The sequence below is a fragment of the Mus musculus genome, chromosome 5 (assembly GCF_000001635.26).
Source record: "Mus musculus strain C57BL/6J chromosome 5, GRCm38.p6 C57BL/6J".
NCBI classification, from domain to species: Eukaryota; Metazoa; Chordata; class Mammalia; order Rodentia; family Muridae; genus Mus; species Mus musculus.
Window position 1 is genome coordinate 115732445 of NC_000071.6, and position 576716 is coordinate 116309160.

At 47.9% G+C, this 576716-nt stretch overlaps 4 protein-coding genes, 7 long non-coding RNA genes and 1 pseudogene across 56 annotated transcripts; 5 read left to right on the plus strand and 7 right to left on the minus strand.

Moving 5' to 3' along the window:
• On the minus strand, positions 69099-69765 carry Gm13841 (predicted gene 13841; annotated as a pseudogene).
• On the plus strand, positions 112780-276509 carry Cit (citron). 34 transcript variants are annotated; one of them, XM_006530131.2, is made up of 49 exons: positions 112780-112857; positions 113903-114022; positions 118708-118849; positions 126754-126929; positions 130514-130615; positions 141408-141550; positions 143445-143535; positions 152422-152625; positions 154210-154363; positions 176194-176377; positions 192950-193055; positions 194015-194158; positions 195392-195511; positions 200954-201211; positions 201377-201427; positions 202135-202188; positions 204285-204425; positions 206235-206360; positions 209393-209488; positions 213341-213457; positions 214386-214495; positions 215463-215637; positions 220008-220205; positions 228700-228753; positions 235444-235641; positions 236493-236713; positions 238799-238934; positions 241284-241388; positions 246911-247051; positions 247318-247425; positions 249206-249368; positions 249639-249803; positions 252348-252485; positions 252961-253141; positions 253275-253366; positions 254115-254219; positions 254450-254619; positions 255244-255288; positions 255712-255792; positions 255954-256089; positions 257884-258023; positions 260167-260259; positions 261544-261652; positions 261768-261896; positions 262949-263029; positions 265048-265126; positions 265230-265409; positions 273338-273647; positions 273861-276509. In XM_006530131.2, the coding sequence occupies exons 2-49, from the start codon at positions 113927-113929 to the stop codon at positions 273882-273884; spliced, it is 6372 nt and encodes a 2123-aa protein (XP_006530194.1). In that variant the 5' UTR covers positions 112780-112857; positions 113903-113926; the 3' UTR covers positions 273885-276509. The 34 variants fall into 34 exon arrangements, with proteins under 34 accessions (XP_006530194.1, XP_030109959.1, XP_006530209.1 ...); XM_030254099.1 differs by having other exon boundaries at positions 200954-201124; XM_006530130.4 differs by having other exon boundaries at positions 112788-112857; positions 113840-114022.
• Gm42008 lies at positions 169114-176164 on the minus strand. 2 transcript variants are annotated; one of them, XR_003955981.1, is made up of 3 exons: positions 175957-176164; positions 173922-175571; positions 169114-170632 (listed from the first exon to the last, which is right to left on the minus strand). It is a non-coding gene; the product is annotated as a predicted gene, 42008 (long non-coding RNA). The 2 variants fall into 2 exon arrangements; XR_878705.3 differs by lacking the exon at positions 175957-176164 and having other exon boundaries at positions 169319-170632; positions 173922-174117; positions 174701-174774.
• Positions 186187-191064, minus strand: Gm36185. Of its 2 annotated transcripts, none has more exons than XR_387613.2 (3): positions 190939-191064; positions 187916-188087; positions 186187-187100 (listed from the first exon to the last, which is right to left on the minus strand). It is a non-coding gene; the product is annotated as a predicted gene, 36185 (long non-coding RNA). The 2 variants fall into 2 exon arrangements; XR_387612.2 differs by lacking the exon at positions 190939-191064 and adding an exon at positions 189617-189764.
• A 4632-nt stretch (positions 276510-281141) lies between the features above and the next one.
• On the minus strand, positions 281142-292059 carry Prkab1 (protein kinase, AMP-activated, beta 1 non-catalytic subunit). Of its 3 annotated transcripts, XM_006530201.1 has the most exons (8): positions 291921-292059; positions 291647-291815; positions 289039-289202; positions 287930-288023; positions 287560-287674; positions 285504-285637; positions 282470-282538; positions 281142-282282 (listed from the first exon to the last, which is right to left on the minus strand). In XM_006530201.1, exons 2-8 carry the CDS (start codon positions 291803-291805, stop codon positions 282205-282207), a joined length of 813 nt encoding a protein of 270 aa, XP_006530264.1. In that variant the 5' UTR covers positions 291806-291815; positions 291921-292059; the 3' UTR covers positions 281142-282204. The 3 variants fall into 3 exon arrangements, 2 of the variants coding, with proteins under 2 accessions (XP_006530264.1, NP_114075.1); NM_031869.2 differs by having other exon boundaries at positions 281146-282282; positions 291647-291984; XR_003955597.1 differs by lacking the exon at positions 287560-287674 and having other exon boundaries at positions 291647-292047.
• Positions 292060-293966: 1907 nt separating this feature from the next.
• Gm13842 (predicted gene 13842) lies at positions 293967-296797 on the minus strand. Of its 2 annotated transcripts, NR_165275.1 has the most exons (4): positions 296534-296797; positions 295903-295955; positions 295640-295777; positions 293967-294671 (listed from the first exon to the last, which is right to left on the minus strand). It is a non-coding gene; the product is annotated as a predicted gene 13842 (long non-coding RNA). The 2 variants fall into 2 exon arrangements; NR_165276.1 differs by lacking the exons at positions 295640-295777; positions 295903-295955.
• A 9513-nt stretch (positions 296798-306310) lies between these two features.
• Tmem233 (transmembrane protein 233) lies at positions 306311-350823 on the minus strand. Its single transcript, NM_001101546.2, has 3 exons — positions 350478-350823; positions 318874-319010; positions 306311-308327 (listed from the first exon to the last, which is right to left on the minus strand). The coding sequence occupies exons 1-3, from the start codon at positions 350664-350666 to the stop codon at positions 308321-308323; spliced, it is 333 nt and encodes a 110-aa protein (NP_001095016.2). The 5' UTR covers positions 350667-350823; the 3' UTR covers positions 306311-308320.
• A 40346-nt stretch (positions 350824-391169) lies between these two features.
• C330018A13Rik (RIKEN cDNA C330018A13 gene) lies at positions 391170-396666 on the plus strand. Its single transcript, NR_153384.1, has 2 exons — positions 391170-391383; positions 395282-396666. It is a non-coding gene; the product is annotated as an RIKEN cDNA C330018A13 gene (long non-coding RNA).
• Ccdc60 (coiled-coil domain containing 60) lies at positions 393137-556556 on the minus strand. 7 transcript variants are annotated; one of them, XM_017320898.2, is made up of 15 exons: positions 556003-556556; positions 492825-492904; positions 457616-457786; positions 448360-448467; positions 439998-440105; positions 431039-431129; positions 425040-425259; positions 413678-413762; positions 408335-408406; positions 404588-404650; positions 403886-404008; positions 401584-401715; positions 398580-398769; positions 396611-396661; positions 393317-393733 (listed from the first exon to the last, which is right to left on the minus strand). In XM_017320898.2, exons 1-15 carry the CDS (start codon positions 556090-556092, stop codon positions 393632-393634), a joined length of 1686 nt encoding a protein of 561 aa, XP_017176387.1. In that variant the 5' UTR covers positions 556093-556556; the 3' UTR covers positions 393317-393631. The 7 variants fall into 7 exon arrangements, with proteins under 7 accessions (NP_001346933.1, NP_808427.1, XP_017176387.1 ...); XM_017320899.2 differs by having other exon boundaries at positions 403886-404005; positions 492825-492907; XM_006530340.4 differs by having other exon boundaries at positions 492825-492907.
• Gm36552 lies at positions 460426-474254 on the plus strand. Its single transcript, XR_387620.3, has 5 exons — positions 460426-460510; positions 464131-464279; positions 464375-464714; positions 465281-465451; positions 472093-474254. It is a non-coding gene; the product is annotated as a predicted gene, 36552 (long non-coding RNA).
• Gm36502 lies at positions 499626-505629 on the plus strand. 2 transcript variants are annotated; one of them, XR_001784946.1, is made up of 4 exons: positions 499626-500372; positions 502855-503031; positions 504646-504762; positions 505432-505629. It is a non-coding gene; the product is annotated as a predicted gene, 36502 (long non-coding RNA). The 2 variants fall into 2 exon arrangements; XR_878707.1 differs by lacking the exon at positions 505432-505629 and having other exon boundaries at positions 504646-504861.
• On the plus strand, positions 546240-551920 carry Gm52827. Its single transcript, XR_003955985.1, has 3 exons — positions 546240-546592; positions 549618-549691; positions 549813-551920. It is a non-coding gene; the product is annotated as a predicted gene, 52827 (long non-coding RNA).
• Positions 556557-576716: the final 20160 nt, after the last annotated feature.

Consider the following 576716-nt stretch of genomic DNA (forward strand, 5'->3'; position numbering starts at 1 on the left):
GGACGGATGCGCGCGCCGCCCGTGGGGAAGCTCAGCGCGTCCTGAAAGGCCGGAGCCTCTCCCTCCCGTGTGTGTGTGTGGGGGGGGGGGGTGGGGACGGCCACGCCCCCGGCCTGGAGCCACGCCCTCAGCCTCGTTCCCAGCTCTAGGTGTGGCCACGCCCCCTGCGCGCTCACCTAAGGGTGCGGCTCTACGTCCACCACTTCTCCGACTCCTCCTCAGCTTGGCGCTCGGCCACGCCCCCTGCCTCGTTTTCGCCGGGGCCACGCCCCCCGCGCTCGCACCTCTGGGTGTGGCCTCCTCCTCCTCCAGACTCCCACGCTCTCACCCCTGATGGCGCTCTGCAGCGGCACGCGTCCTCTTCCTCGCCTCCGCGGCCCCAGCCCGCAGCCTCTCTTCGGTTTGGGGAGCTGGCGGGAGCCCCATTTGGATTGGGTCTTGTGGTGGGGTATCCTAGCTGGTCTGTGGTCCGAGGGGGCTGCGGACAATTATGTGAGTCAGGGAGCCAGGCGGAGAGCCATTTGCAGTGCGGGATTTCTATCTGAACCCCTGCAAGAGCTAAGCAGTCGGGAGAGGGAGCCCTCGAGAAAAGGAGGCGGAGGAATGACTTGGAGAACCCAGCATCTTCATACTGATGACTCAGGGATATGAGAGAAAAGGGTTTGTGGAGAAATAACGGGAGAAAACAAAAATCCTGCTTCTAGATGGGGGATACAAAGCACAGACATTCCCCAGTAATAACTACCTGAGCCATGTCCAGCTTTTTCTTTGTTAGTTTTATATGCGTTATCTTAATCTCACAAGGGTTTTATAAGGTGTTGTCCTTCTTGCTGTTTATACATGGGAAGAAACTCAGACTCTAGACTTGGGTTCTGCCAGGCTGACTCTGGGATTCCCATTAAATTATTATTCTTTCTTAACATGTGACCCCCATCTGGGGGAAGATAAGCAGTGATTTACAAAGACGATGGGTCGACTCAGTACACTTTCCTGCGATGAGGAAAGAATGACGCTACAGGGTGACTGCGGGTCTCTTCTTTCTTTGATCGAGGTGGTATTTCGGGAGCCAGAACTGGTCTTTATTGTTTGCTTTTCCTGTTTAGCCACAACCTCTTTTTTTTAAAGTGAGGTCATACTTTACCTCTTTTTATCCTGGTGAAATGGAAATTTTAGGACACCCAGAAGTTGAGACGTTTCTCTTTGAGTTTTTGTTTGTTTTTTTTTATTAAATTCAGAGCCTAAACAATTACCTTGTATGACAATCCACTCCAGGACCCAAGGCAAGAATCCAAAAGTTCTCCAGCCTCGGGGCTGGCTTGGGGGGAAAGACAGGTGAAGTGTTATCACGTCAGATCTTAGAGCTAAAATAGGCACTCAGGCGCAGTACCATTGAAGCAAGGGACTATACCAGCACATTTTATTATGCCCTGCCACACATACCTTGGTCAGAATTGGTGGGTCTTGGTGGACTGCAGATGAAACTCCCCTTTGTCATGATTGAAGCACGGAAGGACAAATCTCTCCCTAATCTATAGAGAGACGGAAATGGAGAACAGGATTCCCTAATTAAAGAGAGCTTGTGCTATATGCTTTTCTTTAACACAGACAGACGCCTAGAAAAGAGTGGCTTGCTGGCCTTGAACTCATTGGTCTCTATCTATTAGGCTTAGTTGTTGCTATGAACTTTTTAAGGGTTATCTATTCACGATGTATCCCTGCTAGGTGTTAAACTTACTCTGAACCTGAAGGTGAATTTGCACTCCGGATCCTTCTGTCTCCACGTCTAGAGTGTTAAGATTAAGTGTGCACCCAGATAGTATTCATTTCATTGGCCATGAGTAGTATGTTTCAATGAATGTCCAAAAAAATCGTGTTAAATATGAACTATTCAGAATAGTGCTCCTTAAGTTGGTCTCAGAATCACTTAACACTCTGAAAATTATTGAAGACATTAAAAAACATTGTTTAGCATGGGTTTAGGTATTGATATTTGCCATATCAGACATTAAAGGTAGAAAAATTTCTAAATATCTCATATTTAAAATACTCCTAATAAGCATGTGTTAAAATGTACTTTATGAATAACCATGATATATCTCCAAATTAAAAAAAAATTAATGGTGCCACACTGTATAGTCCTAGCACTTAGAAGTCAGAGGCAAGTGGATTTCTGAGATTGAGGCCAGTCTGGTTTACACAGTGAGTTCCAGGATAGCCAGCCCTACACAGAGAAATACTCTCTCTCTCAAAAAAAAAAAAAAAAAAAAAAAGTGTCTGTATGGGTAGATGTGTGTACATGTATGCAGTTGCCCAAGGAAGCCAGAAGAGGGCACGGGAGTCCCTGAAAGCTGAAGTCACAGGCAATTGAAAGCCACCCAGTGTGAGTGCTAAGAACTGAACTCTGGTTGTCTGGGGGAGTTCTTAACCGCTGAGCCATCTCTCCAACTGGTGTTGATAAAAAAAAAAATGTATGAATTAAAATATTTTCTCATTAAGATATATCCTGGGGGAAAGAGTATTTTAATAACTTTTTTTTTTTTTTTGGTTTTTCGAGACAGGGTTTCTCTTTGTAGCCCTGGCTGTCCTGGAACTCACTTTGTAGACCAGACTGGTCTCAAACTCAGAAATCTGCCTGCCTCTGACTTCTGAGTCCTGGGATTAAAGGTGTGTGCCACCAGTGCCTGGTTTTTTAAATAACCTTTTTTCTTCTTTTGTTTTCTTTGATAAGGAGCCAATACTTAACAAGTGGTAGTTTCTTGGTTGCAGTGTGGAATCTGAGACGTCTCAGAGTGCCTACTAATATTGAGATGATCCCATGAAATGGACCGTTGATCAGTGTATGACCAATTCTATAATCACATGCTTTGATCATTTTGGAAAAAGTTAGTTCATTGAGTTATACAGACCTTCCAAATATTGTCACGTGTCATTGAATACAGAATCAAAAGAATAATATTTATTTCTCAGATGGCAACTACGGGAACTCAGGAGGCAAAAGCAGGAAGGTTGCTGCAGTTTTGAGGCCAGCCTGAGCTATGTAGTAAATTCAGGGTCACGCTGGGCTACTGTGTGAGATTCTGTCTCAAAAACTACTATATCAGTGCTCATTATTAAAGTCTTTAAGTATTGAGGCACCATTAGCTCACTGTCAGCACCTTGAGATAGATATGAATTTTCCAAAAAGGCTTACATCTGCAATAAATGAGGAGGTATGAGTTATCATTACCAACTGTTTTTCTTAACTGTTTTGTTAATTCTTGACAAAATCTGAATGCTATACAGCATCACCCTTTCAGTTCAAGGAGAAACAGTGTTTCCTGAAAAACACGCAGCTGGCTTAATTCAGGACTCAAATGATGATGTATCTGATTTCAGGACGACCATTTAGCCCCAGTATGCCGCAGAAATGCTTTGTTTACACTTCTCATTTTATTACTAAAAAATATCAAAAGGAGAGGTACTTAGGAGGGGTCTACATTTAATATAAAAGGTCTCGCCAGAGATATTCTTGAAATTAGAGCTTTTTTTTTTCTTTACATGAAAACATGTAAGGGAAGAATAAATAGAATGCCTACCAGTGTACCCTGAAGCCTGCTATCATTTGGGTCTTAATGCCCCCCACCAAAGTCCATATTGCTAAAGTCGTGGTCTCCAGCATTCTGCTGTTGGGAGATGGTGGAGCCTTTAAGAGGTGGAACCTAGTGAGTCCTTAGGTATTACGGTTTATCTCAAAGGAAAGCATAGGGCCCTAGTCTGTTCTGTTTACTAACCATGTAGTAAGAAGCATGAATTCTCAGACTCTTCCTGCCACAGTATGCTGCCTTACCCAAAGCAACCAGCCAAGGACATCATACATGGACCAAAACCTTTTCTTTTTCTCTTTCCTTCTTTCTTCCTTCCTTCCTTCCTTCCTTCCTTCCTTCCTTCCTTCCTTCCTTCCTTCCTTCCTTCCTTTCTTTCTTTCTTTCTTTCTTTCTTTCTTTCTTTCTTTCTTTCTTTTTTAATTGTTTTTCCGAGACAGGGTTTCTCTGTATAGCCCTGTCTGTCCTGGAACTCACTCTGTAGACCAGGCTGGCCTCGAACTCAGAAATCCACCTGCCTCTGCCTCCCAAGTGCTGGGATTAAAGGCGTGTGCCGCCACCACCACCCGGCTGGACCAAAACCTTTTAAACCGGACAAACTGAGGCCTTTTTTTCCTTATGAGTTGGTTCTTTTTTTTTTTAAGGTTTATTTATTTATTTTATGTATATGAGCACACTGTAGCTGTACTGATGGTTGTGAGCCATAATGTGGTTGCTGGGAATGAAGGTTGCTCACTCTGTTCAGCTCAGCTCACTCCAGCCTAAAGATTTATCACCAGAAGAGGGCATCAGATCTCATTATGGATGGTTGTGAGCCACCATGTGGTTGCTGGGATTTGAACTCAGAACCTTCCAAAGATCAGTCAATGTCCTTGACTACTGTCTCCAGCCCATGAGTTGGTTCTTTCTGGTGTTTGTTTGTTTGTTCATTTGTTTTAAATAATAGTGCAGTGGATTGGCCTAATGCTGCTTGTATTCTAATGCTTATTTGGGCCCCCAAAACTGGTTGTCCCAGAGTCCGCATGTAGATGCTAACTAGGTGACTCTGCCCCCAGTTAATTGTAATTGGTAAATAAAGATGCCACCAGCCAATAGCTGGGCAGAAGAGACTGGTGGGGTTTAGATTTAGAAGGTTTGAGGGAGGGGAAGAGAAGAGGAAGAAGAAGAGAAAGAAGAAAGAGGAGGAGGAGGAGGCCGAGGACACAGGAGGAGCAAGGAGAAGCCCCCATCGGTTAACTGAGCTATAAAAGGTGACACTGTGGCCTAACCAGTTGAAGTTAAGAGCAGTCCAGATGAAACATAGTAATAACTCGAAATTATTGATAGGAAAACAGATTCTAATAGCATGGAGGGTAGGCAGCTGCCCAGCTATTGTGTTGCTTAAGGCTTATTGTAAATATAAAGGCTTTGAGAGTGTCTTTTATCTGGGAACTGGATAACCAAGATGGGGTAGAAACCCTGGGCAGAGATATTTAATAGTGACTACATAATCGTAACAAATAGTTACTACTTTGTAATAATAACAAATCTGGCAGCTCCACGGTCTTAGCATCCATGCTAAGACATGAGTGGTGTTACCACTATTTTTGCATCATCGGTACAAACAACACCACAGCTAAAAACACAACCCAGGATTAGACAGCATAATAAAGTCAGCTTTGTAATTATAAATGAGAGTTACTATCTCTACAGTGTTTATGGAAATAGTTTGAAGTACCTCCAGGAAGGCTCTTCAGAATCTTGTGCAGTTGGTTGTGCCACCTTTGGAAACTGATTTGGGACCGTTCAGAACCATTATTAGGTCAGTAACAACTGCCTGCTCACAGACCAGTTAGTGCTAGGATTTAAGACTTGGCAAAGCGAAGATACGTCAGCTCTCAGGTCTGTAAGGAGCTTATTATTTAGTTCATTCTGCTCTGTGCTAGAAGCAGGCGGCTAAAAGATACTCAGCACCATGTTCAAAGAACTTTACATAACGTGATCTCACTTGAGCCTCACAGTAACTGTGTCGGGCTAGTGTGTAACACCAATATCCCAGTACACGGTGCTCTGTGCATCTTACACCTCACTCTGAGATGCATGTCTTCAGTCCCTATGCCTCGTTCCATTTTTTAAAAAAGATTTGTCAACTGTTTTCATTGAAGTGTATGTATGTGTGCCTCCCTGAGCGCATGTGCACCATGTGCATGCAGGTACCTGTGGAGGCCAGAAGAGGGCATCAGAGTCTGTGAAATTGGAGATACAGGTAGCTGTGAGCTGAGTAATGTGGGTGCTAGCAACTGAACTAAAATCTTGCAAGATCAATATGTGCTCTTAACCACTGCACCATCTCTCCAGTCCCACCTCTCTGGGATTTTTACCCTTTTAAATCCATTAAAACGTATGTGTATTGCTGTCTGGTTATGCTAGTGAACTTGCCTCTAAGCATACCAAACACTATTATTATACCACAGAGGGAAAACCATGAAATCTTCCTTCTTAGAATTCCCCATATTTCCAAATATGACAACACTCATTTGCTTTTTCCCATGTTGTTTATGTCTGTTAACATCTTGATCTGTAAAAATCCAGAAAGTGTAAGAAAAAAAAAGTCTCCCAGAAAAAAAAAAAACAACCCAGAAAACAAAAAACTCTTTCTGAAAAGCCAAGTGTTGAAGAAGTACGAAGAACCAGTGAAACGTGTGATAAAGCAGCTCTACACTTGGCATTTCCATGCAGAGTGGTGTGTGTGTGTGTGTGTGTGTGTGCGCGCGCGCACACGCACGTGCACGCGTGTGTATTTCCAGTTGTCTGTCATCTTTGAGAACTAGTTACGGAAAACATCACAGTCTCCAAATAATCCTAAAATGCTATCCAAAGCTCCTTAAACGCCTTTGGAGTTGAGTTGATTCAACATTTTGCAAAATGCAGTGCATACACATGGGCTGCTTCTCGAGTCGGTTTTAGGATTTTAAGAGGGAAGTGTTTACCTTCGGTGACTGGTGCTCAGCCAGCCTCATTCTTTTTTTTTTTTTTGGTTTTTCGAGACAGGGTTTCTCTGTATAGCCCTGGCTGTCCTGGAACTCACTTTGTAGACCAGGCTGGCCTCGAACTCAGAAATCTGCCTGCCTCTGCCTCCCAAGTGCTGGGAATCATACTTTATCAGATACCTTTCCATGCCTGGGATAGAAAATGAATTCTCGGCTACCCAAAAGCTCCCTCTTCTCTGGTGACTCTGACAACTCTAGTGTCAAGGTGACACAAGACCCTTGTTTCCTGCTTTTTGGTTCTTGGTCAGCCACCATAATCAGCTTTGCCTCCCACAAGCCTCGGTCATGATGTACTAATTGCCAAACTAAAGCTTTCATTAGTTTCCATCACTGGAAGGCAGAGGCAGACAGAGCTCTGTGATCTTGGGGTCTGTCTGGGCCACATCAATCCATCGATCAATCTTTTTAAAAGGAAGTAGAGTCTAGTGGGAGACCTTCGGCTGAACTGAATGTGTGCCCTTGAAGGGAATTTACGGGACCCTGGCCCTCTCTTTGGTTTTGCTTCCAGGCCATGAAATAAATATTTTGCTGCAACTGCATCTTTACCGTGATGGCCACCTTACCAGCCAAAGGCAAGGACTTGAGCATGAACCAACATAACCTCTTTTCTTTTTACAAGCAGTCTATTCGGTTATTTTGTTATAGTGTAGAAAGCTGACTAATTCACAGAGGGTACAATGTGAGCCAATAAGTATTTTTGTCTATTCTAGGAGTTTCTATGTGTTAAAAATGGCCCTTAATAAAGCTATGCCACTTAGGCAAACAACCAACTCTTTTGCTTGAGGGTAGTGGTGCATACCCATAGTCAAGCCTTCCCCCCACCCCCCACCTCATCCTTGGGTTGAGGTTGGGCAACACAGTAGCCAGAAAGATTCCAAATGATTGTTTTGGCCTGAGTAACTGGCAATATTGTGTAAAATGCTCCCTCCTTCCCAGCCCTCCTCCCAGTTTTAATGATTTGGCTGTCTCCATTGCTCCAACTCATCAGAAAATGACTGCTTTATACCCACATTGGTTATTTTAGTTTCTTCCAAGGCCCATGTGTAGAAAGATTTGTGGTTTAATTTTCTGCACGTTCACGTTCTCTTCAACAGTCTTGGCCCTGAGCTCATTGTTGATGTGCTTCGATGCATACATCATTCATCAGAAACTTGCTAGTTTTCCTTCATTTTAAGAATTTGCCAAGCATTTGCTGCGTGTGTCTCTTTGCTTTCTGCATTACGTTCTGGCTTAAGCTTTTGGCAGGGAAGTTATTTATATCTATTGATACCGCTTATGCTAACACTGTGGGGTTTTTCTTTCTTTTTTTTTTTTTGAGTGAAATTCCTCCCGTTTTTTTTTCCTCTTTATTTTTCTGTGTCAGTTTTAGACCCAGACTTTACAGAAACAGTCTACCATCTTGGTTTCCAGGATAACTAAAAATCTCCCTCAATATCTTTAAGAATTACAATTCTTTATTCTGTGGGCAGGGGAAGCACATTTGAATCATAGCTTGTGTGTGGTGTGGTGTGTGGTGTGTGTGTGTGTGTGTGTGTAGATCACAGAACAACTGATGAGTGCACATGTGTGTGTGCCTACATGTGTGTGTGCTTGCATGTACATGTGCACGCACTCATGTGCATGAGTGTGTGTGTGCATATGTGTTCATGAATGTGTGTGTGTGTGTGTGTGTGCATGGGTGTTGTCTTAGTCAGGGTTTCTATTCCTGCACAAACATCATGACCAAGAAGCAGTTGCGGAGGGAGGGGTTTATTCAGCTTACATTTCCCACATTGCTGTTAATCACCAAAGGAAGTCAGGACTGGAACTCAAGCAGGTCAGAAAGCAGGAGCTGAAGCAGAGGCCATGGAGGGATGTTCTTTACTGGCTTGCTCAGCCTGCTCTCTTATAGAACCAAGACTACCAACCCAGAGATGGCACCACCCACAAGGGGCCCTTCCCTCCTTGATCACTAATTGAGAAAATGCCTTACAGTTGGATCTCATGGAGGCATTTCCTCAACTGAAGCTCCTTTTTCTGTGATAACTCCAGCTGTGTCAAGTTGACACAAAACTAGCCAGTACAGGTGTGTCTGTGTGTGTGTGCATGTATGTGTGTGTGTACGTGTGTGCATGCATGCTGGGATGTTGCAATGTGTGCCCTATGTGAATCTGGGTTTTGACGAGGGGTGGTGATAGATTGAACAAAGGACAGAGACATACAGACACATGGATAAAGTTGGGGTCAGGTGGGTGTGTGCTCCGTTGGAGTAACATTTACTGCCACTGCAACCTGGATTCCCAGTGTGTTTTTGGTTTTCCGAGAGTGCCGGGGGTGGGGGTGGGGTGGAGGATGGGGACAGGGATTGGTCAGGTTTGGTAGAAGGTCTCTGGAGGGGAGCTGTCTCAGGCTGGAAATGTCCTGGATGAGGAAGTATCAGCGGCTAACTTTGGTACACACTTGTCACTTGCTCTCACAGGGACCCCTGAGGAAAACTCTGCCATCCCTCTGGGAAATAGCTTTGCAAATTCCTCATGAATCCAAGGTTTGGAGTCCTTGTCATGTACCCATGTGAATAGCATTCAGTCAGGGGTCAGTCACTCAGGGCTTTCTCTACTCCTTACTCTGGGATAATAGTTAATAGAACATGTCAGCAAATAAAGGTAACTTGATTTATATTTGACAATGGCTGAAATAAATAAATTTTATTAGTAATAAAATATTTTATGAGCAAATTAACTGTTTTTGTTCTTTCGAGACAGGGCTTCTCTGTGTAGCCCTGGCTGTCCTGGAACCCACTCTGTTCACCAAGCTGGCCTTGAACTCACAGAGATACTCTTGCCACTGTCTCCAGTGAGCTGGGACCAATGGTGTACACCACTACTCTTGGTCACAAAATAAATTTTTTTTAAAGATTTATTTATTATTATATCTAAGTACACTGTAGCTGTCTTCAGACACACCAGAAGAGGGCATCAGATCTCATTACGGATGGTTGTGAGCCACCATGTGGTTGCTGGGATTTGAACTTCGGACCTTCGAAAGAGCAGTCGGTGCTCTTAATCACTGAGCCATCTCTCCAGCCCCCACAAGATACTTTTTTAAAAGATTTATTTTAGATAGATAGATATAGTTTAGCTGTCTTCAGACACACCAGAAGAGGGCATCCGATCCTATTACAGATGGTTGTGAACCACCGTGTGATTGCTGGGAATTGAACTCAGGTCCTTTGGACGAGCAGTCAATACTCTTATGGTGAGACTGGTGAGATGGCTTAGAGGGTAAGAGCTCTTCCAAAGGTCCTGAGTTCAAATCCCAGCAACCACATGGTGGCTCACAACCACCCATGAGATCTGATGCCCTCTTCTGGTGAGTCTGAAGACAGCTACAGTGTACTTACTTATAATAATAATTAAATCTTTGGGCCGGAGCAGGGCCAACCTGAGGGAGCAGGGTTGACTGGAGCAAACAGAGGTCCTAAATTAAATACCCAACAACCACATAAAGGCTCATAACCATCTATCTATACAGCTACAGTGTACTCATATACATAAAATAAATCTTTAAGAAAAAAAATACTCTTAACCTCTGAGCCGTCTCTCCAGCCCCACAAATTAACTTTTTAGAGCTCCGATGTTATAAAGGGAATCCAGTAGAGTATGCAACTGTCAGGGCATCCGGGCAGTAAGCATTTGTTGAGGAATCCTGAGAGATTGGTATGGGTTAGAATGCCCTGTGAATATTAGGGATTAGGAAATTTTCAAACATGGTCCTTTATCACAGGGAGGTTTCCATCAGGGTTTGTGAAAGAATGTATAGTCTTACTACATCTTTATTATTTATTTTTATTTATATGAGTACACTGTAGCTGTTTTCATACACACACCAGAAGAATGCATCAGATCCCATTACAAATGGTTGTGAGCCACCATGTGGTAGCTGGGAATTGAACTCAGGACTTCTGGAAGAGCAGTCAGTGCTCTTAACCGCTGAGCCATCTCTTCAGCCCCACTATGTCTTTATCTTTAAGATTTCTTTTTACTTCCACTCATGAGCCTGTGTGTGTGCCTTCCTGTGTTTATTTACAGCACATATATACAGGGCCCCAAAGGGGCCTGAAGAGGTCATCAGATTCCCTGGAGCTGGAATTACAAGTGCCTGTAAGCACTTGTAGATGGGAGGCAAACCCAGGTCCCCTGGAAAACTACCATGTGCTCTTTTTTTTTTCTCTTAAAGATTTATTTATTATACATAAATATACTATAGCTGTCTACACATACTCCAGAAGAGGGAATCAGAGCTCATGTGGTTGCTGGGATTTGAACTGGGGACTTTTGGAAGAGCAGTCAGTGCTCTTAACCACTGAGCAATCTCTCCAGCCCCTGCCACATGCTCTTAACTGCTGAGTTAACTCTCTAGTCTCTAGTCTTATCTTGTCCACAGCTCTCACCATAAGGAACATAAATTGTTTAGGAATATGGACTCTGCCCTAAGCACTGGTTTCAAGTTGAGGCTACCCTGATTACTAGCTCAAAAATTGTGGGCCTGTTTGTTGATCTCTCTGATAACAGGCATGTGTAAGTAAATATTTTTATTCACTAATGGATTCTTTTGGCCTTACTTGGTGGTGCCTATTACACAAGTAGGAACTTGGCATATTTTAATAATGAATGCATAATTAGGAATACATAGCCAGTGCTTGTTACATAAGATATTTAAAACAAAAACAAGTAGCAGGCAAAGCAGTTGGATGGCTTTGGAATGCTGGATCTGCTTCATATGAAAATGGCCTATATTGTTTGTACTAACCTCTTCCTTATGCAGGACACTTGTCGCAAAGAACCTATTGTACTGGATATTCCACAGCTAGGATAAGGACATGTGTGCTATGAACCTTGCCTTCGAAGACTTGATAATTTATTAAGAGTTAAGACAACATAAACAGAAATAGCTATAATTATAGGCAGTGCTAGAATTATATTAAACGGTATATTAAACACCTTATAAATTATGCAATGTGGGGTTGGTGAGATGGCTCAGTGGGCAAGAACACTGACTGCTTTTCCGAAGGTCCTGAGTTCAAATTCCAGTAAACCACATGATGGCTCACAACTACCCTTTAATGAGATCCGACGCCCTCTTCTGGTGCGTCTGAAGACAGCTACAGTGTACTTATGTATAATAATAAATAAATCTTTAAAAATAAATAAATAGCCGGGCGTGGTGGTGCACTCCTTTAATCCCAGCACTCTGGATGCAGAGGCAGGCAGATTTCTGAGTTCGAGGCCAGCCTGGTCTACAAAGTGAGTTCCAGGACAGCCAGGGCTATACAGAGAAACCCTGTCTCAAAAAATCAAAAACAAACAAACAAACAAATAAATAAATTATGCAATGCATATTGTAGAGCCCAGAGTCAGGAGATACTGTTAGATATAGTCACGTGAAGATAGATGCGGTGGGGCTGCAGAGAAGTCAAACAGTTAAGAGAGTATTGGCTGCTCTTGAAGTAGACCTGGGGTCATCTCTGACACCCTTATCAGGAAGCTCACAGTTATCTGTAACTCCAGTTTCAGGGGGGACTGAGGCTCTCTGCTGGCTTCCCTAGGTGCTGCGCCACGTATACGTCCATTCTCAGGCGCACACAGGCGCACATATGACTAAAAGAAAGAAATCTTAAAATATATACATACACACACACACACACAGTCAAAAGCCTATTGGTGGCTTTTCTAAACAATGTCAGGAGCAAAATAAGCCTCTCTCCACCTGTCCTTCCCCCTGACCGTGTAGTGTCTGTGTAAGAGAGTGCAGCCATACTGCATTCGCTAGTCTCACCATGCCTTGTCCCCTGCTCTCTTTAGGACAGAGCTAGGGGTGGGAAAAGCTCTCATCTACTGGACCAGTGTGGATATAGGGGAGATGTTCATTCCTCCATTACCCGACCTCCCTTCTGCAGCACGGAGCTCTCTTGTTGATATAATGGGCCACCTGCCCATTCCCAATTTAATAGAGAAAGGTATCTGGGAGCAAAGCAAGATGCCTTCCTGTTGGGCTTAGAAAATAACTGCACACAAGAGAGCTCTCTGTGTGTTTCTCTTTACATTTGCATTTGCAAAAATTCAAGAATTTGCAAAGGCATATTTGAGAAGGTATTCGGAACCACCCAGTTAAGAGAGGAGATGGCACAGACTGAAAAAAAAAAAGCTAGTTATATAATTTAATTTAATTGAAAGAAAACCAAAAAGGAAAAAGGAAAGGAAAAAAAAGCCCCAAAACATCAAAGATATAAATCTGCATTTCCCCGGGGTCTCAATGGAATGATTCAGCTTTTTAAAGTAAGTGGGTCAGAAAACTGCTAATTCTGTAATGATTTTATTCAACGGCGTTCAGCTGGTAGATGTATTCCGCGCAGATCTAAAATTACAAGTATGTTAAAAATTGTCAAAGTTTGGAGTCGTTCCAGCAACGTGCTGCTCGGTTTATCAACCACGAATATGATATTTCTTCGCTTGATTGGGCTCTCATGGCTGCCTAATTTAACTTGGTATAATATCCTCAAGGCCTTCCTTTGAAACAGCAAAAGGAGAGGATATCGTTTGCAGCTTGGTTTCGAAATTCTGCGTCCTATTCTGGACTGCCCTGGTGCATCGACACTGTACCATCGAGAGCCTCCTACAGAAAGAAACCCAACAGGACAAGCCAGTTGCCCCATAATAGGAGGGTGGATTTAGCACTCTGTAGATCAGTTTTGTGGAAACAGCCCAAGCTTAAAAACACAAGCTAGAATTAGCCTAGGAAAAGCACCTTATTTTCCAGTTGTGGGGAAAATACATATAATGTGAGATCCACTGCCCTGGCCATGTTTGTGAGCTGTTGAATGGCATGAACGACTTCCATGTTGCTGAGTAATCACCCACGCCGCCACCTTTGTCATCTCAGTCTCAAAGGCTGAACTCTTTCTGTTCTTCTTCTCTTTGCCTCAAAGTGGGGAGGAGGTTGAATTTTTTTTTAAACATTTATTTATTCAGAATGCATGTGTGATCCGAGCAGTGGTGGCACATGCTTTTAATCCTGGCACTTGGGAAGCAGAGGCAGGTGGATTTCTGAGTTCAATGCCAGCCTGGTCTACAGAGTGAGTTCCAAGGCTACACAGAGAAACCCTGTCTCCAAAAAAACAAAACAAAACAAACAGAATGCATATGTGTGTGTGTGTGTGTGTGTGTGTGTGTGTTATATGTATGTGTGTGTTGTTGGTAGTGTATACAAATCACATGTGTGGAGGTCAGAGACAGCTTTGGAAGGCAATTCTATCCATCTACCTTGTGGGTCTCAGGAATTAGATTCAAGTTGGTTGGTCAAACTGTCTTTTTCTTTTCTTTTTTTAAAAGTTTATTATTTTATTATTCGTGTGTGTGTGTGTGTGTGTGTGTGTGTGTGTTTGCCCGAGCACCTGTGTATCTGTGTGTCTCTGTGTGTGTGTTTCCAGCATTTATGTCTGTGTACCACAGAACAGGGCTTCATATCCTCTGGGACTTGAGTTGCAGAGAATTGCTAACTGCCATGTGGTATTGGGAATTAAGCCTGCATCCTCTGAAAGAGAAACAAGTCCTTGGAACTGCTGAGCCAACTCTCCAGACCCGTGGCTGAACCATCTTGCTCGCCCAACAGTTCTACTCTCTGTAGGAAACCGACTAGGAATTTAACTATTCTTGTGCCCTCACAGAAGTAGAACCACATGATGTTTGTCCTCTGGTCACTGCCTCTTTTAACTCAGTTGCCGCAGGCTCCATTCCTTTCTTATCATAGGGAGAATTCTCTTCTCTTTATGGATCTTTGTTTTTGTTTTTTGCTTTTTGAAGTAGAAACTTCTGGTTTCTTTGGAAAGTCAGTTATGTCAAACGATGTTTTGCTGAAGCAGACACAGTTGTGAAAGGATAAGTGATGAGGATTCTTTGCCAATGACACTGGCATGTATTGGTTCGATTTACACTTCATTGCTGTGCCCTGCTTGTCGTGGCTTCATAGAAAGAAATGTGTATGCTCTACCTGAAGTGACCACGTTACCAGCCCCCACTCATCTTCTTTTGAACTCGTGGATAAAAGTCACACGCACAGTTGTTCCATTTCAACTTGGCCTTCTTGGCACAATTGCAGGGTGCTACTATCTCCCGCCTGGAAAAAGCAATGTCTTATCAATTTCTTATCTCTGTCTCTCCCACCTGTCCTGAACTTCAGTTATCAAACTCCCCTGACCACCCGCCTACAGGAGCGGCCAGTTTCGAGATCTCACATGGCTGCTTGGTTCTCTCTCCAAAGCATGGGGAACTCTCCTCTCCTCCCTGCATCTGTCTCTTTTCCTCCAGGAACCCGGAAGTCCCTCCTGTCCCTCCCACCCAGTAATTGACTCATGGCTTTCTTGACTGACAGATCAAGATCCAACTGGGCAAGAGGACCTTAGTTAGCATCAGACCCACTCTCTATAGAAACACACCAAAAAAACCCAAAAAACAAAAACCTCTGGTGGTGTTCTGGCAGCTTCTTGCAGCTTCCACAGACTCAGGTTGATTAGCAGAGTGATGTCAGCTGATACAGACTCAGTCTTTGATAAGACAGACTCACATGGTGAGGCCAGACCCGTGGGAGAACATTTTAATGTTTGGAAGGGGTATAAATAGGACCCAACAGACAGTGATGGCGGGCTTGCATAGCTAGCTTGTCCTTGCATTTTGGCTGCTCTTCACTTCTTTGAGAGAGGGACCACAGAAAACTTCTCCTGGTGTCCCCGTTGGTTTTGGTCACTCCTTGTAATGATAATTCTTTAATAAATCCCTGCATGGGGTTGCTACCCACCTCAGTGGTTTATGTTCCTGGATGAAACACACACAACTTTTATATTTTAATATGCCCCAAGCAGCACAATAGCTGGACAACCGCCTACACTCCATGCTGTTAGAATCTACCCCCCACCGATAACTCCAAGTTATGATTTACTAATTTCTGTGTTCCATCTTGGTTGCTCTTAACTCCATTTAATAAACCCTTTGGACCACACTTTCTTGGTCCAGAGCCCAGGGCACTCTCCTTGCTTCTCTACCCCATGGTGGCTTTTGTCTCTCACACACTCCTAAGGCATGGTGTCTCTCTTCTCTCCTGCCTCCTGGAAGTCTCTAACTCTCCCCTCCTTGCCTATGTCTTTCTTCCCCAGCCATTGGCTGCTGGAATCTTTATTTACCAATCAGAATTAACTGGTTGTAGGTTCTCAGAAGCTATGTGCAGACCCTCTTCTGTAAGCAGTTTTTTTTTTTGGCGGGGGGGGGGGGGGGGGATATCCAATTAGCATTAGAATTATAAACAGCTACAGCTCCTACTGACTCTTGCGGATTCAGAAGAGGCCTGGCTGTTTCTGCTAGGTCATGCCACCACTACTGATTGGTGTTTTCCATCCTGACACTACTGGATGGCTGGCAAATCCGTAGTGTTTTCGAGCGGATCAAGCCGTGGCTGTTGACTGTGAACTGAACTGATGATTTCCTGACAACACAGATTAGATTTGCTTCAAAGAACAATTTCTAAACGGGTCCACTTTTCCCGTATCCTAATAACCTTTCTTTTCCACTACCTCTGGTGGGTGGTGGGCTAGAAGGCAGGTTAAAGCATTTCAGAACCCATATTAAAAATAGGTTTTGGAAAATCAAAGCCTACATTTAAATTTTTTTTAAATTATTTTAATATTGTTTATTTTTGAGATTATAGTTACATCATCAATTCTCCCTTCCCTTCCATATACTCCTCCTTATTCTGTCCCAAATGCCTGGCCTCTTTTCCAGTGAATTGCTGTTACATGCATATATGTGAATGTACATACATGCATATATATAAAAGTACCTACATACATATTTGTAAAGATAACCTGCTCAGTTTTTATGTGGCTGGTATGTATGTTTTCAGGGCTGGGCGTTTGGTATTGGATGCTTGTTTGTTGAGACAAGGTCTCCCTGTGTAATCTTGGCTGACCTGGAGCTCACAGAGACCTGTCTAACTCAGCCTCTGAGAACTGGCATTAAAAGCAAGTAGCACCTCCCCTTACTCTTTACCATTATGGACTCTGCCCTTCTTTATTCTCCAATGCTGGGGTTCCAGGCGTTCTGTGTCAGTTCTGGGGATTTGAACTCAGGTCCACACTGCTAACACAGCAAGCACTATGATCACTGAGCCGTCTCCCCAGGACCCGGTTTTTGCATTCCAAGCAACTATTCTCTTTAAAACCTCCTGCCATATCTTCCAGAGTGGCAGATTTTTTAAAAAAATGTATATGAGTACACTGTAGCTGTACAGATGGTTGTGAACCTTCATGTGGTTGTTGGGAATTGAATTTTTCAGACCTCTGCTTGCTCAGGTCAATACCACTCACTCGGGTCAGTCCCTGCTCACTCAGGTCCAAAGATTTACTTATTATTATAATTAAGTATACTATAGCTGTCTTCAGACACACCAGCAGAGGGCATCAGATCTCATTATGGGTGGTTGTGAGGCACCATGTAGTTGCTGGGATTTGAACTCAGGACCTCTGGAAGAGCAGTCATTGTTCTTACCCACTTAGCCATCTCTCCAGCCCAACATTGATATTTAAGTTAGCATACAAAGTAATGGACTTAATAAGGAACTTTTTTTTTTTAAGTATAACCTACTTTTAAAAGTGACATTTCATTTTTTTAATTTATGCGTAGGTGTGAAGTTGCCGTGGCACAGGAGAGTAGAGGTCAGAGGACAGCTTGCAACAGTCAGTTCTCTTCCCATCGTGTGGGCTGCAGGACTGGAATTTAGGTCATCAGCCTTGGAAACGAGCTCCTTCACCCTCTGAGCCATCTCCTTGGCCAAGAAGAGCCATTTGTAAAGCACCTGGTGTTGGGATGTGCAATACTTAAATTTGATTGTCAATAGTTAAGTTTGACTGGATTAAGGGAGCCCAGAGAGAGGCAAACCCCAGTTCTGGATATGTTTGTCATCATGGCATTTGTAACAGAATTGGTACATGGAACCACAATAGGGTGGGAGACCCTGAACAAAGGTTATACCATCCAACAGAGGGAGACCTAGAAGGAATGAAGGTGGAGAAATGGAAGCCACCCAGGAAATGGAAGCTCGATCGTTCCTGAGATAGTATGTTTGTGAATGTCACTGTCACCCATAAACACCAGTTTCCAGTCACATCCTTTCAAATATGGACATACACCAGCGACTCCCCCAGGTCCTTCACCTCCATACTGGGACTCCATCACAGGTTCCCCCTATTCAGATATGTCCACCTTCTTGGAGATAGCAGTAACTGGGATTTGAACTCAGGACCTTCGGAAGAGCAGGCAGTGCTCTTACCCGCTGAGCCATCTCTCCAGCTCCATATGTATATATTTTAAGATTTCATTCTTTTAGTCGTATGTGGAAGGAAGGAGAGAGGGGGAAAGAGAGAACGAAATCCTTCAATCTAATTTCTTTCCTTTTGTTCTTCTTTGACAATGGCTACTAACAAACCACAGCCAACACTCCTACATGACCAACAACCACTAACCCTGCCTCTCGGGCCCCTAGTATTTATCTACCCTCTCAAAAGTTCCCAGTTTTCAAATGTTACACAATCACAGAAACTATCTGCAGCTGACCAAATCACCCCCCTCCTAAAGCACGAGGCAAATCATAGTCAGCTGCTGCGGACAGTCCTAAGCAGCCCCACATTCCCACACTTGGGATCAAAATGAAAGTAAGTTCTTATAATATGTCATGTTATTTAAAGAAACTAGAATCCCTGAGTTGTCACTACACTGCTCCTATCATTCCTCATCTCCACTGGTTCAGTTCCTCTAGAGACCCTGACAAGGCACATGTGTTAGTCCCTTCATCCATTCCTATTCCAACAGACCTTGCAAGGGAGTAGCTGTTAGTAATGACTATACTACATGTTGTGTTCATACATAAGACAAGTTCGGTGGCACCAAAGAAAGATTCCTATAAAATAAATGTATAAGAATAAGAGAAAGTGCTGGGCAGAGGTGGCACACACCTTTAATCCCAGTACACGCCTTTAATCCCAGCACTTGGGAGGCAGAGGCAGGTGGATTTCTGAGTTCGAGGCCAGCCTGGTCTACAGAGTGAGTTCCAGGACAGCCAGAGCTATACAGAGGAACCCTACCTCAAAACCAAAAGAAGAAGAAGAAGAAGAAGAAGAAGAAGAAGAAGAAGAAGAAGAAGAAGAAGAAGAAGAAGAAGAAGAAGAAGAAAAGAGAGCCATTCCCAAACCAGAGTGAGGCTGGAATCCAAAGGTTTAACAAAATAAAAACTTCTGGAACTAAGTGAGGGCCAGCCCAGGGCCTCAGGCATTTGTCTATCAGAAAAGGAGCTGCTTTCTTTGTTTTTGTTTTTGTTTTTGTTTTGTTTGTTTGTTTGTTTTCAAGACAGGGTTTCTCTGTGTAGCCTTGGCTGTCCTGGAACTCACTCTGTATACCAGGCTGGCCTCGAACTCAGAGATCCGCCTGCCTCTGCCTCCCAAGTGCTGGGATTAAAGGTATGCGCTACCACTGTCTAGCCCTTAAATTTGTAATTGTATACCAGTGTGTCCTGTCAGAGGGCACTTTTTGAAAATGCTGGTTGCGGACTCAGACCTTGTATTGACTTAGCTCAGTCTGGATTGCTCTTGGGAGTTAGTTTGGGGGACTGGGGGATGGAGAGAGAACTCAGTGGTGGAGGCACAGGTTGCTTTGCCAGAGGACCCAGGTTTGACGCCCAGCATCGACAAAGCAGCTCACAACCATTTGTAAACTCCCGTTCTAGGGGACCCAAAATCCTCATCTGGGCTCCATGGAAATCAGCCCAGCATCCAGTGTGATGTAAGCACAGTCAGATTCCCCTTGTCCCGCCTTGTGAGCGCCCAACTCACCAGCAAAACAGAAGCCACAACAGGATCCTTCTGCACACCCTGAGCCCAGAACTGGTGCTACTTATATAGGCCTAGGAGAGGCGTGTCTCACACCCAGTTGTTTATGCTTTCAGTACCTCATTTACATATCTACATCCGATTGGTTATGCTCTCAGGACTTCATTAACATACCTCATTTACATTTCTACACCCGATTGGTCATACATTCAGTACCTCACTTACATGCCCCGGGCCAGGCAAAAAAACTCTACTGCACATGCGCACATTGGTTGTTTACCCAAACTTATGGGTGGTGGCCAGCGGTAGCCAGCACCACCTTATAATGGCATATGTGGCTTCCCACACCGCCTCCCCAAGCCTCCGAGCCCTGTGGTGGAGTGGACATGGGACCCACAACCCTGCATTGGTGGTTTTTTTGGGGGGGGCACATCCAAAATCCAAAACCAAGTATGGATGGTCTGTTTTGACTATGGGAACTTCTGAAGGATATGGTTTGCTATTGAAAGCAGCTGCCGGCAGATGGGATGGCTCCGCAGGTAAGACGACAACCCAAGGACCTAAGTGCAGTCCCCGGAACTCAGGCCAAGGTAGAGGAAGGAACTGACACCACAGAGCCATCCTCTGACCGCCACCTACGTACAGACAGCACCACTTGGGATTGCCCCTTCGTCATACCTATGAACACACAGTAATAAAATTAAAACAAGCCCAACAAAACAGCTCTCGGGCTGAAAAGATGACCCAGCACTTAAAAGTCTTTCCTGATCTTTCAGAAACCCAGAGTTTGTGTCGCAGCACCCACACAGGTGGCTCACAACCACCTATAATTCTTCAGCTTCTGGCATCTGTCACTCTCTTCTGGCCTCTATGAACAACTGCATTCATATGCGCCCCCCACTGCATTCATATGCGGCCCCTCCCCCCGCCCCCAGGCCCAGAAATAAATAATAGTGTATATATATTTAAAAACAGTTGAAACAAATTTTGCCTGTAAGAAACAAACCCACGGCCATCTCTTAAATTAAGACAGAGATATTTTGCTATGTTGACACCACCGGGGAAAAAGTGGAAAATTACAGTGTTCACACGGGTCTAAGTCACTGGTCTTAAATCATTTCTCAACTGACATCCTGGGTAACCAGGAAGCCGCAGATGTAAGAGCCAAAAGCAACAAATACTTACAGAAATAACTTGAGATGGGGAGGTGTGTGTAGATTGGAGGTATATATATATATATATATATATATATATATATATATATATACTGGCAAATTCTTAGAGTCTAAAATTCAAAACCTGTGTCACTGAAAACTCCTCCCCCTTCCTTTTGGTATTACTTTGTTTACTGGTGAATTTCCTTTTGAAAATGACAGATGGTCTCGCCTTGCTGGAGGCAAGACGGCAACTGGATTTCATGATGGTCTGATTCTACGAATCTTTTGAATGGAAAGAAGTTCACGACACCATTGCATACACTAGCAAGATTTTGCTGAAAGGACCCAGATATAGCTGTCTCTTGGAGACTATGCCGAGGCCTAGCAAACACAGAAGTGGATGCTCACAGTCAGCTATTGGATGGATCACAGGGCCCCCAATGGAGGAGCTAGAGAAAGTACCCAAGGAGCTAAAGGGAACTGCAACCCTATAGGTGGAACAACAATATGAACTAACCAGTACCCCGGAGCTCTTGTCTCTAGCTGCATATGTATCAAAAGATGGCCTAGTCAGCCATCACTGGAAAGAGAGGCCCTTTGGACTTGCAAACTTTATATGCCCCAGTACAGGGGAATGCCAGGGCCAAAATGGGGGAGTGGGTGGGTAGGGGATTGGGGGTGGGTGGGTATGGGGGACTTTTGGAATAGCATTGGAAATGTAAACGAGGAAAATACCTAATAAAAAAAAGAGAGAGAGAAAAAAGAAGTTCACAGAGACAGAAGAGGCATGCTGGGTTTTGCTTGCTTGGTATTTTTATTTATTTATTTATTTTGCTAGTTTCTCTATCTGTTCAAATGAACACTGTCAAATCATTAAAGATGTAGAGTCACAGTAGGAAATGACCCCTGGAGCTGCTGTCACAAGGATGGATGCAATTTTAGTATCCCAAGAATTGAAATGTAGCAGGGTGTGGCCAAACACACCTGCAAGCTAAATCCGAGGGAGGCAGAAACGGGAGGACAGCTGTGTGTTTGTTTATAGAGAGAGTTCCAAACCAGCCAGGGATACATGGTAATGCCCTGTCTTAAAACAAAACAACAGCAAAAAAAAAAAAAAAAAAAAAAAAAACCTGAACTATAATGACACAGTCTTGAGGATGGTTAATCAGCTTCATCATACTGAACTGGGGCTGGTGGGGGGTGGTGCTGAAAACATTTCCTCTAAAGTCAGGGACAAAATGAGAGTGTTCACTTTCTCTACTCTCAGTATAGTGATTTAATTCCTGGCCAAAGCAATAAGACAAGAGAATTAAATAAAAGAGATATCCAGGTGGTGGTAGTGCTTGCCTTTAATCCCAGCACTCAGGAGGCAGTAGCAAGCACTTCTCTGAGTTTGAGGCTAGCCTGAGCTATGGAGAGAGTTCCGGCACAGCCTGAGCTATGCAGAGAAACCCAGTCTCAGAAAAAAAGAAAGAAGGAAAAAAAGAAAGAAAGAAAGAAAGAAAGAAAGAAAGAAAGAAAGGAAGGAAGGAAGGAAGGAAGGTGGAGGGAGGCAGACAGACAGACAACTGGGCCTCATGACTCCGGTCTGTAGGTTCAGCTACTTGGAAGGCTGAGGCAACAGGATCACAAGTTCAAGGCCAGAGTGGATTAGCCATTGCAGCCACTGGGGGGAAAAAAGGGGTATTCTTACTATAGCCTTCTATGATCCAATATGGAAGTTCTGTGCAAGCCTCCTCCATTTTCCCGCAGAGCCAACCCATCCGAAAACAAGCTGATGTTCGGGTGCCATATTACATTACACGCATCTGAAGACCTAGGGTGTCTGGCAAGGCCTGCACTCCTCAGGAAGTGGGGTTACGTCTTCCGGACTCCTCAGGAAGTGGGGTTACATCTTCCAGACGTGACTAAAGACAAGCACCTGAATGCTCAACACTTGGAGCATCAAAGGCAGAATTTCTCTGCTCTGCTTCCTGCATGGGTGATGAATACGGCAGATAAGACAATTTTAAAATGTACAGGTGAGAATCAACTCTAGTATTACAGTGTGCACTCTTGTGCTCTCTCTCTGTCTCTCTCTGTCGTGGGTTGGCCTGGTGCTGCTTGTATTCTAAGGCTAATAATACAGAGACCCAGGTGACCATGCCCCTAGGTTATTCTGACTGGTGAAGAAGATGCCAACAGACGATAGCTGAGATATAGGTTGGGTTTAGGGTTCTGGGGCTTGTGGGTCAGAGGAGAACCATAAAGGGGAAAAGAAGGTGGAAGAAGGAGAAGCCACCATGGGTTGGGAGTCAAGAAAACATGGCCCTGAGGGCTGGCCAACTGGAGTTAAGAGCAGCCCAGATAAAGCATAGTAAGTAATAACTCTGGTTTACTGGGGAAATAAGACTTTAATTGCATAGAGGGGAGGTATCTCTTCAGCTCTAGTGCTGATTAAAGCTTATTGTAAATATAAAGGTTATGTGTGTCTTTTATCTGGCAACCAAATATGGTCAAAGGCAGGTAAAAAACCCCAAACAGGGATTAAAATTTTCTACAACACCCTCTGAAGAAAGCAGACGTGTTAAAGAGTTCCAGATGGGGAACGGAAACATATGGTTTCCCGTGTGTTTCTCAAATGAATAAGCTGGGGCTTGATGTCAGCTGTCACAGTGTGCAGACCCTCTGCTGCCTCCCCCCCCCCAGCCCCGGTCTTGCCCCCCCCCCCCGCCCCCCCCACCCCCACCCCCGGCCCTCAGGTTGCTGTCAGTCACTGTGAGTAGATCGCTTGCTCTTTTCCACCTGAAATTAAATGACAGGGGGAGGGGGGCGGAGATGAGTTACAGGTTAACCTGAGCAATTAAGGGAAAGCCTGTCTTTAAAAAAAAGTAAAATGAAGCCGGGCGGTGGTGGCATCCCATCACTCGGGAGGCAGAGGCAGGCGGATCTCTGAGTTCGAGGCCAGCCTAGTCTACAGAGAGAGTTCCAGGACAGCTAGGGCTACACAGAGAAACCCTGTCTCAAAGTAAAATAGGCTGTGGCTGCTGTGGATGTTGTTGGGGTCCAGGAGTCACCCTACAAACCACACAAACACGGTCTTAGACAGGGATGGTTTCTTGAAAGTGCACCCTAATACTGATGATCGATTAGGGTTGTAACTCAGAATCTGGGGGCCGAGGCTACGGGCCCCAAACATTTCTCAGGGCCAGCTTATAAAGAAGAACAAAAAAACCTATAGTGATCTCATGTGCAGGTGCAGGAAGTGCTGCCCTGACCCGAGCTATTTCTAGCTAGACAAACAGTTCTAATGGACCTTTATTCTGATTGGTCCTACGTGGAGCTTACATTTGAATTTCTTAAGATTAATGAACCTCATAACATACAGAACACAACAGGTTATGTGGTCAGCATGACCCTGCTCTGAGTCAAGTTATTTTTCTGGGTCAATGACTGACGGTCACATTACAGCAACAATATGAAATAGCTGGCAGGCTTGGAACAAAATGGCTACAGCTATGCTGGGGTGGGGCAGACAGACCTCATAGTTGTAACTCAGTGGTAGAGCAGTTGCCTAGTGTGGATGAGGTCCTAGGTTCCATTCCCAATACCACAAAAATAAACAAGCAATTGACAAGGGCTTAGAAGATGCGGGAGAAAAAGATACCTCATATACGGGCCATTCCAACCACTGTGGGAATTATCATGGGGACCCCTCAAAAGATGTAGCACCGTAAGATTCAGCTATAGCACTCCTGGCTTAGGGTCAGCACACCAGAGAGATGGCCACACCCATCCACAGACCTTTTCACAGCAGCCAAGTTATAGAATCATCTCAATTGGCCATTGACAGGCAAGTAAAGAAAAAGCGCGCGCGCGCACACACACACACACACACACACACACACACACACACACACACACTACTTAAGAACCACGAAGCACCATTGATAACAGGCAGAAGTGACAAACTTCATAGCCAGACTCAGATCCAGATGGCATTCCCTCAAATCTAGATAAGAAGGGGAGGGGAGGGGAGAGAAAAGAGGGAGAGAGGAGTGGAGAGAAGGTAAGAGAGGGAGGGGAGGGAGAGGAAAGGGGAAAGAGAGAGAAGGGGAAAGGGGAAGGGAGAGGGAGAGATGGGGGAGGGATAAGGAAGGAAAAAAGGAGAGGTAGGAGAGAGTGAGGAAGAGAGAGAGCTTGCAAGGAAGAGCAAGCAAGGGAGACTACAAGCATACACAAGTTCCTATGTTGGATCTTCAGCACTAGAGAAAAATATGAAAGTAGAAGCCCGATTATTAGGAGAGAAGAGGGAAAGGGGAGGAACAAGATCGAGGAAGAGAGTGAATCCATTCTTTTCCTGTTACTGCGAGAAAACAGCATGACCAAGGCAACTTGCAAAGGAAAACACTTATGATAGGCTCAGGAGAGTTAGAGGGAGGGTTAGAGTCCATGAAGGCAGCACAAAGGCATGACAGCAGGAGCAGGGAGCAGAGGGCTCACATCTTGAATTGTAAGAGGAAAGAGAGAGCAAATGGGAGTTTTGTGAGGCTTGGAAACCCCAAAGCCCGCCTCAAGTGATGAACTCCCTCCAGGAGACAACCGCTTCTAGACCTCCCCAAACAGCGCCACTAAGTGGGATCCGCGTGTTAAAACACCAGAGTCTATGGGAAACATGCCATTCAAACCACCACCGAGGCAGAGGGTGACCCAGGATCACTCTATGTACATCTGAAAATGTCACAGTGAAGCCCGCCATTTTACATAATTGATATACATTTTAAAAACTGGTGTTGGGGCTGGAGAGATGGCTCAGCGGTTAAGAGCACTGACCGCACTCCCAGAGGTCCTGAGTTCAGTTTCCAGCATCCAAGTGGTGACTCGTAACCATCTGTAATGGGATCTGACGCCCTCTTCTGGTGTGTCTGAAGACAGCTACAGTGTACTTATATATAATAATAAATAAATCTTGCTGGGCAGTGGTGGCGCACGCCTTTAATCCCAGCACTTGGGAGGCAGATGCAGGCGGATCTCTGAGTTCGAGGCTAGCCTGGGCTACAGAGTGAGTTCCAGGACAGCCAGGGCTACACAGAGAAATCCTGGCTCTAAAAACAAAACAAAACAAACAAACAAACAACAACAACAACAACAAAAACCCTGTCTCAAAAAACCAAAAAACCAACCAACCAACCAAACAACTAGGTATTTGTGGCTTCTGGATGGAGCTCTGTGGTGAGATGCCTGAGAATCCCAGGTCATCCCCAGCACCCTCCCTCAGAGAGTCTGGGTGCTATGAAGCCCTCTTACTTGTCTTTTAAAATCTTCTCCCCAGTCATCCCTGGTAGACTTTGGCTTATTTCAGGACACATGAATAGGCTTTTGCCTTTAATGTATTCACTACCAATTATCTGCTTGCACACAGCTCTGTGTGGGTGTGTTCCCCGGGCTGGAAGTCCCTTAAGAAAATGAATTCTTAAGTTTTAAGTTGACTTTGATTGCTTCTCTGTTGCAGCCAGCTACCTGTGGCGAGGAGACCTCAAGAGGAACAGACGCCAATTTTAACTTCTGGCTTGAGTCATGCTGATAAGGTTTAGCATAGAAACAGAAGAACTAAACCCCGAAGCTTCTCTGTGTTTCTTCTAATTTATAGGTCTCCGACAAGGAGACCGAGCTGATTTTAAAAATTCATAAGGAATGCGCTTTTCAGTGTTCTGTTTGAAATCTCAGGTATTGCTCAATCTGAGCCTCCTAGCCAGCCAACAAAATGGTGCTCTTGGCAACATTTCTTTCAGCAGCCTGAACTCCCCTCCCCTACCAGCTGCTGAGCCTCCTCCTCGATTGCTGACCCCTTGTCTTCCTCCTCACTTCCACAAAACACCCTCAAGGGCTTCAGGGGGGTCCGTGGATTTGTTGGCTCCCTGCCAATCTCCCTGCCCATTCTCTTGTCCCGTTTATCCTGTTTGTAATTAACTAACCCCAGGGTTATAACAAGCCAAGCAGGTTCAAACAGCACAGGGGAAATTGCCTTTCCAGATGTTTATTTTTCTCCTTTTGGTGAGAACACTGGGTGGCAGGTCATCCATAACTCACATTCCCATCATGCATTGGTCCAGGATGAATCAGGAACCAGGTTTAGGATGGGTGTTTTGATAGAAAAGACTTGCCTCCTTGAGAAGGTAGGGGATTGGATCTAGAACAGCTGTTATCAACCTGTGGGTCACAACGGATGTTGAACGAACCCTTCACAGGGGTAGCCTAAGACCATTGGAAAACACAGATATTTACATCACAATTCACAACAGTAGCATAGATACAGTTACGAAGTAGCAGTGAAATAATTTTATCGTTGGGGTCACCACAGCATGAGGATTAAGGGTGGCAGCAGTAGGAAAGATGAGAGCCACTAATCTAGAATAGATTAAGTCAATAAGACACGTTAGTCCAATTTAGACACCCTCCATCCCCAAATACTCTAGATCTGAGTGTATATCCAGAGGAGTTAAGCTGCTTAGAAGTGCTTTGCCCTTCAAAGGTTCATGGGCTGGGGACTGGGTTCCCCAGAGTGAAGCCCAGAGCATGGTAAAACTGGGAAGCAGTGAGATCCTTTAGAGAGAGAAAGTTGGTTTTCTTTTTCTTCTTCCTTCCTTCCTTCCTTCCTTCCTTCCTTTCTTTCTTTCTTTCTTTCTTTCTTTCTTTCTTTCTTTCTTTCTTTCTTTTTCTTTCTTTCTTTAAGATTTACTTATTTATTTAATGTATGTGAGTACATTGTCACTACCTTCAGACAGACCAGAAGAGGGCATCAGATCCCATTACAGATAGCTGTGAGCCACCATGTGGTTGCTGGAATTTGAACTCAGGACCTCTGGAAGGGCAGTCAGTGCTCTTAACCACTGAGCCATCTCTCCAGCCTGAGAGCTGGTGTTCTTTATTTCTGTTTTTGTTGTTGTTAATTTGTTTTACATTTACTTCTTCATTTTGTGTTCATATATTTGTGGATTCTGCATGCACTGGGATGGGCAAGTGGAGGTCAGAGGACAACCTGCAAGGGTGAGCTCTCTTCCTCCCACCCTGTGGCTTCTGAGGATCAAACTTGGGGTGTCAGGTTTGGCAGCACTTACCTCTACCCACTGAGCCATCTTGCCAGCCCGTTTTTTTGTTTGTTTTTTGTTTTGTTGTTTTGACGCAGGGTTTTTCTGTGTAGCCCTGGCTGTCCTGGAACTCACTCTGTAGACTAGGTTGGCCTCCAACTCAAAAATCCACCTGCCTCTGCCTCCCAAATGCTGGGATTAAAAGCGCACCCACCACTGCCCGGCTCCTAGTTTTGTTTTTAAAGACTCAATGCGGCCCTATATGGAAGGGCATGAATGTACTGAGTGGTTCCCCAGGGGGCTGCGTTGACCACCTCAGATCCCCTAAACTGTGTTCTTCCGTTTTCTCCCCAGTCCGCAGCCTTCCCACAGAGTTGCCCCTCCCTTTCTGGGTGACACCACACCCAGCCGCTAGGACAGCCCAGGTGGTAACTTAACACAGCTGTGAAGTTTAGGAATGGATCTGGACTACAGATGAGTGAGAGCTGGGGAAATAGAGTCCTTCTCCACTCCCCACCCCCCACCTCCCACCATCACAGACTATCCTAGAGGTGGCTTCTTCTTGAGTCCCCTTGTCCAGCGATTTCCTCTTAACTAAAACATCCCCTCTGGGAGAGATGCTGCTAAGGAGGCTCCAGAGTTAAACAAAGTTCACATGTCTGGGAAAACTGAAACTTGGAAGATCCTCCTGGCCACAGCCCATTCCCCCATCTTTATCTAGAAGCAGTAATCAGCTGCGGGGGAGGGAGGCGGCGGGGGCGGGGTTTGTGTGGAAGTGTAGGGGGAGACCCTGAGCAGCGTGGCTGAGAGAACTCTCTGCGACCTGGGTGCCTGTGGGTGACCAGCTTTGGTGTGTGATTGCCCACACTGGGTTGGGCCCTTTAGCGCTGCAGTTGCTTTTGAGTCACCCCTCCTCCTGTACGTAACCCCTCACCCCTGCTCTGCTCCTGTATGTAACCCCTCACCCACACTCCTGTTAGTAACCTCAAAGACACTCATTGGTTCATCAAGTTGGTCTTTGATGCAGTCGTTACTTTGAGCTGTTGTGGGTTTCCTTTCTGGGATGGATGGTGGTGGTGGTGTGTGCGTGTGTGCACACGCACTTGTGCATGTGTCTATACGCGTGTGTGTTGCCTTCAACGGAAGAGTCTCACACAACAGTCTCCCCTGGAAAAGAGTGTGTGTTCTAGGAGGCAATCCTTCTAAGCATCCTGCTGTGGATGGCATGGCTCCGTGCAACCCACCATGGGTGGGTGGACTCTGCCACCATGGTTGGCTGAGCTCCGTGCAAGGTGCAGAATTTCCTCATGTTATTTACATTTCCCCCCAACTCCTTGTGTCTCTTCTATCTGCATCTCCATGAGTCTTTTACCTCCTGGATAAAGTGCTAATCCTTGTGATAACTCTAACCAGCAAGCCCCCACCCCACCACCCAAAAGGAATTTTCATCATCTTATACTAAAGGGGACTTCTACCGTATCCAGCTTCTGCATGCTTAGGGAGAAGGTTATATCTTTTCAGCAAGCGCAAGGAGGGAAGGAGGCATACCTTTCGAGTGGGACATGGAAAGGGAAAGTTGGCCCAGTCATATGTGATGGTGGCACGGAATTGGGAAAATAGGAATTCAAAACCTGATTGTCGGCGGCGTGTTAAAACAGTTCCCTAGAGGAACAGAACCGATACAGTGTGCATAGAGTAGGCACATGTTATTAAGGGCATTTATTAGAATCATTTATGTGATTCTACCTTACACTGAAGAGGCTGAGAACCATGGAGGCTGGGTGCTTCAGCAGTCCCAATCTGATGCTAAAAGTCCAAAAGGCTGCTGGAGAGTTGCAGGTCTCCTGTCCATGATAGAAGGCTGAACTAGATGGCATTGGTCTTCCTCTCCGCCTTCTGTCCTTATTTCCCAAGGACTTCCTGTGTGTCAGACACCATGCTAGGTTCTGAGGACCAAGCAATGGAGACAGATAATAGTCTCCATGGAGCTCACTGCTTAGCAGGGAAGAGAGAAAGGAGGCAGCTAAATGAGAAATAAGAGGAGAGTGTGTTATGGGAAGTTTTGGTGCCAAGAAGCAAATTGCCTTCTAGAACTGTAGGATATTAATGGAAATGAGGAAGGCAGAGACTTCAGAAGGCTCCCAGGACCTACTGGTAAAAATGTACAACCCAGCCTGCCTGGATGTATTGGAATCTATCCTGCTGGGTTTCCAAATGACTACATTGTAGACAAGAACTCTGAGCTCCTCAGATTCACTTCCCAAATGGCAAGTCTCTTATTTCATGTATAGGTTACTTTAACAGTCAGCCACTCCTCCCAATAAAGGGACTTAAACAAGTTAGAAATTTCTCCCTGCATTGTGTGTCAGTCCATACATAAAGGTTGGTTGAATGGCAGCTGAGTTCCTTCGGTGTTGCTCTGATGTCTCTCTAGGATGCCTTGTCTATCTAGGATAATTCAGCTCACCAGCACTGGCATATTTGAGGCTGCAAGAATTCAGGGAAGAAATGAAGCCTGTGTGGGCAGGCTGCTCGGAGAAACACACCATTATGCCCCATCTCAGTATGAGGTGTGTTTAGAGTTCAGCAAGAATCCCAGATAAGACACCAGACTCCTGCCTCCCCCAGCTAGCCACTGACGTCTTCTTGCCTTGGTGCTGTTCAATTTATCTTAGGGTTGAAAAGTTACACTTGGACGTGACACTGAATCCACATTTCAGGAAAGAGTTGGGAGGACGGTGAAGGATAGAAAAACTTGGGATGGAGGCAATGCTATACTCTAGGAAGAGTGTACCGCCCTGAAAGACTCAGCCAATGAGGAATTCAGGGAAATGTGATCGGGAATATAAAATCCACTTTCCCCCACCCCCAGCCGTTTTTACCTTACCTTCTCTCTCTGCAGATTGATGTCTGGTCTTTGATAAACTTCTTTTCTTCTCTACTGGGTCTCTGACTATGAGGTGAAGATCTCCGCAACTCACACGACTACTCTTCTACTCCTCTTTCTTCTTCTTCTTCTTCTTCTTCTTCTTCTTCTTCTTCTTCTTCTTCTTCTTCTTCTTCTTCTTCTTCTTCTTCTTCTTCTTCTCCTCCTCCTCCTCCTCCTCCTCCTCCTCCTCCTCCTCCTCCTTCTTCTTCTTCCCCTCCCCTCCCCCACCCTCCCCTCCCCCACCTCTTACCTTCTCCCTCCTACTAAAGATTTACCTATTTATTTTATGCATATGAGTACACTATAGCCATCTTCAGACACACCAGAAGAGGGCATCATTGGATCCCATTACAGAATTACAGATGGTTGTGAGCCACCACGTGGGTGCTGGGAATTGAACTCAGGACCTCTGGAAGTGTAGTCAGTGCTCTTAACCACTGAGTCATCTCTCCAGCCCTCTACTTGCTTCTCATTCACTTGTTTTAGATTGGTGAGAATCTAGCTACACCGCTACTTCTAGAGCAGGGCAGTGTGTCTCTCTCAGTGTGGTTTCCAGCTGGGCTTACATGCCCTGGGGCTGGAGCTGTTATTGACAGGAAGAAAGGGGGAAAAGATTCTGTGTGTATATTGTCAGACTTAGCAAACAAAAATGTGGGCATCCAGTTAACTTATAATTCCAGATGTGTCTCAGTTAAGGTTTTACTGCTGTGAACAGACACCATGACCAAGGACAACATTTAATTGGGGCTGGCTTACAGGTTCAGAGGTTCAATCCATTATCATCAAGGTGGGAAGCACGGCAGCATCCAGGCAGGCATGGTGCAGGAGGAGCTGAGAGTTCTACATCTTCACTGAAAGGAAGGCAGGAGCAGACTGTCTTCCAGGCAGCTAGGAGGAGGGTCTCAAAGCCCACTTCCCCACAGTACTACTCCCTATGGACCAAGCATATTCAAACCACCACAAGATGAAAAAGGAATGTTTCTTTAGTATAGCTGTGTCCTACTTGGATGTAGTCCCTGTCTGGCTGAGAAATGATTCTCTGCTTTTCTGAAGTTCAAAGTTAACTGGGATTCCTGGAACAAATGGGGTTCCTGGCAGTGAGACTCATGAGCTGCTACTGAAGGCTCCAAATTGACCCTTGTTTCTTCTTGTTACAATTTTATTTTATTTTTCGAGACAGGGTTTCTCTGTATAGCCCTGGTGTGTGCCACCACTGCCCGGCTTTGATACAATTTTTAAAAGATGGATTTACTTTAGTTTATATGGATGAATGTTTTGACTGCGTATGTGTGCTGTGGTGTGTGTGTGTGTGTGTGTGTGTGTGAGAGAGAATGAGAGAGAGAGAGAGAGAGAGAGAGAGAGAGGGAGAGAGAGATTTAATTTTATTCCATTCATTCTATATGGATGAATGTTTTGACTGTGTGTGGTGTGCAATGCGGTGTATGTTTGTGTGTCAGATTTATTTAATTTTAGTCTATATGGATGAATATTTTGACTGAGTGTGTATGGTGTGTGATGTGTGTGTGTATGTATGTGTGCACACACAGGTGTGTGAGTGTGTGTGTGTGTGTGTGTGTGTGTGTACTATATAAATGCCTGACTCCTATGGAGGCCAAGAAGAGGGTGCCAGCTCACCTGGACCTGGTATCAAAGAGTTATGAGCTGCTCTGTTGTTGCTGGAAATGGAACCTGGGTGCTCTGAAAGAGCAGCCAGCATTCAAGTGCAGAGGCGTCTCTCCAGTCCCCTCCCTTTAAGATTTATTTATTATTATACATAAGTACACTGTTGCTGTCTTCAGACGCACCAGATCTCATTATGGATGGTTGTAAGCCACCATGTGGTTGCTGGGATTTGAACTCATGACCTTCGGAAGAGCAGTCAGTTCTCTTAACCACTGAGCCATCTCTCTCTCTCTCCAGCCCCTCTCCAGCCCACTCTTGTAAAGCTTCCAGCTGTCCTTTCTTTTACATCATAAATCACCTCCAGTACCTCTTCTGTGTTTTCTGGCCTCCCTCGTGCCCTGCAGACACTCCTCTCTGTTCACAGGATGTCTCCGCAAGGGAAAGTTTGCAAACAGAACATGGCATAAGCCAAACTCAACCTTGAACAGTGCGTGAATGGCAGTGAGTCTTTGGGGAGTGCTTATCGGATCTTCCGAGGCAGCTATAGGAACCATTGGATGCGCTGCTGTGGTTTGTACTTTGTGGCAAACGGTTGTTTTGCCTAAGGCCTGTGCTATAAATAAGATGGTTATAGATTTATACTGATATCTGTTTCCTCGGTATTACAAAGGGACAATCTGCTACTGGGCTGATCAAGAAAAAAAATTAAATGGGAATTTTATTTTATTCTTCTCCCTAAAGGGGAGATAACTCAGTCAGTAACTACTTGGGGTGGAGGCATGAGGATTTGACTTTAATCCCCTGTATCATGTAAAAAGCTTGATACGGTGGGGTATACTATGTCAGAGCTGGATAGGCGGAGACAGGAGGATCCCGGGTTTCACTGACCAGTCTGCCTTCTCTTATTAATGAGCTCCAGGTCTGTTTCAAACAAGATGCTGGCTCTTCCAGAATGGTAAGCAAGATTGACTCTGGCCTCCACACCCATGCGCATATGCATACATATAGGCCTCTGCATGTGTAATCACACCTACATGTACACACACACACACATACACTCATACTCTCACACCACGGAGAAAATGCGAAGGAAATGCTGCTATGCAAAGAGCCTGCCCCTCAACAAGTGGCTACCATCCCATGATAGCAGCTTTGGTAGAAAGCTTTGAAAATAAACAGAAAAAAAAAAAAAAAAAAAAAAAGAACCTCTAACCAGGTGGAGGTGGCACACACCATTAATCCCAGCTTTTGGGTGGCAGAGGCAGGCGGATCTCTGAGTCTGAGGCTAGCCTGGTCTACAGAGTGAGTTTCATAATAGCCAGGGCTATACAGAGAAACCCTGTCTTGAAAAAAATACACACACACACACAGATAGATAGATAGATAGATAGATAGATAGATAGATAGATAGATAGATAGATAGACACATAGACACATAGATAGATAGACAGATAGATAGATACATATATACATAGATACATAGATAGAAACATAGATACATAGATCAGATACATACATACATACATACACAGATACACAGACAGACAGACAAAGAGAGTTTTGTTTTGTTTTTGGTTGTTTTTTTTTTAAAGATTTATTTATTCATTATATGTAAGTACACTGTAGCTGTCTTCAGACACACCAGAGAGTCAGATCTCGTTACGGATGGTTTTGAGCCACCATGTGGTTGCTGGGATTTGAACTCTGGACCTTTGGAAGAGCAGTCGGGTGCTCTTACCCACTGAGCCATCTCACCAGCCCCAAAGAGAGGTTTTGATACGACACAGTGCTGGATGCTGGAGAGGTCTGATCCGGTGCATCGAGAAAATAGCTGTGGATCTTTAGATTCCAAGAGTTGAAGGGAAAGGGCAGCTCCCTTGTGTTCATCCGAATCAGACATGATGAGCTCATTGGATCCTTTGGAGTCATCCTTGGGGTTTCTTAAAACTTTGCCCCCTTAATCATTTCAACAGTTTTTGTTTGTTCGTTTGTTTGTTTTTGTTTTTTTTTTTAATATGTGATAAACCAATGGGGTGCCTGCCTTCTATGAGTTCCTTTCTCCTCTGGGACCTTGCACCTCTCTGGAGGAGGGGCTGTTGGGAAGTCAGTTTTGGAAACAGAGAGCACAAACCTCTGGATTCTTCATGCCCTTCAGAAAAGCGACTGGAGAATGTAATGAGCTTTAAAATGCAGCCGACCTAACAGGCCGTCCTAAACGTGCTAATATGGTGGAACGCTAGTAATTGGATTCATGGCTAGCTCTCGTGAAATAGAAGCATGCCCCTTCTGTGGCTGCCAGGTGGTGCTTAAATAAACCGGGACATGTCACCTTGAGAGCTTTGGAGAAGGCAGGGTATCCAAAGCAAATATGGGCTGGATTGCATATAAATGACTGTGTTCAATGTCCTACGACACCACAGTCAGGACAACTCTCACTGTGGCTACAGCAATTAAGGAATGGAGACTGGGATTTCAGCTAAATTTTGTTAATTTTTTTCAACATGCTGGAAAAAAAATCAACATATTCACTAACCATTTCAAAACTGATCAATTCAGTTTAATAATTCATTCACAATACACTATTTCTGTATATTGGACACATGTTGAAAGGAAAGTATTTTACCTCTGTTGGGCTTAATAAAATTTACCACCTTTACTTAGTTCCAGAAAACATTTATTTTGCCCAAAGGGAAGTCCTTACGTAGTTTCTCCCCATCTCTTCTCCTAGCCCCTGTCAACCATCAGCCTCCATCAGCTTAAGTTCCATCTCCTAGGAATTTATCTATTCTGGATATTAAAAAAAACCAAAACACACAGATTCAGAGCTGGTGAGGTGCCTCAGTGGGTGAAGATGTTTGTTGTCAGGCTTAATGACCTAGTTTGATTCCCTGGATCCACACAGTAGAAAGAATGAACTGGATCCTATAAGTTGTCTTCTGATCTATGTGTGCACAAGCACACAAATAGGGTTGTGTGTGTGTGTGTGTGTGTGTGTGTGTGTGTGTGTGTGTGTTTTGTTTTTGTTTTTGGTTTTTTTTTTTTTTTTTTTTTTTGGTTTTGGTTTTCCAAGACAGGGTTTCTCTGTGTAGCCCTGGCTGTCCTGGAACTCACTCTGTAGACCAGGCTGGCCTCAAACTCAGAAATCCACCTGCCTCTGCCTCCCAAGTGCTAGGATTAAAGGTGTGCACCACCACTGCCCAGCAAGATTTATTTATTATTATATATAAGTACACTGTAGCTGTCTTCAAACACACCAGAAGAGGGCATCAGATCCCATTACAGATGGGTGTGAGCCACCATGTGGTTGCTGGGATTTGAACTCAGGACCTTTGGAAGAGCACTCGGTGCTCTTACTCACTGAGCCATCTTGTCAGGCCCTTCTTAGTATTTTTGTATAGTGACCACATTTTGAAATATTTTGGCTATATTTGGCTTAATAAAATGTACTATTAAACTAAATCCTACCCTTTTGTTTGTTTTGTTTTCATTTGGATTACCAGAAAGTTTACAATATGGTTGTGGCTCACATATTTCTGTTGGACAGTGCTGGTCTAATAAAAAAAAAAACCTTACTCATATTGTACACTATTTTTATAATTAGGCCAGGTATATTAAAACATGCCTTTAATTCCAGCACTCAGAAGATAGAGGCAGGTGAATTTCCATGCGTTCAAGACCAGCCTGATCCACATCGAATGTTTCAGGACAGACAGCATTACATGGTGAGACCCTGTTTAAAAGAACACAAAAATTTTTTGAGTATCTACCATGAAGTTTTCATTTTTTTCCCTCTAACCTGTGAAAAAATTAGTTAAGAATACATTTGCTGCTTTCTAGTTTAAAATTTTTAAATTAGATTTATTTTATGTGTATGAGCATGTTGCCTTCATACACACACACACACACACACACACACACACACACACACACACACACACGCACACAAAAAAAAAAACCAAAAAACAAAAAACAAAAAAAAACCCTGTCTGCCTGGTAGCCACAGATGTCAGAAGAAGGCATTGATCCCTGGAAATAGACTTACAGATGGTTGTGAGAGACGCTGGCAGGCTGTGCCAGGTGGGGGCCAACAGGTCCTATCAAGAAGTCCTAGTTTAGCTGGGCAATGGTGGTGCATACCTTTAATCCCTGTTCTCAGGAGACAAAGGCTGGAGGATCTCTGAGTTCAAGGCCTGCCAGCCGAGTCCACAGAGCAACTTCCAGAACATCCAGGGCTATACAGAGAAGCCCCCATCTCGAAAACAAAACAGGTCCTAGTCTTATTTTAAGGGAAATATGGAGCCAAAGATAGTTTTAGAGCACAACGTAAGCCACTGCATAGTTCATAAAGGTAAGTTCAGAGATAGCTTCACAGATAGCTAATATGAGCTTTGCAGATAGCTAATATTTCTAGCACACCTCTTTAAAGGTTGTCAGAAATGGCTAAATGTTGGAAGAAATGGCTTGCTCTGTTAGTATTTGCAAAACAACAACCCAGGGCCTTAGGCATGTTCTACCACTGAGCTGCGCCCACATCCATTAGAAATGAGTATCGTGGTGGATGGCCTTTAATATTCAACAGGATTTTTAATGAATAATCCTCTATTCCAGGACAGCTCATACATTTTTCATGGATCCTGGTTGCCAGAAGTACCCGGGGGCATCCCAGGGATAATCATCAAAAGGCAAAGCCAAGGTTGGTTAGACAAGTTAAGTTGAAACAAAGTTTATTTGGATAGAGTTTTCATTTTGGGTGGTGGGCTGTGTGTGTGCATGTGGTGCGGGAATGGAGTTCAGGCACTTGCATGTGCCAGGCAGCCACACACTCTAGAACTTAGTCCCTCTCCAGGTGATGGGTAGGTGATTGCTGAGGATGGTAGAACAGTCTTTTTTTTTTTTAAGATTTATTTATTTTATATATATGTGACTACACTGTAGCTGTCTTCAGACACACCAGAAAAGGGCATCAGATCCCATTACAGATGGTTGTGAGCCACCATGTGGTTGTCGGGATTTGAACTCAGGACCTCTGGAAGAGCAGTCAGTGCTCTTAACCGCTGAGCCATCTCTCCGGCCCTGGTAGAACAGTCTTAACTGAGCAGGATATGCTGATGGGCATAGACAGAAGTCAAAAGGATTTTTAGAGGGATGATAATGACTAAAGAGTGTTGTTAATAAAACCTTTTGTGTTTTTGCCATTGTTTTGGTCCCTAAACACCATGAAGGAACCCAGAGTGGACAGGAGGTAGTTCTCTTGCTTGAATATGACTACTGAACATCAGATGGCTTTGACACCATGGGTATATTGGCATCCAGTAAACTAGCAGTGGCTGGTGAGAAAGATACTCACTGGAACAAGATGGAGTTGTCCTTTGGCTAAAGTGGATTCAACCAAGACAGCATGTTGTGGTTACTGTCTGGAAACAAAGGAGGTGGTGTGGTCTGAGTAAGAATGGCCCCCATAGGCGCATGTGTTGGACTGCTCACTCACCAGCAGGTGGCACTGTTTGAGGAGGATTAGGAGGCATGGCCTTGTTGGAGGAAGTGTGTCACTCAGGGGGCGGGGCTTGGAGGTTTGACGAACCCACACCCAGACCAGTGTTTCTTTCTCCTTCTGTAAAGCTCTCAGCTACTTCCCCAGTGCTATGTGTGCCCTGTCGTGATGATAAGGGACTCAGCATCTGTAACCAACACCCCCAACTAAATGCTTTCTTTTTATAAAAGTTGCCTTGGTCATGATGTCTCTGAAAAATGATAAAGCACCCATCTAAGTGCTATTGCAAAAGAGAGAGGAGCTGGGTCGCACTAGCTTCTCTCTGGACCGTTCTCCAAGGGGCCATGTGGTAAAAGGCTTGCTCCTCACTCTCTGGTGGAACCTTTAGGAAGTAGGGTCTCATGGGAGAGGGAATTAGGTCACTGGGGACCATGCCATCAAAAGGCAAAGCCAAGGTTGGTTAGACAAGTTAAGTTGAAACAAATTTTATTTGCTCCGGCAATGACATACTACCACCAGCACAAAGGACAGGACTAGGTGAGCATGTGTAGCATTGTAGTTTTGTCTACACTGCTCTGTGTTCCTGGCTGGTTGAACGCACGCACCCGCCCAGGAGCTATCTCAGATCTGCGGATAACAGACATACACACATTAGCTCCTTATTAAACTTCCTTTCTGGCTCTGTGGCTGGGCTCTTCTAAGCCTTCCGCGGCTTCACTCCTAGCTCAACACCTCTAAATCTGCCCTCAACTTAGTTGCCAAGTTACCTTCTGTGAAGCCCATTAATCCTGAGGCCCAAGATGCTTTTGGGCCACGTTCAGCCTTCATTTTGGAAGATCTCTCTTGAAGCTCCGAGTCTATTCATCTCTCTCTTTTTGCCAAGTATCTCAATTCTTTTCCCCTCTCCTAGCCTGAGGGAACCTGGAAGTCCCGCCTCTTTCTTTTTGCCCAGCCATTGGCCATGAGCATCTTTATTGATAGATCAGAAACCAATTGGGAGCGAGGGCCTTCGGCATCAGTAAGCACAGATTCCAAATCAAAGCATCCCAGCCACCCCCAAATAAACAAGGACAAGACCCTCTCACACCATGAGCCAAAATCAGCCCGTGCTTCTCCAGGCTGACTGTCTCAGATAGTTTGGCATAATAGCAGGTATTGCTCTATCAGGTATTGATCTACCAGCTCTCATCCATCACTAGCTGAGGGCTCTTCTGGGACTATGGACTTGTAGGCTCTTTGAGGACACGTTGCTAGGTGAGCTCCCAGGAAGAAAGCACCGGGTAAGGTCACAGTGAACATTTATTAGTGCATAGAGTGAGCACTGAGGGACTCTAGCAACACCCCAGGGACACCTATGACACCAGCAAGCGCCCGGGGCTGTCCGCACGGGGGAACTGCGCATATCTGTGTCTGTTAGTCCTGTCTCTGGCCCTATCTCTGTCCTCGTTCTTGATTTGTTTCTCTTCCTCCTTTCCTATACATAATTCACACTATCCAGCCATGTTTTAGATATCCTAAATAAGAAAAAATAATCTGTTTTAATTCTTTTCTGGAACACAGAAGACAATCAATCAATCAATCAATCAATAAATGCTAATGGAGTTGTGTTATGATTTTGGTTTGAACATTTTCTTCCCAGTCTGAGATCTTGGAATGGAACTTGTTTTTTTGTTTGTTTGGTTTTTGGTTTTTGGGGTTTTTTTGAGACAGAGCCCTGGCTGTCCTTAAACTCACCACTGTAGACCAGGCTGTCCTTGAATTCCCCTCTGTAGACTGGGCTGGCCTTGAACTAGTCCTCTCTGACCCTTTTACCCTGAGCTCAGTATCTAGAATAGCACCTGCCACGTAATAACTGCTCTGGAAGCATGAATCAAATGTATTAATGAGATGTGTAAGACCTACTACGTACAACAATACCCCTCATGGACCCCCTCAGTGAGACATCTACCAACAGACTGGAATGATGTGTTTCCTAAGGTCAGGGCTGCCCTTCAAATGACTGTCATATGAGCGTGTTTATTCTCATGAGCACAAGCTGTGAGGAAGAGACTAAAGATAGCTCCAGCAATCATGTTGGGGAATGTATACCCAGCAGGCTGCCATGTACATCTAAGAACACCCAATGGCAACTCAGATGCAGGCTGTTTATGAGCCTAATCTTTGCTTGTAGGTGTCCTGGCAAACTGTTCTTAATAACAACCCTGTGGAGAAAAGAATTACCAAATACGTGGGAAGCCGGGCTCCCTGGAAGCCTCCAATGCTAGAATCCTTGTGACTGTTTTACATTCTAGGAATCGGAAAGGAGTTGTTTAAGTGGTGGGTCACAGGCATTTAGCTGTCTGGGGGTTTGGGCTATAATATGTTTCCCTTAAGAGGCAAACATAATAGTTTTTCTTCATAAAAACAGGCATGAGAGCCAAAAATGATTGCACTTTTTTTGTTGTTTTGTTTTGTTTTGGTTTTGGTTTTTTGGTTTTTTGGTTTTTCGAGACTGGGCTTCTCTGTATAGCCCTGGCTGTCCTGAAACTCTCTCTGTAGACCAGGCTGGCCTCAAGCTCAGAAATCCACCTGCCTCTGCCTCCCGAGTGCTGGGACTAAAGGCGTGTGCCACCACACCTGGCTATGATTGCACTTTTGATTTTTTTAATTAGTTAATTTATTTATTGTATGCATGTGAGTACACTGTTGCTGTCTTCAAACACACACCAGAAGAGGGCATCAGATCCCATGACAGGTGGTTGTGAGCCACCATGTGGTTGCTGGGAATTGAACTCAGGACCTCTGGAAGGGCAGTCAGTGCTCTTAACCACTGAGCCACCTCTCCAACCTCTTTTACAGTTACATTCTTGGAATTTTGTTATGTGACCAAACTTCCCAGAGACATTCAACACACATGGGACTGACCCCATATTGGGATCCCATAACAAACAAAAGTAGGGGCACCACCTAAGTCCAACCCACTGAACCAATGAGTTTTATTGGGGTTACTTGTAGACATATGGGTGAGGGGCTTCTTGGAGGAACAGAAATGTGTCAAAGACAGCTGCATCACAGAAAGTTCTTCCCGGCATGGGTGACAGCTCACAAAGCTGACATGTGGCGCACACTGCATAGTCTGCAGGAAGCTCAGCAGGTTGAAGAACATCCTTTCCAGGTGCCTCGGGCAGCTTGGCTGGATTCTGTTACTTTAAGGCAGCGGGTTTGGCGGACTGCAGGAGTCTTCCTTGCAGCTTGGCTCTCCCCTCTCTGAGGAGGGTTCTCAGCCTTTGTTGTTTACCCTGGCAGGGAGAGGATCTAGCAAATCTGGTCAGTTTCATGGACTTCCTGAAGCCATTTTGTGTTGCTTAACCTTCTTCCTGTGTAGAGCATTCCTGCAGGATAGAATGTGTCAATCTCAGAGGAAACTGTTATACACTGGGTTTCACAGATCAGTGTTAGCCATATACACTTTTTGGAAAGGTCCATGTTGGTATACTCCATAATTAGACTTGATGGTCAGCCTTCCTGGATTTAGAACCTCCTAGGAGATTGGTGAGGACATCTGTGGCTTGTCTGTGAGCATGGTTCCAAAGAGGATTAGCTGAGGGTGCGGTGAAAAAGACCCGATGTGAGTGGCACTGTATTACCACCTGGACTGAATGAAAGGCAGAAAGTAGAAAGTCCAGAGCGAGGTGCTGGAAAGATGGCTCAGTGGTTAAGAGCACTGGTTGCTTCCAAGGGTCCCAGATTTGGTTCCCAGTACCCATGGTAGCTCACAATTGCCTATAACTCCAGTCTGAAGGGATCCCAGACCCTGTTCTGACCTCTTTGGACAACCATATAACACACAAGCATGCACACACACACACATACATATATACATACATACATACATATACATACATACATACATACATACATACATACATACATACATACAGGCAAGACACTCATATATATAAAATAAATCTTTTTTTTTTTTTTTAAGGACACTGTCTTAGTTTGAGTTTTATGTGAAGAGACACCATGATCAGTTGGGGCTGGCTTACACTTTCAGAGGTTCAGCCCATTATGATCACGTATGGCAGGAAGCATGGCAGCATACAGGTAGACATGGTGCTGGAGGAGCTGAGAGTTCTATATCTTGATCCTAAGTCAGCCAGGAGGAGACTAGCCAGGAGACTAGCCTCCATACTGGGCAAAGCCTGAGCATAGGCGACCTCAAAGCCCTCCTACACAATGACACACTTCCTCCAAAAAGGCCACACCTACAAACAATTCCACTCTCTGTAGCCAATCACTCAAACGCATGAATCTGTGGGGGCCAAGCCCATTCAAGCCACCGCAGACACTATCTCCTAGCGAATATCTTGCTCCCCTGCCTCTTACAATCTTTTTGCAACTTTGTTTCCTGATCTTAGGAGCTGGATTGTGTTGCAGATTGTCGATTCAGATGGACTCTCCATCACAGGATGGTCTCTGCATTTGAACCAGTTGTGTTTTGCAGATAGTTTTTGCTACCCTGCTTTAAGCTCTGGGCACACCTCACTATCAGTTCCACCTAGATTCCCTTGAATCCACAGGAAAAACAACAACAACAACAACACACATACACACACACACACACACACACACACACACACACACATATTAAGTATATGTGTGTTTTGCCTGCATATAGGCCTGTGGAGGCCAGAAGGGAACATCAGATCCTCTGGAACTGCAGTTACAGATTGTTGGGAGCCGCTGTATTGGTGCTGAGAATCAAATCTGGGTCCTCTGGAAGAGCAGCTAGTTTTCTTAACTGCTGAGCCATCTCTTGGCAAATGAATGTTTGTTCCTTTTCTATCTGTCTGTCTGTCTGTCTGTCTGTCTCCCTTTCTCCTTCCCTCCCTCCCTCTCTCCCTAACCCCTTCCCTTCCTTTTTCAGATACAAGGGATTCATGCACAATATCTGTAAAAAATTTTTTTATATGTAACATAACTTGAGTACCTCGGATTGCTCAATATAATTTCTATACAATCTATTGTTCTACAGTTCTGTTCTAGGGCAGTCCTTTTTTATTTTAAAAACATTCATTTTCTGGGGTGGGGTGGGGGTGGGGGGTGGTGCGAAGGGGGAGGTGTGGCAAATACCTCTAAAACCCTGTCTCCAAAAACAGCAGCAGTAACAACATTTGAGACTGCGTGGTGCACTGTACCACTTCTGGATGCGAATGATCCTTAATAGGACAGAGGGGATGGACAGGAAGGCCCTGTCCAGTGTTTATCTTGAATGACACCAGTTCGATGTTTATCTTGGGTGAATCATCACCTCTCAGGGCTGAAGCAATTCTGGGCACTGACTAACCTATTGATTTTTCATGGTTTACTATTTTTTTTTCTGTGCTACAGAGCCTGTCATTGGACCTCCAACATACATTACTCCCCTCCCCCCCAGGAGGTTTGCCAGTGTGCCAGTTATAATGTTATTCCTTTCTCTGCCCTTGATAAGCATGTTAACCGTTGGCAGGGATCAGGTTGTTAGAGGGATAATACATTATTTACAGAAGGAAAGAAATCATTCTCAGCCTTCTGAGCTTCAGCCGTTAGCGTCGAATTCCTCATGGTGCAGCCCGCCACCGATTGAATTTGGAAATTGCTTCTCTCCTTCCAGACTCCTGAATTGCATTAGAAGGTCATTTTACCTTGTGGTTGTCTTCATTTTCTCACCTAGAGATGGGAATGGCAATGTCTCCTCTGCCTGGTTGAGCGCCGGTTGGAAGGCAGATGTGGTAATGAGTGTCAGATTTGGGGGAAGTCAAGGTCTTCCACAGTACAGACGGCTGAGGTGGCTGTCTGTTCTAATTTCAGTCCTCTTGCTGTGATAAAATACTCTGACAGAAAAAGCAACTTAAGGGAGGTGTGTGGGGGGGTTTCATTTCAGCTTGCAAAGCATTGTGGGGAAGTCAAGGCAGGACTTCAAACAATAGCCAGTCACATGTCTTCCAGTTCTATTTCTCCACTGGAAACCCTGCTTTGGGGATGATGCCACCCACATTGGGCTAGGTCTTCCCATCTCGGTTAACTTAATGAATTGATCCCTCCATACACACACCCATGACATGCCTCCAGGCCAACCCAATGCAGACAATGTTTTGCTGAGATTCTCTGCCCAGGTGATTCTAGGCTGTGTCAAGTGGCAATTAAAAACCAGCCTCCCGGGCTGGAGAGATGGCTTAGCAGTTAAGAGCACTGACTGCTCTTCCAGAGGACCTGAGTTCAATTCCCAGCACCCACATGGTGACTCACAACCACCTGTAATGGGATCTGATGCCCCCTTCTGGTGTGCCTGAGAAGAGCATCAGTGTATTTACATACATAAAATAAATAAATTTTTTTTAAAAGATTTATTTAAGTACACTGTAGCTGTCTTCAGACACACCAGAAGAGGGCATCAGATCTCATTTCAGGTGGTTGTGAGCCACCATGTGGTTGCTGGGATTTGAACTCAGGACCTTTGGAAGAGCAGTCAGTGCTCTTATCCGTTGAGCCATCTTGCCAGCCCAAAATAAATAAATCTTAAAAAACAAAAAACAAAAAACTAGCCTCACATATCTATCTGTACCAGTAGGCAGTCACATCTGTTGAGAGCTTTCAGAAGCCACATAAAGTTCTACAAAATAGGCTCACAGGTAAATTTGCATGTATCCTATTGCACAGCCATTCTTTCCTTGAGATATTTACAAGTCAAAAATTTCACCAGTATTCTTGGTCATTATGTGAATTGACTATGCCTATGCCAAGTATTAGAATCCTACAGTCACAAAGGAAAAAAGATCCAATCTGAATTATCTGCCTTGAACAAAGAGGGAAATTTCTTGGCTTCCGTGAGAAAACCTTGAGAATGTCCTGCTGGAAGGTCGCCATGGAAACAACCAGAACATTGGGATTGGGGGAACAGTTGTCAGTAAGTACTTAGCTGAGTTTGGATTCCCCAGCAAGGCATGGCTGCAGCCCCAGAACTGGCGTGTTGTGCAAACTGGGATAGATAAGCGGATCCCTGGAGCTTGCTGGCCATTTCAATGGAATCTGTGAGTTCCAAGTTCAGGGAATGCTGTCTCAAAAAAAAAAAAAAGTGCTGGCAAGCAACCGAAGAAGACACCTACAGCTGATTTCCCTTCAAACTCATATGCATGCATGCATGCATGCATGTACTTGCATGATGATATACACACATACATATACACACACCTCACATGCACAATAAAGAGGAGACAGAGGAAGTATAGTGGCGGCAGGGAGACCAGAACTCCAGACTTAAATACTGCTGTGGAAAAAAAAACTCAGGTATGAGAACCACTTGCCCAAAGTGGAAGATGCTGAGAGATCACGGGAAGAAGCGAGACAACCCAGTGCGCTCTGTTAGAAGCAGTGTTTGGGCAAGCAGCAAGGTGGAGGTTTCCTGCACATGTAAGTATGAGGTAGGGTCTTTGGATGCTAATCTAGATAAAAGTGGGCTACTGCCAACTAGAATGTCCTCCGGTGTTTTCAGAAGCGACTGACCCATCCAATATCGGAGCATCGTGCTTGGCTGGCTTGCTTCCTGAATTTAGTTATCCTGTATGGTTTGGGATGTATGCTGATATCAACTACCTTGGGTTCTATCCAAGATGGCTGCCGCCATGTGACACTAGACTCCACAAACATCAGAGAGATTCTGGGCATCTGCTTCCCATGTTGTTCCTTAGGCAAGAGCATGTGTGCTGGACAGGGAGGGTGTGTGTGTCACATCCTTATGTCCTTAAAACCAGAGAAGAAAGAGAATCTTTTTGCCTGACTCACCGGCTCAGGTTAACTAAGATGCCTAGGAAAGTGTTATTTGTCAGAGTGAATTGCTATAACAATATCTTAGACCGGGCCACCATGATGGCTCAGTGGATAAATCCACTTGTCATGAAACCTGACCACTTGAGTTTGATCTCAGACCCACATACCCCTCTGCCCCTCCCTCCCCAAGATAAGGTTTCTCTATGTAATGATCCTGGCTGTCGTGGAATTCACTCTGTAAACCAGGCTGGCTTCAATCTCACAGAGATCCACCTGCCTCTGCCTCCCTAGTCCTGGGATTAAAGGTGTGTGCCACCACTGCCCAGTGAGTCCCACATGGTTGAAGGAGAAAACTGACCTCTACATGTTGTCTTGGCATGAGTGTGTGCACGCATGTGTGAGTGTGTGCATGTGCATGTGTGTGCCCTTACACACACACACAGACAGAAGGTAAGTTTAAAGTCCAACTACTTTAGGCTGTAATCAATAAACAATTGAATGTATTGGTCTGGAGGCTTGGAAGTTGAAGGTCAAGATTCTCACAGATTTGATGAGAATATGTCACTCATGATTGTTGGTGTCTGTGTTTCAGAAGGCCTCCATCTTCAGGATATAACTGCCTCTTGCTGACCCCACCTCCCAATACAATCAGTTTGATGAGCTTGGACCAGCCATTGCAGTCCAAGGAACACTGTGTAGACTAAGCTAGATCACCAATGCCTAGCTGGACCACATATGCCTAAGCTCCCTCATGCATACGGCTGCTTCAGAGATTGCAGGGAGCTGGCAGTTGCTGAGTCTATGTCTATCAGTTGAGGAAAATATAGCCTTATATCCTGTCAAACCCTTATTCCTAATGAATCTATTACACTTTCAGGGCTATAAATAATAGATCCGTTCCCTTCCTTCCAATGCAAATATTTTGAATATTTTAATGATTGCTTTCCAAAGCCTACTTTTGAAATCACCCTTCTAAGGTTTGTGCCAACGTATACGCCCACAAACAGATGGCAGTGGGCATTCCTGAAGCATAAACTGTCATTGATATATACTGGTGCCTCTCAGATGGGGGTATTTCAGTGTCCCTCCTATCCTAGGGGGCTGTGGCAAGGACTGAGACATCGTTAATCATCACAGGTGAGGTGATACAGATTTTTCTGGTTATAGCAGGATGGAATGCTGCTGGAACCACTTAATATCTGGAGCAGGTCCCCCTAACAAAGAATTACCTGGCCCCAGAGGTCGAGAAACCCTGACTTACACAGACCTATTCACTCTGGGTTTTAAATTTATTTTATATTTTTAATTATGTGTGTGTGAGTGTGTGTGTGTGTGAGTGTGTTGGTGTGTGAAGATGTGCATGTGTGGTTTCAGGTACATGTAGATTACCGATGAGGGCATTGGTTTGCCTGGAGCTGGAGTTACAGGTCACTGTGAGCCACCCAATATTGGTTCTGGGAACCACACTCAGGTCTTCTGCAAGAGCAATATTCACTGCACGTCCTTCACTGCTGAGCCATCTCTCCAGCCTATATGATTCATACTGTTAGACTTTAAATTAGTCTCTGCAAGAAGAGACAGAAAGACCTGGGCAACCCACTCTGTGCTTGGTCTCGAAGGCTCAAGTGCACTGGAGGTCCTTTTTCCCCATTTGGGAAGATGACTGAAGGATGAAGAAGGAATTGTCCAAGGTGGGTAGCTGAACTGCTTCCAAAACTCGGTTCCAGCCCTGGTAGACACTTTGTGTTAAAGTCAGTGATCACTGTACAACAGCAAAAAGGATACGGTTCTGAGGTGAGACTCACCAAGGATGACTTTATTTCTACTCCTTTTTGTTCTGACTATGTGAAATGGAAACTTCTAGTTTCTTTGGAAAGTAAGTTATGTCAAATGGTGGTTTGCTGGGCCACACGGGTGAAAGCATGTCTTGCTAGAGCAGACACGGGAAAGAATGTTTTCTGGAAGCAGACGTGGGTGAAAGGATGTTTTGGTAGAGCAGACATGTGAAAGGACACTTGATGAAGGAGTATAAATATGACCCCACAGATAGTGGGAGGTGAGCACTGAACATTGGCTTGGTTTGCTCCACTTTGCTAGTCTTCAGTAACAACATGCATGTATCAGTTCCCTTACATAGCGTTGTTGATGTCAACTTGTGGTAACATCAGCATTGAGAGAAATTTGCCCAAGGACTATTCTCGAGATCCCTGTGGCAGCTTGCCACTTCAGCAGCTTTGGGCCAGTTGGCGAGTCTGGGCGTTTCCTCAGGGTTGAACTGAAGCTGCTGGTTCGTGTGTGGTGTCTGCCTGCCAAGAGGACTGGACTGTAGCTGCCAATTCATATTTGATATTTGCTACAGGACTGAACTGCCAACGAAGATCAAGCTCACCTCCAAAGAGCTAAACAGGTCCACTTCCCCCATATCCTAATAACTTATCTCTTCTATTACCTCTGGTGGGAGTTGGGCTAGAGAAGAGGTTGAACCCTTATTAAAATAGGTTGGAAAAAATTGATGCCTACAACTATGTATTAGTCAGGGTTCGCCAAAGGAACAGAACTGATAGGGTGAATATATACATTAAAAGGGGGTTTACTAGTTTGACCTAAAGGATGTGGTTCAGAAAAGATGCTACCACAACAGAATAGATGAACTTGCCAGGCAAAAAGCAAAGCTTCCTTCATCCTTGTTTTTCCACGAGGGCTGCCAACAAAAGGTGCACATTTAGGGTTAGTCTTCCAGATTTGAGTAATCTGGTCAAGAAAATGCCTCACAGAAATGCCCAGCAAAGCTTTTATAGAATCCAGATGGAGTTCAGTCAGCCATAAAGATTAGCCATCATGAACACTTGAAGAATAAGGTCACATTGTAAGCAAGATCTGTGTTCCAGTTTGGGTTTCTGTTGCTGTGATGAAACACCATGATCAAAGCAACTTGGAGAAGAAATGGCTGATTTCACGTTACATTTCCACATTGCTGTTCATCAGTGAAGGGATTCAGGACAGGAACTCACACAGGGCAGGAACCTGGAGGCAGCTGCTGATGCAGAGGCCATGGAGGGGTGCTACTTAGTGGCTTGCTCTTCATGGCTTTCTCAGCCTGCTTTCTTACAGAACCCAGGACCACCAGCCCAGGGATGGCCCCACCCATCAATTGCTCTACAGGTGAATACAGAGGAAATTTTTTTTCAAATGAGGTTTCCTTTTCTCAGATGACTGTAGCCTGCACAGTCTGGATTTACAATTTAGCTTTTAGCTTCCTAACTTGGTTTTCCACACATTCATCAACAACCACAATGAGTCGTCTTTCTCCTTGCTTAGACAACACACCTATCCTGGTTTGTGTGTGTGTCTCTCTTCTCTCTGTGAGAAAATACCCCATGACCAAGAGCAACTTATGGAAGACTTTCTTTCTTTCTTTCTTTCTTTCTTTCTTTCTTTCTTCCTTCCTTCCTTCCTTCCTTCCTTCCTTCCTTCCTTCCTTCCTTTCTTTCTTTCTTTTTTTTTCTTTTTTTAATTTTTTTTCTTTCTTTCTTTTAGGGTTCTGGAGAGACAGCGTCCATCATGGTGTGGCTGGGCATGGGGGAAGAGGTAGGCAGGTGGTTGTAGGTGATAGGTGTCAGTAGCCATCGTAGAACAAGCTAATAACCAGCAGGTGATACTCCTGAGATGGTCTGCTTTGGATTATAATAATCCATGATAGATTCACTCCTATAGGCAAGGTCCAGGAGAAAATCATTTTAGGAACGTTTTCTGCTATTAATATGCTTTTCCTGTTATTATTAAACATATGTAGGAATCAATAGGTATTAGCCCACCCTTTTGAGCACATCTCTGCAGAACTACGAAGATGTACTGTCTTGTAGTGATGCTGTGTAGACAAATAGATGACTTCTTAATTCTTAATGATGATCCTGTAAGAATTCCTAACATTTCAGTGATTATTAAGTTCTTTTATAGTAGAACTGCTATTAGGTTCTTTTCTGGTAGTCAAAACTGCAATGAGAACTATGCCAGTCTCCCAAGTGTCACCAGTTAATTGCTTTTAGAGAGTAACCAGACTTTCTCCTACTCAGAGCTCATTCTAAGAGATTGTAAAACCTTTAACCAAAGGTCATAAAAAGGGAACTATGATTTATTATAGGTGCTAGGATAGAAGATAAAATATTGACTGGGTTTATCTATACAAAATTTCACTAATGACTTAGTTATGGTTTTTAACTCTTCCTGAATCTATAGAGTAGTGGCAGGTGATGAATGTTTAGCCATATAATTACTCCTTTTTTTTTCTTTTTTTAAAATTAGGTATTTTCTTATTTTACATTTCAAATGCTATCCCAAAAGTCCCTCATACCCTTCCCTCCCCCACTCCCCTACTCCCTCACTCCCACTTCTTGGTCCTGGTGTTCCCCTGTACTGAGGCATATAAAGTTTGCAAGACCAAGGGGCCTCTATTCCCAATGATGGCCAACTAGGCCATCTTCTGCTACATATGCAGCTAGAGACATGAGCTCTGGGGGTACTGGTTAGTTCATATTGTTGTTCCACCTATAGGGTTGCAGATCTCTTTAGCTCCTTGGGTACGTTCTCTAGCTCCTCCATTGGGGGCCCTGTGTTCCATCCAATACTGACTGTGAGCATCCACTTCTGTGTTTGCCAGGCATCAGCATAGCCTCACAAGAGACAGCTATATCAGGGTCCTTTCAGCAAAATCTTGCTGGCATATGCAATGGAGTCTGCATTTGGAGGCTGATTATGGGATGGATCTCCAGGTGTGGCAGTCTCTAGATGGCCCATCCTTTCGTCTCAGCTCCAAACTTTGTCTCTGTAACTCCTTCCATGGGTGTTTTATTCCCAATTCTAAGAAGGTGCAAAGTGCCCACACTTTGGTCTTTGTTCTTCTTGAGTTTCATGTGTTTTGCAATTTGTATCTTGGGTATTCCATATAATTACTCCTAATGGATATGCATGCAAACATTCTCAGTTGCAAACTTCTTATTTGATTTGTGATTTTAATTTATGTGTAAACTCACAATGAACTTTTTACCATGTGATCAGGTGTTCTGAAAGATGTGTAAGTGCTGATGACAAGGAGAAGAGGCAGAACTGAGCTTCAGAAAACTTTTTTGGACAGAACATTTTTTTAGACAAAGAGATGATCCTTTTGCTTTCCCCCTTTTTCTTAGAGAGCTTTCATAGGTAACTTTTTACAACTTAGAAATAAACACTAAATTCACTTTTCCAAGTATCCCCTTTTCTTCCTGAGACTTCAACTAGCAGGCTGGAAGCTAGAGCCACACAGCTCCTGCAGAGATAGAACAAGGGCCACATTATTTAATCCCCCGCTGTTAGGCTACAGGTATTGTTTGCCTAAGCCAGCAGCTTTTTACCCTCAGAAAGAGCAAGAAAGTTTTTAGGATATTTTAGAAGTTATCATCAGCATTCAGTATAGTTAGAGAGCTAGAAAGTCTGGAGACCATCAGTCGTTAAAGCCACACCAGAATCCTACTTCATGTCCCATTTCAACCTGTTCCAGGCTGGGAGGCTCCTGGCAGATAGGAGAAACAGGAAGCTGTATGATTATATTTCATTTTATCTTCTCCTGCCTTCTCCTGCCTTCTCTTGCCTCCTCCTCCTTTCCCTGCCTCCTCCTCCTCCCCCTCCTTTTAAGACAGGGTCCCTTTATGTAACCCTGGCTGTCCTAGAGCTCACTATATAGGCCAAGCTAGTCTTGAACTCACAGAAACCCTCCTGCCTCTGTCTCTGTCTCTAAGTACTTGGAATAAGGGCATATACCACCACACTTGGCTGATCACATTTTCACCCACACAGAAAGCAAAGATAGAGGCAGAAACAGACAGAAAGACAGAGAGAGAACAGGTACAGTGCACCCCTCACCAGTTCCATACCTCCACAGGCAAGGCTCTACCTCCTAAATGTCCTAAAGCCTTTCCCCAGCAGTACCACCAACAAGATATTAAGTGTTCAAACACAGAAGGTATGAAGGACAAGAACAAAGAAGGGAAGATTGTGCTGGAGAGATAGCCTTTTGGTTAAAAGTGCTTACCGCTCTTGCAGAGGATCAGCGTTCAAGTCCCAGAACCCGAGTCAGATGACTCACTACCTCCTGTGACTTCAACACCAGGGAGATCTGATGTCTCTACCATGGTCCAGAACCCTCATACATTGTGCAGATATATAAATGGATGCACACATGTGCACAATTTATAAAAACAATACAATAAAAAATATTTTTAAAGGATTAATTTTGGCTCATGGTTTGAAGAAATACAGTCCATGAGAATGGCCTCTTGAGAGCTGGGATTACAGATGTGAACCACCATACCTGGCTCCAAATGCTTCTTTTTAAACTTGGTGTACTAAAGGGATAAAAAGCAGAGATCAGGGCTGGAGAGATGGCTCTGTGATTAAGGGCACTTCCCGTTCTTCCAGCGGACCCCAGATCTGTTCCTAGTACCCACTGTTCTTAGTACCTACATAAGGTGGCTCACAAGCACCTGTAACTCCAGATCCAGGTGGTCCGATGCTCTCTTCTGGTCTTGGAGATCACACACACACACACACACACACACACACACACACAAACACACACGAGACTCTAAAGATTAGCCTGGAATGTCACCTGGATTCACATTATGATTCCTGTTCCTGCTGTAGGTGTGACTTTGAGCAACTCCTTGTCTTTGAGATATAGATAACAGTACAGTGTACTTACAGCATGAAACCCTTGGAGGGCTGGGCTATGGCTCACTGGTGGAACACTTTCGTAACAGTCACAGGGCCCTAGATACCATCCCTAGCCCCCTGGAACCTGGGGCATTGCAACCTCTTTATAAATATTAGAAATTTTGTTTTGACTTCTATCTCACTTTATGCAAAGCCTGGTGTGCTGGTTAGTCGTATGTCAACTTGACCCAAGTGTAGTGGTTTGATTGAAAAATGGTCCCCATAGGAAGTGACACTATTAGGAGGTGTGGCCTCATTGGAGGAAATGTGTCACTGAGAGTGGGCTTTGAGGTTTCAGATGCATAAGCCAGGCCCAGTATCAGTCTCTTCCTGCTGCCTTTATATTCAGATGTAGAACTCTCAGCTCCTTCTCCAGCACCATGTCTGCCTGCATGATGCTTCCTGCCATGATGATAATGGACTAAACCCCTAAACTGTAAGCCAGCCTCAATTAAATATTTTCCCAAACTGGGTGGTGGCGGCAACACAATCCTTTAATCCCAGCACTCAGGCAGAGACAGGTGAATCTCTGAGTTTGAGGCCAGCCTGGTCTACAGAGTGAGTTCCAGGACAGCCAGGGCTACACAGAAAAACCTTGCCTTGAAAAACAAAACAAAACAAAACAAAATTATGAAAGTTGCCTTGGTCCTAATGTCTCTTTATAGCAATAGAAGCCCTAGCTAAAATAACAAACTAGAGTCATCAGAAAGGATGGAGCCTCAATTGAGAAAATGCCTCCCTAAAATCCTACTGTAAGGCATCTTCTTAATTAGTGATTGAGGGGGAAGGCGCCCCACTGTAGGTGGGGCAATCCCCGGGCTGGTGGTCCTGGGTTCTATAAGAAAGCAGGCTGAGCAAGTCATGAGGAGCAAGCCAGTAAGCAGCACCCCTCCATGGCTTCTGCATCAGCTCCAGCTCCAGGTTCCTGTCCTGCTTGAGTTCCTGTCCTGAATTCATGAAAAGATTTACAGCGATGTGGAAGTGTAAGCCAAATAGACTCTTTCCTCCCCAACTTGCTTTGGTTTTGGTGTTTTACCAGCACAATAGTAATCCTTACTGAAACCTCTGGTCATTGGAAAATCCAGCAATCCTCCTGTCTCAGTACTCCCCACCCTACAAACCCCCAATGTTAGAGTCACAAGTTTATGCACAGCCAGGTCTAGCTTTTTCTGTGGCTTCTGAGATTCGAACTCAGCCCCACAGGCTTTCACTGGAAGATAGTAACAAGTGGTGGCCCGTACCGGGAACTCATTGTGTCGGTCGGCAACAGTAAGTAAGAAAATTTTAGTAAGCAGAGGTAAGGAAATTTTGGTAAGAGCAGCGGTAGGGAAATTTTGGTAAACAGCGGTAGGAAAAATGTGGTAAACAGCAGTAGGAAATTTTGGTAAACAGCAGAAGGAAATTAAGCAGCAGTAAGGAAAGTTTAGTAAGTAGCGGTAAGGAAATTTAGGTAAGTGGAACTGTAAGAGTCTGTGGCTACCTCTAAATTCTGTGCTTTTATCTAAACAATTAGGGCTACTGTGGAAAATGAGAGATCAGAGTGATGCCATCTTGTAAAGGGCAAAAGAAAATGCAGTTTCCAAATGGAGGACATTCAGATTTTAGTAGACAAGTCAAATTGATAGGATGAGTGTATCAAGACCAGACAGGAGAGGCAGAGCAGAGCAGAGGCAAATGTCCAAGGTGATCTAAATTATAGACCAGGAAGCTTTACATTTTAAAAATGGGACTTGCATAGATAGTATGGACAGGTAACCTCAGAGACTTGAGAAAAAGTATCTGCAAGGAGTGCCTGGCAGATAATTAAATCACCAGAAGGTGGTTGAAAAAGTAAACTTATTCTGCTAGAGAGAGCAACACCTTGGTGGAAGGTTGGTGTATCTAAGCTCAGTTTCTTTTTGGAGAAGTTTGAAGTGATTGTCTCTCTTCATGAAGGAGAAAATCAGAAAGGTTCCCGGGAAAAAGGGGACGAAGCATTAAGGCTCTCGGGTATAGAGACGAAGGTAAGGTTCCCCGGAAAAAAAGGATGAAGCATTAAGGCTCTCGGGTATAGAGATGAAGTTAAGGTTCCCCGGAAAAAAGGGGACGAAGCACTAAGGTTCTCAGGAATAGAGACGAAGGGAATTTCAGCAACATGGGTTCAACTGGGACTAAAATGAAAGTAAAAATGTTAGCCACCTGGAACTTGGTCAGGGCATGCTTGAGGGACGACAGTGGAAAGCACAATGCTGAAATAGAGGAAGGAGCGGCAGTGCTTGAGGAGGCTAAGGAGATTGCTTCTCAAGCTAGCCACCGAAAAACCTAAACAGCTTAGGCAACAAGCCAAAGATAAGAAAGAGAAGAAGGAATCTAGCTCTGAAGGGTCTACTAGTGACAGCGACGGGACTAATAGTGGGACTGATAGCAACAGTGATGTCTGTAGTCAGATGTTCCACTGGAGTTTGAGGTGCTGTAGGCCGCCCGAAACATCAGCCCCTCCGTTGCCTCCCCCCCCCCAATAAAGATGAGGGAGACAAAAGGGGAAAGCGTAGTCTTCATGCAAAAGTCTGGAAAAATGTGCCCGCCATTGTGGGGGCCTTCCCAGTATTTCAGGACCAACAGGGGCAATGGTATCATGAACCCCTGGAGTGGAAGGTTGTACAAAGATTGAAGGAATCCGTTTTGACTTATGGGGTCCAGGCTGCCTTTATAAAATCTCGAACACTCGTTTAAACTCTGATAAAGGCAGTAAGAGTTAAGGTTAGGTACTTTTTGAGCAATTTCCTCAAAGATAAAACATTGCAACCTGCAGGAAAGCTCCTGAAGACTCAGTATTAGAAACTTGAGCCATTAAAGGAGAATGCTTTAAATGAAAGAAAAAGAGAAAAGATGGTCTTAGATAGTGGATGGGAGGACTAGCCAATAGTATTAGAAGGAAAACAACACTATGAAAGGGACCATTGTTTTGTGTAAGATAAAAACACTTAAAGTTCTTAAGTATGCATATGTATGCTCTATGTAAATATGTTACAAATTTATGTCTATAAAATCTGTATTTCAGGAAGCATTGAAAAGATATGGAAAAGACATTTAGTGAACAGGCAGGGAACAGAAGGCAATGTGGTATGGGGGTATAGAACAGAATATAGCCAAGTTTGAATAAAAGGTTTTTCTTTATGTACTTCTGTGTTTTGAAAGTAATAAGGTGTTCACAAAAATAAGATCATAGTTTCCTCCCCCAGAGGGGTGTCTGCCATTTTCCCTGGAGATAGAATTGCTTAAATTTTGCTTTTGCCTTGTCACCATGCTAGCTTCCCTTCAAGGGGACTGAAAAGAGGAAATCAGGGCTTCGGCTCCACTGGAATACAAATTTTTTTTTTTTTAAAGATTTGTTTATTTATTTATTATATGTAAGTACACTGTAGCTGTCTTCAGACACTCCAGAAGAGGGAGTCAGATCTCGTTAAGGATGGTTGTGAGCCACCATGTGGTTGCTGGGACTTGAACTCAGGACCTTCGGAAGAGCAGTCGGGTGCTCTTACCCACTGAGCCATCTCACCAGCCCCTGGAATACAAATTTGAAAGCTAGTATCCTTATAGTTAACCAAAGAGTGGATTGGTTGCAGGAATAGATGAATATTTTGGAGCAGTTAGTATTTGCTTCCTGCATTACTCATATGTCAGGAATGTGTGTAACCTCTGTTCAGTATCAGAAGTTTTCCAGAGCTGCAAATCTGTCGTGTGCAATTGGTGCAATGCTGCTAGGAAATTGGAGTCATGATCTCGACACAAAGATGAAGGAATTGTGAGCATCGATTGTTGCCGTGAACAACAACTGTGTGGAGATTGCAACTGCAAAGCAATGGCTGGAGATCATCCAGGGAACTGTGGGATTTTTAAAAAATTGGGGAGGGATGACCTTTTGGGCACTCCTGCTGACTGTTGTGTGTGGAGGAATGCTTTGGTGGATGGCATGTATACGAAGGCGGCACAGGGCTGATAAATGAGCCTTAGTGCAGGTTATGGCAGCCTTGGAAGCAGGAACATCCCCCAAATGTTGACTCAACATGCTGGATCAGTAATCAATGACGGGTAAGACCCTCCCGTGCACATACCAACCTAAGACAGGATGGCGAAAGTGAGTGAGGGATGTGGCACAGATGGGGGCAACCTAAGACAGATGCTGATCCCAGAGCTACTAATAATACAAAAAGGGGGAGATGCAGGAAGCGGGTGTGGCCGCATGGGCCAAGTTGTTTACTGCCTTACCCAAGCGTGCGCAGTGAGGCTGCATGTGTGGGCTGCCTGCCAGGCTGGACTGTTCCTCATGATCTGGACCTGTCAGCCTATTGGTGACCGACCTGAGCTCGTTCCTGGAGTGTGTGTGAATTCTGATTGGATGAGGTGGGGTGGAGTTGGATGAGGTCAGTCAGCACAAGTATAGGAGGTTTGTTATTGTTGCCCTTGCCGTGAGTGGAGATAGTTGTAAGAAAAGCTGCAAGAAGGACGGAGGAAGAAGAAGCTGCTGGGGAAGAGAGCTGTAGGGGAAAAAGCCACAAGTAAAGAAGTTGCTGCGTGAACCTGCCTTGGTGTCTGTGTCATTCTTGTCTCTGTGGGTCAGCGACTGCAGCAAGCAGAGACTGCGACATGTTTGTTTGTTTTATTTATTTATTTATTTTTTTGAGACAGGGTTTCTCTGTGTAGCCCAGGCTGTCCTGGAACTCACTCTGTAGACCAGGCTGGCCTTGAACTTATAAATCTGCCTGTCTCTGCCTCCCAAATGCTGGGATTAAAGGCATGTGCCACCACTGCCTACCTGAGTCTGTGATCTGGATCCCCTTGTCCTATCAAACACCAAGTGAAGAACTTAGTTGACCCAATCCTTAGTTTTGGGGACAATGCTTAAAAATCAACCAATTCTGAGCTTGAAAAGACCCTTAGAGATAGAATTTCTTCTTTTTTCCTTCTCTCTGTCCATTTTGTTTTTAAACAGATTTTTATTTTATGTGCATGTGTGTGTGCCTGAGTGTGGGTATGCACACTATGTGAGTGCAGGAACCTCTGATGGCCAAAAGAGGGCTGAAGATCCTGTGAAAATGGAGCTATAGGTGGTTTGTGAGCTGTTGTGTGGGGCCTGGAACTGAACCTGGTTCCTCTATAAGAACACCATGCCCTCTGAATGACAGACTCTTTAGCCCCTTATTTCTTTTACTAAAACAGAATTTCGCCTTTATTTGTTTTATTTGTGGTGTGTGTGTGTATGTACACTTGAGCACACATATAGTGTTCATATCGCTGTGCATGTGTGGAGGTCAAAGGACAAGTTGGAGGAATCGTTCTTACCTCCCTTCGTGTGAGTTCCAGGGGTTAAACTCAGGCACTCGGGCTTGGTGGCAAGCCCCCTTATACACTGAGTTATCTTGCTGCGATCCTCTCCTCTCTTCTCCTATTCTCTCTCTTCTCCCTTCCCCTTTCCTTTTTCTTGTCTGTGAATTTTCCGTGTTAGGGTCTACCTACTGAGGGCTGGAGAATGTAATGTTTTCTTCCTGTCTTCTTCACTGGGGCAAAAAAGTCAGTAATATCCATTTTGTTTTAGTTCAGAGGCTGACACTTAGCTTTGACCACCTACAAAGTTGTTGTAAGCCGACCCACAGTTTCTTTATCTGTAAAGTGGGAATAAATCAGTGTCAACCTTGGTTGGTAAATATAAGGATGAGTTTGAAACATTATATATGAGTATGTTCCCTCACTGATGAAAAAAATTAACATCTAAAATGTAATTATTTACTTGCTGCCTACCATGGGATGTTGAACACTGGTAGGTGTTGCAAAATTAGGTCCACAGAGTGTGGTCCTGTGGGAACGGCTTTAATTATGACCACCAGATGGCAGCAAAGAGCAGGCTTCCCTATGAGGCTTCTGCTGCAGCCAAAAGATCCAAAGGCAGAATAAAATGGTTGATAGCTCTCCCTGGTTTCTATCTCATTCTCCATCCCTCACACGCTCCTCTCTGCGTCCCCAACACTTCCCTAGCCCAAGACCACTTAGGTATTCTTCTTCTACCAATTCTTTCCCTGGGAATGATGTTTAAACACACATTCAAGGGCACATTAGAATTAATGGCAATCCCTGTGTGTTTACAGCCTGTAGTTAATGTGAACCATCAATGAAAATTGAACCTGGGTGGGGGAATTTATGAAATACATATTTATGAGGCAACAAGGAAATATGAAAATATTTAAACAGATTATTTAAGATCCAGGTCCCTCTCCCAAGTGGATGTATCTGGGATCTATCCATTACCCATTCGATAAATATTTATTTCTGGCTTGGGAATAAAGATACATTAAAAAAAAAAAAAGACAGAGTCTCTCTATTATGTAGCTCTGGCTGTCCTAGAGTTTACTATGTACACCAGGTTAGCCTCAAAATCCTAGAGACCTCTGCCTCCTGAGTGCTGGGATTAAAGGAATGCACCACTATATTCTTTATATTTTTTAATATTAGTTTTTTATATTAGCTAAGGCATGAGGGGAGCCATGGTGGTGTGTTATGGGGTGACAGTCTTTGGAGGGGCCAGGGCAAGTCTCCCTGGTAATGTGTTCTTTGTGGTGAGGTGCAAGAGTTGGCTATGCAAAGGAGCACACAGAGCCCTCCAGTCTGAGGGAACAGGGCCCTTCATGGTCCAGAGAAGCCCGTGTAATTTTACATCAGTTTGATTGAGAAAATAAATAGTGGAAGACCAAATCATGACTCAAGGACACTTAGCTGTCAGTACACTGTCTGCACGTATTTGGAAGACTCCTCATGTGTGCTCAGAGACAGCAGCATCCATTTCTTCCAAGAGCGCTGAGTGGATCTCACAGAGTCCTTATTTATGATGAGGCTGTGAACACCACCCCTGGATCCCACAGGGTTCACTCACTATCCCAAGAGGCTGCTCGTGGGACGATGGTTCCTTTCTCGCAGACTCCATTTTAACAGGAGAGGGTGGACCTTATGAAGCATGTCTGTTTTGACCATGTATCTTTTGGCTCTGTTCCTATTCTCTATCCCCTGTGCTTGTCACTGTGGTGGTTTGAATTAAAATGGCCTCCATAGTCCCATAGGAAGTGGCACTATTAGGAGGTGTGGTCTTGTTGGAGGAAGTGCGTCACTGAGGGGTGGGCTTTGAGGTTTCAGATGTTCAAGCCTGGCCCAGTGTCTCTCTCTGTCTGTGGCCTGGGGATGCAGGTGCAGAACTCTCAGTTGCCTCTCCAGCACCATGTCTGCCTGTGACCATGTTTTCTGCCATGATGATAATGGACTAAACCCCTGAACTGTAAGCCAGTTCTAATTAAATGCTTTCCTTTATGAGAGTTGCCGTGGCCATGGAGTCTCTCCCCAGCAATAGAACACCGACTAAGACAGCTGAGGACCAGAGGCATTGTGGGTAAAGAGCTCAGGAATCCACAAATTTGGGTGGAGGAAGAGAAACTCATTTCTTTGAACCAATTTTTGGCTGAAACTCAAGGTTTCTCCTTCTCTTATGAATGTAGACCACAGATCACGGAGTGTTCTCAAGGCCTGTGTCTTTGCCACCAAAAGTCACAGATGTTTGTGTGTGGCGTGGCTAGCTGGCACTGATGTCTCAGAACTCAGTCATCAGCACTCAGAAATTATGTTGGTTTTTAGATTAGCCCCTGTATTTATTTTAGGGTTTTAGTAAAGAAAAAATGTATTACTACATCCCAATTTGGTTTCGTAAAGATTCTGTATTTTAATGCAATTGCCTATTTATAACCTTGTTTTAGTTCAGACATTGTAGATGAATTTTAATCCAGCAACATGGCTGCTCTGTAAGGAGTCACATCTAAAGACCTAGGTCTGCATGATCTGGCTGGAATTACACGACTTTAATCCTTCCAAGTGGCATACAGACACACCCTTGGTGTACACCTTTAATCCCAAACAGTGTCTGTAAGATTAGGTTTTATAAGGAAGCAGCCATGTTTGAAAGTAACCTCTGAGTGGAGAGCAGTTCTGTTCAGTTCATGTAGTTGGTGTAAGTTCAGTTTGTGGAACTCAGAGACAGTTTCTCCAAGCAGAGCAATTCAGGGAGAAGCCAAGAGAAGCTAGTTTGAAGCTGTCAGTTTGGAGAGGAGTTTGGGCAAGGACAGCTAAGTTGAACCAGCGGGCCAGAGTTCAGAAAGATCTAGAAAGGATGAGTTTATTCAGCAGTAAAAGCCTCCAAGACTACAACTACATCTGGTGAATAAAAGTCGCTTTTACAAGGCACTTAAAACCATTGTTCAGGACTGGCGAGATGGCTCAGTGGTTAAGAGCGCTGACTGTTCTTCCGAATGTCCCGAGTTCAAATCCCAGCAACCACATGGTGGCTCACAACCATCTGTAACGAAATCTGATGCTCTCTTCTGGAGTATCTGAGGACAGCTACAGTGTACTTACATATAATAATAAATAAATAAATCTTAAAAAAAAAAACAAAAAACCAATGTTCAGAGGGCAGTTTTTCAGCATCACAAAGGAACACCATGCCTAGGAAAGGTGAAGAGACTCTTCCAGATGGCTACTCTCATCTCAGGGTAGATATAGAGTGCTGCTTCCTATTCTGACCAGCAGAAAAGAGTGACAACACTACGTTCTTCTCAAAGCAGTTTATTCGGGAACCTTTCAACATCATGCATGAATTTCTCTCCAGAAATCAATCTCTCTAGGAAAAAAACAACAACAACCAACCCCCAATTGCAATCCCTTATATATCCTCTCAACCATGCCCCATCAGCCCAGTCCACGTAATAGGAGTCCATTGGCCAGAATCATCACTTGTCATATGGTCCGATCTTGCATCATGGTGCACCTGCACAGTTCTCACGATGGATGCGGCTTATTTTCAGGTGTATGAGGAAGTCAGGTGCAAGTCATAAGACTTGGCTGCAGTCCTGGGTGCCATCTTGGGACTGCTGCCACACCTGCTCCTCACATTAGAGCCTTGTGGCTTTATGTACCTGGGGCACTATTTGTCTTTGTGGGCCCTTGTTCCATACATGATATCTAGAATTATGTCTTACAGTTGTGTTTGTATACAAAGGTGAATGCTAGCCAGTTGTGGTGGTACACACCTTTAATCCCACCACTGGGGACAAAGAGGCAGGTGGACCTCCATGAGTTTGAGGCTAGCCTGGTCTACATAGTGAGACTTTGTCTTTAAAAAAAAAGGCAAATGCCATCCAGATTGGATCCACTTTGTTTCATTTGTTTGTTTTCTTCTGCTTTCTAAAGCAATTAAAACATTTTTGTTGTCTCTGCATCTGCTCTGCCGGATGGAGAACTTGTTCATTTCCAATTCTTCAATGATATATCCCAGTGATGCCTGTGTCTCTGTTCTCTGTCTGTCTGTCTTTCTTTCTGTCAGATATATTTGTGTATGTGGTGGGAACCCTTGTGCACACTAAGCAAGTGTTCTGTCATTTGACTACACCTCTACACCTTTGTTTATTGAGATGATCTCTGGTTATGTAGCCCAGGCTTGACCGACCTAAACTTACTCTCTAGCCCAGGCTGGACCTGAACTTACTAACTCAGGCTAGATCCTCTTGTCTCAGAATCCTGAGAAGCTTGGATTATAAGTACCACTGTATCCAACCCTATCATCTGTCCTGAGTGGCAAAACATCCCTGCTAACTGTCCCCGAGGCATCTTAAACCCACCCTATAGAGCATGCTGTCTAACCTATCATGAGTAGAGATGGACCCAAAGGCCATGTGTGACTCCTTCATGCCTCTCCCTCACTTTCCGCATGCCAGCAAACAAGTTCTGTTAATCCCACTGGCGATGCCTCCTGCAGGGCCTATGTAGCTTTACACATTCCCAGTCCTAGTGACCAACTTCAGCCTCGACTCCCTTACCTGGAATCTCCCCATGGCTGCTTCTCACCTCGCCTGTCTCCAGAGTCATCACACTGGAATCCCAGGTTGATCATATCCCATCCTTCCTAGGACCAATCCCTCCCACCTACATCGACAAAATCTTCAGCTGCAGAGTTTCTGAGAAGCATAGGCTTATGGAGCCTAAATCATTTGCTTCTGTGTGGAGACTTGGAACCTGCTTTAAAAGCAAGTAGGTAAGGCTGGCGAGATGGCTCAGTGGGTAAGAGCACTGACTGCTCTTCCGAAGGTCCTGAATTCAAATCCTAGCAACCACATGGTGGCTCACAACCACCCGTAATGAGATCTGACATCCTCTTCTGGTACATCTGAAGACACCTACAGTATACTTACATATAATAATAAATCTTTGGGCTGCAGTGAGTGGTGCCAACCGTTGGAGCAGGCAGGGTTGACCAGAGTAGAGGGGTTGACCAGAGTGAGCCGAGGTCCTCAAAATTCAATTCCCAACAACCACATGAAGGCTCACAACTATCTGTGACTAGCATCATTGAGGTAAAATCTTCTGGAAAGTGTTTTCTGGGAGCACAGAGGCTGTGTTCCAGAGATAGTGAAGGTTGTACCTCGTGCTGTGGCTGGACTTGGTAATGTGCAAGAGTCACGGTTTTGGAGGCATGTGGGGGGTGTCACAGTGCTGAGGCTCAGGTGAAGATGCAGTCTCAGTTGCAATTGATGGCCTATAACTTGAAGGAGGTCATGCAAAGGAGTTGAGGCTTGGCACCATGAAGAGAGCCTATGAGAGGCTATTGGTGAAGCCTAGTTACAGCAGAAGACAGCGGTGTTTTGGAAATGCCAGTACAATGACCACCAAGAACAGCAGCAGCAGTATAGTACAGGCATCTGGAGCCTAGAAGACAGTCCATGGCAGTACACAGGCAGACAGACAGGTGTGTGCTACAAAGGGCAGGGTTAGAGAAGTGACCCAAGCCCTAGGAGGAGCCTAGAAGATCGTGAGTTGCCCAGACATTGGATGGTTGGATTTTGAGTTTGCTTTTGATTGTGGCTGTGATATTTTTCCCTCTTGAAGGAAGAAAGTATTTTAGTGGAGCCCACATTTAAAAGACTTTGAATTTTTATAAGACTTTGAATTTTAAAAGATATTGGATATTTTAAAGGGATTGAACTTTTAATATGTAAAGACTATGGGACTTTTAAAGTTATTTAGATCAGTGTACTCATATACATAAAATAAATAAATAAATCTTAAAAAAAAAAAAAAGAGCAAGAGGGTAGACAACTACTTGTGGCCTATCCTTTTTGGGGACAGTTCTTGGAAAACCACATAGATGCCAGCTACGCACAGTACCGTCGTATTCAATGTTTTTCCTGGCCTGGTTCCTACATAAATGCTTTCCTTGCTCATACGTGTACCTGCCTCTCCACACACCGGTTTTAACCTCTCCACCTTTATTCATGCTCCATGTCTCCAATGTCTTTATTTCCCCACCTGATGAAGAGCTTACCTATTGGGGTTCTGTTCAAGGGCTACATATTACAAGTCATTCTTTTACCGCCTCCAGATATAAATCATTGTTACCATCTCTGTATCTCTAGACCACTGTGGCCAGCTTTGGTATAACATTGTTGCATGTAGATTTTGGCTACCCTGCCTAAGCTCCTGGAACTGGCCTTGCTACCAGCCCCCACCCAGCTTCCCTTGAATCTATAGATATAAGACACACACACAGTGATTCCTTGCCTTTGGATACAATTGCTAGGTGCTACTATCTCTCACCTGGAAAAACATGCCCTTAATATTCTTATCTCTGCTCCTCCCACCTGCCCTAAACTTTAGTTGCTAGGATACATCTAGTCCCTGCTAAACATCCCTGATCATCTGCCTGTAGGAGGGCCCACAGATCCCAATTCCTCCTGAGACCTTGCATCTGTCTCTTTTCCTCCAGGTATCTGGAAGTCCCTCCTGTCCCTCCCACGCAGGAATTTACTCATGGCTTTTTCACTGACAGATCAAGAACCAACTGGGGAACAGGACCTTAGCATCAGAACCGCCCCTACATAACATTAACACTCTTATTATAATTAGGCAGGTGAGTGGGAGAGATGCTCAAGCTATGTTAACCAGAAGGCTAAAGACTGAAATTCTGATAGTCAAAGTTGATGGTCCACTTGTTTAGACTGAGAAGCACCTACAAGCTGACTAAAGAACACCTTTGAGGTATTGGTAAGTGCATTTCAAGTCTTCCCAAAGCAGAAGACTCATCCTGAACATAAGCAGTGCCACTACACAGGCTGGGGGCCTGGATGGGGTTAATGTACAAAAGGGAGAAAGCCAACAAACTCAGCAGGACGGTGAGCTTTGTCAACTTTGTCAACACAACCTAGAATGATCTGGGAAGAGTCCCAGTGAGAAGTTGTCTGTGTTGGGCTTGCCTGTGGGCATTTCTGTATGTGTGTGTGTGTGTGTGGGGGGGGTTGTCTTCATTAAATTAATTGATATGGGAAGACCTAGCTCACTGTGGGTGGTATCATTCCCTACTGGGGGGAGGTACCTAAACTGTGTGTGAGTAGAGAAATGGATCTGAGAATGAGCAAGCAATCAAGCATGCATGTATGCTTACATTCCTTTCTCTCTGTCGTGACTGGGGATGGGATATGTCTATTTAAAGTTTCTGCCTCGACTTCCTCACAATGGCAGAGTATAACCTGGAGTCACAAGCTAGAATGAACTCCTTCATTGTCTACGTGGCTTTTTGTCAGAGGATCTATCTGATTGCATCAGAGGAAACCAAGCTAGAACACACAGGCATTTACTCTCTCTGCTTCCTACCTGTTGTGAAAACTGCTGTCCCTCTTCAATGTAATGGGCCAAAACCTCTGAAACCATGCGCCAAAACAAACCCTTCGTGCCTTGAAGTGTTTGGATATTTTGTCATAGCAACTAGAAGTCTTACTAACCTAGGCCCTTTTGTACTTGTCTTGGGGAAAGATTTCCTTCAGGAGGAACAGTGTGGTTGAAGTGTATGGGTGGGTGGAGAGAAATAGCCTTGAAGGAGCAGCTAGTATTGTCTGCCATGTATACTCAAGCGTGTTGATAACCAGTATGGATGTACTATGTGTGAGATAGTGCATGCATGTGTATCTTGCATATGTGTGTATACTTGCACGTGTGTGTGAGTGGTGTGTGTGGGCACATGTGCATGTATGTACATGTGTGTGTGCATGTGTGTGCATGTGGTGTGTGTGCACTTGTGCATGTGTGTGCATGTGTGTACATGTGGTATGTGCATGCTTGTGTGTCTGTGTGTGCCCTGCCAGGCTGAAAGCAAAAGGTAAGTACGATCTGTTTCTCCTCTAAAACTTCTTTTTTGTTTTGTTTGTTTATTTGTTTGTTTGTTTGTTTTTTCGAGACAGGGTTTCTCTGTGTAGCCCTGACTGTCCTGGAACTCACTTTGTAGACCATGCTGGCCTCGAATTCAGAAATTCACCTGCCTCTGTGCTTGGATTAAAGGTGTGTGCCACCACTGCCTGGCCCTCTAAAACTTCTTTCTTGCCACTACCTTCACCCAGCTTCTTCATGGTTCTTTGGTCCATCTGCAAAACCAGTAGAATCAATTCACTGTCTTTTCAATATCTATTCATTTCTCTTGCTCTTTCTATACCTGTTGAAAAATATGACCAAGGCACTTTTTTTTTTAAAGACCTAAAAAATAATCAAGGAAGTAGGTATCACACTCCACTGGACTGATGGTTAGAGAGATGCTCAGTGGTTAAAAGTGAGTACTGCTTCTCCTGAGACCCAAGTTCAAATCCAATCACCAACATGGGTGACTCACAACCTCGTATAGCTCTGACTCCCTGGCCACTAAGAGCACCTGGCACACACGTGACACATATCCATGAATGCAGACACTCACATATACCCATAAAAGTAAAACCAGAGAAATCTTTAAAAGTAAATAAATTGTTTTATTAAAAGAATTCCTTAGATTGCTAGGTTAAAATGCAGATTCCATGTCCCCCTTGATAAGCCCACCAAATTAGATTCTCTGGGTGGGACCAGAGCTTTGCGCACTGAAGATGATCCCTCAGGTAATTACAATGCACTTATCAGTTCAAGCACATTGCCTTAGGTTGGTGCTTCAAGCTTGGTGACTTATTAAAATTACCTGCAGAGCAAAACAAAGCATCATAAAACATAAGTCTCTCTCTCTCTCTCTCTCTCTCTCTCTCTCTCTCTCACACACACACACACACATACACACTCACAAATAAGTAATTAAAAACAAAAAAAAACAAAAACAAAAACAAAAAAAGGGAAAAGATTTAAAGAGAGGACTTGTCTCCCCTATCACTGGTGTCTGAGCATCTCTTCGTGGTTGCCATTTGTAAAAATTCTTCTCATCCCTTTTAGCCACTGTGCTAAGGGTGAGATGACATCACATCTGAAAGCTGACATTTTGCAAAGCGTATAAAAAGTAAACCCAGCACAGCACATGATAAATCGATCCTTGTATCTCGTGAGCTGACTGGTTCTGGTAAAAAAAAAAAAAAAAAAAAAAAAAAAAAAGACCAAAATCAGACACAGAAAAGCTCAGAGGTATCTACTGTGCTAGAGCAGGCTGCTGGTAAATGCTGGCTGACCAAAGGTTAGGTAACAAAAATAACAAAACCTTTCAACCAGGGGGTCTCCATGTGTAGCTCCAGACTTCCTGCCTAAGGTTTGCAAGACTCCCGGTTCAGCTTCAGCACTGAAAGTGAAAGCATATCCTAGCGTTTGCTGGTCTCTCTGGTGTCAATCTTCCCGGGGCAGCCAATTTCAATTTAGCCATCCATGCTACAATTAGCCGTTCTAGATAGTAACATCCAGCCCGCCACATTCTAGTAGGAAGTTGAAATAACTAGTTCAGCTCCAGCTCTTATTTCTGATAGTGAGAACTTAACTCATTCCCACCAAGTTGATCTATGTTAGCAAAATGGACCATGAGCAACAACGCAGTACTAAGCACAGCCTGGAGTCCAGCTTCTACTATGACCGGTTTGAAAGGAAGCAAGGATGGCAGGCGAAGGCAAGGGTTCACGTCACCCCGAACTTATGTTAAATGCCCAGCTGCCTGGAACAGGACCAGCTTTTCCTTTTGTGTCATGTGACTCAGCTCTGGCGACTTTACCCTTGCTTATGACATTAGTAAGACCTTGAGCAATTTCCCTAAATTTCTCTGCTTTCTCTCTCTCTCTCTCTCTCTCTCTCTCTCTCTCTCTCATGAACTGGCAGAAAAGAGGTCTATTATATGACAAGGGGGCTGTGCAGAACAGCCCACTGAGCTCAGGTACCGGAGAGTGGCTCAGAGCCATCTGCACTGCTGATTAGCAGGAGGCTGCTGAATGCTAAGTTGCAGACAGCAGCCCGCACTCCAGACCATCTCAAGACCTTAATTAGCATCGTGCAGGGTAGAGATGCAAGAGCTGCCTCACTGCGGTTCCCCACTGACAGCAGTCAAAAGAATGAAGGTTTCTTCTCTCAACATAAAAAATACAGCAAATTCCAGAGACAGAGAGATAGAGATAGATAGATAGATAGATAGATAGATAGATAGATAGATAGATAGATAGATAGATGGATGGATAGATGATTGAGTGTACGTATGGATGGGTAGGTGGATGGATGGATGAATGAATGGCTAGGCAGATGGATGGATGGATGGATAGGTAGATGGATGGATGGATGGGTGGGGTTAGATAGATAGTTGTATGCATACATGGATAGATAAATAGGTGAATGTATGGAGAGAGAAATTACCTATTATCTACAGTCAGAATTTAAAGATGGTGTTTAGGGTTGTTTAATTTTAACCAGTTAAAGAATGCTTCAATTACAATTTAGCTCTCAATACCAACTGCAAACCAAATCACCTTGGGAAGTGACCAAGAAGACATTCTCTCCAGGCTGATCTGGTTGACACAGATTAGATTAGAATCCAGTAATCATCTTTTTTCTTTTTAAATTCTCCAGGTAATTGTAATATTCTTAAAAACTACCAACCTAACGCAATGGTGCTTGAACTGATAAGTGCCTGGTAATTACTTGGGGACCTTGGTAAATATGCAAGGTCTCCTGTTTCCTGCCCAGAGAGTCTCATTCGGTAAGCTGATTGTGGGGGATCTGGAATTTGCATTTTAACCTAGCAGTCCAGGGAATTACTTTTTAATCATGTTTTAAATATTTTGATGTTAATATTTAAATTTTTTTTCTCTTTGCTGGATTTTTAAAAAGATTTATTTATTTATTTATTTATTTATTTATTTATTTATTTATTTAATGTGAGTACATTGCTGTCTTCAGACACACCAGAAGAGGGCATCAGATCTCATTACAGATGGTTGTGAGCCACCATGTGGTTGCTGGAAATTGAACTCAGGACCTCTGGAAGAGCAGTCAGTGCTCTTAACCACTGAGTCATCTCTCCAGCTCTCATTCTCATGTTTTAAATTTATCAAGGATTTTTTTTTTTTGGTTTTTCAAGACAGGGTTTCTCTGTATGGTCCTGGCTGTCCTGGAACTCACTCTGTAGACCAGGCTGGCCGCGAACTCAGAAATCCACCTGCTTCTGCCTCCCAAGTGCTGGGATTAAAGGCGTAAGCCACCACTGCCTAGAAAGGATATTTTTTTTTAATGTTTAATTTTTATGTGTATATGTGAGTACCCGTGTGTATGTGCTTGTGCGTGTGTGCAACATGTTGGAAGTGGCATCCTCAGAGGCCAGGAGAAGTGTCAGATTCCCCTGGAACTGGAATTATAGGCAGTTGTGATCTGGGATGTGGGTGCTGGGAAATGAACCTGGGCCCTCTGCAGCACCAGGAAGTACTCAACTACTGAGCCATCTCTCTGACCCTTTTTAAATTTTTTTTTTTTTTTTAACAGATCTTGCCTGAGTTTATTTGTAAGAACAGCATAGGACACTGGTCATCTGCAAATAGTGTGTGGGGAGGTGTGTCACAGCAGTCCGTCTGTCTTCACACTGGCAGGAGTCATTTCTATGGGGCCTTCACAGGGGCCTGGGCACCTTTGGGGGCCTGAGCACCTTTGGGAGCCTGGGCTGGAGCTGAAGCCTGGGCCTTAGCTGGAGCTTTGGCCCCTGCCTTGGTTTGGACCTTAGGCTTCGGTTGGCAGAGCCTCTGACCCTTGGCCATGTAGCTTCGAATCCGCTTCCCAAGCTTAGGGTGAGCGATGAAAGCCAGCCGCTTGAGTTTGGGGCCTTTTGGCATCTTGGGCTTGATGGCCTGAGGCTTCACCAGGGCCTTGATGGCCTCTGCGCGCGCACTCACTGCCTTTGCATTGTTGGCCTGCATCTTCTTCAGGCCTTTCTTGTTGTGCTTCTTGGCAAAGCGCATGTTCCTCAGGAACTTGGGGTCAACCCCCTTAAGAGATTCGTATCTTTGCGACCGTGGTTTCTTGATGCCATTTCTGTGCCATTTGCGGGACTGGTTGTGTGTGGTGTGGTTCTTGGACTTGGCCATGTCTGCACGGTAACCCGCGGCTCCCGCAGCGCCGGAGACCGGAAGAGAAAACCCTTTTTAAATTTTTAATTAATTAATTAATTAATTTTTTTGTTTGTTAGTTTTTCGAGACAGGTTTTCTCTGTGTAGCCCTGGCTGTCCTGGAACTCACTCTGTAGACCAGGCTGGCCTCGAACTCAGAAATCTGCCTGCCTCTGCCTCTCAAGTGCTGGGATTAAAGGTGTGTGCCACCACTGCCCGGCTTTAATTTATTTTTAATCATGCATATGTGTGTGCTATGTGTGGGTTTATGCACGTGAATGTGGGTGCCCTCAGAGGTCAGAGAAGAGCGCACTGCATCCTGGGGGCTGGAGTTCTGGGTGATACTGAGCCCTCCGATGTGACTGGATGGTTGAGACTGGAACTCTGTAAACTCTGGAAGAGCAGCAAGTGTGTCTAACCACTGAGCCATCTCTGCAGCTCAGGGTGCTCCTTTTAAGGACGTGATAAAAGGGTGTCAGAGGCCTTGGGACGCCGATAGCTTTGTGGTTTATCCTGAGGAAATAACCGGAGGTGAATGCAATGCCTGTGTACTTGGAAATGGTCACTGCCGCACTAGATCTACCAGTGGTTGAAGTGGAAACTTCTGGTTTCTTTGGAAAGTCAGTCATGTCAAGTGATGTTCTGCTGAGGCACAGGGGTGAAAGGATGTTTTCCTGAAGCAGACATAGGTGAAAGGGTGTTTGGATATTGCAGACACGTGAAAGGACACATGAGGAAGGAGTATAATTATGACCCCACAGTCAGTGGGAGACGAGAACTGAGCATTGGTTTGGTTTGCTCCCGCCTCGCCATTCTTTGCGAACGACACGCATGTGTTGGTTTGCCTTACATAGTGTTGTTGAGCTCAGCTTGTGGTAATGCCGCCATTGAGAGAAACTCGCCCAAGAACTGCTCCTGAGGTTTCTGAGGCAGCTTAGTGCTTCAGTGGCCTCGCCTCAGGCTGGTTGGCGAGCCTGGTGGTTTCTTCAGAATTGAACTACAGCTGCCTGGTGTCTGCCTGCTGAAAGCACTGGACTGTAGCTGCTGGTTTGTGCCTGGTGTTTGCCTGCCTAGCGGACCGGTCTGCAGCTGCTCAATCATATTTGGTGTTTGCTATGGGACTGCTGAAGAAGATCAAGCTTGCCCCGCAAAGAACTATTGCTGAGCAGGTTCACTACCCCCATATCCTGAGAACTTTTCTCTTCCACTACCTCTTCTGGGTGGTGGGCTAGAGGAGATGTTCAGCCCTTATTAAAAGTAGGTTGCAAAAAACTGTCTGCCTCCAAGTGGTCTCTAACATTACATTGGCTGGCAAATTAAATGCCATAGGTGAGTGGTTCTTACTCAGGTTGCAATGGGAGGAGAGAGTATAGTGACCCTAAGAGATATTTAGCAATACAGTACTCAGGATAGCTCCCGACAACAGAAAGTTCTCGTGACAAAATGTCCATGGTGCTGATGCTGAGAAACCCTGCAGCATCCTGATGCCTGACTTCCACCCCCAGCTAATGACGTGAACATTTCTAGGGAAGACATGGTGGTATGTTAGGAACAGCAGCCCCTGGATGACTCTCCCTGGTGACTGAGCTGAGAGGCTCCAATTTTCATTTTCAGAACTTGAAAATAACTTAGATGATCGATAACAAGCCATGTTACATAAACTCTCCACTTTCATAATAACACCTGATTTCTGAGTTCGGCAAGGGCTCTAGACATCAATAAGAAAAAGACAAACAGTGGGAATCGACTTGGAGGACGTGAAAGGGCAGTTCTTATAAAAACCACAGCTGAATGTGGTGATGGTGTGTACCTGTAACCCAGCACTGGGGAGGCAGAGGGGCAGGAGGGTTGGGAGTTCAAGGCCAGGCTCAACTATATTGAGTTCAAGGTTAATCTCAACTACATAAGATCCTATATAAAAAATTAAAAATCAATCAGTAAACAAACAAACAAACAAACAAACAAACAAAAAACACCGAATCTGGGCTGGAGAGATGGCTCAGCGGTTAAGAGCACTGACTGCTCTTCCAAAGGTCCTGAGTTCAAATCTCAGCAACCACATGGTGGCTCACAACCATCTGTAATGAGATCTGACACCTTTTCTGGGGTATATGAAAACAACTACAAGCCTGGCGGTGGTGGTGCACTCTCAGCACTTGGGAGGCAGAGGCAGGCAGATTTCTGAGTTTGAGGCCAGCCTGGTCTACAGAGTGAGTTCCAGGACAGCCAGGGCTACACAGAGAAACCCTGTCTGGGGGGGGGGGGATTAAAAAAAAACAGCTACAGTGTACTTAGATATAATAATAAATAAATCTTTAGGCCAGAGAGAGCGGGGCTGACAGAAACAAGGATGCTTCATTCCCAGCAACCACATGATAGCTCACAACCATCAGTACAGCCACAGTGTACTCATATACATAAAATACATAAAGTAGAGCCGGGCGTGGTGGCGCACATCTTTAATCTCAGCACTCAAGAGGCAGAGGCAGGTGGATTTCTGAGTTCAAGGTCAACCTGGTCTACAGAGTGAGTTCCAGGACAGCCAGGGCTACACAGAGAAACCCTGTCTCAAAAAAACAAAAAACAAAAACAAAAAAACAAAAACAAAAAAAAAAAAAAAACAAAAAGACATAAAATAAATCTTAAAAAAAAAGAAAACAAATCCAAACAAGCAAAATACACATTCACTCAAGCTCACTAATAATTAGATGCTAATTAACAATGACCATGGAATTTGCCTATTCACCTTTTAGATAAACAAATATTTTAAAAATTGATGCTACCTGGTTGTAATGATTGGCTTCTGTCAACTGGACACAGCTAGTTTTTTAGGAAGAGGAACTTCAATGTAGAAAATGTCTCCATCCAATTGGCCTGTAAGCACAATTATGACTGATGTGGGAGTACCGAGCCCACTGTGGGCGGTGTCACCCCTAGGCCCAACCCACTGTGGGCGGTGTCATCTCTGGGCTGGTGTTCCTGGGTGTTATAAGAAAGCAGACTGAGCAAGCTGAGAGGAGAAAGCCAGTGAGCAGAGTTCCTCTATTGCTTATGTTCCAGTCCCTGCTTGAGTTCTTGCCTTGGCTTCCCCTGGTGATATACTGACCTGTAAGCCAAATAAGCTCTTCCTCCTTTAAGTTGCTTTTGGCCATGGTGTTTTGTTCATAGCAATAAAGACCTAATTCAGATACTAAAGTTAGCATGTGAATAGAACTAGGCACATCCACCATAATCCATGGTGACTGGGGAAGTTGGCACAAAATCTGCAAGTCGGTGCTGTTTCACAAAGTGGAAACAAAGGATGGATGAGTTGTAAAGTCAAAAGACACAGAATTAAATCCTTGAAAAGTATTTAACTAGTTTATAGCATGTGAATAAACACCTTTGTGTTAATAGTAACTAAATAAAAATATCACCCATGATGCTACAAAGGAAGGAATATATACTCCAACATGCTTCCATTTCACTTTTAAGACAGTCACAGAAGGGGCTGGGAAGGAGATTGGTTGGTGAAGCACTCACCTTGCAAGAGTGAGGACTTAAGTTTGGGTTCCTCGAACCCAGATACATAGCCAGGCATGGCAACACATGTCTATAATTCCAGGGTCCTCACAAAGCAAGACAAGGCAGGGACAGGACAGTTCCTGGAAGCTAATGGGTCATCTAGACTAGTATAAGCAGGAGTTAGACAAAGGGACCCAACCTGAAAACCCAGCTGTCTTCAGACAGCCTCTCACATGTAACGGTATCTGTGCACCTGCACTCACACACACAAATATGCAAACACACACACATGAATGCCACATGCACACATATACCACACATACACAGACATACATACACACACATACCACACATACACAGATATAGATACCACATACACAAACATGCAAACACACAAACACAAATGTGCAAACATACACCCCACATACATACAAACACACACACCACATATACATATGAACACCAAATCCACATATATACCACCTACCACATACACAAACTTGCAAACACCACACACAAACATTCATACACATAGATACCACATACACAGACATACAAACACACATATACCACATACACACACACATGCAAACACACAAACACAAATGTACAAACACACCCCCAAAACATTCAAACACACATATGACACACACACATGAACACCACACACATACCATACATACACAGACATACAAACACACAGATACACCACATACACACACATGCCACACACACAAACATGCAAACACACAAAAACAAATGAGCAAACACTCCCCACATGCATGCAAACACATGCATTATACACACATATGAATACCACATACTGATACAAAAATGTACAAACACCACACACAAACATGCATACACACAGACACAACATACACAGACATACAAAGACACACGTACACCACATACAAACATACACACACGTCATACACACATACATGCAAATACAAACACATATCACACACATATGAACATGACATCCACATATATACCACACATACCACATACACAAACGTGCAAACACATACACACCACGGACACACACCACATGCACACAAACGTGCACATACACACAGAGAGACACCCCCCCACACACACATACACACTTATAGAAACAGCTTGGAAGATACATACACTTCCCTCTGCTGGAGCAGCCTTTTCATGCATGTTTCTCTGTTTTCAACACTTTTGCAATGAGGTTATAATTCTTCTGAAATTAGAAACTCTGAAAAATCTACAGGCAATGTTATTTTTTCCCCGACAGTACATCTACCTATAATTTAGGTGCTGTGTACAGCTCTGGTACAGGGGTGTGCAAACAGGATTTGGCTGTCAGTGTGACATTTTGCCAGGGATCTAGGCAAAGCTACTGGGTGGATCAGCAGAAAGGGTGACCCTAGGAGACCTCTGTTAAAATCAGATTTTCCTCTGCCTATGACTCCTGGTGGATTTCATCTGGGGATAATTTATTTAATATGAAAGTGTTTCTGATATCAGAATTATCTTAAATATATATATGCTATAAGTAATATACATCATATAGTTATTATATTGCAAAAAGATTATTATTTATATGTCAATTAACATACAGCATAATGTTATTAATACAATTGCACATTAATATGTAATTATGTTATATATTAACTAATTAATACATACTCCCCAATGTTTATAATACATTATATATTAATTATATAGTATATAATTGATTATATAGAATACATAAATTATATGATCATACAGGTAATATAAAATTTGTGCATATTATATATGATTGTATGTAATTGAATATATTATGTATTAATGTATAATAGAATGTATAATAGAAATATAATATATATGTGTGTGTATGTGTGTATATGTATTCCCACACAGCAAGTACCTCTGCCCCCCAAGAAGGGAAGCAGAACTCTGTGTCCTTCATATTCAACAGATAATTACAGGGTTTGGACTTCTGCCCTGAGTAGTACTCTAGTGGGTTGGGTACTTGAAGAAGCCATCCAAGGTCCTTGCTGTTAGGAGGTTGGCAGCTATTCGTTATTTCTTATTTGTTTAGGATGTGTATATCCATATTTGCTTTTCTGTTGGTGTGATAAGACACTGATCAAGCGTGTCTTGTGGGAGGAGAGGGTTTATTTCAGCTTCCAGTTTACAGTCCATCAGTGAGGGGAGCCAGGGCAGGACCTCAAGCAGGAACCTAGAGGCAGGAACCGGAGCAGACTATCCCTCCCCTGCCCTGGGTTTGCTCAACTAACCTTCCTATGTAATCCAGCTCCACTGACTCCCCTACATCCATAAGCCATAAAAGAGTAGTGAAGCTCATTCGTTCGTTCATTCATGCATTCATTCATTCATTCATTCATTCATTCATAAGCTCATGGGATATTCATTTAAAACATCCTGTGGTGAACTGGAGAGACAGCTCAGGAATTGAGAGAGCATGCTGCTTGTGCCGAGGACCCAAGCCTGGTTCCTTGCACTGATTCTGGGCCGCTCAGAACCACACGTATGTAACTTCAGTTCTAGGTGACCTGATGCCCTCTTCTAGCCTCCTTGGGCACGCAGAGAAACCCTGTCTTGAAAAGCTGGTGAGATGGCTCAGTGGGTAAGAGCACTGACTGTTCTTCCAAAGGTCCTAAGTTCAAATCCCAGCAACCACATGGTGGCTCACAACCACCCATAATGAGATCTGATGCCCTCTTCTGGTGCACCTGACGACAGCTACAGTGTACTTATGTATAATAATAAATAAAATCTTAAAAAAAAAAAAAAGAAAGAAAGAAAAGGAAGAAAAAAAGAAAAGCAAAAACCCCCAAATCAACCAACCAACCAACCAAAAAAACCCCTACCTTTAATTATTAATTACAATGCGTTCTGAGAAGAACTTAAGGGTGACACCTCAGATCTTATCTTGGTAGACAGATTTGCATTTTCAAGCTTGGACAGTGAAGCCTTAATGGGAACAAAGAATGTGTGTGTGTGTGTGTGTGTGTGTGTGTGTGTGTGTGTGTGTGTGTGTGTGTATGTGTGTGTATTGGGGGGAGGGAGTCGTTCAGTTCTGTATGGAGACAGGAGTATCAGGGCGCCTCCCCTGTTGGCAGCCTGGGTGGGGGAGAGGTGGGGTGGGGATAGGAGGGGAGAAATGACTAAGGGAAGAACTGAGTAAGGAGGAGAGGAGAGACCATGATGTATCTGCACGACTGCAGAACCCTCTGCAAATAACTGGGACTCCCCTACCACTCCCAGCTGCTGGGCAGCTACAGACTGGTGATTCTCAGCCAGTAGCCCCCTAGAGGCGGACTGCCTCCCTTAAAAGTCAGCTGTCGTGCCCAAGGTCACCACCTCCCCCCAAAAGAGTTACAGGTCCAAAAATGACAGGGGACCTGAAGACTTTCAGAGAGGGGAGGGGTCAGCTGAGGTCTTCCGCCGTATTCCTGCTACCTTCCAGAACATTCCTGAGGGATTCACTCAACAGAGCAGTCTCTAGTCGACACAGACCCCCGGACACTGGGGGTCTCCATCTCAGAAGTGAGCTTTCCCAGGAATCCAGCCAGTGACAGGGACCTAAAGGTGTCTGCTGTAGTGAGAACGATTTAAATAATAATGGTGAAATTAACATCTTTCTTGTTTGTTTGTTTTGTTTTATTTTGTTTATTTATTTATTTTTTTCTGAGACAGGGCTTCTCTGTGTAGCCCCGACTGTCTTGGAACTCACTCTGTAGACTGGGCTGGCCTCGAACTAAAAAATCCACCTGCCTCTGCCTCTGCCTCTGCCTCTGCCTCTGCCTCTGCCTCTGCCTCTGCCTCTGCCTCTGCCTCTGCCTCTGCCTCTGCCTCTGCCTCTGCCTCTGCCTCTGCCTCTGCCTCTGCCTCTGCCTCTGCCTCTGCCTCTGCCTCTGCCTCTGCCTCTGCCTCTGCCTCTGCCTCTGCCTCTGCCTCTGCCTCTGCCTCTGCCTCTGCCTCTGCCTCTGCCTCTGCCTCTGCCTCTGCCTCTGCCTCTGCCTCTGCCTCTGCCTCTGCCTCTGCCTCTGCCTCTGCCTCTGCCTCTGCCTCTGCCTCTGCCTCTGCCTCTGCCTCTGCCTCTGCCTCTGCCTCTGCCTCTGCCTCTGCCTCTGCCTCTGCCTCTGCCTCTGCCTCTGCCTCTGCCTCTGCCTCTGCCTCTGCCTCTGCCTCTGCCTCTGCCTCTGCCTCTGCCTCTGCCTCTGCCTCTGCCTCTGCCTCTGCCTCTGCCTCTGCCTCTGCCTCTGCCTCTGCCTCTGCCTCTGCCTCTGCCTCTGCCTCTGCCTCTGCCTCTGCCTCTGCCTCTGCCTCTGCCTCTGCCTCTGCCTCTGCCTCTGCCTCTGCCTCTGCCTCTGCCTCTGCCTCTGCCTCTGCCTCTGCCTCTGCCTCTGCCTCTGCCTCTGCCTCTGCCTCTGCCTCTGCCTCTGCCTCTGCCTCTGCCTCTGCCTCTGCCTCTGCCTCTGCCTCTGCCTCTGCCTCTGCCTCTGCCTCTGCCTCTGCCTCTGCCTCTGCCTCTGCCTCTGCCTCTGCCTCTGCCTCTGCCTCTGCCTCTGCCTCTGCCTCTGCCTCTGCCTCTGCCTCTGCCTCTGCCTCTGCCTCTGCCTCTGCCTCTGCCTCTGCCTCTGCCTCTGCCTCTGCCTCTGCCTCTGCCTCTGCCTCTGCCTCTGCCTCTGCCTCTGCCTCTGCCTCTGCCTCTGCCTCTGCCTCTGCCTCTGCCTCTGCCTCTGCCTCTGCCTCTGCCTCTGCCTCTGCCTCTGCCTCTGCCTCTGCCTCTGCCTCTGCCTCTGCCTCTGCCTCTGCCTCTGCCTCTGCCTCTGCCTCTGCCTCTGCCTCTGCCTCTGCCTCTGCCTCTGCCTCTGCCTCTGCCTCTGCCTCTGCCTCTGCCTCTGCCTCTGCCTCTGCCTCTGCCTCTGCCTCTGCCTCTGCCTCTGCCTCTGCCTCTGCCTCTGCCTCTGCCTCTGCCTCTGCCTCTGCCTCTGCCTCTGCCTCTGCCTCTGCCTCTGCCTCTGCCTCTGCCTCTGCCTCTGCCTCTGCCTCTGCCTCTGCCTCCCAAGTGCTGGGATTAAAGTCGTGCGCCACCACGCCCGACTTTCTTTGGTGCTTTTTGAGACTGTTGGGGCAACTTGAGTCATGATCCCATGGGTGACTGACCAGTCCTGCTCTTAGAGCTGGATGTCTCCAAGTTCCACCTCCTAACGTTTCCATAACTCCCTCAAACAGAGCCACCAACCAGGGACCAAGCATTTAAATACCGGAGCCTGGGGGGTGGAGGTGGGGACAGTTCTTATTCAAACAGGACACAAACTTGGGAGGCAGGTGTGAGGGAGGATTTGGAGGAGTAGGTGGTGGGAGAGAAAGGTGGATTTGATCAAAATAAAAGCATTAATGTATGAAGGAAAAAAAATCCTCTTCGGATGTGACTCTGGGGATTTCTATGCTTCTTTGGGTGTTCGGTTCTACACAGAGCACTGAGGGAAGACGGGCATCATTTCTGGGCAACTGTACTTCCTCTTTAAAAGTCAGTGGTTAGTGAGGTCCCTGTACTGTGCCGCCACAATGCAGGTCCGGCTGGACCACATCACTTTAAATAGATTTATAACTTTAAAATGACTCTGGTCTCTTTCTTTTTCAAGCTGCTCCTGCTGGCCCTCGGGAGCCCCCTGTTCTATTTTTAGGCGTCTAAGGTAGGTGGATCAGATGGGAGCTGCAAAGGAAGCTAAAGAACTCAGCACAGCATCCACCCTTGAGTGCCCTCCGCTCTGCTCTTTTCTGTCTATTGCTGGTAAACTGGGCCCCAGCTTGGCCCACCAGAGAGGAGGCAACATAGAGAAGGAATTGTCTGAGCAAATGTTACTAGCTCAGACATTCTCTGGATGGCAGCTAGAGGGTGGCTTTGGTGGTGGTGGTGGTTTTTGTTGTTGATGTTAGACTAGGTTACTCTGTAACAACCCTGGCTGTCCTGGAACTTGCTTTGTAAACCAAACTGGCTTCCAATTCTCAAGAGATCCACCTGCCTCTGCTTCCCAAGTGCTAGGATTAAAGATGTATCCCACCACTACCTGGCCACTTCTACAGTTTTAAAATCATGTTGAAATTATTCTGCCTAAGTCTCCGTGTCAACATTTGTGTGTAGCACTCTCTCTTGTTCTCTGTCTCTGTCTCTCTGTGTCTATGTCTCTGTGTCTCTGTCTCTCTCTCTCTCTCTCTATTCACCTGCATACATGTACACATGCATGTGAGGGGTTGACTTCACATGTCTTTCTAAATTTCTCTTTACCTTATTTTGTGACACAGGACCTCTCATTGATCCTGGAGTTCGATCTCAGGAGATCTCAGGAGTCCTCATCTCTACCTCATCTTTCTACCCTCCAGCTTGGGACTCTGAGAGCTTCTGTTACACCCAGTTGGAGATTCAGACTCAGGCCTTCATACTTGTGCAGTAAGAACTTTACCAACGGAGCCATCTCCGCAGCCCTGAGTCAACAGTTTGCACAGCAGAATTGTGTTTATCAACAGCCAGCAAACAAACAAAAGCACTCCTCTCCCACATATATGGAAATATATACACATATGCATATATTACAGTATAACAATGACCCTTCCTTTTATGTATATACACACACATTTTATGTATACACATTATAACAATGATCCTTCCTTTTACAGATACACACACACACACACACACACACACACACACACACACACACACACACACTTCTGAGCTTCACGTGCATTTTCAGAGCTGGGAATGTGCCAGGCAATGGTAGCCTTCAATCCCTAGCTGATACCCAACATCTGGTAATGCTGATAAGAGATAATTGCCAATGAAGATACTTTAGCTAGGCTGCTCAACTCTTGATAACTTCGGTGATCCGAGGAATCAATCACCTGTATTTTCATATAGCTACAAATTGATAGCTAGCTCTTCCTTCAGGCAAGGCTTGATCAAGTAGCAATAAAATGTCACCAAGCCCACACTTCTTCCTGCTTCTCCACTCTAACTTCCCTAGCATGGACAGTGTCTATATAGTGTACCCTGTGTTCTCTGGAGGCATAGTTCTTGGTCTTTTTAGCACATTATAAAAAGATGTATTTATTCATATATTTTATGTATATGAATGCCCTGTCTGCATGTGCACCTGCATGCCAGGAGAGGGCATCAGATCCTGTCACAGATGGTTGTGAGCCACCATGCGGGTGCTGGGAATTGAACTCAGAAACTCTGGAAGAGCAGCCAGTGCTCCTAACCGCTGAGCCATCTCTCCAACCCCAGGACATTTTGCATTTTCCTACAATAACAATTAATATATCTTCTGATATCTTGTAAACAAGTTTTGGGTCAGACAGACCCCAGCCAGTTTTTAGTTCCTGTACGAATCACTCAGAAGTCAAAAGCCTCTCAGGCTGTCTGTAGTGGTTTGAGTAGGTTTGGCCCCCACAGACTCATGTGTTTGAATGCTTGGCCCACAGGGAGTGACACTATTAGGAGGTGTGCCCTTGTTTGAGTGGGCATGGCCTTGTTAGAGGAAGTGTGGGGGTTGGGATTTGAGGTCCTAAACTCAGGCTCTGCCCAGTGCAGAAGAAAGCCTCCTCCTGCCTGCCTGCAGAAGACTATCTTCTGGCTACCTTCCCATCAAGATGTAGAACTCTCTGCTCCTCCAGCCCCATGCCTGCCTGGATGCTGCCGTGATGATAATGGACTGAACCTCTAAACCCGTAAGCCAGCCCCAATTAAATGTTTTTTATATGAGCTTATAAATGTCATTATAAGAGCTACCTTGGTACCTTGCTTCTCTTTGCAGCAATGGGAACCCTAACTGAGCCAGGTGGTGCCTTTTCTAAGGCGCCACCAATCTCGTTTCTTTCTTCCCAGTGCTACCACTGTCTCGCATTGTCTCTATTTTCCTTTGCACAGAGGAGGGGACTGTCCTTGGTTCCTTAGCGCTTGGGTTTATGTCATAGTAGAGTCCCTTGGATATTCAGGCTATGACTCTGAGTCACTGGGAAACTTCATTTTGATTGGACTCACTGTGTTAGGTCCTATTCTTTTTCCTACCAAGGAACTGGGAGTCACATCAGTGAGATACGAGCAAAGTGCGCCACCACTGTATCAGTGGGTGGAGACAAGTCACATCTCAAGGTTTTTTTGGTTTTTTTTTTTTGTTTGTTTTTCGAGACAGGGTTTCTCTGTATATTCCTGGCTGTCCTGGAACTCACTTTGTAGACCAGGCTGGCCTCGAACTCAGAAATCCGCCTGCCTCTGCCTCCAGAGTGCTGGGATTAAAGGCGTGCGCCACCGCACCCTGCTCAACAAACATCTCAAGGGTTTAATGTCACCACCTGATAACCAGGACAGTGAACGTGTTCTTAGATGCCAGAGCCAAGGAAAAGTCGTCTACTCAATAGGCCTGACACATGTCATTGACAGTTCTTTGGGTATAAGTGGTAAATACCAGCTTGGCCATTCTGGTGAAAATATACACCTATGTACATTTGTGTGCACATCTGGGGTGCTGGCACGGTGTCAGATGCCCAGAGGGGTCACATGCTCATTATGATAAGGGTCCTCTGTGAACTCCATTTTATTCAACTGACCCCTCCATAATAGGATGTCTCTTCCTTCCTTCCTTCCTTCCTTCCTTCCTTCCTTCCTCTCTCCCCCCCCTCCTTTTTTTTTAAATGTCTGCATGTGGGGGAAGGGTTCACAATTACCTATAATTCCAACTCCAGGGCATCTGATGTCCCTGACCTCCGAAGGCACCTGCACTCACACACATAAGCACATAAACACTCCCTCCTACACAGAGGAAGACTAAAATAAGATTTAAAAATACAAATGAGACTAGGCGTGGTGACATGTGTCTTGAGTTTCAGAACTTGGGAGGGAGAGGCAGGAGGATCTCTGTGAGTTTGAGAACAGCCTGGTCTTCGTAGAGAGCTCCTGTCTCCCCTGCCCCCCAAAATATAAAACATGTGTGTCTACACAGGTGCACGTGTGTGCCTATCAGTGCAACGCAAACTCGGCGTCGTCCTCAGGAATGCTGTTTGTCTATGAGGCAAGGTCTTTTGTGGGCTTGGAGCTCACCAACTCAGCTAGACTGGCTTTCCAGTGAGCCCCAAGTCCTCTGGGCCCCATCTTCCTCAGGGTTGAATTAAAAGACACACTTCTACATTCTATGTGGGCTCTGGGGTTCAAACTCAAGACTGCATGCCTGCAAGAAGGTGCTTGGCCACTGTCCTGTCCCCTGTGCTCCTACTGGCCACATCTCTGCTCCTCTGTCTCAGAGCAGGAGTCTGCCTTCTTAAGCCCCTTTGACTGGATTGGCCTTATGATGGCCTTTGACCAACTGTGTGTTAAGTTTGTCCCCTGAGCTCCAGAGCCAGGACTTACACAATCTATTAGCTTTTGCTACCAAACTCCTAGCGCCCAGAGACCACCCCAACAAAGCGCTAGGATACTGGAGCTGGGGGGAGTCACAAAGCTCTTCCCAGGTACCTGTCTGCACCTGTGACCACACAGGTTCTTCCTTGAGCCATGCCAACATTCCCGGTTCAGTGCAGCCCCCTAAGTAAACCCAGGTAAACTCAACAGATCTACACAGATGTGTCCAAGCCACAGAATCCCGTACAATCACAAATCACTGTGTGAAGCCTCCAAGTTCTAGATTGCTTGCTTGATGGATATAGATAGTAGTTGCAACCCTTGCCTGTCTGCATCCTGGGCCTGGTAAAGTGGTATGTGCCAGGAGGGGCCTCCTGAAACCTCCTTGAACTTCCACAGTGTGAAGACTACATAATAGGATTTTCAGTCTGCCAGTGGCCCAGAGCAAGAAGCTAATAATCTTCAATACCTAAAGCAAAGTACTGTTCAGAGGAGAGAAAGAGATGCCTGTCTGGAAGTTCAAAACAACAGCCATTTTTTTCTCTCCCGCTTGGTTTTGTGCTTCTTGTGTGCAGAGCTGTATAAATACTCTGGGTACCTATCGCATGTTGTGTTAAACAGTTCTGAAATAGATACCACCAGGACAGGATGATCTGAATTAAGCAGCCAGAGACTGCAGCCTGGGCCATCTGTAACCCTCTCCTGTCTCTCTTGGCCCAGTTAAAGAAAAAGTGCACGCGTGCCTGCGTGCGTGTGTGCGTGCGTGCGTGCGTGTGTGTGTGTGTGTGTGTGTGTGTGTGTGTGTGTGAGCGCACACACACACACACCAACCCACTAGAGAACGAACACATTAAATAAAGCAACATGTAGGATGTCAATGCAGAACACTCCTCCCCCCCCCGCCCTCCCCCCCCCTCCACCACACTGACTCTCCAGTACTTGTGGAGGACAGGACAGCCCCATGCGTTCAATGACTAAATCCCCTGAGTCGGGAGCAGGGATGCCATGGTTTCCATAGACTGAGTGGAACGTCGCTGCTCAGGGATTCTCATGCAGGGGCACTGTGCTCCTAGGAGACATTTGGAAACATCTGGAAACATTTGGTTGACACAGTGGATGTTGGGGAATAGCCAGTATCTATCAGGTTGAGGCCAAGGATACTTCTTGGCATATCACAGTACCCCATGGGGTTATCCCTTCATGACAATGAATTATCTGGCATTGGGAGCAGGGGTGTTGACAGGTAGTGGGGGACCTGCCTAGTGGATATAAGACCCTGGATTCAAATCCCTAGCAGACAGAAGGAGGAGGGGGCAATGAATTATTTTATTTTACTATTTTTGTGTATGTGGTACATGTATGGGCATACACGTGTGTGCAGGAACCTAGGGCTACCTGTATGTGTGTGCAGATGCCAGAGGAGGACACTGGCATCCCTCTCTATTGCTCTTCAGCTTATCCTCTTGATGCTGGGTCTCTCACTGAACCTGATGTTCAGCACTTTGGCTCCCAGGGCTGGCTAACCAGCAAGCTCCCAGGATCCACCTGTCTCTCCTCTTTCCCAGCGCTGTTTTTATGTGTGTTCTAGAGATCCAGACTCGGGTCCTTATGCTGTGCAGTGGATACTGTTACACACTGAGCCACCCCCACTCCCCACCCCCAGCCCATAAAAGAAGGGTTTGACTTAAAATACCAATAGTGCAAAGACCAAGCCCTGACTTAGAACTAAAACTGCTTCATAGAAGAAGACCAGGTCTTTGGTCCTGAGAACTGTTACTCTGTATAGCAGGATGGATACTATACAGCTACTCCTCCAGAGAGACATGGAAATGCCTGTACACAAAGCCTGTGTGTAGTCTTCACAGACGTAGTGTTCCTGTGGTTCAAAATATGCAACCAAAGGCCGGAGAGATGGCTCAGAGGTCAAGGGTGCTTGCTGCACTTCCAGAGGACCCAGGGTTTGATTCCCGGCACCCACACTGGGTGACTCCCAAGTGTCTGTAACTCTAGCTCTAGGATCTCCGAGACCCCTTCTGGCCTCCGCAAGCTCACACACACACATGACATTCCTTCACCAAGACACAAATGTTTAAAATACTGAATCAACCTCAAGTCTGGCGACTTGCCAATGGCTAAATAGAGAATGGCTTATCTGCACTAAAGCTAGAGACAAAAAGGAATTAAGTGCCAACCCTCGAACCTATAGCAGTCAATTGCAAATTCATGATTCTCTGTGAAAGAAGCCAGACTCACCACACCACATATTGTTTGAGTCCTGGAATAGGAAAATTCAGGAAACAGGGTGGAATGCAGGAGTTGTTTGGGGTTGAGGGCGGGAGTTGGTGTCCACTCTAAACGACCATAAGAGATCTTCTTTGGATTATGAAAACACGCCCAAACTGGTTCAGCATGGTGGTAGTGGAACTTAGTGAATGCTTTCAAAAATACTGAGCTCGGGGCCGGAGAGATGGCTCAGTGGGCAAGAACGTGGGTCCTCCTGCAGGAGATCCCGAGTGCAGTTCCCAGCTTCTGTGTCCCAGCTTCTGAGCTCACAGCCACCTGTCATGCCAGTTCTAGGGCACCTGAAGCCTTCTGGAGTCTGTAGACTGGAGTCTGTGCTCACACCACACTCACACTCAAGCACATGTGATTTAAAAAGTAAAAAAAAAAAAAAAAAAAAAAAAAAAGATCTTTTGAATACATCCAAATCTGGGGGCTTGGAGAGATGGCTCAGCAGTTAAAAGCACTGGCTGCTCTTCCAGATGGTCCTGTGTTCAATTCCCAGCAACCACATGGTGGCTCACAGCCATCTGTAATGGGATCTGACACTCTCTTCTGGTGTGTCTGAAGACAGATACAGTGTACTCATATACATAAAATAAATAAATAAATCTTTTTTTTTAAATCAAAGTCTACACTTAGAGTGAGCGAATTTTATGTTCTGTAAATCACACTTAAATAAAACCTTGCAGTTTAAAGTGTGTCTGTAGGCCAGGCGGTGGTGGCGCACGCCTTTAGTCCCAGCACTTGGGTGGCAGAGACAGGCAGATTTCTGAGTTCGAGGCCAGCCTGGTCTACAGAGTGAGTTCCAGGACAGCCAGGGCTACACAGAGAAACCCTGTCTCGAAAAACCAAAAAAAAAAAAAAAAAAAAAAAACCCACCAAAAAACAAACAAACAAACAAAAAAAAAAACCCCAAAAACAAGGTGTCTGTAGGCCAGAATATCCATATGATGTAGGAGATGGTTAGAAATTAAAAAAAAAAAAAAAATTAGTCAGGTGTGGTGGTGCATGCCTTTAATCCAATCACTTGGAGGGCAGAGGCAGGTGGATCTCTGTGAGTTTAAGGCCAGCCTGGTCTACAAAGCAAGTTCCAGACAACCCAGATAGCCAGGACAGGTAAAAAAATAAAAAATAAAAAAAAAAGCCTTAGCCTAGACCTGATGATTCAGATCTGTGTTTTATTTAGTTCTTTCTTGCAGTGCTGGGGATTGAACCCAGGACCTTATGCATGCCAGCCAAGTGTGCTTTCACTAAAGCTGTAAACCATCTGCCATCTATATTTAAAGCAAGATCCATGGGCATCTTGCTGTCACGTTATGTGGTTATGTGTGTGTGAGTGTGTGGCAGAGGAATCTGATCTCATCAAGATGAAGGGAAAAGTGCTGTGATTTATGAAAAAGAGAAGGAAGCCAGGGATATGTTTGGTGGAGACGTGGTATGGTGTGGGAGATGGGGGTGCCTCTGCAGGCCCCTGAGGCATCCCTTCCCCCTGAGGTACCAGCCACACAACAACCGTATAGTATAGAATAGTATATACTAGCTGTATAGTATAGAACAGAGTTTATTTAGGCCATGGGGAGAGGAGTTGAGGGGGTAGTAGAGACAAAGAAAGGCCGCGGGGGGAGGGGGAGAGGGGGTGAGGAGAGAGAGAATGCATGTGGAGAGGGGGGAGGGGAATGGGGAGAGAAGGGGCGGAGGGGGAAGAGAGCAAGAGAGCAAGAGAGTGAGGAGGGGGCAGGCAGCCCCTTTTATAGTGAGTCAGGCACACCTGGCTATTGCCAGGTAACTGTGGGGCGGAGCAGAAAAGAAAGGCTAACAGAGAGAAAATAGATCATGGCTCCATGATCCCTTCAGAAACGACCCACAGTTACCTGGACCACCATCTAGGCCACAATTTTGGAAGGTTCTGTTACCTTCAATAGTGCCAAAGGCTAGGTTAGGCCTCTAGGGGACAGTCCAGAGCAAAACTTGATCATTTCAGTAATTTTTTACTGAAGTGGTTCTAATATATATAATAAAACCCAGGCCTACTACCTGTTGCTTCTTCCAGCATATAGGGGGATACATCTCTGATGAAAAAATGTGAACTTAGATCTAAGATGGGATGGCCACCATGTTTACACATACAAAATAATATCTGCTAGTACACACAGGACACTTCTAATGGACCAATGTTCTAAGCAGAACATAGAAATTTTATTGTTCCTACATTAGCTTAATTATGGATTTATTATTATTTACTAAATGGGGCAACAAGGCTCGTGGAGATTCATGATATACTTAAAAGTCACACAACTTTTAAGATCACCTGTCAAGTGGCCCTGAGAGAGGAAGAAGCAATCATAGCCGACCTAGGCTGCAATACTGGAAACCTGCAGAGACAGGGTTCACGTCACTTTCTGCGAATGGATAGCAATCAGCCTTGAGCCTTTTACTTCTAACGTCTGTCCATAGCGACTCCAATGGATGGTTTTGAATGCACCAATCAGACAAAAAAAAAAAAAAAAAAAAAAAAAAAAAAAAAACCTTTGAGAGATGGAGACTACAGAAGGCTGTTCAGTGACCTGATTTGGCAAAGTGACATGACGATGGCCAGCAGATCTGCACTGGGCTTCTGCAGTGTTGGAAACTGTCCATGCTGGAAGCAAGCATCTGATGGGATCTCTCAACACGACTGGAGATTCAGGTAATCCCAGCAGCCTGCAGAGCAGAGGCACAGAAACTTTCCAAGGCGAGAGGATGATGACTGGGGTCAAGTACTTGGGAAATAGGGGCGGGGCTAGAGAGACTGGGGTCAAGTACTTGGGAAATCGGGGCGGGGCTAGAGAGACTGGGGTCAAGTACTTGGGAAATCGGGGCGGGGCTTGGCTGTGAAGAGCACCATTGCTGCTGTCATAGGGACCCAGGTTTGGTTCCCAGAACCAACGTCTCATGGCTCACAGTCTAGGCAACAGAACACCTGCTCTGGCCTTCATGGGCACCAAGCACGAATGTGGTGAGCATGTGTATATGCAGGTGCTCAGACTGAAATAGAAAAATAAAAATGAGGACATCTTTTAAGAAGAAATGGATAGGAACAGAGTATTACAGCATTTCCACATCCCGGTCCTCTTGTGGCAGATCTGGGCTCTATCTCCCAGGCAGCATTTGTGGGGCATAGCTCCAGGGTACCCATGATTGGGAATGGCTAGAAGGATTAAACTTGGCATGTACCCTGATATTTTTGAGGGATGTGAATTGGAAGCCTAAATGCAGATACTGGCAAGAGAACAATAACTTGAAGGCAGGAGATGAACACATGTAATTAGATATGTGGACTTTGGTGTTCTTTGGCCAGAGGAATTCTCCTCCCTCCCCTTTCTCTATCTCCCTCTTGCTCTGCGCCCCCTCCCTACACACCCTCCCCCCACCCCACCCCCACCCCATTGCTCTGGCTCCTGCTCACTCCGGGCCCTGCTCACTCTGGACACTGGTCAAAGGAATTCTTAAAAAGAAAAGATTATGTTAGTTGGACATGGTTGCTCACACCTTTAATCCCAGCACTCAGGAGGCAGAGGCAGGCAGACCTCTGAATTTGAGGCTATCCTTGTCTACAGAACAAGTTCCAGGACAGCCAGGGCAACACAGAGAAACCTCACCTTGAAAGCAAGCAAGAAAAAAACCAAAAAGATAGATAGATAAAAATAATTATCTTTATTTTTTGTTTATTTAACTTTAAAACTAGATGTAGTCATTTTACATGTGTTTTTGCCTGTGTACATGTTATGTGCACCTCGTGCGTACTTGGTGTCCACGGAGGTCAGAAGAGGGCATCAGATCCCTTAGTGGTGCTGAGACTTGAACCTGGTTCTTCTTCAAGAGCAACCAGTATTATTAACTGCTGATCCATCACTCCAGCCCCCATCTTTACGCGCGCGCGCGCGCACACACACACACACACACACACACACACACACACACACACACACACAAACACAAACACGTGCACGGGGACATGTGAGTGTAGGTGCCTATGAAAGCCAGAAGAGGGCGCCAGAGTCCCTGAAGCTGGAGTTGCAGGTGATTGAACCACCCCACGAGTCTCCTGGGAGCCAAATTCAGGTCCTCTGGACAAGCAGCCAGTTCTGTGCTCTAACCACTGCGTCACTCATCCTTCCAGCACTCATTCCTTTGTAAAATTCTGGATCTTATTATGTAGCTCAGGCTAGCCTAGAACTTGGGCTCCTCTGGCCTTAGTGCTGGGACTATAGATACACATAGCTCAAAAGCGTTCCTAATCAAATACCATTGCAGCTTCTCCCACTTGTGAGGGGACACCAGCATGCACGCTGCTATCAGAGACGCTCTCATGGGACAACTGAAGTTTACTGATACTTTGGAGGAATGACTGGTCTTTACTGTGTCTCGGTTTATTTTTGCTTGTTTATTTATTTACTTGTTTAACAAACAACTGATGGGGTGGTAGAAGTTAAGTCACTGTCTTTCTTCCCAGGCCAGTGCTCCCAGAAATAAGACTCAGACTTAAAATATATTTACGAACACCTTGGCCATATAGCTACGGTTTCCCTTGACAAGATCATGGTTAAAATAACACATTTATTTTAGCCTACATTCTGTCACGTGGCCGGTCACCTGAGCTAGGTGCCACATGTCTGTCTCCTCATATCTTCCCAGCCGATTGTTCCTCCTGGCTCTATCCCAGAATCCTTTCTGCCTCCCGGGTGTCCCGCCTTTCTATTCTACCCTTTTCTATAGGCCAGAGGTTTTTTGATTGACAGGTGACACATCCATACAACACACAAGATGTTCTTTCTACAGTGGGTAGTAGCAGCCCTCATTCAATAGAATGCTCTAGAACACTACATGAGCTCCTGTACCCAGGCAATGTTCTTAGCACTAACTCCCAAAAGAAAACTCTAGAAGGAATGTAAGTTTTTACAATCGGAAAGAAAACCCCTGGGTGGCACACGCCTCTGATCTCAGCACTAAGGATCCAAGATCTCTGAGAACTCAAGGCTAGCCTGATCTACATAGCAAGTTCCAGGCTATACAGGATTACACAGTGAGATCCCGTTAAAAACAAAAAATAATTAATTGTAGTGAGAAACAAAAAGAGATAACAAAAATTGTAAGCCAGGTGTGGTGGTGCACACCGTTAATTCCGGCACTCAGGAGGCAGAATCAGTCAGGTCTTTGTAGATTCGAGGCCAGCTTGCTCTATCTTGTGAGTTCCAGGCCAGTCGAAGTTGCACAATGAAACCCTGGCTAAAACAAAACAAAACCAAAAACCCCAAATAATAAATAAATACAATTAAGGCCAGGAATGTGACAGGCACCTCAAGAGGTATAGGTAGAAAAGTTCCTATTTGGAAGACAGATTGGATTATAAAGTGAAACCTTATCTCAAAATGAAACAGGCACAGTGATGGCCATCTTTAATCCCATTGCTCAGGAGAAGACGCAGGCACATAGGTCTTTCTATACATTCAAGACCAACCTGGTCTACCAATGAGTTCCAGGTTAGCCATGATTGCAGATTCTGTTCTAGTTTACCCCAAAACAGCAGACACCCTGGGGCTGGAGAGATGGCTCAGCAGTTAAGAGCATATACCACTCTCCTTGGAGATTGAAATTTGGTTCCCTGAATGCACATTAATTAATTAATGCTCACAAATCTTACAACTCCAGGGGAATCTGACACCCACTCCTGGTCTCTGTGGGCTCCTGGACCCAGAAACACATAGAGATATAAATAAAAAGAAACTTAAAAAAATACAAGCATGGAAACAAATCACTGAGCTCATAAGTACTTACTGAGGAAAAAAGACATATTTAGTCTCCAACCAAGTCCATAGAGTGGCCCCACAGTAAATGCTTCTGTGTTTTAATATTTCTTCTCTTTTGAAACCAGCCCTTGACTCTTTGGGGCTTAGGAGAGCTGGGCAGAAACTGATAGCTGGGTTCAATATTGATTGTCCTTCCTCTGTTCTGCCTGATCGTGACGGAATGAAGTCTTCGTCCCCCCTTGTCCAGCTGACCAGAGCCAGTTCTGACCTGTGTGACGAGTATGGAACTGGAGTCCGAATACTCCAGAGAGCATTCAGCTACAAGAAGTATATGTCTGTCTTTCCTTATCCTTTCCATCCGGTTAGATTTAGTTGGAATGGTGGGAGCTCAGGCTCTATAGAGTGTGAGGAGTCAGTACAAAAAAACGGGCAAAGGCTGATTATCGAGCTGTGTAACGGAAGCATGGCAGAGGATGGCCGTGGCAGCACGAGGCTAGAATCCCAGTACTTGCGACCCCTAGGTGGGAGGGTCAGGATCCACAAGAGCTTTAGACAGAGTCTGTCTTATTCCCCCAAAAAGGAATCTCCACCGGGAGTTTGTGTTCTATAAAAAACAAATGACTTCTTACCAGGTGGTGGTGGTGGCTGCGGCGGCGGCGGCGGCAGCACATGCCTTTAATCCCACCACTCAATGGAGAGGCAGGCGATCTCTGAGTTCAAGGCCAGCCTGTTCTGCACAGTTAAGTTCCAGGACAGCCAGGGCCACACAGAGAAACCCTATCTTGAAAAACAAAAACAAAACCAAAGCTTGTTTTATTCGTGTCCTGTTTGTGTATACACATGTGCGTGTGGGAGTGCCACGGTACACACATGGAAATCAGATGACACCTTGCAGGAGCCGGTTCTCTTGACCATATGGGTCCCATTTTAGAACATCAGGCTTGAACATCAAGCACCTTTACTCGCTGAACCAGCTTGTCAGCCCTCGAAATAGTCTTCTAAGGAGGCCTAGTAGCTTAGGTAACATTCTATGATGTAAGCTACTATCTTAGAGGTTGCATAAGTACACTGTAGCTGTCTTCAGACACACCAGAAGAGGATATCAGATCCCATTATTGATGGTTGTGAGCCATCATGTGGTTGCTTGGAATTGAACTTAGGACCTCTGGAAGAGCAGTCAGTGATCTTAACCACTGAGTCATCTCTCCAGTCCTCTAAAGCAACTCTTTAAAAGGATAACATTTAATTGGGGTTGGCGTACAGGTTCAGAGTTTCAGTCCATTATCATCATAGCTGGAAGTATGGCAGCATCCAAGCAGGCATGGTGCTGGAGAAGCTAAGAGTTCTTCATCTTGAACCAAAAGCAACCAGGAGAAGACTGTCTACCAAGGAGCTAGGAGGAGGATCTCCAAGACCACCCCTACAGTGACACGCTTCCTCCAACAAGGCCACACCCACTCCAGCAAGGCCACACCCACTCCAGCAAGGCCACACCCACTCCAGCAAGGCCACACCCACTCCAGCAAGGCCACACCCACTCCAGCAAGGCCATACCCACTCCAATAAGGCCACACCTCCTAAGAGTGCCACTCACTCCCTGGGCCAAGGAGAGTCAAACCACCACGGACAATTCTTACACACCTCAGTCTCTGTTGTACGTAACTCAGCACATTAAGAAAACAGCTCTCTCAAATCTGTGTTCTTAGGTAAATGTAGAGCAATATTTTTGTTTAAATAGTACATTTAAATAGTACATTCTCTTTATGGAAGAGCTCAAACAAGCACAACCTAAATACAGCTGGGCCAACATGGGTAGCCACAGCTCTCATCCTGGGCTCACAATGAGCCTGTATTGATACTTCACTGAAAGCTTAGGAGAGCCATCCCATCCCTGGCCCATGGACTGAGTGATGCAGTTTTGCTGGGACTTTTCTTTTTTTTCTTTCTTTCTTTCCTTCCTTCCTACTTTCATTTATTCATTTTTTTTCTCTTTTTGGTGTTTCAAGCCAAGGTTTCTCTGTGTAGCCCTGGCTATCCTGGAACTCACTATATAAACCAGGCTGGCCTTGAACACAAGGATCCGTCTACCTCTGTCTCCGGAGTGCTGGGATTAAATGGGTACACCACCATGCCCATCTAGCTTGCTGGGAATTTTTGAGCTAGGTAGAAGGGCCATAAATGCAGTCTCTGTGTCAGGGAATGGTCAGTGATTGCCTTTAAACATCTCTGTTCTGCTCAAATTTCTTCTAAAATGCTGGCTTCCCCACCCTCACTGTGTTCTTTCCTTCCTGGTCTGTCTTTGTTATATTACAGTCTAAATTTGCCTCAATCCTGTGGAAGTAGCTGTGCTCTTGACAGTTAACTGGCCTTTGTACTCAAAAAAGACAAATGCTCTGTAGGTGGTTGATTGGTGTCCCATCTTTTTCTGAGGGGTAATGGGAGGGAGGAAGAGAAAGAGAGACAGGGAGAGGAAGAGGAAGTAGGCAGGCACCATTTATCTGTTAAGAGTGTCTGGGTGCAATTTGTCCTGCCTACAAGATGTGCAGGGATAAAGATGGAGCAAAAATCGAAGGAAGGGGCAACCAGTGACTGGCCCAACCTGAGACCCATCCCATGAGAGACAGCCCACCCCCGACACCATTAATGACATTCTGCTATTCTTGCAGACAGAGCCTAGCATAACTGTCATCAGAGACTCTTCGCCCGGCCACTGATGGAAATAGATGCCAGGACTGACAGTCAAACATTGGGTGGAGCTTGGGGACTCCTGTGAAGGCAGGGAGGGAGGATTGAAGGAGAAACAGAGGTCGAGGATCCTACAAGAAACCCCAAAAGAATCAACCAACCAGAGTCCGTAGGGATGCACAGAGGCTGAAGTGCCAACCGGAGAGCATGCATGAGACGGACCTAGGAGTTCTACACATTAATGACCGATGTGCAGCTTGCTCCTCGTGTGGGACCTTTAAGAGCAGGAGCAGGGGCTGTCTCTGACTCTGTTGCCTGCCTTTGGATCCCTTTCCCCTAACTGGACGGCCTTGTCTAGCCTCAATAGGAGAAGATGCAACTAGTCTTTCTGCAACTTCATAGGCTGAGGAGGGTTGATATCTATGGGAGGACTCCCCATCTCTGATAAGAAGAGAAGGAGTGGGAGGAGCAAGGTGAGGGGAGAGGGAGGGACTGGGAAGGGAGGAGGGATGGGAAGCTGTGATCAGGATGTAAAGTGAATGAATGAATGAATGAATGAATGAATGGTAATAAAGAATGGTGGGGTATAGCTTAGTGGTCTAGTACTTGGGATATAGCTCAGTGGTTCAGTATCTTCCTCATATGCATGGGGCCCTGCGTTAATCCCTGAACCAAAACCAGCTGAATTTAAAAAAAAAATTTTTTTAAATTGACAATTGCTTAGGGATGAGTAGAGCTATAGGAAACCTTATGTATGTATGTATGTATGTATGTATGTATGTATGTATGTATGTATGTATATAACTTGTTAGACTGGGTGCCAGGTTCATGATTACCCTTAGTGGTGGGGTTGAATGAACTCAGACATTAAGGTTGGGGAATATGGGAGAGGAGATTCACAGAGAATGTTTGTGATTCTGTTTTTTTTTCAGAAAGTAAGATAAGGATTTCTGAGCCGGGCAGTGGTGGCGCACGCCTTTAATCCTGGCACTGACTTTCCAAAGAAACTGCAAGTTTCCACTTCAACACCCTGTTAGGCAATTTTGCCACTGTATGCACCTCACAGAGCGTGCTTACTGAAGCCTATGTGGTTAACTCAGTCACCGAATCAAGTCACGTGATAAGCACTAGCTGTATGGAGCGCCTGCTGGCTTAACAGGGCACACTGTTTTACAGACAACTTAAAATGATGATAATAATAATAATAATAATAATAATAATAAGAAGAAGAAGAAGAAGAAGAAGAAGAAGAAGAAGAAGAAGAAGAAGAGGAAGAAGAAGAAGAAGGAGAAGAAGAGGAAGAAGAAGAAGAAGGAGAAGAAGAAGAAGAAGAAGAAGAAGAAGAAGAAGAAGAAGAAGAAGAAGAAGAAGAAGAAGAAGAAGAAGAAGAAGAAGAAGAAAAGTGTTCCCTGTCTTAGTTAGGGCTCTGTTGCTGTGAAGAGAAAACCATGCCCACAGTAACTCTTAGAAAGGAAAATATTTCACTGGGGCTGGCAATTCTTTGTTAGTAAAGAATAGCGAGACAGAGGAAACCAAACCAATGCTCATTGCTCGTCTCCCACAGTTCAGAGGTCTAGTCCACTATCATCATGGCAAGAGTGTGGTGGTATGCAGGCAGACATAGTGCTAGAGAAGGAAGGAGAGTTCTATATCTTGATGCCCAGGCACCAGAAAGAGACTGTGTACCATACTGGGTGTAGCTTGCACATAGGAGACCTCAAAGCCCGCCCCCACTGTGACACACTTCCTCCAACAAAGCCACCCCTCCTGATAGTGCCACCCCTATGGGCCAAGCAAACACATGGGTCTACGGGAGCCATTCCTAGTCACACCACCCAGACACCCTAACAGGATCGCCAACGCAGTACAGTCAACACATAAGGCAGTTACACACTTGACTGTTATCATCACTATTGTTGTGCCTTGATGTTTTGAGGGAGGGTCTCGGGTAGCCCAGGTTGGCCTCAAATCGATAGGTAGCCAAGGATGACCTCGAACTCCTGATTTCCCGCTTGCATCTCTTCGGGGCTGGGATCACAGCCTGCATCACCTTGTCTAGTTCATGTGGTACTAGGCATCAAAGCCAGGGCTTCAGGCTTGTAGGTGAGCATCCCACCCCTGACCCCTGCCCTCCATGTACTATGCTCTGCACAGAGCCGATGTACTTATACACACACCTGGCAGTACGGCAGGGCCCGTTCATGCCAGTATCACCACATGTACCCAATGTGCTGGCAGCCCCAGCCCACTGGGTGATGTGAGTGATTGGCTCCATTATCCCCAGATGGGTCCTTTGTTGATTAAAGCATCGTGACTTGGTATGTGACCATCTGGAGGGCAGATAGACAGGAGGAGGAAAAAGAAGAGGCAGGGGATTAAAAAATAATAATAATAAGAGAAGCATGCCAGAGATGTGTTGTCAATTGTAGAAATTGTTAACCCCATTTCAGGGCTCCTACCCCACCTTTGATCATTCAGTTCCCAGATAAAAGACACACAACTTTGATTATTTACAATAAGCCTTAAGCAGCACAAGAGCTGGACAGATACCTACCTTCTGTAGTATTAGAATCTACTTTCCTATTGATAACCCCGAGTTATTACTTATTATGTTTCATCTGGGCTGTTCTTAACTCCAATTGTCCAGCCCTTAGGGCCACGTTTTCTTGACTACTAACTAGCCCATGGCATCATTCTCTTCCGCCTTCACCTTCTTCTCCCTCCCTTTGTGGTCTCCTCTGACGCTCCCAGCTGGGAACATCAAGCCCTTAATTCTTGATTCTATCTTAATTCTGCCCAGCATCCTTACTTAGGCTGTAGGCATCCTTACTTACCAATCAGAAATAACTTGGGGGCAAGGTCACATAGCATCATTTGGGTCTACATGCAGAGTGCATCTCTAGGACAACCAGGTCTTGGCAGGGGTGGGGCGGCAGGGGTGTGGGGGGTACGGGGGCCACACTTAACATCACAGTACAAAGCAAAAGACCAAACCTCAACAGTCAATGATACCTCCCAGGATGCAGTTCACTGCTTCTCAAGGGGATAGAGAACCAAGGTGATGTGGGTTGCTTGAAGGATGTGGAGGACCATTCCACTGTGACTTCTGTGATCTCCACCTCTGTGCTCACACCCTTGTGTGACCCTCTCCCCTCTAGTGAGGCTGGTATCTGTTGCTTGCTTCTCACTAGGAGTCTATTCGACTGTTTCTGGTATTATATACCATAGTTGACTGTCATGTCTCTTGCTGAGAGAGGCTCCTTTTTGCTTGTGCTAGCTGCTCTGTGCATGGGGCTACTTGACAAGGAAATGAACTTGACCTCCATTTTTAAATTTTTTGTTTGTTTGTTTGTTTTGTTTTTCAAGACAGGGTATCTCTGTATAGCCCTGGCTGTCCTGGAACTCACTTTGTAAACCAAGCTGGCCTCGAACTCAGAAATCCGCCTGCCTCTGCCTCCCGAGTGCTGGGATTAAAGGCGTGTGCCACCACGCCCGGCTTTTTTGTTTTGTTTTGTTTTGTTTTTGTTTTTGTTTTTGTTTTTGAACTTGGCCTCCATTGACGGAGAAAAAAACCAACTACACATGGAACTTTCGAGGAGCTAAATGCTGACAGCATTTGCACAGGCTCAAAGCAAGTCCTTCCCAGTCAGTTCCAGAGACAAAACACTGGCTCCACATTAGGGCTTTGCAGAGAATCCATCTAAACTCTAAGATAACAAGCACTTTTAATAGAAATTTTAATTTAGTGGTTTTGTTTTTGTTGTTGTTGTTTGTTTTCAAGGTAGGGTTTCTTTGTGTACTCTTGGCTGTCCTGGAACTCACTCTGTAGGCTAGGCTAGCCTTGATCTCATAGAGATCCGCCTGCCTCTGCCTCTTGAGTGCTGGGATTAAAGGCATGCGCCACCAGCACCCAGCCAGCAATTTTAGTCTTTTAAGGTATTTATACATGTGTGGGCGTGCGCAGGTGCTGTGGGGGCCGGAAGAGGTGGTGAGGTCTGTGGCTGGAGTTAACAGGAGATTGTGAGCAATCTCAGTGTGGTGCCCGGATTCCACTGAGGTCCTCGGGAAGAGCAGCAAGTGCTCCTAACTGATGAGCCATCTCACCATCCCCAGCACGGGGTGTTTTATGCGTCAGTGGCAATGCTATACCACACACAGTAACTGACATAGACAAACCTGCCTGGTGCCCAGATCACTTGTCACAGTTGCCCTCGTTGCATTGGCTTGTGATGTTGAATAGAGAGACACTGGGGTAACTCAGAAAACAAAGACTAAACACATACATCACCACGAAAGGTAGGCCCGCTGGCTCTCATCGAAAGGCTGATGTAAAAGTTTTCAATCGCAATGATTTCCTTGTTCCTTAAGTAATGCTGGTTAGGCAGGGTGGTGGGTGGTGGGAAGGCAGGACACGGATCTCAGGTGTATTACCTGGCTGTGCTGGAAGTGGTTTTTCCTCCGCAAAGCAAGCGAGCTGACGGTTGGGCTCTGGAAGGCGCAACAAGCTCTATTTTTCAAAGATGGCTTATTTAGACCCTGCTAATGGGGATGAGAGAGCAAATTGGGTTAGAAGAGCAATCATCTTCGAACCACACCACCCCTGAGAAAGACATTTCAGTTCTAAAAATACGCCAAGCGCTCCAATTCAGAGAGCAATGTCTTCACAGGTTGTGGGAAATCTCTGTGCCCAGAGAAATTGGTCACATTAAGACAGTATCTTTTTTTTTTTTTTTTTTTTTTTTTTTTTTGGTTTTTCCAGACTGGCTGGCCTCGAACTCACTCTGTAGACCAGGCTGGCCTCGAACTCAGAAATCCGCCTGCCTCTGCCTCCCGAGTGCTGGGATTAAAGGCGTGTGCCACCACGCCCGGCTAGCATCTCAATTTTTGTCTACACTGTGCATAAAGCATGCCCATGCAGCCGTTCGTTGTTCGCTCTTAAGAGTTTCATCTGAAGCACCATGGGAGCTAACTGATCAATTCTCTGCTCCTGTCTTATTTCTGGGGTCGAGTGGCCTGAAGTCTTCTAGCTGAGCCTCACCCATTTCCCCTGCTTAGAGCTCCAGAATTTATCTCTGCTTGTAGGTGGTCCATGTCTATGCACTATGAAATAAAGGATTCTTGGCAATCTCTATGGTTCAAATATAAAATCTTAAAGGATTTGGAGCCTTCTGCTCATCATTTGTCAACAGGACTGCCCTGGAGGAAGCAGCTAAGACTCAAAAATGAGAATGAGGAGGAGGAGGAGGAAGAGGAGGAAGAGGAGGTTGGGCTGGAGAGATGGCTCAGTGGTTAAGAGCATTGACTGCTCTTCCAGAGGTCCTGAGTTCTATTCCCAGCAACCACATGGTGGCTCACAACCATCTGTAATCGGATCTGATGTCCTCTTCTGGTATGCCTAAAGACAGCTACAGCGTACTCATATAAATAAAAATAAAGCTTAAAAAAAAAAGGGTCTTGTTCCAAAGAAAGAAATTATAGTCATGTAGTCATGAGATCCCCTCTTCATTAAGAAAGAACAAGAGAGGGCAGAGGAGAGGTGGTGAAGTACTTGCCTAACACATTCCAGGACCCAAGTTGCATCCCCAGAACCCACGTACCATGTAAAGGCCCCAGCCGTGATAGCAGGTGTTTGTAGTCTCAGTGCTGGGGAGGCAGAGACAGGCAAATCTCTGGAAGGCAGCTGGGCAGCCAGCCTCTACCTGGCAGAGTTCTAGATGAATGAGCGATGCCATACCAAACAGAAAGCAGAAGGCAGGAGGTGAGATGGCTGGATGGGGAGAAACCCTTGCTGCGTCTGCTGGTTTCAATGGGAAATGTCCCTCACAGGCTCGTGGGTTTGAACACTTGATCCCCAGTTGCAGGTGCTTTGTGAGAATGTTACCGGATAACCTGGCTGGAAGAAATGTGTCTACTGGGGTGAGCTTGCCCAACTCTCTCTCTCTCTCTCTCTCTCTCTCTCTCTCTCTCTCTCTCTCTCTCTCTCTCTCTCCCTCTCTCTCTCTCTCCCTCTCTCTCTCTCTCTCTCTCTCCCTCTCTCTCTCTCTCTCCCTCTCTCTCTCTCCCTCCCTCTCTCTCTCTCTCTCTCTCTCTCTCTCTCTCTCTCTCTCTCTCTCTCTCTCTCTCTCCTACCTGGCAGGCTTCACACTCCACCTACCTTGTCTTCTTATCCCGAAAGGCTCTTCTTTCCCATCTGTAACAGAAGCAAACCCTTTCCTTCCTAACTTGCTTTGTGATCACGGTATTTTTTTTTTTTTTAATCACAGCAAAAGAAGAGTAACTACTGCATCGCACAAACCTGTCAACCCGTGATCGGTCCCCAGAACCAAGGTGGAAGAAAAGGAACAACTCCTTCAAATTGTCCGCTGACCTCCATATGCCCTGTTGTGTGTATATGAGCGCGCATGCACACACACACACACACACCTCGGGATGAGGATACAGATTGGTTGTTTATGCATGCATATCATACACTGTGTCCTAGGGTGGATCCCAGCCCCCAAAACACAACAATATGACAAACTATTGTTTTTTCTACATCACCCCAGGGAAGCCTTCTTTAGGGATGGAAGGTTCCTGGAAGCAGAAACCCACTGCATTGTTGAGTCTTTGCAGTGTGCCACAGAATTAAGGGACTCTGAGCTTATGTTCTCAACTGATCTAATAACTTGATTTTTTTCCCCCAGTTTATCCTCAGTGTCTCCCTCTGTCTCTGCCCACCTTCCTCATAAACCCTAAATTTGGTGAATTTCTTAATTGTGTCTCATTCCCCTCCCACCTTCATTGAGACCTAATTAGCCTGCAATAAAATAGAACAAGGAGGGGAGATATTTAGATAAGGATACACTTAGATACATTGTTTCTTTTCAAGACTGAGTCTTGCTATGCTTGTTGGCATGGGTTCTCCAGTCTCTTGCCTCAACTTCCTGCCTGTTGGGATTACAGGCAGGCATCGCCACACCTGGTCATTTAGATACAATTTTACAAAGTTATGTACCCAGAGCCACTCCTCTGTGGGTAAGTAAGAGCAGAGGCCATAGCTTTACTTAGTTCTGGAGGTCTGTTCCCAGCATGTCATGGGGCTCAATGCAGCCTCTGACTCTAGCTCCAAATTATTGGATGCCCTCTTCTGGTCTTTATGGGCACTGCACTCTTGTGCACACACCCACAAGGACATACACACAAATACACATAATTAAAAAAATAAGTTTAAAGCAGTCATAATTTTAAAAAAAGGACATTCTCACTGAGCCCCCAACTGTCCCATCATACCATTAAAAAAATTGGTCCTCGTTCTCATCTTCTCTTGCTTTCATTTCCTCCCTCTTTAAAATATTTAAATATTTAAAATATTTAAATATTATATAAATCCATCTGTCCAGCCCACACCCTTTTATGTCTGGCTTCTTTCACTTAGTGTGATACTTGCCTCAACCATGCATGTCTTAATGCAGAGTGGAGAATCCTACTCCAAGGGCAGGCCACCGATTTGTTTATCTTGCTTTTTGGTTTCTAGGTTAATGTGGGATGGAAAGGAATCCCCAGACCACCATCTGTGCTGTGTCCTGCTTTAGTGTCTGTAGTCAGCATTCACAGTTTTCTTTGTGTGAACCCTGATCTTTTCTTGTTCGTCTTATTTATAGGACCTTGGTAGTGCCTAGTGACTGAAGTGCACTGATTTCTTAGGTTTAGCTCAGTAGTTGGTGCTGTAGAATAGAAAGCCATTGATTATTATTCTTTGTGCTTTCATCTTATGTTTGATTATCTCTCAGGAGTCTCGTTGGCGTTTAATAAGTTTTTAGTGTGTCTCTTAGAGCTGTTCGCCTTGTAGTTCCATCAGCTGTAAAGAACGACTCAGTTCCTTTTAAATTGCTTTTGTAATGTCTGAGGGAAAGGAGAAAAACAGAGAGTATAGTTGGGGTGTGGGGCTGGAAGGACACAAATAGGAGACCAGATGTGATCGCCTGAGCTCCCTGTATGGGAGATGGCAATGAAGACAGTGGGCATCTTAGAATCTAGCTGGGATGTGAGTGGAAGAGAAGGGTGGGCCTGGCAAAGAGTCCAATGGGGACCCACTTCCTACTTCAGAAAACTGTATAGAGTATGACTCTCTCCTCCTGTGATGGTTTGTATATGTTGGGCCCAGGGAGTGGCACTATTAGAAGGTGTGGCCTTGTTGGACTGGGTGTGGCCTTACTTGAGTGAGTGTGGCCCTGTTGGAGTGGGTGTGTCACTGTGGGTGTGGGCTTTAAGATCCTCATCCTAGCTGGCTGGAAGCAAGTATTCTGCTAGCAGCCTTCAGATGAAGATGCAGAACTCTCAGCTCCTCCTACATCATGCCTGCCTGGATGCTGCCACATTCCTGCCTTGATGATAATGGACTGAACCTTCAGAACCTGTAAGCCAGCCCCAACTAAATGTCCTTACAAGAGTTGCCTTGGGGGACTGGTGAGATGGCTCAGTGGGTAAGAGCACCCGACTGCTCTTCCGAAGGTCTGGAGTTCAAATCCCAGCAACCACATGGTGGCTCACAACCATCCGTAACGAGATCTGGCGCCCTCTTCTGGAGTGTCTGAAGACAGCTACAGTGTACTTACATATAATAAATAAATAAAATCTTTAAAAAAAAAAAAAGAGTTGCCTTGGTCATGGTATCTGTTCACATCACTAAAACCCTAAGTTCAGCTTCTGACATAAACATCAGAGGAACTTTAAACAGGAGGGAACAACTATAAAAGATCAGGCCACTCCTTCTAGACAGTTCCTCCTCATTTCAATGCCCCATGCCCAGTCTGTTGGGAATGTTTTTGTTTGTTGTTTGTTTGTTTTTTAATAAAGGCTATGCTGGGCTTTTCTTTTATGTATTTATTATATGTAAGTACATTGTAGCTATTTTCATACACTCCAGAATAGGGCATCAGATCTCATTACAGATGGGTGTGAGCCACCATGTGGTTGCTGGGATTTGAACTCAGGACCTTCGGAAGAGCAGTCGGTGCTCTTAACCCCTGAGCCATCTCTCCAGCCCCCGGGAATTTTTTTATTTTTGTTGTTTTGTTTTTGTTTATAGTCATATTCTCTCTATGTAGCCCTGACTGTCCTGAAATTCTCTATGTAGCCCAGGCTGGCCTAGAACTCATTAGGTAGCCCAGGATTACCTCGAATGTCAGATCATCCTGCCTCCACCTCCAGGGTGTTGGGACTATAGTCATGTGCTACCATGCCTGTTTTATGGGGTCCTGGTATTCAAACCCAGGACCTCCTGTGTGCTAGGAGGGTGGTGTGCCCACTGAACTCCACCCTCCCCACATTTGAGATGTCTTTTGAGGTTAGAAAGGTAAATCCAAAAGGTAATGGGTGAAGGAGGCGATTGGAAGAAAATAAAATAATTTCTTGGATAGACTGTCTATCAAAATGTCACCTGTGTCTCTATTCCTATTTTAGGAAAGGAGCCGTTATGAGAGCATGGGAGAAGTTCTTGTCATTTGAGGTGAGAACCTATCTGTCTATCTGTGCAGCATAGTTAGACTGAAGCCTTTCCTGGCTCCAACAGATGGATGACAAGGTAAATAATGTAAGTATCAAGCACCCTCTGGGGACCCTCACCCGGGGAAGAGAGGGCTGCCCCTGCAGATATCTGCTCTGGCCACTAGAGAGCGCTTCTGCTTTGGTGAGGCAAAACCACAACCAAGCAATGGCCCTTCTGGAGGTCTGTCTAGGCAGAAGCCCAAGGGCTGGAGAAGTCTAGGTGTACATTCCGCAGCGTGGGATGTGTGGGATGAAGAGAAACGCCCACGTTCCAAATGAGACAAAGGTTATTACTAAACAAGGAAGCTAAAAATATACCAGGGGGCGTGTGCATGGCAAATACAGAAAAGACAGAAGTTTAGACATTTAAAAATGAAGTAAGTGGGCACAATCAGATACCACTTCACACCGAGAGAATGGCTACTAGATATTTTAAGATCTGGAGACTAAGTAACGTAGGTGAGGGTTACAGAGACACGGGAGTCTTGCTTCATAAGTGCTGGTAACTTTAAAAGGCGTGGCCACTGTGAAAACCCATTTGCTGTTCTTCAAAATGTTAGTGTAAGACCCAGCAATCCATTCCTGGTCATAAGCCCCCAAAGAACTGGGCCTTGTGTGTGTGTGTGTGTGTGTGTGTGTGGTGTATAAACGCCTTTAATCCCAGCACCGAAGAGGCAGATGGGTCTCTGTGTGTTCAAGGCCAGCCTGGTCTTCACAGAGAGTTCCGGGCCACCCAGGGCTATACAGTGAGACCCTGTCTCAAAGAAACAGGAATGGGAGCAGAGTGTTGAACAGACATTTGGACACCAGCTCTCACTCAGGAGGTGGAGGCAGGGTTAGGGCGGTAGCTCAGTGCTTAAGACTGCCTGCTGCTCTTCCAGAGGACCAGAGTTTCCTGCCCAGCACCACGTGGGACAGATCACAGCAGCCTGTAACTCCAGCCCCGGGGGATTCCATGTCCTCCTCTGCCCTCTGTGGCCATTGCATGCTTCTGTCTCCTCTGTGCCTGTCTGTGTTACACACACACACACACACACACACACACACACACACAGATTAGAAAGAAAAAAATCCCCAAAGGTTGAAACATTATAGATGTCAATCAACATATATGGATGGATGTTTAGAAAGAGAAGGAAAAAAAAGTCTCCAAAGGTAGAAACATCACAACTGTCAATCACCACATACAGAGATTTTTCAACATGGAGTATTGGGCTATGTATAATGGTAAACATCTTTAGTTCCAACACTCAGGAGGCAGAGGCAGAAGGATCTCAGGGAGTTTGAGGCCAGCCTGTTCTACAGAGTGAGTTCCAGACCAACCCCAGGTTACACAGAGAAATCCTGTCTCAAACAAACAAACAAACAAACAGATGGACAGACAGAACAAAAAAAAAAAAAAAAAAAAAAAAAAAAAGCATGTTTGGGCCAGCAAAGATGGATCATCAGGGAAAGGCGCTTTTTCAAGACAGGGTTTCTCTGTGTAGCCCTGGCTGTCCTGGAACTCACTCTTTAAACCAGGCTGGCCTCGAACTCAGAAATCTGCCTGCTTGTGCCTTCGAGGTGGGGTTTCTTTGTAGAATGCCACCCTCTCAACAATGCTGTCCCTCAACACCTCTCGGATGATGGTAATTCTCCCTGGCCCCACCCTAGACTCTGTGAACCTTCCTAGTGGTTCATTTTTCTCTGTGGCTCATTTTACTGACTGACCCTGATCATTGTTTGTCACTGTCACTAGAAAAGGAGTGACTTAGCCCGGGAACTGTGTTTCCCCGGGTGGGCAGCCATACCTTGCGCCTGTTGGGCAAGCGCTCTACCACTGAACCATACACATGGGCTAATCAGGGGGTTCTAACAACTAAACCGGTGTTAGCAAAAAGTAGACACCTGATAAGTGTGTCCATGCGTGTACATGTGTGTGCGTGCAAGCATCTGTCCCCCAAAGCTTGAGCAGTGCCTGGCTCTTAGGACTCCCTCAGTGAGTTTGTAGTGGCTGAACAGCAGAAGATGCCAGCAAAGGCCACATAGGAAATAGATAGGAGCTGAGGACAGCGGTGCACTTTATGACCCTGGTACCTGGGAGGCAGAGACAGAAGGATTGCAAGGGTAAGTCTAGCGCGCGTGTGTGTGTGTGTGTGTGTGTGTGTGTGTGTGTATGCGCACGTGAGTTACCAAACTTGTGATATCTGATGAGGTCTTCATAGTCCCCCAACTCAAGACGTAATGAAATCATTTTAGTCACCAAATTTTTTATTATCATCCGGTTCTTGGTTTGTTTCACTCTATTTTATTTGGAGATGGAGTCTTTTGATGTAGCCCAGGCTAGACTTACCCTTGCAATCCTTCTGTCTCTGCCTCCCAGGTACCAGGGTCATAAAGTGCACCGCTGTCCTCAGCTCCTATCTATTTCCTATGTGGCCTTTGCTGGCATCTTCTGCTGTTCAGCCACTACAAACTCACTGAGGGAGTCCTAAGAGCCAGGCACTGCTCAAGCTTTGGGGGACAGATGCTTGGAGCAAACTGAACATAATCCTAGGGTGAGGGTGGGCATGGGGCGGGAGTGGGGGTGAAGGTTTAAAAATGAATATTAGGTTGACAAGAAAGGTGGAATTTGGTCTTATTAAACATCACTATGCAGATTTAAGATGAGCCCCGCTGGAAGGTATGGAGTGGATTTTTTTTTTTAAGATTTACTTATTTATTATATGTAAGTACACTGTAGCTGTCTTCAGACACACCATTGGAGGGCATCAGATCTCATTACAGATGGTTGTGAGCCACCATGTGGATGCTAGGATTTGAACTCAGGACCTCCAGAAGAGCAGTCAGTGCTCTTACCTGCTGAGCCATCTCTCCAGCCCAGTGGAGTGGATTTAATCATAATTCAAGGTTTGGGTGTTTGTTTTCTTGGAGCTCCGCCAAGGCACATGACACCGGCCGTCCATAGCCGGTGTATGCTTTCATCAGCGCTGAGAGATTGGCATTCATCGAGTCTCTGTCACACACAGGTTTCTGGTCTGTTGTCAGTACTAATTATGCTAAGGATCCTGAAAAAGAAGACCTGGGCAACTGCAGGGATTTAATGACATTTTTTTCCCCAGTTGCCCTGAGAGAAAAGTTGATGTGAGTTTTATATGCTTAAGCGACTTGTAGTGTAATGAATTGGGGTTTGTGACACTACCCTGAAGCCAGCAAGCTGAAGGAATTTTTCATTGTATTCTCTTTTTTTTTTTTTTTTTTTTGAGACACACTCTCACAATGTAGTACTGAGAACTTACCATGAAAACCAGGCTGGCCTCAAATTCCCAGTGATTGGCCTGTTTCTGCCTCCCAAGTGCTGGGATAAAAGGCGTTCACCATCATGCTAGAAAGGACTGTTTTTATAGTTTGTAACATTGTGTGTATGTCTTTTTGTCTGTCTGTCTGTCAGAGGTTGACCTCAGGTGTCCTACTCACTTGTTTTCCCACATTATTATTTTGGGGCACGGGGGAGGACAGCGTCTCTCTGTCTCAGTAATTCAGTCAGAGTTGTTGGCCACCAAGCCCCAGCCTGCCCTCCTGTCTCTGCCTCCCCAAGGCTGGCACAGGCTGCTGCCCCTGGCTCTCCATCAGCCCTAGGGACTGATTGCAGGTTCTCATATTTAAATGGCACTCTTCCAACTAAGTCACCCCCCACCCCACCCCCAGCCCTCTTCTTCTTGTTGATTGCGGCAGGGTCTCAGGCTGTGCTAGCCTGACCTACCACTCACGTGAAGCCCAGGCTGACCTGTGCTTATAGCAATGCATTTCTCTCCTTCCAGAGCCCTGGGGTTACAGGTGTGAGCCGTGCTCAGATGCCGGAAGCATTCCTGAAGAAACATAACTAGCCAAAAAGCCTGAGCATCGTAGAAAATGAACTATAATCAAGTAGCAGAGAAACCAGTAGCCATTTAATTATGTTTTGAAAATGTATCTTTCCTCGCTAGGCTAGAATGTTTTTTGTTTTGTTTTCTTTTGTTTTGTTTTTGTTTTTTTGTTTTTGGTTTTTCGAGACAGGGTTTCTCTGTGTAGCCCTGGCTGTCCTGGAACTCACTCTATAGACCAGGCTGGCCTCAAACTCAGAAATCCGCCTGCCTCTGCCTCCCGACTGCTGGGATTAAAGGCGTGCGCCACCACGCCCAGCTTTATCTATGGTTTAAGAAGGAAAACATAGATTCAGAACTACCCACTCAAACCCAGAGACAGCATTGGGAAAGTGTCTGGCTCTGAGAGACCTTGTAACAATCCACCAAGATTGTCATCATAGTTAAAATTTGGGAAATATTTATTTACTTTTTAAAAATTAGCTTATAAACGCTACTAGTTTAAATAAATTACATTTCATGTGTTCAGTGGGAATTTTCACATCATACATGTGTGACAGGTTAGTTCTTAGGCCAAGGTAAGTTTTGTCTAACAGGGGACATGTAGAGCACAGAGGGTTTTTAGGTCCGTGAAACTATTCTCTGTGATCTTGTTAGGTGTCTATACACTATCATATGTTGTCCAAACCCACGGGACAGAGTGGGACATAGGGTGACTACAGAATAAACCTCACCTCAGATATGTACCCCCAAAGAAATGGAAACATCTCCGTGTTCCTGACAAATTACTCCACAGCCAAAGTGTTAACTTCCAGTGCAAATTATGGATTCTCCATCGTCAGTTGCAATCCACGGTACCTCTGTGGTGGAGGATGGCATAGATGGGTGGGGCAGGTATGGGGCAGACCTCTCTCTGCAGCTTCTGCCAAGAACTTAGGTTTACTCTAGATGGCTCAGTGGTTAAAGGCATTGACTGCTCTTCCAGAGGTCCTGAGTTCAATTCCCAGCCACCACGTGGTGGCTCACAACCATCTGTAATGGGCTCAGAGGCCCTCTTCTGGTGTGTCTGAAGACAGCTACAATGTATTCATATATAATAAAATAAATAATCTTTTAAAAAAGAGTTAAGTCTAACAATCAGATGGCTTTGTGGTCTTGATCTTACAACAGTTGTCAGAAGACATGCTGTCATGGGGCAGGGAGGGTTCACCCTGTCCTTTGAGAACCAAAAGGCAGATCGATAGGAAGTTGGTCTCTCTGGGGACATTTTCTACAGTGGTGGAAACTTGGGTAGGGTTTATGCTCTTGTAATTTCTCTCCCAGGGTCTTGTAACGAAACCAAACCAAACCAAACCAAACCCATCCTAAAAAGGCAGTTGGAGAGAAGATGGGCCAGCAGCCGTTGAGTGTCGTGTTTTATAAAAAGATAAGGAAGGCAGGGATGTTTGTTCTGGAGGCAGGGTATGGTGTGGGGGAAGGGATGCCTCTGCAAGGACCCGCAGAGGCACCCACTTCCCCCTCTGAGGTACCAGCCACAAGGATCACATAGTATAGATAAACTCAAGGCACTCGGAGGGGAGGGAGAGGGAGAGGGAGAGGGAGAGGGAGAGGGAGAGGGAGAGGGAGAGGGAGAGGGAGAGGGAGAGGGAGAGGGAGAGGGAGAGGGAGAGGGAGAGGGAGAGGGAGAGAGAAAAGAAAGAGGCAGGCCATGAGCAGGAGTGGGGCGGGTAAGGAACAAGAGCAAGAGAATGAGGGTGAGGGCAGGGCAAGCAGCCCCTATAGCGAGTCAGGCACACCTGGATGTTGCCAGGTAACTGTAGGGCGGAGCCTAGATGAAATGTCAGGGAGCATTTGCTGTCTTTGTAGGCTTTGTTGATCCCAGCCTCTAGCACAGAATAGATACATTCATAGTCTCTGGTAGTTGAATATTTGGTCCCCAGTTGGTGGCGCTGTTTGAGAATTAGGCAGTGTGGCCTTGTTGAAGGTAGGCTTTGAGAGTTAAAAGACTCTGGTGGCACACGCCTTTAATCCCAGCACTTGGGAGGCAGAGACAAAAAAAAAAAAAAAAAAGACTTTCACTATTATGAGTTCCGGCTCTCTGTTCCATGCTTGTTGTTGAAGGTTCACCCTCTCAGCTTCCTGTTCTGGCTGCCATTTCTCTCAGCCACGGTGGGGCCTTTTCCCTCAGGAACTGTAAGACCCCCGAAACTGGGGAGACCTCTGCTCAAGTCCCGGGATGAGCTGGCCGGCACCCCAATAACTTGAGAGAAAACCATACCTGATGCAAACTGCAAGAGGTTTTATTGTTAGCTAGCTGAGGATGAACTCCTTTTGTCATGCAGGGCAGGGGAAGTCCGACCTCTAGCTAGCGGGAACAGTAGTGGGCTTTTAACTGCTAGCTGAGGAGTTGGGAGGAGTTGGGAGGAGAGTTGGGAGGAGTTTGGCTACAGCTCTTCTATTGGGTGTCCTTGGTACAGGGAGCCAAACAAGTGCCTGGCTAGGTCTCTCCACAATCATTGCATTTCTGGCTGTAAGGCACAGAAACAAAAAGGCTTTTTGCTGGCTGTAGAGAACGAAGTGCTTCTTTCTGGCTGTATTTTTAGAGATCAGGGAAAACAAGCTTGGGGAACGTCCAGGGGCTTTACCTTTCAGGGAGAAACGCTTTAAGTCGTGGTCTCACAGAACCATAGGCTCAACTAAGCTCTTCTTCCTATTGGTTGCTCCTGACTTGGTGTTTAATCACGGCAACAGAAAAGTGACTGCTCTTGCAGAGGACCTGGGCTCAGCTGCCAGTGTAGTGTCAGGGAAGTGTTAGCGGTACCCCCCCCCCCCCAAACCAGATAGGAACCTATCAGATGCAATCACAGTACGGCCTTTTTATTTGAGCTAGCTTGGGGCTCCTCAGCACAGGACTGTCACACAGGACAGTTTTGGCGATGCAGAGTCCCGAATGTCTATCTGGGCGAGGGGCAGGGCTTTATAGTAAGTAGTAAGCAGGGAGCGAGTGTGCAAGCATCTAATTGGGAAGTTACTATGGCCTTTAAGATAATTTGCTGGTGCTGGGAGTCATATCATAAACTTAACTTCTGCTCCCCTCTGCATTGGTGGTTATTAGGCAGGGGGTGGGCTTGTAACCTGGGGTTACAGGCTTGTTAGGGGAGTAACCTGGAGATGCTGGTCTTGTTGGTGGTGAGCCTAGACACTTAAGGTAGGTTTGGGTTTTGTTGGGGGGAGGGATAACTTGGAAACTAATGTTAGGTACTGGCTTGTTAATTTACGTGAGTTCAAACAGGTTCAGGTTCTCTAAAATGGAGTTTGTAAAAGATTTGGCCTCTCAGCAGCACCCAGATGGCAGCTCCTAACCATCTGTAACTCAGGTTCCAGGGGATCCGACATCTATGTCCTGGAACTCTCCTTGTAGATCAGGCTGGCCTTGAACTCAGAAATCTGCCTGTCTCCCGCCTCCATAGTGCTGGGATTAAAGGTGTGCACAACCCTGCCTGGCAGCGGTTACCATGGTACTGAAGGTCAGACCCAGAGCTTGGCTTACGTTTCATCAGCCTGGACGACATGATGGAACTATATATAGTCTGATCTCTTGGTTCCTTAAATTACCTGGCCATCCCCTTCCCTCGATTTCATCATAGTGGTGGTGCTGGTGGGGGCGCTGGAGCAGGAGCTAAGAAGCTCGGAGTGTTTAGGTAATTTTGCAGCTGAGCCAGCTTTACAGTGGGTTCTCCCTACAGAGAAGACTCTCCATCACAGAGACGGATGATGAAGCCTGATTGTCAGGGCACTGATTTACAGTGAGTCTGGGATGGAGCTTGCTTAGCAGGCAGGGACTGTCTCCTCCGTTCAGTCTTCAGCACCGCACTCTCAAACAGATTGCGACATCTCCTGCTGCCTGGCTAGCAGTGCTGTCTGCTTTCTTGGCATTCCTTTCCCCAGGATGGCTGCAAGGTACACCCTGGAGCCTCTTAGGGGGCTTTTAAAATCCCCCAAGCCTAGATCCTAGAACAGGGAAATGAGTTGGGAGCAGGGGAGGCCTCTGTGTTAGTATTCTTTTTGTTTTATGTTTTAACTTTTTTTTTTTTCTTTCTGTATAGCCCTGGCTATCCTGGAACTCACTCTGTAGACCAGGCTGGCCTCGAACTCAGAAATCCGCCTGCCTCTGCCTACCAAGTACTGACGTCTTATCTTTTATTTTTATTTGCATCTTTCAGTGTGTGCAAGCATGTCCAGGGGAAGTATGGCATGTATGAGAGATCAGAGGATGACTGGTGAGAACCGGATCTCTATTTCCTCCATGTGGGTCCTGAGGATTGAACTCAGTTCGTCAGCCTTGGCTGCAGATGCCTTTACAAGCTCAGCCACCTCATTGGCCCACATGTTAGTAGTTTTCAAACCTCCTCTGCTGGTCTCAGTGTGCATACGGATGCTCTAGGTGTATCTATACGAGGAAGCCAAGTTGTAATCAGACAAGCATGCTGTTACAGTCTGTTTTTTTTAGTCTGAGCATACTCATAAATACCTATTCTGTGCCAAGGCCTGGGATAGAGAAAAGTAGAAGTCACTACAATTTGGTGGTTATAAAAAAAAAATGGGCTTCAGAGCCAGGCCTTGGTGTCATAACCAAAATCCCAGCACCCAGGAGGCCAAGCAGCCAGATCTCGGAGTTAAAAAGGCCAGCTTGATCGTGGAGTTCCAGGACAGAGAAAAGTCTGTCTTCAAAACCATAAATAAATAAATAAATAAGAATGAAAGAGCCCAGTTCAGATCCTAACCCTGCACTTACTGGTGTGTGACTCAGTTTCCCTCCCTCCTTTTTTTTGTCTAAAAAAAATCAGCCCCTCTCTCACCCCTACATCCAACCCCCACAAAATAGCTATAGTATCATCGGGTCAAGAAAAAGGTCATTGCCTTTCTCATGGTCCCTTCAAAAGCCTCCATTCGGACCCTAGGTGCCTTATTTCCTGGCGTTGCTGTCTTGATTTTTTACACTTGTCTCTTTTGTGTGTGTGTGTAGGTGCACTGTGCACTTATGTGCAGGTGCCCGCAGAGGCCAGAAAAGATCATCTGATCCTTTGGAACCGGAATTACAGGGAGTTGTGAGGGGTTTGAGGTGGGTGCTGGGAATCAAGGGAAGATCCCCTGGAAGAGTCGCAGAGCCATTGCCCCAGCTTTTGCCATTGCGTTAGACAACACTATTTCGAGCTCGCTCTCTAGAATGCGTTTCACGGTTACATAATTTAGAAAAGCTATTCCTAGTAGTCATAGAGTGCAGAGAGCCTCACTCAGTGTTAGCAAATACTACACTCCTTTTTCGAGATTGCCCCTTCACAGGTCAGTTTACACCCTACCCTTGTGTGAATGTAAACAGCGCCGCCTCTTCACAAACACCTTCCCCCACATTGCTAACGAGGCTGGGCACTTTCCACACACTGATGGCCACTGGGTTTTCTCATTGAGAGAAGGGGGCGGTCTAGTGATCCTGGCTTAAATTTACTTGAACATATCTTTGTGGTGAGACCTCACGATCTTGCTGCGGCTCAACCCAAAGGTACAAGGCAGGCAGGCTGGAGTGGGTTCCGATTACTCCTCTGCCTCAGCTGTACCGCACAGCTTCCTGATTCCCCCCCACGTAACCCCGGCGCCTACGTTAGGCGTGGGCGATGGCTCAATTGAGTGCATTCCTGCAGAGGGCTGGAGTTTGTTTCCTAGCATCCTTATCTGAGGCAGGCAGTTCGGGCAGAGCTCCCCGCAGGAGCTCGGACAGAAATGGACAGCGCCGCAGACTCCGCAGGGGACCCCATCTCCAAACACAGCATCCTGCCAACCGCCAATTTCAAACTTCCCAGCCCAACCCCGCCTGGATTCCTTTGCCCTCTTTCTATTGGTCGCTAGTCAAAGGAAGAGACAATGTGATTGGCTTTTCCATTTCACTTCCTCTAGCCCTCCGAGATCTGGGCGGGTCCTGGTGGAGACCCCCGCTGTCCATCAGTAGATGGCGAGCGCTGATTGGTTGAGGCACGGCCGAGACCTGCCCACGTCGTTTCCTTCAAACGTTGGGGCGGGAGACTCAGGGCGGAGCGGAGCGGGGCGAATGTAAGCCGGGGGTCTGCGGAGTGTGAGTCCAGTTTGTGTGTGTGTCTGTTGGGGGATTGGAGAGGCTCTGGGCGGGGGGCAGTCCCCTTTCCCAGGTCTCCCTGGTCGACCCCGTTCATACAGAGCCCACTTTCCCACCCAAGGCCTCAGGATAGCGGGGGGAGGGGGCTCCTGAGGGTCTGCTGCGGCTGCAGCATGGGTGTGCTGGGGGTAGCCCGGGGTCTGTGGGTGCAGCCCTGGGGGCGGGACAATGGGTTCAACCCAGTGTCTCTGGTTCGTCCTTGGGGTGTCCTGGGGGAAGCCTGGGGTCTGGGGCAGGAGTTGTTGTTAGTGTCTCTGGGTGTGCTGCCGGAGGACCTCAGGGCCCCTTAAAGAGGACCCATTCCCCTGTAGACCAGTCTCTGTCCCCTGCAAGCTTTACCTGCATTCTTGCCCATGGCGCTTCCCATTTTCTGTGTGATCTTATCTCCCTCACTTAATCTCTCTGTTCCTGTGTCTTCATTCTATGAGCTGGACTGAGGCCTTGGGTGGGAAAGTGGGCTCTGTATTCTATTCCGTGCCTAACCCAGCGCCTCCTTCTTGTGTCTTTCTCCCTCTCTAGCCTATCTGGTCAGTCAGGCAACCGATCTTCCTCAGGATCATTGATCTCTGTACCCTCCAGGGGCAGTGAACCTTCCTTTCCCTGGGATAATCCTCAAGGCTCACTGATCAAACCCTTTGGGCTTGGTTCACAGGTTAGGTCTATGTAGCTACGCGACATCAGATATTTGTGTTCGTCAGGGTTTTCTAGGGGAAAAGAGCTGGTAGAATGGAAAAGTGGAGATTTATTAGGCTGCAGTCTGCTAGTCCACCAATGGCTGGTAGTTCTTTTGGAAATGATTTATTTCCATCCCTTATGTGTATGAGTACCTTTGGCCTTCCTGTGTCTGTGCCCCATGTGCCGTGGAGGCTGGTCGCCACCTCCTCATCCTGATCTCTTTAGGGAGACACGACTCTGCCAAGCCCTTCCTGCCTTCAATGTCAGTACCCGCTTGACTTTCCCCAGTGTTCCTTCGGCGTTGGCGGAGAGATGTTGAAGTTCAAGTATGGTGTGCGGAACCCGCCGGAGGCCAGTGCCTCCGAGCCCATTGCCAGTCGGGCCTCCAGGCTAAATCTCTTCTTCCAGGTAAGCAGCTGCCAGCCAGCGATGCACACCCGTGTCTGCTGTGGTAGCCGTCTTTGGTTGTATTATGGACAGAGACTGGTATTCTTAGGGTAATCCTGTTTGTTCTTTTACATGTCCTGCCTGAGCTGGACTGAGGTGCCACTGTGCTGATGATTACGTACGTGGCTGGACGTGCCCCAGGGGAGTCCCCTCATTTCTCATACTCCACACTTTTTTTTTTTAAGATTTATTTATTATTATATGTAAGTACACTGTAACTGATTTAAGACACACCAGAAGAGGGCATCAGATCTCATTACAGGTGGTTGCTGGGATTTGAACTTAGGACCTCTGGAAGAGCAGTCAGTGCTCTTACCCGCTGAGCCATCTCGCCAGCCCATACTCCACACTTTTAAACTTTTGCTTCTTTCAATGGAAGAAACCAAAATTGTCTCTAGGGTGTATTTGTGTGTGTGCGCGCGCGCGTGTGTGCACGCACACGGGCCTGTCTGTCTGCATCTGTCTTGTGTCTGGGTACCCAGAGAGGCTAGAAACTAGCTTTGGATCCTTTGGATGTGGGAGCTGGTATTACAGGTGTTTGTGAGCTGCCTGTGTGGGCCTTGGGATCCAGATTGTGGTCCCCTGAGCCATCTCTTCAGCCCCAGTGTAGAATAATCTAATTTATAATCTTATTCCATACGAGGGATATCTGTTCTCTCTCTTTTTCTTTTTTTCTTTTCGAGACAAGTTTTTTTCTATTACGTAGCTCTGGCTGACCTAGCACTCAATATGTAGACCAGGTTGGCCTTCAAATCACAGAGCTCCACCTGTGGCTGCCTCCCAAGTCCTGGGGCTAAAGGCTTGGGCCAGCTTCCGCACCTGGCAGCTCTCCTGCTCTTTAGATTAAACACCACGCCTACATTCCTCATTCCGGGCCTAACAGTTTCGTCTTCTGTAAGGACCAATGTCATGCAAGTATTTCCAGACAGTTTTCTAGTTCGGTTCTACTCTGACTTGCCTTCACCATGGACTGTAATTTGTATACTGAAATTAACCCTTCCCCGCCCAGCTTGCTTTTGGTCATGATGTTCCTCACAGCTGTAGAAAACCAGCCAGGACATTTCCCTTCCATCCCTCTTTAATGTGGAGTGACCTTAGTTGGTTTTATATTGCGATAACAGCACGCCAGAGGGTGTGTGCTTTTATAAACAAAAGAGGTTTCCATAGGTGACAGTTCTGCTCCCTCAAGTACACCAATGGCTTCTACTTGGCTCTGCTCGGGGACTGGTTACAATGTTGCCACACTGGCTAGGGGAAAATGCCCAGAGATCACATGGGCCAGATAGGAAATAAGAGACCAGACCTTTCTAACACCCGGGCTCTCAGCTCCTGAGGTTAAAAAAAGCATTTTTGTTTCTTGAAGACCAGGTTATAACCCCCTACAATGTCTCACCCCCACCTTTTAAAGCGACCACAGATTTGACACTGGGGTCAAGCTTGCAGCACGTGGACCCCAGGAGGATAAACCACATGCAGATGGTAGCAATGGGTGCCTCCTGCAAGAGGAGATGGGTTGTGACAAAGAATCCAGGTACAACTCAGCGTGCCAGCCGAGCCTGCTGTGCTGCTCCCATGCAGGGCTGTCACCCTGCAGGTCGGATGCAGTGGCTGGCTTGTTTTCTGCTTCTGTGTGTCCTTTAGACTGGGTCTCAGTCGGTGTGTCTCTCTCCTACTCAGGACTTGTATTTTGGGGCTTGGCAGACTTCCAGAGCCCCAGAAATCTCACAAATCACCAGGCTTTGCCAGTTTTTTATTTTGCTAAGCAAGGATGTAGAAAGCAAATGAGAGGGGGAAAAAAAGCTATTAACTTTCTGGTCTTTTCATTTCCGAAAGAAAGGGCATTTTGAGAACTATGGAGAGCTGAGGCTTTTGAGTGTGCTATGGGGTGCTCCGAGCCTAAGCTTCCTCGAGTCTCTGGGACCCCCCCCCGCCCCCCGTCTACTTGGGTTAACTCTCAGGTGAACAGAGGAGGAGATATGAGGCTCATCTTCCAGCGTTAGAGGCAACCAAAGGGGCAGGCTCCGAGGTTCCCAAGCTTGACTGAGCCTTGCGGGGAATTTGTTAAAATCGGTTTTAAGCTGCGACCCAGAAGAGTTTAATTCAGGAGGTTGGTAATGGGGCCAGAGAATCTGTTCTTTTGTGCTTCTCTAGTGATTCACACGCAGCTGCTCTTTTATGCTGCCCAGTGTTGTGTAACAAGCCCTTGCTGAGACTTAAAGGAGCAGTGGCTTCTCTTCCCAGGGCTCTGCAGATCGAGCCCAGTAGGCTCAGAAGCACACACCTTTAATCCCAGCTCTTGGGAGGCAGAGGCAGGTGGATCTCTGTGAGTTGAAGGCCAGCCTGGTTTATAGAGCAAGTTCTAGGACAGTCAGGGCTACAAAAAAACAAAAACAAAAAACCCAGAGTCCCTGTCCCAAACAAGCAAACACACCCACCCCCGAAGGTTGGTTGTTCCATAGTGGGTGGCTCTGCCAGGGTTACTGGGTCTATAGTCTGCAGAAATTACACCTGGGGCAGTAGAATATAGGCACTGACTGCTCACCTAGGCACCCTGTTTATTTAAATTTCTTATTATTTTTTGTGTGCTCACATGCTTGTGTGACTGTGGGTGTGACTTGGGCATGGTGCATGTGCGCATGTTCGAATGTGCATGTGTGGGCGTGCCATGGCACCTGTGGTTATCAGGTGGCGGCTTTCAGCAGTCTGGCATCCTCCCACCGCATTTTGAGGCAGGGTCTCTCTTGTTTTTGTCCACGATATCTTCCTGGACGACTGGCCTAAAGACTTTCAGAGATTTCCCAGCCTCCACCTCTCATTTTGAATTACAGATATGCCCCCACATCTAGCCTTTTCTGTGGGTCCCAGGCATCAAACCCAGGCCATCGGGCTTCTCTGCAAGTGCTGGGCCAGCACTTTTTCCAGCTGAGCTGTTCCCAAGCCCGGCCGGCTGGGGTGCCTGCCATGCTTCTATTTATTTAATCATTTCCTAGGCTACCTGGGGGCTCTTTTTCCTTTTCCTTTTCTTTACAAATAATAAAAGATTTTCCATTCTGTGGGTCATCAGTAGCAGCTATTCATCTTTGCCACTGTAGTACCCAGCGGCCCGGAGCGATATGTAAATGAGTGGGCGTGGCTGGGTTCGGACAGAACTAATTGTAATTCAGGCAGCAGTGGGCCTTGTTTGGCTCAGGGGCTGCAGTATGTCAAACCCTTAACATGGCCTAACCTGTGCATGGCAGCTGCCTTCCCATGAAGGCTGTTCGGCTCTACTCTGAGCCAGCACAGCACCATTTAGGTTTCTCTCTGCCGTTTAAAGCGAGTCTCAGGGATGGCATCTGTGCTTGGAGATGGGCGTGTGAGAAAGAGTCTGCCACTCTTTTGAACTCACAATCCTCCTGCCTCAGTCTCCCATGTGCTAGAGTTATAGGTATGTACCACCAAGCCTGGCTGCACTGAAATTTTGTGTGTGTGTGTGTGTGTGTGTGTGTGTGTATGTGTGTGTGGGTGGGTTGGGGGCAGCTGTAGACAATGGCTCTATTTCCTTGGTTGATCTCCACTGTAATCTTTTGAGACAGGATCGCCTGCTCACTGAGGTTCATCAGTTCAGCTAGATGAACTGGACAGTGAACTTCAGGAATCCACATCCCATCCCATCCCCCATTGTTGGGGTGATGGACACTTGCAGCTTTGCCTAGATATTTTCCGGGGCTTTTGAGGATCCGAACTCAGGTCCTTATTCTTGTGTGATGAGCAGTTTTCCCCAGCCCCTGAAGTCATAAAAATTTACTTTCTGTGCCTCCCTCCTCTAGCTGTTTTTACAGAGATTTTGCCCACAGTCTACTGTCTCACGTGGGAATCGTTGCTCTAAACTTGGCTTCCCAACTCAGGTCTTGAGAGGCCGGATGGTGGGGCATAAATGAATCAGGCTGGCCAGACAGAAGACAGGAAGTCATGTCTGCAGTGACCTTTGGCACTCGCCAAGAGGGGGACCTCAGCTCCAGTTATGTCTTGATCTAGCCAAACAGAGAGCAGTAATATTGCCAGAACGGCTAGAGTTTCAGGAAAAGAGAGACATTCTGGTGTGTGTGTGTAAAATCTACTGATTTAAAAATATTGGCAGATAATTCAACTTATTTTAAATGCTTCCAGCCAAACAAAACATGTTTGTGGGCTAGACACAGTCTGCCAATCTGTAACCGATCCCTCAGATCATGAATACATTCGGCTTCACGGTAGGCATCCATTTCTACTTCTTGACATGAATTAAAGAGGTTCAAGTTGTATCAGCTGCCCTTCAGCCACACAGGGAAGGAATGTCAGTTAGTTTCCCATGGTGGATGCGGTGCCACCTTTGAACTCGTAGGGTCCACAGTTCCAAAGGTTCCGACAAAGCTCAGGCTCAGCAAAGGAGCGACCTGTTTCCAGGGGCGGTGCTCTCAGGGTGGTTTTTACTTCTCCAGATCCAGGCGAGTAATCACCAGCAACGGAGCCACGCAGATAATCACTTAACAGCCCCAGGATCGGTGCCAGCGTGCCGGAAGCAGTTAAACCGACTCGGTCGCTTGTGATTTACTCTGTGTGGACGTTATTGATCAGAGCTTTTCATTATTGACAGAATCCCCATCTGCTGTTTGCCGTTTTTTTAGGGGAAACCGCCCCTCATGACTCAACAGCAGATGTCTGCTCTTTCCCGGGAAGGGATGCTAGACGCCCTCTTCGCTCTCTTTGAAGAGTGCAGCCAACCCGCCCTGATGAAGATGAAGCACGTGAGCAGCTTTGTCCAGAAGTGTAAGTCTGGGCCAACCCTCCCCAGAGAGCAGCTGTTCTCAACCTGTGGGTCTCCATCCCTTTGGGGGGTCAGACAGCCCTTTCTCAAGGGCTGCGTATCACATATCCTTCTTGTCAGATACTTACGTTATGGTTCATAACAGTATTGAGATGACAACTGTGTAGTAGCAATGAAACGATTTTGTGGTTGGGGGGTCACCATAACGTGAGGAATTGTGTTAAAGGGCCCACAGCATTAGGAAGGTTGAAAACTACTGCTGTAGAGAAAGACAGGATGCTGGAGGCGGAAAGTGGAAAGCGTTGGTTGTAGTTCCAGAAACCCCATGGTCTGCATAAGACTGACCCAGGGGCCCTGCACAGAATGTGCGGTTGTGGTCTGGAGGCCAGAATTAAGTGACACTCCAAGTGACAGAAACTCAGTCAAAAAAGGAAACATGTTAACTCATGAGACAAATCCAAGGATGCTTCCTTCAGGCATGGCTGGTTCCAGGAACTCAAAAATGACGGAGATGCTGTCCTCCGACTCTGTCCCTACACTCTGAGCTCACCGGTCCTGCAAGGCAGGGCAGGCTCAGTGCTTAGGCACCGTTGTGTTGAAATTCAGGATAATTTGTTTCTGTTGCTTAATTTTAAAATCATGGAAATGGATGAATACAGTAATGGTTCTGAATCTGCTGTCTCCTCTTCCCTCTCCTCTTCCTTCCTCTTTCCCTCCCTCCTTCCTTTCCTTCTCCTCCTCCTTCTCCTCCCTCCCTCTCTTTTCTCTCCTTCCTCTCCTCCTGCCTTTTCCTCCCTCTCTCCCTCCCTTCTCCTCTCTCTTCTCCTTTCTCTCCTTCCTCTCCTTCCTCTCCTCCTTCTCCTCCCCCCTCTTCCTTTCTCTGCCTCCTTCATGGTAAGCGTTGCCAATGAACTACACCCCTAGCTGAGTGATTTGTTTTATTTATGCTACTGATGGTTTTTCTAAAATGGAGAAGCAACTGGTGACAGCAAAGTGACCCAGGGCCTGTGAATGTCATGGGTCTACTGACTTTGTCTGCCAACTTAGTATTCCTGAGTTTTTGCTTGATTCCAATGTGGTGGGGCGGTTGGATGCTGGTGCCAGATCTTCTCATATTTCCCACTACCGTTTTCAGCCAATGGGTGTTCCACTCCAGCATCTCTTGGAGAAACACTGAAAGGCCTTTTGGGTTGTCACGGCTAAGGGGCATGGGAGGGTGTTACTGGGTGAGCCGGGGTCCTCTTACCAAGCATCCAAAGCACACAGGACCATATAATGAGTCATGCCAGATTTGAGAAACTGTCTGGTCTAAGATGAGCATCTAACCAAGCACTCCAAACTGTCTGAGGCTGAAAAGGATAGTTTTGTATCCCTTCATCCTGAGTCTGTGGTTTGGTCACATTCAGCTGGGGATTCCTCTGCTCAGTGACACAGGCTGAGATCATGAGCTCCAGGCTCTCTTAAGCTGGAATGTTCTAGATGGTTTGCTCAGCATCTGTAGCTACGGCTAGATTTTTCATTGCGATTTTTCAGTCTGTCAGTCTGTCTCTCTGTCTCTCTGTCTCTCATGGAGATCAGGATCTTGCACTGTCTGTGGTTCCTCTATGTGAGGGGCCAGGAAACTGTAAACTTGTAGGTATAAACAAAGCTTTACTGGGACCAGCCACACCCGAGTGTTTTGGCCACAAGTTAGAATACTCAGAAAAGAGATCATGTGACACCCCCCCCCCCCCCCCCCCCGGCCTAAACTGTTTCCCACCTGAGCGATATGAGCTGTAGCTCAGAAGACAGATGTCCCTCCTCAGTGGCCCAGGAGTGTCCAAGAGTGCTGAAGTGGAGGCTGCTTTGACGGCTTTTTATTGAGCCTGGAAGACCTCTGGCTGTTGTCAGTCAGCTTTCTGTTACTGTAACAAAACCCCCAGGATAGGTGCCAGGTGCAAAGAGGAAAGGTTAGTCTCGCCCCCTTGGGGATTTCAGTCTATGGTTGGTTGCTTTAGGGCCTGTGATTGGGCAAGGAATCATGGCAAGAGGGTGTGGTGTCTACCTCAGTGCTAGGAATGAGCAGGAGAGGAGTCAGGGTCTCACTAGCCCTTTTCAGAGGCTCACACACTCTTGGGAACTTCCCACGGGGCCTCCCTCTTGCTGGGAGGGAGGCTTGTGCTGCCTGTGTGACTGTGTGGTCTCCATCCACCAGGGCTTGGGAGAGTTCAGTCAGAGAAGCACCACAGAAACTTTCTTCTGGGAGGTTCAGTGCCTCTGTAATACCGTGCCAGGGCTCGACCTTTATTTAGCACATGGGCCTCTGCATTCTGCATGTAAAGGGTCTGCACAGGAAGCAGAAATGAGTTTGTGTCTGAGACTGGATACCACCCCCTGCCCAGTTAGATGTATTAGCTTAGATGTGTTTGCTTTTTTGAGATAGGATTTCACTGTGTAGCCCTGACTGGCTTAGAACTCACTAAGTAGACCAGGCTGGTCTTGAACTCACAGAGATCCATCTGCCTCTGCCTGCCCTGCCGGGATTAAGCAGGTGTATCACTCAGCCCGGTGCTAGGTGGTTAGTTTTACACAGTCCCATGGAAGGTTCTGATTGGTTCTGCTCTGAGTCACTCATGGGAGGACATTCTGATCAGCCGCCTCTGAATCGACAAAGGAGTCAGAGCATTGATCACCAGAGCCGCCTAGAGCAGACTAAGCAGCGGACTGTCTCTCAGAGGCCCCAGGGGTGCTGAGTAACCAGAACTGTTGTGTCCCTTTTCCTCGTCGTTGTGACAGAATAGCTGACAGAAGCAGGCCGAGAACAGGGCTTTGTTTTGGCTCACGGTTTGAGAGAGCTCGTGGCAGAGAAGGACAGCAGCAGAGAGATGTGTCAGCCCCCTTGCTACCGAGTGCTGACCAGGAAGCCAAGAGCTTGCGCAGGGAGAGGCGGCGATGAACCCCAAGGCTCACCCTCTAGCCACCCCCATCCCTGTCTTCACCTCCTGAACGTTCCACAGCCTGTCCAAACAGTGCCACCAGCTGGGGACCAAATGTTCAAGCACAGGAGCCCGTGGGGGCCATTTCTCATCCAAACCATCAGCAAGGGCTTCTCTTGCTTATTTGCACCTGGTTTGCTCTCAGTTCCCTCGGCTATGAAAAGAGGACGTGTGTTGCTAACGGTGCCCAGAAGTGCTTCATGATGGCGAAGGATTATCCTCATGGGGTTAATTAAGAAAGGGAGACTCACTGTGACTATATCACATCCTGTAGGGAGACCCGCCAACTGTGATCATACCATTTCCGGAAGGGAGGCCCGCCCACCACGATTGTACCCTTTCCTGTGGGGAGACCTGCCCACTATGGTTGCGTCACTTCCTGGCCTAGGATCCTGGACCAATAAAAAGGAGAAAATTCACTGTTCCCTGGTGTTTCAGTGTGGGTGCCCTGTGACCAGCTGCTGGGGACCCTCCTGCTGTCTTGATTGTCGTCCCGTGTCGTCCCCCCCCCCCCCCCCCACTCCATGACGGACTGCACCCTGGGCCTGTATGCCAACATGGGCCCACTCTCCCTTAGTTGCTTCCAGGATGTTTCATCACAGCAACAGAAAAGTTCCCAGGGCAACCAGGCTTGTCAACAGACAATACTTGTTAACCACAAGCATCACCCATGATTAATCAATACAGAGTGCATCTTTAAAACGTCCTTGAGGTATTTACTCAGCATCCTGCATGTGTTTAAATATACCTCCATCTTCTGAATATGTAAATCATCAAGTAGGCAGCGGGAGGGGGCAGCACTTGGAGGGCCACTCTCCAGCCTCTTTGTCAGGTTTGAGACCCCAGGGATGCTTCCAAGCCGTCAGTTAGAGGAAGCTGTGTGTAATCAGGTCCTGTGTCTGTGGAGTGGAGCTCTTCTGGGCGACTCGTTCACACTTTTTCAAGAGGCTTCCTGGAGAGAACCCCCGAAGAGCTCGTGACTGGAATCGAGCTATTGCGATGCTGCGATCTCTACTTCCCCAGTCCCACCCCCACCCCGACGTGCTTTGAGTTGTGTTTGGGAATGTGAGCTTTGCTTTTCTGAGAGGAAGAGGGTCCATCGGCTGCCACTGCCCACGCACGTTTGTGGGAGTGGAGGATTCCTTTGAGCTGCCAGAGGAAATGGACAAGGACGACTTTGAAGTGTTGCCTCCCACAGACGTACCCCTGTCCTTGAGCCCGCGGAGGGCAGGCGATGAGCATCTGGGAACGGAGGAGTAATTATTATCTTCACCAACGGCAGTCCTGCCTTGATTGACTATGGGCACATGTTCTGGTTGTGTCATTCGATGATTTTGTGGTTGTGTGGCCATCACAGGATCCGTACACCAACCAGGTGGCATAGGCCAGTCACTTTACTTAGCTGCTATTTCTCTCTCTCTCTCTCTGAAATGAGGTCTTATTATCTAGTCCTGGCTGTCCTGGAACTCATTATTTAGATAAGGCTGGCCTTGAATTCAGAGATCCACCTGCCTCGTGTTTCCCAAGTGCTCCCCAAGTGCTCGCATTACAGACGTGCACCACACCTTGCCTATGAATTCTCTCTTGGGGCTGGAGAGACCGCGCAGGAGTGACAAGCATTTGCTTCTATTAGAGAGGACCTGGGTTTGCTTCCCAACTTCTCACGACAGCTTGTAACTTCTGTAACTCCAGTTAAGGGGACCTGGTACACTCTTGTATAAAACACATGCTTATGTAATTTATATAATACCTTAAATTTTAAGTGACACACATATATGTGTACATATATGTATATATGAGAGATACTGTGGTATTTCAACACCTGATTATCTATCTATCTAATTCATTTATTTATTAAAGAGTTATTTTTCTGGGTGTGGTGGCACATGTCTCAAAAAAAAAAAAACAACCCAAACAAAACCAAAACACACTGTTTATTTTTAAAATATTTATTTATTTATTTATTTATTTATTTATTTTTTTGTAATTTTTTTTTAAAGATTTATTTATTGATTATAGGTAAGTACACTATAGCTGTCTTCAGACACTCCAGAAGAGGGAGTCAGATCTCTTTACGGATGGTTGTAAGCCACCATGTGGTTGCTGGGATTTGAACTCTGGACCTTCGGAAAAGCAGTCGGGTGCTCTTACCCACTGAGCCATCTTACCAGCCCTTTAAAATATTTATAAAGCATGTGACATGTTTGCCACTTATTTTGTTTCTTTAGTTTTTAAAGGATTTGATATGTACATTTGTGTTATCGGTATCTGTATGTGCACTGCACAGGCTTGAGCTCAGGTCAGCCTGTCACCTCGTCCTCTGTTAACCTAGCATGACACTCATGGAGCTGACACTTGTCAGGTACCTGATACACAGCAGCCGGCGTTTCAGACAGTCCAGACACAAGGATGCAGTTGAGCATGATACGTCAGTGCTCAGAGACAACAGACAATGATGTGATAGCGGTCCAACAGGAGCTGACCCGCCTCCGTCCCTGAGGCCACCCTGCCCCACACGTTCCAGACAGGTTTCTGACAGCGCTGTTCTAAAGAAACCTACTGTGCTGCAGGCCCCACGAGGGCATCCCATCCACAGTTAGTTATACTTGCTCACCGCCAAACAGTGGCAATAAGTAACTACCCTGCTGTTTAACGTGCTCGCCATCTGAGCGTAGGACTACTCATTTAGACAAGTATAAGAGAGTGTGCCAATCCCCTCCCACAGCAGCCTCAGACACGTCTCTGAAGTCAGGAGGCTGCCCTGATAGTATTCTGACCGTGGATAGGACAAAGAAAGCATAAATGCTCAACGAGGCAGGAGAGCTTGTTATCCAGACCTAACTGTTACACAGTAGACGTAAGCAGGTGTCGGGCTGGCAAGATGGCTCAGCAGTCAAGAGGACCTGAGTTCAGTTCCCAGCACCCACACGGAGATTCACAACCAGTGTAGCTTCCAGTTCGAGGTGATCCAACGTCGTCTTCTGGCTTCCAAGGACACTGCATGCACATGATACATGCAGACAACACACACACACACACATGAGATATATGATTTTTTTTTTTTTTTTTTTTTTTGAGACAGGGCCTTTGTAGCCTTGGCTGACCTGAGGCTCCGGTTTCTGTGGGTTGATCTTTAGATTGTTTAGATTGGCGCTCATGGAGGCTTAGGGGCAGTCAGGTGTCTTCTGCATTTTTTCCTTTTCCATTCTCTTCGTGAATCTCTTCATGTGCATCTCATCCCCAGTGTGTGTTCTGTGAAGGATGGAGTCCTAGTCTTTGGAAGGCTGGACGGAGTTTCAGGGAAGGAAGCTGTCAATTGACTCTACCTGGTTAGCTCTGGCTGCCCTCTCTCTCCTGCAGGCCTAGTCGGCTGTGTAATGAAGCCACAAGCTGGGCTGGGTTTTTGTCATAGCACCCCATGTTGTTCGGTCTGCCTCAGTATTCACTACGTACTGGGACCTGTAAGCACCAACCAAATGTTAGCAGAGTTGGCGCCTCCATATGGTTTTGGGGTCACAGAAGCGGCTGGTGTGGGGAGAGGTTGTGAAGGGCTCCCCACCCCGTTTCTCTCTTTTAAAATAGCCTTGATTTTTAGCATCTCACTTGTTCACCTTAATAATGCAGAAAGCCTTTGGGGGAAAAGTTAGAGATTTAGAATGCTTCCCTGCAGTTCCGAACGTGTCACAGTTTTCGCCCACAAAGCAGTTTGTCTGACGTGTGTGATTTAGATGCCTGCTTGTCCCCAGCGATGGGCCCTGGAGTTACTGAGTTGGGGCAACACTGTAAGCAGTTTTAGAGCCCAAAGACCTGAGAGGAAATGAAGAGAGATTGGCCCGTGTACAGCCAAGGGAAAGTCAGGTTCAACTCAGAAATCTGCAAGCCAGTGCGTTTGGCTAATTGTAATTCAGCACTCAAACACTTGGCATGAAGAGAAGCCCAGAAAGGAACAGAAACAGAGGGCAGACTCTGTCTGGGCTCACCGTGGCGGTGCCCCTTGTGGGTCTTGGCATCCCACTGAGCCATCTCCACCATCCTACATCCACTTTTAAACAGTGCCCACAGTAAATGCATATAGATCCACACACCCCTCTAGCTTGGTCCCCAGGGCATCCAGGGGACTTTGGTATGACTGGTCACCACGAGACTGGAGGTCAGAGGACTGGGATCATCGGTTATAGGCACATCCCACCATGCATGGCCTTTTATGTGGGTGCTGGAGATTTGAACTCAGGTCCTCATTTGTAGAGCAAATGTTCTAATTCACAGAACCATCCCCCCAGGCCAGGCCTGGTCTTTTTAGCTTTCAGTGTGAATGGGATTCTTCTGGTGAGCTTGTGTGCCTGACAACCCTGCTGAGGAGATGTCATGGCTCTCTGGGCCTCCGGGCTAACCCTGTACCTCTCTCAAACATGGCCACAAACTAAGGCCAGGAAAGAAATCCTCTCAAACCGCAGAAGGGCCAGTGGCATAAACAGAGGCAGGGCACAGCTAGCTAGGACCAAATGATCCTGAATCAGCTCCACAGCTGACAGAAGAACTGGGGGTCAGGTTGCTTCTGTTACATTGTAACGCCCTTAGGAATGCCGCCAAGCTTGTTTGACCCCAGCACTGCCCTGCAGCCAGCAGCCCTCTGAGGAAGAAGGGAAGCAGGGCGGTGTGCTGCCTTCCTATTTTCTGAGTCTACAGGACTCAAATTCTAGCTACCATGGAAACCGCACTTTGGAATTTCTGGAGCCCTTAATTTTAACAGATAAAAAACACTTTGGTGCCGATTTTATAATTGTTCACGATAGATGAGAAGTGACTGAAACGTCTTCTGAAGGGGAAGGAAGACAGAACACATTTCTCTTTTCTCCCCCCCACTCTTGCAAGATGTGTGCCTCTGAAGTGTGTCTTTTCACTCTGGGTGTGACTCCTTCCGTCTCCCACAGATTCCGACACCATAGCCGAGTTGCGGGAGCTGCAGCCGTCGGCGAGAGACTTCGAAGTTCGAAGCCTTGTGGGCTGTGGTCACTTCGCTGAAGTGCAGGTGGTTAGAGAGAAGGCGACCGGGGACGTCTATGCCATGAAAATCATGAAGAAGAAGGCTTTGCTGGCCCAGGAACAGGTAGGAGGGTTCGAATCTCAGGTCTGGCCTCTGTTTGTACCAAGTGTCCATCACAGGGACAATAAGCTGCTAATTTGATGTCTAGGATCTAGCGAGTTATTAACAATGAGTGCATGAGCCAGAAAGGCCTCTCCTGTCTTTAGCTCCTCCTCCACCTGATGCTGATGAATTCTGAAGCCTCAGAAATTCCCATCCATTCCTTTGTCATGACTCTGAGGCTGCATTTAATTTTAGAGCCAAGTTGGGCTTTTAAACTAAAACTGGTGACTTTAACATGACCCCCTCTTGACTGTAAGCTTGGGTCTTAGGGCCGAGCCTCACGACGGGGTCAATCGGGCAGTAGCTGCACCCATGCATGCTTAGGTGTTCTATTGTGGGCACAGGCCTTTGCAGAAATCCAAGTAAAATTGTGTTCCCTGGCTTGTGAGTCGCCTGTCTGAGGACGGGTTACGACGTTATCCTTTTAGCTCTAGTTTTTTCTTCCTTTGAAGACAGGCTGCTCTCTCCAGACGTATTGATTCATTGGCTGTGTTTTCAAGAGACAGCTGTCAGCCTTGGAGTCCAGAGAGAAACCATGAGTTACAAGCCTTCTAGTGCACACTGTGAGGCTGATAACACGCCCAGCTCTGTGGGAAGCCCGCAGAAGGCACTGGAGTCCCCTGTGGCTGTTCCTCGCAGGGTTAAACCGCAGCCCCCAGAGGCGGAGAGGAACCGCAACTCTATAAAGCAGGCACTCGCCTGTTAAGCTCCACAGAGTGGGAGAGAATTAGCAGCTTCATTAGCAGTGATGAAGGACGATGTCGTGGGTGAGCCAAGGGCAGTCGGGAAAGTCCTTAGGACAAGAGGGAATGGAGGCAGGGCAGAGAAGACATGGGAGCTGCCGGGTAGACACATGGCCAGGGTCACGCTCTGGGGGTGTGAGGTCTGGGGTTCTGTTCAGGGGTGTGTGTGTGTGTGTATCAGTCTGTGCATCTGTGTGTGTCTGTGTGCATGTATGCATGTGTTCTGTGTGTGCATGTATGTGTAAGAGACAGGGAGTGAGAGAGCGAGAGAGAGAGAGAGAGAGAGAGAGAGAGAGAGAGAGAGGGAGGGAGGGAGGGAGGGAGGGAGAGAGAGGAGATGGGGAGGGGAGGGGAGAGAAAGGAGTTTGGTGGCTGAGAATTAACTGAGAAATGAAGACATTTGGATGGGCACTGAGGGGAAATCTTTTTTTTTTTTTAAAGGTTTATTTATTTATTATATGTAAGTACACTGTAGCTGTCTTCAGACACATCAGAAGAGGGCATCAGATTTTGTTACAGATGGTTGTGAGCCACCATGTGGTTGCTGGGATTTGAACTCGGGATCTTTGGAAGAGCAGTCGGCGCTCTTAACCACTGAGTCATCTCGCCAGCCCTTGAGGGGAAATCTTAACAACTGTAGTTTTTTGTCTTGTTAAACTACAAGATGTAACATGTGCCACATCAGCCATTTTTACCGTAGGACTCAGTGGCCTTAAGAGCCCCCCTCCCCACCTCCCCCGCCGCCCCCTTTGCTGTCAACCAGTTCCGCCCATGACAGGTCCTGAGAGAAATCAACTTAGGGGGGAAGATGCTTTGCTTTGGCTTACGGTGTCAGAGTTTTCACTCCATGGGCAGCTGCCTTCCTGACTTCAGGCCTGCAGTGAGGCAATGCCATGGTAGAGAGCCTGTGGTCATGGAGAAGAGTTAAGGGATGGAGAGGAAGTAGGGTAGGGGAGTGGCCCTGGGACAAGACAGCCCTTTCCAGGGCAAGCCCATCAGTAACCTCTCTTCAACTGTGCCCGCCTCCTACAGCCCTACATGTCCCAGTAGCCCATACGCCATTAATCCACAAATGAAATCACCCCTTGATGATGTCATAGTCTCTGTTAGCCAGTCCTTTCCCTAGGGCCCCCATCTCTGAATCACCATGTCAGGAACCAAGCTTTTGGGACACCAGCGTTTGGGGGGGACATTTCAGATCCAAAGCATAATGCCCCTAAACAAAATCCCAAGATCCCCCCGCTTGCCAGAGTCCAAGCATGATATTATCTTCTTGAATGACGCATGAGCAACATTGAAGTGAGGGGAAATGACTAGACACTGCCTGGGATTAGGAGGCCAGGATGGGATGTGCCCACTCAGCTTCCCTACCCAGGGAAGTGCTGTCTGTCTTCCATACTCTCACTAAGTGTGCTCGGGCTCTGCATGATTCTGGGTCTTCGAGCACGAGGCTAGCCCAATCTTGCGGGGCTTGTGTTTGGTCAGGAACTAGTGCATACAAGATGAAGCCAATCCAACCAATGTGCCACAGGTGGGCAGGCAACTGAGAGCCAAACAGATGCACTTTCCTCCAGGAAAAGGACCTCCAGCAACCATGGTGCGGAGGTGTGGGCCTGGGTCTTTAAGAACCCTATTCACGTAGGAGCTAACAAAACTATCTATTGTTGGTAAATATGCCATCGATGGAGAGAGTCAATATAGTAAAGAAAGGCAGGCTCCCCAATGGAGTCACCAGACACCATGAGGATTCGGCATTTAAGGATATGAAGAGAGAAGGGCAGCATGGGAAAACTGAAGAAGTTGTCAGAGAGGACATGAAGAAGTGGCGTCCTCATCACACGGGACAGGCCAGAGTGCTAGGACAGCCAGAAATGCTCCTCAGAGACCTGTTACTGTCAAAGGACCTTCAGGGGCCAGGCAGAGTCAAGTGAGGCTGGGACCTGTTTAGATCCAGCTCTTCAACCAACCGCCGCCTTCCCTGTGCCAGCAAAAAAGATCAGCGCTCTAGCATGTTTGCTAAGCAGCTTAGCGCTGGGGTCTCCAGGGTGACACTTGGGACTAGCTACTTAACAAAAAAAGCTTCAGAGCTCAGGAGGCCACAACGCTTGTCTCGCATGCGTGAAGTCCTGTATTTAGTCCCCTGCACCGACTGCATAAACTGGGCGTGGTAGCACATGGGTCAGCACTCAGGACATAAAGGCTCAGGCAGAGGCCAGAGGAGGGTGGTGTCCTGCTCTGTCATGTCCCACCACCATCCCTTGAGTCAGGGTCTCTCACTGACTCTGGAGTGAGACTGGCACTCAGTCATCCTGCTGTCTCTCTCCTGTGGTGTTGGGGTTTGGAGCACCCGGGTGCGCCCAGCCCTTTTAGATTTACTTATTTATTTGCTATGTGGGCTAGGACGCCAACTGAGGTCCCACCCCGCACATCCTGTGGTAGCCCAGCCTGCCTGGCTGCCACACCTGCTGGCCGCTCTCCTCACCCTGATCAGGCCGGGCACTGGCGGCACTCTGCCTCGCCTACCTGGCCTGGACCCAAGGCACCTGTTAGAACCGTCTAGGAAGTGAAGGTACTCAAAAAAAGTGACCTGAGGAGAGATGTTAAGGATGCAACTGGGGGCTAACGTGAGGGCCTGGCAAAGCTGAGCCAAGTAGGTTAGTAGCAAAATTTCAGAGTGACATGCTAAGCGATTTTTAATATCCAGAGAAATCAGTTTAGATTGAAAGGTGGGACAATGGCCATTTCCCCCTCACAGTTCCATCACAATTGTCTAAAGAGTTTTTCCCCCTCCCCCCACTCCAGGTTTCATTTTTCGAGGAGGAGAGGAACATATTATCTCGGAGCACGAGTCCTTGGATCCCCCAGTTACAGTACGCCTTTCAGGACAAAAATAACCTTTACCTGGTGAGTCTTCGTGGCTGTCCACGTGCAACATTTCCGAGGCTCCGATACTCAGATGCCATGGACTGGGAATGATTCTTGCCTGTGTAGCCCATGACATCTCTCTCTCATTCAGTCGATTTTCTAATCAAACGTCTCCGTTCCCTGTTCTAATGATTAAGAGCTGACCCACTTAGAAGAGGCCCACTGTACTCGGGCACAGAGCGAAGCAGCGAGAAGCCATTTAACTGGGAATGGTCTCTAACTACCTTTAATAGAATCTTGCTTTAATTAAATTAATTAATTTAGTTCCCGAGACAGGGGCTCATTATTTAGATCTGGCCGGCCTGGAATTTGCTCTATAGCCCAAGCTGGCCTGGAACTCAGAGCATCAGTCACCTGCCTGTCCAGTGCTGGGATGAAAGGTGTTCTTGTCTTACTTTAATTTTTAAAAGTGAAGGTAATAACGCGTGATTGATGTTAGAAAATCCCTCCTCACACGTGTGGAAGCTGGACGGGTTTATCTCCTAGAAGCAGAGAATAGGATGGCGGTTGCCTGGTTACCTGGGTGAAGAGAGGCAGGGAGGGATAGCTAATGGGTAGACCAGTTAGATTACCATGAGTGGATAGGGAAGAGGGATATGTTTTGGTGTCTTACAGTAGGGCAATTATCTCGAAATGGTATGTATGCCTCACAATAGCAAGAAAGGGTTGAATGGTCCCAGGACGAAGCAGATGGTAAATGGTTAACATGGCGAATTTGTTCATTGTTGTGATTTGATCATTGTACATTGTATATATTTATTGAAATATCATGCTGTACCCCATGGCTACACACTAGTCCTTCAAGTATAAATTAAAAACTCCAAATCCCACCCTCCGAATGCATATATTGGGCCAGTAGGGTGGTCCCACGGGTGGGCTGCTTGCTAAGAAGCCTGAAGACCTGAGTTCGATTCCTGGGACCCACAAGATGGAAAGAGAACTGACTCTTGCATGTTGTGTCCTCTGATGTGCGCATGCATACACACACACACACACACACACACACACAGACACACACAGACATGTACTTTAATAAGTTTAAACATGTATCCACTGAGGATGTGCAAGGAGAGCCACCGTCCTCTGCTTTCTTTGCTTCTCTCTGGAGGACGCACACACTAGTGGAGGTGTCTGCTCTTTCTGACCTTACCCATGTCTTAGTAGGGGAGAAATCGAACACACTGCTGGATATGCAACCAAAGTGCTTTCTTTTCAAGTGTGGTGGTGCACATCTTTAACCCCAGCACTCAGGAGGCAGAGGCTGGCAGATCTCTGAGTTCCCGGCCAATCGGGGCCTCATAGCGGGACCCATCTCAGACAACGTTGACATCATTATACACTGCCGTTCTCCATCGTTTTGGGGGTCAGGCATCGAGGCTGGGACCTGGAGCATGCTAAGCACCAGTGTTATTTACTGAGCTGCGACCCTGGCCTCCCAGGTAGCCCTTAGGACGGTGGCAGGGTTTTCTCTGATGTCCATGTAGCGTAGCTTAAGGAATCCCAAAGCTCTTTTTGCGGGGCCCTTTTTAGCTTCTTGGAAGATTAAGTTCTTCAATGTGAAACATATTCTAGAAACAACATTTGTTCCTGGTTTGGCTTCTCGAGCGAGGCTCTCGTGTCACCTTGGGTGAGGATGAGGAGGTTCGTGGCGGGGAACAAGGAGCTATTTTTTGTTTTGAACAGCCACTGGCCATTTATTTTTTTAATGATGTTACCTCCTTTATTTCTGATCTGGAAGAATTAGTCTATTTATCTTAGTTCCATATGAATTGAAGTCTCTCCCTTGCTCCACCCAGCCCTCTTTGGGATATGGTGGTTTGAGGTAAGGTCTTCTTATGTCTCCAGGCCGACATGCAATGCAAGGATCCCCTAGCTGGGGTTGCAGGCATGCACCACTATGTGTAGATCTTTGAGCTTTCTCGTGGGCATGTTCGCGTTCGCACTCACGCGTGTGCGTGCGTGTGCGTGTGTGCTCTTGATATGCCAGAGGCCAGAGCCTGGGTATCTACCCTGATCACTCCCCATTGGATTTAGTTCTTATCTTATGTAGTCCTGGCTGTGGAGCTCTCTGTGTAGAGCAGGCCGGCCTTAAATTCGCAGAGAGCCACTTGGTTCTGCCTGCCGAGTGCTGACGTTAAAGGCACGCACCACCACATCCGGCTCCACTGCGTTTTCAGGTTTCATCCTCACCCAGCCCGTTTGCTTCTTGTAAGATAGGATCTCTCCTTGGCCTGAAGCTCGCCAACTAGATTAGGCTAGCTGGTTTAAAAAAAAAAATCCCATTTGCAGTGATATCCCATTCACCATGGCTCGCCATTTTTCTGGTGCACTGCAGAGATAGCACAGTTCTTGCCTGTCTCTGGCCCCATCTATCAAGGCTAGGCTGCGACTCTGGCAGGTGTCCCGTGGAAGCGGCTCTTTGTTGATCGTACCACTAGCTTTTCTGTTCCATAAGCAAATTCACTAGAGGGAAACTAGTTAAAGGCCTACAGAGTCTCATTCCGTCATGACAGGGAGGGGTGTGGTCAGGAAGGGCAGCTCTTCATGGCTGCCAGAGAGAGAAAGAGAGAGAGAGAGAGAGAGAGAGAGAGAGAGAGAGAGAGAGAGAGAGAGAGAGAGAACACCTTTACCCCGACCTGCCTCCTTGCTGGCTCTCGTCGGGACCCTCGGTTTGTAGGATGCTGAAGCTTACACTCAAGGTTGGTCTCTTCCCTGCTGCGTTAACTCTCCCGGAGACTGTCCTCAGGTCCATCCACATTTTGTTGTATGGTTTCCCAGGCACCTCCCTGTCCAATCAGGTCGGCAGATATGTCTGATGATCTCACTAGAAGAGTGGAAGGGTGAATTTAGGGGGGCAGTTAGTGGTCCCCGTAGGGGAATAGCTAAGGGCTTGAAGCCAGGCTCCTGGCTCCCGTCACCTCTGACTTCCCGCTCCTGGTGCTATAATACAGTGGTATCCAGAACAGCTCCTGATAGCAGCCTGCTTTGGTTGTGCTGTGTGAGGGGAGTTTTTCAGTCTTCCAGTTTTCAACACACACACCCGTGCGATTTTGTGGACAGTGTTTCCTTTTCATGTAGGAATGGGTTGGAAATGGCCTGTTTTGGAGGGCCACTGACCCCAGGACATTTGTGGACACTGGCATCTGTCACCATCCTGAGTCAGGAGGGAGTTAATGAACACAGAGCCATTGTTTGTGCTAGTACCAAGTGACAGCTTATGATAGTTTTGACAACTAGACATGTGCTGTTTTGATCTCTTGGCTAGGATTATCTGAATTTCAAGGCGTGCCTCAAAAAATCATTAGGCATGTGTTTCCGGGCCTCCTCTCTGGAAGCCAGGGTTGAGGAGGCCGCTGCCGTCAGGAAACCCGGGAGTTTAAAAGGCCTGTGCTTGTTTTGTTGCCGTTCCTTGTTTGGACTTCCCAGAGACGTCCTTCTCAGCTGGAATTTCCTCTTTGGTAGATAAGATAGTAACTCCTCTTTTTGGGCCCCAGTTCAATTGCTTGAGCGAGCTGCTGCCATTGGGGTTCTTTGGGTTTGAAAGAGTTGTTCTATGTCCAGCACGTGGGCTGTATTTCAAGAGAGCGCGTTCAGAGTCTTGTCCTTTTTAGGAGCCACAGTTTGATCTCGTGGCCTCGGTTCTCTAAGCCTCCAATTTGGGAGGTCTCACTGTGCTGCCGCCGCCGGTTCAGGCACGCGCGTCTCTGTGAAGTGTTGTCTTACCGTCACAGGCCCTGTGGGCTCTGATCATTGCTTCTTCCTTTGTCTTTGCGGTACCAGAGCGTGCACATCTGAAATCACTCCTGGGGCTCAGGAACAGGCGGTTTCTTTGTGCTGTGAGCCAAGGGGCAGTCCATGGTCCTCTGTTCCTTTCCTTTGCTCCCCCAAACCTGCCAGCGCCTTTCCTTACCGCACGTCCCGGGTTACTTGGTTGAGTGCACTGCTTCTTGTCCACACTGTGAGTCTATGCTCTCCAAGGACTTTTTCTTTTTAAAAATGCCTGAATCAGCCTGGAACTCAGAGGTGCAGAGATAGAAGGCCTTCTCCCATCTCCTAGACAGTGGCTCTTACCCTTCCTAATGCTGTGACCCTTTAACACAGTTCCCCATATTGTGGTGACCCCCAACCATAAAATTATTCCATCACTACTCCATAAATGTAACTTTGCTACTGTTATGAATCATAATGTAAAAATATTTGATTTGCAGGATATCTGATATGTGACCCCCAAAGAGTTGTGACCCCCCCCCCCCAGGTTGAGAACCGGTGTCCTAGAGGTTCCCTTGACCTTTCAGACAATAGCATAAGGTCTCTCTCTGTCAAGGACGCTTTGCTTAGAGGATTCCAACCGTCTGCTCCATTCCAGGGGTCAGAAGCACTGGGCAGAGCGCAGTGTGATGCCCAGGGCTCCATTGCATTTTGTGTGGCACACATTGAGTGTGCAAGCTTTTCAGGGTGTCTTTCCTGAGAGGCAGCCTGCACAGCATCCCTTTGCTGATGCTGTGGTCCAGCAACCCTGAATAAAATTTGTCTTATTTCCCCCACCAAAGCTAGAACAAAATCCGAGACAGGGCAGTCTGTGAGGAGAGATGCTTATGTGGCTCACGACCCTAAGAGCATGTCACTAACATCAGGCTGGGGCCTGGTCACAGTTTTCTTGCCTCATGATAACATGGTAAAGAGTGCCACGTGCTAAGATAGCATTTGAGTCTGTGTCTCTCCTTAAAGAGCCACTAATGCTATCACCCCCCCCCCCCCCACACACACACACATCCACACACATCCACACCACATCTTTACCTAACCTCCCAGAGGCCACATCTCCAAATAGCATCGTCATAGAAATTTGGGGTTAAATAGCCAATGTGTGGACATCTTTTATCCCTATGTGTGTGTATGTGGGCATACATGTATGTGGTCATTATGTATGCAGAGGTGTACATGTGTGTGGAGGTCCAAGGGTGATGTTGGGAGCTTTCCCGATCACTCCACACTTTGTTCACTGGGGCAGTCTTTCACTGGAACCCAGAGTTTGACAGGCTCCCTTGTGGATCCCTTGCCTCTGCCTTCCAAATGCCAAATACAGGAAGGCTCTGCCACGCCCATCCAGTGTTTACATGGGTTACAGCCATCCAAACTTGTGGTCCTCACGCGTCCAGCAAGCACTTTGCCCGCTGAGCCATCTCCTCAGCCTCATTATGTGAATTGGGTGTGTGTGTGTGTGTGTGTGTGTGTGTGTGTGTGTGTGCTGTGCCTATCATGACATGCTTGTAGAGGTCAGTTCTCTCCTTCCACCTTGTGGATTCCAGGGAGTGAACTCAGGGCCTGAGACTGGGTACCAAGTGCCCTTTCCTGATGAGCTAGCTCCCAACCCTAGCATGTGAACTTTTGAGGACATGTCGAGAGCACAGCAATACTAGTTAACTATGAATGTTCATCCCGCCTCCCCGCCATGCACCCACATGCACACAGATGTGTGCACAAACACACACCTGCCCTTCATTTTGACTTTAGCACAACGAATGGAAACTGCCACTCTAGTCCTTGGAGTATAGATGCAGAGCCCAGCAGTGGGGCTTCGGCTCCTTCCAAACTGAACACATGTAAGCTCTGCCCTTTAATTAGCATTTGCAGCTGCCGCTGTAGAAGGGGTCTGTCTCTGTTGGCCAGAAAGTCTTTGCTTTGAAAGAGCGAGTCCTTCACAGCTCCAAGCCTTGCTCGGCTGTCGGCTGCTGTGCGGTCTCCGCCATCAGCGGGGCTGCCACTTTGTTTAGGCCTATTTCACCCGAGGGCTCTTTTCTCCCATCTCATTTCCCTGGTCTTTGATCGCTGTGATTTGGTGACTTCCCCGTTTGTATGCCCCGTCCATGCCCATTCTCTGTGTAGACTTCTCTCCGGTCCTTGCAAGGGTGGACGGTGACCGTTTCCGTGCCAACAGGCCTGGTTATTTTCCAGCCCTTTCGTGTCCGAGATCTTGTCTTGATATTCAGAAAGACTCCGGGTAGTCACTGAAAACAAATGTGAGCAGAAGTGATGGCTGTGTTAGAGCCAAGGTCTCTCAAGGGCAGGCTGCTGTGGAAACTCTGACTAGGACGGGATTAGGAAACGGAATTGGTTCTGCAGCCTCATCAATAATGGTCTCGGAGCAGTGCTGGGTGAGTGGCGTTGGATCCAGTCCTTAAAAACGCGTCTTCCAGGCCGGCGGGATGGCTCAACCCGAAAAGGTCCTGCCGTCCTCATGACCTGAGGTTGATCCCTGGGAATCAAGTAAAATGGGGAGGAGAGAACTGACTGCACAGAGTCTGACCTCTGACCTCTGACCTCTGACCTGTATGCACACCCCGCCCCCCACTCCGCCCCCAGTAATAACAAGTTAAGTAGTGAATAGTTTGGGAAGGTACATTTCTCAATTGGATTCAGGAGTTCGAGGCAGGAAGATTGCAAGTGTGAGGCCAAGAGTGAGACCCTGCCTCAGACAGTGCAGCTCCGTGAGCACCGATGCCAGCGTTCACTCGCTCTCTGAGCGGTTGGAATGAACAGGAGAAATATTTTCACACCCTGATGCTTCTTATTGCCCTTAGAGTAATCAGGAGTTCTCTCCATGCAGCCCTGGTCATCTCGGAACTCTCCTCTAGACCAGGCTGGTCTCAAACTCATTGAGATCCGCCTGCCTCTGCCTCCCGAGGGCTGGGATCAGAGGCGCGCGCCACCTCTGCCCAGCAGTTATTTAGTTCTTTTGCATTCTGCTGAGTGCCATTTTTATAAAGACATAGGAATTTTTTTTAAACCATTTCCATTCCTGATATTTAGGACACTAGCACATACTAGACTTTCAAATATTATGGATGAAAATGTCTTATTTAAAAAAGAAGAACACAGCACACGTACTTACCTGTGAACGTGTACACACACTCTGACACATTTGTGGATGTTGGAGGACAACCAGCAAAAGTCAGTTTTCTACCGTGTGGGTCTCAGGGACCAATCTCAGGTTGTATGGACTTGGTGGCGAGTGTCTTCACCTGTTGAGCCATCTATCTGTCCCAGCTCACATTTTTTTTTTTTTTTTTTTTTTTTTTTACAAAGCATTCCTCCCGTGACCTGATGGGCAAGCAGGTTTGGAAAACCCCCTGTAGAGGACGTAGAGCCTGCTTGGGTTAGAAGCCACACTTTGGTGGTAGTGGGCAGATCCGTGCCATCTCTACAAAGATGAGCAGCAAAAGCTGGGGACCAAACCAGACACTGCACGTAAATTCTAGCACATCGTAGGTGGCGACTCTGTTCTTCGTTAGTTTATAATGGTCTCTGGGTCACAGCCCATCTTGAAGCCTCTCGGTCTGTGATGTTTGATGAGGACTTTAGCAGCATGGTAACTGGTTAAACCTGGCTTGCATTTCACACACCCTGCCTCCCCCAAGAGCTCCGTGGATTCCAAATGAGACCTTTATCCTGTAGTGTCGTTATGGGCCGTGGATAATGTCTCGATCCTCAAAGTGACTTAGGGGAGGTCCAGAGTAGTTCTGTCTGATGTTGTACACTTGGGGATTTTAGTATGCTAATTGGAGATTGTGTTGGTTCTTGGGGTTTGATTAGGCTCTCTGATAAAGATCCATCCCTTTCAGATGTTTGTCATTTAGGGTGTCTATTTTGGCCTCGTGTCACAGAGTGTCAGGCTAGCAGCTGTTGTAATTTTGGTGGCTTGTTTTCTCAATCAGTCCCGGCTTCTGAAGGCAGGGGAGGTTGTTTGACCCTCAGAAATGACGAATCTAGTTTGGATGGGTATCTTGCAAAGAAGAGCAGCGAACCTGTGCATTTTCTCCTTTGTAAGAGATGCTGGTTTTCTGGAAATTCCTGCCGGGTCTACCAAATAGAATCTTCAGGAACTGACGCTAAATACTAAATAGTGGTCGGCGTGTGAGCTCACCAGAGTTGCCGATAGTTGCTATAGTTTTGACTTTCTCAGGCTTAAACTTAGAAGCCATTCTGGTTCTCACATAACAGAGCCTGAAGTTCTGTAGCAGGGTACTACGTCATCACAGATATGCATTGTTCTTATTTAAAACCATCTGCATTCCTAAAGTACTGGTGTGTCTGCTATTATCTGTGAATTCCCCTTTGCTGCTTCCGACCCTCTTAATGGCAGTATATATTTAAAGCAGACTCAGAAATTAGCATTCACCCACATCCCCATGCCTGGAGAGAGCCAGGTTGGGATGAGTGGGTGCGCTGTAGCAAGCCAGGTGGCTCCTGTGGGGCTGAGGTGAGGCGCTGACGTCACTGCCGTCGGCTGTGATTTGGAGAAAACAGTCTTACCCCTCCTGGGTGTCACACTTCTTGCCTGTGAGCCACTTTGCATTTAGCATCTGTGGTACGAAATGGCATCTTGCCTTCCCAGGGTGGTTGTCCTGTGTGCGCACAGTGAAAGAAGCCACGTGAGCAGGTCGGTTCCCATGCTATGAGAGGCTGTGCAAGTCCCTGGCTTTGCCAGGGTATCTGGGTATCCGGCTACCTTCAGTCTACAGCCCAGGCCCACCTGCTTCAGGATAGTACCACCCAACGTGAGCTGGGAGATAAGAGCGTGCCCACCAGCCATGGGTGGGGCATGATAGGAGTGGTCCCTCAGTTGAGGGTCCTGCCTCCCAGGTGTTGGCAACCATGGGTAGCCATCACACTTGCCTAGAGTTGTGTCCTGAGAGTCCAGGAAAGGCAACCTTGGGAGGAGAACAGAATTCATACCCCGGGCTCCGTAGATGTTGTTGCTGTGTGTCCACGGCCAGGAATCCAGAGAGAAATGAAGGCGCTCACAGCCCAGGACCCCAGCCCCCAGAGTGGGATGCCCACGTCTAGGGCAGGTCAGTCGTTCCCGTCCAGACCCTCACAGCTACCCCTCCCGCAGGTGTGTTTCTATGGTGATCCTAAGTGCAATCAGGTTGACTGAAGGAGAGCATCAGTATGGATTTAGTGTCTCCCGACAGGCATGCATTGAAACGTGTCCTTTCTTGAGAGGACCGGACACAAGCTGATGCTGGCCAACACAGTGGACATTAGAGTAAAGGTCAGAGAGCTCCAGGAGAACTGCAGCACGGTCAAGTGGGTCCTAGCTCCTCCGCAGCCAGAAACAAAGCACAGAGTGTGGAGGGGAAGGAGGACTGGCTCTCACGTTGGTTCCAGGCACCAAGCCATGCTCTTTCAGGCTCTTTCCCAATCTTCACACAGTGCAGCAAAGGGATTAGTCTTATCTGGAGTTCTCAGAGCCCGACCATGAGAGGTCGAGGCATGAGGTCACCAGGTGAGTCAGACCAAGCTAACCAGCCTCCAGGTCATGTGTGGACTCAGGAACGCCTCACCCGATTCACAAAAATAGAAAAGACAGAGGGCCGAGGATTTAGCTCAGTGCGTTAAAAAGTGCTCGCCGTGCAGTTGTGACGGGTTCAGCTCAAAGCCTGAGCATCCGTGCAAAGCCAGATGCGGTGTGAGCATCAGCAGGCCCAGGTGTGGTGTGAGTATCAGCAGGCCCAGGGCTCCTTCAGGGAGGCAGGAAGCTGAAGCAGGAGGATATCTGGAAGCCGGAGGGCCAGCTCATCTGGCTTTGTAGTGAGTGACAAACCATGAAGACACCCTGACAGGATTGGAATCAAGGGCTGACTGACACCTGTCGTCCTCTGACATTCACCTGTGTGTCACGGCGGGTGTGTGCCTACATTCACACAGGTACAAATGCTTGTGTGTGCATATTTTACACACACACACACACACACACACACACACACACACACACACGGTGTGCTCATATTCACATTGACGGTTTTCACTTCCTTGGGGTGGAGTTTTCTTTTCTAACCAAGAATTTTAGCTGAGAGGTGTGTGTGTGTGTGTATGTATATATATATATATATATATATTCTGATTTATTTCTTACATATGCCAACAAATTAATTTTTCTTCTGATTAAAAATGGAGGTTTTTTTTTTTTTTTTTTTTTTTTTTTTATCCTGTGCAGAATGTCACTTTCTGTGATGTGGTCAGCTTTCCACTGGAGCGTGAATAGCCTGAGTCATGTGTCTTTAATATCTGAGCCATCGCCCATGATTTACAGGAGTCAAAACTCTCCGGTGTCTTATGGGTGGGGATTTGGATGGTTTCCAAGTCTATTCCCTTGTTATAAACCATTCAGTAGAGAGTCTATTTACTTATCTATCTCTTACCTGTGCACTGTAAGCACCAATAACGTCAATTGTTCAGAGTGGAAGAGCCAGGCTGGAGGGTCTATATTCACTATTACATTTTTAATAAGAGATCATCAGCTGTCTTCTGCCCTGAGTGTAAAAGGGAAAGATCGTATTGCATTTACCACACATCTCCAGTATTCTGCTCGGGCCCGAGGGGAATGTGAAATGACTGTTAGCGAGTTTGTTGCCCTCTAGGAATATCCATCTATGCAGCATGCCCGATCTGAGGGAGAGGGTGTCTGGGGTGTCGACTTGGGCGGGTGTCAGAGGAGAAGGATCTTCTTCGGCTTCTCAGGTCTGTCTTGCGAGCATCCTGCAGGGTGGTGTCTGTGGGTGCTCTCTCCGTTCTCTGGGGTCACGGATGTGGTTTCTGTAGAGCAGAGGCCTTACCCTGTGTCTGAGGATCCGTCTCGCACATGGACATTGCCTCGCAGAGGGGTTGTGATTACATCGTCCGATGTTGTTTGAGGGCCTAATGGAGGTATTCCCTATTTGGGGTGTGGGAAAAAAAAAAAAGAATGACTTTGCCCCTCTCTCTGCAGGTCATGGAATATCAGCCTGGAGGGGATTTGCTGTCGCTTCTGAACAGATACGAGGACCAATTAGATGAGAGCATGATCCAGTTTTACCTTGCTGAGCTGATTTTGGCTGTCCACAGCGTGCACCAGATGGGATATGTGCATCGGTAAGTGAGGCTCCCAGGACTGTACCGAGGACTTTTCTGAATCCTGTCCAAGCTCCTGCATAGACAGCTTCATCTAGTTTTAGCCACCCTGTGATTGGCTGACAACTCTCCAAAATGGCCGGCATCTTAGCACATCCATTCGAACATAGATCTGACTGTCAGATGGAGCCAGGTAGGCACAGGAACCCCTTTTATGGGCCCCTTGGTAGGAAGACTGAGAGATGGGGAGAGGGACCGGCTCCTATCCTGGGAGCAGAAGGTGGGAACTAACAAAACAGCTGCAGCCCTGCCTCACTGGACCAAGGACTCGATTGAGAAAGGGCCGTTCTGGATCACCGATGTGCAGGTTTCGCTGAGTCTGTTTTTCCTGTTGCTTTGGGCATATAGCAGAAGCCTGTGTTAGATCAATGACACCCACCCTGTGGCTGAGACACAGATTCAGGAGGAGCCGGTCCTGCAGATGATTCGAATCCGAAATTTCCCTTCAAGGCTCCAGTACGTTGGTTGCCTGCCATGGCGCTTGACGTGGGGTCATGAGGACCCTGACTTCATTAATGGGTTAATGAACTGAGGGAGTCATACTTCGGTGTAACTTTGAGATTTTCCGCCCGAGTTCCCCAAAATAATGACTCTGAGACTTCTTATCTATGGATAAATGTGTAGCCCAATAGCTTTGACTTGTTCCCGCTAGCTCGTAACTCAGTTATCCTGTTTAAACTAGGCTAAGGCATGCCACGTGGTGAGTTACCTCTCCTAGGTTCACATGTCTGTCTGCATCATTGTTGGGGCAAATCTCTCACACCTGACTATTTCCCAGAATCCTATGTATCTCCCCTGGATGTCCCACCTTCCAGTCTTGCTTTAGCTCATTGGCCGAAGGCTTTGTATTGGCAGGTGATGCTTCCACACAGTACATAAAGCTTCTTTCTACATTTTGGTGTTGTGGGGGAGTTCTGGCAGCTGGAACATGGGGCTGGCTGAAGAGGTGAATCCCCAGAGGGTGCCTTTGAAATGTATATCTTGTCCCTGGTCTCTGGCCACTCTGTTTTCTGTTCACCACAAAGTGAGCTGCTTTGCTAGGTAACACTCCTGATGCCATGATCTTCTACCTGCATCAGGTTCAAAGCAGCAATGGCCACCTGCTGGACTTGAACCTCTGCAGCAGGGCATAAAGGCAAAGACTTTTCTCATTCATTGATGACAAGTGTGTAAAGCACAAGGCAGGTCCCGGGGACCTGATGGTTCCCCACTGCGTGTCACCTTTTACAGGATCCACCATTACCTTGTTATGTCACGCTGGTGTCCAAGCCTGTAACATGTGGGCATTTGGAAAGGAGGGCATACATACATGCATATGTGCATACACACACACACAGAGCAGGGATACAGAATATGGGACAAAGATTTTTCCAGTTGTGAACCACATGACCTTGGGTCCTTGGGCAAGTTCTTTGGCTTTTTTGGTCTTCATTTTTTTAAAGAGTTATTTACTTATTATATGTGAGCACACTGTAGCTGTCTTCAGATGCACCAGAAGAGGGTGTCAGATTTCATTATGGACGGTTGTGAGCCACCATGTGGTTGCTGGGATTTGAACTCAGGACCTTACGAGAGGTCAGTGCTCTTAACCTCTGAGCCATCTCTCCAGCCCCCTTGGTCTTTGTTTTTTGCCATGTAGAAACTTGAGCCTCCAGTAGAAATAATTCACCTGATAATATCTCATCTGCTTTCTTTTTCTCCCTCCCTTTTAAGAAGTTAAATTTAGTTTTCCAGACGAGTTGGCATAGCATAAGACACATGCCGAGGCCTCTGGCTGCCGTGAGGCCCGGGCTGCGTAGCTGGCAGCTGGCTGACACAAACACAGTGCTAATCTAAGGCTGTGACCTTCTCACAGAGACATCAAGCCCGAGAACATCCTCATCGACCGGACGGGACACATCAAGCTGGTGGATTTTGGATCAGCCGCTAAGATGAATTCAAATAAGGTGATTAGGAAGTGGAATGAGCTGGCTCAGGGGTGATGTACGGTAAAGAGCGTTCTGTGGTCCTCCTGGATCTGGCAGGTGTTAGGACACCATGGTGAGCAGCATTTGGGAGCCTCATCTGCCAGGGTTTGACTCTTCTGGGCGGTGGGGCTGGAGGGTGGGGGCTCAGGGATGTCTCCCAGATGGCGCTGCCCTTATGTTAACACCTGTTAGCACCCTGCCAACTCTCTGGGTATTCTTACCTTTTCCTTAAAAAGAAAGGAAAGTGTCCATTTTATTTTCCCTTACCTTATAGAGACCGTGTTCTGTTGCATCGCCTTGCTTTATTTGAAAGTATTTTGATGAAACATGACCTTCTTTTTCTTAAGTGCTCTCCACATGCAGCAAAATTGAAATTAGTCACTAGCACTAGAGACTTGGAATTAAACATCCTGAGGTGTCAAGATGCTGATGTTCAAAAGTATCGTTTTCGCTGGGCATTGGTGGCACATGCCTTTAATCCCAGCACTCAGGAGGCAGAGGCAGGTGGATTTCTGAGTTCAAGGCCAGCCTGATCTACAGAGTCAGTTCTAGGACAGCCAAGGACAGCCAGGGACAGGACAGCTACACAGAGAAACCCTGTCTGGAGAAGAAAAAAAAAAGTATCGTTTTCAAGTCTTGGGCCTTTGAAAAAGTTAAGTCATGTTGCACATGTTGCTAACAGAGAGCCAGGGGAGGACCAACCAAGATCAGGATGGAGGCTGCTTTCAAGGAAGATGACAAAGTCAAAAAGACAAAGGGTTAAGAATCCTCTAATAAAATTGGCTCCTACTGAAATGTGAATTCGGGGTTAGCAGCGTAGGAAGGACAGGTCTGAGGGAAGCGCTTCCTTCGGCTTTGAGTCTGAGCCGCTCAGTGACTGGAGCAAATCCTCTCTCTGGAAGCCGTAGGTTCTACTTAAAATGCATAAAACCAGAGGCCGCCTCCAGGTCTGAGACTTAAGTCCTTTCTCTGAAGGACAATATGTAAAATTACTTTTTCGTCCCCCGACTCCTCTGGGGAATGGTGGATATTATTAGGTTGATATTAGGAAAAGGCTCAGGGCTGTGTTAGCTCTGTGCACTTTGGAATCTGGCCTGTGTGTTCTGCCGCTCTGAGAACTTTCTGAGGTAACTTACTCAGTGTTCGGCTGCAGGAAACCAGGAGGACCCCCCCCCCCCCCAACACACACACAGTCCAAATCCAGCATTACTTTCTTTTTTATTTTAAGGTTCTATCCTTTAAAAAAAAAGATTTATTATTAATTTAATTATTGGGTTTTGAGACAGGATTTCTTTGTATAGCCCTGACTGTCCTGGAACTATAGAAGACCAGGCTGGCCTCGAACTCACAAATCCCCCTGCCTCTGCCTCCCGAGTTCTGAGATTTAAGGCGTGTACTAGCACTGCCCAGCCTTATTATTTTATTTATTTGTTTATTTATTTATTTATTTATTTATTTATTTATTATTTGTGTGTGTGTGTGTGTGTGTGTGTGTGAGAGAGAGAGAGAGAGAGAGAATATGTGCCACACGCGCACAGAGAGAGAGAGAGAGAGAGAGAGAGAGAGAGAGAGAGAGAGAGAGATATGTGCCACAGGCGCACATGCCTGAGACAGCCAGAAGAGGGCATCAGACAGATGCCCCTGAAGCTGAAGTTGCAGGGTGTGGTGAAGCTGCCTGGCCCCCCAAGTGCTGGGGCTCAAAGCTGGGTCCCCTCGAGCAGCAGGAAATGTTCACAGTTGAGCTGTCCTTCCAGCCTCCCAGGTTATCTTCCTCTTATTTATGTATTCATATTAAGAATGATGTCATCGGGGGCTGGTGAGACGAGTCATAGCGTTAAGGCTCCCGCTGTCAATCCTGACCAGCCCAGTTCCATCTCCGGCCCGCATGGTAGAAGGAAGAAAACTCAACTCACCTCCACATACTGTCCTCGGACCCCATGTGTGCATGGTGGTACCTTCACACACACACACACACACACACACACACACAGAGAGAGAGAGAGAGAGAGAAAGAGAGACTAAATGAATAGATAAAATACAGAAAAAAATTTAAAAAATTGTAGAATCAAATCATTTTATGTTTTAAATTCCAAAATAAGTAGCATTAAGGATGTTTGGAAATAAAAACCACAGGGAAATATTTCATAAACTTATAAATCTATGTGTACTATATATTTTTTTGAAAGGATGTTGAGGGTATAGCTCTGTGGTAGGGGATACACTTTCTTTTCTTTTTCTTTTGGTTTCTCGAGACAGGGTTTCTCTGTGTAGCCCTGGCTGTCCTGGAACTCACTCTGTAGATCAGGCTGGCCTCGAACTGAGAAATCTGCCTGCCTCTGCCTCCCCAGTGCTGGGATTAAAGGCGTGCGCCACCACTGCCCGGCTGAGGATGTACTTTCTGTGGGTGAGGCCCTGAGACCCACCCATGACTCCTCTCCCCGCTTCCCACCCTAATTAACGTACAATTCAGAAATAGATGAGAAAGCGCAGACACGGACTTTAGTGGAGAAATGCACAAGGGAACAGATTCAATAGCATGGACCCTTCCTAGGGTTCAGAGACTCACAAACTGTATTAGCGATATTAATAAACTGATGTGCTCAGGAAAAAAAAAAATTACAGGACAGGTTTATACCCCAACAGTAAATCCCTCGCCATTGCCCTCTGGGTCTGGATCCGTCCTTGTTGTGGGACCTGGACTGTGTGTGACTGGATGTCGCTGATCTCTCCTCCCATTATCCTCCCTTAGGACAAACCCAGGTGTCTTCAGCTCTCCCGCTGTACCCCGGGGTGGAGGCAGGAAAACCCACCCTGGGTTGGAAATGTCGACCATAGATTGAGAAGCTTCTGAAAACGAAATAATTCTAGAGTTGGCACCATGTGTCTGCAGTAAGAAAAGCCCACAGGAAAAAGTAGATGGCGGTTTACCAACCACCGCTCAGGAGAGAACGAGAGGGTGAAGAGTAGGCCCCGAGGTGGGAATGGCTGCGAATGGCGGCTCATGCTTTAAGCCCAGCACTTGGGAAGCAGAGGATAGCTCTGAGTTAGAGGCCAGCCTGGTCTACATAGCAGGTTCTAGGGTAGCCTCGTCTACCTAGTGTAGACAAGGGCTAGACTCTTGTCTAAAAAAAAAAAAAAAAAGAACCCCCCCACTGGATCTGGAGTCAGTCTCTTCACTGCCTCTTCAGTGTGAACTGCGGCCGCTGGGCTCTCCAGGCAGGAGACACTCGGGTTTGTTGGTCATGGAGTAAAGATGTTCACAGACTTGAGAACACGTCTCCCCTCCCTGTGCTGTCAGGGCCAGAACGTGCAAGGCAGATGAGGACAAATTTAGTGGATTTGTAGTGTTTTATTTTGTGTGTGTGCGCGCACTCGTGTTATGCATGCGCACACACATGCATGTATGCGTGAGTGTGTGTGCAGTGCATGTATGTATGTGAGTGTGTGCACGTGTGTGTGAATGTGTGGATGTTTGATGGGTGAGCTTGTATGTGCATATATGTGGGTGTGCATGCATATATGTATGAGTGTGTGTTCATGCATGCATGTATGAGTGTATAGGTATTTGTGTGATCACATATGTGCATATGTATGGGTATGTGTGCATATTTGGATGAGTGTGTGTGCATGCATGTGTGAGTGTATAGGTGTTTGAGCACGTATGTGTGTATGTGTGACTGTGCATTCATATATGGATGAGTGTGTATGTAGATGTGTGTGCATACCTGCGTGTATGTGTGTGTGAGCATGTAGGTGTGTGTGCACGTGTGGCACCTCCCGAGTTGTACCTTGTCTGATTTGGGATCTCCTTGTTCTTTGCTTCTGTATATACCAGGCTGGCTGGCCCGTGGGTTCTTGGGGATTCCTCTGTGTCCACCTGCGTCTCCTGTTAGGCGTGCTGGAATGCCAGTCCTGCTGTGCTGCATGGTTGCTGGCCCTAGAGCTCAGGTCTTCTGGCTTACACTGCAAATGCTTTACCCGCTGAGCCATCTCCCAGCCCCTTTAGCAGTATTCTAAATGTAAAGAAAGGTTTTATTGTAGATGAGCGGCAGTTTAGAATCAAGATCGTGTGGATTTATCGATGAGAAATTCTATTGCTTTGTCTCTGATTAATAATGGGCGGGGAAATGAACATGTTCATATTGGATAAGTAGTTTATAGGCCTAACATAGGTTCTGCTTGTTTTTTTTTTGTATTTATGACTATACTATAAATACAGTCTGAGCTGGGGAGATGACTCTTTTGTTAAGGGCTGTCTTGTGAGCCGGAGGACCTGAGTTCAGTCCCAAGTGAAAGGTCAGGCGTGATGGTGCATAGTGGAATCCAGAGCTGGGGAGCACTGGGCAGGCACCTCTCCGAGTTGGTCAGTCAGCTAGCAGAAGCATAGAGGGCTGGCAAGATGGCTCAGCAGGTTCAAGGTGTTTGCTGCCACCTCTGACAACTTAGTTCTTCACCTAGGACCCACTTGCAGGAAGGGGAGTACTGGTGTCTGCAAGTTATCTTATGACCTCCAGCCACATGCTTGGCGGCGGGCCGCACGCGCGTGCGTACGTGCATGCATGCATGAGTGTGTGTGTGTGTATGTGTAAGACATTAAGATGGAGAGTGAGGAGGACACCCACCTTGTCCTGTGACCTCTCTTCACACATGCACACGCGTGCTCCCCAGGTCACATGTGCTGAACTTCCTGCATGCCACCAGTCTGCAAATCTCTGTTCATTTCCAGATGTCCTCTTGTTCTGTGGGTATTTGTGAGTCTTACTCATAATTTGTGAGTCGAGTGAGTTTTTCCACCTCCTGTTGTCTTTATTTCAAGTTTCTCATTCAGAAGGCAGCGGTAGTATACTTTACCTTAGTCAACACTACCATGGGCCGGGCGACCTCCGGGCCCTCTTAGGCCCACTTCCCTTACTGGAGTCTCAGAGAAGGGCGGACAGTTAACCTGTCTCTTCTGGCTCTCAGGAAACTAGATGTAAAGAGTTTGTAATGTAAATAAACTAGATGAGTGTGTAGTAGTCAGTTCTCCAGAAGCTGGAAACCCAGAGGCAAAAACTCTTTTCACACTTAAGTAGGAGCAAAGACTTCTTCATTCCTGTTGTTTTCCTATTCCCTGTCTTGTGTATTTATAGACAGAGGCCTGCATGTAACATAGACATATAGAAATCACTCCTGTGGCTCTGCCCTCCCCCTTCCCTCCACCCCCCTCTCTCAGGCCCACACTCTGGGGGTGTAGGTTTTCCTGGCCCCACAGCTAGAAATTAGAGAAATGAAAATTAACTCCTACTTCTGCAGGTGTGTATGCATGTGTGTGTGTGCATGTGCACATGTATGTGTGTGTGTGCACACGCATGCACGCAACCATGAGTCCTACAAGGAAAGATTGTTTATGTAATTTCACATCTCAACCCTTTAAGGTAATGGCTTGAGCGAAAGAGAATAGTTTCCTCCTATATTTTATTTTAAAGATTTATTTAAAATTTATGTGTATGTGTGTGACGGTGTGCATATGCCACTGCAGTCCCCACAGAGTCCAGGAGGAGGGCCATCTGATTCCCCTATCCCCCAAGCTAGGTTACAGGTGGTGGTGAGCCTCCTGCTGTGGGTGCTGGAAGTCAAACTGGACCCTCTGTGGGATCAGTGGCTAATGGGACTCGGTAATCAATAAAGCCTTTGTCAACCGCTAGCACACCGTGGTTAAAGTTGCACAGAGAGTGCACTAGCAGGAACTTTTGCTTTCATAGCTTTCTAGCACAAATTGCTAATGGGATTTAGATAATTATTAGTCATAAATAATTAGGATATGTGCATGTGTCTGTACATTTCTATTCTTAGATAAGAGGAGTTGTGTGCTTATCTGACTTTTTTGGTCATTAGTTATAAATGAGGGGTTGACAGTTTACACCCTTTGATTGGGTCACCTGGCCAAGGTCAGCTCCCACTGGGCTTGAACAAGTGACCGTGCCCCACCAGCTGGCGGCAAAGAGGACAGAATATCTTAGAACATCCCAGGTGGCAGTAAAATAGACCCTAACCCATGCAGGTGATGTTCATCGAACAATGACACGGTCCGAGAGCTCTCTCTCGAGCCACTTAGAGGTTGATTTAGTTATGTTCAGGCTGCTGACATCAGGGCCGTCCCCAGGGCCAGCTCCTTTGGGGGGTCAAGGTTAAGTCACATTGTGCTTCTGTCTAGACTCAGTGTTTCCCTGTGCATCTTCACCGTTGCCTCTGGCACAGGCCTGCCTGTTTCCTATACAACATGACTTTGGAGTATTCTCCAGTGCGTCCTTGTAGTGAAAGTCTGTTGTCAGAGATCAGTGTCAGCAAAGGCCAGCTTCACTATTTCCTGTGCTGCGCCTGAGGAACGGGGTCGGGGAAGGGCATAGGGGACCCGGGGCAGGAAGTAGGGACCGGGGAGGTCAGGAAATGGGAGATTTGCAGGAATTATTTTATCATTCCAGTATTAATACGTACATGTGTGTCCTGTGTGTCTGTAAATACATGAGGGAAAGATTATGAAAACTATAAGAATATTCTGATATTCCTATTATATATCCGTATGAAAAAGGAATGGGATAATCACAGCAATGTTTAATATGTTCATATCTGTACACATATACACAAGTGTACACACCTCCATATACAAGTGAGGGAGTGAGAGCTCAGCTCATCCCTCGGGTAGGAGGAGAATGGCCGTGCTTGAAGGCGTAGCAGAAGGGACTTCATCTCACTGGGGAAGGGGGCTTTGTAGTGCCAGCCCCCAAAACTTCCCCTTCCTCTCAAAACTCTGAAATCCAAGCAAAGCAAATTCGTCATCACACTCCTCCTTCTCTCCCTTGCTATGCGAACCCTGGTTGGCCTAGAGCAGAACTCATATGTCACCATGCCTGGCTTAAGTCTGTTTTTTTTAAAGATGTATTTATTTAAAGATGTATTTATTTTATGTCTATGAGTACACCGTAGCTGTCTTCAGACACACCAGAAGAGGGCATCAGATCCCATTACAGATGGTTGTGAACCACCCTGTGGTTTCTGGGAATTGAACTCAGGACCTCTGGAGGAGCAGTCCTTGCTCTTAAAGGCTGAGCCATCTCTCCAGCCCCAGGTCTGTTTTCTTGATGTAAAGTCCAGTCTTAAGGGACTTTGGCCATAGTCCCCGGACCTTTGGCTTCTGTTGGAGGTACTTTCTGTCCTTTAGTAATGAGTTTTCCTACACCTCCTAACTGCTGACCTAAGGCAAGGCCACAAATGCTCGGTTCCCAGGGCAGCGGTCAACACTCTATACCTGAAACCAGCCGTCTTCGCTCAGGTGGGCGGGAAGAGAGACTGGTGGATAGACAGGTATCCTCAGACCTTCCCATTTCCTGTTCAGTCAAACTTGAAAAGCCGTTTTGAAGATCAGAGGGGTTGCCTACTTGCCGAATCCCCCAGTGAGGGTCAGGGAGGCTAATTCTTTGATCAGTATTATTTCAAGAAACAAAGGCATTAAACAGTAAAACAGAAATTCTTAGGAGACTGGATGGTCCCTATTGTGGAATATGCTTGGCTCTATCGAAAGGCTTCCCACAGTGTCCTGTCCTGTCTTTGCCAAGGGTAGTGCTCCGGTGCTGGTGGCTTGGAGGGACCTGGTTTCCAAACAGTGAGGGGACCTTTGGAGCAGTAATTGGGAATGAGGAAGGCCATCTCATTAACATGCAGCCTGGCTGGGACTTACCCTTCACACTGCCCTGCAGGTGTGCTGAAGGTGGAACCAGATCCCAAGGCCTGGATCCATTCGCCTCCCCCCACACTTGAAATGTCTGACTTAGTGCTGTTTTGTGTTGCCAGCCAGCCTCCAGTTTCTCATTAATAGATTATTGGTCTTATAGCATAGATCCATGTTCAGGCTTCGTTCTCATGTAGTTCTCTCTCTCTCTCTCTCTCTCTCTCTCTCTCTCTCTCTCTCAATGTAGGGCATATGTGAGTGTGTGCACATATGTATGTGCATGGGTATAGAGGCCAGAGGCCAACACAGAGTCTCTTCATCATCGAATCCCCGGTTCACCAGTTTTGCTAGCTTGGCTACCAGCAAGCCCCTGGGTTCCCTCATATGAGCCTCCCCAGTGCACCCCCACATTCAGTTTCTTATGTGGGTTTTGGGGATTCCAAATGAGGTCTCTACACTCACACCAGAAGCACTTTTCCAACAGTCATCTCCCCAGCCCCATTTTGCCATATATATATGTGTGTGTGTGTATATATATATATATATATATATATATATATATGCCATATGAATATGTATATGTACACACACACATATATATGCACTCTTATTCTTTAATCTTATTTTACAGTCTTGTCTTTATCCCCCTCCTGGTCTGCCTTCTGCCTGATCCTCATCCCATACTTCTTCCCCCCCCCCCCCCATCTCCAAGAAGATGTCATCACACCTCCACGTCCACCCCCACCAAACCTCCTGATTCCCTAGGGCTTTTATTTTTTAATAGAAGAAGTTCTGTTGAGTTGGGAATGTAGCTCGGGCGTGGAAGGGACATTTACTTATCTTGCACAACGCCCTTCGTTCAGTCCCTCAGTACTGCCAAGAAGTTTCTGGCATATCAGTAGCTTGTACCAGGAAATCCACCTTAAAACAGTTGTGTAATGAAACCGTTATCAACAAGCCTTGCTTGCCTTTGGGTTGTGTTTTGCTTGCCTCCCGACCCCCATTGTTGGTAAAGCATTGGTATTTCTTGACAGCGTGCCATTTGACACGAGGTTTAAATGCCTGGGTGGGCAGTAATCAGTGGCCAATCACCTGGTGTCTGCACCCCCTGGAGGGGAATCAAGATTGTGCTGTGTCCATTTTAATTTCTGGCTTTCCAGGTGGATGCCAAACTCCCCATTGGGACCCCGGATTACATGGCTCCGGAAGTGTTGACCGTGATGAACGAGGACCGAAGGGGCACATACGGCTTGGACTGTGACTGGTGGTCTGTCGGAGTTGTTGCTTATGAGATGGTTTATGGGAAGACCCCATTCACAGAGGGAACCTCCGCCCGGACCTTCAACAACATCATGAACTTCCAGGTAAGGGTCATTAGAATTTGTACAAAGCTGACGTGCAAAGCAGAGCAGCTTTGAGCTTTCTTTCTCTCGAGGGCCAGTCACTGGGAGGGTGCCTCAGTGTGTTAGGTCGTACCAGCGAGGAAAAAAGGCTGCCATCTTAGCTCCATCTTTTTATTGCTTTCAAAATGCATTTTTTAAAAAGATTTATTTATTGTTATATGTAAGTACACTGTAGCTGTCTTCAGACAGACCAGAGAACAGAGAAGGGCGTCAGATCTCATTACAGATAGTTGTGAACCACCATGTGGTTGCTAGGATTTGAACTCAGGACCTTTGGAAGAGCAGTCAGTGCTCTTACCCACTGAGCCATCTCTCCCGCCCCTCGAAATGCATCTTGAGTTCACGGTTGTCATATGTGCATGAGCGTGAATCTTGGGGTCGACCAAATGGCTCCTTAGCTCTCTTCTTTTTCAAACAGCCCCGGGAGCTAAATATTACCACATCACATGCTGGTGAGGAAACTGAACCAGAGAGATGGAGGGACGGCTTGAAGCGGCACAGGCTGTCTGAATCTGAAGTGGGGACGAAGTGAGCAGAAGAGTTAGGCTCGTAGTCACATATGTCTGTGTATACACACAAGTACTTCTGGAGTAGAAGTGAAACCACCCTCTAATGCGTACACTCGCGCTCCATGAAGCCCGTTTCTAAAGGCTGTGATGAACCTGATTTAGTTTAAAGGCGTAAAGAGGCCTCATTCCCTCAGAGTCTGTAGCACCCAATTTTCATTTCCTTGGAATGACTGATGTGGGGTTTGGATTTTTTTTTTTTTTTTTTTTAATGTACAAACACTGTTAGCGAGGCTTCTCTTGAGTTACAATTGCTCTCTAGATAACCAACCCTTGGAGCTACTTTCCAGCCTCCACTTCAGTCTGCTCAGTCAGTTACCCAGGCTCAGAGGAGCCGCACTGGGCACCGCTGGGGACCGGGTCATCAGCTGTGAGCAGAAAGCCATCTCCACCTTCCCTCCTCACCGCGCCTCAGAAACCACATTATGGTCCGTAGAGAATCGGAACACAAGTGGGTGGTTGGCGGCAGTTGGATCGGTAGTTCAAGGTCCCTCCCTCTGGCTACATTTTGAGTTTGAGGCCAGCCTGCGCTATGACACCCTGTTCCAAAGGAAAAAAAACCAAACGCAAAGAAGCGAGGAGTGCAGTGGGAGCATTGCAGAAGAGAATGGCCGGTGGGGAAGCAGCCATCAAGAGCTGTGGGGTGGAGCTGGGTCTAGGCCTCCGAGAGAACAGCGTGAGGCGACCAGGGAGCTGGAAATAGCTCATTGCTGTCGGACAACAGAGAGAGAGAGAGAGATGGGGAGCATGCACAGGTCAAGTCACAAAGGACGCTGAACCCCAACAAAAGGACTGGGCCCATTGATGTGAACAGGCTGGAACATGCCTTTGGTCTAAAGTTTTGAGCGCACAAAACTTTATTTAAAAAAAAAAAAAGAATGAAAAGAACCTGCATGTACGAGAGATTTCTCCTCCTCACTTCAGGACATGAACCGAATCACGGCTAAGGAAATCTTTTTTTTTCCCTTTTTTTGAATAGCGGTTTTTGAAGTTCCCAGATGACCCCAAAGTTAGCAGTGAGCTCCTTGATCTGCTTCAGAGTCTGCTGTGTGTCCAGAAAGAGAGACTGAAGTTCGAGGGTCTCTGCTGCCACCCTTTCTTTGCCAGAACGGACTGGAACAACATCCGTAACTGTGAGTACGCGCTCCTTCAGCCGGGGTTTGGGATTGAGAACGAAAGAGGGCCTTCAATTATTTACAGCCACAGAGAGAGCTAATGATACAGCCATCTTCGATGACTATAGCCATCTTCGCAGAAGTGGGTCGGTTACTAAACCCCATCTCTCCATGGCCACTAGCACACTTCTAAGAGTTAGAGGTGCAAGTGGCAGAGTTCAAGGGTTGTTCCTGGGCCTGTCAGGTCCTTCCAAGAGGAAACACAGCCTGGCTATTTCATCTTCCTAAGGGGAGTGTGCTTGGGGGGCGGGGTATGTGTGAAGAGGCAGAGGTTGGCAGCTGGGGCTCTGCCTGGGGCCCGAGCCTGGGATGAGACTAGGAACACCTGTGTTGATACACTTCCTCCAGCCGTGCTTCTCTTTGCTCAGAAGCATGTGGAATCTGAACCCGCATACATTCAGGGACTCAGTCACACCTCGCTGTATAATCAGTGTAAACTGAAATCAAGTCATTAAGAGCAAGAATCTGATTTGCCATCAACAGCACCAAGAAGCGCGCTCGTTTATTTATCCTTATGAATCAGTGATTTTTGTTCGGAAGTCTTTTTCTATTTACTTTGTTGTTGATTGAAGGTGACCCCGTGACCTAGCCCAGTGATCAGCACAGAGCAAGGTGTTGGCTGTCCTGTTGCATATCGTGTTTATTTTATTTTTGGTGCTGCTGGGAGACAGGGCAAGTGGAAGCTGTTTTTTTTAGGTGGCAAGTCTGAGCTTCTAATTGGAGCTGTGATTACAGGTTGAAAGTTCCCAATCAAAAAAAGAAAGAAAGAAAGAAAATACTCCAATATCTGAAAGTTTTGAGCATCAAGATGATATCCCAGGTGGAAAATTCCCTCCTGAGTATACCCTCATGAGTGTTTGCATTAAATATATAAAATTACCTCTGTGCTTAGACATGTATTTAGGATGAGGGACTCTGTAACCTCTTATGCCATCAGCTGAGGTGTAAGAATGGCTAGCATCTTGACTTTTTCCTGTTACTCCAGTAAAGTACGCAAGGAGAAAGGGTCTACTCAGCTCACAATTCAAAGTTATAGACCAGCTTTGTGGCAAAGTCAGAGTGGTGAGAGCTTGAAACAGCTGGCAGTTCATATCCACAGGCACTGGTGGTTGCTGCTCAGCTCAGCTCAGCTCAGCTCAGCTCAGCTCAGCTCAGCTCAGCTCAGCTCTGCTCCTCTCTCAGCTCCAACAGTCCAGGCTCCCACCTAGGGAATGGTGCCGCCCACAGTGGGCGGCTCTTAACCACTTGAGTTAACGTCAACAAGGTAGCCTCCCACAGGTGTCCCATTTCTTAGTCTAGGTTTTGTCTGGTTGACAACAATACCACTGTTGGGATCTAGTATTTTGAGCCAGAGGCCGTTTTGATTTTTCTCTAACCACCTGCTGAGGTATTTCAGCAGACTGTATTTCTATAGAGCCTTTCTGACAGCTTTTCTTCTGTGTGCTAGCCTTCTGTCACTGCGGTAAAATATTCAAGGAAAATCAACCTGAAGTGAGAGAGAGTTAATTAAGGCTAAGGATTTTCAGAGGTTCCAGCCCATGGCCTCTGTGCTTTGATGCCCTGGGCCCGTGGTGGCTTAGTGCTCCACGGTGGGAGCATGCAGTGTGAGGCTCATCTACCTTGTGGTGGGTGAGAATCCCAAAGAGGGGAGGAATTGTACCTCAATATCCCCTTTGGGGTCCTGCAGTGACCTCACCCACCCAGCAGGCCCGGCTTAACGAAGGTGCCACTACCTCCCAGGAGTGCCATAGTATGGTGACCAAGCTTTCAAACCTTTGAAAAGAGACGTTTAAGCCCTAAGCCATAGCATTGGGTAGACACGCTGGTTCATTTTTTTTTTTTCTAAGATTCAGACAATTCCCTCCCAGTTTCCCGAGATGAGACTTTCTAATCAGTAATATATTTTCATTTGCTCGTGGAAAGATTTGATAGACTATCCTTTAGATGTTATTCAAGTCCTTAATCTTTCCTTGTCTTGCCTTTTTTATCTCATCTTCTTGAACAAGCAATTAATGTTTTTATGCATGAGCTTGCTAATTATCCCTAACAACACACTTCCACTTAGGTGAGTCGGTGAATGGTGGTTAATTATCTGAGTAACTTTATTTTGTGTTTTGGTAGGACTTCATGTTGGTTTAGCCAGGAGAGTTTACCCTCCCTGATAGGGAGGGGGCGTTGGTCCCAGGGACAAGGGACAATGCCCCTCCTCTTTGGATCCCTAAGTCCAAGGCTGCCCAAGTTTGTCCGAGTATAAAATGACACATCAGTTGCATGTACCGGGCAAGCATCATCCTGTCTGCTTTCAGTCGAGTCTGAGAGACCTGCCTCAACACCTGATATGGAAACGTCCCGAATAGTCATTGTGATGTTTCATTTAGGGACTCGGGGACCAGAAGCAGCAGCATAGGGAAGGTGCTCAGCATAGACACAGTGTCCCTCCAGTGCTTTGAAAGAAAGATTTTATTTTACTTATGTGTGCACTTATGAGTGCAGTGGCCTTCGGAGGCCACAGATGATTAGACAGCAGAGGTCTTTCAGAAGGTGGAGAAAGGGCTGCCGAGGTGGCTCACTAATTAAGAGCGCCTGCTGCTCTTCCAGAGGACCAGAGTTTGGTTCCCAGCACGCAAGCACACACGCGTGCGCACACACGCATGCACCCACGCACACAAACCCAAATCCAGAAAGATCTCGAGGCTTTTATTGACTGCCAGCTCCTGGTGTAGTTAAGTGGTTCCAAAGATTTACAAAACAGGTTTGCTTACAGAAATTCTCTTAATTTCAGTTAACCGTGTATTTGGTACTATCAGACTTCTAGAAAAGTTGCAGAACCGACACAGTACCTCTGGACCTTAGAGCTGACGCGGTACCTGTGGAGCTCTTGCTTCCTCTGTGGATGGCTCTGACAGAACAGCGGCTCCCTTGTCAAAAACTCAGACTAAAATTGTCTTCTAATATTCTACTCAAACCAGCTTTTACCACGCGGGTCCCTCTCCTGTCGCAGAGCAGATCACATGGTGTTTGTTTTGAGGTGCTCATTCCAGTTTAGGGTAGCTCTCTCTGAGGCTTGGTAGGTGCCCGGTGAGCCCCGCCCATACAGAGATGGTATGGCCTTCATCCGCTGCCTGCTAGCAGGTGTTTCTCCTTTCTCTTTGTGTGTCTGCAATCAGCTCAGGGCCTTGTGAATCAGAACACAGCGCCGTACGCGAGATCTGAGCTGTTTTCTAACATGAATTATGCCTTTGTCCAGCTCTGTCCCTCACAAACACACACGGAACAACTCTCATCAGCCCAGAGACCTCACGGCCATCAGCCTTCCCAAGTTTACGGTCAGTGGCGTCAATGCCTTGTGATTCCCAGCCCGCTGAACACTTCCAGTTCCCACAACAAGATATTGTTCCTTGATGAAAGCAGCATTAGCCTCTTTGCCTTCTCACCTCTAATTCTTCTTTTTCTTGTTGTAACCAATGAAAGGAAGCGCTTAACACAGCAGGTAATAATCGTCGAAAATGCATTATCTCAAGAGGTGGTCCTGGCGGGATGCAGACGTGCAGTTTAAGAAGAGTCCAGGCAGGTTGATTGACACCATGGGGTGGGGGGTGAATGGGGTGGTGGGGTGGTAGCAGGGGAAGGAAGACTCACTTCTGCTTCCCCTCAGGGGCAGGCAGAGCATCCTTGCCCTCCTAGGTGCAATAGCCCATGGCCCAGGCATCTGACCAGTTCAAGTGTTTCTTATTCTTCTGCTAAGGCAGTGACTCTGAGGAGTTACTGTTGCACAGGTGTGTGCAGGCAGCCATGCATGGCTCAGATGGTTCCCCGCTTCACGTGACGATGGTGTGTCCTCTGGCTTCATGTGACGATGGTGTGTCCTCTGGCTTCATGTGACGATGGTGTGTCCTCAGGCTTCATGTGACGGTGGTGTGTCCTCTGGCTTCATGTGACGGTGGTGTGTCCTCTGGCTTCATGTGACGGTGGTGTGTCCTCTGGCTTCATGTGACGATGGTGTGTCCTCTGGCTCCATGTGATGATGGTGTGTCCTCAGGCTTCATGTGACGGTGGTGTGTCCTCTGGCTCCATGTGACGGTGGTGTGTCCTCTGGCTCCAAGTGACGATGGTGTGTCCTCTGGCTCTGGCTTGTGACACTATCTCAGGTCAGAGCTCCAGGTCTCAGCAAGGACTTTTTAACCCAGCAGCTGCTCAGGGCTATGCAATGCTGCGCCAGTGTTTCAGATTCTTCTTAACCTGGCTCGATTTCTCTAGGGTCCTGGGAGCCAGTCGGGGCTCTCCACCTTCCTACCTAGGGGGTTTCCTGGCCGCTGTCTGCTCCCGTCAGTGGGAAGGTTCTCCTGTCTGGGACTTCCCCAGAGCACATCTTTTAACTTGTTTCCCCTCAATGGAACTGGCACACAGGCACCTTTCCCCCAAGGCCTCCACCGCTCAAGGATGACAAAGGCGTGCCCGTGAAGTCTCTCCTTGAGCGTCGTCGTGGGTGGGGGGTGGAGGGGCGCTTTCACTCCTGACATGATCCTCTCCCTGTTCTCAACATGAAGCAGTCCTTGCCAGATTCTTGCGGTTTTCCAGGTCCGGTAGCATTTGTTAGCAGAGAGTACAGTTTCTTTTGATCCAGCCACAGTGACTCAGTGGCGAGCCCATGCTGACTGTACATTGAGCCAGTTTTCCAAATAGATGTCACTTTCCCTGCTCTCCCTGGCCTCAGGCAGGTAGGAGCTGGACTGTGAAAATCTGCTCACACAACTGTAAACCTTCTTTTTAAAATCGCAGACCTTAAGCAGTGTGGGGTGCATTTATTTTATCTCACTATAAGACATTGTAATATGTCACATGGTATTGCTTCAAAACCTTTGGGTGTTAGATCCATCTTACAGATGTGGATAATACTGTAACTTGCTCAAGCTCATATGGAGAACCAGTGTGGTTTTGAGTCCCATGGATTGTTAGACTTAAAGTTCCCTGCTTTGTAGGTTCCCTCACTGGGTTACTGAGTAACACATGCCTGACCTTACCCAAAACACAGACCGTAGACTCCGGACCTGGAAACCCTTCTCCACTAGGAGCACCTGCCCTTGTGATCCTTCGAGTCTCAGAACTAAGCTGGGAAAGGACATGGGACTGATGTTGTGCCTTAAAAGTTTGGATCCGCAGCCCCAAGGGCGTGGCACAGACTGTCCTGCTTATTTAGAGCAGGGTCTCCCAACTTTGGCACTGCTCACGTGTGAGGACAGACGATTCTTAGTTGTAGGGCTGCTGGGTGACCTGCAGTGTTCCTCTCAGCATCCCTGGCTTCTACCCACAATGCCAGTTAGCATCCCCCTTCTGTAGTTGCGAGACTCAAAAAATGTCTCCAGAGGTTGCTCTTGGTCTCTTGAGGGGGAGACTCAAGGGATTCAGTTGTAGCCCGTGGAGAACTTCATGAGGAAGAACAACATTCCAGTAATGTTAATTCCCCAAGACCGCTACTGCTAACGAGCCCTGGAACTGTTGCTGGGGTCAGTAGGACGTTCCTACCCGGACTGTGGATTTCTACTCGGATTCCATGGACCAATAGCACTGTCGTCACCTGGGAGCTTGTTAGAGATGCAGAGGCTCGGTCCTAAGTTGGAAACTGTGTTTTAATAAGATCCCTCGGTGAGCCCTGTGCATATTAGGGTTTACAAAGCTACAGGGGAGGAGAAAACCAGATGTGCCAGGCATCTCTTCTTGCTCATCTTTGAGGGTCTTCCTCATTTTGACTTTTAGGCTCTGAATGGGAGGAGGAGGACTTTTTTGGCTAAGGACTCCCATGGGTGCATGTAACTGCTAAGAATCGTTGACTTAATTTTAAAATTTGTCATTTGCTTATTTATAAGAGTGTGCGTGTGTGTGTGTGTGTGAGAGAGAGAGAGCATATGTGTTTATGTGTATCGGTGTATGTGAGTATATGTGCGAGCATGTGTGAATATGGGTGTGAGCATATGTATGTGTGTAAGCATGTGTGTGTGTGTGTGTGAGCATATGTGTTTATGTGTGTGAGCATATTTGTGTGTGTGTGTGTGAGAGAGAGAGAGAGAGAGAGAGCATGTGTGTGTATGTGAGAATATGTGTGCAAGCATATGTGTGTGGTTTTGGGGGGTGTACACATGAGCCTTGGTGGTATGAGAATGGAGGTCCGTGGACAACTTGTGAGAGTCAGTGGCCTCCTTTCACCACGTGGGTCCTGGGAATTGAACTCATGTCATCAATTTGGCAGCAAGCACCTTCACCTGCTAAGCCTGCTCACCAGCCCAGAATTTTTGGATTTTTATGCCGTACCCCTGAGGCACGTAAAGCTTTTCCCTCAGATAGATGGTGCATCCTTCAAGATGATGCTATAACCTCTTCTTCATTTGATAGCCAAAGGGAATTTGCTTCTTTCTCTCTGTTCCCACTTCACTGTTGTCTCTCCCTGTCAGTGAAGGATGGGGTAAGCGTCCTTCATTAATACCTCTTAGGCAAGTATTAGATTGGAATGCTAAGCCCCTGCTATGTGCCAGGGATCTGCACATAGTTTCCTGTTTAACTTTCTGGACTATTCTATGGTAATATAAAATACCATCACCTCCTGTCCTTCAGACCATGTCCTTGTTCTGCTTCTTAATAACTTAGGTGTTCAAACTGGCAGGATATTTCTGCAGATGATTGAAAAGAATGAAGCCAAGGCTTCGTAAGACCCCCGTCTCCAATGGTTATTTCTTGTGGACAGCATTTGTCTCTCTCCCAAACAAGACTCCCTTATAGCGGCAACACCTGCCTTCCGTTTCTGTACTTGAGCGTTTCGCCTGCAACACGGCGCGTTGTGTGGTGATCACTCGCTCCCTCTTAGCCTCTTTTAAAGCTGCCAGGTTCAGAGCTCCCATTGCCTGGCCAGGCCTCTGGAAATGCCTCGTTTTGTCAGCTACTGTGAAGAGGATGCAGGTGAGCCTCTCTTTATGGCTCGGCTGACCCTGAAATGTGTCTCTCTGCCAGTCTCCTCCTGGTCTGCATAGGAACGAGAGGAAGCAAGGAAGAAAAACTGCAGCCCCCTGGGTATCAGCAGCTGGGAGCAGGAGGTGGAGGGGAGGGTGGGTTGCTATAGAGCATGCAGGAACTTAACTGGCCGGAACGTGGCAATGGAATGACAGAGAGATCCAGGCAGGACTTGGTAGCCTCTTAGGGAGTATGCAGGGGATATTTATGCGTCTCCTGGGGGCTGTTCTGTTTTTACACAGTAAGTGATGAAGAGGAGAAATAGGCTAAAAGGAGCTAACTGCTTATGAATTAGGATTATGGGCCTTTTCTCCTTAGCAAGAGTTTGGAGGCCACATCCAGCGATATTAAAAGTATATATTCTGCATTATAAATGGAGACAACTTGCTCTAGAGAAGACTGCAGTGTTAAGATGCAGGAGCGTTGTGATCTGGGTGAAGGGTATTTCAGGCTCAGGAAATAAAGTACTGGTTCAGAGTCCAAACAAGGGAATCTTAGTCTGTGGCCTATGGAAGGGTGGTCTGGGAATCTAGGTTTCCTGGTGGGCTTAGCGAGGAGAGTCACGGGGAGCATTAAGGGAGACACGCTTCAGGAACGGTGGAGGGCTGGAAGGACTTGTTCTCGAAAGACTTGGTTTTCTAGACACTGACTCGTAGGGAATCTCCTTACTGTTTTTCCCATACCTAAGGCCCCTTGTGATGTGATGGACTGTGTCCCTCCGATGTGTGCCTCTCCGTGGGGCTGCTTTTTTTTTTTCTGTACCCTTCAGCCCAAGCCAGTGGTCTAGGCCCAGATTTCAACTGGATCAGTCAGTTCCAAATGAGATAAGAAGATGCTTTTCCATGGAGAAGATGGGCCATGAGAATAGGTTTGTTAGGAAACCCAGAAATTGGACACCCCCACCCCCCATTCAGCTCTCACTTGCTGAAAGCTCTTTCATAAACAAGCAGGCACGGAGATGATTTGGCCAGAGATTTGAAATTATATTAAACATCTGGGACTCTTCAGCAGCCAACTCTCCAATCAGTTCTATGAAGAGTGTTGATTGCATTCACACTCATTCTCTGAGGGTGAAGGTTGGCTGGAAGCAAAGGGGACTGCTGCGGAAGTCACAGGGATGACATCCTAAGGACAGAGCAGGTGGCACAGGTGGTCCATGGCTGAGGGGGTGGTGGCAATGGTTTCCGTTGTGTAAATCCAGAGACAATAAAATATGGCCAGTGTTATGCACCCTGGTAGTGGAGACTCAACTTGTAGCACTCAGAGTTGGAGACCTGAGACAACCCTCCCTGACTTACAAAGGGACACATCACCCAGACTGGCCCCTAGGAGTGTTCAGTAACCTTTGAGGCTGATAAATATGTCCATCCCACAGAAGACTGTTAAACTTGGCTTCATAGGCAGGCTGGCCTTGCCGCAGAGGCCTCTGGGAGCAAGGACAGGAGCCGGTTGACTGAGTGCCTGCCAAATCTGAATGTCGGCATCGAGAAGAGGAGGTGCTGAACTGGGACCTGAGAAGAGGAGGTGCTGAACTGGGACCTGAAAAGGCACAGAGTCCTACCTCCTAGTTAGACATGGCCAGCGATCGCTCAGCTCTGCGGAGTGCCGTGAGCTCCTTCCTCGAGGAAGGGGCAAGTGAGGAGGAGACTGGGTGTGTTTGTCTAATTCTTCCCCCTTGCAGGAAGGAGGAGGCAGAGTAGTTGCTCCCTAACCAGGACGGGACAGAGAGTAAAATACCTCCACTCCAGCAGTGGGACATAGCTTTGTTGAAGAATAAGAGACACACAATGTCTATGTGTACAATTTAAACTTGGATATGCATTTAGACATGTGACGCCACCACCAGGTGGAAGCCGAATAAGCTTCCCCCCCCCCCCCCCCCCCCGCAAAACATATGAATTAGGATTTATAGACTGTTTCTCCTCTTCCCCGTGACCCTCCATGGCCCTCCCCTTTGTCCTTCCTCATCCCGTCCTTTGACCCTAGGAACAACAGAACTGACCCCAAACATGGTGGGTAGTTCTGCTTGTATCCCTAGAGTTCTTGTCTGTCTTCTCGTACTCCACGCTGTTGTCACGTTCCTCCTGCTGAGGGGTGGCCCACAGTTCACTGCTTTTTGTTGTTGGGTTGGGGAGTCTGTTGTTTATCTCATCGCCTGCCAGGGGACATTGGGGTTATCTCCAGCTTTTGGCCCCTGAAATATGATTGCTCTTACCACGTGCGCTATGGTTGGCAGATGCAAGCATCCATTCCTTTCTCTGGTCTAAACAGGGATGGAGTGGTCAGATGAGCTGGTACACATGTTGACCTTTTCCATAGTAGTTGCTCCATTTTACACACCCTCCGCAGCAGTGCCCGTGAGGCTCACTAGGACTCTGAACGGCTGGAACCAGAGTCATCCGTGTCTTGGGGTATAGTCAGCTGTGGAGGTAGGCTTAAGTTGTCCTCCCCTATGATCCCGATGTGAAGGTTTAGAGGTCTGGGGAGACAGCTCTGCTGGTAAAGTATGTGCTAGTGCAAGCGGGATGACCTGAGGTTAGATGCCAGCTCCATGTAAAAAGCCAGACTTGGCTTGCTCCTGTGATCCCAGTGCTGGGGAGGTGGAGACAGGAGGATAGCTGGCGTATGTGGGCCAACTAGTCCAGTCAGATTGGCAAGCACCAGGATTAGTGACAGACTCCGCTTCAAAAACTAAGGTGGAGCGTGATTAAGTAAGATACTAGACATTGAATACACACACACAAACACACACACACTCCTGTACCCACAATCACATATACCCAAATACAACACACACATGAGATCTTCTGAACTTTCATACATACATGGTCACACACACACGCCCACACACAAACTGACACACACTCCTGTACCCACAATTACATATACCCAAATACAACACACACATGAGATCTTCTGAACTTTCACACATACATGGTGTCTCTCTCTCTCTCTCTCTCTCTCTCTCTCTCTCTCTCTCACACACACACACACACACACAAACACACACACACACACACACACAGAGCTATGACATTGGACTTGGTAAAGAAGCTATGCAACTATCCCTTAGAATACACTCAAGTTCAGAATTTTCTCCCTCACCTCAGCAGGGGTAGAGAGGTTTGGTGCTTGTTCCTCTGGCTCCTGTAAACTGCAAATTTAGCTCGGCTGGCCTAGCAGGGCACAGTCAAAAGCACCGCAGTGTCTCGAGTCACACAGATGCATACAAATGTAGGGAGCGCACATTGATGCCAGGAAGAGATGTCATTGGTCACTCCCGAGGAGCTGAGGCAGCATCTTCACTACTCTGACGTTGTTAATCCAGCGGCAGCCTGCCTTTGTCTTTGATCGTGTGCCTGGGCAACCAAAGGGTGGATGTGCTAGTACGTGGGAGGTGGAGTAGAGTGTCTGAAGACCAGGAAGTAAACGGCTAGGAGGAAGTAAGGCTAGGAGATAGAGACCAGCCTGTGTGTGGAGTGCATCAGGAGGAAAACTGGAGAGGAAGTGCTGGTGGGGGAATCTGGGTGACATCAAACTCATGGGCCAGTTTTCACATCACAAGAAGTGAGGTCAGGGGCTCTGTGCTCCTGAGTGCCATGTGACAGCGAGCTGACAACCCATCCTTGGTGATGCTCACAGAAAAGGGGCACATGGACGCCCAGAAAGTTGTGGGTTTATCTGCCAATCAACAAGAAACACAGGGGACAGACACCTTACATGATGCTCCAAGGGAACTGGCCACCAAGTCCAGAGTGTGAGAAATTCTGCAAGGTTCCTTAGACAGATGCGTTCTTTTTCCCCTTAGGAAGAAGAGTGTTCAGGTTGAAATAGACATCAAACTGGAATACGAGCCCGCTGGTTTCTGACTTAAAGAGGCATCCTTTGAAACACAAGGGGAAAACTGAACATAGTGTCAGGTGTGGGGTGGGCAGTTTGTCACAGGTGTGTGTGTGTGTTAGAGGCCCTGTGGTCATGTGTCTTGCTTTTTTTTTCCCCCTTAAGTATTTTAATACATTTATGTATATGTGTTTGTATGTGTGTGTATGTGTGCCTGTGTGTCCCACGGTGCATGTGTAGAGGTCAAAGGACACCTTTTGAGAGTTGACTTATTTATCCTGAGGAGCCTGGGCATCACTTAGGGGTTTGACTCTCACGGTGAGGCTCCTCACCCCCTGAACCACCTCACAGGTCCTGGTTATGTGTCTTCTAAGGCCTTTCTCTAGGACTGGTGAAACGGCTGAGCAGGTTAAAAAATCTACTCTCCGGGGTGGTGGAAGGAGGAAACGGACTCCCGAGAGTTGTCCTCTGATCTCCACCTTCACGCTGTCATGTACCCCCATGCCATACATACCTGCACTCAGAACAGGGACAGCAACAATAGCAACAGTTCTTAGAAGTTCTTATCTGTAGATAGTAGTTCTCAATTGACAGTGAACATGACAGTCTTCAAGGTTTTTTTGATAGGTTGGGGGTGCCGTTGTGGGTAGAGACCAAGGCTATGTGTAATTCTGCAAACCCCATGTCTTAGTCAGGGTTTCTATTCCTGCACAAACATCATGACCAAGAAGCAAGTTAGGGAGGAAAGGGCTTATTTAGCTTACACTTCCACACTGCTGTTCATCACCAAGGAAGTCAGGACTGGAACTCAAGCAGGTCAGGAAGCAGGAGCTGATGCAGAGGCCATGGAGGGATGTTCTTTACTGGCTTGCTTCCCCTGGCTTGCTCAGCCTGCTCTCTTATAGAACCAAGACTACCAGCCCAGAGATGGCATCACCCACAAGGGGCCTTTCCCCCTTGATCACTAATTGAGAAAATGCCTTACAGTTGGACCTCATGGAGGCATTTCCTCAACTGAAGCTCCTTTCTCTGTGATAACTCCAGCTGTGTCAAGTTGACACAAAACTAGCCAGTACACCCCACCAACAAGGACTTTCCCAGTTTTTAATGTCAAGACGCCACTGATGGGAGACCCTGGACTGGAGCATCCTGCTGCAGCAACAGTGGGTGCCATATTTGTGTCAGCAGCAGGAGAGGGCTGGAGCTGCCAAGGTTGGAGCTGGGGGACAGCCATCTTACTTCTTGGATATCTGTGGGCGTGAAAGTTTTGGTTTTTCATAAACATTTATGAGTAAAAAGCCTCAGCCAGGTTCAGTGGCACATGCCTTTAATCCCAGCACCCAGGAAGGTGATGAGGCAGCCATTGAGTTCAAGGCCAGCCAAGGCTACATACCATGTATGCAAGAAAAAAATATGATAAAACTTTCAGGTGTTGGAACTCGGGGACCGAGATGAAGAGGACCACAAAGAATGCAGCCTCTCCATGCTCATGGATGCATGTGGTTCAGGGGAGAAGCATTGAAAATCAAGATTGCTGGGGTTTGGGAGCAGATCGGGGGGTGGGGTTTGGGATGGGGTACGGGAACAGGGACACACCTTCTTGCCTTCTGCTGAAAGGTGTCCCAATGGATATCACCTGACAGAAACCCTCCAAATGCAGACCAGCAGAGAAGTGCAGTCATGACTCTCTTGCAAACTGGAAATGTTCCTCTTTTGAGTATTTCTGGCCTAATGTAGTTGCTCACGGATTGCTGAACACCTAGCCAAGGGAGAGTGAGGAAGAGTCGATCTATGGTGGAAAAATCTGGTTCAGTTGCTGACCAGAGGTGGAGGGAGCGCATCTCTAAGTGTAAACGTCTTTGGGGGAAAGTACTTCAATGCAGAGTACTTAATAGTTTTAAAGATTCATTTGCTTTTAAAGCAGGTTTGTGTGTGTGTGTGTGTGTGTGTGAGTGTGTGTGAGTGTGTGTGAGTGTGTGTGTGTGTGTGTGTGAGTGTGTGTGAGTGTGTGTGTGAGGGTGTTTTCCTTGCATGGATGTCTACGCACCAGATGCCTCTCTGGTGCCATTGGAGATGAGAAGAACGGCTTACTCCCTCGGACTGGAGTTGCAGACCAGACGGTTGTGAGCTACGGATGTGGGTGTTAGGGATTGAACCCGGGTCCTCCGGAAGAGCAGCCAAAGCTCTTATCTGCTGAGGCATCTCTCCAGCCTGGGTTTTTTCTTTCTAATTTTTAACTATTTCTGTGTATGGGTGCATTTATTTGCATTGGTATGTGCACACATGAGTGTAGGTGCCTGAAGAGGCCAGAAGAGGGCGTCAGATCCTCTAGAGCCAGAGCTCCAGGTGGTTGGGAGCCACTAGATAAACGTGCTCGAAGCCAAACTGTTGTCCTTTGGAGGGACCACAACTGTTCATCTCTCCAGCCCCCAAGCACTTAACGCTGAGGTCAGAACACTCAGATCCTGCCACCCATGGCGATCCTCACCTGAGGGGATATTGGCCTAGCTGTTAGCGGACAGGTGCCAGCATTCTTTAGATTGATTAATTGATGGAAGCAAACTTTCATATGCTAATTTCCTTATTTATCTCAAAGACAGCATGGTAAAAATTGATCACCAAGACAGTTACCTTAAAGTCTATTCCTGGCTCTCTGGGGAGTCGAAGAGACAGGTCACATTTACTTACACGGCGGTCACAAACTGGTGTTGTGCTATGTCAGATTCTTGATTCTTGTATAATGTGAGGTTGGATGGGTCAAGTTATCCTCACTACTCTTGTACCCCAAAGAGAGGGGATCAGGGGGTGGGCCTGAGGCTCTGGGCAATGGAATCTCTTCTCATGGGCTGAATTACATATCTGTATTTGACTTAACTTCCTTGCCTGCATTGTTTCCGTGAGAGCTCAGATAAAGCTGTCTTTCATGTCTCTCCACTCTAGTCCTTCTCTCATAGGAAGAACACATCCCCGGGTGTTTCCGAGGTCCCTGCTCACCACATCCTCCCTCTTGGAGCCAGTCGTCACTCACTTCCCGAGTATGCAGTTGGTCACATTGACTGTTACAGACCTGTCCGTCTTGGGCAAAATTCTAGTACCGACCCCCTTCTGCCCACCACTATGAAAGATTGCATCTGTGCAATCCGCTAAAGACTCTCCCTGATATTATCTTCAGTCGAGTTCAATCCTGGACTTTCTCTTCAAGATCAGCCTTACCCACAGCTCTCTTGGGCTGTCACTCCAGCTATGGGCTTTAAAGCACCTCTCCTCCCCACTCGAGTTCACGGAGGGAGCTTTTAGCTAGCTCTTGAGATTCCATCCCTCCCATGCTACCAGCTTTGTGGAATATTCAGAAACCCTTTTATACCTCTGCTTTTCACACCTACAGCCCGACCCCTTAGTGATGCAGACAGCTCCCTCTCCAGCTCAGAGCTTCCTTTATCGTGTAAGTAAGATTTTTTTTTAACATCTTCATATTTGAGCGTATACTCTGCTTTGTCCATCAAGGGGTAGGGCACCATGAAGCTGGAGTGAATTGAAAGCGCCTTTGATTGTAGCTCATTAGCTGACCGTTACCAACATCAAGTGGCGGTTCTGATTTGTGACGTCATCACACCCTTTACTCATGACTTTGTCCTTTGTGACACAGCTTCTGCCACAATCAATTCAGTACAGTGTCTGTCAGTCACTGGGATGGGTGATTAAGAGTTCAGGAGTAGACTTAGCTCCCCTCCCTCTCCCCCCTTCCCCTCCCCCTCCTTCTCTCTCCCCCTCCCCGACTCCCCCTCTCCCCTCCCCTCTCTCCCCCTCCCCAACTCCCCTCTCCCCTCTCCCCCTCTCCCCCTCCCACTCAGTTTTTGGAGACAGTGTTTTGCTGTGTAGTCCTCTCCAGCTTTGTAACTATTGCTTCTCCTGCCTCAGCCTCCTAAACCGTGGGAGCCACCATGCCTGGCTTTTCCTTTCTCACCCTTTTTTGAGAGATGCCGGTTCTTCATGTGCAGATGAGTACTCTGAAGTATATCACCACCTGAGTTTCATACAAGTGCTGTGTTGCACGGAGTGACACATCAAGTCTGAGAAATTAGCCCACACCCCGGGGGTTCTTGTCACGCGTTCCTCCAACAGAATCCATATTAAACACTGACTGAGGGCGGCGGGGTGGTGCTCTGATAGGTGTTCAGCAGCGCACGGCATTCCAGGTCTTTCTTAGCAGAAAGGAGATTCCCCTGCAGAGAGCTGGAGACAGTAGACCCAACCAAGATAGGCTTGTCTGCGGCTGTAGAAAAACAACAGGTGGGAACGGAGAGCTCGGTGGGCCGTGAGCCAGGAGGGCAAGGGCCCTTATGTCACTTACGCCTCTTATGGCAAGACACCTCTTAACTTCACTACTGTTTAAAAGAAAACATGTTTGAAGACAATACATTTTCTCCTCTAAAGATTTTAATGAATGTCAGGATTAGAGAAGAGAGGGTCGGAAGGAAGGAGGACTTGGGGTGGGGGTGTTTATGAAGGGAAATTAACTATAGTCCTTAAAATAACCTTTGTGTCTGAGAGCCTCGTTCTATCTTATAACCAGGGGTGGGGTGGGGCTCCCCTCAAAGTTACCTCTGCCACTAAGGGGGATGTGCCGCGCCTCCACCCCAAACATTGTTGGTTTATTTTTAAAAACACAGGGAAAGCTCCCCCCACCCCCGTTTTTCCCCCACGTTTTACACTGAGCAGAGGCTTAATGTCTTGCTGCGCATTCGTCAGTGTGCTAGGCATGTTGTGTGAGGAGAGCCAGCGACTCCATGACAGACACCTTGACAGTGTACCGCATAGGTACTCATTACCATACTTTTCAGATGGAACGATCTCGGCTTTAAAGCCTTTTCGGTCCATCCAAACATCAGGCACTGGATGGAGAGGCACACGCAGGCCAGTCAGACATGCCTTTGCTCGATGCATGCCCGGTTGGCAGTATCACAATGTGCTGGGTCAGTGTAAATGTAACACACTGCTCACCATTTCAGTGAGATACTAATTCCTTTTTTTTTTTTTTTTTTGCCAAAGGGAGAACACAGTTTTGTTTATTTACACGTGTGTGTAGTGTAGGTGCTGCCACATGTGCTGCCGCCGTGCACGTGTGTCAGCCACCGGGCCACCTCCTGCGGTCAGTTCTCTCCGCTTTGCGTCCTCCTGGGGCATGGTCTCTCTTGCTCTTCTTGCTGCTGTGCTGCGTTCTGCAGGCCGCTTCACCTGTGAGCTTGTAGGCGTTCTCCTGTCTCCATCTCTAGCTCCGTCACAGGAGGGCCGAGAGTTGGGCTGTCCATGGAATCTGAGTGCGGGTTGTTAGGTTTGCGCGGCAAGCATTTCTACCCACCGAGCGCCCTCCAGCCTCATCCTCCTCTCCTAAATTGTATAAAGGTCAACACAAAAGAAAACAAAACGAACCATGTGGCATACGACGTCCAAGAACTATTCTCGGCTTCCTGCCTCTCCCATCAGTGTGGTGTCAGACATGTAGGTTTTAGGCTTGAGCGGGGTTTGGGTTTTTTGTTTCCATCTGTATCAGAAGTGAAGTAGTTCACTAAGGGAAGATGCAGAAGGGACGGGGGTATGCTACACCGCTCCTTTGGCTTGGCTTCAAGAGGGCGAGAAGGGACCCAGAGGCTGAGGGTGAGGTTGCCCGTGACCTTTGTGAGAGAGTGCTCTCTTGGCTGAGCGGAGCTCAGGGTGATGGAGGGCTGCCTGCCCGGCCCCTTCCACATGCTGCTCTCTGGGATTCCATCCCTCACTCCCTCCGCTCCCAATGAGAGCTGTGCTCAGACTGTTCCCTGGGTGCCAGAGGGTGATGGATCGGGCCTCTTCTGTGCTGACAGTGGGCGCAGTCTCCACCTAAGAGGGGCCGCTAGGCCGTCTTCCCCCGCACCCTCTCCCATCTAACGAACTTGTCCCGACCCTACACGGTTGTTGTTTCGAGATGTCGTATCCAGGCTCTTAGCTTTCTCACTCTGTGTATGTCTCAGAGCTCCTGTGCCTTCTGTCTTCTCGCTACCGTGGGGGTGGTCTACAGGAACTCCCTGAGCTGGGCGCCTGTGATTCACCTAGGGTGGGGCATTTCTAGCCAGCCGACCTTGCTGACCCTGCATCTACAGAGAGAGTGTACTCCTCAAGTCTCCCTGGTGGGTCACTGAGCTTATCTGTAGCTCATTTAACCTGCTGACCTGTTTCCTTTCCGTTTTGCTGTGATAAACACCGGGGCAGTAGCAGTTTTGGGGGAGGGAAGGCTTTATTCAGCTCAGGCTTCCACCTGATGGTCGGAGTGTGAACTTGGAGTAGCCAGTCACATCATGTCCGCAGTCCCCGTCAGAGAGAACTCGCGCATGCGCGCTGTTGCTCAGCTCATTTCTTTTATACAACTGAGGGCTCAGACCCAGGGACTCGGGCCATCCATTTTAGACTGGGGCTCCTCCCGTCCATCATCAATGAGAGCATAATCATAAGAACCCTCAGGCCACCCTGATCTGGACAGTCTCTCCTTGGGACTCTTCCCAGATGATTCTCAATTGTGTGACGTTGACAGTTCATTAGATCTGCATTTAACATTGAGTTTTCAACTTTACTCCTTTAAAAAAAAACATTTATTTTTATCATTTGTGTGTCTGTGTGCGAGAGTGTCCGGGCAGGCCTCCCGCAGGGAGATACAGGTGGTTGTGAGCTGCCTGCAGTCCGCTGTGGGTATGGGATCAGGTGATCTCGAATCCTCTGCAAGAACAGCATCTGCTCCTAATCTCTGAGCCAGTAACAAGACCTTACCCTTCTGGATGCCTTTCAGGTGTTCTTGGTTCCTCATTCTTGGGTTAGAATATCAACTTACTTCTGTGATAAAGCAATATGTCTACTCTGTTTGGTGTTTTGACACAGAGGCTCGCTGTATAGCCTAGGCTCACATTGAACTCACAATTTTCTTGCCCTAGCTAGGTTTCTGGTGTGCGCCACTGTGACCGCCTCTCCTGGCCCTTCAGGTCACTTTCCTCTTTCATCGTGTTGGCGCCCAGCCTTGGCATGTCCCCAGGATACTCCAGAACTCCTTGTCTGCAGACTATGGGGACGAGCCAGTGCACCTGGCTTAGCTTGCTCTTTTCTTAGGCTTCAGAGAGCTGGCTCTCTCACCTCAGTCTCAGTGCACTCTCTATGGAAGAAGGGTAGCCCTCCCCCTGGCCGAGTGTGTTCACACGCACTCGCTCAACACTCGCGTGTGCCGCTGTTCATTTCCCATGCTCCCGGATCCCATGGAGCCAGCTGCCCCAGCTGCAGTTTCTAAGTAGCCACCCTAGCTCTTCCCTTCTAAAGGGCCTAGATGAGGGGGTGGGCATCCTCACCCTTCTTGGGGCATTGGCTCATTTCTGGGCCACTTCTTCAGCTTTGAGGCTGCGGCTTCTCAGGTTGTGTGAGCCTTCGTTTGCTGAGGACCTGTTCTGAACTGACCACCTGGCAAGAGGTTGACGTCTCTAGCTTTTAATCTGTGCTATCAGTTCTCCCTTCTCTCAACTTGAAAATTATCTCACCTTTCTATATACCCCCCACTCCCACCCCTCAGTGCTGGGGATTGAACTCAGGGTCTTGCCCATGCTAGGTAGCATTCTACCACTGAACTATATTCTCAGCCTGTTGCGCACACGTGTGTGTGTGTGTGTGTATGTGTGTGTATGTGTGTGTATGTGTGTGTGTATGTATCTGTATGTGTGTGTATGTATGTATAAATGTATATGTGTGTGTATGTATGTGTGTGTATGTGTGCATGCAGATGTGTGTTTCTGCATGTAGAGGCCAGTGGACAGTCTCAGGTGTCGTTTCTTAGGTATCATTCACCTTTAAAAAATGAAAACAATGTTTTCTGTATCTGGTTTTGTCTGTGTCTATGGCTATGCCTGCATATGTTCCAGATGCTTGTGGAGGCCAGAAGAGGTCATCAGCTCTTTGGAGCTGGAGAGAAAAATGGTTATGAGCTGCTGTAAGGAAGGCAGGAATTGAACCCTCATCCTAGAAGAGTAGAAAATGCCCGTAACCACGGAGCCACCACTTTAGCTTTTCCCTTCCTCTCTCTGAGACGTGATCTCGCCCTGGCCTTGAACTCCCCATGTAGGCCAGGCTGGCCAGCCATGGAATGCCAGAGATCTTCCAGCCTCCACCGCACCGCTCAGTGCTGGTGATGAGGCTGTGCCATCCTGCTTGGCTTTATTTATTTGTAACCTGTGGGGATTGTACTCAGCCCCTTATGTTGGCTGACTCAACTCTCCAACCTCCCCACAGCCCCCAGAGACCGAGTCTCGCTATGTTCCTTGAGTTTATCATCTGTAGCCCAGGCAGGCCCTGGCCTTCTGATCCCCCTGCCTCAGCTGCCCGAGTGATCAGGTGATAGGCCTGTACTGGCAGCCCAAGCCTCTTTTCTAATCTTGACCGCAGTAATGCTTTGAGCATGGCAGAACTTTACAGATGAGCCTTATTTTATAGTACAGAAATTCAGAAATCATAATTACTTCACTGAGGGTGGCTCCTACCTCTCTATTAATCATCTTCCTAACACAGAAATGGAATTCTATTTTCGTCTCCTACAGATAAATTAGTATATAGTGGAAAGGGATTCAACTTCTGCGAGGAATTATAACGCCATGGTAGAATTAACACAAACACTCACCTTGGCGTGCCTGTGCCTTGTATAGCAGAGACCGACTCTACTCAGCGCAGATGCCGCGCTGTCTCACTGGACTTGAGCGGCTGCTAAGGTCTGCCACATCATGCACTGTACGCCAGCAATGATAACGGCCACAGGTCACCTTCATGGGTGTTCACCGAGTGCCAGAAGCCACACTGAGCACTTTGCATAGATTCACCTAACAGTCAGGTGCAGAGGCAGGAGAATCACAAGTTTGAGGCCAGCCTTCACTGCTTAGGGACACTCTTTCAAAGCCAGACATGACCTCCCCACAGATGCCTACAGAGGCTGAGTGCCTTTCCCAGGGTCATAGAACTGGAGTGGGTGGAATTGGGAGCCATTAAGCCACCATGTTTCTGTATCAGAGTCACCTACGTATTTCAGTATGTTTATCTCGATGTCCTTATCTTGGGATGGAAGCACTTCCTTTTGGTCATCATACATTGTAATTTCTGTGATTTCAATTTTAATCTTCCAAAGGAGGGATTGGGTGAGCACGGGCAGTCAGATGGGGTTTGCACCACCATTAGATTTGCACCCCAACCCCCCCCAACCCCCCGCTTATGGGTGTGCACAGGGGATGCGAACCCCTGCATCCAGTCCCAGTTCCCTTCCCATAAGCTAATGTTGAAAGCGTTAAGCCCCGGAGCTTCTGACTCCAGCAGGGAAGGCTGAGCTGCTCCCCGGAGAGCCCGGAGGTGTTAGATAAGTCTCTGTTAGCTCGCATTTCACATTCCCTGATCTTCTCTTCCCCACCTCACCTCGGTGCACCTCGGAGACTGTTCTTTTGCATATCCCAGAAGCACCCGCCGCCCCTCCGCGTTCACCTCCCTCTTCCTCCGCACCCCTCCACATCACTCCGGTTACTTCTCTGCCTGGCACTGCTTTGACCGTTGTCCCCGGGGATGCTTCGGCAACAGCCAGCTCCTTCTGAGTCTGTGGGGCTGAAGGCGTGCTTGCTGCTCACCCCCCACCCCACCCCCAGCACAGAACTCTGTCTGGAAAACAAGAGGTTAAAAAAGAAGTCTGGACCGTGAAGGGCTGTGACAACTGTCCTAGGGGGAGCTCTAGCGAGCCCTGGCGGGCAGTGACTCATGCGGCTCCGTCACTCAGATCGGCATTGGCCCCTGCCACGCAGGGTGGCCAGGTGGGGTTACCGCCAGAGCACGCACTAAGGAGTGGGGAGGTGGTAGCATGCAGCCTGCACTGCGGGGGATGTGATGCCGGCTTGCCAACTTCCCCCTGCCTGGTCCACTGCGGACGTCCCAGCCTGCAACCATGGTAACACTTCTGACTGGAAATGCCCCTGGGAGCCCCCCACGATGGGCAGCCTCCTGGTGACTGATGGACAGCCGCTCACGCGTCTGAGTGAGAGAGCCTAGTAGGTCTGCAGGCGGCAGAGACGATGTGATTCCACCCCCCCTCCCCAGCTGGGAGTCATGCCATAAGAGGTAGGAGCCTCACCACAGATGTGCGTCTGTGGGTCTCTATGTACCCCTCACCGGTGCTGGGTGCTGTAAATCACTGCAACTTTATCTGGCTGTCTTTTGATTATGCTGGTTGAACTGCGGTGGATTCGATGGGCAGGGGTGTGTTGAGGGGAGTGGGGGTTTTGGGGGGGGAGATAATGAACTAAAAAGGAAAAAAAAAAGTGGTTAATAGGATCTCTGAGTAGACTCAGCTGGCTATGAATGAACCAGACTGCAGCGGTGACCCAACCACGGTTGTACAGCTTTCTAAGCCCACCGTCCTGTTCTCTCCCCTCATTCTGGCTAAGTCATGAGACATGCACGTCTTCCATCTGACAGCCATGCATATCACCAACTATTAATCATTTTAGACCTGTCTGGAAGAGGGGCTCAATGGGCTTAGGTCACCCGGCACCCTGGCACTCCAGCGTCCAGGGATGGAAGGCTGCTGGAAATAATGAGCCAGGAGCTGCCTTCCCTGGGTGAGTTGCCCAAGCACTTCAGCGGGGGGGTCCAAGTGACCTGTCTGAGTTTATCTTTCACCTCACCCACTGCCCAGAGAGGCAAGCTGTCTGCGGGTTGGTGGCCATGTTGGCAGCGAAGGGGTTAATCTCTTGTTGCTGTAGGAGCCGAGGCTGGGTCTGCCTGCGCTAGGAGCTGGGTTGAAAGCAGTCGCTGCAGTGCTGTCTCCAAACGCCTAAGGAGTAAGGCGCTTTTTCCCCCTCTGCAACAGTGTGGAATTCTGAATTTTTTCTCCCCCCCCCCCTTGTTTTTCTTTTAACCAGCTCCTCCCCCCTTCGTCCCCACCCTCAAGTCTGACGATGACACCTCCAATTTTGATGAACCAGAGAAGAATTCGTGGGTTTCATCCTCTGTGTGCCAGCTGAGCCCCTCGGGCTTCTCAGGCGAAGAGCTGCCGTTTGTGGGATTTTCGTACAGCAAGGCACTGGGGTATCTTGGTAGATCTGAGTAAGTGACGGTGACTCTCTGGGGGGACCTGCATGGATGGCCGGTACACAGAGCCAAAGGTGCTGATGCTGGTGCTGTGGTGTGCTGTGCTGTGCTGGTGGGAGGGTTGGGGGAGTGCGTCGGAGGGAAGCCTCTGGGCTGCCTGTTTGGGGCTCGTGGGGCTAGACTGTTGATGCTCGGTTCTGCATGGCGTGTCAGGTGCCTGTTCCTCCTGTCCATGGCATCTGAACAGTCAGCTGGGCACTTTGGGTTAGTTTTTTCCATCTTTAGTCTTATTTAGAGGGAGGAGAAGAGTGGGAGATTTCTAGCAGTGCAGATACCCGGTTAAAAGGGGAACCTTGGATGAGTTAAACTGAGCTGTCTGTCCATCCATCTCAAGAGAGAGGATGGCCGGAACCCTGGCTGTATCGGAAAGGATCCGAAACACGGGATCTCATCAGCCTAAAGGGTTTCCCAATGGGTTTAACCGAGCTGCAAGTGGCTGAACCAGAGCTCTAGCAGAGAGATGACGCTGGGCTCCTGTCCAAGTATGCTGCAAGATCAGGGATCTGGCAGCTGAGCCATTCCAAGTAGGGAGAGAGCACTGGTGGCCAGAAGAAGCCCCGTTCCTTCCTGTGAGCCCCCAGGAGCAAGTGTGATGCAGCCGGCAACTAAAACCCTAAACAAACTCGGCAGCTAGAACGAGCAATAGAGATGTGCTGTAACCCTCCTGACCTGGGAATCGTCCTCTCTCGTCTGATAGGAAGCGTTCAGAAGACGGGGCAGACGGGGCTTGCTTGAAGGGTCCTGATTTCCAGACTCCTAGAATCTGTGTTAAAAACAGCTGCCTTGGGATGTAGGAGTTGGATGCCATTCTGTCTTCAGGGGAGCAATTTCCCCTAGGAAGGTCTCAGACCAGCTATGTTGTTCTCCAGGTTCCTTAGCTCCCTCACACCGAGGCTCTTGGGGGAGATGCTGCCCACTTAGAACACATTTTTTTTTTTAATTCTCATGGGTAGATTGATTGCCTGTTTGGTGTGTTTATAGCTTAGATATTGATTCGAAGGGATATGGTATTGGCTCCTGGATGGTGTCTCCCCACAGGTACAATTCTGAGATTCTTAAAAGATAGTAGATTTTCACATAGAATTGAGCATTTGATATAAGCTGGGGAGAGTGTGGGCCGTTCTTGATTTTTGACAGGGGCTTTTTACAATGAGAGATGCCAGGGTAGGCTTGCTTTCTTACCTTGTCTGAGGTCTGGGTTTAAAATCCAGGTGGATGTTGGCATCGTCAGGTCTGCCTTTTTTGCTAATCTTACCACCAAACGCAGCCCAGAGGAAGGCAGGAGAGGCAAAAATCTTAACTCGCCATGGAATGTGCCATCATCAGTCAGAATTGCAGTGGTCCAAGCAGGGCTAGGAGGTTTGATGTTGTTGTTAAGGACCCAGGCAGGAGCCAGAGGCCCAGTGGAGGAGGGTGCATACTTAGTGGGCAGTGTAACCTTGACACAACAGGCTCACTGAAGGTCACAGATCCTGACCAGGAGAAGATGTGTCGGGAGATGTTGCTGGTCTGGTTAGCAGTGGGCCAGGTGTGTTGAGAGAAAGCTGTCTGATGATATTATTGATCAGTGATCTCAAAAACCTGGGAAGCCTGGGTGGGGGAGTGAGGTTTCAGGAGCAATGATGTGAGGGAGCCCAGCACCACGGCTACTCTGAGACAGAGTGTGATTAATTGCTTGTTATTCAGGAAGACTCTAATTGCATCTTTCTACTTCTCAGAAAGCTGGGAAAGGGAGGTTTGTCACAGGGGCCTCTCAGCGTCAGGGCCCAGGCACTGGGTAAATATTTGTTGATTGGATTTACTCATGAGCCGGTCCCCCTGGAATGTGTTTGTGTTGCTCTCTGATTTTTGAAGGTTTGCAGTTTCACCTTTGGCCGTCCAGAAACTACCCCCCCCCCATCCCTAACGCATCCAGCGAGCTTCTGTTTGTGCCCCGGTGTTTAATAAGATCCTCACGAAAATAACATTCCTCATAACACAGCCGTCGAGTTTGTTATCTGGAAGATGTAACTGAAGGCGTCTTATCTTTGGGGGAACTTGATGCTCTTTTTCCATGGCAGTTCAGGGCTGGAATCAGCTTCCTCTGTCGTGCTCGGTGGTGTTGCTGTTGGACCTGGCTTCTTTGCCGGGGGTGGTTTGGTGGGCGAAACCTTCAGCCACAGTCTAGAAATCCCGTCCACCTGTTGGTTGTAGGTGACACCCCCTGCCCCTGGGCATGTTGGATCATAGTTTATTGGGAAGCCAATAAAAGAGACTCAGATGAGATTGCGCAGGAGATCCTGCAGTTTCATAGACAGAGGTGGTGGCATGGTCTCTGGGTACTACCTTTGCCCTGTAGTGACACCGCTCTCTCCCTGCGTTTCCCTCCTCTGGCTTCCTGCTTCCATCACCACAGGCTTGTATTTACCCCACAGTTCCTCGCTCGCTCTTCACACCACCGAGGAAACTGCAGATCCTACTTCCTGTGCTGCGCTAGGGAAATTGACCCCAGATTTGTTAGCGGGGAACTGAATGGAACGCACATTCAGAAGCGGGGCTGAATGGGCCAGCGCTGTCCACGGGGACCATGGCCTCAGGAGTGACTCACGTTGCTGTGCTCCGGTCGCCCCTCACATTTCAGGATCTTCTTTTGCATGGGGACCCCAGACTATTTCTAAGCCAGCCGTTCAACACATTGCTAAGTTCCGGCTCAGCCAGAAGCCAGTCAGTCTCAGGGTGTGGGTGAGTGGGGCATAGGGAGAGCTTCTCGCTGCCCAAGTGGGGAGCAGAGGAGCCTGAGGAGAAGCAGAATTGTTTGGTTGGTGGTCTTTGGTGGAGTTAGCTTTGGAGAACATCCACGCCAGTGACTCTTTTCCTGTCCCCTCCCCCCCGACAACCCCCAAACGATGCTGGGCATTGACCCAAAGGCCTTGTCTGTGCTAAGCAAGCACTCTACCACTGTGACCATTGAGCTACACCACATCCCAATCCTTTCACCTTTTACTCAACAAGAACCCAGCTCCTTCCCCATGCTTTGAGTGCCATGAGCCCCTATCTGCTTGAGCTGTACAGTAGCAGGGTAGAAACAGAAATTCGTAAGTGGAAGGTTTATAAATACCATGAATCCTAGTATCATGGTGTGTCGTGACCCCCCACCCCTGAGCTGTCAGCACAGGGTTTCTTTATGTCTATCTTTCTTCCTGGACTGCCTCATTGTCTTGGGTCAAGTCAGGGTGTTTCTTCAAGGTGATGTGACCTTGATGAGGCTGGCTTTGTGAGTCTGAGGGGTCTGAGTGAGCTGTGTCAGGAAGGATGCTCTCTTTCTTCTGCCATCCAGGCACTCTCCTTTGAGCGGATCTAAAGATACCGGGATTGAACCATCCCTTCAGACACGGCAGAAGATCAGATGGCAGGTTTTCAGTGCCCCTTCCTTTCGGGATTGGGAGTTGTTTGCATGGTAATGTCCTCAATGGTGATATGGAAAGCAGTATGCCTTTCTAAAGAGCTTCTAGGAGGACAGACCAAAACATAAAGCATTTATTGTCATACCTGGTACAAGAAAAGGCCTGTGACTGTCTCCCGTTCTGTTTCTTGCTATTCTAAAGACCAGTCTATATATTTATGTAGAACTCTTCCATATGTCCTGAGAGACTATGGCAAGGACTCAGCAGTAGTTAGGGAGTTAGCCAGACCCACACTCAGTTCTCCGGGTCTTGGGAGTTTTTCTCCTGGAAATGCTTAAATGTTCTGGCCAACTGTAGGAGTTACCATTCTGTTGACAAGAGGTGTTCTCTGTAGAAAAGTAGCTGAGAGGACAGAAGGACAAGATGAAATCCCAGACAGAGAGATCAGAAGGACAAGATGAAATCCCACGTGGGCACTTTCCCATCAAGTTGACTGCAGCAAAGTAGATTTTTGGAAATAGTTGATAGAGCCGAGCAGGCGCGTTAGCCGTGGAATAGCAGGATAGATGAACAGGACAGCCTCAAGGAGCACGTGAGGAGCAAAGCCAGCTCACGCTTTCTTGCTAAATGAACAGTGATGATCTTTCTTGGAATGCCTGTCCATTGCCCCGTGCAGGCTGGGTCTCGTTGGTCCTCATGGTCTGGCACAGGAAGCTGTGGTGGGCCCTTGGAGCATTTGCATGCTTGAACTGTGCTTACCCGTATGCTGGTGGTGATTGGGTGCTAGGGCTCAGCTATGTGAAAGACGGTGGATTCTGGTTGGAGAGGAAGGTAGCAAGGGACAGAGGGTTCTCATTGCCTGGTCTTGCATGGTATCCAACTCTCAGGTTTCATTCTCAAATCAACTCGATTACCACAGCAGCCCAAAAGGAAGCACTGGCTGCCTTTCTCCCACTTGACATGTGAGGAGACTGAGGCACGGAGAGTGTGGGCTTGTCCAGGGGCTTCAGAGCCTCTTGACCACTGTGCTATGATGCCGCACTGTATAAACGCCACACACGGGAGGACTTACAGGATGCTTGTATGGTGCCCGGGTTGACATGCTCGTCAGAAGTAGACTCCGTTTGGGGGAATGAAAAGCCATGAAGCTGGGGTAGGTGTGAAGAGAGATGACATGCAGGTCAAAAAGTTGCTTTTGTTTTTTGGCCTTTATGGGTGTGCTGAGTAGGTGGCCTATATAGGTCTCAGATTTCTTCTCATTTAGAGACACTTATGTGTGTGTGCAAGTGTGTATGGTTGTGTATGTGTATATGTATGTGTATGCTTGTGTATGTATGTATGCTTGTGTTTTGTGTGTGTGTGTATGCTTGTGTGTGTATGTATGTATGCTTGTGTTTTGTGTGTGTGTGTGTGTGTCTTCACACATGCACACCTGCATTCGTAACCACTCACATTCTTACTCGCTAGAGAATAGCAGTTCATTGAGGACAGGAAACGGCATTGACCTTGGTCTGTATCCCTTTCTTCAGGCTGATTCTTCATAAGCTGCACGGTGAATATCTCATAGAGTGATCCAAGCTCTCGCCCCTTCTCTTCTTCTGTGTAGCCCAGGCTCAGCCTCCTGAGCGCTGGCAGTGTAGGTGTGCATGGCCAGATCACTCTCAGGGCCGCCAGGGATGACTCTGGTTGCGTTCTCTCAGGTTTCCCATTTCTCCTTCCAGTTCCCTCCCACCTAGCCCCCAGCGACTACTCCAGAGAGGGGAAGGGAGGGATCGTTCACCCCTACTTTTATTGAGCTACTTAGGAGCGGTGCGAGTGTGGGGGTCTTCTTTTCAAAACTGCTTTTCCTAGAACTGCTGAAAAGGCAGGCACGATGGCATGCGTCATGTGAGTGTAGTGTAGGTCTATACTCACTGTGCCGGTGCCTCGGCCACCACAGTGGCCCCCGTGCTGAGATGGAAAGTCTCTGTGGGCTGGGGTGGCAGATAACCCGGCCCACTCAACGGCAAACTCAAGGCCGTGTCTTAAACGCAATAGAAGGTGAGGACCAACATCCCATGGCTGCCATCCGACCTCCATGAACATCCTGTGGCTGGGTGCACAAGCCAACTCTCAGACATGTGAACACACACAGAGACAGACAGACAGACAGACAGACAGAGGGGGCGGCAGGCAGAGACAGAGACAGACAGAGAAAGTCACAAAGAGAAGAACAGAGAGACAGACAAGAAATTGTTTCCTTCTGCATCCAGCCAAATCATGTGTGACTTTTTTTTTAAATAGCCAACAATGACAGCCCCTCCTCAAGTCACCTATTCGCTACATCCAAGAGACTTGATGGTAACAGCCCTCAAGTGCCTGTTTGTCTCCTGCCATTAACTGGATCTTCGCCTGGTGGCTCACATCTGGGTGTTGTCTTGGGTTTTCTGATCTCCTCTCCCTCATTCAGTTCTATTCTGTCTAGTCAAGCACACCTTGTCCTCTGGCTCGTCTTACCCTGTTCTCCGTTTAGCCCGAGCGTGTGCCTGCCTCTAGGCGTTGGCAGGACCATTCTACCATCTTCTCATTTGTCTTAAAGACACCTTTAGGAACTCAGATCCAAACAGCCCTGTCCCAGCCCTGCAGATCAGGTGCTAGAAGATCTGTCACGTGTGTGTGCTTCGGGGGGCCCCCACTGACTAGTTTGCTTGCTTATTCGGGTCCCTTAAGAAGGTTGTCATTGACTAAGCCTGCTCCATTCCCAAGCTTGGCTTCAGGTTGGCAAGGCTTCCTTTGCCTGAGCAAATCCCACTTGGTTCCCTCTGCTTTGCCCTTGGCCTCCTGGCCTCTCTCTGATGAACCCTCCTGAAGGAGTCATACGTGTTGAGTAGCTCTTCCCACCCCCCACCCCCAATCCATACAGTACAAGGACAGTCTCAAAACTATTGACTTCCCCAGCCAGTGATGCAAACCGCTGGACTCTTGTTAGTCAGCGCATATCTGGATGGCTTCTCCTTTGTCCTCTGGGCCCTGGGTACTATCTCTCTTCCCTGACTACTCCTTCAGTATCTGTTTAGGCCCCTGAAACCTGCATACTACGGCCTGCTGTCCCATTCAGTTTTTGACTTTCCCTCCTCCTTCCCCACCCCTCCTCCCCTACCCCTCTTCCCCTGCCCCTCTTCTTCCTCACATAAGAACCCCCCCCCCCACCCTTCTAGGCAAGAAAATGATGGTGCCTTACACACTCTTGTGCCTCTGGTCCTCCGGCACTGTCAAGACTCTTTGACACTTGCACCTGTGCCACTGTTCTATCGTCCAAACACCCCCATCACCCCATGGACACTTGCTCAGACTGGTGCGGTAGGCTCCAAATGAGCCCTCTGCCTCTGGTTTTCCTGGCTGTCATCCATTCTCTAGAGTGGAACTCCTCCAGAGCCAAGGCTGGGTGATGTCATTGTCCCGTGGGGACCTTCAGCATCGTCTCTGTGCACAGAATTAATGGCCTCTCCTGAACTTGACATTCAAGGGTAGTGTGCCAAGACCCTAGCCTGTGTTCCCAGTCCTACCTTCTTCTTGTCCCCTAGATCTGGCCAAACTATCCCAGGGCTCACTGAGGACAGGGCTGTGTGTCCTTCCTTTTGCCACAAACAGGGCTTTGCCAGGTTGAACTTTCGTCAAACTGAATTAGATTGAAGTGGTTATATCAATCCCCTCTGCCCAGATCACACAGCGTCCTATGAGCGTTTCCTGGGTGTCTGGAAGTATATGTTCTAAGGAATTTCCACACACTGTCTCATAGCCTCACCATAGTTTACTTGATAGACACCAAGAAATCACTTTGGGGGCTGGTGAGATGGCTCAGTGGGTAAGAGCACCCCGATTGCTCTTCCGAAGGTCCGGAGTTCAAATCCCAGCAACCACATGGTGGCTCACAACCACCCGTAATGAGATCTGACTCCCTCTTCTGGAGTGTCTGAAGACAGCTACAGTGTACTTACATATAATAAATAAATAAATCTTTAAAAAAAAAAAAAAAAAAAAAAAAAGAAATCACTTTGGTTACCTCAGATCTCTGTACCTACCACCTGACCCCACACAGTTACGGCTTTGCTAGTTCGTGTGTGAGAAGGACACGTTTGTCTAAACTGTCAAGGTAAAGGAACAACTTCCCAGAGGGATCACCCACACGGTCTGTACTGTCATGTCGCTCAGCAATATCTGTCGAGTTTAGACAATAAACCTGGAGATGACCAAGCCTGGGTCACCTTTGAGGATCATACAGACCATCCTTTGAGCTTTAGAGTTCATAAAAACATTCTTTATTTTGGGTGACTAACTGTAGTACCCCTGTGAATAGTCCAGGCTTGAGAATTAGACAGTCAGGGGCTCACATCTGGCTGGGTCCCAACCCTGGCCAGTTTTGAGAATGAGACACTTTTTTTCAGATTTCCATGGGACTGTCGTAGTGTCTGCCTAGTAGTTTTCCTGCAGAGACGGGTGCCCAGAGCAGGGCAGGTGTTCATGTTCTGTTGGCTGTTGTTACTGAGATGTGAGGACGGAGCCAGGGTGCTCTCTGCTCTCTGTTCCTTCTTGCTTCCTCTCTATAGAGGCATTTTGCTGGTTTCTGCCCATCGAGAGAATTCAGTTCCATGTGGGGTGCCTGACAGATGTCTTAATATCTGCATCCAATTCTTAACTCTTAACAGAGTTCGTGGGCTGGGCAGTGGTGGTGCATGCCTTTAATCCCAGCACTTGGGAGGCAGAGGCAGGTAGATTTCTGAGTTCGAGGTCAGCCTAGTCTACAGAATGAGTTCCAGGACAGCCAGAGCTCCATAGAGAATTTCTTCTGTCTTGCCCCCTCCCACCCCCACAAACATATCAGTTACAGTAGGATCTGTGCCTTGTGACCTGTCCCCAACAAAGATGTCACCTATTCTGTCTCACCCTTGACTACTTGAGTATCCCCAAGGTGGGTGAGTGTGTGTCATGGGATGCTGCTGCCTCAGGACCAAGCATGTCTTCTCTGATGTTGGGGCTGGACAGTTTTCTTTGCACTCAGCCTTGATCCTGCACAGAAATTCTTATTTTGGATTCCTTTGTCCATGATGATCTGTATACTGTACCTGCCCAGTACCTGCACGCCATCCATCCATCCATCCATCCATCCATCCATCCATCCATCCATCCACTTATCAATTAATCCATCCATCCATCCATCCATCCATCCACTCACCCATCCACTCACCCATCCATCCATCCATCCATCCATCCATCCATCCATCCATCCATCCATTCACTTATCAATTCATCCATCCATCCATCCATCCACTCATCCATCCATCCACTCATCCATCCATCCACTCATCCATCCATCCACTCATCCATCCATCCACTCATCCATCCATCCATTCATCCATCCATCTATCCATCCATCCATCCACCCATCCACCCACCCATCCATCCATTCATTCATCCATCTACTAATCCATCCATCCATCCATCCATCCACTGACTTAACAGATCCATGGCTGTAGGCTTCAAGGGTATAAATGTGAACAGGACTGATGCTGTCCCTGTCCTCAGGAAGCCGCTATATACACAAGAGACAGATTCAAATAGTGGCCAGGGCTCTGTAGAAATCTGACCAAAATGGGGACCAAAGTGGGTTGGCCAATTTAGACTGACCAGGAAGATCTCCCTGAGCTGAGCACTGGGACTTGGTGGGAGAATGTTGAGTCACCTGAGGTGACACTCCTGACCACCTGTGAGCTGATCTAGAAGTCTTCACCGACCTCCCGTGAGGTGCCAAGCCCTATGTTAGCTGGACCTGCAGTGAGTCTCATTGCGAGGCTCCTGTCCTGGTGGTATAGGTGAACACTCATTCATTGGCTCATTCACTCAGCAAACTCTTGCTGTCCTACTATGTGCCATGTACTTTCTAGGTACTAAGGATAAAACATTGAAGAGAGGAGGCAACAGTTCCTGCCTACATGATCTATCAAAATGCCAGAGTCGGCTCTTGATGGTGACCCCAGGAAGGTTGTTCCTGGGTAGGTGGGTGGGGGCAGGAAGTGAAGCCAGGACCACTCCTGTGAGTGCCCAGCCAACAGACAGTAAGTATATCAGAGCACTAGGGAGCTGGGGCTTGCATATCCTCAGGCAGTGTGGTCTTGGGTGAGGTGGGAGAGCTTGGCCTTGCGTGGGGTAGCCCAGAGTAGGGAGGCTTGGTAGGATGGAGCACAGACAGATGTCATTTTCTAAAGGACCATTGTGGGGGGATGGTTGGCAGAGGGATGAGGGTGAAGTCAGGGTGGATTAATTAGGTGGTGATATTCCTTCAGCGACGAGGTGGGGAGATGCCGACAAGACCCGCAAAGCGAGGCGCTCACTGAGAGCCGAGAATGGTATTAAAAAAAATCGCATGCCTGGCTATATTTTTATGAATAGTGAGGGTTTTGATAAATGGTTTTTGTGCCACGTATTAATCATTCTAGAGCAAACGTTTCTCTTCATCTGGAGCCCATGGGTGGTGGCGGTGGTGGTGGCGGCTGCGGAGCATGTGTGGTTGCTTATCTAGGCATACAAATGTGCTGCACTCCAAAGCCAGGGTCTGAAGCTCCCTGGGAGAGTGGCACCTTTCACGTTTCCAGGAGGCTGCGGCGGGCACCACTGGATATTTTAAATTGGGCTTATAAAGTTAGTTCATAAATTTCAGAATGTACAGTCTTAAAAGCCAGCGTATTTTTGGAAACAGTGCTGTTGGTTTTTAAATTCTCTTGTACCACGTTACAGCTTGCGGTTGCATGTATTTTTAGTGCCGTTGGCCACAATTAAGGTGAGGCCCTAGGCTGAGCTAATTCGATGACTCTGGTTTTAGCATCTAGTCTCTACACTTGGTTGTCTCTGAAGCACGTGCCACCTGTGGTCTGTGATCGGGCAACAGATCTCTCAGGCAGGGGTGGGCTTCCCTAGGAAGCACGTGGATGGTTTGATACTTGCACAGGATCCTAGGCCCACTCCATCCACAGCCTGCTCTGTGGGGTGGAGGTACACACTGGATTCTCTTATGATACTAAGCGATTCCGTTAATAGCTTTCATGATTTTTTTTCTTAGTTCTATGGATTATTTATAGGCAGATCATTGGGAAAGCTGCATTTTATCATCTCTCTTAAATGTGAGACGTGCGAAACAGTTTTTTGGGTCCAATGCAATGTTAAGCAAACATCTTCTCTAGGCTGCAGAGGGACGGGCGGGCGGGCAAGCCCACTGTCTCCCTCCGTCTTGCGCTGTCCTCTCTCTGCGCGCTTTGGGCCCTCTGTAATTATAAAGCAGATTGTATATATTAGGAAGAGATGTTGATTTCAGAGTAAAATTTTCTAGAAAATAGAAGCAGGGGGAAAAAAAGGAAAGCCCAAGCTTGGCTTGGCCCTAGAAGAGACGGCACTGCTGTGTGTGGGTGGGTGGCTGCTGCACCCGCTGCTGGGGTGGGGGGTGGGGTGGGGAGCGGGGAGTGGCCCTCCCCCTCCACGGGGGCAACTGACTGTGCATCCAAGATGCACCGGGGGGGGGGGGAGGCAAGCAACGCGTGGGCACAACGCGTGTTCTTTTATTAGCATCTTTTTTGTAGTGGATCCCATCCAGTCCAGAGCACGAACTGGCCTAGGCTTCTGACATCTATCCTGTTACTCAGTTTGAATTGTCTCCCTCCCCCCACCCCTCCCCATGAAGCGGTGGAGGGAGAGTTTCTCTTGTGTATATGGGTTGAACTGTGTCTGGGGGTGGCTTTGGACCAACTTAGCTTGTGGGTGCTTTTGGGTTCCTAGACTGTCTTGAACTCCGACTTAGCAACAAACACAGCCACTCGTGGATAGAGGTCACTTTCTCCCGAGAGACCCACCCCTCTCTTTCCTCCACAACTCTGCCTTTCTGGACTGCTTGTCAGTACTGTCCCGCCAAGCAGTCGAGCTGAGATCTGAACTTACAACCGTCGATTATAGATGCCTCCACTTTTAACTGTCCGTCACTCAAACATGGTAAAGGCTTTAAGATCCGCTCTTACTCACAAGCACACATGCACGAGTGCCCATCCCACAGGGTTGAGCAGATCTGGTGAGGTAGTCAGTAAAGTACCTGCACATAGAGCTTGCTTGCTGAGTGGCTTCCCCCTGCTGGAAGGGCTGGTGTTCCTTTTCCCTCCAGGGTGGTTCCTGAGATGAGAAATGGAGGCTTACAGCCTCCACACTGGAGTGTCTCAGCCTGCTGTTGGTGACATTTGGGGCTGGATAAGTCCTGCAGGTTCCTCCTATATGATATAGATTGTTGAGAAGTGCCTCTGGCTCCTTCATACTGAATGCTAGTAGCACCTCCACCCTTCACCCCGTCCTCCACACCCCTACCCCCACCCCCACTCTGCTTCTACCCCACCTAAATACTAAGATTATAAAGTGTGTTCTAAATATCACCAAATGTATCCTGGGGAAGAGCCACTGAGCTGTAGGAGAGAATTCCATTTTTTTGGTAAAGTAAGGTTTATTCATGTGTTTTATGTTGTGTGTTTTCCTGCACGTATGTCAAATTTCATCACTTTCCGGGAGTTCTGGGCCACAGGTGTGCACCGAGGCCTCAGAATTCTGATGAAGTACTCCACAGAAAAGTGGTTTTGTTTCATTCTTAAAACTTCTCTTCAACAATATAAACTTTAAATAACGCCATGTGTGCATCAGACTAGACACTTGATGTCTGAAAACCAAACCTGTATGAGGTGGTTTGGTTGCTGTCAGCTGCACTGGGATGAGACCTCCCGAGCTGAGGCTTACATTACAGTCAATTCCAGGGAAAGCTACTGTCAGTCACTTTGGAAGCTGGTTACTGATAAACCTAGAGAGAGTGAGTTGAGGAAATGTTCTGGAATGTTTGTTGGGGCACAGGGGACACTATTCAGGAGTGCATATTTGGGGACTGGAGCGGTGGCTCGGTGATTAAGAGCCCTTGCTGCTCTTGGAGAGGGCCCAGATTTGGTTTCCAACAAGGGGCTTGCAACCGCCTCTAGTTCCAGTTCCAGGAGATCTGATGCTCTCTTCTGGCCTCTTCAGACTTCTTCATGTACTGGGTGCACATACAGTCTCAGGCAAAACACAACACTCACGAACATAATTTTTTTAAAAATTAAAAAAAATTCTATTGGAGCTTGTCATTGGCACTATGAGTTGATTGCCTTAGTTGTACTGAAGGTAAATATTGTGTATCATGTAAGTGTTCTGAGCTATATCTGGCTTTAAGAAATCCACGGAGATGGTATGGTTAGATTAACTCTCGTGGACATCATGGTGCATGCCTATAATCCCAACCTCTGGAGGCTGAAATAGAGGGATCATGTGCTCGCAGTCGGCCTAGGCTACATAGTACAACCCCAAAGGGCGGGTGACATGCCTCACCTGTAAAGTGTCTGAGTGCTGGCACCATTGGAAGGAAAAAACCTAATTCCCTAAAATTGTTCTGTTTCACACATGTGCATCACGGTACATACACACACACACACACATACACTGCATAAGTAAAGCAGTAAGCTTATTAAAATGATAGAGAATGCTCTTCTCAGTTACTGCCTGGCACCTGTGCTCGTCCTGAAATTCAGACCAAAATAAGTGCGTTCCCACTACAGATTGCTGGCCTCACAGGACGTGGCCAAAGTGCCACCTGGGAGCAAACACTGAGGCGGGCCACGCCAGAAACCACGAGCTCGTTCTTCTAATGAGCACCCTGGTTTCCCATCCCAATCATTCTAATGGTTCCATCCATTGGGATCCTTATGGAGTTTAATGGAGGCGGTACCTGTTGGGCCAGGCCCTCGTTCCCCGGCGCAGACTGAGTCTGTCTGGGAGAGCCCCATCCCCAGCTTTGGTCACAACAGTTCCATCTCCGGGTGACTGCTGGCTCATCTGCACTGAGGGACAGGAAGCTGCCCAGAGCTGCGGTGACCGACCTCTGCCCTCTGCCCTCTGCCCCCTCCCGTTGTCTGTGCAGTTTGTCGCTGCAGGTTGAGTTCAGTCCCAGTGTTTCCCACTAGAGCTTTTTTTAGATGTGGTTTTTATTTATTCTTTTACAAAAGATAGGTTTCTTTAGCATATTTAGTCTGAAGAGCTCTTAATTGCCATACTTAGAACTCTTAAATGTGAACATTTGTCAGGCATCAAAACAGCAGAGTGAAGAGTTGGACATGGGGTGACTGTGCGCCGTCTCCTGCGGGTGCTTGGCCCCGGCTTTCTGGGCCCTATTAACCAGTGACCTAGAAACACTTCTTCTTCCTTTGCTTTTTGGCGAATAAGCAATCTGTTTTGTACTCAGACCAGCGAACATTCAACTTTAAGCTCTGCTGGAGCCCTGCTTCCGCATGTCATTAAGTGAGCGACATCCCATCTCACCATCACAAGGCACATGCAGTTGTTTTTCTAAAAGGGTGCTAGCTTGCCCTTAGATGCAAAGAACTGCGGCCTGTGCTGTCCTGCATGATGTATGTCCTTTTGTGACCAGTGGATGCCCCTTGATCACTGAAGGACCAGGGACCATCCCTGTCTCCTCAGGTGGCCTGGGATTTGCTCTCTGGTGGAGCGAGGGAAACTCAAGACTACCCCAAGCAAACCCTACAAAGTCAGGGCTCTTCCTGTGTGTGTGTGTGTGTGTGTGTGTGTGTGTGTGTGTGTGCGCACGCTCGCTTGTATTTTGGCTAGGAAGTAGGCTTGTGAGAAGTGTTAAAATTTCTAACCCAATGTGAGAGTTTAAAAAAAAAGATTTATTTCTGGATTTTAATCCCCGTTGCCCATTTCTATGAATAATCATTGTTTGTCTTGATGTGAATAACAGCGCACAGCACATTCAGCCCCCTGAGTGTTACCATTTCAAGCAACTGTTTTAGGCCTGTGAGGCATGTGCTATTTGCAAAGTTGCAGGGACCTTAATAAGAATGGCAACAGCCATAGTAATGGTTGGACATCTGTCAAACCCTCAGTGTGCCAGGGGTGTGCTTAAGGCTCTACGTGTGCTCGCTCGTTGCACCCATTTTACAGGAGAGGAGCCTAAGGCTTGGAGGCCACACAGCTTGTCTGTAACAGGCTAGGTTGTACACAGAGCAGCCCAACTCCCAGTTGTTGATTTACCTGGCTGCCATTGAGGGTAGAGAGAGCTGTCAGCCAGTCAGTCAGGTGTCTCATGTTGCTGCAGGAGGCTGACCTCTTTTAGGCTGGGAAGTTGTCTGGGGCAGCAGAGACAGAGCTTGAACCTGTTGGGAAGATCCTGAGTGCCCATCAGCCACCAGCTCCTACAGTCCTGTTACCATGGCAACAAAGATGGGGCAGCAGCAGGCACCGCCATGTCCCGTGTCGTCCCGTCCGTCCGTCCCCCCCCCCCCCCCCCCCCCCGTGCATTGGAACCTTTGCTTGCTGTTAGCTGGACTTTGTCCTTCACTGGCTACTGAGGGACACCAGATCCTCACCTACACCCATAGCAAACGCACAGGGCACTGCATATGCATGTGAACGCCCTTCCCGTCTATGAAATGCCGGTGATGTTTCCTGAGCATGGGCATCCGGTGAATCCGGCCATGCTTAGTCGCCCGCTTCCTATAGACTAACAGAAACCATTCCTCAGCCAGCAGGGCCCTCAACCTCACCAGGCTTCATTCCCCTCATGTGTAACATGAGCATAACAAATCATATCCACCCCAGGTAGAGGTGTGTGAGGCGTAAACAATTAAAGCACGTCTGGTGTTCAGGTAGAACCAGGTATGTCCCAGAGCTCAGAGGGCAGACACGCACATCTCACGTTGGCCCCGCAACAAGTCACCACAAGCTGAAGGTGTAAAAGAACACACGCTTGCTCTCTTGTGTTTCTGGGCTCAGGGATCCCAGTGGGTTTCTCTAGGACTGAGGTCAGCTGAGATGAGGCCGTGCTCTGCCTGCAGACTTGGAGGAGTCAGCTTCCGTGCCTTGCCCAGTGCCTCGAGGTCACCTGTCTCTGAGCTGTGGATGGAGGTTCACCATCTCTGTGCATGTGGGGTGTGTGTGTGTTCGCGAGAAGGTCAGGGAACCTGTAGCCCTTAGTGTGGTCCCTGCTTTCTATATGGTGTGAGATTAATCTCTTGCTTTGTGGCTCCATAGACCAGGAGCTCAAGCCCTGAGCCAATCCCTCTCAGCCTGATGCCGCATCTTCTAAGCCAGTCATTCTAAGCAGTGCATTTATATTTCTCACCTGTACCCTGCCTCCGTGTTTGCCTTTCTATCCCCCACTAGAGCCTTTACATTGGACCTGTTCGGGTAATTTAGGATAATCTCTGCATTTTAAGGTCATTAACCTAATCACAACCGCAGAGTCTGCTCACTGGGTAGTAAGGTCTTTGTAGCTTCTGGATTTGGGCAGCTGCATCTTTGGGAAAGGAATGAGAATATCCTTTGGCCTCCTACCATAAGCTTGGGCTGGTTATAGAAAGTCAAACGGAACGGAATAGAATGGAAAGGACAAGGTTGGAAGAAGGACAGCCTTACAGTGCTGTTACTAGAACCACTCAGTCCTGTCTGCCCTGCCTCAGGGCCAATGTGGCTGCTGTCCCCTGTCCCCAGAGCATCCTTCTTCCTTGATTTTTGTGTCCCTAGAACCTCCTCAGCCTTCAGGTCTCAAATGCCACCTTCTCCAGGAAGTGTGACTTCCCGGGTCACACTCCCTCCATTAACTAAAGCAGGTCCTGGCTTTATGAGTACCACCATGTTATCAGGTTACACCCCCCTCTTCCCCTCAAGAAGTCTTTCTCATATGTAAGCTCTTTGGAATCTTTCCTACACGCCGCCTGATCTCCCTAGAAGGTCAGCTTCAGGAGGAGCCCATGCCAAGTCCGCTCTGCTGTGCGCAGTGGCTCCCAGTGAGTGTTGCCTCCATACCAGTTGAGTGTGTCAGCGAAGGGAGCCCCGCCAGGCTTGGCCAGGCATGTGGCAAGTTCTTGTCTCACCATCCCACTGTACAGTCATGCAGACCAAGGCTCCGAGGAGCCACTTCTGGCCCCCAGGGTTCCCTTGAATCTGCACCTACCTGCCAGACCCTTGCTTTCCAAATGCTTTCCCATGCTAACCACGCAGACCACTTGACATTTTTTTTTAAAATAATTATTTTTATGTTTAGGTCTGTCGTGTCGAGTCTGGACTCCCCTGCCAAGGTTAGCTCCATGGAAAAGAAACTTCTCATCAAAAGCAAAGAGCTCCAAGACTCCCAGGACAAGTGTCACAAGGTATCTATCTCCACAGCCGGCCTCCGTCCTTGCTCCAGGATCCTCCAGTCAATATATGCCGAGGGATCTGCCGGGGGCCACTGCTGAGCGTGGTGCCGCCTCCCTCGCTGAAGTCGTGCCTCCAGCAGCTCAGAGGGAGAGGACTCCAGGCCCAGACATTGCCATAAATCCTTTAAATCTTAACCAGAGGAGGCCCTGGATTTAAAAAAAAAAAAAAAAAAATCGGCCCGTTTCTCAGCATGACCCAGCCGGATGTCCACTTCTTCCGGCAGGCGGCCTGGGTCCTCACCTGGGCCTGAGACGCGTCCCATCTGCTCGGAGCGAGGCGAAGCGTGTCTTGCCAGTCCTTTAAAACTTCTGCTCGTGTCCCTGCGGCCACTGTGCTGGCTATGTTCTCGTCTCTTAATGCTCACTGTTCCTGCCCAGAGGCAACTCTCTGAAAAAAAAACATATTAAGAGAGACCACTGCTTGTGTGGGACACCTGAGAGTACAAACGAGTAATCCCCTCTCGGCCTGGTCCCGGATCTGTCCTCCAGGTCTTTGCAAGGAGATGGGGGGGACCAAGATGGATTTAGGATAAAATTAAACTGGCATCCGAATAAGCCAGACCAGTACAAAAAAAAAAAAAAAAAAAAAAGGCAAACAGGTGACTCCCGATGCTGGTGGCTTCTGTGCTAAGTGGGTTAGAGAAGTGACCGTGCGAGCGAAACAGGACTTGGATGACAGGACTGACCTAGCCTTTGGTGACTGTCTTTTTGAAGAACTGTATGCTCCTGGGCGAAGAAGCAATGGTATTTCCATCACAGCTCTTGGCGAATTAGCGGTAACCACCCCCCAGGCCACCAGGTGGCCTAGGGCCCACCCCACATCCCCAACCCCTCTTGACGAGTGACTGCCCCCACGCAACCCCACCCTACCCCCCCAGGTCCCTTTTAACCCGTGCGTGTGTTTATTTCAGATGGAGCAGGAAATGACCCGGTTACATCGCAGAGTGTCAGAGGTGGAGGCTGTGCTTAGTCAGAAGGAGGTGGAGCTGAAGGCCTCTGAGACTCAGAGATCCCTCCTGGAGCAGGACCTTGCTACCTACATCACAGAATGCAGTGTGAGCCTCCCCCAAAGCCCCCTTCTCTCGGAGGCGGCACTTTCCCGTCGTGTGTGTCTCATCCTGTTCCATGACAGCTCCATGAGGCACGTCACGGCCCGATGGCAGAGTAGAGAGACACCGAGTGGAAAGGCAGAGTTAGCGTGAACTAGGTGCGAGGCGGAGTCGGGCTGGAACCGGCACTCAGCAGACAGCCAGCACCGACTGCCGAGCTCCGCCAATCCCAGAGACAAGGATCACTGAAGCCTTCCGCAGAGGGTCTCTAGTCTAGGCTGTGTCAGCTTTGAGGACTAAACTCCCCAATTCGTGTCAGAAAACATAATTTGGATCCATCCGGAATAAAATTTTTTTATTCCCTTAGAAGCAGTGTAGCCCAGGAGACTCGGCCTCTGAGATCCAAGCTCTGTCATTATTTCCATTGCAACTCCATTCTTTTTTTTTTTTTTTTTTTTCCTTTCCTTCACAAGAGTAGACTGTCTCCTTCATTGTCTTGTGGACGTTTTCATTCAGGTGTTCTCGACTGTGCCCAATGAAACAGTCATAAGAGGTGGAATCACACATTTATAAAGTTTTTTTTCCTCACGAGGGAGAGGAAATCTATAGAATGTGGCTGATTAAGGATAACTGCTATGTTTGCCTTCCAGACTTGGCTGCCTTTCAGTGGTGGGTGAAGTTTACAGCTGTGTATTTCAGCTGTCTCTCTCAGTGCCACGGAAGCCCGGGGGGCGGGGAGGAAACTGATGGATCATAGGTGTCTAGGAGGCGGGTCAGGAGGCCGGTACCCAACTGGACTCTGAAATGACAGCCAGGTAGACCATGCAGCTGTTGCTTCTTTGAAACAGACGGATGCACCCGAGAATCTGGAAATGCCTTTCATGTCCTAGATTACACTAGATAGTCATGGAGGTGGCGGTTCTGACAGACACAGGATCTTACTGGCTTTAAGTCCTGAGCATACAAGTGAGTAGGTGCCAGAATAAGTAGACAGTGCCAGACGATTAGCCGATAGAGTTTCCGGCTCCGCCCCCGTAAAGTTGAGCTTGCGATGACTGGCTTTTTTCACCAAGTAGCTTTTACAGGGCGAAAACTGGAACCGGCAACCCGCTTCGTGTTGTCTCCCGTGGCCCATCACCCGACACCTTCCTGGTGTCCGCGGAGCTCTCCTAATGAACCTTTTCAACCAGAACAGGGGATCCGTGGGGCATCCCTATTAAACATCTTTGCTTTCCGCAGAGCTTAAAGCGAAGTTTGGAGCAAGCGCGGATGGAGGTGTCCCAGGAGGATGACAAAGCTCTGCAGCTTCTCCACGACATCCGAGAGCAGAGCCGGAAGCTCCAGGAGATCAAGGAGCAGGTATGACCACTCGCCCTGAGCCTTCACCGCTGGCCCCGAGCCATGTGGCCCTCAGCACGCTCCAACCACTGATCTCAGGCATGTTTGTGAGGCAGTGGGAGTGGGATACACCGGTAGGTCGTATGGAGACTGTAGCTTCGCCATGATTCACACCAGCTTGCTTGTCTATTCCCGTTGAAGGCCGTAACTCATAATATCTACTATTTTTAATAAAGAACACTAATGGGGTAGCCTAGGGGTAGATCTGGCCCCCTTCCTATTTTCTGTGCCTATTTCTATGTCCCAGGCCAAGAGTGACTTTTAAATTCTTAAATGATTAGAGGAGAGAGGGAGGGGGGGGGCGGTTTGTGACATGAGATTTTATAAAATTTAAATTTCAGTTTGCATAAAAGTTTATTGGAACACAATCATACTAACTTCCTTTATGGTGGCTTTTGTGCTACGGAGGCAAAAAAGGAGCCCTGTTTTTAGAGTGGCTATAACGCTAACTTTTTTTACCAAAAGTTTACCAAACCCTGCCTTGGATGGTTCCAAAGGAAGTCAGTATTTTTAAATAGCTTTTCTGATTCACTGCCAGTTGACAAGAGAGACCAAGATCACTTATAGTTTCACTTATATATCTATTAAAAAAAAGGTTCCTAGAAGGAAAGTCCGAGCCACCGAGAGCAGTCTGAGCTCACATAGTAAATCTGAGCATGCGTCCCTGTTTCTAGGAGGGCAGCGACCTTTGCAGCGACCTTTAGAGAGCCTGCTCCTCTCTCCCCCTCTGTTTCTAAAAGGGTTTTCTCTGGCTCATTTTTATATCTCCTCATTGTTTTTTTTTTTAACTGTCTTTTGAAGACACTGTAAATAGAAACTTTAATGAGTAAGTAGAGAGCTGAGTTATCAGCTGCCAGGCCACTCCTTCACTTCATGAAACCTAGTGGGACACTGACAGAAGTGAGCCTCCGGCTCCTGGGATCCACCAACTTGGCCACCTGGGGGCGCAACTGAGAGACAATTCCCGCAGATGGCTCAACCCCCGTGTGTGTGAGGTGGCGACTCTCCTTGCCACCTCAATACGTTTTAAGTGACGGGTTGACAAGCCTCCTGTTGTGTAAGGACATTATAAATAAATGTGCACAGGGAACTTTGCAAATGGGTCACCAAGTCCTGGCACAGCCCTCCTCCGAGGCTCCGAAGGGCACACGCGTGCTCTGGGACTTCTGACAGGTGACTCATCCACCTTTATCAACATAGCTTTTTCTTCTGCTCCATCCTGAAGGTTGCAGGAGGTAGGTTCTTTATCTCCCGGCAACCCTTTGTGTTTGGAAATTAATTTAGGGGATATCCTGGGGAAATGAAAGCTGCCTTTGGCCACCAGAGGGTGTCCATGAGTTCCATAGAAAGAATTAATCAGGACATTTTGGAAAGCTCTGTGCTCTGGTGGTTGAGTTCAAAGAGGCGCCTTTGGTGATTCGTGTCACAGCCAGGTGCATGTGGAATTTCAGATTTAATGACTGCCAAAAGTTCCTATGCGGCCAGAGAAAACTTTTCGGTTCTGGATTTTACTGCTCTTCAAAGGAGGATGTGTTTAAAATGGTGTTGTTTTGTTTTGTTTTTTTAGATGCCCACTGTTTGTAGACACAGAGAATGCATTTAAGGCTTCCAGCAAACTCGTAGTATTTAGTTTTTGGTGCATGGACATCTCACGGATTTAGGATGAGCCCCCAGATTTTTCCTGCAGAACTCAGTTTTTTTTATAACTGCTCATTTTTGTTTTTAATCCTCTGGTTTTTTTTTTTTTACCCAGTTATTTCTTACGGAGCATGCCCCCTCATGGTTTGACTCCAAAATCACAAAACAGAGTGGGAGTTCTCAGAAGTCATTGGAGCCCCCAGGACTTCCGGGGAGTAGGACCATCCCCACAAAGTCACTGTAGGTGGACGGTCAGTTTCTCCGTTCTGACCCTTCAGCTCAGTGCCATGAGCTGTTCCATGCTGAGCTCCAGCAGCCTTCCCAGCTGTCCTTGCAAACAGACTTGCTGGTTGGTCGGCTCTCAGCTTCCTCCTCCTGAAGCACGGATTTGCTAAGCTGTTGGCTTTGCGGGATTTCCTTAGAGTCTCCATCATAACAGGAGACTGGCTGACAGAGGGTTCTTCTGCTGCCTGTATCAGCTGGACCAGGAGCAGAGAGGGATGCTGTGGATGCTTGCTTTCCCTCCAGTGCAGCCAGGCAGCTCAGGAAGCAGAGGCATCTGGGTGGGGACAGGGGTCAGGTGTGCAGGTGGACTTTTGGACTATTTTATTGGGTTCTTATAGCTCTACCTCCCTTTCAGCTCTTACTCAACCCTTCTAACCCCCTACCCTAACTAGGCAGGGGGAAAGCAGGTTAGAGGGGAAGAGGGCATAGACCTTTTTAAACGACTTCCCTGCTGATTACTTCCTTCCCTGCTTCCAGTTCCTTGGGGCAAGTCCAGTCTTCGTAGTCAGGATATCCAGTTTCTTCTTGTCTCTTTGCTCATGACCACTTGACAAACTGCAGCGACAGGAGCAAGCCGGGGGCCCCTCCCAGGGCTCTCAAATTTATACTCTCTCAAAAGTTCCCAGGATGTCCAAATGTCACACACTCACAGAAACAGTCTGCAGCTGGCACAACCACACACTCCTGCTAGAGCACCAGGCAAATCATAATCACCTGCTGTGAAGCAGCCTCTTATCCTGCACCTGGGATTAAAACAAAAACATTCGCATAGCTGGGCTCTTTAATGAAACCAAAATTCTCACTACACAGGCACATTTGTTCTTGTTCTGACAAACAAAAACCAAACCAAAACAAAAAACACCCCATAATAGTTATATTTTCTTTACAAGTTTAAGAAGGAAAGAGGAGTGTGGATAAAGGTGCTTGCCTTAAAGCATGAATGCCTACGCTTAATCCGTGGCACCCACAGGATGGAAGGAGAGTCCTAAGTCCTACATTCTGACTGTCCTTTGTCCTCCACAGGCCACACCGTGGTTCAGACAGACAGACAGACAGACATGTGTGCACACGGACACACACAAATGTCAAAAATTTTTTTTTTCTAAGGGTGATTTTTCTGGGTCTTTGCCCTCGTCACAGCTTGAGGGGGCTGTGTCTGCCGGCAGGCTCCTTTTTATGCTCAGCACAACAGACTCAAGTGTCACAATAATGATATTTCCAACGTGGGACAATAATCTGGAGTAATAAACAGCCCACAGTATTCAAATATTTTAATCCTTTCTTGTATGTAGCCCAGGCTGGGCTTCAATTTGGATTCCTCCTGCCTTAGTCTCCCAACTGCTCAGATTTTGATTTTTTTTTTCCTTTAAAAATATTGAGCTTATAGATCCTAAGTATTGCTTTTATAGGCAACATTAACATTTTAATACTTATATGAATGTAGTGTTAAAGTATAACAATATAAAATATATGACTATGTAAGTGTATATTTGTAATGTATTTTTATGTGTATGTGTATTACATGTATGTAAATATGTCTTCTTTTTGATGTTTTTTGAGACAGGGTCTCATATAGCTTGGGCTGGCCTCTACCTTGCTATGTATCTGAGGATGACCTTTGAACTCCTGGTCCTCTTCCTCTGGCTCCTAAGTGCTGGGATTGCAGGCACATGTCACTTCACTAGGCTCCTCCTTCTCCTCTGCCCCCGGCCCCACCCAGAAAGTTGAAAGGGTCAAAGGCAGGCCCAGTTCTAAGAGTCATGAAATTCATAAGGTATCCCCAGATAAGGGGATCTCAAAGAACCCCTTGAAAAGGCTATACCACTTCACTATGGCCTGTGTCCCAGGCCAGGCACCCACGCACCCTCTCTGGCTCACGCTTCCCACATAGGGTGAGTGTTGGCACCTGAACTCTAGGCTCATTTTTGTAATGTCCTCTCCTCAGTGCCTGTCAGGGGTGAGGATCTGCTACCGTGAGGTCAAACAGGCACCGAACACCCTACTACCACAGAGGGATACCGCACTGGGCCACATGAGTGCAGGTGAAAAGCACTCCCCACACAGGAATGACACAGGTGATGGCTGCAGTTTGATCCCAGCACCCATGTGGTAGGAGAGAGAACCGGCCAACTGACGACTGGTTTCTGAACTCCACATGCATGCTGTGGCACACGCTTGCCAGGAATCATGCACATCACACACACACATACACAGAGAGAGAGACAGAGAGAGGAGGGGAGAGACAGAGCTGTCATAAAACGGCTGGGATTGTAGTTCAGTGGTAGAGCATTAGTCTAGTATATGCAAAAGAGCTGCCCCATTGACAAGGACAAAATAACCAAAGAGTAAGTTGCAAAATACCGACTTAAAAAGCACCTGCCGCCAGTACCCTATCTCAGTTGATGCTTCACCTCCAAGATGTCAGTGTAGTTCATGAACGGCAAAGATGTGTCGGCTTCATCCCTGTCTTTGTCCTGTTTGACCTGCCTGTTCCTGCCCTGGTCATGTTAGGCAGGCCTCATAATCTTCCCACTCAGCCTTCGGTTTTCTGTGGAAGACGATTTCTATCCTGGGTTCCGAAGTTTTTCAAGGCCATTGCCTGTTTCATTGTGTGTGGGTGTGTAGGGGGTGGGAAGCCTTTGATTCAACTGTTCTCATTCGGTGTTAAATTCACTTTGAAAAACATCGGACTGTTTGGAACGGTTTTTAAGGCTTTTTGTTTCAGGGAACAAGATAATTTTTCTTGGGGGAAAAAGTCGTTTCTCCCACCCGCACCCCCTCCGAAAATCACTCTGTCAGGGTCCAGGGTTTTGTGACTCCTCCAGATTTCAGGGTGACTCGCACTGCAGTCGTGGCACTAAGTTCAACCTTCCGTTTTGAGCCCAGAAAGATTAATGGTGAGAAACAGACATCGATGTTTCACCCTCCCAGAGGTTCCCTCCGAGGCTTCCAATCACCCCCAGGTTCCGACTGAAAGGTTAATTCCAAAGCTGGTACCATGTCTAATTGTGTCAGGACCACTCAGCATCCGAAGGACAAATCCATAGCAATGAGCACCCTTAGCGGAGAACCCCGCGCCTGCGCACAGTTTATCTTTATTCAGAGAAGAGCCCCTGTCTGTGCGCCTGCGCATCTCCGGGGGTTTTTCTGAATCCGTGCGGCCTTTTGCTCGAAGCGTCTGATTCAGGACACCCGTTCCTGGTGGGGTTCCTCCGGACACGTGTTCTGCATTAAACGCAACTTAATGTTCTCTCCCCCCGCCCCCGCCCCCGCCCCCTTGCCTCCCAACGCCCCTCTGACTCGTCTCTTGTCTCTAGATTGTTTGAGTCACTCTAGAAACGGTTGTCTCTGTCCATCTGTCCTTTGACACATACCCTCCAATGTACATCTTCCTCCGTAGTTGACCCGCATTCGCTCTCACTGCCCTCCTCTTGCGGTGGAGGTCTGTGGCTCACCTCCTGTCCTCTGTCCCATCTTTAGGAGTACCAGGCTCAGGTGGAGGAGATGAGGCTGATGATGAATCAGCTGGAAGAAGACCTGGTGTCAGCCCGCAGACGCAGCGATCTCTACGAGTCTGAGCTGAGGGAGTCTCGGCTTGCCGCCGAGGAATTCAAGCGGAAGGCAAACGAATGTCAGCACAAACTGATGAAGGTAGTCAGCCACCCTCCAAGAGGGGACTCCGGGGGCACGGCCCTGGATGATCTTCACAAGATGCAAGGCCACGCTGGCTTAACGAGTGTAGGTTGGAGACACAATGAGATTCTTTGGAAAACGCCCCATCTTTATTTATAGATACCGTTATTTTTGTTTGTTGTGGTTTTGGTCTCAGAGGCCACGGAAGTACCGTAGATAGTGACAGTGGGTTGTTGAGATGTCCCAATATGTTATCTTTTTTACTTACAGGCTAAGGACCAAGGGAAGCCTGAAGTGGGAGAATATTCCAAACTGGAGAAGGTGTGTCTTCTGTGATGGGGTTGACCAGATAGAATAATTTGTATTTGAAAATAGTTGTAATATTATAAGTGACTGCTTACTACATAAGAATAGTTTTCTAGTGAAGATATATTTATCTTATTTCATTTTATTTTGGGGACAGGGAGTGAATGCAAGTATGTACTATGCTGAACTATGCTTCCTGCCCCTACTGTAGTGGCGTTTGGGTGACTGTGTCAACTTTTAGCAGTGGTTCTAAAAGAGAAGACAGAATTTTTTGTTTTTGTCTTTTTTTTTTTTTTTTTAAAGAGAGTTTCATGTAGCCCAGGCTACTCCCATGCTCACTGTGTAGTTACATTCAGCCTATCGGCTTCTTCTGATTCCATCACCTAAGTGCTGGGATTTCAGTATGTGCCGATTTTAATGTAACACACACACACACACACACACACACACACACACACACACGGTCCTACTTCCTCCCAGTAATACACAAGCCCAGGCACTTGGTAAAATTTTTATTGTGTTCATATATGTTGAGAGTCCTGCTTAAATAGTCCATACCACAGTTTGCCTTGGGACAGGCCCATGCTTCTCTGACAGGCGAGTGTCCTTTCTATGTTAGTAAGTTCTAGAAGACAAACCCCAGAGGCTCCGCAGAAACCCGGAGGAAATAGGTGCTGACTGATGGCCGTGTGTTTTCTCTCCCCGCCTTTGGTTGTTTATAGATCAATGCTGAGCAGCAGCTGAAGATCCAGGAGCTCCAGGAGAAGCTGGAGAAGGTGAGTGTGGGTGACGGAGGCTCCCCCCATTTCCACGTACCTGCCTACCTCACCCTGGAGCAGTAGTGAAGAGAGAAGCCGGGTTAGTCACCAGTAGCAGAGACAAAGGGGTTGTCCGTCAAAAATATCGGGGTCCTGAGTTTAGGTTTTCCTTTGGAGGCATGTCTGCAGTGTTTGTTTCTAAAAACCAAACTTGTGTGAGGCTCTGGGACAGAAACCCAAAGGTGGCTTCTAGTGCCTTGGGAGGCTAGCGGGTATCGCATATCTGTAGGGGAAGTCTGGTTTGCTCTCTACCAGGACTGTGAAAGGTTCCTTCTCGGGGACTCCCTGGTGTCCTAATGTGATTGTGTGTAGGGCAGAGGGAGGTGTTGGCAAAGTTTGTGCTAATAGTCCTGTTTCTGTAGTACTTTTCAAACTTTGGTAGATTGCTTTAGCTTTATCAAGGAATAATTGAAAAACAAAAAGAATATATATTTGGGGCTAGAGTGATGGCTGCTCTTCCAGAGGACCTGGGTTCAATTCCCAGCAACCACTTAGCAGCTCACAACTGTCTCTAACTGCAAGATATGGCACCCTCCCACAGACACCAATGCCCACCAAGTACAAATGAATAAAAATGTAAAACCCCATATACATATAGTATACAGAATGGTGTTGTGATGTAAATATTCAGCTGTGGCATGATCAGGCTAATAAACATCTCAGTCACATCTCGCCCAGCAAGGGGGTGGAGGGATCATGACATGGTTTCTACGTCAGATCATCTGCGCCAGGTTTGCTGGGTAGCTTAACAAGGGCAGTTTTGACTTCCTTTTGAAAAGCACTCTGGTAAACTCAGAGCCATGATTTTGCTATTTGCCCCTTAACTCACAGGCTTAATCATCTCAGGTCAATTTATAATAACAGTTACAGAAGGACTGGGTCTAAGCCCTGCACTTTTAAACTTTTTTGTACCAATAGAAGAAATTCGTACTAATGAAAACCTTTATTTTGCATCAAAATAAATTCTGTACCAAAATAAAAAGAAAGAAAAGAACTCTGATAACCAGAGCACTGGTATCCATCCTCACCCTCTCCAAACCACTGAGCGTCCACGAGGCTGTATATAACACATCCCTGGGAGGCCCTCACTGTTCGCCACTGACAGCCTAGACTCATCCAATGTGTTTTCTTTTATTTGACCAAAATAATGAAAATTAGCTTAAAATTACAAAAAAAGAAAGGAAGAAAGAAAGAGTAGAAGAAAGAAAAAAAGTATTCTAACACATTTCAGGGTCCACTCTCTCTCACGTGGCACATTGCAGGTCTTAGAATCCGTGTTTTAATGTCGTTTCCACTTTCTTATTTTACTGGAGTCTTGCTACGTAGCCCAGGCTGGCCCAAGTCCATTATCCTCCTTCTAGAAGCTGCCTCCACAGGCCTGTACCAGCTAACCAGCTGCACTTGTTAAAATCTCATTTTATGCGATTTGTATGAGGACGCTGCATAGTTTTTTCATATGTGCTATGAATATACTGTACATAATCATCTTGATTCATCTCATAAATTCAGACAGTGCTGCAAAAGTTGTAGTACAGGGTAGACCAAAATGAAAGTTAATAAACAACAAAAATCGGAGGCTTAGCCCCCTCTCCCTCTGTCTGTGTTGTGGATTGTCACAGATGCCAAGGCTGTAACAGCCTTTGAAAGGTCATAGGTCATATCCCAGCTCTGTCTTAGCATGTTTTCTTACTGTGGTTGTTTTCCCTTTCCCCACAGGTAGAACGATCAGGAGCAAGTAGGTTAACTGGATAGATCAGCTCTTTGATACCTTTAGTTTGCTTCTGTGTCTATCATTAAGTTGGAGAGACAGAGGATTTTTAGACACCCCCCAAGAAAGGGAGGCGCCTCGTTTATAACTACAGGACTAGTTCCAAATTCAGTGAGATTAAAAACCAGTGTACCTAACACACACAAAATAAGCAATAAATGAACGCTGCTTCTGAAAAGTGGGTCCGAAGTGATCAGTGTCTCCTACTTTTTCCAGGGTTTTGTCTTTTCTTCTTCCACATAAATATGCGTCAACATCTGTGTCCTGTCCCCCTTTCTCCCGCCAGGCTGTAAAAGCCAGCACAGAGGCCACCGAGCTCCTGCAGAATATCCGCCAGGCAAAGGAGCGAGCAGAGCGGGAGCTAGAGAAGCTACACAACCGGGAAGACTCCTCCGAGGGCATCAAAAAGAAGCTGGTGGAAGCCGAGGTGAGCGGCGAGCGGCGGGGCCCTCCTCAGCCTCACCGCCTGTTTGACCCTGGTTGTTCCTAAGGTAAAGAACTCGCTCCTGTTTGACCAAAACCTCTTTCCCTCTGAAGATCCCTTTGAAAGGCGTTAGGCCAGGAAGCCTGTCTCCACAGCTCAGAGGGGACGGGACGGCTGCTGGATGCTGTCCAGCCTGTTTCCCTCCGGCCTCCGAAGCAATCTCGGTGACTGTATTTTCTCCAGGCTCTCTGGCTGCCGCTCTGAAGTTTTGTCTTCTCCATTTTTTTTTTCCTCAATGTTTCTAACACAATGTGGATCTAACTCATCTGGTCTCCTCGGCTTCACCCATTACCTGTGGCAGGCAGTGACTCTGGGCCTGTGTTCTGGGCCCTGTCCCCATCAGATTCTTTTGTTGTTGTTGTTGTTGTTGTTGTTGTTGTTGATATCAATTATATAACTATACTGAAAACACGACCGGCTGTTCACTGTCAAACGTAAACAGTGCAGACAAAATAGGAGTATGGAGTGAGACGTCTCTACCCGTCTGTGCCTGTCCGCCGCCCGTCTTCCCTCCCTTGTCTCACGCAGTGGACTGTGACACACTTAGTTTCACTGTCTTGTCTTGTCTTTCCCCAGGTCTTCCCACTTCCCCACTGCAGTCTGCATGTTACCCTGCCTATACATGGCTGTCTGGGGTCTGTCCTCACCCCCGGCATTCCTGGCCGTTTCCCAGTGTCATCCTGAAATCCCCAGAATGTGTGTGAACAGTGTCTCAAGTTCAGAGTGACACCCCCCCCCCCATAACTGTCTCCAGAAACTACCTTCCTCTTGTAGTATCAACATGGCGGTCACACCCCCTGCTATTCTTCCGGTTGCCCCAGCCTTGAAACCTTGGCTTGGCATCGTCTGCTTGTCTCTGAGAGTTGCTGTTAGTGAGTCACCGAGCCCTATAAATATAAATGAGCTGACTTTCTTCCTTGCCCTCTGCTTCTGTCTCCTTCCTCACAGGCTGGACCCCTTCCCCTCTCTTGATCTCCAGCTCCAGCTCTGTCCATCTCCCCAAATAACACACAGTGTAAGATTCATGAACCCCCAAGTTTTCCTGCCCTACCCTGAATCTTTAAGGGTGTCTATGTATTAGGTGTGCCCTGAGCTCTATGGGGCAGCCGGTTGACACCCGACCCCCCGGGCACTGATTCTTTTCCATTCGCTCTTCTCCACCCTGCCCTTGCAGCGGTCCGTCTGTCTGGCCTTTCCTTGGAGCTCCTGTTGGGTTCTGACCAAGGTTGTTTCCTCTGAGCTTCCTTTAATGCAACTGTCGTGTGTATGAGTGGCCTCCTGCACCCCAGCCCTTACCCCCTCCCGCCCCCCCATTACCCATACTTAAACTGTGCAGCCCAGCATCCCCCTTCTTCCATCCATCAATAACCACAACACCCCAAACCTTTTGCTTTGTGGTCCTACCCCGCCCCCGGCCCCCGCCACTCCTAATCTGTGTGTGTTTATTTGTGGTTTGTCTTACCTTCTCCAAGGGCAGAGTGCGTCATCTTCCTCTGTATTCCACATGACGCCCAGTGTGGTCCTTTGCAGATAGTAGGTGCTTGGTAAATATTTGAATGAATGAATGCACTCTTGCAATCCGCACAGCCGAGCACTGAGTCCTAGAGTTGTCACCTTGCCGTTGTGTCAGGTGCCTGGGATTTTCCCCTCCCGACCTGAGAGTACACTTCCCGAGGGCTCTTCCCTCGGTGCAGGTGGTATGCCTGCAGCGATTGCTCCATTAAAACTCTCTGATTGATTCACGACCCACAGGAACGCCGCCACTCCCTGGAGAACAAGGTAAAGAGACTAGAGACCATGGAGCGTAGAGAGAACAGACTGAAGGATGACATCCAGACAAAGTCCGAACAGATCCAGCAGATGGCTGATAAAATTCTGGTGAGCAGGAACCAAAGGTGCAAAGTTAGCGGTCTCACAGGGAAGGGGGCAAGAAGGCTCGCACGCTGTCCTGTGGGGGTGTCACTGCGTAGGTGGATGGAGAGAGAGGTGGTGTCAGAGAGAGCCACCTGCGGAGTGGAACGGATGAACCAGGCCTGGACATCTTAGCACTAGTGACCAGCCACTGCAGTCTTTACTGTTCCCTGGTCTGCTCTCACCCGGCATCTTAAAAAATGGAATTGGGCCTTTGTCATGTGACTCGTTCACACACCCTCCTCTCAGCAGAGTTCTGCTTGGCTGTTAATTCGGCAAAACCAGTGCAAAAAGCTACTGGGGCTTTATAGACAGCTACGGCCCAAACTCAGATTCTCACTCTCAGAAAGGAAAGAAATGAGTCATGCGGGTTCCCTCAGAGTAAGTAGTATCCGCCCGGGGTGGCTCTTCACCCACTCACCCCGCTGGCGGCGGCGGCTGTGTTTATTGCCTTTCTCCTTGCCTCAGCTGGAGCATCTATCTCTTCATCACTCAGAGTCTATCTTCGGCACTGATGACCAAATTAACGTAACAAGGGGGTGTTGGCAGACATGTTGACTTATGTCCCTGGCCCAGGGTGAAGGACCGCCTTTGAGCCTCACTCCCAAAGTCAGAAGTTAGATGTCATGTCTGAGAGGCTCAGGGGTGGCTTGTAATTCATGCCCAATGCGCAGTTGTTCCCCCCAGAAGGAGGTGGGGATGTTAAAAGGCCACTTCATCTCTCCTGTCACTTCTGGGAAGTGGGATCCCCATGGGTGTACGTCCTCGAGGATGGCTGCCTTAGAGGTTTGCACAGTATTGACCCCTCATAGGTGACTCTGTATATTCACCAATGTTAAGTATGTTCTGGAGCAAATGCAGAGAAGAGGAGTTGGTCAAATTGTTACGCTTTGCCATCCAGTCTCTATATTTATGTGCATACGTGTGTGTGTCCGCACACAAAGACAAACGTGGATGTCTATTCTTTTCCGATCTCTTGTTCTGTCTTCAAAATCTCTTCTGGCCGTTGTCAGGCACGTGAGTTTTACCATGAGTGAAGACAAATCCTGCCACTGTTACCCTTTACCCGGCTAACCATCAACGAAAGGTTTCAATTCTTCTGTGGTTCCCAGAGGGTTTCCCTACTTAACGGTGACGTGTTCATTCATTCATTCAACAAATATTTAATGAGCTTCTACTATGCACCAGGCCCTGTTCCAGGGAGCTGGAAATGTAGCAGTGAACAGGGAGAACTGCTCTGACACATATAGAAAAAGAGACATTAAACAAATAACAACAACAACAAAGACAAAACCATCCACCCGGTAGTGAGGTGTGAGTGACCAGGCCCTGCGTTTTAGATGCTGCCCATATCCTTGTCAGACTCAGTGAGTGGTGGGTCTTCCCTTTAACCAGTTTATAGATCTCTATCCCTGTTTCTGTGACATCTTATGAGGGCTGAACCTGAAAAAAGATGATTAACAAGTGATTCGTAACCAGCAAGACAAGCAAACTTTCTTTATTTCCGAATGTACCTTGTTACCCACCCAAGTGCCTTCGTGCGTGGCTGAATGTGCCCTCGTTTTAACAGAATGTGCCTCTTGCTCAAGACCCTTGTGCTCGGGCTGCAGAGTGTACAGGACACGGGCCAAGAGCGGTCCTTCGTCCTGTCATGGACTGGTGACGCTGGGAAGCACATCCCAAATATGCATGCTCTTCCGATAAGAAATTTCAACATGTGTCATTGGGGCCCTCAATCATATAAAGGAGTCTTTGCCTCGGGCCCTTTCGCGCACATGCTCAAAGCCCGTAAAATGTTTTTATTAATTAGACTCCTGTTTATGTCCAATTTCCCTGGGAGCACGTCTGGTGGATCGCAGCAGATTTTGCGCACTTGGTCTTAATGGACAAGCTTGACACTGCAGAGTTGCGGGTTTTTGTGAGCATGTGACTCTCAGAAGCTCCCCCCAACAGCGCCCTCCTCCCCTGCCTTCTGTTTTGTGACGTATCTCACATAATTTCCTCATTCCTCAGAATTCTTCGTTGAAGAGAACGTGGGATATCAACTTCCCATGACCTCTGGTGTCCGTATTAACCAATGGGCCCAGATTCCTGGTTCTGTGCGGCCATGTCTGCAGTTAGGGTGCCTGCAGTGAATTGGATGCCGCCTTTCGTAAAGGGCCGGTTTCTAACACACGGGCAAATGAGTTGCCGTAGTTTTCTAACGAATCATGAGTTTTGTTGAAGGACAGACAGCCATAGAGGAAGCATGAGCGCCGTCCGCTCAAGCTGCTCACGCAACCCCAGTGTGTCTCCTCCTCACGCGTGTGCGCTGGCGTTTCCATGGCCACCGCCCATGTTCCCATTCACACACTTCACAGAAACACTAAGTCATGTGCCCATGTCTCAGGATTCACATCTCTACATTCCAGTCGTTTACAGGAGTCACTCACAATGCCAGGATTTTTTCCATACTTGCTAATTGTAATTGCTTTCCTTTTTGGCAAGGGTTCTTGAGCAATGTTTAATGAGTGAGGAAGACCTCACCCCTCCAATTGTTTATCTCCATAATACATCAGGACCCCTTTTCTTATTTAAGGCTGATGAACACCAACACCTCAATTAGCCTGAGGCTTAAGACAGTGGTCAGGGTCTTTGTGCTGTGCGGAACCTAATGCTGTCTTGTTACCTTTATTTCTCTGTGTAAAGTCAAGCCGCTGCCTGTCTTGGCCTGTCACACCATCTCATCTCTGATCCCAGCCTCACAGCCCACTGGCTCTGTGTGTGTGTGTGTGTGTGTGTGCTCGTGCTCGTGCGCGCGCGCGTGTGCGCACTGAGAGAGCCAGAGCCACGTGTGGTGCTGATTTCCTTCCCAAGAGCTTTAGTCTAGTGTTGCAGGAGCAACGGCTACCTGTCGCGTGCATTGCCTGTGGCAGTCATGGTCCCTGTGAGTGTCTCGTGCCTGCCCGCCTTGGTGCCCTTCCCCGAGCCCACCTGACTGACTGCTCTTTTGTGTCCAGGAGCTGGAGGAGAAACATCGGGAGGCTCAGGTCTCAGCTCAACATCTAGAAGTACACTTGAAACAGAAAGAACAGCACTACGAGGAAAAGATCAAGGTAAATCGACCTCCTCCTCCGTCTTGTCTGACCTCCCCTGCATAGCATCTGGGCATCTAGGCATCTGGGCTCTCCCTGGGCCTCTGGGCTCAGCACTTGCTAGAGCAAAGGGCAGACCAGGGTTGTGGTTCCATCTTTATTTATTTGTTTTTAACCCCGCTATGATTCAGGGCATGTTTACCACATTCCACATTCTTCGCTTTTAATTTTCTTTCTGCATCTGTGAATTGGTCAGGTACCCCTTCCTTTTGTTTAAAGTATGTCCTTAGGAACCTAATTCTGTGACGATCTGGGGTTGTTTTGAAAATGTGTTTGTTTTGTCCTCATTTTTTTTTATTTATTTTTTTTAAAGATTTATTTATTTATTATATGTGAGTACACTGTAGCTGTCTTCAGACACTCCAGAAGAGGGCGTCAGATCTTGTTACAGATGGTTGTGAGCCACCATGTGGTTGCTGGGATTTGAACTCTGGACCTTCGGAAGAGCAGTCGGGTGCTCTTACCCACTGAGCCATCTCACCAGCCCTTGTCCTCATTTTTTAAGTTTATTATTTATTTTTTTACTTGCATACATGTGTGTGTATATGTATGTTTGAGTTTGGCATGTGCATGTGAGTGCAGTGTCCAAGGAGGCCAGAAGAGGGCGCTGAATCCTCCAGAGCTCAAGTTACAGGTGACTGTGAAGCCACCAGAGCAGGTGGTGCTCTTTCTTAACTGCTGAGCCATCTGTCCAGCTCCTTAGGTTCAGTCTTTAGAAATGGCATGTATTTATGGTACAAAGCACTGCTATCCATTAGGACATTTTTTTATATGTCTGTCTTTTACTTCCTTCACATTTCTGGCATTACCCTCTCTTGTGTCTGACCCCCCTTTTGGTTTCCTTCTCTTTCACTCCTGCTTTCCCCCAACTCCTTCTGTCCCACCCCCTACTCCTCTAATTCAGTCTCTGCTTCCTGTGTGCTTACACACACTACATAGACACACACACACAGACACACACACACACGCCAGCCTCATTCTTAGGTGCCACGTTTTCCACTGGCTGCTCCAGTGCTCTATGGCTGTCTACCCCACTCTCCTTTGGCTTTTATTTTGAAGTCATGTGTAAGTCTTGCTATTACCTTCTTGACAATGAGCCTCTAAGCTCCCCCTCCACACACACACACACCCCTTAGTGTTTTCCTCTGCCTAATTCTTCTAGGTCTTTCTGTGAGCTGTTGGGATGTTGGATCTCTTTTACTTTACTCCTGCTTGAAATTTATGATATGTTGAGTACATTGGCACATTTCTACTCTACTCAGGAAATGAGTAGTCAGTGTTTTCAGGTATTATTTCTCCATCTTTTGTCCCTTTTTTGCCATTTTGAGAACTTGAATAGACCTGTGCTAGGTCCAGGAATCCACCATCTTCCGCGTTTTCCTTTTCTTCATCTCTCTGTGCTATATCTACCGCTTTGCCTTCCACTTTGCTAACTCTCTCTCTTAACTGTGTCTAAACTGCGGACCAACCAATCTACTGAGGTTTTAATGTCAGGGGTTTGCTTTATTCCTGGGAAGATATTCTGTTTGTTTCATTCTCAAGTTTACTAAATTGTGGATGATGATTTTCAATTCTACGGATTTATCTTCAGGTCTGCCTTTCAGTTCTTGAACTGCAGCGGGCAGAGCTGTCTGATAATTGGTGTTTTTGAAGACTGGCTTTTCACCCATCTCTCTTTTGCTCTCTCATGATGTCAGTTCCCTTTCGTATAACTGTCAGGCTGCCCATTCTCTTCGGAAAAATCATTAACGGGATCTTTGACTTCTGTCTTCTCTCAAAGCTTTTAAGGCTGTGGTGCCTGACGCTTAAGTTCACTGGGTTCAGCAAATGCCTCCTGTTAGAAACAGCTTTGTATCTTTCTTAGTGTGCCTCTGCTTGGTTTTTGGTCTGAAATATTTTAATTCTCTTCCCACCCCTACCCCCTGAGAACTGAGCCTCGCTCCTTGTGCATGACTTTGGTCATTATATCCTATGTGATCTCTTCCCTGACCAGACATGCTAGTTTGGGATTTGTACTGGCTCTCAGCTTTAATGTTTGGCATGAGACTTTATACGGTAGTCGCCTAGCCCGGGTATGTGATGACGGTAACCCCTGTGGAATCCACTCTGCGGTTTGCAAGAGGATATCGAAGAAGTGCCAGTTAGAAGGCATGTTTTGTCTTACATCTCTAACCCCTACCCCCAACCCCTTTCTTCCTGCTGGTCGGACCCCTGTGGAAGCTTGGCCCTTCTGATCCACGTGCAGCTCTTTTTGAGACCCATCACTGCCAAGGTCAGGGTCTGATTTAGAACAGTCACCTTGACCACGCCTTCCTTTGCATTAGCACCCTGAAGAAAAAGGAGGCCCCCCGAGACTGGGCTTTGTGTGTGTTGTGCAGTCTCCATCTCTCTGGCTAGACAGAACTTTACCTTGTAGACCCCTGGGGAACATTCAGAAAAGGCTGTTTCCTTCTGCCTTCTCTACTGGGATCCACACAGACGTCTGCTCGTTAACCTTTCTGCCTTGTGTTCTGGTTCCAGCTTGTCTAAGGCCGTCTCTGTCACAGCTCTGGTCGTACCCTGGATTCACTGTGTTCTTGCTCATAATTTTAGAACCACCCTCAGAAACCCAGCAGAGCGGTCACTTCATCATCCTGCTGAGCCCTCCGCTCCTCGTGACCCCGCTGTCAACCTTCCGGTCCCCACAGACGTTTGCTTTTTTTCTTTCCCCCACCAGTCAATTTTAGTTTAAAGCCTTCTTTGAAACATGTTCTTTCCTTTCTCCTGCGGGCCCCTTCCCTGCTGGCTGGCTCTTTTTTTAGGGACGCTGTCCCGAGAAGCTGTAAAGGGCCCCTCACAATAGATCTTGTGGGAAAGGCATATTTCAGATCCCATCTGTGACCCCAGTTCTGTCAGCTTTATTCCCAGTCTCCTCTCGTTGTTCTGGGTGGCAGCGGGTGTCGTTCACAAAGGCAAATGTTCTTTGTGATAAGGAGCACAGGGTCTCGAGTGGTCAAAGGCTCAGGGGACTTCAGTATCTTCCTTCCTTTCTGCCCCTCGGGGTTGTGGCGATTGGGAGGGCCAAGTGCCTCGTAGAACATGAGACCAAGCTGGTGTTTGGTGATACCATTACTGTGTTATTTTTCCTCTTTAGGACTAGAAGGTCCTGAAGTGTAAGCCTAGAGAACAGAGCATGTCTCTCTCCCTGGGGACAGTGTCTTTTTCCAGGGACTTTTCATCCTGGTTACATCAGAGGAAAAGAGCCATCTTCCCCTCACCCCACCCCCACCCCCGCCTTTTGTATTATCTTCCCCACCCACATACTGCCGGGCAGGGCAACGCCTTCTTATCCCTGGCTGTGTCAGAACAGCAGCCTCAGTCACCCAGACTTACCCTGGCCCTTCAGCTCCTCTCTTTCTGAGATGCATGGCTTGGGAGGACCCAGAATTCACTTTGTACAAATTAGGAGCAAGGCATGTTCCGAAAACTCCTGGTGTATTGGCTAAGAAAAGCTCCCCCAGGTAATGTAATGCTCTCAGATGCTAGGTGCTTCGCTCTTACAGGTCTAGGTGCTGACCCATACTCGCTCCCTCTCCCCCTCCTCCCTCTCTCTCCACTCTCACTTTCTTGCACATACACTGGTCTTTGGAGCTGCTGACTCTACAGTAGGCCCTTGGCAGGCACCCTCTCGCCCGCCCGCATGCCATCTTGGTGAATAGACTGTGTTCTGGTTTCGCCTTCCACCTTGGAGTCTGCAGACTCTGGGCCTCTGTTGCCTCCCCTCCCCCCGCCCCCTCGCCCACCCCGGGGTATGAACATCTCATATCTCCATAGGTATTGGACAATCAGATAAAGAAGGACCTGGCCGACAAGGAGAGCCTGGAGAACATGATGCAGAGACACGAGGAGGAGGCCCACGAGAAGGGCAAGATCCTCAGCGAGCAGAAGGCGGTGGGTATTAAGACAAGCCGTGCCATCTTCCCAGGAAGAGGTTATGTACCTGCAAGGCCAAGAGTTCACCCCGTTTCATCTGGTGACATGGTCTCTCCATGATATCCTACGAGGTTTATGGGTACCAGGAAGCTTTCTCGGAAACAGCTTCCTGTCCCAAAAGAACAGGGTCGGATTTATAAACCCGAATGGCAGCCTGCTGCAGTGTGGTCTTTCAGAACTCTGGACAGCACCCAATGCTGCCCCCAGTCTCCCATGGCTCGATCTCTCTTTTTTTAATTTTCTAGTTTCTCTCCCTTCCAATGTAAACTTGCTGGGCACAGGACTGGTCTGTGATGCTTGTCAATCTGTATTGTCACAGACCTGTCACTGGGGCTCTCCACCCCCGAATTACCAAGGGAAAGGGGGGGGGGGCACGTAGCTCAGTGCTCAAGCACTTGCCTTGCATGTATAAGGACACTGGGTTTGGTGCCTTCATCCTCTCTAAGGGAGGGTCCTGCCTACCTTTCATTTTAGCCTCCACCCTCAACTCCTACTGTTTAATAAGTTAGGAAAATGTAGAGGAATATGTTATATATGTACTTGTATTTTGGGTCAGAAGCTCCTAAAGGCCCGGGTTATGTACAAGGGACACGGGGATGTGAAGAGGCCTGCTTCTATGTAAGGTGCTTCTATGTATGCTTCTCACTAAGTGGCCTTCCACACAGGCCACTTAGTGAGAAGACCCTGGTTTCCGTTGGAAAAACAGCTGAATGCCATCCGCCGGGCAATGACACCTGTGACGTTCAGGGTACAGTCTGGTGGCTCCTCTCATTGCCTCTGGCCAACCTATGGGTTTCTAAGGAGATGATCTGTTCAGCTCCCAGGGCCCACCTTAGCCCCTCTCTTCATGTGCCCGTTCACGTGTGAGGTGTCTCCTGTGTTTCAGATGATCAACGCGATGGATTCCAAGATCCGATCCCTGGAGCAGAGGATCGTGGAGCTGTCGGAAGCCAACAAGCTTGCGGCAAACAGCAGTCTCTTCACCCAGAGGAACATGTAAGCATGCTGCATGCTTCCCCAAGCTTGGCCACCTCTGCTGGCACAGAAAGTCTGTTCTTTTGTCTGGTGGGAGTCCTAACTGGTTCAGTCCCGTGCCCAGCCTTCCTGTGCAGACTTGTGTAGTTCTGCTGTCCTCTGAAGGGCCTCCATCCTCCTGCAGCTCCCCTTTGAGTCCGGTACTCTTAAATACCTCAAGCCCCTACCGGACCACAGAGAAGTTTGCTGAGGCTAATGGGGCTGGTTCTAGCTTGGTTTGGGGAAGCTACTGTCCCTCTTTTCCATGCTGACTTGCAGGTGCTGTCAGCAAGAGGTGCTGACAGCACCTGCTCCCATGTGCCCGGCTTTCAGCTGTGCCTTCTGCTGGAAGGAGCAAGGATGGCTGGGTCCATGAGTGCTCTGGTCCTGATCTTCCTGCCAGAAGGATCACGTTCCTCGTGAATGTCAGTCCCTTTAGAGATCTGAGAAAAACGTTCCCATCTTAACATGAACCAGTTGGATAAGCTGCTCCGAGGTCTTGGGGGAATCTAGGTTTTAATACTTGTTCCAGTTGGTGGGATGGAGAGGGAGCCCTCACAAAGTTCCAGAAGGAGCAAGACTCTTTTTCTTGATGGCATTGTCTTTCACAGAGCATGTGTTACAAGCTCTGAGGAGGATACCTCTCGTCAGAGGAGAGCTCTTGCTTCTTTGTAGACAGGCTCAAAAAGAGAAAAAGGAAAAGGTCTGCCAAAGGCCTGACCTGGCAGCATCTGTCGCTTGTCCTTACTTAATCCAACAGGCAAGGCGCTCAGAGCAGGGATGATTGGAAGGGTCCCAGGCCCCTCACATCGATAAGCCTGCATCGGGCTGGGGCTGATCTTGGAGTGCCCACTGCCCAGTCACGCAAGTTGTACCTTCTCACTCTGCCTCTCTGTCTGTTTACCTCTGATAATTCTCTTTGGATCCCCTCCCACCCCACCCCTACCAGGAAGGCCCAGGAAGAGATGATCTCAGAACTCAGGCAGCAGAAATTTTACCTGGAGACGCAGGCCGGAAAGCTGGAGGCCCAGAACCGAAAGCTGGAAGAGCAACTGGAGAAGATCAGCCACCAAGATCACAGTGACAAGAGTCGGCTGCTGGAGCTGGAAACAAGGCTGAGGGAGGTGAGGAGGAGGGTCGGTCCCTGGAGTGGTTTTGGGGGTGGGAGGAGGAGCCAGTTCAGGAGCCAGCCAGCTTTCAAAGGTAAGCCAGCATACAGCAGAGGCCTTGCACATGGTGACTAAGCATTGAGTCTGGGCCATGTGGTTTCGGGTTCGAATTCACTTCTACTTATTACCAGTTCAGAAAATAGCATTGTATGTATACAGATGCATACTTACACACGCTACAGCGTGCCTGAGGCAGTCGGAGGACAACTTTTGGGAGTTTGGTTTTCTCCTACCCTTTAGGCTCTGGGGAATCAAACTTGGGTTGTTCAGGCCTGGCTGCAAGCCCTTTAACCTGTTGAGCCCTCTTGCTGGCCCCATCGTTTTCTGTTCATAACTAATATGCCCATGCTTCCACCTCCTCATCTGTGAAGTGTCAGCGGTGACGTTCCTCCCTCTTAAGGCTATGTGGGGGGCCGTGTAGGTTGATGCATCTGTCCAACAGTGGCTGAGCAGTCAGCTCCCCCTTCAGCAGGACTTAATGAGGACCATGAGGTGTACAGTACAGGCAGGGGCTGCTTACAGGCCTACGGCTGGGGCAGAGGTGTCCTAACGACGGGAGATGAAAGGACAGCCAGGCTTCTGTTTGCCTGATACAGGGAAACTGGGCCGAGCTACGCTTTACGGAGAACACAGCAAGGCTTGGGGACAGTTCCATCAAAGCCAGGAAGTTAGATGCAGCTGCCCATTGTGGATTTGTTAAGGACCTACTGTGTGCCAATTAGTAGCCAGGGTATAATGTGCTAATGTGAGATGAGTGTTCCTGACCTTGGGTGTGCATCCAGCTAACTGACCCCAAACTAGCAAGACTGGAAAGCCATTCCTGCAAGTCAGACACCCAGGCAGGTGTGGGGATAGTGCCTCGTGCAGGGAAGACACGCATATTTATGATGGGGTTTGTGGAAGAGTGTACTTTCTTTCTTAAGGAAGAGACTGCGGTCGAGAAGGTGTCCTCACAGCTACAGATGCGGGCTCCAAAGATAACATAATCCTGCTTCCAGGGCCTTCCAAGGTCTGGATCTCTTCCGTAGCATCACACAGAGCGTCTTATAATGTCTTCCCAGGCATCAGCTTTTTATTGCAAGTTCTCTGAGACAGAGACAGCCCTGGCTCAGCCTTCTGAGGGGTACCGTAGGCGTGAGCCACAGAGCATGGTTTAATTGCTTTTTAAAAATGGAATTTGGAAGGTGGATTTGTAGTTAGGTGTTTTTGTTTGTTTGTTTGTTTGTTTTTGTTTTTTGTTTTGCTTTTCGAGACAGGGTTTCTCTGTATAGCCCTGGCTGTTCTGGTGTCCTGGAACTCACTCTGTAGACCAGGCTGGCCTCGATCTCAGAAATCCGCCTGCCTCTGCCTCCCAAGTGCTGGCATTAAAGGCGTGTTCCACCATGCCAGGCTGTGTAGTTTCCTTCCTCCCTCCCTTCCTCCCTCCCTTCCTCCCTCCCTCCCTTCCTCCCTCCCTTCCTCCCTCCCTTCCTCCCTCCCTCCCTTCTCTTGATTTTTAGACAAGCGCTTTGCATGACTGAGACCCTCCTTGGAGTGTGGGAATTGGTCTCCCTTGAATCCTCCACTTTATACTTCATTCTTCCCAGAAAAGTCAGCCTTAGGCCTGTCAGTGCAAATAACCCAGACAGACGCTCTCAGCCTGGGCACAGCAGCAGCTGTCTTTGTCTTTCCTTCCCAGATCTGTCTGTCTGTCTGTCTGTCTGTCTGTCTGTCTACTGAGCCTGCGCTGTGCGGTGGCTCACCTGGGAAGCAGTTCACCACTTTCCCCCACCCCCAGGATGGTAGGAGAAACTTAAAATGTTTCATAAGAGGCTCTGTCTTCTCCCTGGGAGTTTTGGAGTTTAGCTCTAAATAGAACAAGGCCAGTCGGTCTTCTCTGGGAGGCATGCTGGTACTGAGATTCGGGGCAGAGGCCTCAACCTCAAGTCTTCTCTGCCTTAAAGGGCCCTGAGCTTTCTCCTTCGCCTCTGTGTGTAGTGGTAGCTCTTTCTATGGCCCCCTGGGCTTCTGAGCGCTTGTTAAGTGCCCAGCTCTCAGCTGCCTGATTTCCCTTGACTCCCTCTCACCCGTGCCTCCTGGTTTTGCCGAAGGACATCTGGGGAAATTTGGGGCTTGCTGGTAGAGTCCCAGCCTGCTCTGACAGCTGGCATTTTAATGAGACAAACAGTAAGACTTTATGTTTGCAAACACGAACTCCCACCATACTTCCTGGGTTCGAGCGCCAACCCTGCCATCTTTTTATTTTGTATTTTTTTTAAAGCTGTGTAACATTTGCATAATTGCCTGATCTCTCCAGAGTGCAGTCTGCTTATCTGTTATCTGTAGAGTGGAGGTAATGGTGACACCTTGTTCTTCAAGTTCTTGGGGAGCTCTTTTGAGTGACCCTGGTACCATTAATAGTGTCTTCTGCAGTCACACCATCTTGGTTACTGTCACTTTAGGATCTTGGGACTTCTCCTTTGTTGGAATTAATACAGCAAGTTAGCACATTAGCGATGAATCTCCTACCTTTTCCTTATAGGGTCTCTTCTCTTCCGCTGGTGTGCTGGAGTCACTGACCTCGCTCCCTGGGAGATGCCCACCTGGCAGCCACTTAACTCTCTTCTGTTCCTTGTTCCCTGCCCCCAATCAAATTAGTTGATTGTTGTTGGTGTTGATCACAGGTGTTGTTGGTGAAATCTTTTGCAGTTCCTTCTTCTCTTGGCTCTGGTGAGCTGGGACTTGGATGTCACCTTCTCTGAAGTTCCTTCTTTGCTGGGTCACCACCCCACCCCCATCCCGCTGTTGTCAACTCTTGTAGATTTCCTGTGAGGACAGCAAACGTCCCTTACTCATTTGGCATGGTCCTGGAATGGCTTCATCCCTGCTCAGTCGAACCTGACCAGGGCCTTGTGCATGCTAGGTTCACGCAGGATCCTGTCAATTCTCACTTTTTATGATTTTTTTTAATGTTTATGTGTTTGTATGTGTACCATGCATTTGCAGTACCTGCAGAGGCCAGAAGAGGGCGTTAGATCTCCTGGAACTAAAACCTCTTGCTTTGCCCTTCTGTGTAAGTCCATCCCACTGAGCTTGCTCTGCCTGCCCTGGTACCTCAGCCTGTGGTGTCCCCAGAGAAGCTTGGTGCGATTTGTCTTGGTCTGTACCTCCTGGGGCCGGTGGAGGAGGATGTCAGATCCCGGGGAGCTGGACTTACAGGTGGTGCTGAGCTGCCCCTGATGTGGGAGCTAGGAATCGAGTTCGAGTCCTCTGCAGGAGTCAGCCACTGCGCCTCTGTTGTTTCTACAGCAGCCTTCCATGTCCCCACCCGACCAACCGTCACACTTGACTGCAGATAGCAACTTTCCTCTTGCTCCTCAACTCGAAGGCACAGCCTGTCTTTCCTCTCCGTATCCTCCTCGACACAGAAATAGCTCATTAAATTTTCCTTAAGCAAATGCATAAAACATCAAGTAGAAGGATGGTTGTTCGGGCAGATGGAAGAAGGGTGCTTACCTCAAAACATGACATTATTGCAGGCTACCTAACAGGAATAAGTCAGCATGAGAACGTCTAGAAGAAATAGCATCCAACCTATTGTGGCATTTGTGTTCCAACTGTGAAGGTGTCTTTGTCACTAATAGATGTTATTTCTGTCCGTTTACCTTTAAATGTTCTACTCATCTGGGGGACTCATTAGGTTTCATCCGAGACTCCCTTGTCTGCCTTGCCTTGCCTCCCTTTGGAAGCCTTCCTAAGCGTCTGGATAAGGGATGGTCAGTAGGGCTTGGGCTCTAGGACTCTGCTCACTGCTACCCAAACCTGTAGCTGCCCAAATGCCTTCGGAAGAGAGGGAAACCTTTGCATAGAGCCTCTGTGCGTCTCGTGTGTGCTACAGGCCACAGAGGACACCACTACTATGCGGTTGTTCTCTAAGAAGCTATGCTGGTAGAGTGGTAGTGGGGCAAGCCTTTAGTCCCAGTCCTTGGGAGGCCGATCTCTGTGAGTTCAAGGCCAGCCCAGTCTGCATAGCAAGTTCCAGGATACTGACCTGTGTAGGGGAAGAAGACATTTCTGTGTGTGTGTAGGCCAACACAGACACAGTCTCTCTCCAGTCTCTCTCTGAATATTCTCAGTCTGTAGTTGAATGAACCCATGGGAGAGCTCACTCTACATCCTGCTGTATCTCTCAGAGCTATCGATTTCTGAGAAGCCCGAAGGTGGCCCCCTCTGCCCAGGCTTAGCTGTTGGATCCAAGACCAGGTCAAAGCTGCAGGCTTTGCGGCAGGCTGTGTCTTCACAGCCTCTCTCTCTACAGTCTCCTGAGCATGTCAACCCCTCCGCAGGTCAGCCTGGAGCACGAGGAGCAGAAGCTGGAGCTGAAGCGGCAGCTCACGGAGCTGCAGCTGTCCCTGCAGGAGCGCGAGTCCCAGCTGACGGCCCTGCAGGCCGCCCGGGCAGCGCTGGAGAGCCAGCTCCGCCAGGCGAAGACAGAGCTGGAGGAGACAACCGCGGAAGCGGAGGAGGAGATCCAGGCGCTCACGGTGAGTCTGCAGGCATCTCCGGGAGCTTCAGGAGGTCTTAGCCAGGATGAGAGTAGGCGCCAGGTGTCTTTGTTTACTCTTAGAGATGTCAGGAGAAAGGGGAAGAAGATGATTCCTGGGTGCGGATGGTGGGTGGGAAAATAGCTTGTGTAGAGAGACTTCTCCTTTGTTGGCGTTAATACACGAGCTCATCCAGGAAGATCCTCCCCCCTGTGCACTTGAAAAATTCCTCCTGTGTTTATCTGTTGGTCCTCTTTTTAAAACGATCATTGTCACACGTGAGGTTCATTTTGGCTAGAGTCTATGTACTTGGGTCTTCTACTTTGGTAGATAATAATCAGAATCAAAATTAATAATTTCTGTCCCCAGTCATCTACTTCCAAGAGCCTATTCCTGGGTCTTTTTTTTCTTCTTTTTTTCCTTTTTTTGCTTTGTTCCTGCTTGGTCTCATTTGTATTACTGTTTCTTTCAAGGTGTATTTCTGCTTTATGCTTTTATCTTATTTTACTTTATTTTGCTGATGTTTTGAGTTGTGTAGTCCTGAGTGGTCTTGAACTTATAATCCCCCTGGTCTGTTTCAGAGTTGCTGTGATCCCAGGTGTATACTCCCATGCTGCCTAGGTTTCTCTCTGTTTCCCACTTTGGTTTATTTTTATTCAGTAGTTAAGTGTGAATCTACGCTATGTGAGTGCAGTACCTGCGGAGGCCAAAAGAGGGTGCCAGAGTCCCTGGAGCTGAAGTTGTAGGATACTGTGAGCCAGCAGACACACAAGGTGTTGGAACCAACTTTGGGGCCTCCAGAACTTAGTTATCTGGAATTGCAGGACACAGTCCTCACCCATGAGCCATCTCTCCAGCCTCGATCACGTTTCTTATGTTTCTGGTATGATGACGGTGGGAAAAACTCTCCCGAAGGAGAGATATCCTCTCCAAAAGCAGTCTTATCAAAGTTGCGGTTTCTGAGAGACAAGCTCACCGAGCGGGGAGAGAGCCCTCCTGCGGTTGTACATGGGAAGCCAGCACTGGTCTCACACCTCCATTCTTCCTGGAAGACTTTTTTGGCCACCCCCACCACCAGCGACCATTCTACAGGGACCACTCCAGGGTGACAGGCAGAGCTCCCAGACAGAGGCTTTCCTGGGGAACGCCAGTCATCAGCTTCCAGAGCAAGATGCGCCTGCTGAGTTGACCAGGATGCTCTGGGTGGGTGATCCTGACATCGCCCACTTCAGGACCGTCTGCTCAGAGGACACCACCCCTGAGGGCCGGAGAGCCAGCTCCATGCTTAAGAGCACTTGCTTCTATTCAGAAGGCCTGCGGTTTTGTTCCCAGCACGCATATTGGCTAACCTCCAGTTCCAGGGGATCTGATGCCCTCTTCTGAGCTTCCAGAGGCACTGCAATCCCCTCCCTGCCACCTCCCCCTTCCCCAACACACACACACACACACACACACACACACACACACACACACACGTAAAGGTAAAATAAATCTTTAAGGAGAGCAAGCAAGCCCCGTTAGAAGGCTTTTGGAAGGCTGCATGGTGGGCACAGACTCTGAAAGTGGAATGAGCTCTGGTGGCTATATTAGACATGCCCACACATTTCTCATAGTAACACACTGTTCCTGCCAAGCAGATGGGCTCAGTCATGCCTGCTGGTCAGGGTGCCCTTTCCTGTGGGCAGGGCACAATGCAGCTGATTTATTCAGTGATTTTTTTTTTTTAAATGGATATCTTATCAATTCCAACCCCACTTGGACGCTCGCCCCACCTACACCAGCTAGTCAGTCAGTCTTTCTGCGTCTCTCAGAGTAGAGTTTCTTTCTCGGTCTTTAGCATGGGCTCTTTATGACTTAGCTTGTTTGGAAGGTGTGTGTGTGTTTGTATCTTTAAACTAGTTTTTTCCTTACACGTTGCCGCCTGTTCTTGGATTTAGGAAATCCCATCATTTAAACAAGATTGAGAATGTGATGTTTTAGGGACAGGCTCTCGTGGAGACCAGTGAAGGCCACAGTGGTTTGCATGACAGTGGTGATGGAGCACCTCCTGTAAGAAGCCCTGGACGTCCTTGGTTTTCTGGGACTTCCGCCAAGCGTGGATATTGATCAAGCCCTAAAGTTCTATCATCTCTCCGAGAACACTCATTATGAAGCCACGTGTCCACAATATCTGGTTTGTGGCGGGGGTGTGGGGGATAGCAGTGCCGTCTCTCTGTTTATGCTCTGCTTTGAGAACGGATTGAACGCAGTTTGTCAAGACAGAAAGCCGGACACATTGAGATCGAAGAGGAAAACAGAAAGTAGGTGCATGGAAGACAAAATGAACAGGGCAAGGAAGGACGGAAATGGCCTTGGAGGAATGTGTGCCAACAGGAGAACCACTATTATTAAACGCATTGTGTCATCTCCTTTCCCCCTGCGTGAACATCCAAGCTCCGAAGCGAGCAGACAGACATCGGCAAGTTGATCCGTGGGTGACGAGCACTTGCCGTGTGCCTAACACTGTGACTCTTAGCCCTCTCCCCCCCTAGGGAATCAGCTCATGATTCCCTTTTCTTGGCAGTGCCCAAAGATGAGGCATGGATCTCACTGCTCTGCAGGGACCGGGAGAGCAGGCAGCGGCCATGCATCTTCCCGTGCCCGTTTGGACGGAGGAGGACATAAAATAGAGCGTGCGTCACTGCCGTTTATCTGTGGGAAATGAGTCCCTTAAATCCTGCCCCGTTGCTGGGTGGAGGGTGCCGTGTCTACTGGCTGCCTGAAGCCTCGCACGGCAGCCAGTCACGACTTAATTTAGTTGGATGAGATCACTGCCTCCAAGAATCTTCACAAAGAAACAAAACAAAAGCCTTCACTTGCTTGTTCTAAAAACTCAGGCTCTCTCGCTCTTGCACATGATGGTCCAAGGAGCATAGGCTGTGCTCAAACTCAGGGGAGAAGCCGAGCGGGCCAGAATGGCAGGCACCCCAGCCTGAGAGGGCCTGAGGCCACACAGAAGACCCCTGCTTGATAAAGACAGACAACGGCAGAGATGCGGTGGGCCAGGCAGCTGTTGGCAGACATGTCTTCCACTCCTGTTCTAGGGAAGTGCCCCACCCCCAAATACCTGTCCATTCCGAGGCCCCCTCACCTTTTTTTCTCCTCCTCCTCCCCATCCTCCTTCTCCCCCCCCCCCTCCTCCTCCCTGTCCTCCTCCCCATCTTCCCACTCCTCCTCAACAGGGTCTCAGACCTGGTTCTGGGCATCACAGGGCTGCCAAGTCAAAATCTTGGTTGACTTGGGACATGGTCATATCTAGGTTATCATTGCTCAATTCAGAGAGGCCATTGCCTCCCAGGTTGGGAGCAGAGCACTTTACCTGGTGCGGCCTCCACCCCGGGAAAAATCTGATGGCACTCAGTTACTTCACAGTCCTCCACTGAAAGAGGTTGGCAGGAGCCTCTGTGCCTGCTCGGTCCCCCATTCTCAGTTACCCATCCTGTTGATGGGTTTTGCACTGAGATTGATGGAGATTGAGCCGACACAGGCACCTGCTGCAGGGTTAAACTTCAGCAGAGCCACGCTACTGAATTTTCTATCTGCGTTCCATCCAGAGGATGGCGCTGTCCCTTCCCGCGAGGTGTTCCCTGAGAGAAGTGACGAGCACCTGAGAGTGCCAGCAAGGCTTTGCAGGTGGCTCCATGGTCCTGACCCCATTTGGTCGAGAGACTTAGCTGAACAGTGAGGAGCCAAAAGCTCGGGGCACTGATGAAAAGTTCCTCCTCCCCGTGCAGCGGGATTCCTGAGCCCAAGCCGCGTCTTTGATTTGTTGGAGCCATTAACCAAGCAGGCTCTCACCCCTTCACACAAACTTCAAGCCTTGTATTTAATTAGTCAGCTGTTGGCCAAATAGCCAAGACGTGAACTTGGGGCATGAAAGTGCAGAAAGGATGGAGGCCCACAGGCCGAGGGTCCTGGAAGGCGGGCCACCCGAGCACTTCTGTCCTGTCCTCGGCCTTGTGGCCCTACAATGTTTCATCTGGGCTGCTCTTAACTTCAGTTGGCCCGCCCTCAGGGCCACGTTCTCTTGACTCCTACCATAGGTTTATGGTGGCTTCAAAGTTCTTGTCAACATAAATACTGTGCTAAGTAACTTCCACAACACCTTCCACTGTAGATCCCGTCCCAATAACTTTGCTCCCACTTACTGAGCACGTGAAGACAGCCAGAGAGGGTCGCTGGCCGTTGGGCCAGGCGGGCTGTGGTCTGCTCAGCTCAGCTTGTGTCAGTCCCTCCCAGCCTCTAGCTCTGGGCTTCCCAAACGGGCCCGGGGCCCCTGTACGGTCCTGAGGTTTGGATCTTTTCAGAGCAGTTTCGTCTGGTTGGCATATCTCACTCTGCTAACATCTTCACTTTCCAGGGCCCTGATACATTTAGAGCATAGACATTCCTGTAGCACCAGTACTTAATTAGCACCCAGTGGTTTCACTGGTCGGATCCAAACCTTGGCTTGGGTACATCACTTATTTAGCACCCAGTGGTTTTACTGGTCGGATCCAAATCTTGGCTTAGGTACATCACCGTACCTGGACGGACGCTGTGTGGTTCCCTTTTCTCAGCTTAAAGGAAACATAACTCAAACCATTTTCTTTTCAGTTTAAAAAAAAAGATTTATTACTTTTTATTTTATGTGTATGGGTCTGCATGTCTGTCTGGACTATGTGTGTGCAGTACCGAAGGAAGCCATAAGGGGGAGCTAAATCACCTGAAAGTAGAGTTACAGATGGCTGCTTGCTGCCCTTTGGTGCTGGGAACCAGATTCAGGTCCCCTACAAGATTAAATGCTCTTAACTGCTGAGTACTCTCCCGCCCCCTCTCTCTCTCTCCCTCCTTCCCTCCCTGGCCCCTCTTACCTGTTCCTTTCTGGGATTAGCTGGGTGGTTGTTAGAGCTGATAGTGACCCCCACAGCCACAAGGGATCAGTTTCCTGTTTTGTGGTCATTGCTCCCACCACACTGTCAGCGGCCCCGCACATTCTGCCCCAGAGGGAGCTGGCACCTGATATGTCCAAGTGATCCAGAGGCCCCATCATGGTGAGTTTCATGGGACTGAATCACCCAGGACTTCTAAGATTTCAGATTCCGGTGGGGCAGGTAGATGAGGTTTTAATGGTATAGAGTTATTGGAGTCTTTGCTGTTAATAAGAAAGTATAACACAGCCAGGCAATGGTGGCACACACCTTTAATCCCAGCACTTGGGAGGCAGAGGCAGGTGGATTTCTGAGTTTGAGGCCAGCCTGGTCTACAAAGTGAGTTCCAGGACAGCCAGGGCTACACAGAGAAACCCTGTCTCGAAAAACCAAAAAAAAAAAAAAAGAAAGAAAGAAAGAAAGAAAGCAAAGGCGGAGGGGGAGGGTAGGGGCGGGACCCATGGTCCATTTCAAGGTCACGACTTTAGGGACCTTCTCACTAGACCCACAGCAACTCCCAGTAGTGGGTCTATATGTGGAAAACATCAAGACATAAGTGTCTGTCTGTCATCGTCCTGCCTGAAGGACTCCTATATAGTGCTGATCTGCAGGGGATACGTCCCCATCACCCTATGCATGCCGTTGGCAGCCATCATTTCCTCCTTGCCTGGAAGAGATGCTTTTGCTAAAGAACGCTAGGCAAACTGATTTTTGTTGCCTTTGTTTTCTGTCACATGGTTTAAAATGTTGCTGTGTTGTCCTCAGGCCCAACCCTCCCACAGCATCATCTGAGGACCTGACCCTCTTGTCACTCTGGACTGTGCCACTTGGAATTTTTGTTTTTGTCAACCTGACCCAAGCCAGGGTCACCTGGGAGGAGGGAGCTGCAAACTAGAAAATGTTCCCATCAGGCTGGCCTGTGGGCAAGCCTGTGTGTGCAGCAACTTGATAACTGACTAATGAGGGAGGGCCCAGCCCACTGTGGGTGGTGCCATCCTCTCGGCAGGTGGGCCTGGTTGTATGAGAAAGCATGCTGGCCAACTGAGCTTTGGGGAGCAAGGCTGCTTCAATTTCTGCCTCCAGTTTCCTACCCTGCTTGAGTTCCTGCCCTAGCTTCCCTTTATAAAGCAAACAAACCCTCTCTTCTATCATAGTCATAGAAACTCTGCCCAGGGCCGTCTCTGACTGGGGAGTCTAGTACAGCAACTGCAGACCAGAGAAACCACTCCACCCGTGTCTGGCTTGGTGGACCAGTGAATTTATTAGGGTTACTTGTAGGGACGTGGGCAGCTTATGGGCAACCACACCATCACGTTTCCTCCTTTCGGCCATCTCTTACTGCTGTGCGTTGTCAGGGGAGCCTGTCCCTTTCTCCTGCTCCGTGAGTGAGGCCCCGGACTGGTACAGAGAGTTGCCCAGGTCCAGGGTGGTGATAGCCACGCCCAACCTAGAGGACGGCCACCTGGCACTTAGCCTGCTGGTCTTTCTTCGGCTTGTTTGATGAGTTTCTTATTGCTGGTTTTAAGTGGTTGGATGGTGACGTGCTAAAAAATAACTATCTCTGTGTTTCTTAGGCTGGGGTTCCCTGAAGGTTTTGGACCTGTGGGTTCATAGCTTGTAGCAACTGTGGACATTTGTGTCCAGTTCTTCTCGAAGCATTTTCTCCAGCTCACTCCTGAACTCCCTCAGAGGCTCCAGTTAATTTGGATTCTGATTTCAGCTGTCATTCTCCCTCTCTCCCTCTCCTCCTCTCTCTGGTTGGTTCTTAAAGGGTTGTCATTGTTGTTTTGGTTTGGTTTGGTTGGTTGTCTCTTGTGTTTTATCTTGGATAGTTGCTAGTGCCTTCAGTGCTGTGCACTAATCCCCTGTGTGCCTCTCACTATTATAAATGTCTAGGGAGATGGACACATTAGAGAGAACATCATAGTTCTCATTTCTTGAGTTGCCTGATAGACTTTTATAGAGAATAAGGTTTTCTTTTTTAAGAAAAGGGCTTCTTTGGGCTCTGCCTGAGTCTAGATGGTTCTCTGTGCTCTTACAGCTAAGCAAATAGTACTATAGGCCACAGCCCCTCTGGCCCAGCATCCCCAGGGTATCCCTGGTTTCTCTCCTCCCATACCTTTCCCCATGCTGTGTCCCATGTGCTCACCTCTGGTCTCTGCCGCCATTCTGTGCCCAAGCACCATCAGCTCCTTCCTGACCGGCAGCCCCGCCCCTCCTCCCTGCTCCTCCTCCCTGCTCCTTGGTGCCTTTCAGTCTGGACCTATATGATCCCTACAACATCTCCCAACTCTTAAAACATCTGTGGGAGCACAGCCTTCCTTCCCAGCTGTTTCCAGTGAGCCTCAGATGCCTTCCTAGACATTAAGATTTTGGTGTCTGTCCGCTCCTCTGTCTCTGCCATGATCTGGTGTCTGTCTGTCTCCCCACTTTCTGTCACGACCTGGTGTCTGTCTGTCTCCCTTCCTCTCTGTCATGACCTGGTGTCTGTCTGTCTCTCCTCCTCTCTGTCATGACCTGGTGACCTAGACTATTTCTCCCTTTTCTTGTTCTGTTGTTTCAAGCACTGACCACAGCACAGAAGAAAAGGACATGCAAGAGGGAAATAGAGTCATTTTTGAGGTTGATTTTTTTCCAGAACCTCTCACCTATATCTGAATTAGCAGATGTTCAAGACCCTTGTATGCAGCAGCCCAAACCCTGTGCATGTTCTCTTCCAAATGCTGTGAAGAGAGGCTGCTGTGTTGTCTCCAGACAGTCAGTACCGATGCACACCCTGCCGCACCCCACCCCCATCCCCACCTCAGCTGTGACATGGCTTAACATTAGCAGGGGGCACATGGTAGAGGGGCTGCTTATTTCTGGCAAAGGTTGGGGGAGGGGGTTGATGAAGTTCAGGGTTCCAGTGTCTTCTTCAAGCACATCCCATGGCTTAAGGCTTTGCCACCTCCTGTTAGTGCCACAGGCTGACAAGCAAGCCTTGCACCCAAGAGCCTCTGGAGGACATTTAAGATCCAAAGCAATACTGGATCTGTCTTAGGGTAGCGTTGCCTCAGGAAAGTCTGGCATTCACTTCCAGGTCAGTGTCGTTTTATGAATCAGCTTTAATTCTCAAAAAGCCTCTGCTTTTTTCCTGACGTTGTCGTGTGTGTGTGTGTGTGTGTCTGTCTGTCTGTCTGTCTGTCTGTCTGTCTACTGAGCTGGGAAGGGGTCAGTTGGAGGCCAGGCTACTCGTATTTTCAGACCTGGGGTCCTGTTTTGGGGCAGTGAAGAGGAGTGAGAACACTGCTGCCCCTGGGGCTAATGTCAACAGGAAATGATCCTCTTGCTGCTCACGATGTGGTCCGAGAAGCCATACTCACTTCAAGCAGCTCCCTGCGGCCGGCTACCTGTTGTTGAGGCTGGGATGAGCTGATTTATCGGTTCTCTGCTGTGGCAGCGTACCTGGCTTTCCAAGCAAACTGCCGCTCTCTGGGTTTGGTGCATAGCGTGTGAAACTGCGTTCTTCCCTACGAAACATTTATGCCGCACCTCTTGCCTTTCAGGCACATCGAGATGAGATCCAGCGCAAATTCGATGCCCTTCGCAACAGCTGCACGGTGAGTATAAAGATTCGGAAGATGAGCAGAGTAAGGCAGAGGGCAGAGGGAATCTCAGGCTTCCTACGACAGTGACTGATCTTCCGAGCTCTTTTGCCTTGAAGACCATAATGCTTGGTTCTGTTTTAGTTTTTCGGGGGTGGGGGTTGGGGGGGAGGGCTTACCTGTTTCAAGGATGCTAAAGCCATTTAGGTTTGGGAGGGGCCGGAATGGTTAAGAGTCAGATGTTCCTGGGTGTGGGGGCACGCACCTGTAGAGGTAGCTGAGGCAGGAGAGTGGAGAGATCGAGGCATGACTGGGAACTTAACTCATAATAGAAAGCCCAAACCGTTTATTTTTCACCCTCACTCATACCCAGTGAATAGACCCGGCAGCTTCAACCAAGCTCTGGAGGGAAGCTCATCTCCTCCCCTCCCATTGCAGGAGGGCCCAGGGCCCATCCAGGCAAGGCACTGTCCAAATGCCAGGGGCCGGCTTTCTATGCAGCTTCTCCAGCCTGTACGTGGCCTCTGCCAGGAGGGAGGGCCAATTAGTTCTCCTGTGGAACAAGAAAATATATCTTCCTAGCAGAGAAAAATCTGCTTTTTTTAAATATGTAAATTCACAACCTCGGACCCTCGTTGGTGACATGGCTTCTGCAGAGAGTTCCATCAGCAGACAAGCCCCAGTCACCAGTTACATAATCTCGTCAAGTCGGTGGAAAAGCAGGCTCTATTTTTGATGAAAATGAAGGACAGAAATAGGCCCCTTTGAGGAGACAGGGATGCTCTCCTTATTTGTGCTTCTGTGCCTTTGGTCTTTTTGTGGCTCTCTCACTCCTCAGTGGTCCTGTCCCTGCTTGTACTATTTACGTCTGTGAATTTCCAGAAACATCCCCTCCCACGCATGTGTGCATCTATCTGTCAGACTTCGAAAGGACCCCTTCCCGACTAACTGGGGCATTCGGTCTTGGGTACACTCCGTCAAAGTTTGCATCTTAGCTACCCACAGTATAGCCACAGCATCCATGCAGCTACAGGATGTCTCAGCCCACAGGCGGCTCCCACGGCTCACCCGTGGGGTCTCTCCCATGGGCCTGGCAACGGTCTGCTCCCTTTCTGTTTCCTTGGTGTTTTCAATGTGTGATGAGGACCGCGTCTTGGCTCGTTCTCCCCTGAAGGGCGTGTGGATCTTTCCAGGAGGAATTAAGCCATCAGGGAGGGTCCCCATGCGGGTCCTTTGGTGGATGTAGGCACTGATCTCTGGTGATCAGGGGTGGAACTGCTTGGTCATGAGACTTGCTTGCGTTTGTTAGGTGGTTTGGTCTGTGTGTGGATGTGGTGGGGGATGGGCCTGCCTCCAGACACCTGTCAGCTTCCTGCTCCCCCTTCCTTGAGGAATTGCTGGAATCTGATCCCATTCTTGGCTGTCTAGTACTTTTGCTTTCTTATTTTTGCACCAGTGGTTTTCTTATCTCTCTCTCTCTCTCTCTCTCTCTCTCTCTCTCTCTCTCTCTCACACACACACACACACACACACACACACACACACACACACAGAGCTTATGAGTGAACATAAAGTAACACAGATCCATGTAGCCCAGGCTGACCTCCAACTTGCTCTCTGCTGCCCCAGCCCCCCAAGTTCTGCAGTTTCAGGCAGAGGCCACCATTCTTTCTGTCCCTGGAACTCTTTGCAATATACTTAAATATCTTTTAGAACAAAGGGCCTACAAAGAGAAAGATCAATAGATTCAGTCCATAAAAATATAACTCTCTTTTTTTTATTCGGGATATGTCAACAATGTTCAATGAGAAGTTAACCAATGTGAGACCCTCAACAGAACTCTCTAGAGGGATTGTAAGCTCGTATAGACTGATAGCGATCAATTATCTAATTCATAGAGAACCTTAACTGTGGCTCCTTTAGATGACTAATCCTTCCTTAACCTTGGATGGTTTTAACATGTATCAGTCAGTTAGTCTGATTTGTCCCTTTTGCCTAAAGACCCTGTTTCACTTCCTTTAGTTTCCTAGCGTAAGAACTTAAGCCATTTTTGTGTATGGTTGCTGTGGACCAGGTAAGGAATAGACTCGGGAGGTGGGGGTGGGGTTTCAAAGTGTGTATACACACAGGAAACCAAACAACAGGGTGCGAATAAGAAACACAGCCAGCACCCTTCAAATTTGCCCGCTACCCCGGGGAGCCTGGTCGCCATTTATACAATTGGAAGCTTGGCCATAAGGGAACCTGCGGGTATGTGGGATGAATGTGATTTCCGGCTTAACTTACATAAATGGCTATACTTTCTAAATTTGATTTCTGCGAGACAGTGATCCCCAGTGTTTGTTTCCTTTACCGATGGCATTTGGTGGTCAGGCTTCTGGGACCCCTTTCCAAAGGTGGCGGCTGTGGTGGGGCACTGACCTAACAAAGTCACTCCACACGTCAGTCGGAACGGCTGGAAGCCACAGTGGTCCGAGCCATGTCCTTTAAAGTGGCCTCTACCAGGCTCCCATTTCCTTGCTGTAAAGTGGGGCTAACCTACGCGTCCTTGTTTCCAACATGACATTGATCCCAGCTCATGGCTAGTGTCTGTGGTTTGGGAGCTGGGTGAGGGACGATGGGGAGCTGCCTGGTTTTGACAAGGACTTGACTTCCAGAAGCCGCAGGACATCAGCACAGGGGACCCCTGGGCATTGGAGGCCACTCCTCCAAGGCTCCCGCCCTGCTGTCGTAGTGCAGTGCATTCTGGGCTTGTCCCTGGGAGGACTAGGTTTCCTGGTTTCTCCTGTTGCCTTAAGCTCCTGGCGTGAGCTTTGGTTTAGAGAAATGGCCTTTCTACTTTAAAAAGCCCAGAAACTACTGCTTCAAAGTGTTTAGCCATAATCATGGGCCTCAGTGACACAGTCAAGTTCAGTGTGGCTTTCAGGATGCCCTGGGAACTTGTCCCGGGTGTCTCACCCTCTTTGGGGGCTGTCCACGACTGCCCCGTTACTGGTAAGAACCCCAGAATAACTCAGCCTTGAGGAGCGCCCAGTTAGATTGCAGAACACTGGGGGCAGGAGACTTCCAGGCTCAGACCATTTCTGTGTTTTGAAAGGATCTTTAAAAAAAGGATTCGATTTCAATCTGGCACCTAAACCCCTCCCTAAGTCTGTTTTAGAGGGGAGTTGGTGGGCAAGCATATGACACAGCTTTAATTATGAATCAATCTGTCAGCTATAAGATTAAAAATAAATAATATGCAAATAGCTGCCTTGGAGAAAGCAGGCATTAAAATAGGCTGTCAGTCCCGAGCCTTTCCTGCTGATGCCTGTTGTTTGGCTCCTCACCCTTCCACGCCATTGCTCCTCTTCCTCCGCAGGCTCTTGCTCTCTGTCTCCTGGTTGGGTGTAAGGGGTCAGCGTGCGCATCTGTGATGGTGAGGCTCACAAGGTTTAGCTTTTTTGTTTTGCTTTTGATGCAGAGTAGGTAGTTTTATATTCTCTTTCTTTCTTAGATCTGCACCAAGCTCTCTTGTCTACAAAACAGCCTACAAGAAAACCTGGCTGGCCCCCTGTGTGAGGAGGCCGCCCCAGCCCTGTCTTTTATTTTTATTTATTTATTTTTTTTGACTGTGAAAGTAGAACTAGGCTTTCCATTTATCTTTTCTTTAAGCCTCTGTTCTTGGGGCCTAAACTGTTAATGAACTCATAAACTGTGTCAGTAAACAGGCCATCTGCCCTCGGCGTGGAAAGAACTGACTCATGGTCACAAAGATAACCTAAGGATTCTTGCAAGTTACCTGGTCCAAAAGCAAGAAGGCCACCAGACACATTGGCACACGCCAGCAGTCGCAGCCCCAAGGAGGCTGAAGCAGGAAGATGTTGGGTTTGAGGCCGGTCTGCTATATATGTCTCAGAGAAACAGAAACAGGAGGGGGTTTGAGTAGTTGGAATATCCCTGTCTTCTCTGTTCCAGAGGGCAGCATCCTGTAGACATAAGACAACGGAGTCTCGAGTCTCAGGGCTGGGCTCAGGTTTTGTCAGGTTACTGCAGCCTTTAAAGTCCTCCATGACAACAGGCATGAAACACAACACATACTCCTCTCTCTCCCTCTCTCTCTCTCTCCCCCCTCTCTTTCTCTCCCTCTCTCTCTCTCCCCCCCCTCTCCCACACACAGCACGTATGCTCTCATACATGCATACATACAGCATACATGCTTTTACATGCAGGACACATGCTCTCACATGCATGCACACATGTTCTCATACCCATGAGCACATGCAGCACACATGCTCACATGCTTGCATGCGGCACACATCCTTTTATACATATGAATACATTTACATTCAGCACATATGTATGCTCTTACATGCAGGACACATGCTCTCACACACATGAACACATGCAGCATACATGCCCTCACACACATGTATGCACACTGTACACTTGCTCTCACACACATGAACACACATAGCACACATGCTCTCACACACATGAACACATGCAGCACACATGCTCTCACATACTTTGCCCTCATCTAGTCAAATGAGGAAAATGAGGCAGTGACAAGTACAGAAGTAGAGATCAGATGCTGGCATAACGCCAAGAGACAGCTCCCTCAAAGACCCTATGACACAGGGAACAGAGGGACTCTTCCTTCTCCAGCAGAACTGCCTCGATGATGGAAAACCCGGACCTTGTCACCTCATTAGTTTTTCTCGGGTTTCTTCTTCAGCTCTTTATAATCTTATTTTGGGCAGAAGAGAAGAGATGACAGAAATGGGCTCATAATAAACTTTTTTTCTCCTGTGAATCAAAGAAAGGAAGTTGGTACCCAAAAGCTTAAATATAACCTTGAATGGCAAGGAAATTATCCATTCTCTGTGACTAGAGTTTCTGCAGCTAATCTGTTCCTCAGGAGACTTTCAGAATGGAGCAGCATTTTGGTCATTAGTTTATATCCCTGTATCTCTCATGCCACAGGACTCGAACAGATACAAGGTAGTGAAAAGTAAAAGATGAAGAATATAGTATTCTTCTATATGTATTATTACAGTATTATTCTATATGTCATAGGCAGAGAAACCTACCTGAGTTCAAACTCACCTGGAGTTCCAGAGTCCAGCAGGCCTGATCGTTTGCCCCATTCTGCTCATTCTCCTCAGGGAAGGGGCAGATGGTTAGGTGAGACGTTTACAGCATAGGCCACGGACTGAGTGGCAGGGTTGTGTGTGTAGGGTGAAGATGGGCTGGGTGCCTGCCACTGTCTATCTTGACTTGGCTGTGGCACTGGAAGGTGACAGATGCAGGAACTATTTGAGGCAAACTATCGGTGTGTGTGTGTGTGTGTGTGTGTGTGTGTGTGTGTGTGTGTGTCTAGCACAGCACATGATTCTTGTTCCAGGTTTCTGAGGAAGCTTTTCATCCAAGATCCTGACCAGAGAGAGGGTCCATTGCCCATTCATAGCTCATAATGTTTCTCTAAGAGCACATAGGACCCAACATGGGTGTCCATGTTCCAAACAAGCTACTAGGCCAGTTCCCTCCCTGAGAGGCTAGCAGCTTGGGGGGCAAAAGGGCTTTCTGGGGTTTGTCAAAAGAATATCTTTAATTTATGCTCTTTAATTCTGTGTACCCACCCAGGAAGACGTGTGTGTGTGTGTGTGTGTGTGTGTGTGTGTGTGTGTGTTAAATTGATCAGTAGGGTTGAAATAAAGAACTAGGCACAAAAGCAATGCTGACAGATCATGAGCTATGTCCGTTGTAGGTGTGGAAACAGTTAATAATTGTAGGCTTAAAGATGTTTCCTTTTCATTTACTTCTTTTTTGTGTGTGTGAGTGTAAAATTTAATTTATGGCCCACGTGCCTTATTTTAACTATTACGAGAAAATTACCCTTAAACTTCTAAAGTATTTTATATAAATGTTCTCTGCGAGCACTGATCCTTAAGCTTCAGCAAAGAGAATAGACCAGCCAAACGCACTGCAATTGAAGTCATTCTGCCATTGAACAGGGAAATAATTTAGTAAAACCAGATTAAATCTCTCAATAAAATGACAATTTCATATACTTGGAGAACTCACTGCATAGAAGAATCCATTAAAGCCGCATCGCGATGTGGTATTGTATCCTCCGAATTACCCAGGCTCCCCTTAAGAGTTCTTCCCCCTCTTTGTTACACAGAATTAAATTCACTGCCTGGGATTTTATTCAAATAGCCCTTAGTTATCTTTCATTGTGATTCTTCCCTGACAAAACTTTATTTCGATTCCCAAGGCTGTGGCCGTGGCAGTGGTGGTGTCCTATGGGCTGTGTCAAGGTCTGTCTCAGTTTAAGTAGATGTCGATACCAGTCGGTCCCCTCTCCTTGACCTGCGTTCTCCTCCATGCCTAATTCTTCCTGCTATTAACTGGATCTCACTTGAGCTTGGCCTATCCATTTAGTTCTTGGTTGACTGGCTCTTGCCATATTTTCTAGATAGACCTCAAGGTAGAGAGAAAGGAGACATCTCCCTGCCCCTGTGTGGGCTTTAACTAATGAGTTGGCAAGGGAGCCTGGGTTTGGCATCAGGTCAGATAGCTGCGCGTTGGTTCCCGTTATCATGAAATGTGACCCGTCACACTACAGCCTTCCAAACCACCAGTTCAAGACACATGTCCTTGCCGACAGTGAGCTTTTCTGATGCGTTCCCCCCCCACCCCCATTACGCCCCCACCCCACAGGTCATCACCGACCTGGAGGAGCAGCTGAACCAGCTCACCGAGGACAACGCCGAGCTCAACAACCAAAACTTCTACCTGTCCAAACAACTCGATGAGGCTTCCGGGGCCAATGACGAGATTGTGCAGCTGCGGAGTGAGGTGGACCATCTCCGCCGTGAGATCACGGAGCGGGAGATGCAGCTCACCAGCCAGAAGCAAGTAAGAGGGCAGGCCGGGCCCTGGGGTTCCTGGAGGACCCTTAGGATTTAGAAGGGTCTCGGAGGGAGGGGGTTCTGTCTGGGGGGAGTTCCAGGACCGGGCTGGCTCCTACAAAGGGGCTCCTGGTCAGTTCCAGTTCATAGCCAAGGGTTCAATTTTTAAAAACGGCTTATAAAAGTGGGCACTGGGGCGGGTGTGGTGGTGCACACCTTTAATCCCAGCACTCAGGAGGCAGAGGCAGGTGGATTTCTGAGTTCAAGGCCAGCCTGGTCTACAAAGTGAGTTCCAGGACAGCCAGGGCTATACAGAGAAACCCTGTCTCGAAAAACAAGCAGACAAAAAAAAAAAACAAACAAAAAAAGAGTGGGCACTGGGACTAGAGATGATTGAGAAGTTAAAGAGCTCTTACTGCTTTTCCAGAGGGTGTGAGTTCAGTTCCCGGCCACCCTCATTGGGTAGCTCACCACAGTCTGTGACCTCCAGTTCCAAGGGATTCAACAGTATCTACTGGCCTCCACAGACACATAAATAAGAAGAACTCTTTAAAGCAGATACAATTGGATTTTAAAGACGGTCCCACTCTGTGGCCCTACCTAGCTGGAACTTCCAATGAGCTCTTGGCCTTCTCCTCGGTGCTGGGAGTTTGGACGTCTCCCTCCCCTGCGACTGGCTTTGGGTTGTACCCCTCAGATAGATGGTAGAACCAGGTGACCATCGGTCCATTGTCCCCATCTGGTCCCCTTGGGATGTGGGAGAGGAAAACCAACCGTCTCTGGGTTAGGTTAGGAACTTAGGCTTCTCTGAAGCTTGTCTGACCAAAGTAACCTCCAGGAATCCCCGTTTGCTACAAGGCACAACTCAGTGCTCCTGATTTGCAGACGATGGAGGCTCTGAAGACGACATGCACCATGCTGGAGGAGCAGGTCCTGGACCTGGAGGCCCTGAACGACGAGCTGCTGGAGAAGGAGCGCCAGTGGGAGGCCTGGCGGAGCGTCCTCGGCGACGAGAAGTCCCAGTTCGAGTGTCGAGTTCGAGAGCTACAGAGGATGCTGGACACCGAGAAGCAGAGCAGGTGGGAACCTCAACCCTTTGTAGAAGACCAGTACCAGGTGACCACCCCTGAGTCCCCGTCCCCTCCACCCCCCAGAGCCTCGAACAGGGCAGGCCTCTGTCCTGGGTTTCCTGAGACTGAGCTATCTTCTGGGATGTAGGACTTTCAGGGTGACAACCAGGAGAGGACCTCCTGGCTGTAGATCTGACAAGTGTCACCTGTGGTGGCGGTTGGCGTCCTTTTATTCTGTGCAGAGTCTCCAGAAGTCAAGGCAAATACAGACACAGTGCTTTCGTGTAGCAATGGCCTTACCAAGATTCCTAGCCCAGCCATGTCACCACGTATTCCCCACGCTTTGAATCTTGCTCCCGAGGACCCTCCCCTCTTCCTTCTGTTCCCGACCTGGTGCCTCGAGTTACCTGGGGATCCCTTGTGATCTGTACATAGGAGGATGCTCTGTTTTGTAGCACGAGGGCACATCTTGCCTGGTTTCTTCTCACTGGATGCCAGTAGCAACTTATTTCTCAAGCTGCAACATCCAAAAAACAACCCCCAGAAGTCACCCAGCGTCCCCTGGGGTGAGCCTGGGCTGGCACCCACTCCTCTCTCCTCTCTCCTGTCCCATCCCTGTCTTTTCTCTTTTAAATAGTAGTTTTATGTATACTCCTGCCTGCCCAGTGTTCAGTTCCTCCCTGCTGGGCCCATCTCAGCTCAGGGAGCTCTGCTTCTGTCAAACATGCCACCTAACTGAAGAGGCTTTAACGTCCTGTTTGTAGCCCATGACAGGACACAGCTTTATTCTAACCATGTTATGTAAAAATGATAAGAACTTATTGTGAACCCCGAGGGTCCTGTCTCACTTTCTCACGTGGGCGAGCACTAGCCCGTGGCTTCATGTGTTTTGTTTATCCTTCATCTCTGCTGATACCAGACCCCTCCCCCCAAGCCCCATGGGTCTCCTGTCATCTGGGTACCCTCATCAGACCGTGTTAGGGTCATTTTATCCCCATGATGACACTCAGTGGCTGTAGGATGTGCAATAAAATAGGCTGTCTGAACAGTCTGATTACTAGCGGAGTTAAAAGAGAAAAGATAGGAAGTGAACGATGTGAACTCTCAGATTGCAAGAGAACCAGGGAGCAACAATTGCTTTGTGGGGTATTAGGGTGTGTGGTGGGAAGGACTGCCATTTTAAAAGCCTGTCTAGGCTTTCTAGGCTCCCAGGAAGTGCTAGCCACTTCCTCCACAGACCCCTTCCACCCACCTCCACCACCCCCACCCTCACCGGGTTCTTGTTTGATATTATGTAGCTGGGCAAAATATACTTTTAAAATCATTGTCCTCACCCTCAAGAAGCCGACACCCACCTTCCCTTGTCTTCCCGTATTTTTAGTGAGAAGTAGATTTGTGCTTCTGGTGGAGAACAGGGAGGTGTGGCCCCTGGGAGGTGGAGCTGGGGCAAGTTTAGGAGCCAGCCAGTGCGTACATCCTGGAAGGCCAAGAGTTTGTGAAGTAGACCATCATCGCCCAGGAGCCAGAGTGCAGAGGCAAGAGTGCGCAGGACTCAGATGCGGGATGAGAAGTGATTTTCCCACCTTTTACATTTGAATTTCTGTGTTCTTTAGTGGATACATTTGTCAGGTTCAGCCTTTTAAGAGAACTTAGAACCCTTAGGCCTTTCTTGTGCTCACTGGGGAGAAGACGTTCACTAGAACTCAAGTGATCTCCCATGGTCCACTTCACGCCCTGGTTCCTTGGTGGCGGTGTGGTAGAGGGGCACTCCCTGATCTCTGCCCCACAGGGAATCTGGGACGCTCTAGACCCATCCCCATTCAGTCCGGTTCATTTGAGAATGGCTTTTTCCTCTTCAGCCTTTCCAGTCGGTCCCCACAGGAACTTTACCGCCGCAGGGCAATTTTAACCCAAGTCTGAAGTGGGTCAGATTTTTGCTCTGTAAGCTGTCAGGAAGGAAGACAGCGTTTAAAGGTAGAATCCACGGTTGGGATTCCATCCAACAACCTGCAGCCTGTTTAGAAATGGGCCAACCTTCTCCCTCTGGGTCTGGGGCCTGGGGCTTCTGACAGCAGGCCTGTGCTTCTCTGGCAGGGCTAGGGCCGATCAGCGGATCACCGAGTCGCGCCAGGTGGTGGAGTTGGCGGTGAAGGAACACAAGGCCGAGATTCTTGCTCTGCAGCAGGCTCTCAAGGAGCAGAAGCTCAAAGCCGAGAGCCTGTCGGACAAGGTCAGCACACGCCCCTTTGGCTCTGTAGGGAAACAGCTTCATTTCCTCCTTTAAAGGCAAGGTTCACACGAATTCAGACACAGCCCACGGTAAACATATTTCAAAAGCATCCCGTTGCTTACTCTAGAGATGACAGATATGACTCACCGTGGGCATTGTTGGTTGGCAGTGGCATAGCTGGGTGAGCTGGGTGTTGGGGTTATCCTGGTTGGATGGTGAGTTCTTAACATCTACCGCCCTGGGCCCCAAAGGTCCAACACTGGGTACACAACACTGTTTTATTCCTAGAAGGCTTTATAAGCCTCAGGTTTTCAGAAAACATGGTGACAGTGACTGTCTCTTTCAGGGTGACTGTAGGCAGCCACGTTCACAGTGAGTCTTGTGTAGTCCATTTCCTGCCCCTAGAACCAAATACTTGAGACAAGGTAATTTATAAAGGAGATTATTTGGCTAATAGCTCTAGAGGCTGGAAAAGGCCCAGGTCACGGTACTAGCATCTGTTGAGAGCCCTCTTACGTGTCAGAACGGTGGCTGATACTGAGTTTAAGAAGTCACTAATGCCTGTATGGGGGAGCCTCACCCTTACAGCCTCATGGAATGCTAATGTCGCCCAGAGGCCCCACTTTCAAATGTCACTTACATGTGAGTTAGATTAAATGTCTAATACAGGAATTAGAATGGGGGCAGCATTCAGACCACAGTAGGGGGAGTCTAATTAAGCACACCTCTCCTCAGCATCTTGCGTTAGGAATACTTGTGTTCTGTCTGTGCCCCTGTGCCCTGTGATCCATCTGCACGGATGCATCACTGTTGGGTGGTTTTGTCTAATAGTAAACTGGGAAGATGTAGAACAAGTGCTTGAGGGTGACAGATAGCAACCAATGTCAGAGGCACGTTACTCGCACATATCCCTTCTTGTACGTGTACACAGAAACAGGCGATCTGAAGGCTGCACTTATAAAGAACACTGACGTCATGTTTATGAAAGGCTTATGTTTGTTACTGAGGGCTGTCAGGAAAATAACAAAAGCACAAGAAACTTGAAAGAAGAACCAGCCGGTAACCATGACCTTGAGTGGTGGTGGTCTTGTTTGCAGCCTCTGTTTGCTCATTCTGGTGTACACACGCACATGCTCGCACACATGCAGGTGCACACGCACGTGCACACACTTTTCAAAATAAATTTAGGCTTTTACTATTTATAGGCTGTTCCATCTTTTTGTTTTTTAAAAAAATCATGTAACTGGAAGCTTTTCCCGACTTATTAAATTTTTTTTAAACATATAGTTTTGAAAAAAAACAAAATTGAAGTCAGGCACCTAATTTAAGCATTGCCTTTGTACAGGAAATTTGGGCTTCCTCCAATCTTTTTTCACATATGAATAGCACTCAATGAACATAAATCTTTATGGACATCTGTGATTATTTTCTTCCCGGAAGTTCACAGAAACAGAACCACTGGACTCAAGGCTGTAGCTTGCCGCTCAAGGATAGTTCTGACTCAGAGTCTAGCTGGCTAGGGTTTTTAATAACTTTAATAATTTTTTAATAACCTGAGGAAAGTACATTTATTGTCTGGAGACAAATGAACCTTTCTGGGTTCAATGCTGCTTTTCTAGTTGGATATTAGTATGTATTAGCCGACTCCTGTCTGTCCAGATAGTCCAGGTCCATTTTATCTTACCCGTTTCTGACACCATTTTCTCTTACATCAGTCAACCTTTCTTCTGACGCAGCAGGCTGTCGTCCTTCGTGGCTATGCCTTGTGGTAGCCACCCTCTCTGCCTTTCTGGCCCAGATATAAGATCCTTGGGAGGAGTTGACCATCTCCCCATCAACATGTAATAAGCCCCAAGAATATGTTTATTTAATTAAATTCAGACAAAGTGTGGCAGGCAAATTGAGCAGCCACATTCTTAAAGCTTGTTCTGGTCGGGCAGTGGTGGCGCACGCCCTTTGATCCTCGCACTTGAGAGTCAGAGGCAGGTAGATTTCTAAGTTCGAGGTCAGCCTGGTCTACAGAGTGAGTTCCAGGACAGCCAGGGCTATACAGAGAAATCCTGTCTTCGAAAAACCAAAAGAAAAAAAAAAGCTTGTTCTGGTGACACAGGGTTTCCCGTGCTCACGTCTGTCACGTGGACTATTTGTTCTCTCCCCAAATGAAAACTTGTGACTTTTATACCTTGGATATCTGTCACGTGGACTATTTGTTCTCTCCCCAAATGAAAACTTGTGACTTTTATACCTTGGATATCTTTATGTGTGAAGGTTTAGGGACATCTCAAAAAAGTCTGCAGTCTCTTAACATACCCAAATGTACCATCATGACCAATTTTTCCAAACACACAGCTCAACGACCTGGAGAAGAAGCACGCCATGCTGGAGATGAACGCCCGGAGCTTACAGCAGAAACTAGAGACAGAGCGGGAGCTCAAACAGAGGCTTCTGGAGGAGGTGAGTGTGAGCCACCTAGGTGGTGACACCTGTGCGTGAGTTACATACATGTGTGTGACATACATGTGTATGTGTGCACGTGTCACATACATGTGTCTTACATACGTGTGGGGGTGTTATGTGCCCACGTGCTTACACATGCAGAGGACAGAGGAAGCATGTTGGTGACTTGTCTGTTGCTGTCCACTTTATTACCATGAGATGCAGCCTCTCATTGAAATGGAAGCTCGGCATTTTGGCTAGACTAGCAAGCTCAAGAAATCTGGGTGCCTCTGCCTCCACCCTGAGGTTCCAGGCCCCCACCCTGGGGTTCCAGACATCCACAGCTACACCCAGTGTTTGGGCGAATGGCAGAGGTTCCAGCTCAGGTGCTCCTTCTTGCATAGGAAGAATTTTTTTACCCACTGAGTGTCCGTCCCGTCCCGTCCCGTCCCCCCACACACCACCACCACCACCACCACCCCCCCACCCCCCCACCCCCGCTCCTCATAAGGTTTTGAAAGAGGAAATCTGTTATGTTATATTCAGGTGATTGGAGCCAAATTAGACATTTTAGAACTACAATTTTTGAGGTAGAGTAAGGGGAGTGTAGAACACTTTCTAAAGCTTGACACAGTAAGAGTGTCTCTCAGAGGCCAGAGCATCTCTGGTGCTTGTGTCTTCCGATGTGACACTTCATCACAGTAAGTATACGCCCAACAGAGAGGTTCATTGAGCAATGGCTGAGTGAGTATTGAGTTGGATTGTCTGTAGAGTTGACAGTTAAGTTCGGAGTTGGTGGAAGGTCCATGCCGATTAGCTCCCTACACAGGGCAAAAGCGTGGCCAGATTTTAAGTACCAAATGTCACGAATGGCTTTTGAACCTGGACTTAATTCAGTTGAAAAAGAGTTCTCTGGATCTTGAGACTCGGGGTGCCAAGCTGAAGCTGCTCTCCCAGCGCACCCCTCCTTCCGTTCCCTGGCTTTTCTCCTCAGAACTGAGCATTGCTGTGTCCATTGGTGAGGACCTCCTTTCCCCATCCAGAGTCTCCCGCCCAGAGTCGCAGATTCTGCCTTCTCACTTAGCCTGACCTCCAAGGGCAAATGTCCTTCCTGTTGATACCCAGTGAAAAGATGGGCTCGAGAAGGCTCTGTCCAGACCCCAGTGAGCCTCATAGTTCAGTTAGCCAGAATCCCAGGATAATCAACATGGACAGAGCTCTCCGGGTGCCCTGCTGGTGGCTGTAACTGGGCCATACTGTTCTGTCTGAGGGAAGTAGGGAAAAGATTGCGGATCTCAGTCTGCTTACACACGGTGTCTTATAAAATCACACCTTAAAAGCCATAGCTGGGCGCTTGGGGAAGTTCTGGAGACAGGTGGTAGTGTCAGGTGTGCAGCAGTGTGTTCGTGTGACCGTCCTTAATGCCACCAAGCACACTATAATGGGGGGTGGGGCGATGGCACAGCTGGTGACCTGCTTGCCATACAACATGGGGTCTACCTGGGTTGGGATCCACTGTGGTGCAGTGGCTTGTCTCAGACTCCAGTGCTGCGGAGGCACGGCAGAGGCATTTCAAAGATCTCTTGGAGATGGGACCCAAGTATAAACATGAAATTCCCCCTTACATCATATGCGCCGCACATACATAGAGCAGGAGTGATGTTAGACCGTTACTGCATGCGGTTCTGGGGCTTGAACCCGGGACTGGGTAAGCACTCTATCCCAGGCTGTACCCCAAGTCTTTGCCTGGTGGTTTTAACGGCCCACGTTTTGACTGTGCCTATCACATGAGATCAGTTGTGGCATTTTTCTACTCAAGAAATTTTGGGATTGGGAGCATTTCTAAATTTGGGGGTTTGTTATTGCGAGTGCTTGACCTGCAATAGGACCCGTCAATCTGCCAGGTGGTCCTTTCTCTGGGATGAATAGGCAATGTTCCCCCATTCTGTTCCCGCATGTGGGGAAACAGAAGCAGGATAGACATAATCAAGGCTCCCGAGTGTCCCACTTCCCATCTGCAGAGGGCAGGCTGGCCCGGACAGCTCCACGCTTAGTCCAAGGTTACACGGTGACTCAGTGGCAAAGCCAGGAATAGCATGCTGAAGCCTGACTCAGCCCCACCTTCTCACTCGGGCTGAGAACACTCCGGATAGATATTTGAATAGACATCTGGCCAATATCGATCTGAACTGGAACTCTCACACATCATCAAAAACCATTACAAGGCAAAAAAAAAAAAAAAAAAAAGTAACTCTTACCAGTCAGAACATGTTGGGATGCTGGGTTATGGTGTGTGCTTCATAAGTTTGGCCACACCCAAAGGGCTGTCTTCAAGGGACAGAGACTTTGAAAAGAGACAGACTTTGGAACTTTTAATGTTGCCCAGCTCAAATCCCTCTCATGACCGACTCTCCCTGGCAGGTTTTACAGTGGTTCTTTCTCCCACCTCAGCCCTTTAGAAGTCCTGCTGGAGATGAGGGTTCATTCACCCATTGGTTTGTTTCCGACACAGGGAGGAAGGTCCCCGCCCCAGCTCGTCACACAGGGAACATGGACATCACTTCCTTGTTTCCAGCAACCCTTAATTCCTAGAAAATCCTTTTCTTATTTTGAAAAGCATACGGCTGCCAAGTACTTTGAAGCTAGTATAGTATCAGGAATCAATATTAATAGTCAAATTTGCTTTTATTCTTATTGACGCGTATGTGCCTGTCCGTATGTGTGTGGGTGCCTATGGGAGCCAGAGAGGACATTGAATTCCCCTGGACCTGGAGTGATAAGCAGTGGTGAGCTGCCTGACGTGGATGCTGGGAACAGAGCTCAAGTCCTGTAGAAGAGCATCAAGAGCTCTTACCACTGAGCTGTCTTTCCAGCCCCACGCTATGCATGGGAATGTGGCTTTTCTGGCTGAGTTGTTAATTGCCCAATGTCTAAAGGGCTGGGGTCCAACCCCCAACAGAACAAAAGATAAAAGTCCAACATACACAAAACAAAAACAAAGAAGTCAAAAACCAACACACACACACACACACACACACACACACACACACACACACACACACTCATGAACAACAAATGTCTGTCACTAACACAGTTACCAGGTGTCTTAGTACCATGCATGAATTTGTTTGTATTGTTCTTGCAGGAACCCCATGGGAGACCTGTGTTCTTTCTTGTCCCCTGCGTGGCACTAGCATGGTCTGTGTGTGCTCCTTATGTAGTGAAGGATTTCCATCTCTCACTCCAGCTCAACAAATCCTGACAGTCACTTGGCTCTTTGAGTTACTGTGCCATTGAGGCCCTTAACCTACGAAATCATGCCTGTTGGTCCACAAAGTTTGTCCTCGAGCGTCTTCCCACCCCATACTTACTCAGCTGATGTTGTGAAAATGCCGTCCTACCAAACCGTTTCTCCTTCGCTCCAACCCATCCTTCCTGCTCCCTCCAGTTGTTCATGCTCCAGTTCTGTCACCAGCCACCTCTCAGTTTCCTGTCGCTCTCATAAAGTGCTCGGGACAGGTCTAAGCACATCACCAAGGTCCACGTCCCCAGGGAGCCCTGGCCCGCAAGCACACCCCGCTTAGTCTCTCTCCGGGCAGCAGATAGATAGATGGCTTTGCGCAATAGTCCACGGAGAACAAAGATCCCTTTCCTCTGGCTTTGATTATAGTAAATAAACAGCCTGTTTCCCGGCGAGCCAGTGGAGCATGGATGTGTTTAGTGTAAAGAAATATTTTTGGCCCAGCTGTCACCAGGTGGATCATTTGTGCCTGTGACATGTTTCTCTTGGTTCCTGCTTGCTAATTAATGTCCTCCTAAAACAGTGGAGGAAAGGAAGGGAGGAAATCACTTGAACTTCACGGGACCAAAACTTCCCTTCAAGGCAGCGTCCTTCTTAACTGGTTTCTTTCTTTTTTAAATAGGACTTTGCTTTATTTTAGAATGCTAAGCTATGCGCCTCAGGAGTGACTTCGCTCTGTGTTGGGTCAGATACATGATTGAGCCAGCCTGCAGGAGGAAGTGTTTATTTCCGCTCAGAGCTTCAGAGGAACTGTCCATCTTTGCGGGGAGGGCTTTAGAGGGGTGGACACCACGGCAGCCAGGAAGTGGCGAGCAGGAGACGGAGGGTTCATGGCAAGACACAGTCCCCAAGGATGTCTGGCTTCCACGCAGGCCATGCCTCCTGTCACTTAGCCCCTCCTCAGGCTACCAGTGTCATACTGGGACTCCATCAAAGGTCCACCAGGCCAGAGTGCCTAAGATCTAACTTCCTGGGAACTCAGCTCCAAGACTCCCAGATACGCACCACTAACCCCCTTCCCTCAAAGCCGAGCATTAATTAAGTTGAGCCATCTCGGGTGCTAAGTGCAGCTGGGCTGGGCTGGCAAGAAAGGCAGATGGGGAAGAAGAGAAGGAAGAAGGACAGACACAGACTGCCAACATCTACATGAGCACCTACTGTGCGTGACAGACACTGTCACCTGGGGAGGCAGGGTACACCATCCACTCGGGAAGAAGGAAGCCTGGGCACTGCAGCTTTCGTGTGACAGAGTCAGGATCTAAGCAGGGTCCAGATTCTACTTAACACAGCTCCATGCCTCTGGCAGTCGTTACCATAGAGATGGGGAGCAAGGCACAGGCAGGAAGCAGGGAATGAAGAGGGCCAGGGCCAGCCAGCTCTGAGGCCACTGTGCCTCTCACTCTGTGGGGGTTGGGGACTTGGGGTGTCAGCCTTGGACTGTTTGAAAGCACCCACGATGATGTGTATTTTGCTTTCTTAACTTGCTTTCCCTTAGTCTGCAGAGTCTAGCCCACCAGGAAAGACTGCAGTAGCTGTGGTGACACGATCACCTGGGGTACATGAAATCAAACAGGGTCTCCCTGGACGGCACACATTTAGACAGGAGCTGCTTGACTTACGTTTTAATTAGATTTTCTTTTTTTTTTTTCAACACAAACTCTCTCCAGTGAAACCAAATTTTTTTCCTTGGGTTTGACCAGCTCCTGTTGAATAGCTAGGTCCTTCTTCCTTTGTCCCCACACTGTAGAAATACATCCTCTAATTGTGGCTATTTATATACGCAGGGCCAACCTTCAAGTTAGGGCTGATGTGACTTGGTGTGCACACCACCACACACAGCCTGTACAGTGGCTTTTCTGATCACCCACTGAGGTCTAGGACACTCCCAAGTGGAACAAATGGAGCTGATTCTCACTGCTTCGCTACCAGCTCTGGGCTGTGCTCTGAGGTGCCAAAATGGCTGCCTTTGTAACACAGAATGAGCGTGGGCCAGGACATCAGCTGCCTTGCAGTATGAAATTACAGGCATGTGGCCTTCAGGGGAGTCCTAGGACCCTCTTTTTCAGCTGTGTCCTCCTGTCTTGGAATAGAGACCAACCAGCAATTCTGGGAGGAGTTGCTCTCACAAGGGAACTTCCTGCATCACTCGGGAAGTCAGTTGGGGAACGGGATCCGGGGTGGAAACAGAGCAGCACCGTGTGCGATGTCAAGCCTTTTGCCATCCCCTCCGTCTCGCCAGCAAGCCAAATTGCAGCAGCAGATGGACCTGCAGAAGAACCACATCTTCAGACTGACGCAAGGGCTGCAGGAGGCGCTGGACCGGGCGGATCTGCTGAAGACAGAAAGGAGCGACCTGGAGTACCAGCTGGAAAACATTCAGGTGAGGGCCAGCAGGGGGCGCTGCGGACACCTGCTGCCTGTTCCTGCCCCTCCTCCCTGTCTCTTCCCTTCTCCTCAGCCACCCCCAGTACTTCTTTGTTACTGTCCTTTGGTTGTTTGGCACTCCGACATTCAGTCAGGGCAGGTACCATGACCCACGGAGCCACCTTGCTTTCCCTACTTGACCACTCATGTTCTTAAAGCACCAAATCCAAACGTAACGCTTCCGCCCGCCTCTGAGGCCGTCCTTGTTCCCGCGGATTTTAGGTTCTCTACTCTCACGAGAAAGTGAAAATGGAAGGCACAATCTCTCAGCAAACCAAACTCATTGATTTCCTGCAAGCCAAAATGGACCAGCCTGCTAAAAAGAAAAAGGTGAGTTGTGATGCCCAACAGCCGGGGGCAGGCGATCTCGCTCTGCCTCCCGTGACTCAGTAGCTACCACTGTGACTAGTAACCTCACAAATGAAAAAAAAATGTACATTTTTGTTTGTTCTGGGTTGAGAACCCCGTCTAAGTCTAACCAGAGTGGCCTTTATCACGGGTGACCATTGATCAAGACCAGCAGATAACCGCTCTGTAAGGGAGTCTTGTGTTCTGCTCCTGCAGAGAAAGCTGGGCTGGAGCAGGGGGTCATCTGCCGAGGGAACGGGCTTCTGCACAGGTTGAATATTAGGTCTGAAGGTCACGTGTGTCTGAGAGTTTAGCAGGTCCCACTTCCTGGGACTCTAGGGCATGTGTCACCTACGTGGGTCTCCAGGAAGCACTCAGGATTGATCTAGTCCATTGCTTTTTATTTAGCTTCCTGCTTGGGTCCCTTTTGAGACACAGTTTTGCAGCGTAGCTCACGCTGGACTTAAAACTCATGATGTTGCCTTTGGAGCACTGGGATTGCAGGCGCGCCCTCCCATCATCCCGTGCAGTTAAATGGCTCACGGACACAGGAAGTTAAAATGGCCTGCTTTAAAACTTGACTAGACAGCTCTCTTCCCCAGCGCCATACTCTGCTTTAAACCATAACAACTGGTGAAAACCAGGATGAAAAGCCAGCTGTGACATATGAGGCCCTAGGCTCAGTCATATGAGGGGTGGTGGGGAGAGATTAGCTGTGGCCCAGGTCATATGAGGGTTCCTGTGAGGAGACTGCCCAGTCCGCAGGCTCCCCACCAGCTGCAGCTCTCGCCCTAAGTTGTTGGCCAGCTCCAACTGAGCGCCAGGAAGGTTTCAAAGGGCTTGGCATTTCCTCCCAAGGGTCTTAGCACACTGTAACAATCATGGCAGCAGTGTTAAAGGAGGTCAGAGGAAGGGACCAATGGACCAACACCCTCGGTTGGCCTCTTCGTTACCCGGTTCCTGTCTGCCGCACACAGTCCTCCAAGGCTGTGTCTCGCTGTGCTGGCCACGGGAGGGTCTTTTCATATGCCATGTTATCATATATTCTTGCTAAAGCTCACGATATTTAATCTTTTTTTTTTTTTTATTCTGGCAGCGGACTATTGTCTGGTTGTGTTGTTAATGTTAGGATGTTTTGCGTTCGTTTTCCTGTTAATTCTTTTTTTTTCTTTTGTCAGACACGTGATTCCATTTTTTTCTCTTCTGTGTACAGTAACTTTCTGTTGGTATTTTTTTTTAGTGAGCCCTTTGTTTTGATATCATCTTAGCATTTGTTTTTCAATTTTTGCTTTCTTTAAAAAAAAAAAAAACCAACCCATAACCCTCCCCCTCCCCGTGTCTTGTCACTAAGCACCATGAGACAAGTTCAAAGGCAAGACGGACCTCTGAACCATCACCACCTCTCCCAGCTCCATACTCCATCCACCCTCATTACATTTTTTGAGGGGCAAGGACTCTCGGGAAATGGCTCTCCAGTCTTGGGAATGCTAAAGGACGAGGTGGTGGCAGTTGAAGCATCTTTAACCTTCTCGGTGAAAACCTCTGCACCGCTCCTTTTGTTTTTTTCAGCTGACTGGAATGGGCTGAGGCTCAGCCTCCCCTCCCCCCTCCCCTTCATATGCCATTTTTTCCCCAAACACACTTACAGTGAGTATATGCCTGGCCTTGGTGGCTTGCTCCTCCCGAGTCAGCTCTCCTTTAGCCTGGGTCTCCTCGGTACCAGTTTCTAGGAGTTAGGAGATATCTCTGTTTCCATTGCTAGGGTTTATTTAGTCGACGGAAAGAGGACCCTGCTTTGCCCACACAGGTTCCTCTGCAGTACAATGAGCTGAAGCTAGCCCTGGAAAAGGAGAAAGCCCGATGCGCGGAGCTGGAGGAGGCCCTTCAGAAGACCCGCATCGAACTCCGCTCTGCGCGGGAGGAAGGTAGGAACTCTCAGAAAACCTTCAAAACTACGGAGCAGGCGGAAGACCATTCCCCACGAGACTGGCCAGGACTAGTTGAGCATCTCTGCAGGCCACGGGTTTTCATTCCAGGCGTGTCCCCAGCCTAAAAGTTTTGCAGTTGCAGAGTTAGCACAACATCTGCCCTTTTGGTTTCGGGTCCTTGAAAGACAACTGCGGGCAACCGTCTTAGTCTGGTGCCCTAGGTGGCTAAGCCCCCATTGAAAGGCCTTGTAACTGGTGTCTCCACAGCTGCCCACCGCAAAGCCACGGACCACCCGCACCCGTCTACGCCAGCCACTGCGAGGCAGCAGATCGCCATGTCTGCCATTGTGCGGTCGCCCGAGCACCAGCCCAGTGCCATGAGCCTGCTTGCCCCACCATCCAGCCGCAGAAAGGAGTCGTCAACTCCAGAGGGTATGCTCTTGTCACTGTTTTCTACTGTTAAAACATCTGAAACCGGATCGTTTATAAAGAAAAGAAGTTTGTTCGGCTGAAAAAGTCAAGAGAGTGGTGCCAGCCAGCGTCTCCCAAGGGCAGAGGGAACCGTGTAGCTAGACAGGGTGTGGCAGCCCAGGTCATCCCTGTTCTTGTAAACCCAGTACAGTCACGGGGAGCCTGTCATCACGGCACCAGTCTAAGGTTACTAAGTCTTCTTCCCTGTCTGTTAACCCTGAGTCTGCCGTTACCACAGTAGCTCATGTTAATAGTCAGTCCCAAACCTGGTAAGATGATGTTTCAAGAACACGAAACAGTCAGGTGGTGCACACCGCTAATCTCAGCCCTCAGGAGGCAATGGCTGGTAGATGGCTGTGAGTTTCAGGCCTGCCAGGGCTACACAGTGAAACCCTGTCTAAAAGCAACCACTGTGAACCTGAGAAAACTAACCTATATTCCTTAGGTCCACTTTTAGAAATCTCACCAATGTGGTCCTACATGCAACCTGCGAGCTACGTCGGTGTTATTTAAAGTACTTTGAAGAGTGTATTAGATGTGCTACCCTCTGGCAAAGAACTTGGCAGTATTCCGTGTATGGGTATAAGAGTCCCCTACCAAACCAGACCTGCCCATGCTGCCACAGCACCTTACAGGATATCCTGTGTTTCTGGGCATAGCTGGGGAGTGAATTCTTAGGAAATAAATGAGTAGGTGAAAGGTTAAGGTCACTTCAAATGTGACCAACTGGCGGCCAGTTGCTAGAACCACTGACCATGTAAAGGGTTTCCTTTGTGGTCTCAAAAGTCCTTTTTGTCACACAGAAACAAAAAGGACTTTTGAAAGAGGTGAGGAAGGTGGTTTGAGGAGCCTTGGGGAAGCAGTGGCGAGCTGCCAATCAGCCCCTGGCTCCCTGCCAGCCTTCTTAGGTTGTAAATTTTGATGACACGGCCTTGTTGCTATGTTTATGGGCCACTTTGGTCAGAATGCTTAACTCTAAAAGTCTTCCAGATGGGAAAGAACCATCATTGTCTGCCAGGTGTTCATTGTCTGCCAGGTGTCCACCAACAGGTATCCACTGACAGGTGTTCATTGTCAGGTGTCCACCAACAGGTGTCCACTGACAGGTGTCCTGGAGCAGGTTTCTGCTCACCGTGGCTTCCCATGTCCCTGCTGGTGTGTATCATACCCTCTGGGTATTGCTGTACGCATTTGTGTCACATCACATCACTGACTACTCACAACTTTCTGAGAAAAGAAGAGGGGGCGGGCTCGGTGAGAAGACCCCAGTAGAGCTGGGTTTGGCGTATGTTCTGAGCTTCTCACTGTAAAGTTGCCTCTGGGTCACTGTTGATGGAGAGCCAGATAATGGGGCATGAGATGGGGAATAGAAATGTAAGACTCAGTTCTCCAGACGTAAAAAGTTTTGAAAAAAGGTAATTTGTGAAAAAAAAACCTGCACGTTAAAAGAATTCTTCAGTCAGTTCTTAATTTAATAACAAATTCTGCAGTTCATAATTACTACTTTTAAACTGAATTCTGTGAAAAGCACTAGATCTATCTTTCATGACTAAATGTTTACAAATAAGTAGAGCTGGGCTAGTGGGACACACCTTCAGTCTCAGAATTCTGGAGGCAGAGGTGGGGACAGGCAAATCACAGTGAGTTCACGCCAGCATGGTCTACATAATGAATGAGTTCCACACCAGCCAGGACTCTATGGACAACCCCTGTGTCTGTCCGCAGAGAGTCTGCATCTCTCCTTCTCCCCACCTCTGGGGACCACTAATCTACTTTCCCTCTCTGTGGATCTCCCATCCTTAGTCTCTCAAACACATGGGCTCGTACTCCACGCAGTCATCTGTGACTGGCTTATTTTCCAGAACACAGCGTTCTGTGGGATTCACCCACACTGTAGCGTGTCGCTGCCCTGCTGGTTTCTTTTCTTTACACGGCTAAATAATATTTCATTGCCTGGGCGGTGCATGTTACCTGTTACGCTGCAGAGGGTGTTTGAGCTGTCTCTGCTTGTTGGCTGCTGTGAACCGAGCCACTGTGAGTGATGTGTAGTTTTCATGTGGGTGGGTGTATAGCTTCTGTCCTCTTGGGCATGAAGCTAGGAGTGGAAATTGTTGGAATAATGTATACCTCATAGTCTATAGCTTTTGGAGGAACTGTCCTCCTGGGCCCTAAGGTACCACTTTCCATGCCCCCTCCCCCAGGGATGTGTGAACAATGCCATTTCTCTGCTTCTGCTTCGACCCTGGTTTTCCATTTCTGACTCTAGCCGTTTTAGCCACATGGCACCTTGCTGTGGTTTTAATTTGCATTTTTCCTAAAGCCTAATGACAGCTAGCAACTTTTCAGGTGCTTTGGGCCTGTTTTTCCTCTTTGGGGGAATATCTAGTCAAAGTACTGTGTTGTGAGAACTCCTAATAGCTTCTTGGAACCGATCTTAGCAGAGACCGTCTCTCTTGTCTCTTGGCGTCTCTCTTCACTTCCGGCTAACCATTTTTCCCCCCTTAGAATTCAGCCGGCGTCTGAAAGAGCGCATGCACCACAACATCCCTCACCGGTTTAATGTGGGCCTGAACATGAGAGCCACCAAGTGCGCCGTGTGTCTGGATACTGTGCACTTTGGACGCCAGGCATCCAAATGCCTCGGTAAGAGCCGCAGCTGTGTGTCCGCTGGACACCTCCATGTCTTCGTCGGGAAGATTGGTCAGGTGGAGGCGATGTTCTAAACTGTCGCATGATACATTCACCGCCAAAGCTTTTCCCTTCAGTGGGAGGGAGGAGGCTGCTTTTCCTCACGACCCCCACGTCAGTGTGCAAAGTGCCTCCACCTCGGTTAATTTTCAGGCAGCTTCGAATCAGGCCAGTCAGTTCCCTGCTGGCTTGAATGTCATGAACATACAAGCATGTTCCTGCACACGGCTCTGTGGGCAGCGTAGCCTGAAGCCAAAACCTGGGCCAAGGGCAGTGGCTGTCTGTGTCCCTGTTGGTGCTTGGCACCTGGGGAAGTATCAGGATGGCCTGAGTGCGCAGCTTCCCTTGCAGTCCTGCTGGGGGCGGAGAAGCTCGGGGCCTGCCTGGAAGCCCGCTGCGTGTCTTCAGGTTCTCCGTTGCTCTTCTCTAGAATGTCAAGTGATGTGTCACCCCAAATGCTCCACCTGCTTGCCCGCTACCTGTGGCCTGCCAGCTGAATATGCCACACACTTCACTGAGGCCTTCTGCCGGGACAAAATGAACTCCCCGGGGCTCCAGAGCAAGGAGCCTGGCAGCAGCTTGCACCTGGAAGGGTGGATGAAAGTGCCCAGGTACCCTGCAGGGTGGCCACTCTCAGGGCGGGCGCTGGCCGGAGGGGTAACAGGGAAGTGTCTTTGAGGTAGCCCCTCCCGCTTGCTTCTCCATTCTGAGACATTTTTCTCTCGTCCATCTTTCTTCCCCCAGAAATAACAAACGGGGACAGCAAGGCTGGGACAGGAAGTACATTGTTCTGGAGGGGTCAAAAGTCCTCATCTATGACAATGAAGCCAGAGAAGGTAAATTAGTCATTCGGGAAATGTCATTGCGTGGGGCTAACCCAGGCCTCCGAGTGTTGGAGTGAATGAAGAAGGCTTTGTGTTTAATGTTTGGTTTTATTTATTAAATTATTAATTAATTAATTTTTTTTGGACTGCCTCACAAGCCTTCTCTGCTTTCCCAATTTTCAAAGTTAGAAGCCAGGTGACTTCTCTAAAGGTTATTGGTGCGATACTCGATCTATAGGTCTCTCCCTTGAAGGACCCGCAGGGTGCTGCTGCCCTGAAGATCCCACCTGCTAACGCACCAGAGAGCTTCCGCCTCAGTGAACTAGCCACAAATCCGCAGCGGCATCAGAAAGCTGACTGTGCCCTCATCTGACACACTTTATTTATTTATTTTTTATCTTCCTCCCCTCTGCCTTGTCTGCACCTCTTTCCGTTCTGTGTCCTCCTGCGGCTCTTTACTACGTGCCTCTGCCCTCCTCTCTCCTCCCCTCCTCTCTTCTCTTCTCCCCTCTTCTGCTCTGTTCTGCTCTCCTCTCCTCTGCCCTCCCCTCCCCTCCCTTTTCTCCCCTCCCCTCCTCTCCTCTCTTCTCCCCTCCTCTCTTCTGCTGTCCCTTCCCCTCCTCTCCTCTCCCCTCCCTGTCTCTCCTCTTCTCTGCTCTCCTCCCCCTCCCCTCCTCTCTTCTCATCCCTCGTCTCTCTTTTCTCTCGTTCTTGGTCCTGTTCTTTTGTTTTTCTTTCCCACCTTCCTCTTTGCACCAAGCTGGACAGAGGCCGGTGGAAGAATTTGAGCTGTGCCTTCCTGACGGGGACGTATCTATTCATGGTGCCGTTGGTGCTTCAGAACTTGCAAATACCGCCAAAGCAGGTGAGTGGGATCCAGAAGAGCCCCGCCCAGGAGGCGGGCTGGGTTTGACAGACTGAGAGGAGCAGGATGCTCTGCCAAGGAGGGACCACCCCTGCCCAGTCCCCCATCTTAGCAGGAACTCAAGCTGCAGGGTCTGGTGGGATTTTGAGGCTGTGACATCATCAGCCAGCTCTGTTGGGGGGTGGGGTGGGGCCTCCATGGCCAACCCTGTGCTCTCTGAAATCTTGTAGATGTCCCATACATCCTGAAGATGGAGTCTCACCCACACACCACCTGCTGGCCTGGGAGAACCCTCTACTTGCTAGCACCCAGCTTCCCCGACAAGCAGCGCTGGGTCACCGCCTTAGAATCTGTCGTCGCAGGTGGGAGAGTTTCTAGGGAAAAGGCCGAAGCCGATGCTGTGAGTATGGGACCCTTGATGTGGGTTGGGGCTTCTCTGTAGGGTGCATGGCCGTGGGCACTGACTTTATCTGCGGGGGGTGGGGGTGGGGGTCCCCTACTCTGAAGGCTGTGGTGAGGGTCCTGACTCGCTTTGTGGTGCAGAGCAGGGGCAGGGGAAGCTGCCTTGTCTGCCTGGAGCAACCTCACAGCAGCCTTGGCCTTTATAAGGAAGCCCCTCCTCCTGTTTACCCCCTGGGGTCCTCGAGTTATAAGTACTTTGACTGGAAACCCCTGAAGGAGATGCCAGTGTGCCGGTGAGCACCTGTGTTCAGGGAAGCTGCACACAGTCTGTCCAGATGTCCCTGCAGTGTCTGCTCTCCGCAGGCAGGTCTGAAATCCCACGCGTCCTTAAGATGTGACAAACATTGCTGCTATGCCTCCATCGGCACCGCTCCCCCTGGGAATATCCCCGGGTGCAGACCGTGCTCATCACTCACTGGCGTTGGCTTCACTGAAGACGAAGCAGCACTTTCTAGACACTTAGCAATAGGAGGGTTCTTGACTGTGAGCCTCGGGAAGAATTGTGTCCTGTTCCACACATGAGCCTTTTTTTCTGAAATGTGCCTTAATGTGTGTACAATAGGCACGTGACCATACTTCGAGTGAGCATCAGCCAGTGTGGGTTGAGGTAAAGAGAACTAGAGGCTTGGCTTGCTCAGGACTCCCGAGCTTGTGTGTTCTTGTCGCAGCTGGAGGTGGGGAAGGGGCCTTCCTAACAGCTTGTTACCGCTCCGCACCTTTATCTTACCATTTCCTGTCACGGCATAGCATCTGTGCCTAGGTCACCCACTTGTGTGTGTCTGCACCAAGCTAATTTAGGGCTGCACTGGAGGAGCCATTAACAGTGACCTGGGGTTTCAGTCAGAAGTTGTGGCCAGAGCCCGGGGTCACAGTTGAGAGGGCTGAGCACTTGGCCTGGTGTCTGTGAGGGTGTGGTCCAATGTGTGCCTCTGAGCGTGACTTTAGGTTACTGATCCTCGGGAGGGCTTGGTCACAGATAGTTTGAATTTACTCCGCCCCGTCTTTTCTGTCTGCTTTCACACATGGAAAGAAATTACTTGGAAACTCTCTGCTGAAACTGGAGGGCGATGACCGGCTTGACATGAACTGCACCCTGCCCTTCAGTGACCAGGTAGGTCACCCAGGCAGCAGGCACAGTCGGTCAGCTGGGACCACACGCTGTCAGGATGGGGGCGGGGGTGATGGGGGGGGCGGGTAGCTTTGCTGCTGTTGAGTGTGGGGATTATTGCGGTGTCTGGCTCACGCTCCGTCTCTGGACCTCTGCCCTGGCAGGTAGTGCTGGTGGGCACGGAGGAAGGCCTCTACGCCCTGAATGTCTTGAAAAACTCCTTAACCCACATCCCAGGGATTGGCGCAGTCTTCCAAATTTACATCATCAAGGACCTGGAGAAGCTGCTCATGATAGCAGGTGGGAGGCCTAGCATGCAGCCTCGCGGTTGGCTTTTAGGGGCAGCACGCGGAGACCCGAGCGAGTGTCGCACTGGAGATGCACAGAAACAACCTCCTGGTGGCAGGCTGGAATAGTAGCGTCCCTGTCCCTTTGCTGTGTGTCTCTGCCGGTGCCAAGCCTCAGCTGATAAGCCTTTGTCCACATTCGGTTCCCTGTCCATGTCTACTTTACCAGCCTGACACTCTGAAAGAACACTGTACCATTTGGCCACATGCAGCACGCTCTCATTTACTATGACGAAATGCCTGAGACCAGGCTTCTGATGAAGAAAAGAGGTTTATTTACCCCACAGCCCTGGAAGTTCAAAATCCTAGAGGGCAACATGCCCGCGTAGTGAAAAGTTCCTCTTGTCTGCATGACCTCACCCGGAGAGCGTGCAGCTGGGAGCCAGTAGATTATCACCACACAGGAACACTGGATAGCCAAGGCTTGCTCCTTGATAGAGCCTCTCCTGAGCTCATGGGAGCTGCTCTCTGAGGCCTAACACCTCCTGTTAGACCCTGGGTGGGCCTACGTCTTTACTTGTTTAATTTTATGTGTGTGTGTTTGCCCTGCAAGGCCTCACAGACTTGGGTCAAGTCAAACTTTGTTTTTGTGTTTGCGATAGGCTTTCAGGTTGCCCAGGCTGACCCTGGACTACTGATCCTTCTCTTTCCCACGTGTAGGAATACTGCGACTATCCCGTCAGGCCCTGTGTGGGCTGGGACCTCCCGAGAGCTCGCCTCCTGCCCTGGAGGCACCTGTGATGTGGTTACTACAGAATCCTTCCTGTGTTCATGTGTGCCCAGACCCCTCCTCTGGATTCATACTTTCCAACATTTAGCTACACATTTTTCCTTTCTGAACACGTACATTTACTTATTTTTTTTTAACATTTGAATTAACTGTAGGTATGAACCCCAACCAAGTCCGTCAGCGTATGACCCTGCGGGCCCTTTGTCACACGTCTGTGGCATGCGTCTTCTTTTTAACCTCATTACTTGTTGGCAGGACTTTTTTTATTTGCTTACTTGCTTAGGTTTTTGAAGTAGGTGCCCCAGGCTAGCCTCGGAACTTTTTACGTAGCTGAGGATGTCCTTGAACTTCCGACCCTCCTGCCTCCACATCTGGATTGGTTCTCATCCCTCTGTCTCTCACACCTTGGACACATCTGAGTAGCTGAACCCCTTCATTGTTCCCCAACACATTCTTCCACATTCCAGGAACATGTGTGAAATTCTTTAGGGTTTTTTTTTTTTTTCTTGCAAAATTATCCCCATTCCCCAAGAACCTTAAAACTGAGAAGTCTGAGGCTTTCATTTCAGATCTAAAGCATGGGTGGAGACAACGACCGTGCGTGCTGGTCAAGTGTGTCCCTTCTCAGAAAGTCCCAAAACCTTCCACCCAGTCTCAAACTGGGTGTCACCATGGCATTACTCAGTGGAACAGTTCCTTCCTTGATCTCAGTTGATGGGTCTCACTCAAAATGAAGGACTCCCCCACCCCAAACTACTGTATAGAGTTAACTATAAGCCACAGAGCTTTACGAAACACACAGGAATTCTACATGTAGACTTGGGTCCTATCTTTAGGTATTTCATTTTGTACACAGATATTCCAAACTCGGAAGCCCCTCTGCCACCTCATCTTGGATGAGGAGCAACCCCATATTTGTCCACAGAGGCTCCTGTGGTTTTTAGTCACGGGTAAACTGGTTGTCCCCTGTGTCTTCATTGATGGGGCCCCTGACCACAGCTGCTCCTTTCCTCTCAGGGGAAGAGCGGGCTCTGTGCCTGGTGGACGTGAAGAAGGTGAAGCAGTCCCTGGCGCAGTCACACCTGCCTGCCCAGCCCGACGTCTCCCCCAACATATTCGAAGCCGTCAAAGGCTGCCACTTGTTCGCTGCTGGCAAGGTAACTCCCCCTTCTCCCCTCTCCAGGCTTTTACTGATGGAATGTTCTGGAAACCAGGCCTTCCCTTCTCACCAAACTTACTGAGTCGACCTTAAAAATTGGGCCTGCGAACTCTTTGAGGGAAATGTCTGAGGAGCCTGGAAGCCAATGGCGAAACCCGGGGTAGCAGAGTGTTAGAGAACAAGTGTGTGTGATGAGCCTCCACAAAACAACACTTGGAAGACAGAGGCATGCAGAGCTCTGAGTGCAAGGCCAACCTGGTCTACAGAGCGAGTTCCAAGCCTGCTGCAGATGTGTCACGAGGCCCTGTCTCAAGACAAACCAAAAATAATCCAGAAAAAAAAAAGCAATTCGACATAGAAAGTGTGTTTATTACTAGAAACATACAAATTCTAAATTATATTTATTTGGTGGTCCCTTGGTGCCTGCCACCAATTGGCTCCAGAACCACTGCTAGTGACAAAACCAAACGCCAAGATGCTGCTGACCTCTGCTGTGCGATGATGGGGTCCTGTGCTCTCAGCCCTGCCTCCATCATCCCTAGATGGCTTACGGTGCTAGTGTGGGACCCACAGAGTGAGCTAGATAAGAAACTGGAAGGTTTTTTTTTTTCAAGGCTATGCATTGTCCTCTGACCACTGTTCTAGCTGCACCTTTTATCTGTGGATGTGTATGTTTTTCATTACCATCCCATGGATTTTAAAGTTTCTCCTATGAACAGTGAGTTACTTAGAAATGTACATGTTGGTTTCCAAAAATAACTTAAAAATTACAAATCACTCCTTTTATTGTTTGGAATACTAAAGCCAATGTGAAATGTGAATGTAAATTGTAAAGCCTCATGCTGAATTGTGTGCACAGCCTCCCCAACCCTAGAAGCAGCATCTCCAGTAATTGGTGTTTTCCTCTCTGCCCTTCAGTTTAGGGATCTATGTGCAGTGGATCTCTTTTCAGTCTCAGTGGGAGATAAAAGCCTGACTGTAGGAGATAGAAATAGAATCTTCATGTAGAACTCCATAACCACCGACCCGACTGAATAACTTTTCCTCTGGATCCAAGTGTGTTTATTCTTGTCTCCACTGGGCTCAGTTTCCCATGGATCTGTCTGTCTGTCTGTCATGGCCGGGAAGGCATGGCAGCCGGAGCTTGGAGCCAAAGGCTGTTGGCGCAGACCCTTGTGTATCAGAAAGCAGATAGGAGTGCTGGCCCTCTTCAGGCTCCCTTCTTTCCAGGTGTATTTAGTGTGTGACCCCAGCCCGTTGCTTGCCACCCTGTTATGGTGGTGGTTTGTTGCTAACTGGACAATCTAGAACCACCTGGGAGAGGAGCCCTTCCGCATGCCTTTGGGGGATGTAAATCGATATGAGCTGGCAGTCTTACTTGTGGGCCGGCCCATTCCCATTCCCTAAGCAGGGCATCCTGGATTGTATAACTGAGCAATGTGAGCTGAGCACGCTCCAGCGTGCATGCATTTGTCTCTCTCCACCCCCACCTGTTCCAGCTCCCGTTGCCCCGTTTTCTATACAGCCGTGAGCTGCACCGTTCGCTGAGAATCAGGTTAAACCCTGTCCCCCATGCATTGCTATGTCAGAGGATCTGATCACAGCACCAGATAAGAAGCCCAGACTGAGATAATCCACTCTGGGAAGGGCCTAACCATGCCCAACATGTATGTCCTCAGGGGTTCCAAATCATCAGGTTGACAATGGAGATGAACGACCTCACAAATTTCCCTAGTACCTACCCCTCACCTTTCTCGTGTGTCACTGTGTCCTCCTCCACTCAGTAATGTCAAAAAAGTCTGTCTCCATCCAAAGGCTCATATATATGAACTGTGAGATGTCACATGGCCCCTAGACCTTCTCTTTTGTCCCAGCTAAGTCAGTGAATCCCAAACCAGAAGACAGTTGGTAATACGCAGACAGTTTTGATTATCACAAGTAAAGGGCACTACGGGCATCTGGTGGTTAGGGCCATGGTGCTCCCGTTCTCCTCCAGTGTACGGGTGCTCCCTACCTCCATCACAGAAAATGATCTGGTCCAAAATGTCTCTGCTGCTGAGGCTGAGACCTTGTCTAGTTTAGGGCAGAGCTATAGTTGGTGCTGGTGACAAGTTCTCCTTCTTGCCCCAATGGCCTTCTAGATCGAGAACAGCCTGTGCATCTGCGCCGCTATGCCAAGCAAAGTCGTCATCCTCCGCTACAATGACAACCTCAGCAAGTACTGCATCCGCAAGGCAAGCCAACAGCCCAGCCTCCCCCGGGGTCCCATCCTGCTATGTTGAGGATAGCTTGTGCCTGGCCCTCTCTGTTTAGAGCGTGAAACCTGTCCTTCCTGGAAGAGCCCAGAGCCTGTGGTAGCCACAGTGTCCCCTCTCTCTTTACTCCTGTGAGGGATCTGCCCAGCGGACTCAGCTTTCTGAAGGTGGATGGAGGAGATGCCCCTTTGAGCTGACAGAAGGCAGCTTTGTCTTAGAAGTTAACAGTCCCTGGCAGTGTCTGTCTCGTCTCCCTCAGCTCCTGGAGGTTTCCGGTGATAAGGGATAAGCCAGCACTGGCTCCGTTTTGCCTTGTGATCAAGAGTCTAGTTCTCCTGAGGACAGAATGCTTTGTAGGGGATGACTGCTGTGTGGAGGAAGAAACATTCCAACCTTTAACTTTGCCTCACTTCTGGAGACAGTGTCCGTTGTCCCCAGACTAAGTGTGTTGTGTAGTGACAAGTCCGGGTCATGCCATGATAATACCAGAATGAAAGGGGAAATGAGTTACATGTCCAGGTTGTTAGTGAGCCACTGCCTCTGTGGGCTTGTTAGCCCGTGCTTCTCGACCACCCGTGGATCGGGGAAGCTGGGCAAGAGCTGCCTTTCCCCATCTAAGGCTGAGTCTACCTTTGATTTTCCTACCTCTCAAGGTAGCATCCCGCATCTCTGTTTCCTCGGGCATGGTATGCAGCCAAGGGATACATTTTCTGTGAGATACATTTTCTGTGAAGGTGACGATTAAAGTTTGAACCATTGGCTGCAGGCAAACAGGATTCCTGGTCATCACTCCGAGAAAGCATGCTTGTTATGTTTTGTTTTAATGATATTAGGATTAGCTTAGGAACAACTACAAATAATTAGGAGGCAGTTAAGACAGGCATGCAGTAATGCCAAGTGGCTAATACAGCCTCAAATTAGAAACCAGCAAATTACAAGCCAGCCCAAAGCCAGACACTAGGCTAGGTACCCCAGCTGCCAGTGTCAGTAGTTGGTGTAAGATTCCAGCCCTTTGCTCCTGCAAGGATACATTGTTGCCATTTTGCCCGTCTGTGCAAATTTCTCACCCACTTGGGAGTTGCAGTTCTGCCTTGTTTTTTCAGGATTGCAGGGACTGGGGTAGAGCAAAGGTAGTGAGGTACCATACAGGTTGTGGGTCATTCTGGCATGTTGTGAGAGGCTTGGCTAGAGCCTCAGGCAGAGACAGAGCAGCAGAAACATGCATCCCGTGTCATCTCTGCCCCTCTGTGCCCCTCACCTCAGGAGATCGAGACCTCAGAGCCCTGCAGCTGTATCCACTTCACCAACTACAGCATCCTCATTGGGACCAACAAATTCTATGAGATCGACATGAAGCAGTACACGCTTGACGGTATGACTGCCATCCTCCACCCTCCTCCCCACCCCACGTGGGCAGCTTGGGTCCTTCGGAGGGAGGGTGGCTCGGGCTTCATCCCTGAAGCCCCCTGCCTGGCCTGTCTTCACAGAGTTCCTGGACAAGAACGACCATTCCTTGGCACCTGCTGTGTTCGCCTCCTCGTCCAACAGCTTCCCTGTCTCCATTGTGCAGGCGAACAGCGCCGGGCAGCGAGAAGAATACCTGCTGTGCTTCCACGGTAGGTCGCCAGCCCAGTGCCAGGACCCAGTGCCTTTCCCTTGCTAGGCAGGGTGGGTCTTGCCAAGGAGGTGGAGAATGTCTACCCAGCATCACGGATGCCCACTGCGATTCCCTCGTAAGCAGGGCAGTGACCTGGCCACCCTGACATTCTTTCTTGCCTTTGTTTTCTCTTGATTTTTTTTCCTTTTAAGTGTTTCTTCTTCTTTTTTTTGTTTGTTTGTTTGTTTGTTTTTAATATTTTTTATTAGGTATTTTCCTCAATTACATTTCCAATGCTATCCCAAAAGTCCCCCATACCCTCCCCCCCATTCCCCTACCCACCCACTCCCACTTTTTGGCCCTGGCGTTCCCCTGTACTGGAGCATATAAAGTTTGCATGTCCAATGGGCCTCTCTTTCTACTGATGGCCGACTAGGCCATCTTTTGATACATTTGCAGCTAGAGACAAGAGCTCCCGGGTACTGGCAAGTTCATAATGTTGTTGCACCTATAGGGTTGTAGAACCCTTTAGCTCCTTGAATACATTCTCTAGCTCCTCCATTGTTTCTTAGTTTTCAATCTCTGGGCGTTTCTTTTTCCCCTTCCTGCCTGTCTCTGCGTTTCTGTCTGTCTATTCCTCCCTTTTTTCCTCTCCCACTTTTTTTTTTCTTTTTTTGGTTTTTCGAGACAGGGTTTCTCTGTATAGCCCTCGCTGTCCTGGAACTCACTCTGTAGATCAGGCTGGCCTCAAACTCAGAAATCCGCCTGCCTCTGCCTCCCGAGTGCTGGGGTTAAAGGCGTGTGCCACCGCGCCCGGCTTTTTTTTTTTTTGTTTGTTTTTCTTTTCTTTTTTTTTTTTTTTTTTTTTTTGTCAACTTTCTTTCTTGAGGAAAACGGATTACTCAGAAAACTTCACTTAGGAAACTTTCAATTTAAACTGAAGATGGTTCTGTGGTGGTCGTCTGGCTTTGCCAGTCCGGTTAGAGCCAGTCAGTTGCCCATGGGCTTTGGTCCTTGTTCTCCCATCAAAGCACACGTGGCTAATGTCCCCATGCCCTTGGCGCCTTACAGAATTTGGGGTGTTCGTGGATTCTTACGGAAGACGTAGCCGCACAGATGATCTCAAGTGGAGTCGCTTACCTCTGGCCTTCGGTATGTGAGGTACGGGGTGGGGGCAGGGGGGTCGCCTGATCTCCAAAGCTTGTGTCCTGGGAAGGAATCATGTGGAGTCCTTGGCTTTGGTCTGGTAGTGGTGCCTTCTAATGGACTTAAGTGGCATGGGCAGAATTCACCTATCAGTGTGTTTGTGGAGAACTGTGAACGTCTTGTCTCCAAAGCCACAGTTTATCCTTGGTGGAACATACAATCTCATGATACAAAGGAGAATATTCCTCGTGGATTTGAAGTCATTTTCAAGGCTGTGTAGTATCCCATGGCATACTTGAACAGAAATGAGTTCTGACTAGGCAGAATAGTGAGCTCATACCTGTTCATTCTCTAAGTGCACACACCATGGGAGGCATCCGAGTGCTGTCTTGTCAGATGTTGTTCTCTAGTTGTATGTCCTAAATGCAGAGTAGGTCAAAGAAGAAACAGATGTGCAGGCCCATAAGTTCTGCAGGACCAGGATGCTCGCTCTCTCTCTCTCTCTCTCTCTCACACACACACACACACACAAATACAGACAGATATACACTCACACATGCACACACACATCTCTGTCAGAAACACACACACATCTCTGTCTCTGTCACACATCCACACACATACATCCACACACACGCACACACATTCACGCACATGCACGGAGTAAATAAACAAATGTAAAAGAAAATACTTTTTTTGTTGTTATTGCTCACCTGTTGCTATGTAATGAGCAATCCTGGATCTTAGGAGCTTTAAGCAGCTGCTGTTGTCCCCGGCTCTGGGTCTGTTAGGCTGTGTCCCTCATGGTGTCACTGGGATCTAGGGCAATCAGAAGGTACAAAACAGCCTTAGAAACAAGGAGAAGCAAGGTGCCTTCTCTGTCTCTCTCTTCTGTTGTTGGCCACGGGGGTCACTTAGCTAGAGGCCTTGGTTCCTCTCTATCTAGACTCATCCAGGACATAGACAGAGGCTTCATGGCCTTTCTCTTGCACCACATTATGCTGGTTCAGGCAGGCCAACAGAGCTGCCATGTTCAGAGTCATGGCTTGCCACAGGAGCAGCCGTGACAACAGAGGAGGGAACAGGGCCCGGCCCGTCTTCTCTGGCAGTAGTGTCCCCTCTTAGAGAGATAAGTGTTAAGACATAGCTGCAGTGCTCGCACACAGGAGGTTCTGGGGTTCATCACCAGCCTGGGCAACATGGGGAGACCGTCTCCAAATTGAAGCAAAGTAACAATAAAGCCCTGCTGTAATATCTAAATCCTGATCTTTTAAAAACTCGGCTTGGAGAGGACGGGGAGAGCACTGACTGCTCTTGCAGAGGACCCTGGTTCGGTTCCCAACACCCACATGGCAGCTCACAGCCATCTGTGACTCCAGTTCTGGGAATCTGACACCTTCTGGTCTCTGAGGGCATCAGGCACATATGTGCACAGATACTCATATACAGGCAAAAGACTTATATCTGGGGGGAAAATCTTTAAAAACTTGGAGAGTGTTGTAGTATAAAGAGGTCCCTAGGAGAATTCTTGCCCTGGTGTCCGTCCACTGCAATCTCCATCTTGTTGTCCCCAAAGGGAAGAAGGACTTTGCTGAGCTTAGCATCTTCCCAGTGCTCTGTGCAAACACAAGCATGTGGTAGACTTCTCCCCATCTGGGGGATAACATGCTCTGCACAAGCTTCTCAACTTGCCCTGGTAGACACAGGGCCTCCTGGTGCGTCCTTTACCTTGCACAGAGTTCCATGGGGATGCAGTAATTTACTTAACTGATATAAGTTAAGTTAGGTTGTAATGAGCAACAAGGTAGCGACTGAGCCCAAGCTAGTGTGGTTACACTGAGATGGGTGCTGGATGCTGGGTCATTGGCACCATGATAGGTGCTGGATGCTGGGTCATTGGCACCATGATAGGTGCTGGATGCTTGGTCACTGGTCCTTCCTTGTTCAGGTTTTGATTTTACTCCCCCCTCCCTCCCCCACGCCATTTTCCCCCCTCATGCTCATCCTCCGCGGTGGCCTTGCAGCCTACAGAGAACCTTATCTGTTTGTGACTCACTTCAACTCCCTGGAAGTCATTGAGATCCAGGCCAGATCCTCACTGGGGTAAGCGTTTCCCGTTTCCCGCCTTGCTTTGAAGACAGGAGTGCCACCCAGCAACCTTTGTCGCCAGTAACAACTTTGTCAACTCTCTTCTGGAACCCTGCAGGAGCCCTGCCCGAGCATATCTGGAAATTCCAAACCCTCGCTACCTGGGCCCCGCGATTTCCTCCGGAGCGATTTACCTGGCCTCCTCATACCAGGACAAGTTAAGGGTCATATGCTGCAAAGGAAACCTCGTGAAGGAGTCAGGCACTGAGCAGCACCGGGTGCCCTCCACCTCCCGCAGGTACTGAGTCTCCTTCCCTCCGCCATGTGAAGACACTCAAGGAAAAGCATCAGACTGGGGAGGGCTCCTGGTCACAGCGGCAGGGAGCCTCTGGCATTTCCCTGAGGGAGCCAGCCTTCAGTGGCTCTGTAGAGAAAACGGCTCCAGACTCATGCTTCCTTGCTTTGCTCTGTGTCTGTGGTAGTGGCTGCTGAGCCCCAGGGAACCCTGTGGCCCCTTCTTCGTGCTGCTTACGCCCAGTGCAAGAGGCAACTGGAGCCCTTGGTCTAATCCTGATGCTAGAGCACTAGAGCACTGTGGGGGCTCACAGCAGGACCCGCAGCCTAGACTTAGGACCAGGAAGGAAGCTAGGGGGGGGGGGGCATCGGAAGGGCAGGGAGGCAAAGCAGGCAGAGGGGAGGTCCTGAGGAGTGGGGCAGGGGTGGGGGCGGGAGTGGACAGTGGCTTCCCAGGCCACCTGGAGGCTTCTATGGAACCCGAGAACGCTTCAGAGTTCTATTTTATTTTATAACTTGTATTTAAATTTGTGTTGGAAATCTAACCCCCAGATGTAGTACCCAAAGGCCACAGAAAGTATTAAATAGTAGTCTCTTTGGTTTCTTTTCTTTCTTACTTTTTTTTAAAAATAAAGATTTATGTATTTTTATTTATTTTTGTTTTATTGAGATAGGGTCTCATTTTGTAGCCTTAGCTGGCCTGGAAGTCACTATTATGGACCAGGCTGGCCTCTAACTCATAGAGGTCATCAGCCTCTGCCCCTCTGCCTCTGCCCCTGCCCCTCTGTCCCTCTGCCTCTGCCCCTGCCCTTCTGTGCCTCTGCCCCTGCCCCTCTGTCCCTCTGCCTCTGCCCCTGCCCCTCTGTCCCTCTGCCTCTGCCCCTGCCCCTGCCCCTCTGTCCCTCTGCCTCTGCCCCTGCCCCTCTGTCCCTCTGCCTCTGCCCCTGCCCCTCTGTCCCTTTGCCTCTGCCCCTGCCCCTCTGTCCCTCTGCCTCTTCCCCTCTGCCCCTGCCCCTCTGTCCCTCTGCCTCTGTCCCTCTGCCCCTGCCCCTCTGTCCCTCTGCCTCTGCCCCTCTGCCTCTGCCCCTGCTCCTCTGCCCCTGCCCCTCTGCCTCTGCCCCTGCCCCTCTGCCCCTCTGACTCTGCCCCTGTTCCTCTGCCCCTGCCCCTCTACCTCTGCCTCCAGACTGTGCTACTTTCACCTGGCTCATTTTTTTAAATTCTATTTTATGCATATGAATATTTTGCCTGCATGTATGTGTGTGCCTCTTACCCAAGGAGACCAGAAGAGGGTGTCTAATCCACTGTAGCTGGGGTTACAGACAGTTGTGAACTGCTGTATGGTTGCTGGGAATTGAATTCAGGTCCTCTGAAAAAAAACCAAAAAGCCAGCGCTCTTAACTGCTGAGCCATCAGTCTAGCAGCCTGCCCCTTAGTTTAAAGAGATAATGACCTTGTCATGTCCCCATGTGTCTTAGTTAGGGTTTTACTGCTGTGAGCAGACACCATGACCAAGGCAACTCTTATAAAGGACAGCATTTAAGTGGGGCTGGCTTACAGGTTCAGAGGTTCAGTCCATTATCATCAAGGCGGAAGCATGGCAGCATCCAGGCAGGCATGGTGCAGGAGGAGCTGAGAGTTCTACATCTTCGTCTGAAGGCTTGCTAGAAGACTGGCTCCCACGTGGTTAGGAGGAGAAGGGTCTCATTGCCCACCCCCACAATGATACACCTACTCCAACAAGGCCATACCTCTTAATAGCACCACTCCCTGACCCAAGCATATACAAACCATCACATTCCACTCCCTGGCCTTCATAGGCTTGTTCAAATGAATGAGTTTATGTCCACACCTAAACATAGCATAATGCAAAGTACATTTGATCCAACTTCAAAAGGTCCTATAGTCTATAGCAGTCTTAACAACATTAAAAGTCCAAAATTCAAGGTCCCTCTCTTCTGATATCCACCCAGTCACTTAACTGTAATCCCCAAAGCAAGACAGGAAACCAGCTGGGCAGACTCCAAACTCTGCATCTCCTTGTCTGATGTCAAAGATCTCCACTCCCTTTTCATCTTTGTTGACTGCAACAAACTCCTCTCTCTGGGGCTGGTTCCACTCCCTGGTAGCAGCTTTCCTCAGCAGATAGTCCATGGCTCTGACATCTCGAACATCTTGGAGACCCAAGGCAACTTCAACTTGACACCTTCTTGTTTCAATGTCTGGGATCCACACATGATCTGGGCTCCTCCTAAGGGCTGGTGTCACTGCCCCAGCTCTGCCCTCTGTATCTCTCTAAGCTCAGGTTGATCCACTTCACTGCTGCTGCTGTTCTTGGTGGTCATCCCATGGTACTGGCATCTCCAATACACTGGGGCCTTAGACTGCAACTAGGCTTCACCAATAGCCTCTCATAGGCTCTCTTCATGGTCCTCAAATCCTTTTCATGACCCCTTCAGTTCTGGGCCGTCAGCTGCAACTGAGGCTGCCTGTTCACCGGTAGCCTTCCATGGCCTCTCACAGTGCCAAGCCTCAGCTGTTCTTCATGATCCCTTCATGCCTTCAAAACCAGTACCACTAGGTGACAGCTGCTGCAGCCCGAGGTATAACTTTAGCTATCTCTAGAACACAGCTTCTTTGTGCTCTCAGAAAACACTTCCCAGAAGATTTTTAAATCATTTATTTATTTTATTTATAAGAGTATACTGTAGCTATCTTTAGACACACCAGAAGAGGGCATCAGATCCCATTATAGATGGTTGTGAGCCACTATGTGGTTGCAGGGAATTGAACTCAGGACCTCTGGAAGAACAGTCAATGCTCTTAACCGCTGAGCCATCTCTCCAGCTGGTCTCTTCTTAATCACCGCTCCAGCTAAGTAGCATCCTTCTCCCCTTGACTATCAAGTCAGAGACACATGGCCAAAGCTGCTGAGTTTTGCTGCTTGCAAGAGCTGGAACATGAACCCCTTGTTCTATTACATTATCACTTGCTTCTTCTTTTCCAGCTCCTTCACTGCCTAAGCTTGGCTGACCTGGATCTTGCTCTGTAGATTGACCTTGAACTCAGAGATCTGCATGTCTGTCTCCTGGGATTAAAGTGTGTACCACCATGCCTGGATCTAAATTTAGCTGGGTGGGGTCTTGCCCCCAAATCTCTTAATCTGTTATCTCCTAGAACATAATAGATTCATTTCCATGTGCCCCTTTAATACTTGAACCATATATTTTATACTTTCCCTTTCTAAGCTTGCTTCACTTGTTCAAAATGCTCTTCATGAGACTTAACCAGAGAACAAAGTCTCTACTGGGCTTTTGTGAGACTTCCTTTGTCAATGCAATTAATATAAATAAATCTCTTTACCTTAGACTCAGGCAGACTCTTCAGACAAGGGCAAGATACAGCTACTCTCTCCACGACAATACAACAAAAGCAGTCTCTAGGCCACATTCTGAAATTCTTCTCCACTGAATCCTCTTGGGCCCGGGCAGCACAGTTCAAATCACTCACAGCAACAAAGTCTTCCATATTCCTACTAGGATGGCTCACAAGCCCCACTCAAAGCATCCCAAAGCTTTCCAAATCCAAAGTCCCCAAATCCACATTCTTCCAAACAAAAGCATGGTCAGGCCTATCACAGCAATACCTCAGTCCCTGGTACGAACTTCTGTCTTAGTTAGGGTTTTACTGCTATGAGCAGACACCATGACCAAGGACAACATTTAATTGGGGCTGGCTTACAGGTTCAGAAGTTCAGTCCATTATCATCAAGGCAGGAACATGGCAGCATTCAGGCAGGCATGGTGCAGGAGGAGCATGCATGAGAGTTCTACATCTTCATCTGAAGGTTGCTATCAGAATACTGGCTTCCAGGATGAGGGTCTTAAAGCTCATACCTACAGTGACACACCTACTCCAACAAGGTCACACCTCCTAATAGTGCCACTCACTGATTCAAGCATATCCAGACCATCACACCATGCTACCCTGAACTCCTGGCTCAGACATTCTTCTCCCCTCATTCCTCAAGGATCTGAACCTCTCTTCTTCCACCACCACCACCACCCAGGAAGAAACCAAATTATCTTTCTGCATATATATGTGCACATGTCCACATGTGCAACTCTATAAAAACAATACCATGTATGAGTCTGTTTTCTGGCACTATGACAATGAAATGCTGAGTTATAAAGAAAAGAAGCTCATGGTACTTGTCTTAGTCAGGGTTCTATTCCTGCACAAACATCATGACCAAGAAGCAAGTTGAAGAGGAAAGGGTTTATTCAGCTTACACTTCCACGCTGCTGTTCATCACCAAAGGATGCAGGACTGGAACTCAAGCAGGTCAGGAAGCAGGAGCTGATGCAGGGGCCATGGAGGGATGTGACTTACTGGCTTGCTTCCCCTGGCTTGCTCAGCTTGAACCCAGGACTACCAGCCCAGGGATGGCCTTGCCCACAATGGGCTGGGCCCTCCAGCCTTGACCCCTAATTGAGAAAAATGCCTTACAGCTGGATCTCATGGGGTCATTTTCTCAAGGGAGGCTCCTTTCTCTGTGATAACTCCAGCTTATGTCAAGTTGACACACAGAACCAGCCAGTACAGTACTGTTCTATAGTCGATGACCCACATAGTAAAAAGACAGAGACCAACACACTTTTTTGGCTTTTCTGTCTCTATATCCAACCCTGCTCATGTCCCAAAGGCAATGTCTCCACATCTAAATACCACAATTAAATTCCATTTCAACCCTCTTAACATCTCACTGTGAGGAGGACTAGAGAGATGGCTTATTGGTGTGTGTGTGTGTGTGTGTCTTTGAGAGGACTAAGGTTTGGTTCCTAGCACCCACACCAGGAGTCTTCCAACAGGTAGCAGGGGATCCACCACCCTCTTCTGATCTCCAGCATCTGCAAGCACACTATGCTCTTAAATTCACACAGGCACAGGCACATCAAACTCTACTCTCGCACAGTGGGGAGTACATTTTTACACTTGAACCCTCCAGTCCCCTGGGTCCCACTGTGTTCTCTACTGCGATACCTGCCTACCATAAAGACACCCTGCAAGGTGTACAGTTTAGTGGTCTGAGCATGTTTGTAAATGTATTAAGCCTCCACCAATATCTGAGTTTAAAATGTTTCCATCACTCCCCAAAAAAGTTTGTTTTCCTCTGTGTCAGCGACTGCCTCCAGCCTTGTTCCACTTTCAGCAAGGGCTACTGTTCATTTGTCAGGTGGGGCCTCTTCTTGTCCAGCAAGCCCCCAGGTTCAGCCCAACAAAGACAGCCCTGAGTGTCTGTATAGATTTTCCAGGTCAGATATCGATCCCTTTTCTGGAAGTGAGCTTATGAGACACTGGAGCCTGTCTGTGCCTTCCAGATGTTTCAGGCTGCTGATTCTTCGTGGTGGCTGTCAGTTCTCCCATCGATCCAGGGAGAGGCACGGGCCCAGGGCATGCTAAGTCGTCATTGAGCCTTAGCAAGGTCAGTTTTCTTGCAAAAATGCTGTTGGATTGCTCCAAGCTGGTTTTGCAATCCTTTTGGTCAGCATGCATGAGTGTGCACATGTGCGTGGTTTTTTTTTTTTTTTTTTTTGGCAGTACTGAGAATTGAACCCTAGTACTGGCATAGTAGCCAAGGGCTCTGCCACTGCGCCACCCCTGCACCCCAGCCTTGGTCGGTGTGGTTTTAGTCAGTCCAGGACCTTGATGGGACAAGTGGTAGAGTTCTGTGCACTCTTTTTCCGTACCTTAACATGTCTGAGCGGTGGCTTTACCTCTTCGTCGCTGTGGTTTTAACCATGGGAATGTGCTAGGAGAGGCCAGCGCCAATGCCCTTTGACTTGATCCCATCCCCAGAGTGATAGCACAACGGGCCAGTGTGCACCCCTAAAGTGCCTAGAACCTTGGTGTCATTTCTAACTCATGCCAGAGAGGGCTCCAAATGTTGGCAGTAGGCTTCCCCATGGCCGTGCACCCCACGTGGCCCACTGCTGGCTCCAGGTGCTGTGAATGGGAAAGGGGTAGCCTGCCGGCTTTCCCCAGGGGTGCCCCCCTCAAGCCCCACTTCCGCCAATCATCCAATCATCGCTGCTCCTGGCTGCTGTGGGCGGGTCAGAGTATCTATAATTGGCTTGGCGGCTGTGACCCCGAGTTTCCTGGTCTGTTTAGCAGACCCGGGGACCATAACTCTGCAGAAACCATAAAGTGGACGTGGTAGCTCATTGGCCATTATGGATACGGAGATGGAAGACTGCCCAGTTGGCCTGGAGTGATGAATGCTGTCTCTGCCCTCATTAATCTAAGCAGCCATCCCGAGTGGCCTTCCCGAAGCCACCCTGCTTCCCAGGACGCAGAGCTCCCTCCAGCTCCCTCCCGCTAGCCTTAGGATGGGCCCCTGTGGATGCACGCTCGAAGGTCTCTTTCATTACAAAGAGGCTTAATGTATTTCTCTCCCTTGGGTTTATTTGTTCTAATGCATCTTCTGTCTCTCCGAGCTCTGCAGCTCCAGGAGGCATTTGATTCCAGGGTGTAGAAATCAGCTCCCTTACATATAATACCCCAGAGACATGAAGTCAGCTGGCTTTCAGAGCATTTATCTGAATCACTAGTTAGCACACTGGATGCGGAGGCGAGGCCACAGCCGAAAGCTGTTCACGACCAGCTGACACTTAGAAGATCAGTTTTGCAAACCCGGTGTCCTGGTTTTCAGCTCCTTCCCGCAGCAAGTTCCCGCCATGCCCGGGCTGAGTGTTGGATTGATCCTACCAAAAGGTTGCAGTGTCCGGGGCTTGGTGAAGAGGGTTGTAGTTCCCAAGTAGACGGCTTGTGTGGCATGCACAAGGCCTTGGCTTCAAGTTTTAGTACCACTGAAAAAAGAGTCCTTGTGACCTCAGTGGACCAGAGGATCAGAGATGGCTAATGGTTAAGCTCTGGGTCAGGTTGGGTTTTTTTGAGCTAGCTGGACTATCTGTGTCTGTCGTTTGGTTTCCTAATTTCCCTAGGTGTCATCCCTCTGTCCATAGGCCATCTTGTCATTGCCATGGTTCGGGGCCATCAGCCTTCTGAGCAGCTGTATCAGTTGCCATAGAAACTTGGAAAAACCACCGGTGGGGAGAGGTGACCAAACGCTGTTATAGATCCAGGCACCCCTGCCCCCTCTCACCACAGCCCTTGGTGGGCCTCTAATTTCTGAGTTTCTATAGGCTTAGCCCCTAACAGGAGACCCCTGGGAAATATTAGGTTGGTATGATAGAGCCAGGAGATCATGATACCGGGCTGACCTCGCTTTGGCCCCTCAGCAGCTCACTGGGCCGCTTCCACCTCCATGCACCTGCCTGTGCAGCAACAAGAACTTGTTACCATTTGGCGTTGTTATGAGACAGCAAGGGCCTTGCTGAGGCAGGAGCATGGTGAGGATGCAGTAAGTGGGAGCTGGCACAGACACCTAGAAGTCTGGGGTTCTCCTGTCCTCGTCCTCAGGTCTCAGCTTTTCCTAGTAAGAGGGAATGGTAGTTGTTATGCCTCTAACCCAGCCCTTAGGAGCTGAGGCAGGAGGATCATGACTTAGAAGCCAGCCTGGGCTTTTTTTTTTTTTTTTTTTTTTTTTTTTTTTGGTCTTTTGAGACAGGGTTTTTCTGTATAGCCCTGGCTGTCCTGGAACTCACTTTGTAGACCAGGCTGGCCTCGAACTCAGAAATCCGCCTGCCTCTGCCTCCCGAGTGCTGGAATTAAAGGCGTGTGCCACCACGCCCGGCTTCAGCCTGGGCTTTATAGTGTGTTCCAGACCAGCTGAATACATACTGAGTGAGACCCTGTCTCAAAAATTAAACCAAATGAACAGTGTTGAAAAGGGTCCCGGGTGGATACTTAGAGGGGACAGGAGCTACAGCTTTGGGCCTGTGACAGCTCCTGACTCCTCCTTGTCCCCAGCAGCCCCAACAAGCGAGGCCCACCAACATACAACGAGCACATCACCAAACGCGTGGCCTCCAGCCCGGCGCCACCGGAAGGCCCCAGCCACCCCCGAGAGCCAAGCACACCGCACCGCTACCGAGACAGAGAGGGTCGGACAGAGCTGCGCAGGGACAAGTCTCCAGGCCGCCCTCTGGAGCGGGAGAAGTCCCCAGGCCGAATGCTCAGCACTAGGAGAGAGCGGTCCCCAGGGAGACTGTTTGAAGACAGCAGCAGGGGCCGGCTGCCTGCAGGAGCAGTGAGGACCCCACTGTCCCAGGTTAACAAGGTGAGGGACTTTTTTTTTTTTCAGGGACTCGTTTCCTGCCTGACCCCATTCTTTAAGGGCTGATTCTGTTAAGTTGGCATCGTTCAGTGTAGCACTCTGGTCAGCTGCTGGAGGGGCAAGACAGGCACTGTAAAGTCCTGCTTGCCTTATGCAGGGGGCCAGCAGTTCCTGGCTTTGGATGCTAAAACCCCCTCCTCTCTGTTTGGCTCCTAGGTCTGGGACCAGTCTTCAGTATAAGTCTCAGCCAGAAAACAAAACAAAACAAACAAAAAAACACCTCCTCATCTCAGTCTGCAGGAAAACACCGCGCTCTGAGTCTCCACCACAGGGGACCCCAGCACCCGTCCGCCCAGCCCCGCCCAGCCCGGCCCTGCTTGGCCTGGCCAGGCCCGGCCCGCATTCGGCACAGCTGGGTCCAGACTGTCCTTGGCACGGACCCCCCATCTCCAAGGGGTGCAGCTAGCCAAGGCTCTTAGGCGCTGACAGAGCTCAACATTCCCCCCCTCTTGGAGGGGAGGGACCACCTTCCTGCAGTCATCTCTGCACTGTTAAAGCTCACAGCATTCACAGACTTTTGTACTTAGCTCCAGCCTGAACCCGTTCATCAAAAGGAAACCAACCCGGACTCGAACCGTGGCTGGAAGTCTACTGCTACTCTAAGATCCTCGGGTTGGTTTTTTTTTTTTCCCCCTTTGGTTTTTATTTCTTTTTCCTCCTCTTTTTTTTTTTTTTTTTTTTTTTAAGACAACAGAATTCTTAGTAGACTTGGATAGCGATGTATTTCCTGTTGTAGTGGTTTTTAGCTAGATCACACCATCAGGTCTTTGCCAATGAAATGTAGGCTAGAAGAGCACCCCCTGCCCGTTGGCTAACCTCCCGTGTCCATGTAGCTTCAGTCATCCTTGTCCCAGTCCATTCTCATAGATGGCCCTGTCTTACCCAGGGTGACATCGTAGCCAAATGTTTACCGTTCTCATTGCCTTTTTAAGGCCTTGACGACTTCCCTTCCCACCAGCTGAGAATGTATGGAGGGTCAGTCGGGCCTCTGCTCAGAGGCAGTGACCTGGGGCCAAGGGACCTCAAGCTCTCCTCCCCCACCCACCCCTCAGCCTCATCTACCCAGCCTGCTTCTCCAGCTTTCTGCGTAGCTTTGGCCAGGAAAGCGTGCAATAGACTTGCTCCAAGCCTAGCATTCATAGGCCTTGGGGTTGGGCCTGGGACCTGGGGCACCACTTCCTGTCCGAGGGTCACTTCTCTGGGATGAGGAGGAGACCCGACTGGGAGCTCTGCATGGCAGATAGCTGCATGTGCTGCCCCACTACCCCGACCTGCCTGACTCCTCCCTGGGTTGCTCTGCCGATGTACTGCTGCCATCCCATAGCCCCACCAAATCAAGACCCTCCCGATGACCTGTCAACAAACCGGCCACAACAGGCTGCAATCTGTAGCACTGAAAAAGCAAACAAAAACAAACAAACAAAAACAAAACAACAAAAAAAAAAACGCTCAAGCCTTACGACCAGAGAAGGATTTCAGCAAACCACACTCCTCCGTCCCTCCGTTTCCCTCCTGCCTTCCAGTTCCCTGCTGACTTCAAGGACGACTGTGTGCTCACACAAAACCCAGCACGGTTCTACCCCACTGAAACTGTGACTTCCCAGATGAGCCTCTCCCTAGGGCTGGACCTAAGGCCAGGACATTGGAGAGAAGCCGCAGCTCAAAGCTCCCAGCCCCTTGAGGCTGGCGAGTTCCCCTTAGGTGCAGTGCGGCTCACCCCGGCTCCGCCCTCTTTAGAGCCCAGAATTCCTGGCAACCGGATAGAACCAACCAACTAGAGGCTTTACAGTTGGCAAGCTAACTATAGGCCTTATCTTTGCCTTTAATCTCCCACAAGGCCTCTCCTGCTTTGGATTCTCCTCGACTCTTAGGCGTGCCTCCACCACGAAGGCACACCCTAGGTAGGCTGAAAGGTAGACCTGTCCCCACCACCGCAGCAGGTGACCGTGTCTGTGTTTTCAGCCCACACGTCCGTCCACAGTCCACGTCGCTTCCCAGATTACAACCTGGCCTAAATGCAGACTCCTTCCTGCTCTGTCTCTGACCTAAGTGCTTTCTTGTTTGAGACGCCTGTGACCCTCCACATCCCGTGCCCTGCTGTTGTGTTTTCTGTGTTGCTTGGAGTCTTTGGGGGTCATGTTCCCTATCCCCCCCCCTGCCCCCACCGCCACCCCCACCCCCAGGGCAGATCTGACTGGCTGTTTGCTGAAGTTTTTTGTCTCTTGGTCCACAAGTATTTGGAATGGTCACTGATAACTGGTCTTCAGTCTTGGCATCTCACTTAGGACCTCCACGAGAAACGGGTTCCTTGAGCCCTGACAAGTGTATATTGCGTGTCTCATCTGTGAAGTGCTTCCTGCTACATAGAGCTAGCTCAACAGACTGTACATATTTACAAGAAACTTTATATTCGTAAAAAAAAAAAAAAGGAAATTGAATTGGTTTCTACTTTTTTATTGTAAAAGGTGCATTTTTCAATACTTTTGTTTTCAACGGTGGTAGCCGCGGACAGCCGTCTCCGCCGGAGTGGGGAACTCTTCTGTGTGACCACCGGGACGCCAGCAGGAAATAATCGTAACCCGAAATCGCAGTCAAAAGCTTCTATTAGCATCAATAAGATTCTAGGTCTCCAAAAATTACAGGCTTTTCTTCATTACCTTTTTTTATTAAGAACGAGGAGAACACATGGGCACACATGGGCAATTCCAGATCCACCTGAGAGGGATGGCTCTGTTGTTGAACAATAATGAAATAAAGCAGTGGTCTCAAAAAAAAAAAAAAAAAAAAAAAAAAAAAAACAATACGTTCACTCCCTTCTCCCTTGGCATCTTTTCTTGTCAGAGACCATAAAAAGCCCCGCTAGGGTCTGTGCAGGCTCACTGGGCCCATCAGCTCTGGGGGATGGATAGAATCAGAAGCTGTTGGAGGGGGGGGGGGGGCACAGTTTGGTCAGCGTTTCTGTGAACTAGTGGGGACTTGCTCTTAAGACCATTTTTTAGGGCAGGGGACCAGAAAGCTCCTTTAAACGGTCAACGAGGCTACTTTACAAGGATTAGGTCAGAACAGATTAGCCGGAAGGCAGCTAACCAGAAAAACAGGTCAGCACGAGCTTTTTCTGATCCCATTACACTGAGGCCACTGAGAACTTAATATTGCATGTCTCTTTCGAGGGAGTTCCAATGAAGGTAACCGGATGCTTCCTGTCTGCAAGGTAAACCGGTCCCCTCCACTTATGGTTCATTATTCCCCCTCCCCAACCCCTGATTCCAGTGATAACCTGCCGCTTTACATCTCTGACTCAACATAACAAGGTAATCAGATGTAGTTAAAAATTGACTTTGACAGTCAAATCTGATGGGAGGCTACAGTGGATTTTCCCCTGTGACTGTAAGAAAGAAAATGACTCACAAGGACTTGGGAGATGTTGCAACTTCTTCCCATAGAACAAACATTAGAAAAATGTCCATTCACCATCAGCCAACCAGTTCAGCGATTAGCCTAGCAATTCTTGGCAGCCAGGGGCTACCTTATACGCTAAGTAAACAGGGCTTGGTTCTAAAAGGAGCCGAGAGGTCCTCTAGACCCAAGAACTACCTGTACGGAACAACAGTGAAGTCATGAAGTCACGCAGCCACGCTATGTAATGAGGCCTCCCCTGCTGCCTCTTTGAGTTTAGTGTAAAGTTGTATCAGGTCACACACCTTAATTCTCACAGAACTCAAGGCATTGGGTACATACCAAGTTTCCTGACTGTGAGACTCTTGAGCCCTTAGGGACAGAAAAAGAGATAACCTACTTACTAATCTGTCTGCAGCAGGGGGCCTTTTCCATAGGTTGGTTAAGAACACTCACACTCAGTTAAGACCCATAGGAAGAGAAGAGGCTAGCCCTGTGGGGTGGGGCAGCAGAGCTTCCACCACAGGCTGGCTCCTTTCAGTGACTCATAGCCAGGACAGTTTGCCTTCCTTCCCCAAGACAGGATGCTTGGGGGTAGCTAGGCTTAGTTCTGGTTGCCACAGGTCTGGGTTCCTGATGGTTGGTATCCAAAGGGTGGAGAGGGGTCATAAAATACTCAATAATTACAGCCTACACACACACACACACACACACACACACACCAATAACGATCTATCTCTGTAGTGCCAAGGCTAAGAAACTGGCCTGCTCTCCTTGTTCCAGGCAGAGGCTGCTCTGGCTGGCTCTTTCTTGCTGGCTTAAGATGTTGCTGCTGCTGCTGTCTTGAAGTGTGAGGACTGGGACCCAGTCACATGTCCCATCTGTTTTCCTGAAGCAGTGGGGGCTGCCTGTGGAAATACAATATAGGAGTCTCTGCTTTCCCCTGGGTCTGTCAATGAGTAATAGAGAGGTTTGCTCAGAAGAGGTTATTAGAGGTGGAAGAAGACTTTGAAGGTGACTCTGCTACTGTACCCACCCGTGGCACCTTTAGACAGCTACAGATTAGGGAGCCTGGCTGTGGAGTTTCTAAATGGCACAGTTGAATTCTCTTGGGGGTGGGGGTGGGGCAGGGGCAATAGTAAGAGCTGGCCTACTGATGTGGATCTCAGAGACGCGTGCATCCCTCAGGGGCAGTAGCTTGTCCAAGGTTTGGATTCAGATACAGCTGTCAGAAACTGGATGATTCTTACAGTTAACTGAGATGATGGACTTTAGAAGAAATACAGACATGTTCACGACTCCCTTGCTTTCCCTTGAAGACTCGAGGCCAAAAGGCGGAAGGCTCAAGTTTCTGTTTGTCCATTAATCTGCAGTGGAAGTGTTGAAGACTCATCGGAAGCAGGACTACTCATTGACCCAGCCGTGGGTCTTCATCACATCATTCAGACCATCTGTAAACATGGGAGGATATTTTCTTGTGTAGTGGTGCTATAGTAAAATACCCGAGTCAGGGAAGTTTATAAAGAACAAATGTATCTCTTGAGGATCTGGAGATTAGAGAGTCTGAGACAAGGTGCTATGGGTTATGGTTATGGCCAGGGCTGCTGGAGGCCTCCAATATGATACTTTGTTTCTGAATCTCCACAGCCAGAAGGCTTTGTCCTCACATAACAAAAGTCAGGAAGGTAAGCTAGCCAAAAACCTTCATGAAGCCTCTGTTTTAAGTCTTCATCCCCTCATGTGGGTTAGGGAGGGACTCTCATGACTTTTCTTCTTTTTCTTTCTTTCTTTCTTTCTTTCTTTCTTTCTTTCTTTCTTTCTTTCTTTCTTTCTTTCTTTCTTTCTTTCTTTCTTCCCTCCCTCCCTCCTTCCCTCCTTCCCTCCCTCCTTCCTTCCTTCCTTCCTTCCTTCCTTCCTTCCTTCCTTCCTTCCATGTAAGTACACTGTAGCTGTCTTCAGACACCCCAGAAGAGGGAGTCAGATCTCTTTACAGATGGTTGAGAGCCACCATGTTGTTGCTGGGATTTGAACTCAGGACCTTCAGAAGAGCATTTGGTGCTCTTAACCGTTGAGCCATCTCTTCAGCCCAACTTAACTACTTCTTAAACCGCACCTTTTAAAACTATCACAGTACATACAACTGACCTGAAGTACTCAGACCACAGCAGATGAATGCGAATTGTGCTCACGTTCAAGGAACCGGATTAAACAGATCTTGTTTTCTAAAATGCTTCTAGCCTCCAATGTCAGTTCCCTGGGTTTCGAGGATTTCTAACTTGCTGATGGCTGCATTGTAGTAGGTTCCTTGTCTGGTACACCGACTTCCTATTTGTGGCCGCAACCCATTCTTGTTCTGTGCTTCCCAGTGTGACATGAGGTAAGGGAGCCTTGGGTGTCAGTTTGCCTAGTCCAGCCTCATCTTTCAGAAAGAGGACATCCCTAGAAGGCACGTAGAGATTTACACCCAGCCCTGATCTACATCTGGTTGGGACTCAAGGACTGACAGTGTCAGTCAGGTGACTTAGTCTTGGTGCACTATCAACTTCCCTTGAGGCAAAGGACCCTCTCCTGGGTCCTTTAGAGTCAGTGTGTTTCTGTGTGGTGCTGTGATTGGTCAGATTGACTGCCTAGAGAGTTACACAGGAAGCACTCCTGGCATCCACGAGTCTAACCCATCTAAACTAAAACTGTTTGCTGCCGGGCGTGGTGGCGCACGCATTTAATCTCAGCACTCGGGAGGCAGAGGCAGGCAGATTTCTGAGTTCGAGGCCAGTCTGGTCTACAGAGTGAGTTCCAGGACAGCCATCTCCAACTCTGGAGATTTTCATAATGGGGACAGGATACCGAGAAACCACTGTATCAACCATGCATTACCGTTACGTCGTAATAATTTTTTCAGGCCTTACCTTTGACTCTATAAATGTGCTTAAGTTTCCAGAGGGAGGAAATCTCTTTACTAAAAAGCAGTTTGAGTAAGTATCACGGACCCAGTCCTCATCTATAGACAGAATGCTAACAGGGCAAGCTGACTTGGGTCACAAGCTGAATGTAGCTGCTGCTTTTCCATTCCTTTGAGGTAATTTACTCCACTGCCTTTAGCTCCTGGGTCTGAGATCTCTCCCAGAGCCTTGGGCGTCTCATGCACCACAGAGGACATCCTCTTGCTTGGAGGAAGTGAGACTTTTCTAAATATGCACACAGAGTGCACACGTTCTCATTTTTTGAGGGGGTGCCTGTTGTCTGCCGCTCTACAAATCATCTCCTTTAGGAGCCACCCATGATTCCGGGGCGCTCGCTCCCATAGGGTGGACTCTGAACTAGTTTGTACATGGTATTATTCTCAGTTGGGTGTTTCAGCCCCTTGTGGGTAGAGCTCAATTTTTCTAAATGTTTCTGTTTTATGTGCATTGGTGTTTTGCCTGCATGCATATCTGTGCGAAGGTGTAAGATCTTGGAGTTACAGTTAAGGAGCTGCCATGTGGACACTGGGATTTGAACCCAGGTCTTCCTCTAGTCGACAGGCAGTCAGTGCCCTTAACCATTGAGCTACCTCTCCAGCCCCAGCAGGGGACACAGGATGGCCAGATGTCCTGATCTCTCTCCCACCTTTTTTCTCTTGAAGTGGGATCTCTTACTGAACCCCAGACTCATGCCTTAACTAGACTTGCTTGGCCAGTGAGCTCTCATCTGCTTGGTTTTGCCCTGCAGCACTAGGGTTACAAGCACACAGGACTTTGAAGTGGATGCTGGAGGTCTGAACTCAGGTTCTCACCCTTGGGTAGTTAGTGCTCTTATCAACTGAGCCATTTCCCTGGGGCCCCAACAACTAGCTAATTCCCATGAGATTTCCCAGTTGTTCCTCCAACAGTCTCAGAGGCACCCACAGGTGTGATGGCGCGGCGAGTCTGGCACTGACCCTCAGCCGGTGGCACTCACAGCCGTCTGGTCCACTCACTACAGAGAGTCACAGGAAAGCAAATAAACATAGAAGATCCACTCTTTTTTTCAAAAATAAAAAAAAAAAATGTGCCGAGTCAAAAGTTACTCCAGTAATTTTTACAAAGCTTTATTGAAACTTGTACATCAAGATAAGAGCAAGTCAGGGTTTTGAAAACAGTAACAAAAGGTACCCAAAACTCAGGCTTAACCAAATACTGTGCCTGCCTCTGCTGACAGGTGACAGGACCTTGTCCCAATGGGCACAGCTGTGATGTCACCATGGAAACCAGATGGAGTATAAGATAGGTTCATTCCTGCTCCCCTGCTGGAAACCCAGCAGTCTGCTGTAGGGTTCCGAGCTCTTCTTTTGGAACAAGCAACAGCAACCACCGTGATACTCTCTGCTCACTAGAGATGCAGGTCCCCAGCTGAGGAGCACATGCTGGAACTAAAAGGAGGGTGGGTGCTTCGACCAGGTTGCCATGGTAATGTGGCCAACATTGCAACTGAAATAAGGTGTAGCCGACTTTCTGCAGTGGTCGGTCCTCAGGATCATCTGGCTTAATGGAGAAATGGCAGTGGGGTTTGAAGTCTGTCTTGAGAGTGATTATTGCTGAGTGTAGTCACATGATCTCTAGTCTCATCCTGGTGACTTATTGCCTTACGTAGGAGTGGCCAGCCAGCCACTCTGGTTAAAGAGGTCTTAGTGCACACAGTGTCGGGAAACGATTGCAAAGCTGCATCCGGAAATCAGACACTGAATTTCCATAGGATCTACAATCTACTGCTTTGATTCAGAAGGACAGGCAAGACCCAACACTGCTTTCCTCCCCAGCCAGGCCTCACCAGGGACAGGCCAGCGGCCTCACGGAGGCAAACGATGATGAGGACTTCTGTGTGGCTTCTGTCCCTGCTCCCCAGGTTCGGGTCTGGCTGTAGACATCTCTGGCCAGCAGAGGGGATGATGCGTAGAGCACAAAGCCTCGTGCACTGCGATGCTGGGGCTGCAGGCGGCCGTGCCATCCCTATTTTTGGCTATGCCTGGACAGACCTTCAAGGAGGACTAGGGTGGGTGAGATGTCCCAGAGTGAGTGAGGATGTGCATGCACACGGAGAGCCCAGCACCGCCTGCCATCCCTGTGGTCCATGGCTGCCTCTCATTCCCTCATATCGGCTTGTAGAGGAGGGTGGTGACATACTTTTTCTTGTACCGGTGTGTTGCACTGAGCACCATCACTCCATCCTAAGAGGGAGAAAAGGACCAGAGTCAGGGGCTCAGTCAGAGAGAACAGGAGACTCACTACACGGTCACTACAAACACAGCCCCCGAAGGCTGCTCTGCTTGTCCACACCCAAGGCCACCCTGGCACGTGGGGTCCTCAGAGCACAGGCTCAGAAACGGCTTGGAGGCAAGACAGGCCATTCATTACCTTGATGGAGAGTGCATAGAGGTGGTTCAGCATGACGTGGTTGGGCTCCGGAAGCAGTGCTGGGTCACACTGAGGGACAAAGGGAGACGTGAGCAAGTAGGATTCAGAAGTCAAAATGGTCCCTGCCCCCTATTTCATGGCCTGGTTGGGGTAGCCAAGGAGAGGAGCCAGGCTCTGTTGGTTGACCTGGCTTCCCAAGCCGGGCAGTGTGAGTTGTGGAGATGACCAGAGAGGTGAAAGGGGTGGATCCTCGTGCCAGCCAGATGCTACGGAAGGCACTTCCGGTAAGTTTTCTCCCTGACCTTTAAGGCAGGCCCTACCCCATTCTCTTACAGAGCAGACCAGAGACCCACTGGAAATGCTTTCCCGGAACACCAGACCCACTGTGTGTTCCATGCTCCTGAGAAGTGGATGGTAAGCCAACGGAACACCAGACCCACTGTGTGTTCCATGCTCCTGAGAAGTGGATGGTAAGCCAACGGAACACCAGACCCACTGTGTGTTCCATGCTCCTGAGAAGTGGATGGTAAGCCAAGCCTCTACAGCTAGACGAGGAAGTATGTTGCAGTAGGTGACTCTACAAGTGGACACGTGAACACTTCACCACACCTTTCTACCTCCCTAGAGCATCTTCATTCTCATTCCCAACTCTTAAGAACATGCACTTGTGTGTGTGTGTGTGTGTGTGTGTGTGTGTGTACAGGCTACTAGCTTGAGGTTCCTGCCTCAAGGGAAGGGCACATTCCTGTCACTCAACACTACGGGAATCCCAGTCCTGAAGTGACTTTAAGATCTCACAGCTGCCAACAGGCCTCTGAGGCCTTGGGGTGGAGGGAAACCAAGAGCTCTAACACAGTGTGACCAGGCCCTTCCACATGAAGCTGGACGGCCTATGCCACACACAGGCATATTGAGGGCTCTGAGCGGTGGCCTGGGGAGTGGCCACCCGCATCCTACAGAGCCCTGCAGTGGTTATGTTTGAGTCTGGGAAATCTGCTGGGGACAAATAACCCATGCACACAGGAGCACACAAGAGAAGTGGAGTGGGAGGATCCAGGTCCTAGTCCAGCTCTGCCCTAGCAGGGCCTCCAAGGCATGCACAGGTCCAGTGAGCTCCTACGGGGCAGGCAGAGCAGGATGGCTGCTGATGAGAGAACAAGGAGAGGCCCTGTGTGCCTCAGCTGCACGCTGCCTCAACCAACTGCTACAGGGATCTTAAAAAAAAAAAAAAAAACAAACAAAAAGCAGTTTCCATCTGTCACTTTTAAAGCTGTCTAATATATGGATCATACCATATTTGGGACATGCAAGTTCTGAGGAATGGCTACACCAGATCTCTAACATATTCACCCTTTTTTGTGTGTGCGATTAAAAAACCACTTAAAATCTACCTTGTGCTGTTAGTGAGCAAAGAGGTCAGTCCGTCTAAGGAAAGCATTATGGATGACGTCTAAAGTTAGACACAGAGGTACCTTGTGATGCAGTCACCCAGCCCATGGGTGTGCACACACATGTGCGTGTCCAAAGGAAATAGAACCTGGATGGATTTACATATGGGTGTGCATATGGCACTGTGGAGCCCCGCTGCAGTCCCTGAGAGACAATTCACAGGACATAGGATGTGGCCAGATGTGGCATACTATGTATAACTACAGATGCAGTGTGACCCCTCCCTCAAACTCCTGCTGTCCTCTCCCCACCCCCATAGGATGGGCTAGAACCTGGGACTGTGAGTCCAAATATACCCTTTCACTTTAAATTGCTCATCAAAAATTGTATCACAGCAGCTGGACAAGAAACTACAACAGTGGGTGGCTCAGCCTTAAAAAGGAAGGAAATTCTGTCACTTGCAACAACGTGGATGGACTATGGACATAAATAAGCCAGCCACAGGGAGACACATGCGACATCTTTTAAAAGCAGGCTAGGAGAACTGGATGGTAATTCTGGGGAAGACACCGGTTAAAAGCTACAAGATGTCTGCAGAGACAACTGTGAGAGGAGCTACGGCCCGAGAACAGGCTGACCACAGTCATTCACAGGACAGCAGATTTCCCAAAGCCTCTAAGAAAAGAACTCTGAGCGCTGTCTGGGGATGCCAGTCAACGTATCTGCTCCAGTCTCTTCACTGTGAAGCTGAAATAAGACTCCTCGGAGAGCACTTTCCTAACTGAAGACAAGATCTGTAAGAGCTGACAGTGAGGTCAGACACAGTTCTCCTGAATTCATGGTCTAGCCTCTCCCTAGCCATGCCTCTGTGTGTGTGTATGTGTGTGCGTGTGCGTGCACGCGCGCTGAATCTTTAAGGACAGCGGCTAAGGGTCCTTGCAGTTCTGTTACTAATGCGCACTGGTTATTTGTTTAGCCAGTGGGGTCTGAGGCTGAGTGGTCTCTCCACTGACCTCCTCCTGGATTCACAGGAGTGAGCCGGGATCTGTGCTTGGTCACAGCACAGAGTGGACTGAGTCCACTTAAGGAAAGGCACGTCTTCCACAAACCCTGACACTGCCGTAGGGAACCCTCCACACACAGTCAGCTCAGCAGCACGTGGGCTCTGCTGCTGTGTCCAGTGTTGAGGGAGGGGCTTTCTTTAGCACCAGATACAGTTTGCTTTGTCCCTAAGGGCTCACGTACTGGGAACTTAGTCCCCAGTGACTGCTGGGAGATGGGTCCTAACTGGTGGTGAATTAGGTCATGAGGGCGGAGCATGGATTAATGTAGGCACCCTGAGTGGGTCAGTCATCCTGAGGGCATCGCTTGCCCTTGCACCTTCTGCCACAGTGGATGTGGTAGAGGTTATAATGTGTTATAAGACAGCTCGAATTCTACCCCAGGAGGGCTGACGTTTCCAAAAGTAACTTAGTAACTAAAACTAGATTCTAAAATGTCTAGCTGACCAAGGGGTGTGTAACAGATGTGAATCTTTCACAATGTCAGGGGAGGACCACAGCAGTCCCCAACAGTGGAAGGCACAGGAGTTCTCCACTGTCTTTTAAGAAGTGAGCAGAAAGGAGCTCCAGATGGGAGTACTCACAGAGATGCCCGTGTCCTTGTTCAAGATGACCTGCAGCAGGTGTGGCGGGAGGATGGGCGGGGCTTTGAACCTCTCTTCTGGTTTAGACATGTAAGGCTCCTGGTGGTAGGGTCCTGGGGGCGAGCTGGACAGCTCTGTTGGGAGATGTCGACAAGACACTCAGACTGTAGGCTCTGCAGCTGCATTTGATGCATGGGGCCCTCATCTAGCTTTCTGTCCTGATTTCCTCAATCCAGGTTTGTATTTTCTTCAAAGACATTCAAGCTCAAACAGGGAAAACCAGAGGGGATGAAAAGTGCCCTGGAACCGGGGTGCTCGGGATAAAGCTCGACGCTACCTCGAGAAGCTCAGTGGAAGGAAGAGCAGCTGTGGCAAAGCCTAACAGGGAAGCCATCCCCCATAGCCTGGCCTCTCGTCAGCACAGTAAGGCTTCCTTCTTACTGCAGGCTGAGTTTGGCAACTGCCACAAGTTCTGGGCTTCAAGTGGGGATTAAGTGGCCCAGCCTAAGTTACCAAGTCTCCCAGGCAGAATAAAAGAAGTCTAACGAGGTACTGATGCACTAAAAAATAACCATAAAGACCAACGTGTAAAGGATCTTTGGCTCTACACTCCTGGGTCTGAGTGTTTTCACTATGTAGGCGCAGTAGAAGCTTCTGGAAGCACAGTACCTTGCCTTAGAAGCACCTCGAATCATGACAGCTGGCTGGCTAGATAGAGGATGGCACTGAGCTGTCACCCGAGTGTCGGGAAGGGTTCTGGCTACCTGACCCCTAAGCTGGCCCAGGGCTGCTTTAACTTTCTCAACATCAATTTCTAGGTCAGGCTCCCTTCACACCTCAGCACAAGAACTGAGAAAAAGCACTCGATGCAGAAAGCTGAGCTGTAAGAAATAAATACATGGCATTTAAAAAAAAAAAAAACAAAAAACAAACCCAAACAAGCCACTTGAATGTCTAACAGGAAGTTTAGAGCTGATCTGGCTCCAGCAGCAGGGGGCGGTGCACTTTCTGCCTGCAAATGATCAACCAGACCTTTAGCTGAAGGCTCTGTTGAATAGTGTGAAGTTCGTGTCAGAAGCGTGTGCACTGCCTCCAGGCTGCACCCTTTGCCTGTCTGAAATGTGTAAGTGGTCATCCAGGAATGGCCGATAACCCCAGTAAGAGAGCACTGTTTTTAGATTTCTAAGCCTAGATCTGTAACCTTAACCACGGCCAGCCAAGCCCACCAGTCAATTACAGCTGTGGAGTCAGAAGTGCTAACTGTAAGAGATCCCAGAGACACGGAGGTGAGGGTGGGAAAGCCCTCGGTAAACTGATAGCTGGCTACTGCTGAGAGCTTATCTTACTGATTCCCAGAACTGCTGCCCAGGAAGCAGCCCACACACAAAGAAGGGAAGCACACCTAACGTCCATCTGGATTCTAACACACAGTTTCTCTCCTGAGCTGTCCCTCTGACCTTCCAGGGATTCTCTTCCTCCCAGATGTGGTCGGAACAAAGGTCACCGAAAGCTCCGTGCTTAGAGGACTCTAGTTTACCGTGACTGAGCACAACAGGTTTCCAGAAAAGAGCGTTGTGCCATGTGGCCTGTTTTCTATGGGGAGTCACTTCCAGTCAAGTGTGAATGGACGGCACCAGTGACAGCCAAGGTCACCGAGGTGGCGTTTATCACCTGTCAGCCTGCAATTCTCCAGGCACCACTGGCAGGACACGAGCTGGCAGTTTCCCTGGCAGTGGTTCACTACTGACCCAACGTGTCCTCGTGGGTCTCTTCAGGCCTGCCTATGGCATAACATCAAGTGTAGCTCTGTTCTAAAGCCAAGTGGAACTGCAAAATATCCCATAAGGCAAGGGCAGTGACTTATGGTTTCTTTGGGGGTTAAACTCCAACAGCCAGGGCCACTGGAATTAGGAAGGAACTGCTGTGGTCCGGAGAGCTACAACTGTCCACCTGGCTGGGCAGCTTTTGCTCAAGTGTGAGAGGCGAGGGAAACAGAGTATGTCCAGGCCACAGAGCCCCAGCCTGCACACACGTGGGATAAAGTAACTGTTCATACCAGACACATCGGAGCACTTTTGGGAATCCACCATTAAAGCATCAAATACTTCAAAGTCAGTTTTCTTCACTTGAATGATGTTGTTAACTGTGCCAAGCTGGCTGGTTACTATTGGCTGGGAAGAGACAGATAGGCAGAAATCATAACGTGGAAGGTCTGTGGATTCTTCAGAGGACTAGAATTCCTGGCTGGAAGGCCTCACTGCCTGGTTAGCGACTCTTGGTTAATTATACCAATGAGCTGGTAACTGGCGCTATCTAACTCAGAGCCACACGCAGGGAAGAGGGTCCTGATAGCACGCCACAAGGGAGGTGATGGGTGCTGGTTGTGCAGGTAGGTACTAGAGGGCCAAGGGCTGCAGGCAAAGTACCTCAGAAGGATCATGGGTCCACTGTCCATCCACGAAGAACTTGTACTGATGCTCTCCTTCAGGCAGGTCCAGGATGGCTACAAAGTTATTCTGGCTGCAGGAAGAAAGGAAGTAGAATTTCAGCTGGGTGGGCTGCCCTCTGACTCCAGGTATAACCAAGAGTTTGGCTGCAGGATGGCAAACATGGCAACCAATTCAGACAATTAATTCTTGGTCACGGCCACTAATGGAGCAGCAGGAAACTCACTTTGCTCAGACACTAGGAACCTAGAATCCTAACACTGGAAGGTCAACAAATGGCTGTTCATACCTTCCAAGTCTCCACGCAGAATACCACCGGGCGGGCAGGCGGGCTGGGTGCCACGGAGGTAAACATAGGCTGCCGAGCCATCCCTTTTGTCAGTGTGCCATGACAGGGACTGAGCCAGCGTAACAGGGCACATAGACGTTCTCCACACAGACCTGTCTAACTACCCCGCCACTCCTGAGATTGCTGTGGACTTGTAGCAGCCCTGGAAACACAGGGACACTGACAACAGTTGGGCTCAGACCAGCAGGGCACGGGCTCTCCCTCTGTTTACCAGAAGTAGTCACTGGTAAAGGCGCGATGACAGGAGTCCACACTAGGGTTTTTTTGTTTTGCTTTGTTTTTTTTGTTTTTTGTTTTTGTTTTTTTCGAGACAGGGTTTCTCTGTGTAGCCCTGGCTGTCCTGGAACTCACTTTGTAGACCAGGCTGGCCTCGAACTCAGAAATCCGCCTGCCTCTGCCTCCCGAGTGCTGGGATTAAAGGCGTGCGCCACCACTGCCCAGCCACATCAGGGTTTTGATAAATCGTCTCACTGAACCCTTGCTAATGATGTCTTCAGAGCATGGAACTTCCAACCTTCCAAAAAATAACACACAGGACTCAGTTAGAAGGGATCCAGGTCACCTGGTCCAGGAGTCCGATACAGAAGTGACCGTTCCATGCAGTAATGGGCTGGGATCCACACCCCTAAGGGTCCCAGCCCAGCGTTCTCTCCAATGCACCGGGAACAACTTTCTCAGAAGAAATGTATATCTAAATGTCAGAGCATAGCACAGAAATATCGTCCGCCGAGATCCTTACCTTCTCGTGAGGGGAAGCTTGCTCCAGTTGTTGAAGGACCCAGACAAGTAGACTTCCTTTCCACCCCCTGTCCATCGAAACACGGTGGGCCGGGCCTGGGCGGGGGCTTTATCATTCGCTTCCAGGTCGTGCTGCCAGGCCAGGAATTCCTCTTTCTCTGGAGCCTAAGAAGCAGAGGCGTTTACTTGGGGTCAGGCAGCTGGCAGCGAGCTCCCCACCCGAGACTGTTAACCTAAGAGGACAGCAGAGTCTAATCAGGCAGCTCTGCTTGTGTCTGCGGCACATGACTGCGTCTGTTCCCCCACCTGCCAATGGAGATAATAAGGACAACAGCTTCTGTCATATCGTGACGACTGAGACAGTCTGACACATGCAGTGCTTAACCAGCAGCTACTATTACTGCAACCAGACTTCACAAACTCTGGAGGAAGCTGCAAGGCCTACTCGGGAGAAGACAGCCATGAGTCCAGGGTGGGTTCAATATGCTCCACTTCCCTCATTAAGCAAGACTTGAGAGTATGTAAGAATTTACTAGGGATGGTCTCGGAGCTGTTAAAATGGACACAATCAGATGGGAAGGGAAGGGCTGGGGTACAGAGAACTAGATACAAATGGCAAATGGTAATATCCACTGAGGTATATCAGAGGAACTTACTCCAGCTAGAGACAAAGGAACACACCCCACCCTGGGGTGAGACACAGTTAGATAAGCATCATTTCTCTTCTTCAGTCAGAATCGAAGCCAAACACCGGACTTCTAGGGTGGAGAAAGCCCTGAAGGAGCCCTGGAGGCTTCTGTGACTTCCACTCCAGATACTGATCTGCTGTTATCTGAGAGATACCAGCAAGTCCCTGGATCTGAACCGTACAGATTGGATAACTAGCAGGGTTTGCTTGAGAGCTGTGGGGCTCTCACCCTTCCTAACGCTGCGCCCCTTTAATACGGTCCCCTATGTTGTGGTGACCCCCAACCATAAGACGATTTGGTTGCAACTTCGTATCTGTAACTTTGCTACGGTTCCGAATCGTAATAATACAAATATCCGACATGCAGGGTCTGGGGTGCCGACCCCTGTGAAGGGTCTGTTGGCTTCCAAGAGGGTGGCGGCCCACGGGTTGAGAGCCACCGCTTTAGAGGACAAGTAACTGTAGCTCCAGTGCTGAACTGGGGTAACAGGAAGAACCCCTGACTCGATCCATCAGCCACTACAGATGAAAAGAGAAAGGACGTCAGCTAAGTCCTTCCTCCCTGACCCTGAAGAGAACAGCACCACATCGCCCATTTCTTTTTAAAAAGTAAGTTTACTCAGTTCACTGCAAAGAGAGCAGAGGGCACTGCCAATATACACAGGCTACAACACAAATACCTTTTACTTCCTCTTAAATAGCCTTGGGCAAAAATGTCTTCTAGGGGTGGGGACAATCTCAACCGGGAAACACGCTAAAGATCGAGGTACACACCTTTCCCCTAATGCAACAAGCTCAGAAAACAAGCTCCTGCCACAAGACAAGTGTTCTGTGTAGCCCTGGCTGTCCTGGAACTCACTCTGTTGACCAGGTTGGCCTCGAACTCAGACATCTGCCTGCCTCTGCCTCCCAAGTGCTGGGATCAAAGTGCTGTGCCACCACTCCCTGGCAAAAGCAGGCTCTTTTAAAGTCAGACCCAAAATTAAGATCTGGAGAATAGTAATGTGGGTTATGTAGCCCAGTTAGGGGGTGGGGGTGGGGGAGTGAAAGCGGAGTGAGCTGGCCAGGCAATTAGCCTGTTTAAGTAATGGGGATTAGTTGGCAACCCGGCAAGTAACAGAGACCAGGCTGGTGAGCGCCAACGTTCCTGAATGTAGTTTATTCTGAGCAATTAGCTTCTTTCCTCCTAGAATCACCAAATGCCCTTGGACTGGGGCCCTGTAGCCGGAAGCACTGGCCACCTCACTGTGGTTTTAAGAGAATGTGGCTCAGGCAGGAACTTTCAGCTTGGCCTGCAAAAATCTGTTTGCTCTGGTCTGCTTAAAGTCCAAGGCATTATTTCAGTAACGTGGGAGAGAAGTGGGGGTAATTAGCTGCTGGCTGGCGTTCAGAGTGACTCTCGGTCACTGACCTCCTCCAGTGGAATTGCCGGATCTAAAATAAAGTGAGCAGGGTGGACTGAAACTGTCAGAACCAAACACCTCTGGCAGTCAGCTAGTCAACTTCATTTCCAGCTTAACGTATGTGCTCCCGTTTTACCGCCAAAAAGAACACTAGAACTCCCAACCCAACTTTTGCAAAAGCCGGTCGGCCTGAAGTGTCTCCAAGCCGCGCAATCAATTACACCGAAGAGAAAAGTCGACACGGGTGCTCAATTACAGTTTAGCTCGACTCTTAATTAATTAAGGATCTCAAACGCGGTCCCTGAGCTGCTTTCTCCTTAATGATGTTCAACCAAGCCCAGGGTGACTCTCCTCCCATCGGTAATTAGGCACAAGTCCCAGAACGGCAAAGAGGGCTATGACAGAGCCACCTCCCCCGCCCCCCCCCAAGGTGTGACGCTGGGAATGTGGCGGGAACTACAGCAAAGGGGGACCCTCCCCGTGAGTCAAGAGGGCTCCGACGCCCCTCCACTCAGCACCTTGATCTCTTCGGAGTGGAAGATGTCGGCGTCTTCAGGGCTGTCCATGAGGATCTTGGGCCTGTCCCCATCCTTGGCGCCCCCGGAGCTGTCCCTCCGCGGCGTCTTGTGGCCCGCCTGCCGCTCCAGCGCGGCGCGCTCGCTGCTCGTGTTGCCCATGGCTGGGAATCTGCAGGGACACAAGGAAGCCGGAAAGGCCGGGTCGGACCCCCGGGGATCGCGAGTCACGCCCTCTCGGATCGCGCGCTCGCTCGCCCGCCGAGCTCCGCTTTACCTGGCTCGGGCGACCGCGACTGGAACTCCGAACAGAGCCGGAGCGTAACCTGACACTCCTCCCGCAACTCCCCTCCACCCCTTAGCCACTTCCGCTTCCGGCCGGGCCCAGCGAAGGAAGGAAGGAAGGGTGGTCACTGGGGATGGAGCGCTCTCGGAGTTAGGGTGACATCAGTTCCGTTTCCGCCTCTTCCCTGCTGCTCAGCGCGAAGCGGTCGCGGGTGGTTCGGGGCTGCCACCAGATCGAGCTTCGTAGCGGCCAGCGGGAGGCGCGAGCGAGCGAGAATGCCAGAATGCCATGGATGGCGCCGACCACCTCACTCCAAGTTGGTTACTCTCCAGTAACTCGAATTACGAAACGCGAAACCCACGGCGGCTTGGAGCAAGCGCTTGCTCTTGCAGAGTACCCGGGTTCGGGTCCTGGCGCTTCCATGGTGGCTCACAACTGTTTGCAGTTTAAGTTCCAGGGGATCCCGGCGCCCAAGGCGGTGCACACATATACGGGAGGGCAGAGCATTCATACACATAATCGTAAAAACAAAACAAAACAAACAAGAAGAAGAAAAGGGAAAAAAAGAGAAAGCGCCGGGCATTGGTGGCGCACGCCTTTAATCCCAGCACTTGGGAGGCAGAGGCAGAGGATTTCTGAGTTCGAGGCCAGCGTGTTCTACAGAGTGAGTTCCAGGACAGCCAGGGCTATACAGAGAAACCCTGTCTCGAAAAAACCAAAACCAAACAAAAAACAAAACAAAACAAAAGAACCTCACGTTTAAGTCTCTCCCGTAGATGCACTGGCTCTCACAATTGAATGTATTAGGACAACCTAGGGCTCCTTCAAAAGGAAGGCCTCTCCAGAGTGGCCAAATCGTAATTTCTGTCTGTAGACTAAGGATGGAGGATGCTGACCATCTTCCAGGTGTTTGAGAAAACTTAAAGACCTAAGATTTCTGGGAAATTGACGTTCTCAGTTGGGTTCTGTTGTTTGTTTCAAGTTGAGTGCCTATTGATAAGTCTTTTTGCAAGAGCCTTGGGGCTACATTGGCCACATTATGTGTAAAATGTATCAGGGCTTAGTGTTTCAGCAGAGGTACAGACTGCTGTAATAAAACGATCTCAGCTTCACAGTCAGCCTTTAAAGAAACAACAACAACATTGTCTTGTGGGGTTTGTTTGTTTGCTTTGCATTGGATTTTCTAGGTCATGTCTTACATTTACCCATACATATGTTTTGGTTTTTTTGTTATTCTGTTTTTGTGTGTGTTTTTTGAGACATGGTTTCTGTGTGTAACAGCTCTGGCTGTCCTGGAACTTACTTTGTAGACCAAGCTAGCCTTGAATTCATAGAGATCCACCTTCCTCTTCCTCCCACTCAAGTGTTGGGATTAATGGTGTGTACCACCCTGCCCAGTGAACATCTATATTTTAAATTATCTGCAATGTGACACATTTTTGTTAAGGGAACCAGGGACCCCGATGTCTGACATGTGGTCTTCTAGAGGGACTTTAACAGTATCTATCTACAAGGAAACTTAAAAATTTATGGACAATTTCTAGTGGATTTCAATAAAAATTCACACATGAAAATGATATACGAGCATGCTTTCCTGAAGCATTGATTCTAACCACTATACTAATGCTAAGACGCATGTTTTAAAATATTTTATCGCCAGCATTGTGTGAGTGAGCATGAAGAGACGTTCTAACATTCCACATTCTAAAGCCAAGCCTCAGCCTGGCTCTGCAGTCAGCCCGACTGAGTTCAGATTCCAAATTTACCATTTAAGAAGTTCCATCATGGGGTCTATTGGGAAATGGCCCCTAAATAGCTATCTTAGAGGCCTGCTTTGTGACTCACTTTATAACAGTGCGAGAGTAGTGTGGTTACCGCTTGACTCTAGAATGCAACTCAATGGGTGTGGCTTTTTTTTTTTTTTTAATCAGCACCGTCCTTTTTGAAGATGGAAAGTTCTGGAAGGATGCATAGCAAACCCCATAGATTGTGAGAACGAAAAAGGAATAAACAGAAGAGAGAGTTTTGCTTCTTAGCTTGTGTGTTTATATACTTCTCTTTATTTATTTGCCAGTGAGGCTGTGAGCAAAAATAAGAGATGCTCCAAGTGTAAAGGAATCTTTACAGAGGAGGGGTGGACCACAGGAAGGTAAAGGCGCAGTTCGGAAGGAATTCTCTCTGAGCTAGGAGAAGGGCTGAGTGAGGGCCAAGGAGAATTTTCTGGAACCAACGACCAACAAGGTTGAGTTTACTCCATGAAATCTGAACCCGTTGAACGTTCCGGGATGAGCATGGTCCCCACGTTCTCCCGCAGGCAATGAGGAGGGCGCAACCAGAAGGCCTTTATCTGAGCTCTGCACATGCTTTGATGTGCCCGGACAGCCTCCAGACTTCTGCTCTTACTCAGATAACAGTGAAAGCACCATCCGGTGATACCCAGACACCCACGTGCATAGCCGGAAGATCTTGTGTTTTCCAGCCAACAAGACAGCCCAGTTCCCGGGATTGCACAAGTGAGCTCTGCTTGCGGGGATGCCCGCTACAGAAGGCAAGTGAGCACTGAGATCTTGGCTGAACCCTCTTCTCAAGACTGTGCTGTCTGGTTTGTATACCTCATGGGCTGACTCTAGCCTCTTTCCAACAGGAACAATCAACACAGAATCAAAGGTGCTGGCTGGAGAGATGGCTCAGTGGTATAGATGCTTGTATCCTGATGACCCGAGTTCAATCCCCAGACACAAACTGAGAGAAAGAGAGAACAATGTAACAATTGATAAATAATATCTTTTCTCCCTTTTCTCCTAGAATTAGAAGTAGCTCATCACCTGCCAAAAAACAATGCTACCCATAAATAAATTTCAGGGAATCACTCTAAATTCTTTTTTTTTTTTTTTTTTTTTTTTTTTTTTGTCGAGACAGGGTTTTTCTGTTTAGCCCTGGCTGTCCTGGAGCTCACTTTGTAGACCAGACTGGCCTTGAACTCAGAAATCCACCTGCCTCTGCCTCCTGAGTGCTGGGATTAAAGGCGTGTGCCACCACGCCCGGCTAAATTATTTTTTTTAATTTATTTTATTTATGAGTACACCATTGCTGCTTTCAGACACACCAGAAGAGGGCATCAGATCCCATGACAGATGGTTGTGAGCCACCATGTGGTTGCTGGGAATTGAACTCAGGACCTCTAGAAGAGCAGTCAGTGTTCTTAACCACAGAGCCATCTCTCCAGCCCCAAGTCAGTGCTCTTAACTGCTGAACCATCTCTCCAGCACCTCACTCTGTATTTTTAAAGAGACATTTTAATCATCAGAATATTGTGAAGATTGTAGAGAGAACCTCGTATAAGCAATATCTGTCAATAAAAAAAACAAAACAAAACAAAACCTATGGCCAATGAGCTGAGGCAGGAAATAGGAGATGGGACCCTGGCTGAAAGAGAGGATTCTGGGAAATAAGTAGAGGCACTATGGATTCTCCTGGGAACACAGAGAAGGTCAGAAGCATGTGAGCTAAGCAGAGGTAACCAGCCACATAGGGGATCTCAGGTAGAATAAAGCTCTGCCAGCACTGTCTGGTACAAAGCAGAATGAGGCAGTGTGTTGGAGTTTGCAGCTTCAGCAAAGAGCAATGAGTTGATTTCCTATGCCTGAATCAGAGACACACATAGTAACCTTTCCCTTCAGTGGGGCGGAGAGCACTAAGAGCCACCTCACCGTGGAGAGAGCATCCTGTGAGCATCCATTTTGTGAACATCTGGTCATGGAGTGGACGGTAGAAACACTTGTCTGGTGTGCCCTGAGGTAGGGAGGGAGTGGGGGTTTCAGTGGCTCCCTGTTTTACTGTGGTCACTTCTGATGAAGAGAGGGAAAAAGATGTCTGGGTCAGGAGAGACGGCCCAGGGGTTAAGAGCACAGCTGCTCTTCCAGAGGACCTGAGTTCAGTTCCCAAGCACCTGTGTAGGGTTGTTCAAAATTACCTGTAAGTCCAGTGCAGGGGGGCTGAACATTCTCTTCTGGCCTCCTTGGGAACCTGCAAGTGTGCCTGCATATGTGAGCATACACACTCACACACACTGACACATACATACATGTACACACACACACTCACACACAGACACATACACTCTCTCACACACTGATACATACATACATACAAACTCACACAGAGACATATACACACACATATACATACACTCACAGACTCACACACACAATTTATACACACACATATCACACACACTGACATACACACAGATATACACACATACTCATACAGATCTCATACCCGTACTCTCACACACAGTTATATACACACAGACATATACACACATGCATACACATTGACACACAATTCACATACACTCTCCATAAAATCTTTTAAAACCTAAAAAAGTAGTTGCCTAAAGATACTTGAGGCTTGTTTGTTTCTTTGTTTCTAATGTCTCAGCTCACTTCCTAAGATCTGGGTCTCCTTCAGCTGTTGCTCTGAGCAGAACAACCAGGCTCCACACAGTGAGGGAGGTCTTCCCCTGAGCCGTATTTGTCTCTCTGAGAGGAGGCACAGGCCCATTTTCCTAACTTCAAGTAGCCATTGGGATGAAAAGTTACCTTCCCATAAAGTCAGGGAGAATCCGGGTGGGGCTTCAGAGCGGCAGAAGTACTTGGGATGCTTTGCAAATGGTTGCCACGACGACACAATTACAAAAACCAGCATAGACCACAAACCATGAGCTTTTAAAGAGTTTTCCCATAGTACTTATGAGGATGTAATATCAGAACCCAGCAGCCTTCCCCTCTCACGGATACCCACTGGCACGCCACAGAGGCATTATCTGTGAGTCCCTGGCTAACAGACTTCCTGTTGCTGGGTTCTTTCTCTCACAGGGGTAGTGAGCTTATATCAAAGAGGGCATTGGTAAGCACACTTCCTGCCTCTTCTCCCCAGGCTCCCCCACCCCTCCCTGATTTGAGCTTGGCTGCAGGTTTGTGCGGTGACGCCTCCCCTCCATCTCAGAAAGCCATAGGGAGAGCCTACAAGTCTGCCATGTGTCCACGCCACGCCGTTTGTCTGTCTCTGCTGCTGGGGATGGGACTCTCCTCTCAGGCCCCACCATGTGGTTGCTAATCTCTCTGTCCATGGTGTTGATAACTTCTAATGCATGCCCTAGTCCCTAGTAATCCATCGAAGTGTTCCTCTTGAACCTCCCCTCCCCCATAAAAGCCTTCCTGTGCTCACTGTCCAGATCCCATTCAAGCCATATCCAACCTGTCGAGACTCCCTTAGCTCCAGGCCAGCTATCCAGTCACCAATGCAGTCCCGACACAACACTGTGAACAGTCATCAACCTAGAACACACTAGTTGTTGGCATTTTTCTGAGCATCATCAGTCTTGAGGTTGGAACGTTCCAGAAGGATACAAAACAAACACTGTTGAATATGGAGACTGAAGAACAAGGGAGTCAATTATTATCATTGTTTTTTTTTTTTTTAAAGATTTATTTATTTTATGTAAGTACACTGTAGCTGTCTTCAGACACCCCCAGAAGAGGGCATCAGATCTCATTACAGATGGTTGTGAGCTACCATGTGGTTGCTGGGATTTGAACTCAGGACCTTCGGAAGAGCAGTCAGTGCTCCTAACTACGGAGCCATCTCTCCAGCCTGGGAGTCAACTGTTTGGAAATGTGTGTGTTGTATGTGCCTGTGTACGTGGGTGCAGACGTGGGTGCAGATGTGGGTGCATGTTCCTGTCCCCGTGGAGGCCAGAGAAGTCATCAGGCATCCTGCTCCATCACTCTCTGCTTTATTCCCTGGAGACAGGGAGCCTGGACCAGACTGGCAGCCAGCAAGCCCCAAGCATCCCCTCTGCCCTTGCCAGCAACAGCTCTTGTACAGCCACACCTGGCTTCTATGTGCATTGGGCTCAGATCTTCTTCCGGACTTCACCATCACCTCTGCTCTGTAGCCAGTCTTCCACAATACTGGATGGATTATTTTATCTAGGCTGGGTATTTTGGTGGAGCAGCTGTGTCTATGCTCCACCCTGTGACATTCCAGGCCGGAGACAAATCAGTAAGGTAGACCGGCGACTGGCCAAAAGTCTCCTTCAAAAGTGTCAGTGAATTTTACTCCGGACCCCGTGTGAGTAAAGGAGACTTACTCTCTCTCAGCTAGTCCCTTCACAGGTTCGATGCTGTAGTATCTGAAGCAGCTGAGCCAGTTCCCAGCAAAAACATCCCGGGGCCGATTAGCATTTTAGGTTTGGAGGGGAGTTCAACGGCACGTGTAAACATGTATTGTACCACCCACCCACATTCCCGGACGCCTGTTGCTTCTTTTCCTTACCTTTTGGTTTGAGTGAATGCCCTCTGAGAATCAACCCCAATCTCAGAGGAGCCACGCCCCTCCTCCCCCGCCCCCAGAAGATCATCCCCGCTGGGCTTGTTGTGGGCGGGGAGGGCTCGGGATTCTTGCTCTAGTACCCCGCTGCTCCCTGCGATAGGCAGCCCAGCTTCAACACACATGACCTGGGGGAGGAACTGTGTGTGTGCATATATATGTGTTTGTGTTTGTCTGTGTGCGCGCGCGCCTGGGCTCATGCATATAGGATGGATTAGGGAGGGGAAATCTATATTCCCAGATGCTCTTATCCATGCTGGGTAAAGGCAGTCCAGGTGAGGCCGGTGGAATGGGGAGGAGCACCCACACCCCTGTAGGCACCCCTCACCTATGCTCCGTAAGGAAACCCCAAAGTTTCATTGGTTCCCTGAGTGATCTTTGGTTGAATCATGACAGGGTTTTGAGTCCTTAGGAGAAGAGATAGATGTTGGTTACATCACCACCCACCCCCCCCTCCCCCGACAATTCCTTCCAGTTTGCTTCTAGACGTCTTTACGAAAACCGGTCCTGAGAGGCCAGGGAATGATGCAGAGCAACACCCTAGAGTGCCATTCTCTGTGGCTGCCGCTAGAGGGCACCCTAAACTCAAAAGAGGCTTGGGAAAGGCCGCCGGGACGGGAGTTTTATGGGCTCTTTATCTTGAAATAGCTTTTGAAGAGACGCATTTTCATTTCCCCTCCTTTTGCCGAATCACCGTGATAAGCGATAACGAGAAAATGAGTGTGTTTGGGAAAGAATTTCTAGCTAATACCTTGATTTTGCTTCGGCTTGGCTTAAGAGTCAAGGTTTTCTCCTGCTTAACAATGACAGGATGGCGGAGAATTCCTCGATCCCAGTTTTCTTCCATTCCCACTTCTCTCCCTCACCGCTTGCTCATCCTTTATCCTTTTAATGACTGCTCATGAACCTCTCTCTCCGCCCAAAGTCCCGAGTCCTCTAGGAATCAGAGGTCAACAGGCAGGATGTGAATCCTAGCCCAGAGAGCTTCTTCTATGCCTGGGAAAACCAACACCAAATGATAATTACATAGAGTGTATCTAGCATTCCTTGTATTTATTTACCTATTATTACCTATTGTGTGTGTGTGTGTGTGTGTGTGTGTGTGCGCGCGCATGCGCGTGCCTGTGTCATGGAACTCACAGCAAGACATTCAGGAGTTAATTCTCTCTTTCTACCCTTATGTGGTGTGCTGGTTAAATTTACATGAGCTTGACACAGGGTAGAGTCATCTGAGAAGAGAGAACCCTAATTGAGAAAATTTATCAGATTGGGCTATAGGCAGGCCTGTAGGGCATTTTTAAAATTAATGACTGATGGGGGAGGACCCAGCTCATTCATGGTGGTTGAGGTCATCCCTGGGCTGGTGGTCCCGGGTTCTATAAGAAAGGCTGAGCAAGCCATGGGGGAGCAAGCCAATAAGCAGCACCCCTCCATGGCCTCTGCATCAGCTCCTGCCTCCAGGTTCCTGCCCTGTTTGAGTTCTTGTCATGACTTTGTCCAGTGATGAACATCGATGTGGAAGTGTAGGCCAAGTTAACCCTTTCCTCCCCAAGCTGCTTTGGTCATGGTGTTTTATCACAGCAGTAGTGACCCTAACTGATACAGAGGTTATACCAGGATAGTGAGTGTCTTGGTCAGGGTTTCTATTCCTGCACAAACATCATGACCAAGAAGCAAGTTGGGGAGGAAAGGGTTTATTCAGCTTACACTTCCATACTGCTGTTCATCACCAAGGATGTCAGGACTGGGACTCAAGCAGGGCAGGAAGCAGGAACTGATGCAGAGGCCATGGAGGGATGTTACTTACTGGCTTGCTTCCTCTGGCTTGCTCAGCCTGCTTTCTTATAGAACCCAGGACCACCAGCCTAGGGATGGCACCACCCACAATGGGCCTTCCCCACCCTTGATCACTAATTGAGAAAATGTCTTACAGCTGGATCTCCTGGAGGCATTTCCTCACCTGAAGCTCCTTTCTCTGTGATAATGCCAGCTTTGGTCAAGTTGATATACAAAACCAGCCAGTACAGTGAGGCATTTCTGTGACAGGCCTGGCCACTTTTGGGGGGAAGATTGTGAAAGGACTTTGGAACTTTGGGCTAGAAAAACCACTGAGTGTTGAGAGCTCTGTGTGATGTCCTGCGGGATCCTGGAAGATAAGAATGCTGAAAACAGTGCAGATGAGGCCTGGCTTGTGAAGTTTCTGGGGGGAGTTTAAAGACTCTGTCGGGGCTGCTTGATATTTTGAATTGAGAAAGTGTGGTTCTGGTTAGCTGGGGTTGAAGGTCCACCTGTGATTAACAAGGTACCAGCACCTTTGAAGTGAAAACTTTAGGTTCCTGGGGCAACTGATGCTGATCAGCTACAGCTGAGAGATTGGCGGTGGTCAGGAAGAGACCAGCCTTGCTGAGGTGCAGTCTTCTGCAGAGGGTTTCCTCAGGGTCGGCACCCAGAAGCTGTGTTCCAGAGGTGGCCCAGGTTGTAGCTCACACTGGCAGCAGAACTTGAGAAGAGTCACCCAGGTGGTCCTGGTTTTGAAGGCATGACGGGGTCATGGAGAGCAACTGAGGCTTGGCACTGTGTGGCAGGCCTGGGGACCCTGAAGAGAGCCCAGGAGAGGCTGTTGGTGGGGGTGCAGCCCATTTACAGAAGACCCCAGGATTTTGGAGATGCCGGTACCATGGGACAGCTATCAAGAGCAGAGGTATGTGTGGAGGATGCAGCTGACATAAACCTAAAAGACAAGCCGAGTGTGCTGTAGACCGCAGAGCTGGAGAAGTAACTCAGACGCCCCTGAGAGGAGTCTAAAGGACAGTGAGTGGATCCCAGATAATTGGATACTGAGTTCTTTACACTTTTGGAGTTTGGTTTTTGCATTGTTTGGATTGGGACTGCGCCGTCATTCTTACATCATGAGCTCTTGATGTAAAAAAAGCATTTAGCTTATTTTTGATGTTATAGGAGTCCCCGCAGTTGAAGGACTTTTAACTTTTAAAAGAAGTTTTGGATTTTACAAGAGACTCTAGATTCTTAAGAGACTGAACTTTTAAAATGTTTGGATTGGTAAAGACTTGTGGGACTTCTACATTTGTGATATGTTTGATCTTTATGATATTTTAAAATATGAGGTCTTGGGGATTACACAACTTCTCTCTCTGAAAAAAAAGGGGGGGGGGAGATTTTGTCTTTAGAAGTGCCACATGAGCCAGGCGTGGTGGCGCATGCCTTTAATCCCAGCACTGGAGGCAGAGACAGGTGTATTTCTGAGCTCAAGGCCAGCCTGGTCTACAAAGTGAGTTCCAGGACAGCCAGGGCTATAAAGAGAAACCCTGTCTCGAAAACCCAAAAAAAAAAAAAAAAAAAAAAAAAAAAAAGTGCCATGTGTCAAGTTGTCAAGGGGATCAACTGTGCTGGCTAGTTCTATGTCAACTTGACCCAAGCTGTGAAAGAGTAGTAAACTCAATCCTCCAAGGTATCCTAATCATAAAACAGATAGTGACATTCCTTCCTCCACCCACCCGCTTCCTGGGTTCAAAGAGTGTTCATTCAAAGAAAGTCACCCTGACCCACCCTGACCATTGCTGGAACCCACTATGCAAAGGTGCTATTGCTAGGGGCTCTTAGAAACTGTCTTGAGAGATAACCTGACACTTGTGACTTTGTACTTCCTTGTGACTCTTAACTGGTATTTTTGGTATTTTCCAACAACGCCCTTCCCACCTCCTTGAGTTGTGTTTTTTTCCTTTAAATACCCCCTTACTCAGCTACTCGGGGCGCCACGGTCCTCTACCCCTGCATGGTGTATGACCATGGGCCCGAGAGCGCTCTTGAATAAAAAATCCTCTTGCAATTTGCAGCAAGACCGTTTCTCATTGGTGATTTTGGGGTGTCGCCTCTCCTGAGTTAGAACGTGGGGGAGTCCTCACGTTGTGGGTCTTTCAGCTGGAGTCATCTGAGAGGAGGGAACCTCTGTTCCCTAATTGAGAAAATGTCTCAGTAAGATTGGGCTGTAGGCTCACATGTAGAGCACTTTCTTAATTATTGATTGAGGGGGGTGAGGGGTAGGGGGTGAGGGGTGGGGGGTGAGGTGGGAGAAGTAGGCTCCAGGATGAGGCTTTTACTGAGACCTAGTGAGCACACAAAAGGGAGAGCCTCCGGTTCTAGAAGAGCTAGCACATCAGAGGTGTCTCTAAAGGAAACCCGAGAGAACTGCCTATCAAAGTCCCCCTAGGTGGGTGAAAGAGAACCGGCTTGAGGGAGGCACTGCAGTTTAGACCCGAGGTTTCAGGGCTCAGACTACAGCCCTGGGCTCTGCGGAAATGGGGTGATCAAGTGACTTAAATGACAATCAGGCCAGCTGTGTGAAACCTAGGGTTGGTGTTGGGGCACAGAGAGCCTCACAAGGTGAGGCTATGGCTGCAGCAGATAGGGGTCACAGTGGGGCAGCCGCAGAGAAGCCCTGCGGGGGCAGCCAGCCAAGGCTGACTGCTTAAGACTTTACAGGGAGCCTACCTCAATGATCTCTTGATTTGGGCCCAGTGAGACTTGTCTCAGACTTATGACATCTGGGTTGAGTCACTGCATTTGGTTAGTTTTCTTGTTGTGGTGGACACACACACACACACACACACTCACACACTCAAAGGCGGTAGGACTGATTTTGGCTCACGGTTTGAAGAGCTCAAGCTATGGATGTTTGGCTATAGAGACCACACATAACGATGGGAACACACCACAGGGGGGAGGCTGTTTACTTCATGACTGAAGCAGGGGAAGAGGGACCCCGTCCTCTGGGGTAAGACCACCCACACTCAGGTGAACATGGCTGTTAGTCCACCCTCTCTGGGAACACAGGAACACTCTCCCAGACAACCCCAGGTCTCATCTACATGGTCTCCTGGGTGATTCTAAACAGCAGTGGAGATTAGCCGTTGTAGTTTGGGATTTTATCTGTCTGTCTGTCTGAGACAGGGTCTCACTGTGTAGCCCTGGCTGGCTTGGGACCCCCCCCCCCCCATGTGTCTATGTCTGTCTCATGAGTGCTGGGATTGAAGGTATATTGACACCACACTCTGCCCAGCTTGGGATATTTGTAACACCATCAGAAATCAAGTGTATTGATGGGTATCAGGATATGTCTTTGCCTTCTCTCTTCTGTGTGGCAATTTGTGCGAAGTTCTCTTTCATGATCTTCACCAGGCCGTTTGTTATCCTTTTGGGCTGTAAAACAACTAGTTCTGTTGCCTTGAGTTCTGTGACATCCCCTGCCCAGGGAATGAACACTTTGAAGCAGCGTCAGAAGCAGCCTCCTTGGGAAAAGCAAGATGGCCGGGGATCATCTGTAGCTGTGTGGGGATGGACTGGGATCCACCTAAACTTGAGGAGGAAGAATACTGTGGCCCAGCCACTGTCAGCTTGACTGGATGCTCCTCTGAGCATGGGAAACAGGTACCAATATGAAGCTGAGATGCTTCACAAAGAAAGAAACAAGGCTCCTGGCTGCTTTCTCCTCCTTACCTCTCCTGAGGGATGATAGGGGCTGGGGAGGGGGATTTCTTCCATCTGTGACTTCTCCGTGGTGATATGTAACACTTGAATAACATCTATAATTCTGTGTTCAGTAGATCAGGAATTAAATGTGTGGGTTCAGGCATCTACTTTTAGGATAACTCCCCAGGGGCTAATAATAATAGGAATATGTCTTTTTTCGGGATTGGTAGTAAACCGTGAATATGGGTGCTATTTTAGATCGAAGAAGTAGTTGGTAGCCCTAAGCTGTCTCTTATATTTAGAAGCCTGGGTCTAGGGTTACATATCAAGATACATACAGCGAGCTGTTTTGCTGATTGCAGCTGTCCCGCTGTTTGCCAGGGCTAATTTGCTGATCCAGGAGCTGAGGCCAGCGATTTTTATGTCTGCATCTGCTTCTGCCCATAACTTGTGGGCAAAGACAGGACTGCTTCAAGGTACCGGCCTCGAGCCATGCGCAGAGCGGTGGGAACATCGGCTCGGGCTCGCCTGAATTGTCGGCCCCTCGCAGACCTTCTGCGGGGCACCTAGCCTAGCTGCACAGGGCTTTTGCAAGTGCTTACATTCATAGATTCCTTCTTCTCTTGCCTTTGTCTTTCTCCAGTCAGGGGGTGAGCAAGCTTGGGGGGGGGGTCTCCCCTAGTGGGATTAGAGTTTCAAAGAGGAAGTCCAGTTTTCATGGTAAACAGGTGCCCAGTGAATGCCAGCGGATGGAGTCCCAACATAGCTGGGAAATGGCTTTGGAGGCTGGTCAGTAACTCTGCTCCTGCTCGTGGAAGGCATAGTTAGAACAGGAGGCCTGATGTGGACAGTGTTTGTGATTTTGGCCCATCATCTGTCTCTCCTTCTGGTAAATGCTCTCTGGTTTTCCTCGGGGGAATCACTTTTCTGCTGCCGAGCTGAGCCTTCCATCTATGAAGTCTGAGTGATGCTAATCTCACAGTGGTCCAAAGGGTGGGGAAGGGGGAGGGGGAGGGGAGGAGGAGGAAGGGAAAGGGAGAGGGGAAAGAGGAGGGGGAGGGAAGAGAAAGGAGGAAGAGGGGGAGAGGGACAAGGGAGGGGGAAGGGGAAGAGGAGGGGAGGGGAAGGGAAAGGAAGGGAGAGGGGGGAGGGGAAGAGAAAGGAGAAAGAGGAGGAAGAGGGAAAAGAAGGGGGAGGGGAGGGGGAGGCTTACAGAGCCCTTGTTTGCAGCATCAATTTGTATTAGCCACACCTGCCTGATGGTGGTTGGTATCCATTCTATGGACTCCCCCCCCCCCACGTTCTGATCAACTGTACCTTATTTTGAATTGTGTTAGTTCCCCGGCCCCCCCTCCACCCCCGCAATTATGGAAGAAGATGCTTCATTTCCATGGGTGTTACTGTGTGAGAGGCAGGGGGATAAGTTCCCAACCACACAGAACAGGCATGCTCCAGGTCACTCTCCCTAAAGGCTTTTCAGCCACACAGACTGTAAAGCCCACCGTTTGCTTCAGCCCTTGGGCGCCGTTGGCTGATGTGAAAGATCCTCTTGGTCAATGGACTAGGAGAGAGGATGCTGCGGTTCCTTTTCGGGTGGCAGAGATGAAACACCCTGACACAGCAACTTAAGACAGAAAGGGTTCTTGGCGCACAGTTAGAGGTGGTACGGTCTGTCGCGGTGAGGATGTCACGTGACAGGAAGAGGGAGGGTTGGTTACATTTTTCCCTCAGAGAGCGGGAAGAGCTGATTACAGTTCTTCCTCAGGAAGTCTCGTGGGGAGGGGAGGGGAGGGGAGGGGAAGAGAGGGGAGAGGGGAGGGAGGGAGGGAGGGAGAGAGAGAGAGAGAGAGAGAGAGAGAGAGATTGATTGATTGATTGATTTGTGCTCAGCTCTGTTCAGCTCACTTTTCTCTTACACTCACCTTCCCATTCACTCCAGGATTCAAGATTCTGCGTGAGAAACTGTCCCACCTCACTTAATCTATGGAGATAACCCCTTGCTGCCCCGCCCAGAGGCTTCTCTTGGTAGGATCAGAGGTGACCTCAGATCCCATCAAGTTGACAATGGAGATTAATTATGAAGAGGAGGGACAATCTAGACTTTATTAAAACACAAACACACAACTCTATAAATGAGAACTGTCCCGTGTTGTTGATTGTAGTGCTCAGGGCCCTGGAGGGTGTCAATGAAACTCAGAGCCTCTCTTAGTCCTGCCGATCCCACTGACTGACAAGAGTTTCATCTTATTTTGACTTTAGCTGGCCTGACACGTTAAATGCCTCATAAGTCAGGCATACTCAGAGTTCAGCAACTGGGGGCCTCTCTAGCCCCACCTCCGTCCTCTCTATGGTCTTCTCTATGGAAGAAGGCTGGGGTGGATGAGCACATTTTTGGTTATGGAAGTTTCTAGAAGGAGGAACACAGCAAGGGGAAAAAAAAACCCAAAAACAAAAAAAAAAACAAAACAAAAACCACTAGACTCACACAGCATGGCAAATGGGCTTACTTAAAGCCGTTTTTATTCCGTTCTCTCTCAACAACACTTCCTTTCCATTTGATTTGGGGAAAGACCAGGGACTGAAACACACAAACAGGATATAAGAATCAGGATCCAATATGCTGGAATGGTGGTGGCATCCCTGTATGCTGAGAATTCCTGTCCCTAAGTCAGTCTCCTTCTGGGACAAGGGTTTTCTCATGACATACCTGGGTGGAGTCCTGTGCCCACCAACCTCCCTCCCCCCTCGCCACCAAGCCCCCCGCCCCAGGACCCAGTGTTTTCCCAAACACCTTCAATCCACTATCAATGTGCTTCATATTTGTTTAGTGCACAGAGTCTCCCCGCCTCAGGGGCACATTCATGATAGCAATTAATTTTCATAACAGTATGAGGTAAGGAGGTAGCAGCTTTTATCTCCATTTTTTTCAGAAGAAACTTGTCTAAAATCAACTCTCGTAGCTAATCTCATGGAAGTAAATGCAGGGTCTGGGAGAGGCAGCAGAAGCCTGTGACCTCAGCACTGGAAAGGCAGAGGCAGAAGAAGGCCATCCCTGGTTACATAGCAATTCAAGGCCAGCCTGGGTTGCCTGAGATCCCCCCCTCCCCAAAGGCATTGAGACAGGTGTTTTGACTCTTGATCACTTGCTCATTCAATAAAACGGGATGCCTCTTTTCTATTCAAGTTCGTGTCGCTGTGTTTCTGACATTAGTTTTGGAGATTTTATTTGGCCATAAATATCACCTGTTAACCATAATCACTTTAAATCTCTCTCTGAATTTACTTGCTTAAATGATACAGAGCTTCTGTCTGTCTGTCTGTCTGTGCAGAAGCCTATAAACAAATACTATAAGAACGAAACAATGTCACTGAGGTCTATGGAGACCAAGACTGGACCTGAAGGCCACTGTCTCTTTGCTACGGTGGGCAATGACTGGTGTTGTGGGAAGGTGTGAAGGACCCACTGGTACCCAAGAGAGACATTCTCCTTGCAGCAGCAAAGACTGAGAAAGGATAAAGCAGGAAGCCTTCTTCGAAATTCAGCGCTATTTACCATCATTTTTTTTTTTTTTTAAATCAGAAATCGCCTTGAGTACCACCGGTGGCACGTGCTTTGCACACTGCAAAAAAACTCTAAGCCAGCATCCTCTGGTGGGCGGGACAACAGCATCCTGAACTTAAACTGTTGACTTTATACAAGGGGCGGGGGCGGGGGCGGGGGTAGGGGCGGGGAAGAAGCACAAGGGTATGACTCTTTAGGGTGGCTTCCTGGAAAAATCAAAGCTCTTGCCTGAGATTTGCTGAAAGAAATAGATAGAAAAGAAAGCCACATTACGTAAAATGGCCATTTTTACTCCACACGCGGGGTGGAGAGGGTATACAGATGCCTAGGATCTGGTTCCTTCTCCGGCTCCAAATGATCAATGCAGATACAAGCAAGAGAAGGCGGTGGGGAAATTAAAACTGGGACAAAAACCTAGGAAGTCTGGGTGGACTCTGGGGACGCTGAGGGAGGTGGGGAGACCCTACCACACGGAGAAAGGGAAGAAGAAATAAGTCTATGACCTCAACTGTTCTCGAGAACTTTAAGCATGCTATGGTATTTGTACTTGTTTTTGTAAACACCAGCATTCACAGCTCTCCCTGAAAGCCACCTGCGCCCCTCGCCGCCCCCAAATCCAGACGTCCCGAGAAGCAGCGAGGTTTCTGAAGTTCATTCCTGAAGAGGAGGAATGGATGCAAAGGTTTTGCTGAGCTGAGACATGGAGACGCCATTTTTCATTTTCATTTTTTCATCTGCCAGTGGCTTTGGTGGGTGTGTCTGCACTGCAGCTGAGCTCCGTACATTCCCGACTAGTGGGTGTTCATTTGCCAGGGACCCGCCTCTGGAGAGTCCTGGAGGAAAAGATCTTACAGTTTTAAAATCAAGGATCCATTCCTCAGAAACTTCTTTGGGAGTGTGTGCAGATGAGGACCGTCCGCCATGCTTCCCAGCTGAGAGCTGTTCCTCAGGGGCTGTGTGGCACAGAGAGGGAGAGAGGACGTCAGAGAGACACACAGTGCACAGGAATTCAGGGATGGACCTTGAGGACTTGTTGGTCTTATTTGGTGGAACTTACGGCAAGTAGAGGATGCTATCATGAGTGCGAACGCTATCAGGCTTTCGTGCTTTTGAAGTGGGGTTAGCGCTAGGTCCGTACACTCCCACAAATACCAGCATCCCTTCACACAGCCCAGATTTCCTATATAAAGCGGCTTGCTAATTATGTAGACCCTGCATGAAATCCTTTCATCTCTAGATTATTTATAATTCTGAATACAATGTAAACGTGGAGGTCGGCACTAGGTTGTTTAGGAAATAACAAGAAAAATAACAGCGCCGGGCAGAGGCAGGCAGATTTCTGAGTTCCAGGCCAGCCTGGTCTACAGAGTGAGTTCCAGGACAGCCAGGACTACACAGAGAAACCGTGTCTGGAGAGAGAGAGAGAGAGAGAGAGAGAGAGAGAGAGAGAGCTGCAAAGACAGTCCCAAGCTGTCCTTCTACCAAATGCAGCCAGTGTTTCCTGCTCTGCCAACCTTGATCTCATCCAATCTTTTCAGCGGCTTCAATCTGACCCACAAAATGATGTGGTGTTTAATGTTCTAAACTGCACTTCCCTGTTCATTCATGCAGTCCCTCCCTTTTCTTTTGAGACAGACTCTCCATAGGCCAGGCTATCCTTAAGCTCGAGACAATCCTCCTGCTTCAGCTGCTCCAATGCTAAGATCACAGGTCCTAGTTACTGTCTGGGCTATATCATATCCCACTAGTTTATATTTTTTTCACAGTTAAAAAAAAATCTACCATTGCTGGATATCTAGTCTAGAATTTTCTTTCTCTTAACTTACCCGAGCCAATAAAGAAAGCCTGAACATTTTTTGAAGAACAGGTGATATCCCTATTTATATTAGGAATAAACTTCAGTGAGGATACATCTATGTAAAAACAGTATCCTGGAAGCCCTGCCCAGCCAATCACAGTAAAGAACACAATTTTGCTTTTAAAATATTTTAAAGGCCACGCAGAGGTAATGTCTGGGGATCACATTGTATGTTTTTTTTTTACTTAATGGGAAATCCACGCTGTTCCACAAAGGATAAGTAAGGGCCACTGTTCAGTTGAAGCTGGAGAAGCCGGCTGTCGCCACACTCAGGCAGTGGAAATGAACGTGGATAGGAACATAACTCTAACTCTTTTCGTGTGAGCCCAGTGAGTGTAGTGTACAGGCAGCCAGCGAGCGCTTGACACACAGCCAAGGACTTCGGCCTCCAGCCCTTTCCCATCCTGGGAATTGTTCAGGTGTGTGTGTGTGTGTTTGGGGCCGATCAGATCTGCCCGAGTGTGTAAAATGGCACCCTCCTCTGGAGACTTCCAAGGTGAAGTTTGATTATGCTCAAAACCAGAGAAGATGTAAGATAAAATTCCTCAGCTCCACTTGGTCACCCGAGAGCACCACACTTGTGGAACAGGGCGGTGACTACTTTGATGCTCAAACTTTGTTGATCCCCTCAGCCCTTGCAGACAGGAGCCCTTACCTTTATTTTCTCTAACGCCAGATTTTGATATAAAGCTTCAGATTTTCCCAGACTTTCTCGAGTAATAAGATTATCTTTTGTTCTAACGGATAACTCCTGCTTGGTCCTGGATAGCCTAGTAATGCTGGGTGGTTGCCATGGAAACCCACCATGTGATGACCTGTCAGTAAGTCTTCAATCCTATCTCTTGGGTTTTTTTGTTTTTTGTTTTCTGTTTTTCGAGGGTTTCTCTGTATAGCCCTGGCTGTCCTGGAGCTCACTTTGTAGACCAGGCTGGCCTCGAACTCAGAAATCCACCTGCTTCTGAGTGCTGGGATTAAAGGAAGGTGTGTACCACCATGCCTGGCTCCTATCTCTCTTTTTTTTTTTTTCACAAATGTTAACATATATATTTTTAAAGATTTATCTATTATATGTAAGTACACTGTAGCTGTCTTCAGATACTCCAGAAGAAGGAGTCAGATCTCGTTACAGATGGTTGTGAGCCACCATGTGGTTGCTGGGATTTGAACTCCGGACCTTCGGAAGAGCAGTCGGGTGCTCTTACCCACTGAGCCATCTCACCAGCCCGGCTCCTATCTCTTTTTCCAGCCTCCAGGGAAGGGAAGAGAGGCTGAGGCTGTGTTAATGTTAGTTCCTCATGCCAACAGTTATGAAACCCCTGCAACCGTTCAAAGAGTCAGGGTCTGAGAATCTTCTAGATTTCCAACAGCCTGTGCCTGGAGGAGGTTGCACACAGAGGCTCCCACACGGGATCCTTAATGATGGACTCCATCACAAATAAGTGCACATTTGTGCTTCTGTGAGTTCTAAGAGTCAACTACACACGTGGGCGGGGTCTGAAGAGGGGCCCTGGAACTCTGATTCCTAGGTGTTAGAAAATCACATTTAATCTGAGGCTTACCTCCTGATTGGGGAGGGGGTGGGGGGAGAGGGTGGGGCGGTATCTGAAGGGCAGGGCACCCAGCTGGTGTTTGCTGAGAGCTTCTCATTGTGTGGGATATTCTACCAACCTACATCTGATTACAGAAGTGCACAGCTTTGAACATATTAAAAAAAAAAAAAGAAGGGAAACATGTTTTTATCTCCTCTGCAAGGCATGTAAACAGTCCGGCTCTATGGCACACACCCATGGGCGAGAATGCTTTTTCATTAAGTAAAAACTGTAAGACGGTAGTTCTTACATTCTCTGATGTTAGAATACTTAGGATCAATCCCCTGTGAGATACTGCATTATTTATTTATTTATTTATTTATTTATTTATTTATTTATTTATTATATGCAAGTGCACTGTAGCTGTCTTCAGATGCACCAGAAGAGGGCATCAGATCTCATTACGGATGGTTGTGAGCCACCATGTGGTTGCTGGGATTTGAACTCAGGACCTTTGGAAGAGCAGTCAGTGCTCTTAACCACTGAGCCATCTCTCCAGCCCCGAGATACTGCATATTTTAAGATCACCCCAGGGCTTGTCTGGGACCCAGAGATCTACACTTACAAGTCCCCTGGCTGAATCTATCTGAGTGCTCAGGGTGCTTTGAAAAACAGGACCACCAAGAACAGCCAAACCTTGCTTGAATCTTCAAGGTGATTAGGAGCAAGCTAAACCCTGAAGACATAGCGTCTTGGGCCAGGAATATACATATGTTCAGGATGAGGAATACCACCTTTCATCTGTGCGACTCAACTCTGCAACTTTCCTGGCCCCTTGAGGGCAGAAAAGTCTCTGACTTTGAGAGACTTCAAGTTTCTGATGCTGTTTGGAGCAGTGCCATCTGACAAGAAGACATTGTTCTGTGCAAAATAATGAATATTTGCATTATCCTCATATCTTCTGAATTGATGACATGGAACCACTCCCCCAGCACCATGTGACTTACGTAGGTGGTCTGCAGAATTGGATGAGAGCTTTGTGTGAGTTTGGTTAAAGACTCTTATGATTTGGGACTGTTTAAAGAAAAACGATGGAGACATCGGCCATTTGAGTTCTATTCTCTGTCTTGATTATTATTTGAGAATAAAAACTAGCTATTTTACTGCTACTACTAGATAATTTTTTTCAGTGCTTGGGACCAAACCCCAGTTCTCGGTCACACCAAGCTGGCATTTTATTACTGAGCTATATTAATTAAAAACTTTTTTGAGATCAATATTCTTTTAGCACTTTATTTTTCTTTTAAAGATTTATTTTATGTATATGAGTATACTCTAGCTGTCTTCAGACACACCAGAAGAGGGCGTCAGATCCCATTACAGATGGTTGTGAGCTACCTTGTGGTTGCTGGGAATTGAACTCAGGACCTCTGGAAGAGCAGTCAGTGCTCTTTACCGCTGAGCCATCTCTCCAGCCCCCAGTAATATTTACTTGATTATTTTTATTTATGGATGCGTGTGTAACCGTATGTGAGTTCAGAAGCCAGAGGAGAGCATCGGGTCTTCTGGACCTCGAGTTGTGGGTGACCCCAGGTCTGTTTGCTGTGGTTGCTGGGAACTGGACTCAGTCCCTCAAGAGCAGCAAAGGCTCTTAGCCTCTGAGGCACTCTCTCACCCATTTATCATCAGTTTGTTAGATTTATTTCCTTTCATTTTCTGAACATGGGTGTTTTACATGTATATAGGTATCTGTCTTGTGCGCATGCTTGGTGCCCTTAGAGACCAGAAGAGGGCCTCGGATCCCCTGTGACCAGAGTTACAAACAGTAGAGCCACCTAATGTGGGTGCTGGGAATTGAACCCAGGTCCTCCGAATGAACAGCCAGTGGGCTTAACCACTGAGCCATCTCTCCAGCTCTCCCTTGTTTTGTTTATTTTGTTTTGAGAAAGGGTCTCTCCTGACAGTCCTGTAGACTCTGTCTACATAGAAACCAGACTCCCGAGCTAGAGAGATGGCTCAGCAGTTAAGAGCACTGTCTGCTCTTCTGAAGGTCCTGAGTTCAAATCCCAGCAACCACATGGTGGCTCACAACATAACGAGATCTGGCACCCTCTTCTGGAGTTTCTGAAGACAGCTACAGTGTACTTATAATAATAAATCTTTAAAAAAAAAGAAAAAAGAAAAATAAACCAGGTTCCTACCTCTGCCTCCTCCTGAGTACTGGGATGAAAGGTGTGTGCCACCATGCCCTTGGTTTTATTTGTTTGTTTGTTTTAAAGACAAATACAAACTTTTTTTTTAAAATCAGTCCTTTTCTTTAGAGAGGAGTTTTGAATTAAACTCAGAAAGTTCCCATATTTGTGACTTTTTGCCTCACCCAGGCCTGTTGTTTTGTTCATTCAGATTTCCTCGCCCTTCCATGAAGTCCTTTCGGACTCCCAAGTTGTCACAACAGAGCCTGCTGTGGGGACACATGCTAGCCCGTAACCCTATTCCCCTCCTTGGCATTATTTCCTTAGAGCAAACTAGGACAGTGAGCTTGCTGAGGTAAAGGAAAACTGACCACTCTGCTAAGGGCCACTCTTCGTGTGCCTTGGATTTCGGAGGAAGAAGGATGCCAGGGTCGGGCCACGAGGCTTCTCTTAAACACTGGGATCAGGGACAGTTCAGAGCTGAAAAATTGCAGATGGGTGCACATCTGATTTATCTCATTGAAGTCCTCTAAATGTTCGTTGGATGACAATATCTTTAAACCTTCCCAACCTGTGCTTTAATTGTTCCACGATGCAATTTAATTCTTCCAAAGTAGGGCGGGGATATTTTATCTCAAAGGATTACAGAGAAATTGGTTCTGCTATTCAATTTATTGGGAGATGTAATTGATTTCTCTTCTCTCTCTCTCCCTTGCACAAAGAACAAATATTAAAATATTAATTTATTTGTGGCAGGATCTTAACACATAGAGTAGGCTGACCATCACTCTTGCGAAATGCTATAGATCATTTGAGTTTCTCCATGGGATTCTAACTCTGGGAACCCTCTTTGGTTTTCTTTGATAACTTGGAGAGAAATGTAGCTAGAAAGGCTCTGAACGTATAGACAGGAAGACAATTCTAGCTTCTTTTGCAGCTGGGGATAAAAGAGGTCTGGGAACTTAACAGCTGGCTCAGATGGTCTGTGTGTTAGCTCGAGGTTTTATTTTGAGACAAGGTCTCACTATGCAGCTCAGGAACTTGATACGTAGTACAGGCTGTCCTTGAACTCATAGAGTCTGGGCTTCAGCACTCTGACTGCTGGGATTACAGATAGACATTACCAGGTCCAAACTAGGATTTGAATCCTGGTAAAAACCTGGGGCCTAAAGCCATGCTCTAACCACTGTGAGACACTACTCCGAGGAAGACAGAATGGAGAGGTAGCCTCCAATTCATAATTCATATTTGTACTAGGAAAGCCTTAACCATACGTCTGCACACACCAATACCTTGTCACACCTGGAGACATTTGTATTATGAATAGCGGATGTCCTTATGCCATAACTTCTGGGTTTCTTGGTCAAGAAAAACTTGCGTGATATTTTAGGGACAAACACCTTATTTTTTTAAATATGTGTGTATGTATGTGTGCATGTGTGTCTCTGTGTGTGCATGTGTGTAATACAGCAGGTGCTAGTGGATGCCAGAGGCATCGGATGCTCCTGGCGCTGGAGTTACAGGCAGTTGTGAGCCACCCCTTGTGGGTCCTGGGAACCTAACTCAGTTCCTGGCTAAGGGCAGGAAGCACTCATCACCGCTGGACGTTCTTGCCAGCCCTGACAATCTCATGTTTGAAAGCTAAATGTTTACCTCAGAATGCCACAGTGACAGGTTCCAATCTGCAGGTGTGGTTATTATTTTATGCTTGGGTTTTGACCCTTATTTTGGGTTTAAACAGTGTGATGGTTTGTATGTGCTTGGCCCAGGGGTTGGCATGATTAGAAGGTGTGGCCCTGTTGGAGTCGGTGTGTCGCTGTGGGTGTGGGCTTTAAGACCTTCATCCTAGCTGCCTGGAAGTCAGTCTTCCACTAAAGGCCTTCTGATAAAGATGTAGAACTCTCGGCTCCTCCTGCACCATGCCTGCCTGGATGCTGCCATGCCCCCACCTTGATGATAATGGACTGAACCTCTGAACCTGTAAGCCAGCCCCAGTTAAATGTCCTTATAAGAGTTGCTTTGGTTATGGTGTCTATTCAAAGCAGTCAAACTCTAAGACAAACAGTATAGTTGTCAACATCTAAATCGGATTTCTAATACCTTTTAAAAATGGGATCAACGTCTGGAGGGTTGGTTGCTCCCTTTAGAAGGGTTCACCACCATCTTCCTTTCCTGCCCCACCCCCTTACTGTTTCCTAACCAGGGCACTACATTTGGGTATGTTCCCTGCCTGACCCTGACATCTGTAAGCTTTGGCCCTGTCTCATTACAAACCTCACAGTGCTGTCACCCCCATTAATGAATGCTGGAGTTGACCGTAAAGCCAGAAGCATTTATCTCAGTCACTGGGCATCCCAGAAAAGGAGACATTGACAGACAGGTAGTATGATGTCATAGTTAAGATTCCAGTGCAGGGACAGAGACACAGTTCAGTGCTTGCTGTGTGAGCATGATTTCAGATCTCCAACACCAACATTAGAGCCAGGTATGGAAGTATAAGTCAGTCATTCCAGGGCTGAGGGTCCAGTGTCTGGATTCTCTGAGAGACTCTATGTCATACAATAAGGTGGAGAGGTGGGCTGGAGAGATGGCTCAGCAGCTAAGAGCACTGACTGCTCTTTTGAAGGTCCTGAGTTCAAATCCCAGCAACCACATGGTGGCTCACAACCATCCTTCGTGAGATCTGACGCCCTCTTTTGGTGCATCTGAAGACAGCTAATGTGTACTTAGATATAATAATAAATAAATCTTAAAAAAAAAATAAGGTGGAGAGGTGATGATCCTACCATCAACCCCTGACTTCCACGTGACCTACAGAAGTGAATCCAGCTACACACACGCACGCACGCGCACGCACGCACACACACACACACACACACACACACACACACACACATGAACACACATGCATGTATGCACGCATAAACACAAGCCCAGTACAGAGAACGGCAATGAAATTCTATCTTTTCTGCCAGCCATCTGTAAAACTTTAGACACATTACTTTGCTTCTTTGAGCCTCCACCTCCTTATCTGTAACACAGTACATCCTCTTGAGTTGTGTGGAGTGGTTATGCAAGCTAGCCATGTGAGCGCTCTGAGTGTCACCTGGTGTGTGACAGGCTCTGTGCCGATGACATTGTGAGTCTCATATTGCTGTCACTATAACCCACCTAGCTCTTAAGTCTGAGCTGGGCACTTAGTGTTTTCCTTAGAAAGGAAACCAAGACTGGCTTGTCCCTTCCCCCAGGACACTGTCCTTTGAGCTTGGCTCATGAGTACACAGACCTGCACCTTCTTCAGTGGCCTCTTAACAACCCAGTCCCCTCCTGCCACACCTAAGCAAGAGTGACCATAACTTCAGTAAGGGATCGCATGTCCAATGCATTAAGAAGCAGCCACTAAGCTGCACCCTTTCTCTGTCACCTACTTAATATGAACCACAGCTGGGGGAACTGAGGGCTAAGAAATTTAAACAATTGATCCGGGGTAACTGGGAACCTAGGCCCAGGTAGTCTGGTACCAAGCCTGTGCTATTTACTAATGCTTCATAGTTCCTTACAAACACACACACACACTCATGCACATATGCACACATATATACACGTGCACACACATTTGCACACACATACATGTACACACACATTTGCACACACATACATGTACACACACATTTGCACACACATACATGTACACATGCACCTACACACATACAACATATACATACAACATACATACATGTGCACACACACTCATGCACACAATGCACCCTCATACATACATATATACATACATGTATACGCATGTACACACAAACATACATGCACACATACACATATGTGTGCACACACATACCCACACACATATACGCATGCATACATTCATATCCACACACCCACACATGCACGAGCACCTACACACATAAACAACTACACAATGTGCACACACATGCGCACACACATGCCCACACACATATACACACACATGCACACTCATGCATACACACATGCACACAATGCATCCACACACATATACACACATGCACACCCATGCATACACACGCGCACAGACACACTCATGCATGCACACTCATGCTCTCTCACACATACATACTCACACACATGCACAGCCTTCTTAAGAATGAAGTCAGGCATGTTCACATCTGTTCTCCAGTATTCTCATTGTCCCCCTTTCCAGGCTGACATTACTGCATTTCACTGAACTTGGTGACCCCAGTGTCATCTAAGCCAATTCTGAGTTCCCTTTGCTCTTTCAGTGTTCCTTTTCCTTGGACACTCTCACCTGTTTCCCTCTCAGGACACTTTCTGTTAGGACCTGGGCTCTCCCATGTCTGCCTGGTCCTCATCTCTTGTGGATCTGGCTTATCCCACAGGAAGCTGTTCCCCTGTGACATCACTTCCTCTCAGTTGTCAGGGCTGGGCTGGCTATAGCCAGATTAAGGACCTGACCTCTTCCCTCCTCCACCACAGAAAGGTTGGTGTTCTCAGCCTCAGGGGCAGAGTGCTTCAGTCTAGGATGAAGGAGGCATTAGTTACCTAGGAAGAAAAGCTATAAGATTCTCAGCACAATGGATTTAGGTTTCTCATTTCTGGGCCTGGGCTGTGTGCCATGTGGCCTTTTCCTTTGTCAGAAAATAGCCTTGATTCTGTCGGGAAAAGTTCACTGCAGCTTATTAGAGAAGTCAGAAAAAAAATATGTCCAAATCCAGATAGAAACATCACCGTCCCTCTCCCTGTGAGAGGAGGGCTCATGGGTGATTGCAAAGCACATGGCTCTTCCGTCCTTGAGCTGAGAATTCGATGAGCCCAATGCAAAGTCACGCAGGTTATAATTTTACAGACAAGTAGTGAGGTAGTGAGGCGGTTATTAGAATGATCCTGGATGTTCCAAGTGTACCTTCACGTCTCCTATGCTCTGACAGCCAGGTGGGACCGTGTGACAGGCTTCTGTCACCTAATTGTGAGCCTAAGTGGGATTCGCTAAGGCAATAGGAAGTCCTATAGTTCTCTGATTTTCCCTACTCCCTGCCTTAGCCTGACGTCACTTCCTGCTCTAGAAATGAAGGTTGGAGAGGCATAGCCCACAGATAAAGCTACCTGTTTCTGTAAATAAGGTTTTTACCAGGACACAGCCACAGCGATTGTTCCCACACAGTCTGTGGCTGCAGCTGTGTCCTGGTGGCAGATTTGTGGTGAGAGAGGCCTTGTGGCCTTCGAGGTCCAGAATATTTACCACCATGCCAGAGCGATCCAGTCGAAGTGTGTGAGGACAGGCCCTGGTGCCTCAGATCGAGGACTGCCCGGAACAATTTACTGGGGAGATTTGCTGATGAAACTTTGCTTCTGGGCGTACAAGAACAGTTGGATCCCTACAGCTTGGGTCAGAACGAAGGGGACGGTAACTCCATCCTTGTTGGAATGTCCTTAGTTCATCTTCAGAGGGTATTGAAGGGTCAGATGTACCCCTTGGGCCCGGGTCTGATTGTTGACTTTCATATTCTACTTTAATGGTTTTGTGTATATGTGGAAACTAAGCAGGAAAAACTGATTAGGGTCATTCTGCAGGTAAACATGTCAGTTATGACTCAAGATGGGTACAGTCATGTCACGTTCTTCTCTAGATAGGACTGCTATAATACAGCTGAGTTATTGATAGTCTGGGTCTCAGAATGCCTGTGTGGGAAAGAGAGAGACCTTGAATATGCCCTGCATGGTCTGTGTAACAAGAAATATGAAGACCCTGCTTTTTTTTTCCCTCAAGACAGGGTTTCTCTGTGTAGCCCTGGCTGTCCTGGAACTCACTCTGTAGACCAGGCTGGCCTCAAACTCAGAAATTCACCTGCCTCTGCCTCTCAAGGAGAAAAGCTCTTACTAGCAGGAGGGTTTCGGGGCACCCACTTACTTCCTGGAGAAGTGCACCGCACAGGAGACGCCGATGATGACCAGGCCGATGATGATGGAGGCAATGGCCACCCACTTGGCGTTCCGCCCCAGCCTCCTGGCTCCTTCGTAGTCTCCATCATTGTAGCTGTTCAGAGACTGGGGGACACAAAGGAAGAGCTGGTGACCACAGACACTCTATACAGAAAGGCATGAGCCTTCTCAGACTGTCTTGATAGAATACTTCTTCTTCTTCTTGTTTTTTAAAGATTTATTTATTTTATGTATGTGAGTACACTGTTACAGTCTTCAGGAACACCAGGAGAGGTCATTGGATCCCATTACAGATGGTTGTGAGCCACCATGTGGTTGCTGGGAATTGAACTCAGGACCTCTGGAAGAGCAGTCAGTGCTCTCAACCACTGAACCATCTCTCCAGCCCCATAGAGCCACTTTTTTTTTTTTTTTTTTTTTTTTTTTTAGTCAGGGTTTCTCTGTGTAGCCCTGGCTGTCCTGAAACTCACTCTGTAGACCAGGCTGGCCTCAAACTCAGAAATCTGCCTGCCTCTGCCTCCCAAGTGCTGGGATTAAAGGCATGCGCCACCACTGCCGGGCTAGAACCACTCTTAAGGAGCCATTGGAGACTGCTCATCTCAGTGTCAGGCTGTCGAGAAAGCATTGTTATCATCTGTCCTCAGGAAGCCTTTCCTCAGTCCAAGGCTTCTGTATTTCCTACTTACCATACCCCCACCCCCCCATACAGAGACTGTATGAGTGGTGATGTTGGCCTCTCTCTTTCAGCCCAGTATATTGGCTTCCATGGCCACACTTGCCAAGTGGAAGATACTTAATGCATATCTAACCCCGCAGATACATATCTGTAGACATGCCCTGTCAAGACATGCAGGACATGGCCCTGTCAAATGCAGTCATTGCAAAGTATGTCCCACAGCCCAGGCCAGCTGGGGCCCTGCTTTTGCATAGCTCATTTGGATCGGACACAAATTCATTTGTTTGTAATCGCTTGTGACTGCTTTTGTGCTACAGTGACAGCGTTAGGGACTTGGGACAAAGGTTATAGCGTTTGTCAAGCCCAAGCTATCTGCTGGTTGGTTATTTACAGAAAACATCCAGTCATTCACACATTAAGAACTTTGGCTCAATTATTCATTTCTATGCGGAAGTCAGTGCTCTTAACCACTCTTTTTTTTTTTTTTTTTGTGGTTTTTCAAGACAGGGTTTCTCTGTGTAGCTCTGGTTGTCCTGGAACTCACTCTGTAGACCAGGCTGGCCTCGAACTCAGAAATCCGTCTGCCTCTGCCTTCACCTCCCAAGTGCTGAGTGCACCACCACTGCCCCGCACACTCTTAACCGCTGAGCCATCTCTCCAGCCCCGCCAAGACTGTCTTTTAACTGGAACACCCAGATGTAGCTTCTCAGGCTGTTAAAATGTTGCAACAATGAGAAAAGCTACCCAGGGAGCCTTGGTCCTTCTCCTTTAATCCCCCAAGAGCCACCTAAGATTGGGGGTGGGGGTGGGGCGGCAGAGGCAGAGAGGCCTGGGATCAGGACTTCAGGTTAGTCCTTGGTTCTAGCCAGCTCCAGCCCACCTGGGATCTAGTTGAGAAAGCACAAGATCTAGCTCATCTCATGGGTCAGATTCTATTTGAGCAGCTGGGATAGGTACAGGAGCAGCCAACCTTTCCAAGGCTCATTGTCCCTGTCTGAGAATTGGAGGTAGTAGTGGAAGCAGCTTCACACAGACGATTCAAGGAATTAACACGTGAATTGGACACTGCTTTTCCTGTGAATTGGCTGCAACCCCAGCCTCCTCTGGTATTGTAACCGTGGGGTCTTTGGGTGTGCCGGGGCGTGATCCTGAGGACCCAGGTTCAGACAGGTGTTTTAGATTCTTCACAGTCAAAGTCACTGCAAGGAGCATTAGGAATCCAAATTCCGACCTTGTGATCTCGCGTAGAGTTAGGAAGATTCAGACCCTCCACCCCTGACAGACAAATGATCATTCTTTTGTGCGTCCTTGGAAAATGTCTTCGAGATCAGCAGTCATGAAGACTTGAGCAAGAAGAGGAGAAATAATGAGATCCTCCAACAGGGTTAACTCTTGACTGTCTGGGCAAGAAAAGCTTTTGCTCTCCAATAGCAGTGACCAAATAAGTAGGGAGGATAACCAGCCTGGGTTACACTGGAAGGCAAACCTATCGTCAGGGCATCGCCTGTGGGCTCAGGAGAGAGTGGGTGGGGGCTCAGGAGAGAGTGGGGGCTCAAGGGAGAGATGGGGGCTCAGGGGAGGCTCAGGGGAGAGATGGGGGAGAGATGGGGGCTCAGGGGAGGCTCAGGGGAGAGATGGGGGAGAGATGGGGGCTCAGGGGAGAGATGGGGGTTCAGGGGAGAGATGGGGGCTTAGGAGAGAGTGGGGGCTCAGGGGAGAGATGGGGGACTCAGGGGAGAGATAGAGGTTCAGGGGAGAGATGGGGGCTCAGGGAAGAGATGGGGGCCTCTGGGCTATTCGGCTTGTTTGGGTCAGGTCAGCAAAGCCACAATGACCACCTGGCTAAGGGGTTTGAGTACCAGCTACGGATACATCCTTCGTCACCATCAGACAGCCTGGCACCCTGCGTGTGACTCTCCTCCTCCTTGGGTACCACCCTCTCCCCAAGATTCATGAGAGAGATCCTGAAGGCTTGAGACAGTTAAAAAAAAATAACTCTTTCAATGCCAAGGAGAATTTTTTTCTCTGTATATAGGACTTAGCTCTGCCTTCATTTCCCCTCTTGCCTCTTGGAGAAGGCTCTCCCTGGTAAGACTGCTAGGTGAACATAAAGATATTGGGCAGGGATCAGGGCAGAAGAGACTCAAGATTCCAGGCTAAGGGACTTCTGCTATGGGGCCAGCCTAAGGGTCATGTAAGAGTTACTTTGTTCATAGCTGGGACAAAGCACCTGACAAAGATAGCGTCAAGGAGGAGGAGGGGTTTACTGTCTGTCTGAGGCTGCAGGAGATCCGCGGTGGTTAGCTTGTTCACGTTAGGACAAGGATCAGAAACAGAGAGAAAGGGACCAAGAACTAGAGGTGGAGCAGAGATCCTCCGAGGCCCATCTCTAATGGCCTACCTCTGTACAAGTCGGACCCTTGTACTCCAAGTTTCCCCAACCTCCTCAGACAGCAAGGGGTAGAGGGCACCGAGTGCTAGACACTCCCATCTAGACATTTAACAATGGGAGCTGGGGACGGTGGGAGGGATCCTCGGGCCCACTCCAGTGCGGTGGTGTGGCTCAGGGACTCAGACATTTTGGACAAGTGCTTCCTACCCTGGCTGTAGTTATTTTTTTCTTTCAGGTAAGTGTCATTCTCAGGGGCTCTTGGCAGATGGGACAGATCAAAGTTGTAGAAACGAGTGTTAGAGAAAAGTGCATGGTTTATAAATCTTTTTCTTCCAAAGAGCTCAGAGTGCAAATGGCGCCCCTCTGGTCCGAAGGGATGAGAAAGGATCCTGGATGGCTTCAGATGACTAAGATGTTGGAGCAGATTCTGTCCTTCAAGCAATGGTCGTGTGGATTGAACTCAGGTCATCAGGCCTGGTGACAAGTGCTTTTACCTGCTGAGCCACCTTGCTGCCCTGGTTTATATCATCTTATTATTTTTTAAAATTATGAATGCAATTTGGATACATGCCAATCACTTAAACGCTACAGAAACAAACAGAACATAAAAACACCATTTAATCTTATATCTCAGAGTTATGTAGATTGGTATGTCTTTTAGATGCTTCACCCACAAATCCTGTGGAAGTAGTCCTGACACTCCTCCAGCTTCCACTTAGATTGATGTTGGGAGAAAGAAATTTGCACTCTGAGATAAAGCCAGAGTAATATGTCTGCATGTCTAATCCCGGTCCTTCACATGTGACTGCCTCACACATTTCCTAGAATCGTTGTAAAGACAGCTTCATATTCCCTCTGGCAAGGTTGGTGGCACAGCACAGGCTACAGGGGGAGCACGGTACAGGCTACAGGGGGAGCACGGCACAGGCTACAGGGGGAGCACAGCATAGGCTACAGAGGGAGCACAGCACAGGCTACAGGGGGAGCACGGCACAGGCTACAGGGGGAGCACGGCACAGGCTACAGGGGGAGCACGGCACAGGCTACAGAGGGAGCACGGCACAGGCTACAGAGGGAGCACGACACAGGCTACAGGGGGAGCACGGCACAGGCTACAGGGGGAGCACGGCACAGGCTACAGGGGGAGCACAGCATAGGCTACAGGGGGACCTCAGCACATGCTGCAGAGGGGATGTTTTGTTCTTACTATGAACAGCCTGCTGTAAATCCTGGGAGACTTAGCAGATGTATCGCTTGATATTTCCTCTAGACAGCAGTCTTGTGCTTTTCATTTGGCTAGTTGGTAGAACCTTTGAACTTGGACTTCTTTGGATTTCTTTCTAAGTAAATCCAATCGAAACCTTTCCCTCTCTGCTCCCTCTCTCTTTTCTCTTTCTCCTTTCCCTTCTCTTCTGCTTTTCTTTCTTTCTCTCTCTCTCTCTCTCTCTCTCTCTCTCTCTTTCTTTCTTTCTTTCTTTCTTTCTTTCTTTCTTTCTTTTCTCTCTCTCTCTCTCTCTCTCTCCCTCCCTCCCTCCCTCCCTTTCCCTCCCTCCCTTTCTCTCTCTCTCTCTCTTTCTTTCTTCCTTCCTTCCTTTCTTTCTTTCTTTCTTTCTTTCTTTCTTTCTTTCTTTCTTTCTTTCTTTCTTTCTTTCTTTCTTTCTTTCTTTCTTTTCGAGACAGGGCTTCTCTGTATAGCCCTGGCTGTCCTCTCACTTTGTAGACCAGGCTGGCCTCAAACTCAGAAATCCGCCTGCCTCTGCCTCCTGAGTGCTGGGATTAAAGGCGTGCGCAACCACGCCCAGCTTGCTTTTTCTTTCTTATCCCCCCTTTTATAAAGGTTTTGGCTCCTGTTATAGTTCTGGAATGTTCCCCAGTGGGCCATTTGCTTCAGGCTTGGTGGTGGAACATTCAAGAGGTGGGGTTGGGAGGGTCAGGTAAGTGGGGCTATGTCCTTGAAGGGACTCATAGCATCTTTATCTCTCTCCTCCAATCTCTCTGTCTGTCTCTCTCTCTGTTTCTGTCTCTCTCCCAGCTTCAGTGAGGGGAGTCACTTCCTCTACCCATGTTCCTGTCATGATATACTCGCCTCTTCACAACTCAAAAAGCCATAGGACAGAAGGACCACACACAGAAACCACTAAATCTCTGAGCCGAGGCGAACCCTTTCTCCCTGCAAGGTGACGGGGGTGTTTTGTTATAGTAGGTGGGAGACCGGTGGTACAGCTTCTCATCATCCCGGGACAAAACGGGAACCACAACAGGCAGTATCCATGGACTGTTCCTTAATGCATGACACCACGTCACACTCTTCTCAAGGACTATCTCACTTCAGCTCTCTGAGGTGGGGAGTTGACCACTATGGTGTTACTGATGGGAAGAATGTTAAGGCATAAGGTTAAGGCATTCACAAAAAAGTACACAGCTTATTTGGTTAGGTCTTTCTGTCTGTCTCTGTCTCTATATCTCTCTCTGTCTCTGTCTCTGTATCTCTCTTTCTCTCTCTCCCTCTCTCTGTATCACATACATAGATATAGGTGTTTGGATATTTTATATTTTTCTTTGTTCCAAAAATATGACTACTAGTTTCTGCCCACTACAGGGCGAGCTGATGCTTTTAGCTCTGTCATAGCTCTGTGCTCTGTTTCCATTGTTATTCAAGAGACTGAGTCGTAGTGATAGACTTTCTCACCTTAATGTTGTGTTATCATTGAAACACATTGTTTCTTGATGAAAACTTACTTATTTATTACAAGGGCTTCCTGTGTTTCCTGTGTTACCTAGGCTGGCCTTGAACTTTTGATCCTCCTGTCTCTGTCTCCTGGGGGCTGGAATTAAAGGTATTTACCACCACGCCTGGCTATCTGGTATTTATTTTTATCTATCTATCTATCTATCTATCTATCTATCTATCTATCTATCTATCTAGTGTGCATATGTGTATAAGGGGTTGGTCATGTGTGTGCATGTGTGGGTGTGGCCAGAACATAACTGAAAGTGTTGTTCCTCAGGTATCCATCTTTTTACAGAGACAGGGTCTCTCACTGGCCCGGTGCTAGCCAGGTAGGCCAGGCTAGTTGGCTGGAGAATTCCAGGGATTCTCTTCTTTGCCTCCCTGTTCACTGTTTCTACACTGATTCTTAGGGAGCCTGGACATAGCATGGATTTTCCGTTTAAGCTACAGATTTCCTCATTTTACAAATGGCTCACTCTTCCCCCTACCTGAGCCCCAAGCCTGAAAAGTGTTGACAAGCCACTCTTACGCTAAACGGTCACTTGAGTCTCGTCCATCACAAAATGTGTTAAAAGAGAAGCCTTTAGTGTCCCCCTACCCCAATGTTTTATTTCCCTCTGGGACACCAATGCACCTTTACCAGAGTACAGAATAAATGCGTTTCCATCATATGCTCGGTAAGGCAGCCCAAACTCCCTCCCGCCGTTTCCCTTTTCTCTTGGATCCTACAGGCAAAATGTAGTTGTCACCACATGCAGGTTGTGGTGAGGTGCTGTGAACTTGTAAACAGCACACACCCTTCTACAGAAATGCAGGCCAAGGCATCTCTCTGGTGGTAACCTAATGCCGTCGTGATCACTGCCTAGAGTCACTCTGAGCCTCTTCATGCTTGCCTTCCTCGAGAAGACATGATCCACATACCCAGGAAGGGAGTTGGTCAGGAACCGGAAGTGTCGAGGACCGTGTCTATGCTCAGCCAGAAGAAGACTGCAGCAGGGAACAGCAAACCCATCATGCCCTGCGGCGGCCACTCTTGGCTTCCTGTCGGTGGGACATCTCAAGAGACACTAGAGTAATGCTATCAATGTTGGTAGCTGCATCTCAATGCTAGTGGATCTGGTGTCTAGGAATTCCTGACATTTTGTAGCACATGGTACATCTATCACTCTTTCTTTCCTAAGCCAGGAAAACATGAAGGTCCTTTCCCTCTGCTCTTCAGAGAACTCTTGATACAACTCATGTGGTGCCTGGATGGTATAGCATCCTCTATGTGGTTGCTGCCATAGAAACCAGAAGTGAAGCTCTCCAAAGCTGTTTTGTACATTACCCTTTATCAGTCAATTCTAACATTGGCTGAACCTTAGACTTGCTTAGGGGGAGTATAGTGTGCTTTAAGATATTCCCATGTTCAAGTCTTTAAGGCTATTTAAATCAGGATGTTTAGGGATGGGTGCCAAGGATTTTTGCTTTTTTGCTTTCTTGAGACAGAATCCAGGCTAACCTTGAACTCATGATCTTTCTGCCTCCTGCCACCAGGGTGCTGAGATGACAGGCCTGTGCCGTCATACTTAGATGTTCAATATGTGTTTTGGAAGTTTCTGAAGTCATTTTGAGGAGTGGTAGATCGACAACCACTGTCTTAGATGGGCATTCATTCATTCATTCATTCACTCATCCAATAAAGTTTACCTAAACATCCCCTCGACCGCTCCGGCCATCATGTAGCTTAGGTTCTGGAGGGGACAGAGAATAAACAAATAAGTGTGCTGACAAATGAGAGGATTATAGGATATTATTAAGTCAGGAGAAATGGAGGGAAAAGGAGCTCCAACAGGCAGGGATGTAGACGGACTCGGGCAGGTAGAGAGCTGGAGGGAGGGAGGTCCTGGCTGTAAGGAGAACCAGGATAGAGGTGGGGAAGAGCTGTCAGAGGCTGCTTGGGAAACTCAATATGGCTGAAATGTTGGGAGAGAGAAGGAGGCATGTTCACAGTAGTAATACTGCTATAATAACTGTGCATGCTTAGTATTGTGCCAGGCACCGTGGGAGGCACTTAATGGGGGTAAAAACCAATTTTAACCCACTGTACACATCAGAAAGCCAAGGCTCAGAGATGCAAGTAACATGACGGGGCTTCAAACTTAAGCAAAAGGCATTTCATTGACCAAGCCTTCACCGTAGCTACTGCAGCCAACCTGCCAGAACCTAAGGGGAATGAATTGACTGACGTACATACCTGACTTGATTCTAACTCAAGACAGTGTTGTCTGCTGGTCAAGAAAAGAAGGAGCAGGGCCTTCTAGGCTGCGCCTCTAATCTTACCATGTCGGCAGTTTGTTCTCTTGTCCTTCACTGCTGTGAAGTCTCTATATTCACCCTCAAACAACCCCCCTCCACCACCACCACCACCACCACCACCACCACCACCACCACCACACAACACAAAATATGGAAAGACATGAAGAGGTTGTTTGTGCTTTAGCTGCCTGGTGATTCTGGCTTTAGTGAGCCGGTTCATGCAAGGTGCTCAGGACAGAGTCTCAGGACTAGTGAAATGGCTTCGGTCCTCCCACCATTATTGCACTGGTTGATGAAGATGGAAACAGACACATATGAGAAGGAGTGGGGGTAGTGGGGGAAGGGAGGAGAGGAGGGAGGAGTACTTGGGGAAGGGGGGGTTGGGAGGGGGAGAGGAAGGAGGGGGAGGAGGGAGGGGAAGAGGAGGAATGGGGAGGAGGTAGGGGTAGTGGCAGAAGGGGTGGAGGAGGAAGGGCTAGTGAGGAAAGGGGGTGGGAGAGGGGAGGGAGCGGGAGGAGGAAGGGGAAGGAGGGAGGGGGAGAGGACAGAGGGCTGTGACCAGATGCAAAGTAAATAAATGAATAAATTAATGAAAAATAAAAAGAAAACTATATGCATGTATATTGTGTGTGTGTGTGTGTGTGTGTGTGTGTGTGTGTGTGTGTGTATGTTTGTGAGTATATATATTTGTAAGTGTAAGCGGTCAGGCACATACGGAGATGTGTATGTGGAATTCCGAGGATGTTGGTTCTCACCCACCATCATGTCTTTGAGACAGGGTTTCTTGTTCTCTGCTGTTTATGCTGGCAGCCGGCATGCCAGCTTCTTGGGATTCTACCGTCTCTGCCTCCCTGTGCTGTGGGAATGCTGGGATGGCACACGGAAGTGTGCTATTGCGTCCAGCTTTATGTGCATTCTTGGAATCTGAATTCAGGCCCTCACGTCCTGCCTGGGGAGCACTTATCCACTGAGCCGTGTCTCCGCAGCTCCAATTATACTTTTAAATAAGATTTGTTTTTATTTTCTGTGCATGAGCGCTTACATGCACGTTGGCATGTGTACCACGTACATAGCTTATACTCAAAGAGAGCGCCAGATGTCTGTGAACTGGGAGTTACAGACTGTACATGCTGTGAGCCATGATGTGGGAGCTGAGAACAAACCCACAACTTTTTTGGGGGGTGGGGTGGGGGTTGAGACAGGGTTTCTCTGTGTAGCCCTGGCTGTCCTGGAACTCACTCCGGCCTCAAACTCAGAAATCTGCCTGTTTCTGCCTGCCAAGTGCTGGGATTAAAGGCACGTGCCACCACGGCCACAACTTCCACAAGAGCAGCAAGTGCTCTTGACTGCTGAGCCATCTCTCCAACCCCTCCAAGCACACTTTCTACGTCCCACATCCCCAGTGTGACTGTGCAGTGGCTTTTCTGGAGAACACCTGCTATCTGATAACGCTAAGCCTGTGAGCACGAAGAGCAGAGATTCGAACCCAGGGCTTTGGGCCAGATAGATGCTCCTGCTGAGCGGTATCCACCTTTTCATAGCTTTTTGTTGCTTGTTTTCTACTGTGAGACACCGTCTCACTAGGTTATCCGGGCTGGCTTTGAACTTGCCATCTTCCTGTGTCAGTTCCAGGAGTAGCTGAGATTAGGAGCCTATGCCACCAGTCCTAGCTTGGAACTCACATTTTAAATATGTATTACTTATATGTAATTATGGGCTTAACTCTGATGTTTTTATACATACTCATAATGTCTTTTAATTGTATTCCTTTTTCCCTGTTATATTTTCTTGTCTCCCCGTACACGTCTGCTAATTACCTGCCTCTTTCTAACTACCCTCTCTTTGTTTCTGCTTTTCTGTTGTGTGTGTGTATGTGTGTGCATTTGTGTGTGTGCATACATGTGTATATGTATGCACATGCATGTGTACATGTGTGCCTGTGTGCATTTGTGTGTGTGTGTGCATGCATGTGCATGCTTGTGTGTGTGTGTGACCTGAGCTTCATCAGACTGTTTACAGGAGCACAGATGGTTTGCTTATGGGGTGCCTTACCAGTGTCTATACTACTGAAGACAACATCTCTCCCTCTCTCTATCCACCTTTAACTGTGAGTTAATCCTCAGGAAGGGGTGGGGTCCCATGCATCTCTCCCACGTCTGTCACACTGTGTTGACTGGCTCAGCTCTGCACAGGTAAATTCTAGGATTGTGACTCTCGGCAGCTGTGAGTTCAAGAGCTCAGAGATCCTGCTCTGCCTGGAAGTCAGCTCTGCACGCTTTTCCTCGCCCGCTTCCTCTGGTTCTTCATTCTCTCTGCCCTTCCCCACTCTCTGTGTCCTGATCCTGGGAGGGGTTGTGTAGTCGCCCCTCTGATGGCTGGCTGCTCGCAATAATGTATTTTCAATACTTTGACCAATTATGGAGACTCCCTGACTCTTCAAGGCTGTCCCCTGCCCCACATGTGCCCCTCCAGCTTCTTTAAAAACCCATTCCTTTCTATGTGTATAAGTGTTTTGCCTACATGTATGTTATGTGTGTGCCTGGTGCTCAGGGAGGCCATAAGAGGGCATTAGATCCCTGGAACTGATCTTACATATGGTTGTATGCCTTTGCCTCCTGAGTGCTGGGATTAAAGGCTTGTGCCCACCATTCCTGGCTCCTTCCTAGTCTCTTGTGGAGCCTTTCTCCTGTCTAACTACACTCACCTCTCCTGCATTCTGCTTTAGGGCTAATTGCTCAACTGAGGACCCTCTTCTATCTCCACATCTCAGTCTTCTGATAGTCGTTCACAGATTCATTTCCTCGGGCTACCCTGCCTCAAGTAGGACTCCTAGCCCCAGGCTAACTCAACCCTGGATCCTGTCTGTCATTTACTCTGTTGCCTTTGACTTCTGAGTACCTTGTTCCTGCTAGCTGGCTGTGTGTGCCAAGGGGCACTGACACACCTTCCTATAATTGTCAAGAGCCTGGCAGAGGGTCTGACAGAGCCTTCCCTTTCATATATATTTCTAGTAAAAAAAAAAAAATTCAGATAGCCAGTTTTCACTTTCCGGTCTACTGACATGCTGTGTTGGGAAATGACCTAATGATGCTGTTTATCGCATGCTCCTCCTGTCCGGTCAGCTGATGGTTATAGATGGGAATCCTTGTTGGACCCCACAGACGAGACTCTATGGCTGTGGTTCTGAAGTGCTGAATTACATCAGTTTGCTCACTATTTGGTCTTCTACACTAGGGCCGAGTCAGACCAATCCTACTGCCTAGGACCAGGGGACCTTGGTAAGATGACCATCTGAGGAAATAGCCAGGCAGAATGAGACCTGAAGAATGGGCTCATGAGAATCAAGGATGAAGGAGGAAGATGGAGGGAGGGAGAGGAGGAGGAGGAGGTAGGCACTGATGATCAGGCTATCTGTCTGCTTTGTGTGACTGTGCATGAGAGTCCTACAGATAGGTCTTCATTTGCATGCTAGGTTTCTTAAAGATGGGAGCTATTTGTCTCTGCCGTGGCTCTGTTTGCTTGTTTATTATCCATTTATTTATGTACTTATTGGGTGGGACTTGAACTCATGACCCCATACACATACAGTGAATGCTTTACCACTGAACTACAGACCTAGCCCTGTTAATGATTTGGGAATTGGAGGCTCCTCTCTGAGACCAAAGAAAGGCTAGAGACTGCATAGAAACTACAGCTATAACTTACCACTGGCCTGGAGGCCCAGATTTTGTTTCTAACAGTGAAGGGTACTGTGCTATGGAGACCGAACAGACGGGGGGTAGGGGGGGCTGAGCTAGCCTTCCTGGGCTCCATCTGCTGCCCAAATATTGCTTGTTTGGGGGTTGGGGTCAGGACCTGTTCTTGAGCAGTCTGTGAAAGTTCTCTGCTATTGAACTGTATCCCAAGCCCTTGGGGTTTGGGTCATTTTAAAGGATCTGTCTGTCTATCTATCTATCTATCTATCTATCTATCTATCTATCTATCTATCTGGCATATGTGTACCTGCATGAGTTTATGTGCATCACACATGTGCAGGTGCCTTCAGAGGCCAGAGGGGGTCAGATCCTGGGAACTGGAGTTAGGGGCTGTTGTGAGCCACCTGATGTGAGTGCTGAAAACTGAATTTGGATCCTCTGTAAGAGCAACAAAGCATTCTTAACTGATTCTCTAGTCCACTCTCTTGGTTTTTATTTTTACTCTTGATACAGGGTTTCAGGTTGCATCTCAGATGGCCTTGAACTTGTTTTGTAGCCCAGGATTACCCTGAACTCATACTCTCTGTGCCTCCAGCTCCCCAGCGCTGAAATTATAAATGTATATAATCACCACACTTGAGAAATTGTTAATTTTTTGTTGTTTTTATTGCTGGCTCTGGGGTCAGACTGGGTTCCTGGACCATGAAAGGCAAGTGCTGTACATCTGAGCCACACCCCAGAGCTTTACTCTTAGAATTCTGAGTAAGTCTAACTTCTCTGTGCATTCTTCATGTATGTGCCCACTTCATGGTTTCCAGTATATTCCACTGAAAGCTCTCGATGTCTCTTCTGCCAGTGGCAATCAACCAATAGCAACTATGCTCTACTTCTAGCCACCAGACTACTGGTCTACCGGGACATTCTCTAGACCACAAAGACATTACAAGCCATGTTCTCTGTTCATTCATTCAAAACTTATTAAGCCACAGCCATGTACTAACCAGTGCAGTAGGTGCTGGGGACACTGGCTAGGGATGAATAAGGCAGATGATGTCCCTGCCTCCCAAGAGTTGAACCATACATTACCACTGAGATACAACACTTGAAAACAGTAGCAGGGTACAATGGCATGTGCCTGTAGTCCCAGCTATTCTGGAGATTGAGGTAGGAGGATTTCTTAATTCAAGGAGTTCAAGATAAGCCTGAGTAAAATGCCAAGAACAAATTTCAAATAGCCACAATAAAAAGGCAGACATTTCCAGCGTAAGAATTGCTCAGAAGGAAATAAGGCAGGGCCTTGAAGGAATTAAGACAGAGCCCTGCACTAGGGAAGGATTCACAGGTTGCTTGATCTTTCCTTCTTAAGCCTGAGTTATTGTTCATTTTCTCTGGAATGCAGACTCCTCCCCACCCAACACCACAGAGTTGGTGTTTGTGAATGTGTAAGTGAATTATACTAAGCCCCACTTGATGACGATGTCAGACATAAGTTATTTGGATCTCTGAGATGGTAGTGGCTGAGCTCAAAGGAGAGGAAGATCAGGTAAGCATGGTGAGTTTCCTTCCTCCTCAGATGGGAAAAGGCACCTGCAGCATGGGTTGGTTGTGAGGCTGTGATAAGGAGTCAGAAAGAGCCAGGCTCTGTCTCATTTGATACTGGAAATGCACAGGAAGGTTGGTATCAACACACTCAGTGTGTGGGGGAGGAAATCCAGGCTTGGGGGAGCTAGGATAAGGGGCTGCACTGGGATCCAGAGTCTAGCGCTGTGTTCAAAGCCTCAAGTGATGTGGTGTCTGTCTTAGAGTCTGTCCTCAGTCCAATGTTCCTGTTAGGAACCAAGAGAGGAAGGAGGGAGGGAAGGAAGGAGGGGGAAGTAACTGAGGGAAGGAAAGAGGAAGTATATAAACAAAACAATGAGAGGAATACTTTCACTTAAACTTCTCAGTGATTAACCAAGGACCACAAAACACAGAGAGAATATCAGATCACCTATAAGATGGGGGGTAGGGGGAGGAGGGGATGATACATTTGCTAATAATATGTGCTTAAAACCAGCATATATAAAGAGCTCTAGTTACTAAAGAACAAAAATAACCCAGATTAAAAGTGGACTGAAGATCTGAATAGACATCTCTTCAAAGAAGACAAAGGCTAATGAAAAAAATAAAAAAGGAAGTAAGAAGATGCTCAAGATGGTGGGTCATGGGCAAAAGCCTGGGCAGACACCACTGATACCCAGTAGGATAGGCTGAAGACGACAGGCAGTGAGAAAGACTGTAGAGAGAAACTGGAGCCTCACTAAGGATGGGTGGGAAGATGAAGTGGTACAGCTGCTTTGCAAAAGTGATCTGTCAGATCCTTGGAAGGTTAAAGCACCACGCAGCTCAACAATGATGCTTGTAGGTATACCCCGGAGCAGCCTGAAATATGTGCTCACACAGGGCTTATGTTCGAAGGTCCCTAACAGAATTATCTGTTAGAGCATTGTGTTGGTTCCTCATGTATCTCTGCGATGTGCACCTGACAGAAGGAGGCAGGATTTCTTTTGGCTCATGGTGTAAAGGGTATGGTCCAACATGTTGAGGAAGGCACGGTGGCCGGGGTTTTCTGCCAATGGCTGCTGCAGTTCAGCTTGTCACATCTTAGTTGATCAGGAAACAGAGAGCTCACCGGAAGTGGAGCTGGACTACAACCAAAAGAGCCCATCTCTGGATGCCAAACCTCCCATCCCAAAGGTCTCACAACCTCTCTGAGGGGTGCCAGCAGGTAGGAAGTAGGTGTTCACACGCTGGTGGAGGACATTTTAGATCGAAACCATCAAAGGCCCTGAGCGGATTACATCCAAATGTCCATCAAGAAATGGCAGAGGAGCCAGGCGTGGTGGCGCATGCCTTTAATCCCAGCACTCGGGAGGCAGAGGCAGAGGCAGGCGGATTTCTGAGTTCAAGGCCAGCCTGGTCTACAGAGTGAGTTCCAGGACAGCCAGGGCTATACAGAGAAACCCTGTCTCGGAACCCCCCCCCCCCCCAAAAAAAAAAAGAAATGGCAGAGGGAACACTCTCTGGTCCAGGGTGTTCTTTAGCCTTTAAAAGACAACGTAAGTGGACCTTGAAAAACAGCAATCAAAGTGACTAGCCAGATGAGAGAGATCAGGAGTGTAAGGTTCCATTTTAAGGGATTATCAGAATAGATACAATGTATCAGGAGACAGAGCATGTTGGTTTCATTTGGTGGGGTTAGGGAGTGAGTAGTAACAGACCTGGGATCTTTTCCTTCTCTTCCACGTTTTATTTTATGTTCCTATTCTTTGAGAATCTCATCATCTATCTGTGAATACAACTCTTCTCGGACTCCTCCTCCAACCTCGAGTCCTCCATGTTCTCCCGTATGACTGCTGGGTCCAAGTACTGTGCCTATATACACAGTGTGTCAACCCATTCACTGAGGTGTAGGCAACCTAGGAGAGGCGTTGAAGAAAACAGGTTCTCATGCCCTCAGTGCCAATAGCTCTCAGGTGTGGGTAGGGCCTTGTGACCCCCTCCTCCTCCCCACTCAGACTCCAAGCCTGGCCTTGAACTTGTAGCAAACCTCTTATCTCAGACCTCCGAGTGCACGGTGTGATTACAGGCATGCACCACCATGACTGGCTAAGAGAATGGGATTTCTATGCTGCTGCAAAATTTGAGATTTTCTGTATTCATATTTTATTTTATTTCCCCCTGTCTCTGTCTCTCTCTTCTACACAAAGACTCACTCTATAGTCCAGGATGGTCTTCAACTCAGGATCCTCCTGTCTTAGCCTCCCTAGTGCTGGGTTAGGTCTGAGCCACATACCTGTCTGGGCAAAGGTTTCTTTGTAGAACACAGACATTCAGTGAAATCAGTGGTGATGGTTTTTCAGCTAAGCCCACCTCACTGTGTGTTATCAAATGGTAGAAGGAAAAATGGCCAGTGCCAGAGGGTAGCTTCTTGAAAGCCCCCAGGGATTGATTAGTGGCTTCCAGAAAAGTTGGTAGTGCCTGTTAGTAGACAGTGGCAGGGCTCAGAAACAGTCTGTGGGCACAATAGTTACGGAAAGTGCTCATTGTAAGTTGCAGCCATACCAGCATCAGCAGATCAGCAGGTTAGACTTTTGTGGGAGCCTCTGAGAAACACCCCCTTTCTAGTTTCGTTCTGTTGCTGTGTCAAACACCATGACAAAAAGGCAACTTACACAGAGAAAGGATTTGTCTCTTTACAGCTTACAGTGTATGGTCTATCATCAAGGGAAGTCAAGGCAGGAAGTCGAAGCAGACACCACTGAGGGATATTGCTTGTTAACTTGCTCTATACAGTCTAGGACTGCCTTTCTAGAGAATGGTGCCACCCACACTGGGCTCTCCTGAATTAACAATCAAGACAATCCCCCACAGACATGCTCACTGGCCAGTCTGATCCAGATAATCCCTCAGTGGGGACTCCCTTCTCTGGGGACTCTAAGATGACAGCTACACTGACAGTTAAAGCAAACAAGGACACCACCTAAGAAGATAGGTGCTTTACAGGGAGCTGGGTTGGCAGTGAAAGACAAGAACCATCCAAACGCAGCTATTGTCGGTTAACAGAAGCCCCATTTACATCGCAGCTCATTAACACACAGGATAACCAGCACCCGGACAAAAACAGACCCTGCTTCCACAGTGAGCAAACCAGCTCAGAGGAACTGGTCCAGTTTGGAAAGAGGGGCGAAGAAAAAGCAAATTGTGAACTGGTGCTGGATATGTGAGCAGGTTGTACTTAAATCAGACGTACACATAACACCCCTGCCTCAGCTCTGTAGGCTCTTCCCCAAGAGTGGGCAGAAGGAGCGTGAGAGCCAGAGGTGACTGGCACCTTCAAGGAAATGGTTTTCTACATGCAAAGGGCAGCTGTACATAGGAACTCTCAGTGATTCCAACAGCAAGCACAAAGCCTGTGCAAGCTCAAGTCAGACACAGTCCCAGCTGGATAGTGGTGGGCATGAAATCCCACCTCTAGGAGGAGGAGCTGTTGGCACTTGATAGCTGCGGGGAGAGGGGGGTCAGTTTTCTTTAATGTGACCTGTGGGAGGGGGACCGCACTCCTGAGCAGGTCCTGTTCTCAAGAGCAGTTGGGCAACACAGATTGGACTTAGTGGGTTTATAAGAGGAGGAGGAGGAAGAGGAGGAATAAGAATATGAAGAAGAGGAGGGAGAAAAAAGAGAAGAGGAAGAGAAGGAGGAGGAGGTAGAAAAGGAGGAAGAGGAAGGGAAAAAAGGAGGAAGAAGGGGAAGGGGAAGAGGAAGAAGGAAGAGGAAGAAGAGGAGGAGGAGGACGAGGAAGGGAAAGAGGAAGAGGAGGAGGAGAAAATGATAATTGCTAGGATGGATAGGATGAATCTGGGAGGAGATGGGGGACGGGATTGAATAAAATTAATATACATTACATTAAATTATCAAAGAATTAATGAAAATATTATTAAAACCTTTTCATACTTGTAAGAAGGAGACCAAAAAGATTCATTAAGCAGTTACTATGCCAAGTACTGCACTTCCAAGTTTATTGATCCGTGCTATAATTCACTGATAATGCTGGCTGAATCTCTAGCCATACCGTAGCTTTTCAGTATGAAATTATAAAATTATAAAATTCAATTTTCATCCCTTAGCAGCGTTTTCTCTATACAGAGCTGACACATGTCCTGAATTTGCTTTGAGTATTAAAAGCATTTGTGTGGCTGTGTGGTGTTTGTACATGTACGTGTGTTCATATGTATGGGTGCATGTGTGCATGCAGGAATGCATGCTCACGCATGTTCATGTATGTGGAGACTCAAAGGTGACATCAGATGTCGTCCTGGACCATTTTCTATGTTTTTGCTGAGGCAGGATTTCTCAGTTGAATCCAGAGCTCACTAATGGGCTAGTGTAGTTAGCCAGCTTGCTGGAGAGAATCTCTTGAGGACTGGGAATGGAGGTGGGCACCGTGCTTGTCTAGTTTCTGTGTGGGCTCTGAGAATCTAAACTCTGTGGCCTGTCTTTATGCTTACTCAGCAAATGCTGTATCTGTGGCACCATTGCCCCAGTCAAGGATTAGTTAATACTTTCTATTGGCTATTTTCAATATACCAATATTTTGACCTTTAAAAAACCCTATATTTAGTTAGTTAGTGTCTTAGTCAGGGTTTCTATTCCTGCACAAACATCATGACCAAGAAGCAAGTTGGGGAGGAAAGGGTTTATTCGGCTTACACTTCCACACTGCTGTTCATCACCAAGGAAGTCAGGACTGGAACTCAAACAGGTCAGAAAGCAGGAGCTGATGCAGAGGCCATGGAGGGATGTTCTTTACTGGCTTGCTTCCCCTGGCTTGCTCAGCCTGCTCTCTTATAGAACCAAGACTACCAGCCCAGAGATGGTCCCACCCACAAGGGGCCTTTCCCCTTGATCACTAATTGAGAAAACGCCTTACAGTTGAATCTCATGGAGGCATTTCCTCAACTGAAGCTCCTTTCTCTGTGATAACTCCAGCTATGTCAAGTTGACACAAAACTAGCCAGTACAGTTAGTTAATTAATTAATGAAGTGTGTGTGGTGGGTGAGGTTTATAATGTCACATCCTGTGTACAAACATCACTTGGGTATTGGCTCTCTCCTTCCACCAAAGAGGTACCAAGTGATGGAACTCAGACTGTCTGTCTTGGCTGCAAGTGTGATGTCCTCTGATTTCAGGAGTTACAGCACTGAAGTCTTAATATCGTAGTACGTTCTCTTTATTTGACACCGACGCTCTGCTTTTCCAAAGGCACTGGCACCCTTCCCCTTTATTTGCCATCCCTATGGCTGAGGAGGAGTGGGGTTTTCTCTTGGCAGCTGTCTGTCTTCCTGTTTCCTCCTGCCTTCTCTCTGCTCCTCTCTCCCTCTCCCTCTCTCCTCCCCCCTCTCCCTTCCCCCACCCACCCCCAAGTATCATCTCAGCACACCTGTAGAGTTACATTAATACCCACTCATGCCCTGAGTCCTTTGGACCTGATGCAAGAACTCTGTGTAGATCAGCATCTTAGACTCCAAACTCCCAGACAGCTGACTTCCACCAAAACAGTTTGATGCGTGCGGGCACTTAGTGGATATTCTCAGTAACAATGCCTGGATTTTCAGATCGTTTGGGGGATTCTCTTTTAGATTTTTGCGTGCTTCAGGGTTTCTTCACCGGAAAGTATTCCTGGGAACTCTTGAGACTGGGTTTCCAGAGGGCAGGGTGTATTTCCTCTTATAGGAGGCCACTCATGATCATCTGTCTCCTTCTTAGGCTCTTGGTCTTTTTTTGGTCCATAAATATCTTCAAGGGCAGATGAGAATAGTCCTTTTGCCCATCATTAAAGCCAAACGTCAGGGAGGAATTCATCCAGGGTTGATGGAGAGTAAAATAGATGATGCTGTGGTATTGACAAGGCAAGTCTATTAAAAGAGACAGCTTTCAGGGCCAGGTTCTTATCAAAGGGCTGTGGGTGCATGACCTGTTACAATGTTTCAAGTGACTGAGTGAGCCAGCGTGTGTGTGTGTGTGTGTGTGTGTGTGTGTGTGTGTGTGTGTGTGTGTGTGTGTGTGGGGTGGGTGGGTGGGGGGGGTGGGGTGGGGTGGGGTGGGGGCGGGGCGCATCTATCCCTGTTACAATGTTTCAAGTGACTGAGTGGAGAGCAAGGACAGTTGTTTTGGTTTTGCCCCCTAGTGTCACTTTACTGAGTCTGTTTTAACAGAGAGCAACTTTCATGCATATGAAGTGGAATGACTTGGCTAGGAGAAAACGCTTCCCAAAGCAAAACACTGTACATTGTAAAACAGCACCAATAATGAGGGCCGTGCCAATAGCAAGATGGCGGACTGCCCAAAGAACAGTACTTAGGTCAACAGTGACCCAGACTTTTCAAAGAACAGATAATCTTGTAAAAAGGAGCTTTAGAGACTTTGCTCTTAGTTCATATAGGGTGTGTGATATAAAGAGCAAAGGAAATGGGAAGATGGGCTCCTCACTGAGGGCACGGGGAAAGCGGGGAGAGGGCACAGAGGAGACGATTTTCCAACTGGACCCTGAAAGAGCTGTACCACACATGATCTAAGGGTCCACAGGTGACTGGAGTCTGAGAAGCATTTTTTAATGGTGTGACTCTGCCCTGGCCCTCTCTTGATGAGTGTTTAGAAGCATCCTCCAGCATCACCATCGGAGGGGTAAGTTGGAAATGGATTGTTTGTAAACAAACAGCTATCTCCACCTTAGCCATGACTTGTTTAGTGTCTTATTTTCCCCAACATCTTAACAGTGTTTAATACCTTTGGAAGAAAGGCCCAGTCTTCCTTCTTTTCCTGCTAATATGTGTATTTACATAGGTATATAAACATTGGTCCCATAACAGAATGCATTTTTATGTTTTACTAACCCAACTTCAACAACCACCCATTAGTGGCCAATCATATGTATAAATCTATATTTCATATAAACATATATTACATTATAATGGGTGTATATCCATGTCCATGCATTTTATGACAAACCCATCTGTCTCAGCATTTCATCATTAAATCCAAACAGGACTTAAAAACATGTGTTCTTTAGTAGAGACACATGGATCGCCATCTTGAAATAACATGTGTTCTATACCTCTGATGATCTCAGACCAAAAGGACTGACATAGTAACTTAACTCTGGGTTTCTGTGTACAAATGTACAAATGTTCACTGATCCTCTCCCATACAGTGATCAAACTTTGGAAACAATGAGGCAGGAGCCACTTGGGCAATGGACAGTGCTATATAAATTCGGTGTGTGTTTAGAGGAAAGCTCTTGAAGGATGGCAGACTTTAGACAAGGTCTTTATCCTCCAGAACCATCTACGTGTTCCTCAGAGCTTCAGACTTCAGACACAGAAATGAATGGGAATGAAGTCATGCTGTTTATGATCTTATTTATTTATTTTGGTATTTGTTTTGTTTTGAGAAAGGGTCTCATTATATAAGCCTGGCTGTCCTAGAATTCATTTGTGCAGGTCAGGCTGGCCTTGAACTCACAGAGATCTTCCTGCCTTTGTCTCCCTAGTGCTGGTAGTGAAGGATTAAAGGTGTATGCCTGGCAGATGTCCATAGTGTGTGTGTGTGTGTGTATGTGTGTGTGTGTGTGTGTGTGTGTGTGTGTGTGTGTGTGTGTGTTTGAGACAGGGTCTCTCTACATATCTCTGGCTGTCCTGGGAGATAGGCCAGACAACCTAACTGCCATTTACTTGAAATGCAGGTGTGATGGATAAGCAGAGCCTGGTTTGGTAGATCCTGGGCCAAATGGAAAGAACACATGGTTCCCTTTGTCTTTTCTTTCTGGGGGCATTTATTTTCTTTCTGACCACAAATCTTGTCATCCCGAGAGGGTGTGGTCAAGTTCAGGGCAGGTCTGTGGCTTCCTGCAAATGGCTTTGGTCCAAGCGTCCATTATGAATGGTGTCTTCTGTTGGTTTATACAGCCAATTGTCCTGATTCCAGGAGTAGTTCTCTTTGCTTCTTTTCTACATTGGATACTTTTCCTGGATTCCATGTATATTAGTTATTTCCACATTGCTTTGACCACAGTGCCTGTTAGAAATGCCTCAAGGGAGAAGAGATCTATTTTGGCTCAGTCTCTTAGAGGCTCAGTCTGTCGTGTGTGGTTGGAAAGTGAAGCTCTGTTCATGGCGGTGGGGTATAGAGTGGGGGTCATTCACACCATGGCAGACCAGGAGGCAGAGAAGAGTGTACAGGAGCCAGGGAACCCTACAATCTATGAAGGCCCATGCCCAGTGACCTACTGCCACAGGATAGCCTTGGCCTCAGAAAGTACCACTTCCTTCCTAAAGTTCACCATCAGCTAGGGAACAAAGGCTCACACTGTGTGTGTGGGGGTGGGGTTGGGGGGTGGGGGGGTGGAGGACAGGTCAAACTCAGAGCAGAGCAATGTATTTTCTCTCCTCTTTATTCATTCTCTTTGAGGAGGCTGAGGCCACCTTGCCGTGATTTCCTGAGACAAGGTGTATGGCAGGCGGTAATTTTTTGATATCTTAAATGTCTGAAAATGTCTTTATTCTCTTTCTCCAATAATTATTTTGATAACCCTGGAATGAAGTTGGGGATAGTTCTCCTCTAGGTTCTTAGGTCATTCATTTCATTATTGTGTTGTTATTATTAGCTTCATTATTATGCTTTCTGCAAGATTGGTAGGAATTTTGAAGCCCTTGTGAATCCTCAAGTGGCTTTATTTCTTCTCTTTGGTGGTTTGCAGGAAAGTAGAGGAATCTTACCCTTAAGTATTTGTGATTACAGCAGATGCACAACTGTGAACATCTTATTTCTATCATTTTATTGTACCGAGGGATGCTTTTAACCTGAAAGTTCATGTGTTCAGTCCCAGAAATCTTTCCCACATTATTTATTTGATCACATCTTCTCTTGTAGTTTCTTTCTTTCTTTTTGTTTTCCCGAAACTTTTGTGGACTGCTAGATTTCTGGGGGGATTATTCTCATATTTTAACATCTCATCTTGATTTTTTTTGGGGGGTATTTCCTTCCTCTGTTTTTTTTTTTTTCTTCACTGTGGCAAAATATAGGTAGTTATAAAACCACTTAAGCCCCTTTAAAGTACACAGTTCAGGGGCACTGGCCACCTCTGCATTGGTGAGGGCGTCAGTCACCAGTGTCTATCAAAATTTCCAGACTGGTATCAACTTTCAGGATGGAATCTCTGCACTGTTAAAGAGCTCTCCATTTCTCCCCCCTAACTCCCAGTGGCTCCTGTTCTATTCCATGCCTGTATGACTCCGACTGCAAAGGTCCTTTCTATATTTACAAATGTGTTTCTTGGTGACTGATTTCTTTTACTTAGTGTAACACCTTCAAGGTGTATCCATGCTGTCACTTGTTACATTGTTTTCCTATTTAAAGACTAAAACATTCTACCAAAAGACAGGCAAATTGCTTCTAAATCTTTCATTCTTTTGCTTTTTTTTTTTTTTTTAATATATCTTCTCCTTGTGGTTTTAAACTGTCCGGTTTTACTATCTTTTAAATATGCCTTCATATTTGAAAATTCTTTTTATCTATTATTACATATGTGTGCATATAAGTGGAGGTCAGGCGACAGCTTTTGGGAGTCAGTTCTCTTCCATAGTTGGCAACTGGACTCAGGTTTCGGAGGTTTGTGCCATAAATCCTTTACCTACTCAGCCCTCTTGCTCCTGACACCCTCATAATTTTTGATTACTGATAACTCTGCTTCTGTGAATCTTCTGGTTTCTTCAAGTTGTTCTTGTGTAGACACAACACAGTTTCTTATCTCTCAGTGATAAGATGTTAACCACGTGCCTTTGACATTTCCTTCTGTTTCTTGAATTATTATTTTTTCTTTATATTCTACTCAATTCAGAAAAGTCCCTTGGGTGTTCTCCTATTTGAAAGCAAGGCACTGAGAAGCTGCTTGGTAATTCTGGCCCTGAGGATGAAGCTTATCAATGTCAGGGCAGTGCTGGCATGACTGGATGTGGTGGCTGTCATTTCCCTATTATGGTAACCATTTATTGTTACCATGGTACCATGTTATCAATCCTGGTAGTATCCAGGGTTGACCAAGGAGACAGAACCTTTGGGAAGACCTGTAAGGACGTTTCTAGATCAGTTTAATTGAGAGGTATAGTGAGAATTTTGGAATTTTGGTTCCTTTAAAAACACAGAAATATTAGAAGAATATGTTTTTGTTTTAATCTCAGGTGTGGAGATGCCTTCCTGCACCTGACCTTGATTTGCCTTGTGATCTAGCAGAGGCATGGTTTTGCCAGATTCTATCAAGATTCCATGACTGTGTGACATTTGGGATTCTGGGAACTTTTTGGAGGGTATATAAATGCTAGAACCCCAAATAGGCAGGGTGTATTGTTGGTCATTTTCGGGGAGGGGGAGCTGGTTGCAGTTTGGTAGTATTTGTGCTCAAAGAAGAAACAAGAAGGAAGAAGTTAGATTCAGGGTTCTCTCTCTCTCTTCTCACTCACTCACTCTCTCCCTTCCTCCCTCCCTCTCACTGTGTGTGTGTGTGTGTGTGTGTTTATCCTTCTCTTTTCTCTCCTTCTTTCCCTCCTATCTGGTGTTAGGAGGTGAAACTGGGGATAAACGGTGGGAAGAAGAACACACGAAGTAGCAAAGACCAGTTACAGAGCGGGGAAGACTAACCCTAACAGTGGGCAGCATTTCCTCGTGGTCTGAGGTTCGAGACTGCATAAAAAAGAAGTGAGCCAAAGGTCGGGCTTATTGCCCTTTGCTTCCTGATTGTGGCTACAGTGAGATCTTCCATCTTAGCTTCTCCTCCATGAGGGATGTGTCCTCCAACTGTGGGCCAAGATAAGGTATTGGTTATAGTCACTAAGATCAGCACAGCACACAATTCCTATAGGCACTTTAGTTTTTTAACCTGGGGAAACATTCTCCTGTCTCCTGCCTGGTTGCTCAAGTAAGGGATCAGTGAAGTGGGGGCAAGACCTTCTGTTGAACACAGCGAGTTCCCATTGATCTCAGGCTCAGGTGGCTCCTTGACTCCACACTCTGCTCTGACTTGTGTCTGGACATGTTCTGTTTAATCCCACAGGAGGGCAAATCCTTTTTCTGACAGTTACTGAGCATGTAGCTGCCTGACATCATAGGAGCGGTAGGTGATTCCTAGGTATTCTGGCTCCCTCCCCTTCTTAGAAGATTTACTTTTTTTTTTTTGTTTTTTTTTTGTTTTTTTTTTGTTTGTTTGTTTGTTTTTCTGAGACAGACTGTATAGCCCTGGCTGTCCTGGAACTCACTTTGTAGACCAGGCTGGCCTCGAATTCAGAAATCCGCCTGCCTTTGCCTCCCGAGTGCTGGGATTAAAGGTGTGCGCCACCACGCCTGGCTCATTACTTATGTTTTTATGTGAATGAACGTTTTGCCTGCATGTATGTCTATGCACCGTGTGAGTGCCTGGCATCTTTGGCATCCAAAGGAGCTGTCAGATGATCTGGTACTGGGTTTGTGGGGATTGTGAGCTGCCACGTGGCTTCTGGGACTTGTTACTGCCCTCTACAAAAGCAACCACGGAGCCACCTTTCCAGTTCCCTATTGACTTCTTAAACATACTTTCAAAGAGTCCTCCTCTCCTCTCTTCAGCCCTACCATTAAAAAAAAAATCTCCAAAATAATCTATTCATCGGCACTTCTAATTCCCGAATCTTAAGAGTTTTTGCAGGAAAATTTGACTTTTTTTCTCCTTGGCCACTCTATGGGATTTAGATCTGACCGCTGCAGCTACAGAACTCTCTCTGTGTCTCTCGATTTTCTCTTCCTGCACCCTCACTGCGCTTGGGCATTTGAAGTGGGTTCAGATCAGAAGAAAAACAAGAACGTTCATCATTCCGCACGGAGATGAAGTCTTCCTCTCTTATGAGTGTATTTTCACTTTAACATTTACCTTTAGGCTGCAAGAAATACTTATTCAGGACGCACGTCACTGCTGTTATTAATATCAGATTGGCTGGTCACAAAGCAAAACAGGGAAATTTCCACTAGGAAAAGTAATGACTTGTGCCTTCTGGTCCTATAGACACCATTACCACCATCACCCCCACCACCTCCTCTTCCTCCTCCACCACCACTATCATTATCACCACCACCATCATCATCACCACCATCCTGACCGACACCGTCACTATAGCCATTAGGATCACCAGCATCACGAACAGCACCGAACTCATTCTGCTTGCGTTCTAGGCAGCGAACAGAAACTTTTAAATGCTTATCTTTTAATCTCCACAAGCACACTTGGCTAAGTGCCACCCCAGCCTCCATTTCACAGGGTTAAAAAAAAAAAAAAACAAAAAACAAAAAACCCAAGCTCCAGAAAGGTGGAGACACTTATATGGAATCACAGATGGCGAGCCGCACAATTTGGACCTCACCAGAGTCTGCAGACAGGCTCTGAAGGTGTGAGGGGGGGGTTCTGGTGAAAGAAGCTTGTAAGCCCCCAGTCAGAAGCCACGGACTGCTCTGCATCCATGAGTGCAGTGACCATTTAGATCAGTTGTAGAACTTACTGCATCAGGATGTCAGGAAGGATGGAGGCTTAGTGTGGGCACACCTGCAGGCACCAAATTCCAGTTATAACCCCGATGGGTGGTGCACCCTCCCAATTTGCTGGCTATCTTACAACTCACCAGGGATCTCATTACTTCCTGATCTACAGGCAGAGATTGAGAGAGAGAGAGACAGAGAGACAGAGAGAGAGACAGAGAGAGAGAGAGAGAGAGAGAGAGAGAGAAAGAGAGAGAGAGACCCTTAGTTGGTCTTCCTGAGTGAAAATACAGGAAGTCCCTGGTGCCTGGGGAAAATATCCCATAGAAATATTAGCTGACTTGGCAAACATTCTTCCTCCGGGGTGGAGGACCAGGCTGAGGAAGTATGGGGCTCCTTCCCGCTGTGATCAATGGAAATAAAATGGAGGCTGTTGGGTAAAACCTGAAAACCAGCCTGCACTCTGTTTGCCAACCTGTGTGCCCTGGTGCAGGGCTGTACCTGCACTGAGGAAGTCGCTGTATTCAAGTTCATGTGGAAATGCAGTGTAGGTTAGCAGTGACTCCTTCTAGAGGGGAGTTGTGGTGAGTGGTGATTTTTTTTCTCAATCGAAACATTCCCTCCTTGTGGGAGGAGGGAGACTTGGAGCTTTTCAGTGATACACCTACCTTTGAGTCATTTCTACTCCTATAAGTCCTCCCCTTACTCCTGTAAGTCCTCCCCTTACTCTTGTAAGCAACTCCTCCCTTACTCCTGTAAGTAACCTCAAATAAATTCACTGATTCACTAAGTTAGAATTATCTTTTTTGTCTGTCATGGGTGCCCTCTCTGGGAAGAGCAGATATTTGTTTTTTTATTTTTTATTTTTTGGTTTTCTGAGACAGGGTTTTTTGGGAACTGGCTGTCCTGGAACTCACTCTGTAGACCAGGCTGGCCTTGAACTCAGAAATCCACCTGCCTCTGACTCCCAAGTGCTGAGAGATTAAAGGCATGCACCACCACCACCCAGCCAGATATTTGTTCTTGCCACCCTATGAAAAGTCACACAGTACAAAGCCCTCCAAGTTGAATACAGGTTACATAGCCTTCTTTCATTGGCCAAAGAATTTCCATGCTCCCTCCACAGGCAATGCTAAGCCCTTCCACGTCCTTGTCATTGCCCACATGACTTAACTGGGGGATATTGCATCATTACCCCAGGACTCCCTGGTTCCACATGGGTGTTAAGAAGCACACAGACCCCCAGAGCTCGAATGCTTTTCTGTAGTTTTCAACGTAGTTTTCTTCTTAAGCATCTACTCCAACCTGCAGTTCTATGTTATAGAACTCTCCTCAGGTGTAGCTTTATAACACAGGCACCAGTTGTTTTGAGATGGCTCACTTTTTAAATTAACCATTTTGGGAACTGGTTGTTATTTTCAGCATTATAGATGTGTTTATATCAACTTTCCTTATCGGGCACATTATTTATTAGAATGTGACCCAGTTATCACTGGTGGTCAACTTGACACACAGAGTCATTTGAGGGAGGAACTACCCAGATCACTTGGCCTGTGGGTGTGTCTGTGGGGAACTGTCTTGTTATTTGATGTAGGAGGGCCCAGCCTTTGGGTGTCATCGTCCCTAGGCAGGGCTTAGGCTGTGTTGGAAAGCTTGCTGAACATGAGCCGCTGAGAGTCACTAAGCAGCATCCCTCCCTGGGTCCTGCCTTTGGGTTCCTACCTTGAGTTTCTGCCTTGACTCCAATCAATGATAGATTGTGACCTGGAAATCAAAGCCAAATAAATCCTTTTTGACCAGGGCGTTTTATCTCACTGACAGAAATGAAGCTGTGTTGGACTTGACCATGCTGTGTTTTGGAGGAGGATTGTTATAAGCTGAGATAAGCCTCTTCTTCCCGTGTTGCCTTTGGTTAGAATGTTTTATCACATAAACAGAAAGCAAACAAGTAGGACACTATTGGTGTTTGAGATATGTCAGTTCAGGGGGAGCATTTAAGCATTGCTAGGAATTTGTATTTAGGTTCTTTTTTTTTTCAACACCAATAGATCCCCAAATCACCACAGCCCTTATAGCTGCTCCCCAGTAGTCCCAAATGTCTTTATGGGGACTGTGTAATGCCCGGCTGAGACCCCCCAGACCTATTGCTGAACTGTCATAAATTTACAGATGAATGAGGTTGGAACACAGCCAGGACAGGACATCACAAGACACCCTAAACCTTGTGCCTCCGAAGCAGAACTGGACAATGACTCTTATGGTTTGAATACGGAGTCTCATGGAATCCCATGTTCAAATTCAGTTCCCATTATGAGCTATCAGGAGGCTGCACTTTTAGAAGGTGACCAGGGTGTTACCTTCATGAGTGGATGAATCCAACCATAGGATCAAAGACTGATGTGTTAATGAGGATACCTGAGATTGGGTCTACTCAGAAAGCCAGTCTGTCTGGGGCTTCTTTACTCTCTGTTCTCTCATGAAGTCATGCCAGCCAGAAGGCATGACATTACTAGATATGCACCTTTAACCTTGGAATAAATGAAATTCCCCTGTCTCTTTTTAACAACTAACATACTCTGGACTCTCACGGTTCCCTTGCAGTTCTCCGCCCTTTGGTATCATTGTCTCAAAATGTATCAAGCCCGCTTTTACACCGCTTGAATGAGAAACGACTTTTAGTAGGTTAGAAAGAGAGCATCAGTAAGTGATTAGGAGGCGCTGTTTACAATTTTGGCTTCTATTGTTTTCCGAATTCTGCCTGTTTCCATAGGTGACATCCCCTGTCTCCAGATGCCAAGTCTGCCCATCTGTATAATGCTTGCTGCCCACGCTGAAGGCTCAGTACGATTGGCATGACATAGTTTGTACTACTCAATGTTAATATACACACACCAGGTACAATGGCACGGACCTGTAAACTGAGCGACTCAAGAGGCGGAGGCCGGAGGGTTGTAAGTTCAAAACTAGCCTGGGCTATAAAGGGAAACTGCCTCAAAACACAGCACACCTACCGACGAACTCCGAGCCCCCAAACAAACAAATGAGACCAACAAAACGGAGCTGGCAAGATGGCTCAGTGGGTAAAGCTATTGCCAAATAAACCTGAAAATTTGAGTTCAATCCCCAGAACCCATGTAAAGGTGGATGGAGGGAAGTAAGTCCACATTGTTGTCCTCTGACCTCTACATACAAACCGGGGTAGGCGCTCTTCCCATTGCATGCACAAACAAATAATAAGACTAAAATTAAGTCAAAACCCCAAACCAAAGTAAACAACAGTAAGGCACCCCAACATCCCTTCCCAGCTCTTCAGATGACCAACGAAAGCTTTAAATAACAAACCAAACCAAAACCAACCACCCAACCAAACCAACCAACCAACCAAAAAAAAAAAAAAAAAAAAAAAAACGTGCTAAACTTTCCCAAAGCTTTCTGTGTCTGACAGTCAGATGGGGGTCAGGCTATAAAACCACCAAGAAAAGTTTGGGGAATGAGGGGATTAGGTAGAGGGACTTCTACCAGAAGCCCCCTCCCCCAGGCCACCCTAGGCTGTGCCACCACCAGCTAGAGTGGTGACTGATTTAGTACCAGTGAGATGGAAAGCAATCAGGACTGCTTTTTCCTAAGTAGCACTCACTGGCTGGGGAAGGGCAAACTAGCTTGCTTCATGGATAAACGGGGGATGGAATGTAGGCACTGGTGCCAGCTTGTGACTCTGCTGCTGGGAGAGCCTGGCAGCCCACGACTCCTCTAGTCTCTCTGAAGATAAAAACAAACCCGAGATCAGATACTTGGAGAGGAAGGAAGTGCGGAAGCCTGCTGGTCAGTCTTACAGAAACTGGTACGATAACTTCAGCTTCCGGGGCTTTGAAACAAGAGCAACCTGGTCAGGTGAAGCCATCACCCCTTCCTTCATGCATGCACTCATTTCATAATATTTCCTACGATTATCCAGGCTTCTAAGATTATATGATTCTCCTGTGGCTGCTTCTGCAGCACCCAGTAATAAACACAGCAAATATCTCTGTCCTCATAGAGTCTGTTGTCTGTGTAATGAGGGGACAAAGATAACAGAATGTATTAAAAAGTAAAACGAGGTGGCCCAGCCAGCAAAGACACCTGATGTGCAAGCCTGGTGGCCCAAGATCCACGAGAAACTTGCAGAAAGGTGGGAGATGACAGAGTTGTCCTCTGACCTCCCCTCCTGTGCTGTTGGTGTGCCCCCAAGTAAAAACTTAAAAAGTCTTTGAAGTATGTTGTACTGAAAGCAACAGGGAAGGGTGTCTACAGCTTGGGAAAGGCTTTGGTTTTAAACTTTTAAACAGGTCTGATGAAATGACATTTGAACAAAGAAATGTATTATTATTTATTATCATTACTATTATTACTGTTACTACGATGCTGACCATCATTCTTGGCACATCACAGTTATCTCATTAATACTTAAAAACTCCCAGAAATATAGCCACGACAATTCCCATTTTCCAAAGAAAACCGAGGTTCAGAGATCTGCACTGATTTCTAGACACCACAGGGCTCACAAGTGGTAGGACTGGGATTTGAGCCAAGGGTTGCGCGCTTGCATGCTGGTACAGAGAGCCAGGTTTGGGGAAGGGCGCTGAATGGGTGCAAACAGAATCTCTGCTGCTGTACTCAGGAGAGGTTTTACCAGTAGGCTAAAGTACCTGCAGGCTTAGGAAGGAGACCTGTCTTTGGTGGGAGGTGCATTAGTTAGCTGCAGGAGAGGTGGGCCTTGGGGGAGGGAGCACACGACTTCTGCAACTGCTGCTGGGGTTGTCCCAGGGCAGTGTCTTGTGTGAATTTCACCCTGCCACCATGGCAGGACCAGCTGCTCCAGTCAATAAGGGTGGGTCTGGTTCCTGGGAACATTGAAGAGGGCGTCAGAGCAGAGTCCCAGGGCTCCATAGAGGAATCCCCCCAATGCACTGGCTGGAGACCCTGGGGTAGGACCGAGTGGTAGAAAGGGGGATCGTGGGAAAGTTGGACTAGATCCGTGTGCAGCAAAGTGGGGACAGATTAGGACAAACTGAGGGAAAGAGCAAGCAGGCTTTTTTCCCTTTTATAAGAAGCACGGGATACAATCAAGAAAGTCCTCCGGAGGTGTCCTGCGTGATAGCCTGCGCAGAGCTGGAAAACGGGTGTCAGAGAGAGCCAAGGTAGGGGGCGCTGGGTGTACCAAGAAACAGGAAGGAACTTTGACCCTAGGGAAAGAAAACATGCTGTGTGGGGGTGTGGAGGGGTGGGCAAGCTCAGAGAGGAGCTGTGGGAATCTCCAAGAGTGAAGGAGGCAGTGCCCAACGCACTGCAGAGAAAGAACTTGCAAACATAGAGGCAGCTTTAGGCACTGGAGGGCAGGGGCACCCAGTGTGGCCCTGGGATACAACGGGACACAGAGCCTGCAAGCTCAGAGCATGGGGGTGTAGTGTGACTTGCCAGGGCTAGCGCGTTGAGGTCCTGGGTAAGCAATGGGACTAGGAGAAGCCGCAAAGTCCAGAGAACTTGGAGTGGGAGCGTCCGGAGCAAAGAAGCACAAAGTTGGTCTGGGGAAAGCTTGGTTAGTGCTGTGCAGCTGAGCACTGATGGGTCCTGGGCAAGAAGCATGGGCGATGAGAGGCAGAGCCGCCCCCGCATCTCTCCTTTGCAGCTGCTTTTGGTCCCAACCCAACTCACCATGATGGAGAAGACCAAAGCCACGATGTTGACCGGGTACGCTGGGCAGAAACACGAGATAATGGTGAGCCATAGATAGTTACTGGGGGCAGGTATGTCCTCCTCGGTCTTGTCATCTTCTGTATAGGCTTCCGGGCTGCTGCTGTCCAAAGCTCCTTTTGAGTCTGAGCGGGAAGCATACTGAGACATGGGCGAAGTCGGTGACACCGGGAGGGATGAGGAGCGCACGGTTCGTGCAGCCTGGGGCTCTGGCTGTCGACTCATGGCTTGCAGAGGCTCTGAAAAGCTTTCTGCTCCGGGCTCAAGGGAGATGAGACTTCACTACTCCTGCGTAGGTCAGTCCTCTGCCTGCACGCGGCTGGGCTCAGGGACTTAGGCCAAGAGGCGGGGAGCCTCTCTACAAGAGGGAGGGAGGGAGAAAGCGAGTGGGGGAGGAGGAGGAGGGAGCCTGTCACCCGGGGAGGCACAGGAACAGCTGATCCCTCACACCTAGAGACCCTTCTGGGGATGCATGGACCAACTCGCACTGAAAAGTTTGCAAGAAAGGGCGCAGGTAAGGAGGGAGCAAGGCCTTTTAAGTTTTCAATGGGCTGCAAAGGACCTTATCACCGAATCATTAGAAGGAATGAGATTCCCTCTCTATCCAGCTGTTAAAACACTTTATATACACTTCTTTCACTTCCCAGGAGACTGAAATCTCTCTACTTCATAGCCCACGAGAAGACTCTCAGGTAGTTTTGGCTGGTGCGAGCATCCTGGACAGAGAGATGGGATAAAAAGAGAGAGGGGAATTCACTTTAGCCCTGGGGCAAAGAAAGCAGTTATTGTTGGGATGTCAACTATCCCTAAGAAATCAAAACAGAGATGCTCTGCCCAGATGGAGCTTGGTTACAGGAAAGAAAGTCCCCATCACTTTACCCAGTTTCTACATTTGTCCCGCTCCATGCCTCCCCTGGACGTTGCAAGGAGAGCACATTAAATCAGCAAATCTATGTGCTCAATAAATGTTACCTGTTTTCAGGATTCTGGTTTCTTAGAATAGGAACTTAGAGTTAGGAATAGGATTGCTGGGATTTGAACTCAGGACCTTCAGAAGAGTAGTCGGTGCTCTTAGCCGCTGAGCCATCTTGCCAGCCCGGAGTCTTACTTTTCCAGCTCACCAACTGCACCATCAACTTTAACCCACTAGTATCAGCTAAGGGAACACAAACAAACAAAGAAGTTGTTGCCTCGCCCAGACCACTGCCCAGTTTACCAGATTTACCAAACATTGAATGAGTGACTCCTGTATGCACACAATGAATTCTTTAAGTTACCAACTTGTTTAATCCCTACAGCTTGATAAAAGACGTGTGTGTGTGTGTGTGTGTGTGTGTGTGTGTGTGTGTGTGTGTGTGTGTCTATGTGTCTGGTGTCCGCCTATGTGTATGTATGTATGCCTGTGTGAGTACAAGCAGAGGCAGTTAGATCCCTTGGGGCTGGAGCCATAGGTGGCTGTGAGCTGCCTGATGTGGGTGCTGGGAACAGAACTGGGGTCCCCTGCCCGAGCAACAAGTGCTCGAAACTGCTGGAACTTCTCCTCAGCTTCAGTTCCCGTGCCCTCTGTTAGCTAGATGGTGAGGTGTCCATTTCACAAATGTGGAAATTTAGGATGACTTAGGTAAGAAGTCTCGAGTAGGGTCTAGGCAGAGGTGCAGGGGTTTTAAGTAGGGTTAAGATATTTTCTTCAGCGCTTGATGGACGTCTTTGAAGCTTGTTGGCATTGCTCTAGTCTACTTAGCTTATTGGCTGGTCGAAAGTGTAGCCATCATGACTTGAAACATTTAAAACGCAATCGAAAAGCAAGTGCTCACACCAGAAAATATAATGTATCCAGCATGGACTCTTGAGGGATAGGCATTAGCTCGCCCGGCTGGGCTTTTCAGGGCTCATTTCCGGAGCCTCGCTAATTTTCTTTTCAGAGCTCAGTTTGTTGCTCTTGGATGAACCCTACTGGCTGATAGCTTGGAGATGTGGTACCACCTTCACTCTTAAGGGGTCACCCACAGGGAGAGAGCAGCTTCCCAGCAGACCGAGGAGGGGAGGAGTCTGGATCCCAGTGGAGCAAAACATCTTTCTGATCTTTGTCCTGAGGCTTTTTTGTTTTTTTGTTTTGTTTATTTCGCAATAATTTATTTATTTTTATTCAGTTTACATCCCAATCACAGACCCTCCCTTTCCTCCCAGCCCCACCCTTACAGAGCCCTCCCCCTACACCCCCTCCCCTTCTCAGGGAATGGAGAGCACCCCCCCCCATATGTACCACCCCACCCTGGGATACCTAGCAGGCCTAGTCATATCCTTTCCCACTGAGGCTCAACCAGGGAGTCCAGGTAGGGGGAGTAGGGGTGGGGATTTGAGGGCAAGAAACACAGTCAGAGGCTGCCCTATTCAGATGTGAAATGGGTTCATTCTAGACAACCAGGGACAGAAGAGCTGTGTAAGAAAGAGGAGTACCACCCAACAATGACCGGCACAGACAGTGACCACCACAGACAGGGGCCGGTCCCCTGCTAGCTTGCTTTCTATGGGTGTAATTTTTCTTCACTAAAATGGGATTTACACTCCCATTTCTCCCTTTCCTTCCTCAGTATAACCTGACTACTAACACCCTTTGGGGATATTGTCATTGTCCCGTGATTTCCCACTGACCGCATGGGTTATTATTGTTGCCACCATGACCTGATCACCGGGGCTAGGTTGTTTTAGTATTTATTATTGTTGTTGGAATTTTGAAAAACTGCAGTGAGCGTCGTTGGTAGCCATGCGTCTGCATTTCTAATAATTGCTTTGTGGCTCATGATCCTACAGGACAAATGCCAACCTTTAAAAGTATTGTTTTTAAAATGTTTATTGTATTCTTTAGTATGTCTTTGTGTGCATGTTCGCATGCGTGCACTGCGCATGCGTGCAGGGGTTGTGCATCCATGCGCATGTGCGCAGAGGCCCCGGTGTTGGATCTCCTGGAACTGAAGTAGCAGGCTGTTGTGAGCCATCTGATATGGGTGGTGGCAACTGAACTTGGAAGATCAGCAAGTGCTCTTAACTTATATTTATTTATTGACAGTTTCTCACACATATATGTGTTTCCATCTATTTACCCCAGTCACCTTTTACACCGCTCTCTCTGAATCACACACCGCTCTCTCTGAATCACCTTCCTCCCTACTCTCCTCCTCCTCTCCCATGTCCATCTTCTCACCCTCTGAATTTTGTCAGGGTGGTTTGTATGAGCTCGGGCAGGTATTGCTGGCTGGAACCCAGCCTGCTTTTGTAAGGGCGAGGAAAACACAGATTGGTCGGCCAAGAAGCCAAAGTAAGACATGAGCAGAAAGCGTTTAGGTTAAACGAAATGACCATGGGTTCAGCAGACGATAGGATAGAGATGTTTGGGATGAGATGAAAAGAGAATTCAGAGACCGGACTTCACGGTTCCTCACTAGGAAGACCCCAATATGCAACGGGCCAGTACTGAAACAGTGGGTGTGTGCTGGGAGTCGGCGTTCAGACAGGAGATGTGGATGGGATGCTGGAGATGAAGTGCGGGGGACGAGGAGGAATGGGGAGGAGGAAGGATGGAGGGACAGAGGGAGAGAGATGGAGGAAGAAGAAGAGGAGGCAGAGAGAGAGAAATAGTGCGAGCCCCAGTAATCTGCTGATCTATGAAATTCGAGAGTCCAGATCTTTAGGAAATAGTCTAAGAGGTCAAGCATATGTGTTGCCAAATTTCACATTAGCTCAAGCCACACTAAAGTAACTGCTGTGGGTCTCAGGGGCTTTCTGCAAGAGAACAGTGCCTTTTTGGCTAATATTATTAGAATACCTTTCCAGTTTCCAGCAACTTTTCACGAGGGAGAAACAAGGCAGCACGGAGAGGAAAGGATTCTGAAGGCAAAGAGACTCTCGGATATGATTTCTTCAACTGAGCATGTTAGTGGAACCGGTTCGGGACAGCGGTGGAGTAAAAAAACCAAACCCGCTAATGCTGACTGTAATTCTTCCTTCATTGGCTCTCCACTGTGTTCAACAACTAAGTATCTGCCCATCCCATTGTGCTGATCAGATGGTATAAAAACCCTGCATCTTGAACCACACTCTGCAGCTCACGATGAGCCCCTTATCATAATAAGCCCAACAGAACAGTGCTGAGGGACTGCTCAACTGTCAAGTACTAGTTCAATACTTGAGAATGACCTGATGTAAGTACCTACTGTGTGCTCTCTGTGTGGTCTATGTGCGCAATCATTTGGTTCCCACATCAGCTTCTGTGAGGTAGTTGGTGAGTATCCCCCTTAAAGATGGAGCATCTGTGTCAGATGGAAGAAGACTTAGGAAAGGCCCCAGAGGTAAGGAGAAGTTCCAGGGTTGGGGCGAGGGCTAAGATCCTTGTTCAGGCGGGAGAGCTGGACAGACAGAAATCACTCATGCTGTGAGACATAAGCCACAGCCTTTCTCCATGCTCAACATCATCCTTGTGTCTGGGTATGATTTTTTTGCTCCCTTGCAATAAAAGTGTACACACTAGTCTTTGTCTTGAATCTTTATAACCCAGTGCTGATCTCTCACCATTCTCTGCTTAGCCATTTTTAATGACTTTGCTTTTTTTTCTTTCCGACACAGGGTTTCTCTGTATAGTCCTGGCTGTCCTGGAACTCACTTTGTAGACCTGGCTGGCCTCAAACTCAGAAATCCGCCTGTCTCTGCCTCACAAGTGCTGGGATTAAAGGCATGCGCCACCACCGGCGGCTCGACTTTGCTATTTTATTGTGATCTGACTGTTTCTATTGTGTGGAACAAGGTTAGAGATGCTCCCATCTGTGTTAGAAGTTGGAGAGTGCTCCCATCTGTGTTAGAAGTTGGAGAGTGCTCCCATCTGTGTTAGAAGTGAGGGTGGAGGAATTTCAGAGGTTCACCTTCTCCTATTCCTTTTCCTCCTCCCCCTACCACCCTACCCAGGACCCTGCCCTGACTTCTCTGGATGAAATGGCAACATCAGAGCAGGTTTTCTTGGGCCGACCACATTGGGAGGAGAGGGGAGAGGTCCCAGGAAGCAGAGTTATTTTAAAAAAAAAAAAAAAAAAAAAAAAAAAAAAAAAAAAAGAGGAACATTTACACTCCAAACCACTTACAGCCTTTTAGGCTGGGTGTTGTGTGGGAAATTACAACCTGCAGTAATGGACCGTGGACACGGGAGGGTCAGGGATGGGCGAGCTTGGTGCAGAGGAGACGTTTGGAGGAGAGAAATGGAATCAACAAGAATTGTACTTAAGGGTGGCACAGGGAGGAGATATTTGGCTTCTGCATTTGAGGCACATTACTTGGTGTGTATAACTCAAGGTGGCCAGCTTCTCTGGATCTTTGTCACCCTGTGTTATTATTAATTATATATTAATTACTTACTTATCTAAAGGTATTTATTTGACTACCATCGACCAGGCACTATTTTTGGGTGACAGTTGTAATAGAGAGGAAGAAACTCATGATTTCTGTGCTTTTAGACAGACAAGATACTTATAACTTAAGATATAGGGTATAAGATAAGATAATACAGTATTGGTAGAAGGGAGTACTGTATCCTAGCTTAGCTGTCATCTTGACACAGCCTGGAGTTGCCTGAGAAGGGAGTCTTAATTGAACAGTTACCAAGATCTGATTGGCCTGTATGCATATCTATGGGGGATTGTCTTAATTATTAATTTATGTGGGATACAGTCCACCGTGGGCGGCACCATTCCCTTGGCAAGTTCTCCTTGGCTAAATAATAAAACTAGCTGAGTGGAGGAGGGGGAGGAGAAGAGTGGCTTGCACTTCCTGGGTTAGAAACCATGAGGAAGAGAAAGGAGAGGTAGGGGCCACCATGGAAGAGGAAGAATGTGCAGGAGGGAGAAGGAGAGACACAAGCTGAGCCATAAAAATATGACCATGTGGGCTGGCCAGTTGGAGTCAAGAGCAGCTGAGATGGAAGAGAAATTAGTTAAGTAGTTAACTCAAAGTGATCTGAAGGAACATGAATTCTAACAGCATGGAGGGTAGGCAGCTGCCCAGCTATTGTGCTGCCTGTGGCATACTTAAAAATATAAGGCTGTGTGTGTGTCTTTCTTCTGGGAACATAAATGGTCAAAAGGTGGGAAGAAACCCCACACCAGAATCTTTTAAATATGTTTTTACTACAGCTGCCAGTTGTTAATAGCGTCTTAGGATGAGGGATCACGAGTCCCCTTTTCCTCCGTGTGGAAAGGTGACTGGCTTGATCTTGTGCAGGTACCACATGAGTGCTGAGATACTGTCAAGTCCAGAAGACATTGTTGCAGTCAATGATTCTCTGCATTTTGAATTGTGAGTTTCTTCATTAACCACAACTTCTCTGATGAGGTCTGAGATCTGCACTAATCAATGGATAGAGAGATATTAATTTAGAGGACATTTTGATACTATGCTAATTTAGGGGAATAACAATAGCAGGTTATTCTTGGGCCATGTAAACTCCTAAACCACAGGCTGCTGACCATATTTATAGTATCAGACAAATGCCTTCTTATGGAGTGAGCCTTAAATCCAATTAGGAAGTGGTTTGTTACTTCCATAACATTTATAACACTATCACATAGCTGACTGTCAATCTTACCCTCCAGTATCCTTCATGGTACCTCTGGTACTCTGAAAGCTGACTCTCATGAAAGATGCTCTTGGTCAGCACCAACTTGATCTCTCCATGTCTTATAACTAGAATGTGTGGTTCCTTCAGCAACGGCGTCTTACCATCAAGCTCTGGTGAGCAGCCAGTGACAGCTAGCAAGACCACCGAGGGCAGGAGAGAAGAGTGTGTCAGCTTTAAGTCAGGTTTTTTCCAGTCCTGGTGTGGTCTGGATTTTATTCCAAGAACATCAGAATATCATTAAAGTATTTTAAACCATATTTGGAGATGAGCTAATTAATGTTCTTTTGTGCTAATTAGTTGCATTAATCAGCTGTCAGATCTGAAGAGTGATTAAACCTGACATCGGGAGACTTATTGAAAGGAAGATTTATTTCACAGGCTCTAAGGAGAGACAGACAAGCAGATTCCAGGGCAGCAGACAGATTGGTTAAGCAGACAGAGCTAGGGACCTCACCAGAGGACTTCGTCTCCTGTCATCTGGCTTCCACTGATTAGCCTGAGACTGTAGATCAAACTCCAACCCCTTGGGAAAGTTTGCTTTAACTTGGCTGTTGTCTGGAGTCTGCTAATGAGCAGGTGGCCAACCCAAGGAAGTAAGGAGTCACCTCCTCTTGGTGTTGTTTACTAACACTGCAAATACCTTCAGCTATGTTAGGGATGCATATCATAATAAAATAAGGTATATTTTATTATGAAATTGAGCCCCTTTTTTTAAAAAAAGTGAACGAAATTATTTCATAATGAACACATCACTTCAAAATGCTTCTCAAAGTTAGAGCTTTTATCTGGTCTTAGCTGTATGTTCAGAGCCTAAACCATGCCTGGCATGCAGCAGATATTTAGTGAGGTTTAGTGGACTGACAACCTGTCATAGCTCCAGTTGTCAACTTGACACACTTGGGAAGAGGGAGCCTCCATTGAGAAATCACCTCAGTGAGATTGGTCTGTGGGCACATCTGTGGGACGTTTTTCTTGACTTAGTTTGAATAAGAATGGCCTTCATAGGCTCATATATTTAAATGCTTAGTCACCAGGCAGTGACAGCATTTGAAAGGATTAGAAGAATTAGGAGATATTGCCTGGTGGGAGGAAATGTATCATTGGGGGTGGGATTTAAGATTTTAAAAGCCCAGCGAGTCTTTCTGTCTGTCTCTCTCTGTCTCTGTTTCTCTCTCTCTTAACCTGATGATCAGGATGTAGCTCTCAGCTGTGGTTCCAGCACCACATGTGCGGCCATGCTCTTTGCCATGATGATAATAGATTAAACCTCTGAAACCATAAGCAAGACTCAGTTAAACACTTTTTAAACAAATAAGAGTTTCCGTGGCCATAGTGTCTCTTCACAGCAGTAGAAGAGTGACTAAGATTCTAATTGACCTAGGAGGGACCAGCCCATTGTGGCTGGTACCATTCCTGGGCAGGTGGGCCAGGGATGTATAAGGAAGGTAGCTGAGGACACTAGGAAAAACAAGCCACTAAGCAGGATTCTTTCATGGTTCCTGTGTCCAGGCTCCTATCTTGAGTTCCCAGCACTGACTTCTCTGGGGGATGGAATGTAATCTGTAAGCTAAGACAAACGTGTTTCTTCCAAAGTTGCTTTTGGAATGTGTTTTATTACAGCAACAGAAAAGTAAATCAAAGTGTAACCTGCAATGGGTAATAGTAACCGAGTGTGACCTGCAATGGGTAACAGTAACAGACTGTGACCTGTGATGGGTAATAGTGACAGGGTGTGACCTGTGATGTATAACAGTGACAGAGTGTGACCTGTGATGGGTAACAGTAACAGAGTGTGACCTGTGATGGGTAATAGTAACAGAGTGTGACCTGTGATGGATAATAGTGACAGAGTGTGACCTGTGATGGATAACAGTGACAGAGTGTGACCTGTGATGGGTAACAGTAACAGAATGTGACCTGCAATGGGTAACAGTAACAGAGTGTGACCTGTGATGGCTAATAGTAACAGAGTGTGACCTGTGATGGATAATAGTGACAGAGTGTGATCTGTGATGGATAACAGTGACAGAGTGTGACCTGTGATGGATAATAGTGACAGGGTGTGACCTGTGATGGGTAACAGTAACAGAGTGTGACCTGTGATGGATAATAGTGACAGGGTGTGACCTGTGATGGGTAACAGTAACAGAGTGTGACCTGTGATGGATAATAGTGACAGGGTGTGACCTGTGATGGGTAACAGTAACAGAGTGTGACCTGTGATGGATAATAGTGACAAAGTGTGACCTGCAATGGGTAACAGTAACAGAGTGTGACCTGTGATGGGTAATAGTGACAGGGTGTGACCTGTGATGGATAACAGTGACAGAGTGTGACCTGTGATGGGTAACAGTAACAGAGTGTGACTTGTGATGGGTAATAGTAACAGAGTGTGACCTGTGATGGATAATAGTGACAGAGTGTGACCTGTGATGGATAACAGTGACAGAGTGTGACCTGTGATGGGTAACAGTAACAGAATGTGACCTGCAATGGGTAACAGTAACAGAGTGTGACCTGTGATGGCTAATAGTAACAGAGTGTGACCTGTGATGGATAATAGTGACAGAGTGTGATCTGTGATGGATAACAGTGACAGAGTGTGACCTGTGATGGATAATAGTGACAGGGTGTGACCTGTGATGGGTAACAGTAACAGAGTGTGACCTGTGATGGATAATAGTGACAGGGTGTGACCTGTGATGGGTAACAGTAACAGAGTGTGACCTGTGATGGATAATAGTGACAGGGTGTGACCTGTGATGGGTAACAGTAACAGGGTGTGACCTGTGATGGATAATAGTGACAGGATGTGACCTGTGATGGGTAACAGTAACAGAGTGTGACCTCCTGTGATGGATAATAGTGACAAAGTGTGACCTGTGATGGATAATAGTGACAGAGTGTGACCTGTGATGAATAATAGTAACAGAGTGTGTCCTGTGATGGATAATAGTGACAGAGTGTGACCTGTGATGGATAATAGTGACAGAGTGTGGCCTGTGATGGATGATAGTGACAGAGTGTGACCTGTGATGGATGATAGTAACAGAGTGTGACCTGTGATGGATGATAGTAACAGAGTGTGACCTTGATGGATAATAGTATTTACTAAGGCTGGAGGGAGCCATAGCTCCATGCTTGACTTCTTTGCCTCGAATTCACTGGGATTTGGGGGTCCATCACCAGTGTGGCAAGAAAACTAGGAGCTGGGAAGGTCTCACCCAGATATTTGCTAAACATCGAACCTGAGTCATGTTGTGGGAAAAGTAGGTGTGGAAAGATCCAGGGTAGAAGCCCACTCTACAGGAGAAATAGAAATGAACAGATTTTATTTTTTTTTTGTAAGAGAGGACTTAGCTATGTATTTGGCACACACAAGAGAGAGAGAGAGAGAGAGAGAGAGAGAGAGAGAGAGAGAGAGAGAGAGAGAGAGGGAGGGAGGGAGGGAGGGAGGGAGGGAGGGAGGGAGGGAGGGAGGGAGGCTGGATTAAGCTTTATAAGTCCAAGTTGCTATAGGAGTGGAATTGAGCCCTAGAAGTGAGGTCAGAGGGCTCTGGGGTAGCCCCAGACTCAGGTCAACCTCAACTGAGCCAATTATGAAGTGCCTTAGTTGCTTCATTCATGGCTAAATGTTCATAATTACCTTTAAAACAGGACTTGTACAATTGACTCTAGTGTTTCAAAGTTAAAGTGTGGCATTTCCCTCCTATGCCTACCCACATTGCTTCTGAAATGCATAAAGATAAAGTTACTCAATGTTGGGGTCCCAGAAGTCTCAGGAACCCTCTAGTGTATGTGTGTGTATATGCGTGTTTGTGCATGTATATGTGCATGTGTGTTTGTGCATGTGTATGTGCATGTGTGTGCATGTGTGCATGCATGTGTATGTGCATGTTTGTGTGTGTGCATGTATATGTGTATATGTGTTCATGTGTGTGTGCATGCATGGGCATGTGTGTGCATGCATATGCACATGTGTATGCATGCATGTGTGCATGTGTATGTGCATGTGTGTGCGCACATGTATGTAGTGTGTTCATGTTGTACATGCATGTTTGTTATATGTGATTGTGTGAGCGTGTGCACACACATATGTGCATGTGTGTATGCATGTGTGTACATGTATGTGACAGTGCACATGCAGCAGTCTGAGGTCCGCTTTTAGGAGTTGGCCTTCTACCTTGTTGAGGCAGGACCTCCATTGCTTCTGCAAAGCTTTGTGCTCCATCCAGGGCAGCTGACACATTCTCGTGTCTCTGCCTACCATTCCTCTCTGCAGGAGTGCAGGATTACAGACATGTTTCACCATGTCCATCTTTTATTCATGGGATTCAGGTGATCATGGTTGCACACTTGCTGATCCATCACATCTGCCTCTCTCTTGCCTCTGCTGTTTGCAGCTTGAAAAAAAAAGTCTCAAGCCAGGTGTGGTGGCGCACAGCACTTGGGAGGCAGAGGCAGAGGCAGGTGGATTTCTGAGTTCGAGGCCAGCCTGGTCTACAAAGTGAGTTCCCAGACAGCCAGGACTACACAGAGAAACCCTGTCTCGAAAAACAAACAAACAAACAAACAAACAAACAAACAAACAAACAAACAAACGTCTCTCTTACTCTCCCTGGCCTCACCCGACTAGTTTGCTTCTTACTGTCCTCACCATCAGAGTTTTTTCTGACTTGGCTCTGTTCATTTTAGGGCAGGGTCCTTCTCTGGTTGCGGAGTATTCTGTGTTTTGGAGGAGGACTCCAGTCAGCAGTCCTACCCACTGCTTCTCAGGAGCATCCCACTCCCAACTGCAGCAATCAAACATGTCTGATGTCCCCGGGGAGGCACAGTCACCCCAGTATTTTGGGATTCCAGAGCATCCCAGGTGCCCCTGGTCTGTGAACTAGATATGTATGGACTGACTCTTCTCTAAGCCTAATAAGATAGTGGCTTTCTCCTGCTTTTAGAGACTCTGTGTGCCCCGGTTACAATGTAAAATAATGTTACAGTCCACCTATGACCCAAGTTAGGTTTGGTATGCAGAAGATGGGCTTTCAGCGCGAATCTCTCAGAGGTAAATTGTTCTCGAGAGGAGTCAGGAGACCACACATAATGCAACTTCTCTTTCTACACTCAGCAAATTGGAAACCAGCTGGATAATGAATAGCAAAGCTTATCCAAAGCAATCATTTTTTGGGGGAAAAAATTTCCCCGCTACCTGAGGAAACACAGCAGAAGTGAGTAACTCTCAAATGTGCTGTTGCAATCCACGAAGAGGCTCTGATGGGCTGAGACTCAGAATTAGCTCTTTTAATTGCTATGGAGAGTTCCACAAGGGAGCGGCACATTAGCCGGAGAAGGCTCCACGGCCAATCTCCGTGGAAGCAGGAAGGGTTGTCAAGACATCCTAAATGTATTCAATTATACACGATAAAGTGAGCTTTCTATAAAGACCCAGCGAGGATGCTCTTCGGGTGCTCCTAGGGAATTTTGTGCATTAAGGATTTAAACTTTCTTGCATCTTTTTTGGCCAATGAAAATACAGCATGCTCTCATTTACAGGAAGAGTTTCTGTTGTTCATTTGAGTATCATCAAAAGTGTTTTTTCCCCCAAGTCAGCACTATGGTCAGCAGAAACATATTTGACCTTTTCTCTGTTTTCTTTGTTTCTATAAGTGGCCTCCTCCTCTGCAGTCCACCTACTGTCTTCTGTCCATCCATCTGATTGTTCTTATTTCTGTAAAGGGAGTACAATGAGGATCAATACATACTGTTTTCTATCTTATCATTTTACTCTAAAGTACTGTCTGTCTGTCTGTCTTTCTTTCTCTCTTTCTTTCTTTCTCTCTTTCTCTCTTTCTTTCTCTCTTTCTTTCTTCTTTCCTTCCTCCCTTCTTCTCCCTTTCCCCCTCCCCTTCTCTTCCTCCTCCCCTCCCCCTCCTCCCCTCCCCCTTCTCCCCTCCCCCTTCTCTTCTTTCCCCTTCTCTTCTCCCTCCTCCTCCTCTTCCCTCTTCTCTTCCTCTTCCACCTCCTCCTCTTCTTCCTTCTCCTCTTTCTCTTCCTTCTTCTCTTTCTCTTCTCCTCCCCCTCCTCCTCTTCCTATTCCTCCCCTGAAATAGAGTCTGTTTATGTCTCCCAAGCTGGCCTCGAACTCAGTATGTGTCCCAGGTTGGCCTTGAACTCAGGATCTCAGCCTCAGTGCTGGAGGGCTGCACGGGCAGGCTTGTACCACCCATCTCTCACTGGGCTTGGTTTCTTTGTCTTACAAAACCCAAAACAAGTCATCACAGCTCCAGGAAGGGAATGGAGTCACCAGCTGTAAGGATGTCCCAACCCCAGGCACTGGGGACTGTCTGCATCTCCAGGCAGGGTAAGTTTGGAGAAAACAGGAGTTTAGGCAAAGGAGAGTGGGACTTTCCAACTGTAAGCTCAGAGTGGAATGTTATGAGCCCCTGGAGTTTTCCTGCAGCCGACATGGCTGTGTGAGATACTCATCTCTCTGGCTCCTCACTGGAGTTCCCTTGGGAAACTTTTCTAAGCAATGGATGTACTTTGTGTCTCATGCTCAATTCTTGGCATCTCTGGTTATTAAGAGCCTCCTTGGAGTCACAGATGGAATCCACCTGCATCTAGTCCCAAAAGGCTCTGGGGGGCTGGTGAAGTAACCTGAGGACTCTGAGGTCCCCAGGGTTGTAACAACTGGTATAGGTGAAGTCTTGTAAATCACAGGAGGAATCATGGCACCCAGTACAGGCTGCCCACAATGGCCAGGCTGGTAAGTGGATGAGTTGAAACCCTGCTTGAACAAGTCATCCATTTGTTGTAGCAATTTTTAACCCCCAACCAGGGTTTCTACCCTGCTTTTGACCTTTTAGTTCCCAGGTAAAACACACACACAACCTTTATATTTACAATAAGCCTTAATCAGCACTAGAGCTGGGCAGATATCTACCCTCTGTGCTTATTAAAATCTATTTCCTATTGATAGTCCTGAGTTATAACTTCCTATGTCTCATCTGGGCTGCTCTTTTTTTTTTGTATTACCCCAAGTCATACTCTTTTTTTTTTAATATTTTTTATTATTACATATTTATCTGGGCTGCTCTTAACTCCAATTGGCCAGCCCTTAGGGCCATGTTCTCTTGACTTCTAACTCATGGCAACTTTCTCTTCTCTCCTCACCTTCTTCTCTACCTTATGGTTTTCTTCCCAACTCCCAAGCCCTGGAACCCTAAAACCCACCTATGTCTCTTCTGCCCAGCTATCATCTGTTGACCTCTTTATTTACCAATCAAAAATTGGGTCTATATGCAGACTTTCTTTTCTCTGGGGCAACCAGGTCTTGGGGGCGCACACTTAGCATTACAATACATAGCAACAGACCAAATCTTAACACCTGTTCTCTATGAACCTTGGTCGTCTTGTCTACAAAAGGGGAATTGGGAAGTGTGGTTGTTTGAATACACTTGGCTCAGAGAGTGGCACTATTAGGAGGTGTGGCCTTGTTAGGGTAGGTGTGGCCCTGTTGGAGTAGGTGTGGCCCTGTTGCAGTAGGTGTGGCCCTGTTGTAGAAGGTGTGGCCCTGTTACAGTAAGTGTGGCCTTGTTGGAGGAAGTTTGTCATTATGGACATGGGCTTTAAGACTCTCCTCCTAGCTCCCTGGAAGTCAGTCTTCTCCTATTTGCTCTTAGAACAAGATGTAGAACTCTCACCAACTCCTATACCATGCCTGCCTGGACCCTGCCACACTTCCACCTTGATGATAATGGACTGAACCTCTGAACCTGTAAGCCAGCCCCAATTCCATGTTGTCCTTATAAGAGTTGCCTTGGTCATGGTGTCTGTTCACAGCAGTAAACCCTAACGAAGACAGGGAGTGACAGCTATGCTGGGGCTGTTGTGAGCGTTAAAGGAGACATTGCATATGGAGTGCTTAGCCACATACCTGGTGCTTGAAAAGTGCTAGGTGTTAAGTACTAGGAGCTCCAAAGGACAAAGCCATACTAATCAGGAGAACCCAAAGCGGCATGAGATCAGCTCAAACCAGGGTGCTCTAGGCCAGATGACGATGAGTTGAGGTTAGTCATGGTACAAATCTAAATGCTTTGGAAAGATAAGAGGTGTGAGGTGCTGCTTGCTTATAAGAACGAACATTCTTCCTAATTCCCAAAGCAGGAGACTCAGTTTAAACTGCAAGAATATTGTATTCTGGCTACTTACTGACATTTTGATACTGGGAGCTTTTAAAGAACATGCATTTAACACCCTTTCCTTCCCCAGGGTCTTTCTTGCTGTTTACTTGTTTTGGAAGAGATTCCTTCTGAGGTTTTCATGATCATCTCTCTTGACATTCAGACTTCAGCCCATTCTTCTTTCAACAAGCCTGCTCTTGACATATGAGCTAATATAGGCTCCAGGTTCCTGTCTGCTTTTTCATATTCTCTGCACCTTTTTGTATCATTATCATCCTCTTCATCATCTACATAGTATCTGTGTCCTTCATTCATATTGTATAGAAGAGTAATGGAGTTAGGAACTTTTCTTGATGGTTATGTTCCAGGTTTTAGACATGTAGTAAATGTCCATTAGATATTGATTAAATGAATTAAGTGATATACAGATATCAAAACTAATTATTACTTTTTATTAAGAATCTGGCATATCTAAAGTAACTTTAGCATTTGAAGAAACCATCAAAGAGACTTACTTCAAAACATCGTTTTGTGTATTTATCTTTTGAGAGGGGATCTTGCCATGTGGTCCTGGCTCACCTCAGATGTGCCAAGATCCATATAGCTCTTTCTCCCCAGTGCCGGGATGAAAGGTATGCACCAACACACTCATACTAAAACATTTATTATTATTTTCTGGAATAGTATGTTTGTCATTTTGAGGTTTACGTTAGTAGCGCTGATCTAGAAAACCAGGATAAATGGCCTTGGGCAAACCAGTCCTGTCCTACACATATGATGGTCAGACCCTTTCCTGGTATGTCATTGCATATGCCGAAATGCTTTGTATAGCACTTGGAGATCTGTACGGTTGACTTCAAAAGATAAACTGGACTCAGCAAGCCTATTATGACTTAGATCTGAAATAAGTTAGGGTCATTTGGAAAGAAGGAACCTCTACTGAGAAAATGCTCCCATCAGAGTAACTTGTGGGCAATCCTGGAGGACCCAGGACCTGGTGGGTGGGGTCATCCCTGGAAAAATGGTCCCAGCGTGTCTAGGGATGCAGGCTGAGCAAGCCATGGAGAGCAAGCCAGTAAACATTCATCCGTTGCTTGTACTTCAGTTCTTGCCTTGAGTTTTTGCCTTGGTTTCTCTCAATGGACTGTGATTTGGGATATGAAAGCCAAACAAACCCTTTCTTCTTCAAGTTGCTTGTGGTCATGGTGTTTGATCAAAGCAACAGAAGTCCTAATTAAAACATGCCCCAAGACTCATGAATTGAAGGCTTGGTCTACAATATGGCTGGTTTGGGGGATGGGGCTTCCCCACCACAGAGGTGGTGGATCATGGGAGACCTAACTTTACCAATGAGTTTATGGTTCAATAGGAAGTTCAGAGGAGGATCTACAGAGGAAGGAGGTCATTAGAGGTGTTCCTTGTAGAGTATATTTTCTCCCTGGTCCTTTCCTCTTGTTTTCTGTTCTGTGCTTTGTCACCACATGTCCTCTATACCCCATTCTTCTGCCTTCTGGTGACCTTGAGTTGAGCTTTGCTGTCTGCCATGAGCTCCCAGCCATGATGTTCTACCTCATCACAGGCCCAGAAACAACCTAGGTGACCTCAAATGGAACCATCTGAAACCATGAGCTAACATAAATCTTTCCTCCTCCTGCATCTTTCTCTCTAGGTGTTCTGTCACTGTGATAGAAAGCTGACCATCACTGAACACTCCTGGAGAGGTGACATCCATGCTTAGTCCTGGAGAACACAAGACATCAGAGTTGTAGCAATAGCAAGTAGATTGTGCTGCACGTAGATTGACGCTTGCCTGGTGGTCTGCTGTGATGGCTTCAGGGTGCTTTGATTGCTGGTTGAAAGAGAGACATCAGATCATTATGGCTGTTGCTTGCCTCATCTCAGGCATCTGGTATTGTGATCTTCTACCACAAGAGGAATGTTATAATACAGGAATATATACACACACACATTTATATAAGATGTTATGTTATAGTGGAAGAATATATTTTATAATAGAGAAATATTAATAGTATATACAATATAACACAACATGACATGTCATAACATATAAACATTAAATGTAAATATATAATATTAATAATATATAAAAGGCTTATTATATAATATCAATATTATATACAATATATTAAACATTCATAAGTAGTATATTAAATATAAATATTATAAAATATATAATATATTATTATGTGATATATTACAATATATCACATATCTGTACATAATATATTATTACATAATATATTATAATATGTCACATATTGATATATAATATATAAATAATATACAATTATATAATATGTAATTAATATGTAACATATACAATAGCAATATAGTATTATAATATATATTTTAGCTCATTCGGTAATATTCATCTATTTGCTTAGCATAGAGCCATCATATGTATATGCTTATAGGCTAATTGTGTCCCCTAAAAATTCATATGTTGATTCCAAATTACCATGTTTGGAAACAGACCCTTTAAAGAGCCAATGAGGCTAAAATGACATCATTGAGGCAGACAATGACATCACTGGGGCAGACTAATCCAGTATGACTAATGCCTTCATGAGGACGCAAGTACACACAGGAAGATCACCTGAGAACAGAGCCATGGGCAGCTAAAGGATGCATCTCAGAAGAAACCAATCCTCTCACATCAAGACCTTAGACTTCTTCCAGTGCCATGAAAAAGTGACTTTCTGTTGTCTAAGCCACATAGCCTGTGGTGCTTTGCTGTGGATACTCTGGCAAATGAGCACACTGACCCTATTCCGGTCTTGGAGGGCACAGGGTAGCTAAGACCTAATCTATACCATGAGAGGGACATAACTTGATATTTCTCTGAATTTAGCTGGAATCACTTTTATATATAGTATCAGCTGGTTGGCCCCCTGTCTTCTTAGGCTCACCCACACTTGCAGATTTCTTCAAGGGATGGCAGACCCTGGTCGTATGTCACATATACTTGGCAGATGTCACTGTGGTTGGCATGACAAGCTCCTGCGTTTGGGTCCTGCACTGGCTGGTGGGGCTGTTGTGCCTTTCATAGCTGTTTTAGAACACCCCATTGCTGTGCTGTTAGCTTTGACCCTGCAATCCTGATCTATGTCTGTGGGAAAGACACAATTTCCCGACCCTGCCAACAGCTGAGGTTCTGTGCTGAGCTCTCTGAGGTGGGAAGTTATATCAAATGTTTATCTAAGTCTTAGAGTCCTTTGTAAAAATAGGACTCTGAAATTATAGCCTGCGATAGTAGTACAGACACCCCCACCATGGGGACATCTGGTAGAACCTAGTACCAGCATAAATGTCACCAATAACGTGTCCACACCCAGAGGGACCTGCTGCATCTGTGCTTCTATTTGTCTTTCTTGGCAGACTTTTCAGTCTTAATTTCTGTAAGTCCATAACAGTCTCTTGCCCTTTATCTTTCTTTTAGCATATCTGGTCTCCTGAGATAAATTCTTTAGTGTTTACCTGTCTAGATCTATGAGTGTCTTACCTTTCCTGTTTACAATGGATTTCTTTTAAAATGATTTCAGACTTAGAGAAGAGCATCCATTTCCCCCTTCATCAGAGTTCCAGTCTCTCTCATTTCATGCTGGTTCGATAACTTCTCTCTTGTCCATGAGACCCTGTCATGATCAGTGAGCCGATGCTGTTTTCCTACGTCTAAGTCTTTTGGTATCCGTTTCTCCTACGTGAGAGCCCTCCCATGGGCTGGAGGGATAGCTCAGCAGGCAAGAGGTCTGACTGCTCTTGCAGAGGACCAGAGTTTGATTCCCAGCACCCACATAGTAGCTCACAACCACTTGTAAGTCCAGTTCAATGGGATCTGCTGCTATCCTCTGGCTTCAAAAGCACCAGGCATGTGCATGGTACACAGACATACAAAGAGGTCAAATACCCAGACACATAAAATAAAATAAATGAATATATACAAAAATCAAAACTGTTTTTTGTCATGTATATTTCTTATCCTTTAAGTGCCAAGTTATTTATGTCTTGACTTTGAAGCCCCTTGTAAGCAGCATATAGCTGACTTTTGCTTTGTTATCCACCTTTCAATGTATTAATCTATTTTCATTAATATGTTTGGAAAAGCTGTATTTAAGATAACTATTGCTATGCTAGGACTTTGTTTGTTTGTTTGTTTTGTTTTGTTTTTCGAGACAGGGTTTCTCTGTGTAGCTCTGGCTGTCCTGGAACTCACTCTGTAGACCAGGCTGGCCTCGAACTCAGAAATCCGCCTGCCTCTGCCTCCTGAGTGCTGGGATCAAAGGCGTGCGCCACCACGCCCAGCTCTGCTATGCTAGGACTTAAGTCTGGCACATTTTTTTGTTTTCTGCATTTTTCTTTTGGGTTGCTTTCTGGTGAGGTGTTTGGATATGTTTTAAGATTCCCTATTGATTTTACTCTCTGCATCTTAAAATCCATTTTGTCTAGTTATTCTGCAGTTGTTCTGGGTGTTTAATATATTATAAACACTTGTTGGCTTCTGACCGACGTTCTGCTAAATCTATAGTTGGCTGAAAATGTTGCAAGGGAAAAATACATTTAATTTCTAGGAAAGGTAGAGTGTAAATTTGAAAAGTCAGTCGGCTATGATGGTCCATGTCTAGAATCCAGCTGCCCTGGAGGCGGAGGAGGGAGGGTGAAGATCTTGGGGGCTAGCCTGGGCAACAAAGCAGGACTCCACTACAGCATCTCATACTAAAATGATCTCTTTTGTTATTTTTGTCTGGTTTTGGCATCAGTGGTATTTTAGCCTTAAAATATCTGGGATACGTTTCTTCTAGTTCCATTCTTTGGAAGATTTCTGTATAAAATTGGGATCAGCCCCTTTCTTAAAAGTTTGGTATAAGTTGCCTGTGATTCTCTCTAGGGTCGTCTTCTTTTTCCTTTGAGCAAATAATTTGTTTCTAATTTTCTTTAACCGTTATTGGACTATCTACATTTTATATTTCATTTGGAGCCAATTTTGGCACAATGTATAATTTTATATTGGCTAAAGTAGCTTTCTCATTGGCCTAACATTGAATGTTATTTTACTATTTTGAAAAGTCTCTCCTGTAGGGCGTCTTAGGTATATCCATGTTCTCCCTTTACTACCGATGAACTTTTCTAGATGGCTGTATACAGTATCAGTTTTTCTCATCAGTTCTTCTCATAGACCTAACCTGTGGCTTTATTTTTTTAATGTGTCCTTTCTAAGTGTGTTTCTGTTTCTCTTATAATTGTGTTTCCCATTACTTTGTGTCCTTTTGGTTATTTCCTCCCTTCCTGGAGCTACTCTGTAGCATTTCTAACTTTCAAGCTGGGGACTCATTCCAGTAACTTTTAGTCTTTTAAAAAATGTAGTATTTCCAATGTTATTTCATGCATGTATACAATGTATTTTGATCATTATCAGTCAGTTTTTTTTTAAACACAAGAATTGAAGAATATACATTTTGCCCAAAATATTGCATTAATTTCATCTCATAAAATTTGAACTATAGCATTTTCTTCTCAGTTTCAATAGAATTTTAAAATATCCATTATTATTTTCCTTTGGCTCATGAATTAAAAGGTGACAGGTTCTTACATGTTTACTCCTTCTGGTTCCCTCATCATTATCACCTCAATTGCATTCTGATCTGAGGCTGCTGTCTATACGGTATTGATTCTTTGAAAATTGTTAGAATATACTTTACTGCCTGGAATGTGGTCAGTTTTTAAAATAAATGTTTCATGTGTAATGGAGAAGAATCTAATTGTTAGAGACTGGCCTCTGTATACTACGCCCATTAAATCAAGCTTTTAAGTGGTGTTGTTCAAAGACTCAGTCACTGAAGTGGGAGCTGTGCTTATGGGTGCCTCAGTTTCTCCCCTTGCTATCTCAATTTTTGCCCATAGATTTCAGTGTTATTCTATTAGAGGCTTATAGGTTGTAACAGTTAAAGATTTTTGATGAACTAAATGCTTTATCCCTAAATATTGTTCCCTTATAGTTCTAGCAAACACAGATAGTATCTTTTGTGTGTTTGATTTAAAGTCCATTTTGTGAGATAATAGAATCTTGGCTCAATGGTACCATTTGTACCATCTGTACACATCTTGTACCACATTGGTCTCCATCTTTCTCTGGTCTCTTGTTCCTCATCCTCATTATTTTAAAATGTTCTTTTTGACAGATAAGATTCATGTATTTTTAATCTTGGTGTGTATTGGTGTTTTGTCTGAATGTGTGTCTGTGCACCATGTGTGTTCAGTGTCTAGGGAAGCCAGAGGGGGCATCGGATCCCTTGGAACTGGAGTTGTGAGCCACTATGTGGGTGCTTGGAACTGAACTTGCATCTCATGGAAGAGCTGCCAGGGCCCTTAACCAATGAACATCTTTCTAACCCTTTTTGAGCCTGGTTCTAATTCAGCCCAGACTGGTCTCAGTGTTGTTACCTGGTAGAGGCTGGTCTTGAACTCCCAATCTTCTTGCTTAAACTTTTCAAGTGCTGGGCTTTGAGGAGTGAGTCACCACACCACCAGGTTATTTTAAAGCAGGTTATAGCCAGTCACAACACCTATCTTTTTATTGGTTAAATAGATTTATTTTTATTTTATATGTATGAGTGTTTTGCCTGCACTTATCTGTGCACCTTGTGTGTGTGGTGCCTGTAGAGGCCAGAAGAGGGCGTGAGATCCTCTGGAACCAGAGTTAAAGACTTTTGTGAGCTATCATGTGGGTATTGGGAATTAAAACTGGGTCCCCCTGGAAGAGTAGTAAGTGTTCTTAACCATTGAGCCATCTTCCCAGCCCCAACTTACATGTTTTTTGGCCTATATATTTGGATTAACTTTGGTTTCAATTTTTCTTTTTTCTTTTGATTGATTTATTATATATGTAAGTACATTGTAGCTGTCTTCAGACACTGCAGAAGAGGGCACCAGATCTCATTATGGATGGTTGTGAGCCACCATGTGGTTGCTGGGATTTGAACTCAGGATCTTCAGAAGAGCAGTCAGTGCTCTTAACCACTGAGCCATCTCTCCAGTCCCCAGTTTCAATTTTTCTAATTGTTTTGGATTTTCTCTACCTCCCTGTATTTTTACCCTATTAGTGAAAGCAGTTTTCTTTCCATAATTTTTTCTCTTTTGTTTTGTTTTGCTTTCCCTAATGATGCTTATGGCAGACTAGAATGAGCAGCTCTGGGTGAAGGTGGTTGGTAGCTGGCTCTGCACAGACTGGGGACATCTCAAGAGTGCAGAGTCTTGAGCAGGTTCTTAGACTCTGGCATTCTCTCCAGCTGGTTGGAGCCAGGCAGCAAGCAGGTTTGGGACCCATGTGTTATCTTGGGTGGGGTGGCCCAGACCCTACACCCCTCAAGGACTGCTTCACACACTGGCCTCTGAGAAGCTTCCTGGGGGGATCCTGCAGGTCACAAAGCTTCCAGTTCTGTTAGTCCAAGCGTGTGTCCCGGAGCTGGACTGTTCATCTTTTAGAATTTGGATCTTCATTTGATGGCTTCTGCCCACACGGACCCACATCTCTGTGACATCCTGGAGAACCAGGATGTTTCAGATGAGGAGGTGAAGTGCATTAAGAAGATACACACACACACACACACACACACACAGAGACACACACACACACATCCAGACACACACACCCAGACAGACACACACAAAGACACAAACACAGACACACACACAGACACAGACAGGCAGACACACACACAGAGACACACAGAGACACAGACACATATACAGACACACAGACAGACACACAGACACATATACAGACACACACAGACACACACAAAGACACACACACAGACACAGACACACAGACATACACACACAGATACACAGAGACACACAGACACACAGACACACAGACTCACACAGATACACAGGCACACACACCAGCATTTAAAGAAAAAAGAGGCCATGAATCTGAAACAGAGCAAGACAGGGCATACATGGGAAGGTATGGAGGGAGGAAACAGAAGGGGGATGTGATATGATTATATGATAATCTCAAAAAGATAATCAAAAACCACGAGAATCTAAGACCATCTGACTAACCTCTGCAGGCTGGCCAGGCTGCCACCACGGCAGACTGGCATGTTGCTGGGGGTAGCTTTCTTCAGAAGCTCGCCCTCAAGCATGGCTAGGTATAATGGGTTGGTCTGATGCTCCTTTGTATACTAATGCTAACTACTGGTTTCCTACCTAAGTGATGCCCGGTGAACCTTCTCAATTTAATTGGTCAATGAAAGGCTAGAGCCTGTGATTGGGCAGTGGAGAGAGAAAGGTGGGACTGGAGGTTGTGGTGGGGGAGGGTTGCAGGTAGAGGAAGACAGAGGTGGAAGGAACCTGCTATGGGCCAGGACCACATGGCCAGGAGAAAGAGCAAGCAACAAGGGTCATATAGCTGGGGAATAAGTTAGCATAGCCCTAGATCTGCCCAATCTAGGCATATGGCTTACAATTAAATACCTGGACTGTGTGTCTTTTATGCAGGCTTGTGAGGACTGTAAATTCTTACTACAGCTAGGTGCTCCTTCTACACCCCACCGGACACCCGGGGCTCTGTACTAGCCTGCCTCAGGACCTTCGCCTGTCTCTCCAGCCACTAACTAGGCAGCTTTCTAACTGCCCACCAGCCTGCTCCAAGCCTTGGGCCAAGTGAAACAGCCTTTTTCAAACAGGAAACAAAAATGTAATACATTGTTCTAAACCACGGCAGCCACAGAGTGCAGCAACGCTCCTGAACCCAGAGCTGTTCCGAGGCCAGGTCGGACTGAATTCACAGTCCCCCTGCCTCAGTCTCTCCATGCAGAAACCACAGGCGGGTTCCACTGTCTTCCTTGAAGGCAGTTTTGACCGTCCGATATTTTAAGTCTAGTTTTATAGCTCAGAAATAAAACATTATTTTACAGGTGGAGCTTGGTCCTATTTACTGGTTTACTAATATCTTTGATAGTGCTCTTATATTTCAGACTTTGTTTGGGACATCATTTTTCTTCCCTTTTTTTTTTTTTTTTTTTTTTTTTTTTAATCTCTCCTTGGAGCTGTATTAGAGAGGCCTGTTGGTAGTAATGATTCCAGGGTCTGCCTTTTTGAAAATGCCTTCTGTAGCTCATATTTCTGAAAGATAGTTTTTTGGAGCACACAATACCAACATGACAGGCAGTTTTTCCTTCATATTTTATAAATACTATTTCACTTGGAGCCGGCTTTCAGGGCTTCTGGCGAGATGGTATTGTCTGTTTACTGACCATTTCTTTATAAACGACCTGTGTTTTCTTTCTGGCTGCCTTTAAGACAACTTGTTTTGTTATTTGCAATTTTATTATGTATATAACATTTTCATAAACTTATTTATTTTACATGGTTAACTGAATTCCCTAACCCAAGATTGCTTGCTTATTTATTCATTTATTCATTTATTTTACATCTGGACTGCAGTTTCCTCTCTCTCCTTTCCCTCCTCTCCCAGATTCCCCCCACCCGATCCATTCCTCTCTTCAGAAAAGGGCAGCCCTCCCATGGATATCAACCAGCCATGGCATAACAAGTTGCAGTAAGACTAGGCACCTCCTCACCTACTGGGGTGAGACCGAGGTAACCCAGGAGGGGAAAAGGAGCCCAAAGACAGGCAACAGAGTCAGAGGTGGACCCTGCCCACCACTGTTCCAGGTCCTGTCCCACAAGAAGATGAAGCTACACAAGGGGATGGGGAGGGGTTTGTGAAGCTCCACCCCTTAGCTGAGCTGCTCCAGCAGCTAACTGCCCCTGAGGAGGGAGAGTCCGTTCTCTTCTGGGGTGAGGCTCCTCAGAGGCGACTACACCCCAGTAGGTGATCTTACAGTCATAAACAGAGGCAGCACCAAGTGGACACAGTCGGTTAAAAAAGGTCGGGAGGGAGAAGTCCAAGGAGACAGGGGATGGAGGGTGGATTTGATCAAAACACATTATGTGCGTGCTTAGAATCATCAGTTAAAACATTTTAAATCACCAGGGCTGGAGAATGGATGGCTCAGTAGTAGTTTTTGTTTTTGTTTTTCTGCTTTTGCAGAGGCTCCTGGGTTCTGTTCCCAGAACTCAAATTGAGTGACTCACAATCACCTGTAACTATACTGGCTCTTCTTTCAGTGCTGGCTCCTCGCAGGCAGGTCCAGTTGAGAGGAAAAGAGGTCCCCATCTCACCAGGGTCTCTCCAGGGCTGAGCAGGATGGCGAGTGTTGATGGCCCAAAAGAAACACACCGAGCCAGGAGTGTTTCAAAGCAGAAACTCAACTTTAAGGCTTCAGCCTTTTGCTTATATAAGTTCGGAACATGGGGGAGGGGGATTTTGGTGGGGTAAGATGATGTAGGAGGCAGAGAAGGGTGATAGAGGGTATGGAGTGATTGACAGGGCAATGGCAAAGCTCTCCATCAGTGATGGTGGGGCAGAGGCAGGGCCAAGCAGATCTTGCCTCGACTTTCTCCCTGAGCGTGCTAGATTGCTTTCTGTTGCTGTGACAAACCACCTGGGGCCATCAAAGTTAAAGGAGGGAAGGTTTGTCTTTGGTCACCGTTTAAAAGGCCTCAGTCTGGCGTCACTTGATTCTGTTGTCTCTAGATGTGTGATGATGCGGTGGGGTGCACATATCAGCTGACCTCATGACAGATAGGGCAGAGGGATGGAGAGAAAGGGGCGGGGCACCAATATATCATTTCAACACATACCTCATTGATTATATCATCCAACGAGGCTTCGCGTAGAGTTTCACCACCATCTGGCAATGAAGGGCTCTCTGAACCTTTTGGGGAACATTCTAGATCTAAGCTATAACACAGGGAAAGGTGTTTCCCAAATGAATGGTAGCTCTCTCTATTCCCCCTGCTTGTATGGAGACTATCTTGGGCTACCTTTCCCGCAAGTCTCACAAGTCTCTCAAGTCTCGCGGGAGCTGACACTTCAGCAGCTTGGCTTCCAGAGCCCCACAAATCCTCTCAACACTGAGCGGCTATTGGGACTGGGGCTTGCCAAAATCTTCAGAGGTCCCCAAAGAGCCCTTACATTTTCCATCAATAAACAGCCCCGCTGGGTGCCTTGCCCAGAAGTCTGTTAAACTTGCCTCTTCTCTTGGCCACGGGTTGCCTCATTGAGAAGGATGCGCTCCTGGTTTCTCATGGTCCCTTTCGCTGATTTGCGATCTGAAGCCTTTGGCGGTCAGGGGAAGTGGTGGACAGTGGGGTCAAGAGAGGCGATGGGCCGTGGGTTTTGTTTTGAGTGTATTTTTACAAACTCCCGCTGATGCTCTTCCTTCTATCCAGTGGCAAGCTAGGATTGGATGATCCCTTCCTGCTCTGTACTGGTGAGTTTGAGACAAGGCGGCCAGGGAAGCTTTTAAAGATGCTATTGTTGTTATATATATTACTATTAGTGTGTGTGTGTGTGTGTGTGTGTGTGTGTGTGTGTGTTCATGTATGTGTGTGCAGGCACCAGAAGACAATCTCCAATATAGTTCTTCAGGGTCCGTTCAACTTTTTGAGAGAGTCTTTCTCTGGTCTGGAACTTAAGGAATAGCCTAGAGCTCTGCCTCTGCCTCCCCAGCGTCGGGGTTATGGACATGTGTTACCGTGTCTAGTTCTAAGTGTTCTAAGTCCAACCCAGACTCTCCTGCTTGCAAGGCAAATGTCTTACAGACAGAGCCATCTCCAGCTCCCGTAGCATTTTCTTTTAAAAGAGATGGATGTAATGGACGGTACTCACTAAGGGTGACCACGCCCTTAGTTGCAGTCCTTTCTGGGAAAAGTAGCCAAATGCCCCTTACTTTTCTCTCTTTTGAGACCAGTGCATTAGAGGGCTGGCTGATTTACACCTGTAATATTACCAGAGAGAAAGACACTTAGCATAACACCAAATACTTAGCAATGCTCAAGATCATAAGCTATTTTTAATTATTATTTATGTTTTAGGCTTAACCTTTAGCCCGAGTAGCCAAACTACACCTCATGATCTAAATCTGGTCCTCACCTGTTTTTCTATGATCCGGGTGAACCAAGAATTGTTTTTGAATTTTTAAGTAGCCCTGGAAATGTATGAAATGCAAATGTTAAATCAGGCTCTACTGGAATACACAATGCCTGTTCTTTTGTGCTTTGTCCATGATTTATTATTATTATTATTATGATGCACTAAAATGATTGAGTCAAGGGGCTGCGACAGAGATAAAATGACTTGCAAACTCTCAATTGTGTATCTGGCTCCTTATAGAAAGAACTTGCCAAAACGCTCGTTAGACTTTTCCATCCGTCGAATCCCACCAGTATCATGAGTATTTGTTGTGTCTGTGAGTTTTAAATCACGTCTGTCTTAATTTTTTTTAAAGATTCTTTTAGTTTTATTCTATGAGTATGTATCTTATCTGCATGTCTGTCTGTCTCTGCACCATGCACATGCAGGACCCTTGGAAGACAGGAGAGTCCTGTACTCCCCTGGAACTGGAGTTAGAGACGGTGATGAGCCATTATGTGGATGCTGGGAATCAAACCCAGGTCCTCTGCAAGAGCAGCCAGTGCTCTTATCCACTGAGCCATCTCTCCCTTACCCAGATCATGTCTGTTGTGTTCACCATTGCTTTTCTGGTTCTGGATACAGACCTTTGATAGTTGCTGCTTTCTGTCACGTTCCTCCCTTTTGACCAGGTGTCTGGGACTCTTCATTGTGCCTGCAATGACTGGATTACCACTGTGTGAGAGCTTTTCCAAGATTTCCAGTCTTCAACCAGGTCATCCTCAGGTGGTTGGGGCCAGGGGTGGGGGTGTCCATGAGGACTTCTTTGGGGCTCCTGTTCATAAGTATTTAACCATCCAGCCATCCACTGAAAGCCCGATGGTGAATATGTGAACATATTTGGAAAGTATACATTCTTAATTTTATACTTCACATATGTCAGAATTTATATGTCACACTTATTGGTCATCCTGAAGCAGGGACCTTCTTCTCCTACCTCTATGCTGTAGGACTAACCACTTCCCCTGTCTTTGAATCCCTCTCCTCCCTTCATAGTCCATTTGTTCCAGAGAGAGGAGAATCCTTTGTACCTAGTCACACAGTCTCCCATCCAAGTACTAACCAGGGCTGATTCTGCTTAGTTTCTGGGATGAGACAAGACTGAGTGTGTTTAGGGTGGGATGGCTGTAGATATAAGAGCTATGTTGTTTCTTCAGTTGTTTCTTTGTTTTCTTTCCTCTGTGTATATGAGTGTATGTGTGTATATGTGTATATGTATTTGTGTATGTGTGTGTATATGTGTGTATGTGGGTGTGTGTATATCTGTGTGTATGTAAGTTTGTGTGTACAAGTGTGTGTGTGCCTGCAGGGTCCAGAAGAGGGCATCCAATACCCTCGAGCTGGAGTTACAGGTGGCTATGAATTGCCTGACACAGGTGTTGGGAGCCAACCCTTGGAGAGCAGTAGGTGCTATTTACCTGTGTGACACCTCCCAGCCTTAGAAGTATCCTCTAGTGACCCACACTTCTGCTCTCGGTGGAAGCTTTTCCGGACTGGCAGTTTCTCCCCTTTTGCTCAATTCAAAGCCTTCTAAAAATGGCTCTCCCAGAACCAAATACAGCTCCTCCCCTCCTTCCTCCTCAGATCCCCTGTAAGGAACCCAACCTTCATCCAGGGAGCACCTGAGCCGTGCTCTGTTGGATCAAAAATCTGTTTGCACCCCTGGTGAGCATTTATTTGCACCCCCATGATGAGAATTTATTTGCAACTCCTCCTTCAGCCTAAAAGGTGGGATGAAATATCAGAGCCCAGTTTTATATCACAAAACAATTCATGACAGACACCTACATATCATCTGGCTTTTATCTGTACCCACCCATTATATGGCTTAATAACCTGTATGATTTTATGTATTATAGACTCATTCACATACTTTTCTCCACATAGCTCATCATGAAGCAAAATGTATTTACTATATAGTCAATTATGTGCTAGCTCACGGCAGGATCTTGAATGATTTAAAATCATTGGTACTTTTTGCCTGAGTAGCCTCATAGGGATTCCGGCTCCAGGGTGATTCATCTTTGGTTTAGTAATGCCGGGCTTAAGAGCTCGGTGCTAATGCCCAGATTGCAGATGGGTTTCTGAGTACGCTACTTGGCTTCATCCTGCTTTGCTATAGCCACAGCCTGGCATCCTTCTCTGGCATTAGCCACCTGTGATGTTTGAAGATAAGGCCCACAGTTCCCAGGACTGGGGCAAGGAGGAAATGAAGGTGGAGGACCACCGTAGATACTGATCGATGACTTCTCTCTGGAGAAGTCTCCCAGATGCAGCTGGAGGGGTGGGCAGGTTATTCTGGGAGCTTGAGTCTATGCGGGTGTCAGCAAGCTCTTCTGGCATGGAGACACAGTGAGCTGGAGGACGGTGGCCTTGGGAGGCCTCACTGAGGGAGAGCAGCGCTTTGAGTTTTTACTAGTGGTTTCTGATGGTGTCCTGTGGCCTTGAGGCTTTCCAGGGGACAGAAGGAACGACCAAAAATCCCATTAGTGTTGGTGGAGGTAGTGGTGATGGTGGTGGCATGAATCACCCTTTGTCTCTCTTCTTTGGTATTTTTTTCTTGTGACAAAACTCATAGATACGTGTGCACACTTAAGGTTATAGGTAAGGAACCAGGTGGTGGCGGTGGCAGTGAGGCATGCCTTTAATCCCAGCATTCAGGAGGATGGGTCAGGCAGGCCTCTGTGAATTTGCGGCCAGCCTGGTCTAGAGAGGGGGGGGGGGGTTCCAGGACGGCCAGGGCTACATAGGGAAACCCTATCTTGGAAAAAAAAAAGCAAAATCCTATGTTGGGCTGTTGTCGGTCGGTCTGTCTGTCTGTCTGTCTGTCTGTCTACCTGTCTAGACGGGTCGATAAGGAAACAAACAGTTCTGCCTTCCCAGTGAGACAGAGCCATCAGACAGCATCTATGAAATGTTTCCTGCTTGGTGTTGGGTCCTGGGAACGTGAGGGGGGTGTTGACGGGGGCATGGGGGGGGGGAAGGTGGAAAATTCAGCACAGATCTTCCTCCTGGCTTCGATGACTGGATCAGATGAGTCAGGTGCTCTCAGGTGATGTCATTGATGGTAGAGAAAATGAAATGGATCACAGGAGGAACAATAGGAACTAGCAACCAGTACCCCCAGAGACCCCTGGGAATACACCACCAACCGAAGAAAACACACAGCGGGACTCATGGCTCCAGCTGCGTATGTAGCAGAGGATGGCCTATTTAGTCATCAATGGGAGAAGAGTCCCTTGGTCCTGTGAAGGTTCTATGACCCAGTCTAGGGGAATGCCAGGGCCAGGAAGGGGGAGTGGGTGGGTTGGTAAGCAGGAGGAAGGTGGGAGAGGATAGGGGATTTTCAGAGGGTAAACCAGGAAAGGAGATAACATTTGAAATGTAAATAAAATATCTATCTATCTATCTACAAAACAACAAAAACAAAAACAAAATGAAACGGAGCTTCTGAGTGACTCAGTGGGAGGTGGGCGTGGCGAGATGCAGCCATTTCTCCTGTTTCCGGTAGGCAGTTTTCAAGGTCCCCTTCTCGTCCAGGTGGTCCCCTTCCCACTTGGATGTAATTGTAATTTTTGTTGTTGTTGTTTTTTCCCCACTTGCTGTAGTGTGAGCCGCTTTCCGTCTTGTGGAGAAAACACTTTCGTAACCGAGCTATCTCCCCGGCCCACTTTTTTTGTTTGAAGCAGCATCTCAGCTAGCTCAGGCTGGCCTTAAACTCACTAGGTAGCTAAGGGTGGTTTTGAGGTTTTGATCCTTCTGCCTCTGCTTCCTGAGTGCTGGAGTTGGAGATGTCATCTGTCACAGGCGTCTCATAGCTAACTCCAGCCGTGTGCAACGGAGCGCCAGGCTTTCCTGTCTCCATCTTGCCTGCAGGTTGTGTTTATTAGCCGAAGTCTTCTCCTGCCTCCCCTCTCTGCTCACTGCCCAGCTGCTGAAAACCGCCGTTCTTCCTTGAGCTTCTCTGATGGTATTTCTAGGGTCCGTCGATGATCAGGATCAAGCAGGTTTTGTCTTTCTGTGCCTTGGCTCATGCGTGTTCCTGACACGCCAGGATTACAACCCTTTACAGACAGATCATATTCCACTAGGTATCACCTCTTCTTGAGCTATTTGTCTGTTGAGGGACACAGGTTGATGTCATATCTCAGCTACCGGTGAACCACACCGCTGTAAGCATGAAGCCGCAGATGTGGCTTTGACATGCAGATGGTGTTTCATTTGGATGTGTCTCGGGCGATGTGATTGGTGGAAGCAAAAGGTCAGCTTATGTCTAGATGACGCGGCGCCAATATGACTATGCACCGAGTCTGCTAAAACATGGGGGGCACCAGACGTCTGGAGAGCCATAGCGAGACCCTGAAGGCTAGCACCAGATGTCCAGGGAGCCCCAGAGCAGTGAGTGATGAGTTTGTTAGATAGCTGTTTCTGCCCCAATTCCACTGTTGTCTGGGTTTTATATAATATGGTCCTGAGGTAGGAGGTGGGTGGGTGGGTGTGCAACCTTTACAGCTTGTGTATTGCACACACACACACACACACACACACACACACACACACACACACACGAGGCCCAGCATCTACCTGGTTACCTATGTGTCAGCCTCCCTGTCAGCCTATGTCAGTGAGTAAATCATGTTCTAACTGCCTGTGTCTCCTTTTCTACATTCTGGCTCCCACCACTGTCCTTTTCTGGTCTTAAGAGTTTGTACTTAATATGCATGACACTTTTTAAAAGTATTTATTTATTTATTTATTATATGTAAGTACATTGTAGTTGTCTTCAGACACCCCTGAAGAGGGCATTAGATCTCATTACAGATGGTTGTGAGCCACCATGTGATTGCTGGGATTTGAACTCAGGACCTTTGGAAGAGCAGTAAGTGCTTTTAACCGCTGAGCCATCTCTCTAGCCCGATTTTTGGTTTCTTGAGGAGTGTCCACGCTGTTTTCTGAAGCGGCTTATACTAGTTTACATCCTGACTTTGCAGGATCTATGTTTTCTTGCTCATTCCTACATTGGCATGCATGTATACATGTATATGTGTATGTGTGTATGTGTATATGTATATATGTGTATCAGTCATTTTGATTAGGACAACCCAGTAGCTTGATGATAAAACCCTTCCTGAGTCAATGTTCATATAGCCTAAGAAGGGATGGGTTTGCTTCTGTCAGCAGAGTTGGAAGAAGGGCCATTTATGTGTCTTTTTTGCTTGATGTCCCTGTCAGACCCTTACGTATATGTTTGGTTGGTGACAGTTGGGTTCTGGAGGTCCCTCCTCATTTTCAGTCACTTCCCATTGAGCATCTCCACCTCGGGGTCTGAGATATGGCTGGGTTTGTCCCTTTGGCCACCTTCCCACTGCTCCAGCTGCCAGGCGCTCAGCGGTGCCTCTTTACGGCTTAATTGAATTCAGCTTCTTTCTTGCCAAATACTGAAACCCCCGTTGGAATTAAGTGCTTGGGAGAAACGGGCTTATGGCATTTCACCAACCAAAGCTTCAAGAAGTTGAAAGTACTAAGTGAGCTGCCAGGCCTGAACTTGGTCTGCAGTTGGCCCACCTGCCCTCCCTGGAGAAGGCACGTTGACATGTTTAGTAGGTGCTCTGGGAACTCCCTTGGGAGAAGTCTTGGCTCTGCCACCACATCGTGTGGCACCCAGTAGGTCTGGGTTGTGCCTTTTAAATATATGCTGTGATGTTTTCAAGGCACTAAGAGTATAAGAATAGCGAACTCTTGCATGATGGTTACCATATGCCAGCTGCTGCTTGTTCTGAGCAGTCTCCTTATTACGAAAGGGTTTGCAAACCTCACTGTGCATTAGACTCCCCCGAGCAGTGCAAGCCATTCTCGATGCTCAGAGGACAACTTGCCACCGCTGAGATCAGAATCTCTGGGCTTGGGGAGTTTTTTTTTTTTTTTTTTTTTTTTTTTTTTAAGCTCCCTAAGTGATTCAACTGTGAGGTCATGTGCAAGAATATTTTCATCCTCAAAGAGATCATTAACGAGGTGTTCGCCACCTATACTGCACAGGTGTGGAAACTCCGGCATCCCAGCCTGTTACGGTGACGCTCCCAAGGTCACACAGATGTTAGATATCACAGCTATGATTTGAATCAGGCTCTCTGGTCCAAGAGCAAACATTGTCAGAACCTGAGATCTGTGGGAACACAGGGTATAAATGAGTCTGTCCCTCTGTATCCCTCTGTCTGTCTGCCTGTCTGTCTGTAGGTGTATCTGCCTGTCTCACTTGGCTGGAGGTATATTGAGCCTCAGATCAGTGGCCTATCTCATTGTCTCTCATGTGGGGAGTAAGCAGGGGAGGTAGTAATACCACATCTGACAACAGTTCCGTCTGCAGAAGGGAGATGCCGGCTCCCTATCACCAGGATCAAAGAATGTAAACACCCTGGGGTAAAGAGAAATTGCAGCTGGTTGGCTGTTGCTGGGGAGTATCCAATGTCACACACACACTTTTCCTTGGCAACATGACTTCTGTTGGGACATAAGCTAGAGGACCCAGGAGGAGACAAAGGAGGGGTGTAATTAGAAAGTCGCCACCACCAAGTGAAGGGCAAGCAAGAAATCCCCATCTGGCTGCACGCTGGGGTACAGGGTACACTTCTTGCTTTGGGATAAATGAGGCAGGGATCTTAGAGGGACGGCAGAGTAAAACCTACGTCCTGGAGTGAGTATGAGAAGGAGATGGCCTCACTATCCCCAAACTGTGGCATTCACATCCACCCTTGGGTTTCCTGCTTCTAGAGATACCAGCCAAGTGGTGCTATTCTGTGTCGAGCCAGTAGGGGGCGCCAGAGTGCAGAGCCATTAGAAGGTACCAAAGAGCAGAGCCAACAGGGGGCGCCAGAGTGCAGAGTCTGAATGGCAGTGTTCGCCCGCAGGCTCATGTGTTTGAGCACCTGGTCTCCAGATGATGGCGCTGTTTTGGAAGATTGTACGACCATGGCAAGGCTGAGCCTTGCTGGAGGAAGTGCATTACTGGGGACGGAGCTCAAGGTTTTATAGCCAGTTCCACTTCCTGTTTACTCTGTTGACTACGGAAGCAGTGTGACCAACTGTCAGGCTCCTGGTACCATTGCCTTTGCCACAGTGAGGGGCTGTGCCCTCTCAAATCTTCTTTCCTTCCGTTGCTTTACCAGGCATTTTGTCGCAGCAGGGAAAGGTGACTTCCTGTCTTAGCTGGGAGAGCTTAAAATGATGTCTCACTGAGATAGCCTTGAACGCCGTTCTGATATTTTCTTTGGCTCCCTAATGGGCCACCCTGGGCTTTTCCTCCTCTCTGGAGACCATTCAGCTAGGAGATTCATACACGGAAAAGCGCCTCTTTGCACAGGCTGAAACACTAAGGTTGGCTTCAACAACAGTCCCTACCTTATGTGAGTCTCCTGCTTTTTTAAATACAAACCGGCACCTTTGTACATGTTGCAAAAGCCAGCCACAAACCATCTGCATTCCCATCTTTTCCCTTCTCTCTTTGATTGATGTGGTGGATTTAACTCAGGAATTTTTCTCTCAGCTTCACAGTTAGAAGGGATATTTCTCAGGGGGTGGAGTTAGCTATGCTCACGCATACACACATTATTTCTTCTTTCTTTTCTTCTTCTTCTTCTTCTTCTTCTTCTTCTTCTTCTTCTTCTTCTTCTTCTTCTTCTTCTTCTTCTTCTTCTTCTTCTTCCTCTTCTTCTTCTTCTTCTTCTTCTTCTTCTTCTTCTTCTTCTTCTTCTTCTTCTTCTTCTTCTTCTTCTTCTTCTTCTTCTTCTTCTCCTCCTCCTCCTCCTCCTCCTCCTCCTCCTCCTCCTCCTTCTCCTTCTCCTTTTCTTCTTCTTCCTCCTCCTCCTCCTCCTCCCCCCTCTCCCTCCCTCTCCCTCCTCCTCCCCCTCCCTCTCCTCCCTTTACCACCTCGCTCCCCTCCCCCTCCCTCTCCCCCCTCCCCTCCCCCCCCCAATTGCATTCACTGGGCATCTTTTTGTTGGGAATAAAGGAAAACAAGTAGGTCTGGTTTAAGCAGAAGATTGTGCTAGCTCCCGTGACTGAATAGTTCAAGGGTGTTCAAAGGGGACAGCCCAGGCTTTCTTTTTGATGGTGTCACTGTGTGGTAGCTCCCTGAAACCCTGGGACAGTCTTACCTTTCTGGTTTTGTTGAGACACGGCGTCTCACTCTGTAGCCCAGGCTCACCTTGAATGACAGATTCTCCTGTCTCTGCTTCCCGAGTGTCGGTCACCACACCTGGGCTTTGCTTTGTCTGTGGTCAGCTGTTGCAGAAGAGAGAACAGTCAGTCTTCGAGATTAGTCAGACATCTCAGAAACACTTGCTGTGACCGAATGCAGTGCTTGGACTGAACGCTCTGGGTCACATGACCACACCTATATCTGAGATTGAAGCATACCCTGATTCTCATCGAAGAAGAAGAGGAGGAGGAGGAGGAAGAGGAGGACGATGAGGAGGAGGAGGAGAAGGAGGAGGAGGAGGAGGAGGAGAAGAAAAAGAAGAAGAAGAAGAAGAAGAAGAAGAAGAAGAAGAAGAAGAAGAAGAAGAAGAAGAAGAAGAAGAAGAAGAAGTAGAAGCAGTAGAAGCAGTAGAAGCTGCCACCGCCGCCTGTAGAGGTGGGAGGATTGAGGCCCGTGAAGGCTAGTCTTGCTTGTTAATTTGACTCGATCTGGAGTTAACTCCAGATTGAGGGATTGTCTTGGTAAGATTATCTGAAGTGAAACTCACCCTGCATATGCGCAGTGCCTTCCAGTGACAGCCCGGTAACAGGAAGACGGAAGAAGGAAGCTCTGCATTTTGCCTGCTTGCCTTCACTCTTGCTGGCAAGTCTGTCTATCCTGTTGCTGCGACTCCTGCATTTCTTTACTGACATTAGAAGTTTCTTCAGGCTTCCAACATAGACCAAAGACCAGTGGCTCTCTGGGAATCCTCCAGGCCATTGGTGCCAGACTGGGACTGCCACATCCAGTCCTATGGACTGAACAACTACTGGACTCTCAAACTCTCCTGTGCGAGTCAGTCATTGTTGGATGACCCAGGCCCCCTTAGGTCTCCCTTAGATACATTTTCATGTTATCGGTTCTGTTCCTACAGAGAACCCCGACTAAATAAGCCCTAAAGGAGAAGTGCTGGGTAGGCAAACTGTGTTTTTACCTTTGGCTTGATGTTATTAATGGGGGAGTGGGGCTCAACTACAGAGCTGGAAGGACACGATCCTTTGAATAATAGCTTTCTCCTTGACATCCCACGGTGTTGCTAAGTACCCAGGATGCATTTCACAGGACTACCTTCGGGATGGGTGTGAAGCAGGGGCAGGGGTCCCTAGGCTACACTTTTGCCCAACTGAGTATAATTTGGGGATTCCATCAAGTAACCCCTAGGTCCCCAAATGTTTCTTAGAACAACTCAATACTCAACGAAGTATGACACTATGTCATGATTTATTGGTCTTATAGTACTTATCACCATCACCGCCACCACCACCACCAGCATCACCATCAGCGTGAATAAACTGGTTCTCTCCCGGGATGGATGTGCTTTGGCTGAACTAATGATTCTGTGATTGAACTTGGCCTTTGGGCCTTCCTTCCTTCCAGGACAGAATAAATGACGATTTGATTGCTAGAAGTTCTAACCTTTTAGTTACATAGCTGAGCTTTCTTTTTTTTTTCTCCTTCCTTCCTTCCTTCCTTCCTTCCTTCCTTCCTTCCTTCCTTCCTTCCTTCCTCCTCCTCCTCCTTTCTTCTTCTTCTTCTTCTTCTTCTTCTTCTTCTTCTTCTTCTTCTTCTTCTTCTTCTTCTTCTTCTTCTTCTTCTTCTTCTTCTTCCTCTTCCTCTTTTCCTCTTCCTCTTCCTCTTCCTCCTCTTCCTCTTCTCCTCTTTCTTCCTCCTCTTCTTCCTCCTCTTCCTCCTCTTCCTCCTCTTCCTCCTCTTCCTCCTCTTCCTCCTCTTCCTCCTCTTCTTCCTCTTCCTCTTCCTCTTCCTCTTCCTCTTCCTCTTCCTCTTCCTCTTCCTCTTCCTCTTCTTCTTCTTCTTCTTCTTCTTCTTCTTCTTCTTCTTCTTCTTCTTCTTCTTCTTCGTGGTAAGGACAATATTAGGCCCACAGAGTGAAAGATTTCCAAGGAAAGGGAGGGGGAGCATTCCCAAAAGCACCGCCCCCAGAGAAGGCACCCTAGATAAAGGACCATCTTAGCCAGGCTGACAGCATCCCATACTCCATCATTTCACCAGTGAAGGAACGGAGGCATGAGGAGTAAACCTTTCCAAGATCACAGGCTTACGGGGAGAATCGAAAGAGAATCTGATCAACTCCAGGCCCCCATTCACTTTTTCCATTGCTGCCTCTGTCTAGACCCAACTCTGGTAGAGACTTTCAGTCTCTTCTTCCTATAGCCCAACAGGGCCTCCTCTGGGGTAGCCTTCTGAACACTTGTTCTCCATTCCCAACCTTGCCTCTCCCCCTCAGCCTGTGATCTTGAAAAAGTTTACTCCACATGTCTCAGTTTCTTTGTTCATGGAATAGGGATTTGGGATGCTGTCAGCTTGGGTAAGATGGTCCTTCATCTGTGAGCCTAATATTGTTTTTATCACAAAAGTGATACACATAAAATCTCAACAATGTGCAGGGGTCACCTGCACAAGACCAGTGCAATCAGGAAGACAATATGGATTGGGGGTGGATTTCACAAGGCTCGCCCCTGGGTGAAGGGCTACAGGCACATCAATGGCTGCTGAGAGAAGAAGAATCAGCCTTCTCAAGGGATGATGAACCCCTGCTAGGGGAGAGGTTATTCTGTCCTTAGACACAAACCTATGAGCAATGCCAACTTGACTTGACAGGAGATATATCTATATCTGTCTATCCATGTATGTATGTATGTATGTATGTATGTATGCATGCATGTATGTATGTATGCATGCATGCATGTATGTATGTATTATGTATATCTCCCATTTATCATCTATGTATCTATGTAGTTATCTCTCCTATGTATGTATGTATGTATGTATGTATGTATGTATGTATGTATATATGTATGTATCTCTCCTATGTATCTATGTATCTATCTCTCATATGTATGCATGTATGTATCTATCTATCTATCTCTTATATGTATGTATATATGTGTGTATTTATCTATGTATCTATATATCTAAGTATCTATGCATGTATGTATGCATTATGTATATATGTATGTATGTATGTATGTATGTATGTATGTATGTATCTATCTATCTATCTATCTATCTATCTATCTATCTATAGGAGATCATGAATTTGAGAGTGAGTGGGGCCACAGAAGGTGTTGGAGGGGGTAGGGGTGGGTGGAAAGAATGTAAACCCGGTACGCATGAAATTCTAAAAAAAGAAAAAAAGAAAAAAAAAAAAAAAGAAAAGTTGCAAAGGCCAGATGTGTCTTTTCTTGTCACCAGGTTGGGAGCCTGTGACTTTGGCTTTACAGTTAGTCTTTATGTTTTCAGAGGCAGTGATGAGAGGAGTTGGGGGACTTAGGGTGCAGTGAGCCAGAGTCAGACACTAAGGCATGCACTCGGAGACAGTGACTGCCGAGCCGTCCTCACCATGCAAGATTGGGGCACTGTGGACTGACTGTGCACACTCCATTCCCTGGCCCGCTCTCGCCGCTGCCATCTCTAATGTGCACCAAGATCCTGCCACGAGCTGGATGCTGCACATTGGGTCCTCGTGGCCTCTTTAGTGGTCTCCACACCTGACACGCGTGTTGCCCTTGGAGGCTGTGCAGAGAATGGGAGCACCACCGAGATCTGGACTTTTACCACGATTACCACACTGAAGCAGCACTGTGGAGTTCTTTTCAGGCTCTTGCAAGAGAAGGGCCATCTCTCACATGGCGTAGAGTGCGCTAGCTATGTCTCCCAGGCTCAAATGCTGTATGAACGGTCAGAACTTGCCTGCCCCCCACATACCTCATCTCAGCCCTCTATCTTGTAGGCCACTCTACCTCCAGAATTTGTCCATTCGTTATGGGCAATTTTTACTTTCTTTCCATAGCTGTTCCCTTCAATACATAACCTTTTAAGATTACATTTTAGTGCGCGTGTGCTGTGTGTGTGTGTATGCATATATCCACAGAGGCCAGAGACCAGCTTTTGAAAGTCAGTTCTCCTCTTTTACCATGTATAGATTCTGAGGATTGAACTCAGGCCACCAGTCTTGGCGGCAAGCCCCTTAATCCATCTTGCTGGTCCCCAACACCTTAAAACCAGTACTGTAAATCTCTGACAGCCCGTTCTTCCTTATCATATCTATGTCGAGATTCTTGGGGACTTTGGGGGCTGAAGATGTCTCTGTCTCATGAAGTCATTTGCACTTAGTATGTCCTCCACTCTAATTCTAACCCAGTGGTTTCTAACCTGTGAGTGTGGCCCCTTTTAAGGGTCACGCGACCATTTCACGGGGTGGGGGTGTAAAGGGGGCACATATCAGATATCCTGCATGTTAGATATGCACATCACAATTCCTTAACAGTAGCAGAATCCATGAACTAATTTGTACCTGAGGCACATTGCAATAACAAAGTAACACTGAAAAGAATTTTATGATTGGGGGAAGAGGGTCACCCCAACATGAGGAACTGCATTAAAGGGTCACAGCTTTAGGAAGCTTGAGAACCACTGGTTTATTGCAACACCTGGCATGCGGCACACACAGACAGCCTGCTGGCTCTCTCGTACATCATCGTCCCTTGCTGGTGCTTGATGGGATATCTCTGGGAAGGCCCCACGATGCTGGCTACATTGTAGCTGTGCTCTCGGTGAGAGAAGGTCTGAGCATGGGAGGGATGCATGCTATCTAGTTCACACCAGTGAAGCCCCCCTGATCCCCGGGGGCACCTGTTCTCTTCCCATGAAAAGATAGCCATTGTCGTTTTCTAAATATCTAAAGAGATGCTGAAGTTATCTCACTTCATCAGCTCTCCCAGTGTGTTCTTTTGGAAAGAATAGAAACTCGTCTTCTTTAAACTCACCCTCAAGCAGGTGTCCCCAAACTCTGACTTCTTAGCCTAAATATGTCCTGTGGTTTGCTTTTTATAGGATTTTTTTTAAAAAAATAAGGGCTATGTAACTAGGCATAGTGGTACACACACCTGTGATTCCAGTGCTTGGGAGATAGAGGCAGGAGATTCAGGAGTTCAAAGCCAGCCTCAGATACATAAGCAAGTTCAAGATCCGCTCCCACAACGCTGGGCTTCAAAACCAAATAAACAACAAAAGAACTGTTTGTATAAACAGAAAGTTCCACCGATATCTACTGGAAGTGTTTCTCTAGGGAAGATACAGTTCCATCGCAGCAGCAACGTAGATGGCTTGTGAAGTCTAGCGGGATGGCAACTTTGGGGACCAGATACATTGTTGCTGTTCTCTCGGATTCTGATGAAGCTGTTCACTCCAAAAAGATTTCTCCCTGGGGCTCTTGAAGCCCAAGAGACTGGAGATGATGCTTGTGTTGCTGCTCTTTGCTCCGGGTCATGTTTCAGTAACAAACCGTCTTCCTTGTCTGAGCATGTAGGACTTGTTACTGTTGTTGACAGTCTCTGCCTTCCCTTTTGGGCAAGACCCTTAGGTTTCGCTCAAGGGCATGGTGAGAGTGGTGCTAAGAGTTGCCACTAGATGGCGCCATAGTTACGAGCAATAGACCGACCGAGCTGGAGTCTGGCGTGGAGGAAGCAGAAAGTCTTGTGATTTCAGGCTATTTCCTGTCCTAGACAGACCTCATTCTAGACTCTGCTCTGCCACAGATCGTCGGTGTCTTTGTATGCTTAATTAAAAAAAAATGGGGATTATAAATAAAGTAATGCTCCATTTTCCCTCAGAGAGATGCGGTGAACATCAGGGAGACCAGACTTCAAGCGCCAACCACAGTTGGGCAAGGTGGACCAAAGGGCTCTGTTCTGATCCAAAGCTGGATGAAGGTACGGAGTTCTAGGGTGGCACACTCAGGACAGCCGTAGCTACAGATGACCCAGTTTGCTTAAAAAGACAACAGGGAAGGAAGGGTTTGGGACATTTTTATTATAAATGATAAACCATTTGAGGAGTGAGCTGTGTTTGCTTGTGATTGAACACAGTACCACGTACACATAAAAATCACCCAGCACAGTATGCACAGTTTCAATTTTTTTATGTAGTTAGGAATCAGTTACAAATAAGTTCAGGGTCTGGGGAGTCAGTACTGTGTAAGCGTGAGGGTCTGAGTCCAGCTCCTTTCACCCATGTCAAAAAGCCAGGGTGGGGAACATGTGCCACAGACTCCGGCATTGGGAGGCAGACACAGGCGCGCTTAGAAGCCTGATAGCCAGCCAGCCTAGCTGAATCCACAAACCCCGGGTGCAGTGAGAGACCCTGTCTCAAAATATTAAATGTGAAGCATGCTATGGTGTTTGTCAACTTGACACAAACCTGAACAGCCCTGGGAGAAGGGAGACGGAGCTGAGGAGTCCCTCTCACCACTGTAACCCCAGGCATGTCTGTGGGGGATTGCACCCAATCCATTGTGAGGGTGCTGTCCCCAGGCAGGTGGTCCGAGGCTGCAGCAGAAAGCTAGCTGAGTGATTTATAAAGAGCAAGCCAGTGGGCAGAGTTCCTCCATGGCCCGTGCTTCAGTGTCTGCCTAGAGTTAATATCTTGACTTTTTTCATGATGATGGACCGTTCCCTGCAAGCCAAATAAATCCCTTTCCTCTCCAAGTTGCTTTTAGTCAGCGTTTTATTTATTCTTTTTTTGTCTTTTTTTTTTTTTTTTTTTTTGAGCCTGGATCTCACTGCATAGCTCTGGCTGGCCTGGAATTAAAGGTGTCCACTACCATCCCTGGCAGGGTAGAGTAGTTTTTATCCTAGCAGCACACGAAAAAGACAGAGTGGTAGAAGGCCACTCAATGTTCACCTCTGGCCTATGTGTATGTACACACACACACACACACACACACACACACAGGCACGCACACACGCATAAACACATGCACAAACACATGCTCACACATGCACAAATGCACACACACATGCAGGCATGCATGTGCACACACAAACATATGCACACACATCTATACACACAACCTTATACAAGCAAAACATAAATGTAATTTAAATTTAAAAAGAGTGGAAGAATCCTTTCGAGCCTCTGTCTCCTTGTTTGCAGAACAGCAAAAAGCCAGTGCGTGGGGGCCGTGGGGGCCGTGGAGGCTGTGGGGACCGTGGGGGCTGTGGAGCTGGAACCAGATAATCCATTCCACACTGTGTAGAAGGGAGCAACCTATCAGTCAGTGGTGCGTCTGTGAGTCTGTCTGTCTGTCCTCAGGGCTCCGTTCTCTCCTCTCACTTCTCATTTTATCAGAAGGTATCCTGATGTCAACCTCTGCCTTCCACATGTGCCCATGCACAGCATGAATGTACACGTGTGCACACATACATGCCATTTCTTTATGTGCATCGCAGTTAACCATTCATCTGTCCCTGAATCTATACTCTACCTGTTCATTCATCCATCCACCCATTCATTCATTCATTCATCCATCCACCCATTCATGCATGCATTCATTCATCCACCCACTCATTCATCTGCCCATTCATTCATTCATTCATTCATTCATCTATCCACCCATCCAGTTATCCATCTCTCTACGCATCCACTTATCCACCCACCCATCTGCCTATACTACTACCTATTTATCCATCTCTTTATCCATTCATTTATTCATCTGTATGTACTCAGGAATGTCATATGCCAATATAAATAATTACATTACGCAGGCAAAACACATGGCACTAGGTTGTCGAATTTACAAAAGCTCACAAATGATAGCTTGTTCTCCTAAGATCTGATTGCCGCACCCAAATGCCACACCTTGAATTCTTCCTTGGGAAGATGTCAAACATCCAGGTTAGATTTATTATCCAGGGCTTTCGGGGAAGGGGAATGGTGACAAGAGTCTGGGAGAGAAAACAAGAGTCCACATTGGACAGTGAGCGGAGGTAGGGAGCCTGGTGGGGGAGGGGAGGGCCACCTGGGACCACCCTCTCCAGACAGTCATATTGTTAGAAGTGTCTTCAGCTGATCTCACTGCTCCATGCCGTGTGTCCAGGAGAGAAGAGAGGAGGCTACGGGCACAGGCTGGGCTTAGGGATGTGGTGCTGGCTTGCTTTCCTCCACGGGGACTGGGCCCCTCTATGTCAGGATGGTGCGCTGCCGGAAGGGAATGTTGACTCGGCTCTGTAGCCAGTTGATGTAGTCTTCCTGGGGCATATGAATAATGTGTTCTCTCACAAACTGTGGGGTAAACACAGTGTTAATCTCAGAGTCTGGTTTGAGAGCCAGACTAGACTGCCACTCCCAACCTCTCCTTGACATCCCAGAAACCTTTGTGAGATCCAGGATTCCCCCCTCCCCTGACCCCCCCATGACTCAGACACTCATCTTTAGGTTGGTGCAAAAGTAACTGAGAGTTTCTTTGCATCACTGTTAGAATACATAATACAGACTGATGGCTACGTGATACAATGTTTTTAATGCCACGGTCCTTGATTTACATGTTTGGTAGTGACTTGTGCCCTGATGTTTATTTTATACTGTGGAAATCTATGTTAGTCGGAGGACAGATATGAGTTTCTTTTTGGAAAAAAAAATTATTTTTCATTTTATATGTGTGTCTGTGTGTGCCTGTGGAGGCCGGGAAAGGGCATCGGATACCCTGAAAATGGAGCGACAGGTGGTTGTGAATGAGCATATGGGGAGCAGCCGGTGATCTTAACTGTGGAGCCATCTCCATAGCCCTTTGATGTTCTTATTTGAATTCAACAGAGACAGTGGGTTTGCTCCAGGGGCTAATGAATGTCCAGCGCAGGGCGGTTCAGGGAGACAAGGGCTTGTTGAGAGCCACCATGGAAACTGATCCTTTTCACAAGACTCAAGAAAAGTGTTGTTTGAACTGTCAGTTTCGCTTACTATGCGTAGAAACAGCTATTTCTCGAGTGAGTTGTGACACGGGCCAAAACATGGACAGGGTAAGGCAAGCGATGACAGCCAGCTCTGTAGCTAGGACTGAAAGAGGCTCTAAGGCAGAAACCAGACTTGTACCAATACCCATCATGGCTGCTGTTTGTTGGGCTGCTTTTCTGATCCATTACAGGCGGGGGGGGGGGGGGGGGGGCATCCCTGGGGGATCTGGTGCCCTCTTCTGGTTTTGACGGGCATCAAGTACACTTGTGGTGCTTCTATGTGCACACAGGCAAAGTGAGTATACATGTACAACAAAAATAAATCGAGAGAGAGAGAGAGAGAGAGAGAGAGAGAGAGAGAGAAAACCAAAACCACTCAAATCTGCTGTGGTCTCTCTTCTTGGTTGTCAAGTTGGCTACCTCTGAAATTAACTAAACCCCAAGCTGCTGGGGTTTACCCGTGTGGGGGAAGTTTTCTTAATTAAATCGTTTGAAGTGGGGGAAAAATCCACTTTTAATCTGGATCTTTAGATGTGGGAAGTTAATAATACCTTTGATTTGGGTCACCCACACCTTCCTGCCGGCAGCAGATACAGAGGACACGGAAGAAGGAAGCCCCTCTCTCTGCCATCTTGCCCTCACTTCGGCTGGCAAGTCCATTCCTCCACTGGCACCAGAGCCTGCTTCTTTGAAGAGCAGCTCGGACGTCCAGCCTTGTGAGCTGAATAAGGACTGGGCTCTCGTACCTTCCGTCGGTGGACAGCCGTTGCTGGGATTAGCAGGACTACAGAACATAAAGCATCCTGAAGGGTCTCCTACATATTCACTCTCCATGTTGTTGGGGAGAACCCTGACTAATGCATTTGCTTTTTGCCAACAGACCAGTGTTTCTAAAGTTAAATGAAGTGGGCTGAGTTTGGAGCTGTGGAATCTGGGGCTATGAACTTTGGAGCTATGGAGCGTGGGGCTGTGGAGGCGTGGACTGTGTTCGTCCAGCGTATTCCTCTGACCTTCTTCCGGCTTATGTCTGCTTCTTCCATCACCTGAACCACTCTTTGGCTGGGGAACACTTCTGTAACCGGCTTTGTGAAGATGACATTTTCCAAGAATTCATTGGATATGAAGGCACAAGTTTTTACATTATTGGAAAACCAAACATGTCTCACTGGGGGAAAAAAATGTGTTGATCAGAATGGTTTCTGTTGTGGCTCAAAGGCATGTGTCTGAGCCTCGTTGGAGTGATGCAGAACTCGCCATCTAAAACCTCAGTTATTCCGCACCGACCTGAACCTCAGGCCAGACTGGTTGTTTGGGGGTAAAGGGCCCCACTCCAGTTTCTGGCTTCGATCTTAAGCTGATTTTAAGCTCATCTTGTTGCCATTCACCCAGGAAAATTTGAGGAGAGCAAGAAAACCCAGCTAGATACATTTTTTTCTCATTTGCTTCTTAATCTCTTAACATTCCATCAGTGTATATTCATTATATATATAAAGAGATGGGTTTATAATGGCTCAAGAGGAGAATGCTCACTGACCATGCCTCTCGCCAATTACCCCTCCTGTCCCCACCCCAATTAGTCCCCTAAAATTTTCATGTCATGTGTGTGTGTGTTTGTGTACAGTCTAGGTTCTACATAGAAAAATTCTAGTAGTCTGGCCTTCAAAGCTTACTGTAACCTGCTGAGTGACGTCCACATCTCTGTAAATGGCATGAGTAGCTTTTCTAAAGCCATTTGTCCTTAAAGTCTTCGTTCTGGCTCAGCAGCTCTTTTAAGACTTATTTATTTTTATCTTGTGCGGGTGAGCAGATCTGACTTTGCCTCCCAGGAGAAGGCTTACGACACACAGGCCCAGCGCTTTGCCTGGGCCCTTGCTGTTCGGTGGTCTGTGATGCTCTCTCCTCGGCAGGAGCATGCTAAGTGTCAGTCCACGTCCTGGGAGGAGCTTTCCCCTCTGTACGACTTGGAGACAAACACCTCTTCTGTGTACCTCAATTACTGAATCCACTGCCCTCAAATTAATTCTGTTTAGTCTGTCAGAGGTGTCCCTGAGGCTGTATTAGTGAATTGAGTAGAGTCCGGACATCTGAACTGGCCCACGGGGCCTCCTCCTCCACCCCTCTTGACCTTACCCTGTGCACAGCCCCCCTACCCTGGTCATCCTGTAAAAGGCCAATCCATACTTAAGCCTGTCTACTCTTAGAGACTTACGTGTGATTTGCTTCTTTTTTGGGAGGTACCAAAGCCTCTATTAAAATGCACCTATTAAAATACAACCTGTTAGAATTAAGGAGGCACGGGCTGGAGAGAGAAATTGGGGGTGGGGTGGGGAGGGCTAGACGTGTCTGTTGCTCTTGGAGAGGACCTGGGTTTGGTTGCCAGCACCCACGTTAGGGGGCTCATTAGCTGCTTGTAACTCTGACTCCAGGGGGATCTGATGGCTTTGTTTGGCCTTGGTGGACACCGACACTCATGTGTGCCCTCTCCTACCTACATAATTTAAAGACAAAATGAGGGCTAGGCCAGAGGTTCTCAACCTTCCTAATGCTGCAAACCTTTAATACAGTTCTCCATGCTGTGGAGACCTCAACCATAAAATTATTTTTGTTTCTACTTCATATCTGTAATTCTGCTACTGTTATGAATCATAATGTAAATCTCTGTGTTTTCCTGATGGTCTTAGATGACCCCTGTGAAAGGGTCATTTGACATCCAGAGGGGTCGTGACCCACAGGTTGAGAACCACTGGACTGGCAGGCTAGGTCAGTAGTTAAGACCAGTGACTGCTCTTGCAGAACACCTGAATTTGGTTCCTGGAGCCTACGTGGCAGACTGTAACCATAGGGAACATGTCCCAGGGGCTCTGAGTGCGTTTTCTGTAAAAGCACTAGGCACTGCACATGGTACACACATATGTACATGCAGACAAACACTCACATGCACGTGATAAAAATAAATAAATCTTAGAATACATCACCTTTGAAAGCAAGGATGTACCCTAAGCATTTTTTAGAAGGAAGGGCCTCAATGGGCTGTGGTGGTGTGCGCCTTTAATCTCAGCATTCGGGAGGCAGAGGCAGGTGGATTTCTGAGTTCGAGGCCAGCCTGGTCTACAGAGTGAGTTCCAGGACAGCCAGGGCTACACAGAGAAACCCTGTCTGGGGCGGGGCGGGGCGGGGGTGGGGGGAAAGAAGTCAGGGCTTCGAATGTGATTTGCAGGCTCTCTGTCAGTGGGTGACAGCTCTCCTGCACTGTTTCATTTTGAGACAGGGTCTGGCTAAGTTGTCAGGAATGACCTTGGGCTTATCCCATAGCCCAGGCAGGCCCTGTCACTGTGCAGCTGAGAGCACAGGCCTGGAGCACTACCTCTGGCTCCAAAAGCTCCTTTAACTTTTCCTTGGTGTTGTTGACGTCCCAAGCCTTGAGGGATGGGGGTGCTGGCGAATATTCCTCGCCACCCTCGAGTCCTGAATCTCTCCTTCGACTTTCACAGGTTTCCCCAGGCTGACACATCACCTCCTTGGTCACTTTCTGCCACGCCCACTGACTTGCAATGTGCTTCTCCAACAAGTCAGGCCGTGTCTTGCTTGGGGCCTTCACTTGGGTCGTTTTCTTGTCACTGTGTCTTGTGCCTTCTCCTCTCCGTGATTCTGACTTCTCGATGTTCAAGTCCAAGGTTAGATCTTACCTTTCTTGGTTGCCTTGGTTAGCTAGGTCCTCCCTGCTTTATTTTAAACCAGGATGTGTTACTGTGCATCTAACGTACCTACATCATCTTCCACCCCACAAACCTGCATCACCGTGCATCCAGCACGCCTGGGGCCTCATTAGCATGCCAATTCTGGGTTGGCAAATTTGGTCTGGTGCCTGAGGCCCCACAAGCACCCAGTAAGGGCTACAGTGCTGGTGGGTTCACACCACACGTTCGGACATTTGGTAGCATGCTTTGAGATGCTCATTTCAAGGATCAACCCACTTACATCTCCTCCAGCCTCCCTGACTCCAGGGAGTACCACGTATGACCTACGTAGACTCTAATGACCCAAAGGCATGCCTTACCGCACTCCCTCTCCTATTAGAATATGAGCTTCCGGAGGGCGGGGCTCTCTGTGTTCTGGGATGACTGGGTCTACCGCACTTAAGCAGCCAGGGGCGCTGTGGGGGAGGGGGTGCTCATTACCTCAATGGCCACTGCAATGTCCGGGGAACACAGCTCCCAGATCCGCAGGTCCTGGAGCACCTTCAGGAGGACGTGGGGCCGGATCCTCAGGTCCAGGTTCTCTCCAAACTTCTGCAGCTTCATCAGGATCTTTTTGGCAGGCCGGAAGCTCTTCAGATCCTCAGGGAGTTTGGACAGCAGATCGAAGTACCTTCAGGCCCACCAAGAGGAGAGAGGCAGTTAGGGAGCCCAGGAGGGGGCTGAGCCTTAGGGAGCCCAGGAGGGGCTGAGCTCCTTGGTCTGCCATCTTTTTCTTTTCTACTCCTTTTGGGTTGTTATGGAGGTAGCCTAAACCCAGTTTCTGTAGGGTCACACAGGAGGCAAGTGTTAACTTTTAAAGTGTGTGTGTGGGGAGGGGTAAGCCAGGGCTAGCTTCTGTTTCTCGGGTTAACAAGGAAAGGGCATGCTTTAAGAGGTTGCACTCAAAAGATATAGCTTTCCGTAAAGCAGATAGCGGAGAAGCCCAGTTAACAAAACGGGGGGTGAGGGGTGGGGGGGAGGGGTATTTAGGATTCCTTTCTGACTGTTAATCATGCCGGGGTAGACATGGATACACCTGGGGGTGTCTTCTGGGTGACAACAGCAGCAGTGTTTTTTTTTTTTTTTTTTTTTTGTCACCATGATAATAAGCTCATCCCACTGGCTGTGTGTCTCCTGCCACCCCTGGGAACACGTTGTTGAGATGGTGGAGCAGGTGGGTTCTAACCCGTCTCTGTCTAACCTGCTAACCTTGGCTCTAGGAGCACGCTTTCAATGTGGTCAGGGCTCACTTGGGACAAGCGATGGATGCCCCATCCTTACGGGGTGTTCTCAGGCACAGCGTTTACCACCTATGCATTTGCCACCTATGCATGACCACCTGAGTTTGGTCCCCAGAGCCCACAGAAAGGTGGAAGGCAAGAAGAGAATCTACAGTCGTCCTCTTACCTTGGCGCGTGCCCCCAACTTCCTCTCCCCCGCCCCTCGCACTAATAATTCAGTGACAACTATTATGTAATTTATGATGACTAAGATGAAGAGTGCCCTCAGACCATGGTAGAAGGCTTTGAAGGAGAATTTGCCCACCCAACATTCTTGGATTCTTGTTTTCGTACTTCCGGAATGCTTTTATATGTCTGTCCCTGTGTTTTCATGTAGTGTGAATCCCTGTGCCGGTGTGAGCTCTGCCGGAGAGTTACTCAGCACTGAGCCAACTGTGTCTAACACACAGTAGGTGGTCATGGTTAGTATCTGGAGAGAGCGAAGAGATGACTGGACCAGTGAGGGACCCAGCTGAGCGCCCTTTGTTGGCCAGTCTCACTTCATGTGACTTGGTTTTAACACCCCGCCCCCCATGGCGGTTCTCGCACAAGGAGATCAACAGCTCTATCCTTAGACAGGCTCCGCTGTCGGAAGCTCAGCACTAATTCTCCACTTAGTTTCTAACCTTTCTCTTCTTTCCACCCAGACAGAGAGGGTTATAAAGTAACTTCCCCTCCCGACACACACACACACACACACACACACACACACACACACACACACACACACGGCACCTTTGGGATTAGGAGCCTGGTATCTTTGGGGATAGCTCCGGCTCATCAGACAGCGAAGTTCTGGAGAAGTGAGGGATTGTGGGTAATTCCTCCATCTCTCCTACCGCTCAGGGTCACCCTGGCCAGTTCCTGTTCCATATCACTAAGAATGAAGGAGGGATTCTAGGTCGACCTCCCCCTTTTGCTCCTGTTTTTCTTAGAGCTTCTTTTACTCATTCTTGGCAGAGCAGGGGGGTGGGGTGGGAGGGATGTGGGGAGGGGATGACCAGATATGTCAGACTCCAACTCGATGTGGCAAGCAGGTGTGCAGTATGGGAGCAGGCAGAGGCTCATGTCCTATGCTCACCACATACAAAGTTAAGGCCTGGGACGTGGGAACAGACTCCTTTGAGTCTTAGTTTACTTGTGAAATAGAAGTTTCATGTGTATCTCCCAGGCCTTGGGGGATAAATATGTAACATTAAATTTTCTTAGGGCTGCCTCTGCCATCCATCCGTCCATCTCTCACTTCATAGTGATTTCTTACAGCTGCTCGCTACTTCCTTTAAAAATACTCTTTATCCTGTTTGAATTGACATAATCACAGATATATATCTGGGGCAGGTGTGCCACATGTTAGGACTTTTTTTTGTTTTGTTTCTTTGCCTTTTTAAGACAGAGTCTCACTATGTAGCCTTGGTTAGCCTGGAACTTACTGTGTTGACCAGACGGGCCTTGGAGATCCACTTTCCCCTGCCTTGTGGGTGCTGGATTAGAGCAGTGTGGTACCACACCCAGCAAATGTCAGAACGATGTGTGATGCTCGGTACATCCAGTAAGCAATCATCACTTGGGTGGGAGGATGGGTGGGGAGACTCAGCACCCACCCTTCCCGTTAGTCTCAACCGCCCAGGGCCATCATCCTGCCATGATGCAGTCCCCAGTCCTCACTGTGTGGCTGCCTGTTCTTCCGTGCACTGACGTACAGTGTTCCTAGGGTATGTCTGCCTGTGACTGCACCCCTGAGAAACTCAATTATTATGTGGGGTTATTCAGTTATGCAGTGGTAACGTCACAAAACTCAGAATCTACAGACATTGCTTTGATGGACAGGTTTAGTATTTCTCTCTCTCTCTCTCTCTCTCTCTCTCTCTCTCTCTCTCTCTCTCTCTCTCTCTCTGTGTGTGTGTGTGGTGTGACTTGGCAAGTGAACTCTCCTTATTTCTAACACAAGGTAACTGTGAAACCCGGGTGGTTCTGAAGCTGATAGGTGTCCCTGTGATTGTGCTTGGATCTGGCGGGGGGGGGGGGGGTGGTGGTGGGAGTTGGGGCGGGGGATGGCTGGTGGCCAACGGTAGCTGGGAGGTGGCATCTCTAGGCTACTAAAGAATGCTGGGACTGACCATGACCTAAGCCCCAGGGACTGTGTTGTCTGGTCCGCCGTGTCTTACCAGTGGTCGGCAATCTCCTCTGCGTCCCCTTTCACTATGGAGACCTGGTGCCTCATCTTTGTTATGTCCTTCTGGAAGTTCGAGGTGACAATGAAGGAGTGGAACTTCTGGAGTCCTCGCTCCTCCTGGCGCCTGTAAAGTTGTGTGGAAGAGGAGGGGAGAGCAGTCAGACGCACACACCACCCCCTCCCTTAGCCGCCACCCGGTGGGCTCGTTCAGACCTCACAGATCCACCTCTCCTTCCACCCGGCTGTTGTTACACTGTAAATCATGGCCAGGCTTAGCTCTCTCTTCAAGGCTCTGAAACGATTTTTGCCACCACTAAGAGATGACGATTACATTCTCTGTGTGGAGCACACTGACTGTACTGCCCAGGCACACAGTAGGTGCTTAACTCCTGTTAGCTCTTCTCTCTCTTAGTCTTGATTGCATATAGGTCCTCCTTCCAAAGAGGATTTGTGCTGTATGTCTGTGGCTGAGGGCCCCTCACCCAGCGCCCACACTTTGCATCCTAGAATCTCCCTTAAGCTCCCAGATGACCCATTTCCTACCATTCCCAGAGGCGTCAATGTGCTTAGAATTTCATGCCTCTTGCCAGTGATCAGAGTCTTGGGACAAAGTGTGACCCCTGCTAATGAAGCCTTCATGATCTGGCCTCTCTCTGGCTCTTTGATCGCCTCACAGACATCCCGGGAGCTAGCCACAGCTAGCTAGGAACCTTGTGGTTCCTTTTCTACCCCCTGGGATTTGCTTTTTTTCGTGGGAGTTCCTTCCTTTCCTAACTTCCTAGCTGGAGCCTCTGGGTCTGGATCCTACTTTACTGCTCTGCCATGCACAGGGACCCAGGTACGAGACTTCTGAGTGTGCTTGTGGCAGCATATGTAGGGGTCTAAATAGAGCCACTCACCCATGGGGCTGCTTTGCAGCATTAACGGTGAGGAACGACAAAGGTGCTCAGTGATGGAGCACGCGGCCTGACGCGGTACCCTAGGGATGACCATCACTGCCATTCATTAACCCAAGAACGTTTCCTTCGGAAAGACGTTCAGATGGCTTTCCCAGGTCGGGAGGGGACCAGCTCTCTATGTCCCCTCAGCCCTCTGCTCTCCCCCAACAGAGGTGTCTCTCTCTGTCTCTCTCTCTCTCTCTCTCTCTCTCTCTCCAGTGAGCTCTGAGCAGGAAGGGAGGGTGAAGGGTTACCTGGGGGCTCCGATGAGATGGGCGAGCTCCCTGGGGGACACATAGGAGACGGGCTGTAGTAAGGAGAAGGAGCCCAGTGGCCTCTTAGTGTTGAACCCCACTGATGGCATTCTGACTGTGTGTGAACCTCTTGCCCCTACCAGAGTCCCCAGGTACCTTCCTGCTTTGAGTGTTTGAGTGTAGTTTCCCTGCTACCTTGGATAATTCTCTTCCCCGTTTCTTCTCTTCTGGGTTCCTCTACTTCCATCATGAGTGTTCCTAAAGCCATCTCCTTAGAGAGGACCTCCTGTGCTACCCAGCCTGACTCAGAATTCCTGGTTTCTGGCTCCTCCCCTCATTTTGACTCCAGCTTCTCTTCTCACCTACCTCTTCCTGCTCCTGCTCCTCCTCCTCCCCTTCCTCTCCATACCCCCTGTTCCTCCTGCTCCTTCTCCTCCCCTGCTCCTGCTCTTCCTGCTCCTCCTCCCCTTCCTCCCTATCCTTCCTTGCTCCTCCTCCTGTTCCTCCCCTTCCTCCCCATCCTCTCCTGCTCTTCCTCCCCTGCTCCTCCTCTCCTTCCTCCCCATCCTCTTCCTGCTCCTCCCCTTCCTCCCCATCTTTCCCTGCACCTCCTCCTCCCCTTCCTCCACATCCTCTCCTGCTCTTCCTCCCGTTCCTCCCTATCCTCTCCATCCTCCCCTGCTCCTCCTCCCTTACCTCCCCATCCCCCCTGCTCCTGCTCCTCCTCCCCTTCCTCCCCATCCTCCCCGCTCCTCCTCCCCCTTCCTCCACATCCTTCCCTGCTCCTGCTCTTCCTCCTGCTTCTCCTCTTCCCCTTCACCCCCATCCTCTCCTGCTCTCCCCTTCCTCTTTCTCCTTTGCTGTTTCTCTTCCCTCTTCCTCCATCCTTGCCTCTTCCCACATGGGATGATTCTAACTTGTGTCTCTCTGTGGATGCAGAGATTTCGTTTCTGTTTTCCCAGAGGCAGAGTCAGCTTCCCGAGGGTGGCAGGGATTCTCTTTGCCATTACTCTAAGCCCTGGCCACTGGACACATGTGCTGATCATGCAGTAGGTGCCAGGTTCACATGCTTGCAGTGAACGGGACATATGTGGGTTCTTACTTCCTGAGGATTTCCATCTTGTCCTGCAGGCAGAAGCCGGCCTCCTGGGCTACGCTGAAAAACTTGGCCCGCATGTTGCTACACACCCCGGTCTTGCAATAGATGATGTCACGGTTAACTCTGCTGTTGACAAGAGAATTAGGGTGTGGGACCCAGTGGGTACTCCTGATAGCTTCACGGGTCCCACTGGCCTCCTTGAGCCCAGGATGCCCTAAAGTGGGAACTGCTGGTGTCCAAACAGGCTCTCCTATGAGCCTCCCTCGGCAACCCCTTAGGAGGCTGTGAGAATGGGTGGTATCCAGGCCTTATACACAGCTTCCCCAGGAGCCCAGCAAAGGCAGTGAGCTCCACCTCCATCTCTACCCCATCTCAGCTGCGTGGCCATGGGTGGGACATGGCATGTGGCCAACTCTCTGCCTGTTGATGAGACTAGTGCTCGCGAGGGGCAGGAGTCCTGGGGACTATTCAAGGCCATAGAGGTAGGATGCGGCCCATGCGCTGCTGCCGAGGGAATCACACATCACTTTCTACAGTGCTGTTCAGTGTCTGGTCTGTGAGACCCGTGTCCCTCTCTCCTGTCTCTGACTTTGGGGAATCTGGTCTGAGCTGAGCTGTGCCTACGGTCCCGTGAGACAGAGGATGCCATTGCTACAGGTGAGTTCTGCCGCTGGCCCACGCAGTCTGCTTCCCCGCCCAGCTCACCTCTTCGACTTCTTCTGGATCACCTGGATGTGGCTCTCTGCGCTTGTAGTGCTGGACCGCTCGCTGAAACACCAAGGGGGCACTTTCTAGTTGTTTCCATTAAGAGGTCCCTCGGAGCCCCTCCTGGCATGTGCTAGCCCCCCCCCCCCCCCCCAATGCACGTGCGGTGGAGGCTCTTGATCTGGGCACCAGGATCTAGCACCCGTCAGTGCACTCCATTTTCAGTCTTGGACTGTGCGCCTGTTGCTCTTTCTGCCCGGAGTGCCCTCCTCGCCCCCTTCCAGCCATCTCTATGGATGTTGTTTTGTCTCACCGTCCATAGTGAGCCCTGCACCCTCAGACCCCTCAACTTTGACCTTTTGCCTCAGCATGGTGTCAGGATGATATGCATCTTCACTGGTGCATGTTGGTAAAGGGGTGGCCGCGAACCCCACTGCCCACCCCACACTGTCTTTGGTGTTCTTGCCTCCAGACTCTCAGTTTATTCCTGGGAACACTTTTCTAACTCTAGGCTGTCAACTTGACCACACCTGGGAGGAGCTAAAACCGAAGCCGCTGCTCCCCCCCCCCCCTTGTGAGGGCCGTTACTTGATTGGCTCATTTGAGGTGGGAAGACCTACCTTAAACCTACGTCACGCCTCCTGGTGATATAGTATGTAGAGGGGAAAGGAAGAAGGAAGCCTGCTTGCCCTTACCCTTTCTGGCAAGCAGGCTTCCTCTGGCTGGCTGCTGGGGCGTCCCTTCACTGCCATTAGAACCCACTTCCTCAGGACTCCAGCACAGACTGGGGACAAGCAGAGACTTCCAGCCTCGTAGACTGAATGGGTATTGGATTCTTGGCCTTTCTTTATGGAGACGGTTGTTATTGGACTAGCCAGACCACAGCCTTAAGTCACTTATTCCCTCCCCTCGGCCCCCGCCCTTGACTCTTTCTAATTGTAGCATGATTCGGTCCCTTGCATTAGGGTTCTGCCTGATTGCTTTTGAGGCAGGGTCTCACTATGTTGTTCTGGCGGGCTTGGGACTCCCTGTGTAGACCAGGCTAGACTTGAACTCACAGCTATCCCATTGCCTGTACCTCTTGAGTGTTGGGATCAAAGGGGTGTGTCAACCACACCTGGCACACTGAGTGACATTTGTTGGCACTTGCTTACCACCCCCACTCCCTGTCTCCCCTGGTTTCTTCCAAATAACTGAACAGTGAACTAGGCTACTTTATCGATGAGATCTGGGGGTAATGGCATCTTACCCTCTATGATGGTGGCTTCTCTGTGAGGTATAGGGGGTAAGGCTGTCTTACCCACCCATGACAGTGGATAACATTCTTTCTGGTTTCATGGCTTGGGAGACTTTTGGGGGTGGACCTGGCCATCTCTCAGAGTCCTTCCTGAAGAGAAGAACCTGACATTTGCTGCTCTTTCTAGAAGCTTCCGGGATTGGACCTAGAGGTTTTTGGCCTTTTAGGTGATAAGAGAAGCGTTATCCCACTTGGACAGGATACAGGGCCCCACTAATAATATAAGACAAATGAGGGATATTGTTATTAGGTTCCAACCACCTGCCCCGACCCGTGCAGATGAATCATGGGGAGACCATGTTGTTCCAGCCTTTCTCCTATAGATTCCTGTCCCCTCAAAAAGGAGATGGGAGGTGGGGGGGGAGGGGAAATGTGGGAACTGGGTTCAGGCAGAAGAGCAGCACGTGCAAAGGGACTGAGGTAGGAGGAAAGTTGGGGGCACAGAGCAAAAACCTCCACTCAGACCAAGGCAGGGGAGACTGAGGTGGGCAAAGGGCACCTCCGCAGTTCACCTGCTGCAGTTCAGCAGCTAGACGGCAGGCTTGTCCCAGTTCTGCGGGTCTCAGCTCAAATACTAAGCTCAGCTGAGGCTACTGCCTTGGTGGGCTCCCCACCCTCCATTTTTTTTTTTTTCCAGAATACTTTCCATGGCCATGGCTCTGTGTGTGGCCAATCCCGGGGCTGCACAAGAGACACCTGTCATGTTGTTCTCAGTTCTCCAATGTGGAAAGGATTCAGAGATCCAGGGAGGCAGACTGTTAGCATTCCTTCTAGGCTCCACCCACCGTTACCTGGCAACAGCCAGGTGTGCCTGACTCTGTATAAAAGGGGCTGCTTGCCCCCTCTTCTCTCTTGCTCTCTTACCCTTCTCTCCCCATCCCTCTCTCCTCTCTCTCCACATGTTCATGGCTGGCCCCTACGCCTCTCTTTCCTCTCTCTCTCTCTCCTCTCTCTTCTCTCTCTCCTCTCCTCCCCTCTCCTTCCCTCCTCTCCCCTCCTCTCCCCTTCCCTCTCTCCTCCTCTCTCCTCCTCTCTCCTCCTCTCTCCTCCCCTCCACTCCCCTCTCCTCCTCTCCCCTCCTCTCTCCCCTCCCCTCCTCTCCCCCTCTCTTCCTCTCTCCCTCTCTCCCCTCCCATCCTTTCCTCTTCTCTCTGTCTCTCTCTCTGTCTCTGTCTTGCTGTCTCTTTGTCTCTACTCCCTTTCCAATTCCCCCTCCCATGCCCTAAATACTCTATTCTATACTATACCCGTTGTGTGGCTGCTACCTCAGGGGGAAGGGATGCCTCATCATGGGCCTACTGCGCCTCCACCAAACATATTCCTAGTTTTTTCTTTTCTTTTCTTTTCCTTTCTTTTCTTTCCTTCCTTCCTTCCTTCTTTTCTTTCTTCCTTCTTTTCTTTCTTCCTTTCTTCCTTTCTTCCTTCCTTTCTTCCTTTCTTTCTTTCTTTCTTTCTTTCTTTCTTTCTTTCTTTCTTTCTTTCTTTCTTTCTTTCTTTCAAAACAGAGCACAGACAGAGAAGAGAAACTTCATGTCTATTTTACCCAGCCTCTCACTGAGGAGGGAATGGTGTGCATTTAGATCTCTCTTGACAGTTGTGGGAGGCTCTGTCTCCAGAACCACTCGTGCTCAGTGCTAATCCAAAATCAGTGCTTGTTAGACCCGCTGTGAAGGCTTACTCTGTAATTCAGGGCTTCTCCAGATTGGGAGGCAAAGTAATCCAGCCACCTGTATCACCCTCGATGCCTTCAGCATCCTAATCTATTGCGTGCACTTACAGCATCCTTCTGAGAGGTCTCTGCGGGCTTCCTTGTACTAAGGGCCCAAAGCACAGGGATGTCCCAGTCAGATGTACGAGCATACAGTGTGTATGTGCCATCTGCTTATTGAAGCTTCCAGACCTAGTACAGCTCCTGACCCACAGAGGGGACCTAGGAAGGTTTGGGGACCGACTCCATGTCACATGACAGACTACTCCAGGAAAGGCAAGAGGTAAAGGTCACTCAGAGCAAGGTCCTCTAGGCTTCTATGGATTTGTCCCACAGTATCATGCTGCAGATCTCAGGTAAGCAAGATGAAATTTAATATTAAAATAGAAGAAGACAAGGGGAGGGGGTCACGTGCCATGCTCTCTCAGCTGGGTCTCTTCATGGGTGGGAGAGTTTAATGAAAATCATAGGATAGAAATGTCTTGGGAGATGTGTCTGGATGCTCACTGTCAGCCCCCAGGGGCAAAAGGAGCCTGTTTTCAGTGATGCCAAAAGAAGGGAAAGGTGCTCCTCTCAGCCCTTCTCCCTGGGCATCTGTGTAGTGGTCCTAGGAAAGGACTGGCTTCCCTGCCTCTGCGCCACCCCCCCCCCCAAGTTCCCTGCCTTCTCCCCTTCCCTGCGGCTGTGTCCCCTCCCACCCCCACCCCCACCCCCAGGGGCTGCAGGTTTCAGAATTTCCTACCTGGATTTGTGTGTGGTCTGCCACTCCTTCCATCCATACTCACTCTTGATTTGCTTGACTAAAGACAGGATGCTGTAAAGCAAGAGGAATCTTTTAACAAAGTGTCAGATGCAGGGCCCAGGAGTAGCAGGTGTGGATGGCGGCACCAGATGCCTCCTTCCAGAGTGAGCTGCAGAGCAGGGGAGATGGGGTGCAGGGATTGCTTGGGCCTTTGCTGGGAACACAGATTCTGACCACAGTGTCTGAGTTGTACCCCAGAAACACATACATAGATACTGGAGAAACACATACATAGATGCTGGAAAAATGCACCTAACTCAAGAACTCACAGTCAATCAATCGCACACACACACACACATACACACACACACACACACACACACACACACACAATTTTTAGAATTAAAAACATACCTAGAATTTTGCATACACACAGCAATTACACACACATTTATAGACAGATGGGGCATTTGTAAGGCACACCTAGAATTCCATACTTACCTAGAATCACACACTCACCTAAAATTTTACACTCACCTACAATTCTACACTCACCCAGGATCACACATTCACCCAGGATCACACACTCACCCGGGATCACACACTCACCCAGGATCACACACTCACCCAGAATCACACACTCACCCAGGATCACACACTCACCCAGAATCACACACTCACCCAGGATCACACATTCACCCAGAATCACACACCCAGGATCACACACTCACCCAGAATCACACACTCACCCAGGATCACACACTCACCCAGGATCACACACTCACCCAGGATCACACACTCACCTAGAATCACACACCCAGGATCACACACTCACCCAGGACCTCACACTCACCCAGGATCACACACTCACCTAGAATCACACACTCACCCAGGATCACACACTCACCCAGGATCACACACTCACCCAGAATCACACACTCACCCAGAATCACACACTCACCCAGGATCACACACTCACCCAGGATCACACACTCACCCAGGATCACACACTCACCCAGGATCACACACTCACCCAGGATCACACACTCACCCAGAATCACACACTCACCCAGAATCACACACTCACCCAGAATCACACACTCACCCAGGATCACACACTCACCCAGGATCACACACTCACCCAGGATCACACACTCACCCAGGATCACATACTCACCCAGGATCACACACTCACCTAGATTTCCACCCACACCAAGAATTCCATATATATCTGTAACTTCACACCTGTAGAATCTCAATGCTCCTGGAACTACCCCCACCCCCCACAGCAGCATCTACACAGAAGCCCAGGACCACATTTCCCATGGAATCTATACACACAGTTGATTTGCCAAGACTTGGAGATAGAGCCCACTTGAAGGGCTTACTGAAAACCAGAGCTGCTTTGGAGGTTCTGCCTCGGTGGGTCTGAGATGAGGTCTTGACACTGGTGTCTTCCCAAACACACAGTTCTGGTTGCCAGCATCACATAGGAACCATCAGTATATGTGACAAAGAAAAGCCATCTTCCTACAGCCTTGGGGCTGGGGTTGGGTGGGGCTGGCTTTTAGAGAGGTCTCTGTGAACCTCTCAGCCTGTCAGCTGACTTCAATGTGAAATGAGGGGAGCTAAGGCTTTTCCTGTCCCCATTAGTCTCACAGAAGCTGCAGTGCCCAATGCTTTACTAAATTGCTGAGATTTCATTTTTTTTTTTCCGAGAAAGAATTAACGAGGGAGATTTCTACAGTGTCTCTGTAGCTGTGGTTATCATCGAATCGAATTGAGTCCACGTGAAAGATTTCTCCAGGGTCAGGTTCTTTATGAACCATATGGGAGTCATCATAGATGGTCCACATCTGTGAGGTGGGTGAGCTGTGCTGGATTTGTTTATTTTGTCATCTTGACGGAATTTAGAGCATTTGGGAAAAGGGAGTCTCGATTGAGAAAATGCCTCCGTAAGATTGGCCTGTAGGCATGTATGAAAGGACCTGAATTGGTTAATGACTAATATGGGAGAGCCAAGCCCAATGTGGGTGGTGCCATCCCCTAGGCAGATGGTCCTGGGTAGTACAAGAAAGCAAAGCAAGCAAGCACGCCGCGGGGAGAAGCATTCTCCCCTGGCCTCTGCTTCAGTGTCTGCCTCCATGTTCCTGCCCTGACTTCCCCCAGTGCTGGGCTGTGTGACTCAGGAGTTGCAGGCTGAAGTTAACCCTCTCCTTCCCAAGTTGGTTTAAGTAGGTGTTTCATCACAGCAATAGAAAGAAGACCGGAACATGTGGCGATGGTGACAGCGGACACACCTGTCTCAGCACCGTGCTGCAAAGATTTGTGGCTCCTATATAAGGAATAGGAGTAATGACTGTCCCTGGCCCGGCATCTACTGGCTGCTAACTCTATGTCAGGAAGATGCTGGCATGTTAATGAACGCATCATCTCCCTAACTTCTCTAGAGACTCACTGAGACAGGCATAACTCCCAGCACACTCAGCGCTTTACAAGCACGGTATGGCTTACTAATCTCACTATGGCCATTTTGGATAGGTTGCTAAGGGGATTCATTTTACAGAACTGCAACAAGACTCTGGAGAAACAGCGGGCCAGATATCACACAGAAACTGAACACTGGAATGGAGACATTCCCTAGTCTATTAGGTTCCAAGCCATACCTAGGTGCTCCACATACTTTGGTGCTCCACATACCTAGGTGCTCCACATACCTTGATGCTCCACTTACCTAGGTGCTCCACATACCTTGGTGCTCCACATACCTTGGTGCTCCACATACCTTGGTGCTCCACATACCTAGGTGTTCCACATACCTAGGTGTTCCACACACCTAGGTGCTCCACACACCTAGGTACTCCACAGTCTCATTTTATAGGTGGGAGGACTCACGCCTAGGGAGGATGGAGACACCTGTTCTCCTGCACCACGCTTTGGAGAGGTACCAACTTGACTTAGGAGCCTTCACAAGGAGGGAGGTTTCTCTCTGAGTGGCCATTTGCCACCTTCCTTTGCCTGTCACTCGTGCTGACCGGGCGAGTGCCTTAGGGACCTGCACTGTCTCAGAGGGCCTCCACATTGTGCTACCTTAGGCGGTGGATTTGTGTTGAGGCAGCAGCAGACCAATTCATCAGTAACAGGCAGAGGTGGGGTGTGATGTATTGGAAAACATCGGGCGGGGTGTAATTACAGCGATAACGATAACCAGTAAGTCATAGCTGGCGTCCCGGTAGGCTGGGGCTGATGATGAACCTCTTCTTCTCTTCATTTGTTTTCCGTAAGTAATTTGCTTTCTCAGAGGGAGCCGCACAGGCGAGGAGGGAACTGTGACTTCACACCCGGCATTTTCTCTGGAGCATTTTTAGGAGCCACGGGTCCACGGGTGAGGCTTCTCACCAGAAAGATGGACACCTTGGGCTCAAGTTTAACCCTGCTTGGGGTGTGCAGACATGCCTGTGCTTTTCGGGTAAGAATAAAAATCCGCCAGGCGAGGGCTTTCAGGATGAAGTCCCTCACCAGCGCGTGCTTTTCCCTATCCCGTTTTGGCTCCATTCCCTGATGGTGCTGTGGTCCCTCCTAACCATGACTGCGACTGCGTATGGCTGCCCGCATACTCCTCCCCCTCCCCCGACGCTGAACGTCCATTACCTTTGACAGGTAGGCCTTTGCCCCGACTTTATCCCAAAGAAAGAAGAAACTGATTCTCATGACTACCTCTCCCTCACCCCCGCCCCGACTAGATCGATATTCCACCTCTACGCCGATCCTTTTTGAGCCAGGGTCTATGTAGCCCAGGCTGGCCTCAAACTCAGGATCTTCCCGCCTCATCTCTGGAGTGATGAGATTATACGTACATGCTATGGTGCTTATCTTATGTTTAGATTCTTCTGACTTTTCCTGAAGTGCTGGGGATGCAGCACTAGGCTCTGCACACACCGGTCGAGCTCTCTACCCCTCACCACTGAGCTGTCCGTAGCTCAAAACTCCCATTATTTTTGTTCATCTTTTATTTAATTTTGACAACTCCACGCCTGTACACGATGTGATGTGTCTTCATCGCATCCATTCCAATTCCCCACTCTGTTGCATGTAATTTGAAAACCACGCCCCTGCCTTTGCCCAGGAGCTCCGCCCATGTTCTGGCCCCTCCCTGCTTAGCTCTGTGATAGGCTTCTGCAGCCACCGCTGCAGCCAACTTCACCAAGCCGCCATCACTAATCGGGCTTCTCTCTCCCCCCACCTTGGCTCCGTGAAATTAAAAACACTCAGATAGTTTTATTCCTTTAGAATTTGCCCACTAGCATAATTGCTGGGCACAGAAAAGCCTACCCTCCGCCCCCACCCAACCCCTCTTTCCCTGCGGCTCCTTTTCCTCCTAGGACCCAGAAGAACCACCTGTCTCTTCCAACAGCAATTGGCTCCCGAACTCTTTTATTGACCAAATCAAGAACCAATTAGAGAACCAGACCTTACTGTCAACACCTTCCCCTACTAGATATCCCTCATTTGTCTCTTCTTACCTCTCTGCCCTCTCTCTCCCCCCTCTCCCTTCCCACACCTCCCCTCTTTGCGTAACCCACTGACTCGCTGCTGCCCACTGGAATGTTGACTGACCCTGATGCCTGGCTCTTGTATTGCTCAGATCTTGTGCACGTCACCATGACAGCAGTAGGTTTACGGGAGCAGCAGCCATGTCGTATCCAGAAGACAGCAGTTCGTGGCCTCACCACACCCTCCAGGTTTTATATTCTCTCTGCCCTGTCTTTTGCCATGTTCCATGAGCCTTGTGGGGAGTTGCTACGCACATCCAGCACTCAACAGCTGTTTGTCCTCAGCGCTTTGACCAGTTCCGAGTCTCTGTATTGACAACTGCCCGCTGTGGAAAGAGCTTCTCTGGCCAACATAGAAAGCAGCGTTATTTCTGTAAATATCCCTAATTTTTAAATACTTAGAGGTCTTCAGGCTTCTCCTTGAGTGAATAGTTTACACACACTCATGAGGAAGGTGGGTGACAACAGGAGCCCAGGCAGGCCGAGAGGCGACACATCAAGAAGGCTGCTTTTAGAAGTTAGAACCATCTAGATGTAAGCAGTTTGAGTCAACTCACCGTCCACTAGCTGTGTGTCTGTTAGCTTTAGCCTCTCTGAACCCTGTTCTTTTATTTGTGAGATAAAGATGGTAGCTCCCGCTCCGAGGGGTTGTTGTAAGAATCTGGGGCGGTTGCACATATATGCAAGTACACAGCTCGGTGTTTGGCTCGAGAGTTGGTAACTGCTGTTGTGGCAGCCACTGCTAGTTGACTGACATCCTTCAGCTGCCCAAAGAATTACGGTAACATACCTGGGGGCTTTCTTCTGTATCTCGCTCTCCACCAAGATGGTTCTTCGGGCGTCTTCCCGGACCATCTCCAGCAGCTTCTGCAAGTCTGATGGGAACAGGGAAAGTTACCCTTGACCTGGAGACAGGATGGTACATGGGTCCCATGCCTGGCCTGGGTATGCCTCTACCTGTGGGAGCCAGGGACGCAGACAGAGATCCTACTGGGCCTTAGAAGGGGCAGCTCCTAGGGGCTGGCAGGTTACCAATCTGTCTTAGTCAGGGTTTCTATTCCTGCACAAAACATCATGACCAAGAAGCAAGTTGGGGAGGAAAGGGATTATTTAGCTTACATTTCCATATTGCTGTTCATCACCAAAAGAAGTCAGGACTGGAACTCACACAGGGCAGGAAGCAGGAGCTGATGCAGAGGCCATGGAGGGTTGCTGCTTACTGGCTTGCTTCCCCTGGCTTGCTCAGCTTGCTTTCTTATGCAAGGACTACCAGCCCAGGGATGGCCCCACCCACCATGGGCTGACCCCACCCACCATGGGCTGACCCTACCCACCATGGGCTAGGTCCTCCCCCATCAATCCCTAATTGAGAAAATGCCTTACAGCTGGATCTCATGGAGGCATTTCCTGAAGGGAGGCTCCTCTCTCTGTGATAACTCCAGCTTGTGTCAAGTTGACACACAAAACCAGCCAGTAGACTATCTGACCACCACTCCTTGATTTAAAACCATCCCACGACTTTCTACTCTTTTCCTGGCAACAAGGCTTCACCTGAATGAAGAGGCCTTTAAAGGTCTTTTAAAGCCGATTAATTTTTATTTATTTATTTATTTATTTTGCATGTGGTAGAGACCTGTTCCTGGGTGTCTGTGTATGTGGACATACACGTGTACGTACACACGTGAGGTCGGAGTTGAGAATTGGGTGTGTTTGCTCTCTGTATTAGTCAGGGTTCTCTAGAGTCACAGAACTTATGGATAGTCTCTAAATAGTAAAGGAATTTATTGATGACTTACAGTCGGCAGCCGAATTCCCAACAATTGTTCAGTCGCACCTGTGAATGGAAGTCCAAAGATCTAGCAGTTACTCAGTCTCACGCAGCAAGCAGGCAAAGGAGCAAGAGCAAGAGCTAGACTCCCTTCTTCCAATGTCCTTATATTGTCTCCAGCAAAAGGTGTAGCCCAGATTAAAGGTGTGTTCCACCACACCTTTAATCCCAGATGAAAGGCATAGCCCAGATTAAAGGTGTGTTCCTTAACTCGGAGATTCAATCTTCTGGAATCCATAGCCAATATGGCTCAAGATCTTCAAACCAAGATCCAGATAAGGATCTCCAAGCCTCCAGATAAGGGTCACTGGTGAGCCTTCCAATTCCGGATTGTAGTTCATTCCAAATATTGTCAAGTTGACAACCAGGAATAGCCACTACAATCCACCCCTTGTCAACTTGACACAAATAATATCTCATGTTCACATGAAACAATAACAAGGTTGTAAATACGCCTAACATGATATAACTATCCCTCGTACAATCGCAAACGCATTAGTAAATTTACAATGGGCATTCATATTACTTTATAATCCTCGTTTCTGCAACTGGTTACGTGGCCTTAATTGGTATTTATAACTACCTTCCTCTACTACCCATTCTGTATTTCCTTCTCCTTCAGCCAGCACCTCAGCAGGTCTTGGCTCTTTTCCTGGAGGATTGACCCATACCTTCATTCCTGATGGATCTGCGTTCTTTGTCATCCTGCTTGGATTAGGCTGTTGTAGTTTCCCATTGACTTTAATCACAGGACATGGTAGTACTAAGAGGCGCCCTAAGGGATCTCCTACACTCCAGACATAATCTTGCTTACCACCATTGTGAAGAGGTAATCCAATTTCTCCATGGTAATCTGGATCTATCACCCCTCCTAACACTGTTATTCCTTTTTTAGCCTGTTGGTTTAAGGGCATTAGAAGCCCAAAATGACCAGGGGGAAGTCTGAGCTTCCAGTTCAATGGAATGTTTGTTGTAGCTCCTGGTAGGAGGACTCCCCTCTCTGGAGCCAAAACTTCTAGGCCAGCAGAACCTAGAGTTATGGGGACAGGAAGCAAAAATTTTCCTAGAGGGTCACTAGGAGTGATAGTAAGTGGAACTATTCCTTTTTCCACCCCTTGATTCCTGGACCCATGAATCCTGGCTATGGGTGAAACTGTACCATATATCGAGCGCTGATTCAAAGCATATACTGCCTTCTGAAGAACTCTGCCCCAGCCTTCCAAGCTGTTACCACCTAATTGGCGCTGTAACTGCGTCTTCAAAAGGCCATTCCATCTTTCTATCAGCCCAGCTGCTTCAGGATGATGGGGAATGTGGTAAGACCAGTGTATTCCATGATCGTGGGCCCACTGTCGAACTTCTCTGGCTGTGAAATGAGTTCCTTGGTCAGAAGCAATACTGTGTGGAATACCATGACGATAGATGAGGCATTCTGTCAATCCGTGAATGGTGGTTTTAGCAGAGGCATTACGTGCAGGAAAGGCAAATCCATAACCAGAATAAGTATCTACTCCAGTAAGAACAAAACGCTGTCCTTTCCACGAAGGAAGTGGTCCAATGTAGTCAACCTGCCACCAGGTTGCTGGCTGGTCACCTCGAGGAATGGTGCCATATCTGGGGCTCAGTGTTGGTTTCTGCTGTTGGCAGATCTGGCAATCAGCAGCAGCTGTAGCCAGGTCAGCCTTGGTGAGTGGAAGCCCATGTTGCTGAGCCCAAGCATAACCTCCATCTCGACCACCATGGCCACTTTGTTCATGTGCCCATTGAGCAATGACAGGGATGGCTGGGGAGAGAGGCTGATTGTCCACAGAACGGGTCATCTTATCCACTTGATTATTGAACTCCTCCTCAGCTGAAGTCACCTTTTGGTGAGCATTTACATGGGACACAAATATCTTCACATCCTTTGCCCATTTGGAGAGATCTATCCACATACTTCTTCCCCAGATGTCTTTCTCACCAATTTTCCAATTGTGATCTTTCCAAGTCCCTGACCATCCAGCCAATCCATTGGCTACAGCCCATGAGTCAGTGTATAATCGTACATCTGGCCATTTCTTCTTGCAAACAAACTGTAATACCATGTGTACTGCCCGAAGTTCTGCCCACTGTGAAGATTTCCCTTCACCTGTGTCTTTCAAGGTTGTCCCAGAAAGGGGTTGTAATGCTGCAGCTGTCCACTTCTGGGTGGTGCCTGCATAACGTGCAGAGCCATCAGTAAACCAGGCTCTAGTCTTCTCCTCTTCAGTCAGTTGATCATAGGGAACACCCCATGAGGCTATAGGTGCATGCTTGGCAGCAGATGGCATTGTAACAGGAGTAGAAACCATAGGCATTTGAGCAACTTCTTCATGTAACTTGCTTGTGCCTTCAGGACCTGCTCTGGCCCGATCACGTATATACCACTTCCATTTGATAATAGACTGCTGCTGTGCACGTCCCACTTTATGACTTGCAGGGTCTGATAGTACCCAGCTCATGATGGGTAGTTCAGGTCGCATAGTGACTTGGTGTCCTATTGTCAGACGTTCAGTTTCCACTAAGGCCCAATAGCAGGCCAAGAGCTGTTTTTCAAAGGGAGAATAGTTGTCTGCAGATGATGGTAGAGCTTTGCTCCAAAATCCCAAAGGCCTTTTCTGTGATTCACCTACAGGGGCCTGCCAGAGGCTCCAAACAGCATCTCTATCAGCCACAGACACCTCAAGTACCATCGGATCTGCTGGGTCATATGGTCCAAGTGGTAGAGCAGCCTGCACAGCAGCCTGGACCTGTTGAAGGGCCTTCTCCTGTTCCAGGCCCCACACAAAGCTAGCAGCTTTCCGAGTCACTTGGTAAATAGGCCTAAGTAACACACCCAAGTGAGGGATGTGTTGTCTCCAGAATCCAAATAGACCCACTAAACGTTGTGCTTCTTTCTTGGTTGTAGGAGGGGCCAGGTGCAATAACTTATCTTTCACCTTAGAAGGAATATCTCTGCATGCCCCACACCACTGGACTCCTAAGAATTTCACTGAGGTAGATGGTCCTTGAATTTTGGTTGGATTTATTTCCCATCCTCTGATACGCATATGTGTTACCAATGAGTCCAAAGTGGTTGCTACTTCCTGCTCACTTGGTCCAATCAGCATAATGTCATCAATATAGTGCACCAATGTGATATTTTGTGGAAGATCCAAACGATCAAGATCCCTTCTAACTAAATTATGACACAGGGCAGGAGAGTTAATATATCCTTGAGGCAAAACTGTGAAGGTATACTGTTGGCCTTGCCAACTGAAAGCAAATTGCTTCTGGTGGTCCTTATGGACAGGTACTGAGAAGAAGGCATTTGCCAGATCAATAGCCGCATACCAGGTGCCAGGAGATGTGTTAATTTGCTCAAGTAACGAAACTACATCTGGTACAGCAGCTGCAATTGGAGTTACTACCTGATTTAGTTTTCGATAATCAACTGTCATTCTCCATGATCCATCTGTTTTCTGCACTGGCCAGATAGGAGAGTTAAACGGAGATGTGGTGGGAACCACCACCCCTGCGTCTTTCAAGTCCTTGATAGTGGCAGTAATTTCTGCAATGCCTCCAGGAATACGATACTGTTTTTGATTCACTATTTTCTTTGGCAAAGGCAACTCTAAAGGCTTCCATTTGGCCTTTCCAACCATAATAGCCCTCACTCTACAGTTCAGGGAACCAATATGAGAATTCTGCCAATTTCTGAGTATATCTATCCCAATTATACATTCTGGAACTGGGGAAATCACCACAGGATGTGTCCGGGGACCTACTGGACCTACTGTGAGTCGGACATCAGTCAAAACTCCATTAATCACCTGCCCTCCATAAGCCCCTACTTTAACTGGAGGGCCACAATGTTTCTTGGGATCCCCTGGGATCAGTGTCAACTCAGAACCAGTATCCAGCAGACCCCGAAAAGTCTGATTATTTCCTTTTCCCCAGTGTACAGTTACCCTTGTAAAAGGCCGTAGGTCCCTCTGGGGAAGAACTGGAGAAAGGGTAACAGCAAAACTTTTGAGTGTCTTATCAAGATCCTTCCTCAGCGGAACCTGGCCACCCCTTCATTCAAGGGGTTCTGGATCTGCAAACTGTCTCAAGTCTGGAAATTGATTCACTGGCCGAGATTGCTGTTTACCACGATCTAATGTAGCCTTTCTTTCATTTGGCTGTTTACCACGATCTAATGTAGCCTTTCTTTCATTTGTTTGAGAATTTTTCTGCTTATACAGATCAAACAAATATGCAGTAGGCTTCCTATGTATTTCATTCCTGGAAACACCATGATTGGTTAGCCAGTACCAAAGGTCCAACCGAGTCATGCCATTATAAATTTCACCTCTCCTGTGCTGACCATTACTGGGTATGTTATTATAAACATTCTTTTGTCTACGCTGTCCATTATAATAACTAGAATCACCTTGTCTCGGGCGATTCAATGCTGCCACCTGGCCCTTGTTACCTCGGAATCCAACTAAACCCAGTGAATTTAATTCATCTAATTGAGCAGAAGCATCTCCAATGCTAAGATCTGGCACAAGGAAAAGGGAAAGAACAAAACCCTTCAAATGTGCTGGTGCCCCTCTCACCAATTTGCGTCTTATAGAGCTGGTGAAAGGCATATCTTCTGGACCTTCCCATTGTGGACAATTATGCTTTACACAATATATCCACTCTAGCATTGCAATTTCCCTAAGTCTTAAAATCCCTTCATCAACACTAAGCCATGGAATATCAGGCATCTCCAAGTCATTTCCAGTAGGCCATCTTTTGATAAACACCTCAGCCAACCATTCAAACAAACTTTTGACACCTTTTTTAACTATGCGAGCTTCCGTATTAAACCTAGAATCTCTACTCAGAGGACCCATGTCAATAAACTCAGCCTGCTCTAGTTTTATGTTCCTTCCACCCTTATCCCACACCCTTAAAATCCATTCCCACACATATTCACCAGGTTTCTGCTTGAATGAATTAGCAAACTCATTAAGCTCCTTAGTAGTGTAGCGAATTTCCTCATGGACTACACTTTCTACCTCCCCTCTAGGAGCCTGTTTTGCTTTGAGTCTGGTTACAGGTCTAGAAGAAACTATTGGTGGGCCGTGAGCAGACTCTGCAAAATTAATTTCCTCATGTGGGGAAGGCATTATTTCAAGAGGTGGGGCTGAGGGTACTACTTCCTCAGGTGGGGAAAACCCTTGAGAATCTGAGGATTCAAAATTCTCAGCTTCAACATGGTCTTCCCACACATCCCCATCCCATGTTGTAGGATCCCATTCTTTGCCAATTAGAGCCCTTACTTTAACTGTCGACACACTCTGAGGCTGAGACTTGAATTTTCGCTGTAGTTCAGCCAACCTTACAATGAGAGTTTCTGTTTGATTTTCTGCAACTTGAGCTCTATTGCTACAAGAGAGAAGATTCTCCTCAAGGACACACTTAGCAACTTTTAGATCGTTTACTTGTGTCTGGAGCCTTTCGATTTTATCACACAACTCCTTCCTTTCATTCATCATTTTTTCCACAGATACTAAGAGCAGCCAGCCAGTAAAATCATTTTTCGATTTTTTCCCCATCTTGTAGAAAGCTTTGTGCACTGAATCACCTAATTCATTAAGAAAATCAAGGGCATTAGCTTCTTTAAGTTCGGAATATAGTTTCAACCATGGGTCTTCAAAATTCTCTGAGCTCCCAGGAGGGAGAGAATCTGGAGAGGTTTCAATAGTTGAAAGTGCTGGTGGATCAACAAGCCAATTCCAGAATTTTAAAAGATTCATCCTTGTACTTCTGTTACTCTAGAACCACTCCTGGTACCAACTTCTGTATTAGTCAGGGTTCTCTAGAGTCACAGAACTTATGGATAGTCTCTAAATAGTAAAGGAATTTATTGATGACTTACAGTCGGCAGCCGAATTCCCAACAATTGTTCAGTCGCACCTGTGAATGGAAGTCCAAAGATCTAGCAGTTACTCAGTCTCACGCAGCAAGCAGGCAAAGGAGCAAGAGCAAGAGCTAGACTCCCTTCTTCCAATGTCCTTATATTGTCTCCAGCAAAAGGTGTAGCCCAGATTAAAGGTGTGTTCCACCACACCTTTAATCCCAGATGAAAGGCATAGCCCAGATTAAAGGTGTGTTCCTTAACTCGGAGATTCAATCTTCTGGAATCCATAGCCAATATGGCTCAAGATCTTCAAACCAAGATCCAGATAAGGATCTCCAAGCCTCCAGATAAGGGTCACTGGTGAGCCTTCCAATTCCGGATTGTAGTTCATTCCAAATATTGTCAAGTTGACAACCAGGAATAGCCACTACACTCTCTATCTCATGTGGTTGAGCCGAGGGTCTGTTACTGAGCTGGAGCCCACTGGCTGCTCAGCAAGTCTTTGTCCCGTGTCTCCCTGTTGGATGCTGAAGTTGCTGGCGGGCACCACCACACCTGGCTCTTTATGTGGGCGAGGAGATTGAACTCAAGGCTCTCCTGCTGGCACGGCAGCCAGTTTGCCGACCGAGCCACCTTTCCAGCCCCCCACTAAGGATCTTAAACTCTCCTTCAACTGGAGAAAACTGTCTCAGGTTCTGACAAGAAATCGTATTTGGGGCCCTTGAACTGATTATTTTCCAAACTGGAAACCAGACAACAATTGCACTTTGCTTAACCTGAGGAGAGTGCCAGCCTTCTTAAAAACAAGCTTCTGCACAAACAACCAGACCTCCTCATTCCTTCTAAAAGGATCTGAGACGGGGGTGGGGGGAGGGGAGTGGGGGTGTATGAGGGGGGGGGGCTCACTGTCCTTCTTTCTGCCACACTCTGACTGGGTTTCAGACAGGCTTGTGATTTCCAGCTCGCACCACCATGTCAGCTGGCTCCCATCATGGTTCCGTGGGTTGGAGGTTTGGTCTCTGGTTCATGGTGCTTTGGGAATGCTGGCACAGGTCTGGAGGGGGCAGACTTCAGGAGGCGGGGTACAGCCGGAGGAAACAAGGTCATGGGACCATATATCTTACAGGGCTTGTTGCAGCCCCGTCCTTTCTTCTCACCTGGGGCCCTTGCGGCCTTGAGGTGGGAGTCTCCGCATGATGCTTTCCCTCGCCACGCCCCCGGAAGAGCTGATGCCATTGAAACCCCTGCTACTCCACAAATCCCCCCTCCTTCCAGCAGCTTCCTCTGGTGTCTTAGCGACAGAGAATGATGGAGGCAACTTTGGCTTTCCTACTTGATGTGTTCCATTGATGCCTGGCTCCCTCGAGTTGAACCTTGTCTCTCGAAAGATAGGCCGAACTCCTAATCTCCAGGACTTCAGAGTGCTATGTTGACTGGAAGCAGTTAAGATAATTGTGACCGGTAAGGATGAGGTCACGCTCTTATGTTTGTGTGACTGGTGCCCTTGGAGGAGGAGGAGGAGGAGGAGGAGGGAGGAGGAGGAGGAGGAGGAGGAGGAGGAGGAGGGCGGGGCCCATCAGGGTGAGCATGGCCATGCGGTGCCAGAGGTAGAGGTGTGTGGCTTGTCTATGAGCGGAGGGATGTCGGCAGCCTTCCCAGCATCTGCCAGCTAGAGAAGGCTAGCAAAAGGAAGGGGGAGCACCTCTTCATTGACCCCATGATTTTGGAAGCCAGGTCCCCACAACTTTGAGGCAATAAATAATTGTTGTGTTAAACCTCACATACTGGCATCTCTAGGAAGCTCATATACAGACTCTCTAAAAAGCTAGAAAGTGAGATGCAGAGTGGGCTGTGTGTTTCACAAAAGATGAGGAAGAGGTGAAAGTTAGCAAAGCAACAGCGTTTTACAGGGTCACACATCTGCTTGATAAACGACCACTGGGAAACACTATGTTCCTAAGTATGTAGCTGTCCAAAGTGCTGAACCATCACTTGGGGATGGTCCAGGATTTCCAGGTTTTTTTTTTTGGGGGGGGGGGGTGTAGGGGGATGGGAGGGAAAGAAGAGTTATCACACTTCCAAGCTGGTGAGAAGACAGAGCCCACTCTCTAGTTCATCACTGTCATTGTTCTCTGAATACTAGAGAGGGTAGTCATCTTTTTTTTTTATTCTTGTTTTATTTATTTATTTTTTTATACTTTTTATTAGGGAGGGTAGTCATCTTGTTCCTCTTGTCTTCCTTGTTTCCTGCCCAAGTCTTCCTTCTTAAATGCATGATCGCCTCATTTCTCCCTTATCACGCTGCTCAGCACACACACACTGAGGAGGAAGGTTCCAAAATTCTGAAGAATGGATGTCTTGTTCCCTCTCTGTCTCAAGTAGTGCTTCTGCCTAGAGAGCAGCTTTGAAAGCTCCAAGTCTCCCTTGGGCCCCATAGACTTGTCCTGATTCCTCCTTGGGATCCCATTGACTTGTGCTGACTCCTCCTTGGGCTCTCATAGACTTGTGCTGACTCATCCTTGGGCCCCACTAACTTGTCCTGACTCTTCCTTGGGCCCCATTGACTTGCCCTGACTCCTCCTTGGGCCCCCATTGACTTGTCCTGACTCTTCCTTGGGCCCTCATTGACTTGTCCTGAGTCCTCCTTGGGCCCCCATTGACTTGTCCTGAGTCCTCCTTGGGCCTCCATTGACTTGTCTTGACTCATCCTTGGGTCCCATTAACTTGTCCTAACTCCTCCTTGGACCCCATTGACTTGTCCTGACTCCTCCTTGCACTTCTGGAATTTTGCTTGGTTTTGGTTCTGATAGCCCTGGTGCAATCCAGACTCCAGGTCCACTCTGACCTCTTTGAATCTAAACAGCACCCAGTCCTTGCCAGTTCTTCCTAGTCCAGCCCCAGCTCAGCTGTCAGGACAAGTCAAGGTGTTGCTTTCACCTTGTGACAGGAGCTCTGTCATTTTTTCTGCTGTGTATTGGAGGCTCAATGGCTCACAAGCTCCTGGGAATTCTTGCCTTGGCCTCCCATCTCTCTGGGGGGATGCTGGGATTACAGACACTTGAGTTCCATATCTGGCTTTTTATGTGGTTCCAGGAATTTGAACTCCTCTGTCCTTGTGCTTGCCCACAGAGGGTCTGCTCTGCATTTTATTATATTTGCCCAAATGCAGGGAATTCTGGAAATGAATATTTGACATGATTTGTGGAATAGAGCCTTGAACGGTATTTGAGGTTTTAGATTTCTTTCTTAAAAGAAGACGCATGGCTTTCAGGAGGTTTCTAGGAAGTCTAAGATCGACTTGTGAACTGCTATAAAGGTGGCTGATGAGAGAAAGCATACACTTCTGTGCAGAAAAAGTACATCTGTGGCTCGCGGACTTGGGAGGGAGAGGGTCAGTGGTGGGCCGTGTCTTCTGCTGGATCGACGGGAGCGTTTTTTAAAGTTGGATGGGGGCAATAGATACACAGATTCGGACTCCGTCAACTTCATAAAACTGTCGGCTCATACATTTAACTGTCACTGTTAAAATGGATGGGGCTTTGCGGCGGGGACGGTAGCAAACTTACAACTCTAAGTCCAGCCTTATGGAGACTGAGGCAGGAGGACTGTGAGTCACAGGACATCTTGGGCTATATAAACATGCGTTCTCTCTCACACACATGCCCAAAACAAGCAAAAATGACATGTCTATAAATCAATGTAGAAATCAGGTACTGAATTTGAAGAAGGCAGAATAAAATAAGATAATCTATCTCCATCATAATTCCTATCTTCTCGCTGTTAAGATGGCTCAGTGGGTAAGAACACTGACTGCTCTTCCGGAGGTTCTGAGTTCAAATCTCAGCCACCACATGGTGGCTCACACCCACACCCTCTTCTGGTGCATCTGAAGACAGCAACAGTGTACTTATTTATAATAATAAATACATCTTTGGGCCAGAGCAAGCAAGGACTGAGCGAGCGGGACCTACTAGAGTGAGCAGAGGTCCTAAATAAAATTGCCAACAACAACATGAAGGCTCACAACCATCTGTAGAGCTACAGGGTACTAATATACATCAAATAAATAAATAAATCTTTAAAAAATAATTTCTATCTTCGTGAAATGAGGAAAGGGAAATATTCTATAGAAATGGATGTAAATACAATATTTTTAAGGTGTTATGGGTGTAAATGGTGATTGTGGCTGCATCCCTGTGGGGCAATGGCTCTTAGTGACACAACTTATGGGGGGAATATTTTCAGCCTTTGTGGGCGATAGGTGCGGGGAGGGGAGTCAAGGGACGGGACCCAAAGGCTTTGGAACAGCCAGGTGATGGAGACCTTTGACCTCCGCGTCTCTGCTGAAAGGAATCGGAGGTTGGGGCAGGAGGGGCTCGAGGACCTAGGAGTGTAAAGGCAGACCTTGGTGGGCTCTTCGGTAGGACTTACAGAGGTGGAGGATTTCCTCTTCTGGCTTAGTGGAGGAGGACTCATTGTCTTCGATGTCTTTGCTGCCCATGGGCTCATCGGAGCCGGGGTTCACTGACATCATACTGCTCTGGGGAGAAGAGCCCCCACTGGTCCGAGTCAGGCTGAGGGTAGAGCCTCGTCTGCTGGGCTTGCGGCTGGCCATGGCTGTGCGGATGGCGGGAGCTTTGTATTTCTTGGTCTGAAGGAAGAGAAAAGAAAGAGGGATTATCTCGGAAGATGGGGAGGGGGAGGGGTGGGAGGAGTGAGGAAGTAAAGAAGGAAGTAGGGAAGGAAAGGGAAAGTGGTATTTCGAATCCCTGCTGAGGTAGAGGAGAAGGTCAAAGGATGCTGAATTCTTCCCAGGCTCCTTCTGAACACCATGGGTTTGTGCTGGACCCGAAGAGACCATTGGTCACCAACCAAGGCCATAAGACGGCACTGGGAGTGCCCTTGTCTCTCTACTGATGATCCTGAGAGACAAGTCTCTCACTGGCAGCCAGCAATCCCTGTCTCCACCACTCTCCCCGTGTGGAGCTGGGGGTTACAAGCACACGGCACACAACACACAGCACACATCACCCGTGCCCAGGCTCTGATGGAGGAGGTGGTGGGGATTTGAACTCAGGTCCCCATGTTGGTGCAGCAAGCCTTCTGACTCACTGAGCCATCTCCTCAGCCCCAGAAGCAATTTCCCTCGAGAGCTTTTAAGACGGAAAGTGCTCGAGAGAGACTCTCGGGTTGACAGCGTATTTATAGGAAATTCATAACCTCTAAGGTCCTAGGGAGGAAGGTGGTGGGCAGGGGGCAGCTGAGGTCCTGTAGGCTGTGCCGAGATTTACCACCGTGGTGCCTGATGGGGAGAATTGCACTCGGTGGGTTTGCTTCTGGGAAGTGCGTTAGCAATGCTTTTGCTCAGCTACCTTGCAGGGCCTTGATGATGATAGGCGGAACTTCCCTGCACCGGAAGCACGTGGGGAGAGGGATTTCTCGGGTTGCTGTTGCTCGGAGGAAGGGAGAAGGTGGGAGAGAAGGTGATTCTTCACCTCTCATTTCTTTATTTCGTTCCTTTTCTCAAGGTTTTTTTTTTTTTTTTTTTGTTTTTTTGTTTTTTTGGGTTTTTTTTTGGCAAAATTTTGCACAAGAAGGCTTCATTCAGGATGGGACAGGCTTGGGAGGCTGAGGAGGCTGGAGTTTGGGCTGGACGCTCCACATTCTCGGTCACCCCAAGAGGGAGGCTGTCAGAGCTCAGGGTTGGCCCCCTACACGTACACGCAGAGGTCACCCCTGCCTGCTTCAGTGGCCACTTGGCACTGGGGAACAGAGTCCCCAAGACCAATGCTGTGGTTGAATGTTTTACAGCTTATGCCTCAGGGGTGGGGGTGGGGGGCAACCTGGAGTCTGGCAACGAGCCCTGGACTTCCAGCCAAGGGGCTAGAACACCCTGCCTCAGTTTCCCCATTTATAAAACAATGGAGATGGACCTTTGTGTCTGGCCAAGTCCTACGTATGCCTCCCGTGAGCTGGGATTTCATCTGGTGTTCCTAAAGTTGTTGCTAATTAACATTCAATTAGCTGCCCGGGCCAGGGGACCCAGAGCGAAGGGCTGACATTTCTGATTGAGAGCGTCCGAGGAGATAAAATGGGGGGGGGGGGTGGTGTGTGGAGGTGGGCATGACCGGCTCGACTCCAGCATGTGTCGTTTGTCCTTTGTCGAACTGACTCCCCCTGGCTTACATCTCCACAGGCTTTTCTCTATTTCAGTCTGCTCAGGAGCGATATGACCCAGCTGCCATGTTCTGCCTCAGGAGAGCCTGGCTTTTTTTTTTTTTTTTCTCCCCTTTTCTGTGATAGGGCAAGCTTTCCCTGAGTGAACCCTTATGTAACCTAAGAAGCAGGGTTGGATACCCATGGGGAGACATATTTATTTAGTCACTCTTTTTCTTAAAAATTACACATTTAGAGAAAACCTACACGTTTGGCTGTTGTTCAATATAATGAGCCCTCGGCTCCTGTTTGTATGGGCCCCCCCAGCTCCTCCTTTCCATATGCTTCATTTTGCTACAGACCTCATCACTCCCTTCTATGTTCAGGTCAACATGACTTTTTTTTTTTTTTTTTTCATTGACAAGATTTCTCATCTTCAGGAACGCAGCATGCTACTGATGAGGTCTGTGCATACCAAACAAACAAACAAACAAACAAGCAAGCAAAAACTAAAAGAACCACTGGGGGACTGTTGGCTGGGGTCTTTTTCTAGACCCCCATTTTACAGAGGTATAAACTGAGGTCAGGGGAAGATAAAGGGTTCATCCAAGGTCACAAAGTAGACCTAGCCAGAGTGTCTGCTCCAGTGTCCTGCCACCCCTGGAGTGGACCGCACTACTGTCAGGGTCTGACTCATATGCTCTTCGGGGGATTCACTTGTGAGAATTCCATGGTAGCATTACTGAACATCCTGGAAGGACACTCCCCCCCCTACGCCCCCCCCCCCCCCAGGCTCATGGCTCCTACTCCTTTGTGTGTGTTTCGAGATGGATGCACACCATATCTCCATAGCAACTTTGAGTGAGAAAACAAAGGCTCTTGCTTTTTGCGTCTTGCCAATGAAAGAGCAAGAAGCAGTGAAAAATAAATAAATAAATAAATAAATAAATAAATGGTCCTGTCCTGGGGAACGTGACTCTGGAGAACCTTGGGTTTAACACACAGGTCCAAGATGGACCCCAGCCTAGCTGTGTGATCCCATGCAAATCCCTCAGCCTGTCTGAGCTCCAATTACTTCTCCCCTCAGAGTATAAGAATGGTATCCTGGGGTACGTTAAGAAGGCAGCATGGGAGAACATTTAAAGAGGTTGGCCCATTTGTCAGTATATTGAAAGTGCTTCTAATTGTACGTCTTAGGTTTGCTTGTGTGTGTGTGTGTGTGTGTGTGTGTGTGCGCGTGCGCGCGTGCGTGTGTCAGAGGACTCTCTCTTTCCACCATGCTGGTCTTGGAGATTGAACTCAGGACATCAGCCTTGGCTGCAAGCCCCCCAACCCCTGAGCCATCTTGCTTGCTCCCCTTTTCACACTTTAAACTGCGTTTTGCATACACTTTCCCTGAGCTTCTCACAGGCTGTGTGGTAGGGGAAGGTGGGCACTGTTTGGGTTCTGTGGGTGAGGGGGTATCCGATCTGTGTAGACCTCTGCTGCACAGCTGTGTGCTCCATCTGATAGCAGCCTCATCTGTGCTTGTTGAGTAGATGGACTCTGGAGCTTTGGGGAAGGGCACAGCTTTGGGTTGAAGATAACAGACCTCAATATACCCTCCGGACAGCAAAGACACGTGTGGCCTGGAAGTCTGTCTGGGGAGTAGGGGTTGAGAGGTGAGGGAGACAGAGAGAGACAGAGAGACACACAGAGAGGGAGACAGAGAGAGACAGAGAGACACACAGAGAGGGAGACAGAGAGAGAGAGCCTATTGGTTATAGGAAAGAATGAAGTGAGCCTGCTTTCTTCTTGACATCTCACTAAGCAGGTGCCCATCAAACCCTTTCTCCCCTTTCCTCTCCTTCCAGTGTGTCTGGCCAAATGTCATTTTTCCTACAATCCACAGATAACCATTTAAATTAAAATTTACAGACAAACAAACAAACAAACAAAGACCACTGTCTTAGTCAGGGTTTCTATTCCTGCACAAACATCATGACCAAGAAACAAGTTGGGGAGGAAAGGGTTTATTCGGCTTACACTTCCATACTGCTGTTCATCACCAAAGGAAGTCAGGACTGGAACTCAAACAGGTCAGGGAGCAGGAGCTGATGCAGAGGCCATGGAGGGATGTTTTTTTACTGGCTTGCCTCCCCTGGCTTGCTCAGCCTGCTCTCTTATAGAATCCAAGACTACCAGCCCAGAGATGACACCACCCACAAGGGGCCTTTCCCCCTTGATCACTAATTGAGAAAATGCCTTACAGTTGGATCTCATGGAGGCATTTCCTCAACTGAAGCTCCTTTCTCTGTGATATCTCCAGCTGTGTCAAGTTGACACAAAACTAGCCAGTACAATTGACCCCTTGTCAACTTGACACACAAACACATCACTAGTAAGCCTCAACCCTTACATTCTTATTCATCCCCAAGATCTAAATAACTTTAAAAGTCCCACAGTCTTTACATATTCTTAAAATTTCAATCTCTTTAAAATATGCATCTCTTTTAAAATCCAAAGTCTTTTTACAATTAAAACTCTCTTAACTGTGGGCTCCACTAAAACAGTTTCTTCCTTCAAGAGGGAAAATATCAGGGCACAGTCAATCAAAGCAAAAATCAATCTCCAACTGTCCAATGTCTGGGATCCAACTCACGATCTTCTGGACTCCTCCAAGGGCTTGGGTCACTTCTCCAGCCATGCCCTTTGTAGTACATGTGTCGTCTTCTATGGTCCAGATGCATGTACTCCACTGCTGCTGCTGCTCTTGGTGGTCATCTCATGGTACTGGCATCTCCAAAACACTGCATGACTCCTTCAGTCCTGGGCCTTCAATTGCAACTGAGGCTGCACCTTCACCAATGGCCTTCCATGGCCTCTCACAGTGCCGAGCCTCAGCTGCTCTGTGTGACCCCTTCATGACTTCAAAACCAGTACCACCTGGGTGACTCTTACATATTACCAAGTCCCGCTGCAGCAGGAGTACAACCTTGGCTATCTATGGAACACAGCCTCTTTGTGCTTTCAGAAAACACTTCCCAGAAGATGTCACCTCAATGATGCTGGTCTCTTCTTAATCACCGCTAATTTCTTAGCTCCAGCTAACCAGCATCAATAATCCCAGTAATGCAAAGTTTTTGCTTTAGTAGTTCTGGTATCTTGTTAATCACAGCTGATTCTTCAGCCCCAGCTAACCAGAACTACAGAATCTTCACAATTAAAACAGCAATGGCCCTGAAAAGAGTCTTTAATTTTTCCCTCTGAAATTTCACAAACCAGACCTCCATCTTCTGCACCGTTCTCAACATTATCTTCCAAGCTCCTACACAACATCTGACAGAGCTCTTAACAACAAATGGATCTTCAAGCCCAAAGTTCCAAAGTCCTTCCACAGTCCTCCCCAAAACATGGTCAGGTTGTCACAGGAATACCCCACTCTGCTGGTACCAATTTGTCTTAGTCAGGGTTTCTATTCCTGCACAAACATCATGACCAAGAAACAAGTTGGGGAGGAAAGGGTTTATTCGGCTTACACTTCCATGCTGCTGTTCATCACCAAAGGAAGTCAGGACTGGAACTCAAGCAGGTCAGGGAGCAGGAGCTGATGCAGAGGCCATGGAGGAATGTTCTTTACTGGCTTGCCTCCCCTGGCTTGCTCAGCCTGCTCTCTTATAGAATCCAAGACTACCAGCCCAGAGATAGCACCACACACAAGGGGCCTTTCCCTCTTGATCACTAATTGAGAAAATGCCTTACAGTTGGATCTCTTGGAGGCATTTCCTCAACTGAAGCTCCTTTCTCTGTGATATCTCCAGCTGTGTCAAGTTGACACAAAACTAGCCAGTACAACCGCCAACAACAGTGGTATGTGGTATTTCCTTTACTTGGAGAACCACCTAGACAGACACCCAGACAGATGCCTAGACAGACACCTAGACAGATACCTAGACAGATACCTAGACAACTACCTAGACAGTCACCTAGACAGACACCTAGACAGACACCTAGACATCTCCCTAGTCACCTAGACAGACAGCTAGACAGATGGCTAGACAGTCACCTAGACAGCCTCCTAGACATACACCTAGACAGACACCCAGTCTCCTAGACAGTCACCTAGAGAGTCACCTAGACAGACACTTAGACAGATGGCTAGACAGTCACTTAGACAGCCTCCTAGACAGCCCCCAGACAGATATAAATAAACCTTTCCCATCAGAGACTGTGGGACTCCTTCTCCTCCCCTTGCCTGGGGCCTGGGCTCTCACGTGAGTGTGGGCTTTGCTTACCTTGGGTGCCGTGACGAAGTGATCCCACCTCTGCCCCATGGACTTGTCCTTGTTAATCTTCTTTATTGTGCTCTTGCTGCCACCTGGGTCCCTGTGTGAGAAACAGCTTAATGAGTTTTCAGTTTGCAGAGTCTTGGTTTATTACAAGGTTCCCTCCTCCTCACCTTTTCCCTAAAGAAACGTAGATTTGGGCTGACTAGCAGCTGGTCTCTGGTATGATTTCCTCGCCCTGCTACTTTTGAGGTTGGGAGGGGGTGCAGTTCTCCATAGATGGGTCTTTTGAGGGGAACAAACTGAAGGCTAAGAGAGTCCCATTCCCTGGGGGAGGACCGAGGAAGACAGGATATATTTGCACGTATTCTGTATCTATTTGTGTTCCGGACATTATGGAGTCCGGGGTGTAAATGTATTTATGCCAGGGGTGGACCAAAAGGTGTGCTTGTTTCTGACTGTGCCTTTGTGCGTTGTTCATGGGCAGCAATGTCAGGAGCACTCCAGAGCATGGCGAAGCACAGCACAGCTGGGCGGGTGCAGGGATGGGCGGGGAGGGTGGATGAGGGTGTGGTGAGCTGCAAGATGAATCTCCTGGTGTGAGGCTTACTGGTGAGAAGTTATCTGAGATGCTGTGTGTCAGAGGCTTCTGGGCGCTCACGGAATCATCTCCATCACTGCTGCATTAAGCGTGATTCATCATCACCCCCTCTGCAGCCACGGAGAGGACCAGACGCAGGGGTCCTTGCCTGGGTCTGCACCTCTCTTACACTGTGATCTTGAATGATTTTTATTATAGTGCCCTCCTTCTCCCTGCGAATACGTTTCAGGCCTTATACCACCATGCCCTTCCCAGGCAGGAACGTTTTGGATAAGAGACTAAAGCCCCAAAGGGCTCTGTGATTGTTCCCTTACAGACACGTCACCAAATTTGCCATAGTGGTATCTTTCAATAGGATATGCTGCACGCGCCGTGTATAACTAAAACCCTTCCGATGGGTTTCGGGAAAGACTCTTATAATGAAACACATGAACATGTCTGGAATGTAGTATGTGGATATTTACACTCAGTGAAAGGAAAAAAGACTCTAAAATTGGTATTCCACATCAAGTTTCAGTTTGGTTCATTTTGGTTTCGGGTCTTATTTTGTAGCCAAATGAGTTATGAAAAAGCTGAATTTTTAGAGCCTTTAGATTTTGAATTTAATGGTTATGGGACCCTGGGTCTTCATTGGTTCACAAGTGGGGAATCTCACTGTGCGATCTGACTACCAGTACAATCAATCAATTGGCTTATCAAAATTTCCATCCCTCTATTCTTTCATTATCTATCTTATCTATCCATCCATCCATTTACTGTTTGTCTACCTATCTTTCCACCCACCCACCCACCCACCCATCCATCCATCCATCCATCCATCCATCCATCCATCCATCCACCTATCCATCCATTATCCATCCACTCCACCCAACCACACCCCATCCATTCTTCCGCTCTCCCACACTTACCCTTCATACCCCCACCCATCTATATTCCTATTTGTTCATAAATTTCATTATCCGTACATCCATTTTTTTTAAACCTCATTTTCTCTGCAGGATAGTTTCGGGTGCGTGAGACCTGTGATGTACTTGGCTGGCTCTCAGCCTGAACAGAGCAGGGATTTGAGGAGATGAGGTGATCAGAGTGACTTTGATGGCAGGGGTTGGGGGATGGCACCCACAGTGCCCAGGCTTGTCAGAGTCTGCCCGCATGATGGCTGTGGATCAAAGTATTCGGACACAGGGGACAAGAATGGTTGGATGAACTTAACTTAAAGCTGGCTTCTTGTGAGTAGCGCTGGCTGTCACCAATAAGGAGAGGGACTCTTTTGCCCCTGAGGCAGGACCGGTTGGATGTCTAGAAGTTCACAACCATGACATAAGACACAGACTCCAGAATGGGGGCCGGCCTGGGGTGAGAAGTGGGATGTGCCGCCAAGCCTTTTGTAAGACTTTATATTTGATTACACAATAGAGAGTTCTGAATAATTAAGAGAGAAGCTCATTTGAGTCGATTCTGCTTGCTTTTCCCTTGAGTAATCAAATTAGGCAATGTTTAAAATCCAACTGGAGGAGGGAGCCCCTCTCCACCCTTCTGCACAGTGTCTAAGCAGCCGCCCTTCTGAAGCCTGGCTGCAGGCTAACCAATAGGAGGCCTTGGTGTTCCGTGGTGTCTTTCAGGACCACAGGGCTTTTGGCTTTCTTCTTTGCTAAGGCAGCCCCGCTGAGCTGCCAGCTCCTTCTTGAAGTTCAAAAGCAACCCCCTTTCCCTTTCAAAATTAAATCTGGGCCCAGCCAAGCTTTCAAAGTCTTAAATATTCAGGTCCAGTCAGGGAGACAGAAGCCTTCCACTAATGCAGACTTCCAAGGCGACCTGAAGTCTATTGCGACTTCAAGCGGCAGGCTAAATGAACTAAAGATGCTGCCAGATCCCTGAAGACCTTCCGCAGCCCCCAGTGCCGCCTCCGAAAAGCCATTGATAAAGGAGAGGCCAGGTTAGACAGGATCGGGCTCTCTGATGTTTCCTTCTCAGTAGCAAATAAACCCAAAAGGAAGATCAATAGGCGGGGAGGAGGAGATCAAACGCAGCTGGAGCGGAGGAGTCCACTGCTCAACTTGCTGATGAGGATAAAATTCGGGCAGCCAGCCTTCTCCACTATCGCTGTTCATCAAGTGGAACCCACTTTCCTGGCCTGTGTCCCCGAAGTCCCCTGGCCTGTGCCTCTCTATGACTTGCTTTGTTTAATTAATATATGTAATATATATTAGTAATATATAATCTATAATACTAATATATATAAATATATGTGTATATATTATATACTAATATATATACACATATACACATACACACATACACACATACACACATACACATACACATACACATACACATACACATACACATACACATACACATACATATACATATACACACTCATAGAGTGACCTCTTTGGGCAGATGCTTTGCCGGATTCCATGTTCTGCTTGGCTGATAGTAGGGACCTGGATTAGGCAGGACCTCCATCAGCCTGGCTCCCCACGTGGCTGTAATGAGCAAGGGCCTGGTGTTGGAAACAGCAGAGCCAGAAGCCAGTTTCAGTGGTGGGGAAGAGGAAGCCCTTGTGACAGTTGTTCGCTTAGCACATCTGACTGGCTCACTGTCCGGAGACCTCAGGCGACTGTCCTCGCGTGTCAGGACCTGTTTGTTCGGCTGGAGTCTGCCTGACCCACTGCTTTCTATGTGGGGTGGCTTTGGGCAGGGTTGCTTATAGCTTCTCCCAGCCTTGGAGATATTAGCTGGGCCAAGAGATTGCTGTGGATGTGAAGAGAAAAAGACTCTCAAATGGGTGAATCTGGTTCAGCCATTAGCGAGGATAACAGGCAGGCAGGAGGGAGCTGACAGTAGTGGAAGGCGAGGTGGGGCGGGCAGCTCTCAAGGGGAAAGAGCTGTGATTTTTCAGGCCATAATTTTCCCCCTCCTGACTTTTTTTTTTTCCCTGGGAGCGCCTGTTTCCCAGAAATCGAGGGAAGAGAGTAGCTGGCAGAGGCTCAGCTCTTTGAGCTGCGTTCTCCGAGCACATTTTGCTCTTGGAGGTCACTTGACGGTGTCTATCTGTCGGGGCAATCAGAGCAATTTTCTCCAACGCTTTTCTCTCAGTTTCCCAGCTCTAATACTGGGTGAAGCGCCCTCTTGTCAAGATGAAAATCTCCTGGACTAGTTTAGGATGCGCATGTGCGCGCTCGCGGGGCTCAGTGGCAGAAGGGAAGAGGTGCTGATTGCACACACTGGGGAGGGTCCAGTGATCCAAACTCTTGGGATCTTCCAGGCTGGGTAGCTCTCTCCTGCTTCTTCAGACATAAGGTGACCGGATGATCGTGCTATATTCTTTTCTGAGATGGCTTGAGCACCAGAGTGGGGACTGATGCTGTTGTTTTGGCTGGAGAGAGCAGAGAGAGAGAGAGAGAGAGAGAGAGAGAGAGTGTGTGTGTGTGTGGTGTAAGTCAGATATTTGTCCGGGAGGCCCATACTCAGAGTTTTCCTTGATGACCAAACTGAAAAGCAAGCCCATACCCCATCACCGCCAGAGCACCGGTTGTTTCTTGTGATTTTATGAGTGTTTTTACCCGCATGTGCCTCACACAGAGGTTAGGAGAGAGAGAGAGAGAGAGAGAGAGGGAGAGAGAGAGAGAGAGAGAGAGAGAGAGAGAGAGAGAGAGAGAGAGAGAGAGAGAGTGTGTTGTAGGTGGGTGCTGGGAACCAAACTTCAGTCCTCTGAAAGAGCAACAAGTGCTCTTGGCTTCTGGGTCACCTTTCTGCCTTGCACATTACCTGGGCCTTTGCCTGTTTGCTATGGATTGCATCCTCCAGGCCCTTCCCTGGGTCGGGACCTCCAGAGGGCAGTGGCGGAGCCCACTTCTTTTGCTGTGATTTTCCCAGCGGTGGTTGGGAGCAGGCCCACTCGAGGAGAGCACCCCATTTAAATATAAAAATAGTTATATTAGAAAACTGCTGCTTATGTGTGCTGTTCAGAATACTGCCGTGTCTTTCATAATGATGAAGAAACTTAAGTCTTGGAAGTATTGTTGAGTTGAGTCTGTTTTGTTATTGATAACTTCCAAGGCAGGGAGGGGTCTGGATGTGGAAGGCTGCTCCTTCTGTTATAAGTCAAACAGCATCATGCATTTAGCTGCAAAATTGCACATGCAGAATGGCTTTATTTATTAATTTAATGTATGTGAGGACACCGTTGCTGACACACCAGTAGAGGGCGCCAGATCCCATTACAGATGGTTTTGAGCCACCGTGTGGTTGCTGGGAATTGAACTCATGAGTAGCCAGTGCTCTTCACCCCTGAGCCATCTCTCCAGCAGCCTCTAAAACTATAAGAGAAAACTTGCTGTATACTTAAGGTTGAATTGGAGCCTTCAAGATCATGTTCTGGAAGTGTCCCCACCTGGTGGAGCTGTTTAGCTTCAGAACCTTCAGGAGGAGGCCCTACCTGGAAGCAGGGGTGGGGGTGGGGGTGGGGGGCGCGAGGGTCACTAGCCCTGAGTGTCTGGACAGTTAGGATGGCTCGGAGCTTGATAGAATGCAGAGTCTCAGCCCCGCCCAGATTACCAAGTCGGCAGCTTCACCGCAGCAAGATCTTCAGTTACTTCACAGCACAGCCATAGCTTGAGAAGCCTTGCGCTCATAGGGGTGTTCCACAAAGTACAAAGCAAGCTGCGTAGACGTGACTGTTAGCTTATAAAAGCCAGTCTCCTGCCCAGCTGGTTCTGTGACAAGGCCCATGCTGTCTTTCTGGGACAGCCTGAGGTAACCAGGCTCACGCAACCACCCCGCTCTCAAGGGCCTAATTGTGTGTGTGCACGACATGTTCATCCTGCACTGTAAACCAGTGGCTGCCTTCTCCCTCTGTTCTGAGAGGCCTGCCATCACTGGGGAGGGCTGGTGAAGCAGTTGTCCCCTGTCTGTGTGTGTGTGTGTCTGTGTGTCTGTCTGGTCACCGTGGATCTCTTCTGTTGGTGGGAGAGTTCTCCTCCAACGTTGATTCTTTATAACCTGAGGTGCCTGAGATGCTGGTGAGCATAGCTCCAACTCTGCTTTAATTGGAAATTTTTATTTTCAATGTCTGTCACAGAAAGAACGTTCACTGTGTTTCTAGATTCTTTTGCTGTGGTGAAACACCATGACCAAACATCAAGTGGGGGACCACAGGGTTTATTCAGCTCACACTTCCACATCACTGTTCATGATCAAAGGAAGTCAGGACAGGAACTCACGCAGGGCAGGGACCTGGAGGCAGGAGCTGATGCAGAGGCCATGGAGGGGTGCTGCTTACTGGCTTGCTCCTCATGGCTTGCTCAGCCTGCTTTCTTGTAGAACCCAGGACCACCAGCCTAGGGATGGCCCCACCCACGATGGGCTGGGCCCTTCCACATCAATCACTAATGAGAAAATGCCTTACAGCAGAATCTCATAGCGGCATTTCCAAGATTCTAGTTCAAGAATCAAGTACTTGTTCAGTCCGTGAGGCTGGATGTCTCAGCTGGTCTTCAGTGTACACCACAACTCTGAAGAAGTAGGCTATAATGCCAGTGAAGGAATGGTCTTGCCAGTGAGAGCGAGGGCAAGCAGGCCATGAGCAAAAGCTTCCCTCTTTTGTGTCCTTGTATAGGCTGCCAGCGGAAGGCAAGGCAGAGAGGTATGTTATCCCAGATCGAAAGATCTGGATTAAAGTTGTCTTCCTACTTTATAGATCTGGGTTAGAAGTAGATCTTCCTACTTCAAGTTAAGCAAAGATCCCTTGGAGATGCAACCCTCCAGTTTTGAGTTTTAGTTAACTCCAGAAGTAGTCAAATTGACAACTAAGAATAGCCATTACAGCGTCTCAACTTCACGTTCAACCATTCTACACCACATTCACGATCTTGAAATTGGCTATGGTGGGGTTTTCACATATACTTCCTATAGAGATTGGCACTGTTACAAATCATGGGTCTCTGAGCTCTGGGGACAGGTAACTAACTTAACCCTTTACTATAACCCAATGCCAAGCTTAAAGCTCCCCACATGGAAAAAGGTTCCATCAGAATTAACAAAGCCGGGCAAATCTCCCGACTCCTTGTGGATATCGTCTCCCCCCTCTGGTGCCCGGGGCCTCGTCCTGGTTCTGTCTAGGGAGCCAGACATGTTTAGATCCTTGGTGGATTCTGCCCTGATGTATCCTGGTAAAATGCTGGCTCCTCTTAGTGTGACCTTACATCTTTTTATCAATGCTAACAACTTGGGGCCCTGTCCTGAGCACATTTCTGAGAGCGATCACAGGAGTGTAGGCCGATCGTTGTTTTCATCCCAATCTGGGTCCTGCATGATCAGCTTCCTTCTGTGTGGAAGAAGGGGTGTCCATGCATCAAAGGAAATCACTGGGGCGGGCCATGTGCTGAGGGATACAGTGCTGTTGGGCATCTGTGGGCTCGGGGGCTTGCGTCTTTAGACAGTACAAGCAATCAAGTGTTGGAAAAAAAACCAAAACAAAACCCTACATGTTGCTTTGACCTAGTAAGCCGTGCCTCTCAGAACCCAGCCCCCCAAGAAATCTTTGCACTTGGCCATGAACGAGACGCAGCCAGGGCATTCTATGAAGCATGGGTTTTAATGCCAAGGATTTGGGAGCAGTGTCAGCATCTGTCCGTAGAGACGGATGGGCCCCTCCATCTACTTGGGAGAACTCCGTGTTGGGAATCCTTTTCTGTGTTAAGCATGTAGTGTTGTGGAAAAGATGGCCAGGAGTTGCTGCTACTGCTGCTGTGCTGTGTGTGTTTGTGCATAGTCACAAGGGGGAGGTGCCACAAAGATGTGGGACAGCCCACCTTACACCCTTACTAAGGAGTTTACACTAAAGGCAGGGATTTCCAAGGCTGTAGAGAAAAGCCTTCACACCTTATATATTTACATGTGGGGTTTGGGGAAGTTTTTGCAAGAGAAGACAGCATTAACTTATAGCTTAGGCAGTTTTATTTGCAAGGAAGATAGATGATACGTGGAATGTATTAATTTCTAAATTAATGAACTGATATTTGGTGTGTGTGTGATGTATGCCTATGTGTTTGTGCATGCGTAGGCATATGTGGGGTACAGGCATCTGTGTTGGTGCGGGCAGAGGCCAGAGGCTAACAGTAGACGTCTTCCTCAATTACTATTATCCTGAGCTTGGAGTTCATTGTTTGGTTTGACCAGATGGCCAGCAAGTCCCTGGAATCTACCTATCTCTACTCCTCAGTGCTGGCCTTACAAGCACGAACCACCATGCCTGGATTTTCATTCAAGTGTGGGGATCTGAACTTGGGCCTCTGCTTGTACAGAAAGGACTTTACACAGAGGACCTTCTATCTCCCCATCACTGGGAAGTTGTTATTAAGGTCACAGTGTCTATACAAACTCTGGGAACATACAAAGACATTTTGAAAGAACTGGGATGACATGGTCAGTATGGGAGGAAGCCGTGGGAGGGGAGAGTGTTTCCCAGACACCAAAACTTGTTTCAGACAGAAAGCCCATTGGAGTTACTTGATTTGTGGGTAGGTTTATGTTTGTGATTATGTTTGAGATAAGTTTGGGTTGATGAATATCAATAGTCAAATTGAGGGGACTGAGAGATTCCTAGGAGATCAATACTATTATACCCATTTGGTCTATCTGTGGGGGTGTTTCCAGAACATGAAGGCTCTGGCTTAGCGGACGCTTTCCTTATTTGATGGATTCAAAATTTTGAATGTGTTGCCTGTGTGTGTGTGTGTGTGTGTGTGTGTGTGTGTGTGTGTGTGTATGTGTGTGTATGCACCATGTGTAGACAGTACAAGAGGATGCCAGAAGGGGGCAGCAGATCCCTTTGACTCAGGGGCACAGACTGTTATGAGCCGTCTCCTAGATACTATAAACCAAACCCTGGCTCTCAGCACGAGCAGCTGTGTTCTTAACCAACAAGCTATCTCCCCAGCCCTGGATTAGAACTTGATTAGAGAGAGGTTGTGAGAGGTGGCTGGGGTGAAGGAGCAACCAGGGACAACGCTGAGGAGACACAGTAAGAGAACGAGGAGTCCCAGAGAGAAATTTGTTTGTGGGTCCTGCTGGTATAACTTGCCCATTTCTGTGGTGTAAGTGTTCCCACTGTGCTCCATTTTAAGCTGCCAGTGTGTTGCATGCGATATGGCACCAGGCAGAGATGCTGGTAAAGAGGCGTGTACAGTGGGGCTCTGGGGAGAGACTCACCTGAGCCCATCCGCAGAGTGCATCAACTCCTAAGGCAGACCACCCGTCCAACAGAGCAAGGGGAGGGTGGGAAGGGTAAGCTCCCTGCCGCCCCTGGCCGCCCAGGCAAGAGTACCAGGTTGCAGTTGGGTGCAGGGCTACTGGACTTACTTGGGGTTCCAACAGGCAATCAAGGGCCTCATGGTGTGGTGGGTGTGGTCGATGGTCAGGGCCTCTAGGAGCCAGTGGAGAGCACACAGCTGGCGGAAGAGCGGATCCCTGCAGAGACACAGGGAGGGGGCACAGGGGCATCTTTTTAGAACACCGTTCACAGAGACCTCAGTGGGCGCGCTGGCACACGGGTAACTGGTTTGTACCCATTGTGTATGACATGCCCGTTGGTCCCACTGTGCAGATGAGGACACGGGAGGTTGTATGTGTGTATGTGTGTGTGTTGCTTAGGGAGACCACACGACCGTGTCGCCGAGCTAGCAAGACAGAATCCTGACATCCTGTCCCAGTTCCTCTGAATTTGAGTGTAGTGGTACTGGAGTCTCTCCTAGCTAGAGGTCTTGACTCAGGCAAATAAAATGACTATTGAAGGTGCTTAGTATCACACTGATGTCTGATAGTTTATCTGATTTAAAAAGATGCAGTAAATAAGAAAGCCTGGAGACAGTATTAGCAGGACTGAGCATAGCTGGCCATTGAAGAAAACCACACCAGGCATGTCATTTGAAAATTCAAATAACCCCATTAAAAATGGGGTACAGAGCTAGACAAAGAATTCTCAAGTGAGGAATACCGAAGGGCTGAGAAGCACCTGAAAAAAATGTTCAACATCCATCAGGGAAATGCAAATCAAAACAACCTTGAGATTCCACCTCACTCCAGTTAGAATGGCTAAGATAAAAAATTCAGGTGACAGCAGATGTTGGTGAGGATGTGGAGAAAGAGGAACACTCCTTCCTCCATTGCTGGTGGGATTGCAAGCTTGTACAACCACTCTGGAAATCAGTCTGGCGGTTCCTCAGAAAATTGGACATAGTACTACCAGAAGATCCAGCAATACCTCTCCTAGGCATATACCCAGAAGATGTTCCAACTGGTAATAAGGACACATGTTCCACTATGTTCATAGCAGCCTTATTTATAATAGCCAGAAGCTGGAAAGAACCCAGATGTCCCTCAACAGAGGAATGGATACAGAAAATGTGGTACATTTACACAATGGAGTACTACTCAGCAATTAAATACAATGGATTTATGAAATTCTTGGGCAAATGGATGCATCTGGAGGGCATCATCCTGAGTGAGGTAACCCAATCACAAAAGAACACACATGATATGCACTCACTGATAAGTGGATATTAGCCCAGAAACTTAGAATACCCAAGATACAATTTGCAAAACACAAGAAAATCAAGAAGAACGAAGACCAAAGTGTGGATACTTCATTCCTCCTTAAAATAGGGAACAAAATACTCATGGGAAGAGTTACAGAGACAAAGTTTGGAGCTAAGACAAAAGGGTAGACCATCCAGAGACTACCCTACCTGGGGACCCATCCCATAATCAGCCACCAAACCCAGACACTATTGCATATGCCAGCAAGATTTTGCTGAAAGGGCCATGATATAGCTGTCTCGAGTGAGGCTATGCCAGTGCCTGGCAAATACAGAAGTGGATGCTCACAGTCATCTATAGGATGGAACACAGGGCCCCCAATAGAGGAGCTAGAGATATTACCCAAGGAGCTGAAGGGGTCTGCAATCCTATAGGTGGAACAACAATATGAACTAACCATTACCTCCAGAGCTCATGTCTCTAGCTGCATATGTAGCAGAAGATGGCCTAGTTGGCCATCATTGGGAAGAGAGGCCTCTTGGTTTTGCAAACTTTATATGCCCCAGTACAGGGGAATGCCAGGGCCAAGAAGTGGGAGTGGGTGGGTAGGAGAGCAGGGCGGGGGGAGGGTATAGGGAAATTTCAGGATAGCATTTGAAATGTAAATAAAGAAAATATCTAATAAAAAAAAAAAAGAAAGAAAATGAAAGAAAAGGGACTGCCGAACAGTGTGTCTGATTGACATTTTTGATCCTCTGGGGACCCCATACTAACTGTCTGCAGTGCACTACACTTTAGCTGGTGTGCTTTCTCCACATTATTTAAGGTTCCCAACAACACGGTGGCATGTGAATTATTACCTATTTTAGACAAGGGGGAAACTGAGGCCCAGAGAGGCAGAGCCAGTGTTGCTCCAGGTCACACAACTCAGTTGTGAGCAGAGATGGTGTTTGAATGTTTGATCGGATGCTCAATGACATGATAGGGTGCTGTATCTGGCAGGAGACCTGAGGCTCCGAGAGGTGCAGCGAGTTACCTGAGGTCACACAGCTAACACAGGCGATGGTTTGAATCCCAGAGTGACCTGGCCTGGGGGGCTGACTTAGGTACCAAGGGAGCCAGTGGAGTGGTGGTCACTCTGTTAGCGAGGGCAGGACAGGGTTAACATGACCAGCCTGTGGTTTTCTTGAAACAGGGGTGTAGTCCTGGAAGCTGCCTCCACCCTCAAGAGTGCTCATCCTTCCCTAATGGAAAAGAGCCTTCGCTTAAGGAGGCTTTGGGATGGCTCTCCTGGCCCTCCTGAGCCAGCTTCCTGTCCAGGCCACTGCTCCCCAGGGGTTCCCAGGCACAGGAAGAGAAGACTTCTCAGTTTCCAGGAAGATTTCACCTCACACCCTGTGGGGGGCTGTCCCAGGGTGTCCCCTGAGAGCCAGCTTTCTAGTCATCTAAAGTGGAACAGAGCTGTCCCACCTCTCCCCACCCTCAGCCTCTCCTGCTAGGGCGTAACTGTCACATCCAAGGACAACTAGGAGCCCCCTCCCCCCCACTTTCTTCTCTTCCTTCCTACTGTGTGTGTGTGTGTGTGTGTGTGTGTGTGTCTTCTGCACACATCCATCTGAATAAAGAACAAGATTCTTCTTCAAGCGATTTACTAAGTACAACTCACCCCTCCTTTGCCTTGGGTTCCCACTGCAGGGGACAACACAGGTCAGTAGCTCTCTGTCCAGCATTTAGGCAATGAAGTCAACGTGTCGTACGCCTATTGCTGGGCCTTAAGCACCAAGATACTTCCTAATTGTAGCACTAACAAGTTGTAAGAGGCTGGGACAGGGACCCCTGCAGGTCTTGGCTATGAGATGTGTGTAGAAAGGGATGGAGTCTGCCTGGTTGTGTGGTGGTACTGGAGACATTGGGTCGGTGAACATCAGACTCATTCCCTCCCTCCCTCCCTCCCTCCCTCCCTCCCTCCCTCCCTTCCCCTTCCCTTCTTCCTTACATCTAAGATCCCTCTGACTTTCAACACCTCCATCCTAGTGATTTATGAAAATGTCCAGAACAAGCCAAAGTGGATCCTCTCTGCCCTTGCTTAACATCTCCAAACTCCCTACATCCCTAAACCACCTAGTGTGGGCTTAATTGTGGACCTCGGGATTCTTATGTTAAAACTGTAACCCTCGGTTCCTCTAATGTGTTTGGAAATATGGCCTTTGAAGAGGCACTCTGTCTAAAAGGAAGCCATTTTGGAGGGCTCTAATCCAGCCTTAGCTGAAAGAGACACATAAAGGCTCTCCATAGCTACAACACAGAGAAGGTCGCTGTGAGGAAACAGAGGACTGCTGTGTGCAGCCAAGAAGGCAGTGACCCTGGCAGCAACCTTCCCCAGAACTGTGAGACAGGAAACCCCACTTCTTTAAGGTCACTGGGAAGTAAACCTTGATCTCTCTAGGTCTGGGTTAGGCACTGTCCGAGGATATCCCTAAATGTCTCCTCCGAGTCTCTACACCCCAGGTGCCTGTTTATCATGGCTGCTCTCAGGGACCTGCAAGTCAGTCTTGGCCAGCACATGGCATGGATACAGGTGGGCTCAGCATCCTTCTGCTTATCACACACAAGATGGTGGGAATCCGTTGCTTTGGATCTGACATTTGTTCTCTGACTGATAGCTTGGGGTGAGCTTCTCACTTGCAGGGCCACTGATGTGTGGTGACAACCCAGCTTCAGCCCCGATAGTAGCTGTGAGCACCCCAAGTAGTGTTACTCATTCATTACCGGTGGTTTACTCTCAATTTCGTGAATCTGGAGGAGGCTACCACCAGTGTGTCCCTATTTTGCAGATAAATAAACTGAGGCACAAAGGACCAGGAAACTCATCTAATTGTCAGCAAACATTAGAGTTGGAATCTGAGTCCAGCCTCCTGAATCCCCACTGTGGAATAACCCGTTGCTGCTGGTCTCCGGCCCTGTGGGGGTGGAGCCTTCCTTTCTCATCAGGAAAAGAGCCTTCATCTTCTGGGTCCAGACCATTTGCTCGCTTGCCCGTGAGAAGCCTCAAACCTGACCCTCACTCCCCCTAACCTGCAGTGAGTAGTCTGGGGAAACAAACAAACAAACAAACAAACCAACCAACCAACCAAAATAAAACCCGGAAGCAAGCCTGGCGGCAACCTGTCTTTTCTTTCCAGGTCACAGAACAAAAACCTCAGATTTAAAGAGAAAGCACTATCTGCTTGAACACAAGGCACAGTCAGAAAACTCTCCCCACGGGCTTGTACAAGGCTCATGTCTGCAGTGCCCAGGCTCAGAACCTAGGTGAGTGTCACACACCTGTACAACTCTGGTGTATGTGAGCATCCAGTCTGAGTGTCCAATGCTGTCCCAGCCCGTGTCCAATGGCAGATCAGGACATGGGGTGTGGCCATGCTTCTGCTGAGCGGGTGTTTAGAAAAGGCTGTTCGGGACAGCCTTGTCATTTCAGAGGGATGGTAGGAAGCTGTGTCTCAGTGCCTTAGATGGCCCCTCCCATTTTGAAACGTAAAGGCCAAATCTTTCCCCACCGCCGCAGGTGATGGAATCGATCCCTACCAGGCTAACTCGGGATTGTCAGCCAGCTTTGGGATCAATCGCACTGGGGTTGAGGGACTAGCCAGGCTCTGATCTACACTGGCTTATGTGGTGGCTGAGGGCTTAAGGAATGACAAGCAGAGACTAATGTTATGGGTAGGATCTGAAATGTTCCCAAGGCTCAGCCTTTGCGCTGGTCCCCAGATAGAGTGGTACCCTCTGGGGAGATTGTGAACCCTCTGCTTCGTGATCGCTACTTGTCAGGCTTAGGGCTCCGGGAGCAGGCCCTGTGAGCTGTGATCGGCTTGGTGATTGGCTCAAGTATCAGCAGACTGCCTGATGCACCCACTGCAGTGCCTTCCTCTCTACGCTGGGCTCTATCCCCTCAAACTTGAGCCAGAATAATTTCTTCTTCTCTCACATTGCATTTTTGCCCCTCGTCGTTTTATAATTGTTTACGATTGTGCTTTGGTGGGGAGGTAGGGGGTGTGTCCTGCTTCACTTGTGTGTGGGGGGATCAGAGGACAGACTGCAAGAATCTGTTTTCTCGGGCTGGTGAGATGGCTCAGTGGGTAAGAGCACCCGACTGCTCTTCCGAAGGTCCAGAGTTCAAATCCCAGCAACCACATGGTGGCTCACAATCATCTGTAATGAGATCTGATGCCCTCTTCTGGAGTGTCTGAAGACAGCTACAGTGTACTTACATATAATAAATAAATCTTAAAAAAAAAAAAAAAAGAATCTGTTTTCTCCTCCCACCTTGTGGGTTCAAACTCAGGTCACCAGACACAGCAGTGGGTGCCTTTACTGGTCTGGCCCCTTACCTTGCTTCCTGTCAAGCATTCTGTCCCAGCAAAGAAAAGTGATGAGAACAAATCACTGGAAAGATGCTGCAGTTTCTGGAGAGATGGATGGCTCAGCAGCCAAGAGCACTGGCTGCTCTTCCAGAAAACCCAGTTTAGTTCCCAGCAACCACACGAGGATTATCACTCCCTGTAATTCCAGCTTTAGGGTCTGCTTCCCTCCTCTGAGCTCTGAGGGCATCTCTCTCTCTCTCTCTCTCACTCTCTCTCAGACACACACACACACACACACACACACACACACACACACACACACACAGAGATATACCCATATATACACACCCATACAGACACATACACATAAAGACACTCATGTACACCCACTCCCAAACATACATGCACACATATATACAACTCCATACACACAGAGAAAGACACATATACCTGTACACACACAGGCATGCATCCCCCTCACACATAGACACACACATGACACCCACATACATACACCACCACACATACACCTTTATACATACATACCTATACACATACACACACAGATACCCATACCCCCCCACATATATACTCACACATACACACCCATATACAGACACATATACCTGCGCACACATACACGTATACCCCCACATACACTCATACACACAGACACATAGCCCCCATACACACACCCACACACACTCAGCAGATACATATATGCTCACAGTTTAAAAGTAGTAAAAACAAATCTATAAAATACCCAACTCCTCCTCGCTCCGCAGTCTGAGACTCTGTGCTCTGACTTTGCTACCTCATCTTCTCAGGAGTTTGAGTCTTTCCCTCGCTCCCTGTATCTGCTCTGCTCTTTTGACCAACTTGGTCCATGGAATGGCAGAGGGCTGCTGAGCCTCCTGTGAGTCTTTGCCTCCGGAAGCCTTGGGTATCGAGGCCCTTCTTCTTAGAATCCTTCTTAGGTACAGTGTGGACAAGCCCATGCCGGCCCGCACTAGATGGTAAGAGATAATGCTGTCATCCTAAGCAACCGATCAAACAAGAAGGCAGACCCCTCCTGGAGCAGCTATGGTGGGTTCGCCCAGCACTCTGTAGACTTGGGGGCAATGGGAGAGGGTTCTGTCATTCCAAGTTGAGCAATCCATCAACACACAGCGGTTCAGCCTGGCCAGAACCTTTCACTAGCCAAGGAAAAGAAGCGACCAGCTTCTAAGGGGAAGGTTGGCAAACTACAGCCACTGAGTGGGCATGTAACTCATTTCCATAATGAAGAAAAATCTTATCAGAACACAAACAATATATTCCAGCCTTGTCCCTTCTGTACTACAACGGTAAAGTAGTTGAGAGAGAGAGAAAGAGAGAGGGAGGGAGGGAGAGAGAGAGAGAGAGAGAGAGAGAGAGAGAGAGAGAGAGAGAGAGAGAGAGAGAGATCATTGTGATCTGCAACACCCAAGACATGTACTGGATACGCCGGGGGATAACAGTAAACGCATTCCTGTAACACCCGCCGTGTGTTGACAGTCATAATGAAAGCCTATCTAATACACCCGAGCTGGGAGCCAGGGGTGAAGATTCCTGTTGTGAGAGACCCCTGGCAGGGTTCACTTTCCCATCTGGCATGGAAGAAAACAGTTTCTGCTCACAGCACTCAAGGCTCAGCGTGGTTAACCTCGTTTCTCCGATCAAACAGCTGGGGAACGGGACCTATTTTTCTAGGCCTCTCTTCCCGGTTCCAGATCTATGTGAACCTCATGCTTCCAGAGGGGCCTACCCGTGGGAATGGTGGGGAGGAACGTGGGCGCTTCCCAGAGATGGCGGGGAGGAACGTGGGCGCTTCCCAGAGACGCTGTGCTTTTCCCAAGAGGATGCTTTAAGGACACCCAGCTTGGGCTGCCGGTTGGAACGCTCATGATGAGTGAGTAGTTCTACCAGGAGACCCAGATAAATGTCCGTAAAAGGTGGGCAGAGGCCAGTTGTGATGTGGTGGGATTAGCCTTGACTATTAATAAGGGATGAGGACATGTTCCGTGTGTGCTGCTGCTGACAGTGGTGAGCGAAAGCGGTGATGGTGATGATGGTCTTGGCTTGTGAGCTGAGGGTGCTGTTGACATTTGTTGGGCAGAGTGGCCCAGGATGCTGCTTTTAAATAGCCAGTGGGACACAGGAGAGCCCCTTCACAAGGAGGGTCTCTCAGTCTCCACACAGCATCAGTGCAAGGTGAGACGTTCTTTCTACCCACCCCCCACCCCCGGTGAAGCCCTAAGGACTTGTGGCTCTCGGAGTAGACAATAGAGGACCCACATGCTAAGGTTTCCGGAAAGCAAGCATGCTCTTCGGAAGGTTGCTTAGTCTTTTGAGTATCATGGGATGTGGAGGAGGTCATGACTTTAGGCATGGGGCCGCAGGGGCTTGTGGGAAATAGCTCCTCCAGTCTTGGGGGGGGGGGGAGTGATCATGACCCCTGAGCCTCAGCTAAGTTTTTTGTTTGTTTTTGTGTACAAACTCTGTATTGAGAGCTCAAGGCAGATTTTATCTTTGTAAATTATTTGACTTTTGAGGATCTGGTTCAGTGGGGGAAGGGATGACTCGGGCCCCTGCATATTTGCTGCTGGGGTCTAACTTACCACATCTTCTACTCTGTCTATTCTGTTTCTGATGTTGTTTTGTTTTTATGAGCCAGTTTTGCTGGCTCCAGCCTCCCTGTCCCTTTCAAGGGGACAAAGCTCCTGATGCGTTAGCTCTCAGGGTCCTTTTAGCTTCCTTCCCGTTTCTGACCCAGCAAGGCTATCAAGGAGGAGGTGGGGCCGGCTTACACGTGAGACTCAGGCAGGGAGGGCGCCATGAGACAGCTGTGGATGGGCGTGAACGGGCGGATGATGATCCCGGCCTCCAACTTCTTTAGCTTCTCACAGTCGTAGGTACTGAGGGGGAGAACAGATAGGGGAGCCGAGTGAGTCAGGAGCGAAGCACCCTTGAGGCTCATCTCTGTCAGGCCGTGAGTGACACTGGGGACTGGACACCTACGGTGTGCCTGGCAGTCATGCTAGTGTGCTGGGTGAGAATTCTAGAGGCAGTAGGTGAACACAACACATGAAAAGAAAACAAGGCTTGCCCCGCCAGAGGAGACCAGAAAAGAAACAAGAAGGTAAATTCCTTGTTTCAGAGACACCGGATGCCTCCTTGAGGAGAGGGAGGGAGGGAGGGAGGGAGTGGGGGGGTGGGGGGAGAGGGAGGATAGGTTGGACAGGAGGAGAGAAAGAAACCTGTGGTGACTTGCTCACTTCTGGGCTCCCAGCCTGTGGGACTGTGTGGCTCTCGCTAAGGGCAAATCTCCCCTTATTAGCTGGTCCTCTCTGGAAACCCTCTCCCAGACAAAGGTAGAGGTGGACACTACACATTTCATAGGCGTTATTCAATTCAGTCAGGTTGATAACCAGGACTGACTAGCATGCTTTCTGACTCTGTTCTATGCGAAGGGTATTTTTGAGACCACATTTCAGTGTTCCCTCCCGGGTGTTGTCGACTCCGCCCCCCTCCCCCCGCCTGTCTTCACAGAGGAGGTTATCTCAGCTACAGAAAATGGCTTTCTTTCAAATATTCCTGCATCATAGGCATTTTCTCTTATAACTGAATTTGGCTTGCAGGTGTTTTAATCAGACCCCACCTCATATGGGTGTGTGTGTGTGTGTGTGTGTGTGTGCATGCAACTTAATCAACTACCCATGTTTTACATTTTAGACATTCCTTGTAAATGTTTGTTCCTTAAGACCTTAAAAACGCTGGCCACTCTGGGCCACATCTCCACTGAGTATCAGTAGCAGCTGAAGATTGGGAGTCCTGCCTGCTTCTCTGGGGTCTTGTGTCCCAGGCTTGGGAGTCACTGCCTGCTTCTCTGGGCCATACACCCCTGGTTTGAGCACCCCTGGTTTCTCACCCTCCCGTTCCCTTGAAGCTCTGATTACCCAGGAGCCCCACCTAAGTGTTTTCCTTACAGGATCACTCATGGGCTCCTGGTTCACTGACTTCTAGCAGTGGCTACTGAATATCTTCTCTGTAGGGGCTGCAGATGTCACAAGGAAGGAGGCTGACCCACCCTTTCCCTTCCTGAGACTTAAGAGTCTTGTGAGGGTCGGGGGTGGGTATAACCAAGCTCACGACAGGGCTAGGAGTATATAGGGAGAGTATGCAGAGTTTATAGCCTAACACTGGCTGTAATTCCCCCCCCCCCACCAGGGAGTCATGACAGTTACAAAGGACAAATGAGAAGTGGGCCCCCATACTTTCCCTTCTTTGGCTTTCAGCTCTGTGGTTGGTTGACACAATAGAATTTGTCAAAAGTGATGCTGTCACACAGGGATTCACACAGGCATCACACAGGACGCCTCTCCGTCTTGTGTCCTGGGATGCTATTGACATCCACTCAGCTCTTCAGAAGACAGGGCTGCAGGGAGAGATGCACTAGGCAGTGTGAGGGAGCCATCTACTTTGAGTGACCCTGACTGGAGGGATGACTGTCTTTCCCCTCTGACCACAGACCTGGGAAAGTTGTATTTGTTTCCTTGACTTAGTACGTTTTTTTTTGGAGTAGGTACTTCACGACTGCATCAATGAACCGGAATCTGAAGGTCGAATGGGATTAACCAGGGAGGATGGGCTGGTACTGGGAAGCTGCCGCAGGGGGGCATGTGGTCAGAGGGGCAGGAGGAGGCTGTGCGCCCAGGCAGGAGCGTCACGCCACAAGCCACAAGCAAGGCTGTCTGGGCCTGTGAGCGTCTACCCAGATTTGTCTTTTTCCGCCCTTGAGAGGGTCCTGCTGGGAGCAATTGCTCTTTTTTGAAAAGATTACCCTAGCTTCATGTGGGGTCATGTGGGGTCATGTGGGGTCATGTGGGGTCGTGCTGGCATGTGAGGACCAAGCACCTTCCTCTGGGGGATCTGAGGACAATCCTGGGGTCAGAGAGCTAATTAAAAGATAGCTAGCCCCAGAATCTAGGTGCCCCAGTTTCAATGGGCATTGACCCCTTTTTTGACACTGGAGCTGGAAAACAAACAAACTAGGAATTAAAAAAAAAAAAACCTCACTGGCAAATGCATCTCTGTGTTCTGTCCTAGTGAACATGGTTACATGTCCCACGGTGACATGTCCATGTCTCCTAGACCTCACACTCTGAAATCCTTGGTTTGATGACTTCTTTTGATTCCAATAATAAGACAAATTCCACTCCCCCACCACGGGTTCCTATTTATTTATTTTTTGACCTGAATCTGTAGCTGGAAAACAAGGTCACTGAGCATAGTGGGAGTGGGGGAAGGCTGTGGGAGGGGGGAAGGCTTGCAGGCAAGGATCTGTGGTACATGCATGATTGTACCTCCTCTTTGCCTAGTTTGTCAGACTTAAAGCTTTTGCCTGCAGTCACTTAGATCCTGAGGTGTGTGTGATTATGTACGTGAATGCATGTGTGTATATGTCTCTGTGCATGTGTGTATGTATGCATATGTATGTACATGTATGTGTGTATGTATGTGTATATGTGTGTATTATGTATTTATGTGTATATGTATAGGTATGTATGTATGTGTGTATGTATATATGTATGTATATGTATGTATGTGTATGCGTGAATGTATGTGTGTATGTATATATGTATGTATATGTATGTATGTGTATGCGTGAATGTATGTATGTATATATGTATGTATGTGTCTGTGTATATGTGTGTGACCTTTGCTTTGTAAAAAAAAAAAGACTTGACTCCAAGTCCTACCTTTGCATTCTTGAGACCTCTACATTGGAACCATATTTTAGAAGTCAGGCTCTTAGATATGGGATGCCTTCATGGAAATTAAGATTTTTGTGCCAAGATTATAAGGAGTTTAGCTAAAGGAGACCCAGAGAGGTCAAAATCACTTTGTTGTATTATAGTCTCTGACAGCCATCGTGTGTGTTCTATACGCTGTGATCTGTGCTGAGCTTCGTTTCCTGTAATCCTCATAGCACGCAGGGGTGTCTTGTCCCATCCATACGGGTGGAATAAATGGAGACTCAGGTCTGGTGAGCTGCTCAAAGGCCAGCAGTTGTAGAGTGGGGTCAGGACTCAACTCCAAGTCCTACCTGTGCTCCCACCTGTGATGCCATCTTGCTGTGGATAGTCTCTGAATGCTAATTCGTAGAGCAAGCCCCAGCCCTGCATTTGTTGCTAGACTCATGGAGTGGGCAGCCATTTATTTTAATAACTGGTTTTGTCCGGCTTAGAAACCCTACCAGATAAGACTAACCAAACCAATAAAAGGAATAAGCATAAACGTATTAAACTTTAAATAAACCATGTCTTGCATACTCAGGGGGAATAAGAAAGGACTGGAGAAAGGTGTTCTCTGACTGTGGATTCTATGAAGCCTCTTCAACATTTTCCTCTCCTTATTTGGTGCAGGCTGGGCGGTGTCTTAGTCAGAATTTCCATTGCTGTGAAGAGACACCGTGACCAAGGCAACTCTTACAAAGGAAAACATTTAATTGGAGCTGGTTTATAGTTTCAGAGGTTCAGTCCATTATCATCATGGCAGGAAGCATGGCAGTGTGCAGGCAGACATGGTGCTGGAGATGGAGCTGAGAGCTCAACATCTTGATCTGCAGGCATCAAAAGGAAACTGTTCCACTCTGGGTGGAGCTTAAGCATAGGATACCTCAAAGCCCGCCCCCACAGTGACACACTTCCTCCAACAAGACCAAGCCTCCTAGTAGTGCCACTTCCTATGGGCCGAGCATTCAAACACGTGAGTCTATGGGGGCCATACGTATTCAAATCACATTCCACTCCCTGGCTCCCATAGTCTCATAGCCATAATAAAATACAAAATACATTTAGTCCAACTTCAAAAGTCCCCATAGTCTATCATAGTCTCAACAATGTTTAAAAGTCCAAAGTTCAAAGTCTCTTCTGAGATTTATGCAATCTCCTAACTGTAATCCCCTATAAAATCAAAGTCAAGAAGCACATCACATATTCCCAACATCACAGGATATACATTACCTTTTCAAACCACAGGGAAGGGAACATAGTGAGAAAATACTGCACCAAAGCAAGATTGAAAACCAGCTGGGCCAACTCCAAAAATCTGAATCCTCCAAGTGTGATGTCAAAACGCTCTTCAGATTTCCAACTTCTTTCATCTTTGTTAACTGCAACACACTTCATTCTCTTGGGTTGGTTCCATTCCGTTAGCAGCTTCCCTCAGGAGATGTCCCATGGCTCTGGCATCTTTAACATCTCAGGGTCTCCAAGGTAATATGGGTTTTGCCTTCACCTTTACACAATGGCCTCTCTGGGCCTTCATGCAGGGACACCTCTGCCACATGCCTGGCCTCAGTGGCTTTCCTTAGTTGCAGAAGGAAATTCCATCCTTGACCCTAAATCCATAACTATGTGGCCCAAGCTGCCAGGTCCTGCTGCTTGCTGGGGTTGGACATGGCCCCCTTGTTCAGTCACATCTTCACCAGCTTTCCATTTTCCATGGTTTCCTTCACTGCCTAAGCTTGGCTGTCCTGGAACTTGCTTTGTAGACCAGGTTGGCCTTGAACCCAGAGATGCAGCCTCTGTATCCTGAGTGCTAGGATGTCCATATGTTTTCCCAACTTCATTAGTTAGAAGCATCCTTAGTCGCTATGCCTGGACCTAAGCTTTTCTTCAATTCCTTTTCATAAGATGGAAGCTTAGCTAGGTGGGATCTTGCCTGAGGTTGCTACTCCCTCAATCCATTTAATATCCTTGAACACAGGACTTAGTTCCATTCCCCTTTAATCCTCGAACCACACATTTTATACTTCTCCTTCCTAAGCTTGCTATGTTCCATCAAAATGCTCGTCATAAGAGTGAACTACAGGACAGAGTCTATGCTAGGCTATTTTGAGATTTCCTTTATCAATGCAATTAATCTAAATCTCGTCACCTTAGCCTCAGGCAGACTCTTCAGAAAGGGGCAAAATGCAGTCACAGACTTTATCAAAATACCACAAGAACAACCTCTAGGCACTAAAATTCTTTTCCTCTGAAACTACTTGAGCCAGGCCATACGAGTTCAAATCACCAATGTCTTCCGTATTCCTACTAGGATGGCCCATTAAGCCCCACTTTAAGCATTCCATTGCTTTCCAAATCCAAAGTCCCCAGATCCACATTCCTTCAAACAAAAACACAGTCTGGCCTATCACGGCACTACCTTAGTCCCTGGTACCAACTTCTGCCTTTGTTAGGGTTTCCATCACTGTGACAGACACCATGACCAAGGCAACTCTCATAAAGGACAATAGTTAACTAGAGCTGGCTTACCGGTTCAGAATTCAGTCCATTATCATCAAGGCAAGAAGCATGGCATCATGCAGGCAGGCGTGGTGTTGGAGAAGGAGCTGAGAGTTCTACATCTTGATCCACAGGCATCAGGAGACTGTGTTCCATACTGGGTGGAGCTTGAGCATAGGAGACCTCAAAGCCCACCCCCAAAGTGACACACTTCCTCCAACAAGGTCACACCTCCTAATAGTGGCACTGACTATGGGCCAAGCATTCAAACACTTGGGTCTGTGGGGGCCATACCTATTCAAACCACAACAGGTGGCTTCTTCATTAGATGCCAGTTTCTGCAAAAAGGAGGGAGAACTTTAGTCTTTTTTTATCCTAGGGCAAGGCTGCAGCTGATGGGCAACCCTACGAGTCCGCCACTGGTTAACATGTCCCCATGGGGAGGACGACTTCTATCCTTCCACAGCAGCAGCAGACTTGTGATTGATGACTGTGGGCTGCATGCTTCTGTGCAGGGAGCAGTGCGGACTCTGAATCGTCTCTACTCAGTGTGCTTGAGGTGATAGGGCCTCGTAAAGATCCCAATCCAACCACTGCACATTGTGTGAGTCTACTGAGATGCCACACTGTGCCCTATGAATACACACAGTTTGTATGTGACAACTAAGTGAAGGACACTTTTAAGAAAGAAAACACAGTACCGCCCTAGTCACATTAGCTGGATACTGGGGTTTCCCGTTAGACCGATCCTGCTGTGTCGTTGATGTATGTCTTGGCATCACAGGCCATGATCTGCCAGCATTATGGCCCTGACCAAGCCTCCACTCTCTGGAGGTGTTTTTGTTTTGTTTTTCCTTCTAGATTCCTGGTTACTCTTTTGACTGAAAGGGATAGGTAAAGTGGAGTTCAGGGTGCTGTGTGTCCACATCTTTCAGTACATCACTGTTTGGTGCGTAATAAGAATTCCTCAGATTGTGGTAGTTTGACCATGAAGGGTCCCCATGGCCAACAAGTCTGAACTCTTGGCCTCCAGCTGGTGTTGCTGTTTGGGCACGGTGGTGCTTGTGGTTGTTGTTGTTGTTAGAGGAGGAGGAGGAAGAGGAGGAGGAGGAAGAGGAGAAGGGGAGGAGGAGGAGCCTTAATTGAGGAACTGGGGCACTGGAGGTGGGCCTAGAGCCTTTTCAGATCAGATCCACTTCCTGCTCACCCTCTACTTCCTGAGTGCAGGTGCTGTGTGACCAGGTGGCCTCTGGTCCTATCTCCATGCTTCCCCACCATGATGGAATGAATCCCTTTGGGATTTTAAACCAAACCAAGCCCAAACAGAAACTCTCTTGTCATTGGCTCCTGTCAGGGTATTTTCTCACAGCCACAGAAGAGAAGAGATCAAGCGATTTTCTTTCTACTCTCCTGTTTTCTTTGAACCTGGTCCAAGGCCTGATAAAGGAACCATTGATGTCTTGCTAAAACCTTCTGGTCATATCTCATGAGGCAAAAACTCCTGAAAGTCCGCCTTCTGCCTCCCTTTCCTCCTGAGGAGGGCTCCCTCAGCTCTGCTCTTGGCTATTCTGAGCCTGCTTCTGGAAGGCAGCCATGCTCACCACTGTGCCAACCAAGCCACCCCACCTGGCCCTGCTTCCTGGGGTGAGTGTGCCATGGCCATCAGAAGTTCTCCCGAGGGGTGGCTCCCAGTAGGAAGTGTCGATGACGGGCTGTAAATCATAAATATTGTTCTCTCACCTCAGATTGAATAAGTAATTCATAAATGATGAATGGATGACAGCTGCCTTATTTTGAACAACCTTTTGGATGAAAGTAATAAAAAAATGCTAGACAAAATGGGGGAAAAAAAAGGAAAATTAAAGAGGAAAACTTAAAGGTGGTAAGTGGCCATTGACACTGTGGGAGAAGCTAGTGGGCCCTAATTAGCATGGCCACCAGACCGTCTAGCCAGCATGAGAGGTGCCAGTCACTCTCCCATAGCTTCAGAGGGCAAGGAGGACAGAAATGACTGCCCAGGATCTGTACCAAGGAGAAGGCTCAGAGGAGGCTGGGACGAGTGGGAGGTAGATAGAACTGTCTCAGTCTCCATGATGTCTGACTGTCACCTGGAATGTTGGGCCCTGCTGTCCTCCTCCGACCCCTGACGGCTGCTCACGTGACCCCACCTTCAGTGAGCACCAAACTTACAGTGTTCAGTGAAGTAATACATACAAACATCACATGTGAATCTGCCCACAGGAACTCCTCTTCCTATAAGATGTGCACATCAGTCTGTCTTTAAATTATTGCCTTGATAACAGAATTTGGGTAAGGATGGAGAGGAAATTTGCTCAACCATAGCTGCATGTTGGAATCACTGAGGGAAACTTAAAAAAAAAATGCTGCGAACATGTAACTTCCCACCCATGACAGAACCCATTATAGCTGGCTTCGATGTAGTCTAGACGCCGGTGGCTTAAAAATAGCTGCAGGTGATTCTTGTTTTATATATGTGTGTGTATATGTATATATACGTATGTGTGTACATATATGTATATACACACATTTTGGTCTGTGTATACACACATATATGTGTGTAAGTATATGTACATATATATCTATCTATATTGCTTGGAGTCTATGTATGTATATAAATTTGTATATATACCCCACATATATATCTCTGTATACACATATGTGTGTGTGTGTGTGTATACACTATATGTTGAGGCCACATAAAAAGCCAGATATGGAACTCAAGTGTCTGTAATCCCAGCATCCCCCCAGAGAGATGGGAGGCCAAGGCAAGAATTCCCAGGAGCTTGTGAGCCATTGAGCCTCCAATACACAGCAGAAAAAATGACAGAGCTCCTGTCACAAGGTGAAGGCAACACCTTGACTTGTCCTGACAGCTGACCTGGGGCTGGCCTAGGAAGAACCGGCAAGGACTGGGTGCTGTTTAGATTCAAAGAGGTCAGAGTGGACCTGGAGTCTGGATTGCACCAGGGCTATCAGAACCAAAACCAAGCAAAACTCCAGAACTGCAAGAAGGAGTCAGGACAAGTCAATGGGGGCCCAAGGAGGACTCTCTCCAATGCGGCTAATAGATTCTTGTTTTGTAGGAACACCACAGAGCAAACCCCCATCCTGCCTGCTGTGCTCGGTGCCATGGTTCCTCTGAATATTTTGTCTGTGTGAGCATCCCAGAAAGGACTGGTCTGGGGATGGCCCTCTCCCAGCTACGAGAAAGGCTTCCTGGAAGAGAAGTGCCTTTACTCAGAAGTCAGACTTTTCTGTGGACCGGCAGTGTGTCGAACTATGGGCCGAGGCTGGCGGTGCAGGTCAGAGACACTGATGTGAGATACAATGAGTTGGCACATGCACACGCTAAGTGGACCTAGGAGAGAAGTGTTAGGCATGTGGGTGACTGAAAGCTAGGGGGTACCAGGGGGAGGCGGCACTGAAGATGGCTGTTGAGTCCCAAGCTTTGGGTGGAGGGGGACTTGAGGAGGGATCAGAGTAGGAGAAGGTGTGGAAAGACAGGGAGAGAGACACATCAGGGAACCAGCAAGGTTTCCTCTGTCCCTCTTTATAACCACCAGACAGGAGAGTGGGAGTGTGTGGCAGAAGATTCTACACTTAAGGTCAGAGAGTGTGGATGGCCAGGAGGGCTGGGCTGGGCTGAGGAAGGCATTGAGCTCCAATCTGGGCAAGGGGAGCCTCCCTGAGCTAGCCTTCAGCAGCGCCCTGCCCTGCCTGGTGTCACCCGAGGCCTCCTCTGCCTACTTACGCCAGCAGGTTGTCCCTGCAGTGGATATCTGAGAACTTCTTGGCCGGCTGGAACTTGTTTAGCTCCTCCTCCTTCAGCTTCTGGAGTAGCTGCTGCTTCTTTTTCATGGCATTTTCCTCTCGCAGGATGTTGAAGTAGCCTCGGCCTATCTTCACACACTGGATCAGGAAGCTGGAGGAGAGAGCAAGATGCGGAGGGGGACAGGGGAGGAGGAGAGAGGAGGACGAGAGAAGAGAAGGGAGGGGAAAATATCAAAGATAAATTCTTAAATATATTAGGACAATAACCTTCTGTCTTTGGATCAACTAAAAGGCACCACCAAGCCCACGGAATATGGTCCTTATATACGAGGCTGTGTGTGACCTGGCCCCCACAGGCTACTCTTCTGTGTGCGACTCTGGGAGGCTGTGGGGATTCTGAGATGAGGGAGTAGTTGAAACAGGTGGGTCATGACAGAGGACCTTTCAAAGTTCTCTCCAGCGTTTGGTTCTGCTTCCAACCACTGCTTCCTGGTCAGGCTGAGATGTGAGCGGTCTCTGCCACCTGCTCCCAGCACCGGCAACTGAGCTGCACCCTGTCTAGCGGTCCCCGCCATGATGGACAGAATCTGTGAGCCTGAATAGAGCTTTTCCTTCTGCAGACTGTCCCTGAAGTAATGAATATTTTCTCCCAGACAGAACCCAGCTTGAGTTCTGTATCTGTCTTTCACTGAAGGCCTGAGACAGGTCATTTAATCCCTGGGATGCTGTTATGCCTCCGACTTGATTTATGGAAAGTGCTTCCTACCATGGGCCTGCTAAAGGATGCTATGAGGAGATACAAAGATCCAGAGCCCAGGCCAGGGAGGCCGGGGAGTCAGTGCCTGCTACTCAAGTGTGCAGACCTGCGTTCAGGACTCCAGAAACCATGTAGGAAGACCAGAGGTGGTGCATGCTCCTGGGGGTGGTGAGACAAAAGCTCACTGGCCAGCCAGTCAGGCTGGAGTGATGCATTGTGGAGGGACCCTGCTTCAAACAATAAAGATGAAGAATGACCAAGGAAGATTTCAGGCCTCCACTCGAATGGAATTTACAGGCATGCGTACTAGCATACAAGCATGCACACACACAGTACTAATCACCTGCACACACATACACACACAAACACAGTACCAAGCACACACACACAGAGACACACACACACACACACACACAAAGACATACACATGTGCACACACACAGTACCAATCACCTGCACACACATACACACACAAACACAGTACCAAGCACACACACACACACACACACAAAGACATACACATGTGCACACACACAGTACCAATCACCTGCACACACATACACACATAAACACACACACAAACACAGTACCAATCACATAGGCATACACATGTGCACACACACAGTACCAATCACACACAGTACCAACCATACACACAGTGCCAACCACACACACACACATACACACACGCACACACATAGAACCAATCACACACAGAGTACTAACCACACACACATGCACACACGTGCACACACATAGTACTAATCACATACATAGTACTAGCCACACACACACAGAGTACCAACTACACACACACACACACACACACACACACGCCACACAATTCACAGCCCACAGGATTAGAGATTTTAATGTACAAGAAGAGCCAGACAGTGCCAGGTCTTCAGAGGGACTCATTCATGATCACTGATGGCACAGCAGGTGGCACACAGGGTCTGGGGTCTGGCCAACTCATCCCTCTCTTCAATTTGCATGCATACATCTATGAGCTTGAGCTTGGCTTTGGCATTTAAGTTGTCAGGTGGAGATGCCAGCAGTACCGTGTGACCTGTGTTGGAATTTGGCTTTCTTTCTTTGCCAACTCAGCCGTGGCTCCTAGATCAGCCCTGTTGCTGGCTTGCTGGGAAGAGAGCCTGTCCTTAACCTCCTTCCTCTTAACCCATCTTTATCAAGAGGTAGGATCTGAGAGCAATGAGCTGCAGAAGGAATGCATGAGTGTGCGCATCTGTGTGTCCACCTGTCCGTTTGTCCACCCCTCTGCTTGAGGTATTGTCAGGCAATGCAGTAAACTACCACCATGTTTCTTAGATATACTTTGGGGGCCTGAAATTTAATTTAATGTGTTCTTCAAATTCTTGATAATCAACCTATGTATGGTGACTAATGGGGATACGGCCATGGACAGGACCCTGGGAGCTTTGGTGCTCATGGCCTTTTAGGGGAGAGAAAGGCACAAAAGGCCAACAGATACACAGAGCAAGACGGAGGGGAGATTCTGGGCTTTTGGGGAGGGGAAGGAGTGCCTAATTCAGATTAAAAGCGTGTTTGGAAGCCTCTCTTGGGAGAAAGTGGTGTTTGATTCCCCTCTCCTGTAGACACCCTTTTCTCCTTTCAAGGTTCTCACTGCGTAAGTCGGACTGGCCCTGAATTCAGAAGTCTCTTGCCTTAGCCTCTGAGTTCTGGGATTACAAGCCTACACCTTTGTGCCCTGGTATTGTTTAATTTTGGATGGAAAGCTCGGACTTTTTTTTTTTTTTTTTTTTTTTTTTTTTTTTTTTTTTTTGCTGTTGACAAAGCACTGGGCAGAAGCAATTTGAAGAAGGATAGGTTTATTCTAGTTTCTAATTCTAGGGCTTCCGGTGGGGCAAAGTGTAGGGAGCAGGAAGCAGGCTGGTTGCTTGGCATCAGTGGTTAAGAGAACAGTAAGGATGGGCTATTAAGCCCCAAGGCCCGCCCCTATGACTCATTTCCTCCATTCAGGTTCCGCCTCCTAAATGTTTTACAGCAGCTGGGACCAAGCGATCGAACCCTGGAACCTGCATTTCCCACAGGTACCACTAGAGGACGCTACTGTGACCAGACACCAGCATGGCTAAGGTGATCCCTGATTTTCTGAGGAGGGAAACTCTGGGAGGTTGGGGTGGGGCGGGGCCGGATTTTCTAATTCATGTCATTCAGGTGGCAGCCCCGTGACCATTGACATTGTGTCCATGTCTCTGGCTGGGTCTTGCCTGAAAACCTATTTCAGACATTGGTGTTGCATCAAGCATTCAGCATACACCATTTGCCTGGTGTGGTGCAGCTGCAGGTGGTGGTGGTGAGGGTTCACAATGGGCAGGAAGAAGTATGCACAAGCAGACATGCTCCACGCAATATGCCAAGGGCCTGGTGGGGGTACCTAGAGAAATCAGGAGGAGGGCTTTCCCAGAGGAGGTGACACTATGGCTAAGTAGGAGCTCACCGGGACAGAGTGGGAGTCAGCGTGCCGACGGGTGAACTAGAAAGCATAAATGCTGACCTGAGTCTGCTGGTGGCCTGATGTGGCGGAGCTGAAGCACAGAGTACGGTAGAGGCCCTGGAGCCTTGCATCCTGACGCGAGTCTGGGTTTAGGGGCTTCTGGGACTGTGGCTCTTAAAGGTGCTTTGAGTGTTTATGGGCACTTTCTCGGCTAGTGAGCTCCAGGGACAGGCTGAGAAGCAGGGGCTGAAAGTCTTGGGGAAAAGCAGCCGGTATCCCAGCTTCTGTGCCTTCTGGAAGGGCCCGAGTGACAGGTGAACAGGAACAGGTGAGGGGAGAGTCTAGCCCTAATGCCAGACATACCAGCCTGTTTCTGGAACTTCAGACGGTGGGGACCACTGAAAGAGCTGGGAGGTGCTCCCCAGATACTGCAGAAGTCCCTTTAAAAGCTGTTTGATTTTATTCTGCGCACTCCCTGCATGCTTCCCACACGTTCCTCCCCATTACTGCTGAGTACTGATGACTAGGCTATGTGTAGCGTGGGGGCTATTTGCAGGGAAATAGTTTATGGTTTTAATCCACTTATGGGGGTTCTTTTGCTTGTGGCTGCATCTAATCTCTCATAGGAAGGCCTCCCAGTGTTTCCAGCCACCAGACCAGACCAAGGATTCTCGCCTTTGTGGGAACCACCCAGCACCTTTCTCCTCTGCCCCTTCTCCTTTTGGCCTGGGGCTGACCTAGCTGTCCCTGGGGTCCCCACTTCGTTCTCAGCTCTTTGGAGACATCCAGCATGGCGTCTGGGCTGTGTGAGACTGAGAACCTGTTCTTCCTGGCCCCGAGATTCCAGAGCCAGCTCTCCCGTGGTGCCCAGCGGTCTGTGGGGAGTTTGAGCAGAGACTGGTGCCTTCCCTGCCCTAACACAGCCCGATGCCCATCCCGCCGCCGCGGTTTAGTGGGGTCTTGCAGCACTCTCCCGAGTCTGCTCATTCAGAGCTCTTCCCGAGCTCTGGCAGGACGTGGGTCTCTCCCACCCTCTTCATTTCCCCACGCCTGGCGCCTGACAATGTGAGGAGAAGATGCATACTGATGGTGGGTGAGATCATGACATGGGCTACATCCTTAACAGTACAAAGTGGAGAAAGCTAGCACAGGCCCAGCATGCGTGATTCGTGGCATCAAATCGTCTTCTTCCTGAGGGTATAAAGTGACCAGCTGAGCTCCTGTTCCTGTAACGTCCCTGCTACGATGGACTACAACTGAAGCCGTGAGCCGAAATCAGTCCACTCCCCCTTAAATGGCTTTGGTCAGAGTGTTTCATCACAGCCGCAGGACCAGGCAGTAAGAGACACGCTGATGCATATTAATTTGAAGGTGTGGCCTGGGCTGGTCCCTCCCTCCATCTCGGGATCCTACTGGCTCCACTTCCTGAGTGCTAGGATGGCAGGCTTGGCCACTGCGGCTGCCTAACCAAGCAGGGGAGCTTCATCTTCAAATACAACAGGCACCAAGTAGTTCATGACCCAAAGGGCTGTTGGGAGGACTCAGCGAGCCCCTGGACCCAGTCATGGGAAGCGACGCTTACTGCTGCTTAATGGTCCAGAGGGCTTGTGTGATTCGTAGGTGAGAGAACAGGCAGAGAAGGTTACATGTATGAGGGATGTCATGGCAAGTCGAAAAGGGATCAGAAGTGTTAGAGAACCCCTGCCTTTAAAGCGACCAGGCCCCCAACTGACAGGGATCTGATTAGGGTTGGCTTGACACTCACTCCACCAGCCAATTCACTATCAAGGTAACTTTGCTTTGGACACGCAGTATCCAAGCCACTCATCCCTGTGACTCCCGTGACCCCTGTGATCCCTATGACCCCTGTCTAGAGTCATGTTCCTATAGCTCTTGTCAACATCCCGGGCCACGCACAGAGGAACCGAGCCTGCTTCCTCGGGATCCAGGGTCTCTCTCCTTCCTCTGGGAGCCTTGAAAAACAGATACCCTACTCTGTCTCTTGAGTCTGAAATTCTCTGCTTGGGACTTTTTCTGTGGCCAGTGCTCTTAATCAACTTTTGCCTGAAGGATGACTTGATTCTGCCTAACTGCCTGTCTGTCTGTCTGTCTGTCAGTCTGATGCTAAAACCTACAGAGAAAACAGGAAAGCAGCAGGGTAGCTTCCTGGACTCTCATCTCTACCTCTAGGCTCTGAGCTCACACATTCAGAAGGAAGCATTGCGTTTCTTAGCATGCCCAGGTCATCCTAGGTCTGCAGTAAGCAGTGGCTCGCCCTCCGCCCTTGGGGTCCTGCTCTGCCAATCTCAGACACCACCTGTGGCTGACTAGGGCAGCAGGTGCCCTCTCCCTTGCCCATCCTGTATGCTCAGGGGTGGGAGGTCTTTCCCACTGGGACTTCCTCCGTTGTCAGGGCGTTAAAGCCCTGTTGTGCACATGTGTGGGATAAATTTTCTCACGTGGACCCAGGAGGAGCTGACGGCTGTCATGTCTCACTAGACCCTGGAGAGAGAGAGAGTGGTAGGGAACGTGTGTTATGGGAACCTGAGAGCTCCAGCCTAGATCCCCTGACCCCAGAGCCCCACACTTTACCAAAAATGTCTATTAAAGTTACTGAATTTTTGGGAGGCTGCTTGTCACCCAGCCCCAGTGTGGAAAGAGCTGATTAATACATCTCTACTGTAAAAATGGAATATTGTTTTATTGAGGAAAACCTGTCAGTTAAATGAAGGTATGATTATATATTGGCTTCAAGTTTGGGTATGTTAAAATGTGAGGAAGTATGCTTTGTAGATGTAGTAGGACATGTCAGTAAGAAAGCCGTTTCCCAGACTGTAGAAAAGGGGGCCTATAAGAATTAATGGTTTCTTTTTTTCTGAGAGAGGTGGGGCTATTAGATAAAATATCTGCTCTCCTCTGTAACATTAACACTAGCATTAACATTAACATGTAAGATTCCTTCACGCCCAGGGTGTTAGGTTTATCAAATAGTTGGTTGTTTTGTTTTTTAAGACAGTCTCAGGAATCCCAGGCTGGCTTTGAACTTGTGATGTAGCTGAGGATAGCCTGGAACCTCTGACCCTCCTTTCTCTGACCTCCTGAATGCTGGGTTGCAGCGCACACCACCATTCCCCGTTTTATGCTGTGCTGGAGATGAAACCCAGGGCTTTTTTGTGCTAGGCCATGTTTTACCAACTGCACTGTGTCCCCAGCTTGGGGCTATTGGGTCTTAGCTGCTGTTTGGTTTCTTGATCCACAGACTTGTTCCAGTTGCATCAGTGAATGAGGCGAGCAGTTCTACCTCGCGGTCACTAGAAATGGGTCTTTGAGGGTTAAACACTCTCCTGCTTCCTGGTCGGCTGTGACGGGAACAGCCTCTATCACACACATCCATAGCCAAGAACCAAGGTGATCCACCAAGCCCTCCTGGCCACTACGGACGAGAATACTCCGAGATAAGGAAACCACACTAAACTTTTTTTCCATTATCTGATCTTTGTCAGGCATCTCGTCACAGCAACACCATCTTGAATTCTGGACACATGTCTGGGTGAACAATGAGTCCACTGGAACCCTAGCCTTGCTACCTTCTCTTGCTTCTTACAACAGAGCTCTCCAGAAAGCAGGGGTCAGACTGCCGCATTAGGCACCCGCTTTCCTTGCTTGACTTTGGAAAGTGAGGTTTTTGATGCGCGCCAGCCACTGGGTCGTCTTGGAAGTTCTTTCTGGGTTCCTGGATTGGACAGTTCCACCCTATGAAGGCTTTCTGTGTGGCCTCAATCAGTTCCAGCTCCTAGGAACACTGAATTTTTGTGGTTCCTGCCTTGGAATATCTTTGCTCCTGTAAGTTGACTACCTACAGTCCTCATCATGCATGTTCAAATTCTAGACTTGCAGATGGGTGCTTTTTTACACACCTCTATGTGTTCCCTTCCCCCTCTCCCTCCTCGCTCCTCATAATGCCCTTCTCCCCTCAACTCACATTTCCCTTTAGATTCTGCTTAGAGATGGTATGATGTGATATTTTTTCTTGTGTGTGTGTGTGTGTGTGTGTGTGTGTGTGTGTGTGTGTGTGTATGTGTCTGACTTAAGTCACGTCACACAAACGCCTCCCAGGACTGAAAGGAAACCGGAACTGGGCAACTCCCAACATGCACGTGGTTTTTGAAAGAAGTTGCAGACTAGAGAGTTGAGAGGCAGCATGAGATGAGAACACACTCGTGTGTGTTCTTGTGTGTGTGTCTGTGGGTGTTCAACCTCCATTAAGGAGGGAAGAGGAATAACTGCTGTCATGGAGTTAGGGGCTGACAACCTAGACATATCTTGCATGAAAAGAACCCAACTTTTAATGGTGTTATGGCTCCGTGCCCAGCCGGTTCTCACTCACTCTTTCTGTCTCTGCCTACAAGAAACATGGGGCTGTAAAGACAAGAGTGCTTCGCTGGAGGAGGCTGGACGATGTTCCGATGGACAGACGCCCCTGGCAACTGGACCTCGGGGTGCCCTGCTCCTGGATTGGGTTATAGTCTACAAGGGGAAATTTTCACTTAACCCACTTTACCGTTTTCAAAGACCACCAGGTAAATCAGTGTGTTCCCCGAGTAGGGAGGTGGGGGGTTTAGAGAGCCCGCTTCATCTGGCTGGCTCACGCCTTGCTTGGTCGGCCCACGCGGTATTGATTTCTCAGGAGGGCAGGGTAAGCGTGAGCGAGAGTGGGCAGAATCCCATTCAGACAAGCCGGATGGGCAAGGCAATGATGCAGCGACTCTGGTTCCCACACACCAGAGCATTTATTTTGCATTTAAATTCCCTGAGTTAGAACGCCCTGTTTATACAATAACTTAATACATCTAGTCTGGCCGCCAAATTGACAAGAGGGTGAGACCCATTCATTAAAATGCAAATGCGGCTGAGATGAAATTTGGGATATATTTATTATAGTAATTGAACCTCACTCAACGGTAATCACAACAGAGTTTGAACTGCCTTTTCAGACAAAAGGACGGTGCGTATTAAGCCCCTCCCAAGCGAGCGAGCGAGCGTCTTTGTCAACGCGCAGGCTGAGGCTCTCTTCCGAGTGCTAAAGAGGGAGGCTTTTCCTTTCTCTTGCTAGGACAAGATTGCCCAGACAGAGGTCGACCACATACACAAAGGGTGACGGGTGCCGCTGGTGGCATATTGTGTGAACGGTGAATTGACTAGAAACAGATCAGAGTGCGAGTCGCGCAACCCACTTATTAGAGGAAAGCAGGAGTGGCCTTGGGCCATTTGTTGATGGTCACACCCGACTCTGGGGTGGGGGTGGGGGCTCCCCAGCCTCAGGCCTTCATCTCTCAGGCCCCACATTCAAGATGGCTCTGCTTCCTGAATGACTCCAAATGATGGGCAGAATGGACAGCAGGCTGTGGTGAGGGGCGGCAGAAAGGCTGGTTCTGGTAGGTGGGGGGACAGGTGATATGGCTTCAGGGGGCTTCTCTCCAGCGCCTCTGTTCTGTGAAGTACAGGCTGTGGGTTTTATGTATGGGCAAGGCACTCCATGCCTCAGAGACTCTGCTCGGTTGGTGCTGTCAGTGGCTGGACCATGGGGGATGGGAGCAGGAGATGTGGCGGCTTCCCTGTTGCTGCCTTGAGGTACTACTCAGGTGATGCTGGAGTCTCCGCTTTGGAGAGGCACAGAAACAGAGAGCGACATTGCGAGTCTTCATTTGAAGGCTCACTTGTTCATTTGCCTGAAGCTTTCCTCTTCCTAGCCTACTCTCCATGGGGCTGTAGGGCTCTTTGTTTGTTTGTTTGTTGTTTGTTTGCCGTTGTTCCCCCTTTGAGACAGCGTCACTATCTTCAGGTTGACCTCACAGTTCATCTTCCTCAGCCACCCAAGTTCTGGGCTTCTGAGGGTAAGCCCCATGCCTGGCACAAGCTCAGGTCTAGCCACCGTGACCAACAAGCTCCAGTTTGCCCAGTGGCTGCCTGCCATCCTCAGGACAACGTCATATCTTTTCCTCTTCTGGGCAGCCCTCCGGGACTTGGTCTCTAACCACAACCCGAGCTCTCCGGGGCATCTTCCTCTCCTTGGGAACCAGATGTGTGCCCTCTCCCTCTGTCTCTTTGTGTGTCTCTGTCTTTGTCTGTCTGTCTGTCTCTTTGTCTATGTCTTTGCCTGTCTGCCTCTATCTTTGTCTGTCTGTCTATCTCTCCTTCTGTCTGTCTTCCCTTGTCTGTCTCTTTGTTTTTGGTTTTTTCGAGACAGGGTTTCTCTGTGTAGCCCTAGCTGTCCTGGAACTCACTCTGTAGACCAGGCTGGCCTCGAACTCGGAAATCTGCCTGCCTCTGCCTCCTGAGTGCTGGGATTAAAGGCGTGCGCCACCACCGCCTGGCTCTGTCTGTCTTTTTTAATGTGTCTGTCTTTCCCTGTCATCTCTTTGTCTCTTTATGTATCTGTCTGTCTTCTGTCTCTGTTCATCTCTGTCTGTCTGTCTCTCTGTATGTATCTGTCTCTCCTTGTCTGTCTCTCTTTTTTCTCTCTGTCTCTGTCTCTCTCTCTCTCATACACTTACACACACACACACACACACACACACACCACCTCCACCTTCACCTTCACTTGGCTGGTCCTGGCTTAGCATCCTCTCCAGCCCAGCGCTCATCACATTGGATGACGGTGGCCATTTTACTAGTTGGCCCTTCTTTCCAGGCTGTGGAGTTATTTGATTTTATTTTTAATTAAAAAGCTTAAAGCTTGTGTGTGTGTGTGTATGTGTTTTGCCTGCATGTACATGTGTCTGTGTACCACACGAGTGCTTGCTTGGTGTTTGGGAAAACGAGAGGGCATCAGACCCCCCATTGGAATTGGAGTTACAGACCACTGTGAGCCACCATTTGGGGCTAGAAGTTGAACCCAGGGTCCTTTGAAGAACAGCCAGTGCACATGACCTCTGAGCCATCTCTCTGGCCCAAGCTGTGCGCTTCATAAAGGACAGAGTCTGCAAAGACACTTGTCTCCCCCACCTTTCTCCCTGGTTTCCAAATGCCTGTTCCCCAGCTTCCTTAGTGGTAGACACTATGATCTTGGGCTTTAGTGTGCCCAGACAGACAAACAGAAAGGAAGGAAGGAAGGAAGGAAGGAAGGAAGGAAGGAAGGAAGGAAGAAGAGGAAAAAAGGAGCTGGTTCACTCCTCTGTTTTCTGGCTGCCTTTTAGACCGAGCAGGCTAATGAGATACAAGGGGAGGCTCCTGGGGGAAATTCTTTGATGGATTTTGGTGCACCTGTATGGCATGAATTCTAGTCTCTTTGCTTGAAGGTTGGCTGTAACAATGTAGCCTCCCGCATCTCCCAACCATTTTACTGCTGAAGGAGTCCTGGCAGCTGAAATGCATTTGAGTAGCACGTCAGCCACAGAGCAGGAAACTGGATACTGGTGACCATAGGACCACCCTGTTGGTACTGAATTGTCTTCTTCCAGAAGGTAAACTTTTATGTGCAGGATGACGATGTTGTTGTTACTATTATTGTTGCTACTACTATTATTGTTGTTCCAGACAGAGGCTTTTCTTATAGCCCAACTGATCCTTCAACTCTCATAGTGTTCCAAAAGCTCAGACTATAGGCATGCGCCACACACCTAGGAAGGGATGTGATTGATTTTGTATTGTCTGTTGGCTTTTGTTTGTTTGTTTGTTTGTTTGTTTGTTTAACATGGTCTCACTGTGTAGCCCAAGCTGGCTTCCTCAAGTGCTGTAATTGCAGGTATGGGCTGTATTCCTGGCTTGAGGGTTGTAATCGTTTATTGACTGCAGCCAGGCAACTTCGGGGCTCTGCTGCTATGCTACGGAATACGGTCCCAAGCCACTCCTCTCTTAGCCAAATGGCCACAACGCCAACACTGAACTCCGGCATCTTTGGCTAAGAAAAGGGGCAGACTCTCAGAAGCATAGGACCTCTGCAGTGAGACTTAGGTCTGGGAGAGTTTTTAACAAGCAGTTGGTGGATGAGACCTGGAGGATCCGAACCTGTAAAGGACTGGGGTCTTAGGGCAGGAAGGTGGCTGCCGTTGGATATAAACAGACACCTCCTGCGCCAGTGGTAGAGGGTGCCTCATGAAGGCACAAGTGAGAACCTGAGCTGGGCACTTTGGTCACCTCAGCAAGCAAGCCCAGTGCCATGTCATGTGCCTGTCAGCCATGTTCTGCTCATAAGGAAACACAAGCTTGGAGAGGTCGAGTAGACCTAGTGTGGACTCAGTGCCCAGTGGAGTTTGCCTGAAATCCCAGCAGCCTGACTCGGCAGACAGGCACAAGGAGGTGGTGGTGGCTTTGCACACAGTCATTCCCTTGTCACCCAGTGTCAGTGATCATGGGTGACTTGTGCCACTCCTTTGAGGTTCATCTTCCTCAGTTAAAGCAGCAGCTGTGACCCTTTAATACAGTTCTTATGTTGTCGTGACCACCCAACCATAAAGTTATTTCCCTTGGTACTTCATAGCTGTAATTTTGCTGCTGTTATGAATTATAGTGTAAATATCTGATATTTGGGCCCCCAGTCCACCCCCCCCCGTAAAAGGGCCATTTGATCCCAAAGGGGTTGAGACCCACAGGTTGAGAACCACTCCACTAATGGCTACCAACCTGTTATAGCTTGGATGTGAATCGCATCCCCCAGCCCCCAAGCCCCTGCCTCAGGCATGTGCACGCTTAGTCTCTGTCTTCTGTGCTTCTCAGGGAGATTTTGGAAACTTTGCGAGGTGGGAACTAGCTGGAGGAAGTATGTCACCAGGGAGAGTCCTTCAAGGTTATACCAGAGCCCCCATCTCTCTGTTTCATGTCAGCCAAGGCATGAGGGACAGGCTCTGGCACCCCCCCCCCCTGCCGCTGTGGCGTTATGCCTGAGGACAGGAGGCCAAGTGTATTTCCCCAGCTGGGGACATGACTCAAGCAGCCAAGTGTTTGCCACACAAGCAGGAGGGCCTGAGCTCAGATCCCTGGCTGCCTTGCAAAAAGCCAGGCGAAGCACTGTTCACCTTTAACCCCAGCTCAGAGGAGGCAGAGACGGGTGGGATCCCTGTGGGGTCTTGCCGCTCAGCTCTTCTATCCAAACTGGTGAGCCCCAGGGTCCATGGGAGACCCTGTATCAAAAACTAAGGCGGAGACCAAGGATGACATTCAAGATCAACCCTTGCCCCATCATGCATGGGCACATACATGGAATACCCCACAAGTTCACACATACATGCTCACGCTTACATGCATACACATGTGCACACACACATGATCACATACACACACACACAAAATGTACACATGCACATCAATGCACACGTGAGCACACTGCACACATACACATATGCACATGCATGCACATGTGTGTGCACACACACATACACACATCCTCCCTAAGCTATTTTCATCAAGTATTCAGTCAACAAACCATTCTAGGGTGCTGCTGGAGATTATGCATGGGAGGCAGTTGCCAGCATGTCACGGGGATCTTGTTTACAGCACCAGCTACCACTTTCTTCTTTCCTGTCACCAACTGTTCGTCACCAACACTCACTGATGCCCTGGGCACTGTTATGACTCTCTTGTCTTGCACACAGCCAGGGTGTTAGTTTGGCTGTAAGCCCCACAAGGCTTCTGGGAAGTGGTGCTTGCTTTAAGTGGCAAGCTTAGGTGCTTGTCTTTCCAGAAGTGATGGCAAGAACAGTCTAATTAGACTACAATTATTTTAGGATTTGGTGAATTGCGTCATGAGGCAATTCACAAAGGTCCGGTGAATCTGCCGTGCAGAGTGTCGGTGTGGACAAGTGCCTGGCTCTTGAGCAGTAATGAAATTTATTAAACTAAAAGGCCGGGGAGTTAACCTCCATGATGCTGAAGGAGGAGCTGCACGCAGGCGCCTTCTAATTATTTTAAGTGGTTTTCTTTTCTGGGTTTTAATTTAATCGCTATCTCTGATTGTCACGGAAGGAAATACTGGAAGAGAGGGGCAAGGAGAAGAGAGTAATGGGGAGAGGCTGTCAAGGTCTGCAGAGCTCATGCCCATGCCTGGTGGTGGTGGCAGTGGGGTCACAGGGTCCCTGCTGACCAGTGAATGCCAGTCAAGCCAACTGGTTTGCACTGAGCTTTCTGAGTTCACAGGTCAGGGAATCTGTCAAACAGACCCAGAGGTCCTATTTATGTTGGTGGCCAGCCATGCATTATATCTGATTGTGTGTTCAGCCCCTTACACACACAGTGTTGGCCTTCAGTGTGGTGGTGTAGACATCCAAGGCTCAGGGAGCACTGCAGAGGAAGGGGCAGAAGACGGTAAGAGCTGGAGGATGGAAAAGAGTCTACTGAAGCAGCCTTCTGGGTATGACATGCCACTGCGTTGTGAACACACGAACATGTGTCCACCTGCATGCATTTGTGCACACATCCACACATTCACATATACACATAGATACACATACACACATGCACATACACATAAATATATACCCACATACACATATCCACATACACATATAATACATCTGCACACATACACACATGTGTACACATGTACACACATGCACATATAGATAACACATACACACATGCATATACACATAAATATGTACACATATGCACATACACACATACACATATAATACATCTGCGACATACACACATGTGCACATACACATATATACACACATACATATACACACATGTACACATATATACACATACATACACACTTGCACATATACATACATAATACATAAACACATATACATAGATATATACACATACATACATGCACACGCATACATATACACACATATGCACATGTGCACAAATGTATACCCAGACATACACATACATACATATAAACATGCACACACATATACATATACATTTATACACATTCATACATTCACATATGCACATATTCATAAACATATACACATACACTTATTCCCCCAACACACACACACCAAACACCTCACATATTCCACAGCCTCCATACAAACTCAAAATAAAAGCAAATCTTTACAGAACAAGACCCCCCAAAAGCAAAGGGGGGATTTGAGCCTCTGTCTCTGACAGCTCGAAGTCCACATTCACAATGGTGGCCCTCAGCTCCCACAAACCTCACCTGAGGTTCATCTGCTGTTCAACCCCAAGGGCGTGCAGAGGCAGCGTGTACTCAGGGGAGGATAAGGTGGGTTATCCAAGCTCTGATTCTAACTACTAACAACAGGGTGTGTGATAGAAACAGAGCTGGCCACTCTGCTCTGACGACTGGAGATGGATAACCACAACCACGAACATCTCTACACCATCACCGCCAGCAGGGCTACTTACACGGTTGGTATACCAAGCACCAGCGGCTGCATCGCACTCTATCACTGACTACCACCTGCCTCAGCAGCAGCACCACCATCACCATCACCACCACCGCCACCGGCCGTGAGTGTCTGTGACATGGGGCAGGGTCACCAGCTGGGGTGGGGTCACACCTCTATGGGCTCCAAGCCAGAGCTGATTTCTTTTGGAGACCCTGCAGGACCAGGTTATCTCATTTGACTTGTAAAGGAGGAGACGTGAGGGTAAGGCACATTGGGAAGATTAAAACAAAACAAAACCAAAAACAACAACAAAAACAAAATCCCAAGTGAAAGAAATCCCAAGGTGCAGAAATCTCCGCTGAACATTCAGGCAGCTTCAGAAAGAGGAGGTCCTTGCTGCCCAACCACATTATTGCCAGCCAACGGGTCTACAGCAAACCCACTCACCACACAGGAGGCAAATACTGATGGTGTGTGTGTGTGTGTGTGTGTGTGTGTGTGTGTGTGTGTGTGTTGGGGGGGGATAAGGTGCAAACTTTGAATACCTATGAAAAACTGTACCCACGTCTCTGGAAACCTGATCCCTTGGGGGCAGATGCAAGCTGAACACCCCCACTACCCCTTTCCCCACTGTTTGGTGCATAGTAGGGACCCTAGAGGTAGATAAATGCTGGACTCCCCTCCCCCCATTGTTTGGTGCATAGTAGGGACCTTAGAGGTAAACACATGCTGGATTTCTCCCCATCCATTGTTTGTCACATAGTAGGGACCCTAGAGGGAGACACATGTTGGACTTACCCCCCCCCAATGACCCCCCCCATTGTTTGGTACATAGTAGGGACCCTAGAGGCAGACACATGCTGGACTTCCCCTCCATGCTCCCCCCTTGTTGTTTGGCACATAGTAGGGACCCTAGAGGCAGACACATTGCTGGATTCTTCACACACCCTCTGTTTGGCACACAGTGGTCCCCACTATTTCTCATACCATTTCTCATCATCAGTGAATAAAGCAACCAGTTTCCGAAGAACACACAGAAGGACCAGGCCGGCAGTTTGATCTCCCGTTGATGGCCTGTTTCGGTTTCCATTTGACTGTAGTCCCAGGCTGCTTATTGACAGCCCTGTTACTATCTATTGCTGCGATGAGAGGCCAGCACCTCTTGGCCATACTTCCTATGATTCACTGGTTCACTCCAGACACCCTGCTTTCTCTTCAGGGCGCATACATCTTACCCGTTTTTACAAATGTACTGTCACTAAGTAAACGTGACCAAACTGCCTGGTATTTGCATGCATCTTGCCTGGCAATGAATGCATCCAGCCCTTCCCCCTCTTCTGTCCTCCCTCCACCGCTCCCCTCCCAGGTATCTTTAGTAGATATTGCTTGCAAGGCTCTTTGCACAACTCAAGAGGACATGCAAAAACTGACACTGGCCATTCTCTTCAAAAACTGCCCACCCTGGGTGGATGGCGTCTGAGCCTGGAGCCCAACCCTCCCCTCCCATCCCCTCCTCTCCGCTCCCCTCTGGGGCCCCTGGCTTGACACTGAGAATTGCTGTTCCTGACCCAACTCAGAAACTGTACTGAGTCTTTGAGAAAGACCCTGGTTTTCAGAGGTGCAGAGAGAAGAGGCGTCCCTTGGCAAGTTAGACACAGAACCTGGACCACTGTGAGGGAGCAGGGTGTCCATGGGATCCCAGTGTCCTATGCCTTCTAGAGACCACCCATGCTGACTTAAAATGGCAGTGGGGAAACCACAGTGGCCTTTGGTCTTATTATTCTGACAACCTCTTCCTTGGACAGCCCCTCCCTCCTAACAGACCTAGTGCTGGTATCAGGACCTCTGAAACCCATGACATCACATATAGGTGACAGCACAACCTGCACACCTGTTGCCAAGGCAACAGCCACCATATTCCCAGAATCTACTTGGCTTACCTCTCACCTTTACCTGTGGCTACGCCACTATCCATATATAAAAGGAAGAACCCTCTGACCTCTCTCTCTCTTCCCCCTACTCTTTGCCATCACCTTGCCTCACTCCCTCTCAATAAACCTCACGTAGAACTGTTTGGCCTGGTGTGGTCTTTCTGGAGATGTTTCAGGAGATGCATGATGATTACAGCACCTAGCCCTCTCTTCTGTCCCCTGTCCTGTCTTCCTGTGACTGACTGACTGACTCTGTCTGTCTGTCTGTCTGTCTGTCTGTCTGTCTGTCTGAATCTCTCTGTGTAGCTGATTTCAGAGAGGCTTAACTTCTGGGGTCCTGGATTGAGTAAAGAAAAAGGGACAAAGGAGGATTGTGTTGAATGTAAGCATTCAGGTGTCTCCCTGTTTGTGGGCATGAAGTGTCCGGCCAGATAGTCACGTGACCCTTTCCCTGCCCTCATCGTGTGCCATCCTACCATGGTGGACTGGGCTGCCTCTTAGACTGAGTCATCACAGATCTCTGTCCCTTCATGCTGACAGGTGTCTTTGTCTCAGCAGCTAGGGAAGTGACCTTACAGACTGCACCTCAGCCCTCCGGGACCCTCAGGCACCAGGCTTGTCCCCTCTTCTTAACCTCCTCATTGCCTCTGGCTATCCTAGTAACATCCCGGTGATCTGCCTGTACCACCTTCTGAATGTCCTCATCCCTCAGACCTTGCTTAGCCACAAGCCCCTCCCCTATGCTCCCTAGAAGTCACCCCAGGTCGGGTAAGCTGCGCCTCTGAACTGCTAGTGAACTGCTGGCCGGCTTGTGTGGCCACCACAGGTTCCCTCCTCCCACCCCGGCACTAGTATGGGCACCTCAGGAACTTTCTCCTCTGTGCCCCAGAAGCTGGTGTGGTGATCGGAACATGGGGCGTGCTCTCCGGAACGCTGCTGCATGGCAGACGAGGCTGCTTAGAATTCTTGAATTTATAACACCAATTAGTCACACGCCGACTTTGCCTGGCATTTCTGGGGGGCGTTCCCTTTCTCTTTGGGTGGAGCAGGACTGTTTGTACGGAAACAGAATGTTGAAAACAGAGTGGAGATGAGTAGCTGGGTGTGCGCACGTGCTCGCGTGCACACACACACACCTGCATGTGTGTGGATATATATTTACATACACACAAATTATATAAGATATAAAAACAAATACATAAATATATATAAACCAATATATACTTATACATAGCTTTTTCAGTCACTGGGGGGAAATGTTCCAATGGAATGGCCCTCTGCATGCCACTCAGGGAAGTAACTTCTTTATGCTGTGATGCAGTCTCTGACTGACTCCCTCATGCCCCATGACCACAGGTGGTGCCCAAGCCCCCTAAGGGAAGGAAGATGCAGCCTTTTTTTTCCTCATACCTCCGGGAATCTTTGTTGTCTGTCAGAGACATAGTCCAACTGTCTCTTGTGACTGGAGGCAGAACTTTCAGCTAGGAAATTTTAATTTCATGTGTATGAGTACACCATTGCTGTCTTCAGACACACCAGAAGAGGGCATCAGATCCCATTACAGATGGTTGTGAGCCACCATGTGGTTGCTGGGATTCGAACTCAGGACCTCTGGAAGAGCAGTCAGTACTCTTAACCACTGAGCCATCTCTCCAGCCCAAAATACAGTAGGTTTGTTGTTGTTGTTGTTGCTGCTGTTGTTGTTTTGAGACAGGGTTCCTCTGTATAACCCTGGCTGTCCTGGAACTCATTCTGTAGACCAGGCTGGCCTCTAACTTAGAAATCCACCTGCCTCTGTGTCCCTAGTGCTGGGATTAAAGGCAGGTGTACGCCACCACTGCCCGGCCAGATCCAGCCTTTAACATCAGGTCACACAGCATGCTCACATGGCGCTGTGTCACATTTTGATTCATTACCATATCTCATGGGTGTATCAAGTTTTGTGACCTCACTGAGCTCATGTGTGTATGTATACACACAGACAGACAGACAGACAGACACACACACACACACTTTGTCCACAAAGACACCATAGTCCCTGGAAACACTCCATAATGATTTTAGTGGCAGAAACTTTAGCTGGTCTTGCTGGAGGAGGATGCTCACCCTGGCTGCACCCTCCCCTGCTTTCCCCACCCAGCCTCTCCTCAGTCAGGTTAACAGATAGATGCCTTGGCTTAGAACTACGCTTTAATTACTGTGAGTCAGCGTTTGTACAAGAAGACCAAGTCTCTTCTGAAAGAAGAAGAAAAACCCGCGGCGCGTCAACAAACAGTACTGTACACATCCCAATTAGGGTGATTGCTGGAAGGCAGCTGAAGCCCCTCCGTGGCTCTGGTTTCTAAGCAACTGCCATTACAAGTTCTGAACCTTGTTGGAGAGGGAACATCACCAGGCCTGCCTTGTTAATGAGCAAGCGAGCAAGCAGAGCTCCATGTGCCTCTTCCTGGCTCCCCCTCCCTCACCTCCTCTTCTTCTCTGTTTTACGCCCCATCACTTTTAGAAGCAGGGGGGGGGTGTGGGGGTTGCTTTGTGGAGGCGGGGTATTGATGAGGCTGAGTGTCCTCAAGGTCAGAGGCCCTGGTGGAGGGCGGGCTTGGGCTCCCAAGATTCGAACTGTTAATGATTGTCCGGTGGGACTCACGTCTTTTGTGTTGATCCATTTGATTCCCACAGTGAGCTCGTCATGCAGAAACTATCATGTTGGAGACTGGAGAGTGCAGCCGCTTGCTTAGCCTCTCACAGTGGGAAGATGGCAATGCTATGGTTTTCATTCTGCCTGTCTGAATCCCAGAGCCTTCCCTCCTCTCCCCATTCCTCGTCCTTTCCCAAACTTCCCTTTCTTCGCCTCCTCCTCCTCCTCCTCCCCCTCCCCCCTCCCCCTATTAAAGACCACCAACTTCATGGCCCAGTATATGCACACTCAGAATAATCACCATTGCCAAGATGATTAGCACGTCCCTCATCTCTCACCCCACCCCCCACCCCTGCCTCGAGGACGAGAACAGTTCGAATCTAACTGGTTGATGAATTGCAAGTGTTCAGTACAGCATAGGGTCTGGACCACTGTATAGCAAATCAGGACAAGGCCAGACTGCATAGCTGAGACGTGGACCCCCCCTCCCCCCTTCACCCCCCCCCCCCATTCACTACCATCCTCTTGGGCTCCTTCCTGGCAGCCACTATCTATCTCTGTTTCTATGAATTTGGTTGGTTCAGATTCAGAATCCCCCCCCCCCCCACACACACACACACATCCTGCTGTCAGCATCCAGTCAGGTTCCTGCCCCTGGCAGGCAGGAAAGCTGTGTGGTGCATGGAAGCAGACTAGCACCGCATATGAGCCGCACAGATATGGATACAAACCCCACCCCACAATGGCCACCCTTTCCTGTTGTGCTACACGGGGCTTAATAACTAAATGGGAGGGGTGGCTCTTCCGGGACCCACCAGTGTGAGCATTTAAAAATGCATTAAGCAGGGAGAGAGTGGTTTTTCCCTGGGCAGACAGACAATTTCTGAAGCATCGCTGGTTTATAATTTAGGGACAGACAGCAGAACAAGACACAGAGACCATCAGCCTGTGTTCTTCCTGACTGACAGTGTGACTGCTGTCTGGAGACATGCACTTCTTCACAGATCAGCAGTGGCTTTTCTCTAAGTAATGTTCATACAGGGGGAGGTGGGAAGGGTCTGGCGTATGATGCAATTGGACAGGGTGTTGTCATCAATGGCTTCCTCTATTTAATTCACAACCTTACTTTGCCCATCACCAAGAGGATGGATCTGACAGCCTCTTGGACATGGGGTGGTTGCCTGTCAATCTTTATCCTTGCCACAGTTCATTTCCAGGGACCCTAGGTGCTGCCCACCTCTTCCCAGGACCACAGCTAGCTCTTCCCATTCACCCAGAGCCTACTGGTTGCTGTCCCTCTGCCAGTTTTCCCTTCATTGTCTGACTCGGATGACTGAGCATCCATTTCTTGTCCTTCCCTTACCTCAGCGATGGTCACCTATCGAGTGCTACCTCAGGGCCTGGCACGGAGCAGTCGTCGAGTCACCCAGCCTCCCAGGGCCTTTCCACTGCAAGCCTTCGGAGGCCTCCTTCTCTGCCCAGGGTGTGACTCCCACCTTCTGCTGTCCCCCTTTTCCCAGCCACTGCCTATAACAGTTTTAAAACCTCCAAAAGGAAAAAGAAATTAGAAAATTCATAGGAGCGTCAAGGGAAGAGGCACAAGTGAGCCAGATGTGTGCCTGTGTACACATGTGCATGTATGATGCGCATAACTTTTTTGGTGTGTGCTTGTGGTATGTGTGTGGATGCACAAGTATGTGGAAGCCAGACATCAGTCATCAATGTCCAGTGTCGTCTTCAGTCAGTTTGCAGTTCAGTTTGTGTGTACATGAGTGTGTGGGTAAGTGCCTCTGTGTGTGTACATGTGTGTACATGCATGTGTAAGTATGTGCATGTGCTTGTGTGTGCATGTGTGTATGCATGTGGGTGTGGGTACTTGTCCTTATGTGTGTATATGGGTGTGCATGCCTGTGTGTGCACATGTGTGTACATGTGTGCACGTATGTGTACGTGTATTCCTGTGTGTGCATGTGCGTGCATGTGTATGTGTGTATGTGTGTGTTGATGCTTTTGTGTGTGTATGCGTGACGGTGTGTGCTTGTGTGTGCAAGTGCTCGAGTGTGTATATGTGTTACATGACTGTATGTGTGCACATACACATGTATATGCATGTGTTTGTGTGTGTACGTGTATGTGCATACCTGTGTATGTGCGTGTATATGTGCATGTTTTTGCATGCCTGTGTGTGTGTGTTTGCCTATATCTGGGTGCCACAGACTGTATGTGGAGATCAGAAGACAGCTTGTAGGAGCAGGCTCTCTCTTTTGAACGTGAAGATCCTGGGATCGTAGGTTACAAGGCTTGCTGGCAGGTGCCTCCACCTATCCAGCAGACTCCCTGTCTGTTGCTACGGAGCCTCTCAATGAATTGGGATTCAGTTTTGTGTCACAAGCATGCAACACTGTGCCTGGTTTTGATTGTATTTTTAAACGTGGAATGTTGGGGTTCCGAACCTAGTCCTTCTAGCTTGTGCTGCTGATACTTTTAACCAACAGACTCACCTGTGTAGCCCCGTGGGGCTGGGACACTGTGTTGTTCACCCTGTGGTGATGTGGCTGACATTACAGCATGCATGCTTTCCCGCCTGCCCTGACCTTGGGCTCAGGTGATGGAAAGGCCTTCAAGCGGAGCTCATGAGGTTTCAGGGCTGCTCTGCAGCCAGCGTACATCTTTTGTTTTTGTTTTGTTTTTTGAGACAGGGTTTCTCTGTGCAGCCCTGGCTGTCCTGGAGCTCACTTTGTAGACCAGGCTGGCCTCGAACTCAGAAATCCACCTGCCTCTGCCTCCCAAGTGCTGGACCAGCATACATCTTGAGCTGTCTTGAGACAAAGATGAAGACTCAGATTTCTCGTTGACTTGTAGCGACCACTTGGCCTTTGTTTCAAGTATTCCAGTGGAAGCATCCCTTATTTAAAGACTGTTGTAGAAGACGGCTGGTTTCTTTACCTGTTTCACTCCGAGGCTCTTTTGGCAGCTAACTGTGAGAGTTGGGGGGAGGGGGGTGCCACAGGGCTGTCTGTGCACTTCCTGTAATTGGACCCCTGAGTCTGGCACTCAGAATTTCCCCGACCCTCAAGCTTGGCTCTGGTACAGCCTTGGGGACCCGGAGGAATCACCAGTCTCCACGCTACTTGGACTGTTTGGCTTTTCTATCTTGTATTTTTGTTTGATTTGGTTTGGTTTTCTTTCTTTAAAAAACAAATCAAGCAAACAAACAAACAAACAAAAACTTCATGGCAGAAAAAAAAAGTTTCTTTAGGTGTTCTGTCTTGTTTTGTTCTTGTTTTCATGGGAAGTCTGGGGAAGATCAAGTTTATGGCGGGTTCTAAGGCGTCCTCTTAGTCCAGGGCTAGGGTAAGAGCGGCTGTGATGAGCTCAAGAGGGTTTTGGCTTTGGGGAAACTCAGTTTCCACACGGCTGCACCTCTACTGTCATGCTTTGAGTGATCCTTGTAGGTGCCTCTCAGAAGGGAGAAATTGTGCTCTTGGTACAAATTTTTCAGCAAACCGAAGTCCAGAAAACCTCAGGACTGAGCCTTCTGGAAGTCCTCAAAACTACCTTCCTTATGCAGGCTGCCTGAAATGTCTTGGAGCAAGGTATGCAACCTATGGATTTTAAGAGCCATAGTGGTGGTACGGACCATCAAGATGTTGGTCAAGTAGGGCCGGCTTGGGCTTTAAGATCAAGGTGGTGTATTCTCTACAGTGCCTCCTTGTGGCCGGGAGAAGAAATGGCAGTGTGGCACCAACCGTCATTCGCTTGTGTTTATTGGAAAGTGTGCTCTGTGCTATGGTGTCTCATTTCCCAGCCAGACAGGGATGAGACAGCTCAGGACCACTGGGTAAACAATAAGAAAGTCTTAGCTGGAGGATGTATAGATTCTCCAGTGGCAGGGTCCAGCATCTGGGCTGAGGCATGGACTGGAATGATCAGAAGTACTAGTCGCAATCACTGTGTGTGATTGTCAGGCAGAGCAAGATCACAAAGTCTCGGAGCCAGCCTGACTCCTGGCTCTACTACCCATTTCCTGGTTGTTTGAATGTGGGCAGGTCGCCCAATCTCTCTGGGCGTTGCTCTCTTCATCCATGAAATGGGAATGATAATAAAACCTGACCTGCAGGATGGCTGCGGATTAAACGAATGGCAGGCATGTGCCTGTTGCATGAATGTCCGAGGGTTGTGCTGAGGTCCCAGGTGCGTGCTGCTGTGCATGGCTTTTTATGGGCGGGGGATTTGAACTTGGGTCCTTTTGTGCAGCGAGACACTTTACTGACTGAACCATGCCTAGCCCTCATTGCTTTTAAGTGAAATCAAAGGTGACTGGGAAATGTCAGTTCATATTATAGAGGAGGCTGAGAAAAAGAGATAATCGAAGATCACCTGAGTTGGAAAGGATGAACAGGTTAGAGGCGTGGGCTGTGGCCCGTCTGAGCAAAGGCTGCCGATGAAACCAGCTGGAGGGGTCTGTGGCTGCAGATTAGAATGCCCAGTCTCTAACTGCTTTAAGGCTAAGTTCTGTGCCACGCCATTGGTAGATGGTTGAGGGAGGCTTGGGGGGGGGGGTGTCCTTGAGGGGTATACTTTGCCCCCTTTCCTTCCTGTCTGCTATACAGTGAGCAGTATCCACTGCCATTTGTTCTCACAGGCTCCAAAGTAATGGGGACAAATGACCATGGATTGAACTGTCTGAAGCCAGGAGCCAAGATTAAGCTTTATTTAAAACAAAACAAAACAAAACAAAACAAAACAAAACAAAACAAAACAAAACAAGAGCCGGGCGTGGTAGCGCACGCCTTTAATCCCAGCACTTGGGAGGCAGAGGCAGGCAGATTTCTGAGTTCGAGGCCAGCCTGGTCTACAGAGTGAGTTCCAGAACAGCCAGGGCTATACTGAGAAACCCTGTCTCAAAAAACAAAAAACAAACAAACAAAAAAACCAAAGCAAGACGATGTCCCATATTTTTTTCTTTCTTTAGATGTTGTAAGGTGATGGACTGGTGAGGCATTACAGGCAATGCAGAGCCCAGGGCGTTATGGGTAAGACTATGTGTGAGCTTGCATAAAGAGTTCTGTGGCTGGGTGGAAATGGAGACCTAGCTTTATCTGTGGATCTGCTAGGTGTCATTAGAGAATTTGAACGCTCTGAGCTTGTTTGCTTTTTTCTTTCTTCTTTTTTTCTTTCTTTCCTTCTGTCCTTCTTACCTCCTTTTCCTCCCTCTTCCTCCTTCCTCCTTCTTCCTCCTCCTCCTTCCACCTCCTCCTTCTTCTTTGCCTCCCTCAGTCCAGCTATTTGTTGATGACTGCTGTGATAGAGAGAAGGGGCGAGCGTGGAGTCTGAGGTTCCCAGCCTCGGAAACAGAAGTCACTGCTTTCCTTTCGGTTTTGGTCAGAGGCTTGTTCTGTACCCAGCAAGCCTGAATTAGCTGTTTTCGGTATTTCAGAAATTCTGTGCGTATCACGAGGAATTCAGTTAAGAACCCCAGAGCTATGTATATTTAAGAATCAAAATATATAAAGAAGTAAACTCTAAGGATGTCTATCTAAGCATTGCTTTTGTAACAGGAGGAAAAACGGGAGGAAAATTTAAAATAGCCAGGAGCTCTAATGGTAAGAAATTAGTGTATAAATTAAGCTCTACTCTTACAGTGAACATTGGTGTGGTTATGATATCTGTAGGGATATTTGATATCAAAGAGTTATGAGTATTTTAGGTATGGTGTTATGGTGTCTGTACCTTTAAAAAGAGTTCTTAACTTCTTATATGGTTATCTAAATATTTATAGATAAAATATATAGTATTTCAAAATGAGAAGAGAAAGATGTTTAAATGGAGCATATTGGATTTATTTATATTTTTATTGATATGACTGACACTTCCGTAGGAGCTTGCTGTGTTTTCTTGTTTGTCTTTGTTGGTATTTAAATGCCTTTATACTAAAAAGTTTAGAAAGTGAAGCCACTTGTTATGCTTGCTTAAATAGTGGAAGATAGTAACATCATTTTCTAAATTAAACTCACACTGCTAACGGTGTATTCAGAACACCCCTTTTAATGAAGATACCCACGTCTATGCTTTGCACAGTCACTGCATGGTGCACTCTTTAGAGGCACTGGTTAACTTCTCTAGGCTGTACTGTTGATATTCAAAAAGGTCTTTAAAATTACCCGCTGAGGGCTTATGATATGGCTCAGTGGGTAAAAGAGCTTGCAGCCAAGCTCTGCAATCTGAGTTCGATCCCTGGGACCCACATGGTGGACCGAGAGTGCCAACTCCTGAAAACTGTCCCCTGACCTTCACACATGCACTGTGGCATGCATGCCACCTATAGGAAATAAATAATTTTTAAAATCGGGGCTTGGGAAACACATTCTCTGCTAATGCCAAGCACATACCCAGTGGGCGAGCCAACAGCTTCAGGTCTTGCTAGAAGTACCTATATACGCTCAGCACACAGTGTCTCAACAATGTTTCCTGCAGCCATAACCATCCAAAGTACAAATAAACCAAATATCCATTGACACCAGAGCAGAGACGCCGATACGTTTGCACGGAGAATGAGTGTCACACAGGGTCGTGGGTGAATGCCTGAGTCACAATAGTGATGTAACAAGCCATACACCGAGTGCCAAGGGGACAGTTAGTTTCGTTTTATAAAGTCCAGGTGCAAGGACTTAAGGTAGTGGCTCTCTGTGGGGTCGTAGTGACCAGGAGGGAAGCACACTTCAGAAGGCTGCAATGAGGGGGTCTGTCTTTTCCTCCCATGCACGTGAGTTGCACTTCCCTCAGAAGCACAGAGCTGCCCCAGCACAGTGAAACCTCCTCCTGGAAAGCTTGCATCTCAGAACTGGTTTCTGCGAGGATAGAATGGCCTGATTGTCTTGCTTGAGATCAAGACATTTGTGAGCCATCACAGCTCTGGAGCAACCTGTGAGCTCACCTCAAGTACCCCAAATTGCTTCTCAGCTCAGTGTCTTCCCAACACTTACAGACCCTCCCCTGGGAGCACTTCCCAATGAGCACCCCTTATAGACCCAGCTCTTGGGAGTTCTTTTCTTTTCTTTTCTTTTCTTTTCTTTTTTCTCTTTCTTTCTCTCTCTCTCTCTTTCTTTCTTTCTTTTGGGAGTTCTTTCTTTCTTTCTTTCTTTCTTTCTTTCTTTCTTTCTTTTGGGAGTTCTTTCTCCTTCCTTCCTTCCTTCCTTCCTTCCTTCCTTCCTTCCTTCCTTCCTTCCTTCCTTCCTGCCTTCCTTCCTTCCTTCCTCTTTCTTTTTTCTTTCTTTTTTTTGGTTTTTGGAGACAGGGTTTCTCTGTGTAGCCCTGGCTGTCCTGGAACTCACTTTGTAGACCAGGTGGCCTCAAACTCAAAAATCCTCCTGCCTCCTCCTCCCATTGGGTGTACTTTCTAATGAGCACCTCTTACAGACCCTGCTCCTGGGAACACTTCCCAATGAGCATCCATGCTACAGTGGTTGCTGTGGGAACTGTACTGAGAAATGGGGGTTTTAGAGCCAGAATCACCACTATCCGAGCTACAATGGGAATGTAACCCAGGAGTGCACGGAGCCCATGCACTGCCTCACAGGAGCCGCCTGCGCCCGCCTCTTTCTTACTTTCCATTCAATGTCACCAGGCAGATGGTGCTGTAGTGGAGACATTGGTGCATGGGTGAGTGTCCTCCCCTCCAGTGCTGGGCAGGCTGCTGGGAGCTCCACCCGTGCTGGAAGCACTGCACTTGCCACATCTCTTCACAAGGGTCAGATAGGGTGGGACGCCTGTGAGAGCAAGGGCACTGACTGGTTCTGTCCCTGACGCTTGTACTTTGCAGGGGCTGGGCTTTAGTGCAGACTGAACTCATAGGGTCCCCCAACTGCTTGTTTACCAGCTTCCCCAGGCAAAACAGTGTGCGTGAAGACCTGGAAGGACCTGTTCCCGAAGCAGGCTGAGCTCACTATGTGAAGCAGGTGGACGCCAGAAGCAGAAACGGAAGCAGAAGGACCATCTGCATCTCCCTCCTGGTGTGAAGTGTCAGACCCTGGGACCCTCCCCATGCCCCAGTGGAGTTGGCTGAAGGCTCATGGCTGAGTTCCTCCCCAGGAGCTAGAACTAGAAGCTCAGGTTTAGTTATCTGGGATGTCTGGACGCGTGCAGAGACTCCTCTACTACAGGATGTCACAGTTGCTTTAAGATGCTGCTGTCTGGACACAGTGACACTCCCCTGTGGCTCCTGCCTACTCCATAGGCTGAGGCAGGAGGGTGGCAAGTTCAAGGCCAGAGTAGGTGACTTAGTGAAACCCTATCTGACAATAAGATAGAAACGGGCTGGGGACGTCGTCTGGTGGTGGTCACCTAGCACATGGGGCCCTGGGATTAACACCTCAGTACCACAAAGCAAGCAAGTAACCCACAAGTGGGAACTATGTATCTTTGAGGCAAGGATGCAGTTTTTAGTGTTTCTCAAACATCCTCGGCTGTGGAACCTGCTTCCTCATTGTGTATTTGATAGGGTGGGTGCTCTGCTCAACTGCTCTGGGACACTCTGGGCAAGATGTTCTGTTTGCTTATGGTGCTTGTTTATTCATGCATGTATATGTTTATTTATTCATCTATCTCTTCCTGTGTTGGGGGACACAGCCTGTGTGTTGGGGTCAGAGGACAGCTTGCATGAAGTCAGTTCTCTCCTGCCATTGGGTCCTGGGGACACAGGCCTTTACACAGAGCCATCTTCCTAGCCTGTGACCCATTTTCTTACACAATTAGGGTGAACTCTGTCTATTTAAGTCCCTTGTGTTATGTTGGCTGTACAGAGAGAAGCGATATTATCATTCTGATGAAAATGTTGGGAGGTTTAAAATGATCACTGTCAGCATCCAGATTTCCCTGCTGATTGGGAAAGTCCCCTGGCAAGGAAGGAGTGGAAAGGAACTCAAACATGAATCGGTAAGGTCCCCTTCTCTCAGTTTTGAGTACCCCCCCCCATTTCCCTAAAATCCTGATAGGAAGTGCAGGGACCAAGTTAACTCATTTTTATATGTGTGTGTGTGTGTGTGTCTGTGTGTATGTGTTTCTGTGTATGTGTGTATGTGTGTCTGTATGTCTGTGTGTGTATGTGTTTCTGTGTATGTGTGTGTATGTGTGTCTGTATGACTGTGTGTCTGTGTGTGTGTTTCTGTGTATGTGTGTGTATGTGTGCGTGTATGTGCTTGCATGTATGTGCATGTGTGTGTATCTATCAAAGAGAAAAACATTTGTGCTTGTGATCTGCAGCATGAGGGCCCATCCTCCATCTATGGTGGAGGAGGAGGAGGTGTTTGCCTGGCCCAGGAGAAGGTAAGGGGGGACTGAAGTGTTGGAGTTGACCAGAGAGGGGTGGGGCCATAGGCTCAGGCTTCCTGGCTTCCCTCTGCTTTCAGAGCTTTGGAGGAACCAAGGGGAGCAGGCGATTTGCTGGGTTATTTTGTCCTGTCCTTTGCAGAAATTCCCGAGGAAAGGGACTGGGTTCCATCTGGGTACATCAGGGAAATGGACCGGCTGGTCCAAGCTCACACAGCAGATAGGAGAAGATAAGAAGATGGACTGGGCTGCCTTGTTTCTCAAGCTCATTTTTTTTTTTTAGATCTGGGAGTACTTTCAGGTTGTCTCAGGAAAGTCAGCATCAAAACACTAAAGCTTCTTTTAATTGGCCTGCCCCACCCTCCACCCTGACATCTCCTCCTATAAATCTCAGCTTTGTTTGCCTCTATGCTTTCCCTCTGATAATCAACCGGGGAGCTAGGAGCTAGGGTTGATCCACCTATGGCTTTACCCCCCACGCCCATACCCCGAAAGCCTAGCTAACTTTCCACTCCACCAAGTGAACCTCTGAGTCCTGGTCTGAAAATGGCCACACTGCTCCTTAACGGGGAAGAATTTCCACGGAAAGGCTTCTCATAGAAACCTTTATGCAAAGGTTCCAGAGATTTTGGTGTCTGGGTTTTGAGCGCATGTGCCTCTGGTCACGGCCTCTTTGAAATGGCAGAGATGCTGTGAGGGAGCCTTAGCCTTAGGAAAGGGACAAAACCAGACCTTTACACTCAGCTGAGAGGGTAGCCAGGAAGAGCAGAGAAGGAGCTTACCTGCGGACTCTGGTTGACTAGAGGCAACAGACACACGGAGACAAAGAGACAGACAAGGAATGGGCAGGGTGCCTGGGTCGCACAACTGGGATGGTAAAAATGCAATTAGCTTGACCCAGCTCCCCAACATGGGTGTGTGGCCAGGTTTATTAATTCTGAGGCAGGAATGTGGGCCAAATGTTTGTCCTCACAGAGCATATGACAGACTCATTAATAGCAACTTCGCTGGCTTCGGGGCATGGGAGAGATGTGATTGACAGGTCTTTTTTGGGGGGGGGGGGTTACAATCCAGACATTTTAACTAGGCCTACTGCCAGAGCATATACCGGTGTACAGATCCAAGGTCTTAAACAGTTCTGGGGCGTTGAGACAAGACCCCAAGTATTGCAGAAGAAACAAAGGAAAGAGTCAAGGTTGGACTTGGGGGCTATGGATGTACGTGGCTATGTCCCAGGCATTGGATAATAAGATGCAGAAGCTGGCAGATGCCAGGGGCAACCAGTAACTTTCCAAATATTTAAATTCACGGACTGAAATCCAGTCTCATCCAAACCCCAATTCAAATTAATAAGATGTTATTATAGATACCCCGATGTCCCCCTTGCAGCTTCTAATTTAGAGATGATAAATTAAAAGAGAGAGAGCAAGAAGAAGACCTAGGTTTGACTTTTTGGCCCACAAATAAAAAGCTAGGTATGACTGCCTGTATTCCTGTGACTCAGGGATGGGAGTCAGAGACAGGGACAACCCTGAGGCTTGCTGCTGGCCGTTCAGCTTCATTGAGAAAAGCCTGTCACAGGAGAATAAGGCTGGGAGGAGCAGCAGAGCAGGGCACTGGGCACCCTCCTTTAGTCTCTGCATGTGTGTGTGTGTACCCACTCACAAACGTGCATGTACAACACACACAAACAGACACACATGTATACATGCGTGCGCACGAGGGAGGAAGGGAGGGAGGGAGGGAGGGAGGGAGGAAGAGAGGGAGGGAGGAAGAGAGGGAGGGTGGGTCACCTCACTCTACCTACGAATCCAGACACAAGTAATACTTCCAAGCGAATATCAAAAACATTACCAAACATCATTAACTTACAAAATAGCCCGAGAAACGGGCTGGGATGCTAAAAGTGCCACATTTCCTCTCGACTGTATGAGCTAGGAAATCGTTTCATTCTGGTTCCTTGGCTGGCAAGCCAACCTCCCCTCCCAGGAAGGATGTGTTCTAAGAGCGCACGTACAGGGGACCAGGGCTATGGTGGCCTCGTGGAAATCCAAGTCGGAAAGTTCAGAGAGGGTCTGGACAGGCATTTAGAAGGTGGCTCCTGGGGGCGTGGTCCCTGGGGGCGTGGTCTCTTGGCTGAGCATTGCCACAGTGTAGAGGCTGGCCCCCCTCCCATCTCTGCTTCCCCCCCTTTTCCCTCCTCTGCTCCTCACCTCTTCATTTTTTTTTTTTTTTATTTTTAATAGCCTGGCCCCTTCCTGTCCTACTGCTAGCTGCCTGACTGCTGGCATGCTTTCCGTTGTACCTTCCCCACATCGAGAATTGATGTGCGCAGTCACCCTTGGGTCTTAGTTCACGGTGCCAAAGCCTTCTTGGGGGTCAGGCGCGTGGTTGCAATAGACAGAAAGAGGGGTTCTCAGTGTCCAGTCTTTTGCAGCCAAGCCCCTGAAGATACTGCCCACCGTGAGTGGAATCATTATTCCCCATTAATCTGGGCTGGGTTGTGGCTCCCTTTGTCCATATGATAAATGGCAGAAGTGATGTTTTTGCCACTTGAAAAAAAAACACATCTCGAGGTCTTTCTCAGGACCTCGATTACAACCAGGAGACCAGGCCCAGGTTAACCTTGAGAATGAGAGCGCCTGGTTGTACGAATAACTCTAGGGTACAGGGTGGGAGGATCACTGTCAATGAAACTCTGATGGCCAATGAACTGAGGCAGGACTAGAAGGCGGGGCATCCAGTGGGGGGCGGGGGGAGAGAGAGAGAGAGTCCAACTGAGGAGAGGTAACTAGCCATGTGACAGACATAAAATAGTATAAACAGGATAATTAAGTTATGAGCTAGTGGGAACACACCTAGCTTATGGCCTAGGCGTTTTTAAATAAAGAGTTAAGTCTCCAAGTCATTATTTGGGAACTGGGGTGCAGGTAGAAAAGCCTGGGGTAGTTACCTATACTGTTCTCACCAAGGCCATCCTTGGCCTGCCTATATCAACATGACCTCTGAACTCGGTCAGCAAAGCCACCAGTCCTCCACCACGGACCCACAGGGGAGTCCAGGAGAGATCAGAGGTGTCCTGGTTTGCCTTAACTGTCAACCTGATGCACACAGAGTTATCTGAGAGGAAAGCCTTGTTTGAGGTGTTGCCTAGCTCACTTGGCCTGAGGGCCTGTGAGAGGTGGTTTTGATTGCTAACTGAGGTATGAGGCCCAGTGTGGGTGGCGCCATTCCTAGGCAGGCGATCCTGGTCTGTATAAATACTTTATTCTTATTATTAGCAAGAAGAGAAAGCCAGGTAGTCATGAGCCCATGGGAGGGGACAAGCAGTGGTCCTCCACGGCTCCTCCCTGGAATTCTCATTTCCTGCAGTGATGGACTGGGACCTAGAAGTGTGAGCCAAACAAACTCCCCTCCTGTGGTGGTTTGAATGTGCTTGCCCAGGGAACTGTATTATTAGTAGGTGTGGCCATGTTGGAGGAGGTGTGGCCTTGTTGGAGGAGGTGTGGCCTTGGAGGAGGTGTGGCCTTGTTGGAGGAGGTGTGGCCTTGGAGGAGGTGGGACTTTGTTGAAGGGGGTGTGGCCTTGTTGGAATGGGTGTGGCCGTGCTTGGCCTTATAGGAGGAAGTATGTCACTGTGGGTGTGGGCTTTGAGGCCTGCCTCCTAGCTTCTCGGAAGTTATTCTTCTTCTAGCTGCCTTTGGGACAAGAGATGGAAAGAACTCTCAGCTCCTCTGGCGCTATGTCTGCCTGCCTAGATGCTGCCATGCTTCCTGTCACAATGATAATGGACTGAACCTCTGAACCTGTAAGCCAGTCCCAATTAAATGTTGTCCTTTATAAGAGTTGCCTTGGTCATGGTGTCTGCTCACAGCAATGGAACCCTAACTAAGACACCTCCCAAGCTCTGTTGGACAAAGCATGACATCACAGCAACGGAAAGAAACTAGGGTACCAGGCTAACTGTGGGCTCATGGTTCTATCAAACAGGTTTTTTTGGTGAGTCTTGGTTGCTGACAGGGCTGAGGAGTGCCTAGGAGATGAGTAAACCACACCTTTGGCTTTATCTGTGATGGCGTTACCATAGAGGATCAGCTAAGACTAGGACTCCCTTAATGTGGCCAGCTCCTCTAGACTGAGGACCCAGGTAATGAAAGAGGAGAAAGCCCACAGTGCAGGCATCCAAGAACCTGTGTGTGTGCATGAACCTGTGTGTGTCTATGTTGTGTTTGTATTGTTTGGTGTGTCTTTGTGTGTGTATGTGTGTGTACGGTATATATGGTATGTCTGTTTATCGTGTATGTGTTTGGTATATGTATATGTGTATGGTATATGTATGTATGGTATGTGTATATGTATATGATGTATGTATAATGTGTATATGTCTATGGCATGTATAGTCTGTGTGTGCATGTACATGCACGAGTGTGTATATGTGTATGGTATGCATGTGTATGGTGTGCACATATGTGCACGTGCATGTATGTGTATGTATGGTGTGCACATATGTACATGTATGTGTGAGTGGTATATTGTTTATGCATATGCATGTTTATGGTGTGTGTGCATTGTGTGTGAGGTGTGTGTGTATGGTTTATATGCATGTGTGTGTATCATTTTTTACTGGCATGTTAATCTTCTTCTGCAGTGTTAGCTAAGTTATCAAGGTGAATAACAAAATCCATCCTATGAATCCTTATTTGGGAGCATAGCATGAACAGGACAGGGCTTTGAGCCTCTACATCCTAACAGGCAGATGGGCCTTCAGACACGGGTGCTGCCTTTCTCTTCAGCTCCCACGCCCACACCAACACCCAGTCTGATGGCTGCAACTCTGAGTCCGTCCTCTTCCTGTTGTTTCTTTTCCTGACCCTCACAAGCATCACCCTTACCACGACCTTCCAGGCCATCTCTACGAAGTGAGTGTAGTTATTTTTTTAAAATCTGACTACCCCCTCTTGCTCAGAACCCTCCAGCAGCTACGCCAAACATTTCTGCATGGCCTTCCTGACATTTTAGCTCCATCTCTTTCCTCTCTCAACCTAGCTTACCCCGAGGCTCTACACAGGCCCCTCTGATGCTGCAGTATGCCCAGCATGTCCTGACTTCATCACCCCCTCAACTCATGCTCTGAAGAACCACGGCTGCTCCCCCTTTGTGTGAATGGCTCTCTCTCTCCTTCAGGCATCAGACCTAGGATCTCTCTGTATAAATTATTACAAACTTTACACACAGACACACAGATACACACTCTCACACACACTCAACACACATGCAATCACACACAAAACACACTCACATACAAATACACACATACCCTCTCACACACATGCACATACTCACTCACACACATATACATACTCTCAGACACATGCAGATACAATGGCGTCAGCAGACCCAGAGCTGGGAGGGCGTTTGCTTCAACACTCTCTGTATTCATTATTTCTCTGATGCTGCGATGGAATGCCCCACCTAAAACCAGCTTAGGAGAGGAAGAGTTTATTGCAGCTGATGTTGCAGAAGGAATACAGTCAGTCATGGTGGGGGAGGCATGGCGGCAGACCCACAAGTCTGGCTGGGCTGCCATCAGGACTCAGACCAGGAAGTGTGGCTGAACCATAGAACCTCAAGGCTGGATCCTAACGCCCTACCTTCTCCAGGGAGGTCCCACAGCCTCCTGAAACAGCGCCACCCACTGGGGACCACATGTTCAAAAGTATGGGCTCCTGGACATTGCCTATGCTAACTGCGGCTCTTTGTGAAACCTCTTGTTCTGTGCATGGATTTCTGACCGCTCTCCCTTTTCTTATAAGGACACAGACTGGATAAGGACATTTGACTTCATTGACCCTCAGTTACCCATCTAGTGGCCCTTGTTACAAACAAAGTCACATGGGGGTTTCGGGATTGGAACTTTCTCCAGGTCATGGACGGGAGAGGGCGAGGAGACACTGGGAACCTGGAGGGGTGCATGTTAGTACGCGACGCATGCGTGCTTCCGCTGGGAACAGTGGACTCTAAGCTGTTCATTGCTCTTCCCCCTCTCTCTTGGAGAATGTTCTAGGGGAAGAAAAGGTGTTTTTGTTTTTGTTTTGTTTTGTTTTGTTTTTGCTTTACAACTCCATCCAGGCTATAGAGCATCCTCTGGGAAAGTCAAGGCAGGGATTGGAAGGAGCTGGTCACATGACATCCCCAGCCAGGGCAGAGAGAAATGAAAGCGCCCAGGACCCAGACCAGGGGGTAAAGCCACACATGCTCAGGGTGGTTCTTTCCTTCCTGATCATCTCACTTAAGAAGAAACCCTTCACCGTCATGGCCACAGGCTGACCCAATCCAGACAGTTCTTCATTTGAACTCGCTTCTGTCTGCTCCCTTTCTAGTGTGCACCGGCACAATTTAGAGATTACATCATGGCCAGGCCCCAGGAGAGTAGACAGAGCCACCTCTCACATGGAAAGGGCCTGTAGCTCTCGGGGTTGTTTAACCCTGTGACCTATCCTCCAGCCCTGTCCCCCCCACCCCACCCCCACGTAGGCCCACCCATCATTCAGCAGCGTGGGACAGATGCCGGGAGGGGAGGCGTCTCGGACGCGTTGATCCCCTGTGTTCTTTCCCTGGCACACCAGGTCTTCCGATGAATGTCTATGGAGAGGCTCGCCCCCCCCCCCCCCCCCCCCCCCCCCGCTCCCTGTCCCCAGCCTGGCCCGCAGTGCCTGCGGCTCACAAGTCATCCCTCCCAGGGCTCACTCACCGGCTTCGCATAAGATCCTTCTTAAGGTTTGCTATCTCCTTGTCTATATATTTGGAGTTCTTCGCTGTCTTGTCTGAGGCCTGCTGGGGAAGACAGGAGAGGAGAGGGGAGAGGGACATTAACACAGGTGCTCCAGGTGAAGCTGGACTAACAGAGGGCCCTGTGTCTAGCGAGAATCAATTTACGCAGAGCAAAGTTCTACTCCAGCACATGGTTTGGGAGGCTCTGGGCTGTCGCTGGTTGGCCCTGTTTTGCCTTGGACCTGTGTCAGGGTCCGGGAGTGTGGGACAGCAGGATGGCACACTTCTAAAGCTTGTGGGAAACACACTGTGAAAACCTTTCAGAAGGACCATGCATGCCCCTTAGATCCAACATCTGTGGTTAAGCATCCCGCAAGAGAATATTCCTGACAGGGATGCGGAGGCACCATAGCAAGGCCACTCAGTTGCTTGTAAAGACAAATACCTGCACATGCCACAAGGGAAGACAGACTGAACCATCCTGCTGCATCTAGACTGCAGAATAGTATACAACATGAAAAGTGACCCGCTTCCAACACAGTCTTTCCCTGCCACTCCCACCACTGCTGGATGGCACATGCCACAGTGCTTGTATGTATGTGTGTGTGTGTGTGTTCTGGGATCAAACATGGGTCCTCATGCCTGCAAGTTAAGTGTTTTCCTCAGTGAGCCATCACCCCAGCTCTGATGGGTAAACCTTTGGGGTGAGGGGGACACGCAGCAACCAAACCATGATGGTGTCCAACTTTCATGTATATTTTCAAAATTTTTACTTTATTCTTAAATTATGTGTCCATGTGTCCATCTGTGCAGGTGAGTGCGGGTACCTATGGAGACCAGAAAGAAGTGGATGTTGGGTCCCCTGGAGCTGCAGTTATCGGAGGCATTGTGAGCCGAGCCACTTGGGTGCTGGGAACGGAATCTGGGCTCACAGTCACTCATCTGACTAGCTCCATGTACTGTTTCCATGGGTGACAGAGGGAAATGTGCCGTGTATCAGGGGTCTGGGTCATCACACTAGGAAGAGAATGCATTGCTGTGTTAGAGGATTTGCAACCCCGCCATCTGCCCGACACATCTAGGGGACAAGACACAACCTGTAGCTCTGCAACTTGGTTGGCACTGCAGCAGGACCTCAGGAAACCACTCCCACTGTCCCCCGCCCCCCAATGGCACTCACAGGCCAGCAGTGATAAACATCTGGAAGACAGAGTCCTGGTTCTCGAGACATTTGATATGAACAAAATTAGAAGCTAAGGAAACATCCCAGAACTACTCTTTTTAAAGGGAGTCTTGCTTTGTGGCCCAGAAATCTCTCAAGTTCCTGACTCTCATGTGTCTGCCTTCCAGGTGCAGTCACCACCCCTGGGCTCCAAAATCACTTCTTTTAATACTATTACAGAGGTCATGTAGCAATATGCGAAAAGCCTCACAAGTTCAGTCCCGGCCCACAGGGCACTGCGTGAGATGGCAATGCAGCTGGGTAGTAGCTCCGAGGTGGAACACTGCAGAACCGGCAGCCATGCCATTGAGAACATTGAGTGTGAGATCGCAGTGGAGCTGCACGGTGATGTCACAGGGCAATGCAGTGTTCCTGAACGATAATGCTGGAGTCCACACACCTGGAGTCAGCCACTCATATGAGAATGCACTAGGGGCTGGCTCAGTGGCTCAAGGGCTTGCTGTGCAAGCTTAGGACCCGAGTTCAGATCCCACAGAACCCACGTATTAGTCAGACAGGCATGGCAGGCCGCCTATAATTTCAGCCTGGGGAAGGCTGGAGGTGAGGGATACTCAGAACAAGCAGGCTGGCAAGGTTAGCCATATTCAGTGAGCTCTGGGTTTTATTGAGAGATCCTGCCTTATTGAATAAGGTGGTTCTGGGTTTGATTGAGAGACCCTGCCTTATTGAATAAGGTGGAAGCACCATGGAGCATCTTCAGGCTTGGAGCCGCTACATGCACACACACCCGTGTGCATGTGCTCCCAATACACAAGTGACCTCACACGTGCAAACAGGTATACACACACACATGCACACCATGTGCTAAATATTTAGCACACGTACACAAAAGAATGAAAATAAGATTAAAGACCACAGTGAACGCAATGACATGGGGCACGGGGCGCTTGCTTGTGGTGACGGCCCTTGGTGTTATTGGCTTAAGTGTTTGCTGTTCTGTGTTTTTTATAGTTTTGAGAGTACAGTTCTCTTATTTGTATAAAATCCCCAGTTGCTCCAAGCCAGGCTGCTGTGTTGTTGCCAATGGCAGCCTTGGGTGGTTTCGACTGGGTCGATAGCTATCTTTGGTGATGGATTTAATGATAGGTGGGAGGCAGGCTGGACCACCTAGATTTGTATGGGCACATTCTAGTGATGGTGAGACCCAACACGGCATTTCTCAGGTGTCCCCATCATAGTGCATAGCTGCCTGCTCCCCAGCCCAGCAGTGCCACTGCCATGCAAAGAAATCAGGTAGCTTCCCCACAAGGATATCTGCCACAGCAGTGTGAGTCACCATGCCAAACCCTTGATGCCCCAGCAACCCGGCCTTTGTGGGGCAAAGCCATGGTTGGCCTGGGCAGTGAAGACGGTTCGGTTCTGCTGCTTCCTGTTGCTATAGATGCGTGGTTATTGACATGGAAGAGTGGCAGCGGAATATAATTTCACGTGGAAATGCAGCTTATGTGTAAAGAAATTCAATTATACAGATGCCCATATTTCCTCTGTCTAGAAATTTCTCACAATTTTCTATCATCTCGTACAGTCGACTTTTTTTTTTTTAAATTGATGGCAAAGAATCCATGTCATAATAGAGTAATATGGAAGTAAACACAATAAATCAACAATAGAGATGTCGTATCAGGGTGTCGGAATTATAAGTTAATTAAACAATCATTTTGACTCGGGTTGTTCCTTTTCCTAATTTTCTGTAATTTACATATATTAATTCTAATTAAATAATGGTGTCTTTCATGTTTGCAGGGCAACTCCTGACTAATTCTCTCGATGCGCAAAAATATAAATGTTTAATGCTGATTTGAATTGAGTTGTCTAAGGTCCTGGAGTGATGTGAGCAAGCCGTTTTATGCATGGCATCAGGCAGGCTCCGGATGGGAAGCCAGACTCATGCCACGTAGTTCTGTAGAAAAACAGAACAGTTAGAGAACGGTTGGAAAGCCAGGGGAGTAAAAGGAAACTCTGGATGTACCTTGGCCAGCCATCAGGCAGGACGAAGGGAAGGGGGCCCGAGAAGCCCTGGGGTTGGCTTGCCTGGCACCGGATGTCAAGTTCAGTTCTCCTGAGAGACAGACAAGAAAACCCTTGGGCCCTCCCTTTCTCCCACTCTGATTTCCTGCTGGAATTTTCAATTGTTTAAACCTAGGGATCCTGGGAAATGTAGTTTTTAAGGATGTGCTCCCCATATGGGATTCAAGAAATGATGGCCCAGAGGAGATGGTTTGGGGGCTGTGGCACCGGTTTAGTAATTGGGTCCTCCCTGAGTCTGGGTTAGCAAGGCTTAAGTGGCCTTTTGGACTAGAGGGCTGGTTCTTGCTTTGACTTAAGTAGGTTGCCGTAGACCGTAACTGTAGATGGTCCTCATCCTTTGATGCTAAGCTGGTGTTTCCAGTATTTCCCAAGGCTTTGCGGTACAACCGGGGTCTTTCCCTGTTACTTCCTCTGGAAACCTTCACCAAAAGCCGTTGTGGTAGTCAGTTTTCCATCACTGTGACAAATGCCCTACGTGGCCAACTTACAAAGAGAAAAGGTTTATTCTTTCCCACACAATGAGGCTGTGATGGACTGGACCATGGCTTTGAAACATTCCAGACCTGTGATTCTAGGCTATTTATAACCCTCTTAGGTGTTCCTCCCTTTCCGGGAGACCACTGAAAGTTGTGCATCTTTATAGGTACCACCTCCTCCGTTAGACGTAATGCCTTTGACCATTGACACTGGGACTTTTTTACCCAGGGGACACAAATCCCAAAGGGCTCCACAATGAAGAATGCATTCCCAATACAAAGCTAGAAGCATTGCAGGAAGTCCGGGAACAATCGACAAACCGGATGTATGTGAGCACTGTGCAAAGCCTGCGTATGCCTAGCTACTCCATGACTTAGCCTGGGTGCAGGGGACACGCCTTAGGGACAGTTCACTTTGGTTATCTGTCCCTGCTCTACTTGGGTGTGCCATTGGCTTTTGGAGCCACTGGTTTTCCTGTTGCTCTTGGATATGGGTGGTGACATTGTCTCTGCCCTGAGTATCTCTCCTGTGTTGAAAACATCCCACTGGTGGTGTGAGGTGTGCCTACAAGGACTGTGACAGATGCCTTGTGGAGTCTCATTTGGTTGGAGAGAAAGGGCTTTGCCCTCAACAGGTGGCCCGGGTCTGTTACTTAAATCGGACTGCTACTGAGTGAGCCACGTTCCCTTCCAGAGCCTCAGTTTCCCCATCTGTTCAATGGAGCTCCTGCTAAGCCTACCAGCGACATTCACCTCTTCCCTACCCATTATCCCAAGGACATTCCTACTCAGACACGTGATGTTACCTGTCTGTGCCACATTGCAATCCCATCTTATAAGGGATCAGTGGAGACTTTAGTGGAGAGGATGCGCGCCACGGTGAACAAGACACTGTCGAGTGGCAAAGCCTGGGCATGGCACTGGGCTCAAGTGACATCAGAGCAACTTCTCTGTGTGAGAGGGTTGTCACTATGTAGCCCAGGCTTGACCTGAACTCATGATCTTCCTGCCTCACCCCCCACACCTCCAGTGCTGGGATTACAGGCACACACCACCATAGCCTGCATGTGTTCTTAATGACACTAGTCTCTCTCCCCCGATAGGATAGGGTCCTGTATCACATAGTAGGGACTAGCTGTTGATCTAAAAATAGCTTATCCTCTGAATTTCTGTCTATAAGGTAGAAAATCGGCACAATCTGTTGAAGGTCATGGTCAGAGGACCAATCTTCTAAGTCTGTGTTTTATGGAAGGATGTTCTAAACTCATCTTTGTCAGACCTGAGACTCTGATCTTCTGGAATCAGATTAAGATGGGAATGAATTCTGCTAAATGTGCTGGGAGTTGATACAGACATCAGGGAACAGCTGGGAGGTTCCCCGGAGCTGTGAGGGGGAGGGGAGGCTGTTTGAAAAGACAGAGATTTCTTGCAGAACCCAGGATCACCTGCTCAGAGATGACCCACCCCACCTACAGTGGGCAGGGACTTTGCAAATCAATCATTAATCAAGAAAATGCGCCCCTGCGGGACCCCCCCCCCCCCCGGCACTCATGCCTACAGGCTAATCTTATAGAGGCCTTTTCTTAATTAAGCTCTCCTTTTCCTAGGTAGGGTCGAGGTTTGTGTCAAGTTGACAAGAGACAAACAAACAAATAAAAACTAACAATCAGAGCCACATAAAGGGTACCTGGGACACACCGGTGAGGGGCATGAAGGACCTTGGCCACAGCACACGCTACAAAGTGAAATATGAATTTTTCTGTTGAGTTCAATTCATCACAAACCTCTTTGCCCAGGGCCGGTGGCCCTCCCCTTCCCCCACCTTCTTATGAACCCAGGGGACATGCCGTCACGCCTGGACATTGAAGGAGAGGAGAGAAGTGACAGAAGAGGGGACTGTCTTCTTGATGTGTGGTGGTGGGGAGCTATAAGGGAGTTCCTGTTTAGAACACGGAGTTTTGGGGGTGGTAAAGGGCCATAGCCCTGGGGAGGAAAGAAGCCCCTGCTGTCTGCGTTCTGAGCTCTCCTTGCTGTTTCAGACTGTGAGGAGAGACAGCTGACCGTGGGGGTACTTATTAATTATGAAGGGGACATGGTACTGCTAATGTGGTAAGGTTTGCAGATGCCAAGGGGTCAAGCTGGCCATGCGGGGACAGGCATGTTCCATGTGCCCCTCATGTGCGGACCTACTGTGTATCTGTGGAGCATCCTTCCTTCTTCTCTGTCCCAGCTTCAATGGTTTAGTTTTACCGCCCCCACCCCCGCAAGGAATCCTCCTCACCTCACGGGCATCCTTACTCCTACCTTGCCAAAAGGGAACCACAGGACCCAGAGACAGGGTGACTTCCTCAAGGTCAGGAAGACACCGGTATGGAGCGCAGCCTCCTGCTCCTGTGACCCTCATCTGACACAGGAGTCAGCGAGCTGTGACCTTCTGTACTGGGACGTGGCTAAACCCTCGTGGAAAACTGTGGCCTGTGGTAGCTTCCGGCTCCGACAGCTGCCCCTAGTGATCGTCTTACTTCCTAAAGATTTCTTCAAGCTGTCTTCCTTCCACGCCTGGCGGCAGTCTCCATCTCCATCACTGCCAGCCGTAGACAACACACAAACACACACACACACCCTTGCTCCTCCTGTTCCTTGTCCCTGCAAGCTATCAGGGCTCCAAAGCAGTGCCTGCCTGGTCTTCATCGGACACCGTGAGAAACTCCATGCTTGGTACAGGGAGCTTAACCAGGCTTACCAAGCAGAGATTCCTGCCACTATGTCACGAGTACTTGGGGCTTTTACCCACGGAATCATGTCACCGCGAGTTAAAAACAAAGAATTCTAGAGAGCGTATGAGAATATTTCCAAACTAGACAGCTGGGTAACTAACTACAAAGGGCTTCCAGGTCAGCAAGGGCAGCGAGGTGAAGATGTACCGGTAGGTGGCACTAGAAGCCATGGCTTTCGATCAAATTCCATTTTCTTTTGATCTGCCTCTCTCAGCTCTCTGCTTGATTGAAATGGAAATCGGCTGCCGGCTCCTGCAAGTCCCCCACCAGCCAGAGACTAAGACCCGTGCCAACAGCCCGTTCGCCAGTTTAAAAAGATAACAAACCATGCTTGTCTGAAAGACCAGCTATGGGCTGGAGAGATGGCTCAGGAGTTAAGACTTGCTATGAGGGATCAATGGTACAGCCGTCAGATGCTGGTAACCAACCCAAGTCTCAGTGAAGGGCTCAGGGATGTCCTTCATAACCCTGGATGAGCTTAAGGAAATAGGTTCTAGGATAGAGCTTAAATTCCACGCGTCGGGGAATGCACTAAGATTTTGAGGGAGCAAAGTAAAGACTGGTTGGAGCACCCTGGTCCAGTCTCATCAGAGAAATTTTTCTGTAATTGATTAGCAATGTCTGGCACAGCCCCTGGAGGAATCAGCACACTCAAGGGTACATGAGAGCCATAGGCAGCCTGATCAAGGAAGCAAGGGCTTCTACTCCATTGCCAGCCTTAAAGACTGGCTGGAGCACCCCGAGATCCGGTCTCATTAGAGAGATTTTTCTGTAACCAATTAGCAATGCCTGCCACGGCTCCTGAGGGGGAACCGGCACACACTCAAGGATACAGGATAGCCAGCCTGATCACCCTCAAACTGTGAGCCCAAAGAACGCCTTCCGTCCTTGGATTGCTTCAGCCAAGAACTAGCCCAGCCTACCAGTCATAGCCAGCTTCTCAGCCTTGACTTTCCTATGGAGAGCATCTAATCGTACATACGGGAGCTGACCCTACGCTGCTGGTGAGTAGAAGAAAACTAAGGGACAAAAGAGCTGGCCAGAGCTGGTTAGAGTGTGACCACAGAGCTCCTGGGGTGGGATGTCTCAGGTGCCTTCCTCAGGATGGCACTTTATGCAGACCTCATTAGGAGACATGGAGATCACCGAGGATAGCCCAGGTCTGCTACTGCTGCTGCAGGGTTAGGCTGCAATCAATCCAGCCTGTGCTTCCTGAATGCTGAGATTCCAGCCGCACTCTTGAGAATACTGTGTGGGCTCAGGATTCTCACAGTGGGCTGTGGTGGAGGACATCACATCGAGTGTCTCGGGAAGCAGAGGCCTGAGCTGATCAATCGAAGTGGCTGTAGGTGACTCTCCCTCAGTGGGGGCGGTGTCATGCAGACACCACACACCGCTCACAGAGCTTATGTCAAACTGAAAGCCAGCAGCTGATCTCTGGCCTTTCCACTCTCCCCTCCCCTTCCCATTCCTGAAGTAGGCCTAGAAAGCTAGAACTCTTGATTGCCAAGCCATAAAACCTAGAAAAGGTGCCTCCACGTGCTCCAGCAAGTTCCTCCCTTGTGTGATAAGTGTTCTGCCTCATACCTGTGTGTGTGTCTTTTGTAAGAGAGAGAGAGAGAGAGAGAGAGAGAGAGAGAGAGAGAGAGAGAGAATCTGAGTAGTCCTAGCTGAAACCTTAACACTATTTCTTAACATCTGTCATTCTTTCTCTCCTGCCCCCGACACCCACCCCCACGATCTGTTTCTTTCATCAGAAACACACATTTTCCCCGGGGCCTTCGGGCCATCATTAAGAAGACTCAGTGTCAGGGAAAAAGCAGGTTTCCGCAGACTCTGTGCCTGCCTCCTGTTGGTCCTTCCTTGCCACAGTCCATGCATAGCTGTGGAGACCAGTGACCAAAACGTGCCACTTTTCTTCCCTCCGTGGGCAATTCAGATGGAGGATGCTGCCAGCAGGAGCTGGGTATAAGAGTATGACTGGAGACTGGGGCGCAAGTGGTGGTGTGTCACTCAGGTTCTTCTGACGACCTAACACACAGAAGAACACACCTGAAGCTGGCAATGCTGTGCGGAGGCCGTGGGAGGTCACGCTAGCAAAATCAATTTAGGAGTGGGGAGCCCAGCCAAGTACTGAATAGACAGTGGTGAAGTCCATTTCATTAAATTAAAAAAAAAAATCAACATAGGTTTTTCTAAATGGCTTAAAAACAGATGAGGGGGGGGAGCGTGAAAGGGGGGGCGGGGAACATGTCACTCCTATCTTGCCAGAAAGTTGTTCACATTCTTCTCTGGAGATGACTAAAGTTGCCAAGTTTTGTAGCTACTTCTAGAGAGAGTTTACATAAATGCACACAAGCACACATACACACATGCATGCATGCAGGCAGGCAGGCATACATGCATACATACACAGAGTAACATTTGTCATGTAAGAATGAGGAACTGAACCCACAAAAAAGTGCTGGCTGCGGCACACGCCTGTAACACCAGCACTTGAGAGGTGAAGATGGGGGCTGGAGAGATGGCTCAGTGGTTAAGAGCACTGTCTGCTCTTCCAGAGGTCCTGAGTTCAATTCCCAGCAACCACATGGTGGTTCACAACCATCTGTAATGGGATCTGTTGCCTTCTTCTGGGGTGTCTGAAGACAGTTACAGTGTACTCATATAAATAGATTTTAAAAAGTAGTAGTAGTAGTAGTAGTAAAGATATGGGCTCCCAGCCTACCTAAAGCAGTGAGCTCCAGATTCAGGGAGAGGCTCTGCCTCACAAAAATAAGGTGGAGAATGATTGAGGGAGATACCCAAGGTTAATCTCTAGCCTCCACATACATGCATAGACACAGAGGAAAACACACACACACATACATACTCTCACGCACGCCCAAGTTTCTCCTATATCTATTTATGCTATGCAGTTTCTCGGATGGCTCCAGAAACCCCTATTCCCGCCTCTGTGTAACCTCTCCCTTGGGAGGTGGGCCGAGCCCAGTAACCTCCTTGGGATGAATAGAAACTGACAGAAACAGTGCCTTCTGAGATTGGGTGGCAGAGGGAGCGTGGCTTCCCCCTTGGCCATTGGCTCTTGCTCCTGGCGAGTCCAGCTTCCTAGGCCGTGAGGTTCTCCTTTAAAGGAGACCTGCGTGACAAGGAACTGAAATCTTCCACGAAGCCTGTGAGCAGCTGCCATCTGCCCACAGCCGTGCGGACTGAGCTCACGAGCTGCCACCTTTCCACACAGAGAGCCAGAGAGACCAGCTGCCCTGGGGCCATCTTGGTTGGGGCGGAGACCTGCCGCTGAGCCACACCCAGATTCCCAGTCTACAGCAGCTGGAGGTGATAAATGGCTTGCTGTCTTAAGTGGCCCACTTCTGGGGCAATGTACAACACAGCAATACATCACTGAAACGAAGCCATGGGGGACGAGCCCTCCCTGGGAGACAGGTAGTGCTCAGGGTTATATAAACTCATTTAATTTCTCTTCAGGCTCTGATCACGGCTTTACAAGAACTTCCCAGACCGTAGCGGTCCAAACGCTTTCCAAGGTGTGCACCAGCCTGGACACGGCTTCCTGGTGGTGTGGCTGGCTCCATGCCCAACTTACCACAAGGGGCCAAGCGACGGCAGCCTAACTGTAATTAGTAACACGTGATACTGGTACAGGTTTGTGTGATTCACCGTGGCTCTTCCGCCTATGTAAGCATCTTGTCTTGCTCATGTCTTCCCTGGATTCTACCCTCTCTTGCTCTGTTCTCTTTCACAAAATCCCCTTCCCCATTGTTCTATAATCTTCCTTCAGATCATTAAAAAATTTTTTTTCATACATGACATTGAAAGCGTATTTGAATGTGCCCTACGTGTGCAGGACATGCTCTTGTTCCTTGAGGCAGGGTCTGTCACTAACCTGGAGCTACGGTGGTGGCCATCGAGGCCCCAGAGGGGTCCTCCTGTTTCTACCCCTGCCCAGTGCTGGTGTTAAACGTGTGTGAGTTTCCCTGCCCAACTTTCTGCATGGGTGCTGGGGATTTGAACTCAGGTTGTCGTAGGTGTGCGGCAAGCACGTTTTGCTTTGACATATTTCACTTAGCACAATATTCTCTGGCTCCTGGCCTTTGCTTCCAGATGACCTGAATGTACTCCTTTGTTTCTGAGATATCATTCAAACCAGATCCATTGTATACGTGAGCAACCTTTGCTCTGTCCACTCCTCTGTTAATTTGCATCTGGGCTGATTCCGTGTCTCGGCTGTTGGGAGTCACGCCTCGGAGAGGGTGTACTAAGGTATCATTGTGGCGCGCTGAGTTCACTTCCTCCGGATGTAATATCAAGAAGTTACTCAGCTGGAGCCTGAATAGTTCTGATTTTAGATTTTTGAAGAACAACCATCCCGATTCCCACAGTAGCTGCACTAGTTCACATCCTCCCCGCCAATAACATATGAGACTTCCCTTTACCCACCAACCCCATTCTTGTCAGGATGTTTTTGTTGTTGAGACTTTATTGGTGTGCATGCTGAATTTTGCATCTTATTTTCATTTCTCAGTGCACTCGGTCATACATTTGCCATGTCTGTGCCTTTGTCGGTTATGACAAACCCAAGCTGGAATGTTCCCTTCCGCGGCTCCAGGCGTCCCTTGTGTGGTGTTCTGCGCTGGCGCTGCTGGTATCATAGGGACTGACCTGGCACCTTTTACAGTGGCCAGATGTTTGTCCCCAGCTGTTCTCAAAGCCTTATTTTGAGCTGGTGTGTTCTGAACAGCAACGGGGAACAAAAGCATCGAGCAAAGGGGCTGGGGAAACATGGACTCCAGCAGCAGCTCAGCCCCCCTCCCCCGCCCTGGAGGGAGAGCCCCAACCCCAGTAAGCTGCGTCCCGTCATTCCCAGTTTCAGCCTGTGGTTGGCAAGTGGGTCAAAATTTGAGTTTTCAAGATTATGCTTATGCTTATGAAGTAAAAAGAAAAGCAAACAGCTCTGATTTAAATTCTCCTCCCCATATTCTGTATTGGGCTCAGCTCGTTTCTCTCGCATTCATATTTTAAACCACTGGCTTAAGTGGGTCTTCCTTTCATGCTCTAAGTGGGGTCTCCCCTCTCCCCTCTGGTCCCATGCAATGCGGTGTGTGCAGTGTGTGTGACCTTGTCACATGGCATCTTTGGTCTAGGGCACGATGCCAAGCACTGAGTGGCTTCCTGGCAGTTGTTTGGTTAGTGGATGGATGGATGCGAACTTCGATTTACAGGATTTTTTTTTTTTTTAAACTCTTGGACTCAACTTAGAGACAAAACCTGGAGACCCAAGGCACAGGCGTAGAACGGAGGCAAAAGGCGTTTGACCCTGGCAATGACGAGGCACTACACAGTACACAGAGGGCTGGTGAGATGCCTATCCTTAAGGTAAGGGGCCAACAGGGCTCTCTTTATGGTGGGTGGAGAAGGAAACGTTTGTATGCAACATAGTTTTTTTTTTTTTAATTATATATTGCAAGGCTGGAGAGATGACTCAGTGGTTAAGAGGACCTGGATTTGGTTCCCAGCACCCACATGGTAGCTCACAACAGTCTCTAACTCCAGTTTCAGGGGAGCAGACGCTCTCTTCTGGTCTCCTTGGGTACTGCATGCACGTGGTGCCTATACATATACTCAGGCAAAACACAGATACACACAAAATAAAAATAAAGCTTTTGGGAAAGTATAGAATCCACAGAAGAACTAAAGGCAGCATTGCCTTTGAGGGGACAGGAGGTGGTGTGGGAACTGTGGTGGGCTGCCTGACAGAGCATGGTAAGGGAGAGTCACTTTGGCCCATGGTTTTAGACCATCACAGGGCCTGTTCATCTCATAGTAGACCAGGGAGCAGAGAGCAGGGTAAGGCAGGATGGGGGACTAGGGGTGAGTGGTAACCTTGAAAGCCAGCCCTCGGGGGACCTGTCTACCTGTTAGACCCCACTGAGGGGCAGTGTGAGCGAGCTGGTTTCTCCAGTCAAGCAGGGAGCTCTGGGTGTGAATTTTAATTGGTGTGGCCAGAGGGCGGAGAATGTAATTTGTTTTCTGACTCTGCCCTAGTGCTGGGACTTGGAGGATGTTTTTCTGAAGGTGAGGTGGGCTCTTCGGGAGCATGTCTTGCACAAACTGGAACCTGATCAGGCTGGCTAATGGTGGTGTGGGGAGGATTGAAAAGGTATGTCTTGCTAAATTCTCCCACCATACACCCCACTGTGGCTAAATTGCCCCCACCACACGCCCTGCTATGGCTAAGCCCCCCCCCCCGCCCCCAATAATCCCAGCAGCTATGAAGGAGGCAGATCCCAGCTCTGGATCCCTCCTCTCTTTTGGGGTCTGATTCTTTGCTTGAGACTTTTGCTTTGAATAAACTCCAACTTCACTTGACTTTCAAACTCTGTCTTGCCTTCTGATTCTTTAATTGGCAGGGCCTGGAAAGGGGTGGTGGTGGAATAGGCCCAGCCTTGCACCTCTAGACTTTGACACGACACTGTGAAGTTTTTGTGCCTCTCCCCAAAACCCCCAGCTCTGTTATCTGAGGGAAAAAATGTTCAGAATATGAACCTGCCGGGGCAATTTTTTCACACTCAAATCCATGACACCTGAATTGTCAGAACTGGCTATCCTGGGTGAAGGGATGAAAAATGAGGATGGGATGGGCATGAGGGTGAAAGTAAGGGAAAGAGATGGGGTAAGAGAGAGGGGCTCCTGTTCTCCAATTCATTTTCTGTAGTATTTTTCAAACTTCTTATGCTTCATATTAATTTTCTAAAACAAACAGACAAACAAACAAACAAATAAATGAAAGGGTGTGACAACCCTGATTGGAATTAAAATACAGAGCCCCACTTTGTCCCCTCAAAACTCAACAAGCGTGGAGCGTGCCAGCAAAAATCCATCTGCATTTCAGAGTCAAGACGAAATTAATTTGGAAAAGAAAATACAGGCAGGGAGCAGAGTTAGCAACCTCAGGAAATCCAGGGAAATGTAATTGAGTAAGAATTATCTCCTTAATTACTTCTGACCAAATCAATAACAAGGCCAGATGAGAAGCCCGCAGTAGCCACCAATGAGCGTCCAGCTGCCCAGGGAACTAACTGGGGTTCGGACTTGTTTGTAAAGCAAATCGCCTTCCTTTCCACCCCCAGTTAGTTAGCAAACATGGTTCCTGGGGCCTGGTCAGGCAGCTGAGGCTCACAGCTGTGAGATGCTGAATTCACCAAGAAGCCTTCAAAGATGTGGGATCCGTGCCTTTGATAGTATCAGATACTAATTTTCATGCCTTCTTGGTGTTGGGGTGGGGGGCAAATAGGGGACAGAGGTAGGTCCGCCATGCAAATTAGGGAGAGGTGAGCGAGCGTCTGAAGTAGGAGGTGGCTAGGCAGAGCTGCAGAGACATCTTTAGCCTTATCTTGGATGTAGAGGGAGGGGGCAGTGAGGATCTGGGCTCAGAGAAGCCCCGCTGGGCACACTTCTTAGAGTTCTCCAGGTTTGGGCTCTGGGTTAAGGTTCTGTCTGGGGAGGACTCAGAGCTGACTCCTTTGAGTAACCCAGTACCCCTCTATGCTGCTGGAAGCTCTTGATCAGTGGCCAGTCCCCTTGCTTTCCTTCCTCAGTCTACACCTTTGTCCAATGCTCTCCCAAACCTGAGACTTGTCAGCAAACCATCTTCACTGTCCAGGATGCTGGATTCAACTCATAAGCAAAAAAAAAAAAACAAAAAAAAAACAAAAAAAAAAAACAAAAAAAAAAACAAAAAAACTCCAACCCAAACCAAACAAATCATCAACAACAAAAAACCCCCAGACAAACAAAAAAGAAAACAATAACAAAAAAACCCAACAAGACTTCTGTCCAGGTGCAGTGGCTGACACAATACCAGAACACAGCAGGCAGAGACAGGAGGATTGCTACAAGTTTGTGGCCAGCCTGGCCTACCTAGTGAGTTTCAACCTGGCCAAGGCCAAGGCATAGTGAGACCTCAATCAAACAAGCCAGACCCCACATCCAAACCACCGCCACCAACACAACGCACACCTTCCTTTAAAGCTGCCTCAGGGCACCTCATGGTGTGTGGATAAGGCAGGCTGCAGCATTGCAATGCCCTGTGGGCTTGTGGGCATTTCATCAGCAAGGAGGAAGGGCAGTTGGGATTAAGGGGAGTGACTTCCAGGTCAGAGCAGGCTCTGGAGGGGCTGGTGGTGATTGACCACGAGGGAAAGACTGTGGGTCTGTTAGTTAGCCCAGTTTAATCCCTGCAGTGGAGCCATACAACCGGGCAAACACATCATCGCACAGATATGAACCCTTTCTGTTGGTCGACTAGAACATAACATAGCTAAGAGGGAAGAAGACGGTGTGCACTCAGGGTGTGCAGAGGTCAGCCAGAGATGGAGGAGGGTCCATCCAGCCTACAAACAGGGCTGGAGGAGGGCAGAGCGGTGAGGGATGAGGAAAGGTGGCATGGGACCTCTCCTGGGAAGACAGTCAGATGTCTACTGTGGCTCCCTCCTCCCTCCTCCACCCTCCTCCTCTCTCCTCTTCATTTCTCCTCCGTCCTCCTCCTTCCTCTTCTTTCTCCTCCCTCCTCCTCTCCTTCCTCTTTCCTCTTCCCTCCTCCCTCATCTACCCTCCTCTTTCTTCTCCTCTTCTACCCTCTTCCCCCACCTCCTCCTTCCTCTTCCTTCTCTCTTCCCCTATCTTCTCCCTCCTTCCCTCCCCCTCCTCCTACCTCTTCCCCCTCCTCCTCCCCGCCTCTCCTTCCTCCCTCCTCTTCCCTCCTCCCTCCCTTTTCTACCCTCTTCCCTCCTCTTCCTTCTCCTCCTCTATCCTCCTCCCTCTTCCTTCTTCTCCCTCCTCTACCCTCTTCCTCCTTCTCCCTCCTCTTCCTTCTCCTCCTCTATCCTCCTCCCTCTTCCTCCTTCTCCCTCCTCTCCCTCTTCCCTCCTCCTCTATCCTTCTCTCTCTTCCTTTTCACCCCTCCTCCCCCTCCTCCCTCCTGTCCCCTCCTCCCTCCTTCTCTTGCTGCTAATGCCATCACAGGAGTCCCACACTTAGAATGTCACTCAGTTCTCATCATTCCCCAGAGGTCCTGCCTCTATTACCATGAACACAGGACGTAGTGGACGGGCACCTGGGAGACATCCCGCATGGCACAGCAGAGCCAAACCCAACCCAACCCGTGCCCTGGTGATGCAGTCTGTGCTCTTTCTGCTTCTTCTGGCAGAATGTTACCAAGGACACCCATCTGGAGACAAGATCACACAAAGCCTCACCTGCACACGTGCCAACTTGTAGGCAGGCACAATGAATCGAAAGGATGGGAAAGTCACAGATCTGTGCTCACCGCCTAGTTGTTGGTGAGCATGTGCTGTGAGCTCCACTTTCTCCGTGCACAGAATAGAATCAGTCATCCCCCGCCCCCCACCCTTCACGGGGCCACGGTGGAGATTCAGCCCACTGGTAGATACTGACCGCCAGACTTGGGTTTATGTCGAGGGGGAGCAAGGGATGACAGCTGTTAATGTAACCATTGTCATTAATAAGGTGTGCAGTTAATGAAGAGGTGAGGTGCAGGTGAGCTGTCACAGGACCTCAGGCTAGGCGAGGAATTACAGCGGCCATTGGCCTGTGGGGCCCTTCAGTGAGGTAGGGTTATTATCTGCCCTCTGCTCCCGACACCGGCGCTTTATGGGGGTTAATTAGAAGCTTTATAATGTGCTGCGCACTCTGATGATCTATAAACAGAGACGTGTGGTGGTGGGATAGTTATATTACCCCCATTACTGAGGATCCTGAATCACTTTCTTCAGGAATCTGAGTCAAGTATAAGAGGACTAAGCGTTTAATGGCCACCGTCACTTTAGAAGCCCCCAGGCAGGGGGTCTGGGCACAGTCAGCCGTCCTCAGTACCTAAGGAAGGAGGATATGGAAGGAGATCCTGAGATTTGGGGAGTCTTTGAGCTCCCACACGGCCAAGACCCTGTCATGTGCTGTGCCAGGAAGTGTTCATGAACCCCAAAAGACCACCAAGGAGCTGACTCCCATGCAATTGCACTAGAGTCTTTATTTACAAGTTCGAGCTTGGGCCACACCACCATCTCTGATGCAGGAGAATGGGAAGGTACAGCCCCCAGCATAGTTAGTTATCTTGAGTATCTTAGGTCAGGTTCTCTAAGATGGAGCCTGGACCTAAAAGACCTGGTCTCTCACATGTTTGCCAGTGGATCTCAAGGCTTGAGATGGGGACTGACCCGCAAACAACTACTAACTAAATGCTCGATGGGTGGATGGATGAACCTATGGGTAACAGAGGAAAGGAGGGGGGCGGACAGACGGATGGCCAGATGAATGAGTGGGAGGATGGATAAACAGAAGGAAAGATGGATGGACAGATGGAAATGGTAGGTGGGTAGGAACAGGAGACGCTGAAGGCATGGTAGGATGGGCAAATGGGTAGAGACACAGGTATGTGGATAAACAGATGGATGGATGGATGGATGGATGGATGGATGAGCTGAGGAAAGGATGGACACAGAGGGATTGGCAAATGTATGGGTAGAGAGATAGATAGATGGACACAGGAAAGGATGGATGGAATGTTTAAGCCCCTGGAGATATGGTGGATTTGAACTCATAGACTTAGAGTCTGATAGGAGGAGAGTCTTAACAGGGACTGGGAAAGAAGGCTTAGTAGGCATTATCACAACCCAGAGGGACATTGGACCCCACAAAGACAGACTTACTTGGGTTATTGGCGAAGTGATCGTTGGCCTTTAGTTTTCTTTCCTAGTCTAGTGATGTCTAAAGATACCATTTTCTCTGTTAATCAGGACGTCTGAGAGCCATCACCTCCTGCTGCCTGGACTACTTTATAGTAAGATGGGGAAGGCAGGAGGCATTATACAACCTTGAAAATGGAGTGCGTATGTATACTGGGTGATGCTCAACACAAACAGAGGCTTGGCACGTAGTGTGGCTTCAGGCAGCGCCTATGAGGCGCCAGTATCATCTCCTCGAATTACATGGAACAGTAGCCTCCTGTTCTAACCACACTGGGGTACCTGCTGGCTGAGCGGGATACCCTCTGGCATCTGCATGGGAAGAGGCAGGTGGCCACAGGTAGGATGGGGGCCAGCTAAGGCTAGGGAGGCTGTGCCAGCCTTGCCCGCCCCTCTTCTGAGTCCTCAGAGTCTCACTGTGGAGTTAGGGAGAACAGAATCCCTCTCGGTGTTCTGATCTTTGCTCCCCGATTTCTAGATTCCCCCTGAAGTTGAAATTATCATTGAAACGGGAAACAAAAGCCTTGCAGTATAAAAGAAGGGAAGATGGAGGCTGTTGCTGAACTAGGAAGTCACTGATTAAGCAAGATGGGCTGGGCCAGTGAGCCCCCAGTATCCTCCGTCTCCATCTACCCAGAAACGAGACTGCAGACATCCACTGCCACGCCTGGCTTCTTGATCTTGGTGCTGGGGAATCTAAAATCAGGTCCCCTGATCTTTAATAACTCAGCCATCTCCCTCGTCCATACTTCACCAAGCTTCTGCCTCCTCCTTCGAAGAACTTCCTTTGGCATGATGTAGCCCTGTGTCCCAGTTCAGCTTCACCCTTCTGTGACCCTGGGTAGGTTATAATTCTCTCATCCATAAGAACAGGGACGTTAGGAATACTGCCTCTCTCTTTAGATGTGTGGGAAGAATTGGAGATCATGAATCTGAGGCGCCTTGCCCAGCACCTGGCATTTAGTGTATGCATAATAAATGCTGGCTGTTAAAGACAATCATGGGCACTGCTAATGGGCCCCTCAGATCTGGAAGGCCCGCCCTAAATGACGTCAGTATCATTACAACAAGCTTAAGACTCAAAAGAATCCTTGAGGTGGGCAGGCTGGTTTCGTCAAGTACCAGTTTCCTCTGTGGACAACATTTTCTGTGGCTGTGCTCATCAGAAAATGGGAAAGCAAGTGCCTGAAGTGCCTGGACCAAGATCTCTCTTCTAACCACCTTGGCAGGTTACCAGTTTGCTCTTCAGGAGGGTAAGTCCTCAGTAGGGCGCCACGCCCTCCTTCCGCAGCATCTATGACTCCTTCCTTCTCCACAGGGCTGGTTTCCCTGACTGGTCCCGCTCCCCCCCCCCCCCCCCGTTCTCTCATCCTGGTCTCTTCAGTCTGCAGTGTGTTAAGTAGGGAGCCGCCCCCCCCCCTAGGATCCATACACCCACACCCAGGACTATGGAGAAGTAGTGTTTGGATTTCACTTTTCTTATTGACAAAATACCGGATGAAGCAGGGAAAGAGGGAGGGTTTTACTCTGTCTGACGGGTTGAGGGTATAGTCCATCATGGTGGCAAATAGCTGGCCACACTGTGCTCACAGTCAGCAAGCAGAGAGAAGGATGCTGGTGCTCAGGCCCCGCCCCCACCTGCCATTTTTACTCAGTCAAGAGTCTTCCCACCTGACTTAGTTCTCTCTGAAAATGCTCAGCGCTGTGCTTCCGTGGTGATTCTTAAACCTGGGCAAGCTGACTATGAGGATTAACCACCAGGGTGACCTGATCTGGAAACAAGGGCTTTGCAAAAGGGCAGTGGATCAGGACCAGTCTGGAATCCCTGTCAAAGAAAGACCATGCAGTGTGCAGTGAGCCAAGCCGACCTCGGGGGACCAAGGAGCACCAGGGGCTGTGGAGCCACCAGGAGCTGAAGCTGGGAGAAAGGCAGAGAATATCATCTCCCTCCAGAGAGAATGGATCCAGCTTACTCTCTGGCTTGGGAATTCTGGCTTCCTCAACTGTCAGAGACAAAATTTCTGTTGCTGGAAATGACCTCATTGTAGATAATCGACCGTCATAGCCACAGGAAACAAGTACACCATCTTTATATAGCACGGACCTTATTAAGCTTGCTTAAAAATCTTCAATTGCTCCCTGCTGGCTCCAGAAGGAAGTCTCAGCTGTGTATCTGTTATTTCCTCTTCTATTCACCCCACCCCACCCCCCACAAACACACACACTATCCTGAAGTCACTGAGTCATTTTGAAACACACAGAGCTCCTGGAAGCACATTAGGTTCTCTGGGTAATAGCTTTCCCCTCTCTCTGCGATCTACTTCTTGTCTCTCATTTGAAAAAGCTCTGACTCACCCTTCAACACCCTACTCAAATATTATTACCTCCATGAAACCTTCCTGTGCATGGTGGCCTTCAGCTCTTTCTTGAGTGGCTGGGTCCCACGGCAACAGGCCAAGCCTCTCTTCCTGGGACACCTGAGTTCAGCCTCCACAGAGCTTGTTTCCAGTGAATCTTTCCCTATTCAGGTGTGAGTTTCTGGGATCAGAATGTGCCTTGATTGTTTGCTTGATTCTTTAAAGGGGTCAGTACATGCTTTTAGGGGCTGAATGACTGTGGGGTGTATCATGAATAAGGAGGTAAGGTAAATTCTATAATGGGAAATGTGGCAGCTGGCAGGTGGCTTGTTCATCTGGGCATCTATGGAGATGCTCAACTTCCACAACCAGTCTTGGGGAGAGCGATCGGCCATATGACTATCCATGTCATACCTCTGTTGCCTGTGAGAACTGCAGCTTTCTGGACTCCTGTGAACGCCCCCCCCCCCCCCCGCTCCCGTTATGGCTGTGAAGAGATAACATGACCAAGGCAACTTATAGAAGAGCAGGTTTACTGGGGGCTTGCTCGCAGTCTCTGACAGCTAGCTCAAGGCCATGGTAGGGGGTATGGCAGCAGGGAAGCAGGTATGGTGCTGGACCAGTATGTGAGAACTTACATTTTGAGACATGGCCAGGGGGAAAAGAGGAGAAATGGAGAGGGGTAGGGGGAGAGAGACAGAGACAGAGACAGAGAGAGACAAAGATGGAGACAGAGACAGACAGACTAGGAATAGTATGGGCTTTGAAACCTCAAAGCTTACCCCCAGGGACGTGCCTCCTCCATCAAGGCCATGCCTCCTGATCCTTCCCAAACAGTTCCACCAAGTGCAGACAAGTATTCCAACACGTGAGTTTATGGGGGACACATTCTTCCTTATATCAGCGTGCCTCCCATTCCGGGAGTAATTAGAGTGCATCTAGGATTTGAGAGAGTGCTTGGGAGACCCCAAATATTAACAGGAACCAGAGAATGATCCCTGCTGGTGGTATGATAGTCCTACAATCCCATGTGCCACGAAATTACCATGGGTTTGCTCCATGGAAGTTAAGAGGAACTGCAGGATATAGTTTGGGCTTCAAGGAATTGGCAACAGAGATGGGAATTGAGCGCACAGACTTTAGCTCCAGACAGATTCTGGTTTCTAACACTTGATTCTTCTTCTTCTTTTTTTTTTTTGTTACATATTTCTTTTAATTTTATTTTAATTAGGTATTTTCTTCATTTCCATTTCCAATGCTATCCCAAAAGTCCCCCATACCTCCCCACCCCCCTACTCACAAACACTTGATTCTTATCCCTTGACCTTGGATGTGTCTTTCAGTCTCGCTGAATCTTAACTTTTTTGTGTGTGTCTACATTGGTGAAGATGCTGAGTCCTGTCTGCCTCATGGTGTGGCTGTGGCAGTTATACCTGGTGTACCTAGCTTCCCTGACATGTAGCAAGCTATTGGCAACACAGGTTTTTTTTTTTTTTTAAATCATAGTCTAGTAGGGGTGTGATTAGTTCATGAACAATTCATAGGGTGGATTAAGACCCTGCTGTTGGTAAGGGATGCTAGGATTTGAGAATGCAGATGCTTAAGATGCCAAGGGTGGACCATGAGCACTAAGAATGAAGTTATTGAAGAAAGACTTGTGCTTAACAGTATGTGTCTGTGTGCATGTGTGTAAGTGTGTGTGTGTGTGTGTGTATGTATGCATGCACATGTGCACACTTGCTTTCAAAAGGCACTCTTTAAGTCTGGTGGCTTCAGTGTAGCCCCGCTGAGCCACAAAAGACCACCTGACTGGCTAAGATCGTGCCCTGCTGCTAAAGTGAGCTCTATCAAACACACCCACGCTTCCTCGGTGCCTGTTCTTTGCTGAGAAGGTCACACAGGAGCAGGAAGCTCGGCCTGCTGCCAGTCCCCTTCCTCCTGGAGCCTGTCTACATGTAGGAACAGGGATGCCACTATGGAAGTTCTTTCTAAGCCACTGGGAGAGGAATCCCATTTGCACACGGCTCCCCAGGACTTGCTGCGTGAGTTGGTGTGCACTCATTGTACATTCTAAAGGTTGTTTATGGTGGCTATAGTTATGCAACAAAGCTCACTGTTTACTAGAGATGCAGGCCAGTTTTGGACATTCTGGTATATAAGTGGAGATGCAGGGAAAATACACGGCCTTCCCAGACAGAGTAAAAAGCTTTGGGAGGGATGAAGGGAGACATTGCTGGAAGACCTCTTCTCACCACTGTCTGTGCGCTCCCCTCCCCACCTCCCCACCGCTGCTTCTGAGCTGTCTTTGTAGCAGTAGGAGCCTCCTGGTCTCTTCAATGGCTCAGATCTCATTTTAACGAGTACACACGATCGAGTTTGTCTGGCTAAAGACTTAATGACCTACAAAATGTGCCCTGAGCTCCTGGCGACCCTTACGTGTAGCATTTGCACTTTGCAAACTCCACGTCTAGACTTGAGATTTTGTACTTGGCTTGGTTTAGAGGTCAGAGTTTTAAAGCCCCTACCCCCACTCCAGACTTGTAGAGAAAAAACATGGCGCCCGTCTCTAGTCCGTATGCTGTAACTGAACATTCATCTACATGCACGGGAACTCACACAAGGCAGAGGCTATGCCCTAGTATGAGTTGCACTGCCAGGCTCAATCCTTGAAAAAAAAAAAAAGATTGATGGACCTCAACATTTTCTCAGGGGAGGGGCTTGTGTAGGCGTCTTTGTTCAGTTAAGGTAAAGAAGACTGAACTGCTGTATACTGCAAAATTGTAGGCAGTCTTGTCAGAGGATGCTCTAAGACGAGCAGGACTCCTGTAAGCAGCCCCATCTGCTGCTCATCAGAGAGTATGGGGCACTGTAAAAGAAGCATTACTGATGCTCAAAGCACACATTGAACCTCACACAATAATAGTGGGAGTCTTCAACACCCCACTCTCATCAATGGACAGATCATTCAAACAGAAACTAAACAGACACAGTGAAACTATCAGAAGTTATGGAACAAATGGATTTAACAGGTATCTATAGAACATTTCACCTGAAAACAGAATATACCTTCTCAGTACCTCATGGTATCTTCTCCAAAACTGATCATATAATTGAACATAAAACAAGCCTCAACAGATACAAGAATATTGAATTAATCCCATGTATTCTATTAGACCACCACAGACTAAAGCTGGTCTTCAATAATAGCAAAAACAACAGAAATTGCATATACACATGGAAACTGAACAATTCTCTACTCAATGATAACTTGGTCAAGGAAGAAATAAAGAAAGACATTAAAGACTTTCTAGAATTTAACAAAAATGAAGGCACAACATACCCAAACTTATAGGACACAATAAAAGCAGTGCTAAGAGGAAAACTCATAGCTCTGAGTGCCTCCATAAAGAAACTGGAGAGAGCATACACTAGCAGCTTGACAGCACACCTGAAAGCTCTAGAACAAAAAGAAGCAAATACACCCAAGAGGAGTAGAGGGCAGGAAATAATCAAACCAAGTAGAAACAAAAAGAACTATACAAAGACTCAACAAGACTAGGAGGTGGTTCTTTGAGAAAATCAACAAGGCTAACTAACCAGAGGGCACAGAGACAGTATCCAAATTAACAAAATCAGAAATGAAAAGGGAGACATAACAACAGAAACTGAGGAGATGAAAAAAATCATCAGATCCTACAAAAGCCTACACTCAACAAAACTGGAAAATCTAGGTGAAATGGATGATTTTCTAGAGAGATACCAGCTACCAAAATTAAATCAGGATCAGATAAACCATCTAAACAGTCTCATATCCTCTAAGGAAATAGAAGTAGTCATTAAAAGTGCCCCCCCCATGCAAAAAAAAAAAAAAAGTCCAGGGCCAGATGGTTTTAGTGCAGAATTCTATTAGACTTCCAAAGAAGACCTAAAACCAATAACTTCTCAAACTATTCCACAAAATAAAAACAGAAGGAACACTACCCAATTCATTCTATGAAGCCACAATTACACTGATACCTAAACCACGAGACCCAAAAAAGAAAGAGAACTTCAGACTAATTTCCCTTATGACTATCAATGAAAGAATACTCAATAAAATTCTCTTAAACTGAATCCAAAAACACATCAAAACCATCATTCACCATGATCAAGTAGGCTTCATCCCAGGGATGCAGAGATGGTTCAATATATGGAAATCCATCAACATAATCCACTATATAAACAAACTCAAAGGAAAGGAAAAAAAAAACCCACATGATCATCTCATTAGATGCCAAAAAAGCCTTTGACAAAATACAACACCCCTTCATGTTAAATGTATTGGTGAGATCAGGAATTCAATGTCCATACTTAAACATGATAAAAGCAATCTACAGCAAACCAATAGCCAACATTAAACTAAATGGAGAGAAACTTGAAGCAATCCCACTAAAATTATGGACAAGACAAGGCTGCCCACTTTGCTCCTTTTTATTCAATATAGTACTTGAAGTTCTAGCCAGAGCAATTAGACAATAAAAGGAGATCAAAGAGATACAAATTGGGAAGGAGGAAGTCAAGATATCACTATTTGCAGATGATATGATAGTATACTTACAGGGCCCCAAAAAGTCTACCAGAGAACTCCTACAGCTGATAAACATCTTTAGCAAGTGGCTGGATATAAATTAACTCAAATAAATCAGTAGCTTTCCTTTACTCAAAGGATAAAATGGGCTGAGAAGGAAATTATGGAAATGACAAATAATAATGAAATACCTTGGTGTGAAGCTAACCAACCAAGTGCAAGATCTCTATGACAAGAACTTCAAGTCTCCAAAGAAAGAAATCGAAGAAGACCTCAGAAGATGGAAAGATCTCCCATGCTCATGGATAGGCATCCTACCAAAAGCAATCCACAGATTCAATGCCATCCCCATCAAGATCCCAACTCAATTCTTCACAGAGACAGAAAGAGCTATGCTCCAATTCACCTGGAATAACAAAAAAGCCAGGATAGCAAAAACTATTCTCAACAATAAAAGAACTTCTGAGGGTATCACCATCCCTGACCTCAGCTCTACCACTCCTGGGCATATACCCAAAAGATGCTCCAACATATAACAAGGACACATGCTCCATTATGTTCATAGCAGCCTTATTTATAATAGCCAGAAGCTGGAAAGAACCCAGATGTCCCTCAACAGAGGAATGGATACAGAAAATGTGGTACACTCACACAATAGAGTACTACTCAGCTATTAAAAACAATGACTTCATGAAATTCTTAGGCAAATAGATGGAACTAGAAAATACCATCTTGAATCAGACACAAAAGAACACACATGGTATGTTTTCACTGATAAGTGGATATTATCCCAAAAGTTCAGAATACCCATGATACAACCCACAAACCATATAGAGCTTAAGAAGAAGAAGACCAAAGTGTGGATGCTTCAGTCCTACATAAGAGGGGGAACTAAATAATCACAGAAGGTAGAGGGAGGAGGGGACTTAAGAGGGAGAGATGAGGGGGGGGGAAGGGGGGCAGGATCAGGTATTGGAAGGGACAGAAGAGAAGTACAGAGGGTCAGGGAATCAAATAGAAATATGTAGCAGTAAGGGATGGGGAATTGGCGGTAGCCACTAGAAAGTCCCAGATGCCAGGGAAGTGAGAGGCTCCCAAGGCCCAATGGGGATGACTTTAGCCAAAAAAAAAAAAAAAAAAAAAAAAAAAAAAAAAAAAAAAAAAACAACAAAGGGGAGACAGAACCTGTAGAAGTCACCTCTAGTAGATAGGCACCACCCCCAGTTGAGGGATGAATCCACCCACCCATTTCAAAACTTTTAACCCAGAAATGTTCCTGTCCAAAGGAAATACAGGGGGGGAAAAAAAAGAAAAGAAAAGAACAGAGACTGAAGGAAAGGCCATCCAGAGACTACCCAGAGACTGCCCCACCTGGGGACCCATTCCTTCTGCTGACACCAAACTTGACACTATTACTGATGCCAAGAATCGCTTGCTGGCAGGAGCCTGGTATGGCTGTTCCCTGTGAGGTTCTACCAGCACCTGAACAATACAGATGCAGATACTCACAATCAACCATTAGATTGAGCCTGGGGACCCCAATGGAAGAGCTAGGGGAAGGACTGAAGGAGCGAAAGGGGATTGCAACCCCATAGGAAGAACGATATCAACAAACTAGACCACCCAAAGCTCCCAGGGACTAAACCACAAAACAAAGAGTATACATGGAGGGATCCACTGCTCCAGATACATATGTAGTAGAGGATGGCCTTATCTGACGTTAAAGGGAGGGGAGGCCCCTGGTCCTGTGGAGGCTTGATGCCGCAGCATAAGGAGATGCTAGAGCGATGAGGGCAGAGTGGGTGGGTGAGTGGAGGAGCACCCTCATAGAGGCAAATGGGAGAAGGGAAAGGGGGAATGGGATGGGGGTTTGTGGAGGGGTAACCGGGAAGGGGGATATCATATGAAATGTAAACAAATAAAATAATTAAAAAAAAAAGTGGGGCAGGGATGACCAGAAAACAACAATGTACCCTGTCCTCAGATCACTGCTTTGAGAAGTCTCGTTCTGACTTCTAACATCGTGCTCTTTGGACGCCGCATGCTAGGACAAAGCCCTCTTTTGGTCTCTGAAAGGGTTATGCCTCTCACACCTGGGCTGCCTGATTTGGGGATTGTAGCGCTGGTAGGGTCCTGTCCTGAGCTTTGGCCTCTGCCCTTTGTGGTGTTGTGCAGAGATTTGCACAGGAGTGAAGGAATGGAGTGCACAGGGACCCTGAGTACTTACACGCTCACCCAGCATGCTGCTGGTGGGAGGCTGGTCCCTGGTGCGCATGCACACGCATGCACACACATGCACACACACACACACACACACACACACACACACACACACACTCATACTCGGCAACCAGAAAGTGGCAACCCCAGGCCAGTATTTCTGAAGGACTCAGAAGAAAGGCACGGGGTCTTTACTGACTTAACATAGAAAATCTCTCTCAACCTATACATGGACATTCTCCTAGTTGTCTTTACCTGTGTACCCACTGCTGAGCAGACCAGGCACCAACAGATAGCTCCAAACCCGTGGTCACACAGACAGCCCTGGTTAGTCTCTCTGGGTCACAACCCGAAATGCATAGTCCTGAACATGAAGATTTGTGGGGAGCAGTCAGGAGTAGCAGGTGGAAGGGAGGTTCGGGGTGAGAGTGGTTGGTGTTTATTTTGAATGTATGTGTATGTTGAATTGTTTGAAACCATATCTGATTTAAAAAAAAATACTCAGGCTTGGAGATGGCTCAGTGGCTGAGTAGATGTCATGCAAGCATGCGGATGGCAGATCAGATCCCCTATGACCCATGTAAATGTCTAGTGGGTGTGGCATCCTGCAGGGTGTGGCGTCCTGTGGGGCGTGGCATCCAGTGTGGGCTGGTATCCTGCATGGTATCTTGCGTGAGGCGTGGCAGCTTGTGTGGGCGTGACATCCTTGTGGGGTGTGGCAGCCTGTGTGTTTTCAGAAGCATGAGATGGGAATGAATGTCCAGAGCAAGCTATCTAGCAGACCATCCATATTGGAGAGCTTTGAGTTTGGTTGGAAGATGCTGCCTTGTTGAATAAGATGGAATTGTGCTGAGACGATGTTCGACATCACTCTCAGTCCTGCACACGCAAGCGCACGCGCGCACAGACACACACATAGCACACAGACACATATGCAAGAAGAGGAAAAAAGAAAAGAAAACTTTTAGCTGGATAGTGAGACGGCTCAGCAGATGAAGAAGCTTTCAGCTAAGCCTGAGGACATGAGTTCAATCCCTGGAACCCACAAGGCGGAAGGAGAACAGTCTTCTGCAAGTCCTCTTTGATCTCTACCTGTGCACCATGGCATACATTCCCTCTCCAGATAAATACTTGCAAACAATACAGAACTTCTCCTCCCTTTCTCTATAGCCATCAATAATGACAATGGCAGCAACAGCAACAGTGAGTCCCTCTTGCTGACCCTTGCCTGCTGGACCTTCAAGCCTATACTCTGTAGGTGCTACATTAACAATCATGCCAGTGATCCCCTTGTCTGGGAGGTAGAGGCAGGAGGATCAAGGGTTTGAGGGCAGCCTAGGATATGTGAGATCCTAGATTTAAAAAAATGACACCAAATAACCAAACCAAACCAAACCAACATCCTTCCCACCCCTCCCCCCTCAGACCCAACAAAACAGTAACTTATTCTTTTAATGTTGGGATTTCACTACCATCTAGAACCAAAGCCAAGACTGGGGCTCCGAGCAATTGGGCACCCTGCTCAAGCTCAGCCAGCTATGGATCGCGTTGGGTGGCATTCTCACTCACAGCTTTCTGAGGCTGGGGCTCAAGCCTGCACATTCTGCCCATGCCTACCGCACCCACTCTCTGTCTGGGAGCCAAATGAATCCGTGGTTCCTTTGGAAGCTCTTAGCATCTGCCGCTCAGAGGATCCTTTGTAAGGTTCCAAAGCACCAAGATGTCAATGGCATTTAAGAGAAGAAACTAGACTCGAGACTGGGGGGGGGCATTTTCAGAGAAGTCTATGCACATAGTACACTTATGTGCATATACGTATCTAGATGTGTGATCTGTGAGTTCTAATATTCTGTTTTACAGATATACCTACACATGCCTTGTAGCTGTCTCTCTGTATGCATGGATTTTTTAATTAAGTCTTAGAGATACTGAGAGTAGCAACTGAGACATTTGAGTGATGATGAATTTTCTGACACTTCCTGAATCTGTTGGCGACCTAACATCTTCCCCTCACAGGCTTGGAAAAGTCAAGCCACGTGGGGCTGGGTCCCTCAGGGAAGCAAATGGTTAAGATCCCTGGCCCTGTCAGGAAATCGAATCGCCCAGGATTTAACAAGGCATGCCTGGTTGCCCTGAGATTAAACTCCAGGAGAAATGGAGAGGGGTTAATGGCTGCCTATCTGGAGGCCTGGCTGCTTTGAGAAACTTTACGGAAACAAATGTGGATGAAAGACCAAAGAGTAAGCACACTGCAAAGAAATGCACCAGGCAGTTATCGGTTAAGACCACCCACATCCTCAGTGGGTGTGGCTAGGGTGTGGTTCAGTGGCCAAGATGTGTGTGTCTCAATGGCCAGGGTGTGGGTGTGGCTCAGTGGCCAGGGTGTGGGTGTGGCTCCGTGGCTAGGGTGTGGATGCTGCTCAGTGGCTAGAGTGCCAGCATTGCCTGACAGCATATGTCAGAAGTGCAGAGTCTATACCCCAGTATGGATGGAACCTGCATTTTGACAAGATTTCCAGACAGCTTATGCTAGAGACTATTATACAATTCATGTCGCAGAGTGGTTGCTGGCTTCCCTGATGATTCTTTCCATTCATTCTCTCATCCGCTCATTCATTCAGTTGTTTTATTTAAAGAGTTTTGAGACCTATGTGTATATGTGTGAGCTTGCCTGAATGAATGCACACCATATGAGCATAGGTACCTGAAGTGGGCAGAGGAGGGTACTTGCTCTCCTGGGACTGCTGTGAGCTGCCTCATGTGGGTGCTGGTAACCCAACCCAGGTCCTCTGCAGGAGCAGCAAGACTCTTAATCACTGAGCTATCTTTCCAGCTACTTATATACTGTATTAAAATTTTATTTATTTGTTTGTTTATTTATTTATTTATTTATTTATTTATTTATTTATTTATTTATTTATGGTGTGGGTCCTGGGGCTTGAATTTGGGCTTTTACCCAATTAGCCATCTTGCGGTTGGTTCTCACTCATCTATTAATATATATTTAAAGTCTGTTGACTGCCAGGCTCCAGGGATATGACTCTAAGGAGAGAGGTGACGTTTCCTACTTCATGACTCATGTTGCTGATGTGAGAAGACCGGAGACAAACATTTAATTACAGTACAATGTAACAACCACAGCAGCTGAGGCTTGGGAAGGCCCTTGTCCTGCTACAATGTAACAACCACAGCAGCTGAGACTAGGTAAGGCCCTTGTCCTGCTACAATGTAACAACCACAGCAGCTGAGACTAGGTAAGGCCCTTGTCCTGCTACAATGTAACAACCACAGCAGCTGAGACTAGGTAAGGCCCTTGTCCTGCTACAATGTAACAACCACAGCAGAGGCGGCTTGGGAAGGCCCTTGGCCTGCTTCTAGCAAGAAGCATTCAGTAGGCCAAGAGAGGGTTTGTTTGTTTGTTTGTTTGTTTGTGTTGGTTGGCTTTTGGTTTGTTTGTTTGTTTTTGAGGTGAAGTGATATCTACACTGAGATTCATCTGTGAGTCTCTGAGGAAGATGTTCTGGACAGAAGTAACAGCTTGACCCAATAAAACTTTATTCCTAAAAACAAGTGGCGGGCCGCACGTGGCTGGAGGGGTAGGTGCTGTTGACCCTGGGGCAGAACATATTCTAGAGGCACACATCTGAAGAGTAAGCGCCCACAGTACTCACATACCTCTGCAGTGCATAAGAGGGTGCTCCCACGAGTGCTGCCTTCTGGACCCTTCTAGAATGCTTCAGATCACAGGGCCTGCAGAGCCATGGGTGCTACTGTGGGAAGCTGCGGGTACCTGGGCTATGAGGGTCTAGGGGAATACACACAGAAGAGAGATGCAGCCAGGACAACCTAGAGGACTGTTCCCCACAGCGAGCGAAGGAAGCAAGGCTCAGAGAGGGCGATGGGCAAGGCGGGCCTATGGTCACCCAGACAGAAATGACCCCAATCAAGAAAGAGCTGGACCCCAAGCTGCTTGTGCATTGTGAACTCAGAAAGAACGGTACTCCACGTGGCCTTCCTTTATTGCTTTTGGACACCTGGCAAGGAGCTGGGTCTCTACTGCGTAGAGTCTGGAAATTGGGTCACCACAACCCCTCTGAGTGAAGGGTGTTTGTGTTTGCTTCCTGCAGTTATGGGAAGTGAAAGGATCAGAGCGAAAATGACAAGATGACTCAAGAGAAGATTGTTTACTCATAAGAACCTCCTTAAGCCTTTCCTGACTGTACATTTTCAAGACAGAATTTTTAAAAACATCAACAAGACTCACAAAGGTACGACACAGTCAGTCTTACAAGTGAAAACTCAAACCGATGATAAACATATCAGTCAGTCTGTTAGTCACTGGGACAGCACAGGAGTCAGGAGATGGCTCCCCTGGCTAAATGTCTTTTTATTTTATTTTTAATTTTTCAGTTAGGTGGATATGTGTGTGTGTGTGTGTGTGTGTGTGTGTGTGTGTGTGTGTGTGGGCATGAACACATGAGTGCAGCTGTCCCCAGAGGCCAGAAGTGGGCATCCGATCCCTGGAGCTGGAGTTATAGGTGTTGCTGTTGGTGCTGAAAACCTAACACCGGTCCTCTGCAAGAGCTGCCAGGGCTGCTGAGCCATCGCTCCAGCCCCTTGTGTTTCTTTTGAGATGGGATCTCCATACGTGATCCACAGTGGCTTGAAACCTGTGATCCTCCAGCCTCAGCCTCCAGAATCGGACCATCATGATTGAGTACTAAAAGTAGCTATACCCTGGTTCCAACATGGGAAGTCCCGAGGCACATTCTTAAGATTTAAAATCTTGCAAAAGTAAGTGCATGTAGCATAATTCTGTTAGTGAAGAGAGTATGAATGTGTGTATGTGTGCGTATGTACATCTCTGTGCCTGCCTGAACGGTCAGGCATGGTGTGCACATCTAGATACAGAGGTCAGAGGTCGACTTTGGATTACTTCTATCACCCCCCCCCATTTATTCATTCATTCATTCATTCATTCATTCATTCATTCATTTAAGACAGGGTCTCTTACAGGACCTGAAACTTGTCATTTCAGCCAGCCTGGCTGGCCAGAGAGCCTAGAGAACCCCTATCTCTGCCCTGCCATGACCTGCACTGGGCTCAACTCTTTTGGATGCCGAGGGTCCAAACTCAGGTGCTCGTGCTTTCTCAACAAACACTTTACCCACTGGACCACCTCTCCAGTTCTAGAAGAAATCAGTTCTAAAAATAAGATATGTGGCAGTCCTCACCCATGCACCTATGTATTCATGTACCTATGCATCCATGCACCCAGGCTTTATATATATCTATGCACCTATGGAGCTGTGTATTTATGCACCTATACATCCATGAACCCAGGCACCCATGCACCCATACATCCACGAACCCATGCACCCATGCATCCATGCACCTATGCATTCAAGCACCCATGCATCCATGCACCCATGTAGCTTTGCACCCATGAACTTATAAGTCCATGCACCTATGCATCCATGAGTTCATGCACCTATGTACCTATGCACTCATGTACCCTTTCCATGCACCTTTGCATGTTTACTTCTGTAATACAGGTGCTGAGAAGATGCATCAAACATGCACACACACATGCATACACACATGTGAACACATGCATGCACACACACACACACTGGCACATGCATATACACACTCTTACATGTGCACACGGATGTACTTCCTCTGGGGAAGGGAGATGGACAGAAAACGCTAAGACTTTTTGTTATGTGTTCCTTAAATTGCACTTTATTTTCTGGACAAGCAAGTGGATGAATTTATGACTTCTGTCCTCCCAAAAAGTGGAGCAAGTTTCTACCTGCTCATTACAGAAAGTACAGCAAATGTTGGAAGGTTTGTTCAAACCAAACCATCTTTCTTTCCCTCTCTCTCCCCACCCCCATCAAAGGGAACCTCTATTTCAGACCTCAGGAAACAGAAGGTGTTCTCTCAGCCCCTCATATGTCTTTTTGCACGTGGAGTGATGTATAGAAGGTCGGGGAGAGGCATCATGACAAGTGAAGAGGAAGGAAGAAGTGGTTGGGAAAAAGGAAGCAACTGGAGGAGGTGGGATGGGGTAAGGGTGAGGGGGAATCTTACAACTGTGTCATGCACATGAAGGGGTGAGTGCTCTAGGAAAGCTGCCACTTAGTGCACCCAGTACAGGGAGGTACACTGAATACATACTAAGAAAATCATAAACTGCTTAAAACAATCAAAGGAACTGGGCCTGGATGTAGCTCAGTTGGTAAAAATGCTTGCCTAGTGTGTGTTCAGCCCCACAGGCGCCCAGCAGATGATGTAACAGCCCACCTGGTGGCATGTGCCTGCATTCCCAGCAACCAGAGGTGACAGAAGGGGCACTAGACACTTAGGATTTTCCACAGACAGACAGACAGACAGTGCAGAGCCAGTTCAAATTTTATCAGACCCATGTCAAAAAAAGGAAAAATGAGAGAGAGGGAGAGTAGGAAGGAGGGTGTGAGGGGAGGAGGGGAAAGGAGAGAGAGAGAGAGGGAAAGAGAGAGAGAAGAGGAGAGGAGAAGAGAGGAGAGGAGAGGAGAGGAGAGGAGAGGAGAGGAGAGGAGAGGAGAGGAGAGGAGAGGAGAGGAGAGGAGAGGAGAGGAGAGGGAGGAGAGAGTGAAAGGTGGGTGGGTGCCTCTTGCACAGATGTCTGGAGAATTCTCTAGAGGATTATCAACCACTGATTCTTTTCTCTCAAAGACTTGGCACCATACGGGCTTGACCTTCCAGAGGAGAGAGGCTTCTGCAAGATGCCTGATGGGTAATGGCAGCAGTGGGCATGGACTGTGGCATAATTGCATTCCGCCTGTCTCCTACATTTTTCTGGGTTGGGCACCATTTGTTTCAAAGCTCCTGTCGTGTGGCCATTAAATCACCGTTTGCTCTGACAGTGTCATTTCTGTAACACCCTGGAGGGAGCAGGCTGCACTGTCTCTGGATCTGGAACGCTGCCATTTGGTCATCATACTGTCTCCAAAGGCGCTCCTTGGATGCGGCTGAACGAGGGTCCCCCAGATACACTGCTCCTGGAGCCCACCAGTGCTCTGTGCATTTGCAAAGTGGAATTATCCTGGCTGGGGAGAGTGCCCACTAGGACTGATTTAGGAGATTAGCTCTGGCAGATGGGTGAAAAGAAAACAAGAAGGCAGGGAAAATATCTACCCCACCCCCAATCAGAATGGCTGCTCCCTTCTTGGTGAGAGATGGAAGCAAAAATTATTCAGACAGGGTCTAGTCTAATAGTAGTCTGAGAAGGAATGGCTGAGAACAGGGCGGTCGGCTGAGAGTTGGAGCATCAGATGGGTGGTCCAGTGCTCTCAGTAGGTGTCCTACAGCCCAGTTGTGGACCGAGATGAGCCTGGAGAGTATTGGATGAAGCACTACATAAGGCCTGTTTCTTGGAACAATTCATTCATTCATTCATTCATTCATTCATTCATTACTCATGCATTCACTCACTCACGAGTTCAGCACTGGTGGCTACACTTGCTGGCCTTCATGCAAGAAGACCAACACTAAACAAGAACAGGCTCAAGATGGGGATTTGAGGGGACTAGATCTGATGATTGTTTGCAAAAGTGTGGACAAGGTGTATGGATCTCTCTCTCTCTCTCTCTCTCTCTCTCTCTCTCTCTCTCTCTCTCACCTTCCACCCTTTTACTTCTCTGTGGTGTTCTCTGTTGGCTGAATCCAGCTGGAATCAGAAGAACAAGCTGGCAGGGCTTTAAATTCTCACTCCGTGAGGTACCGAGCAGGGGGATGGGTGGCACGGGGCAGATGGAATTCTTCTAGAACCTCCTTGGATCCCACCAGAGCTTGTATTCTAAACCAAACAAGCACTCACATGCAAATCAGAAAAGACAGGACATGGCTGTGGCCCAAGGAATCAGGACACATGGGTTAGCAGTGTGTGTGTATGTGTGTGTGTATGTGTGCATGAGTGTGTATATGTGTGTGTGTGTGTGTGTATGTGTGTGTGAGTGTGTGTGACTGTGTGTGTGTGTCCATTTGATGTTTGGGTCAGGGGCTCAACCCACAAAATGTGACACTACTCACTGGTATCATTGCCCATCTGAGGTGTCACGAGGTAGAGATAAAACTGGAGAATGATGAAGAACTCAGGAAAGAAGCAACAGGGTGTGTGTGTGTGTGTGTGTGTGTGTGTGTATGTGTATGTGTGTATGAGTGTGTACATGTGTGTGAGTATATGTATGAGTGTGTATGTGTGTGTATATGTGTGTTTACATGTGTTTATGTGTGTATATGTGTATAAATATGGATGTGTCTATATGTATATGTGAATGTGTATGTATGTGAGAGAGTGTATGTGTGAGTGCACGTATATATTGTATGTGTATGAGTGTATGCATGTGAGAGTGTGTATGTGTGTCAGTTTATGTATGTGAGTATATGTATTTCTGAGTGTGTATATATGTGTGTGTATTGAGTATATATTGTATATGTGTGTGTATGTGTGCATGTGCATGTGTGTGCATGTCCCTGTTTGATTTCTCAATATTCTAGGGGCCCTCTGCCTGTCAGTCCTGCTGCCACAGAGGGTCACCACCATGACACAGAATAAGCAGGTGACAGGTGGCACATACACAGCCTTTCCGGAACATTAGGCATTGCGATAGTGACATTGTGACAGAGGTGATCAACAAGGGGCTTGTGAGGAGATGGGAATGGGCTGTTCAGGCAGAACCAGCCTTCTACAGAGCTTGCAAGCAGCCAGAGACCAGGGCGGACCCTCTGTGTACAGTCACTGGTGGGAGCTGCTTGGAGCTCCTTTCTCCTGGCTCTGGCTCCCTGAACTGTAATGAGCAATTTGTCTCTCAGCCTTGATCTGCTGTCAGCTGGGCTGACACTGACTCTGAGTATTAATTTCTCCTCAAGCTGTCTCACACTGCAGTCGGCAGAAGGACCAAAAATGAAGTTGATGTGTGGGATTCGGAAGCCTGTCACCTTGCTGCCTTTATTAGTGGTGAAGCTGTGGGAAGAGATGAGACCTGAGTGGTGGGAACTTCTCAAGTGGCTGCTGAACCCCATCCTTCACTTTGCAGCTCTGAGCACAGCCCTAGCCACTCCCCTCCTTTGCACGGTACCTCCACTGTGTCTCTAAAGCAACAGGGCAGAGTCACTACAGAGAGACTTGTGGATACCCCACATCCCTTCACCATCTTTGAGATGTTTTCCCATCTCTAGTATCTTGTGGGCTTTTCAGACTTTCATTTTTGGGGACTCTGTGGGTCCATGGGAAAGGAAATGTGTTAGCTCCATTCGGGTTTAAAAAGAAGTGGAACCCAATGGTGGCAAACCAAGTCTGCTCTCTTCCGAGCACCGGCATCTTGTGTTTTTCCTCTTCTCTGGCCCCTTTGTTTTCTTACACAACCCATCATGGCAGTGCCAACGTGGCAGCTCTGATCTGGAGATTTACTGGACCCCCAGACTCTCTATACTCAACTATATTTATCTCTGTCAGTCTTCTAAGACCCAAAGTCCACATTCTTGGGTTGTGGACAGTTGGTGTCGACTGTTTCTCTCTGGTCTGATTATCTGAGGACCAGAGGGTGGGGACACCTTCCCTGCCACCTGCTTCCCCTTCCCCCTGGAGGGGCCAAAGGTTTAAAATGAGAGGTCCTTGTCATGAGTTTCTGACTTGGGGGTCTAGGTTTTTCTGCTCCCTGCCCCGGGTGGTCTTCTCTTTAGGATGGGGTGCAGGTGGGGCTTCGAGGATGCATGCCGTGCTGGTTGCTTCTCTGGCTCTGGGATAACACACCATGGCCAGGAGGAACGTGGGAAGGGAAGGGGGGTTATTTTATCTTACAGGTTACAGATTTCACTCCTTCATCAAGAGAAGCTGAGGCTGGAACTCAAATAGGGACCTGGAGGCAGGAACCGAAGCCCAGACTTTAGAGGAACGGTGTTTATTGGCTTGTTACACACCGCTTGCTCCGGTTTTCCTTCTTATACGACCCAGGACCATCTGCACAGAGGTGGAAACACCCACAGTGGGCTGGACCATTCCGTATCACTCACTCATTGGTTGAGAAGATGCCCCACAGACAGACAGACAGATCCACGGGCCGATGTGACAGAGGTGATTCCTCCACTGAGGTTGCTTCTCCCTAGGTGACATGTTGACAAAAACAAACAAACAAACAAACAAACAGCCAGCGTGCGTGGGAAGTACTTGTCTTGGTGCCTGGTACAGAGACAGTCACAGAGCTGGCAGCTGTAAAATCACTGCCGCTGAGTCTGAACATGGGACATCCAGCCTCTGGGGGATTTGGTACTGATTTCCTGAGGTAGGAAGCTAGATGGGCATCTCCACATGGGATGCCAAGAAGGAAACTGCCATGCTGGCTTGGCGTGTTGCCTCCAAGTTCCGATTCCTTCTGTACGAAGAGGGCAGCTTTCCCAGGAGAGATAGCAACAGGCCAAGAGCCGGTCTTTCAAGGCCACTATGGCTCTCTTCCTCACCAATGCCAGACACTCAAGACAAAGGATGGGGGTTGTGAGAGAAACAGAAGGTTTTAGGGCTGAGGTGTTTTAGTCTGACAATGGAAATATTATAGGATGTGTGCTTTATTTAAAAATGGAGATGGATGAGGTAGAGGAAACAAAGCAAGCCTTTTGATTTGAAGGGGAAGCTTTGCTGGCTGCAGTAATGGGGAAGGGTGGTCTCTCATTGCTGGGTGTAACCAAACCAAGTCTGCTTGATCCAGGGCGCATCTGTGTTCTCCACATGCTGATCATTCACAAATGGCCCCTGGGACCTTCCTCGTGCCCTTCATCACTTCTGTGACTAATTGCTTCATATTTGTCTTTAAGTGGACCCATTTAAGACCATAAAAAACAAAATCCGATCATTTTCAGGGAAATAGGCAGAACTGCGCAGTGCTATCCTCAGACTCAGGAAAAACAGAATTGCATCTCTATCGTTCTCTGTCTCTCTGCCCACCACACACACACACACACACACACACACACACACACACACACACACACCATGAAACAAGAGGACTGTTTAACTATTGAGGAGGCTAGAGAGGTAGCTGGAGAACACCCATTTTGGGCCACCCACAACCTGCCTGTAACTCCAGGTCCAGAGGATCTGATGCCCTCTTCTGGCCACCATGGGCTCCTGCACTCCTGTGCCTACACTCAACACACAGATACACACATGAATTTTAAGAACTACTCTGAAAATAAAGAGGGCTGTTCAGGGGACAAGCAGTGGTAAGGATGGGGAGTAGGAGAGGGAACCAGTCCCCACTTTGGATGTTCTTCCTGTCATTATGAAACCTGTCGCCTTATACAATGAGCATACACTAGCAAATGGGTTTTAAAACTGGTAGAAGGAGAAGCAATGCCAATGCTGTATGGTTATGAAGAAAATCATCAATGACAGGAGCAGAAAGGTATAAGAGACGGCGAAACCATAAGAGACCAACAGTGCCCTTTGCTTACAGCCAGACACTGGCCTGCACAGGTTCTGAGCTCAAGGCCTGCTGGTGCATTGTTAAGAGAGAGCCAGGTGCAAGAGGATGCTGAAGATCAAACTGACCACATGCAGAGGTGCTCTGCTTTATGTCATGAAAGGGACAAAAGGGAATTTAAAGTGCATTATCAGTTGCAAGATTCATGTTGTAAATCTGTGTCCCACTGAGATGCCTCTTGGCTGCTGCTATCAACTGCACTGGGACCCTGCTCCCCTCTGAGAGAACTACAACCATCCAGTTCTAGATTGGACAAGGGAAGACCTCCTTGTTATCTCTTGAGTTTTTTTATGTCCTTTATTGCCAAGAGTTAATAAAAAAATGCTAGTAAATGTTTAATGACCTGCTTTCCAGAGAAGAAGAAAAGAGGAAGAGGAAGAAGGGGAGGAAGAGAAAGAGGAAGAAGATGGAAGAAAAAGGAAGAAGGAAGAAGAAAGAAAAAGGAAGAAGGAAGGAGGAGGGAGGAGGAAGGAGGAGGACGAAGGAGGAAGAAGAAGGAGGAAGGAAGAAGGAAGGAAGGAAGGAAGGAAGGAAGCAAGCAAGCAAGCAAGCAAGCAAGCAAGCTAGCTCAGTTCACAGTGCTTGCCAATCCCCCTGGTGTAAACATTCTCTCTTCATGGTTGCTCTGGCTGTACCACCTGGATGGTTGCAGTGGGTTCCTAAAGGCAGTGGGAGCTGTTTCCTGCAGAGGCTTTGCCCCAACAGCCCTGGTTATTCTCTTCAGAGCATAAAACAAAGCTGGCAGCTGTAGAGCAATACCGTAGATTGAATACGTTAAGCATATCCAGAAAGCTCCTGAGCTTGTCAGCCATCTCTAGAGGATCAATATTTGTGAGGAATGACCTAGGTCACCGGCATTCCTGACTCTTGACCATTTTCTCTCTGGGCCCATTTCTGAGGTGGGAATGTTGACATCCCCGGTTACATGTTGCCAGTCACTGGGATGAAACCTTTCTTTTTCAATCTGTGCAGGGAACTCGGACCTCAGAGGAGCCTGACTGGCTTCAAAATTGAGATACGAGTCCCCCACTCTGGTAGCTTTCCTGGGTTGGTTCAGAAAAACCACCGCCCTGCAAAGCTTTGGCAGTCTCCACAAGGCAGCGGGCGTGAGTTTCCGCGCCTGGCTGTGGTGGGTCGATCACCATCCATCAGGGCTGTTTGCATAGTTCAATCCACATGCTTTCCAGAAAACTCTGCTCTGAATATGAGTCCTCTGAGGTCTAACTATGTGCCAGCCACGGTGTGCGGATCCCAGTGTCTATTTCATGGAACCATGATAAGGATTCAGACTTGAAACCACCCTGCCATGATGGGCCAGGAAACCGCACAAAGCCCACCACAGGGCTCTGCGCCCCCTGGTTTCCTTGTCAACATTTTGGTGACAGTGAGGCTGCCGTGGCTCCCTGCTATTCTTCAGCCCAGCCCTGCCCTCCCCTCATCTCCTGGGTACCTGAAGCACAGAGCATTTGGGTACTCTTCACTTGGACCACAATGCTTTTTTTTTTTTTTTTTTTTGGAATTTCCTCATTTAAGCTTAATTGCAAGTGACTTGCAGGATGCCCCTCACGGGGTGATTTTATATAAGGCCATGATGTTGCCATGTGTGTTTCATGACCTGTGGCTATTTTTGACATGCTAGTGATGGTTTGGCATAGGCTCTCACTGTATATCTGTGTGTCCTTTCTCCTTACCTCTCCTCAGTACTGGAACTGGCGCTCGTCCAATACAACCAAGCCAGGCTGAGTTGGGTTGGGGGTGTTCTAGAAAAGTAGGGAACTGGTGGTCCTAGAATGACCCTGCTTCCTGGTCCTACACCCACTGAAATGAGTTGGCTTTGGGCTATTGATTGTCACCAATCTCTCAGGTCTATGGCTTGTCTGGTGTGTGCAGAGCCAAGATCCCACGCATGTGTCTGGTGCCCAGCACAGGTCCAGCAGGGGTACTTATTACAAAGCTGTGTTGAGCTTTGGCCTGAGCAGAAGGCTCAGTACATCATGCAATCTAGCTTTGTGTCTTGAGGACTTTGGCAGATGGAATCAATTTTGGCAATTCTCTTGTCAACTTACTGGGGAGGGAGCAAAGGTGGGCTCTGTCCCGGGAGGTGGGTGCCATGTTGGATAAGAGCATGGACCAGCCTCTTGGGGGCTTATTGGCCTAATAACCAGTTATGGAATGGTTCCGAGCCAGTGTGTCTGAAGGAAAGGGTGGATAACAACTCCCACAGAGGCTGGGTGTGGGATTAGTGGAGGCCCATTGCACAGTGCTGGCGTGTAGCAGATTCTTCTTTATGCTTCTTGGCAACACCCCCTGGAGCCCGTAAGCATGGGAGAAAATGGGCAGAGATAAAATGGACAGGCTTTGGGGCTGAACTATTCTGAGTTTGATTCCAATCTCTCTTGTTGTGAATCAAAGCAGGGGTACAGAGGGGACCTCACTAGGTGGTCACTATACCCATATCTACCTTGAGATTACCTGTGCATGTTTATGTGTCTGTGTGTACATGCACATGTGTGGCTGTGTGTGTTTGCATACATGGAGGTACGGAGGTGGATGCCACATGACTCCCACAATTACCCCCACCTTATTTTTTTGAGAAAGGGGTTTTCACTGCATCTGGAGTGCACCAATTTGCCTGTACCGGCTGCAGAGCAAGGCTCAGGGCTCCCTGCCTCCCTCTCTCTAGCGCTGGGATTGTGGGTGTCTGCTAACACACCTGGTCTTTACATGACTGCCAGGGATCTGAACTCACAGCCTCAGACCCCAACATGAGGGCCTGTATTCAAGGGTCGAAGTATTTGGAAGGCTGAGGGCCACTGGCGGAACGGAAATCCCTTACGCTGCTTCTGTTGTGGATTTCTGTTGCAGCTCTCACGAAAGTAGCTAATACCCTATTTCTGACATTAGTGAACTTCTACCCATGCCTCCATCTTTTCATCCGTGAAATGGGTTGCTAATAGCATTAAGCCTTGTAGGGTGGGTTCTTCATGGCTGCCCCGAGGGGTGATACACTAAGGTTTTAGCACATTTAGGCCTCACAATAACCCAGGGACATGGGTATTAGCTCTCCCTCCAATGAAGGGGAGACCTTGAGAATTTTAGATCCAACGCCTGTAAGTTCCAGCTGCTGCAGCCTTCATCTCTGTGGGATCGGACTGGCTTGGCCTACTCGGAGGGAAACACTGCATTTAACCAGGAGCAGAGAGGAGATGGACTCCTCTTTGTCCCAGAAATGGCTTCAGAGAGAGAGAGGGAGGGGGCGGGATAAAGGTGGAGCAGGTCCATGGGACACTATGAGCTCAGTATGCTTACACTAAAGCCTGCCTGGATGAGAAATTAAGTGTGGCACAGGTGGCCAGTCACCGAGGTGCTCAGGCAGAACCAGTGTCCCATGCAAACATCTGTATGCTTAGAAATGGGCCACGCCGATTTTTGCTGTTAATGAGAGAGAGCACCTGGGGTGAAGCCGGACCTTACTCCTTTAACTGGACTGAACTTAGACCCCTTGAAACAGTTTTTATAGCTAATTATTAGGTTGTGTTATATATCATTATGAGGTTGTCCCCCTCACTGAACTGGGAGCTTGTCAATCTGGTTTAGACTTGCTGGCCAACAAGGCTGAAGCATTCTGCCTGTCTCTACCTCCTCGGCACGGGTTTAACTGGCATGTGCCACCATGCCTAGCTTTTCATCTTGGTGCTGGAGGATCCGCATTCGGGCCCTATGCTTGCAAAGCAAACACTTTAACAACTGAGCCATCCTGATAGCGCTAGCCTTCTGTTGACCTTGAACTCATAATCCTCCTGCCTCAGCTCCCTGACAGCTGGAGTTACAGGCATGTACCAACACCCCTGGCATGGCAGCCTCTCTCCAGGAAAACTTATTCCTTGAGGAAGGAGAGACCCTGGAGTCGGAGTGCACAGCTGCTCAGGATCTGGGTCCGCATTGGTTTTTGTTTTGTTTTGTCACTGACTCTGAAGGATAGTTAGGAATGCTGCTGAGATCCGAGTGGGGAAAGCCTCAGGCTTGGGAAGAACCGACAACCTGGTAAGCCTGGGTTTCTGATTCGCTCCGATTTTAAGGGCAGATGCTATGGCTGACACATGGGCAGATGAGGAGCCTGTCTGTCTGTCTGTCTATCTGTCTGTGCTCCCTTCCCTCATCCTCCTTTCTCCCCTCCTTCCATCCTCTACCTGTCCCTTCCTCCATCCACCCACACTCCACCTGCTCATCCTTCCATGCCCCACCCACCCACCCCTCCCTCCCATGACTGCCCAGGGAATCATTTCTCCAGCTCAGCTCTGGAAACAGCTTGGAAGCAGAAGTTCGTGATTTAGGGCTTGGAAGCAAATGCTCAGAGCCTCCACCATTCAAACCCTCCTCACACAAGCAGTGGGCGCAGAAACCATCTAGAGACCCTGTGCGTTTTTTTTGTCTGCGAAATGTCTTGAGTGCCTTGTTCCCACAGAGAGAGAACCTGTTCCGATGAAATGGCTGCCCACGGAACAGGATGGGGATATACATCCTAAGAACTAGGATCTTGTAGGGAGAGCCAGTAGGTCTGGAGGCTGAGAATAGAGAGTTCAGCGTTCACAGCAACAAAACTGCTCACGTGTTCCAAACTGGACATTGAGATAGAGAGAATGGTTTTGACAAAAGTCCCTAGTAACTTACAGACTGCAGTTGTTCTAACTAAAGTCTGCATACCACCCTTCAATCCTGAGGCTGCTAATGCAGGAGATGAGCCTGGAGGGCTACAGGCTCCTTCCACTGACCCTGCAGAATAGTCTGAAGGAGCCAAGAGAGGGACTCTTTGTCACCCACCCAACTGTGACATGCCTTTGGGGATCATTGCCTTGTAAATGAGGTACGAGGTGTCACCTCTGTGAGGTACATCTCCTCTCAAGCAAATACGGTGTTCTGTGCCCTCTCCTAAGCCTGAGTGAGCATGGCAATTCATTACAGTGACAACCTGAGCCTCCGTCCCAGACACCTGGCGCATCATGGGCATTGAGAGACTTGGCCAGGAATTTATTAACAGTGCGGTGATTTTATTTGAGATGCTTTCCTTAACTCATTATGGAGTCTGTGGCTTGGAGAGAGGCATTGAACTTGGAAAATTGATTGTATTATTTGTGACAAACTAAGGGCTAGGGTGAAGTGGGGGCCTAGACCAGATGTCTGACAGGTCCCAGCAGGTTGAAATGGGTCAAATGGCCACTTCCAGCTGGGCTTCAAGCTCCCCTGGGGGTGGCAGGACATTTATGTCCTTGTCCCCTCGATGACTGTGTTCACTCACAATGTTTCCTGAGTCTTAACAACATTTAAATCTGAACTTCTTGCATCTAGAAACTGGGCTCTAAGTGACCCACACACTTCCCGATGCCCTAGACAGGCCTCTGAACCCCCCTTTCATCGCATTCGTTCTGGGGCCCATGGAGGTCAGAAGAGAACACCATACCGCCAGGACTGGACTTACAGTTCGTTGGGAGCTGCCATTTGGGTACTGGGAACTCTACCTGGCTCTCTGCAAGAACAAATGCTGCTGGCCACTGAGCCATCTTTCCAGCCCCTCCCCTGTGGCCTTAACACTTCTTGTCAGCCTTTGTCTGGCAAGGGCGGTTCCTGGGGGCTTGGGGCAGCTTGCAAGGGTTGGTCTGGCTTTATGTTGCTATAGCCTTAGAGCCTCTCCCATAAAAATGCAGTGAGCATTTACTAACACCAGTTGTGTGAATGTGTGTAAGAGTGTAGAAGGAATGTGCGTGAGTGTGCATGTGTGTGTGTGAGACAGAAAGTGTGTAAGTGTGAGTGTATATGAGGCTATGTTGTGAGAGAGCCTGTACATTTGTGAGCTTGTGTGAGCATGTATGTGAGCATATGTGTGCATGTGTGAGCATGTGTAAGAGAGCATGTGTGTGTGTGTGTGTTTAACGTGTGTGAGTGTGTGTATGAGCTGTGCATCAGCAAGTGTGTATGACAGAGCATAAATGTGTGAGAGAATATGAGTACATGTTGTGAGAGAGTATTGTGTGTGTGAGAGCATATGTGACCATGTGTGAGCATACGTGAGTACATGTGAGACAGAGCAGTGTGTGTGTGTGTTTTCAATGGAACACAACCAGAAGACACTCCCCCCACTCCACTCTGGCTGCCAAACCTTTGCTGGCAGTTTTCGCCTTCCTAGGGAATAGGAGACTTGCCAAGAGACGGACTCAGCCCTCCTTGCCTTGTAAATCTCTCTGAAAGTCTCCACCTCAGGTCCTTGCTCTCCAAATATGGTGACTTCTCAAGCCTCAGCCCAGGCGAGGAGTGCCCCATATAAGGTCAGGCTTGTAGCTTTCATCCCATGCCAACCTTGCCAGGCTGGGTCTTCTCTCTGGTGTGCCCACTCTGTAGCCTCCATGGGCCAGGATGGCAGGGACCCCAGTGGGGGGGGGGGCTACCTTACCTCATCGCCTAGCTCTCCCGAGAAAACAGGCTGCCTGGTCCCTGCCCCTTCCCTTCTTTTTGGGATGAGAGGAAGGGAGGAGGAGGATGAGGAACAGGGGTCGGAAGTGATGAGAGGATCGCAGGTGGCAGAGGCACGATTAGTGCCAATTACATTTGAGGCATTAAAAGTAAGATGGCGGGGAACCCACACTCAGCTGCTTCACCTGGGGCCGTGTTCAATGTGTGCGGGAGTTGCCATGGAAACCTAAGGTTTGGACATTCATAAGCTCCTGGTAATTATGTGAAAAGCTCCCCAGGGCTGAAAAGAGGGCAGGAGGGACTGGGCTCCGCCAACTCTGCTGGAGTTCAAAGTCGGGGCGACTGATGCTATCTTCCGTAGCTAATGAGGAAGACTTGATTTCAGGTGCATTTGCATGGTCGCAGGCCCAGGGTTGGAAAGTCTGAAGGTGTATGCTGTAAGGTGTAGTACCGCCCTCTGCCAGGCTCACATGTCTGAATATAGGCCCCTGGCCGGCTATTTTTGGTCAACTTGACACAAACCTGGGAGTCACCTGGAATGGGGCACGTCAGTTGGGAGAAATCAGACTAGCCTGTGGGCAAGTTTATGGCGGGAGGTGGATTTTCTTGATTACTGATTGATGTCTGAGGGTCCAGTCCATCGTGGGTGGTACCACCCCTGGGCAGGTGGTCCTGGGTAGGATGATGGAGACCTAGGGGGCAAGCCAGTAAAAACAGTCTTTCTGCTTCCCACCCCGAGCTCCTCTCCTGTGATGGCTATATCCCTTTTGTTCCCTGGTTACTTTGGGTCAGTGTTCATCTCAGCAGTAGGAAGCACACCAGCAGGGCAAGCTGACAGGGCTGTGGAGCCTTCAGTATTTGGAGCCTCACTGGAGCCAGAAGATCACCGGGAGTGGGCCTCCAGGCTATTGAGTTGGTACCGCCTACTTCCTGCCACCCCTCAGCTTCCAGTTCCTGGAATACACCTGCAGGGAGTCACCTGTGCATTCCCGGGATCGAATGTGTGTGTACGTGTGTGTGTGTGTGTGTGTGTGTGTGTGTGTGTGAGGGTGCCATTCCTCAAGAGCCATCCACTCTCTCCTTTAGACAGGGCATCTCACTGGGACAAGAGGGCTGGTTGACTCGACTCAACTGGCCAACCAGCGAGCCCCAGAGATCCTCCTGTCTCTGCCTCCCTGGCACCTAGATTCTGAATCTGTCCTGGGATCTGAACTCAGTTCCTAAGGCTTGTCAATGGCTGAGCCATTTCCCTGGTCGCTTGATCCCACCTTCTTTTAAACCCTTGCCTTTGACCACGAACAAGAACAGAAGCAAATCCAAAAACAAAACAAAAAAAAAAAACAAAAAAACAAAAACAAAAAAAAAAAAAACCAAAAAAACCCCAAAGCCCAAATGCTACTTTTAGAGATTTAGAGGACAGCCTGGCTGGTGCTGGGAGAGCCTCTTTAGTTCTGCTTCCGAGGCACCAGTGAGGGCAGACAGAAGTTCCGCAGAGATGCTCACTTGGCTGTTTCTGGCATATCCAGCAAATGCTGTCCGTGTACATTCAGTGGCATGTCACTCTGGCTCTATGCTACACCCGACCCCAGCCTCAGCCAGCTTAATCAGGATTGTCCTCAGGTTTGGGTCCTGCTATGACCACTCATGGCACTGCCTGAGAGAGATGGGTCACCTCCTCTTCCTGAGGCTGACCCTTCAGTTATTGAAGGAAGCTTAATGCGGCCCTCGCAGTTGTCCTGAGGATTCAATGAAGTGATATGCTTGAGATCTGCCTGACACAGTGCACACTTCCCCGTGTGGACAGGCGGCAAAGTGTCAGCTTCCATGTGTTTTCCATGACTGCAGAGCTTTCTACACGCCCCCGGGGAATGCCTTCATCTTTCCCTCATTCTCTCCCAGTCCCCGCAGGAGTCTCTTCTCTAGGCTCCCCCCCTGAGCCCTTCCAGAACCACTGGCTGGAGTCACCCTTCCAGCTGTTTGCTCCCATGGCAGCCTGTGCCTGTCTTTCTGTCACGCTCACCCTGCTCAGGATGGCTTATCTGACAGGAGTCTCTGCCCCCGGGGTTCTGGCTTACATCAGAGCTGAGAGCCTGCTCTGCTCACCAGTGTGGGCATCCCGCATGACATGCACGAATGAATGGCTCAGAACTTTTTTGTTTGTTTGTTTGTTAGATTCTAAAAAGGAAGGACATGAGGAGAGGCTCAAACTCAACCAGCAGACGAATGGAGAAAGTCTGGTACGTCTGCAACCCTGAGTACAATTCAGAAACGAAAGTAAGCACAGAGTAACATGCTTGGTCACGTGGGGATGGGAGAGGCAGCCATAGAAGATCATGGACCTAAACAACCACATCGCCGGAAGAAATGGGCCCACAGCCATAGTGGCTGGTGTTTGGCTGCAGTCAGGGGAAGCAGGGGGATCGTCAGGTTTACAGTGCTCTGCATTGGGTTGAGTGGCAGTTACACGGGCTCATGTATTTGCCATACCTTATTAAGCTGCAGAACCCAGGGGTGTGTGTGTGTGTGTGTGTGTGCATTGTAGTGGAAGTTAGAGTTTGACATGAGTGGATCAGGGCTGGGGAGATGGCCCAGGGTAAAATGTCCGCTGTACAGGCATAAAGACCCAAGTTCAGATCTCCATTGGCCATGTAAAGGCTGGACATGGCAGCACAGGTCTGTAACCTCAGAGTGATGGGGCAGAGATGTGATGATCGTCAGGGCTTGTCAGTCAGGGCAGGTCTCCACAAACTGGCAAGTCTTGTGTCAAGTGAGAGACCCTGTGCTCCCCACAAAAATTTAAGAAGGTGGAAAGTTCTAGGGAGAGTCACCTGATGCTGGCTTCTGGCCCCGATACATACATGTGCAGCTGTGCACATCCAAGCACACACACACACTCACATACACATATTCACATACATACTCACATACACACTTACACATATACACACTCGCACAATATACATATACACTCCACACACTCACATATACACATATGCACATACACACACACACTCACACAATACACACACATACTCAGTTACATACACTCACACACATACAAACATGTACACTGCCCCCCACAAAAAAAAAACCCAGATTAATAGAACAACAGTAAGAACAATCGGGGAAGCCTGGAGAAAGGACATTGCTCTGAAAACCCTGGTGGTTAAGCACTGAGGTTTCTAAGAAAGGGTGTGTGTGTGTATGGGTACTTATTATCCTAGTAAGACAGATTGGGGGGTGGGGAGATAAATAGCAAAGACTTGTAATTTCAAAGTTGCTAGAGAGATGTGGAGGCAGAAACCCAAAGGAGAGAAAATTCCAGAACAAGCAGTATCTAGGAACTATAAGACTAATACACAAAAAACGAACGGCACATTTAAAGAAATATGGTGCCAAACCTCCTGCTCACTATAGTCTGACGATAGCCAGTGAAAATGCCCCTTACAGCTCTCAGCAAAGGAAAAGCTTTTTCAGACAGGCAGAAAGAGTGAAGGACCCTGCGCTTATGGGATACAGGGCCTGGTTAGCCAAGCAGGCAAGGCTGGTGGGTTCCAGGCGTGGTCAGGGGTCTGGCTGACCTCTCTGCTTCATGTCTGGCTGGAAGGTGTAAGCCCCTCCCACTCCTGTTGCCGCGGTCTGCTCCTGGGAATGCTACAGTATCTTCTGCCTTGCTTTGAAGCTGCAAGCTAAAATGGGCCCTTCCCTTCCAAACTGCCACAGCCACCCGACACAGTTGGTGGGCTGTGTCTGTGATATGGCCGCTGTGGATCTACCAGGGGTGAATCTTTTGAGAAAGCAGATGGCAGACCTCTCATCCTTCCTCCATGCAGAGCCCTTCAACGGGTGAACAAATGAGCCACCAGTGGCATGTTCCTGTAGTCAAACCCTTCCTCACTTGAGCCGTTTCTGTTGAGTGTTTCATTTCATTACAACAATGTAAAAGTAACTAATACAGTGAGCCACCAAGTGATGGCTGTGGGCTGGGTGATCATGAATGGCAGCGTCTACTCCAGGGACAGGCAGGCATTGTGTGGTGAGGGCCATGACTCTAGCCGGCCCCAAAGGGTTGGAGAGAGAAAGATCGATCATGGGCGAGTCAGAAATAGCTTCTTCAACGGAACTTGACAGTGGGTATGGTGATGCACACCTTTGATTCCAGCACTCAGGAGGCAGAGGTGGGCAGATTCATGTGAGTTCAGGGCCAGCCTGGTCTACATAGTGAGTTCCAGGAAAGCCAAGGCTATCCACAGTGAGACCCTGTCTCAGAAAAGACAATGAAAGAAAGAGAAGAACTTGCTGATCTCAACCAAATACTTAGGAGCTCAGAACACACTTAAGTACCAAAGGATTCTTTCTTTTGCTCTCTGTTGGCTTCCATTCTGCACCTACCTGGGCACAAAGCCAGTACCCGAAAACTTCCTGACCCCGAGGAGAAGCACAAGGTCCCTGGGTGAGCTTGCGCCCCACCCCACTTCTGCCCTATTCACTGGGCCTGTGGCACCTACTCCCCACCCCCACCCCCAAAGTCTGTGCTATGCTTTGCTGGGAACCAGGAATATAAAATAAAGAATTTGTCTGCAACAACACTGCTCGGTCTACTTTGATGCCTTGTGACCAAGTTCTTTATCAAAACAACCCCGCCCATCCATCCCTCAGCAGGCAGTGCTGTGGGAAGCCGTGCACTCTGTACAGTGCTCTGAAGGAAATCTTCTCCTTTCTCCTTTGTAAAAGGCTACATTCAACAAAGGACCACTGATGCCAGGAAACCCAGAGGCCAGGCTCTTCCCTGTGACCACGGGGATTGCAGCCCTGTCCTTCACTGTTGAGACATATGCCAGTCTTGCCTAATGATCTATTTACAGGGTTACAGACAGATGCCCACCTCAGTCCTGGGCAGACTAAAGGACATACATGTATCTGAAAGATGGGGGCGGGGGTTGCTTAGCAGTCGGTCTGAAACACTGGTTCCTTTGTTCAAATGGCCAGCTTGGCTTCTCTGTCTCTCCCCTTTTTAAACATATGAGATGGTTGAAACAATTAATTAAGCTAATTAAGCTGAAAGAAGAAAAGTGATACATAATGTATTGTTCTTCATCCTTACAATGACATGGGAGAGAAAGGAGGAGGGGTGAGAAAGGGAGGGAAGGAGGGAGGGAGGGAGATAGAGAGACAGACAGAGAGACAGAGAGAGAGAAGGCAGGGGAGGGAGAGAGAGATTGATTGAGCGAAGGCTCAGCTCTCACACACTGGGGAAATAAACACAGCCTTTTCCTTCCTGGGAAACAGCACTTTCTTTTTTCCTCTGACTCAGGGCTGGCTGCCACTGGCTGCTTAGGTGGCACTTGGCCTCAGACCAGCAACCCCTCTCTTCCATCCAGACCCCTGCGACAGATTAAACCCTGGTCCTTTTAAGCCCCAGAAGAGGCTGTTGTTCCTCCCAAGCAGATGAGGGCCAGGTGAAGATCCAGAACCAGAGGAAGAGGACAGTCTGTGAGGAGCCACAGCCTGGCCACCTGTAGTTAGAGTTCTGTGGTCTCAGGGTGGTTTCTCTCTCCACATGCCTGTCACTTGTCATGGGGATGACATAGGCTGGGAGGGCAAAGTTGGAAACTGCATTTAGAGAAACTCAACAAAAAAACGAAGCCAAGCTGAGCCTCTGCGGGGGTATCTGTGGCAGTGAGCATCCACAGGGAGTGGGGCAGGGGTAGAGGTGGGGGTGGGGCACGTGGACTTTTGCGGGCAGACAGACCTGCTTTCGAGGGTTGCTCTCTCCCTGAGCAGCCGGCCTCTGTCTTAGTCACTATTCTACTGATGTAGAGAGACACCATGGCCAAGGCAAAGGGTCTTATTAAAAGGCAGCGTTTAATTGGGGCTGGCTTACAGTTTCAGAGGTTTAATCCATTGTCATCACGGGGAGGGGAACGTGGCAGCACACAGGCAGACTCGATGCAAGAGAGGAAGCTGAGAGTTCTACATCTGGATGCACAGGCAGCAGGAAGAGAGAGAATCCCTAGGCCTGGCTTGAACTTTTGAACCATCAAAGCCCACCCCCAGTGACGCACACTTCCTCCAGCAAGGCCATGCCTCTTAATCCTTCTCAAGTACTGCTGATCCCTGATGACTGAGCCTCCAAATATGTGAGCCTAGAGGTAATATCTGTTGATCACGTGCTATGATGCTGTGCCGCCTTGGTACACAGGAAGAGAAAGGACAGGCTGTGTGCCAGACTAGTTTCAGGTGCCACGGGTGGCAGACTCAAGCACAGCAAGAGGGACCGCTGAGCAGCAGTCTCTGAAGTCACTGCAGAAGAATAATCCCACAGGCCTTGGCTCCCGTGAGGAGATGAGCAGACCAGACCAGGAGGGAGGGATTTGAGAAGTGATTGATTGCCTCCACACCAGCTTCTGTGATCCTGGGCTGACACCACAGAGGGAAGGAGGCAAGGACCATACAGGGGGAACCTTGCCCCTGGGGGCTGGTGGACTGGTCTTCCAGTTCCTCCCTAGGAAGCCTGTAAGACAGGGGCGGGCTCAAGAGTCTTCTGGGGTATGAAGAGTGGACACCAGTTGGTCAAGGCACTTCTCCTCAGCAGTGTATCAGTGAGAGCGAATCGAGTAGCATGCCTCCTTGCCGCCCAGAGCTTTTCTATTGGAAATGTGTGCCTTACTGATGGCTATGACAAATGTCTCTGCCACCTACATCAATGGTTAACTGTCTAGGTCCTCCCCTTGGGGTGGGACTTCATAGCCGATTTCCCATCCAAGGGTGACGACGAGCGCAGTCCTGGGGCAGTTTTGCACAGCTCACTGGGCTACACACACATATCCCGTTACGTGGGATCAGAGGCCGTTTGACCAGAGGAAGGAGCTCCAACGAGAGGGTGTCAGGATGAATATGGCCTAGATATGTCAGGCGCATGTATGAATAAAGCACAACAAAGCCCATTATGATGTATATTTAATATATGCTAATAAAACACTAAAAAAAAATTAAGGAAGAGTCAAGGTTGCCTGTGTCTGCTCCCACAGACCCTGCGGGCTGGCCCCCAACTCACACAGTCCTTCCATCCCATGGTAAGGAAGCCAGGCTGACATTCTCCCAAGTTCCCCAGTGCCTCCCCTGAGCCTTGAGTCGCCTCCTTTAAATGGTCTATAAATATCTGAGAGCGTCTTGATTAGCAGACGACAAGTTCCTCTAATAAGCATGGAAACGTAGGCAACAACCCTGTGCTAATTACCTTTTGGGCATTTGCTTCAAGGGCTCTCAGGAAGGGAACCTTGCCGGCTGCATTACCCTTTTGGCGCCTTCTGCGGCATACATATACAACTGACAGCTGGGGAGCCGTCGTTCCTGGAAATGTCAGCGTCTAAGCATTCTTAATTCTTGATATTTGTGGGCCACTGGCTTTGATCCCTACATGGCAATAGAGAGAGAGGTGATTACCCCTAGGGAGAGCTTCCTCTACAACAGGGACGTTTCTGAGCATTACACTGGCAGTCCTTCCAGCAAACCAGTCAAGTGGGAACTGTTACTGCTTACATGGGGGAAGAAGAGGAGACTAAGACACAGGGAGTCACTTGCCCATGGGGGTGGTGGTGGTTAATCCTGACTGGGAGACATACCTCCGGGTGTGTCTGTTGAGAGTGTTTCCAGGGAGGGGCGAGTGAGGAGGGAAGACTTCTCTTCACAGTGGGCAATCTGAGTGAGGTTACAGACAGGGCAGTGTTTGCCTCACATAAATGAGGCCCTGGGTTTCATCTTTAGTGACTCGATCATGCCCCCTCCCAAAGAGATCCAAGGGGATCAGCAGTGTCCCCTGCCTGCCTTCGTTCCTTCCTGAGTGGGAGCCTTTCTTTCCTGAGAGAGCATCCCACTCCAGTTTCTGTGGCCTTTTAACATGGAAGAGACTCCAGCAGCTGCACCCTCTACCCTACAGGGAGCTTCCGGACCTTCAGGGATCGATTGGTACTCTTTGGGCATCCAGCTATGTGGATGGAACTGAACTGGAGGGTTTACTATTCTGGACTGCAGCTAGCTATTCTGAGCTCTCCAGACCCTGCTCTGTAAGAGCTACTCTAATACATCCTCTTGTGGTGTGTATCCTGGGCCCTGAGAGTTGACTCAGCTGTTAAGAGTGCTTATTGCTCTTGTGGAGGACCTGGGTTCTGTTCCCAGTACTCACACTGGGCAGCCTGTAACTCCAGTTTCCAGGGGATTTGGTGCCCTCTTCTGGTCTCTAAGGGTTTCTGCACACACATGGTGCACAGAAATATATACAGGCGCACATGCACACAAATACAGCTATCAACCATTTTAGCTTATACATCCACTCTAATTGGTTCTGTTCCTCCAGAGAAGCCTGCCAATCACCAGTTTGCCATCTCTGTGGAACAGCCAGCAGAGGCTGTGGTACGGGTGGGCGGGGCATTGTGGGTCCCTGCTCAGGTGGGATCTACAACTGCCTGAGGATGTGAGGATGTGCATGCAGAAGTGGAAGGTTCCCCCAGACTCACTCTCGGGGTTTCTGCCCTGTGCACAGGCACTTTCTGAATGTTCTGTTCTCTAAGCCAAGTGGCCAGATATCAAGAAAGAAAATGGATCAAATTCACAAAGCTGAGTGCTTTTTTTTTTCCCTAAACAAAAACCCTATAGGTCAGAGCTTAGATTCAGAAGAAATTCATTTAACTGGATACACCTCAATTATCCAACCCAATTAAGCTGTTTAAATGATCAGCGTCTCCGCCTCCCCACCCCCAAGCCCTATCCCTCATTAGCTGAGCCTCTTGTCTCCTTTCCTTTAGCTAGCGGGTCTTGGCAGCGTATTGACCTGGAATCAAAACACGCCTTTCTTAGAAACGAGGGCTCTAATTAGAAACGGCATCCGTGCCTTCCACCGAAAAGGGCTCTGTTTGGGAAGTTGACTGCTTCTTTTCTTGCTTCCTTCCCCCGTCTTTAGCTCTTCCCTGTGACAGAAGCCCGACAGCATATTTTAGCGAGATCTCAAGAAAAAAAATGCAAATGTCCTTGCCCGTGGTCACGGGCACAGTCAGATTCTCATGCGCAGTGCCTAAAGCGAAACTTGGCACTCTTGCTTTTCTGTCAGCGACTTTTGGAGTGTACTCCTTAAGAACTTGCTCCAGCAGATGCCTCTCAGAGAGGTGCTTGCCTCCTGCTCAGTGGTACCATAGCTCACGAGGCTCCTCCCGGCAACACAGGCTCTCGGAGGCTATTTGGTTTGGGATTAAGACTCCATCATGTCTGCTTACGAGGAATATTGTCAGTGTGATAGAATGAAGGATCGCATAGGAGGTAAACCCTTGGGCACATCTGTGAGGGGTGATCTCGCAGAGGTGGGAAGACTCTCAGACAGCGTGAGTGGCACCAGTATCCAGGCTGGGGTCCTGGTCCGACTAGACGGGAGAAAGTAATGTGATCCCCAGAATGAATCACTCTCTGCTTTCTGGCTGGGGGTCCAGTGTGAATAGCCTCCTCAAAGCTCCTGTCATTATAACGTCTCTAACCCACCCCTGTAACTGTGAGCTGAAACCTCTCTTAAGCTGCTGTTGTCTGGCTGTTTATGTCAAAGCATCCTGAAAAGTAGCTAAGACATTGCCGAGCAGGAACCCGCTCTAAGGCTCAGGCTCCTCATCTCTGCACACAGAGGATTGTGATCTCATCTGCTCCATGGGACTGAGGAGTAATGGTACCCGATAGGTAGGAGGCTGTTCCATTTCTTCCTCCAATCATGTCACAACTGAGGCCGGGAAATTCCAGGTTAGACTCTCTGCTTAGATGAAGATGAAGGAACAGGGGAGCTCACATGGGTCCCCCAGAATCATCGAGACAGGCAAGCAAGAGAGCTGGGAGCCAGGGCTCCCCCTTCCAGGCAAAGGGCTGTGGCTGTTCGGCCACCATGTGGACCTCTAGACAGGAAAAGCCATGGGCTTGGCAGCTTCTGGTGATGGTGTTGAGAGGTTGCTCTGACCTGTTCCCTTCCCGGGTTCCATCTAGACCCTGGCTCCTCTTTCTATCCCAAGCAAAGCTGCTTTGGTTTTGATACTCACGGGTGACTGTCTGTGAACCAAGCAGCTTCTGGAGAGAGGGGTCTGCTTCAACCAAAGGTTAACTGTGTGTCTACCACGGGGCTGGATACTAGTATTATGGTGACAGTCAAAGCCGGCCTGCCTCCTGTTGTGGAGAAGTCAGTTTGCCAGGGGAGAAGGTGTCAGGTCAGGGAAACTGGTGAACAGGAGCCTTCGACCTGGTTTGGGAAGGGATGCACAGGGAAGGTTTGTCTAGAAGGTCCCCATGGAGCTAATGCTGAAACATATTCTGGAAGGAGGAGAAAGATGGAGGGTGTGGCGTGTTTTACACACACACACACACACACACACACACACACACGAGAATAAACAAGGCTGGGGGGAAACTCGGTAGGCTCACGCAGTACTTTCTAAACCTCATTAAAGATATAAGCCTTCATTCTGGAGAGAGAGAGAGAAAGAGAGAGAGAGAGAGAGAGAGGGAGAGAGAGAGGGATGAGTGTCTCTCTGTATGCATGTGTATTCATATTTGTGTAGCAGTGAGAGTTTTGATTTCTTTAAAGACCCAGGTATATTATGTGAATTCGTTTATGTTTTAATCCCTGGTGTGGAAACTGCTGCAGTTTGTCCACAGCCGCTGACTATGATTGTCTGGTGCTCTAGGAGGGACGTGATTTTGGCCAGCTGCAAATAGTTTAAATCTGGGGATTCTGGAGAGGGAATAAACACCACATCGTGAAGAGAGGCAGGAGGCACTCTGAAGAAGGCTGCTGCAACTGCTCCACCTGCTGCAGCTGCTCCCCACCACTGCAGCTGCTCCCCCTCCTGCTGCTCCTTCCTGTTGTAGCTGCTCCCCCTGCTGCAGCTGCTCCCCCTCCTGCTGCTGCTTCCCCTGCTGCTGCTCCATTTGCTGCAGCTGCTTCCTTGTTCCCCTGCTGCTGCTCCCCCTGCTGCTGCTCCATTTGCTGCAGCTGCTTCCTTGTTCCCCTGCTGCTGCTCCATCTGCTGCTGCTGCTCCCCCTGCTGATTGATGCTGTTATCAAGTAACCCTGAGCAAAATGAGCAAAGAGATGAAAAGAAGCAGCTGGAGATATCCTATGAAGAGTGGGCTTGCCCCAAGGAACTTGTCCCTAGTCACCAGGAAGTAGTCTAAAGAGGTCTGCTTCCCCTTTCCCCCTCTTAACTTCTTTCTCTCCTACCTAGTGTTGGGGGGTTGGGAGGGACCAGGGTGGGATAAAGGTTGGAAGGGTGAGAGATAAAAGAACCTAATAAAATAGTGTAAATAATAATAAAACCCCAACATTTTGTGCTTGTGCGTGTGGGTGTGCACTTACGAAGGACAACTGGCCATCACTTACGTTACAGATGTGCACTACTTTCCCAGCTTCATGTGCATCCTGGCCATTAGAACCCTGGACAGCAAGCCAAGGGTAGGACGCACCAATTGGTGCTCCAGTGCCAAACCATCAGCCTCGGTAACATATTTCAGATAGCATTATAGAAGCTGAAGGGGTAAGCTGGGCAGTGGTGGCGCACACCTTTAATTCCAGCACTCGGGAGGCAGAGGCAGGTGGATTTCTGAGTTTGAGGCCAGCTTGATCTACAAAGTGAGTTCCAGGACAGCCAGGGCTACACAGAGAAACCCTGTCTCAAAAACAAAACAAAACAAAAGAAGCTGAAGGGGTTATATTTAGGACTATAAAAAAATATATATATATATATGTGTGTGTGTGTATGTACATATATATTTTTCTACTAATTGTTGTATATATGTATATATGTACATGTATATACATGTATATACATATTTATATATACATATGTACATATGTATATACATATACATACACACACATATATAAAATAAGTAAAAAAAAAAAAACAGAGGCCATGAATTTGAAGGAGAGCAGGGAGGGCTTACCATATGGAGAGAGGAGAGGGAAGGAAAGGGAGAAATGCTGTAATTAAATTATAATCTCAAAAATAAATGTAAAAAATCAGGTTACATGCTTCTGTATATAGTCAGCTCTTGGTAGCCATGGCTTCTGCATCCATGCATTTCCCCAACCAGGGAGTACCAGAAACATTTCAAACATTTCCATTTCTACCGAGAACATAATCATTCCGCAATCCTTCGAAGACCAGTTAGAGCACCCATTCTAGTGGCTGTGTGCAGGTTTGGTGCAGGCACTGTCACCTGTCACTTTATGTCAGGCGTGTGAATAGGGTCCAGGTGGCATTAACTAACCCCTTTGATTGACAGTCACTTCTAAGGATTCTCTCTCCAACAGGACTGTGGGATCCTGGGGAGAATACCCGCGGTTTGCTTCTTGTCAGTGTCCTTCAGACATCTGTCACAGGGTAGGTAGGTGTCCAGCGTAACCTCAGAAGATGCCCCTAGCCTGTAGCTGGGTGGACTGCCTCTCCTTCCTGCCCCTGAGCTACAGCATACAAAACATCTGTTCTCTCCTCACAAACCATCCCAGGTCCACTGAGAAGTCTCCGACCACCACCTGCCTGTCACCACAGATCACTAGACACTGATGGCTTTCAAGTTCTTACATAAACCTTCGACGGCATACATCCCAGTTTGGACAGAAATACTTGAGATCTGAAGGAGCCCCCAGAAAATGTCCTCGGTGGGGTTTGAACACAGAAACTCAGAGCAGGAAAGTGGCACTCTCTCTTGATAGAAGGTATCCCATTACTGGCGATAATGGTTTTGAATTTAGCTGTCAGAAAGATCTCCGAGGGGGAAAAATATGTTGGTTTGTTCAGCCTGAGAAAGGTATAATTGGCTTCTGTTGGATTTGACATAAATGCCCCCTCAGTGTCGAAACTCAGACAGATTCATGAAACGTTTGGACTCAGCAGCACCACCTGAAGTTTGGAGAATGTGCGGAGGTAGGATGGACAGCCACGTCATGGCCTAGCTAAACAGTTCCTGCACTCTCTACAGCTCTGGATTCCTCTTTTTTTTTTTTTAAGATTTTTTTAAAATGTATTTTATGTATATGAGTACACTGTAGCTGTACAGATGGGTGCGAGCCATCATGTGGTTATTGGGAATTGAACTCAGGATCTCTGCTCTCTCCGGCCCTGCTCGCTATGGCCCAAAGATACATTTATTATTATATGTAAGTACACAGTAGAGGGCATCAGATCTCATTACAGATGGTTGTGAGCCACCATGTGGTTGCTGGGATTTCAACTCAAGACCTTCAGAAGAACAGTCAGTGCTTTTAACCGCTGAGCCATCTCTCCAGCCCTGGATCCCTCCTTTTGCAGCAAGACTATGCCTCAGTTCCCGGAACAAGGTCCCCAGTGACCCAGCATCCACCATCGTTCAGCTTGCACTTGGGGTTCTGTATCACCTGAGTGCGTGGCTCCTCCCACAGGGAGACGCTACTCTCCCCCTCTTGTTTCTCAGTCACCCTGCCCTGCAGTGTCTGATGGAGAGGACTTAGAAAGAAGGAAAGCTTTGTTGTGGCTCACAGTGGGGAAGGTGTGTTCTCAGATCACACCATGGCGGCCAGGAAGTCAAGAGAAACAGAATTTCATACTTGGGCGGCTTTCTCCCATTTGTGCTACACACACAAACACACACACATACACACACAGAGTTCATCCCCTGGAAATGTGCTCACATTGGCTGTGACAACCAAGACAGAAGATCACCCTGGACCCTCCTGATGGCTCTCCTAGGGTACCACTGTGGCAGTCACTGGGTGGGGCTGGGATATGGGTTCTCAACCTGTGGGTTGCGACCCCTTTGACAAACAGCTGTCTCCAAGGCCATTTACATTATGACTCATAACAGTAGCAAAACTGCTGTTAGTAGGTAGCCATGAAGTAACGTTATGGTTGGGGTCACCACGACATGAGGAACTGTATTAGATGGCCGTAGTGCTAGGAAGGTTGAGAACCAGTGGGCCAGGACTAGGAGGTCTTTCTTTTTAAGGCCCATCTGTCAGCGTGTGTCTAAGGAGTCCTAGTGTTGGAGGTTTTATGAGCTCATTTGTATCAGTCACTAATGATCTGTCAACCCAACGCCATCTCCAGCACAACCATCTGTCTCCTGCCCTGATTTCTGCATCAGGGTTAGTTCCCGCTGCTCTTACACTGAGGGGAAAAAAAAATGGCAACACTATCCCGGCACAAGAGACTACAGAGGGGGATGTAAGCCAGGATGGTTCTTTGGTTTTTTTTCATCCGAGAGGCCCGTAGGGCTCTTGGCTGTGAGACCTGGAGTTGGGGTAGCCACTTTGTAACAAGGAGAAGAGTTTGCTGCATTCCAGAGCAGTTGGATTGATACAGAAACCGTTGCCCACCTCCAGACTTCTTACCATGAGGGAAGCAAATGCATGTTTATGTCGCTGGGGTGTTGGGTTTTTTGTGCTTGTAGCCTGCAGTAGTCCTAATCAATACCCCGCAGTTTCCTTTGATTTTTCCCCGATAACTTGTGGCTCTCCATGGCATCTCAGTGTGAGCGATGGGACCAGACTGAGGGCTAAATCCAAGGGACCTGAAGTACACTCGTGGGTCCCCTCTTTTTAATTAACTAATTCATTAAAGTAATTATTTTTTTGAGGAAGAATCTGGTCCTCTAGCCCAGGCTGGTCTCAAATTCATGATCTCTCTCCACCCAGAGCTTCCGAGTAGTTGGAAATAACAAGTCTGAGCCGGCCTCCATGGCTGCTTCCTTCTCTACAGCCTAAAAGGTTCAAACCGGGTCAGAGTTTCTGCCGCTCTGCTCATGGTGTCTTAGCGCCCATGCAAAATGAAAATGGGCCTCAGACCTGTGTTCTCTGACTTTCCCTGAGCTGGGGTCTGACCTTGCTTGTGATGGGGGTGCACTCTACTGTGAGTTCTTAGCCTCTTCTAGACCTTGAGCTGATGGTGGCTATAGCTTCAGACTGGAGGAGGCACTCATGGCCAGCCAGAAAAGGGAGAGAACCCAAGCCTATAGACCTGAGACCGTCTCAGCACCTCTCAGGCATCTATTTAACTCTTTTAAATGTCTACCACAGGACTCCAATTCCACTCAACGGGGCTCACAGATTCTCACCCTGGACAGGTCCGAAGGGGGACGGACTTCAAAGGCAGAGCTCCCCACCCCCTAAGGACCAGGACCACTTACACTGCAGGGAGAAGACTTTCTGCTCTGTCTCTCTCCCTCCTCCCACAGCCCTCTCCTCACACTGCACAGCTGATGCTTTGCAGGGGGACAGAAAGCAACCTTATTCTGGTCAACTGAAGAGCATTGCCTATCCCTCATCAGGAGGAAATGGGCCAGTTGCTTCCTGCCTCCCGGTTGATCTCAGAGAGGGGTTACTGTCACAGGGTTGGCATTGGACACGGTGAAGGGTCTCTATGGCGGATAGTTCCAGGCAGGAGCATTAGGCCATGGAGAGAGAGAGAGACAGAGAGAGACAGAGAGAGACAGAGAGAAAGAGAGAGAGAGAGAGAGAGAGAGAGAGAGACAGAGACAGAGAGAGAGAGAGAGAGACAGAGAGAGAGAGAGAGAGAGAGAGAGAGAGAATGAGAAACACAGTGAGAAACACATACAGAGACAAATGGAGCGAAGGAGGGAGGGATGGATGGAGAGAGAGAGAAAGAAAAAGATAGACAGAGACAAATAGAGGGAGGGAGGGAGGGAGGGAGGGAGGGAGGGAAAGAAGGAAGGAAGGAAGGAAGAAAGAAAAGCATAAACCAAGCCAATAAATTTCAATTGCTTTGTGCAGTCCCCATAGGTCCCCTTGGAGAGAGAAGAGGCTCCCTGCTATTTTCCTGGCCCACGCCTTTCCTGGCACACAGAGGCTGCCTACCCTCCCCGCCCCCCCCATGCCTGCCCCCAGCACTAAATCACAAGCAGTCATTAGATAATTTACCGCTTTTTCAGGGTAATCAGCGCTGCCGTGCATGGGGTGTGGCGTCCCTGATTAGAGGGGATCACCTGCCTCTCACCTGCCCTCTACTATGCCACCATTCCTCTGGTCTGCTGAGAGAGGAGAACCACAGTGGGGCCTGTCATCCTGCTGGCTGGGGGGGGGGTCCCCTCTGGGGGGGAGAGACGGGTTTGGAGCCGCCTTGCTCCTCCCCCTTGGACTGCAGGCACTCTGGGTGCAGAGTGAGCTGGGGCAGACTCCTCATCCAGGCTGTGCAGTATCAGGAGTCCTGCCTGGCTCCTCATCCCCTCCGAGAGAAGTAGACCTCAGGGCTCTGCGGGCAGACTCCAGAGTACCCAGGGATAAGACCTTAATCCTCCAGTCATTAACGAGATTGAAACATCAACCAATCCTGGCGCTGACGTTCAGTGGTGGGGTGCATCATGTTCCATTCGAACGTTACCACCTCACCCAGCAAAGCCATCACTTTCTAGAAGCAGTGGTGGGAGCCCTTTAGCCAAACTTCACCAGTGGTGAGAGGCACATTGCGTTCCACATTCATCTCTGAGTACAGGGACTTGTCCTGTCACCTCAGCAGCTGCTGGAGTTTGCTTTATAGTGACGCTAGCTAAACAGATAAATAAATAAATAAATACCCAAGCCCATCACGAACCAGAAGCTACACCATGAAACAGAAGCTCGGTAGGTTCTATTTTTTTTTTTTCTCCTCAAGAAATGGGGATTGGCAAGATGGCTCAGCAGGGTAAAGGGGTTTGCCGCCCCTTGAGCCTGGTGGCCTGAGTTCTGCTCCCAGAGCCCACAGCCAGATGGTAGGTGAGGATTTCCTTTCCGTGGGATCATGCGAATGCTCACGTACTCAGACCTCACCCCAGACCATGTACCCTAATAAGAATAAATGCAAATTTAAAAGTGGTGCCTGTATTTCAAAAAAAAAAAATTGCAGAATAGGGGGTGGAGAAGAACTGACTTACCTGAGGTCACTCTTCGGGTGGGGCTGAAACCCATATGGGTTTGTAACACAAACTCATGTTTGTATTACTGAGTTAGCAGAAGGCTTTCCCCCAAAATAGTTTTTGGAAGTTTTAGGATCTGGCCAAGTTTTGGGCATTCTTTTCTATCTTCAGGCTTCATGATGGCAAGGCATGGTACTCCAGGTACCAGGAGCCAAGGTCTCTATCCTAGAATGGGCAGGGGTGTCTGATAAGGCCCCTAAACACAGGTAGGCACTCTTCAGAGTAAATATAGCTATTTACCTTTGTGGGATACTTCAGACTGCGTGGCCATTTCCTTAAGACCCACCTTTTTTTTTTTTTTTTTTTTTTTTTTTTTTTGAGTACACTGTAGCTGTCTTCAGACACACCAGAAGAGGGCATCAGATCTCATTACGGATGGTTGTGAGCCACCACATGGTTGCTGGGATTTGAACTCAGGACCTTCGGAAGAGCAGTCAGTGCCTTTAACCGCTGAGCCATCTCTCCAGCCCAAGACCCACTTCCTATAGTCAGAAGACATGCTGTGGGAGTCTGCTGGGCATGCCCTCTGCACCTCCTCTGGTGACAACCAACTCATGCCTCGCTCTCCCTCCCATCCTGCTCTGCCAGGAAGATTGGTTCCAGAGGGGATGCTCTGGGTCAGACCCACTCAGTGAAGTATTTAGAGATGACAGGAGAAGTCCAAGGCTCAATTCCGTAGAGGGACCATCCCTTGTTTGCAGAGCAAGGAGGGGCGAACGAAGATGTATTGCTATTTTAAGAGGAGCAGTCTTGGGGTCCAAGAGATGGCTCAGAGGTTAAGAGCGCTTGATATTCTTGCAGGGGACTAGGTGGTATATACACACTGCAGCTCACTAGGGTTCCATTTTTTGTACACACACAGCAGCTCACTATCATCTTTAGCTCTAGTCCCAGGGAATCTAACACCCTCCACAGGTATGAGGCATGTACAGAGCACATCTAAGCATGCAGGCAAGACTCCTAAACACAGTATAAACAAAACAAAATTGTAAACGAAAAAGAGCCTGGGGACATATTGGGCCATGTATAAACTGGAGGGCTTTAAATCCTCCCTCCACAAGCTGTAGGTGGAGCAGCTGCCATCCCCACCCTCCCTCCCTTGGCTAACTGTGGTGGAGTTAGACTTTGAAGACATCAAAGTTAAATGTACTTAAAACATCATCTACCCAGTTATAACATTTGCATCTAGAAACCCCCGGACCCAAGTCGTACCAAGGACGCAATCACATACACGTAGACGGACCATCTCTATACTCGAGTCTCTTACTATTATTTTGGCCCATCCCGGTCTTATCACGGAGAAAGAAAGGCTGGGGTGGGGGGGTGGGGGGGTGTGTGGAGAAACTTGCCTGACAGCGACAGCCAGCCCAACCTGGACCCCGTCCCCACCCCTCAGAACGTGACACCCTTGCAACCAACCTCTCCACAGAGTGATAGGAAAGGCTTGTCTCTCCACCCCAGTGGATCTCTGGAACTAAGTTCTGTGATACCAGTCTACAATTCATCTTCATTTTTCCCCTACTTTCTACAGTGTCTCGCATCAATTTAGTCCATCAGTTTGGAATTACTGCCTAATGGATAGCTCGCAGCTCTGATCCGTGTTTTCATTCACCGTGAGAAGCCAGCCATCGAGAGCAACAGGGATGTCTGGACAAGTTCATCATACCTAGGCCCTCGTCCAGCCCCGCCCCCCTCCCGTTGGGCGGGCCTGAACCTAATCCATTGCTCTTGTTAACAGAGAGACAGTGACTTACCTGAGTCAGTTGATCTGCGCTGGAAAAGAGCCAAAGGGCCTTCTTGCTGGTGATTTTTTGTAACTTTTTGGTGGCTGGCACTTTGGTCATCTTGAAAAAAAAATACAAAAAACCACCACCACTAACAACAACAAAACAACCTTCAGCCTTTAAGCCCGTGCCTCCAGTGAAAAACTTGTTGCTTTTTCAGATTCTTGACTTCGCAACACTCACTGGTGTGAAACGGTCCAGAAAGTTCTCCCAGGCCCCCAAGTCCCAAGTCCAGAGACTGCGAAGAGATTTCTTGTTGCAAAGCGGAGCATCTGGGTAAGGAAGCCTTTGCTAGGCCCGAGCAGGCAAACCTGAGACTGTTTAACTTGCACAAAGTCGGTTTTATACGTTTTCTCTCTTTTAAGGGAGAAGATATTTTTCTCCTATAAGCAAAATAAAATGTAAACTGAAAAAAGTAAAAATAAAACTCTATAGACAAAAGCCCCACCCTCGGCCAGCGAGACGAGGGAGTAAGGCGGGCCCCACCATGGGGCTCGGCCTTGGGGCTTAAAACTGCCAAGTAGGGCACGCTCGGTTACCTGGCAACCGGACGCCAAGGCGCGCAGACGCTTCCTCCTCGGCCAGGATTGGTGGAGACCTGGACCGGAATTCTTCTGGGTTGCTGGAAAGGGGCTCTGAGCTGGTGGCTGGCCAGGGAGCCACATTGTCCAAACTCTTTCGGGGTCGGGGTTGAGGAGGTATTTAAATTTCTCTGCTCAGTCCCGAGGACTCCAGTCTTCTCTCTACTCGCCTATAAGGTTTCTTCCCTTCAAAGTCGGTTTCACCTGTTGCTGATTGCCACGAGGCTTTCCTCAGGCTTTATATTAAACCCCTCGCAAGTGTGTGCCTTCAGCTCTGCAATTATCAGCTCCAGGTGCCTATTCTTCCCATCTGAAAAAACTCCTACAGAACCTTCAAAGCCCACATTACAGATACAGCTTCATGCACACGCCCATTTATATGTATTTACGAGTATTAGTATACGTGCGTCGGTATGACATTTATCGAGAGCCTACAATATACAGCGTGCTGTTTGTGTATTTCACAGCACAACATCTCTGAACTGCCTGACATCCCAGCCCCAGACAGACTGATTGTAAACCCCAAGGTTTTACCCACTGAAGTAAGAAACCTAACTTTGTGAGTTTGGGGCTACCAGGTCTTTAAAATGGGGGCTGCAGGATTACCAATGGTTGCTAAGAATTAAAGAAATAACACATGTCGGTAGCCCAGGTGGAGAGGTGCCTGCCGGCAGGTACTGACTCTGGCAAGAATCGGGCGTTCTCCCAGCTCTGGGCTCACAGAGGAGCAGATGTTAACGCTGACTAATATTTATTGATCACTTGCTCTGTGCCAGCCTGCAGCAATTTAACCCATATATTTTGATTCATTTGCCTTCCCCTTGGGTGTATTTTATTCCGTCTCAATCCATTTGTGTTTCTTCCCCAAACCTTGAGCAGTGAGGGTTACGGTCCCACCCAGGCTCCATCTTTCTTAGTGACCCCTCCCACCGCAGGATGGCTTTCGCTCTCTCAGCACTGAAACGGCCCCCCTCCGACTGTTATTTTGTTTCCATTGTCTGCAGACTGACTCTGACCCTCCTCTCCACAGGAAGTCTGGGTCTGCCTGCTTTCCTCCATGGGTAGCATTCGTCAACTACCGGGAGTGGTTTTCTGAAGGCTGCAGATAAACAAAGCCCTGTTTAGAGGATTGGGCCGGGCCTGAGAAAGCTGGGCAGGGTAGGAACTGCTCAGGCTGGGAGAGCAGGAGAACAGGTTCTAGGGCATTGTGGGTCTGGGGTTGGACGGAGCCAGCTAGCTCTGCATGATCTGGAGGAACAGGAGGACGGTTTGTGCTCAGCTTGAGAAAATCTACACACAAGCATAACGTCGTTGTTTACTAGCGATTGGGCTAGTGTCCTGGGTTCCACTAGGGTACTTCCATGTGGCATGTAATGGAATTCAAACAGTTCACTCCATCCCCTCCGCATTCCCCTCCCTCCCTCACTCTTGCACTTTCTTCCCCCTAGACTCCAAAATATAAAAGAAAACACGAAATTCTTGTCTTTTTTTTTTTTGAGGGTGCCTTATTTTGCCTAACATAATTTCCATTTCTATCCATTGAAACTGAGTAATTTCATGGAGGAATAAAACCTCTATTGTGAATGCAGACAGCTTTTGCTTCGAAGATTACTTGTGTGTGTGCTGGTGTGTGTGTGTATATACTTGAGTGCAGTACTCATGGAGGTCAGAAGAGGGCGTCATATTCCCCCGGAGCTGGAGATACAGGAAGTTGTCAGCTGCCTTATGTGGACCCTGGGAACCAAACCTGGGCCCACTAAAAGAGCAGTAGTCACTCTTCACCGTGGAGCCATCACTCCAGCCTTGGGACCATGCTTTCTTTGTTCATTCATTGGCCAGGAGTGGGGGTGGAGTACCTTGGCTAGTCACGTGAAATGGTTCAGTCTCTGCCCTCCAAGCCAATTGGTCACTGAGCAACCTCAGTAGTAATAATTGTCTGGATTGAGGCTGACACCAAAGGGAGCCAGCCCACCGGACATGCAGGGCCCTGCACAAAAGACATGCTCAGAGAGGCCAGCACTGTTTCTCTAGCATTACTCACCTATCTGAGTCACGTGAGAACTGGTAAATCAGAAGGGTTTTGGAACAAGAAGACCTGTGTTCAAATCCTGGTCGTGAGGTTGACTGGTCATAAGACATTCTTCCCCTCCTCCCAACTTCAGCTTTACCACACCTGTGAAAGTCACATGCACCCACAGTTCAGCCATTTCATTCCTGTCACCGAGAATAAGGGACAGGACAGGTGCACAGAGCTCTGGTCCCAGATGGCTGGCAACAGCTCCCTTCTCTGGTCAAAGGTTATATGGCTTAAAGCGTCGGGCGAGCTCCCCAGTGTTCGAAACGTTCAAGCAAACGCTATTTGGCTTCTTCACGGGCATGTGGTTCATGAATTAAACCAGTATTTAAATTCCACCCCACAATTACCAGCTGTGCAACGCTACCTAAATAATTTCTCCTAGAGCCTTAATTTTCTCCTTACAGAGTGGTGGAAATTGTACACCCGTGGAATGATATAATGTCCAGAAAACATCTAGTCCACTGGCTGGCATGTAATAAACACTTGGCAAATGTTTTCTACTTTTATTTTATAACCATATGAACCAAAGCACAATCTTAATTCGGGGATCAACTACTTAAGGGGGAAAAGCTCTCTGATCTTTTTAGTGCCTCTGAATTTACTTAGCTGGGGAAAAGACACAGAGGAGGGAAAGAGAGGGAGAGGGAGAGACAGAGACAGAGACAGAGGAGAAGGAAGAGGGAGAAAAGAGAGACAAAGAGGCACAGAGAGATGGAGAGGAGAGACAGAAAGACAGACACACACAGACACAGACACAGAGAGATACAAACAGAGAAGAGAGACAAAGAAACAGACACATGCATACAGAGACAGAGAGAAGAGAAAAACAGACAGACAGGCAGGCAGGCAGGCAGGCAGACAGACAGACTGAGAATATAAAATTTCATTTCAATTGAGATTTTTTTCAAAAAGAACATTCCAGAATGGGTTCTATGTGTGCAATTGTCTTGATATATTTTAAGTCTGTCTCCCGACGTTTCCTGCTTGGGGAGCTTGGTCCTCATTGTGGTGATGTAGAGGATGTGGGACTTTAAGGAGCAGGTCTACTGGGTAGCAAGTGGGATCTTTGTGATTGCTTCCCTAAGGAAGGATTTAATGCAGTTCTGGGATGCTGGTTGGTTCAACGAGAGGGTTATTACAAAAGAATATGTCCCCATTTCTCTAACGTCCTGCCTCTGCACGTGATCTTTCTTGAGAGTCCCATTTATTAAAGAGGTAAGTCCACATAAATTAGTATTTTTTAAAATAATATGGTAGCCATTGTGTGTATGTGGGAGTGCATTAAAACCCCAACCTTTGTCCTAGCTGCCTGGGAACCAATATTCTGCTAGCAGCCTTCAGATGAAGATGTAGAACTCTCAGCTCCTCCTGCACCGGGTTCATGCCTTGATAATAATGAACTAAACCTCTGAACCTGAAAGTCAACCCCAAATAAATATTGTCCTTATTAGAGTTGCCTTGGTCATGGTGTCTGTTCACAGCAGTAAAACCCTAACTAAGACAGAAGTCTTTGTGTTTTTTTATTCGTCATATTAAAAATAGCCCTGGTCTTGTATGTGCTCTTGGGATGGTTCCCTTACACCTTGGTGTACACTCCAGGACCTGGGACATAGGAACACATTCTGCCTTGATACTGTACAAACTCTGAGAGCAAGAATTGAGCAGCCATTAAGAAGAGTTTAAGAGAGGCCCATTGGACATGCAAACTTTATATGCCCCAGTACAGGGGAACGCCAGGGCCAAAAAGGGGGAGTGGGTGGGTAGGGGAGTGGGGGTGGGTGGCTACGGGGGACTTTTGGTATAGCATTGGAAATGTAAATGAGCTAAATACCTAATAAAAAATGGAAAAAAAAAAAAAGAAGAGTTTCAAGGCAAGGACCAAAGGGAGCTAGTGGACCCCCCTCTCTTCCTCTCAGTTACTATAGCCCCCGTTCACCAATGGAAGCACCCCCAGACTGGCTGATTTATGTTTCTCATTCTCCTGCCTTCTCTCCTGCTCGCACTTCCTGGATGGCCTCTCAGATAAACTAAATATTTCCAAACACCTCTCTCAGCTCCTGAGGGATCTAGCCTGGGTCAGTGTCAATGGTACAGTCATGGAGGCCAGACTTGCGTCAAGGCAGGAAATCAAACCACAGCTTGCTGTCTGGGCACTTGACGTGTCTCCTCTCATTCACTGTTATTGTATAAGATATCTACCACTTTAGATCAACTGTGCCCTTAATCTCCTTTGTATTGTGGTTTCTCATTGATACTTGAAGGAAGGAGGTTCCCTCCATACATCCCTTGAAGGCCAGGAGGCCAACACATTTCCAGATAGGTGAGCATGTCTCCTCACAGTGAAATATTTGACAACTGTGATACGAAGTGATTGTTTAATTCTTAACTCCCTTTTGATTTATGCAAAATATGAACTGAAGGGCATGGAGAGACAGACATCTTCTCCTCCCCGTTTGCCAAAAGGGAAAGGCATCCAGAGGGATTAAAAATAGATGTAGCAAGCAGAATAAAAATTTCAGAATGTGTCAGACACCAGCTGGGTTAGCTGAATTGAAATCTCAAGATCTGGTAAACACTTGGATGTCCGTGACTAATACATATGTTTGGCATTAGAAACCGATTGAAAAACGTCATCATTTGGGTAGGTAGAACCTTCAATATGCCTTACTGTGTTGTATCTAGTGCCACTGCGAGCTCCCTCTGGGTGTTTTTTTACTGAAATGTCAGCACTGGAGTTACAAATTATGGGGCCCAAGGCAAGAATCAAACTTGGGTCTCCCTTGACACCTGGTAGCTGGCAATCTGTTGATGTAGGGCCTCCAGGATAAATACCAGTAGTTAATGTCTATTTGGGTGACTTCCATGAATCCAGGGACTTCATTAGATTAAAGGAGGGTTACAGCAACTCCCTCTCCCCTTAGGGTGCTCCCTGGTGCTACCTCATTCCTGTCCTTTTCGCCAAACTGCAGTTTAAGGGGCTGGCAACTTGGATCTTGGTACAGAAGAGAAGAAAACTAAACAACAAATTGTTTTCTTCCTGCTTCCTATCACATCTAATTCATCAGTGCACACTCATGGCTGAAATGGAGGAAGGAAAGATGCTTTCTTCTATCCCACAGGGAGGACTTGGGGCTTGGTCTTTCCAAAGCCTTGGTGTGGGACTTCTAGTTCCAGAGACAGCCACAGCTTATAGTTAGTTATTGCAGAACATCCTAGAAACAACACACCATCCATCTTGGCAGTGCTTTCGATTCTCTCTCTCTCTCTCTCTCTCAAAATGCACTCAGCATGCTGTCTCCCAAAGGCTGCACATAGTAGGGCTTCACTGGAGGTTTGGATTCATGGAGAAGATTGAAGCTTTCTGGAATTAGTTACTTAAAATTCAATGTGAGGCATTACTGGTTTTTCAATTAAATAAATAATAATAAATAAATAAAAAGGTCCCAGGTGGTTTAGCCATAACTCACAAGGAGGATGGAAACCCCCATTCTCTCTCCTGTTCACCAGCCATTTCCTCAAATAATACATCATAAACAGCCTTTCTTTTATAGATACACCTCAATGTGGCTTTAAAAATGAAAGTTTGCTAAAGTGAGATTTCAGCCCATGGCTTTCCAGCAGTGTGTTGAGCCATTTCCCTAGCGTTAGACAGAAAGCAACCCATTCCTATCCCGAGTCTACAACTGGGCAGCGTCTTGAGGGTGTGAGGGGGTTCGGTTAGTCGCAGAGCCTGAGACCAAACAATTAGCAAGCATTCACCTCTCACTTTGGGGCATAGTGGCAGGACATGAAGCTGAGAGCCGACCCGATGTCATCACCGTTGTCTTGCTGGTGTCCTGTCTAACATCTTCACTCAGTTAGCTTTCTGGTAACTGAAAAACTGTCTGACCAAATGAGTGTGTGAAGAAAGATGTTTTCGGCCTTTGGTTTGCAGTTGCTTGGCTCCATGTGCTTGGGTAGAGCATGACAATGGTGATGGCTCCATGCACTTGGGTAGAACATCACCATGGCAATGGCTCCATGCACCTGGGTAGAGCATCACTGTAGCATGGCTCCATGCACTTGGGTAGAGCATCGCCATGGCAATTACCGTGCACATGGTAAGGGCATGTGGAGGATGAGGCTGCATGCCATGTAGCAGGCAGGAAGCAGAGAGGAAGACAGGAAGGGGCAGGGAGAAGATACTGACTCCAAGGACACATTCCCAGTGACCATCTTCCTCCTAATATCCCCCTTTGCTGAAGTCTTCCCTACTGTCACTAATAGCTAGTGACCAGTGTTTAACAGGAACCTATAGGGTTGAAGAGCATTCTATGAATAAATCATAATGACTTTCATTGGGGAATGTCTCATCCTACTTCATTCAGGAATTTTTTTTGGGGGGGGGGAGAGGGTCAAAAGAGAGAGTTTATTACGCAAGGCTGGAAAACTTTGTTTTCTGTTTGTTTTTTTCGAGACAGGGTTTTTCTGTGTAGCCTGTCCTGGAACTCACTCTGTAGACCAGGCTGGCCTCGAACTCAGAAATTTGCCTGCCTCTGCCTTCCAAGTGCTGGGATTAAAGGTGTGTGCCACCACGCCCGGCTTCATCTAGCATTCTATCATCTATCTATCCATCTGTCTATAATCTATAATCTATAATCTATAATCTATAATCTATCTATCTATCTATCTATCTATCTATCTATCTATCTATCATCTACCTATCTATCTATTAGATTAAAATATACACATATATATGCTGATGTTCTAGTGTTTTGTTCTGTTGCTGTGATGAAATAGCCTGGCAAAAAGCAGCTTAGAGGAGGAAAGAGGCTTGTCTGACTGACACATCCAGGTCACAGTTCACTCTGACTGACACATCCAGGTCACAGTTCATTATGGAGGGAAGTGAGGGCAGGAACTCAAACAAGAACAGGAAAGCAGAAACTGTGAAGATATGGTACTTGCTGGCTTGCCAACAAGCTCACACCTAGCTAGCTTTCTTATATAGTCCAGTACCACTGCCTAGGGCTGGTGCTGCCCACAGTGGGCTTAATCCTCCTGCATCAGTTAACAATCCAGACAGTGCCTCGAAGACAGGCTAATCGGATTTGACAATCCCTCTTCTGACACTTTCTTCTCAGGTGACTCTAGGTTGTGGCAAGTTGAAACTGGAGCCAACCAGAACAGCTGGGTATAAAATAGAATAGAAAATAGGTACAAAATATGTTTTAACCATTATTATTAGCTCCCAAGTTCTTTGGTTATTTGGGAAACTCAAACTCACTTTCTCTTCCTTCTCCCCTTTATTTCTATTTTTCTTCTTCTCAGTTAGAATCCACTTATAAAGTATGCTCTATGCATTATGACAAACAGAAAAGTATACCAACATAGGGTTAAAATAATGTCATCCCTTACTTGCAGATGGTCTTTTGAGAATAAATATTTTCCTATGTATTAAATTAAAACATTACCAGCATGCCAGGAGATAGGTCCAGATGAACTGAAAACCAAGAGAAAAACAGAAACAGCAAAACCAAACACAAATAGACGAGGGACTTTGGAGTTATCCAGGGAAGACTCTAGGAGCTGGAGAGTTAGCTCAGCAGTCAGGGGCACTTGCTGCTTTTGTTGGGAACCTGAGTTCAGTTCCCAGTACCCACACAGGGAGGCTGACAGTTGCCTATAAAACTCCAGCTTCAGGTTTTCTGATGCCATCTTCTGGTCTCTGGGGGTATCCACACACAGGTTCACACATATGTACACAGACACAGACACATAAATAAATAAACAATAAAATGAATCTAAGGGAGACTTAATAGCAGAGGTGACAGGGCTGGAGAGATGGCTCAGTGGTTAAAAGCACTGACTGCTCTTCCAGAGGTCCCGAGTTCAATTCCCAGCAACCACATGGTGGCTCACGACCATCTGCAATGGGATCTGATGCCCTCTTCTGGTGTGTCTGAAGACAGCGACAGTGTATATATCTCCAGCATGCCAGGAGATAGGTCCAGATGAACCTATATACTCACATATATTAAAAAAAAAAAAAGCCGAGGTGACAAATGTGTCCAAGAAACTGTGCAGTTTTCCTGTCACTGAAGTCTTCCCTCTTTCACTGCCTGTATTTTCATCCAGGGTAGTTTTCACCCCTCTGGTTCAATTTGAGCCTTCCCCATCCCCTGTAACACTGAATAACGTGCTTAATCTTCCCTAACAACTGCTTTATGTCCTTATTTGTGAATAATTATAATTTATGAGTCAGTTTTTGAGTGTTGGTTTTTGTATTATTTTGGATCACCTTTCCCCGCATTCTTTTGCACGTATGATAACTCTTCACAGGCTATCAGGTATTGTCGCCTTTATCCTCCTAGATGCTGGGTGAATTTGTGTTCCTGTGAATACTCCTGAGCCCTGTTCTGGGATGTTGTGAGGTCTAAGCTTTCTCAGACTTACTTTCCAACCTGTTGGATCCAACTTGAAAACAAACCTTTCTGAGAACTCTACTCATTGCTCCACAACCAACGAGCCTTCTCAGCCTAATTAGTTGTGTTTCGTGCCTTATTGTCTCTCTGTGAGTTGAGGTTTGGATGCTGTTCCCTCTCCTTATTTCTGGCGGTTCATTCTGATCTGACTCACATGCATGCAAAGGTTTTGGCAGGACTTTAGGGGAACCTTTGAGGGATATCTGAGGGTTTTTTTGTTGTTGTTAAGGCTCTTTTTGTGAGCTCTCTCTCTCTCTCTCTCTCTCTCTCTCCTCTCTCTCTCTCGGAATTCTGGATGCCTTGGTCTCTGTGGGTTCATCTCATCTCATCTCAGGGGTCAATGCAGCTGTTTCTCCCCTGCATTCAAGACACTCTGCATTCCCCATGAACTGGGTGGGGTTTCTTTTCGAGTCTTTGCGAGTTCATCTCCGGGCCTTTGGCGGTCATGGTCTTTTATAAACTCATGTTTCTAAAACTCTAGTTTCATAATATTGTTCGGCTTTTTAAAAGAAAGTATTTTCAGGGGAGAATTCATTCCACGTTTATCCATCATAGCCAGAAAGTCTGTAAATGTACAGTGCAGCTATTAACGTACTCAAGAGGCAGGTTCAATAATACAACGTTGTAGAAGGTCCAGGAAAAGATGGGGGTAGAGTGCGCTTGGGCAAGAGCAGGGGACAGTGAGCTTACCCCGCTGATGCTAATCTACCTCTCCATCTGACCAGCAATTCCCAGGGCATGTCAACTGTTCAAATGTTAAACACTATACATTGTTTGTATATTTTTCTCTGCAAAAGTTACACATGAGTATACCACAATAGACAACCTTTTGATCTTTGGATACATTAAAGTTACAACATAAAACATTTCAGCCTGTATGACTGAGGGTTGATCTTTAGATTCACACGGAGACCCAATATACCTTGAGATTTGGAGCGATGCAGAGCTGAATTCCAGTTACTATAGCCACATTTACTTCCTATGCAACTTTGGGCCTGACCCTCACCTCTCTGCACCCCAACACCTCTCTGTGGTCTCTTCTCAGAAATGGATGTAATAGCCTCCATAGACGACTGCCTCATAGTCTGGCTGTAAGGATAGAAGGATGTAAGAGACACTACGTAGCCAGATGCTGGGTCCAGAGTAGATTGTGAGTGGGTCTGTTTCACTATGTTTCAAGTCACGTATATATTATATATGGGTCTGTTTCACTATGTTTCAAGTCATGTATATATTATATATCGCTATGGAATTAGGTCAATCAGTTGTGTGACATTCTTGCCATGATCCTACTCAGCTGCTAAAGTATGAATGAGATCATGTTGTTTATGTGGCTGAGACATGATCCAGAAGTCCTTTTGGGTTGTAACTCTAGACTTGAAGAGAGGGAAGAATTAGCTGAATGAGAATCTGTAGGCGAAAGCTACGCAGCAAGATTGAGGCCAGATGATGAAAGCAGCCAACCTTCTTGACCTGGAAGGAGGAGCAGAAAAGATGGAGACCCCCGATGGACTTTCTTCCTAACTTCCCATTTCGTATCAATGGCTTCAAGGAGAAATCAGCCTCCAAGCTTCTAAGCCCAGCCTTAACTCTGCAGGACACAGAAACCCACAGTCCTGCACACATGGGCCACTCTCACGAATCTTAAAGCAGAGTGGTAGCAGCTGTGAACATATTTGTGCAAAGCACATAGGCACAATCTTTACCACTACACTTTTTTTCCCCCTGAATAAAATGACAGAGGAATCGGGTAGATGCCTCTGTGGGTCAAATGATTGCCTTACACACCCACATAAAAAGCCAGGTCTGGCAACATGTAACTGTAATCCAAGTACTGGGAGGATAGAGACAGGAAGATTCCGGGAGCTCACAGGGCCAGCCAGCCAGCCTAGTTGAAACAGTGAACTCCAGCTTTAATGAAAGACCCTGTGTCAAAAAAAAAAAAAAAAAAAAAAAAAAAAGAGATGTCGCTCAATAAAGGAAGACACTTGATAGAGACTTATGGATTTCACACTCACGTTCTTGGATGAGCACACCTATACGTCTGCAATGCACACACACACACACACACACACACACACACCACTTATATACAAATGTATACACATACACGCACATATATACACACACTGCACACACACATATGTACACACATGCTCACACACATACATGCACACATGCTCACACACATACATATACACACGTACATACACACACACACACACACACACACACCCCTTCACCAGAAGGGGATTCCCTCTCATTCTCTCATACTGAGGTGGGATTCTTCAGTGATTGTTATGTGAGACTTTTCCTGGGGAGACACGCCACACACATGCCTATTCAACCTAGACAGAGACTCCAAGGCAGACCAAAGGTATGATTACTCCAAGGTCCAACTTGCTGAACTGAGTTGAGTTACTAGCAGGAATATGGGCGAGGGGTGACTTCAGGAACAGAAGCAGTGGCATCACCTGAAAGCCAGGCACAAAAGCTCAGCTCACCCGCTGGGGATGATTCACAAAAGCTGCAACCCTGGAGCGCTCTGTCTCTCTGTAGGACGCTCTTCCCTCTTGCATCTTGGTTGGCTGGTTGAGCTTCCCCCAGTAGCTGTTTACAGCTTCAAGAACCCTGGGGAAGGACCCTTGGGAGTCTTGTACACTTCAGCCTTCTCAGACATGAAGTTTGTTTACCTCCTGAGTCTCATTCCTGTGCCTTCAGGGAGGGAATGTTCCAATTCAAAGGGAATTGCTACACAAGGCGAAGCCGGCTGGTATTGGAAACACCAGTCTACCATCACTGCCCCATCTGGGATGAATAGACGTTTGTTCACATCTCTCCAAAGGAAGGCAGTACAAGGAAAGAGCTCTGTTAGTGCCCCAGAGGTGACAGGTGACTCTGAGGACAAGAGGAAGACATCTAGAATGCAGAAATTTTCCTCACCTAGCTGCCTGTGTGCTTTTTAAAACACACAGCAATGTATCTAAATTTCAATTCTGTCCTCCATGTAGCACCAGCCAAGGGGGGAGAAAAGTTACCTTCTGAAAAGAAAAGGAAAACAAATGGCTTCCAGGTACAAAACAAAACAAGATTCCCAGGAGGGCTGAACACCCTCAGGGAGGCTGCGGATCCATCAGCACCAAGATGAGGCTAGACTGTCTCTGTGTTGCTAGTAGCTCTTCTTGCCATCGTTCTGGGGGTGGGGGTGGGGACCAACAAGCTACAGATAGGAATTTAAGTCCACTGTTGTCCTCTCTATCTCTCTTCCAGCTCTGTCCCCTCCCTACTTAATTTTTACAGTTCCTTTCTCAGAGCTTAGAGTTTCAAACCCACAATGTGGCTATGCATTCCTGGGGTTGTCTTTTTTTTTTTTTTTTCTTCAGATGCACTTGGTGGAAAAATCTGATTTCCCGCCCACCCCCAACAGTATCTTTTAAAAACTTTTATGTTCTCCCTGTTCCCCTATCTATTGGTTTTGTCCAATGTCATCGTTGCTTCAGACCCAAGGACAGTCTCTGGGACACTTGGCGACTGTCCATCATCCTACTCCTGGCACCTTGGTAGGAACTGTCTGTTTTCGTTGGCTCCAGTGACACGTCTTACTCAATAAATTATGCTCTTTAGAGCGGGATGTTGAAGGGTGTGACGTCTGGAATATAAACAGCGGCACCCTGACACCCAGACAGCAGCTGTAGGAAGGAAATGAGCACGGCAAGATGAAAGAATGGGAAAGATTTTATTATTTCAAGTCTTGTTTGTAAGTGTGTTTCTCCCAACAGACAGATCCACAGAAGAGTCAAGTATTTCCCCTTAATGACAGGCATGGGATACCTCCCTCTGAGTTATTGGTGAGGGAACCACCCACGAAGAGACACAGGCTACGCCCAATGCTCTTGGTTGATCACTGGGACTAGAGAGTAAGACCCTGTTGCTGAAGTCACCATACACTTTCTTAGTTTCAGGAGGTAGAGAAATCAATTTGGAATGGATCTGAAGAATTTCTTCCTGCTGGCTAGGTTTCGTCATGTTGAAAGGGGCTACCGAAGCTGCTGGAGGAGAAGGGTCCCTGATGGACGTACCCAGCGCTGGACCATGCATGCTATGAACTTGCCAGGCAAGGTGTGCTCACTGTCAAATTAGTGGCATGACTGTTGTGGCGTACTTAACCAAATGCTTTTTAATTGGACTTGAAGTGTGTTCCACAGGAAGGGTTCAAGCCTAGTACTGTGAACTTGTTCAGAAGCCTGGGTCCTATTAGGAAACCCACTGCTGGTGTTTGCTACATGGTCATGTAGAACTCTTTCCTAAATATTTATGTTTATACCTGTGGATTACTGTAACTCCTAACCTTGGCCAGAGAAACAACTATCCACAATGGGTATCAGTTAATGAAGAGATTCATAACTAGCCCAGGAACTGAGAAAAGATGACTATTGAGCACTATGCCTTAGATGGAACATCTATATAAACCCTTCAGCCTTAGATGGTGTCTTAGGATTTTACTGCTGTGAACAGACACCAGGACCAAGGCAACTCTTATAAAGGACAACATTTAATTGGGGCTGGCTTACACGTTCAGAGGTTCAGTCGATTATCATCAAGGTGGGAGCATAGCAGCATCCAGGCAGGCGTGGTGTAGGTGAAGCTGAGAGTTCTACATCTTCAACACACCTCTGAAGGCAGCAAGAAGACTGGGTTCTAGGCAGTTAGGATGAAGGTCTTATAGCCCACGCCCACAATGGCACACCTACTCCAACAATGTCATACCTACTCCAACACGGCCACATACACTCCAACAAGGCCACACCTCCAAAAAGTGCTACTCCCTGGGCTAGGCATACTGAAATCACCACAGATGGGACATCTATATAAACCCTCCAGTCTTAGACATTTATATAAACCCTTCAGCCTTTAACGGTGTACCATCTATATTAACTCTCCCTGCAAGGCTCAGAGCAGGTGGAAAGAGTGTATCATCTGAAGGATGGGTGAAATGATGTTTCTGTACATGACACAACACAGCCATTCTACTCATGAACTTACTGCAGCTGTGATTAGTACAAGATCAAGCCAACAAGAACAGCCAATATGTGAGCAATAAACAATAATTGGAGGGCTATAAATATAAAAGGGAGAGAACATGAGTGTTGGAAGTATTGGAGGGTGTCGACGAGGAGGGGGTAGGGGCATCTGGAGATCGAGAGGATCAAGATAAATTGCAAGTGCATGCATGGAACTGTTGAAGGTCATTAACATATCTGAAAAGGGCAGGAAACGATCAAAATACCTTTCCTCTTACATGTATGCTTGTTCATCATGGAAATATGCAAGATGCAAAAGAGTTAACAAGCCGTAACATCAAATAAAGCAACAAAGTTGCCTCACACATGGTTTGGTTTTTTTGTAACACAAGGGTTCACAAGTTGGAGGCTGAGACTTCCATGTGGAGGTGTTGGTGTGGAGGGACCTTAAGAGGAGGAACCTAGTGGGAGGCAGCTAGGTCATTGGCATTGCTGTACTCAGAAGAAGTCTGGGCAGTTCTTAGGACCCCCAAATTACTCTCTTCCAGTGCAAGCTGTTATAGAAGAGTGAGCGCCACCTTCGTATCTCGCCACCCTAGCTTCCTGTCTGGCCACGTAGCCTCTCCCTCTTGCCATCTTCTAGCCGTTTTCGTCCACCATGATGCTGTATAGCCACAGAGGACCCTCACCTGAGAGGACACAATTCTGTTTGGACTTTCTGCTTCCAACACTGCAAGCTCAACACATCTCTTTCCTTTATCAAGTACCCAGCCATGGGTCTTTTGTTTTAACAACAGAAAATGAACCCTTATTACTACTGGTGCTATTGCTTGTGGGGTGTATGTGGGGCCTATTTATTGAGAATATTTTCCCTGGGTCTTCGGGAGTCTAATGCCTTTCAAAATAACTGATCTTTTTCTCTTATGCTTTAAACCAAAATTAAATTCACCTCTAACTTTCTGAAAACTTCCCCTTCACTGCACACTTGTGTTTTTTTCTACCAGCTTTCAATGTTTTCATACCACGACACCCAGAGAAAAGATGGATTTGAACTGAGAAGCAGAACATATGTCTAGTACATGTATGTTTATAATTGAAGTTTCCTAAGCCCAGAGTCACCTCCATTATATATGATACACCCTATTATTTTCCAGTTTGTTCCCTTTCATTTTTAAAAAATATTGGTTATGACCCAGCAAATTGTTTCCAGGACCCTCTAATGGGTTATGAAGTGCATTTTGAAAGGCACTCTCTTATGCCACGGTTTTAATAGCACTCCTATATTTGGCACGCCACGGTTTTTAAATTGCATGGAATCACAGTGAAGGGCTTGGCCAGCCTCCTCACTTCATATGCAGAGGAGCAAAATTTTTATTTTCTCTTTAGCTGGAACATAATTTCCCCTAAGGAAGGGGTTTTTGTTTTAGGGAAATACCATCATAAATGCTTACTGGAAGGTTGGGGCTGGGTAGGGAGTGGCCAAGCCACTCCACACAGGAAAAAGCAGTTGTGTAGGACTGAGAACTCTGAAGAAGGTAGCAGGGTTGTGGGCAGACCTTGAGGGAACAAAACCTACAGGAAGCTTTAGAAACAAGGACACTACAAGCGGCATTCATGCCTTGCCTTTATGTCTTGGAAACTCACCCACCTTTTCAGTAAGGTTTAAATTTAGCCAAGTTTCTTTCTCCAACAAATAATAGAAATCCAACTGAAATTGAACTAAGGTAAAATAAGCCAGGAGTATTTGTTTGTTTATGAAATTGAATACCCTAGGCACAGTGTATTCTGTGTTAGATCCCGGGTCTCTAATCATATCATTCAAACCTGGGCATCTCTTCATATCTCTTTCCTCTGATCAAGGTTCTACACTCAGTAGCTTCCCTCCCCGACAAAGCTCCTGGACAAATCCTTATCTGACTTCCTGCATCCTATGACCATCTTGGATCTGATCACTGTGGTCAGGGAAATGATGGATTGCTCTGGGATTGGTCAAGACTGGATCATCTGTCTACCCTTGGAGCCTGTGATGGGGTTGACTTCATTTCCTCCTGGAGAGAAAGTGACAAGAAAGGGCATTCTCCCCCCAAAGTGCTTTGGCATGAGGAGAGTCAGTGGTGGGCAGCTGGTTCAACATGTGGCCATCGCACATGAATGTTGTGTGTGGAGATTAAGGCAAAGGCAGAACCTGCCTGCCTGGTGTAGAACAAGTCCCAAGGATGAAGTCTAAATGGGGCTGAGAACAAACCAGCAACTACTCTGCCATTTGCAGAGACTTGAATGGGGTGTGGGAATTTCTACAAATTGTCTAAAAGGTGCATCTTAGTTAAGGTTTTACTGCTATGAGCAGACACCAAGACCAAGGCAACTCTTATAAAGGACAACATTTAATTGGAGCTGGCTTAAAGGTTCAGAGGTTCAGTCCATTGTTATCATCAAGGCAGGAACATGGCAGCATCCAGGCAGGCATAGTGCAGGAGGAGCTGAGAGTTCTACATCTTCATCTGAAGGCTGCTAGCAGAATACTTTCTGCCAGGCAGCTAAAATGAAGGTCTTAAAAGCCCATGCCCAGTGACACACCCACTCTTACAAAGCCACACTCACTCCAACAAGGCTACACCTCCTTCAACAAGGCCACAGCTACTCCAACAAGGCCACACCTACTCCAACAAAGCCACACCCACTCTAAGGTCACACTTCCTCTAACAAGGCCACACCTACTCCAACAAAGCCACACCCACTCTAAGGTCACACTTCCTCTAACAAGGCCACACCTACTCCAAGGTAGCACCTCCCCCAACAGGGCCACACCTCCTCCAACAAGGCCACACCCACTTCAGCAAGGCCACACCTTCTAATTGTGCCACTCCCTGGGCCAAGCATATACAGACCATCATAAGGTATCTATTAATTTTATTTATCAAGCCTTAAGGAGAAAGTGTTTTTGAAGGTGCCTGGGATATATAAATGGGGAAACTGAGGCCCAGAGAGGTTCGGAGGCTTCCTCAACGTCACACAGCTGACTTTTCATTTCAGCCGGGACTTAGCAGTCTCTTTCCACAGCTCCCATGTTTCCTGTAGGTCACTCAAGCTCCCTCCCTTCCTGCGTCTTCCACATAAACTGGAAACATCTCTGTGTCCTGTGCCCCAGCACCTGACCTTGTGGACTTTTTTCTAGTCCCTAAGGCCATCTGGGGGCTCTGTGAGGAAGCAGAGGAAGGAGTTCACAGGAAGATCCATTCCATGACATTTTCCCTGTTGTTTTAGAGGCCCAGAAACTCAGGGGTCTGAAAGGATGCACAGGTCAACCAAAGAAGGAGCTGCAGGATGCTGTCTGCAGAACAAGAAGGAAACAGGCAGGGGAGACAGACAGACAGCTGGGAAGGGCCTTGGAGCTTACTGCTAGCCCCCTATTCACTGTGGTTCTGTGAATATTATCTTAGTTAATCAACACAAAAATTATAGTTTGAGGGAAAACAGCAAGTCACATTCTGAGGTTCGGGCAGATGTCACGCTTCGTTCTGCAGCCTCTAATGCAGTTTCCGGTGTGCTGGCAAGTGTCCACTACTTTGAATCTGGACCAATAGACATGATACAAATGTTAGTCTACGATTTCTAAGGCTGGATCATTAGGGCTGTGTCTTTTTGCCTTTGACTTGAGATTATAGGTGAACCTATTTTCTCAGTTATCACCTTAAGAACAGGTAAGTGAGAAAGCCCGGCTGAAGTCACCCGAAATCTTTCATGCTATGAATATCAGACAGGTGAATAGTCTCTAAGCATCCTGCCTCAATCCAAGCTACAGGCTACAAGACCACAGCAAAGAATTTGATAGTGTGTGTGTGTCTGTGTGTGTGAATGCATCTGCATGGGTATGTGTACATGTGTGTGCATGTGTGTGTCTGCAAGTGTGTGTGTGTGCATGTGTGTGTATACATCTGCATGGATGTGTGTTCATGTGTGATGTGTGTGTATGGGTGTGTGTATATGTGTGTGCTGTGTGTGCATAGGTGTGTGTAGACGTGTGTGTTGTCTGTGTGTCTGCATGGGTGGGTCTATATGTGTGTGTGGTAGTGTGTGTATGTACATCTACATGGATGTTTGTGTATATGTGTGTACACGTGTGTGCTATGTGTGTCTGCATGGGAGTGTCTACATGGGTGTGTGTACATGTGTATGCTCAGGCATCACAGGTCAGAGGTCAACACTGGGTGTCTCCCTCAATCACTCTTCACTTTATTTTTTAGTTTAGTTTTTAAATTCTTTGTTTAATATGTCTGAGTGTCTATATGTGCACCATGTGAGTGCAGGAGCCAGCAAGGCCAGCAGAGGGAGTCAAATCCCTGGAAGATGGAGTAATCTGTGGTTGTGAGCCATCAGAAGGGTGCTGGGAGCTGAACTTGGGCTCTCTGAAAGAGGAGTGGATGTTCTTAGCTGCTGAGTTGTCTATCCAGCTCTTCCACTTTAGTTTTGAAGGCAGGGGTCTCTCACCAAACCTGGGGCTCACAGATGAAGTAAGCTGGCTGGCCAATGAGCCTTGGGGATCCTCTTGTCTCTGTTTTCCAGACCCTGAGGGTGAAAGTGCTACCCCTAGCTTATACATGGGTGTTGGGGATTCAAACCTGGGACCTCATGTTGGTACAGTCAGTGCCTTGCCATATTTTAAAACATTAAGTTATTAAGTTGAAGCTGTCTTCTTCAGAGAATTAATCAGATGCTTGAAATTTCCATAGGATACACATTGCATAGAATATACATGTATGTATGTATGTATGTATGTATGTATGTATGTATGTATGCATGTGTGTATCTCCCTACCTATCCATATATTGCCTAGTGATTAATTTAGTCTGAGGTCCTAGCTGATTGCAATCAGTGAGTTCTAGGTGTAGTGAGAGACTCTGCCTAGAAACATAAAATGTGTACACGTGCATATGATGTAATTGTAGATGCAATCAGCCCTCCATATCTGTCTGGACTGGGCATGAACAGTGGTTTTCTCTTGATGTTATTCCCTATGATGCAGTAGAACAACCATTTACATGACATTTCCATGAGTCTAGAGATGGCTTAAAAATGCCCCAGAGGGTGTGACTAGATAGTGTGTGGATACAGTGCCCTGTGGTACACAGGACTTGAGCACCATAGATTTTAGTATCTGTAAGAGGTTTTTTGAGCTGATCCTTTGTGGGTTTTGAGTCTCACTGTATATGGACAGGTTTAAGTCATGGAAGTGGCCTGTAGGACCATGGAAGCTGCAAAATCCAAACTCTGTAGGGAGGGCTGGAGCCTGGTGGCACAGAGGAGAGCTGGCACTGCACTTGAAATCTGGGGAAGACTCCAGCCATTTCCCTCTTCAGATCATCAGAGGAAGCCCATCCAACTAATTAGATACTTGAATTTCCGTAGGATACACATTACATAGCATATACATGTATGTATGTATGCATGTATCTCCCTACCTATCTATCTCTTGCCTAATGAACAGTTACCCTTGAGAACCGTTCCCCCCGCCCCCATATTTATGTATGAGCCGTTCAGCCAGAGGTCTTAGCTGATTGCCTAGCCAACCAGTGAGTTCTCTGTTCAGTGTACTATGGGAGGTGGATCTGCCCTATGCGAGTTCTACAGATTTGTCAGTCTTATCTAAAAACATAGCTCCCAGGAGTACTCAGATGAGTATCTGATCAAACACCTAGGCACTGTGCCCTAGTCTAGGGGAATCTATCATTAATTGGCTGGCTTGTTATATAACTGAATTACGAGCACAGTCTCTTGTCCTCTGGCTGAGCTGTGCTGGGACCTTCTAAGTAAGTGAAAATATGTGACATATTCTAACTGATCACACATTCCTTCCTGCCTTTTCACACAAATTTATTTACTTACTTGTGTGTGTACATGCATGTGCACATGTGTTTGCAGGCGTGTGCACCTCTGCACGTGTGTGGAGACCAGAAGAGGGCACTGGGTCTTCCCCATCACCACCTCTGACTACTTCTTTGAGGCAAGGTCTCCCCTGAACCTGAAGCTGACATTTTCTCAACCAACTTGGAAGCCACCATGCCCTGTGACCATCCTGCCTCTGCCCTCCTCTGGGCTGTGCCTTCCTCGGATGCATAGCTTGTCACGTAGGTGCTGGGTCCAAACTCTGGTCATCATGACTGTGTAGTAAAAACTCATAACCAAGGAGCCATCTTCCCAACTGCCTTCCCCCTTTGCAGGAGAGATCTTTCCGGGTCTGGTGTTCTGAAGAACACCCTTTAAAGGCTCAAATGCTTATTTTTAAGTCACCAAGAGCCAAGTTTAACTTTTGCCTCTACCAGCTCCTAGCTGCAGGATCTTAAGCAATGCATTTAAACGCCGAGCTGACATCGCCTCATCTCTAACATTAAACGAGTCTCTGGGTCTCAGTACAGCTGCGATGCGGAAGTTAAAGCAGCCGCAGAAACTTTCAGCCTGGTACCTAAGCATGCAATTTTAATTTTAATTTTACTTATTCATCTTATTTACTTATTTATGAGTCGGTCCCAGACTTTGCCCTTCC

Bases quoted from the DNA above. Each gene is read 5' to 3' on its own strand.
- Prkab1 (XM_006530201.1), bottom strand. From the start codon at position 291,805: ATGGGCAACACGAGCAGCGAGCGCGCCGCGCTGGAGCGGCAGGCGGGC. The intron at 282,539-285,503 runs GTGAGTACTCCC...TTTGTCCCTCAG, and splicing joins ACAAGGACACGGGCATCTCT to TGTGACCCAGCACTGCTTCC. The intron at 282,283-282,469 runs GTAATGAATGGC...TCTCCCTCTTAG, and splicing joins TCTATGCACTCTCCATCAAG to GATGGAGTGATGGTGCTCAG.
- Ccdc60 (XM_006530340.4), bottom strand. From the start codon at position 556,092: ATGACCAAAGTGCCAGCCACCAAAAAGTTACAAAAAATCACCAGCAAG. The intron at 425,260-431,038 runs GTAAGCAAAGCC...CTCTTCCTTCAG, and splicing joins ACTTCGTCACGGCACCCAAG to ACCAAGAAATACAAAGCTCC. The intron at 396,662-398,579 runs GTAATGAGCACC...GTATTTTAATAG, and splicing joins ACATTGCAGTGGCCATTGAG to GTGCATTTTAATAGAGGCTT.
- Tmem233 (NM_001101546.2), bottom strand. From the start codon at position 350,666: ATGTCTCAGTATGCTTCCCGCTCAGACTCAAAAGGAGCTTTGGACAGC. The intron at 319,011-350,477 runs GTGAGTTGGGTT...TGTGTCCCCCAG, and splicing joins CTTTGGTCTTCTCCATCATG to TCTCTGAACAGCTACAATGA.
- Cit (XM_006530131.2), top strand. From the start codon at position 113,927: ATGTTGAAGTTCAAGTATGGTGTGCGGAACCCGCCGGAGGCCAGTGCC. The intron at 247,052-247,317 runs GTGAGGGCCAGC...CGCGGATTTTAG, and splicing joins ACCAGCTGGAAAACATTCAG to GTTCTCTACTCTCACGAGAA. The intron at 253,367-254,114 runs GTAAATTAGTCA...CTTTGCACCAAG, and splicing joins TGACAATGAAGCCAGAGAAG to CTGGACAGAGGCCGGTGGAA.